The sequence below is a fragment of the Rhipicephalus microplus genome, chromosome 2 (assembly GCF_043290135.1).
Source record: "Rhipicephalus microplus isolate Deutch F79 chromosome 2, USDA_Rmic, whole genome shotgun sequence".
NCBI lineage: Eukaryota > Metazoa > Arthropoda > Arachnida > Ixodida > Ixodidae > Rhipicephalus > Rhipicephalus microplus.
The window spans coordinates 272760740-273307322 of NC_134701.1; the positions used below are offsets into that span (position 1 = coordinate 272760740).

At 44.9% G+C, this 546583-nt stretch overlaps 9 protein-coding genes and 1 non-coding gene across 33 annotated transcripts; 6 read left to right on the forward strand and 4 right to left on the reverse strand.

Moving 5' to 3' along the window:
* Positions 1-378: 378 nt before the first annotated feature.
* LOC142777340 (uncharacterized) lies at positions 379-13310 on the reverse strand. Its single transcript, XM_075881641.1, has 6 exons — positions 13173-13310; positions 10385-10659; positions 8019-9602; positions 2593-4890; positions 1369-1533; positions 379-586 (listed from the first exon to the last, which is right to left on the reverse strand). The coding sequence occupies exons 2-5, from the start codon at positions 10554-10556 to the stop codon at positions 1379-1381; spliced, it is 4209 nt and encodes a 1402-aa protein (XP_075737756.1). The 5' UTR covers positions 10557-10659; positions 13173-13310; the 3' UTR covers positions 379-586; positions 1369-1378.
* Positions 13311-61464: 48154 nt separating this feature from the next.
* LOC142777344 (serine/threonine-protein phosphatase 2A regulatory subunit B'' subunit beta-like) lies at positions 61465-86616 on the forward strand. 3 transcript variants are annotated; one of them, XM_075881650.1, is made up of 6 exons: positions 61465-61604; positions 67431-67521; positions 72411-72718; positions 74074-74328; positions 79708-79935; positions 82590-86616. In XM_075881650.1, the coding sequence occupies exons 3-6, from the start codon at positions 72459-72461 to the stop codon at positions 82936-82938; spliced, it is 1092 nt and encodes a 363-aa protein (XP_075737765.1). In that variant the 5' UTR covers positions 61465-61604; positions 67431-67521; positions 72411-72458; the 3' UTR covers positions 82939-86616. The 3 variants fall into 3 exon arrangements, with proteins under 3 accessions (XP_075737765.1, XP_075737774.1, XP_075737780.1); XM_075881659.1 differs by lacking the exon at positions 61465-61604 and adding an exon at positions 65522-65671; XM_075881665.1 differs by lacking the exons at positions 61465-61604; positions 67431-67521 and adding an exon at positions 71892-71953.
* An 18981-nt stretch (positions 86617-105597) lies between these two features.
* LOC119169963 (cysteine-rich hydrophobic domain-containing protein 2) lies at positions 105598-117292 on the reverse strand. Its single transcript, XM_037420970.2, has 6 exons — positions 116947-117292; positions 115875-115929; positions 111354-111509; positions 109414-109470; positions 107731-107790; positions 105598-106115 (listed from the first exon to the last, which is right to left on the reverse strand). Exons 1-6 carry the CDS (start codon positions 117087-117089, stop codon positions 106065-106067), a joined length of 522 nt encoding a protein of 173 aa, XP_037276867.1. The 5' UTR covers positions 117090-117292; the 3' UTR covers positions 105598-106064.
* Positions 117293-117596: 304 nt separating this feature from the next.
* Positions 117597-118761, forward strand: Vti1b (Vesicle transport through interaction with t-SNAREs 1b). The gene has a single exon (XM_037420969.2). It carries the CDS (start codon positions 117721-117723, stop codon positions 118402-118404), a length of 684 nt encoding a protein of 227 aa, XP_037276866.2. The 5' UTR covers positions 117597-117720; the 3' UTR covers positions 118405-118761.
* A 2809-nt stretch (positions 118762-121570) lies between these two features.
* On the forward strand, positions 121571-138859 carry LOC119169961 (G2/mitotic-specific cyclin-A). Its single transcript, XM_037420968.2, has 8 exons — positions 121571-121990; positions 122905-123142; positions 125339-125472; positions 125863-126086; positions 126747-126951; positions 127740-127853; positions 133800-133933; positions 138380-138859. Exons 1-8 carry the CDS (start codon positions 121799-121801, stop codon positions 138426-138428), a joined length of 1290 nt encoding a protein of 429 aa, XP_037276865.2. The 5' UTR covers positions 121571-121798; the 3' UTR covers positions 138429-138859.
* An 8433-nt stretch (positions 138860-147292) lies between these two features.
* Positions 147293-147364, reverse strand: TRNAA-CGC (transfer RNA alanine (anticodon CGC)). The gene has a single exon. It is a non-coding gene; the product is annotated as a tRNA-Ala (tRNA).
* A 2738-nt stretch (positions 147365-150102) lies between these two features.
* On the reverse strand, positions 150103-261571 carry ATP8A (ATPase phospholipid transporting 8A1). 12 transcript variants are annotated; one of them, XR_012888050.1, is made up of 43 exons: positions 245900-246025; positions 225335-225431; positions 209695-209806; positions 208827-208926; positions 208185-208283; positions 207325-207370; positions 205008-205122; positions 203544-203613; positions 203318-203445; positions 201283-201362; positions 199741-199781; positions 199594-199650; positions 198394-198502; positions 195358-195488; positions 193004-193170; positions 192407-192464; positions 191465-191576; positions 189609-189691; positions 188576-188625; positions 188332-188401; positions 187158-187245; positions 186892-186944; positions 184515-184601; positions 184330-184377; positions 182590-182680; positions 182185-182249; positions 182013-182102; positions 181421-181503; positions 180817-180922; positions 179385-179462; positions 178758-178868; positions 178590-178664; positions 176789-176911; positions 174309-174387; positions 173436-173497; positions 173248-173304; positions 172433-172540; positions 170662-170750; positions 169510-169611; positions 159433-159518; positions 156087-156130; positions 154762-154900; positions 150103-150219 (listed from the first exon to the last, which is right to left on the reverse strand). XR_012888050.1 is itself a non-coding variant. In XM_075881694.1 (42 exons), the coding sequence occupies exons 1-42, from the start codon at positions 245939-245941 to the stop codon at positions 154847-154849; spliced, it is 3543 nt and encodes a 1180-aa protein (XP_075737809.1). In that variant the 5' UTR covers positions 245942-246025; the 3' UTR covers positions 151497-154846. The 12 variants fall into 12 exon arrangements, 11 of the variants coding, with proteins under 11 accessions (XP_075737809.1, XP_075737805.1, XP_075737821.1 ...); XM_075881694.1 differs by lacking the exon at positions 150103-150219 and having other exon boundaries at positions 151497-154900; positions 209695-209803; XM_075881690.1 differs by lacking the exon at positions 150103-150219 and having other exon boundaries at positions 151497-154900.
* Positions 256767-457352, forward strand: LOC119169959 (glutaredoxin domain-containing cysteine-rich protein CG31559). Of its 2 annotated transcripts, none has more exons than XM_075881744.1 (5): positions 256767-256890; positions 324188-325062; positions 438312-438548; positions 452809-452874; positions 454279-457352. In XM_075881744.1, exons 2-5 carry the CDS (start codon positions 324595-324597, stop codon positions 454468-454470), a joined length of 963 nt encoding a protein of 320 aa, XP_075737859.1. In that variant the 5' UTR covers positions 256767-256890; positions 324188-324594; the 3' UTR covers positions 454471-457352. The 2 variants fall into 2 exon arrangements, with proteins under 2 accessions (XP_075737859.1, XP_075737857.1); XM_075881742.1 differs by lacking the exon at positions 256767-256890 and adding an exon at positions 261644-261782.
* A 17964-nt stretch (positions 457353-475316) lies between these two features.
* Arfip (ADP ribosylation factor interacting protein arfaptin) lies at positions 475317-494199 on the forward strand. Of its 8 annotated transcripts, none has more exons than XM_037420959.2 (9): positions 475317-475546; positions 478708-478740; positions 482616-482846; positions 484350-484406; positions 485536-485702; positions 488457-488573; positions 490195-490596; positions 491247-491354; positions 493972-494199. In XM_037420959.2, the coding sequence occupies exons 1-9, from the start codon at positions 475528-475530 to the stop codon at positions 493978-493980; spliced, it is 1143 nt and encodes a 380-aa protein (XP_037276856.2). In that variant the 5' UTR covers positions 475317-475527; the 3' UTR covers positions 493981-494199. The 8 variants fall into 8 exon arrangements, with proteins under 8 accessions (XP_037276856.2, XP_037276855.2, XP_037276852.2 ...); XM_037420958.2 differs by lacking the exon at positions 493972-494199 and adding an exon at positions 492484-492835; XM_037420955.2 differs by lacking the exon at positions 493972-494199 and having other exon boundaries at positions 491247-491854.
* A 3452-nt stretch (positions 494200-497651) lies between these two features.
* LOC119169957 (inositol polyphosphate-4-phosphatase type I A-like) lies at positions 497652-539607 on the forward strand. 3 transcript variants are annotated; one of them, XM_075881797.1, is made up of 26 exons: positions 497652-497833; positions 498068-498221; positions 498452-498516; positions 500642-500729; positions 502528-502746; positions 502969-503016; positions 503932-504050; positions 504966-505079; positions 505877-505956; positions 506155-506263; positions 507271-507470; positions 508246-508303; positions 511326-511536; positions 513023-513137; positions 514243-514420; positions 515675-515882; positions 519068-519240; positions 520353-520601; positions 521248-521316; positions 523170-523414; positions 524842-524976; positions 526166-526284; positions 527157-527222; positions 531449-531555; positions 535176-535330; positions 536502-539607. In XM_075881797.1, exons 2-26 carry the CDS (start codon positions 498104-498106, stop codon positions 536632-536634), a joined length of 3381 nt encoding a protein of 1126 aa, XP_075737912.1. In that variant the 5' UTR covers positions 497652-497833; positions 498068-498103; the 3' UTR covers positions 536635-539607. The 3 variants fall into 3 exon arrangements, with proteins under 3 accessions (XP_075737912.1, XP_037276851.2, XP_075737917.1); XM_037420954.2 differs by lacking the exon at positions 527157-527222; XM_075881802.1 differs by lacking the exon at positions 497652-497833 and having other exon boundaries at positions 497840-498221.
* Positions 539608-546583: the final 6976 nt, after the last annotated feature.

Consider the following 546583-nt stretch of genomic DNA (forward strand, 5'->3'; position numbering starts at 1 on the left):
CCAGTGGTGAGAATTTACCCAACGTCTATGACACATATCCGTTTACGATGATGGATGGGATAGATGGATGGATGCTATGAGCGTGCCTTTTATAACGGGGCGCTGACATGTGTGCCACCAGCTCCCAAGAAAACAAAACGAAATTGTTCTTTTTATGTTGGACTAATGTCATATCTACATAAAAAAATCAATCTTACTATAACAAAGCAAAATGTAAATTAGTGTTCAATCTCTCTGTCTGTTCAGGCAGAATGACCTAATTTTTTCACTATTTCTGTCCTTTATCTCTACTTGACGATATATCTTTCTGATATGCCAAACACGCAAACTATGGCTAAAATACAGTTGTTTCTCTTTTTCTCAAACAGTCAAAAAGTTGCTTATAAGCTCATTTATTGAAGAAGGTTGCGTTGTTCACCGCAATACCGCAGCTAATTAGTTGAGCCCACCGCAGCTATCCCGGACAGGCGAACTCTCAACGGATCGGACCGGCCGATGCGTTGTCCACGATGCTCGCCACGGGCTTTCGGCTGAGCGTGGGCCTGGGACGCTCGCAGCAAAGGCATTGGCAGAGACAAGGGCCGAGCTGCGTAAGGAAGCCCCAGCGACGCACCTTCACTGACGTTGTGCAACTCGCACATTACGGCCTTATAGACCCTAATGAAGTACGTACAACGCAAACTCAAGACGGGCACACTACTCCACTATGTACGTACACTTCATTACGCAAAACCAACTGGCTCAAAGTATCACTCTACTAACTTAAAGACTACGCTGCTCATTAATCGTAAATGTATGCTTCGTATAGCCGTTGGCATTAGAAGACCTTAATTGTTAAGTAATGTACTTAAAAAGCAAGTGCACCTGACTTCAATGCGAGTTACGTATGAATTTGCGTATATCTAATGGCTACATTAGGCAAACCGTGGGCTAGTATCTACGTACGCACCAACAATGGCACTCAACGTGGCCAACACAGCCTGCATGGTAGGCAGGCAGGCAAAAAACTTTATTAATATCCGGAGGCAGCGCTCAATCCCCCCTTAGGGGGCAAGTGACACGGGCCTATTATGAAATGTTTACTGGGTTATTATACATGGGAAAATAACAATGTCAAGATATTTTGTGATGTCAGCGTGGCCATGCATGCATTGTCAAGGCGCTAGGCTGCTTCGACCATACATATAAGTATCATGCTGCGTCTGATAACGAACGCTAATGAATTTATTCATTTATTTTTTTAATATGAATGATTGATTGAATGATTTCGATCGATCAATCGATACATCTTTAAAGCAGAACTTTACTTTCAGGACTGCAAGGTTGACGAGTCGGAAGCGTATAGGCACGTCATGCAAGACCACTCACCGTTAACCCCTCACGCAATGTCCGAGCGGCTGCGCGAGGCGTACGACGTGGCCGACCAGTCCAGGTTTGTGGCGTCCGGCACCAAGGACGTCTCGGACACCGACTCCTCGAAGGAGAAGAATGACGAGCGGTCCTCTTCACTGTCCACATCCACAGCAGCTGGTCCTTCACCAAGCAAGAAAAGCAACAACAACGAAAAATGTTGCACTAGGATGTTCTCGGTCCGAGTATCTTGCTCGATAGCAAACACTGCAGGAGAGCATTCGAGACCTAGTTCATATGATAAGCGACTTTTTCGTTGGCAATTTCCTCATTTTAATTTCTCGTTGATGTGTTTTAAATAGGTTCTTTAGGGGCATGTAACGACAAAATAGTAATCGGTCTTTGAAACAGCTTTCTACGTTACCGTTGTATTTATTGACAAAGAAATTGGCAGCTTTCCTATTGATCTGGGTCATTCGGTAGGTTAATTAACAAGCGTGCACAAGCACATCTGGAAATGCGACACCAATTGTTTTGTTCTATGGCAACAGAATTTGAATTCGCAGATGCCGATGGTAAATATCATTAAAATATGACGTCGGTTGCTTTTTTTTTTACTGGCTTTATCAATAGGCTAAAATGTGTAGTTGGAATTTCAATTCTCCATTACCCCAAATTCTATTTGTCTAAGATATCTTATGGAGAATATAGGAATTCGGAAACCACCGCCATCGTAGCTTCGGTTTATGGCACAGTGTTGAAGTCGGACAGTATACGGCCACATTTATACCGACATTGCTTAGATTTCTTCATAGGTGTAAAAAAGTCTATCGGTACTGAAATCAATTCCAATAGTATATAACGTAATGAAGTCAGTTCTGTCATTTCTATTTACTTGACTGAAAGATGAATGTTGTACTACATAACCCCAGACAACACTCGCACGACAATTAGGTTTCTTTTCATAAGGCATATCTGTTTTTTTTCTCAGTTCATCAAATGCTGGATTCATAATCAAAGCTGGTCAGCCTCACCGACGGGTGGTGTTTCTCCAAACAGTTCTAATTTACTGAGCGCTTTGTGAGTACCAACTAAGTGGCCTGCATTACTAAGCTACTTGCGCGTAAGAACTGGTACAGATCAATTATAAAAGAAGACTCTTATTCTTAAATATATGTATACGGTGGCCAAGAAAGAGAAGCTTTGTGAGTTCTGACCCTGAATCCGAGAATCTCCACTTACTGCCTTTCGACTCGGTGGCAATCACCTCTACCACACTTCCCTCGGGCAACGCTGCCGAAGAAACCTGTCGCGACAGAGTGCCAGACCTCGGATTCTGGCTCGCTCTGCGTCGGCTACCACTGCGGCGGCTGCCACTCCTACGCCGCGGCCTATCAGTCGGCGGAGGCATGCTGTTCATTGGCTCCTGGCTTCGGATCGCGGTGGTGTCCACGCGCCGCCTCGCATGAACTTCATCGAAGCCACCGTGCTCCTGCGTATCCGGGACGAAGCTCGCTGATCCCGACGTTGTCGCAGCGTCTGCCGAACCAGCATCGATTTTGGAGCCATCGGTGCGGCACGAGAACGTCGACTGCTCGAACGTCGGTCCACTCAGCCGGTGTCGGGGTCCATAAAAGGCCGTGAAATCTTGAGAACCGAGTCCAGGGATGCTGAGCGAAACGACCGGCGAAGAACCGGGCTGCAGGATGGAATTGTATATGGATTCGAAGCAGGGGCCCTCCAATAACTTGGTAGAGAGCCGCCTGCTGCGCACGTTCTTGGAGCTCCCGGTCCTGGTGTATGAAAGCGCGCTGGCGCAAGCATCCAGGACGACGCTACCACCGACGGAGCTCAGACCCACGGTGTCCACGCGGCTTGGCATCGTCGAGGTCTCCGACATTAGCAGACCCTCGGGAGAAGGCAACTCGATTGACTTCTCGAACGACTCTGGTGTGCCGACGGCTGCAGACAGCATCTTAACAGACGCCATCAGGTCACGCTCGCACACATCCCATTGAGGGCAGATGGGTGTCAGTCGGCTCTCGGTGCCTAAGCCGGACGCCAGGCTGGGGGCCAGGTTCTCGTTGTCGTCGACCACTACCACCTGGATCGGGCTCTTGGCGAGACTGTCACCGCTGAACACATCACCAGCAGTCTCCAGCTCCGATACCTTGAGTGCCAGGGCACCCATGACTGCCTGCGGGTCTTTTAGCTCGATTTCGCAGACTGCTTCGGCAATTGTGTCCATCTTACGCTGCTCTCCACCGGGACCCCACGTGACATGTCTGGCGCCATGTGGGTCTGGCGACACTAAAGAGGACGGAGGCCTTGAACACATCCTCTGTGACGACCGTGGTGACATCTGACCTGACGGCGATGTCGGTGATAACACGCGTTGATCCGTCCATGGCTGTACTAACCCGCTGACGGCGCCGGCTGAAGAGTCCTGGGAGCGCACTTCCGTCGCTACCACCTGGGCAGTTAGTGCGGCTTGACGCAGCTCGGGAGATGGGCAGGCGTGGTCAGCGTCGCTGACGGCGGCGTGCGTTTGTTCAATTTGCTGGGTGATGTACTGCGTCTCGTCCAAAAGCGGCGCTGCGCCAATAATCGAGGCTGACCGAGGGCGCGGAGTCGAGAGCGACCGCTCGCGAAGGTAGTGCTTGTTGCCCATCATAATGACACGGAGAATGTCGTCACCCCAGCGGCGTTCCTTGGCGGTGAAGCGGCCCATGCGCTGGCGGTCACCCGTGTTCGGCCGCTTGGGCGGACGTGCGCTCCGGTTTTCTACGCCGTCCTGGCACCTGGCCTGCTCCAGCATGCGGCTGCGGCGAGACGATCGTGCAGACTTCTCTTCGCCGGAAGGCGACTGCGATGGTGACGGTCTCAGTTTCCCCTGACACTGCTGCTGGGGCGGATGTTCCCCTGCCTGGTACTGCTGCCGCGGGTGTAGCTGCGGTTCTAGCTGGCGATGGTGAAGCTCCAGAGGCGCAGGGGGCTCGGGCTTCCGCGTAACCGGAAGGTTCGCGACCCCGCTCTGCGACTTCCCATCACCGATCTCTTCATAAGGAGCTGCCAGCTCGGTGAGAGCGTGCAAGCACGTCAAATCTGTCGCCCGGTGACCAACGCTAACGTTCGAGTCTGAGGACAAGAACGACAGCGTCGTCGAAGCTGACGGAAGCAGAGGCCCTTCATCAGAGCGGCAGAATGGATGGCTCACCGTTCTTGACGGCGTCACCGATAGATGCCTTGAAGACGTTGCCAGCTCGATCAGGTTTCCACCTTGCATCATTTGATAGATTTGAAAACTGCTTTGTTGAATGGCTAGCCGAGTGTTATGACCAGCTTCACCTTGAGCCAAAGGAAGGCGTGTCTGTGCTTCGATGGGTTCCTTCCCTGGATGTTCGATTCCTCTCTCCTTTGCAGCCTCTGCACAATATTCGACGAAAGCATAACCAGTACCGTCATCGTCTTCTTCACTTGCACTGCTTTTAACGGATGCTTCGGCCACACTATCATTGTCTGCACGAACGTTAAAGTCATCTGCGAGAAAGAAAGAAACGAAGTTATAACAAAAACTTTCGGAGTCAATCAGTATACTGTGAACGTGCACATGCTAATGCTCGTCATCGTGTCATGTCAGTAATAATAACTGTTGCGTTTTTACAATTCAAAACGAGGATATGATGAGGAACACCGTAACAGGCGGATCCGAAAATTTCGACCGTTTGGTGTTCTTTAACGTGCAACTAAATATAACTGCACTGGCCTCAAGCATTTCGCCTTCATTGAAATGCAGCCCCCACGGACGGGATCGGGTCATGTCAAAAACGCAGTAATTACGCTATAGAAACCACATTTTTCCCCCTATTATATTATCAAATCTCACATTTACGCCAGTTACGTATATTCACTGATGTGCAAGAGGACTACTTTGGAGGTGCTGACAGCCGATTCTCCTCAACACAGTTTTTGACGGCACAATAGAAATCTCAGCCTTCGTAGTGTTTGTAGCTGCCACGGTTGATCCTTAAAGCAAGTGCTTATTTAGTAAGAGGTATTTTTGTATCTCAAGAATATCTTGATATGTTCGTAGGCGTTCTCAAGTAAGACTGGAAAGCGAAAAGTGATGCTGATAACGATGCCGATAGCCCTCCTAGCAAACAATCAATTACGCTTAGGGATCGGCTTTTACAGGAGGGAATGGATCTAGTTAACCACCTTCACACAGACATATTCAGCCGTTTTTGATTATGAGGAAGCCAAGAGGTGCTTTTTGCACTTTCAATTTAGTCGGCATAGGCCTTCAGCTAACAACGTACTGTCACTCATGAGCATCGAATTGCACGTCAAGCGAAGGCCGTGCCACTGTTCTGCTCAGTACAAACGTGGGTATATTTGCCCGTTTAAGGTAAAATATTATACAATGAAACACTTGCTGCATTTCAGCATGTATACAGACAATTACATAGCGTCAAACAGTAAAAGGTCACATGATTTCGCATGTACACCTTCAATTCTTTGCCGCGAGAGTTGCCATCAGTAGGTTTGAATGAGAAAAATAAAAAAAAATTGACAGATCCCACGTACTGTGGGAATCGGTGATATGTTAAGCACGAATGATAAATGTTGATATGTCACTTTAAAATCGGCACAACGTTACGAGGTGGAGGTAAATGATGCCGTACATGGCTTCCGTGTCACGATTATGATGTTTTGATGTGTTTACCTTCGTCACATCACGTGACATCAAATTTAGTATATGTGGAGCTAGCGAAACGGCCGTGATCACGCTATGAACGTGGTATGTTGTCATGTACTTACATGACACGCGTGTCAGGACTATCATGTTTGCACCAGTCATATATTTCGTCATCCATTGACGTCACGTAACACCAAATTTAGTATATGTGGAGCTACAAAATGGCCACGAGCGCATCATGAAAGGCCCAATATACAGCAAGTAGGCGTTGACGCGCGCGCACGCTGGGCACAGCGACGCAACCTTAGCAAAATGCGAGCACTCTATAGTCTGACGCCAGGCGCGATTAGCGTTCGTCGGCGCGGCCCGACGACAACTGGTGCGAAATGACGCATGCTGCATTTCGCGCTGATGCACTACCTCTTTGCGTTACTAGGGACGCCGGACGCGCTGAAACGCGCATGCTTCAAAGCAACGCAGCGCGGTGCGCGCCTGCGAGTATATGGCAGGACCGATGCCCCGCGTGGCAACGCCGGCGTTACACGACGAAATGAACGCCGGCGAGCACGCGCACCACGTCAAGTCGAAATGTATTGGCGCCTTGATTGTGGCCAGTATTCATGTCCTCACTTGACACGCATCTCATGATAATCATGTTTGCACCTGTGACATACCTTCTTCATCCATTGGTGTCACGTAATACCAAATTTGGCATATGTGAAGCTAGCGAAATGGTCGTGAGCGTATCATGAATGTGGCATGTAGTAAAGTTCTTACATGGCACGCATGTCGTGATTATCATGTTTGGATGTATCAGTTACCTATGTCGTCAGTTCGCGTCACGTAATACCGAGTTTGGTATATGTGAAGCTAGCAAAACAGCCACGAGCGCATTATGAGCGTAGCATGCAGTCATGTTCTTGCATGACTGACCAGTATCATACCTTCGTCATTCATTCACGTCGCGTAATACAAAATTTGGTATATGTGATGCTAGCGAAACACTTGTGAGCGTATCATGAGCGTGGCATGTAGTCAAGTTGTTATATGACACGCATGTCATCATTTTCATGTTAGGGTCTATCGCATGTGTTTGTCGTGCAATCATGTCATACCATACCAGTTTTGCAACATGTTATGTGAACGAAACCACCGAAACAGCTGCAGCACCATGAAATGTAAATCATGACATTCATGACATGCATGTCATGATTATCATGTTATGACTAGTCAAGTGTGTTCTTCATACAGTCATGCTATGCCATACCAAGTTTGGTATCGATACCATTATCGAAACGGCCAGGAGGGCTAAAAGTCATAGACAGACAGACGGACGGACGGACGGACGGACGGACGGACGGACGGGCGGGCGGGCGGGCGGGCGGGCGGGCGGGCGGACAGACAGACAGACAGACAGACAGACAGACAGACAGACAGACAGACAGACAGACAGACAGACAGACAGACAGACAGACAGACAGACAGACAGACAGATAGATAGATAGATAGATAGATAGATAGATAGATAGATAGATAGATAGATAGATAGATAGATAGATAGATAGATAGATAGATAGATAGATAGATAGATAGATAGATAGATAGATAGATAGATAGATAGATAGATAGATAGATAGATAGATAGATAGATAGATAGATAGATAGATAGATTATGCTCAAAGTCGCCAAGTTCGCTAAGAAATGCTTCGCATTTAAAAGTGTTCGTTTTATACGATACCACAAACAATCTTTTCATTATTTCAATTCATGTTCTGAGCTGTTCTGGTCGTTTAAATAAACAAGGGTCCTTCTGTCACTGCTCAGCTAATATTACTTCATCTTCATACAGTTAGACTACATTAAAGTCGCTATATATGGCAAAAAACTTTTATGTATGCAACTTGAATGTAAAAACTTCTCCAGCCATTCGCAAGTTAGCCTGAAAGTTCCGTGTACTAACCCTGCTTACCTTGCCTCGATGCTGCTTTTTTTTCGAACTCTTCGTAATCGTCCTCAATCTCTGCGAGAACATCAGTGAAGGGTTTCTCCTGAAAATTGACTTTCTTCTTGCCCTTATTCCATTTGCCTTTCTTGCTCTTCAGGGCAGGAATCACTCGCGTATCTTGCTCGTACGGCACAATAATTTGAGATGCCACGTTGACAGATCGCTTAACGGTGGCACGAAGGCCTCCCACGGACGTTTCACTCGATTCCACGTCCATGCTTCCTAGTACAGCCTCTGGAGTTGTGATACTCCAGTTAGCGTCTATTCTGGGGGCCATGAACGTTTGCTCCAGGTTTAGTCCAGCTGAAGGGTCAGCGGCCTCCAGTTCTTGCTTCAGAGAGAGGATCTGTGCTGGTTGACTGTTCCGGGGGACATTGCCTTCCATCCTGCTTTCCACTGATGGAGTCTCATCTGTAGCGCTGAAGCTATCTCCCCACGGACAAACCTTGAACGGCTTGTTGCCCACGGTGGTGATCGCCTGACACGAACTTTGCGGCCTGCAAGCAATTTCGCGCTCGGCACGCTGCACGTGCTTCTTTTCGACTTGCACGTTTGCGTGCGGACGCGGGAAGCCCTTGGCGACCGGAACTTCGGTCTCCTCCGCAATTGTTGTCGTTGCAAAGTTTGGCGAGCCAGTTGGAGCTTCGGCCACGGATTCTACTCGCCTCCGCAGGTCATCAATGCGCGCTCGGCTCGCAACTCGTCGACTTTCTCGCGCGTGAATAAATCCCTGGACTGTCGGGCAAAGCATGTCGGAATCGTCCACTGTCCTTGTGTAGAACCGCGGAGACATTGGCGGCGATGGGGATTTCATTGTCTCCAGATCCTTGAGGAGAAACGGGTTTTGCCTTACGCTTCCTTTCTGGAGGGTATCTGTCTTGGACGTCAAGGAAAGTGGCGTCATGGTTGCAGGTACCGCCAAGCCGAGCCCCATAAACCGGGACGACGTCTTCTCCGCAACCTCCTTACGAGCCACGTTTTCTATTAAGGCCTTCGAGGCCTGCTTCTCTGCATAATGCTTGACTAGTTCTTGGAGGACGTCTTTAAAAGCCGGGATTCTCGTTGGCTCTGTGGGAACGCTACTTGATTCTCCGGCTTTTTGGGAAAGTGTAGTCGGCAACTTAGATTTCAGATTTCTAGTGTCTTTTTTCGAGACATCCGTAGGCTTCACTTCTGAAGTGCGTGATACGTCGCCCGCCTTCAGCGTACGTTCTGTGATCATCTGTGCCGGTAGCGGCACGGGCGGTCGTTCTTTCGAAACACTCGTGTGCGTTTTGCTCGCTGACGAACCGGGGAACATACGCTTCAGGAAGCTCAGACGCCTCTCGGGTATCTTGTTCGGTTTTATTCGTTGCGCTTCTTTCGATGACGCCTCGTCAAACTTGTCTCGTTTTTGTATCTTGTCTTCTTTCCTGGAAACTTGCCGAGATCCGAATGAACCTTCCACTACTCTTTTATCTTGCTGTTCGCTCGTGCTTGCAGGTACCTGCTGTGACTTCGCCTTTTGGATCAGCTTGTGCACTGTAGCGCCAACTTTGAGCTCTGTATCTGCAAAGTGAGTAATACAAGAAAACGAAAATGCCTATATATGAACGTCCTGCTCTACGCCACTATAAAAGCTTGTCATTTCGGGGATGCAGTGCATTGTAGAATTCAAGCTATATCGTAACAGTTTCTCAGTTTGAAAACGAAAACACTCGGTAAATACCGTATGGGTAGGACTAGAAGACAAACTTGGGCTAGTTGGTCGTAATTCACCTTGAAGGAACAACAGCGCTAAAACAGACGAGGACCCGGGAAGAAGACAGGACACAGGCTCTAACTCGCAACTACAAAACTTAAACTCATATGTTTAAGACTAAGGCAACCGAACTAGTCGCGTGACACACCATAGTGTCTCCGCACCAGAACAATCAGGATCTACGAAACAGGTAAGGTAGTCCTGCATATCTTTGGATAAATCCAAAAAATTTGATAAGCATTCATCGGTAATATTGAAAATTAGGATATATTCAATAACCTTCAAATTCAACGGCCAATATGACCCTAGCTGTTGCAATCTTTATCGAAAGGACATGTACTTCAGCCACGCACCCCTCCTATATAATGAGCTGATTTCACACTGGGCGAAGCTGGGGCATTGTTCTTGTGCTCTTTGTCGTCGCATACTTTGCGCGGCAGATTTATTCGTTCATGACATGCTACCAATTAGCTCCTGACAAGAGTCTGTTTCCATTTGTATTTTAAAACATAGTTGTGCGATGGCTGGAATTTTTTTTTTTTTAGGTGGCATGACGTAAGCCATCATTGTGTGTACCGGTAGGACTCACATAGGCTGGGCAGCTCGGACATCTGCTGCGATTTGTCGACCATCTCCAGGCCAGCATTGTCGAGCTGCACAGCGGTGTCGGTGGTACGCACGATGTCGGTGGACATGGCACGCTCCTGAACGCTGACGATGGGTACGGAGGAGGCTCTCATCTTGAACCGAATCTCCCTCATGAACGAGTCCTCGGTGGTGGAGTCTACCCTACTCGCCTCCCGCAACTTGCCAAGTGGGGGGCCAGATGTTTGTGAACCGGAATTTCTGTGTTCTCGGATAAACCTGACAGGCAAAAATAAAGCATGTTTTGTTTTGTAGTAGGATTTGCTTAAGGGCCTGCTTGCTTAGGTTATTTATTTATTTATTTATTTATTTATTTATTTATTTATTTATTTATTTATTTATTTATTTATTTATGTATTTATTTATTTATTTATTTATTTATTTATTTATTTATTTATTTATTTATTTATTTATTTATTTATTTATTTATTTATTTATTTATTTATTTATTTATTTATAGACCGAGGGTCTGGAGTATTACATACTCCAGACCCTCGGTACAAGCAAGTGGACAGCTTCAAGAAGACATGGTTAATTATTACAATGAGTCACTTAACAAATTGTTTGGAGTGGGTGTGTCATTTGTATATAGTGAACAAAAAAAGAGACATGAAAAACTATTTCGTAGTAACGCTTGTACTAAAAAGAAATAAAAGGATGCTACAAATTCATACTAGATATGTTGTGCGACTACCATAAGAATAAATACATAAAAATACAAAACAATAAATATGGGCATTTTCACTGTTCAAGCCAAGAAAATAATAAATCTATTAGCATAAAATAAAAACAGTATATACAAGACAAAAACGACAAAAAACACTCTAATAAAAGATATGAAACTTGAATTTGCAAGGCAATGCTAGGGGACTTCGAATGAAAAAAAGCAAAAAATTAGCTATGCAAGAGAAGCACACAACACTCACGGGCAACTGAGCACAGTTTATTAAGATAATAGGACGAATAAAGAACAAACATGACTCCTTAACGGCACCAAATTAAGACGCGGCACTGCCTCGTGTGAATTAGCACAGCAAGTAAACAATCTATTTTCAAAAAGAGTGATCCTTGGTTCACCGACTCCCATACCACCATTGTCGATTGCAAACGTTTCTCAGGTTTACGTTCTCTTCGATAACGCAGGTGCCTAACCGTAACAACACTTAGCAATCGATTGATTGATTGATTGATTGATTGATTGATTGATTGATTGATTGATTGATTGATTTATTGGTGTAAGCCAGTGAGTGTAAGATGGCGTGTGACGATTTCTTTTGTTGATCATTAGCCACATTTTTTGCCATCCTGCTCAGTCTGGCAATTTAGAAGTCCATCTAGCAGAACTACACATGGGCACTTGAGCGTGTGTCTTGAACCCGCTGCCCAGGAGCTGCTATTTTCGACTACCCCCCTTCGATTGCGTTTCGTGTTCAGACGGCGAGAACGAACTCGGCACGCTTCGATCCAGCGCTACCGCTGTCACGAAGAATCTATAAGGTGTCCAGAACGCCTGTCAGCTGCTGCCACGATGGCAACGGCAGTGTACGTGAGTCACCATTACCGCATGAAGGTACTCTTGCCGAAATATTGATCTTTTGTGACTGAGCGCAGTACCAGCAGCTCAATCTGACATTAAGCTGTTCTGTAAAAGAAGCAACGCGGTACTCTGTTTGGACGAAATACTAATCATGGCAGGCCCAGGCGCTGGTGTAAGTGCACGTGGGATAGAGAGATTCCATTTGCATAATGACTCTCCTAATTGGTTGACGTCGTGTACAGCAGCGCCACATTGTTGCAAAATGTAGCACAGAAAGGCTCCTGAAGATGTGCGATTTCTCAGCATGTACACGTGACACGAGCATCACAGTCTTGTAAAGTGGTGAAGAAAGTGTTCTAAACATGTAGTTTTGTGAATAAATGATTAGTTCAAAGTAAGCGCATGTGTAAGCGCTCCCGAAACGCGCACTGAAATGTGGCCAATTTCTGTACCCATTCACGATGTGTAACGCCGGGCAAACAATGCATCGAACTCCACACGATGAAGGAGGTGGAGATGGTCACTCCCCAAGTCACAGTGTTTGAAACGAGGCGCTGGTACAGACTAAACTTCAAGCGCGCTGATTCAACACGAAGTGGTAACAACTGTATAGCAGCTGTTAACTTCATTCGTCTTGGGTATTTCGAGCGTCGTCCTTAGTGACCGAGCAGCGATGTGCAAATGGCGAGCTGTGATAGTTAGCCCTCGTTCTGTGTGCATTCTTTCCACGCGTCCCTTTGCGCTTTAGCGACACTATTAATGTACCTAGTTGCTTCCAGTTTATTGTGTTACATACTGATTTGTTGCTACTATACCAAAAGAATTACACAAGTATACTAGTTATACCCTCATTCCCTAAAATATACAGCCTCAATTGAGTCATTCTTACAATTAGGCCTGCTAGCATACATTAATAACCTATGATGGCTCACGCGAAGTATTTTTATCTCCGTATTTTTCACTAAATGGAAAAATATTGCGGGTCATCGCCATTATCACTTTGTCGCTTGGCGCTTGTGTTTGCACTTGCGTTTAGAAAAATGTGTTTAGCGATCGGTTCAAAGTATTTGGTATTCTACAATGATTCCGATAAAATGTTCACTCTGCTTATCGAAGCTAGATTTGGCGGGCTGCGACGATGCCGGCCCCAAACCGCCCATATCAAACAGCGCGAGGACGAGGCGCGCACAAATACCTTGGTGGTAGACGTGCAGCCTTCTTTGTGTCATCACTCGCGGCAGAGGGGTGCCTCTCAACGCTGACCTTCACTTCGGCATCGTTGAGAATTCTGCATAGCGCGTCATCCCGCGGAAGCGGCACAGGGGTTGGTGATGGTTGCCTAGCGGCCTCTTTCCTCGCCTGTTTCAGCCATGGGACCTCAGCTGTGGGTGTAAAGCACGCGCAAAGCTTGGTACTTGACGTCAACACATAGGTACAACAAATAAACATAAACTTTAAATATTTCAAGCAGTTTTACTGACTTTGAAGTCACGAAGTCTGGTTACATCACATTGCTAAAGATGACCTACACCATTGTATACCAGAGAGGCGATGCGAGGCAAAGATTCCAGAACGTATGCGAGGTGTAGAGAGAAGCGCCAATCGAGCTCCTCCTTTTTGCTCCTGTCCATGTCAACTGCTCTCTCCTGCCACAGTCTCGCTTTTGCTCTCCTCAACCGGAAGTGGTGTAAAGGAAACCCCCCTATCTAGGCACGGGCGTTAAGGCACTTGGCGAGTTTTGCATGATGTTTCTATATTTATCTCATTCTTCTAAGAATATTTGGCGCGTTTTCACAAACTTCACATGGCAACGTCTATTCACCGTTATGCTATTCGCAACGGCAACGATAACTGATACTACGCAACTTTTCATGTAACTTTCTAACTTTCTATACAAGGTATGCTACAAGACAACTGTGATAAAGCAAAGCTGGCTATCATCTTATGATCGTTCGCGCTCATTTGCGCTATTGCAGCTTTCCATAGCATAATCCCCTTCACAGAGTGAAGAACCATTGAGCAGGACGTGAGTGACTTGAGTTTGAACCCCCACCGTGAATTTGCTAAATGAATTTTTTATCTTATTTTCTGCATAATCTACGTAGTCTCCGAATGTCGCCCGACACAACAAGCATGCTGCCCCAATTCTCAGACGCTTCTAAGTTTCGTAAGAATATACAGGCGGCTTAAAGTCGGCTTTGTATCGTTCTGAAACATTGTTTACTGATAATACTTTCCTAGAGTCACCTAGGGTGCTTTCATTACAAAGTTAGCCACCACGTAATCCTCCTACTCTTTCAGAAAGCGTCTTTTTCACTACTGTACATCGCGTCCAATGATAGCATTGGCTAGTACTGGCAGGCTAGCCAGCATCAAAACAAATCAGGCGTCGTTTTGTCTACCAGTAACTCACTCGTTCAATATTTGTCTACCGAGAATTGTCCGCACTGCAATTTTCGCTGAGCACGCGTGGTTTGTTACCTCGCAAAACGTTACTGACACTATAGCCAGCGACATTCCCCACCGAGGCACCTGCGATCTCAAGTGTACAGATTTCACGAGCAAAACAACGTCCTATGACTGAACCCTTGATTGATTTATATGTGGGGTTTAACGTCCCAAAACCACCATATGATTATGAGAGACGCCGTAGTGGAGGGCTCCGGAAATTTCGACCACCTGGGGTTCTTTAACGTGCACCCAAATCTGAGCACACGGGCCTACAACTTCTCCGCCTCCATCGGAAATGCAGCCGCCGCAGCCGGGATACGAACCCGCGACCTGTGGCTGTGGGTCAGCAGCCGAGTACCTTAGCCACTAGACCACCATGGGGGGGGGGGGTCGACTAAACTCTTGTTATATATATATATATATATATATATATATATATATATATATATATATATATATATATATATATATATATATATATATATATATATATATATATATATATATATATATATATATATATATATATATATATATCGCATCAGAGGCATCGCCATCAGCGTAAGCTCGTGCTTGCTGCGCTTGGCCGGACGCTGCTGACTGTTTCGCTTTCTGCGTTCTGCGCTGCCAATAAACCCCGTTACAATATATATATATATATGTGTGTGTGTGTGTGTATGTGTGTGTGTACAGATTTCACGAGCAAAACAACGTCCTCAGGCTAAACCCTTGTTATATATATATATATATATATATATATATATATATATATATATATATATATATATATATATATATATATATAGTGTAAAGTAATAAAATGCTCCCCCTGACCCGCTCCTTTCGACGTATAGATTTTAGAGAGATCTTTAAATAGATTTTTCATAGAAATGCTATGGCAGTCGGGGCCCCTGTCGTCTTCGCAAACTAACTCAATGCCAAGTAGGAAAAACAGATTGCCCTAAACGTCCGATGCACCCACTTTCGTTTTCGCTTAGGTTAGATCTAGTCTCGAATTTTGACGATTGTCGTCTCAAATTACATGTGATTTCCGCCATTTAAAAAGTGGGCCTGTCATAAGTTGTCACGCTTTACAACATTGAAATAGAACTGTCAGTTCAAGCGCACGAATAAACAGAAAGGAAGAGAGGACAAGCGCTTTCTCGCAACTGAACTGTTTATTAGAAAGAGCAGGAATATATATATATATATATATATATATATATATATATATATATATATATATATATATATATATATATATATATATATATATATATATATATATATATATATATATATATATATATATATATATATATATATATATATATATATATATATATATATATATATATGTGTGTGTGTGTGTGTGTGTGTGTGTGTGTAGCCCTCAAGATAATTATTAAAATTTTGCGAGTTTTTGTTAATTGCTCATTTGATTGCAACTTCAGGTCGGCAAAGCTCTGGCACCTCGGCGTAAAGTTTGTTTACGAAGACGACAAAGGTCTCATTGCCATGTATTTTCATCAAAAAGTATATGCTGATAAAAAAAATCACAGTATATCCACTGAGTGAATGATGATGAGTGGGGCGAAGCGTTCATCCGTCCATCTGTCCGTATGTCCGTCCGTCCGTGCATGCGTCCACGCGCCCGACGCGTTCGAGAATGCAGACGGCACGCGGGTAACACTGACGAGACGCGAACCAAGGAAGCCGAGCGCAAGCGTCTTCAACGCGCCCGCCGCTCTGCTTCGTCCATGCCCCACCAACGATCTGCCACGTACGGCGACTATTCAGGAGACTGAGAGAGGCACTCATTCTCCGCGTACCCAGGCACAGCCCGCGCAGCAGCCAATCGGAGAGAAGCGGCACAGTGCCATCTAGAATATCCTCACTCAACTGCAGTTTGTATGTACTTCTATGAGACAGCGCCGTCTATTATACTGTTCGAGAGGTACTGCCTTCTTTTCTTTTTCGTCTATTCTTCTCTCAGTTACGCATGACACTTGACAAGGCTAGAGTAAGAGGAGCTTCGCCCCTAAAATAAATTGTATAACTGTTACTACAGAAAGTCTTAAAGCCGTAATGTTTCATACATCACTGCCATCCAACCATCCAATTTATTCAACCATTGGAACTGCCATTTCAAGCGCTGTTGAATTACTACGGTTTATCGTAACTTGAAAAGAAAAAAAAACTTCAGCGAAAAGAGGTTGCAGAGCCGGAAAAATGTTACATGCGTTAGGTTTTGAACGCCGTTGTCGTTATATTGAAAATGAGTTTGCGACATCACAAAGCCGTCTAAAGGGACACAAATAATTTTCCGCGTATTAGTAAAGTACAATCCCGAAAAGTAGATTCTTATCGCGAGACAACGCTTGGAAAGCGACAAACACGCGGATATAAAATGCGGGTGGAGACACCACCATTGAGATTTCCGCACCTAACACTTCGACATCATAGATTTTGATGGCGTTTACAGGATTCTTTGTCTCTTCTAATCGGTAAAAATTAAGTACTTTGTCATGTGTGGGTGCCATAAACCTCGCATATGATATTTCAGAACATTTAATCTAGCCAATGTGGCGATAATACAAAAAAGTACATTTCGAAATTTGTGACGTCACGTGTGAAGATCTCGGGATAATATTTTAAAATGATACTACAACCTTGAATTTCTCCGCTAATAATTAACTGATTATGGAGAAACTTATAACATTAGAGTTCTCAGAGTGAAGTTTGTCAACCTAAACCATGTCGTTTCTCTTTAGTGTCTCTTCAAAGCACCATGAGAACATCCATCTTTAGTAGACGCTCGAGTCACAGCTTTCTATATTAATGTGTCTAACTAAAACATGACAGAAGTGATGTGTTGCTAAATCGACCAATTTAATTTAGTGCTTGCAAGTAGGCGAAAGCATAGCTTTTGATACCTGCGGTTGTGGCTGTTAGGAAATCGTCCTTAAAACGCCAGTGCGGACAGCGCCTATTAAAGCTTTTATTTCACTTTAATATGGAAAACCATGCTCCCATCTTCTCCACACTGTCTCTGCGGACATGGCTACGGATTTTGTTGATTAGTTCTTCACTAAAAAGCTATGGAGTTGTGACGCCACAGATGCTAAGATTGGCGAAAGCTGACACTATACTACATTTAATACATCACGTGTGACGCTGTGAAAGCTTTGCAAGAAGCTCGGTCAGCAAAATGTGTGAATCCTCGTGTCGTGTCTCGCACTTGTATCGAGTATTTTTATGCGTGGCCTCCGTGACGGTTCCAGGTGCGCCCAACCGAAACTAATCTCGGTGGCCACGATACAAAAACGAATAGACAATAAGCTATCCAGATGTCTCGCTAACTTCCACACTGTTGCACCGGATGTATGAAACTAAAGTGTGGTACATGGGACTCAACTGGAAAGCTCCTGGGAGGGCGAGATCGGGCTCTTGCGAATGATGTGCACGGCCACCTCTTCGTGCACGGGAAGGATTGTGTGCACGACGTTCGTCTTGGACGACGGCGTGCCAGCTCGGCGAGGCGAGCTGTGGTGCGAAGACGCGCCGGTTGACTCCGAAGAGGACGTGGACTCCTCCTTAATGGTTCTGGCCCGGATGACGTCTGGCGAGCACGACGTCTTCCGCGTCCGCTGGAGCATGCGAAACGCGTTCGACAACATTTGCTTCATTTTTTGTTTTGTTTAAGACCGAGTACTTCGAGGAAAGCAAGCAGGAATTTTAGAAGCTGTTTTCTGGGTTAGCATATCATTTAATGTTAAAAGCCAGAAATTGGAGGAAAATATCTCTGGTGATGTAAAGTAAGACAACCAACTTATCGTGTGACTTAAACAAACAAAATGAATTGAGCAGCCTTTTTTTATTCGGTTGAACACAACCTGACATACTGCGAGCTGCCACCGTCCATTAAATTATGTTGGCTGTATGACAGTTCAATTTCAATTGTTCGCCCCTCTTTTTGCGTAGTACCATAACGCCACATTTGCACAGCTGCAATAGGAATGGTGCTTAGTGCACAGATTTTATCTGTAAGTTTAAAATCTGTAAATTTTGTAATCTGTAATTTGTTTAAGTTTAAAATCTGTAAATTTTAAGCCTGTAAATCTGTAAAATCTGCAAATCTGTTATTGTAAGTTTTAAATCTGTAAGTTTAAAGTAAAATATATCTTATGAATCGAACTGTTGCGTTTTACCATCATAAGTGCCCAGGTTCCGGTGGTGTTTGATAATAAATACTGTAACCGTGAATTATGGCACGTGTCGCCAGATTTGTAGTTAAAGATTATCAACTTTTATTACTAAAAAATTGTCACAATTTATAAGAACGCAATGCCAGCATATATATATATATATATATATATTCTAGTTATTCCTCAATCTGGCAAGTGCCTCGCATTATTGTAAGACGGCATTAGTGTAACTCTACGGCTTCATGTCATAAGCACTCTTCTGAAACAGGGCCGCATTTATTCGGTGCAGTCGCGCGTTACGCGGCAAACGTGCACCGAACAAATATCTCAATTTGGTCTATGACATCCCATGGTATATCAAGCTCTCTTTATAACGCTCGACAGGATGGGTCCTAGTCGTCTAATTGCGCTAGAAACGTAGCCCGCAGATGGACCTTAATTAGAGCGTCGGGTGTTTATGCGACGTATAATATGCACACAGACGCAACGTGACGTTCACGAAGCATAGATTTGAACGGCTTGCTCTCTGTCGCAGAGATTCAATGCCATTTCATCAGTGACACATGTTGACTACGTTCGTACTAACAACCGATTATCGTTTTGATAATCGCGGCTGTCTATACGAAACACGCGGCGCATAATTTCATCTACTCTGCAAATTAAACACATATTAAACTAGGTGTCATAAGATCAAGTATCTAGTGTCCTGTGAGTGGTGGCAATTTTCTTTTGCCTTCGGCTTGTGATTTACATGTACTAGTTCACCAGTTTGCGACTGTACTTCTCTCATGCGCCCATGCAGAAGCACACTGAACAAAAGAGAAGGTCCTTTCCGAGTGAAAGAGTTTGGAAGCATGGCCTACAACAAATGAAATGCGACAACAAGGCGCAAAGGCAAGAGGCCTAATGTTCTCTGCAAGGCTGATGTTAAGAGTCAAAGCGGACGACCATTCAAGCTGCGCTCCATCCTATAGTTAGAAAAGTGAATCCCAGTTTAACGACTATACGCTGTGCAGACACAAAGGCTTTGAACGTAGTCCCCGGCCTCTTCACCATGCAGCTCTGCTTGACAAGATTTTATATATACCTAAATTCTACATGTGTGAAAGCGAAAGCTGTTAGAATACGCAGTGCCAGCGAAAAGAACACAGTTGACCCACCCTATGCAGTCTAAGTGCTAGGTTTGCTAAATTGAATTCCTGCAAACTTTCAAGAGCTGTGAATACATATAGCTCGAACTTGGCGAGTAAAACGCAACAAGAAACATACTAAGACCGCGAGCTCCGTCAGCGTGTTACACCGAGCTGTAATCACTCATTGAATGTCTGTTAGTACACATTAGAGCTTAAAACTATGTGCTTTGTTGTTGCACCTGACTGCATCTTATTCTAACTAACCCATATCCAGTCATGTTTACTCGCGCCTGTTGCCACGTACGCGGAATAATTATTAAATTGATTGATTGATTGATTGATTGATTGATTGATTGATTGATTGATTGATTGATTGATTGATTGATTACACAATGTGAAGCGAGGTTGGTGCTATAAGGCAGCATTCGAGGTACTTCCGAATCGCCTGACCTGAACAGGCTTAACAAGTCAAGTTGGCACAGCCTCATCCCTACACTGACTTCTTTCTTTCTCTCCCTTTTTTTACGTGCTCCTAAAGGTAAGTTCGGGGGCGTATTCTTCACTGTAGGTAAAATAAACGCAGCCATAAACCAAAGCACCAAACTGTCACAAACTAAATTTCTGACCCCTTTTACTGTATAAATAGATGCCTCTACAGCTGGTGACATTGTGCAGTGAAGCAAGAGGCAATTTTATAAGAGAATACGCAATGTTCTGATTTAGCGTTTGTCGCCACTGCGTGTGCCTCATACGCGGGCGCTCACGTGAGGTGACCGAAATAGCGTATCGTACCCAACGAACGCCATCTCTGCGTCATCATCACCATCATCATCAGCCTGACAACATCCACTGCAGGACAAAGGCCTCTCCCATGTTCCGCCAGTTAACCCGGTCCTGTGCTTGCTGCTGCCAATTTATACGCGCAAACTTCTTAATCTCATCTGCCCACCTAACCTTCTGTCTCCCCCTAACCCGCTTGCCTTCTCTGGGAATCCAGTTAGTTACCCTTATTGACCAGCGGTTATCCTGTCTACGCGCTACATGTCCAGCCCATGTCCATTTCTTCTTCTTGATTTCAGCTATGATATCCTTAACCCCCGTTTGTTCCCTAATCCACTCTGCTCTCTTCTTGTCTCTTAAGGCATCTCTGCGTACCCTGTTCCAAAGATGCCCAACAACGACGGCGGCAGTCTCAGCCTACGCGCACCTGTATGCTCTGCTGGCGTGGCTTGCTCTTGATGAAGCGCGGCGGGTGCCGCGGTGCCTTGGCGTCCCTGAGCGCCGCGCCGTGCTCGTCGAGCGAAAGCCGCAGTCGCCTGCTCGCCTCGGCCTTGCGGCCCACCCGAATGGCCGACGAGACGCGACGCGTGGACTCCGACCGACGGCGCTCTCTGGCGCTACGCAGACCGACCACGCTGCTGCCGGACGACCAGCTACTGCTGCCGCCGGATACCCTGCACGAAAAACGGCTATTTAGGCATCACAATTATTTCACAATCGACGTGACCTCATGCGCTATTAACGGCAGTTGAGTCGAGATAGCTCGCAGTCAATACACACCTCAATAGCCTGTTTACAGATTATCAACTAAGTGTTACGTTGTTGACGCGAGATTGATGGCAACCATGTCAAAACTTTGAGAACCCTTTATTTTGCTTGAACAATCAGAGCTTAACGATCCTTTATTATTCTTGTCCAGTTCACCAATGTGGTTGTTTGAGCACGTTGGCAATCCAATTTTAAGGAAACTAAAAGCGCATGGAAAACACGGTGAAAGCCCAGGAGCTAAGCAACGGAGGATTGCATGAAATACGTCAAACGCACCTCGTGACCTTGACCACACACACACGCGTACGCACACACACACACACACCTGTTTAGTTAGAGAGACAGCAGGCCCTCTGCAAATTATATTGCGCATTTTCTTCAATTATTTCTCAGAACGACCCCAGAATGTGTATTCATTCCAAATTAGGCATCAGATACGTATCTAAATGTATTACTCTTACCATCAACTTCTGAAAAGAAGGCGCTCGTGCGAGCATAAGGAAAAGCAATTATATAAACGCAAGGTCTCTTTTATTTTTGTGTAACATTAGTCATCACGTGATCATCACATTATATATCACGCCGACGTCAATTTTCACGTTTGTTGAGGCAGCTAAGGCATACGACTTACCAATGAAACTTATCACACATGGATTACTATGTCTTCACAAGCAGTGCAGCAAAATTGCCCTCATGACACTTTACACGGTGGTTCTTATTCTCCTACGCATTTAGTCAGAGAGATCCCTTCTTTTAGTTAACGCAAGGAAACACTTATTTTGCACAAGTACATGAAAAGTCTGCCTACCTGTAACTACTTATCTGAACAATGAGCTTTTTCACGCGCATCAGCATACAAGGAGATAACAAAAACCAAATAAAAGAGCCCTTATGTGCCTATGCCGCTTTCGTGTTTCTTAAGGACAAAGGGCTGTTTTCCGTAAAAAGGAATAGGGCCTCAGGGAGCACAAGGCGTCAAATACACACTCACTTTCTGTAGGTGTATGCGCCACCAATCAAGAGAAGCACGGCGATGAGAACAGCAGTGGGAGCAATGGCGAACATCATGTCGTTGTGTGGACCGGATGCTGCGAAAAAGAAAAAAAAGATCTATAGTTAAAGAGGACGTGCAACACTTTTCTAAGTAGTCATTGAATGGCTTCACGAAAGAGGCTTATTCCCTCACGAATTTACCCCACCGCTAATATTTTCCAGAATCCGTCCAGTACGAGCGGAGTTACACCGCACTCTGCAATGGCATTCTCTATACACCCATCCCGCCAAAAGCCATGGAAGCTATAGACAAGGAGCAATGGCACGGGGTAAAAAAAAAAAAAAACGTCCCACGCACCTCGTGACCTTGAGCCCTTTTTGTTTTGTTTTTTTGTTTCTTTGAATGCGTGGCTCTTCAGTGCGATCGCACGCGCGGACTAGTAGCGGCCTCCCGCGGCGGCCCCAGTAACGACCGAGCGCGTCGTGTTCAAATCAGCCAATGGCTGATACTTGGCCTGATACGCAGTCATTTTGAGCCTGTATCGTCATTTGTCGAGAGAAGAGAAAGCGATTTTTAGCTCACTGTGAGAACTTATTGTAATTTCCAGGCCACGTCTTGCGTCACGGTATTTGGCTCCCGAGTTCTCTTGGAGCCTTTACAGCTGATTGGCAGCGTTTTCGGATCATTTTCAAAAAGAGTTTGAGAGCCCTTTTCAAAATTTTTCATGTTTAAATCGACACAAATGTGAACGGCGCTGAGTTTCGTTTTCGGCTGTTCTGCAGTTGATTTTTATTCAGGAGCTGAGCTGTTTAAGCTGACAGTTATTCTATGCAAGCCGAACAGAACACTATCATCATCATGAATCAAGACGCGCTCTCTTCATCCAGTCTTCTTATTGATCGTCTTCACCTGCTACTCTCCCTGAACGTGTGAGCTGATCTGTCCGGCGTGGGATGCAACAACAATGATACTTGAGAGAATGAGATCAAAGAGAGGAAGATATAGCAAGAAACCGACACAAAAAATTGCCAGGCCTGCGCGAAACGTGCAGTACCATCACAGTGAAAGCTGGAAGAGCCGCCTTTCAGAGCCTCTTCTACCACTTTGGGGGTAACGGCTACAGGCACACTTTCAGGGTACCCACTACGCCATAAATATTAATTTTTGTGTAGTAGGCTGGTATTCATTATGCTATTCCTCGTCATTCTTCGAAGAAGAGTGGTATCCACTATATATTTGCAAGGAATGTGGTGGAAATATTTTATGCAGTGGCTAATAACAATGAAGCATTATGCCTGAAGTTGGTATGCGCCACAGTGAATAGGTGAACAAGAGCACGCTTTTGTAATGGGTTGGAGGAATGGACGACCCACTCGTTACGCCATTCGCATTGTATGACACCTGGTTGTTCCTTTGCTGTTCTAAAAGGTTTATTATTCATACTAACGCGATTTATTTCCCGACACCAAGCCAGGCTAAGGCAAGTTTGCAACCGAGTTTCTAGTACCGACGCGGCTTTGCGGTGTAATGCCGCGCTGGCACGCAGAGGTACCGGATTTGGATCTCGTTGTGTCCTTTGTTATTTTAACAAGTTTCTTTTTTTTTATTTTGGTGTGATAGTGGTTATGGACAACGGCGGCAGTGGACAACTACGACACACGCGACGCCTGTCGTGATCTCATAACAGTTCTCGCTGTTGTGATCTCATAACAGTTCTCACTGCAAGAAGGGTAGAAAAAAAAGAGAAAGCGAGACAGAAGGTTACAGAAAGAGAGAGCATCAAAGAGGGAAAGAAAAGGAGGCATGAAAAAAACGTTCGGGAGAGCGAGACAACTTTCGCACAAGACAGTGAAAACAACATGTTTAGAGGCACGTGAACGTAAGACTATAGTATATTTCTCAATGCGGTGACACTACGGAACGAAAGATCGACTTGCACCGGATACTCACGTTCGAGACACTTGTGAGATTCGGTGAGCACGTAAGGAAGCGGGCAGTAACACAGGAAGTCGACGCACTGCAGGTTCGGGGTCCGGTAGCTGCACTCCTGGTGGCTCACGCACGACTCGTACATCGACTTGGCTGCGAGAAAAAAAATGCGCCAACGTGTGACAGACAGTTTCGCATCTCAGGGTTGGAGGAAAGTGGAGCCGCGTATCTTTTAAAAAATATATCTAAGAATAAAAATTACGAGCGCTTCATTGTTTCCTGACGTTTCCCGTTCTTTTGACACAATTCGTAACGCCAAAAGTCTCTTCACGTGACGTCCTGAAGAAACAAGATGCCGATTCGTCCATATACGAAGATATCGCTTATGAATTTCCATACCCTGGTTAGCCATGCAGTCGCATGGCAGTTTTGCCTTGTTTCGAACGACAATCGTGTGCGATCTATTCATTTTACATGGTTCTCTGCATTTTCGACAGTGCGGGCAGAGATAACGGTGCACAGTTGAAAGGCGCAATACTCTAACAGGCTGGACACTTAGTTTTGACGTTGTCTACGCGGTTTACGAAGAAATATGTAGTGAAGAGATTATAACGCTTTTAAGAAAAACAATAAAGACAAGAACTAAACCGCTATGCCATCTTCAAATTAGTAGTAGTTTACGAACCCTTTAAGAGTTACTCTTTTTTGTTTCATTGATTTTTTTATCATGCGTACAGCCAAGCGGCCAGGCTGTCGAGTGGCTAATGCACTGATGCCGCAGCCACGACATCGTGTTTAGCCCACGTCCGAATGTTACGCTGGCCAATAAAAAAAAACGATATATCCACGGTAAACGCAAAACCTGAGAATGTCATGCAGGTGCGTGGCAAGAAGCGATTACCTCGAACACATTTCTTCACGCCGCCTTCGTTGATGAGCACGGGCGTCTCATGGCCGCAACCGCAACGATACTCTTCATGTTCGGCCCTTTTATGGAGAGAAAGACACATTATAGCCGCCGAACAAAATCCAAGACTGGTAAGTTGACTGAAATCCGTATCTGCCAAGCCGTCTTATAACGCCATTGCGGTGGCTAATAAGTAATACCCCGTAAAGCATGTAATGTATGTCGCGTTAGCTGAAGATGTAGGTTCGGTCCCTATACTAGCGGCAACTTGTCCTTTCGTGCACTTTAGTTTGATTTGCATTTATATCAGAATGACCAATTTGCAGTTAAAGACAACAAACGATATCCCTGTAGTTTCCTTGGCGTCATTGTATGTTGGTTTAATATGGATGTACGTAAAAAACGACAAGGACCTTACGTGCAGGCTCAGGATCACTAGAAGGCTAAAGTCATCTTTCTCTTCCTTTAAAGACGATGGTCTTTCTTGGGGACTTTCGATCTGTCTGTCTGTACATTTGTCTGTTTGTCCCCTCTAAACGGCACAGGGTATTTGAAACGGTCGACCCCATCCGCAGCGCCCACCAATGTTGGTCAAGATTTAGCGTTCATAATTGTGCAATTGTCAATGAAAAAGCAATATTGCGCATGTCTGGGGCACCATAACAACACGTATATATTCTGCATGTGCGTCTGTTACTAGAAAAAGCATACATAAGTAATTTTAAGGACCGTGGCGCTTATCACGCTGCGCTGACCATGCAAAGCTTGCACGAAAAGGTGAATGTTTTCAACGCTCTGCTAAGACAAGACGGCGGTGACACCTACCCGTCGCTTTGCGTTCTAAACCTCATCGCCTCAGGGCGCGCACACCCATCTCAGAGCCACGCACTTTGTTTTCCAAGAAAACTGCCAGATGGCGCTCATGTCTCCCGTGCGACGTGACTTGATGCGCTCGTTCGCCTCCGCTGCATGCTCGAGGCACTCTAACGCAGCGCCTCCAGAATATCATTCATCGATTTTCTTGCGCAGAACATCAAATAAATGTTTTGTTCACTCTCTCCACACGCAATACTATCGTCTTCCGACGACATTTGCAGATTACATGCAGATACGGGGCCAATTTTTTTCTCTTCTTTTCTTTCCCCGTTGGGCCCGAGTTTCGTCGGAAGGAAGCTGCAAGTACGGGGCCAACTTTTTATCCTCAGTAGATGTATCAATCGTTCCCCACCATTTATCGAAAGCTTTCTGCGCCTAGCGTAGTTTTTCGCGCAACCACCGTGATCGGTCCAATTTTAACCAAGCGACAACGTCATGCGCTGATGCGATCACGTCGTGTTATGAGACATCACTATACTGTCGTAGTGACGTCACGATGGTTTCACAAGCTTTGATGGCCTGTTACGTCATAGCATGCTAATTTCTTTGGAGTGAAGTTGTGAATTTGACTAGGCATTTAGAGCTTGCGCATTAACTTACTGGATGCAGGCGAGCCCAAGAGAACTGCTGCAGCTTTCACCCGGTCCACAAAGCGCACCGAATCCGACCCCCGCCGTGCCGACGCCCTTGCGGTAAGCATCGTCGAGTCCAGACTCCGGGTCTCGGGGCCGCGCGGGCGAAGGCTCGTAGAAGGACGTGGGCGATGGCGGTGTTTCGCGGCCGGCAGTCACCTGCGCGCGCCAGCCCTGCCACGGCGACTCGGGCCGCACTTTCCCGTGGACTGCGGCCCGCACGGCATCGAAGAAGACGGGCGTAAGACGACGCGATCGGCACATGAAACGAGGACGCATCGATATCGCCAATAGATATGAAAAGTATACTGCCGAATGTTCAATCGTCGTACTTGATCCGACCGAGAATTGCTGACCAAGGATGTGAGCAGTAGTGGCCATCGAAATTTATTTATTTATTTATTTATTTATTTATTTATTTATTCAGAACACCCCTAAGGGCGCTCTCACAGGAGGGTATTACATAGGGGGGGGGGGGGGGCTATAACACATACAGGTACATGAAATGATTAATAGGGACAGAACACACGCAAACTAAACACAATGCAGCTGCTAAATAGATTAGAGTAAATATAGGGTCAATATTCTCACCGCATAGTCTTAAATATTCAGAATACATATTATGAGCCAAACAATAATGAAACTATAAAAATATTTTAAAATTGATCTAACCAAGGAAGGAAATACAGTCACAAGAGTACAATAAAACGCAGTCTACCTTACTACAAGCACACGCGCCATTAAAGTATAAAAGAATGACAACATCACCAATACCACGTGTGAAATACTTAATTAGGCAAACACGGCAAAAGATAACACGAACCACGAACATACGCAGTTTATACAGAAGACACGGTTTGCAAAAGAAAGAAGGGGGAGAAATACCGCAAGAGGTTCACACGTTTGCACTCATGTTTAGTAGGTTCGGAAATACAGTGATGCGTCGCAACAACGAATCACTGAGCTTTATAAATGTGTGTTGTATGTTAACGTACGGTAGCGACATGCGTGGGAAATTCCAGACAACACGGAAAGGGCGCACCAAACTGCCTTACCGTGCCCTCTGTATGCTTCACCACAATGTTCGACAGCGGGCACCTCGCGGGCGCGTCCATTTCTACCTGGCAGATAGCTCGTTCGCTTGCTTCTACCGCGTGCATATCAGAACGCGAGGGACAGCACACAAGGCTTCTTTTCGATGTGAAAGCACCGAGTGATGATATCGTGACGAGAACACTTCAGTTGTGCGAATGACCTATTTTTGTCACGATATTATGCATCTGGCGTTCCTACGGAATTTAGCAAGAAACGGCTTGCGCATCGTTCCACGTTCCAATTTTCTTGCTGTTGAAGGGGACGAACGAGCAGACTGGAAGGCAGAAAACGACGTGCTTGCGCAGTATACAATCTATAGTGTATACTCGGGGCTACCAGAAGGCGCAGCGATGCAGTTAAGCGCGCGCTGCCATGGTCTCTAGAACTTTGCTCGTAACTGTAGCTGCGCATGCCAGAGCACCTAGACAAATGCTGTACTGCAGTATACTTCCTCCTGACAGCGAAATGAAGCAAAATTATACCGTGGTCTTGTGCCCAAACAATCAGGTCAGACGCCCTTAAGTGGATTAGTAGGTATAAAGCATCTTGCACACAAGTTATCGGTCGCAACGCTACCTTGCAACACTGTTCATTCGTAAGACTTATAAAGCTTGGATCTGGGTCTGAAATCAAGACATTGGTTTGAATGTGGGAATCTTCAGAGGAGGGTCGAGGATAATTCTGCATTACATGAGCTGTCCATGAGAATTGGCTGCAGTAAAATCTTTTGTAAAGTAGCCGCCAAGGCTGATAATTGAAATACGCGACCACATTGCTTAAGCCCTGAAACACCATCACTGATACCTCACGATGCTATTTGTGAGCAATATTAGCTGTTTCAGTAAAAGGGCGTTGCACAAACGACCCTCCGAAACGAGCGTCCCTTTGTCAACAGTAAACTTATTAGGACAAGCAGTGACCAACCATTTTCGTCGTCCCACTCGGACCTCGTGGCGTCCCCTGGCAGCTGCGCGACATTATTCGGCTCTTCTTCGTCCATCGGAAGTGGTCTGAAGAAGACGATCACGCTTGTAAATCGAGAATGCGTCAGAAATGGACAATGTGGACAGATTCACACTAGTCGTGGTTTCTAGAAGCAGAAAAATACTTCGGTGTTTTTATTGTAGAAAACAAAAATATTTTTCTATATACCGCAATTCAATTTTTTTAATTTGAATTCCAGAATGTTTCATTTAAAGAATGTTATGTGGTTGACTGTGATAAACATGTTATAATTTAAAAGGGGTTCCTAGTCGAACAAGATAGGAATTTTTGATAAACATACACTAAATAATGTTGACGCCACGGCATTATTGTTCATGTCTTCACCCGGAATCACAAACATCATTTTTCTTCTTCGATTCTTCTGTTCAAAAAAACAACTAAATTTCCAAAGTTCCTGTTGCAAATTTAATGTTGTTGGTATTGGTGTATTTAGTTTGTTTACACAAGCTTTTGTTGTGGCATAAAGCTGCGCTCTCCATTGCTTTTTACTATTCTATAACTCTGCACAATTAGTGCTGCTAAGTACAATCCAATTCTAATATTATCTAATCACTGTGTAAAATACAGTCCTATACAACCGCTTGATTTTCCTGTAAGCTGAGTGCAGTGCAGACAGCCGGGCATTCAGGCATTTCTAGGGTGCTCACAACAGCTTTAGGATTTAGGGTTGAAGGGGCACACAACATATTGTGACAATTGTTAGACAAAAAAAAGATCTGATTCTGAAATAGACAGGCAGTGATGTAATTCGTATTGTGATTTAATTTTTTTGCACAAGCACTAATAGAAGCCTACATGGTGAAGTTTGCTCACGCAATTGGATATGACTGCTCCACCGAATAGAGTTGACTAACCTTGCCGACACCAGTTCAACAAGGAATACCCTGGAGCTAACGTTTTTACGAGCGGACTTGCGCCCGTACGAATTTGCCTTGTCCAAGCAGCTCTGCATAGCACAAAACTACACACGTATGTGAAAAAGCACATGGACAACGTCAAAGCTATAGAGACGATTCCCCAAAAATCCCACATTGCAACTCTTCTCGGCCTTGTATAAACGTTGTCTAAGCGCATTCCGGCTTCAAACGCCTGATTACGTTAGCTTACTGAAAATGTCATTCAAATTAACTAACCTGGCGGCACGTATTACTTGAAACTAGAGCAGTCGGGTACGTGCCAGTTCAAGAACTCGAAATTGCTGCGAAAACCCGCAGCCATAAGTGCCGAAATCGGCACGTACATATCGAGAAACGTGAACACCAGGTTTGTTTTCCAATGTATAGGCGCCTCTATCACGGCGATGTTAGTCACGCAAGACACTTACTGAAGCACGGAGAACTGCATCGCTTTAGAGTGACCCGAAGCCACGAGGAAACAGAAAACGGCCAGAACAGCAGCCGGTGTCATCTGCAGAAAACAGGTGAGCTATTCAGTGATCATCAGTGTGATCATAAAGAGTGATGCACAAGTGTAGATGACATTCTCCCTTCTTCTCGTGAACAACAGTGTTATCTCCTCGAGATTTTAACAACAAAACGTGTTAGTGGACATGAATCAATCAATCAATCAATACTATTGTTAAGAGTAATTTCTTCATTAATCTATTCACAACGCGCAGAACTCGACGAGCAAGATGGCGCCAGTCCAGCATCAACCAAAAACTAACTTCGTCCTCTTCTTTCATGCAGCCGCGTTTTAGCGGCTGTTATGTATCAATATCATAACAAATGATTCACCTGCAACTTCATCAGACTGCAGGTTTATTCAGCTTCGTCGAACGCTCCGATATTAGCCTTTACATAGGTCAGAAGTGAACATCTCTGCATTTGAATACATCTTGGAAACAAGGAGCTCTTAGAAGCTTAAGACTTCAGTGGAAAAATAATCCAAAGTTATAGAAGTAGCATATGCGTCTTCCTTAGAGAGAGAGAGAGAAAATTTAATGCGGAAAGGCAGGGAGGTTAACCAGAAAACATATCCGGTTTGCTACCCTGCACTGGGGAAAGGGTAAGGGGAAAGGGAGGAAGAGAAGCACAAACACACATACACACACTCGCACACAGTAGTGTCACAATCGTTCTACGAGGCGGGTCGCTCGCAGAAACTTCATCAGCGGCTTCGTTGCTTTCTGGCGTGAAGCTCGATCTTTCCGACATTCCAAGATTGACTGCTCAGAAAATGGCTGGTCGTCGAGGCGAGCAAACACTGCTGAGAGGGACTGTCGCTGAGAGCTGTACTGGGGGCACTGACATAAAATATGTTCAATTGTTTCGTCATTGTCGCAATGGTCGCATGTAGCGCTGTCTCTCATTCCGATGCGGCAGGCAAAAGCGTTCGTGAAAGACACCCCAAGCCACATACGGCAGAGAAGGGTCGTCTCGGATCGGGGTAGGCCAGATGGAATAGTAAGTCGTAGGCATGGGTCCAGGCGGTGAAGACGGGTGTGGAGAAAACCGGGCGTATTCCGCATAGACCTTGCGACATCCTGCGCAAGCGTATTAATCTTTGCTGCTGCGTCGCTTCTTGATAGTGGAATAGGTTCCATCACTCCATTTTCGTGAGCATTCTTAGCTGCATTGTCGGCATGCTCGTTACCGATGATGCCGCAATGGCCTGGTAACCACTGAAAAGATATGTCATGTCCTTCGTCTATTAGGTGATGGTACAGTTGTCGTATTTCGAGCGCCAATTGATCTTGAGGTCCACGACGTAGAGTATTGTGTAGACATTGGAGAGCTGGTTTCGAATCAGTAAAAATGCTCCATTTTTGTGGTGTCTCTTGGTCAATCCTGCGGAGTGCGCTGCGGAGTGCCGCGAGCTCCACGGCTGTCGATGTCGTCTTGTGTGACGTTCTGAACTGGATGGTTTCGGCTCTTGCTGGGAAGATCACAGCTCCTGCAGATCCTCCAACAGTTGTCGAGCCATCCGTGTAAAGTTTGACATGATCTTTGTATTCTTCGTGTAGCATGAGTAGAATCATCTGCTTTAAAGCTGGCGCCGAGAGCTCCGCCTTCTTGCGAATCCCCGGCACCTTCGGTGAGAAAACACCGCCCCTGCCCCGCCGCGGTGGTCTAGTGGCTAAGGTACTCGGCTGCTGACCCGCAGGGCGCGGGTTCGAATCCCGGCTGCGGCGGCTGCATTTCCGATGGAGGCGAAAATGTTGTAGGCCCGTGTGCTCAGATTTGGGTGCACGTTAAAGAACCCCAGGTGGTCTAAATTTCCGGAGCCCTCCACTACGGCGTCTCTCATAATCATATAGTGGTTTTGGGACGTTAAACCCCACATATCAATCAAATCAGAAAACACCGCCCGGCATGCGCGGAACGCGCAGCACTGTTTCAGCAAAAGCTGGAAGAGCGGCCATTCAGAGTCTTTTTTGAAACACTCTTTGGGTATAGCTGCTGCAAGCACACTTACAGGAAATGCACTACGGCGTAAATAATTGTGTTGTATAGGCAGGCATTCACTTAAGTATTCTTCGTCATCTGTCAGAGAAGCCTGGTACCCGCTGAACACTAGCAAGGAATTTGGCGCAATTTTTATGCTGCTGACGGCGATGATTAATTATGCCAGAAGCTTTCGTAATCCCCACGATCTCCCAAAGTGGGTATGCGCCACAGTTAATAGCTGAATGAGATCAAGTTTTTGTAATGGGTTGGATCATTCAACGATCCACTCGCTGCACTATTCGCATTGTGTGACATCTGGTTGGTCCTTTGCTGTTCTAAAGCACTTTATTATATTCCTTCCGCGACACGATTCATTTCCCTATATGAAGCCTGCTTAAGACCAGTTTGCAACGGAGTTCGAAGCACGGGCGTGGTTGAGTGTTAGAGTACTGGGCTGGCACGCAGGAGATCCTAGTTCCAATCCCATTGTGTTGTTCGTGTAGTGTATTTATTGAGATACTTTTTCTTAAATCGTGCGATAGTGGTTACGGACAACGGCGGTGGACAACTACAGCGCACGTGACCTCTGTTGTGATGTTATAACAGCTTTCGCTGCAAAAAGTTTGGTTTTTCGCGTGTACTGATAAGACACAATTCACGAATATAAATAGACCAACTTCAATGATGCGGACAGAGACGTCGGTCTTCCCACACAACTGTACCTTTCCGGCGTCCGGAACACCCACCAGTGTTCTTAACTAAACAATTTATGTTTTATTTCTACCCATTTCGAAGAAGTCCTACATTCTACCGAAATTGCGGATTGTGCCAAGTGCCGTGACAAACGCAGCCGCGGCTATCCCATTAATATTGCATAGAAGATCAAATTGGCGTGAAATGACGTTTGGAAGCTGATTAAGTACATGCTATTTTTAATAAAATAGGAGTGGGGATAAGCGGGGGTAGATTAGGGGCGGAACACTAACGCTATGAGTGAAGTAAATTTAACGCATGCGCACTGGCGACAACCCATGGCTATTCTGCTATTCTGTCCACCTGAATTCCGCATTGATTGATGGATATGATGGGTTTAGCGTCCCGAAACCACAGTATGACTATGACAGACGTCGTAGTGCAGGGCTTCGGAAATTTCGACCACCTGGTGTTCTTGAATGTGCGCCCACATCTGAGACTATGGGCCTACAGCGTTTTCGCCTCCGTCGAAAATGCAGCCGCCGCGGCCGGGATTTGATCCCGTGACCTGCGGGTCAGCAGATGAGTACCTTAACCACTAGACCACCACGGTGGGGTCGCCTGTGACGCATACGCGACGACGGGAACTAGGGAACTGGTCGCACCACTGCGATGATAAATGGCTCTAGCATTTCGACGTTTGCTTCCAACCGTTTCGGCTGCAAGATGTCAACATTAGTCATACTGGCAATCAGATATGGTCAACGTTCGCAGTGTCTGTTTTCCCGGTAACCAGGATATTTGTTCGAAAAAATTTCTCCTGGTGGTCACCTCCCATTGGCTCTCATACGTCACGTGACTAACTGCCATGGGGAAAGAGAAAAAACTGGCTGCTGCCGGGCAGACTGGTTGCGTTAGATTAGGTTAGGTTAGCGTGCGTTAGATTAGATTAGGTTAGGCTGCGAGACAGACTGGATCGACGTGGCCCAGCTTGCGTTGGATTAGGTTAGGTTACGTTAAGTTATGCTGAATAGGTTTGGTTAAGTTCTACCGGTTGCCAGGAGAATCATACAAAAGTTTATGCCGGCAGTTAGTCACGTTACTTACGAGAGCCAATAAGAGGGGACTGCAGGAAGAAATTTTTTCGATCAATTATCCCGGTTGCCGGGAAAATAGGCACACCCGACAACATTAGCTCAGCAACCTTGCACGGCGAGACATGAGTCCTGCATTCATCATCATTTCGATAAATAAACATATGCGTTCCGGCTGGCTAGAATACTTGTATGCAATGCATAATGTATAACGCCAATGTTTTTGTATCAATGACATATACTTCTTGGTCATGTTGCCATCTGTTCTGTCCTTCGTTACCATATACGGCATCTTAGACACCAATACCAAGCTGTAATCCACCGCAAAGTTTTTAGTTGCTATTACCATACAACGAAATGTACAATGTGGCATTTTCGCCTCAAGGATTGTCACCGCCGCAACCACGCATCGAATTTCTGTCCACCTAGTGACCAAAAAGCAGTCGCCGTCATTTGTAGCCAGTTCCACCGCCACACTGGGCCAACTGCTTGGCATCAGAAAATGAGCTACATCAAGCCCCTGGCGTTACGCGCTGTTCTTGCAACGCCTCCTCAGACATCGCTAAGTGCTAAATGTTGGCAACGAAGAATAGCGATGCGCTCACCTTTTCAAAGCCGTAATCGAAGGGCATCGAACCGTGCACACGCGACGAAAGAGCCCGTGCGGCCTTCTTTGGTTTCTTTCCGATGTCATGCGACACGTGGCAACACCATTGCGCCTGTTCTTTTTTTTTTTTAGTTAGTTCACTAAATATAGATACTGCGTAATCATTAGCCACGGTGAAAAGGTAATACGTACGCTTGTCTTACCCCCGTGGAGCGTTGAGTGAACGCCCGTTCACTCAACGCTCCACCTTCACTTGAGAAAGTAGGGAGCCTACATGAACGGCCGTTCATGTAGGCTCCCTATTGAGAAAGTCAATGGGAGCGCCATCTCTAGGCAGGGAAAGTCACTGCATATTAGTGACAACATGCTGCTTTTCTTCGGTAGCTCACCATCATTTTCAGCCGAGCAGTGGCGCAGTGCGCAACTCTGTCAAGTGAAGGGTGAAAGTCGAGGCGAGGAGCGTTTGTGAATATGGGATGTTAGGGTAGGACATCGTGGAGTTGTTGTAATCTTAGTTCAGAAAACAAAGCCGCGACAGCACTTGATCAGCCATTTCGTCTGAATCGGCTAAAAGGAAGAGATTTATAGCTGCGAGTGCTGTTAAAAGGTTCGACGCCTCATGACCTGACTTCCTGTGAGCCCAACGTCACTGGTCTCAGAGTTTAGAAGAAGTAAGTAGGGCAATGATTCGGGCTAGTTGGTATATCACATACCATATTTTTTTTTGGCGCAGAAACTGCAACAAAGACACATCACACAACATACACAGGCGCTATCTTCAAAGCTACCTTTAATTCCGGATGCTTCGAATATCCATGCAAGCACACGGCTGCACCCATGAACTGTGACAATTTTGAGCACGTCATCTCTCTGTATCTTTTGCTATCATCCGAAAAAATACGCTTATTTGATGGCAGCTGGTAACAAGCGCTTGATAACGTACACTGATGATGATGATGACGATGGTGGTGATGATGATGATGATGATGATGATGATTCTTGTTACTCTGGCGCACACCCACAAAGATGGATTGGCCAATAACCGGGCGGCAGGATCTTTAAGTAAAAGGCTTATAGTTTTACAAACACAAAGTAATTTTGGACTGAAAAAAAATTATCACGATGTCATCAAGTCAGTGCCTGTCCTTTTCTTTCTTCTAAGAAATATTTGAGCGATAGGCAAAGCGAAGCGTTTTCTTATACTTTCATGAAATGCTCACTGCGCTAACATTGTGACAGGATTTTCTTCCGGTCATCAAGAAACATCTGCACGTGTTAGCTGCCCACGCAAGTGACACCAATGTTACTGATTGAGTTGGTAAGTCCATGTCTTATACAATATATGCGGCAGGTAAGAATGCAGAACTCACTCCGTGTGACTGTCAAATACATCAGTATCAATATCAACATAGCTCAACGCTTGAGCGAAGCAACAAACTGTTTAGTTGAAACTATAGAGAAGTGGCATGATATAAAAGAGTGTTGAATTGTTTCATCGTGATTCCAATTATAATTATTATGATTGCCCTCCCCACGCGCACATCACCGATTCCGCTTCCCTCACACGTCTCCCCCTCTCTTCTTAAATATAAGCTTAGATTGTGAGGGGAAAGAAAAAGAAATGGTTCCTGAAGATGAATTAGAGGATACAAACAAACAAACAACCAGATGATGAGGAAGATGCTTTTTCGCTTGAAAAAAAAAGTCTCACTGAATTAAGTCATCGATTCTTGGCCGATCCCCCTGAGTGGGTACGAGCAATGGCTGTGGAATCTTCATCACCATCATCATCATCATCTCAGAGAACCACTTCTTTTTTCTCCTCCCACATCCTGAATTAATCTGCGGGATAGCTGCAGCAAAAGAAAAGTAACCTGGCAAAGTATATTTCAGCGTGTAGTACAAATAACAAGTGTTTATAATATCACAAAGCAATTATACCAGATCATATATTACTTGCACTTGCGACTGCTTATGCACGTCCGAAATTCAGCCTCCGCGACATATGATGTCATTTTCGAAAAAAAAAAAAAGCTGAGCCACCGCAAAGTGATGCTGTGTCAGCGAATAGAATGAGTTGCACCAACTTTTGTGGGGTTTTTTTGATTGTCACGTTCATTCTAACGCCTGCACAAATAAAGAAAATACATAAATCTGTAACGAACACTGATGGAGCGTGTACAGGAGCATGTATTACTATGTTCACGCAATATAATTTTTGTTCGTACTTTTTGTTTCCTAAGGTGGTAAAAGAGGCGAGTGGGTTGCTCAAGATCGTCTAAAACGGCGCACACAAAACAGATGAACCTTAAACGTACACACCTAATTTGCATGTTTCCAAAGCAATATAATTAAAATTTGGACTTTGTCACATCACTAGCATGATTTCTGCTAAATCATTTTTGCTAGCTCTTTTAAGTTCTGTTGCGCATCCACAGCAGGATTCCTAACTTTTTTCACAATAGTGGGTAAATATGATGATTTGAGGAGCAAGCAAGCACGCGAGCACGCACAGCGAGCGCCAGTGAACACGCCGCGAGGTTCTCGGTTACCGCAGGAAAAATAACGATTGTGAAGGGCATTGTCTCGTCTACGTCTTTTCAAAGCTCCGTCGAAGCAGTGACAAAGTGAGGCGAATTTCGATCTGGAAGGAGAGCATGGCTGTTCTCGTCGTGAGCTGGACCTGTCTGATTTTTGCTGCGCTCTTTCCACGAGTGACCGTCCAACGTGACGTCGTACAGTAAGTCAAAACTACATTCCGACCTTATTTATCGCGAGCTTCTTTGACAAAAGCACCTAGAGAGATTTGTGCAACTGTTCTCGTTAAAACTTATCTAGGCGCAAGACATGAACCCTGCAAAAGAGAAGACAAGGATCAGAGCATCACTTCGTGCCTAAAGCAGTTTTAACATGGACAAATACCGACAGATTTTTTCTCGTGTAGAGGCATAGTTGCGGTACTAGGTGTCAAGTGCAAGAGCCACGAATTCCGCTTACGTAGGCGCCCGAATTTTCTGATTGGATTGGGCCATACTGTGACCACGTGGGCGTGGCCCGCAGCGATCATCTTCTGGTGCATGTGAACGATTACACAGGCCATGATCGCGACACGAGAAAGAGCAGCTAGACTTATCTCGATGTCAGCATTTCCACTAAATCGGTGACGTGGCCGTTGCAGGGTCATCGAAAGGCGCAGCACGACTCGGCACATCGGCTTAACACGCATGAACAGGTGTCTAATGGTTCTAAAAGTATACCAATACGTAACTGCCTTAAAAGGGCAACATTTTTATACCTCCGGCGGAGTTTCTATATTCTGTCACTCACACAGCTTAACATCGAGCACCCTAGGTCTAGTACTAGTTCACCGTTCACATACTGCGTACATGGTTTCTTTTCCATTTCTGTTCAGACCTGCTTAAGTTAATTTATTCATTTTAGTGCCGTGTTACTTGTAGTTATACAGGAAGGTAATATGCTGTGTAAAGGATAATAGTCTGGATGGGTGTGTTCACCATATCGATGGGCAAGTTTATGAATCCATTTAGGAAGTATTGTGACCAAAATACTACTTAAAACAATGCGATGAAAAAAACTATAGGCCCGCTACTTGGCGGCCTTCTGATGCACTTTTCTGATACTACTATTCAATTTATTTTGTACAGGATCAGCGATCCCTTCAATCCCTACCAAGACTCTTCTCGTCACGCGACAGGTAGCCATATTAACTCGAATGCAGGTTGGTATATGTTTTCTAACTATATAGTTCCCCAAGTTATCTTGAAGTTTAATTTGCAATCAAGTATTTCTGCTGAGCGTTCAAGTACTTATTTATATAACCATTCAGAGTAAAGCAACAATAAAAATCTGTCCTTAATCCAAAATTTTGATCACTCGTCGCGATCTAATGTCATGTTCATGGCCAACAGGAACAAAATTAAGCATAACAATGTCTGGCGCACAGAATAACTTCTGTTTTTTGCGTCCGCTCCACCTAGAATCCAGAATAAGAGCTATAGCGTGCAAAAAAAAAACCAACACACAGATGTACGACACGCTCCTTATGTGCGCTAGGTGTCATTATGGAGAACCAATATGGCCGACTCACGTTTTTTATATATTCCTGGTTTACGGCATAACCCAGCTCTTCCGTAAGCCTGTAAACTTGCGGAAATTGTGGAAACGTTCTGAAGGAAACACAACTGCCTCAAATTTGTTCACGTGCCTCGTGGAGACAGCACCACGAAACCAGACCAAAGAAAAGGTGGTGACCGCATACAAATCTGAGCAGTCAGTGTATTTTTATTAAAGGATAAAACAATATAAAATGTACTAAGTCTCACAAAGTGTCAGTAATGATGCACATTTTGTGAAATTCACTATATTTCAGTTCCTTATCCAAACAGCTAATCAGCTCTTTTTAGTAATAAAGTTATTATGCTTTGTCATATCTTATACAACCTTTACTGCGCCCTTTTTTCTTAGTTTTATGACTGTTCAGCAAAGCAATTATTGTTGCTAGGTGCTAGCACCATAAAACAGCAATTCGTCAGCGACACTTTTCGTCACATGCATTTTTTTATATTTGCTCTAGACTAATCACGCTATCATAGTCAGGAAACGATTCTGGAAGGTGTTTCTGTATTTATTGCTAAACGTCATGCCTTTACCGGGCAGGTTACGGCAAGACATACCGGTCAGCGCACATATTCAGGAGTGGCAAAGGGGTCCTCGGCGGCACTCACGTGGTTCGGGGTTTCGGCTCAGAGTGCTCGCTTGAACACCAGTGCAACGCTCTCCTTGGTTTAGCGTGCACAAGGTGAGCCTTCTTGACTCAATATTACGCTTTCTCTTGGTTTTAAATGCGAAACATCTTGGAGCGGGGTTCCATCTGGTGTGCGGGGTGACCACCTTTACTGTTTATGCACGTAGCTCTCTCTCCTCTCTTACACTTCCCTCTCTCTCTCGCCTCGCAACGCCGACGCAGGCAGCGTCTGCCAGCGCGTTTTTGATTGAAAAATTACAGCATATCCTCGGAGTGAATAATGATGAGTGGGGCGAAGCGTCCGTTTGTCCATCCGTCCGTCTGTCCGTGCAGTCGTCTGTCCGTAGGTGCGTCCGTCCATGCGTCTGACTGTCTGTCCATACATCCGTTCGCACATCCGTCCATCCGTCCATCTAGTGAACAATCCATGTACCACTATCTCCCATCTTTTCATCATATATTCATCGTATACAAGTACCGCCATCCAGCGGAAATTCTAAGGACTAAACGAGAGATGGCCACTACTATAAACACGGGAAATACGACCCGTGGCGTAAGGACCTTCGCCCCTTTAAAAGTGACTGCACAACCGTTCTCTGACCCCTTCGTATGTGTAGGCTCAGGATCTTGACCTCCTAGGTAGTGCCGGGAGGATATTGCTCCTGCGCGTTCTTGAACATTAAAAATTTCAAGCATGCGCGTTAGCTAAAAGCAGACTGCGGGTCTCTGTGTCCATTCGGAGCCTTCTATTTCTCATTGCTCATTAGCAGCGATTGGCATGTTTCAGTCAGAAACATCGGTCCATCACTGCGTGCTTTGCGCCTCTTCAGGTTTCTCTCATGCGCGACGTCGCGATGAGTGCCAGCTTCGACGCCGCCGCCAGTGTAAGCGTTAGTGCCCGCTGCATTGCATCTACACATGGTTCCGTTTAACGGGAAATGATTTATTTTTGGTTGTTTTTGTTATTGTCTGCTTGATTTGTTTGTATATGTGTGTCTGTTTATCTTACGTTAGCAATATTGCCGAGTAGTAGAAAAAATGGCTCACTGCTACCTGCGCTATCCGGTGATCTTTCTTTTTATTACGAATAGCTAAGATCAGAAACATGAATCATATATTTTGGCTGTGGTTAACTGCGTCCTCATAAAACATCTAAACAACTTTGTTTCATCCTCCTTCTTAAAAAAAACTATTGTAAAGCGTGTCTCCCCTGTTCTGCAGAATTCTGTGTTGCAGAATCAAACCAAACAAAGTACCCGAACATGAAACTCATTTTTGCCTGTAAATCGAGCTTTCCTGTTTCGCTGAAACTTTTTTTTTGCAAGAACAAATACAGACTAACACGGCAACGCTTGGTTTTCTTCACTGTCATTCCCATTGACTCTTTTTGTGCCGCCTGTACATTAAGCTTTTCTGTTAGGCTACCATGCCCTAAGCAGAAGCAAACTTTAAAAGTGTTGCGCAAAAGCATGTTTTTCCAGGTATCAGAAATGCCACTTGCAGAAAAAAATTTAACGAAGCGCAATATGCTACACTCCCTTTAAGGTCGTTCAGGCTCTCCACAGACATTTTCAAACGTAATTGTATAAGCATAGTACACGACACGGCGCTACATAAAATGACATCTGTCATTGTGAGTATGTTCGTGAGATTACATGAAAATTCATACGCATAATCGTGGTTTCGCATATGTACGAGTAGATAAAGGTCGCCGACGTTGCGCCTATTGCAGGCGAGCAGCTACGACAACAATGACTTACTATACAAGAAAACACCTTCAAAATTTCTTTATTGCGTCATGTAAGTAAGGAGGTCTTTCACTGCAAACTGTGCAATCCAGAAAGAGCCACACCACACGCAGTGCTCAATTCCCGTAGGAATGCATTCGCGGTCACCTTACGCGCGTGTTGGGACTGGTCAGAGCACTCTGTATAAGTGGGTGATAGTGCAATTCCTATGACCGAGCAAGAAGACAATAATTGCTGATTTGATAATTTCTACCAAAGAAAACTTCTCACTTGCACTTGTGATAACGCTGCTCTTTAGTGACAAGAAAGTGACATTTCTTGTTAAAGGGATACTAAAGTTTAAAACAGGCACAATTTACGTCAGAGTAAAAACTCAATGTATGACAACGTCTCAAACGACAGTATTTGTTGCTATCCACTTCATAGTGAACCAAGTTTTCCACTAGTGTTTTTTTTTTACTGTGGTTCCCAGACTGTAGTCGCGTCACGTGCCATAAAATCCTCGAAAAACACGAAACTGCCGATTAACTTGCGCCTGTTCATGGCTGGTGCTAAGATTGTCCACCATCTTGTCGGCTTCCCGGTTTACGAAAGTAAGCGGCACTTGCCTCGCTCGGTTTCCGATCACCACGGTTAAGAGAAAAACTGTCATTGCATATGCCGTGTAGCTACCCCTAACCACGGTGTACGCCGTGCTTCTAACCATGGTCAGCCGTAACCGTGGTGAGCTTAATCGCGGTTAAGGCTGTCCGTGTATGCGCTCTGCGCTGACGCTTAGGGTTACCACTATCACTCGTCATAACACTTGGGTCGCTCATCTTGCAGTAACGGAAAGCGCATGTCCCGCTGCGCCTGCGCTCCATCGACGCCTGTCTACGTCAACGAAGGTGGAGTCCAGAAGTGTGTGCGGCGTAAGTAAATAACGTCTTTTGGAAATGCAGCTCACTCGATTGTCTGGCGGAACGCTTTACAATAACAGAGATACCGAAGAGTCAATGTAAGTGTGTTAAGCAGCTTGCAACTCATAAAGTTCCAAGTTATACAAGTTGGACTTTAAAAATTCATATTACTGATAAGCGTGGAAGCTTCAATTCACACGCCTTTGTAGCGTTCAATCTGTTCCGGTGCCGTCGTAAATGCGAATTAAGCGATGATTACTAATAAGTATTCCCAAGTACAGCTTGTAAATTTTAAACATTTATTATTACTGGCTACCTGACGTGACGTGAAAAGCCCACCATACTGACGTTTGATATTACAAGGTATAACGGCAGTAAAAGTTGTAGCTGTTGCATTCCAAAATTTCTTCAAATTTGCAATAAATTGCTGCACATTTATTTTCTTGCGTTCGGCATAGGTTCTTGGGGAACGCGATTGAATATCAGACGAAATTTGTGCTACGGTGTGGTTTTTAAACGTCTCATCAGGAGCGAATGTTGCGTCAAATGGGCCAAGAACGCGTGACCTCGTGCAAGACGTTATCTGTGCTTTTCGTATGCCGTGCGTCTTATCACGCACAAGAGGAGCGAATTTCAGGAGGTACCCGCCATCCACAGGATAGGTGGCGCAGTGCACGCTAGATGGTACCACAGTACGGCATTGCACAATGGAGAGAGGTTACAGCCAGGGCTCAAGTTCAACAAAGTGCACCCGGGATGCCGAGTGCAGATAAAAGCTCGTGTATCAGTAGCGGCGCGCGCAGTAGTCCCGATCTCGCTATCTCAACATTCATTCGCAGTATCGCGCTATGTGCCCTTCAGAAGCTTTTTACTTATTTTTATTTTATTTCTTTTTAGCCAAGGACATTTACGAAGGTTGCGTTAGCAGCCAGGAATGCAACTTCAAGAATCCGAACGCGCAGTGCGTCAATTTTCTCTGCAACTGCTCGCAACCATTCCAGCTGACAGCAGCGAGGCTCTGCCAGCTCCGTGAGTTCACGGGAGCGCTATCTCTTTTTCTCTCCTAATCTAATATGTTTCCCAATTGTATTGTGTAACGAACGCTTAAAAGTGCCTACGAAACAGTTCTGCGCCAAATAGGGCTTTTAGCCGTTCTCCGCCCGAGTTATTGCTTTTTTGAATTGGTGGCGCGATTTAGTGCATTGCGCAATCACACTTTGTCCATACTGTTAAGGCGGCAAAGATGGCGATTCAGGCTGAAGAAATTCCATGGCGCCGTTTTTTTTTTTTTCTTATTCGGAGCCTCTCAAGCTCTCTATTCGACATTGCACTAAAAGCGTGGATCGGGCAAAATAATGCCATGGAGCTTCTACGAAATACCCAACGATTAAAGCGTATACAAATACGCTTTTTTGGTCATATTCCATAAAGACATCTTATCTTAATGCATTTACTGCGATACCCATGACGCAGCCACGATATTTCACTGGTTTCTTTCTCTTATATTATATTGCTTGATCGTAAAATGATAAGTTCTGTATTATCACGTAAAGCAGTGTGTATCTTTGAAAAGTAATATACCACCAAATCGGTGGAAGCGAAGAAAATATTAACAAGCAAGCACTTATTCAGGATTCAGGTTTTGAAGAGAAAATGTGGCGAGAGGGAAGGGCTGTAAAACGTCTACACAGAGCACTGTTGAGAAGCCTCCGTTCACGAAGTTAGCGCTTTGTGAAAGTTTGTTACGTCAATATTCTCGTTTGTTCTTTAGTTTTTCGCCCAGTTATTTAATTATTTGATTGATTGATTGATTGATTGATTGATTGATTGATTGATTGATTGATTGATTGATTGATTGATTGATTGATTGATTGATTGATTGATTGATTGATTGATTGATTGATTGATTGATTGATTGATAAGCAGCAAGACTAACATGTACCGCTGTGAACCAGGCACTTGACTAGTTCTTCGGTCATAAAAAGTGTCACTAAAGCGTTTTTCATGCACATGGAATCTGCTTCAATGAAACGCCCACTGTATTCGGTCGTTTCCTTCTCTTTTACAGCATCCAGCCCCGCCGGAAACATTTTTCCGGCTGCCATCAGCGTTATGCTGCTTCTAGCAGTGCTCGTTGCCGGCGGGGGATACGCATATCAAAAGTAAGTGCGCACTCGAATCAATTCAGGGGTGCGTGAACCTTGCAATCAACTGCAAATAAATGTCACTTCAATGCATTTTTTGCCCCAAGCAACACTGCGCTCAAGCTGTTTTTAGAAATACGTGCAATATTGAGGTGGTATGCTGAGATCACGCAATGTGTACATACACATGGCGCGTGAGGTCAAGCGTTACACTATATTGTGGAGAGCGTTACAGAATCTAAGCGAACAAATCAGTTTCTTCAAATTTGCATTTGCGTCTGCATTTCATTTGTGCTGCATTTATCAGTAGCAGTAAACAAAAGTGTCTGACTGAGGAGTGTGAATTCGTGCGTTAGAATGTGTGTGTATGTTCTAGAAGCAGGATTACGCACTTAACCATAAATATCACCCAATATTTCTCACGATGCTCTTGTAAGGTAAGAACGACACCTGTCATGCCTCCTGTTCTGTCTGCGTTTTTTCTGCGCTGTAAATATCTCGACATGAACAAACAACTTGGCGCAGAATCGCACCCTTCAGTTACATTTAGAGTCCAACGAGTTCCGTCTCTCGCCTAACATTTCATTTTCCTGCTCTAATTAGCTGTAAATATCTCGGCTCCAGTAAAACTCGCCTAGTACTACTGCGCCAAATTACAACCACGACGCCACTTTTTGCTCGACGCAGAATGCTACGCGACCGAGGACGCTCCAGCAGCCTCAGCACCAAGGCAGGCGCAAGTGCACGAGCCGATACATCGTCGACATCATCGACAACGCATGAATTTGGTGAAGGCTGGGCCTGGGGACGCGGCCGAGAGTACCGCGACAGCGAGAGTAATATGCTACTGGAGCCGAGGCGACTAAGAACGCAGAGCGAAGTGAGCCTGCCTAGGCATCCACCCCGCTACATCAGCTACAAGGCCTCAAGATGCGGCGTACGCATACACTGAGCTTTCTTCTTTATATGTCACACGCCCCCGATTACGAGTAGCATGCGAAATTCAGGCGGACACAATAGCAGTATAGCATTGGGTTGTCGCCAGTGCGCATGCGTTAAATTCACGCCACTCATAGGGTTAGTGTTTCGCCCCTCTCTACCCTCCCCCCTTATCTCCACTTCTATTTTATCAAGAGAGAGAGAGATAAATGGAGAAGAAAGGCAGGGCAGTTAACCAGGCTTGGCTCGGTTGGCTACCGTACTCATAGCGTTAGTGTTTCACCCCTCTCTACCCCCCCCCCTTATCTCCACTTCTATTTTATCAAGAGAGAGAGAGAGAGAGAGATAAATGGAGAAGAAAGGCAGAGAAGTTAACCAGGCTTGGCTCGGTTGGCTACCCTACACTTGGGGGGGGGGAATAATAAAAAGGATAGAGATAGAAAAGAAGAGGAGTAAGAAAGAGAACGATAAATAGTCAGCTCGAGACTACGCAGCGCGGTCTCGCACTATTCTTTCACAAGCGGTCGTGAAGTCTGGCGGTTCTTAACAAATACAAGAGGTCTTTCGTGGCATTGCAAAAATAGCATGTACTTAATCGTCTTCCAAACGTTATTTTACGCCAATTTGGATTTCTATGCAATATTAATGGGATGGTCGCGGCAGCGTTTGTCACGACACTTCGCACAATCCACAATTTCGGTAGAGCGTAGGACTTCTTCAAAATGGGTAGAAATAAAACATGGATCGTTTAGTTAAGAATACTGCTGCGTGTGCGAACGAGTATAGGTTAACGGAGTGCAAAACAAGCCATTGCAAAACATCTAAAGTGCGTGTAAGCATGGGCGTGCGCTTACCAAACCAAAGCTAACCAAGCAAACCAAGGACCTGATTGCCCAATTCTAAAAGACGCTATTAACTATTGAATGCCGATAATTTAGATTACACATATCTCAGTTTTGTAGCTGAATGTTACGCCTAGGTCACGCGACTGAAGTAAAAGGAAAACATCTTGCTGGGACGTTCTCTGAGCTAACCAGGATACCAGTAAATCGCAATAAAAAGCCGAATGAATCAGTTCTGACTGCGGGAAGTTATGGTTAAGAATACCAGTAATCGTACATTAGATACCCTAATTATTGCGCTATTTCTGACGCTAAATCACACTAGATAAAGTATAAAAAAACAATACTGGTTGATTGGTTGGTAGCGGCATTCTCAATTTCTGGCACCGTGTTCTTTGCATACGCGAAAATTGCCTCTACAGTCCGCTTTTGACGACTCCATCAAAACCTAAAACTAGCTGGCGTATCGAAGTGGTGGGCGAAAACTGAACGCGGCTGCTGTCCTGGTGCTGTAAAGTTGTAAAAAATGCAATAGGATAAAAAGCCCCCTAGATGGAATGTAGCATGTTTTATGAAGCACTTAAATGAAGAAATGGTGACAGGACGAGTGTTATATCGCAAATGAAAAATTTATTCTGAATAACACAATGATAAAGAGGAAAGAACACCAGGTGAGAAAATTAAAGGGTCTATCTAACGTGTCACTTGAACAATACACGTGCCAATCAGATATGCCTCATTTTTTGTTGTTTCTTTCTGTTAGTGAAATCGACACTTGACTTACGAATATATTGACACCTTCCCCTTACATTCACCTTCACTACCAATCTCACGATTCATCTTATATTTAGATAGTATCTCCGTACCTACAAACACAGGATAGTAGCCACACGTATTGCAACACAAAGCAAGATGTGATGCATTATCTATAGCTTCAGCAAAGACCTGATCGTGTTCCTCTAAGGAGGGACACTTCTTTTTGTAACACTTCGGTTTATTTTGATAATGATTTTGATGGGTTTGCACGTATCTTTGCACTGATTTTGACCAAGCAATTATTTTTCTAGTACCTTCAATTTTTATTGGTTAACCTCTCTGCTTTTCCCCTCTATTTCGCTCTCTCTCAATTTTCAGAATCTTGAACCTTTTATGTTCCTTTTCGGCGCGCGATTATTTTCCTGAAAGGAGAAAGTTACAAAAGTGGTATGACACATAAGAATACTCTGGAATGCGGCAATATAGGATAAAAAGGGATGTTTTATGAACACATTTCAAGAAAAATTATTTTAACTTGAAACATCAGTGAGTTGACGTTAAGCTAGAATGTCACTGATGAATGTGCAACATACGAAAACTTTCATTCGAATGAGCTTAGAACGTCAATTCTTAGTTTATCCCACGCAATTGTCATTGCAAATTTTCCTTGTACACTGATTTATTTTTATTTTTTTAAGCTTAGGAATCTTTCTCGCCCAAAAAGCACATGAAATTGTTGATATCTTAAAAACTACACAGAAAAATTACATATATCAAATCAATACACAGATAAACATAATCTCAGGAAGTGGTCCGCATGTAAGGGCTTTCCGATTTACGATTCCGAACTTACAAGGTATAAGAAGGCGCATATCTGCTGCTTGGCAGTGGCGTAGGCAGGGAGTAGCCCACCAAACCTGTGCCCCCCCCCCCCCCCAAAGTCTTGTTCTTGTTGCCACGGCATACATAGCCCATTGTAATGACACTCAACATTATCTGTCAGCCAGGTCTTCAGATCAACGTCACGCCTCCCCCCTCTCCCCCCCCCCCCCCCGCACCCCGAAAAAAACATTCTGCCTACGAGCGTGCTGTTTGGCACGTTTTAATATTCTCACGTTTTCGCACGCATACAATGTTGTTCTTTGTTAAATGCGAAGCATTTCTTAGCGAACCAAAGACACTTTGAGCATTTCTATACATGTATCCGTCTAGCTGCCTACATCTGGCTGCTCTCGTGATCGCCTCCTTAACTTGGGGTAGACCAAAATTAGTATGGGTGAGTAAGAGCTTGACGATCATGTTTGACTGCGCATGACATGAACAACGTGGAGGTACCGTCAGATACATAGTCGAACCCTTCCCTCCAGACACATGCGGAACATGCCCGTACAGCATTACGCGGGCATGCGTTACAGGTGATTGACAGTTTATATCTGCCCAGGAACGACGAGAATGGACATTGTTAATTTGAATAGATATCGGCGGCGTTGACTCGAAAATCGGGATTCCAGCAGGAATCAAAGCCAAGCATTGCGCATGGCACGAGGGATACGATGCAGGTTTGTTGGTAGCCAATCTTCGGTTAGGTTTTTAGTCGCGCACATAAAACCCTGGACAAACACATGCCTTTGAAAAAGATAGGCCCTCCTATCGAAACGTCGGCCAGCCAGTCTGAGGCACTTCCACTGTCCACCCTGATTATCTCACTACGTCGTTTCCATCTGTCGGCTCCCATCTAGATTTAGGACAAATTGAGCGCACTATTGGACACACGGAGCACTAACTTCCAACATAGAGTGCCATTGTGACAAAAAAAAGACTGGGCAATGGGATCGTGTTCATGGTGATAGGTTCAGCTCGACGTGCAGTGCTGCTGTTCCTGTGAAGAGACTAATAATATCGTAGCGCGTAAAATCTGAGACACAGGATAAGGGAAGGGGCAAAAGGGTAGCGCTCCCCTTTTGTCCCTTCCCTTGTCCCGTGTCTCAGTTTTTGCGAACTACGATATTATTGGTTATGAATTACCAACACGCCCAACTACATACCCTTGTGAACGGACCTTCCGTTCGTTCTATAATCACGCGACAATATATACTTATTCGTGAAAATTTCTTCCTGTGTGTTCTTTTTCTTTCAGAATAAATTTTTCAGTTGCGAGACACCCCCTGTTTCGTTGTTTTCTGATCATTCATCTTACAATGCTGCATGCAGCATGTAAGCCATGCGGTTTGTCCGCAAACCTGGCCTGTAACGCCAAAGTTAAAAACGAGTCTTCGGTCACGTCACAGGTGATGGGGTTGTCAACGTTGCACGAGTGCTGCTCACAAGCCGAACATTCCTCGGCGGCGTCCGAAAGCGATCCTCAGTGCGTCTCGAAGGATGAACAAGAGAAGGTGGCAGTCGAAGCGTCCCTGCTGCGCCGGACGTCCGAAAAGCGAGATCTCGCCTGTCAGAAAAAGTGCGAAATCGGTGAGTTCTTATACCAATACAGTCAAGAGCTGGACGGAATACGGTGTCGTCAGGTTAAGTGATTATTAATGGGCAGACCACTGACCTATGTCAAAACAAAACGAAAAACATCACTAGGGAGAAGCAATGAATGCGATAGCAACAAATTGTAACGTTATACAAGGTAAAGCTAGCACCCTAAGTATTTTGGTCTGACCCACTGTACGCGGTAGCGGTTGCGCTTGATGACCAAGTCATGGCAACGAGTGGCGCTGCTTGCGTGGCTGGATCAAGAACACGTACACAAATACTTGCAGCTTCGGCTTTCGACCACGGCACGTTGTCCTTCTTCATCTATTCCACACGAAAAAACTTCTAATACCAGCTAGAACGTTTTTCTCAATACCTTCAAGAGTACAACCAATGCCACTGTCTTTCCTTTCCAACATAATACTTAGTCTTTTATACTCTAATAATATCTAGGTTAGCTTGCTAACATAGTGCTCACACGAGCACCAGGAAAAAGGCCTTCAGAGCCAGAATAAGCCTTATTTCTTTTACGCGATCTCGTGCGCTTCTAGAAAATCCGCCTGATATTTTCTATGGCCTTTCAGAAGCGAAGCCAGAACACAGCGTGCCCACCAGCTCGACACCCATTGACATGATGCTGCCAAAGGACGAGCAAATACGGAAACTACTTAACGACGATCGAGAGATTGTGGTCACCGTTGAAACACGAAAAGGCAGGTGCGTGCGCGCATATGCCCTTACTATAACCAATTACAGTGTAATATGGTGCGAGATCACATGATGAGTTTCAAGACCTCTAGCCTAGCAGCAAGTAGTGATGTGTTTCATGTGATTAAGATACTCTCGCCATCTCTGTCAGGCGACTTCTTATTCAAGGGTTGAGACACATCCTGCAGGCTTATTTAAAGTCGGGAAGATAGACTCAGAAAAATGCCGAGTTCTGATTCCAGAGCTCCCTTCTCTCGATTCAGCGCCATCTACAAGAGTTCAACGGTAACATTACAAAAGGACCATATCTTAAAACACAACCAGCACCCTTGCCACTAAATAGCTTTTAATCTGAAACGTAAATTAATGCTATACCAAGACTTGCATCGTTGGGAGTACGAAATACAACGGTGTCCGCGCAATATAAGAGCTTTAGAACAGCGCATCGTAAAGATTTGCGTCTGCGTTGCGCATGCGTCGTGCGCAAATCCTTTGCGGGCTCCCGTTAAGTGGATAACGCTAACGCTACGCCCGCAAAGCTCGCAAGCGTTGCGTACATTATTCTAAAACTCCCTAAACACGACTTTTACGCCGCTATGTCATTTTAGGATACACGCATCATAACGCATTGAAATGAAGTGCAAACAGCTCTGCGAATTTTAGCGTGTATGCTTTTAGGCGCAAATGAAGCGACAAGACGCGGCGTCCGTCTTAGGAAAAAAAAGTGAAACTATGCGCTCTAATATCTTCTCGGTGGTAACTGTATACTTTGACTGCAAAGCATCTGGTACTATAGTTGTTCCACTGTGGTTTCCCTGGCCTGTAACTTCTTTCATAATTTATTAGCTGATTTCATTGGTTGCACGGCTTCAGCACAGACTCAAAACAGCTGAATGAAGTCCAGCACTCTTTTTTTTTTGTTTTTCAACTGCAGTCTATCTTTTGGCAATATATGTGCGCACGCAAGACTACCTTAGCAAACAACGAGTAATTAACGTTGTATTTTTTATTCAGTGTTCAAACGCCCATGTTCAGGTCCCCCCCCCCCTTTTTTTACCTACCCCGAAACAAAAGGATTGAAAGTGGCTCTATCGCAATCAGCAGTATTCTTTCTTACTGTCATGCGTGCTGATATACATGAGAAGCATAAAATTTACGCCGCTGTGGCGCACACTCGCTACTGCCGCAGGCATCGTCTCTTGACGACGCCCAGCCCTCCGCCTGTGTTCACGCTGCCAAAGCGCGGGCTGCCACCGCTGTACGAGTCAACGACGACGGACGACCCGTTCATGAAGGACCTGAAGCGGCGACGCGGTCGTCTCGGGGGACGTTACAGCGCCGACTTGTCCACGGCGGTCACTGCGTCCACGCTCAGGTCAACTTCCCCGAGCGTCACAGCAACCGGCCGGCCATCTCGCGGCACCGCGTTGACTGCGGTTCCCAAGGTGCAGCGAGCCGATGCATTTCCTACGATGCGTAAGTAGATGTCTCTGCGCCCCTTGAACACGCGGTATGGGTGTATTCTTAAAAAAAATAACGTCATTAAAATTCCAAACGCTCATCAACAGCAGCGAGCAGTAGCATCGGCATCAGTGCCAGCTTTATGGGGTGGACGTCCACGCGTATTGTGCAAAGAGTTCAAAGTTCCATCTAACTGGTTATCCAAGTAAGGCAGATGTTCAGTGGAAGGAAGTGATGAAAAAATCTTGCAACACGGTGTGCCACAAGAGTCAACGTATGGGCAAGCGGCTTTGTCGTCTCTTCGACGCTGAAGAAGACAAGACCATTTGTAAAAACGTAGGCTCCAGCAACACATTATGTTGCCGGATTTCTCATTGATCTGCCAGGATAGCACGACGTGTATCCCTGCGTATGGATAGTAGTGGTTCGGACAAAACGTGAGAACGTCAACATGGCAGAACTGATTCCAGTCGGACGACTGTAGTCCCAAACTTCCGACACTGGTTCCCATAGCAGCCGACAGCGGACTGACATCGATCGCTTTTGAGTGCAAAAGTACATACTTGTTCGAGAGCTCCCAGTAGCGATCCACTCCCACCAAACTCTATAACCTTAGAAGTAACTCCTAAAGATGTTTAGTATTTCAAAAGAATATCGTGAAGTGCGTGGATGCTTGTGCGAGGGTAGGCATATGGTATGGTGAACGTAATTTAGCGCACAAAACCATATACGGGCGCAAAATGCCATTCACAATGCAATACCGACTTGCCCTACGCTCGCTTCTTTCAAGACATATGACGTTCTGATGCATCATAAAACCAACTGCAAACAAAAGCCTTGAATTGTTCGTGCAATTTTTGTTTCGCAGACGCAGTACTCGAAGCTTCCGCACTTGTCCATGGCTTACCCATGCCAGCGGAAACAACGGAGCAGCGCCTTGCCAACCTTGATTCTTTTCCAACGTGTGCAAATAAAATGGCCGCCAATGGCAAGAGTGTCAGCGCCGTCCGCAAAGGTAACGATCCAACGCAAGCGTATACACAACAGAGCAAGAACGACAAACGTCCCGGTCAGAAAGAAAGCGAGGACCGACCAATGAGAGGAAAATACCTAACAGCAACGCCAAATACCTCAACCGCTCTGCTGACAAACACGTTTCCATCACCTGAAATCCGGCCAAAAAGCACCGAAAAGAGCGAGAATTCCCAAGGAAGTGCTGCTGAGCAAAGCACTATATCCATGAGAACTGTTCTTGACGCTACGGTGCCACGCAGATCAAGTAAGAGCGAAGGACAACAACTGCGCGTCATTGACGATCTGGACATCCTCACGGCTTCTCCCCGCAACACTGAAAAAGTGAGTATGACAAAACAGAGAACAAAGGCTAAAGCAGGCGTAAACTCGACGGAAGCTGTAGTGTCTCCTCCAGTTGCCTTTACGAAAACTGACGCCACAGACGAAGCCATGGTACACCCGAGTGACGCGGAAAACGTTCACAGAAGTTCTAAAAGTCAAACACACCTTGGAACAGCTGGCACCTCGAGAAATGGCAGCAATACCAATTGCACCGAAGTCGGGACTTCACCGGAAAGTCGATTGTTACGCTACGAGAACTCGGGCATTGTTCAAGCCGAGCAAGTCAACCTAGCTCAAGTAGGAGAAATAGCAAGTCAGCTGCTGCTCGGATTGGTAGAGGTACGTGACAGAGAGGCGAGAGCTGCGTACCTCGACTGCACCGCGAGCAGGGATGTGCACAGTGTGTCGAGGCTAGAAAAATCTGCACCCGGCGGGCCCTGTATTGCAGCGAATCCGGCTCCCGTGAGCGTCCGCGCTAACGAGGTACTAGCCGAACCTACGGTTAAGGAACATCTTGACTTAAGCACAAGAGTTATTAAGCACGATGTCAAGACTGGAACGCACCGTCCTCCAACCAAGTTAAATGAAAGCCCAAGTGACGAACCCATAGATTACAACAGTGAAAGCTACGTTTCTGAAAAAGACCGCGATTCAAAAGTGAATTCCGCTGTTCTACCTAGCGTGCTGAAGTCGGCAAACGTGAACCCAAGCACCGAAAAGTGTCCTTCTGACCAACTCAAACCTCGAGTGGTAACCACGCCTCCTTCGGTCGAGATCGTTTACAAGACATCAGTCGATATGTGTCCACAGGTAAAGTTCACCACTGCTGGCCCCTCACCACCTGCGCACGGGTTGAACCAAAGGGTTGCTGATGATGCAAACTTCGGCATCAGAGAGACCAGCGAAAAGACCCAACAGCAGAGAATCCTAGAAGACCACAGCAGGTCGGTCAACAGTGAAGACGCTTTAACCATCGAAAATGAGCTCATAAAAATCAGTGGCGTCAGAGAGCCAGGCGAAAGCACCTTTGAAACGAGGGACCATTCACCGAGCTTCCCTGAAGCTGGTGGCCTTCGACGTGCACTGTGCAGAAGGGCATGTACACCTTCGTTCATTTCAGAGAAGGCACCATCACTATCGTTTCAGAAGCCATACAAGGAGCTAATGGTGAAAATCTCGGAGCATCAGATTCGCTTCGCAGAGAGACCGTTTGTTGATGTCCTTGCCAGCTTGGAGAGTGAGTTCACAACCATCGTCAAAGACGAACAGAAAGGTCAGTACAAGGGATTGTCAAGACAGTCGAGGCTTCCTGCTTATGTCTATGCGACGCATACTCAACGTCTTTATTGTCCTCATCTTTGTGATGCGTTGTAATGTACGACAAACGAGAAGCAACACAGGGTAATGTGCAAACTGACAACTACTTTATTTCAATCATTGACAGCCTGATGTGCGAAAAAGAAAAGAGCACGAAAAAAAGGAGGATTCAGTATCACTGAATCGTCACTGAAATGCGTCACTGAAATGTGTCAAGAATAGAGTAGTTCGCGCATCCGTGTGTTGTTTCTCATTTTTCATACCTTGCAGCACATATCAAACATGAAGATGTATCAACTAGCACCTATTGCCGTCTTATTAGCATGTCTTTATTAGGTTTCATTGACCTAGAGACGTCATTGTGGAGGTGACACTTAGGTGGTAAAAGGCTGACGCAGGAGCAAAGCTTCCCCGCTACATGTCGTATGGCGACGGAGCTATCTTCTCTGTCCGATATGGAAACACGTCCCCGGGAGCTTTCTACAAAGTACAAAGGAGGGGCCTCATCACCGTGAATGAAAGGGGGGAGGGGGGAAGGTTGATTCACTTGAGTGTAGTAGACTGTGAACGATAATACGAGCACTAATCCCATGATGGTAAAAGCACTCACGCAGCAAATTATGTGCTCGTATAATTAGTACACAGTTGTTGTTAACCATATGACGATGATCTAAGCTCTTCGGTACCGCCAAGATTTCAGTTCTCACAAATTCGAAACTTCTATAAAAATCATTTGCTGAATTTCTCATGAGATTTAAGATAGTGTTTGACTCACTACCTTTAACCAGAACGCCCATCGACAGTCGGCTAGGAAACGGTGCATTTTGAATAGTTCATGTCGCACGCATGTAAACACTGGTAGTATCAGTAAGCTTACCAAGAGTGTTTTAGAGGAGAGTGCATGGGACTTAGAGAGTTCATGCCCTTTCTGCAATCATTGTTGCAATATTTTGTGAACTTTCTTTGCAGTTGATATGCCGGATGAAAAAGAAGAAACACCCAGTGATCCCCAGCTACCGGAGACAAATAATGAACCAGGATCTGACCGATACGACGAGGACAGCGGAAACCTCGGCGAAAAAGCTTTGGAGAGCTTTTTAGCTGATGACGAAGCGACTGATTTTGAGCCTGACGCTTCAAGTGGCGAAGCTGTCGAGACGTGTACCAGCACAGAGTCAGCAAAAGTACAGAGTAGGCATTCCACTGCTTCTCCTGCGGATGCTGCAACGAAAACAACACTTAAGACAACGGTGATAACTCTGAAGAGCGACGAGTCGTCCAAGCTTAAAGTACTGCCAGCTTACAGCGCGTCAAGTAAACACTCGATTCCATCGTCCAAATATCCGTCGCTAATTACCTTCGAGACCTCCAACAAGGGCTGCAACACCTCAAACCAACCGTCCAACCTAGATGAGCTTCGCAAGTCCGTGCAGTCCGTTACGGCCGTGACGACAGCGGCAACTAGCAAGGCGGGCAACTGCGCGAACCTCAGTGCGGAGCTGCAGGTCAGGACTTCATCTGTGAGCCAAACGCAAAGCCTGCAACCGCCGGCATCTTTGAGAAGCGACATCAATTTCCAGGCGCAGTTAGCCGTTTCGAGCTCTTCCTTACGGCCTCATTGGAATGGCCGTGAGTTCAGCACGGCCATAGATCTACCGCTTACCGAGGATGTCCAAAAGGTGGTAACGCTTGAAAACGAGCCCTTTGTCCGGCAGCACGGGGCGCAACAGCGCGAAGTCAAGACGGCTACCTGGCTCGGGGAAACTCGGTACGTGCTTCCTCACATTCAGGACCCCGGACAGCTGGGTATTACACCAAAACCCCAACACAATTCGCCCGGCAGCCTCAACCAGTTAGACGGCGCGCTAACGCAGGGCAGCCACAAATTCATTCAGGAACCGCTCAACAAATGCCCTGCTGCGTCCTCGAACACAGATATTAAGGGGCACGAGTCTCGGAACGCCAGTTTTGAACCTCTAGAGCTGAAAGACTTGAACGCATGCCGAGCACCGGGCATCGACAAGCGCGCCTCGACCCTTCGCATGTTCAAGACGTTTAACGTGCCTCCACTTCGCACATTGTGCTCGCAAGTGCTTCCAACAGCTGAAACAGTTGAGGAGAAGCATACAGCAGCGGCTAAGAGTAACGTCGAGACACCATCGTGTTCTTCGTGCACACGCTTAGATTCTGGAACCATGAGCGCCTCTCCAAACAAGACACCATCCAAGAAGAAAAGTCGAAGAGCGCGGCTTTCCTTGGATGCACTAGCAGACACGACGGCGACCTGTGCTGGGCACGAGGAAGCAGCTTTGTCGGAAACGAAGCAGCACCGCCGAGGCCGCAGTCAGTCAGTTGTAATTACTGGCGTGACTCACGAGTGGTCATACCAAGAGCCTGGTCCTTCCAGGAAAATTAATGAAGCAGCAGCAGCAGCGATAACAGCTGCAAAAGGGTCTATTCGATTTGTCGGCCCACCGGCCTCGCAGAACATTGTCGTTCTTCCAGGTTCCTCCGTTGCTATCCGTCTTCCGGAAGGCGCTAGGCAGACCAACGTTTGGGCTCCCGCTACCGGCACGTCTCTGCGTCGAGGTAGCCTAGGAACCGGACTAGCGGCCAGACATCGGCACCTTCAGGTGGCGAACGCACTCGAATACCCGAGCTTCGAGTCCATATACAACGCCATCCTTCAAGCGGTCCCCCCACCAGCGGAAACCGCCATGGGGGAACCCGGAGACGTGCCTTCTCGACCAGCACGCCGGGCGTCGTCAGCGTCCCGCACCGTTTCCTTCGACAACTCTCCGACCGTAGTGCCCCTCGAGCCGCCGCCGGAGCCGTCTGCCGGGCGTGACCTTTCGCAGATGGACTCCGTGCGAGCGGCGACTCCTCCGCAGATTCACCGACCACGACGCCGCTCGAGCCTTTCGAGCCTCTGCTGCTCCTCGTCGGGTTCCCTGCTTCAAGAGGTGGCCGACACCACTGATCTGATCGCGATTCTCGATGCGAGGCGAGCTTCTTTACAGCTAGCTTCGCTGCGTTTAGAGCAGGAATCCACGCCCGATTCCGTGGTATCTGCCGCCAAAAACTCGGCAGATCCGGAAACCACGCCAATCGTTGCCTCCGCTACGCAAACCGCGACGTCGCTGACGTCATCATTCTACTCCTTCGAAGACACCGTGTCCGAGCTTTCGTTTCTGCCGGACATGGCTAACGTAAACTCCTCCGGTTCCCTGCCTGCGTCACAGAGAACTGAAGAGGCTGGAGCACGCGACCAACACCGCGGCTCTCCCGCGTGACGCCTGGCCGCATAGAAGTCGACCGGGCATAACTGACCACTTTCGAGAAGCACTGACCAGTCGCTTCGGCGGTTCCTCCTACGATTTTGTTTATATTGTTGCTCGATGTGAATAAATGCTCTAACGAAAGCGAGTAATGACGCAAACGACGTACATCTATTTTAATCGGAATCCGCACGCTTCACAGAGTCTCATTCAGCTGCATTCACGCATATAATTGTTCTAATATTTCTTTAAGTTTTGTATCAATAGGTACAGCGTTCGCTAAATCAACTAACATAATTGCGGTCTCGCCAAGCAGCTTCAGAACTGTTCATTCACGGGGTGCATGATGGTACGTGACCCAAATGCTAGAATATCCTAATGGTCAAACTTGTTTAGTATACAAGAACGTAAGCTACCGACCCGGCATCGCAGAAGAGAGCGAGTGTTCTCTATGTAAAGACGATTATGTGCCGCAGTGGATCACACGACCTGAGCGGGTAGAGCCCAGCGCTCGCACTCGGCTCTTCCTGTTGAGGTCGTGATCTTCTTCCTCTCTACATCTAAAGGAATTTCAAAGTGGTATACGCTCTGTGTGTGTATATATGTGTCTGTGTGTACAGAAAGCCCGCGAAATGTGAAAAGCAGCCATGTGACGGACCGCGAGTTGCACAGTTGCAGTGCAGCTATATAGGCTTTCTTTACAACGCGGAAAAAATAACAGCGCGAGACGTATCGTACAGGAAACAGTTTAGTCAGTGGTTTCTGAAAGTACTCTACATCTCAGTGTTCATATTTTGGGTTTCCAGCCTATAAATAAAAATATGTAATTAAAAATTATTGGTAATTAGTACGGGGAGAAATAAAAATAGCCTGAGTACCTACAAGCTAGTGCAAGTAGTACGCGTTTAGTTCAATTTGTCACTGAAGTGTTTTTCATTTTCAAATTTTTGGCTCAAGATATATAGGACACCCTGTATATTGACACTTAGACAAGGTTATTAATAAGTCTATCATCCTTAAGCGCATCGATGATGTACCGCATTTCCTTAACAGTGTTACCTACTTTTCTACCATCGCGCTTGATCTGAAGGGGGCTTTCGACAATGTTAAACACAGCAGCATCCTGGCTAACTTGAGTTCCACCGATTGCGGGGCTAAGGCCTTTGCATATGTCAGAGATTTTCTCTCTAAACGCCAGGCACTTTTTCGTATCGAGGACGAGGAATATGGCCCGTACATTATGGGAACACGGGGTACCCCACAGGGAGCAGTGTTATCACCGCTCCTTTTCAACATTGCTATGATGCGCCTTCCAAGCGAATTGGCCAGGGTGGAAGGCACACAACACGCAGTATATGCCGATGATATTACAATCTGGACCACTGAAGGGAGCCTTGGTGAAATGCAGGAACGCCTTCAGCAGGCCGCATTCATAGTCGAGAGGTATGCCAACGATTGTGGACTCCAATGTGCTCCAAACAAATCAGAGCTTCTGCACGTTAGAGCGAAGCCAAGAGATAAGTCAGCCATACACATCTCCCTGTCAGGGGTTCCCATCAGAGAGGTGGACGAGCTCCGGATTCTGAGCCTGTTCATTCACCACACACTCAGACCGGACTCCACTATAGCGAAACTCAGGAGAATAAGCGAACAGGTAGGGCGCATGATCCACCGCGTTTCCAACAAGCGGGGTGGTCTGTGGGGCAGGGACGCGCTTTGGCTCGCCCATGCCTTCGTGACTAGCCGGATCCTCTACGCCGTCCCATACCTTCGCACTAACAAGCAAGAAGACGAATGAATAGATGCCATCATTCGTAAGGCTACTAAACGAGCTCTGGATCTCCCGGTGGCCACTTCCAACGCCAAACTGAGGGCGTTAGGTGTGCTCAACTCCTACCAGGAGTTGCGGGAGGCCCACCTTACGAATCAATATACGCGGCTCGTGCAGACGGCTCCCGGGCGCCGCCTGCTGAACCGCTTACATATACAGCACACTTGCACTGCAGAGGAGGCGGAGCGTATTCCGGAACTGTGGCGGCATAGGCTCTCGGTCTATCCACTCCCCAGTAACATGGATAAGCACACGCACGAAAGCAGAAGACAGGCGCGGGCTCGGACGCTTGAGAAGCAACACGGCTCCCGACCTGGTGTATTCTACGTAGATATATCAGGGCCTTCGCCCACGGGATTTTACACGGCCTGTGTAGTTCACCGGGAAAAGCATGTCAATGGGCTCTCGTTCCGAGCACAAAATCCAGAGCGCGCTGAGGAAGTCGCGATAGCGCTTGCTGCTGCGGACCCCAACTCGAAAGTTATCATCACGGACTCCCGGAAAGCATGTGCTCATTACTTGGTAGGAGAGATATCCCCCCTAGCCAGCCAAATTCTAAAACGGGCTCTCGCTGATCCAGCCCCGAAACGCATCGTGTGGGCTCCTGGCCATCAGGGCTTACGAGGTAATGAGGCCGCTGACGCGACCGCCCGAGCGCTTACCCACCGGGCTCCTCACCTTGGCTCTTATGACTCGGAGGCCAATACACCGCTGCTGCGGTTCAAAGAAATTCTAACCTATTATCGCGACACTCACCGCCTTTACCCGGCTCCTGCAAAGGGGCTGAGTAAGGCGGAAGAGCGAACTCTAAGGCGCCTGCAGACAGACCGGTACTCTACTCTGTCCTGCAATCCTAAAACATTTCGATGCGAACACAGATGGGCGGTGCCCACACTGTGGGGAGACGTGTGATATCTTCCACATGGTATGGGCATGTCCAAAAAATTCCCACCAACCCCCTTCCCCTACCCCTTCCCGAGAGGCATGGGAGACTGCCCTCCTCAACTGCTCATCACTAGAGTCTCAACGGGCTCGGGTGAGACGGGCGCGAGTAGGGGCCTCGTCATGCGGTGTCCCGGACTAAGGACGCTGACCATGTAGCGGGGTCAGCGGGGCCCCGTACCTCTCTCTTTTATAATAAATGTTTTTCATCATCAGCACGTTTTTTACTCGCAAGATCGCCGAAAACACAATAGACCTGGAGAAGAGTGGCTCGGTTACACATAAAGTGATCTGCCAGTTCAGAATTCACACACCATGCGGCTGGTGCAAAGTGCCGACCACATACGAGCGAATGGTGTCCATTGTTACAGCTATAAATGGGTTTGCTGTATCTGCTAACTGTACGACGTAATCGCGTTATACGCAACCTTTGCGAAGCACCCTTTGGCGTATAGTTTCGTCTCTTTTGCGATTTTTCCGCGAAGTGGCACTTCGAAGAATCGAGCTGTGGTAATACAAATCCGATTCTTCGAAACGCCACTCTCTGCCGCATCAGTAAGACGGAATGTATGCATATGAATGAAAGGAGAAAGACGGTAAACGTTAGTTTAAACCTATTTCATTCATTCATTCTCTCTTTTCTTCTTTCTTTCTTTCTTTGTTTCTTTCTTTTCGCTCTCAGTATTCGTTAGTCTCGCGTTAAATAGGAATGCTCCATTGAAATCTTTGTGTCTCCTCAGCAAAGATGTATATAGAAGAAAATGCGAAATTCGTCCGTCAGAACTGATGATGATAATGATGATGATGGTGGTTGTGGTGGTGGTGGTGGTGGTGGTGATGATGATGATGATGATGATGTCCTAAAAGAATGGCTCTCACCCACTCTGGGTAATTGGCCAAGAAATGATTATTTTGATAGTAGACCACATAGTACTTTTATATCTAATGAGTTTTGAAAAAAAGGTTAGAAGAATTGACATACAAATGTGACACACAAATTGAACAAGCCCCGCTTACTGACCACGGCTTCACTAAACATAAAAAAAAATTTAACACACGAGCGGCAAACACAAATTCAGGTTCACAGACGAACACAGCCAACAATTGATAAATACATAGGTTAACCGTCGGGGTTAACCCAGCGATAATCACCGCGGCCGTACGGAGTGCCGCAGTGGTGTTTTTTTTTTATGTCTATAATTTGACCTGTCCCCAGTAGTGGGTGCGCGTCATACTTCAGAATAATCATCATCACCTCTTCGTCATCGCCGAAAGTACCAGGCGCAGAGAAGACAAAAAGTCTACGAAACATGGTTTACGCTGAAACTGGGATTTCTTAAAATAACTCTTCATTCTAATTGACACCGTAAATTAAAATAGAACTTTATAGTTTTTAGACAGTATGATCCACAAAACTCTTGGCCGATCGCTCTGAGTGAGTAGGTGCCGATCATCCCTGGAACGTCATCATCATCGATATTAAACGCGCACTGCGCGTACCCTTTTGGGCCTCGCGCCGACGTGTCTCTGCCATGCCCGGCCTTTAGGAGAAAAACAGCCCCGACAGCGGCCAGCCAACCAGAGCGGCTTTCAGCTACACTGGTAAGCCCCTTCCGCCACTCGTGTTAGCGTAACTATACCAAATTGTCGAGAGGCTAGGTTGACGATGGTCCACTGGACGTAGCGCACGCCACAGCTGGCCGACCGATTGGCCGGGCCCGCCGTTACCGCTCAGAAGAGACAGCGTCCGTGCCTAATCCTTGCCCGAAGGGCCTCGCTGGTCGCCAAAGGCCTTCTCCAAAAGCGAAGAAAAAGTGTCTGTGGGAAATGCGCGAAAAGGGGGCGTATATAACGCCACACGCTCCATCTGTCACCGTCCGATTACGGGACAGCGAGCCAATCTGTGGTAAAAGAAAAAAAAAGAGGAAATTTTTCTCGAGGGAAGGTTGGCGTATCCGGACATCGTTGCCCGTCTCAAATATGGCCGTCGAGCAGCTGTCAGTTATTGACGATGATGGACGTCAGTGGTATTACTCATGTTGCTTTTGTTAGCAATATATACTTGTTCACTTGGAGATTATTGCGCGCAATATAATGGTTGATGATTTCGAGTAGTACTACATTTACTCTACTATGGGAGAGCAACGAGTCTTTCTGAAAATGCGTTGATCATCCTGCTCATTGCCTACTGAAAAAAAAACGGTGAACTTGTTCACAATATTTGGAAATCATTCACGCACGAATGTTCACTGTCTTTTTTTTTAACAACTCTAGCGCCTTGCTCACGTTTTCACGCAAGTTCAAGTTGTGTTTGTTTTGTTCCACTGGTGTCACTGTTGCAGAGCTCTATGAAAATTGTGTGCTCGCGGAACCCCCCCCCCCCCTCTTCCTTTAATTTCCATCTCTTTTCAATGACCTTCTGTTGATATGCGCTCAAGGCACTATGCGACGAGTGTACAGGTGAAGACAAGCTTATATAGTGAAGGTTTCTTGGCGTAGATAAGTGAATGGATAAACTCACGGGGTCCCTTATGCATTGACTCGAAGGCGAGAGCCATCTTTTTCTTCTCATTCCGCCACCCTTCGAAAGCTTTCTGCATCTAGTGTGGTTCTGCACTGCCTCCGAAATGGGAGGCACCTCACGTGGTTTAGCACTGTCTCCGTGACCATACCACCTGTGACCAATCTATGTAATGCGATGACGTCAACATTAAACGTTACGTCATAGTGACGTCGTATAGTTTGCATGCATGTGACGTCATTGTGGCATGATATGGTGATGTCATCCCGTGAAGATTATTTTTTACTAACACCTTCCCAACACCACCGGACGCCTACGTCGATTGTCATGTTCACGCGTTTGATTGTGTATTTAAAGGCTTTCGTCTTAATTAAAACAGAACTGCTGCGGTAATTAAAGAAGCGTTAACGAGACCAGATATGATATCGCTGTACGCAGCTGGGAAGGCCGAAGTTGCAAAACTTCGTAGTAGTTCGACGAGAAAGTTAAGTAGTTCGCTTATATTTCGACCGCGCTGTCTTGTGTCACGTTCTCGTGCACCCGTTGTTCGAAGACCTTCAAGGCAAGACGAAGGCTCCTTGTCACGACGAAGTCCGACGTCTCGTATTCCAAGAAGACATTAAACGTGGCGCATGACGAAACGATGTCGTCAACGTGGCACAAGCACACACACACACACACCCTTGACAGCTGTGTGACGCAACTGCCAAAGTGTCACCGTTCTATTTCGTGGAATACTGACGACCACTAGACGGGAAACGAAAGTTTCCATTATTGTGGTAATGTTTTTTGAGAAGGAGTCTTAACACGTAGATCACGTTTGCACGATCATGTTTCACCACTGGGTCTCCTAATACCGAACACGTGACAAACAATACAGGGACCAGGGTTGCCACATTTATCGCTATAAGGGAGGCGAGCGTAAGTTACATACGTTTCTGTCAGTAGTGGCTTCAGAAAAGCAAAACAATGGAACACTGATAACATTTTTTGCAATCTTGAAATGCTGAATCATTTGAATAATTCAGCTAAATAGAATTTAACAACGATGTACTGCTGTTTAAAAGGCTAAGTGCAACGCGCAGAGCATACAAAGATAATACACAATAACGAAACATCATTTTTGTCTGTACATAAACAATTTAGTGTTTAAAAAAAAACAGCACTTGTGTCAGTTAAACGGACTCTAAAAGTGAAGCTCTGTAAGCTCTAATGACTTCAGCTTCAGCACCATAGGATTATTCATGGAGGACAAAATCAAGGTCACAGTTTCATTTTTATATTTTGCACCGATATTTCCGCGCATGAGGTCACGGTTTTCAAAGCGCAATTTTCGTATTTTGGCGACATTGGTTAAACGATACTTTGTGGAAATTGGTGTGTTAACTGACTGACCCTTTCAAGGGGCCGTCTACTTCATATTTACCTATTAGGAATATACGTAGACCCTATATAGTGGGCGCCGTCAAAATCTCCTGCGTCACTTCTATTAACGCTTGAATTTCGAAATGCCGTCACCATCCGCAGTTTCGTATTGCGCGTTCCTTTTTTTTTTCTTTTTGTGCGGCAAGTGTGTTTATGTCGCTATTCTGAAAGGGCAATTTACAGGTACGAGAAAATTTATTTCTTCAGTTTTTTTTTTCTTCAGTGACCTTAATGTATTCTGATCTTAAGAAACCCCGCAGAGGAACGTTTTCTGCGACACATTTTTTTTTCTTTTATCTGCGGGTCTGAATCTGGCCACGGCGGTCGTATTTCGATGTACACGAAATTCACGAGTCCCGTGTACGTACTGTCAACGTATCCTCTAGAAAGATGCCTGAGGAATGGCTCGCGCTCCCAGCGGAGTTGGCCTGCCTTCGGTTTTAAACAAGCTCCGCGCGGTGGCGCTCACGGCCGACACTATACGAAGGGGTAGACACAGTATGCAGTGCGTGTGGAGAGGAAGAAGAAACTGCCGAACACTTGATAATGTTCTGTAAAGGGCTTCACCCTGTTGTTCAGGGTGATGGCACAGAGTTTTTCAAAGCACTGGGGTTTAGGGACAGGAAGGTCCAAATAGACATTGAGCGGGTAGACTTAACTAGAAGGAGGTTATCTGATTGGTGGCTAAAGTCAAGGCACGAGTGATAATTAAACCCTTCACTGAAAAGTACGAATCTTCAACCTCACTATATAAAGGAAAAAAAGATAAATGTAGTGGTTAGTTCACTAAGTATTACGGCTAGGTGGCGTTAGCCGCCACCCGATCTAAAGGGTACAGCCACATCCATCCATCCATCCATCCATCCATCATCACGGCGACGGGCGGTACCAGCTAAGCGTTTTTCATCTGCGGCCCATAGGGGCGCGTCAGTCGAAAGTTGTTCGAGACCTGCAACTGTGCACCACTGTTTCGGAGGCTATGCAAAGTGTTGCGTTGTTGCACCGCCCGCCACAGGTGACGCTAGCGACCGAGAACATTTTCAAAATGAAGGAGGGAAAGGTTGTGGCAGCTGTTTTTTTTTTTTTTTTCTCATGCGGCAGGCATCTTCCTAGAGGAGGCGTTGGTACTGTGCAATGTCGATGCACGTTGAAGTACACCAAATGGCCGAAATTTCCGGAGTCCTCCACTATACGAGCGTGCCTTGTAATCAAACCGACACAAAAGCCCACATACTATAATTACATTTCTTTTTCCCCAGGAACAAGCACATTAAGGTTTCCCATAGAATACCTTAAAATCGGAGGGTCAAGACAGCAAATTCGGCACTTCCCGCAGAAGATAATCAAGCGCGAAAATTCAGTAACCATCTCATCTCGCCCGGACGAAAACCTCAAAGGGGTTCAACAGTATACCCCCTTCCAGTCGCTCAGGTGTACTTTTTTTACCTTTTCACGGTCATTGCTTGCTATTTCGCGAAACAAACGAAGTGCGCATGAGCTTGTCGGAAGTGCACAGGTATGGTCGAACAGGTACTCACTCCTGTCGAAATTCCTAGCCGTTGTCGCCATGCTGTCCTCGTCGAAAATCCCTGCGCGCCTCTGGCTGTTTTTTGTTTTTTTCCCATGGGATGTTCGCTTTGAGTAACCACTCGTGGGACGGTGCAGCTACCGCCCCCTTTTTCGAACCGTGATGATCTTCGAACCACGAAAAAACGTTCCACCGGTATGTCCAAAAATATTGCTTTTATGTGCTACTTCATGCAGCGTATTGTATACGCGACTGACCAGATGAGCGTGAAGCAGAGAAGAATAGCTCAAAAAGGCTTGTCACTGTCCTTACGGAAATCAATTTTGCTACGCCATCATCAAAGTGTGTGGTTTGAGGATGCTATGCTCCATTTAATACATTAGATGTAATGCCGTGGAAGCTATGCTAGAAGTTAGCTCAGCAGATGTGAAAGTGCCCGCTTATTGCGTTTGAATTTCGTCGTTGTAAACGTGGCCTCGACGCTACCGGAACTAATAGCAGAGGCCCCGATACGAAAACAAGCACACGCTAAGCGATCCGAAACATGACAACCACGCGAATAACGAAGTTTACTTATTTCGAATGCACGAAGCATCTTAATTTATTACTCAGCCAAAAGCAAGAAGGTTGCACTACGTGTGGCAGAATTTTTAAATGTTTCTTTCTGCGAAACCACTTGAAGTCTCGCTAGCTTCCATAGCGTATGCACCTGATCTATCACAGGGAGTATACAGACAGTACATGTGTTCACTGATAGTTGTGCTATGTTCATCACTCTGTCTGCCTCTATTTATTTCGCTCTCTCTCTCATGACTCTTATTATTTGTCAACGGTGCTTTCCATGTGCTGGTAACTGCGCAATAGCTGCTGGGTGACCGCTGTCATCCACGCAAATAGTAAAATCAGCAGGTTGTGCTCTCGAGAGATCCGAACATTTATCCGCGCGATTACACTTCATGACGCAAACTTGTTACGTGCACCGCTCGAACCAAATGCTTCATGGTGCTACGGCTGATATCTCTACGCAGCCTTAAAGACCCTAAAACTTATTTAATCGAGAGACGTCATGCACCTCCGGTTAATGTCCATGCTTCCAAAATAAAGTTTGCATTTCTGGTGTTTTAGGAACGTAAAACACGGTGCCATTTTGGATCCACGCTGTGGCGGATAAATTTTACCACCTGGGGTTTTTGAAGCTTTTTTTTATGCATAAGTATACGCGGATGTTCCTGCATTTCGCCTCTTCATCGAAGGGCGGCTGCTGTGATTGAGAACCGAGTCCGCGTCCTCGAGCTTTGCTGCGTAACCTGCTTAGCAACTACGGCACGTTGGCTTCTTAAATGAAACAATATGCGGCCATTGCATGAATACATCTTTGTACTGAACGCTTACTTAAATAAGAGCATGTATAGAGACATACAGAGTGTTTCAGCTAACTGGCACCAAGTATATTTACTTTTTTTTAAATTTCGTGCAATTTAAAGAAAAGCAGAGGAACAAGATATACAAGACAGTTATCTCGCACATCAAATAGTCCGATATCGCTGAATAAGCGTTACAATATCTTTCTTTAATGAATATTTTCACTAAATTTACTATATAATGAATTTAATTAGCCTATACCTGGCTAATCACATTAGCTTGGTAATAAATTTGGTAGACTTGTACTAGCTTGGTAGACTAGCAGTTGTCTTAGCATAAGTTACATATCCCGACGTTCCTGTACAGCTGCGACAACATTTATATTGAAAGACTTTCTTCACTGCATTCGCTAATTAGGATAATAAAAAAATCTTTCTTAGTTAGAATATCGGCTGATTAAGAAAAATATAATGTGCTGCATACGGCTCAGAACAATAATTCGCGAATTCGTATATGGCACACTTTCTTCTCTCGTTACATCGCCGCATATTTCGGCATTATTTTTCTTTCGCATGTCGACTCCTGCCAAAAGGAGGCGAGGCCTCGCACAACGCACCTTCATCGCCTGAACTTCCACATGAGCCCCTCTTCTGGTGTCTGCTGCACCAACACACTAAATCCAGGCAAGTGCGCGGATGGCGAAAGCTCCCTTCATTGCATTTGTTTGGTGCCCCTTGGAAAATGACGAAATGCTGCTCACGCAGAGAGTCCAGTGTCCTGAATAGAAACTATAGTTTCAATTGCAAATTGTCCGTTACAAAACTGGCAAACCAAGATGGAGAAAGTTGGTCATTACGTACAACATTCTTTGTGTGAGTACCTCACCTGAATGATTTTAAAATGTTTTACGTATGATAAGCCAAAGTATTAATAACTTGAGTCTCGGCATACAACATTCAACCAGTAATTAGCATTCAATTATTTAATTACACAATGTCCTGCAACTATAAGTTTGTTTCTTTGACAGGCGATCACATCGTGTTCACGTTATATCTGCAGCATCTTGTTACAGTATTAATGAGAGATGAAATTGTGTAGCGTGGGCAATTTTCTAAGAATGGAAAACGAGTATACCCATTATTTCATCTACAATATCCCAGTTGAACGCAGTTATAGCGTATGCAATATATTACTTCTCTTGTGAGTCATGTGCCTAATGCCTTTACAATATCACTACGATCATTATCTAGTTTCGAATTCCTTAACCATTCCTCATCAATTTGAGCGACAGTCCCCCTCGGGTGCTACTAATGCTTATAATGTGTCTCCAAGTCACAGTTTCTAAAAGAACATTACTATATATTTTACGAACACATAGAGCACGTTAAAGAACCCCAGGCGGTCGAAATTCCCGGAGCCCTCCACTACGGCGTCTCTCATAATCATATAGTGGTTTTGGGACGTTAAACTCCACATATCAATCAATCAACGAACACATAGACATCTTGTACAATCAACCAAAATGCAGTGTGTAGTGTCACATGGCACTGATGATAAAGAAATTTCGCCGCTGTTACGTCATGACTTTGACATATCTTCCTTGCATACAAGACCACCTTTTTCGTGTCCTTTCGGTGCACTTTTTTGTGTGTGTGTTTGTGCAACCACTCAATCTCAGCGCGCGACGGTACCCGCCTCGAAGGATCAGCAGATAGACTGCTCGGCTGCTGACCCGAGGGTCGTGGGTTCGAATCCCGGCTGCGACGGTCACATTTTGATGGAAGCAAAATGGTAGAGCCCCGTGTACTGTCAGTCTACGTTAAAGAACACCAAACGGTTCAAATTTCCGGAGCGCACCATCATGGTATCTCTCGTAATCGTATCGGGGTATTGGGACGTAAAACCCCCCATATTCATGAAACGCGCGCGACTGTAGTCGCTGCTTTCAGAACAGGTTGCATCACAAGTTCCCCGAAACCGTACGACGTGTTAGTCACACGCGATGAGGCACTGCATCTGTAGGAGTCGTACTGCGAATTACGTAACGAAACCACAACAGGAAGCTTGCCCGATTGACCACCCTACACCTCACCCTTCTCCCTCCACCTACCCTCCCTCCTTCCATGCACCACGCCCCGCAGCTCATCGGTAGCGAAACAATCAACAGTTAACTACCCCCTGTGGAAACGTCTGGCGTACGACATTTCGCAAGAAGAGCGAGAGGCATGGGCAGACCACAAAATATGAGGAGGGCGGTGAACACTATAGTCCTCGTCGCCCTCGTATATCGTGTCGTCGACGTCGACCTTGACGCGATTGCGAAACTTCACCGCTCTATAGTATACGCGTATTGCGCAGTTTTTTCCCTAAACGCCTCCGAACGCGATCAGAGTCCCACATGACCGGTCAGATCTTGCGGCATCGTTCTTTCTTTTCGGTCGTCCGTGTTCCTCCTTCATCGCGTCGTCGGGTCAATTGTGCGTGTATACGTGCTCGACAGCCTCGCACGTCGCCCCGTTGCCAGGAAAATAGCAGAGTGGTTGGTAGGCGTGCGATCGTCCCTATGGTCTCGGGTGTATTGCGCCAGTTGCGTTGTGCCTTTCGTCGGAATCGGTTGTGGCGGAAGATGACGCGTTCCGTGAAACCACGAGGAGGGCGCCTTAGTTGCGTTTCGTTGTCGGGTGCGTCGGATCACGTTTTTGACGACCAAATTGACAGCTGAAAGAAGGTAAGTGCCGAAGCTTTGAGAATACGGGGACGCCGCACGTGTGGGTGTGTATGTCTTGCAGGACGTCAACGATGTTCTCACGCAGAACGAGATCACAGCATGACTTTCAATCTTTTGTACAAGTATACGTAATTTAACAAGGCGGTCATATGTCTTCGTAGTTTAATAGGCACCGTCCGCTGACCAGAGAGAGCTGCGTTGATGGCACTAGTAAGGTCCCTAGATGTTTCAACTAGGGACCTTAGGCGCTGGCTTATCCTAATCAGCCTACTCACTCGGTCAGGGAGACGCGGGCACCACGTTCCATTTTGACTGACTCCCAACCTATTATTGCGTGTTTTTTTTTTTCATTGGGCATGTGTTCTGGCGCTGCAGTCACACGGGAAAACTTGACTGTACGGTGCCTATATTGTCTCCGACAAACCTAACTTGTGCGAGTGTTCGTGAGCTTGTGCCTTTCTCAACGATATATAAGCAATAGAGTTGGACGCAGCTCATATATACTTTGACGGTATTTTTTGTGGTTCGTTACGTACATCGGTAGACAACACGCGCTATAAACTGTACGGAGGACACGCATGTAACGCTTTATATGTCGCGATGTCCTTCGATAAGTACACTCTCTGTGTGACATGAGTTGATTAATCATGTAGCCGTTCTAAGTCGTTGTCGCTATTTCAGGTTGTCAAGAAGAGTGATTTCATTCATTTTTCTTGTAAATGCTTAGTTCAATGGTAACTTATATGAGTATTTTTTTATATCAACTGCAGATGGTATAGCGAAACTTATCGACGGGTCACAACAACGACACACACGCAAAACAGGGCGCTAACCTTCAATAAGTTTGATACTGAGCTGTCAGACACGCTTTCAACCGTTTGTATACTCTCCGGTCGCTTTACGAGATATAAGGTGGCATATATCGATAATAAATAAGATATAAAAAATATCATACTATGCTCCTGTCACAACATAAACAGTCTGGACAAAAATATTCACAGCCACTGGGCGCATGACTTGATTGGTCACCGGAAAACGTACCGGATAGAGCTTATCTTGAATTATTTGCGTTCCTTGAATGTGTTGGACAATCTTAGGCATTGCTGTATAACGTGTCGTGCAGCTTTTTCAATGCGCTCGCTTATGAAAACCTTGCTGTGTTATTTCTTTCTTATCTTGGTTGACAGACCGTGTATCCTGCGCATGTTTTCTTGTCGTCTTTTCTTGTTAAAAAATTGTTGTCACTGATGATTGTATGAAACCCCCCTTATGTAATGCCCTAGAGGCCCTTAAGGTATATAAATAAATAAATAATAAATAAACCTCGAGTGACTTGCAAGAAACAGCACTCGGCACTGAACGCAAAGCGGTTTTTAGGAGCGCTGCAATCGGACCCAAAGACAAATCTCACCCATCGTATAAATGCAATGGAATCCCCCCTAAAAGGAAGGCTTCGATAGCTTGCATGTGCTCAAGCATAAGCATACGCCCCACTATGGAAACTGTGGAAGGAGCGAAACTCTAGCAGGGGTGACTGAATCAGGGTGCAGAGGAGTATACGAAGAAATGTTGTGGAAGGTGCTGTGGTTCCACAGGCACATTCTAAACCGGCAAATACGGGCAAGAACTAACCGAGACTGAAGCAAGAAAAAGTGGGATTACGACACTATTGAAAAACTATGTTGTCGTGCTATGCCATTCGGCGCAAGTAAAGTAATGATGACGGCATTGATGTATGTGTTAGTTGTTGGTTTTATTTTTGGTAGTGCCTAAACCTTCTGTGGAGCAGCAGCATGCCAGACCATATTATTATAATTGCTACACACTTGAATACTTATGATAAAGAGGACCGAGAAGTAGACGTTTCGGTGTTTCACAGACAACGGAAAGCCAGTTGCTCTGTTCTCGCAGCACTTGGGCTGCTGCAAGCATAAATAATGTAAGCATCGTGGTGCACTTGCGCTCCTGAGCCCAAACCCGCTGATTCAATACCCGGTGGGGGTAGCCTCATATCAATGGACGTGATACTTGAAGGCACCTTTGCCTCAATAGTCTTAGGTTTACGTCAGAGAAATCGCAGTAGTTTGAATTCACATGGGGCCCCTCAGCAACGCATTCCTAAATGTTATGCGACGTTAATGTCGCATTATTCATGTTTGCAGAAGCCGAAGAGCTGTTACAGTCACGCCTAATATGAGTTGCTACATGTTGTCCATGGTCAAAGTGGCGCCAACACTACAAAGCAGCGCCGTAATAAGAAAAATCAGCTAAGTAAGCACAGTTTCAGCTACTGGTATACTCTCTAAACCAATTTTGATGTTTGTAGGTGTCGCCGTTCAGGCTTGGGGGCCCCTGCAACCATTGTCACTGCGTTGCAAATGATACGGGTGCGACTTTATTCATCAGTTTGATGATTTGTTTGTTTGTTTGTTTGTTTGTTTGTTTGTTTGTTTGTTTGTTTGTTTGTTTGTTTGTTTGTTTGTTTGTTTGTTTGTTTGTTTGTTTGTTTGTTTGTTATTACATTAGTTTGCCCTACGGCATCAGCGTTCCACACACACACAATTGTGTAGCTGTGTTTTCTTCATAAAGCCCAAATGGAACTTATGATGCAGACCGTGCATAAACACTGCTGTAATTAAGTCAGACGTCCTATATAGTATGCTCTAGCCCCGCACGCCCCATGTGACGTCGACAAGCCGCTTGTAGCTTATTTAGGGATATACGTTTATAAAAGATGGCTCAGGCTGGCTTCCTCTATACTGGTGCAGGACAAAATCCAGTGTATACCAATAGTGTAGAGGCAGTGTTGTACACGTTGCTGCACCGTTTCGTGCGCGTGCGCAGGAGAAGTGCGGCACCGGCTCGAGCCCCCGTGTGCCATGAGCGCTGGCGATGTCGTCGGCCGCTGAGGAGGCGCCCGTGATCCCGCTCTTCTACTTTCCCTACGGCCGGCCCCTGTCACCCCTGCAGGTGGAGATGGCCTGCCGGGAGCTCAAGCTCGCGCTCAACGACATCGCCGGCGACGTCCTGGGGCCCGAGGACTTCGCGCCGCTCGCGAAGGCCTGCTCCCTGCCGGGATACTTCAAGACTGCACTGTACCACGCCGCCGGAGGAGACAAAGACAGGCCCGTCACTAAGGAGCGCTTCTGCAGGTGCTTTGAGGGCAGGAAAGGAAGGGCCTCGCATTGAAAGCAGCTCAAAATAAGAAAACACGAGACAAAGAAAACCACGGGACAAGGCGCTGAACTAACAACTGACTAGGTCACTTGTTAGATGAGCGCATCGTCAGCCACGATGGTGTAGTGGTTGTGGTGCTCGGCTGCTGACCCAAAGGTTGCGGGCTCGATTCCGGCAGCGATGGTCGCGTTTCAATGGAGGCGACATGCTAGAGGCCCCTTGTATTGCGCGATGTTAGTGCACGTTAAAGAACACCAGATGGTACAAATTTTCCGGAGCCCTCCACTACGGCGTCCCTCATAATCGCATAGTGGTGTTGGGACGTTAAACCCTATATATTACTTATTATTTCAGCATTGTACTTTTTGTCATGTGCTTCCTTCTTTTGCACTGTATTAAATAATGAATCTGAAGCAACTCGCCCAGACTTTGATTCGTTTTAAAGGTCTCATAGTTCAGCATTGCCTTTTTCGTAATGTGCTTCCTTCTTTTGCGCAACATTAAATAATGAATCTGAAGCAACTCGCCCAGTCTTACATCAGTTTCAAGGGTCTCAGGTACTACATACCTGCCTCACATAACACAAGGAAGCCAGACGAAGACGTAACGAACACAGAGGACACAGGACGAGAGTACTCTGCGTTCCTTAAGTTTACGTCTTTAGCGTTGCATCAATCATGCATGCGACCACTCCAACCAGCCTAACTTTCCATTCTACAGCTAATACGTACTGACTGCTTCTCGTCGCATTCATATCGAAGTCATGCAGAAATGATAACGTAAGAGAAAAGTGAAAAAAAGACTTGGCGCTGTTGTGACCCAATCCACATGACGATAGTTATAGCGCGAGAACAAAACGACGACGCAGAGACAAGAAGGAAACGAAGGACACGTCTCTGTGTCGTCGTTTTGTTCTCGCGCTAAAACTATCGTTATGCCATACCAACTAGCCCAAGCTGCCACACTTCCAATCCACAACCTGCATGCCCGCGTACGACGCCCTACAATATATATTGTCCGAACTACGATGACGGTTGTTCACGTGTCAACGTTCTCGGCTATTTATGCTTGTGTAAAAAGATCTGAAACCGGGTGCAGCCTGCTGGCGCTACGCTATCAATGTATACTGCGTGTTAGAAAGCACAGACAGAAAGCAGGCAAGGACAAGCGCAGACTACCGCGCAGTATACAGAGATCACGAATCGCCAACTGGCCCAATCGTCCACTTTTGATTAGCTGCGCTATCAAATTCGATGGCACGGTCAAGCAAGGCTTCGCATGTAGAGGACCACTGCACATATACCTATGTAGCCTTTTTGCGCTTACGCAGGTACTACAGCCATCTGGTGGCCAATTTCCCGGAGGAGAGCTCCCGTGCCGTGCACGTGCTGGCACGAGACCGCGACTACCTCACGCAGGAAGACTTGCGGCCTTTATTCGAGGACTTCTTCGCTATGCACCCGGACATGCGCTTCTTGGAGAAGACGCCGCAGTTCCGGGAGCCGTTCATTGCAACCGCGCTCACGAAGTACTTCTTCCACGCCTCACGATCCTGGAAGAACATGCTCAGTATCCGGGACTTCAGGTATGATAACTTTAGAAAGAAGGGGGGGGGGGGCATCTTTCTAGCTATTGTAATACGACTATGAGGGACGCCTTAGTGGAGGGCTCCGGATTTTTCGACCATTTGGTGTTGTTTGACGTGCGCCTAAATCTACGTACACAGGCCTCAAGCATTTTCGATGGAACTTTAGCCTCCATCAAAAGTGCGGCACCCGCCCCCGGGATTCGATCCCGCGACCTTCGAGTCAGCAGTCGAATGCCATAATCATTTGGCCACCGTGGCGGATGGGACTTCAGGCACGCACTCTTGTCCCGGGAATACATCGAAGGATGAGTTTTGCATCGCTCTAAGACATTCAATGAGGGTATGCGCACAGTAACATCGGCGCAATACTTTTGGAGTCCACCTGGACCGAAGGTGCCAAAAAAATGCGAATACTGCAACATGACCATGCAGCTCGTTTGGCTCAATGAAACAAGGCATTAACAGCGCGAGAAAAAAGGTTAGACGAACCGCGAAGCGAGGGGACGACCCGGACACGAATTCACCATTCATTTGACTGTTTTCGCGCATTGATGTCTCGTCCAAGGACATATCAACTCAACCAAACCTACCATGAAAAAAAAATCACAGCGCGGTATTCAAAACGGGGCAGATATGTGGCAGCGAAAGAAAGAAAGAAAGAAAGAAAGAAAGAAAGAAAGAAAGAAAGAAAGAAAGAGAGAAAGAAAGAAAGAAAGAAAGAAAGAAAGAAAGAAAGAAAGAAAGAAAGAAAGAAAGAAAGAAAGAAAGAAAGAAAGAAAGAAAGAAAGATTCATGATTGATTGATATGTGGGGTTTAACGTCCCAAAACCACCATATGATTATGAGAGACGCCGTAGTGTAGGGCTCCGGAAATTTAGACCACCTGGGGTTGTTGAACGTGCACCCAAATCTGAGCACACGGGTCTACAACATTTCCGCCTCCATCGGAAATGCAGCCGAAAGAAAGAAAGAAAGAAAGAAAGAGAGAAAGAAATAAAGAAAGAAAGAAAGAAAGAAAGAGAGAAAGGAAGAGAAATTATGCATTTGTCAAAAAGAATCACTGATCGTGTAATCAGCGTAATTTATGTTGCTTATAAATTTACAATGCAGGACAATTACTGCTGGCGAGCAGCGCATGCCGACTTGAGTGTCGGATCCAGAGGGGGTGGTGGTAAGGGCGATCCCCCCACAGCCCCCAAAAGCCTGTGTCAACATCCTTACCCTTCTCCCTTCAGTGCTTGTCGCCCACCTTTTGTCACTGATTAGGACAGATGAGTCGGACCTCTGCGAGCACAAATTAACGATATTTACGTTGCTTCTGATGGGAGAACCTGTTCAACCCCTCCCCACTCTCTGGCCCGACCTTCAAGTGACGCCCCCATCTCCTCCATTGAGTGGCTGGATCCGCATGTGGTTGAATTAGGATTCACTGCACTCAAAATCTCAATATAGAGCTGGTAAGTGCTGCAAAAGGAGACTTTCCCTTTACAACGTACTTTTGAAAGCTAGCGAGTTCGCTGCATGATTCTATAATCTCGGAACGTCGCCAATTTTGTTCTCAACTGTGTACATAAATTTTAGAGCTTGTCAAACATCAAATACCTTGGCTTATACATTGACAGCGACCTTTCCTGGAATAGTCATCTCGCCTATGTTAGCAAAAGACTTTGCGCTGTATCATGTCTGTTATATAACGTAAGATACAACATGCCGTTTTCAGTACGTAAGATGATAGCACACGCTTTAGGTTACCGTATACTGCGTTACGGAATAACCATTTACGGACACTGTGCTGTCCGATGCCACAATAAAATAAACAGAATATTGCGTTCGATTTTAAAAAATATATCTTACGACCTGAACATTTATTCTGAGAAAGACATTTTCAAAACGCTGTTTATGCCAAACTTCAATGATCTGTTAATTCAAACGGTTGCTTTTAAAACATTTCTGGTCCAAAGAATTCCTGGTTTCGTATGTTACTTCTCGTTCTTTAAGGCCCAAAGTACGTTACTGGAGGCCGCGGTGTTCAACAAAGTATGGAACTAGAATACGAGCCCGTTATGTACCAACCTATTTCAATGTACTTCCCCCCAGCATTTTTCGCACAAAAACAAAATACAAATTAAAGAAACTGCTACGGCGTATCTGTATACAATTGTAATGCATGTCGTGTGTTATTTCATATACACTCATTCGCAAGCATGATGCTGCACAATCATCCAGTGTGGTACTTTGCTTAAGAAACATTTGCCATAATTCTTTCTTTTTTCCTTTACACCTTTTCACTTTCAATTGCTGTAACTATTGTATAATGCTTGTAACTATTGCTTGTATGCCCTGTTGTTTCTAATCTTATATGCACGTTGTTTTTTGTCCTATCATCCCTCTTATGCCATAAAACACAATCTTGTAACGCGTCCGGTTTGTTTTGCTGTCTGCCAGGCTCTGCCACTCAAGCCACCAATTGGCTTTGGCAGGCCTAGTCACATGTACTGTTTTATTTGAAGAAATAAAAGGTATTATTATTATTATTATTATTATTATTATTATTATTATTATTATTATTATTATTATTATTATTATTATTATTATTATTATTATTATTATTATTATTATTATCATTATTATTATTAAACGGAGGCTTGATGTCTGACGCAATAATATACTTCTGCGAAGCTTCGAACGGCACTCACTTGCGAACGCCAGAACGTAGGAGCCGAGCCCGAGGAATGCATACAAGGAATGACGAAACGTCTGCAGACGTTGCAATCGTTTCTGGACGGTGTTCAATGTGCTGAATGCGCATTGCGAAAAATCGATACACTCCATAATTGCCAATCCGTTACACCCGGAATACAGGTGAGATATCGTTTGCGCGAAAGCAAGCACCGCAACACGGACATTAGCTTAATTACCTTCCATGGTAATGCCGCCAACGTGGGCGTCCACTCGCGTTCTCGCATTTTGCAAGCTGCGCAAATATACCTGCCCTAAAGCCACGTATGGCACAATTTTTCTGCTGCTGTTTTCGTAGTTAAACGCATCCCTCCAGCATCACGCTTGGTTTGTTTCGTGAAAGTTTGTTAGTTGACGCTTTTTCTCGGAGCCGTCACCTGAACGACGATGTTGCTTTCGACACCCATAATGAGTGTGTTTCAAGGTCAGCGTGTCACTTGCACGTCGGGAAGCTATTGGAAATGGTTACCCTTTTCTTTTTACTATATGTCCTGTAGTATGGCCACATCCAGTTTGTCGAGTTGTCAGACGGTTTGTAAACAGTTAATGAATAGCTTTCAATTGAATCATCTATGGTCCACCCATCGCTACTCGGTTCTTCTGTTTGTGAATTGCCTATGCATTGTCTTAAAACTTACTTGGCCCGAAATTTCGCCCTTGTAAAGATCATGTTGCTTTTTCCGTATTTATGCATTTCAATCAAACTAGTTTTTTTTCACATTTTTTGAGGCTTCAATGTCTGTTTTTTTTTAAATATAAGTAAGCGTGGTGTTTTTAATCACGAACTGAAACTGAAGCCATCGCACTTCTGCGTAACAGAAATGAAGGACTGTAGTACACCAATCAGTAACGTATCCAGATTTTTTTGTTTTGTTTTGTTTTTTTTTTGGGGGGGGGGGGGGGGTTAGCTCTACAATACGCGCGCGTGTGTGTGTGTGAGCACGCGTTTTCGTGTGTTGCGCACGCACGCATGCGAACTGAAAATTTCCGTGTTGTGATGGATTGGACACGTCCACAACGACAGTGCTGCCCCTGGTGTGTATACTAAAGACGTGGATGACGTGCATGTAGATTACGCACCACAACTATACACAGAGCAAGTATGCAATCTGTAAGCAGCACCGGTAGTCCAATTGTAAGAGGCTCTTGGAAGCATCAGCAGACGTATGATAGTTCACGCATGGTAATGAGAACGGCAAGAAGCTCAAGTTCAATGTTGTGGGATAAAATGCAAATTATACGACTTCATATTGCTGTTACATTGGTAACACATGCACGCAGCACGAAAACAATGCTTCGTTTACACAATTATTGCCTAAGTATAACAAGCAAATCCCGAAAAAATGCTAAGAATAACAGACGGCTCAGCTAGTTTGTTGGTATTAATATTACCAGTGAAAATACAGGAAGCGCGAACACGGATACAAGAGACAAAGCCAGGTTATAAAGGCCTGGCATATCGATAGTATGATAGCGCACGTACGAGCCAACCGTCGATTAACTTAAGTAAACGAGAAATCAAGTGCCGCCACAGCTCTCTCGCGTAGACGATATGCGCATGCCGGATTGATAGGTATCCCCTCTTGTCTTTCTATTCCGCTGCTCTGAACCTTTTTCAGTGTGCATCTTTGCTTCTCTATAGTGTCCATGTTTGCACGCTTTGCCTTTAAGGGGGGACGTGGCAATGAAAATTATCTTTGTTATTTATGAAGCCAGTGAATTGAAATTCGGCATGCAGATGTTATTTGTTGTGCTGATATCATAACTGAAATCTATTTTGAGCTAATATAACTTTTGAGTTACAACACTTGATCGGCCTTCATTGTCATCCCCGAATTAATTAGCTAATTAGACACAAGTTCGTCAAAATTTTTGCATAAGGATATTCATAAATGTCCATTTTGTGCCGTAATGTCATTGGTTTATTTTGAATACCTAAATAAACACACAGAAATTTTTTGAAGTGTCCTGGACATATTATCTTACCAACAACTTTTACAAAAAGCCAATTACAAAAGTCTGTATGATGTGCACACAAATATGAACAGCTTTACGGTACTAACCAATGTCTCACAATCTAAGTGCAGAAAACGGAATGGCTGTAGCTTAATTTGCTGTGAAATGGCACAGGGATGACCGACAACAAGTGCTCAAAAAATGAAAGCTGAGAAAATTGAGCTCAAAGAAATTGGAGCTATAAGCTGATATAGAGGAAGTCGGAAAGAAGCTGGCTTTATTTTTCATCGGAGAAATGCAGTATTGATTCTATCTTGAGCTCCACTCTATCCTCTTTATGATGATGCGAATATGGTGGCACTGTGCCAAGGGAAAGCTCCAAATTTGCATTTTCCTATGCCCAATTTTCACAGCTTTTGATGACAGCCCATCAGCAAAAATGCTTGTTTCTCAACTTCTACTACTTATTTTGATCTAAAGTCCCACTATGATATAAAACATGGTCTTAGGATTATAGGAAAAAAAATTAACTGAAGAACTGAACATTTCGACCAAATTTACTATTCCCATTGCCACGTCCCCCCTTGAACCCGATCAATGTTACGTATTACACACTGCATGCCAGTTTACCAGTGTGCGGAGCTTCTTGCTTAATTTTCCTCTAACACTGGCGCTTTCCAGGGAGAGCCACCTGCTGAGCTCCCTCCGCTGGATGGAAGAGTCGTCGGAGCTGGATCAGAGCATGGACGCCTTCAACTTTGGCTCCTTCTACGTGACGTACGCCATGTTTGAGGGACTCGACCGCGATCGGGACGGCATGCTCAGTCCGGACGAATTGCGCAACTTCCAGGGCGGCGCTTTCACCAACCGTGGCCTGGACAGGATACTCTGCTCGGCTGTCATCAAAAGGCAAGGCGCACTCTGTGCTGACCGTCATTTCCTTCATCTTGGCAACCGACCGCCGTCGCATCATGACGACGAAATCCGCGTTGCCAGTCTACCTGCAATAACACGTGGCACTTCTCTTTTTGCTGTCTCTCATTGCGGCTAATCTAATGACGGAAAACGGCCTTGGCAATTTTCAGTTCTTGTGTATCTTGTTTCTCTCTTCCAACTGACGCCACGAGTGTCACTAATCGAGCATTGCCCTTAGTAGGACATTACGCCTCTTGAAATGCATCTGTTACGGGGGCAACGCCTGTCTTGATGATGGCTGATGAACAAATGATCGCTTCAGAGCATTGAAAGATTTCTTTTGCCTACAAACCTTATTGCTTCACGTACTCAGCGTTGTCGATGGCCTGTTTCTGACCCCTTTGATAGGCTTCTTGAACAATTTATATTTTATGCTTAGTTATTTTTATTTTTTGTTGAATTGCGACCATTGCTAATAAAAATGGCGTACACATGTCGGCGGCGAGGACTAAAAATATGGTGCGTAACACAGATGCAATATTGTATATCCGGTTAGAACTCAAGGGCTCTGTGCTATGAGCGGCATAGAACTCGACAGCTCCTTTGTAGCTCTTGCGGGCAGCACACGCAAGCGCATGGTGGGGGGGGGGGGGGAGTCATCCAAAGGGGCGGGCTGATTCTGCCCGGTACCTTCACTCAGTCAGTCCTTTCACGTTACTTTATTGTACGCGGTTGTGGACGCGCATGTTATTTATTTGACGACAATGGCGACTATGTGATATTGTATTCAATGAACTATTTACTTCCTAACTTATCCCCTGGAAAGCCGGGGACAAATGCCAGAAGCCGTTCCGAGAAGCACGTCATCTCTTAATTTTCATTTTTGCATCCACTGTTTTCTTTCAAACTCGACCGCGGAGACGGGGTTTGGGCGGGTGGAAGGGTGGTGGGGTGTAGAATGCGGTAAAACTCGCCCTCCCCCTGTTCAACTCTGTTCGTGACTGCAGATCCCCAACTACCCGCTATCGCGTTTATCATAGTCTAAATGTTACTTGGGGACGTTTTAAACCAACTTATCAATCATTCAAGTGAACCTCGCTTAGCCAAACGCGTTATGGAATGGTTGTACTTCATCGCCGAAAGTTGAACCTTCAGCCGTAAGAGGGTGGATTCGCGACTTAAGACTAATGTGCAAGAAACGCATGAAGCACGGGTGGTCAGAAGTGGTGCCTCGGTCGTAGTTACCACCAAGAACCCTGATATCATGTTCATCGCGTGTATCCTGCAGCTCTCCCAGTGCCAAAAGCTTTCACTCTCAACAGTCTCACTTCGGAAGTCGCTGCCTGTTGCCACGCGGTCCGGCAAAGTCCGCGCTGTCAATCAACACCTGGCCGTTTCATAACGTAACGCGGGAGCGTATAAGCTTGTGATAGCACGTACGGCTTTCTACATTTACAGCAACATCAGCAGCCAGCAATTTTCCATCAAGCTTCTACAAACGGATCGGACATTCTTTCAGATGATCCCCGCTACATAAGGCTGGTGGTGCGCCATGAGTTTTCCATTTACATCTATCACGTCCCCGTAACTTACATTCACAACCATCGCAACGCCCCGCCCCGGTGGTCTAGTGACTAAGGTACTCGACTGCTGACCCGCAGATCGCGGGATTCAATCCCGGCTTCGGCGGCTGCATTTCCAATGAAGGCGGAAATGCTGTAGGCCCGTGTGCTCAGATTTGGGTGCACGTTAAAGAACCCCAGGTGGTCAAAATTTCCGGAGCCCTTCACTATATGGGGTCTCTCATAATCATGGTTTTGGGACATTAAACCCCACATATCAATCAATCGTCAGTGTTTCAATTTATGAGGGACAAAGTTTCGCTTCTTCTCTCCCGCTCCTCCTGGTATTAGTTTCGCAATCGATGAAATGTGAAAATGAAGCGACGCGCTTCTGAAAATGACCTGCCATAGGCCACCAGCTTTCCCAAGATAACGTTGGGAAGCAAACAGTTCTTGGAATGCAGCATCGCGGTACGCTCCCTTTTAACTCACTGTAATCACAGGTCATCAGTAGCTATTATCGTTAAAAACCTTCATGGCCGTGACCTCCCCCCCCCTTCCTCTGTTGCTTTATTTTGCTGCAGGCTTCCTACACTGATGTCATGAAGGAGCTCCAAGCACTTTCAAGCCGTTTATAACAGCTTTTCGCCTGAAGGACCCCCAACAAATTGTAAATAATTTGTCTAAATAACTTCTTAGGCCTGAAAGTCAGCGTTCGACGTTGCCATAGCACACCCTCGATTCTGGCAGATAACAAAAGGACCTAAAATCGAACTTTCGTCAATTTAGTAGAGGAGTTACAATAATCGGATTACACTTTTTTTAGTTACATACCTTGGTTGAATAGTTCGGTTACATGGTCTTAGCCGTAAAACGCAATGGCAAGCGACCAGCCGCTGTACTCTGTTCAACTGAAGATCTTCTTGCCACACCCTGGTGACGTAGCTGCCCAGTGTCCCGAGACGATGATCTGTGATGGGCCACGGCGAAAGGCACAGTTTCGTATTGGAACCCATGGCAGCAAATGAGCAGCACAATAACAGTTTGATTTGATTGATTGATTTATTGATTGATATTGTTTTCCAGATACAACGGCCGCCAGATGATGGCCCTGCAAGACTTCGTCATCTTCCACGCCGTCGAGTCCAACAAGGGGCTTCCCAAGAGCGTCGAGTTCTGGTTCCACTGCTTGGACTTCGACGGCGACGGCTTCATCACCGTGTACGACATGCAGTACCTCTACGAGGACAAGCGGCGCATCGTCGAGGCACACTTCCCGTGCTGCGACTTCGCCGAAGTGGCGCATGAGATCTTCGAGCGCGTCAAGCCACGAAAGCCCGAGTTCATCGCGCTGTCGGACCTCAAGCGCTGCGAACCCAGTGTTGTGTGCATGATTGTCAACACGTTCATGCTCGTACCCGTGACTGTAAGGTAACTCGACCGACCAACCGAGTGCTTTCTTTTTTTTTATTAGTGTCATGAAGACCTGGTTCATGGATTTAAAAGACAGTTGTTTTCCAAGTGTGAACGACGAGCGCTTCCAAAGTGTTCGGCCCTGCTGTGACGCGCGTGGGGCTACAACATCGGACACGACTCGCTAGAAGTCCTGAACTAGAACTGCAAGCGATGCAACGAATGCAGACGTGACCACTGTGTGCCGTGTTTCGTGCGAACGTGGCAGTCGAAAAATAACGGAGCCAAAATTTGGGGGCTTTCTTTTTTTTCGTGTTCTCTGTGGCTGACGTAGATCAAAACATCAAAAACGGTTCCATCATCACGAAAAAAAAATTACAGCCGTTACTTTGTTTCCTGACCGTGTCAGTGAAGCATTGTCCTGGCAATTCAGAGCTGCAAGCATCCACGTAGGATAACAGTTGACAAACATGATTAGCAACTGCAAATTTTGTATGTTGCTTGACGACTTGGCGTGTCTAATCCTTCCATGACAAACTTTTTCTCACTAATTTGAGGCGACATACTGTCTCGCTTCGCAATCTTTTAGGCGGGCACCATACCATCCTTTAAAATGTGTCAGCTGCGGTGGATCATCAGTTTAAAATGCTTGCCTACTGGCCGTAAGGTTATTTATTATTAGCGGAGAAAATGGAGGATTAAGATATATTGTTTTTTTATTTCGCACCAAAATATCCTTGCGTGACATCCGAAACGTCTTTCTTTTTTCGTACTTTGGCGACATTGACTCCGTGAATTTTTTATGAAACTTCATATGTCCGCCTAAATGACAACCACATATGACAATTTACTTCAATTTTATCGATTATAAGCTATGTAAGACCCTGTAAACACCTACAAAATTTATGACAAGACGGTGTTTGGTACAGGAGTCTCAGAGTGGCGTCTCCACCCACATTTATTTTCAGGCGTTTCCCCGCTTACCGATCGTCGTGTCATGGTGCGAGTGACGTTTTCGGGGTTGCGATATTGTGCTTTACAAATGCACAAAAAATCCTTTTTCTCTTCAGTCTACCTTTAAAACAAGAGACCAAAGGTTAGTGAACCAGGCTATACAAAGTAAGACAAGTACTTCGCCTCCGACTCGCTCGCTGGATTTCGTGCCGACCGGTTGTGCCCCCGCGACCTCCGAGGACAGTGCAGCTATGGCCGACAGGCTCGCCCTACGCCATCTCCTGACGCCGACAAGAGCTCTCGCCGTGAGGTTCCCCGTCCTCAGGTTTCTGCGACCGTGTCCATCTTTCCCGTCTTCTCCTTTCGTATGTGGCTGTCCCTGCGTCTCTCTCTATTCCTGCTCCTCTATCTCTATACCTTTCATTCCTCCCAATCCTTTTTATTCCCCCCTTACCCCCATCCCCCGCGCAGAACTGTGGAGGTGCCCTCCATTGAGAGAGAGAGAGAGAGAGAGGTAGTAACGGAACTGCGCTTATTTCTTCTTCGCCTCCCACACTCCGTTTTACATTAAATAGGATAAGACACTGTACGAACGAATGAGCGATATCTTGGAGTAATCATGAAGGGAAACTAGAATTCAACTGCAATATCAATGGATAGTTTGTTGATACATCATAAATGATTTTTAGCGGGATACCACTCCAGGGTCGACCAACCAACCAAGTATTGTAGTGCTCGTTGAAAGGTTACACTCTACATTGGCCTATCTACCAGAGTTGGCACGTGACCTCAATTTTTACCTAACTAGAACAAGTTTAGTGATTTCCCCTCTGTGCCCCTTCTTCAATGAGAAAGAAACCATTGGTCATTTCTTTTCTTTCTATCCTGTCGCCGGTTACCGTGACTGATTCATAGTATAACCTTTTAGAAACGTGGGTGTAGAAGTATCAGAATCATTTATTCTTTCTTTTGGCACCTATACTCTGGGGCCACAGTCACAGGGGTGTTTTCTTCGCTATTGAGAAATCCATCAGTCGTTCTAGAAGAATATCTTGCTAAATCCTTCATTATGTAATTTGAAACTGCATTGTCAATAATCGTGCTTGAATTCGTGAGACTAGTTAATCCTAGCTTATACGAGTAATACATTTAAGAAAATACTCAGATATTCATACACTATTCGGTCAATTGTCTGCATTGAGTATGAGTCATGCAATAATCCCCCACCATGGGTATGAGCTACCACAGGAGGTGAACAAGAATTATTCGTTTCTTGGGCAATCCCCTGACTGGGTGGGAGCCATACATAGAGGCTATAATAATAATAATAATAATCATCACCAAGGCAGCTGTAGCTGTCTCGGGTAAGGAAAACCTTTCCAACAGCTTCGTGGACACCTGTGAACGCGCATGCATCTGCTCCGAGGAATTAGCCGGCAAGTGCTTTCTGAAAACGGTGACAACTGGCCTTACTGCGTAGAAGGCGAGTTATCTAAGAAACCAGTGAACCACAATTGACGCGTCCGGTTCAGCGCATTTTGAAGGAGACGCGCACCAATTAATCGATTGCGAATAGATGCAGCCTTGCAGTAGTCGACGCGTGTGATACGTCGTCAGTTTACACAGTAGGCACACACCAAGAAGTGATTGTACGTTATGAAGCTTAGCTTCTGTCACCTACTTTATGTACCTTACCGTAGACATATATGCGACCTTTGAGTAGCATATACAGTAACTCTAGGACATACAGTAATTCTAACCTTGCATCCAGACCCTCACGCCAGGGTGGAAATCCGAAGAATGGCTAGTTGGCAAAGTTGGTACTGATTCATAAGTGTACTGCGCAAAAAAAAAAAAAAGAAAACTGACGGAAACACGAAGTAGAGAAAAAAAGGACGGACAAGTGCAGACTATCAACTGAAGCTTTATTGAAAGGCCACTCCGGCCTTGATTTTGCAGCCCACTGTAGGGAATGCGGCTGCGTGCCGCTCTTTGATGAGACTTCTGTGCTGTTTCGGCATAGAAACCAAAGAGTGCGCGAGCTTATTGAGGCTGCGCATATTCGCAAGACGTCTGAGTCATAGAGTTTCCTAAAATTAACTAGAGGGGACTCTGGCACTGCGATCGTTCAGCGACCATGGGAATGATGGGTAGTAGTAGTACACACATTTGCCTAGTCTTCGTACTTGCGTGCGGTGAATCGTACTTGCGTCTTCGTTTATTGCTGGTTACGGTTTCGTTTTAAAGAAAAAAACAAGCCCTTCTGGACTTCGTGATCTGATTTGAAAAAGTAAGCTTTAAAAAAAAAATAAGGTAGTGAAACACAACCGCTGAACAGTTTCTGATTTTTTTTTTTCGTGAGAAATTAGCTCCAAGCCACATGAACACACACGGAGCCAGAAGCAGGCCAGAAGTACGAAGATTAGACAAATGTGTGTACTACCCATTATTTCCACGCTCGCTGAAGCGCCGTGCGTTGCAGCTCCCGTAGACACTAGCGCCAGAGTTCCCTCTAGTGTATATTGGGAAACTCTATGGTCTGAATCGTGCGTCAGTGTTTCCTCCATACACAATAAGGAGCTGAGCTATCTAGGTTTCGCATGGCGTGCGTGCTTTCCTGATGTTGCCCAGGTTTTGTTGATTTGGCCCCTCGTGCCTTTTTCTTCTCCTTCTTTGCCCTCCCTTGCTTTTTATCCTTTCCTTTATATATTGCCTCGGCCTTGCAATAAAGCTTGAGTTGATAGGCCGCGCTTGTCTGTCCTTTTTCTCTACTTCGTGTTTCCGTCTGTTTTTTTTATTTATTTTTTTTTTGCGCAGTAAACTTATGGCAGGGTGGAAACCGGAACGCTACTGCACGTGGGCGTCGGCCCCCTTTGCACCCGCTTTGACCAACGGAACAACAAGCTTTCGGAGACTGACATTCTGTTCTACCCCATCCGTATCGGTTGCTGCTGGGCAGCTGACGTCCAAAGTTCTCGCGATCTTCAAAACAGTACTTCACCACCTACAAGAGACATGGCTGAATGGCTGCGCGGGAGTTGCTGCAGATGTCCCTCAACAAGTCCCGAACCACGAAAGCTGCCGCCTACCTCCTATTCTTTATCTCTACCTATTTCCCCCCACCATTCCCTTCGTGCAGACGGCGAGCCTCGCTGCCTTCAAGGGCAGCAGAAGTTGCGTCAAGTTTGGTCTTTTCCTCGTTTGCCCATCCCCACCCACGACCATTGCCACGACCAACGTCACGACAGACACATATACCTCTAAATAGACACAACCATTGGCAGTGCCTCATGGCCTACGAGATGTCGGCGCGCAACCTCGGAGGCCGTGAGTTTACTGCTAGATCCTCCAATGATGTGCGATGCGCTCGGGATTCGAAACCGTGACCGAGACTATGTAACACACTGAAACTGAACCGATGCTGAATCAAGGTGTGGTGTGTTATACCCATGCTACACACCTCCAAGTGTTCTCTACCTCTACTCTAAACGAGCTTCTAAAGATTTAGCCAGCTTCGGATGGTTCTAGGATGAGGACGTTACGTGTCATTACGCGTGTCAAGCGTACAGCCAGGTAAGCCTGTAAGGTTTCAAAATAGCCTCACCGGTGACTGCCACCGCAAAATGAAAACAAATATACCTGTGTTTGTGCCCGTCTGACCGAGTCTTGAGCGCAGTTGGCGACCGCTTTCGCATGTTCTGTGTTTTGACACTTACCGATAAGTCCGCTGCATCTGTAGAACCAGAGAGGCCTCATGAGAATATGGCCGCGGGCACCGTACTGTAGTGGCTGGCTTTGTGGCAGAAGCGAAGAAAGTGCTCACAGCAGTGCTACAACATATGTTACGTGCTTTCCTTCAGAAATATGTAAATAGTGGTGGTCATAGAAGAAGGCACCTAATTTCTGCAGCTCGGCATTCTTTCTGTCCTTTATTCTCTCACACGCCCTATAATCATGACCAATGCGGTCAGCTGTAGTAAATACTTTTTTTCTACTATTTTCTTTCCCACAACAAACAACAAATAATTCTGGCGCGTTATAGTTATTGATAGTGGGCAGCAAACATTTGACTCCCCCCCCCCCCCCCCTACACTCCTTATGTTTAACCAAAGTTGTTCTGTCTGCACTAGATGATGCCCGTTTCTTCAATAATTACAAGTGAACATCCATGATTGTACTTTCCTTATAGGAGTCTTGCAAGGCTTTTTCAAGTAATAATGGAACGACGTCATTAAAGGAGTTTATTGTCTCGCTAATGAATTGCCGCAATAAATTTTGGGATCTGTCATATACAAGCGGAGTTACAGGGATATGTTGCACGCATTAAAAGGACACTAAAAACAACTATTACGTCGAGGTTGATTGTTGAAATAGCGGTCCAGAAACCTCGTAGTGTCACTTTTGTACCAAGAAAGGGCTTATTTTGAAATAATATCACGTTTTAGTGGCCCGCATCGGGTTAGCGCACTTCAAATTACCTGCCTCAAAAAGCAGACCGACTCACGTCACTGTTGCCATGCAGAATGTTGCCCAGCTTTACTGCGAAGTCGCCGACCCTAGTAACAGAACGAAAGCAGCGGGAGCCAGAGAAGCAACAACGGCCATTGATCAATTTCATGCCACTGTCTCCGAGATGGCAGACATGTTTTGACTCAACTGCGCCCCGCTAGATGGCACGAATTGTCCAGTTTATCAAAAATTTCACTTTTGAACCATTCCTCATAGTAACGTCCGGCGGTTACTTTTCCCATGAATCAAACAGAAACGAACAAGCAGCATTTTATTGCATCTCTTGATGCACGGAAGGTTCTCTATTTAGTCCAGCTAGATCGATTACTAGTGATTAATTGTAGGCGGCTCGTCTGACGCCATCGGTATCCTATTGAGAATGTCCTACTGCAGCTCATGCATTCTTGTAAATTCACCTTAATTTCTCCTGAAGTAGGGCAGTGCTGTTGATAATAATGCTGTTTTAGATGTTGTCATATATTGAGCTTTCACTCTGACGTAAATTGTTATTTGACTTTAGTGTCCCTTTAAGCGCCTTCTCAAACCTCTGGTACCAGCAAGGGCACTGGAAGATACGCAGAAGGGGCGCAGTAACCATGCAGCTCACGACGCCCAAATCAGCCACTGGCCGTGGACTTTGGGTTCATGGCATAATTTGTTAGCAGATAAAGGAGCAATTCCTATCCCCTCAGTTTGTTGTTGCTTCTTCTTCCTCTTTTTCTACACCTTTACTCCTACCCTTTTATCCCTCCTCACCCCCATCCCTTGTGAGCTACTGTGGCGGTGTCACTCACTGAAGCAGACAATAACGGGGCTCACTTTTCTCTTCATTTCCCTTTCTTAAGAATCACTCACAATACGGCACCACTGGCTCAGCTAGCTCCCCCCAGGCCCCGAACACAACGCACCAAGGCGCGGTCGCTGGCCCAGGAATGTAGAAAGCATGCTCTTGGCACAAGTCCAGATGCGAGACCCATTGTTCGGTGCACCACCCAAAGGAGGGGGCGGAAGCGCAGGCTGCAAATGTCCCTCTGGGTAGTCAGGTGGAAAGGGTCTTTAGGTCCGTGGGCCCAGCCAAAGCCACCTAGAACAGGAGCAAATTCTAGGAGGCGCTGCCCAGCAGACTCACCGCACCACCAATTGTAGTTTTAAGCCGCCCTGGAATGTCGCTCCCAGCATAACACTAGGTCTCCAGAAATCATTGGAGATTGGTTCTAGTCGGGTAAAAGCATATTCTTATGAGTACCTCTATATGAGAGCAAACTATGCACTTGACTGCATGCAAGTGGAGCAATGAAAAACAAAAACAATGTACTTATCTATTTTACAAAATTTTTTTTATTACATTGCATCACTACTTAGGCCTATGGAAAGAATGGGGAACCATAAAAATGTACAGAATGCATACAGTGCAAATATATGCAGCACAAAATAGAAAAACGTGAAGAAATGAAAAATGTATCAATAGCATTAAAGTTCAAGCAAGTTGTCCAACAACGGAGCACAAATGGCTCCAGACAGCAAAATTATATATTCAAGTCCTAAGGCGCAAGCTACCGTTAAATGTGTCAGTTTGTGACACATTGCGTACAAGAGCTCTTTTGTACTTGTTAAATGAGAAAACCATGACGAATTTCATGTAGGAGAGTTCAAATAATTATTTGGTGTGTGAAAAAAAAAAAATGGGTTTCAGGAATTCTGTGTTGCAACAGTGTCTGAAAATACACAAGTTTAATCTAAAAAGTCCGAAAGATGGAGAAAAATGGTTATGAAAATGACGGTAAATGAAAATATCAGTAGTCAATTTCTCATGTTGGTTCCATATAGCACATAGGCATATAGAAGTGACCAGATAATTGAGTGTTGTGTACCGATTGCTATAGTGTCTCGCAGTTACATTCCTGTTGAAGATATTGTGAAGCACTAAAAATGAATGATGCATCCATTATGATAATGAAGTTCCTGTAATTCTGTTACGATGTTCACGTTTTGCCATTTTACCTCCCCGTATTTAGGCCTATTAGGCCCATGCATAGTGACTTGTATTGTTATTCAACCTTAGTGTGAAACAAGATTTATAGCTTTATTCTGCTTCATTCTCAATTTCACAATAAAATTGCCTGTTTTCACATTATTCAAAAGGTAAAATCAAGCTTATTTAAAAGTTTATTCGTGCGTCTTCGAAAGCTGATGTTCTGCTTTCCAATTCAGGATGCAATATTGAAGAGCCTCAAGGACAGAGAGAGCAGAGTTCTGGCCGAGGCGGAGAAGCTTGTCTGGACAGCTACATGAGCCGCACTGAGTTAAGATGAGTTTGAACAGCTTTTGGCTCTCGTTTCAAAGCGGAAACCTGCACCTTATTATTCCTACACATATAGGGAGGTGCAGCTATTCAAGGTTTGAGGTGACAATGAAGTGTTGTAACCTTATGTAATGACATGAAAGCTATCTAAATGTACACCTACCTTTTTAAGTAAAATTGTTTCACCAACTTTTCTTTCAAGGAGTGCAATTCATTTTTCGAGCAAAACAAGATACAGGGACTGCGGGGTTGCTTACTGGCCCTCTAAAGAGTTGTTCGAAGTTCTACTTCCTCCAAGCTCCATCAGAACTATTAAGTTTCTTCACTCGAAATTAACAAACGTGAAAAAAGTTTGCTCTTTATGTCTAACTTGAGATTTGATTCTATTTGTGGAAAAAACATAGCACGAATGACTCTAGCATAAATAGATATTAGATTACAACCTAATTAGGATTAATTAAAATATAATATATATCAACACATTATGACATTTTATTGCAATAGAACATTGAGTGTCTTGAAACAAAGTTGTGTAAGTTTGACGCATCTATAGGCAGTTCTTTATAAGTCTTGTTCAGAAGGGTTAGAGCTTATCTGCTAGAATAAATATCCGAGAACAAAACTCATATGCAGTCTCCTGGCAGAACATCAGACTGCTACCACAGGCAAGCAAACTCGGCGCTGACAGCCATTAGCATTGTGAATGACATTTGTAATACTTATAGGATATCTTCTAGATTAATTTATGGTCAGAGCCCTGACAGGTTTAAGACGTGAAAACAGTTATCAAAATACAAGCGATAATCCATGTCAGTGAAGGCTTTTAATTACATGCATCAAACTGTGCCTCTGAGTACTATTTGTGGTTGTGCTCCCACTCCCCCTAAGTTGCTAAAAAGAATTTCCAAGAATGACCTAGCACTTTCGGGCCTGTACACATGCCCAGCACATTCAAACATTTTGTACGGCCATTACTGCGGACTAATTGAGGCTGTCCTTGGCAAAGAATTACACTTTTTCTAACCAAATACCTGAACAAGTCCATGAGTAGAGGCTTTTTTTTTCTTTAATTATTATGTACACTGTCGTCCTTTATGAAAGTAAACATGCGAGCACATGGCCAGCATTCTGCGGTGGCTGCCTATAGTACCATCAACCAACAACTGTAGAAAGCATGTCCACTTTGGCGTCATGTACCGTAATTACTCGAATCTAACGCGCACCTTTTTTTCCGGTTAAGCTAGTTCATAAATCGCATGCGCGTTAGAATCGAGTACGAAAAAAAAATGAATACAGTCATTCTATTGCCATCGGCATTTCCAAAATGGCCGCCCCCTACGTGCGTCGGCATGGCGCGTCGGCCATTTCTGCCTATGTGTTTCCCATGTGCGGCACTTCGTACATGTGCTGAGGAGTTCGTCTTCTTGTGGTGCATTAGCATCGACGGCATAGAAGGGTTGAGTCCAAAAACTCGAGTGCACCACGATGCCGCTTTTAAAAGGAAAGTCATCGCGTCTGCAGAAACGGACGGGAATCGGGCGCATCGCGGTCGTTCGGAGTTCTCGAAACGTGCGCGCGGGACTGGCGAAAACAAAAGCAGAAGATTGTCGACAGCAAAGCTTCACGCAATGCTTCAGTAGACCACTGCAGAGTCGGTTTCCGCAAATTGAAGAGCTGCTCGGCGAGTATGTGCTTGAGCAGTGAGCGGCACAGCGGCCCGTAATGACAGAGCTGCTCCAAGTGCGGGGTATGCAATTAGCCTTAGAAAAAGGTCTAATGCAGAGCCGGTTTAAAGCGAGCAGCAGGTGCTGGCTAACTAACTTTATGAAGAGGAAAGGCTTTTCCCTCCGAAGACGAACGGGCATATGCGAAAAGTTTTGCGGAGAAGTACGATGAAAAGCTTCACAGTTTTCAGAGGTTCATCCTAAACTTGCGGCACAACAACGGCTACCTGCTTAGGCAAATCGGGAATGCCGATCAGAAGCCTCTTTACTTCGACATGCATGGCACCACAACCATCGAGAAGAAGGAGGCGAAGCAAGTTCACGTGCTGACATCGGTCCACGGTAAAACTACAGTGACGGCAATGCTCTGTCGCACGTCAGATGGGCACAAGCTTCCCCCATACCTCATGTTTAAATGGAAGACGCTCCCGAAAGGAGTCGTTATTTTGAGTGGTGTGATCATGCAGGCCAGCGAGAAAAATGGGTGCGCGTGGCAATCGATGTCTTACTTTTTTTTTTGTCGTGGAAATCAGGTGCGCGTTACAATCGAGGGCGCGGTAGAATCGAGTAAATGCGGTACATGCAAACAAAATGAGTCATGGTCGTTGAACAAGCGCTGCTAGATTATGCTTCCGCTCAAGTCTCGCCACGGGTGGAACAGCCAAAAGCGGACATGATTTATTTATCTGTCGGTTGATGGTACTGTAGGCAGCCGCATCAAAGCGCAGACCGCGCACTTGCACGTTCCCTTTCATAAAGAACGACAGCTTATACATGGCGGTGCCCTATCCTAGTACTGTTCTCTCCAACAATGCTGAAAAAAAATGGATTAATTGCAAGCAATGCAGACATTCCAACTTACTTGTGTTTCAGTGAGATTTTCTCTCTAGTATCCCACTAAAAAAATATTGTTTGGAGTGCATTCCTTTGCATATTTAGCATGCCGATCATAGCATTATAAAAGCACAATTTGCAAATGTTCTTTCAACAATACCTTGGGAGTTAAAAAGATCTCTAAGTGTGGCTGTATTGTATAATTTCGAACAACATCTCCTCCCCTTCCCTCTCCTCCTTCAGCAACTCAAAATAACCAGCGAAGTGGAAAGGGGTGTTTCATAGAATGACACCAACATTCAAGATGAGAGTGACATAGCCTTCCAACTAGGGAAAAAGAGTGCACACAGACTTGCGCAAAAGTGTCCGGGCTCACATTAATTTAATTTGTAGCAAGAGGCCACAGTTAATTAAGAAGTATTGATGGCACACTTTAATTTGTCAACACTGTACAGTTAAAGCACATAGATAACTTGTGCTTACCCATAGTACCGTGCCAGTCCGGAAAAAGTACATTTCACTATGTAGTGGCTGTAATTGGGCACAATAGCTTTGTGACTGAGCTCAACTCAAACTTGGAACAGCAGTGCTGAATGAGGCCCATTCATAAATTAATGTAGGCTGGGCATTAGCACGCACAGGTGCATTCTATAAAGACCCAAGATGTTTTGTACGAAGCTTATGAGATGAGTTAAAAAAAAGTGGCTTGTGATCACCTCTGCAAGCAAAATAAAAAATAGATGAAACTCCTATTCTTTTGCATTTCTACAAAACAAACTTTGTACCTTCCATTGGTCAAAAAAAAATTTTTTTGCTCCTATAAAACAAGAACTTTCTTATAGAAACTTCTTAAATAATGAGGATAATCATAGAATCTTATTTAACAAAACCTAAAGGGACAGAAAAAATGCATTGTAATTACTGAGTCTTGTACACCCTTTTCATATTGTTTGGCCTGCTAACTAAGATGTTAATGTTTCAGCTTGTGCTGAGGTGTGCGGTGCAGTTGTTTCCTGTCAGACTGATGGCTTTGCCAGTTTCGGTTTCAAAATACCAGATACTATTAAATAAAACACAGCTCTCATATTTTTAATCAGTGGCCAAATAAGACACAGTTATGCATAGCAAGTCTTTCACCAATCATTAGTGATAGCTGTCTAGATAGAACACAGGTTTCAAAATAATATACCATAAAATTCTAAGCAAGCACCCCCATGTGGCGAAAGACTATTTCACAACATGTGGGGGGGGGGGGGGTGTGTTTGGTCATGAATCAAAATTCAAGATGGCAGCAAAAGAGCCGCTAAGAATAAAGAATGCATACCCGTGCTTCTCAACTAAAAAAGTGTTTGTTCAATTCTGTACAGTTACAACCAGTAGATTAAATTCTCGAATAAGAAAGGGAAGTGCTTGCTCGGGCTTTTACGGTATTTTGACTGCTCCACTTTCGGAAACATTTTTTTTGTGCTTGCACGTGTGGTTTCACTTGCACAGGGGTAAAAACTTCAGTTCGAAATGATGATATTTTGCATATCTTATACAAAACCAATCAATTAAAAGTCAGTAGCAAGTTCTTCATATGTACACTCTATGCTACAGTGAAAAAAATGATCTTTTTGCAAGCTTAGTAGCATTTCTTTCGTTGAAGGAGGGCTAAAGCATGAACGCTCAGTCAACATTATCATCTAATAATTCCTCAACAATGAAATTAGCAACATAATATATGATTCTTTATATCCCATCTACATTGTGCATTATGGTGCATGTTTGATATAAAGTTACCTTTAAGATTAGTATTTCTAAGATTGTAAGCACTTTTTTATTTTTTTAATACACTATTAATAAAGTGTTCCTTCAAAAATGCTTTTATCAATTACGCAGAATGCTGTTTATGAGTCAAACAAATAAAGGCTTACCGTTTTGCCCTTATAAATGTTCAAGTATTCAAAATACACTCAAATTTTCTATGCAACTTTAACACTGTGGGTTCCACTGTTTCGATGCTAAATATAAAATGGAAAAAGAAGTATGGGTGTATTTCTACACCACTGAGAAAGCTTTAAAAAGAACACCTACACTAAAAGCAAGAGTGAAAATTATGCAAGCATTAAAAAAAACACAAAATGTAATATAGTGATTTAGTATTTCGTGTGAGCATCCTTTTAGATTTATTTGTAATGCAATGGCAGCCCGAGATTGAGCAAAATGCAAAAAAAAAAGAACTTGCATATCAGGCTGTTTTTTTTTTTTTTTTTCATCTTTTGCATGATCCTCTTGCCCTTTCTGATTTTGTTGAAGGCCTTCCCATTGTGTTGTGGCCAATGTGACTACCTATCGACCGTGCCTAATGGGCAGAGCGACATCAGTAATGGAGATGCATAGACTTGCCGACAGCCTTCACAAGCACTCCCGTGTGAGTGCAGCCACTGCCGATCTTTTCTGGCAAGTTTAACATGCATCACAGTGCTCGAATGTTCACATCACGAATTCCCAGTTTTTTTGGAGAAAAAGAGGGTCGTACCAAACTATGATAGTGGCACACAGACATCACCATCATTTCTCTGTGTTACAAGAGAATAGGCTAGTGTGAATAGCTAATTTTAAGTTCAAAGTCAATAGTGTAACGAACAAATACAGCGCCGGAAGCTAAAACAGCTATTTATTAATGGTAAACTTGTGCCCGTCACCTAAATACACAAAGGTTGTGAGCTCACTAGTGAAAACCTCGTCAACTTCTCTTGCGTCTCGCCTCGAGCTGGTCCTCGAAAAACCGCCAGCGTTCTTCTTCCAGCGCGTGGTGTGGTGACACGTGCAGCCAGCGTTGCATGGCGCGTTTATAGCTTGGCGCGTTTGGCTTGTCCGTTGGTGTGGCAGAATTCATAGCAGCAGGAAGCGGCGCAGGACTTCAGCAGGTGCCTAACAACATGCAGCATTAGTCCCCCTCCCGAAACGCATCGTCCCGATGCGTACGCTGATGTCGAACAGTTTTGTAAAGGAGTATTTATCTGATGTTTGAGCACATTTATCAGTTGTCTCGTTCAGTGCCTTTCGTAGTACGGTTTCATTCGTACTACATGCACAACTTCTGGGCGATTCCTGCGTCGGGTTGAGCACACTTGCCCTTCAGGAATTACTTCGTAGTTTAGCATGCCTAACCGGCGAAGTACCTTGTAAGGGCCGAAATAGCGCTGCATCAGTTTTTCCGATAGGCCAGATGCGCGTATAGGTGTCCACACCCACACTTTGTCTCCGGGGTTGTACTGTACGTCTCTCTGCTTCAGATTATAGCGACTTGCATTGGAGCCTTGTTGCAAAATGATACGATATCTTGCCAATTGCCGTGCCTCTTCTGCCCTTTCTATGTAGTCGCTGATGTGTGGGTCACTCTCATTCGAATCGTTGACCGGTAACATCGCGTCTAAGATCGTTGTGACCGTCCGACCATAAACAAGTTGAAATGGCGTGAAGTGTGTCGTTTCTTGTACTGTGGTATTGTACGCAAATGTAGCATAAGGCAAAATACTGTCCCATGTCTGGTGCTCAACATCCACATACATCGAGATCATTTCGGCAAGAGTTCTATTGAGCCTTTCGGTTAATCCGTTCGTTTGTGGATGGTATGCTGTAGTCCTTCTATGGTCGGTGTGGGTGAGCTTCATAACAGACTGCATCAAACGGGCAGTAAATGCTGTTCCTTTGTCTGTAATGACAACCTGCGGTGTGCCATGTCGTAGTACAATCTGAGTGACGAAAAACTGGGCTACTTCGTTCGCCGTTCCTTTCGCGAGAGGTGATGTTTCAGCATATCGAGTCATGTAGTCTGTTGCTAACACAATCCAGCGCTTTCCCGATGAAGAGAGAGGAAATGGACCAAGCAAATCCATTCCCACTTGCTGAAATGGCCCTTTTGGTGGCAATATTGGTTGCAACAGACCCGCTGGTTTCGATGGTGGTATTTTGCGTCTCTGGCAATCCCGGCATGACTTAACATAATGGTGCACCGAATCCCTTAATTTCGGCCAATAATACTTCCGGCGAATTCAGGCCAAAGTGCGACTACTACCCATATGGCCAGCCGATGGGTCGTCATGACACGCTTCTAAGATTTCTGCTCGCAGTGATGATGGTGCAAGAAGCAGAAGCGTCTCACCGGTGTTTACGAAGTTGCGCTTGTATAGGACGTCGTTCCGGAGGACATAGGATGTCAAACCACGGACGAAAACTCGTGGTACCTTAATTTGGTGACCCTCCAAGTATTGGATAAGCGGGCGTAGTTCTGGGTCCATTCACTGAAGACGAGCCATCTCCGACACATTCAGAACTCCAAGAAATGGGATGTCTTGTTCTTGGTCAGATGATGGAGACTCAACTGGTGCGCGAGATAGGCAATCCGCGTCATTGTGCTTGAGACCGCACTTGTAGACCACAGTGATGTCATGTTCCTGCAGACGCAGGCTCCATCTCGCAAGTCTTCCTGAAGGGTCCTTGATGTTTGCCAGCCAACACAATGAATGATGATCACTGATTGCTTGAAACGGTCTGCCGTAGAGCTATGGGCGAAACTTGCTGATGGCCCATATTACTGCGAGACACTCTTTCTCTGTCGCTGAGTAATTGGACTCAGCATTCGATAGAGTGCGGCTCGCGTAAGCAATGACCTTTTCTTCTCCATTCTGCCACTGAACGAGGATGGCACCGAGACCAACGTTACTCGCGTCGGTATGTATGTCTGTATCGTCCTCTTCGTCAAAATGGGCGAGTATTGGAGGAGACTGCAAACGGCGTTGCAACTCTGACAAAGCCGCTTCTTGTTCTTCCCGCCAAGAGTATGGTACGCTTTCTTTCGTTAGCCGCGTCAAAGGCTCAGTGACCTTAGCAAAGTTTTCAACAAAGCGTCTGTAGTAGGCACAGAGTCCCAGGAATCGTCTGACGGCCTTTTTGTCTTGCGGTTTCGGAAAATTTTCAACTGCTGCAATCTTTTCCGGGTCTGGGCGGACGCCTTCCGCACTATGTGCCCGAGGAACCGAAGCTGACGAAATCCAAAGTGACACTTTTCCGGTTTGATGGTCAGTGCTGCCATGCGAATGGTATCCAGTACCATTCTCAGTCAGTGGATGTGCTGCTCGAAGGTAGAAGAAAAACCACTACATCGTCGAGGTAGACGAGACACGATTGCCACTTGAGTCCGGAGAGCACAGTGTCCATCATCCTCTGGAAGGTAGCGGGAGCAGAGCACAAACCGAAAGGGAGCACTTTGAACTCGTATAGTCCGTCTGGGGTCACAAACGCCGTCTTCTCGCGATCTCGTTCGTCCATCTCAATCTGCCAATATCCACTTTTTAAGTCCAATGATGAAAAGAAGTGAGCATTGCGTAACTTATCCAAGGCATCATCGATCCGTGGAAGTGGGTAAACATCACGCTTTGTGACTTGGTTCAGCTTTCTGTAGTCAACGCAAAACCGCAGAGTGTTGTCCTTCTTTTTGACTAGCACTACCGGTGATGCCCACGGACTGTTGGATGGCTGGATTACATCATCGTTGAGCATTTCCTGCACTTGGTTCTTGATGGCTTCCCTTTCTTTTGGCGCTACTCGGTATGGGCGCTGATGCACAGGTCTCACATGTTCTTCGACCACGATACGGTGCTTTGCGACGGGAGTACGTCCGACTTTCGACGAGGTGGAGAAGCCCTCGGCGAACTCTGATGAGGTCGGCAATCTGTTGCTTCTGAGATGACGAGAGCTCTCTGTCAATGTCTACTGACTGGAGTACGTTATCTACTGTCTCTGAAGCTTTATCAAGAGTGCAAACATCTGAGACTTGCACGTACTCATGTAGTGATGCTACGGATGTTCCCTTCGCAACATGCTGCAGCTCATTTCGAAAGTTAGTTAATAGGACATACGCACATCCATCACGAAGGCTCACCAGGCCTCTTGCCACGCAAAGTCCTTTTTCTAGTAGCAGTCCGATGTTTCCGTCCGCTAATCTGTCACAGTCACGAAGAACTTCACTCCTCACAAGAATGGTCACACTGGAACGTGGCGGCAGGGTTACATCTTCGTCCACAATGCGGAGAGGTAGAACGATTGGTTTCTCCACATGACAGAAGGCGACGGCATTCTCCGTAGAAAACGAAACCTGGGACTCCTGCAAGTCGATGACTGCATTGTTTGTTTGCAAAAAGTCCATGCCTATAATCAGTTTCCGGGAGCACTCAGGAAGCACAATAAAGCTGCCGACATACACAAATCCTCTTATTCCTATCCTGCCGGTGCATAACCCCACGGGACTAACTAAGTGCCCTCCAGCGGTACGTATCTGAGGTCCGGTCCAGTCAGTCATCACCTTCTTAAGCTTCTTTGCGAGAGCATTACTGACAACGGAATAGTCTGCACCAGTGTCTATTAGCGCAATGGCCTCGACGTCGTCGATCGTGACTAATATCTCGGAGGTAACGTCGCTACTACTGCATTTGTCCGTCGTTGCGTAACTGCCACCGTCCTGTCTGGCTAACAATGGAGGGTCTTCAGTTGTCAGTATATCAGCGGCCTCACCTCCAGAGGTCGCTGGCTCTAGTTTTCCCGCCGCGGGCTAGGTGAACATGATCCTCGAAGATTTGATGACGGACGAGGACTCGGCGACCGATAGCGCATCGGTGCTGTCGAACGCAACTCCCGTTGTTGCATGTCTTGAGGTGAATAGCGTGAAGACAAGTATTCTTCGATTTCGTAGGGCCGTTCACCGTTCCGTGGGCATGGTGCATTGACTGGAAAACCACACAGTCCCGCTCGACGATACTGGCACGCCCGGTAAAGGTGACCTGCTTCTCCGCAGTGGTAGCAAAGGGGCCGCCGGTCTACAGTGCGCCATACATCGCTCTTACGTGGTCTTGCTTCCGGCATCGGTAGCGGCGTACTCGGAGAAAACGTCGGAGGCATCACAGCAGTCGCAGATGTCCGATTCATGCGCCCGAGGTCCTGTCGTACAGCCTGCGCGTACGACAACTGAGGCGGAGGCTCCGGTTGTGCGCGATGTAGTATCTGAGGTTGTGGTTGTATAACCGCTTGCCGCACTTCTTCACGCACAACGTCGGCAAGTGAGGACAGCACTGGATGAGCTTGAGTCATTTGTATTTTCTGAAGTTCTTCCCTTATGACAACCCTCACCATTTCACGCAAGAGGTCAATGTTACTCGTGAGGGTTGTCGATGCCGCGCTAACAGATGAGACGCTTACGTCCCTGTTGTATTGGCGCGCGCGCTGCTGCAGGGTCTTTTCTATCATGGTCGCCTCTGATCTGAACTCAGCAAGAGAGCGCGGTGGATTACGCACCAGGCCTGCAAAAAGGTCCTCCTGCACTCCACGCATCAGGTGCCGCAACCTCTTTTCCTCAGCCATGTTCGGGTCGGCCCGGCGGAACAGTCGGGACATGTCTTCAATGTAGATGGCGACGCTCTCGTTGTTCCATTGGATTCGCGTATGAAGAGCAGCCTCTGCCTTTTCTTTGCGGTTCGTGTTTGGGTACATAGCAAGAAACTCTCTTCGAAAGTCGTCCCACGACAATAAGGACGCTTCGTGGTTTTCGAACCACGTACGCGCAGAATCTTGCAGTGCCACGTAGACGTAGCGAAGTTTCCTGTCTTCGTTCCAACCGTCCAGTCTGGCAACGCGTTCGAAACCGTCGAGCCAGTCCTCGGAATCCTCGAAAATATCACCGTGAAATACCTCTGGTATGCGGGGCGGGTCCATGACGATACGAGATGGAAATGAAGTCGCTTGGGTGGCCATTGCAGGGGCTCCGGAACTTACGTCCTCCACTGGTCTCGAAGAATCGAAGAGGGCACCAAACTCGGGCTGCTCACCTCGTAAGCGACGACTCATGCGTTGGTGTACGGGAGTAACAGCGCTGGCTGCAACCTTCGGGGTTCTGGGCTATGTTCCCTATCCTGAGATGGGCTTGGAATCATACCCCGCACCTCCACCAGTTTGTAACGAACAAATACAGCGCCGGAAGCTAAAACAGCTATTTATTAATGGCGAACTTGTGCCCGTCAACTAAATACACAAAGGTTGTGAGCTCACTAGTGAAAACCTCGTCAACTTCTTCTCTTGCGTCTCGCCTCAAGCTGCTCCTCGAAAAACCGCCAGCGTTCTTCTTCCAGCGCGTGGTGTGGTGACACGTGCAGCCAGCGTTGCATGGCGCGTTTATAGCTTGGCGCGTTTATAGCTTGGCGCGTTTGGCTTGTCCGTTGGTGTGGCAGAATTCATAGCAGCAGGAAGCGGCGCAGGACTTCAGCAGGTGCCTAACAACATGCGGCAATAGTGATTTAGTCTAATAATTTTAAGCTGAACTCAAATGGCACATATCACATACTATAAAGAAAGTTTATCATTTTTAAAAATTGAAATAAGGCGTACGTGCAAATGTCGTTCTTCTTGGTTTTAAGGAAGTGGAAGCAACTGAATAGTAGCAGAATTTGACTTTCAGTAGAATGCAGTTTACGTAAAATATGTTAAGTTTTAAGATTTCTGATACTCGGAGCATATAAGCCGGTATAAGACGATCTGAAACTTTAAACATGACGAATCAAAGTAAGGGCAATATGTATGTTCACTTAACCTCAAATTGGGGCTTCGTGGTAGTTCAAATTCCTCCTGGAAAGGTGTATTCATGGCATAGCATGCCTCTACTGCAGTAAAACTACATTTACAAGCAAATTACAAGCTTGTCAATATACCCTTATTCGTTCATCTCGAAAGCTTTGAAATTTCCAATAATTAAAACTCGATTGAAAGTGCTCTAATATTTGCACAAGCTTATGAGTGAAAGCCTTTTTTTTTTTTACTCTCATCTTGTAACAGTTTGAAGACTTTTATGACAAAGAATGCTTGTGAAGTGTGCTACAAGACCTGGAATATTCTCACAAATACATTGTCACCGAGTGCGTGTTGTGTGAGCACAACTGGTCAACATCAAGGTACTAAAGATAACATACTTCTTTTGCCTTCAATTTTTTCTAAAAGCATGCACCAACAAACAATAGAGCTGATAAATATGCCAGCTGGAAAGCACAGCCGAATTGAGACTTTCCACAAGAGCTAAATGTGCACCACAAGGTACCGGTGCTACCAAAGGTCAGCAAAGGTTCCAGTTCAACAAACGTTCCAGAAGTGCCATATGTTAAGCTCAAAGCAAGGTAACTCCAGTCTCTACATGCACCACCAGTTTCAAACTCTTGAGAAAAGTGACCGTCCTTTTTAATAACATTTATGTGGATATACAATGTGCAGATTCAGTTGTGTACAAAATAATTACGTTGATTATGCGGGGGGAAGGAGATATGTCTTGCTCATGTTTTTTTTTCTCTTCCCTCTTTATTGCTCAATTAAGGTATTACTAACATCGATGTACTAAGCATTCAGTGCACATTTTTTCTTCCTCTTTTAGAAAGGATTGCAATAAAGTTTGTGTGATGCAGCTGGTAGCTCTTATAAATTTAGTAGGGGCTATTTTATCGAATGTTTTATGTGTTATGACTAAAATGCTTACTTTAATTTCTAGCAGGATCAACACATTTGTTAGGTAGAATTTCACACCATACATAAAATAGATAACGTAGAGGAAGCATTAAGATGCAAGAACAGTGTGTCATGCATGTCCAATTTTCTTTCAAATCCCAGGCTATATTATGCGGATTTTCTACGAAACCAATCCATTGGTGTGTTCCCGACACATGCCAGCATCAGTGAGCTTATAGTGCAGGGGAAAGCAGACAGCAAATCTAGCTTTTTTTAAATAATGGCCCCCCCCCTGAAAGCAGTAATATTCCTTTGCATTTTACTGCATGTCAGACTATCGAGCACCTCAAAACTCTAATCATTTCTACCTAAAATGCTGTTGTGCTTCAGGTAAACGCAATCCACACGTACGTGAACACCAAACGCACGCTTCGCTTTACATGGGATTTTATTCCAAGCACACAAAAGCGAAAAAGAAAGGAGTAAACATACACAACATCTCAACACATCATTTGATATGCATAGGTCTGCCAGCTCTGTCAGATCACGCGGTAAATTGTGCCAACAATAAATAGAGAGCAGAAACTCTGAGGATGAGGCGTTGTACGCAGAACAGAGAACAGCGATACCATAGCGCGTTTTGGTACGCAATTTCGCGAAGTCAATTGCATGATGTAGTAAAGTACATCGGCCATCAAGTACTTCAAGCCATCACAAGGCTCCTGGTGCCCCAACACTGTCACACCCTTGTAACTTCATTAATGTGGCATATTGATCAGTTGAGTAATTTATATACAAATATCATACAAGAGTTGAAGAGAGAGTTATCGCAATATACTATGTCATCGATGTTGTCTCAAGGCAATGCACATTACGAGCTTGGCTTTGTACCTACGATTATTTCTTTCTTTAAACTGCTGTTAGCACAGCTTTCTGCGCTGTTGATGATGTCAACTAAAAAATATTAAATCCTGTACCTTCTCGCATCAGTTCTAGTAAACGAGAATATGAAACTAAGGCTCGAATTGCACATAACTATGACCACCAGTCGTACATCACTTGGGTTTTGAATGCAATGATGTTGCACTGCGATTACTAGTATACTGATTATGAAAAAAAAAGACAAATACCAACAGACTTTTTTGGTGCTGTAGGGTGTTGGCAAATGATGCCTTATTATGTTATTACAACTCCTGTGATAAGACATATAGCAATAAGGAACACAGAAACATAAAAGCTTTGCTCACTCTTTTTTTTTCTTTTTTCAGGCACCCACAGTATTTTGACAGTTCATAAACTATGAGCTATGTCTGCCTATAGTTGTTGTCGTTCATTTCCTTTCGTGATGCACAACTGCTGAGATGTGTAGATCCCAAGGAAACAACCAGTATACGATTCGGCACTCCAATATTTCAGAAGTTTACTGTTCTGGATATTAGGCAGTCGTACTGCCTGCCAATGTGACGAGGTATCTCGAAATCGATGCAGCTATAATGGCAGCATAGCATATTTGAATAACATTTACGGAGCAATAAATGCACTTCTAATGTTACTCTAGCAACCAGAACATAGACCAACCTTTCCTTTGAGTAGAACTGTCTGCAATACGTATCGCCACAACTAGAAGATTTGCATGAATGCATGGTTATAAGTTGGCATATAGCTGCGCAAAGATCTTGCGACATAGAGACACTGTTCTCTCTTTTTTCTTTCTTGCACTGCTGACTGAATTTAGGATGGTGTAAAGTCCAATGATTGTTGCAATGAATTCTACCAATACCTGAGAAAATTTTGCCCCACAGCTTCGTTAGGCCCTCGTAAAACTATTCAACAGCATTTGCCATTCTAAATGCCGCATCGACAGGTTTTGCAAAAAAAAAAAAAAAAAAAAGACGAGGAATATTTTATAGAGGCAATGACTTTGGTATCTAGGACAGTTTGAAGCATGCATTCTCACTGTTCCAGCATATGAGAGTAAAAACAGGGAAATTGCATGAACCAGGAATACGATCGACCAGGTTCTAATGTATGCGGCTACCTACAAAGTTAAGAAAGTTCGAATAAATTAGCCACCAGTAAAGACATTACAAGAAGATAAACATGCTCCCATATCCCTGTACCTGTGTACAGCCGGGTCCCAAAGTCTAGCCTGAAATTCTAAAAATGCAATCCCTGCAAACAAACTAGCCGACTCTTGTCATGGTACTTGTGCAACAATTGTGCACCAACCTATTGCACTTTTATACGTCTCACGTAAGTCATTCGCACCAGCAACACCGGTCTACACGAAAGCTAAACAAATTGCTTTCGTTTTGCAACGCTGCAACTTTTCGCAAAAAGGAGCATTTGCTCCTATAAAGAGCAAGAAAACTTGCCACCAATAACAATACGTTAGCCAAAGCAGACTGCAAATAACACGCTTGTGCTATGTTTGCGTGAGCAACGATACTGTCGCGCAGCCCCCCGTTCGCAACACCAATGGCTCGCATTGACGCTTGCGACATAAAAACAGCTTACAAGCTGCTACAGTGAAGGTATGCACTTTGCTGCAAAGTAACAGTGCCGACTACAGTGAATGGTAACACACTACGGGCACCAGTGAAGCAGTAGGATGTTGGTCATTATGTTCACCTTGCTGAAAAGGCACCAGTGTAATGTTATTTTTTCTTCCTGCGCTCAATTTTTGGAGCTGTGGTGATTACAGAAGTTGCTGTCTGTACCAAACAGTTGCAAAACAAGTTCATTTCTTCATTTCCAGAGTACAATCGTTGGCAGGCAGAGCTCCCACTTGACATGGCTCATCTGCGCTATGTGCATTCTGGTTTAGCATTGGCTGTCAACATTCACATTATATAAGTGTTTTGTTCAGGTGACAGGCAGCGATTTTCCACACAGTTCCCAGCCCAACCAACTAGGTTGGCACTCTTTCAGCACTGCCACTGTTGTCAATGCATATAAATGGGCGAAACACGTTTACAATGCAGAAACGTATGACTATGCAAATGAGGGCCTCTGAAACACCAGCAGTGTGCTTCCTCAAACACATTTTCGGCTGTGCAGTGATAGAATACCAACCACCCGTGTCACTGTCGGGCGGCTAGCCCAAGACCAAGCACATATTCACAACTGCAGCCAGGAAAAACACCATCTCGCCGTGCAGGCCAAAGTCGGTCTTCAGCCCGCAGGCGCACCATCACTGCAGCGTCCGGCATTTTTGAGATTCACTGCGGGTGCACTCCCTTGGTGATGCTGCCTTTTGTCCAACCTTGGTCCGGATGCGATGGTGGTGACACTGGACGGCTTTTAGTCTGGTCGATGAATGGCCAGCTTAGGGATGAACTCGATAAGAAGCACCTAGGAAATGAGAACAGAACTTTTCCATAAAGTATTTGAGAGACAGACTGTTTAAAGAGACACTGAGGAAAGAAAAATTATTTTTCTTGTAATAGTAAATTGCTCCTCCCTGAATGCATATCACCAAGCTTGCAAGGATCACATGTTTGGTAAGAGAGAATACACGAAAAAATAAAACGCAGCTGGCGACACAATTTTCAACTTCCCACACCAAACACCATGACGTCACAGATTATGATGGCGTCTATGAGGTACTACGTATTTTCCAATCAATAAAAATGAAACACGTGGTCCTCTGGGGGAGAGGGGGGGAGGCATCAATTTACTGCTCACTTGACATACTTGAAATACCAAGTTTCAAGAAATTTCGTTGATACAATGTCGCCAAAGTACAAAGAGTACACTTTGAAATCTGTGACGTCATGCGCAGAAATTTCGGCACTAAACTCTAAAATTAAACTTGGACCTTGAGTTTCTAGTTTTAATAAAGCTCCCATGGTGACAGTAATGCAATTACAGTTCTCGGAGTGTTTTTCATCAATCCGAGTGGACTGATTGTTTCACATAAGTGCCTCTTCAAAAAGGTGTTGTAGTTTCATGCGCTAAACTTGGTTTAAGAGACATGCTGTAACAGAGAAATGATAAGCATCACTAAATGTTTGAGGTGTTCCCTGATATGCGGCTAACTTTTAACACATGAGTGTTTTTGCATTATGCCCTCACTGAACTGTGGCTGTCACAACCTGGACTGAACCAACAACATTAAGCTCAACTGGGCATCACCATAGCCACTAAACTGATCTCTTGCATTTCCCAGAGCGAGCAGACACCAGCTATGTGAGCACGGGCTTAAGGAAGGGTGTAAAAGCTACAAACAGATTATTTTGCAACAAGAAAGCATAGATGAATGCGAGTATGCAGCGAGTCTGTTTGACTGCAAATGCGGACATTGCAACATAAATGCAGCAGAGAAGCAGACAAATTTGGCAAGTGCTGCATTGTGCCCCGGGAGGCTACTTTAGACTATACCGCGCAGAAAGCAATTACCTATATTATACAAAATTCTTTATTGCTGAACCCAAAGTTATAAGAAGTTCCAACATGTACAATTTAATTGCTTTAACTTCTTATACAGCAAGTGAGCAGCCAGAAAAGTAATTCAAATTCTTGAAATATTCGAAAATCTGCAAATCGAAAACAATCTCAAATTTTTTTTAGCATGACTGCATCTTGTAGCTAACAGAAGCAGGCCACATGTCGCGAATGAAAAATTGTTTGGTCAGAAGATTGGAACATGTTCTAAGTCCCATTGCTGCAGTGATTTTACTATTACAACACCCACTGCTATCATCTGTGCCAGGCGTCTCAGCGCTTACCGAAAAGAAAGTAACATAGAGAGAAGCCTCCTAAACACAACTTGTGCACTAAATGAGTGTGAAATCCTGTTGTCCAAACTGCTCCCATTGAAGCAGCGCCTATAGCTCGATAAGTCAACTGACCATAAGTCTAACAAAATGAGCAGCATAATATAGACTGGTGGTATAAGACATCTCTCTATACACACAACACAATAATTTCATTCATACATATATTCATGGTGAGAAATATTACTCACATATTCCATCATGCTGTTGGAGTCACACCTTTGTTTTCCAAGCTTCCAGTGCAGTCCAAGCTGCCAAGAACATTGCATGAACATCTTTTCTTTTTTTATATACCATTTAACAGCATAGCTCTTGAAAACGGCCACAAAACATCGGAACACTGCCTAGCATCCACCCTATCTGATAAATATATTCCACATACTTGTACAGCTGTCGAAACTTTCGTGGACATGGCTACCAGGTGCTCAAGTGATGCTTACACTACAAATATTGAAGTTGACATGAAGTAAAACCACCTTTCTTAGAGGGACACTAAAGACAAATAACAATTCATGTCAGATTGAAAGCTTAATGTATGACATCTAAAACGGCAATATTATCGACAGCAGTGCTCCACTTAGTGAGAAACTAAGCTGAATGTATCAAGCTATGTATGCCACGAGTGGGACATTTCGGACATGATCCCAATGACGTGAGAGCATCCGACTACAATTAATCACTAGTAATCAAACTAGCTGCAATAAAAAAGAACCTTCCGTGCATCAAGAGACCTAATAAAATAGTGCTTGTCTGCTTATGTTTGATTTATAGACAACAGAACCACCTGGCGTTACTGAAAAGAATGGCGCGAGTGATTGAGAAGTTTCGTTTTCGCCTGCTTAGGTTAGGCTGGATATGTGGTGCCATCTAGTAGTGCCCACTTAAACGAACCAAGCAGAAAATTGTTAAATAGCCATTGCTGCTTTTTTGACTTCCGTTACTTTCATTCTGCTGATACTAGTGTCAAAGGCCGCACAGTAAGGGTGGGCAATGTTGGGCACGGCAACAGTGATGTCAAAAAGACCACTTTCAAGCGAATAATTAGAAGTGCTCTAACGCGATGTGAACCACTAGATAAGCACTTCCTTGGCGCAAAATATTACTACGAGGTTTCTGGACTGCTATTTTAACAATCAATGTCGACTTATTATTTGCCTTTAGTGCCTCTTTAAGGAGCTAAATAGTGAAACAATTTCCCTGTTGAGGAAATACATTTAAGGCTGCTTTTTTTGTGGATTTTTATTGATTTTACACCTTACAGCTGAAAAAACACAGCCAGAGTTCTCTTTGCACCATGAAACCTGATTTAACTGATTGGCATACTAACAACTAAGCCACTGAATAAGAAACCGACAAGAAAAATAGTACTCTTAAAATGATTAGATAATTGCTCGATACAAGTAAAAGTGAATATTTTTTAACATTTTAATAGTTTATTTTTTTATGATTGCAATTATTGTGTGATATACAGAGTGATAAAGCAAAATTGTAGTCACAGTGTCTGAAAAGCATAGAGCAATGTTATCCATGAACCAATCAACCCACCCTGAACAAGCCACTGTTGCACAAATAAAAAACTGGCATAAAGGAAAAGACCCATTTATGATAGTTTCTTCTCCTTAGGAGTGCAAGGTACAGTGCCAAAAAACACAAACGAGCCCGTATTGAACTTGCATACTCACTGTGCTACATTTCACAAGGATATTTAGAAATAAGTCCTTCTTTAGTACCAGCAGTACTACCGGTTTAATAACGTTACCTGTTTTTCTTCCATTCTTACAAAATTTCAGTTCAATACATAGATGTTGCAACACACACACACACTAATATAAAGATTTAATGCTCTTGCAAATAAGAGCGGCTTGTGATCTCACCTTGTGATAAAGATGGCTATTCTCCCAATCCAAGACCTTCTCTATTGAGTGTCGTGTCTGTTGCAGTGAAAAGAGTGGTGAAGTAAGTTAGATACAGTCTTGCATAATCAATGCACATGGCGTCAAACTTGTAAGATTTCCTTTTATCTTTTTTATTTGTTTTTATACATGAAAATAACACAAGACACTGTGCTTTGCTTCAATGTGCATATACTTTTGCATATCTCTTTTTTTGTGTGTGTGCATAGGTTTAGCTATTTGTATAGAGTGGGACAAGAAAGTACGTTTTAGGTCACGTTTCAGGTGTGGTACCACAATTTTTCCTCTAGAGAGGCAGCCCAGCGACTGCAAGCCATTCACTGGGTACGACAATGAACATGCCAGCTACAGCAACTAAGGATCTGATAGTGCCTGTTTTAATGTGACCCTTAAAATTTATAACAAGAATGACTCGACTTGATTGAGTGAATTAACAAATACTTGGACAAATGCAATGCAACTTCGACAAAGACACAGACAAAAAGGTCGTCTCTATTTACCTGTGTCTTCTCCTCTCATCTAAGTCGCACAGTATTCATCCGATCATAACTAAAAACTTTTTTTGTCACCATTTCACTAAGAAAAAAAAATCACCCCTCTAACATTTCCAGTTAATGAAATTTCTTTTTAGTTTGCTTTCTTCCCCTTTCCTACTACCACCTAATTTATGGCCTTATTGTGGCTTGAGCCACCCCACCAGGAACCAAGCAACCAGCCCATGTAAACAAAACAGAGCGGTTAACCTTCAAACTAATGACCTCAGATCAGTGTCTTAGACGTGCTCCAATAAAAGCCCTTTGCAAAATCTGATATCTGCGTGCATCTCAGGATATCACTTCCTTTTTCTGTTATTGTCAACATATTCATCAATGAATCCACAAGGGTTGCTTGGAGTTGACCATAACATGCTGGGAGGAACAACCCTTACTATGTTACATGGAGGTGTTCTTGACTTGATAATTAGTGAGTGCTAATTAGTGAGGTCGATACACATTCCTTGCATTGATCTCAAACATCTGAACATGTTGATACACAAGTTCAGACTTGTGAAGCTTGTAGATTTTGTCCACTTCCATTTTTTTTCTTTTACACTAGGAATGTGCTGGTGGGTTCGGTGTGCCGACATCGTCAAGAGTGCCACAACGTTGCCGATCACTGCTTTTTCGGGTAACTGAATGCATTCCGCTGAGTGGATACATCCACTAGGTTGATACATCAAGAGCAGCTCCCCCACTCAATGCAAAATGTGAGGAGGTGGTCTCATCTAGAGAGCTCTGGGATAGTGATTACGGTGATATGTTTCGTGAAATAAACGCAATCTCGACAAATCCCTGCAAATAACCAGCAATGGGTGCTCTAGAATGACTTTCATGTCAGTAACACTGCACATAGCAGTCAGAGTTATTAAAAATACCTTCTTGTACCGGCTTGCTTGGAATCGTCTCCAAGCAATAATTATAATATGTGGGTTTTTAAGCCCGAAAATCACGATATGATTATGAGAGACGCCGTAGAGAAAGGCTCAGAAGATTTTGACCATTTGGTGTTCTTTCACATGCGCTGACATCGCACAGTACAAGGGTCTCTACCATTTCACCTCCATAAAATACGACTGCCACAGCCGGGATCGAACCCGTGACCTTAGGGTCAGTAGCCGAGCATCCCAGCCACTGACCCACCGAGGCGGACTCCCTTCAGGCAGTGTACTAGCATGATATTGCTAAAATAGTGCCCTGAATATGCATATTTCAAGTTAAAGCAAACACAAGTGACGTGCAATGGTGTTTTCACAGATCACGAGGCAACGGTTAAGTCAGGCTTTGTGTCAAAGAAACTAGACTTGGGAAGTTGTCTGATCAACGTGACTGTGACACAGCTGTGATGCAAGGCCACAAGCTCACCCTTTTGCTGAGGCAGACGACGGGCCAGAGGGAACAGCCGAGAGTGCAGCAGCAACAAAGGCACCCACAAAAGAGCCACTTCACGTTCACTGGCAATGTTTTGCGCAGCACACTGTTTATGCGCATAATGGTTGCCTTGAACTCTTCAGGTGCCACCTGTTCACATGTGAAAAAACATGCAAAAAATGAAACGTCAAAGCAGTAAAAAATAATTAAGCAGGTTTGACATGCTGAATGTTTATGATTACTTACAAAGATAGACTGTACTGGGTGGAAACAGATTAACATAGTGCAACTGACGCTGTCTAGGGCATACCTGAATCTGCAGAAACTCTCCAGAGGACAACAGTGTGCACTGATGCACGAAAGTGCTCAGTTTATTCGTTCAAGTAATTAAAGTTAAGCGGCTCTTTCCCAGGCACTTCTTACCACAAAAAGCTATGCAAAGTTGAGACGTGCAGCTGAATTGAATGCAAGTTTACACTTGCCACAAATGCTGCTTTTAGCACCTAATGTGTTCAATTCTGGAATGCTGATGAGCTGGAACCAGGCCTACACAAACTCTCTAAATAGTAAAGGCAAGCTGTCAAGCTTCATACAGGATGTGAAAAGTTATAATTACATGTTATATAGTTAATGAAAAACCAGTACATAACGCAGCCGAATGAAGTTGACCAGCTGTGCGCTTCTTAACCCATTGGCTTCTGCAGCCGGCGATATGCCGGATGGATTGGCGAGGCCAAAAGTGCTTTGACCGGAAAATCGCCAGCCACCTAGCAAATGTTTATTTTTGATATGTTTCATAGATCGCAGCACCGTGTTTTGTGTTTGCTTTACGCTTGGTATATTATCCGCTAGATGGAAATAGCTGTCCACGTTTTTTAGCTGTTTGTAAGTTTGCGTTTTTTTTTTCTTTAACAGGCGAATGGTGCACCATCCTGGCTTTTTCGAAACATAGCGTAGCGTGATAAATACGGAAGCAACCCACCTGTCGTGGCCACACCAATGCGCCTACAAGCTGCCAAATGGGCTCACTTCCCTCGCCACATCCTGGCGAACAAAGTCAAGCAGAATCCATCAAGACTTTGCTTAGTTTGTAAGGCACTGGGCAGAAAGTCTCAGAGCCGATGGGAGCGTGAAAAATGTTAAGTTGCTCTTCACATGCCCATGTACTTTAAATTTTTTTATCCACAAAAATCATACTGAAGCACCTGATGCAGTCAAGCATTGTTAAGCGAGTAAAACAGATGTTGTTCAATGTGTTGGTTACGGATTTTATTCCGTTTTATGTGCACCTATCCATGCCCCCCCTCCCCCCAGGGCGTGAAAACTTTCGGATAAAATACCAGGCAGGAATGGCCGCAGAGAGCGTGTGGAAGCCAATGGGTTAAAAAAGATCAAATGCTACATAACGGCAGCTGGCACAAAAACAGTGCACCACATTCACCATCACGGCTGCGAGCAGCGCTGTCTAGGGTTTGCTTTCACATAAGCACACCATAAAGTGGATGACGAAATAACTGCCGCTGTAACTTAATTGGCAAAAGCATCGGGTGCATAATCCTAAAGTTGCAGGCTTGGTCCTTGTCGGTAGCAAGTTGTCTCTCCATACACCCTACATTGCTCACATCTTGACCACAATTACTGTAATGCACATAAAAAAGAGCATTTAATGTGCCCTTTAGTTTCGTTGACTTCATAATCTGCTGCTTCTACTTAAAGTTGTGTAAAACAATGAAACGTGGTCTCAAAATTATCCTCCTTCACACATGTTAAATGAAAGCACAAGCAGACTTACTCTCAGAACTCTCTTTTTCTTTTAATTAGCGTGTTATGCCACTGCATTTAATCACTGGTCTACACAATGACGCAGGCACAACCTCCCATTTTGTTTTTAATCAAAACATGCAAGCATCGACTGTCAAGTCTGTAAGCAACTGTTCCTGGTGTCCTGGAGTCCATTTCTCAGAACAGCCTAGCTGAAGTCAGCTGCATAGGACTTTTTATTGCAGGCATGCATTTGTCGCTGTACTCTCTTAAACGCCACTTATCCAGTGAGCGGCCGATGGTCAAGCGTTTATGCTAAAAAAAATGGGCAGCTACACATCTTGTTTGAAAGGAAAGAACTTTATGTGCATGTGCAGGAGCTTCAAAAGTAAAATGCAACACACAAGCTGTGGACAAGCTACGCAAAAGTGCAGTGTGTTCCTTCAGGGAAGTGGTTCTTTATTTTCATACGGAAACGTGCCAGAAGTTAGCACCACCATTTCCACATAAAAAAAATTGGGGGACCCTTAAGCTTCGCCTTTAAGAGTTGAACGCGTTAGCATAATCTGGCCCCTAGTGCGCCCTTCAACCGCTAAGTGCACACGTATTAATGTGTTTTGTTACACACACAAACACATGCATGCACGCATGACATATTTATAGTAATGCAGAGACTGTGCAGTATGGCCACTTCCCTCAGCATAATGCCTCACAGATGGCAGCACATTATATAGCATTTGCTTGATCAACGTCTCCACTACACCTTTGGAAAGGCATGATATGTTTTCCCCTAGATGGACATAGTTGTCCATTTTTAGAGCTGTTTGAAAGTTCCTGTGTTTTTTAGCGGCGATGGCTGCACTATTCCAGCCTTTTTCGACATAGTTTGATGGCCTCCCAAATGCACCTACAGATTGCCGAATGGGCTCGTTTTCGTCGTGACACCTGTTAAACGAAATGCGTTGAAGGCCAACTCCTGTGATTTTTCGAGGTCAGTGGATCTCAATGAAATTCTCTGGGTACGTTCATTTGCACGTTTGCGCCATTCATGCCGAATTGCCGACTTGGAAGTTTCGCAGATTCATTTCAAATTAATTTTATAGCTTGCCTCGAAAAGCTCACCTTGCTTTCCAGAATTAATAGCAACATTGTATGTGTGACGTTGAGTTTTGCCTGGCGGAAGTGACGAACTGATGTGCCACTGCAGCGTCTGCTTGTCTGCTATGGATTGTGTGGGTTCGGCCGGCGCTTCCTTGGTTGAGCGTGCGATTCCTTTTCGGTGTTGGTGGGCGTGCGATAGGTGCCAAGTGCTGTTGCGTTGTGAGCCACACATGATGCGCCCTATATTCACCATAGCAGCGTAAGCGTTTTAGCTGGTCGCCACAGACGGCGTCGACAGGTAGTGCCATCTGGCGGGCATTGTGTGCAACCAGGCAAGTTCCGGCAGCGTCAGGCAAATCTTTACATCACACAGACGCGCACTCGGTTGGGTTTCGGTATTGCGGTTTTTTGGTAATTAAAAAATATTTTGGAATTTTTTTAGCATTTCAGGTATCGGGCACGTGAGAAGAGTGTCTAAGGAACATAAAAGCACCATTATTCTGACATGGTCAAACAATCGCCGGAGTTGGCTTTAAAGGAAACTCATTTATGTAGTGTTTTTTCCTGAAGCAGCTGCAAGTAATATCGTGGCTCTGTGGTAGGACATTTGCTTACCATGCAAACGGCGGGGGTTCGATCCTGAATGAGACCAAAAATTTTATTTTTTATTTAATTGCTTCTTACTCAATTTTTTCGCTCACAACCAATGGTGCCGACGCCGACAGCACAATGTCTGCGACACGAGTTCTCTACCGCTATCGCGTTAAAATAATGAACCACTTTGGCGATGGAGCGCGCTAGCATTCTTCACCTGTGCGCAGTTTAGCCGCAGCTTGCGTGGTTCGTTTTACTTTCGAGGCACCTGTACATACAAGTATGTGCCTACATCACTTTATCGGTTACACGATGGCACCACTTTTTCATTCAAATAAGAGAGTGAGCCAACACTAGTCACATTTTCTGGTGTCCAGATGAAAGTTCCATTTCCTGCTGGATTACTGAACGTTTACAGCGGGAAAGATTACACTGGTTTGATAATTCAGCTATACAGCACTAGGTGAGTGAGAATTTATTAGAAGGCAGAGAGGTCGGCCTGAGCTAGTTCGCTCTAGCCTGCTACTCTATGCAAGGAATAAAGGAAGGAGGAAGGAAGAAGGATGATGATGGGGACAAGTATGTACAGTAGCCACTTAGCATAGCACCCTAGTCTAGTATCTAGCCCAGTGCACTTGCTAAAGTCTAAAACAGTCTTTGTAGCAGTTTTTGACTCTGGTCATTCATTGCTGACATGAGGCTTTCACTAAATTCAGCACAAGGTCTAGGAATATCCTTCTATACAATATGTCTATGTTCCAGCTGTATATTAATTCACTTGGAGCTGAATTATTGAACCGTAAGCCTGTTTCCCGCTGGAGAGATTTACAGTTCAATAATACATCTGTAAGTGAAAACTTTTTCGTCTGGGTTATGCTTTGTTGTTTCATGCTGTAATTCACATCCGCCAATCAAATGCAGACGCATTTTGAATTTATAATACTGTATCATACAATAGCGAACCCCTCCGCATATTCTTAAGTACATAGTGATCATAACTGATTCTAGCACCAAGAAAGGACAGTGGTAAGAAAGAGAGCAGTCGTTTCCACTGTTTACCTTGGCTGATAGCGTGGGCGGGAACTCCGTGTCGAACTTGTTGCTGAGCCCAAATCTGCACAACGTCCGCAAACAGAGCGCGCAGCTGGCGTTAGAAAAACAGCATTAAAAAAGGGAGGGGGGGCAACTCTGTCGTAATGTGCAGGCCATTATGTACCCGCTAATAGATTACGCTCCAACTGCTTCGCACAGAGCGTATAAAGCATGCTCATTCGTGAAAAACGAACTGGCCCGGAGAAAAGAAGAGGGGGGGGGGGGGGGGGGCTAGAGCTCGTGCATCTTCGCGGAAAACAAAGGGCGCTCCGAGAGAGACGACTTGTCTAGCCGCTGAATCAGCTGATCAATAACAACACGTGAATGGGTAAATGGATACCGTTGGTGACGTCAGTTCTCACGGCGAGAAAGCGTTGCTGCGAACCGATTCGCCGGAATAACAGCTCAATAATACGCGGGATTCAGCTTACATACGCGAGTTCCGTAGTTCGAGCACGGGTACTCGACGTGGGGCTCACTGCGGCGAAGGTGAATCAGCATGCAAACGAATCTAGAGAGCAAACTATCATTCCTTCGCTGTACGCAAGTTGTAATTAGGCGCTACGCGTCGGTTTAGAAGCATTCAGTGTCTACTTTTACAATAAAAATTCCCAATGCAGAGCGCAGGCTCCTACTCTGTGCTTTCTCTTCAAAAGCTTACGCATTGCCTAGAATAGCGTGCGTTTGGTTTCGCCTTAACTGAGATAAACTGCAATCACACGGCAACTTGGGCGAGTTGGTACCGGATGATACTACGGTGTGAAAACGCGCAACAAAACAACCGGACTTAAAAGGGAAGAGACGACACACACCGCTCCTTGTGTAAATAACTCGCTTCTCTCCCTTTCAGCCCGATTGTTTTGTAGAGCGCTGTTACATTGAGTTATAACCTGAGATAGCTCCGGCTACGAAACGACGAATGCATCGAGTTTAAACAAAAAAAGTGAAACGCATCGTCACGGATCCCCTGCACGCGCTCCCCGTGGGGGGTCTCTTTGTGAGCGAAGGCATCGTAGATTCACGCGCGGCTGCTACTCACACTGTCATGTTGCCCGCACCACGGATGACCACGGGCTCTGGCACGAGACTGACAAGCGAATCTTCGTTCGCTCGCTCCTCGTCGTCATCTTCCTCGTAGATCGCGTCAAAATCTGCCATGTTTGATTCCGGAGACGCGGCCATCGGTCACTCTCCTCGGCGCATGCGATTTTTTCTCCACCGTGAAAACGTTCACTTATGCGCGCACCGATGAAAGCACGTAACTAGAACGCCTTCAAGACGGGGCTCATCGCTCGTATGTCAGACCGTCCCGCGGCTGCTTTGCAAGGCGTTCAGCTGACTACGGCACGACTTTGTTCGATGATCGCCACTACTCTGCTGTTTTTGCTGGCCCCTGGGGCTAATGTTTTCGCTTGAAACTACCAACAGCCTTACCAGCTGGAGACAGATGGCAGCAGCAGCAAATCTGCGTTCGATCACGTGACTGTAATGACGTTTTTGTTTTGAATAAACTTTCTTTTCTGCCTAACTATAGCCATATCACAAATTCCGGACAAATCATTAAAATTATTGAAACGAATAAGGCAAATGTAATGTAACTTGAATAATAGGCTAATAAAAATAAAAAAGCAATAGTTTCGTATTTGGATAATAAACTTGGCTTGGCCGGGAGTGACTTAATTTTGGATTTTAAATCACATGATGTGCAGCTGGGTGTGTTTTTCTTCGATTGTGTCATCTGATCGCATGGTAGGCAGTGATTTTGGGTACCAGTTTCGTGCGTTCGGGCTGATTCAAGCATTCGAAGACCACGATGTCTTCAGAAAAGTTCGAGGACCTCGAAGAGGACTTCGTTTCGCTTATGGACGACATACGACGCAAATTGGAAAACGCCAAGGGACGGAGTGGCGTCGGCGAAAACAAGAAGTCTCTGCTTCGCGAAGTGCAGCGCAAAGTGGACCAAGCGAGCAGCGTATTGCAAGAGCTAGAGCAGGAAGCCCGGGCGGCGCCAAACCCTTACCGCGTGCACATGAATTCCAAGACGAGAAAGTACCGCGCGGAATTGGACGACGTGAACAAGACCGCTACATCGCTGGCTGGCGGTGTCACGCACATCACCATTGCGAGACAGGACCTGTTGAGTCCGTCCAGTGTTCTCGGTGATTTCGGTGCAGGCGATCCTCAGAGGAGTAGACTCTTGCAGATGAACGAAACGCTAGACAGAACGACGGACAGTCTTGCAAGAACATTCCAAGTGGCTGCCGAAACCGACCAAATTGGGACAGCCGTGGCGGAGGAACTTCGCACTCAGAGGGAGTCGTTAGTGCGCACGAAAGAGCGGCTAGAAGAGACCGATCAAAACCTGACCACGGCCCGCAAAATACTGCGCACCATGTACAGGCGTGTCATGACCAACAAAATGATCCTTATCCTGATTATCGTTGTCGAAATTTGTATCCTCGGGGCACTGATCTACTGGAAGTTTATTATGAAGTGAAGTTGTTCGCGTGAATCCCCTCGTCGTGCCTGATTGCTTTCTTCGTTGTACTGATTGTAAACTTTAAAAAGCAATCGTATTTCTATAAATTGCGGTTGCTGTGAGATTAGCAATCACTTTTAGCAGGACTGAAGCACGTTTGTGTAATCTTTCTCTCTTTTTTTTCCAATTTCGAGCTAGTTTTCGTGCATGCTTTATTCTTTCACTAGCACAGGGATCAATTTAATATTATTCGTGTGCCTTGATCTCAGTTGTTCCGTGCTATTCGGTGCGAGTTCACTGTTCCTACTTCTACATCCACATTGTTGTATTCTAAGTTGTGGGTACTACATTTATTAAAAGTTAAGTCTAACCATAGTTCAGTGTGCACAGTACTGTAACAGATAAAAACAGCTATCAAATTGTGACGAAAACATCAAAACCATACTTACACAGTTCATGCTTCGTCAAACATAGCAGACAAACAGTATGTGGGTGTAAAACATTTATAAATTGCTAATAATTAACAGATTCTTCAAGTGAAAAAATTAATGAAATCTTCATGTAGTGGCCCTATTAACTTGTTCACTCGCACTTAATCTCGCGGCTCTCAATTTTTTATGGAGGTCTGTGTTCTTATATTTAGGTGCACATTAAAGAACTCTAGGTAGTTAAAATTTTTTTTATCCCCCCTCAATAGCATGCCTTATAATCATGTAATAGTCTTGGCACGTCAAACTCCTGCAATTATTGTTATTACTCATGCTTTATCTGTGGCACTGATAGTGTTACCAGTGCAGATACGAAAGTAAACATGCCCGCACAGTTTCTCTTCCAAATGGGTTCTACTCCCCTTTGTGCTCTGCACCCTAGGTTTTTCACTGACGAATGAAAAACGAATAAACATGTGTGGGCAAAGAAGGCCCCAAGCTTCTGCACTGACACTTCTTAAGTGCACATATAGACATACCTGTTGATAAATGCAAGAGTCGCGACTCCTGGTGACGCCATGTGTATGTGAACACGAGAGAGACCTATTTAGCACAATCCTGATAAATACTGTCAATTATTTTGTGCCTAGGCAACCTTGTATTGTCTTACCCTTCACTTTGGCTAGCATTATTTTGTGACAATGAGCCGGTAACCAATGTAGGAGGGCTTTGTTAGGGACCATTGCTTCAAAAAGAACATTCGGAATTGATCTCCCTCGTGATCAACATTTTCCTTCACTTGCCAGTCCATCCGATTATCGAACTTTACACCAGCACCATAGCTCAAAATAATCCAGCCTTATCCTTTCATATTCTTTGCAAGGTCTGCAACTCAAACTTTGCTGATGCAGAGGTGTAGTTTGCAATTGCTTTCTCCTATGTACCGCCTGCTCAATGCCAGGAAATACCTCAATGCTAGTTCGACTGATGTCACTTATCTTGAACTAATGCCAGCATTGCACCACTGCCTGCAGTCAAGATACTTCCCTTATTCTTCCCTTGTTGATCTATCCAACTATGCTCAGTTTCATACAACAAATGCAACACTGTCAAGCCGAAAGAGAGACTTCTTGCAGTTCGATGCGTTCACACCAAGAAATAGTTCAATGATATTACCAGCCACAATGAGATTGGTTTCGTTATTTTAGGCTGAGTAATAAATGAAGGTGCTTCATGCTTTTGAAAAAAACCTTGTTATACTTGTTAGCACATTGTTCTGGATCGCTTAGCATCTCTTTGTTTTTGGCATTTCATTTGCGGCTTGTCGCGACGCCTCACATGTTGGCTCATGCATGGTTGACACGAGCACTTGCAACCAAGAAATCCAAGCGTGAGACTCTCGAATGTGCACATTTTGCGGACCGAACCTATTGCATAGCTTCCACATCGTTGCACCTGATGTATGAAACATAGTATGGGTAGCTCCAAATTGGTGTTTTTCGTTGGCTTAGCATGCAAGCCCTTTCATGGCATCATAATAAGGATTTCACCATGGATGCCTCAAATGTCGTGAAGTCGATGGTGGCAGCCAAACACTGCATAAAAAAAGCCAATGCCTGGTCTGTGAAGGAATTGTTGAGCAAACCATGATGGTCCTCCTAGGCATTAGTTACTCCTCGTCTAAGCCCCACAATATATCCTTTTCCTAGTTTCGTGCACCACTTTACTTTTGAACGAAGCCTTTCAAAGGTTCAGCCTAAGGAACAATGGCAGATCAATGTGCTATGTCCTTCCATTGCTAATACTTGCACTCTCCAGACCTTGACAGCACCCTCATCTTTCTCAGAACTCTAAACAGGAGGACCTAATTGAAACATATTTGCAGTGAACACTAAAAAATAAAAGAAGAAAGCGAGGCAAACTTACTGAGACACCTTGAGAACTGGTGCAGCCAGAAAGGATCAATCCCCTTCCCCCAGATTTTATATTTTGTCTGCACATGCACAGATCATACTGTGAACAGAGGTGGGAATCCTCCCACCCCGAAAGGAATTAAAGCATTTATAGCATAGTTCCTGTGCTTGGACATGTTCCGAATGTCCAGATTAGATTTTTCATAAACTTTTTAACATCTTTTTTGTTGACGTGCTTGTCCTCATGTGGCTCTTCCTCCACTCGCTTTACGTTTGTGCTGCTATCAATACATTTAGTAACCAAGAAGCCCAATCAATCTGCTATCTCACAGATGCATTACGACCACTTTAGCCATCTTAAAGCAGTGTTATTTTTCAGATATGCTATGCCGCATACAACAAAAAACATAATTCTCGCTAAACCTGAAGTCACAGTCTCTGACTAAACGTCTCAGACGGCGGCAATATTTGAAACCACCCGGAAACTTGAATGCTTAGGTGTTCTGTGATGCTTCTCTATGCTGCCAGATCACATATATCTCTGTGGTCGATATGGGCTAGAGCTTAGAGACCCAGATAGAGTTCCCTGTTGCAGTCCAGCTGAACGCACATAATCTGAACGCACATATCCTTGTTTTAACGTTTCGACTGCGCTGCGTTTCATTTATTTGTCCCGGCGTTCTTTGAAGATCGCGATATTTTTGCGATACTAAACTTGCCTATCTACCCGCAAACGGCGCTGCAGTCGAGAAAAAAAAAAGCACGCGCAAAGTGGTGACGTACTGCGCACGTTAAGTAAAACTGCCCAACGCGATTGGTTCATTCGTGTGGACCAACTGTATCGCGGGGAATTTAACGTTCGCGCACCCAGCTGAGGGACGGACCATTCGTCGCCTGTGGCCTTGCTACTCGAACACAGCGGTCGTTTCTAGGGGCCGACGAACGTGGGATTCCGGCAGCCAGCGACCGTCGAACGAGTAGCCCGCCACATGAAACAACAAGGCCTGTGAAGCGGCGAGCTCACCGACGTCGTTCGTGAACGAAGAGAAGCGCTCGTGAGACACTTCAAACATGGCGAGGCGTAACGTGACCGTTGGCTACGCTGACGAGAACTCTAGGCCTTTAAATCAGAACCCCAAGATAACAGTGAAGGCAGGGAAAGCCTCCATGCCAGCCGTTCCCAAAAGACAGGCACTAGGATGTATCCAGATCAACCGGGTGGCTGAAAAAAAGCCGTTGGCGAAGCGAGAGTGCGGCAACCAGGTATGGCCGACTTTGCCGGTGCGGTGGCGGAGGGGTTATGCTACCATTGTTTATTGTTGTAGCACACGCGTTGACGGAAAAGACCTTTGTCGTGACAAAGCTCGTGCCCCTTAGGAATTTCGCTTATGGTAAAACTAAATGTGAGCTGCTTTTTTGTCTTTTTTTCCGCCTAGCGTGATATTTAGCTCCCGCGGGTGGCTGCATTTGCCTGGACATTCAAGCGTTCAGCTTACTTTTTAAACTCTTTTCTCACCGGACATCACATTCTAATGCTTACGTAAGGGTATTGCTTTCCCACTGATTTTTCCTTACATTTATAGTGCTAGTGTTACCCTACTTCTCCTTCCCGTCGGCGGTGTTCGCTCGTTATTCGTCGCGAAAACGATTTTGTTTCCTGTTGCACCCTTTTCACAGTGGTTGTAATTGAATCATTGCTTCTTCCAGACTTTGCACGATTCATTTCTATTGGCCCAACTGCATTTCAGCCTGTCCTCGTTGCCGCCTTCACCCGACACGTTTTCGCCTTTGTTACTATATTTTTTCTTGCTTTTAGCTATTATTTTTTGTCGTATAAAGTGTTGTTTCTACCGCACTGAACTAAAAAAAAAAAAAACTACCCTAGTGAAGTTTTTGCCACATTTTCATGGCCTCGCGCACTACGAACAGGGGCGTAGCCAAAAATAGCACCCCCCCCCCCCCCTTCAGAATTTTTTTTTCTGCTATGACATAGGCAGCAAAAAAAAATGACCGTTTCAAAGGGGTGCCCCCCCCCCTTTCCCCCGAAAACGTTTCCGGCTACGTGCTTGGCTTGTAGAACAAGTGGACTCTAGGACTTGCCATTCGAGACCACGCCAGTGTCTGTTCCTAGCTGAACTTGCAAATGTTTGCTAATTTACCAACGCACACCACCGCAGAAAAGCATTGCCCTCAGAAGATCTGCGCGTCTTGAAGCAGCCGCCGTTGAGAACAGTCGGCAGACTGGCCGCTTCGAAGTCTTTGAGGATGGTTCCTGCGATTCTACAGGCCAGCCCTGCGCCACACTCGCAGTTCAAGTGCCTCCAGCGAGCGAACCCATCAGCCTCGTCATTCCAGCAGCCTCCGAAAACTCCATGGTGGTGCCCATGTCGCCAGACTGTCGCACGGAAGACGAAGGTAAGTTGTGGGCGAACAGCGAGACGGTCTCTGCCTTAGAGTTGCAATGAGCACCTTAGATATATGAACAAATACGAACTAGGAAGCTAAAAGCTAAAGAAGACGCAGGACTGGTACTCATTTTTTTTAACACAAAAGTGTTTCAGGCTGGGGTCCACCAAGGCTTCACTTGCATACTTCCATCACGGATGTGATGGGGAAATGCACACTAATGTATGACAAGAAACTATGGACCATCTCCCCGAAGAGAACTGTGATGGGATGCGAAGCAGCAGCGGTGTGCATGGCGTGGAAACGGGCGCCGACGAGAGTGCTGGAAGAACGGTTTGAAACTCGGTGTAGTGTTCACTTCAGTAAACGTTTGAAACGCAAAGGCACGGGAGGCGGGACGCATTAAAAACGCTTGCGCTCTGCCTCCTGGGCTCGCGTCTCATTGGTGTTACCCGCACGCCATCTATATTCTCAAACATAATAGGTGTTTTTGACTCGCACCTCGTCGTTGTCGCTGGTCTTCCACTGTCAACGATTGTGTTCGGCTTCCCTGGCTTGCGCCTCGCCGGTGTTTCGCAAACGCGATCAGCTTCGCTAAGCTTCGTAACGCTGGTGACAGCTGGGAAAGGTACGCGCACACTAGCAGGAACCACGCCGCAACGGCGTCCCACCCGTCAGCGCCGTCGCTGTCCGCATTATAGGTGCCGCGAGATTCTTGAGGCGCGTGCGCCCGTCGCCTCGTGGCTTCTTGTTGACAGATGGAGAGAAGTGGCATGTGCGAGATGTTCATGTGAGGAGTGGGCTCGAGCGGTGGAGAGCGTGCAGGGAGAGAGCTGACATAGGCGAGCGCGCAGCAGGCAAGGGAGAGAGATATCACCGTGCACTGCTATGATGGCGTGAGCTACTTGGCACTGCTCTAACACCCGCGGCGAAGGGAGCGGTATGGACGGAGAGACAGCATTACACAGGCTCGCCCAAGAGCTGCTTCGCATCTAAAGCTATCTCAGTCCACAGTGATAGGGGCAGAATGCTTAACCACTGCATTACCGAACCACACGTGCAAAGGCTCCACAAATGCACATCGTCTTTTGCATGGGGCTCTTGGTTTGCGAGGCAGTGTAGTGATTTATGAGCCACGATTAGGAGTAATATGATGACCTTGCAGCTAGTCTCGATGCCAGCGAGGAAGCTGGCTGTGTTAGCATCAAGGAGTCTCCCTAGACAGTTGCAGTCTTCGCTTTTCGTTTTGTGTTAGTGTGACTGCTCTTTGAGCTGCGCAGCTTGCACATGTAGTAAGAGTTTCTCTGCTGCCTACTGTTCATAGTGCGATAGCACAGACTGATCAGTGTAGCAATAAACGCTGCAGAAAGGCAACAATGTGGACTGGTGAACGTTGTGCCTTGGTGGGGCGACACAAGCGCCGGTAGGATGTCGGATGCTGTCGCAGGCTTGAGGCTTAAGCTTGGAATTTCAGACTCCAGTGTTGTTTAAATGGTGTGGTAGTGTACACATGAGCACAGCCAAGGTTACTCTACTACCTGGGAATGCACGGCTAGCAGTGTCTCTCCTCAACTGACTGTGCTTTGATAGAGGGCATATAGAGTACCAGTGTTTATTATGTGCTTCTTCATGCCATCTCTGCATGGAATTCATGATATGCTGCGTCCAGGTATATGTTAACAGCTTTAGCTAACACACTTAAATTATGGTAATCGGCATTAGTCATTGGGATGATGTGCCACTGGCACTAACATGGACACATCCACTTCAAGTGGTGCTATATCGGTCAAACAATAGACATAGTAGAAGCCCTCATATCAAAGCACACTGAGCAACCAACTACTTCTGTGAAGGGGCGTTTCACATTTTTGTTACATCCTTCAATAAGGGGGGCTTCTTGAAGCCCCCCTTAGCATTTTTTTTCCTGACCTACTAGGAAGGCAACGTTTTCTCAGTGTGATAGAATGCCCATTGATCACAATACTTCAGGATATGTAAAGCTTCTACAATTTCTGTCTTGTGTTTAAACCCACTTATTAGCCCTCCTTTGTTGCACATCAAATATGAACCAGCATGCCCAAACAAGTCTTAACACTGCTAGGTGAACATATGGTATGCTTAGATGAACATATGGCAATTCTTGCAACCTTTGCATCCCTATGCCTCCTACTACTTTCCCCCTATTTTTTCCCCTTAAATTTCCAGCACCTAGTGAATCTCCCATGGTCCTGGACACGTCCCTTCACACACTCGAGCCCATGACATACAGCGATGTACGGGAACAAGAATCGAGTCCTGAATACGCGAAAGACATATTCGCGTACTTGAAAGAGCTAGAGGTAAGTTTTTGTCTGCCTTAGTCCTTGTTTGTAGCCTTCACACATGCTAGTTTGCTTGCTGTGGTGCCCATAGCCTGTTCTTGGTCATGTTTAGAAAAATCCTTGTAGTGGCCTATGACTAATTGCCTGATTGCTGATAAGTGTTTCGCTGAGCCGGCTCAAGTGGATGTTTGTTGGCATTTCGAAAAGTAACTTAAGAAACTGTTACTTTCGCATTAGTGATCCTCCATTAAACCACGGTTCCCACAAACCCTTAGCAAGGTGATTAACCACCTTCGCACTCTTGCTGCCTTGCTGCAACTACTGATTAGCCCATTGTTATTCACTTATTAGTTAGCTTGTAATGTGATTAGAAGTGATCAATGAATTTTCTTTATTCTCTTCCTTTAGGTCAGGCTTGCCTGCAAAGCAAACTACATGAAGAAGCAGCCGGACATAACTTCTACAATGCGTACTATACTTGTCGACTGGCTCGTCGAAGTAGCAGAGGAATACCAGCTCCACAATGAGACACTGTTTCTTGCAGTCTCCTACGTCGACCGCTTCCTGTCAAGCATGTCAGTGCAGCGCACAAGGTTACAACTTGTCGGCACTGCCTCGCTTCTCATCGCCGCGTAAGAACAGTTTCGTATACCATCGATCGGTTCAGTGCTTTTGGCTGTACTGTAGAAACCATTATGCTTATTAATTTTTTCACTTATGACCGCAGTATACGTATAATTATATTTCGACTTTGTTATATGGTAACAACCCCATGTGCTAGTTGAATTCAGGTACAGAAGCAATCTTGTGGGTCTCTTCATAATGCGCAGAGAGTTTTCTCTCTTTTGGGGCAACACCCTTAGTGGTTTAGGTGTGTGGGTTCGTTTAAAACAGACAGAATTTTAGTTTCAACGAATGAATTTTTTTTTGTGAATGAATCAAATACTGGAGCGACCAATTGTTTCTTCCATTTAGGCAGCACTTCTATTCTCTACACAGTACTACTAGTAATTTCTGTTTCAGAGTTTATACTGTAGCTGTATTTCCTTCAACTGTTCACTGTTGAAAACTATGGACAAGCCTGGTGATGCAATGATACTGTTAGAGCTGTGCACCGCCAATTTCCTGTATATATATATATATATATATATATATATATATATATATATATATATATATATGTATATATATATATATATATGTATATATATATATCTATACACACACACACACACTCTTAAGGCTGTTTCATTTTTTTTTTGTACCCCTTGGCTTTTCTTTCTCACTCGCAGGAAGTTTGAAGAGATCTACCCTCCAGAAGTGACGGAGTTTGTGTACATTACTGACGACACGTACACCAAGCATCAGGTCTTAAAGATGGAGCAAGTGGTGCTCAAGGTTCTCTGCTTTGACGTGGCTTCTCCGACATCGTACGCTTTCTTGCTACGTTTCACAGAAGTTAGCAAGTGTCCAGACACGGTTACCTATCTTGCCCAGGTATTTATATTTGTCTAGGGCTGTGGAGGATGTGTTAATGTAATCCTGCATTTCTCAATTGCTGCAACTGCGTCTCAATAGCTTTCATAACTGCCAACATTCCTCATTGTAGAGGCATAGCCATACAGTGCTAGTGCTACCATGTAAAGAAAAATAAACTTAAAGCATCATTTCTAATTTCCTGATTGCATGTGGAATGCACGCTAGAGTCTTTCTTAGCAGTACATTGGTGTCATGGGGAAAGGCGCATTAAGATTTCTGTTGAGCAACCGACCGAGACAGTTGCGCCTAAATGTATGTGCCATGTAATCAAGAGGGCCAGTAAGTATAATTGCTGACGTCTGCAAACTTTATTCGAAATCGTGCATCTATGGCATCAGTGTAACCCAGACATGCGGCGAATTAACACATGCACCTGTTTTCTTCTTGCATCCCCCCTCCCGCCCTCTTATTGAATCTCAAATTCAACTTTCGAGGTCACCTCATTGGCAGGTTGGGCTTTCCGCAGCACTTGCTCAACAACAATTCACCATTGTGGCTTTCACTACAGCCTCTAGCGCGAAAGCTGGACAGGCCAGTGTACACGCGTAACAGTAGTAGTAATAGTAGTAGTACGGTTCATTCTTTGACCAAGGAGGCATTCGAAATTGCCAGAATTTTCAACACTTGGAATGCATCATAGCTCTGTTCATTTCCTCCCCGCTGCCTCGTTACTCCAGCTCTCCAACTTGATAGGACAGTTGATTGGCTTTAGCATGAGCTGTCTTCTTTTGCATATTTGTCTACAGTACCTGTGTGAGCTTGCCCTCATGGATGACGAGCCCTACCTCCAGTACCTGCCCAGCATCATCGCTGGTTCAGCGCTCTGCTTGGCCAACCACACCCTCAACAGGCATCCATGGGTATGTTTCATGTTACTGTGTTGTTTTTCCTGTTGAAATAAGTAGCTAACGAGACACTTGCCACGGCTGGAAAGTTAGTTTGCTCGAGCACACGACTGTTGATTATTCAGATAGTTTTATTATGTCCAGTTCCCAGTTGCAGTTTCAGGAAGCAGAGTGACCCAGAGTAATATTCATGTAAGCACAGTTGGCTACACTAGTACGCAAAACCGCATGCACAACAGCACTGTGTTGACAACTGTCATGAACGAAGGCTTCCTGGGAGCTGCTCTAATCTCGTCCGAAACAATATTTTACCCCCCCCCCCCCCCCGGCCTCTCCGAGTAAAAGGTCTGCTAGGAAATTGTGTTCACAACGAGCGTGGTAGTTAACACAAAATTGTGATGCAGGCAGCAGTTGGTTTTTGACACGAAACCCAAAGCACAACACGCATCTTGGAGTACTGACACAGAATTTTTCACTTGTCTTTTTTTTTTTTTTGCAACAAATAATAGGCCAAGCCTTCGAGAGCGTAGGTAATGTACAGGTAAGCGTGAGAGCAACCTGAAAACCTAATTTCAGCATCCTTTTAAGAGCTAGTTTCGGTGTCTACTGCACCTTGACGTCGCAACATGGTGCGAACAGTGCCACGAGGCAGTAGTATGTGTACACGCAAGTTGTCTTGACGCATCCTAATCTATGCGTCGTTTCTTCGATCGTCTGCTTCACCTGCTGCACGCCGCACGTGTGGCATCTGTCACAGCAGGGGGGCACAACGTTGGCATGGTATCGCTTTAAGGCGCAGGTTCTTCGTCAACAATCAAAGTCGGGCATGTTGCACTTGTATGCGACCGTAGTAAACTCGACTTGGTTGGTGTCCAGCCTTCACCTCAACTGCGGCATATGAAGCCGACCCATGCTTGTTTCAGCGCCGGATAGGACAAGTACCAAAACTTCCACCTATTGTCCCCTGTTTCACTAGCACAAGACTTCGCAGGGCAAAATATGGCGACATGACAACAAATTCTAAAACAATACCTTTGCCCTCTCGTAAGCGTGTATGTTGTATTCGCGTGCACGTACATTATTCCCGACTCCACTAGTAGCTCGCTTCACAGGTAAACTACATGGCAGTGACCGCACCGCGTGAGCAGACGATCGAGAAGGCGGCACGTAATCTATCATATGTGTGTTTAGGTGCTTGACGTCATTATAGATAGCCTGAAGTCAAGTTAGTGTTGGTGTCGGGAGGTGCACCGCGAGCAAATTGACTTTAATATTAAAATACCTTGTCAGCATTTTCTGAGCTTCACACTTGCTCAGAGCAGTCTCTGTATACAGGAGATTTGTATGGTAAACTCTCCTCCAAAAAAAAAAAAAAAAGGTGTCGGCACCCCTTTAAAATTGATTTTAGGTATGTTCTAGGCTATATTTTTCCTTAATATGTCGTAGATAATGCATGTTAGTTCGTACAAATTTATCCCACAAGTTGCTTGCACTCGAAGTTTCGTGTCTGTACACTTACCGTAATTACTCGAATCTAACGCGCACCTTTTTTCCGGTTAAGCGAGTTCATAAATCGCATGCGCGTTAGAATCGAGTACGAAAAAAAAAATACGTTCAATCTATTGCCATCGGCAAATCCAAAATGGCCGCCCCCTACGTGCGTCGGCATGGCGCGTTAGCCATTACTGCCTATGTGTTTCCCATGTGCGGCACTTCGTACGTGTGCTGAGGAGTTCGTCATCTAGTAGTGCATTAGCATCGACGGCGTGGAAGGGCCGACTCCAAAAACTAGTGCACCACGATGCCGCTTTTAAAAGAAAAGCCATCGCGTGTGCGAAAACGCACACGCGATGCGGTCGTTTCGGATCGCGGTCGTTCGGAGTTCCCGAAACGTGCGTGCGGGATCGGCGGAAACAAAAGCAGAAGATTGTCGACAGCAAAGCTTCACGCAAAGGCTTCAGTGGACCACAGCAGGGTCGGTTTCCGCAAATTAAAGAGCTGCTCGGCGAGTATGTGCTTGGGCAGCGAGCGGCCCGTGACGACAGAACTGCTACAAGTGCGGGCTATGCAATTAGTTTTAGAAAAAGGTCTAATGCGGAGCCAGTTTAAAGCGAGCAGGTGCTGGCTAACTAACTTTATGAAGAGGAAAGGCTTTTCCCTCCGAAGGGGAACATGCATATGCGAAAAGTTTTGCGGAGGAGTACGATGAAAAGCTTCACAGTTTTCAGAGGTTCGTCCTAAACTTGCGGCGCAACAACGGCTACCTGCTTGGGCGAATCGGGAATGCCGATCAGACGCCTCTTTCTTCGACATGCCTGGCACCACAACCGTCGAGAAGAAGGGGGCGAAGCAAGTTCGCGTGCGGACATCGGTCCACGGTAAAACTACAGTGACGGCAATGCTCTGTTACACGTCAGATGGGCACAAGCTTCGCCCGTACCTCATATTTAAATGGAAGACGCTCCCGAAAGGAGTCGTTTTTTCGAGTGGTGTGATCGTGCGGGCCAGCGAGACAAATGGGTGCGCGTTGCAATCGATGTCTTACTTTTTTTTTTTTTCGCGGTGGAAATCGGGTGCGCGTTACAATCGAGGGCGCGGTAGAATCGAGTAAATACGGTAAGTTAGGTTAGCTTCTTGCCAACGACAGCGTACGTTTCACAACTTGGTGCACAACTTCCCGAGTATTAAACTGCCATTTTCAAATTGCTTAGTACAGTGGAATTTTGATTATACGAATGGCATGCAAAATATTTGTATCATCCCGAATTGGTATGAACCAAAAACAAGTTGGTCATGAAGATGAACAGGAACTTCATTGGGATCAACTACTACTTGCTGTAAAATATTCTGTGATGTTTTTTTGAACTTTCCTGCTTTCACTGCCTTTAAATAAAGTGCTGCGGTTTCCTCACTCATGCTGTAGGTGCTTAACAGCGTTCACAATTGGCGTCAAAGGGAGGGAATGCGGCAAAACTTGTTAGAAATTGTTCGTTAGAAAAACGCGCCGTGATGTGACCACGAAAAACAGTTAGTATTGGAGGATTCTCACGGGATCATTCGAGCGAAAATGCGAGAGCGGTCGGATAACCACGTTTGTGCCAGTCGAAAATGTTCACATTCGTTTTGCCCCTCGTATACATCTCACCGCCTTCGCCGCTTAAGAATTCATTTCCTGAGCATTAAAGGAGCACTGACACCAAATTTCAAGATCGAGATGTGCCCATCATTCGGTCGCTTGGTATGCATAGGTCTTCTTGGCCAAATTTGAACGGCATCCATCGCATAAAGTTGAGGAGAAAAAACGAAAAATAGACTGCCCTGCGACATCGACACTAGTGCTACGTGTTCGGTGTGATACATTCCACAAATACCATCCTGAGTGACGATGCCCTAGTAGCAATGACGTGTACAATAGGAGTGTTCTTATCGTGCCGCCGAAGCGCAGAAACGCACTCGCTCGTCCACGGCCGGGCTAGCGCGCGCAAGTGCAGTCTAGCCCAGTCGTGGCTTGTTGCATCTGATCTTCATCGCACCGGTTTGAATGATTTCGTGAAATTATCAAGATAAAACCACCTTCAAAAGAATGGCGAAAAAAAAGAGCATGATTAAACGTGTGCTTGTCGGTCAGCATGTCGGGGAATCGTGAGTTGCAGTCTTCTAGTTCGAAGCCCGGAAAAAGCGCAATGAGGGTGTCTTTTCATATCACGTATGTGTTACACATCAACACGACCACAAGCTATCAAAAGTGGAAGAGCGTGTAGTCGGATATCATCGCTAGCAAGTAATATGCAGGTTTCGTTGAATTTTGGTTAATCTGTAGACTTTGCGTCCATGTAAAAGTGGTAATACCGTGTCAACCGTGAGAGGTTGGATAGGTCGGGCCATCTGAAGGCGCAATAAAGAACCTGACAAACAGGAAACGTATTCTATTTCTCCGCTTATGCTCATTCGCGATAGCTATATTGCATTGACCCCTCTGCATATACCTGAATGCTTTGCATGCCAAAACACATTAATTTAGCTGGTTGAGACACGAGCGAACATGGCTGAAACCTGCATCCTCGGGCACCTCTGCAGTGCTGCTTAGAACGGCATCCATTTCGAAATCACTGTTCCGCGAAAGGTCAATCGAAGCAAAAATAATTTGCGACATCACGAATCGCGGGGATTCCAAGCTCTAGACTATTGTATTGAACCAGAGTCGACACTTTGTACGGCGACAACAGCAATGCAGGTGACAAGGCATGACTGAATGTGTCCGCCTAGCAGACGAGATGTTTGCGGAGCAGCTAAGCTTGACGTCGCTCTTCTGTGGAGAAGTGGTCAGCTGTGGCGTGATCTGGAGGTGATCGCGAGGTAGCGCCAATGCTGGTTCTCTCAGTGCTAAAAATCGCGAGATTGCCAGCTGTTTTTCAATAGTGCTAGATCCCAGTAATATAAATCAATAAAAGTGATAGTTATTCATCCCTTAGTTGCATTATGGGTCGCAAATCGCTGCTACAGGGTCTATAGCTACTTGCTGACGCAAAAATCTTGGCATTAGTAAATTTGATGTCAGTGTTCCTTTAAAATTCGTACAGGGTTCTAGTTGTGCATGCAAGTTTACGTCTGTACAAACGTTGTTTTGGGAGATACCCCAGTAGAAACAACACAAGCAACGCAACACACTAGCAGCGGCGACAACGCATTCAAGCGGCAGTGCCAAAGTGAGGCACATTAAGGCATGCAGTCTCGCAGCTGCTGCACCTTCTACTTTCGGTGTCGGCAGCGACTGTAATCGAAACCAGGCTCTCGATGAACGCGTCATTGTCAGTCGTAAGCTTTGTCATGCTGGGCGGGTAGTTCGAGATTGTGCCAACTCAAGCCACCGCAGATGCCTTCGTCGCCATCCTGATTTTGCGGCTCATTGTTTATATTACGTGTTTTAAAGCTAGTGTAGCTGGTGTAGTCTTCTGTGGTGTAGCCAAAGCCTTGAAGCAAAAAGGTGAGCTGCTATTTCTGCGTGGCAGAAAAATTGGTCTAGGACTAAGTTTTCCGCGTCGGCCTCGCGGCGCGGTTTTCCGACCACTTAGGCAGCGAAGCGAGGGAAATTTCCGAGAGTTTTGCCGCGTTCACTTCCTTCGTGGCCAAGTGTGAACAGGCCTTCCTCCCACGGTCAAGCAGCGTTACGCCGTTCACGTGCAGCGGTCAATCGCGGGTTCAAATCGTCCACGGCGGCTGGGGAAACCGTTGGTATAGCACCAAATCACCGCATATTTTATATAATGTAGTCCATCTGAAGCAACCTTAGAATTTGTATCGTCGAGATTCTACTGTATTGCAACCCTCCATTCTGTGCTAAAAGTGCTCGGTTTTCTCTTCACTGTGGTTTTGCCTTATATCAGGGTATTAAATTTGGCAATTTTCTATCCTTGATGTAATTGTGTTGAGTTGAACTGCTATGCCACACAGTGGCTAAATTGGTAGGCGAATTTTTTTTTCTCCCATTTACAGTATTTTTTCCTTAAGAAGAACCTGGAAGGACCAGGAAAATAAGTTGTTTGCCAAGAGAGAAACAAGGTTGCTGAAATTGAAGTACGAAGCCAATTGTATCGGAGGCAGTAGTTCAATTTCTACAGCAATTTTGTTTAAAAGATCTTCATATTCAGTGTTAGCGTCGGCCATGGTGGTTGTGTACTGTGCAACGTGAGTAGACGTTAACGAACTCCAGATGGTTGAAATTCCCGGAGCCCTCCGTAACGGCGTCCTTCGTAATCATGTCATGGTTTTGGGCCTTAAAACCCCAGATTATTATTATTATTGATAGCAGCAGCGAATTTAGTGAGCTGTGGTCAAGCACTAACTGCTGCTGCCAGGCCATCTAGCTTTCTCTTGCAGAAACAGCATTGCAGGCCGATTGCAGTCTTTTGTTTTAAGTTTTATCGACACGCGGTAAAGAGCTGCGATTGCGATGCTGTGCAGGGCCAAGACCTCGTCGACTTCTCAGGCTACGAAGTGCATGCTTTCCGGGAGTGCATCCATTCTCTGTACAGCACATTCTGCAATGCATCTAACCGTGAACAAAAGGCGGTGCACGAGAAGTTCAAGCACTCAAAGTGAGTACATTTTTTAGTTTTCTTTACACGCAACCTGTGGAAGGCACTCTTCTGTTTTTCTGTCGTGCATTTTGTACACTTAAGTTTAATTGCATAAAGAGCTCGACATCCTAGAATGTTTTTTCCAACTTTTTTTCTCCTTCGTGTAGTACATTTTATTTGGACCAAATCTTCTTTTGGCAGCATGGTGCTGCGAAAGTGCGACGTTTACGCTTCTTGTGCCACTGATCAGACCTCTGGCTGCCTAAAACACCTAGGATTAAACATGGATAAATACTAGGTTGTTGCAAATATTTAAATGATTTGATTAGATTTTATATTAACTGGAAATTTCAAAGTATTTGAAATGAACAAATAAATGCATACAAGTCTACATGTAGCCCTTGTAAAAGTGGTTTCACTACAGTGGAAGGGTACACACGGCCATGAAAACATTCGGGCGAGATCTGTACTACCGTCAAGCGTCGCTTTAATGGTAAATGAACATACTACTCTCACATGAACTCATTAAGGTTTAAAAGCTTCTTATACTGGCTTTTATTTGCAAAGTATAGTAAATTTTAACATATAATGTATCTGCCTGGTTATCACTCGCATTCTCCAGAAAGTCAAATCCTGTTACTATTTAAGGTTTCGCTTCCTTAGAATAAAAAAATGACTTTTACACATGCTTTGGCTTATTTAAAATATACATAAATATTATACAGGCACACACTGTGGGCACTCAGTAAATACAAGTCTGCTGAACGGAAATGCTGCTTAAATGGAACAATTGCCTCTTATGTAATTAAATTAGTCCATCCCTGCATACTGCACGCTTGCTCATCTCTCAGTAAACGGAACTCCTGTTAAATAAAACCCATTTTCCCAGTCCCTTCAGGTTCCATTTCACGTCTACTGTATGTATGTATGTACAGTGTAAACCCGGTACCACGCAAAACTTTTAGGGTACCACGCAAAACCAGCGTATAATCGAAAAACTAAAGTTATAGGCAGCGACACTCAGCCTTGCCGAGAAAACGGGCACAGACTGCTTGAATAAGCCCTTTGCAGAATCTTGTGCCTCAGCAAGAAAGGTAAAGTATTCTTGCCAGTGGCAGTTGAAGCAGAATTACTGAGTTGGAGGAAGTGTGAGCAAATCTCAACTTAAAAAAATATAGCACTAAACCCAACGGAAGAGTCGGTGTCATCACTCACATAAAGGCAGCGGATCACGAGTTTTCGTGTTCCGTAGAATGCCTTCGTGCGTGGCTGAGCTGTGTGCATTGTAATTTGTTGGCTTGTGAAGTGCAGCTAGTGATGTCCCGCTGTTATTATGAACGTTGACGTCACGTCACTGCTGTGTCGCCCCATTAAACGTGTTCAAGCCTGTGACTGCAAGTGCGACGAAGGCAGCAGATTAGCTGTATGTGGACCAGGAAAAGTTTCTACGGACCGAAAACGTGAAAAATATCGGCTTTTCGGCCAGCTGAAGCTACTCTGCTTGGATAGAGCTTGACTAGGTAACATCGGATACGTGGGCACAAAATTGAGGTGTATGTAAGAAGAGCATGAACTTCCAGAAGACTTTCCCGTTGTAAGAAGACATCCTTTCTCTCTTACTTTTCTAATCTTAAACCGAGGAAAGTGCAAGTTCATATTTTTCACTCGTTTAGACAACGTTTGATTTGGGTAAAAGTAGATGTCTTTCGTTTTCTTTTGGACGGAATGTTCGAGTCCTAGAAAGATGCGGGGTCGGCATAAAACTGCCTCGTATAACCAAGGTTTTTAATACACTATGGGGATTTCGCCGGGACCAAACAGATTTGTCCTAAAATGCAGCCTGTGTGAAACCGGGGGACATATAATCAGTTATGCTACGTGTGCGTGTGTGTGTGTGCGTGCGTGTGTGTGTGTGTGTGTAATTACACACACACTCAGTTGAGTCATGACAAATATGCTTTTGTTTTGTACAGTCTCTCCCAAATATATTGATCTCGAAGGGGATCATGAAATAGTTTTGTTAATAGTGGTAATTGGATATAAAAAATGAGTATTTAAGGCTTATCCTAATGCATTGTTCAAGGGAGTTTAATAGCAACGCCAGGAGAGTGGAAAGGCAGTCGCAGGCAAATGAGAACTGACGGGGAAAGTGTCCTGAACAAGATCACGGTCATGGTGATCTTTTTGGAGAGCTCGATTATCGGCTGTGAAGGACCGTGCAAGCTGACGACACTCTTTGGCATGTTCGGCCATTTGGAGGCATCGGGATTGTATGGCAGAATTGTGTTGAGCCTGTTGTTGATTGAATCTCCATATTGTAAGCATACGTCGCGAAAGGAAGGACCACGTCCCAATTCTAGTGGTTGGAATCAATATACATAGCGAGCATGTCTCCCAGGGTTCTATTGAAACGTTCCATTAGGCCGTTCGTCTGAGGGTGGTAGGCACAATGACCAGTTGAGATTGGACCGTGCTGTGCTGCGCGGCGCCTTGCTTGGTAGTCTGATCTGGCATTGTTGATGCAGCGGGCAGCTTCCGGCTTCGAAGTTCCAGATTTGCGTACCCAGCACCTCCACCACTTTGCAAGGGAGTTTAATAGCGACGCCAGGTAGTAGGCAGACAGCCGGTACGGACAGATACTCGAGCAGTTCAGCGTCTACAGCTTGCGCTACGCACTAAGAAAAGGTCCCACTGGTCATTGCCTTGTGAATTCCCCACTATAATTGCAATTCTTGAAACTGCTTTCAAAAATCGCAATAAGCATTAACATGAGGTTTTGCTCACAGTATGCTTAAGGAAAGGTCAACTTCTTTTGCAAGTTACCTCACTTCATTTTTCGTGAAGACAGTGTGTGGACTTGCCTTTTGCACGCGGTCATGTTCATTACTCATCTTCGTTAATCGAGCATTGAAGCTTTCAAAATAAGCAAATTCAGCCCCTTCGGCCACAAAGCGATGATTGACAGTGAGCACCGATGCAAGCTCTGCAGCACTGTAAAATGTTGTTTGGCGATAGTGCTGGCATCCTCATAAACACACGGGTTCACTTCGACACCGGCAACATCGGACATGATATATCAGCATCTATGCAGAAAACAGTGATGTTGTCGCCTGTACCAATGAAGTCTTTCTGTAGTCCCATCCTAAGGGGGGCCTGGAAATGCTAATATTTCGCAAAATTCACTGAGGCACCGTGTGCCTCGTCAGCTAAGATGACTCTCTGTAAGTTGTTCCCTGTTGTCAAAGCTCACAAGGACCCTGTGCACGGCAGTGCCTCGCTTGATGTCCTTCCAAAGACGTCATTTTTATCGCTACGAGTGACGCAACGCCGAAAGTGACAACGCTGTCCACGAACAACTAACAAAATGACCATGTACCTCACCACTGATATCTTGGCGGTGGCGATGACACCAGGGCTTTCTAGCCCTAGTGTCACTAGGTTGCAGATCTCAAAGGCCATGCTTTTCAGGCCCGTGTGTCTTCATGCATGAGCAAACAAAAAAAGGGTATGGATGCGCGCGTTCTGACGAGGCCGCCCAGTCGCTCCGCATTCATGTGGTTCTTGTTCCCCGAGAATTGGACCCTTTGGAAACACCGTGTCCTCGCGTTACAACCTACAACAGATCACGCATCATGTGCCGGTGCATTCACATATGCTGCGCAAGCAATGGATAACACTGCCTTTTGCATGCAAGGAGTGATCAAAATGCAACCGAAAAATTGGCAATCTTTGTCAGAATAACCAAACTTTGTGGGCTTCAGCCCGGCGCAGCAAAGAATACATCAGAGTGTTACGCTCTAAAGGAGTTCATTATACATGTTCAACAGTCCCATACTTTTTGCATGGGAAAATCAAGGGGATTTATAAACTGTTCATTATAGCAAATAATTCGATATATCAGAGTTCGATATACCCGAAATCGACTGTAATATGTAATATATGCTTTTTGAATTCAATTTAAAGTTATTTGACCAAATCACTATTCACTTTGAATTAGTTTCGATCCTAAAATTTACTATTCGTACATACCCAATAAAGTGAATGGGAAAGTGACCCTAGCTCGCTTGTAGAGCCTCCGATGCATCATCTAAAGATTGCAAGCTCGTTTGTACCTGCGGACAAAAATTTTCATCCACTATACTTTTTTTCCATTTGCCATAATTGTACTGCACTTTAAGCATACAAGTAAGGTCTTCTATACCTTCCTTAAGCTTTGTCTGTTGGTTTTATTAGAATGACTCCTAACTAGACAAACAAATCGTCAATCGAGCCCTCCCTTTATTAAGAGTTTTTCAATGTACAAATATGTTATTCAAACTAGTCGAGCAGAATTTTTACCATGTGCTTTGTCTTTCTGTGCATTTCTACTTCGCATTGCTGCTTTCGAAACACAAGAATGATTCAAGCCAGCCACGATGCAAGCTTCAATAAATCGTGAAACTATTTTTTTCGTTTCTCGCACAGGTTCAATGCTGTTGCCCACTTGAAGCCTTCTCAAATGCTGCCCTTCTAAGCCCTAGCGCGCGATGGACCATTTGTGAATTAAGTATTCGCCTGCATGCATTTTTTTCTGCTTCATCGCTGGAAGCCCTTTCGCATATGGCGTGCAATCATCACCGCGCAATTTGTCATGACGTGTCTTGTATCATGCAGTGGCGAAATACGGTCTAGTAAACTGCTTCAGACGACGACGGTCTGGTGCAGTGGCAGTATTAGTATTTGTTGATCTTTTAGTCTTTTAATATGCACGTCTCATTTTCTAGCCCGTCCTCGCACGTACTTCACCATTTGCAGGGCTTGTGTGCGGGGTTGTTGAGGCTAATCTTGATTGAGGTTCCTGCATTTTGCGGAACTATATAGCATTGTCATTTTTATCCTGTACATAGCTATGATTGTGACTCGAAAACATTTTTTTACATGACAATAAATGTCTGAAACACTTCACTGGTGCCGTTTTATTTCTTTGCTTGCAGTTGCTGCACGTTTGTGCTTGTGCATTTGAAAAGTGGCCAGAACAACTCCGATGCTAGATACTGCTCACATTTGGTGGGACAGTCAACCATATGTGTTACATGCACGACAGATTAACCCCTTTATAAGAGACACTGATATAAGAGACCAATGGGTATAAGACACCAGTGTGCCTACACTAAAATACGGGTTGAGGAGAAAACTCTTGATGTGGAACCCTGCTTATTAGAGACGTCTCATATAAGACACAAAAATTGCTGCCGGGAGCATGCCTGTTGCAAAGCAGGTTAACTGCACAGTTCTGGGGGTCCCAGAGATGCCAGAGGCAAAATGTTTCGAGAGCATAAAAAGCCACATCTTGTTAAGAGAGTACTAATTTCAGATTGAATTTGTCTATGAGCATTCCTTAGCTATGTGAAGGGTGAGTATTTTGGAACCGACCTATTTCATTTGGCTGTATTTTTATGACAACGTATCTGATGTATGCTTTGTAGGAACATTGTGGAAGGATGAAAATTTAGTGGTGTCCTGTTTGTTCATGTCTAGTGAAAAAAAATGAATGAAAATTGTCGAATCTTACAAAAGTAGGGATTGTGCGTGCCCATAAAATATGGCAGCTATGCACTAATGGAGTGAAGACAGAGCAAATGGCAGAATAGGAGAGAGTCTGGGAGGATTGAGATACTTTTTGCAATTTTTAGTTTTGTTGAACTTGAATGTTGGATACAGGTATGAACAAGCTGCAAAACTTGACTCCCCGATTCTTATGACTCCTGGTACAACTATAAAAAAGCAGTTATCTGTCCCATTCCACCTACTTCTGTGGGTGGAGTGACAATGTGACAATATGTAACACAATGGTCCAAGTGTATTAAATGATCGTTAGAAGCTGGCAGTTCAACATCAATCATTAAAAGGGTTTTCACACCGATAGTTGACACGGGGCAGCTTCATCCTGGACTTCTCAATAAATATCAGTCTGGTAAAATTTCTTTTCTCTTCTCTCGATAAATCGCATTATATGCCCAAAAATCGCACGTCAACGGCCCATCAGCCACTGGCAGATTTGAACATGGCGTGCTCGCTTGTTACAGAGATCGCCGCGGGAAACGCTACTTGTCCAAGCGTACACGCATGATTACACTGAAAAAAGCTACGCACTCAAAGAAAAAGTGCTCAAAGTCGTGCAGGGCACGTGACGCTTTTTTGTGGCTCTGCCATCCCTCCCTGCTTAGCTTCCAGCTCTTCCGTCGAAACGAGAGAAGAGAGAGTGCAATTGCAGCATGCGACCTTTGCAACTCCACTTGCATAGGATAAATTCTTAAAATTTTTGCGGTGGTGAATTCGTGAGGCAATAAGCTCTTCCAGGGAATTCATTTCATGGTTACGTGAAAAAGTATTTCAGGGCCCCTTTAAGGATTTAGCACTGACTGTTTCGTTATGTCAATGATTATTTGTTGTTTTTTCCTCGTAATTATAACAGGAGGGCAGCAGACATAGTGAAAGCTTTTTGAGAACATAGAAATGGTTTGAGTTCTTATTGTAATCGATTAAGGAAAGGAATTTACAGTTCCTGAATTTGAGCCTAATCATGTATGTTGGCACTACCTTCCGAGGTCCCAGAAGTCTGACCTCCCTTTTGCTTCAAACCGTTCAAAGATGGTGACAAATGGAATAGCTTACTCGGCCTTAAGATCGCCTGTAACCAAGTCATGTGCTCGCGGCCTTGAGCATAGCTTCACAGCACAGATTAAGAGGTTGGAAAGTGCCTGGTACCCATCACATGTGCCAGCTACATCTACAGAAAAGCTCACAAAATTCGTTAAAATCCGGGACCGTGTTAACAGAAAAAAAGTTCACACGGGGAGGCTACAAAACAGTAGCAATACCGCCGTGTGTACACAAACTGTCGCATGGTTTGAGCAATTTTAGTCAGATATAGGGTAAAATCGGTATTCTCGGCTCCTCATGAAAAATTTTCTAGAATTTGTCCAAGGGTTCGGAGGAAAATGAAGCAAAATAATAAGGAAAGAAGTGAATGTGGAATTATTTGTGCCCTGCAGGCGCGGTATCGTTTACCAGATCCCACTTACATGCGAGTGGTCATATGTGGGGCAGAACGGCTGACGCATTATTGTGCGCTTCGGAGAGCACAGAAATTTGCTCAATAATCCTAATGCTTCGCATCTGGCATTGCACTGCAGCACTTGTGGCTGTTCACCGGCCTTCGCCAATACAGAGATTTGGTCTAAACATATATCCCAGATAACTGGGGAAGTGATAGAGGCTTTCCATGTTAAACGAATGGATGAAGCATGTGTCAGTGAGGCATCAATATACCCCCAAGGAAAAAGATCTCGCATATCCTCTCAGCACATGTGCCATCAAGTGATACACTATGCATATTTCTTATATGAGTTTCTAACAATTCCGTGTCCCTTCAGTCTTCATCGATTTCGCGCTGTAGCCGAAAAATTCTGGTATATCCCACGTAACTTGGGAATCGACGTTATGCCAAGCATACAGAGGAAAGGTGACAGTGGTGTAACTTTTTTATTGAGCGACACATTAGGAAATCGCACTAAGAATATATGTACAGATGTTGCATGCCCAGACATATGTTAAGAGTTATATAAAGAGCCAAAGATCTTTATATAACCAGTTCTTTGCACATGTTTAACAATGCCAACAGGAACATGAGTACTATTGGCAGCACCAGAAGCGATAAGCTGATATGAAGCACTGGTGCTCACGAGGATGGTAGCCCTACCTACAATTGATGTTAACCCGATGTGACGGCTGAATTATAGGAGTACTTATGTAATGTTCATAAAATTGGATAGCCTGCACTGCAACCACAATTGATTGATGGTTCACAGACATCAGGATCTACTTGAAAAGTAGTTCATATACCTGGTGTGGCTCTGTGGTAGAATACTTGAGTGCCACACAGAATGCTTGTGTTCGATTTCTGCTGGGACCTTGATATTTATTCTATGCACTTGTCGGGTCAACGCTGCTGATGTCAGCTTTTTCCTAACGCTCTCGCGTTAAAATTACCTATGTGTGTTCTTGTCGTTCCTGGTTAGATACTAAGTGTCAATCACCTGTGGCGCATACCTGCATACAAGTGGCATATACCTGCCCGCAGGTATTTGTCACTGTCTGGCGGGAAGTGTTTGACGGCGTATGTGATGGGATTGTGGCATTCATATCTAAACCAGCGCGTCATATTCATCAAACCATCTTGCACTCCCATACTAATTTTGGTTCACCCAAGTTAAGGAGATCAAACCATCTTGCCCTCCCATACTAATTTTGGTTCACGCCAAGTTAAGGAGGTGATCACGAAAGCACAGAGACGTAAGCGGCTGGCTGTCTCGACAAACACTAAAAGTGCTTGTAGTACACAAAGATATGGTTTGCATTTAAAATGCATTCGTATCAACTAGCCCAACTTTCAATACTTTTGCTTCTGTGTTGTCTTTTTTTCTTCTTTTTTGTGCTGTGTTACAGTGTTGCAGAAGGATAGGGAGGAATGGAAGAGTGTCCCATAACTCCCTCAACTCACCTCTCCCATTTTTTTCCAATCTACGATTCCGACATTAAACATGCAACTACACGGTTTAGTTATAATGCCTAAACTTTTGCTTTGAAAAATACAGCGCAGATGCGTGTTTGCAAAAAAAAAATTGATGTTACCGTCGATGAAGTGAACTACTAGAATATACTCTAGTGGTGCAATCGGCTGGGCTCCCGCGTCCTCCTTTTACATAGATGCCATGAGATGGCACGAAGGAGCAGCTTTGACTGTATTGCCGGACTGCGGGCTCCTTTAAACTTTCATCTCTGGTTAATTTTAACTTGTGTGTTTCTTCCTGGTTCTTTCAAACATGAAACAGCTAACTGCCTAGCTTAAAGGTTTTATTTTGGCCAGGTACTGTACAGGTGCTCCCAACATAATTCAGAGCACCAGAGTGGTGCGCGCGTTGGCGGAGCGCACCGATGAAAAAGTAGTGCCTGCGCATGCGCGATTTCCCTAGCAAATGCGCCTCGTTATCCAAATCATCTAAATAGGTGTTGGTTTGCTCCAGAAGAATAGAGCTGGGTGCTCTTTAGCGTTCTGGATGCGGATGCAGTCTCAACGCTTTGTGCGCGCGTATGCACGCCGTGCAGCATACGTGCACGTGCATGCGCGTTAATGGGCATCAGTGCTTTTGAAAGTCAATAGTGTAACTGGTTCATTAGTTGCGGAATGTGACCATCCCGCCGCTCATTTTCGACAACACCTGCGGTAGCGAAAATAAGAGAGCGACATACTGCTCCTCAACCGTTCAATAAAGCATGTAAAAGTGTATTAGGCACCAAGTAACTTCGAGTAACTCAGAAGTCCAAAGGCTAATCTTAAGTAATTAGTGTAGTTAGGAAGACCACAATACAGACACCACACGAAACATTTATTACAGCTAGCTAACATCTTTAATTAGGGAAGTAAACATAGTTATAATAAATGGTTTTGACACGTGCACTATAATACAATAAATAATGCATACATTCCAGCTGCATGTTAATGCTGGTCATGCCAAATTAAGAAATATTACGAGTTCCACTAATTACAATCAATTCGAGGCTCCGCAGCAGGGAGTCTGTAAATTCAATGATATGACGGTCAATCAATAGTTACAACTAATTAACCAGAATGAAGCAATTGGAAACAGAATGACAACGACGCGTAACGTTTTTGTCGTCAAAGTTGTTTTGAGAATCGCTATAAGGGCTTATTTGCTATTTATATTTGCTATTTATATGCTATTTACCGCGTGCTTACAGGAGGTTTTCAGAAGCCTAGAATGGGAACAGTTAGGGATAAGAGTTAATGGAGAATACCTTAGTAACCTGCGCTTCGCCGATGACATTGCATTGCTGAGTAACTCAGGGGACGAATTGCAACTCATGATTACGGAGTTAGACAAGGAGAGCAGAAAGGTGGGTCTTAAAATTAATCTGCTGAAAACGAAAGTAATGTACAACAACCTCGGAAAGGAGCAGCGCTTCGAGATAGGTAATAGTGCACTTGAAGTTGTAAAAGACTATGTCTACTTAGGGCAGGTAATAACCGCAGAGCCTAACCACGAGATTGAAGTAACTATAAGAATAAGAATGGGGTGGAGCACATTTGGCAAGCACTCTCAAATTATGACAGGTAGATTGCCACTATCCCACAAGAGGAAGGTATATAACAGCTGTATCTTGCCGGTACTTAGCTACGGAGCAGAAACCTGGAGACTTACAAAGAGGGTTCAGCTTAAATTGAGGACGACGCAGCAAGCAATGGAAAGAAAAATGGTAGGTGTAACCTTGAGAGACAAGAAGATAGCAGAGTGGATTAGGGGACAAACGGGGGTTAAGGATATCATAGTTGAAATAAAGAAGAGGAAATGGACATGGGCCGGGCATGTAGCGCGTATAGACAGGATAACCGCTGGTCATTAAGGGTAACAGACTGGATTCCCAGAGAAGGCAAGCGGGTTGGGGGGAGACAGAAGGTTAGGTGGGCAGACGAGATTAAGAAGTTTGCGGGTATAAAAAATTGGCAGCAGCAAGCACAGGACCGGGTTAACTGACGGAATATGGGAAAGGCCTTTGTCCTGCAGTGGACGTAGTCAGGCTGATGATGATGATGATGATGATAAGGGCTTATATAGCTTTCTTCTTTTTTTCGCAATGAAACGTCCGTTGCTTCAGATAGGCCTGCATGATACGTTACCATGCTAGCGTTACCATGCTAACATGCATGATGCGTTACCATGATAGATTTACCATGCGTGACTGTGTGTAGCACGGCAGAAGGTGCTCTTTCATCCAACGTATTCGTGAGAAGTTTGCACGCCTGATTGATAAGATGTGAAGAATAAAAACCATCGAACTGTCGCAAAATTCAGCCATTTTCCTGTTGAGGCAGCATGCCAAAGAGAGTGCCAATTCACGAGCAGAGAAGGATAGTTGAGAAGGTGTTTCTCAACGCGAGATATGCCGCCCCACACGAAGTTCTATGAGTGCCGTGAACAGAGTTAGTCAGACCTACACGTCTGAAGATGGCCGACTTAAAGAAGCTGCTCGACCAGGACGCAGCCGATGCACATTGGAAGAGTCCGAACGCCTCATCGTTGCTGCAGCAGTTGCGGACCCCTTTCAGAGTGCCCAGCAAATTAAGACCGCTCTCAACCTTCAAGTCGGTGTAGAAACAATAAAAAGGCGCCTGCGAGAAGTCGGACTTCACGGGTTTATCACCGCCCAAAAACCACACCTGATATAGCGACAAAAACATCAGCGCCTTGAATTTGCTAGAGCGCATGAGCATTGGACGTTGGAAAATTGGGAGGAGGTGATCTCACATGAGAGCACATTTTTTTCAAGGTGGGAGCAGGAGCTCCATGTTTGGAGGCCATACAAGTGCAGGTGTGTGTCTTTTGATTGTGTGGCCATATTTCTTCCAAACGTTTCCTACGTAATGGTACACCTTTTTTTCCCCTTTTCTTTGTGCATATACGACCCTAGATATATTTCTAAGGTTCACAGCGGTGGCCGGTGTGTTGTAAACGTCTGGAGAGCAGTAAGCAAAAATGGTCTCGGCCCGCTAGTGCGGCTGTCACGATCTTTCACAGCTGGGGCCTACTTTTAAATCCTCGACAGTTATCTGCTTCCATATGCTCTGGATGGGCCATTTAAGGATGGGTGCTTCTGGTTTCAGCAAGTCCTCAGTCCAGTGCACGCCACCAGAGCTGTTCGGAATCTCCTTGAGGAACGTGCTGTTCTCACACTTCCGTGATCTCCAAAAGGCGCGGACTTAACATCATCGAGAATGTGTGGGGACAACTGAAGTGAACCATGTCCCGCAGGAATCTAGGAGACGCCAGTGAGGAACTGTGGTTTGCCATAGCTGGCGAGTGGAAGCGCTTCGGCGAGAAAAAAGACTTTATAGATTCACTCTACGAGTCAGTTCCACGCCGTATGGAAGTTCGATTCGCGTGGATGGTGCATGCACGTGATATTAATGTTGTCACCCAACGTGCCTATATTTGTCCATGGTGCAAGCATGGTATTAAACTGCATAGATACACCATCATATTGCCACGCGCAGGGCTTTTTGGTTTGTTCATTATGTATTTACTTGCCAGCGTCCGACAGTGCCCGTTTGCCTAATCAACGTTCAAAGCAAAGTCAGTGTTTCCAACTCTCTTAATAGCCGCGCCAGCAATCTGATTGACAGAGAGAGTGCTTCGCACTTTCTTCACTAGAGACATGTTATTATCACAATTATATGGTGTCAAAAAGAATAGCGCCGAGGCATAAAAGCCCACCAGAAAAGCCCTGTGGTCATCTTCCCGCCGATGCTCGCCTACGCATGCATTCTGTCACCTTCTTCACCGCTTATATTTGTCATTTTGGGTCTATTTCAGAGCACCAGTTTTTTTAGAGGGCCCCTCACCAGCCCATGTTCAATGACGAGACAGTTTCCGCCTCGCCTCCACTACCGTTTTTATACGTGTTATATCCCCTCGCCACATTTTCTTTTAGTAGCACGGGAAACATGTCAGCCCTAAGCGGTCGATCTCCGTTCTTTTGCTGCGCTAAATATGTAACAGGGGACGACACGAGAACACAGAAGTGCGCACTTTTGTGTTCTCGTGTCGTCCCTTGCAACTTTTTTAGTGCAGCAAAAGAAAGATGCCGTACCAACTAGCCCCCATTGAATCCTTATTCAGTCGATATTATCAGAATTCCGAACTGCTCACAACATGCTGTTATCGCAGATTGCGCAGCCAGAAACGCACAAACTGAAGTAAAATCAGTTGATCGCACACAATAGTCATGCGAGACAAGGAAGAACAGATGGGCGGCTGCATGGGATGTGTTGTCGCAGCGCTAACAGGGACAAACAATATACTTTTAACGCAAGGCAACGCCTATATACATAAACTAGGGAACGAATTTTGCTTGCTAGGGACGCTACGCATGCGCAGACCGTGGCTGTATATTTCCGCACGTGTGCTCTGCCAACGAGCTGCCACCGCTCCACCGCTCTGAATTATTTTCGGAGAACCTTACATATTCTTCACATGTACCATACATGCTCAGAATATTTCGAGCTGTGCATTAAATATCTTTCCTTATTTTATGAGTGCCTGATTATCTATCTATCTATATATATATATATATATATATATATATATATATATATATATATAAGGGAAAGAAGTGCATGCTTAAGGGCTCGTTTTTCCGTGTTTTGACACAATAATAATGAAATCTAACAGACAATAATGCCAAGGAAAGTATAGGGGAGGTTATAAGACCGAATTGTAAGGTAAATGTGAAGAAATAAAAGTGGGTGAAAAGATAACTTGCCGTGGGCAGGAACCGAACCTGCGACCTTCGAATAGCGAGTTCGATACTCTACCACTGAGCTACCACGACGGCTATCCTCCCAGCCACTTTATTGGGTATATATGCGAATTTAAACGTAGGATTGTCAGTCAGCGCCATCTGTAGCCATGGTGGCAAGTGTGGCACACTCTTTTATGAGTCTGTGTGGCGTCACGTAGCACGTGAACTTATTACGAGCTGGCAGCTGACCAATAGTTCCTCGTATCAACCTAAGGCACCAAGCTTGCCAATATGAGACCCTCGTTAACAAAAGTTTTTTCACATGCATTTTCACAAAATGGAACCATGTGCGTCCATGCTGCATTGCTGCTTCAGAAATGGGAAGTTTGACACACCGATCTATTACATTTAGTAGGTCTCGATGCCGATATGGGAGTGCACTGTTCACGAAATTCATGGATTTTCAAAGACGGTGAAAAATTTCAGGAATTTCAAGGGCATTGAAAATGCATTTTTCAAATTCAAGGGTTTCCAAGGAATTCAAGGACCCGTACAAAGTCTGCCTTTAAACAGACTATTCAAAGCAGAAATTGGGGCTAGTTGGTGGGTGAAGAACTCGTGCATTTTAGCAAGCGCAGCGGAACCAAACGCAAAAGAAGGAGACAATTACGCAAAATTTACGAGGCACACTGTTTCTGTATAGAAGCGCGAGTACGACTTCACTGGCTTTGTACATGAAAAAAATCATGTCTGATGCGTCATTGCAGATATCATCGTTAGTAGTGCTGTCTGTGGGTTCTGTGCATGTGTATACATTTTCGTCGTTTTATGTCAGTTAATTTTCAGTCGATGTCTAGCGCCTGTCCTGTTTGCGTGTCTCTTTCTCTTGTGTTTCTTATGCTGCACTTAGCTGTTCAAACTGATTGCCTTGCCGCATACCAAATATGGCTATAGTCGGATGCCATGCTGGAGAGGCCTCACCCATATGACAGAAGTGCACTAGCAGTCTAAGAATCTCCCCAAGTACACAAAGAAGTCAATTAAAACTAGAACTGCATACCCAGAAGTCTCTTGGCACTCTGGAAATGGCATAAGCCAATCTGTTGCAGTCATTTTTCAGTGTAACCTATTTGGTTTAAAGCAGCCATAAGTCTGCAAGACCCAGGGAGATTCACAGAAAAATCTGACTGTTGTGCTCACATTAATATACAGTGGGAAAATGAGGGTGCAATAAAACAAGAGATACAGCCAAGCACTGGCTTTCAACTGAGAAAATTGCTGAAATGGAGGTAACAATGAAAAAGGTGTATCAACATAGTGCAGAAGTTTTAGATATGCTTAGGAAAGAAACCGTGCATATCACCTAATAGCGCACATGCTGAGCAGACAGGCAAACTCCTTGTCTACAAGAGAACTATGCTTGACTCACGCATGCATCATGCAATCTGTTAAAGGGGTCCTGCAACACTTTTTGAGCATGGTCAGAAAAAGCTGCCGATCAGTAGTCGAGGCTCTCAAGAAAGCGGAAGCCAAATATTATAGCGCAGTAAGCGACCTGGAATTCACAATAAATTCTCAAAGTCAGCTAAAAATTGCTTTCTCTTCTCTCGGGAAACGATACAAGCTCAAAAATGACTTGTCACGGCCATTGTATCGTCCATTGGTTGATTTGAGCATGGGGTTTGGTCGTTACTGAAGCCGCGGCAAAAGACTACGACTTTTCTTCATGGGTGCACGGTAGCACGGAAAAGTCGGGTACGCGAAGAAAAAAAGGAAAAAAACGCTCAAGGTCACGAGTGTTTTCTCTCTCTGTGCCACCCTCCCTGCTTAGCTTTCAATGCTTTTGTCGGGATGAGTGAAGAGAGAATGCAATTTCAGTGTGCGACAAATCTTCGCAACTCCACTTGTACTGGACAAATTCTCAAAAATTTTGTGGTGGTAAATTCATGAGGCAATAAGGTTGTTTAGTGAATCCATTCCATGGCTACTTGGAAAAGTGTTGCAGGGCCCCTTTAGTTTGGAATGCCTCTGTTGTATGGCAGCTATATCTTGACAATATTTTTGAATTAGCTAAATCTTGTGAGCAGCCACATGTGTTGCAATGTGATGCGAAATGCAAAGAATTGGGATTCTTGAGTGAATTATTGTGCTCTCTTGCCGCACATTCAAGCACCAGCCGCTCTGGCCTACGCACGACTGCCTGCATGCAAGTGTGATGTAAGAAACAATACTACGTTTGCAAGTTACAAACAATGATGACATATGGTGTCTGATGGTCAAAGAGTGCCCTGCTTAATCGCTCGGCCACCTCTTTCATTGTAATGCTTAAGTGCATGCAAGGTTCTTCTTCAGGGAGTTCAAACGTTCATAACAGCGCCCTCCCTATTAAATCAACGTTTGGGCCAGACTTTGTGCCCTACCTCTTAGGTGAATAGGGGGGCCAGCCGCCTGCCCCTGTGCGCACACCTACGTTGTCATGCGTAGAGGCCTAAACCTAAAATCCATCAGACCTAAACCTCAAAACCCAGGATGTAGGGAATTAATCCTCTGCGAGTTCATCAATACTTTTGTGTCCCTGCGGAATATCTAAATAATTTGCTTAGAAATAGTATGAAGCAATTTCTGCCAAAATATGACCATTAGTTTCCAAGGCGAAAGTGGGACATATGTGTCCCATGGCGCGTATTTGAAGATGTGGGACAACGCCTGCCCCATTGTCTCTTGAGGGCAATAAGCTGCAATCTGTTTGCAAAATTTGTCGCACAGAAAGGCCCAAAGTAAGTAGTAGAGAGAATCGTTTAAAGAACTATGCAGAAAAATATGTGCAGGCCTTATTTTCAAATGTGGTACACTATCTTCACCTTTGCCTGTTGCGATGCGCCCAGTGGCTCTGTCTGACCTCTTCGCATACACCAACCATTTCAGCTCTGTTATGTCTCTGCAATCTGTGTAAACAAGGACAACTACCTCAGTTATGCCTGAATTTTCATTCATACGTGAAATAAGCGGTATGAATCAAGACAAGCCACGTCAATGTGGTGTCATGAAATGCATTGAATTCGTTAAGTGCATTTACAACTGCTGCATCACATTCCATGAGCTCTATTCAGGTGCAAATTTTTTTTTTCTTAGATGTATATTTGTGTTTTCTTTCACTTCCTAACAGTCCATAGCATGAATCTTGTCTAGTAACGCAATAAGTGCACCTCGGGGGAACGGGGAACAGTGATTATAGTGCTTGGCTGCTGACCCGAAGGTCGCAGGTTCAATCCCCGGTCACGGCAGTCGCACTTGGATGGAAGCAAATAGTAAAGGCCTGTTTACTGTGCAATGTCAAAGCACATGTAAGAACATCAGATGGTCAAATTTCCAAGGTTCTCCACTACGATATCTCTCATAACCATATTGTGGTTTTGGGACGTAAAACCCCAGATATTATTATGTGATGCAATAATGCCCATGAAAGCGCCTGTTATATAAGAGGCCTTAGCTAGGAAATGCTCCATTTCTCATTAAAGTTCACTGTGACACTATTTATGGCCTATATACTGCTCCAACTTAAAAAAAAATCTATGGTAGCATGCTAGAATTACTTCTCTTGAAATGTAAAAAAGGAAAAGGTACCATAAATATAGAACTTGAGCTATCTTTTACACAATGGAACATCGGTCTTTTAAAAATTCAACAGAACAAAACAAATTTAAACTCAATGTACGACTGATACCATGCATCACAAACGCACGAGATATCTTGCATTGATTTTCCAATGTTTCTGATATATGGCAGCAGAAAAGCATAGCATTGACAGCTACGCACAGTGGCACAGGAAGCTTTTACTGATGAAGAAAAAGTTAAGACATTCGTCCCATTATTCCTAAAAGGGATAATGCGACAAATGAAGAGGTTGTAGAGGTTTGGTTGCACTGTCTAATAAATATAACATGAAGTACTATGTACCAAAGTGGTTGTCACGGCTACTGCATTGTATCTTTCTTATGATAGCACAATTTTATTTCTGTATTATTCACAGTATAAATGAGTTTATATGGAATCTGTATGAAATATATTGAAAGTGCATATGAAAAGTTTTGCGAAGGGTCTTTGAGTTTGGAGAGGGATACTAAACTACAAGTAACATGCAGTTCACAGATGCACGGCTCTATACCCGAGACAAAGCTACTGCATAAGGTTCGCTGGAACACAAAATCAAGGGAGCTCAAAATACCTGCTTTGGAACATACTTTAATGCATTTTGACATCAATAAATACAAGCATATATGCCATGAACATTGCAAGTCCTTTTATTCCCTGGCCCATCACATGCCTTCTTGTGAGAATTCACACAGTACTGAGATAGGGGAGGGGAACTCAGTGGAGAGCCACTTGTACAATAGAATACTATATATAAAGCTTCAACAGCAAATGGCATGTGCTCTTTGTGTTCAAGGGCACTCAGATACAATTAATCCTTGTGAACATCGCTGTTCTGCAGTCACACGTGGTGCAATGCTGTTCGAAACGTACCATTGCCACAAATTCTCGTAAGAAGCCAGGACAAGCTGAGCATAAATGTGCAGCTTCCTTGAACCGTGCAATTGTTTCCTGATCACCCCAGAAGATAAAAATTAAGGACAACAGTGACATTTCGTCAAGTACACGGGAGTTCTGGTATACACTTGTTAAGTTGGCCCGAAGGACCATGAATAGACAGGAGTGATTATGACGTTCTTGAAGCTTGTGTGTTGTAAAGTAAACTTGTGTGAACAGGCTATAACTTGAGTGGTCTAAGGAACAAATTGGAAAATCAATTTTTAGCATCTGCACATTCATTTAGTGACAAAATCATTTCTTGACGTTTAGGCACCACAAGTCATTATGAAATTCCCACATAAAATAAAACTAAAGGATTCAGCTCTCCAAAAAGGAAAAAAAAAGTCTTGCAGTACTACTCCTTTTTATAAATGTTAGTTGGCAACTATATATGACATGTCTTCACCATTGCCTAGTTTTAAGAAAACAGTCTTGAGTAGATAAAAAAAAGCATATCGGTTAGAAGCAGTGACCATAATATATGCCGTGCAGGTGTTTACGCGATGTTCAGCAACTGATGAATAGATGGTGGCAGTGGGCGATGATATATCCATTCTATAATATTCAGCTCTGATCACAAGTAGATGCACACCTAAGTATGGACTTGCATCATGTTTACATAACGAAAAGTGTTGCAGTTGACATTCATAGCATCCAAGCAATGAAACGATCTGGTGTAATGTATAACTGCTTTTCAGTAGTCTATTTGGCTGGCTCCAACATTCCAATAATAATGCACATTACATGATGAACTGACAGTCCATGAGTAGAATTCAGATCTCAGAATGCAACATTATCTGGTCAGGCATGAAAGACGGCAACGAAGCACCATGAGATACACTTTCATTTTTTTAATTGTGCAACATGAGTTGGTTACCAGACGTACAGGAATGCGCAGCCATTCCTCTCTGTTGTTCTACAGCCTCAGCAAATTAAGCTTTTTGGTGCAAGACATGTTAATAAACACTGACGCAACAGTTGCCTTCACTGAATAGTGCCGTGTTATGTTGTAATATGCTCACGTGAACCATCTACTCAGAAAATCTTTGGAGTAAGTAGAAGTGTGCAATGCAAAACAGTGACCAACAGAGGTCACATTTGCAACTTCACTGTTTCAATGAAAACACAAATAGAGCTGACTACACACGGTGTTATATATTATAATGCAAGATGCAAACATTTTCTCCTCTGTTTGCAACCCTGAAGTTAAGAAACTTAGTCGTGACACAGGTTAGCAAAACCCTGATTCTAAAGCTGTATGTACTGCCTGATAATAATCTATTGGGCACAACTAGCATGGCGGCTTTGCGTAACAAAGCACTTATTTCGCTAGACTTCCGGTTCGATCCGTAGTAATATCCAAAAGCCAATTTTTCTTTACTTAGGATTACCAACCTTTAAAAAACGCAGGAACTCTTTTCCAACAGTGATGGCATTCAGGTCAAGGTCTGCTCTCCCCAACATGCTGTATTATGGCAACATGACATTGCCACAATGATAAGCTTATACAGCAGAAAGGTAAAGATCTCTTACCAATACCACTGTCTTTTGATTTGGACAGTGAGCTACATATTGTTATGAATCATTACATGAAGTAGAATCACTGCAAGAAGACCATTCGGGATGTTTTTGAAAAAAAAAAAAAAAAAAGCAGTGAAGTCAGACAGTAGTGTTGACAGTGGCCCTGAACTTGTACCTCTTTTCATAACAAACTCTGCTTTAGTGCCTTTGTTGCTTCAATCCGTGAATGGGAACGGCAGCGTGACTGCTTGCTGAGCACAAACAACGAAAAGCACCGCACAAGTGCCGGTGTTTGATGTCCTACAGTGCTCCTCCCATTCTGTTCGGCACTTGCATAGCCCTTCTCTTGGAGGATGGTATGAGAAGGCACCTTTAGGGCAAGATTTTCAATGCGCAATTTTTAGAAAATGTGGTCAACTTTTTGTCTGCATAACTATCTCACAAGCAGTCGCTGTTTTTAATTTAGTAACATCGCCATTCACAGCAGGAATACGTGTATTCTTTACAGCTGTGCTTGCAACTGCACTTGCACACAAGGTTACTCAAGTTCTAAGGCAAGGGAAGCACATAGTACTACAAGTAATATAACAAAACTTTGAAGCTGTACATGACAACAGTTGAACTAAGACAAGAAAAAAAAAATCCTGAGAAGTAAATACAGTAAGTGGTGTATTCTACATTGATCATCTTTGGTTTCGAAATATGTTTGAACAAGAAAAGAAACAAGTACTCGCTGTTTTTAATTTAGTAACATCACCATTCACAGCAGGCATACGTATATTCTTTACAGCTGTGTTTGCAACTGCACTTGCACACAAAGTTACTCAAGTTATAAGGCAAGGGAAGCACATACTACTACAAGTAGTATATAACAAAACTTTGAAGCTGTACATAACAACAGTTGAACTGAGACAAGGAAAAAAAAAATCCTGAGAAGTAAATAAGTGGTGTATTCTACATTGTTTATCTTTGGTTTTTAAATATGTTTGAACAAGCAAAGAAAGATTTAGTTCTGTTTTGGGGTAATACTCAAAACATACAAGAAGGAGGAGTGAGATTCGACTAGTCATATTGCACAAAATAGTAGCGCGACCTGTGTCTAACTCGCTTACAAACGCAAGCAAAAAGAAATGGTACAGCATCGTATGAGAAACGATCTCTTTGCATAAGTAAACTTAATTCACATGCAAAGAGTCAGACATTGTGCCAGGTGAGCCTTTACTGGCTGGAAAATGTGATTACACTGAATTGTGGCACAGCCTGTTTGCCGGCTTTTTTGCACAGCATATTTATAACACGAGGAGTAAAGTTGCATGAATGCATCCATGCACAGAAACACGGAGACTTCGAAGCAGTCACACTCGGTATGTACATACACATTTGCAGCTGAAATTGCAGACGCTTCCGAAGCTCTTGGTTGCTGAGAGTGGAATGTGTGCTCGCGACTTGAGTGTCGTTTATTCAGACACCTTTTGGCTTAGTCTTGGTGGAGTCATACACACGAATAAGATCAGCCTGGGCGACAAGAAAAGGAGACATTCCTAAGCATTCTTATCTTACCACAAGGGTCTTTATAAAACTAGAGAAAGAGAGTATTGGCTTAGTGCAGAAGCTTGGGTGTGTGGTAAAACATTGGAAGGAAGACCGCACGATGGAAGATAGGAGAAAAGAAGGGTGACAAACACACAGCACTGACTTGCAACACTTTAGTTATAGGCTTCGTGTTGCTCTGCATGTAGCACGGTAACTTGTGGCCAACTTTGGTCTTGCTTCCTTGCATTGTTTAGGTGTTTAGCAAAAAATTTGGGAAAAGACAATTCAATTGTTCATAGTAAACCTCACTGTGACATTATTAGTGTGTTTTTGGATGTTTGCGGGCACACAGTGACCCTCCACCACTCTCCACATGCCCCTACATCACGGATGCCATGTTACTCTCCAACTTTAAAGTCACTCTGCAATTTTCGTCATTTTTGGTGCATGCCAGAGGCATATGTATATAATTCATCCTTCCTGTCCCATGGATAAAGTTTAACAAGCCAGTACTGTGCATGTGCCGTCCTTCTTTGTCCCCGTCTTCTATTGCGCTGTGTTCCTTCTAAAGCACTCACATTTTCTATATTTGTCAAAATTGTACCACGCATTCCTCATATTTAAAATGTTAACCCTTTATAATGTGGTAAGATTGCAATAAGCTCATACAATATGTCTTGAAATGTTCAACCTGCCATCGTAGTTATTGCAATGCAGTGACACAGTACTAAATCTTCTGATGCAGTGTACAATAAGACCATATAAGATACAAAACATTATTACAAAACTATTATCAACAATGCCATGTGCATTGCTTCAGGATGTGTTTACAAGCAGAGATAATGACAGTACAGTCTTATTTCCATAAATACAAGACTTCTGGCGGGTGCCGCAAGCCAAGAACTGTCGCGAGAAACAGCTTCACTGAGCCAATGATATGTTACAAAGCATAACAATGACTGTATAAAACACACACATGTGCACACACACACAAGTTATGCACTGCTTGTTTTGTACTCTACTTTAAATTCCATGAGCCACTTATCCTATTTGTATCAAAACTAGTAACCCTTTTTCTTATCCAGTTCTGTTGTGCTCTGTACACAGTACATGATCCAAAAAGAACAACAATGTTCATCGCAACAAAGTCATAGAGAATCAAGGTCACCTGAGGCACTACTCCATGTTCCTCTTGAGAGAAGGCGTAGCCATCTGCAAGTGACAAAAATAAGTGGTGTGTGTTTGATGTGCTATTGTGTAAGCATTGTGAAATAAGAAAGATGCACTAATGTAAAAAGAATTTCAGACAGTGACATCTGGGAATGATGTTCACTTTAGTGGTTGACCTCATTGGTCAGTTCTCGTGCTATACTCAACCTTAACAAACGTTGAGCTGCCCTGGATCGCAGAGTGAATGTGGTGCCCGTCAAGCCAATATGATTACAAATTTTCGTGTTTTGCTCTACTTTCGTCTTAATTCTTCAAGAGCCAGTAAACAAGCTCGTGGTCCAGAGTCTCTAATGGGAAAATAACTGTGCACTTGAATGTAAGCATTCGACAGAAGCCTGTCTGGTTGGGTACGAAACTGGGAAATGATTTAGACTCTAACCAAAAGTTTTGAAGACACCCAACGTTTCGAAACCGACTTGGTTCCTTCCTCAGGAGTGACTGCGGAGGCTACGTAGCAGCGGCGCGTTCAAAGCATTCGCGAGGTAGATAATGACCCCCCTCTCTCTCATTCTCATTTTGCCGTGGAGCGCAGTCCATGTGTATACACTGGGGGAAGGGTTCCGAGAGAGTGGCTGATGTTATGGGCTGTCCTCTGTATGTGCTGAAGAAGGAACCAAGTCGGTTTCGAAACGTCAGGTTTCTTCAAAACTTTTGGTTGGAGTCTAAATTATCTCCCAACTGTGCACTTGTACAAAGTGAACAAGCTGTCGAAACAACTTTGCGAACAGTGCTGCAAAAATAAAGTTACAGAGCTTAGAAGGACCCACTTTGGCTCTTATTGGTTTCTCACTCATCCTTTCCACCTTTTTCTCTCTCAGCGGAGTAGGCGTAGCCCTGTGTTGCGACTGCGCCCACTTCGTCAACATAACATGACATCAGCGATAAGTCATCAGCGTGCAGCCAACAATCGAGCAGGGCTTGCCCCTCGTGAGCATGTTTAACAGTGGCGCGGGAAGAAAGCGCAATCCGAGGAGCACCCTCTCCCAGCGGTAAAGCAACGAGACGCCTCTTTCCCTCAAAGACTTTTGATCTGGCAATATTGCTTCTCCCGGTATTCTCAATATCTACAAAACGGCAGAGAGCAGCACATGGAAATGAAAATGCGGACTGCGCGGCCAAAGCTGCATAACTGAAGGGCTGAGGCGCTGTTTCACAGGGCAAACGGCCAAATTACAAGCTCAGGGGTGCGCAATGTTGCCCAATGGCAAGACTTTGTCGCTGCATGTACAAGAAGAATTGGTCAGTCGAAGAAAAGAAGCGCAGAATTTTTTTTTTTTTCCCCGAAATAGAGGGCCTGCGTGGTATGCAGTGCTGCAATGATCATAAAATATGATTGCCATAGTCTACTGTAAGAATTGATGAGCTTATTTGAGGGGTGTAACAAAAAGAAAAGTCTGGGACTGTTTACTGGCTCTTTAAAAATGGAAAAAAAAGTTCAAGTTAAAAGTGAATGGGGATTGCATGATTTTAAAAATCTGCTAAAGAATAACAAAAGAAATTAAAACATTAATGAAGTAGTTCAAAACCTTCATTTGCTTAACATGTCAATATTTTATTACTAGGACACACAATGAAGCTTCCATTGTCTTTTTTTTATATGCCAGTTTTCATTTGTATGCCGAAACCCATCAACAATGATCAGTACAAATGAATTTGCACTTGTCTAGAGCGCACAGCCTGCTACTGCAGCTGCAATTTTCTGCAGAAATATGCAAAGACAGATGCTATAATGATACCAAACATAGTCATACTGCATGCTAGGCCCTTTTGCTATAACCCAACCATGAGAGGAAGCTTGCAGCTAACATGGGAAAGAAGCTGCGGCCAACAACAGTGTCGACAGCTACATACTCTGCTGCTCTAGACAAGTGTGATTCTATCCCTACAAGACTGAATATTTCAAAGTGTTCTTTTTGGGGGGCATTAGAGTGCAGCAAGAATTATTTCTTGAGCCGCACCAATTTGTCTGTCTAGCTAGCCCAACAAGATGGTCATTTTATGGTTTAGGTGTGAACGTGAAAATTGCCATGATGCGTGAAATCGAAGTTTTGGGTGAAATGATGTTTTATCAGCGAGTGTGGTTTCAAAGAAGTAATATGGTCAAAATGCATGAGCAATGCAAACAAGAAGGCGTGTCGATTACAATTGTATCAACCTAGGTAACAGTGGGACCATGTTTGGGAATCATGTGGCCCTGTTTTAAGTCACTTCATACTCAATGTGATGTCTCAATAAAACAAAGACCCCTTTTCAATGCTACAACATTTCTGAAACGCAGCTTATCAGAACATTCAAATAAGGTGAAAACTTGGAACAAGAACTATGTGGAGAGAACCCCTCCATCTTTAACTCCCCCAAATCTCCTCCCTCTTTTCATTTGCTGGGTTTGGTTATCGGTGTGCAATCGAGGACATAAATTTGTAGATCACAGCTGCAAAGATAAATGTTTTGTCTCTTTGCAGTGTTGGCAAGTACACCTAAATTTATAATAATTTATATGCATGGCCCCCAGGGTTCCCAAGATAGTAGCAGCAATGTGTTATATAATGAAGCAGTAGTAGAAACACTGTGCAGAGGAATTAGTATTTTTTAAACAGCTGAGACTCTAAAGAGGCATCAAAAAGCAAGGTAACAGACACACACACACAAAGAAGAGTTACTAAGAATGATGGAGGAACACTAAAGAGAAAAAGTCAACCAACTTAGGCCGGTAAGATGTTGGCTTTTAAAGTTGTCAATTTGTAATTGTTCAGCAGGCATACATAGTCAATTAATAGAAAACACGAGGCCAACACTTTTCCATCTTTCAATTGATGAAACTATGGTATTAACCGGTTTGGTGTGACTTTACAGTTTTTGCAGCAAATTCTTAAATCTGGGCAATCTTATGAGTATTTTCAGAAAACATTCACACCGCTCAAGTTGAGTTCCTGATTATATTTGATGCACACCTAATTATTGTCAATTAAAAAAGAATGAAAATCACCAGTATTAATGCCAAAATAACAATAACAGGCTGCTAAATTTAATAATGAAAGCTGAAGTTAGTGGGAAAAAAGTTAATTTGAATTGCGAGTCTTATCTCTTTTGGCATGCCAAGCTTTTGCCATTCTATAAAATATTTATAACTGATTCCGCCTGGTTACTGAAGATGTTTGCCTTTAAAATTTTGACTCGAGCTTACTGTTTCTCTTTAATATCCCTCTAGACATAGTGTGAGTAAAGTTACAAAGGCACGGTATACACTAAGGAAGCATGAGTAAAAGCTTGGAATGGACACACACGTTTTAGCTCCACTTCTATTGGTACGTGTGCTGTGGTGACAGGCTTCATGAAGACATTCTTCAGCAGACGTGCAGTTTCTGTCAACCTGTATCAACAGAGGAAATTTGTGAAGCTGTTCGTATGGGAAAGCACTTGGAGTCTCAAGCACTTCCTCGAATCCAAATGAACCATACACTGTTGCATTCGATCAAAAAAATAAATAGCAACAAGCCCTTAAGAAAGCCCATAAAATATCCTCACACCCAAACTAAAAACTGGGAATCTCCTATGTGCTAGTCACTACAATGTATATGGAAGAAAGGTCATTTGTGCTAAGTTAGAAACCTTGTACAGTAAGCATTTGCTCCAATATACTTATCAATTCTGTATATAACCAATGAAGTATAGTAGTCAATGATAACACCACAGATACTTTCAGCACATATTTTAGGTTAATGTGAACAAGGTACAAACAGTAGTTTCCATGTTCCAATCTGAGTTTGTGCATGAGTTGGTTCTAAATGAAGTAGTAATGAGAAGATTGATGAAGACACGAAAAATGGATTCAGCCCGATGAATACAAATGCAGACTGAGGATGTAAGGACAAGATACTGCTAGGCCCCGTTTTACCAGCAAGCTCTGAGAGTAAACTCGTGGTCCCTGGAAGGTGTACAGTCCCTTGTGCTGATGCACAAAAAACACTACCAACTTAGCTTGTCAAACTAGGACGCTCAATTCAAACTGATTATAATGATATTTAGCTTACAAATTGCTCTAAACACCAAGTGTAAACTGTGTAGTAAATTATAATGCAACCCCTCGATGAAGACGTGAAAACTTGTAAAGTGGCAATAACAGATAATTGAATTAGTTCAATGCTGTTTCTTTTGAAAAGCACAATGCTAGCAAGGCTGCACACACATAAAGTCATCATGTCTAGACTATATGATAACAAGCAGACATGTCACAATGTCTCTACATGAAGGCTCAACCTACTTCTAATTATACCGACTAGTAATGATAACATAAACATCTCAAACCTAGAACAGCTTGGGAATATAAGCTGCTGCTACTTGCGGAAAATATTACACGAGTCACTTTAACGAGGAAACTAATGCAAATTCAAAGCAACATCATGAGGTCCATTACCACGATTGACAAATTCTGCACGCTGCTCTGTAGCATTGTCACTAAGCCTTATTTTTCGCAAGAAAGGACCTTCAATGAGATCAACTAAGGACAGCCGCATAGGACAAATAGTTCAGTTCTTTTCGTTATATAGCGCAAAATATCTGTAGTAAATACATATTGGTACTTGTGATGCCTGGCCTAATGTGGTATTAATATGCACGCTTTGGCTTCAAAAATTTTCCCACATTCTTTACGAGTGACAAGTTCCCTATGTCACTTTTTAAAACCTGCTACCTGTCAATGTAGTAGTCCTCCTTCAGAATGTTATACAATGGTAGTGTAAAGAAAAAAAGCAGTGTAAAGTATTTATTAAGCTATAAATTTACTGTCAAGTGCTATGCAGTTGTTAGACAACTTGGGCACGAATGTGGCTACTGAAGATTGCATGCAGTGAAATAGGAAACGACATGCACAATAGACATGGTTCTTTCCTTTTCTTTTTTTCAGCAAGCAACTGTTTTATAAGAGACTTATATTCATCGTCACACAACAGTATTTTCATACGTCATGTGATTACCCACAGTTATGTGTTGTATGTAGTTGCGCCCTGTGGCACTATGTTCCTACTCTCGCACACTTTTATTCACTAACACCCACTTACAGTCATACTTTCAGTCATGATCCCCCGCATTTGTACTTACCAGTAGCAACCAAGATTCGTACACTAACAGACACTTACTGTTACCGAATTTTGCTAACGTGAACACCAACGTGTATTCCTGAACTCATTTCCACTCACACCCTCAATCACTCCTCAACAGTCACCCTTCCCCTTAAAAATAAGTATGGAGCAAATACAAATCTGTGAGCATGTGAATATGTGGACTCACGAGTAGCACCAACCAAACCTGCACTGCTGCTCACTCAACCGTTACGTGAATCCAAATAATCAGTCCCCCTTCACTCAAAAAGTGGCCCGACCCGAACATATCAAGTTAAAGAGGCCCTGCAACACTTTTCCAAACAATCATCGAAGGGCTTCAATAGAAAAGCTTATTCCCCGCGAATCAACTCTCGTGAAACTTTTCAAAATATGACAAGTGGGAACAAAATTACAGGTATTTTTTGTACGCTGCAAGTGCTTTCTCTCTTCTTTCGTCCCGATGAGTGTGCTGCAAGCTAAGCAAGGAGGGGTGGCAGGGGTGAAAGAAGTCATGTCACACGCGTATTATGACCTTCAGCACTTTTTTCTTAGAACACACAGCTTACTTCCAATCTGATCATAAGTGAGCACATGAGCACGGCATGCCATCTCGCTGCAGCCACGGTAACTATGCTGCTCACGATGCTCAAACCAGCCAATGGCCATGGACTTTGTGTTTATTGCGCAATAGTTTGGGTTTATGGCACCATCTGTCAAGAAAAGCAAGCGCTTACTAGCCGACTTTGAGAATTGTTAATTTTAGGTCACATGCTGCACTATAATGTTTGGCTTGTGTATTCTCAGAAGCCTCGATTACCGATCGACGGCGTTTTCCAACCACACTGAAGAGGTGTTGCAAGGCCCCTTCAAGATTAATGCCACTTGAGAAAAGTTTCTTGTATTATCAGCATGTGTGAGTCCTCGATAACGAAGAGCCTTTTCCATGAACATCCAACTACCAATTTCCTGCATTGAGGAAGCCAACCCTGTCAGCAAATTTTCCCGTCTCATTGTTCTGAGCAATCTTTTGTAGCCTTTAATGCTTTACTTATCAAGCTCAGCTGCATCTGCCAGCATTCAACAATCCAGACAAAATGTGTCATTTCTCTTTTGTCACTTGCTGCTACAGGTCCTCAGCATCACATCAAGTAACTCGTAACCTCAGAATTTCTATCTGGTGGGTTCCCACAAGAATCGTTTGTAGTGAAGTACGGTTATTCAGTATCCAAATAGATTACAAATTTTTCAAAGATGTCCTGCAAAGTCCACAAGTTTAAATGCCATCCTGCTAGCATTTGCAGAGCTCTTAAAATCCATTTAAAGTTGCCGAATCAATATTAGTTGACAGTCTACATAAAATTGTAACTTCATAAGTACTCCACACATTAACATATATAAGAGCAAAAGTAAGTACAGTTCAACATGCTAAACAATCTGCTAAAATGCAGTTTAAAACATCATCTGTTCTTGTAGTAAGCTGGAGTTGTAAATTCAGTCATATTATGTTACTTTGTCATTAATTCACAGCTTATAGCCAATGAATTGACACTTCAAATATAAATTTTTCTGTGAAAAAGTTTTACAGTGCTTTGATGTTAAATTTGATGTGGGAATGCAAAAGGGCATTTCCTTCTTTCATAATCATGTATGCAAACATTTACATAGTGCAGGATAATGTTGTAATGTAATGCTTGGAAGCTTAAAGCAACATGACAATAATTATTTTTCGCCAGAAAACAAAGAATTGCCACAGTACGCTTTTGGTGACAGTTTATTGCAAAATTTTTCGGTGAAGAAAATAATCATGGGAATGAACACAAGACACATCTTTGGTGTAAAATTCAAACAACGAATTTTTTCACCCAAATCCAGGTGATGTGCTAAAACAAATGGTGCGGCATGCGTAAGCTAACTGATGCGAAAAACGTACAGCACATGCATATGCCAAGCATGAATATCAACACACCGAGTTTGTGCCTTCTCTGTACACATGCAACAGGCAGTATGGTAAAAACAAGAGTTTGTGCTTTGTTTGAATGGCACTACTTCAATACTGAGTGTAAAGATGTACCATGCGGTTGGAATGTCATCTGTAGTTGTACTCAACAGTGAGCAATATGCTTTTAATATAGAGTCTCCAACATCCAATGTCGTCACTACATGCAACAAGCACTGAGCTGGTGTCTAACATTGGCGAGTTGTAGTTAATCCGTACAAATATGGTGAACACCAGTTTACCGTAGACATGGAAAGCAGCAGCAGTTGCTGACAGCAACATAGTGCAACACTCTATCAAGCCACAATGACTCGGAGACATTGCTGCGACATGAGGAATTTTGTCGAGGGTAAACAACACCCCCAAAATTCTGTATACTGCATCAGTTAACCAAGCATCTTTCGGCTAATGCTTGACACCTGCATCTACCACGTATAATGTGGTTTGTGGCTGCAGTAATGGTTGCTTGCCTTGTCAGGTTAAGTGCTGTGCCATAAGATGGCACCAACAACACAGGTGCTGCTGTGTGTATGTTGTAACCCTGTATTCCTTGAATGAGAGTACAATCAGAACTATACGAACATGAATTTTATAAACTGCGCAATAAACGAGCAAATCCGAAATATTTCTTACTGATATCAGTACACAATCAGAATATGCTTCTAACCAATATATGACGTATGTTATTTTCACATTAAATAGTTTATTATAACAGCGTCAGAACTGCATGTTTGAATCATCACACCTTTCTTGAGCAAAGTTTGTGTTTTTTGAAAGTCCATTTTCCTCTCCCACAACACTACCGCTTATTTAAACGAGTTCAATCTGGAGGAGAAAATGCCCTTCAATTCAGCCGAAGCATGTGCTTTACATCTTCTATACAAATGCATTGAAAACGAAATTCGAACGATGGGAGCACCCCAGCTCGTGAGTATCTTTCAAAGTAACAATGACGAATTATGCAACAGTGGGATTTGTCCAATCAGGCTGCATAATTCAAATGAGCTGCTGCATTCTGGAAGTGCATTGCCGATTTCGCATCCCCGCTAGTCAAACGTTAGGAAGGCCCTACATGTTGCCAAGATAGAGGAGGAGTTCAACCCCCCCCCCCCAGAAAATTTTCTATTTGGCATGTGTACACACACACACAAAAATGTATGCATGAACATGCATGGACTATGCATCAACCAACCCCTCTCCCCAAAAGAAATCTTTAGAGCTACTGGTCCCTATGGTAGCCACAGTTGTGCTATACATGTTATACTCATATTTCCATGAATCACACATGTGCAACCCTTTTGCTATACTGTCAATCATTTCCAGAATAAAAAGAATATTTACAAAACTTTTATGCAAACATGCCACTTGTAAGATTTATTTTATTTTACAAAGGCTGGATGCCTTAAAAATGATGCCACGACTCCATTATTCCCACTTGTGTGAAAAATATTCTCTCGTGTGATGTATGTAATAAACTTAGTTATCAGGCTAACAAACAAAATACAGTCGCCTGCGGCGATGCTTCTCTCCTGCATCAAGCATGAAAGACGGGGTTGAAAAACCTCAGTTAGTGCTAGACGCTGACATCATTACACGCATGCCTACCTCACAAAAGGCACCTCTTAACAAAGGTTATTACGAAGTGTATGAAGCATCCCACCTGCATGTGCAGGACACTTTTTTATTGGCATGTGCAACGAGTGCCAAAAGCAAAGTGAAGCAAATTGTAAATACCAAATACTTTTTGAACATTGAACAGCTGTTTCTATCAGAAATGTACAAAAAATGTTCACACTCTCATATTCGTGATTTTTACACTAACAGAAGAAATTGACTTTCTGGAACCAATAAGCAGATTCTTTACTTTAAAGCACTTTCAAAGAGAGCTTGAGTAATCTTTGCACGTAGCGAGTAAAGAATGGGCTTGCTGAATGACTGAGTCTGTTGGCTTTCACAAGCTTTCATTTTTGCTTATATGGCACTCGATTAGATGAAATTCATCACACGTTTGTACCAATATCGCACTTATTTGGGCGTAGTTAAGTTGAGTTATTCGTAAAATATCCGAAAAACATTTGTATGAACAAATAGTGGCTATTTCGTTCTATATATTAAATATTAGAATATATTTGCACATCCTTAATATTCCGTAGCTAAACTTCCAGAGGCCAATCTAGTGTACATATTTTAATGGCTTCAGAAAGTCAAAATCGTATAGTGTGTCCGAAAGGCCTGCATTGAAAAATACTGATGGGTATCTAACATTCAACCTAATTCAAGAAAATGTCTTCACTCGGTGTTCCGTGGTTTCACTATAGCAGTAGTTCATGTCAGTATGGAAATCAAACAGTACTCCTCTTACGGAGAACTCTCGGCAAACATACAACTCCAGAGTTGAGAATACAAAATGAAACAAAAACGAGTGCCGGCTCCGAGGCACCAACACAGCAGCCATGGCCTCTCCCTGCGACGATGGCTCACAACAGGTCCAAAACGGAGCTACTCAGCACGCATATCACAGACGCAAATGTTCTCAGGCACGGAACGGAGTAGTGCTGTCACAAAGCAGCGCACGTGCAAAGTGGAAGGAGTGAACGCAGCCATATCAGAGCCGGGTTTCTGCAGCGTCCAGCGCTCTTCTGTTCTCATACACGGTGCACACAGGGACGTGGGATTCACTGGGGGGAGGGGGTAGGGTGCGGGCAGAAAAACAAAAAAAGGACAGGGGCCAAATGCAAAACTAAGAACAGAAAGGTGAAAGGAGGGAACCAACAGCACACCACCACACATCAAGGTGCTTTCGCACACTGCAGGCGGCACTGCTGCCAGCTTCCGAGCCTGCTTGATAGGTTAGCAAACGATAAGCGTCGATGTATAAAAACTTGCAATTTGCTCTCACTTAAGTCTACAGCAGCATTTCAATTGCAGTGCCTATGCATATTGTGCTCTTAAAAGTGTTTCATGATAACCAGTTCATGATAAACACTGGTGCACAAATGTGGGTAATTTTTGTTTTTTATTGAGTGCCACAGTGGTAGCCAGGACTCCAATTCCAATTTTAGGAGTTATAATGCCCTGCATAATGCAGCCCAGTGAAGATACAGATATCTTGCCAAAGGCTCATAGCCAGTCAACCACCTACAGAAAGTCTATCTCCCAAAATTGGCAAATTAAGAATACATCTGCCAAAAGCTGTTTCCAATGGGACATCATACTGGTGGTTTTCTATGAGGGTAGGAATAAACATCTTTTATAATGCTGTTTATTTTGCTTTGGTTTAACACACCACATTGCAGACCACTTACACATGTTCCTGTTCATATCTAGCTGACAAGATGAGGTTTCTTGATATTAAACAGCTTTGATTTCCGACTCTGTAGTAAAAGCATTACAGTTTATGGAATACCTGAGTGTCATGCATGACAATGGCATCAGAAGCATCGGCAGCATTCGTACTGCCACTTTGCGATTTCTTTAACAATAATGCTCAAGGAACATTTCATGCGCCCTTAGTGTACATTAAAAGATGGCACAGTGAGTGCTGCCGTCTTTGCAGAGTGCTTTAAACTCAAATACACATATGACTAGACAAGTGCATTTAGAATAAGCTTTCATATGATCTTAATCTGACTTTCACACTATATACGAGGCTACACGAAAGCACATTGATGTGAGCACATGATCGTCTTGCTGAAACCATGCGGTGGGTATCATGCTACCTAGCAAATGCTGTTTAATAAGACACAAGACAGGACATAAGTTATCACTGGTGTTGTGTGGTTAGTAACACTAAAGACAAGAGAAAAAAAAACAGCATGCGGGTGTGTTATGAGCACTTGCACAACTAAGCAATAGCATGTCTAAGAAAAAAAATTACTGCCACAATGCAATTGTAAGCTGTAGTCATTTCTGACCCTTGTGATGCATTTGTTTTCCCTGATAAGAAAACTATCCAAATCAAGTACCTGACGTCATGACTACGAATACTAAAGAGTCAATGGCAAACACTCTAAGAGCAGATTGTCTAAAAGTACAGCAGATTGTTCAGACTTAAAATTTTTTTAAAGCTACATTAACCAAAGTTTTTGTCAATAGACCATGGCATACATCATAGGCGTGCACATGAAAGAGGCAGCTTCCCCCCCCCTCCCCCCTTATCATTTTAGGGGGTGCCAAATCTGCCCCATACTCGGTAGACCCCATTCCATTATTGCTTCAGATGCAAGACTATGGCCATGCAAGTTTTTGAGGATAATGGCGAGGTTGCACTCTCAGAGCTGTTCCCGCCTTTACCCTTGATATTTCTTGGACCGAAGGGAGGCTGTTCTGAGCAGCACATCGCTTCATTTTCTTTTTTGCATCTACTATGAGGTAGGGGAGAGAGGGGGGGGGGGCTGCGTGAGACTTTACTCCCCTCTCATGCGGAAACGCGGAAACCTGCACACGCCTATGGCATAAACGACATGTATATGTGCCACAATATTAATTCACATTAATATTTCGTCAGACAAGGAGAAATGAGCTATTATGTTTACAGTTCTTTCTTTCATGCACATGTGCCAGCGCACAACATACAACAAAACAGACACAGACACCTTGTGATCGACAATGTTGTTGTACTGCGACATGCGTTGAACTTGGCACTGTCAAAGCATCTAGCCGTCTTCGAGTGCATGAAATCACACTTTGCAAAAGGCAGACTCAGAAGCTTGTCAGCGAGCCTCCTGGCAGCCGGCAAAATTAATTGCAATATTCTTCGAGCTAAATCTGTTCTTTTTTAACAGAGAGATTTGGGGAAGCATTTCTGTCATTCCCTCAGAGTGTGAAAAATCGATTGGCCACTGTACTTATTATCACAATCAACTATCGAATGGCAAAATTTACCTACATTAATAATAACAAAAAAAGTCACCTTACTATGTGAAAAAAAATGTAGCTTTTGCTAACAAAAAACAGCATGAACAAGTGCAAAGTACAGAAGAGGCAAAAGGCCAAGGGTTCACGAGTAAGGCTGTGCACAAGAAAACGGGTTCATAAAACATGATGCATGGACAGTGCTTATGATTCCATCTGTAGTGAGACCCACGAACAAATATAAAAAGTGGTGCACTGATAGTGCTTAATGCAAATTTCAAAGATAAGATGAAAAATGCGAAAACTGTGTGGGAAATGCGCAAATAATCCAGAACTCAAAGAAAAGATAAAAAGCATTAGGAAGTGCCATGCTGTTGCAAATTCACACCATGCAAAGCTTATGCGTGAAAAATACAGAACCCAGCCATAACACCACAAATTAGAACATGTGGAACACATTCAGGTTGCACACAAAGAAGCTAGTTCAATATACACAGAGAACAAGAGTGCTATTTATTATAAATTACAGATAGCGCATGCTTGTTTCATGCTATAAACCAAATCGACAATTCACATTCATCCTGAGCAAGTCAAAGCTATCTTGCAAGTATTACAAAAAAAGAGGCAGGCGTAAATTGGTCACACGAAAACATTCCAAGCAATGCAACCACAGGATTACATCATCTTTCCAATAACGTGTATGTACAAACACATATGCCACAAAACATGTAATGACTCGACGCTTAAGTGCATTTCGCGTCCGGCAGTGTCCATGAGTGGTGCAGAAGTTCGCAGCGAGAGTTCGTGCAAAAGAAAAGAAGAAGAAAAAAAAAGAGTTCAGCAAGAGATGTGCAGCACACTTGCGCATGCTTCAGCCAAGGTTGCCTTCTTGTGAGGAGGGAATCAGGCTGAAATGTCGAGACGATGTTAATTAGGTGCAAGTGCTTTGTCATTCCAAGGGTAGTGACACACGAGCGAGACTGTTAGTGAGCAGGAAGCAGTAGATATTAATTGCTACGCATGCAACAACAGGTACTATGAATGCAGAACAGCCTTTTAAAGCAGTAAACCAGCCTGTTGAGGTCGCATAGATGGCCAATTCTCTTTTCATTGCATCTCTGTATACAAATAAATTAAAAGAAAAAAAAAGTGCTTTTGTTCCAAATTTTGGAGGTTCTGAAATGCTTCAGGACATTTAACAAAAACTGAATTAAACGATTTTGAAATCTTTAAATTTTATAACATGTTAATCAGTAGCTTTTCCAATACAAGTTTCCCGCTTTCTCGATACTGTATCATTAGGCTACGCAGCAAGGTAAGAGGTCCTTCCATCCACTCTTACCCCACTGCATTAAATTTTGCACAATTTGTACTGCACTGTATGTCAAGAGACTAAATAAGAAAACACGTACTTCTGCTTGGTTCCCTGGAGGATCACGGGACCGGGATCAGCATGGGTAATCTCACTTTCTCTCACAGCTTCGGTTAAAGACTTGAAACATGATCGCCTAATCCTGAAAGTAAACAAGTGCTAGAACACTTAAGCCAGGTTGGCAAGGTATGCTTCAAGCTTTTCATTCATATGTATACACCAAGATCATAAAGTGCATGGAAAAGAAGGGTAGTAATAATGACATAATGACTTCAATGTAGTGCCGATAATTTAACAAGGGAAAAGTCGATTTTATCGGACCTCATCATTGGGTCATTGTAACAATTAAACAGTGCATCTCAATAAAATATACAAGCATCAGTGGTGTCAGAATAAATGGCTGCCAATTAAATTTAGACAACCTGGACTTGTTCCATGCATAACCACAACACGACACACACATTGCCACCACTGAAAAGTGGCTGCATTGGCTTCAAAGCAAGAAAACAACTTGGCCACTGCATCATGATTGGTCCTGGATAATGGTGCCCTTGACTGCATCAATGCAACATTACCAGCAAAGCCAAATTCAAGGATGAGACGGCTAAAACCGGACAGAATATGACTAATTTTTGTTCCTAACATGCGGAGGCATCAGTGGCAGCAGCTCGAGCAAGAGTGATAAAGTCTCACACATGAATGGGGCACATGTGTGGCTTTTTGCTGCTCATTGTGAAATACCATATGAATGTTGCCATGTTCACGCACAACCTGTCAAGTAGGTCGAGCTTTGTCACGTACCTAGCTAGTCACCTGTCCTGGAGGATACATGAAATCATTCAGTGTGACTGGTTATCATCTACATGCATCAGCCATGAAGGGCACATTTCAGCCTGACATCCCTGTGTGAATGCTTATGCAAGCATTCTCGGTGCACAAGAAACTGCACAAGAAAGAAAACAGCCCTACCGCTGTCTTAGAAACTTCTGAACATGCCTTTCATGCAAAAAGCAAGACAATGGGAAGGGTGACACAAATATTATTTTCATTTTTCTTGTCTGTGTTTTGCCTTCTAGTACTCCGTGCCGTGTATTCCTACCATACTTCTAACATTTCCTGCTGTTTGTGCGATAATTTGCATGCAAGGGGAGGCAATCCTCTAAGAAAATGAATGAAGGCCTCCAGCACTTACACAATGACAATGACATCTGCCAGCAGTGCCATGAAGGGAATTATCACGAGGCCCATCCAGAATATCCCGGATGAGAAGATCATGACGTGCTGCAAGAAAGGGAAACGCTGTGGTCTGAGCTGAAAGTAATTTCTTACTCTATCGGCTATCATTTAAGTGAGCTACTGAGACACATGTGTTCATCTAGGTCTAAAGGAACGAGAAAGACTAAAAAGTGTCGTTACTAATTTCTTACTGCAGGTGTGAGAGGGGGAGAGATGGCCCACTTCGACTGTGTTTCTGTATTCAGACATATACAGACACGAACATGAAAATAGTAATCAAATGTGCTTCAGAGGAAGTAAAAAAAAAAAGATGCTCAAGTTAAGTGCACCTCAAACCACATTTGATTACTATTGAATCCCTAGCGGCTCTTGTTTACTTACGTAGCAGCGCACAGTCCTTCAAAGAAGCTAGTTCAATATACACAAAGAACAGAGTGCTATTTCTTAAAAATAAGAGATAGTGCATGCTTGTTTGATGCTATTGCATTAAATTAAATCGACAATTCACATTCATCCTGAGCAAGTGAGAGCAGCCTTGCAAGTATTACAAAAAAAAAGAAGCGGGGGTTACATAAAAACATTCCTAGCACAACCTAGTGTTAACCTAGTGGCTCAATTTTTGACCTTTCCTTTATCGACTGATCTAATGCGACTAGCATAAATCTTTTAAAAATTTTTCTGCTGGGTTTATGAAAATTTTGATTTTGTTTCCAGGGGCAGACTGGTCTTTGGGACCAAAAAGCTATATAAAATTCATTTTTTTTTAAATTGACATATTTAGTTTCTGCAAGTATTTCTCTATCTCTCTGCAAATTTTCACACACCAGGAAGTGGTAATTTTTTTGTAATGTCATTCTAACTGTCCGGATTATTGGTGCTGTTAAGATGCAGAACCTGTAAAAAAATGGGGAACCGACTTCGAGGCTTTCTTTATAATTTGCCGGCACCTGCGTTAGAAGCTCTGCTACAATTTTGTGAGCGTCTTTATAAGGATTGCAAAAAATGCACACCATGCACACCATGCACACCATTTATGACTGTTCAATTTTGAGGCTTCAATATCTCTGCAGCTAGGGCAGGTACAGCAATAATTATTTTTGCAATGAAAACCTCTATGTGTGTAGAATGCAAGTATAGGAGCAGAATTTAGAGCACTAGCTTTTTTAATTAATCACTCATCAAAATTGTAACACAATTCCAACTGCTTTTTAAAATGGATAATTCATTTTGCTGTAAAATAACCAAGAAAGGCTTAAAAAAAAAAAAAAAACTCTTGCATGCTTTCAATCTATAGCCATTTATAGTCAACTTAATCTATAGTCAACTTAAGTTATCTCAGGAACAAAATGAGGAACAGGAAAGTCAGTTAAGTATTTGAAATAAGCAGAAAAAACTGCATAATCCTATGCAGTTTGATCAAGATTACTGAGGAAATAAATATAAGAATGTCTAAGACCTGCCTGCCCCCTTAAGGCAGTATAATATATTTTTATTTTATTTTTATACTCTCCTACCCTCCACCACAATCTTTCTAGCTCCTCAATATTCATTAGGAGATAGCCACTAACATTTAGTAGCAATACATTATAGTAACATAATTTTATCCACATTAGAGAAGACTAATCATATTTGTGATTTTACATCCCAAAACATTAGGATATGTTACTACTGCAGCTGCTTTAACAAGAAAGAATGATGCTCAAAGTTGTGATGCTATCTATGCGCACCATGCCAGCCATGTCCGGACCGATGGGTAGCATCGGCCACATGTTGCAGTAGATGAGTAGGAACAGTATCCACATTGCGATGCTTCCCCAAATAGCCATGTGCACGGGCTTGCAAAAAAAGGGAAGACAGGGAGACAAAAACACAGTTACTACAGCACACATACCAGCAATCCGGATTCACCATTGTGCGGACAAGAGAGAAAGACGCTACTGTAGAGAAGAAAGGCATGGGGCAGCACAAGGAATGGAAGATGAAGTAGAGGAAAGCGTTGAACAAAGAAAGTATATTAGGTAGTAACAGAGACGGTACCCTTGCTCGTTCATTAATACAATGCATTACACTGCTTAAGTACACTGTAGGCAGATTCTTTTCCAACCTCGCAGCATCAGAATTTTATAGATGAAGAAAAGAGTTATTGTAACGTTATACAAAAGCTAAACTTTCCTTCATTTTCTTTTTTTGTATGCTCATAGTGCACTGAGATGCAGGAGTTTTTCCGTGAGAAAATGAAAGAAAATTGGTCAACTTGCAGTTCCTCGCATGTTCAAACGTAACTTACTGGACTTCATTACTTGTGGTTTGTAACTGCTTGCCACTAATAAAAATAAACACTCACATTATAGCAATCTAGTTTTCCATTTTGTAGTGTCAGCATCATTGGCCATGTTTGGTTAATTTTATTGCTCATTAAGAGACCATAAGCAGTACATGCTAGGCTTTGTATCTTTTAATAACTAATGTACAAGATTAGCTTGACTTAATGATTCTCCTTAATTACAATTAAGTGCGAATCAAGCAGCCACGCCAGCCTTACCCAAGTCCATGAGTTCATCTCCAGGCCAGCCTTGAGGCACACGGTCACCACGACATACTGGAAAGGTAGCAAGCACACGAAATGTTAAAAAAAAGAAAGGATTAGACAACTAGCATTCACAGTTTTTGATCGAATAAAAATTTTGATAGCTACAGAAAAAAAAAAGTACGACAAGCTAGATTACTCACAGTGTACACCATGTTTCCAAACATGAGGTATCCGCCATCTCTTCCGTTCGCCCAGGCAACGTCTACATAATCAACATCATTGAGAGTCAAAGCTTAATAGTCATTTATTATTTTAATGATGAGCATATCGCTGTCTCAAAGCATATTTACACCAAATCTGCTGAAAGAATTGAAAAATTCGGCACATCGGAAGACCCCAGAGCAAGTGTGAGATGCTCCACTAGCAGGCACTTTGCGAATGCCAAGTTTCAAGCTCAGAACGCAATAATAGCAAAAGTTGGGCTAGTTGGTGGTTCATGCTTGGGATGTAAAAACAGCGCAAAAAATATAGACAAGAACAGAGGAAGAGACGACACCGCGATCAGCGCGGTGTCATCTCTTCCTCTGTCCTTGTCTATTTTTTTTGCGCTGTTTTTACATCCCAAGTCAGAATGCAATGATGTGAAAAAATTATGCAAGTATGGAGTGCGTGTGCAGCTTTTTTACTCCCCATTTTAATGTGCTGTCATTTTGTACCAATGATGTCTTCTGCAAAGTGAGCTGACCATATGCTATGACTGGAACTTGTTGCTTTTAGGGTTACATCGAATCACACGTGGTTTGCACACCTTTGCCACAGATGCTATGCAGCATCCTATGTTTGACTGCAAACACAAGCAGTTTGCTGTGGTCACTACACTACCTGTGAGGTCAAGGGAACTGATCACTTCGTTCGATGCTCTAGAGGCTGGGATACTTGATGATTTTGACGCAATATCTGCCGGTTTTCGGTCAAATATTGGGAACCAGTATTTTAAAGAGCAAGATATCAACTATACGAGCTATGGTGCCCGCTAAAAACTTCAATTAAAAATGAATAAAAGTGTGACTTGCCCTGCTTTATTCCCAGCATGGTCAGCCAGAAGAGAACTATTGAGTGGTAGATTGCATCAATGATCCATACCCAAAAAACCTGCAAGTTGGCCGCCAAGTGACATGTGAGTCAGTAACACCAGGTTTTATGACGTAAAAACAACAGTGGCTATGATGCGCCAGCAGATAGAGTAGTGCTGGTCAAAAGAAACTGGGCATCATAAAACTGACGAAAACTGCATTTGTCTCATGATGCAATTTCTGCTTCTCCATAAGACACACAGGAAGTTTAGGCAGGAATTTAGAAGATTTAGAAGCATGATTATACCTGCAGGAGCTGCATACAATACTAAGACTATCTCGAAAATAAAATGTTCAGCCTCTATAAGGACCCAGTATGAAAGCTTTCATTTGACATTAAGATTTACTCTCACTCCCCATTCCGTTAAAGGGACACTAAAGGCAAATAACATGTCATAATGAAAGCTCAATATATAACAATATCTTAAGGCAATATTATTAACAGCAGTGCCCTACTTACTGAGGAATTAAACTAAATGTATCACACGATGTGTGCCACGAGTGACACTTTTGAACTGATCCCGATGACGTTAAACAAAATAGCTGCAACAAAAAAGAACCTTCCGCACATCAAGAGATGTGATAAAATACTGCTTAACTGTTTCTGTTTCATTTATGGAAAAAGTAACCGCCTGGCAGGAGAAAGGAGAATGGTGCGAGAGATTCAGAAGTTCAATTTTCACCTGGTTAGGCTAGGTTAGGCTGGATAGGTGGTATCATCTAGCGAGGCCTAGTTAAACCAAGCAAGCAGAAAATTATTCAATGGCCGTTGTTGCTGCTGTGGCTCCCGCTACTTTTGCTCTGCTGCTAAAAGTGTCGGCGGCTGCGCACTAAGGGCGGGCAAAGTTGGGCACAGCAACAGCGACGACAAAGAGACCGCTTTCAGGCGGGTGATTAGATCTTTCTTGGTAGGAAGCGTAGCAACTATTACACAGAACAGACAACACAAGTGCCTAATTGTTTATTGGGTGATTAGAAGTGCCCTAACCCGATGGAGACCGCTAAAACGTGATTTCAAAATAAGCACTTTCTTGGCTCTGAAGTAGCACTACGAGGTTTGTGAACTGCTGTTTCAGCTATCAAGATCGACTTAATATTTGCCTCTAGTATCCCTTTAAACTTAATCTGCAATAGTGCAGCGGAAAACATCATTGCTTTCGTCCTGTGCACTTCAACCCTTAACCCACGTTCTTTTTTAAGACGAAAGTCTTTTATGCCGAGGTCCACACCAGCTCTGCTGACGTACTTCCATCAATAAAGTGATGTTGAAGAATATTTACTAGGAGATTGCAAAGAAAAACGCCAGAAGGCAGGCATTCGTCGCACGGAATCGAACCAACAACCTCTCGATCCTGAGCGCGCGGCACTAACCACTACGCCACGGAGCGCACATTGTCCACTCCATGGCAAGCCATTTATATACACCATACACTGGTTGACAGTCCTCAGAACTTCGAAACTTTAGCGCCTTTTTGTTATCAGTGGCAAGATGGTGCAACGGGCTCGCTTTGGGCGCGCTCTAAAGGTTGTCACCTCCCCACAGCGTGGTCTCTCCTACACCCACAATTATCACACTCGTAATTCAGGAGAGGACGAAGGTCACTTCGCACGATGCCCCGGCCGCGTTTACGAAAGGAGCACGCTACTGACACATGACGCAGGAAGAATTGTGACAGTTGTTCGCGCTTGTCCTCTGTATATTTGGTGCTAGCTGCATGCGTCCTTTTATTTATACAGCGTTCTTAAAGTGTCGAACTGTGACAACAGTTAGTCCGCGCTCATCCTCTGTATACTCATTTCGTGCATGCTTTCTACTTGAGGTGTGCGCTGCAAATTTTGAGTTGCTTGCTGTTCTTAACATGACTTAGCAATCTATTGCTGTTGCTCTAACAATGCACAATAAACGCTCAACAACCTCTGTAAAGACACGTTCTACCTTCGTGTTATACCGATGCCTGCAGGTTGATCAGCGATGTTTTTTACACAGCCCTGTAATATGTGTTCTAGTGCAAGCCTCGATTCAATGGAATACTTTGTCTTTTACAAATTCATGTCCAAAGCTGCAAGGCACTGCGGCTGCGCCTTGAGGAGTGTTAAGCTTTCAATGAAAAAAACTTGATATGTGACTGTGATAGTTTCAACCAACATGTGACAACAAGAAAAAGCACGGGGACAATTATAGAATGTTTGACCTAAAGCAGGAATGAGAGAAAAGTTTATAATTTATGCATTTTTACTTTTCTTCTCCAATGTCAGACTGAATCACGACTGTGCCTGAGCACTGCTGTCAGACGTCTTTTTTGACATAGAGATCACCTTGAAACAGAAATGACATCAAGCTTGTTTTCCACAGCTTGACAGGAGTTTTTATCGACAGCTACCGAAATTCAACAGTACAGCTATCAATGATGCTACCTTACCTTTGCATTGAAGCCTTCAGCATTCTGAGATGACTTGTATAGGGCAGGATACTTCATCATCACTTCTGCGCTGCAGGTGCGATCGAAGAGACCGATGGCAAGGGGAGGAGCGGCGGTGAACATCTGCAAAGTAAAATCATTGTCTAGATTGCGTATAGTAGCTTACCGATTTTTTAAGGAAACACTAAAATGAAACAGTGATTTTGTTCGGATTGGTAAATTGTACTCAGTAACTCTGACAACATTAATGTCACCATCATAGGTTGATTATGAGATAAAAAATGTAAGGTCTAACTAACGTTTTACTTTTGCGGTGAAATCTCTGCATGTGATGTTATGAATTTTAAAGTTTTTTTTTGTATTTTGGTGCCATTAGATCAACAATTTTTTTTTAAAACTTGGTACGTAAAGTCTATGGCTCCCTCAGAGGACAATGTACTTCATTTTTACCAATATGAAACAACCTAGGCCCTCGTGGACAGCATCGAAATATGTGAGGTCACGTGTTTGGTGCTGGAATTTCTAGGCAGTGTCATCACCAATATTTTCTTTTGGCTTCTTTTCTTGCTTACCAAACATATTCTCATAGCGAGTGTAGCAATTTTGCAATTGTAAAAGAGCAGGCTAGTGCGAATTGCAAATTTTAGAAGTTCAGTGCAAATTTAAAGTGAACGAAAAAAAAAATGAACATATTCGTCATGAACCAGCTAACCTGCACAATCTGCAGATTGAAAGACAGTAGCATATATAAAAAAAAAATACGCCATGCCTGCACCGAATGTGCAGCACTGTCACAGGGGAAGCTGGAACAGTGACCTTTCAGACCCTTTTTTAACACTCTTTGGGTAGCTCCTGCAAGCACAATTGCATGGTACCCACTATGCCATCAATCATTGTGCAGAAACCAGGCATTCACTATGCCATCCTTCATCATTCTTCGGAGAAGGGTGATATCTGCTCCAGACTTGCAAGAAATACCGCGCAATCATTTTCTGCTCGGGCTGATCATGATGAAGAATCATGCCAGAAGCTTTTGTAATCCACACAGTCTGCCGCAGTGAGTATCCGCCCCAGTTAACAGGTGAACAAGACCAAGCTATTGTAATGGGTTGGAGCATTCAACGACCCACTCGTGCAATTGGCATTGTGTGGTACCTGGCTGTTCCTTTGCATTTCTAAAATGCTTTATTACTCGTATTAGCACGATACCTTTCCCGACATCAAGCCTACCTAAGGCCAGAAAGGAGTCTCAAGCACTGGGGTGTCTCAGTGGTAGAATACTGGGCTGGCATGCAGGGGGCCCGGGCTCGAATCCCACTGTGTCCTTGGTGTTCTTATTTACTGAGCTTTTTTTTTTTATTTCGTGCAATAATGGTTACAAACACAGGCAGTGGCAGTGGACAACTATGGCACTGCACGGAACCTGTGTAATGATCTCAAAACAGCTTTCCATGTAAAAAAAAAAATCCAATGAAAAAACTCATGCTATTCTGGGACAGGTTACAAAGAATTAATGGAAGGGCAGATCATCCGTCACCAATAAATAACATGATGCATGACAAGTCCAGAATGCAGTGGTAAAGACAACATTGTAAAACATTAGGGTCGAATAATTAAGTTCTTGACTGAAAGTGTGACTTTAAGTCATTTCTGTCCTTGAATACTTGACAAACACCGTAGCTTAAGGACAAGAGGTACTCAAAGACACGAACATAAATTTTGTTTTCTGAACCTATCCCACCCAATCCCACCTTTTCCTGCTCTGCCTTCAACACAGGACTACACTACCAGCTCTACTCACCACGTTGTACATGCCGATTGACCACCTCTCAAATAATGTCTGTCCAGACCATCCGCTCACTGCCGCAAACCACAACTGCCGATAAGAGCAAACACAAATCAGTTAGATGTACAGCAGTTGGAAATTGAGAAAGGTTTCGACAGAGCACAGAAGCAAATGAGTTCTCACCTCAATGACGTAAAGACAGATGTTCTTGTGAAATGAGTATAGAATCAGACGACACATTCGGTTGTGGTTCCAGGCTCCGTGAACGAACAGCAGACGGCGCAGAAATCGAAACTTCGTGGGGAGTTGAATGCAAAAGAGAATATTATTTCCTATTAAACTTTTGCCACCATCAAAGCATAGAAAATACAGGTCTTATTAAGAAGCCTAACCTCTATTCTAGCAGACTATGCGATGACAGCTTCAAAATCACCATAGCTTTCCTTCTTTATAAGAAACCATAAACATGCTTGGGTGGCGTGTTTCGCACATGTTTGTTGCAAACAAGCTTTCTGAAAATTCTTGTACTTCAAAAACCAATGGTAGGTTGCATGTTACACCTCTCAAAATCATTGTAACCCACTGTCAATATGTACCTTTTTACATCCTTCAGAAGTCTCAATGAGATGGAACACATTAACTTAAAATCAGAAGCAAAAACAAAAGGTGTGGCAGATAGCAATATGCAGATTGGATAAGCAGCTCTGACAGGCTGGGTTCTATAAATGTTCAGCACTGGACTAGCTTTGTGCAGTTTTATTATGCTTACAAAAAAAAAAGAACAAACTTTGGAAAAACAGTATCCCTCACCTGTGCGATCGAATAGTCAGAAGCACAGGCAGCTTGCAAGCCTTCCATGCCACTGATGCCAATACCTACGTGTGCAGACTGCAAAATAAAAAGTAAGTTGTCATTCAGCTGAAAGCATCGATACTCACAGTAGGTACAACAGACACCACAGCTCAATAGCAGCAGAAAACTACAGCCTGAATTGATCACCTCGGATAAGCCACTTATCCAACAAGAACCTCGGCTAGAAAAGTGCTTAATTTTACAAAAGTACTGTTCGTAACTCAGAAGCCTCATTTTCATAACAACAACGAATGCAGAGTTTATAAACAGCCGATCCGACAAGGAAAAGGCACTTGCAAAGGAAATATTAAGGTAAATTCCAAAGAAAATTAAACTTCATTTCAATGATAATTTGACCGTGCATATTCACATACAGTGCTGCCTTCTCTCTGCTTGAATGAATGAACAGTGATGGAAGTGCCTCTTCAATTTTTGAAGCATACTTTGGAGCAGGAAAACTACTGCTTTGGAGCAGCCATCAGCGTTTCCGAAGCAGAAAAGAATGCTAGTTTAGAGCAGCTAATGGCGTTTTAGGAGCAGATATTAAGTTTGCCATACCTTAATTGGAGTTCAGAGCATTGTCAAAGCATATTCTAAATAATAATATTTTCTACGAGACATATTTAACAGACAATCAATTTAAATTTCATGTAGCAAACAATTGCAGGTTGTCAAAATTGAGCTGCGAAATGAGAAACAGTTTAAAATACTAGCATTTGCGACGGAAATCAAATCAAACCGGAAAAGCTGAGCACCTCATTTTAGAAATAATTACAGTCCCATATAACTGTTGCCAAATAAGCAGTAGATAATCGGTATAAGATAAAAGCAATCCTGCTCATTTTTACATTTCACCACATTAACCTGCATGTCTAACTGAGAAAAAAAATTTAAAACAAAAACAGCCTAATGAGCTATATTTTTAATATGTCCGTTCTTGTCACACAAATGAGATCAGAGCTGATATTGCTACACACTAGTAGCACACTGTGATAGTACACAGATTCTTTTCAGTTTCCTTAGATGAGTCGGTCAAAGAGTAAAAGTTCATCCTTATCATTCTTTCAGTGGCATTTTGGAGCAGGTTTGGAGCAATTACTAACAAAAATTACTGTTTAGAGCAGTACGGAGCAGCAACTTTCTTTTGGAGCAGTTAGGAGCGATTGGAGCAGCACTTTCGTCACTGAATGAATGAATGACTACACATTCGCTTTCAAGCGCAAACAACTGACAAATATATTACAGCTCAGCTGCGTACTTTCTGAGTTACTGCCAAAAGTACAGAAGAGAGAAGTTTGGTTTGTCGCTAGTGATCACAAAGATCCCACACAATGCACCTGCAGTGTACAACTACCACTGATCCAAAGGTGCTTTTAAATTAAGAACTCGCCTGGATCATGGCGACATCATTGGCACCATCGCCAATAGCCAATGTCACGCACTGAGTAGTACTTTTAACCACGTCCACTACTTCAGCTTTCTGCATTGGGGACACCCTAGGGAGAACAACAAAGCAATCTCAGTACTCGCCTAATGTTTGAATGAACAATAGAAACAAACACTAATATAGACAAGAGTGACAGATTAATGTTCAGAAATGTCTAAAACAGGGTTCTCGAACATGGCTGCAGTAACAAAATTTAGTTCCATAGAAGCCAGGACAGTGATAAGACAGGAGGAGGGTGTAGCTTCAATGCCAAATGAGTCATTTGAAGGGCAGCCTTTCCCATATCCATGTATGGGTCATTTCTGTAAGGTACTTGGTGTCAGCATTCAAAACATATTGATACCCTCATTTAGTATGAAGACCCCTGAAACGTGACTTACTCTTAAATAATTTCGCGGCATGAAACAAGTGCTGTGAGATTTTAAAAATTATATTTTAATAGTCTGTGATGACTTGAAGTTCGCCATTACTGTCCCTTTAATGCATGATGAACATGAAATGCCTTTGGAGACAACAGTGTACTGTTATATTCGAGTGAACCACTTACCGGCAGCAGATGCAGACTTTGCAGGAAAGTGCGATGTCAACAAAGTCTCGCCGAACATCGGAAGACAGTGCGTATTTCAGCGTCTGCACAGACAGTACTTGGCTTTGCAGCTTTTATGGTGCGCAAACACTCAGGGGCAAAAATTATGAAAGTGCACTAGAACTTCGTAAAAGTCTTGTGGGGGTCTGTGAATGCTTTGTTCTAGACTGCGGTCTCACTTATATTGTAATCATAGTAGATGCATACAGGCACTTGCAAGAACATCTGCGATTGAAAGGAACGACTGACACGTGTTCTCAGGCGTAAGATTTGAAGTGCATACAATAATGTTTTAAAAAGAAAGGCTTAATGGCATTGCAATCACAGATTTCAGCTAGTATTAGTACCAGTAGTAACTAGCACAGTTGGATATGTCAACACAAAGATGTAAGCTCCACCGACATTACTTAACGACTTATTCTTGCTCGTTACTTGCAACACTGTCAGCTTTTAATATGAGTGCCCTGTTTACCCCACTTATCATGACAAAGAAAAAAGCGAGCAATGCTTAGGTAAATAAAGTCCAAAGAAAATTGCACCTCAGACCTCTTACCTTTCCGTCAACTATAAGAGCAATCTCATTTTCTTTCCGCAGGAGATCACCGAAGTCATGAGCATGCTTGCGAATGGCTTCTCGTGTGCCCTGAAGACAAAAGATAACAGCACCATTTAAAAGCAATCATATCATGACAAGACAAAAAATAATGAATAGAGCATGGACTTACATCCAAACTGTCTTCGTTAATGACTAGAAGTGGCATTGACTGAGAGATCAGCCTTGTCGAGTATCCTGAAAACAAAGGACGCAGAGGCGATGCTGTTTCCCAAAGACGTATTCAACAAGACATATTTATGTGGGAAACATGAAGTGGTATACGATCTGCATTGGTGCAAATTACTTGTATGCCATTCATGAATGCACGACAAATTTGAAATCACAGTTACTCGATTCAGAAAGTGCAAACAGATATGAGCTGTTCCAAGAAACTGACATCAGTAATGGGATAGTATGTGATTTCTGTATCCAAAACTTATGAGAAATATACTTTCTTTTTATGCATGGTAAACTGAAGTTGTTTAAAATCAACTGCAACAATTCTCAAGTCACTGGAGAAAATAGCGCAATATACCTATGTTAATGGCAGTTTCCTGCTTGTCACCTGTCAGCACCCAAATTTTGATGTCAGCCTTCAGCAAATCAGCCACTGTTTCTGGAACACCCTATTTGTAAAAGAAAAAAACAAAAAAATATTTATTGCAGTGCCTTGCTTTAAACTTACCTATTTACATAATTGTAAGTCGACTAATTTTGTCTCAATTTGAAATCCAAAGTTCAGGGGTCGATCTACAATCGAAAGCTAGTTTCGGTTATAAAGTTTACCTAAAATTGATCTTAACTTTTTCCTGCACAACTAGCTTTTTTGCAAACAGGAATTTGACATTGTTTTCTTTGGGGACATTGTATAGTATAAGTTTTTTTAACGAAATCTGTTCGTGTTCTTTTTTTTTTTTTGCTGGGATTTTAGGAGGGTCGACCTATATTCAAGTCAACTTACAATCACGTAAACACAGTAATATTAAATAATTTCACAATCTGCAAAGAACTGATGTGACTTGATTGTAGAGGTGGCAAAGATAAATTTGCACAGAATTGCACACCACACATAAAGCAGACTCTCAGTAAACGAAGATCTTTTTGAACAAGCTTGCTTATTGGACAACTACCTCTAATATGATTAGTTTTCTACTTGAAGTTTGCAACCCTGTTCACCTCTCAGTGAATGAAACTCCTTTTAAATAAAACACACTTTCCTGGTCCCTTCAGGTTTGATTTAATGAGGGTGTACAGTATTTCAACACAGCAGTAGTTTTACGAGCCATTTATAGCACGCATCTTAATTGATAAGAAACTTGCGTTCAGAAGCTTCGAAAGTGCCATCATGGTGTAAAACTTCATGCTCACTTTGCATGTAAATAATGGTTTTCAGCAAAGCTAAATGTGTAGAAAGGCACTTTGGCAAAATTCCCTTTTAAAGAAATCCCTTATTGCTAGTCCTTATTCTGACATTTATCCACTAACCAGACTATCTTGGTTGGAATCGCAGAAACACTCGACTGCGATGAGCAGTTAACGATTCACAGGCTCGGCAGGAACCACATCAAAGGAGGATTTGTGAGGAGGAGCACCGGTTACAGCTCTTAATTAAATACCCTGACCAATCTGTACCTATGAGGGTCCTCAAATTCAGGCATAAGAATATCTTTAGAGTTTATTCTCAGTTTCGATCATTCATAATGAGGGTCTCGCTCTGCCACACTTTATGCCATAAGTAGTACACGGGGTTTCAATGGTCAGCTTCACAAGCTTGTTAATAAGATCCCGTGCAACGTGACGCCAGCTGACAACATAAAGAGTGTTCTACACTTGCCACCATGGCTGCGAGTGGTGATGGCTGACACTCTCAGAAATACACCGAACATAAATACCCAATAAAACTGGTGGGACAGTGATCACTGCTGTAGCTCCATTGGTCGAGCATCGAACGCGTTACTCAAAAGTTGTAGCTTCAGTGCCTATCTGTGGCAAACTAATTTTTCATCGACTTTCATTCCTTTCCGTTCGTGTGAAAATTGCAGCATTACAGTTAACACATACAAGTAATGTCCCCTAGCCCTTTCTTAGCTTTATTGTCTATTGGTTTCATTAGGTTGCACCTACAAAAAAGAAATGGAGCCTTGATCTATTTCCCATCTATCGCTCTTACAGGACAATAGGTATAAAACATCAAATACATTATGAGAGTTGGTGAATCCAGGCCACAACAGCAACTGCGAAATAATTCAAGCACTTCAACACCATTGATACTTACGTCTTGTAACCGGTCTTCAATGGCAGTAGAGCCCAGGAGAGACAAATTCTGCGATTGGAACAAAACACTATAACCAAAGTGATATAAAATGATGTGAAAAACAGCAATTCATCAGGCTCTAATTTTCTCGCGGCTATATTGCACAGGTAATCTGACACCGTTTTAAGAGAGGCGTGCATCTTTACCGTCTCAATGAGCTGCGCAGCGTCGTCAATCTTGCGTTCTCTCATTTGCAGGGACGTGGTCGCTTTGTGGTATGTGTTCTTCCACTCCTAGATAAAAAAAAAAGCACGAAAATGTAACGCGAGTCTCGAGACAAGGAATACTGAGATCGAGATTATCTTTGGGGAATGCATTTTCCAGAACTCTGTACGACAAGGACACCGAAACAGTGCTAACATATGGAAAGATAATATACCAAAAGTAAGAAAGCGGTCATTTAAGAAAATATCAAGTTATACAGTGAAGTCTCAATACATTGAATCTCAAGCAACTGCTAAATATCATTCGCTATTTTGAAAAGTAGTTGTAGTGAAAGTATTAAAAATTTGCGCAAAAATCGTTACCACAAACATGCAAGTCACCTACCTGTGATGTGTATACATACAATCACGACCGCGTCATGCTCTAATAAGCGAGAAAAAACAAACGCAAAATATTACCGAACCAGTGCAAGTTTATTAAAGGAAGAGCACAATCTATCCTGATGTGCGCAGCTTGACTGCTCCAAGACGAGCTCTTAAGGGGAGATGCGGGTCGAAAAACTCGAGTTTTCTTCAAGATTACAGATTTTTTTATTTTCGCCTCTTTTGATAAGATTAGTACCTCTACAATTATAAATAAAAAATACAGGTCGAGACTTAGCTGGAAATGCTTTAAAGTTGCATCTAGAGAGCACAAGGTGCCTGTTAAAAGGCCCAAAGTGTACAGTCTTCGAGCACCTTGCCACCGATAATGCGCAGCCGCTCACCATTGTTGATCGCATGAGCCGAAGAGTCGAGCCTCACTCTTCAAATAACAACAGTTCCGTTGCTGATGCAGCGCAAGAAATAATAAAAAAGCACGCTTCTGCAAGTCTTTTGAGCGCCGCGACTGACTTATCACGTGGTACGGATCAGGAACTGCCATTGGCCGCTGCGCGCCTGTATGTGCTGTGAAGCCTATTTTCGGGCTCCATGTTTTGTCGAGCAGCTGAAAAATGCTTTTCTCGTGTATTTATCTCTGTTATGAATGAAAAAAGCCATTGCTCGCACGTGAAAGCAGTTGTGCAGCACGCACTGTAGGAATAGGCTACAAGCAGCTGGTCTGATTTGCGGCAGTTATTGGCTTGTAAAAGCCAATGCATCAAAAGTCATTCACACCCGTCAGCCGGAAAGTTCGTGATGAGGCAATGGATGACGTCAGCGCCAATCTTGTGATGTCGAAGGAGCTCGCAGTGAGGGAACTTAGCGGGGACAACATTGCCATTATGTACGACGGTATGTGACACAAACATGGCTGCAAAATGGCATGACACCGGACTTAAGTTTTCTTCAATGAAGATATTTTCAAGGAATGTGGGGTTACACAGTCGGTGGAGTGTAGTACACATTATACATTCTTCATTGAATAAGTATGAACAAGGAACGCATACATTTTACAAAAGTAACATACCGTACAGGTTTTGATATTACAGGTTACAAAAAAACCTCTTCATTAGAAATCTTTTCAAAAATTAATGATTTAGCGATAAGATGAAACACAAATGAGTTGATACACACATTCACTCGGTGATAAGTTATAGTCAGATCGTGTCAATTTTCTTTTCTACCAGCCTTAAGAACTCTGTTAAACTCATGGTACCAGTTATTGAGTTGCCTAGAGAATTTCAATCCCTTATTGCTAATGGAAAGAAAGCGTACTTGAAACAGTCTACGTTGAACCAGTATTCTGTTAGCCTTTGGGGATGTTTTAGTCTGGTTAGCCTTGTTCGATCAATGGATATATAGTCTGAGGCCTCTATATAGCATTAGGGTTAACCTTTACACCAAATTTTAAGCTATAACAAATTCAATTTTTTGTTGGATGCAACTTTGTTATAGTGAGGTTTGAGTGTACTAGTAAACGTGAACATGTTATTTTGTTCCAAGCATTTCAGCAGAGACTACAAATAGGTTTTTTAAGATTATTAAAAGGCAGCTAGGCTCATTAACGTCACTGTCACTATTTATTCACACTATTTTTTCTTTAACTTGTCAACAGATGGTAATAGTACTAGTCAAAGACTACTGAGCAAGTTGCTTTCCGGAAGTCAAGACTGATATTAAATGATGGATTTTCATTTCTTCCAAACAAAATTGTTAATTAGCAACACCGACTGTTACACCAAATGAGGCAATGCGAAAAATCAGGTAATAAATTTCGTCACGAAATATCAGCACCAAAACAAGTAGCAATTTCAATGTAGATGAAGAGGTCAGGGTATGGGTAATATGAAGCTATAAAGAATTAATAAAAAAAGAGTATTTTCACAGATGGCTTGTGTCAGTTAAACATAATAAAGAGACCTGGCGAATTTCCTACCTCATAGTACTCCGGAGAAATGTCAGCTTCCGCAAGACACAGAGTTCGCAAACCTGCAAGAAAATGCCAGTCGCGTCAACGTTAATAGCAGAGATGCAAAAGAAGAAGTCATAGGTTGAACTTTCTGGCGATTAAGGCAAGCAGATTCATCTATGTACTAAATATTGGCCAATAATGCAGCTGACACAGTGTTGCTGCGTGCATACATCTCCATAAAATGAAAACTACCCAAAAATAATTCTGTCTTCAAATAATGATGCACTGACCTTGGGAGGCAAATTCTTCGAGGTGTTTGAGGTTGATATCCTTGAAACTCTGGCTTTCGGCTCCAAGCCTTTCGTATATGACAGTGTCCTGAAAGACAGTAAATGTGAAGTCTCAAACTGCGTGAGCTACTGCGAAAAAGGCTGATACCGCCAACAAAGAATCCAGTTGTATGACAAAAACACCCCGAGGAACTGATTTACAGCAGGCGTTTGTAATAACAGGGGTCGTGCACAAAATTTCACAGAGCAAATTGCAATTGACTTAACGATTTTTTTTTCCATTATGCCTTGTATCACCGCCACAACTAACTGGGACTCGCAAATTTGTAAGGGCTTTGAATTGAATTGAGTTCTCCATGCCAAAAAAATACAATCAATAAATGCAGTCAAACTGCCAAAAAAATACAATCAATAAATACAGTCAAACCCCTTTGTAAGATACACTGATATAAGAGACAAATGGGTATGAGAGACACCAGTAGGCCTACAGTAAAATATGGGGGACAGGAAAATGCATACGAGGCCTCCTGCTTATAAGAAACATCTCGTATAAAAAACAAGAATTGCTGCCTGAAGCATGCCTCATATAAAGGAGTTTAACTGTACATGGAAGACATTTGTGTCCTTAGCATCAAGCTAGAAAGAATCCATACAAAAAAGTTACCAGATATATACATATACAAAATAGCAGTTTCAACTGTTCACCTATTTTTTTTTTTGTGCTGGTAGCTGATGACATATTTGAATATGATTGAAAACATTAATACGGGTCTTTAAAGTAGTGTTTCAGGTTAACAGGAAAGTGTTCACTTTGAATTATTTAGACAGGAAGATTGTTCTACAAAGTGCAACTGACACCAAATTACAGTCTTCTGCCATACGAAGTTTTTAGAAGTGGCTGTAAAGAGTTGCCAGCCTCATAGCCTCGTGTGCGAGGCTACGAGGCTGGCAACTTTGGCACGACTTTGAATAGGCAAGGGTGACAGCCTACCTAATACCATGCCAACACACCTCATCTGTATTTTTTGTTTAAGGTACCTAAAAGTAACTTAGGCACCACTCCATAAGACAGTGAAGCTGGGCCGAGCATTTTATTATAACGCAAGCATTCTCTGCCGGGATCATGCTCTTAGACCACGAAAAACGCGCAAATTTGTGATGAACGAATGCATACCGCTCCTTTGCAGAATAGCTTAATCTTTCCCTGAGGCGTCCTCACCAACACAGACATTCGTTTCCGGGTACTGCACAGAAAGAATGAAATGACGGGTGTGCAAACAAATCAAAAGAAATAAACACAGGTTAATCAGGAAAATCAAGCCGATTTCATTAAACATTGCTTAACAAGACTGAGCTCATTAAACATATCTGAATTTTGGTTTATTGCAACAGCAAAGGTGCAGAGATGAAAATCTTACCTCGTGAACTCTATGACGTTCAAGATCTCGTACTGCTCATTTGCACCAAACTGAAAGCAAAGATAAAAAATGTACTCTAAGATTGCTATCTAATTCTCTTAACATTTCAAGTGATAGCAAAAACGGCAATAGACATTCAAGACACTTTTCTGTTAAATAAATGAATGTACATAAATGAACGCACTAGAGCAACTATACTTTAATAGAAGTAATGACAGTAAACTTGCAGAACAATATCTGCATTTAGATAATAAAAAAGCATTTTATCTAGACTCGCGGATTACATTTTTTTTCACTTGTTGGTAAACAAGATAGCTTAGTTACAAAAGAAACAATAGCTCAAATATCCCGTAGGAGGGTGGAAAGTTAAGTGATTTCATATACTTGCAAGACGAAACAGAACAGCACTTGTCCTGTCTTTAATTTTTTGTGTTCCTTCTGCAGTGTCCCCATTTTTTTTTCACAATTTATTCCAGTGAGCAGGATCACCAACACATCAGTGGCACCTAAGTTGTTTCATGCACAAGAAACTGATGAGTTGCCCATAGCGATCTTTTAACGAGCAGTAACCATTTCTATAGGTGACTAAAGAAGAGACTAGCCTCTTTGATAGATGGGAAAAATTTATGCGAATGAGACAAGTCAGCGAGATAATTCCGAGGTGGTGCTGTCAGAAGCATTTTCAAAACCTTATATGGCACATGAGTGGCCTATTTGCTACGCGAGATGTGCTATAAACCAATCTAAGTCAATCTCACTTTTTTACTGTAGATTCTCGTTAAGGGTTCTGGAAAATTAACGGGTGTTCCGCTTAGTGAGAGGTGAACATAGGACGGAATTGAAGTACGAAACCGACAATGTAAGAAGGAAGTTGTTGCACTTAAGAAGCAGATCCGCTTACAAGATTTTTATTGACTGAGAGTCTATGTATACTGATGCTTTTAGAGCGGCAACGAAAAGGGATCCCACTGTATTTGCAAGTGCAAAGGAAGGAAACAAGCAAAACAGAATAATTAAATGAAAGATGCCTCACAATGTTCACTGTCACATGTGTTGGCGTCCTGGTTGTGAAGACAAAGCCGACCTCCCGGGCCCCTTTTACAAGAGCTCCTTCATCTGAAAAATGAATAATGACTACCATTTTATCCCTTCGCACACACTGGTATCAGTCCGCGCACCGTCATATCACGCTGAACTTGTCGAAAGAATCAATGTTTGTCTGAAACATAAAATACAATGCGCACAGCTAAAGGAAACAAAAACTTTCATATTTCACCAGTGTAACGTGTTCACAATGACTGCAACTTCCTCAGCAAGTACTTTTAGGTAGTAGACGAGGCAATTCAAAAAAGAATTTAATGAGTACAAGTTCCCTAGAAAAATTTGCAAATAAAAATTAGTGCAGATGCTAAAGAAGATGAAGACCTTCCTGCTAAATGCAATACATACCAATGTTAAGACTCCAAATGAGCAATTTATTTATTTATTTATTTATTAGAATACCCTCAGGGCCCGTAGGGCATTACAGAGGGGGTGGGTACAACATTTATAACACACAAGAAAAAAAAGACAAAATAAAGAAACAAGTGTCAGATGCGCAAATCAGGAAGGCAACATAAGTCAACTAAAAATGTATAAGAATTCAAGCACATACAAGACAAAGATAGATAATGGAAACTGCGTATAGTTACAAGCATTGCTGAGAAATTGCAGTCTTGAATAACAAAGGGTCTGTTATTGTTACAACGGAAGAGGGAAGGTGGTTCCAATCGGCGGCTGTTTTCGGTAAGAAGGCTGCTGAAAAGAATTTGGTGCGGCAAAACGGAATGGCAACCTTATGCTGGTGATCAATGCGCGATGAGTGGTATGACGGTTGTGAAATGAGGTCTCGCTTCATTGATGGATTGTGAAAAAATATCTTATGAAAAAAATGCAGTCGCGCCAGTTTCCTCCGGACAGTTAAATTGGGTAGGTCAAGGTTAGATTTCATTTCTGATATGCTAGCAGTACGGGAATAATTAGAACAAATGAACCGAACTGAGCGGTTCTGAACAGATTCTAACGCATTAATTAAATTTTGCTGCACGGGATCCCATATAGCGGACGCGTACTCAAGCTTTGGGCGAATTAGTGATCGGTATAATAGAATTTTGAGGGACAGCGGAGCGCGAGAAAAGTTGCGGCATAAGTATCCTAGCGTTCGGTTAGCGTTATTACAGATGTAGGTAACATGCGTGTGCCAAGATAGATTGTTGGTAATGTAAACGCCGAGGTACTTATATGAAGAAACATGCTGGAGGGGAACGGCGTTAATTCTGTAGGTACAGGGGGGATAAATAGAGAAATTGGATAGCATAACAGCATTAACATAGTGAAGGTCGCATGCATTCTGACTCCCGCTCTAGAATTGCATGTGTTATTTAAAAAAAAACCTGTAGAGGCATCGATAAAGAATCGCAGCACATTTGATACATGCTAGCATACAAATGTGTGCGAGTATGAAAATGACAAAATGCAAACAGCGCTACTGCTAGCAACATCTCATGACACACCATTTAACCAAGGTATGAAGAACGCGGAAATTTGCCACCTGTTTTGCGTTATTTTTGCTGACATGCATTTGTGAATAGCAATGTAATTGCTGCACACATAATTTATACGTTCCCACAGGAGAACATGACATTCTATGCATCTGGCATCGCAAAAATTCATGCCCTGAATATGTTACCATTCAAGACAGTAACTTCCAGAGGTACTAAACATGACAGCCTACAACACAATTAGGAACTAAAAAAAATTACTGCAAGCACATTTCAAAAATTACTGCAAGCACATTTCGACCAGTAACAGAAACTTCCAGCCTACAACACAATTAGCATGGTTTATTACCGGGTGATGCGGCTTGGTACTTGATGTAATTTGTTTCAGGGTCAATCTCAGGCACCACTGTATGGCAAACAGCCATCAGCGTGAAGAACTCCCGCACATAGGGTGTGGCAGCCTAGGAATGCAATTTGAAGGACAAAATATGAAATATTAATGAATGAATGTTCATTTTGAGCAAAATACAGGAAGTGGGCCCTGAGCAAAAAGCTAGAAGAGTAGTTTGAGAAGTGACCAAGGTCCAATAAAGCAAAAAAAAAAGAGAAAAAAAAGCAGCAGAGCAGCAGAAACATGCGCACATTCACAGGTGCACCGCAAAGTGACCAAATAGAAAACAGAGAGCATTTACATTCATGGAGCAAGCAAACCAAGTCATAAATGGGCATAGTGGAAAACCATGAGTGGATGTTCAACAGCATACAGTGCTTCGTGGTCAAAACCTAATGAGCAGCTCTCAAGGCAATGTTCATCTAGACAAACAAAAGGAAAACTGAGGTGTATGGGGTGAGTCGGTACTACAGTAATACCTTGTTAACTTGAACTTGCATATCCTGAAAAATTGGCTAAGTCAGAATTTTTTGCCTATACCTTACATGTATATTTTTTCCTTTATCTCGAAGTATATTTCGGCCGCATTGCGAATAACTCGAAATCTTGACCGAGAGTGGAACAAAAATTCTTCCGCTGGACCATTTCACAAGATTCGCGCAATACTGCTACGCCTGAAATTTGTCGATTTTTTTTTTCTTATATAGCTGCGCCTGCCACTACGTCGATGCTTTTCATGAACACGAAGTGTGCAAAGTGTCAGCCCAGTGACATAACAACTTTGTCAAGCAACCCTGTGGCATGCCATGTGTCACATGCCCTGAACAGGGAGGCCCTCTGCCTACACTTCGCATAGTTTGCCTTCTGTGATGGCTTCAAACATTGTAATTCACAGCTTACCGTGTTCTTGCGAAGAATATCGTGAATCTCCTTGGGGTCAAGTCCTTCGTCTAAAGTGCTGCAAATAAGATGGGCATCCTTGTAAACAAAAATTCATTGTGGAAGAACACATTACTGTACATGCATACATATAAGTGACATTGAAACGTAAGTACATTTACATGCAATGTGGAGGCCCAGGGTGTTCAAGCATTGTAATTTGAGTGTAGCTTGACAGCAATGCTCTTTCTACTTCAATAGAATGTTTTGTATGATCAAGCAATAAAAAATACGAGGCAGAAATGGGATGTTTTGCACTCAGCAGGGGACAGTTTCAATTGTCTTGTTTCTTTCTTACAAGTTATAACAACTGTAAGTAAACAATAGTTGCACTCATGCAGAGGTTTTCAAAACTAGACTTCTTACACACCCATACCCAAGCAAACCAGTCGTTGTGAAGCACGCAGTAGGAAGCTCACTTTTGACAATGGCACGCACTTCACTGGTAATATTGTAAGAAACAATGCTTGCTTATAGTGACACTGTCTTTTTAGAATACAATAGAGATAAAGTTAAGTTCATCACTACAAAATGAACAGGCACTGGCATGTCACCCACCCGTACATCCGGCCAGCAATGCTGCATCGCTTGAATTCCATGATGTTGCAAGTCAGAGTGCCGGTCTTGTCAGAAAAGATGTACTTGATCTGGCCGAGTTCCTCATTCAGATTGGAAGTCCTGGCCATAGCGGGTGTGTCCGTCTCTTCGTAGTACATCTCTGAATCCTGACAAGACAGGCATATGAAGCAGCTGCATGAGCCCACAGAACGCCAACGCATGCAATTTAATGTGTGATGTGTTGATGTGCGTGACAGAAATATCAGGCCCGCTTCGCACCGCTAGTTCCAAGCCTTAAAGGGCCACTCACCAGGCTCCCAAATACAAAAAAACCAATATTCTCAACTGATATATTTTGTCCTTCTTGCGAACTTCTGTGATGCAGACAGTAGTTCCCTGACGTCTACAGCGTAATTTCAGTGGATTGGTTTATATAGACGAAATATCACATGTGATTTGTCTCCTGCACTGCTGTGCCGTGCAGCCGCCCATCCGTTCTTCTTTGTCTAGCATGAATATCATGCAAAATGAACCGATCAAACTTCTTTTTTTGTGTGTGTGTTTACAACTGCACAAGCAGCGATAACAGCGTGCAGCCGAAAAACACGATAATCTGATAGGCTCTAGCGCTTCGTGCTGATACGATTCACGTGCATTTCATAACTAAGGGCCGAGGAGAATGCGTCGTGTGTATGAAGGAGAGGAGAAAATCATCCCCTCGTCTTTAATTGCGAGGTGGCGAGTGGCCATTTACAGAGCAGCAAAGCTGGGCAGCTTTCCTTAGCATTCCTGCAAAGACTGGCCGAGAGATACTAGTAAGTTAAGCCTAGATATACTCACATGAGCACAGGGAGGGGCAGTTAAGCGCGAGACAGACGTGCGATTTTCTGTGCGATGCGGCATGTGGCATCGCATTGTGCGGCGTGCCACATGCGACGTTTCGGGACACACGAGGACAAAGGAGCTATCAGCGGCAGGCTCCGCCCCCATGCGGCGCCTCGGCATGCAGGGTCGAACGACTTGGTATCCTCGTAATGAGGCTCAAAACAAACAACACTGCACAGCCACGCTTCGTTCTATAAAAATAATTAACAAATCACATTCGTGAACGACCAGCACGTCGTAACCACGGCAACAGTTGATTATTCATGGCTCCGACAGGTAGGCCTAGCATCTCGGGCGCCGGGCCGTCACCTACGCCATTCACACGCGAGATCGTCATCGAGCGCTTGTTTTTAACAACACTATCAAGCATTGCGCTCATATCTAATGCGTTAGCATGCATACATTACTACTTTATCGATGCCATCGATGTGAAGAGCAAAGGTGGAAGTGAAGCGAGCCAGCGCAGAGACGCCGGTAGCTGTGTTTACCTGCGAAATGACCTTGCATCGCTGCTCACGATCTCCTATCTTGCTAGCGGTTTCAAAACGGGCGTTGTCGTGCAGAAAATTCACACTTCAAGCATCACTTTATTCAATCCGGATTAATATCACGTCACCAAGGAAATGTACTCAATGTTTGTCACGCCGCCGCAGTCGGCGATGTCAGCAAATCCACGCTCGCACCGCTCCATCGACTCACCTGGAGCCTTGGACCACAGGTGACGGGAGCGGCGACAAGGACATGGCGCCACTAGCATCGTGACGCCACTCGTATGCTCACGCTGTGATTGGCTGCTGCCATGCGACGGTGCGATGCTGCGATGAAAATATCTAGCTGGTTCGACGCTCGCTGCACCGGCTATGCGGCGGTGCGACGCAAGGATAAGTCGCGAAACGTCACAAAACGTCACCACTCCGGCAGTCGCATCGTCGCACCGCATGCCGAATCGCAGAGAAAATCGCACATCTGTCTCGCGCTTTAAGCCTGGGAAAGCCAGGCCAAGTCTAGGAAATCAAATTTTAGGCTCTCTCTCTTTCTATTTCTCTCTCTTTCTCTTGCTTTCTTTCTGTTTCTTTCTTTTTTGTTTTTTTTTGCCTATAGCAACACAATCATATGGTTCTTTTATAAATGTGTGTTCTGCTAACGTCCAACGTTAGCCTACAGACCATCGGCACTAGTGTCGGAATCCTGCCTTGGTAAGAAACTTGATGCCGTTTTATTTATTTCTTCTCCTCCTCCTCTCTTCTTCTTCCTACACCTTGGCAAAATTTTTCTGTGCATACCAAACAGCCTAACCTTTGGTGTAAACAGCTTTGCTGTGGAAGCCGTAAACATCTTCATATTAGGGTTGCGGGCTAGTAAGGAACTATGATTTGGTGCCCGAGTGCAAATGTATGCAGTGGGAGCACCGATGGCGCATTAAATGCATTAACAATATTCAGGAAAATATATACGTATTATGCACATACCATGTTGATGAAACTGGCCTGTATGAATCGCACCATTTCCAGGGTCACCTGCAGGCTGATGGGGATCAGGTTGTTGTACAGGATGATGAAGGTGAGGAAGTTGTAGCAAAAGTTGCTGTTGCTGCTCAGATCTGCAAGGGGAAAAGGGGGCAACAGAGAGCGGGAGAGATACAATGAGAATTAAGGCTGTATGAAGGCAAGCCATGTTACGGTGCAAGCAAAACATTGCCACAACCAAAAAAAAAAACTGAAGAATACACAGTGAACAGCTTGACACATTCTAGGCCTTGTCTTTGCAATAAAATGTAAGTTCTTCTGGGACACAAGTTTTCAAAAAACAACTCTAAACAACCTTTAATCCCCAACAGTAGCTGCAATATTTCTGCTGACCTCCGGGAATGAGTATAAATGTGAATATTCACTGAATACTGTAAATGAACCGGAAATTATAGATTGAAGCTTTAGCAGAAGATTGAAGCCATGAGATTTTCTTCCTATATCAGGAAACATGAAGCAGAACAACTTGGTGTGCCTGTCGGCCTTCCAAGGTGTCATTAGAAAGTGCAGTCATTGCCAAAAAAGCTAGCTTGACCTTTTCAAGATTTTTGCCGTACATGTACAGCAGCCCCTGACATAGCCCACAGGGTTTTTATCGCACATGTACTGCACTGCGTCTATGTTTAAAACTCATGGCTTTTTTTTTATCATTTTTCTTACTTGGCGTGTAAACCTTACTTCTGGAAACTGGAATTTGTTTTCATGCATGAATGTCTCTTTATAGTTGCTTTTTTTTTATGCTTCGCAAGATAATGCGCCAGAAGTCACTATGACATTCGAGCACGTCCACGGTGCGGCTGGTTTGAAATGTGTGCATGATCGATCATTTTTCTTGCTTGAAACTTGCTGCCATGCTTCGGGAAAACATGCAATTTTTTTCAAGAGGCAATACCTCTCCGTTTCTTGTTTCTTACTAAAGCAGCACAGCGACCTTGGCTTGTACATCCGAACATGCGCATGTGGTGCGGCTGGTCTTGGTTTCGTATTTCAGGTGGTTATTGCTTCTTGTACTTGCATAGCTAATCACTGTCTGGTTTCCAATCTTTCTAAGAGTGACCACTTGCAACACTCTAGTTTATTGCTAACCGGGGCGTAATTACATGTTTCTGTGTGGCGCTACAGTACATGAATAACGCCGCCGTAGTTGCGTTTTCTGTTTTGGGCACTCGGCATATCTCACCCCCTCTCATTGGTGATAAGACATATTATAGCTTTTTCACTCGTTTTGTTGTCCGGATAGGTGCGCAACCATACAGATTTCTTCCATGCGCTCTCTCGTGCAGTTCGCTTATGCTATGAAAGTGCACACAGGTTGCTATGCTGCTAGTGAGCTGAGTGGCGATTCTTCCGATACGAACTATTCCCCAATTGCCAAAACTGATTCATTGGATTTCAGTTCGCCAGACAAGGATTTACTTACGAGTTCAGACTTATTATTAGATAATGATGAAGGAGCGACATCTCGAAAGCGTGCCGGGTGATATGATTAGAATCAAATCAAAGGTGACTATTCCCCAGTGTTTAGTGTTTGAGCAAAAACATTTTTTACCGGGAAAGAACTCTGGTGCACTTATTTTAGTACGTCTGTGAGCTAGTTTGTTATAATGCATATTTCTTATTAATAAAAAATCATAAAAGTGGTTTTGTTTAGGATTTTGCTTGATGTTACTTTAAATAAACCATGTGTATGTAACAGCACGAAATGATTTGTCACATAACAGTCACAAAAAAAATTCACACAATTTTTTCTTAAATAAAATGATCTGAAGAATTTATTTCAGCAATATAAAATTTACACATTCCTGGCATGCATGTTGTGAAAAATTCAGCCCTTTCGGGGTTAAATCACTTCCCACTCATAATACTTCCCACTTCCCACTTTTTTTGTTCGACAAAGACGATGGAGCTTTCTGTTTAGAACAGCAATGACCTTTGGTGTGATCATCTCAATAAACACTTCAGGCAGGACTTGACAACTGATGACTATCACAATGAATGCAGTTATTAAACACAAGTAATGTTCTACTGCTAACACATGCAGATCTGTTGTCTCAACGAAATTTTCATAATCTTTTCTTTCTCTCTCTTTTTTTGTCCCGATATGATGTTGAAATATGCAAGGCAGAAACACAGATAAAGTTAAGAGTAAGAAGTTCAAGCCATGAATAAGTAGACTAGTATCAACAGCAAAATGTTGCTGTATCTACTTACATGTTCCTAGTGAGGAAAAAGTGAGAAAAGCACGTCACCACACCAAACAGAAACGTAGTCGAGAAACTAATTCCTAAAAAACTTTACAGCCAACAACAACACCAACAACAACACCAGGAGATACCGGCGGACTAAAGGTTTTAGTAACAACTATAAGAAGACTGTTGCTCACCAGACAATTAGATTTGCAGGCATGCAATGCCTGAAACGTAACTTCTCAAACAAATGTAAGAGCCTCTAATTTCCCTCCCATTCTTGCATCACCTATCAAGGTTGTTTTTTATCAAAAATGTTCTTAGGTGAAACTTTTATCTTAATTATGACTTAATGGTAATTGTTTCCCAAGTTATACCTAACTGTGGTTTGTATAATGCTGGATCTGTCTAACATTAGCATGTGAGGCCACTCTGATAAGAAAAAACCGGCAACTCAGAGAAATAAAAGTCTATAGCAGAAATAGTGAATAACTGCAAAAGACTACAGTCAGACAGTACTTGCCAGCAAAATTATCAGCTAATAGATTTTACAGATGAAATTATCATTTTAGCAAGCAAGAAAAAGTTATGTTGATTGCTCATTCGGATGACTGAGCGTCAACCCCATATAATTTAACCCTGTTAACATGGCGCTTTAACTATTTTTACTGCACTGTATCCTTTTTTGAATATCAGGCCACAAAATGTAGGCTTTGCTGCCATAATGGTAGCAGCATCATATTTGTGCAAAAAAAAGCAATACAGGCAATAATAAAGACGTGAAAACACGAACCATCTAGGCCTAGATACCAGTCGGTGGCGGCGTGCTTTGCAGTCCAAATCTCACTGGCTACCGAGCTGATCAGTGCCAAGACTATCAGCAGCAGGAACAACATGATGATCTGCACAACGAATCACACACTTCAGTACATACAGTATGCTTGACAAGAAAGAAAAGTCCGATTTATACAATGGACGTGCAAATACACACACATAGAATGATACCAAAGCTTAAGTGAATTCCACTCCTATAAGTATTGACGAGAGGTTCACAATAAATCTCAATGAAATTTCAGGGTTTGTCGCTCCAAAAAAAAACATGAAAAGCTCATAACGCCTCATTTATAACAAATGCACACCCACTGAGTAAATAATTAACCTTTTTATGAGAACAATACGCAGGCCAATTGCATCTTTGACCTGAACTAAAACAAAGTCAAATGCATAGCTCATTCCCACTTTATGGTTTTTATGCGGATATATCGTGGCGTCCATTCGAACTCTTTCAAATATAAAACATGATGCCATCAATAGAAATGTGAAGTATAATTTTCATGCTGCAGGAAATCGAAAATGTAATACACTTATTTGTTCACTTACTAGTTGTTCATGGCAAGAGAGAACCTAATATACTCTAATCATAACCGACACATTTATCCTTCTCAATATCTTTTACATAGGGCATCTAATGCTTGCATCTGCATGCTGCATTTGAATAACACATTTCTGCAATATACAGCCTTATTGAACATACTATTGAGCAAACAGAAAAGTTTAGTTGAGCTTCCACATTTTCTGGAATGAATTACAGACATCTTTAATAGAGAGGACGATAACTAGTCACTACTACGATTTTGGTCTCATAGTACTTGAACTTAAAGAGCATGTCATTCTTCATCTATATAAAATGCAATCACACAGGTACAATTAATTTCTCTTCAACCACTGTTCAATCGAGAGAGACGATCAGCTTTGCATTAAGGTGTTTAATACATAAGGCTTTAGGAGTATGTGTAGGAACATCAAAAGCTCAATGGACTACATTAAAAAGGTTCACTGGATTCGATTCTGCTGAACAGAGGTTTGACCATTAGGTCACCACTGTTGTCTTGGATGTCTTTAATTTCAGTTTTTATTTGTGCATTTTTATGCAGTACTAATTATGTTTTTTAAGAAAGTTTCACATTGTACAAAAACAAAAGGCGACATGTACCTGGGTGTTGGTGACTTTATCAACGGTAGACCGCTTCAACGGGGCAGCAGTGGAGTTCTGTGCAAGGTGACAAAAACAGTAAAATAATTGTACAGTGCCCTAAACTTTTCAGACATGCCATTGCCAAGATCTAACAGGCATACTGACCATCATGAGCTTTGATTCATGGCCCGTGTAGATGACAAGACCTGCAAGCAAAATAGTAAAAAAAATTCCAACAATGCATCTGTACTTAAAAATATACTAGATAAAAGTGACATTGCCATTAAATATCATATATAATCTCTTGAAGCTACCCGATCTCACATGCATCGAAACATTGCTTACGCGTCCCTCACTTGAACGTTTCCCCCATATAACTTCTTTTAAGCCTTAAACTAGTGAATAATCCAGACTTCTTGTTTGCTAGGCCAGTTAATTCCTTAAAACTCTTGAAATATTATGAAAAAATTATAAAAGGAATGACAACAGAGAGAGAGAGTAGAAAGAGCATGGACTTCTAACAATTGGAAGTCTCTTCTCTTATCACTACGTCATCGTCCCTTCCTTTATTTTTTCGTTGTCTCATGTTGAATGAATTTCTCCAAAGTAAAAATGTGTGTAATGTGTCTGTTTTATTTCTCAGCTGTACTTTTTTTCCAAATTTTACCTGCATGTTTGCATGACAGGTTTCCCAGCTACAAAACTTTCTTTTCAGGGGTCTATGAAAATGTATTGGAAAGGTGCTACTACTGTATATGTACTGAATGTTGAAGTCCTGAAAGTAAAGGTTCTTATTAAGCAGACTGGAATAAGCTTTCAAGTAACAAGCTATTTACTGTGTGGGGTCTCGATGTGGAGAGCACGCTCTTGCAGTGAACGGACACAGCAGACGCGGTCGGACCAAACCAAACAAAACACCTTTATTTAACTATCTTTAGAACGACAATATCGTCAGCCGAATTATTATACATCAATTGTGATCCACAGGCAAAACAACTTTACACAATATTACACAACACTCAACAACATGACAAACAAGGCGGTGTCGCTAATGCCTGACCCACCACAAGTGCCCCCAGCAGACAGCCCGCGGTGCCGTGCACCGGGGTCCCACTGAGAGAGACAACTGCTCGCGCAAAACAACCCTCGCTCAACTATCTCGTGCCACCACCAAGGCTTGCCGCCAGGTGTCACAACCGGTGCTACCGATCTAACCCTCATGATTATAGTGGTGATCAACGCTTGCGAACACAGTACCACCTGCCACTCAATAGTTGTGCCCCCGAAATGCGGCTGCTGTGCGAAGCACGTGCACACCGCAGCGGGAACAACTTTACAGGGAGTGTCAGCGCCCCCACAACTGAAACAAATATCACCACGCGCAAGAATCTGCAACGGGCAGATTATTGGGCTATTATCTACCTGTAACTGTTATCCACCTGTAACTCTGTCTAAAAGCTTTAAGAGGGAAGTAGACAGCAATACAATTAAAGCCACTTAACATGCAAAGCAAATCAACTTGGAGGAAATCCCAGGACAAACATAGGTTTCAATAAATACAGGTAGTACTCAATGTGTCCTGCACCTAAGTGTGGATTCTTTCTCAGGCAATAAAATAGAACAGCTACATGCGATCAACCAAGATTCAATTCATAAAGATTATGGTGCACCTACAAGCAGTGCACAAAAACAAATGCACGAACTTACCGAATGCCCACGTTGTATTCTTCAACATGGCACCGCGAAGGAGAATCTGGTCAGGACACAGAGGACTTGTTCTTGAAGGCCTTGTAAATATCATGAAATGCTATTAAAAGAGTGCACTTCCTAGCAAACCCTTAAAAAATTATTGGCATTGATAAATTGAACGCCTGCTCGGATGCGGAATTAGGGGTTTATAGATTGCTTAGGACTACTTAGAACCTTTAAAACACTTTTAACGATCAGTTCTGAAGCTTTAAATGGAGTGAACACTTGATGTTAACAGGGTAAAAGCAACAACAATGAAAATTTCACATATGAGTTTCATAACAGATAAACATGTGAACAATCAAGTTTAGGGTCGTACCACTGCACATACATTAACACTGGCATAGCTAATGAACAAACAGTTTTTGGCCACTACACAAAGCAAAAAGTAAAAAATTTAAGTGAAGCAAGTGCTGTTACACATTTCAGTGCATTCATCTAGCTTCTAAAGATGGGTAAATAAAAAAATCTATCCAGTGATCTCACTTGTATGTGGTACTCATGTGTAAAACAAGCTTCTTACTAGTGCTAAGCACCTACTATACGCTGATGGCCAACCATCTTATGGCCCTGGCCCAACTATCTTTACATCATCTAAATGGGTTTTTACGCTCGAGACCAACTTTGACACAGATTTACATAATATAACTAAGTGATACCGAGGCAATTAGCTATAGCAATATTACCCAGTTTTTCCAGCCAAACAATCATCTTTTGCCGGCCGTGAGGACAAACAACTGCAAGTTCATAACTCTATTTACAAGCATAGCTATCTAGAATTCATCGCCTTTTGAATTAAAATCGCACAATATTCATATTTTCATCTCACACTATAAGAAACAATTTGTTCAGGAACTTGTCAGCTATTCTGAACTGTGTAATTAACAGCTCTCAACCTTTCTGTGCTATTTTCATGTTGAACAGTTACTTTTGCATGACTAATAATAAAACGAGTTGCATTTGTTAGGTAGAGCTGTTCTATAGTCTTGCTTAGTTATTCCAGTTTTATCACTAGCTTTTCATCATTTCCATGCAATTTTTTTTATAATAGTGTTGTCATAATACTATATATTCATCATATTGTTATTGTAATCAAGCTTGCTCATTATTACTCCCACGTTAATATACTTTTGCTGTATTTTTTTTTTGTAATTACCCCATTTATGTAGCCCCACTCATTACCCCCTGTCAGTTTCTCTGAAACTTTTGAAACCTCCTGCTGTAATATACTAACCATGTAGCTCAACTGAAGTATATTAACTTGACCACGGTGCTCACTCACTGAGGCTAGAAGATTTGTTCCCTACGCTTGGCTTTTGTTATCTGTCATGCAATATCGGCCATACGCACAGACAGGCCCCTAAAGGAGCGGTTGCTCCAAAGTACAGCAAAGGCCTCCCGATTCAGCCCTCGTTAATTTTTAACATTGGATATCTGGAGATGTTCCCTAGTCCCAGCAAGCATATTCAATGTTTAAGGACATCAAGTTCTCATTAATGTGTTCATACTTGGCCACAACCCAGCTAATTCGGATGATTCTTGGAGTGCACCGAGCAGAGAGCGCTCCAAATGTGCAACGCAAACGAGTGAAAGTGGCACTCGCAGACAACCAAAACGAAGGGGCTCAGTCTGCATTGCTATCATAATCACTACAAATCATATAGTAACAATGTTTCAGGTTGATTAGGAGTTGATACATTTCAGGTGAACTAGAACAGGTGGTCTTCAGCCACGGCAAATGATAAGAAATTGTGTATTTTACACTGCTCTTATGAAAAGTAAATGCAGGATTTACACATGCACCAAGAAAATCCCAATGTATTGGCATAACAGACACCTGTTCATTGTTCTTTATCTTGATACCTTCGATAATTCAGAATACAGCTAATTTGGTTCATTTTTTCTAGTCCCGTGAAATCCAAGTTAGCGAGCTTTTATTGTACAACCAAAAGAGGCTAAATTAGTGTCAGTCACTAGCGAGGTTTAAACTCACTTGGGATTACTGATGTGGATGTTGCCAAGGAACTCGTACAGGTGGCGATTTGGCAATTCACATTCCACATGGCCCTGCATTTCAACGAGGCTCTTGGTGGTGAGCAGCCCTGCCGTCTGGGGCAGACCCTTGGTGAAGCAGAGAGTAGTATGAGCCATGCTGGATGTCATCGGCACATAGTAGACTTGGTGCACTGTTATCACACATGCAATTCTTCATCACTTACCTGCCTTATTTTGAGGTTTGTTTCACCATCGAGGTTCGCAGTTTCAATATAGCACATTCCTTGTGGTTCACTGAAAATATTCGAGAAAGCCACCTGTCAATTATCGTATCAAAATATAATTGAAGGAAAGCACGCAATCAGTGTGTCCGACTCTGTTGGCCCTATCAGGGGCAATTACGTTATCACTTACATGCTTGAAAAACACACTTTTTTCAATAATTTTTTTTCTTCCTTGGCACGCGATGCCGCATTGCAGGAGTACATGGCATTTTTTCTTTTGCCATTTCCTCTTCATTATCTAGTGCTTTATTATAGCAACGCACTGGCTAGATTAAGTTTTGCTCTTTGGCTGGTTCCTACTAGTTGTTCGCACAAAACTCATGGCTTTCTGGTTCAGAATCTTTCAAAAGGGGATCGACTTGTTACTTCCTCGCTTGTTGCTTCCCAATGCGCAATTGCGCCCAATTCCACGCAGGCGCTTACTGACAAAAACGATGCCACTGGGGTTGTGTTGGGTACTGGACTTGTTTTTGCTTCCTGAATGCACTCACAGCTACAAAATTTTGTTCAGTGCATTGAAACATGAACAATGCTAGCAGCATAGAAGTGCGCACCTGCTTCTCTGCTGAAATTCTAGGAAAGAGTCCTACAAATCACCACTTGACTGCTGAATCAGAATCTCATTCAGTAATGTCAGCTCGCCATACAAGGAGTTACAAGTTAAGACTCGGATGTTGATGAGAGAGCGACATCTCAAACGGGAGTGTGGCACGACGATGCTGACTGAACCAACAGCAACTTTCCTGTGTTCCCACTTGATGTCATTTTGTGCACTTATTTTGTACGTCTGTGCTCTTGCAATGCATAATTTTCAACAGTCATGTAGGCTTTTTTAAAATAATTTTGCTTTACTCATGAATAAAACATGCGTATGCAACAAGACAATTTTATTGTCACTTCATAGTCTCCTTAAATAATTGTATTTTTTTTCTTGAATGAATTTACCTGACGAATTTCAATCAGCCGTTAAAAAAAAACCGACCCTGGTAAGTTGAGTCTGGCAAAAAAGTATGCAAGTCAGCAGCAAAGTTTAGACGAATACACACAGCAATTAGCTTTTGATATGGTCTTATCAATGAAAACAAGTACTACTTGTTTTTCTTTTGAAAAGTGTTTGTTACAGTTCCAAATTAATGGCAAGAAAACACAGCTCTATAATATTGCAAACATGCTTCCATAAACATCAAGGTCATTAGAATAGATGATGGGCTGAAATCAACATTTATGCCAACAGAATGCCATTCTCCTTTCTAGCTAGCCCAACAAAAAAAAGAGATTAAAAGATAAAAAATCGATAGCCCAAACACACCTTTTAACTGTACAAATACTCTCACACTAAACTACCAAAGAAAAGTGTATTTAAATGGTACGGGGGTCAAGAAGCCGTGCACAGCACTGTTTTACCTTGAAGACAACAAGACGAGGTCAGCTGGAAAAAACTGGCCGCTGGTGATCTTGAGAAAGTCGCCCACCACAACCTGTGTCCACCTGATCCCCTTCCATTCCCCGTCCCGCAGGGCTGGCAAAAGAAAATTGAAATTGCACAAGCACCCCCAAAAGTGAGCACCGATTGTGAAGCTCAAGCTCGCATTGATCAAAACAATACCTTATGCGCTACTGCAAAAAAACAAATACAAAGAACTATGCTACCCATAGTAGATTTAAAAGCTCATTTTATTTTTTTTTCAATTTTTTATACCCTCGGGTAGAAGCACAAAAAAGGGGAGGGGTACATATGAGGTGTGTTACATCGAAAAATGAGAAATGAGTAGTAGTCATGACTTTCAGCTGAGGCCATTTCTAAAGATGCATAACTACGATGTAATAATTGGAGAAAGCTCCGGCTGCAGAATCTGAATCTCAAATTCAGTTTTTTATTCATCCATATTCAATGTGCAAGCAATTAAATGACCTAGAACTTCATGATAATTAACATAATAATGCAAGGAGAGCAAAAAAATAAAAGCAAAAGCTTGGCACAGTGCATGCCCAACTTTTGACACTTCTGTGTTCTCAGCAACACAGCTGTTCTAGCCAATCATAAATGGCTTTTGTTATCATCTAAACAGGAGAGTCAAGTATTCAGCTTGCAGCTGTGACTGGCTGTACCGTTGTCCATGGACCGCCAGACCTATTTCAGTTTTAAAGCTTTCCAACTACACACATAACTCGATATAACTGATTTGGATATAACAAATTATTTGTTATAACGAAGCAAGTGACCGAAAGCTTTGCTATAGATTGTGTTACAAACTATTGTTTATAATGAAGTTTTGGGTACAACAAAGTATTTTCGTGGCAGATATGACTTTGTTATAATGACGTTTGAGCGTATACGTAAAATATGCCGGAGTACTGAGTAACCATCCCCCAGATATCAAACCTCGGCTGTGCCAGCCTAATATTCAATGGAGGCGCTGAATGGCCGTGTACTTAGATTTAGGTGCATGTTAAAAAACTCCCAGTGGTCGAAATTTTCAGAGCCCTTCACTACGGTGTTGCTCATAATTATATGGTGGTTTTGGGACGCTGAACCCTAACAATTATTATTATCCAATAACACAACACATGCAAGTGCCATGTGCCATGAATTTTTCCCAGAAGCCACATATCGACAGCTCGTGTGATGCTCCATTGCAGTGGTCCATTAAAAGTAACAGATCAGATGCAAAAAGTTAGGAAAACCATTAAAGGCAGCAGAAGATAAGATGGAATGGAGACATAAGCAAGCTAGGAGGCTTAAGATAAGTTAGGCTGACACAAAACAGATATGCAGAGGGGTCCACTATTAAAGGGAACAGTGAAGTGCGTGTCGTCTGTTTAGCCCCACCGCCAGCCAGCTGCGGCAACTAGTTCCGTGCAGAAGCAGTGAGCGCTGTGGGTTGCATTCGTTTGTCATCTGCTACAGTTGCGACAGCACTTCAGCTCGTCACAGAGCACGGCTGAAGTGACAAAATCTAAAGAAACACTAACTTTCCTTCAAGCTAGAAGGAAAATGACAGGAGTTATATATGATCAGATAAATGTAAACCGACACATCAGCCCGACTGCAGTCTTTCGTTCGCCTTCTCATTAGATAAGGATTTCCCTTATCGAGAAAGCTTTCTACTCGTGCCAGTTAAAGGCGCTTTTAAATGCTTTGTTCAGCTTGCGCACTGCAGCAGCTCCAATCTGAATTACTGCTCATGAAATATGCGCACCACAAGGAAAAATATTCTTTAATACAACTCTGCTAGAATAAGGTGTCGGTAACGAAGATATGCTTCTTTAACTACCAAAAATATCAACTAGGCACTAGAATTTTACATAATCTAATTTCCTTTCAGCTTTCCCTCAGCTTTGCATCTGAGGGTGACCATGTGGCCTGCAGACAAATTTAAAAGTGCGGCGACCGGCTCGCTTTGCGGAAATCCGAAGCTCAGCTGCAAGTGTATCAGACGACAAAGGAGCACCGCTCCCAGCGCTCACTGCTCCTGCACGAAACCGGTTGCCGCAACCGGCCATCAGTGGTCCCAAGCAAGCGGCACACACTCCGCTGCTTCCTCCAACAGTAAACCCCTCTGTACTGAGCAACCAGTACAGAGGGGTTGATAACACGTGATGAGTCCCTCGCCCAGAAACAAGATTATTGACCACATTTGCCAAGGTTGCATACATATTACCATCGTTCATGTGTGAGTAATGGTTATACTCAAGGTTCAGAACTTGACGAACTGCTTACCTAAGACTATGCTATTGTTGACGGCATCATCTGCTAGGTGCCTTTTCTGTAATGAAGAGAAAAAAATTTCATTCTTTACCAAACAAAGGACACAAATAACTGGAAGTGCTAAGTATATATCATAACTGCATTACAAAGCACTGTCAAGGATTGTCACAGACACAAGTAAACAAATCTTTATTGTGCTCTGAGGAATAATTACCAAGAAATCAGCACTTGCAAATTTGACGCAACACTACATTTGAGGTCCGCGACAAGAAAGCAATGAATGATCTTCAAAAGCTGCTTGGCTCATCATATGATACTTTACTGATACATCATGAGAAAAAAAGCAAAAGAAAGAAGGGAAAAAAATGTACGACCATTAGGATTTGCCACATGAAGGTATCTAAAGAAGGTGGTGCAAAATCTCAACATCAGGGCAGCATCGTGATACTTTGCAATCTGACATGTTCAGACCACGAAAATTTCACTCTTTTTGTCGAAGTACTGAGTGTTGTTTCTCCTGATTTACCTTGCAGCCACATTTGTTCAATACATCCCTCACAGCCTAAACTACTTTTTCATCAAACTGATGTCTTTACTGTTCGACAATTATGCTACAAGCTTGATATAATGTGCCTCCTTGTCCACAGCAGCAACACCTGCCACCTCAAATGATGTCACCATATGCAGAGCCCAACCAATATCTTGCCAACAGAAGCTTTGTACAACGAGTGTTACAGATAATTCATTGCATACCGCCTGCTGTCATCAAAGAGGTTATAAAAAAGAATGTTTGGAGTGAAGCTGTCTAGGAACACGGGCAAATCGATACGCGATCAACATAAAGAAAACAGAGAGGTGTGAAAACAACTTACAAAATCCTCCACAATTTCTTTGAGGGCTGAAACAACGAGAATGAAGACGAGGGGAACAGCCGTTGTGTAGCGGCCTGTCGGTGACACATTGGGGATTTGCTGCAAGCAGAGGCAGTGATTGCAAAGATATGTAAATGCGACCAGTATGTGAAAGGGCACATTAAATTTGAACAAGTCGAAACAGAGATTGTACAGTGCAACACCTACATCAGCATTCCCGGAGTAACTAAAAAAATTGATGAAGGCCTGTAGTTCAACTTTCTATGCACAGATGTCTTCAATGTATCAGTTCAAACTCTTTCTAAGAATTATATACAGTTACAACGCACTCATTACTAACAAAGAGTGAGTCACACTGGCGCATGTATAAAGGACTAGGGCTGTAAAACGAGGTTCGAATGTATCATTCTCCCTCATACATTCAGCAAAACAACCTACTGCGCATTTGTTAAATTTACTGCAATAGAATACTCGCATCGCGTTTTAATCGCAGATATTTGAATAATATGAAAGGTAAGTATCTACACTGCATTTTGAAGATTTCACGCTGCAGCCAAACAATTTTAAAACAAGGTAGCCTGTAACAAGACAAGCATTTCGAGTCTGTTATCACCAGCAATACCAACAAAAAAAATGGCTCACCTGCAATAGTGCAATGAAAAGGAAGAACACGTTGGCGTATCGCCGAAACTGTTCGAATAGGAACTTGGGGAGAAAGGAGAGGACGTTGTATTTTGCAGTCCTGAAAAGCGTGAAAGAGGGAATGAAAGCAGTACTTTTTGGACGGCACACACTAACTCAGAGTACTCAAACTCGTGATCCGGCCTGCAAATAACTTCCTTCGTGCCATACCTTTTTTTTTTTTTTTTCTAATGCATATATTCATGAGCAATACTGACATGATTGGTATCAAGCATTCTTTGAAGTTTCTTCAGAGGCACGCCAAGCTGCCATAATCGTGTGTTAAAATATAACTGAGAAACAAAACTCTTTCCTTCAGAGTACGAACTTGGGGCATCCATATTGTAGTGGAAATCAGAATCGATATGTGCCTGGAAACCTAACAACAAATTGATTTCAGAAATGACCCATATATGGGGTGTGAAAGGCTTTTTTTTTTAAAAAGAACATTGGCTGACATTTCATTTAAACTTCCCATCGCTCTCCCTGCTCATACCTTCAATGTGTGGGTACTTGCGGGAGACTAAAAATCATGGCTGCGGCCCACTTGCTGAGGCAAGTTTCAGAGCAGTTAATCATATTGCATGAGGCTGGCTATTTAGGCTCATCCAGAGTTATTCACAGTATTTCCATACGGTGCAATATGTTCATGTAACATAAGCAAATGTGCCTAGTGGCAACAGTCATAAGATCTCAGAAGGGATGCAGAATCACGTGCTGTAATCTGAGGAAAGAAATGACAGGCCTGCCACAAATGCTTTCTTTTATATAGGAACAGTACAGTACTGAAAGCACAAACATTAATTTGATCACTGCCGCAAATACTCACGAGATAGCGTTGGAGCAGAACTTCTGCTTCTGCGGTGCGTTGATGTATATCGTGCGATGTTCACCTGATTCATGGTGGTCACTCGCTCCCGATTGCTTGTCATCCTCTTCTGCTGGTCACAGAACAAAAGTGGAAAAATCTGTGGCACATTGTCACAACTTTACAAACAAAGCATCTGTGCTAAGCAGTTCACCAGCTATAACGTGTACATAATTTCTTCATATTTCTTACTTAACACAAAAGCATGCCATGATTACGACAATGTGCATATGACACAAGACTGTACAAGTAAATTATTTTTACTCAATAAAATGTCTGGTGAAATGGGGGTGGAATGTGCAACTGCTCCAAACATAATTTTTTTTTCTTAGCATCTAAATCTATATCATCCCATTCTGCATAGTTTGAACAGCAGTCAAAACTACACAAGGCATAGAGAGACAATGACAGATTATGATCTTTGAAAACCAGCTACGCCAGTTGCATTGCACGCAATGGCATGATATACTACAATGCATATAATGCATGATATGCTATTATGCCCAGGAGCAATAATGCTATCCTAGGCACCTACTCTTGTTTCCACGTCAAATTTCAGCATCAACAGCTAAGGGCTGATCACATGAAAGTTAATGAAAAATAAATACATTTTTTTTTTTTTTTTGCAAAAAGGGCTTCAAACACTCAGAAATAGAGGGAATCTAGTGGTCCCAAACACTGTGCCAGCGACGTGGCCTAACGATAAACCTTAAAAGACATTTGATCTTTATCTTATCCAGTATTATAAAAAAAACTGTTCTGCAATGTATCACAAACATGGCTCTTGAAGAAGATTCTTTAAACCAATGCTGTGCGAGTGACTTTCTTCAGTGTTGAAGATGGACTGTCAATACTCAAGTCAGAGAAAGCATTAACTTTTATTGTACACAAAAGAAACTGCTACATATGATTGAAGAATAAGTGACTGGGTTGAATGGTTGACTGCGATGCTCGGAACATTTTATTTTTTATTATAAAGAGAATGTTCACTATCGGGGCATAAAATTAACTTCAGTTTTTAAAATATTTGGGGAACTTTGATAGAGCAAAAGTTGAAGTCATTAGGTGGCCCATTTATGCTATTTACTGAACAGCGTTTGATGATTGTTCTGTGAGTATGCCTGTTTGCTGTTAAACACGTAAGCACCACAGCACTGGTATAGTCAGTAATGCTATTGTTCTTATTCCTAGTGAAGTGCCATAGAAGCTGCAGTCTTTCTGGCATGAACCACCTCTTCTTCTTAGCTGCCCAATTTTCCTCTGCTTATTCCACTTTTACAGCTACTACTGCTGCCATTATCAGTATTGAAACAGTGGGGTGGGAGTTCCTATCAACATAAGCGTGCCCAAGGTTCCCATCAAATGAAGGGGGGAGGAGGCAAAGATTCATCAGAGTGCCCACTCCCCTCCCTATTAAGTCAATGTATGGCGTGATGTACAGTGGAATGAATTTTGTTCGCCCCCCACCATACACATCCCCATGACCATCAACCTAGTTTCAGAGACATTGCAATTGCAAAGAAAAGTACATATGCATGGACAGTGCTCATGCATTGAAACAATAGATAGAAAACTTTTAGTTTAATGTATGATATGCATAACTGCTCAAGATAACCACGCCATGTTGCTTTATATCTGGCTGCTACAGGCTATCTTCACTATGGTGCAAGTATGTTTTCAATTAAAGTAGCGAGTTTGGAGTGTTCGGACATCTTTGCTAAAAACTATAGTGCGAAAAATCACAGTTTATTCATGGAGTGAATGATGATGAGTAGAGCGAAGCGTCTGTCCGTTTGTGTGCTCATACGTCCGGACGAACAGAGGCACGAGCGCACGTACAGACAGATGGACGGACAGACAGACAGACAAACAAAACCACGGACGGATAGATGCACGAACAGATGAACAGACAGACTGATGCACAGAAGCACGGACGAACAGATGGAAACATGCACAGACAGACAGACGGACAGAAGCATGGATGAACAGATGGAAGCACGGAGGGGTTAGACCCACGGACGGACAGATGGACGCTTCGCCCCACACATTATCATTCCCTCTGTGGATATGCTTTGAAAACCACTAACACTGTTTAGTTGTATTATTCCCAAGGACATATACACACAGCACCATCTATTGAGCAAGTGATAAACTAGAGGTGGCTACATAAATATGTTAGAGATAGCGCTCAATGGGGATAAGACTTACATATGGGCAAGGATATGGAAATCCTTGCCCATATGTAAGTGTTATCCAGTACAGTAACTACGTTACCATACATGCTTAAATAAGCCAGTTCTTTACTGGAAAGCATTATGGAGGCAATGCTAATACATTTCTCCCGGAGACCAGAAATGCGCTCAGCTTCAAAGATATCTTGTGTAATGTGCCTTCTGCTCTATTTAAATGCCTGAAGTGTTGTATAGGCTGGACAAGCAATCCTTACACTTAAACAATGGCTAGTTGGAAGACCATCAAGCTTGTTCCTTCAAGTGCATTTTGCACATTGTTAGCAAGCTGTAAATGTGCCTTCTGGTTTGGCCAACACACACTTTCTTCCACATCTCAAAGGAATTTTGTACACCACCCCCACCATACATTCAACAGAAGACCACCTGTGCGAAAGTGTTTGAGCTAGAATTACACTGATACGACACAACCTGAATACAGTGGTATAGGCAATATGCGCATTACTTAGCCTCAAGTTCCTTAAGTTGTTGCATTTCAATCTGTGGACACTGCACATATGTATGTGCGTATTAAAGAAACTTATTATGGCGGGTGGTGACATACAGTGCAACATGCACCGAGACTCCGATCTAGACAGATAGTTGTAAAGTATAAGGAAGTGCTGGCAAAATTTTTGCACTCTTGACGACTGGAGATAAAATACGAAGCAAAAGGAACAGGCAATCTAGATACCTAAACTAAGGTTAGATTAATGTATATAGTATACAAATGTACAAACATATCGCAACATTAAGATGACTTTTTTTTTAAACTTCAACTACAAAGTATTTTGTTTGTAAAGGAAAAAAATCTTGTATTTTTTATTCTAGCACATTTTTCATATGATTCGACTAAACAAATCTCATGCACTGTTTATCTCTCATACTGACCAGAAATAAAAACAAAAAATATACACTTTAGAAAACACTTTTCTTCATTATTTCTGTAAGAACTGAGAGTCTCTTGAGCATGAGCACTCTCTAGTTGTGAAATGAAAAGCATCAAAGAATATGTTTGAGTACGAAAACAAATGCTTGACGTGAATACAGTTGACACTTAAGGCTTGATAGTGGTGATATTACTCTTCCAAGGTAAACTCTGGTCAGGATTCATAGTTGAATGGATAAAAAATTGAAGTATGATGTCATATTTCACATGAATGCCATACTAAACATAGAAGGATCTACTGAGAGAACAAAGTGTTTTATAATTAAGTTAACAGACTAGGAGCTCTTAACATTCATTTGTTCATAGGCTGCTATAAGAAAGTCATTTACGCAGGCCACAAGCGGAATTCGCAGCTGCGTGACGCGCAACAAGTACCTCACAAACGGCATGCCTACAGCTGCGAGATACGAAAAAAATCATACAAAGGCACAACAGCTGTCTACGACATACATAACGTCTGTCGTGAACCATAAATCCTGCCGCTGACACCAGACATGGGCACGCTTCCTATGAATGGGCGTGCTAAATGCATCCCCTCCATCTCTCTGCTGCCTACAGAACGGCTTTTTCACTTGCAGGCATGCGCTGTGCAGAATGACTTCGGTCATCATGTTTTCAAGTGGCATGGTGCAACAGCATAAATATTGTGCTTTGCAATAGGCACTCATCACATGTCTCGTTATGCAAGATATGTATTCCTCAATGTTTAAAGGCCAAGCGTACATGTGTCATGAAAGAAAAGGTGACCATCGGGAAATGATAATTGTAAAATTCTAGCACTAGCTCAACCTTGTTTGATCCTCTACTGTTCTGTCACGTAGGGATTTGCACAAGCAGCAGTTTAACAGAGTAAGTAGGCCACAGTGAGTAGCACAATGCTACGGCGCGACTATGGTATATCGAACATTACATTACAAAACAAAACCTCAAAACTGAACTCGCCGCAGAAAAGTTCTTATGCTATTTAGAAAGCTTTAGAGCATGCCCGTTTTTCGTGTTGTTCTTTCCTTTACTAAAAAAATAAGAAGAAGAAGAAATGTCAGTATTTCCATGACCGACGAAAATTTGTATGCTAGTAATTTGACACAGCACTAACATCAGCTTTTCGTTTACTAATATTTTAAGATGCAGTATTTACTGGCTAGAAGTTTCTTCATATGCTCATTTTTCAATATTTATTTAAATTGAATTAAGAAGTCAAAAAGAAATTACCAGAAAAAGACAAGAGCAACATAACTCCCTTCCTATATATGTGCTAGCTTTAAGTACCCTAAAGCGAGTTCAAGCAAGCAAATAAAACATTCCACCACTATCGCTCCACGTATGTTTGAACAGGCAACATTACATCCTTGAATATAAACTAGGTCTCAGATTAAAAATAAGGTCACTGCATTTGTATTTCGTTAAGTGCCAGATGCTGGGTTCTTTTTACATTTTTTACCCATACATTTCAAGGCTCAAGGAGAGTGCATTTAGAAGTGATAATTTTAATTAGTCTGACGTATATGGCTACAAAAGCTATGGCTTTATAAAGAATGTACGCCAACTTGCAGCAAAGCAACGTGTCTTCGGCAAAGCACAGTAAGGACAGTACTTCACAGCAAAGACGAGTCAAAGACATGGCACAACACATAGACAAAATGAAATGTTGCATAATTGTAACACACGAGTGCAACATTACACACAAGGTAGGAGGGAAGTTTTACATAATGCATACAATAGCATGTAAGGGAGAGTAAGCAAGCAGACATGATGAATACACAAAGGATATTTGCTGACAGCCCCGGATAGTTTAGTGGCAAACAGTTAAATGTGGAAGCGGCAAGTATAACTTTACCTGGCTAGCCAAAGGTGTAGTAATCATTAACACCATGGCCTATGTGTGTCAATAGGCAGCATATTCTCTGATGTGTCGTGCAAGACAGAAGGACAGTTCTTGCATGGAAATGAGGAATGGAGTCAACAAGCTCTTCAATATAACTGGAAAGTATAATGATTTGTGGCCTAACACGCAAACTATTTTTCCCAAATGCGGCTAATTTGCATGCTTTCAAGCTAGCTTCAACACGTGAATGAGGAAACTACTTATCTGACCAACCAAGGACACAAATATTGGGAAACCAGCTTATGATGAATGACATAAACAAAGTAGGAACAAAGCTGCAGACGAGGACATGGACAGTAGCGATTCTCATCACATAAAAAGTGCTGCCGAGCCAATCGTGACACACATGAATTCACTGGTGATGGGAAAACGTGAGGGTCGCACAGTAGGGGCTGCTTTAGGGGGAGACCAGTTCGCATGCTTTTAAACCGACGTCTCAACAATGAAGTGCAAGACGTAGCGGTTGACTTAGACTTCACACAGATTTGTCTCTCAGGGAACAGCAAGCAACACGAACGCACGACAGCAGGAGGCAAGGACGGGACACGAATGAGCGCAGCCAGGGGCGTAAGAGAGTGCTGTCTTACCAGCAGAACCGGAGGCAAAGCCTAGCATCGGAACATGCTCTGGGGCTTGCATGATGGACAGTCTTTTTTTTTTTTCACACAGACACAGACAAACACCGGGAGAGACAAGAAAAAGAATGATCAGTCAGTGGATACGCAGACTGGGTTATGTCACTCGGGGTGACCGGTAGCAAGCACAGCTCACTGTATCGTTTAAAAAGTTCACCAGACCACATGAACATGAACGCGACATGCAACTGCACCTTCCACGGTAACATGAGGTACAAACAAGCTGAAAGCTCCGCACGAGGTGGAGTGGTCTTTCCCATAAGTGCATGGCGAGCTCCCAGCAGCTTATCTTTGCTGCATTTATCTCACAAGTGGCTCGATGCTGGCAAACATCTATCACAGGTGATAATAGGAACTGATCAAAAGACCTCCGGCTCTTGGCTTATGTTGTCAATCACAAATACTGATTTCTCAATAATTCAATGTATAGTGCTTAAAAGCAATTGTACCATAGAGATGCCGAGGATTACAGCGACGAACACACGTACCATAGAACATGCATTATACTCACTCACTCGGCCTCGACATATGAATAACAAGTCGGGAACACGAGAACAACAATTTTTTAGAATTCTGAACAGAGTTCCGCACTAGATTAGCTTTGCCTACATCTTAGAAGAAAAGGCGGCGCTTCCCAGGCTGCTCGCGGGCAAACTGCGAAGGAAAGGCGGCGCAAGCTAGAACTCGAGGCTGGGAGAACATAAACACACTAAACTTGGCAGCCAGCTGGTCTAAGCGAAAGCTCGCTCTTTAGCAAACAAGGGTTGTGCAAAAAAAGTGCTCTTTCATTTGGTTGTATATATCTTTGAATTGGGAATGTTTGTTTTAGCAGGCACCCCGATAGAGTCGACTAGCTTAAAACCGTTTCGCATTTGAACGAGCTGACGTGTGCGTCACCAACCGCTTCTGCGGTAAAAGCAACGGTGGATGTCACATAAACGAGGTGTCTTTGAACCTGTCGTTTTGTCCACTTTGTTTGTTTTTTCTTTTCTGTCTCTCTCTTGTTTCACCGAGTCGACGAAAGCACCCGCGCATCCGTTAAGCGCTATTCGAAGTGTGGATTATGCGGTGTCCGTAAGTTTTACGATGAAGTAAAACGTTTGTAGATCACAGCGAAGGTGCTTTACAGCACGCGAAGAAGCACATTTACTCGCGGTGTTAATATTCCACAACGAAGTGCCATCTCTGTCAACCGTATGTCATCAGACGGCGCGAAACGAAAAAAATCGATAGAGCCGCACCGAGCAATTAATTAGCGCGGTGTTGGGACATAGCTTCAGTGAAGAAATTTGAAAAATACGCTAAATTTTAGTGTAGTTATTCCGATAAAGTTACAACGTCGACACCAAAGAGTCCACACGTACGCGTAGACGAACGTATGGTCTTGTTTAATCACTTCCGACGGGCTAACAGCTGCTCTGCACATTCAAAGTGGGGGGGCGCTCTGATTTTGCAACGTTCGGCGTATTTTTAGTGCGTTGGAGCACAAGCTCAGAGACGAAGCAACCAATACGGACGTCGGGCTACATGCAAGAACTACGCACAGGGAAGGAGCTGAGGGGGGGTTATGTTCAAACAGAACCACCGCCTACCTTGTGCACGACCCAAGTCGTCGTAAGCCGGACGCATTGCCGGATCGCGCAAGCCCGATCGCTGCAGCGGTCGCTCACTTCGAGCCTTTCACGAGCGACGCTCGCAAGCGGCTGCTTTCAAGGAAGTCGCACGCGCATCTGGATCTGCTGCTTCACGTCGACGTAACGCGACATCGAAAGAGCGACAACCATCTTCGATCGAGGGCCTCCAGCCGCGCGAGTTGTATATCGTTTCGTTCGCGAGCAGTTTGGCCCGTGTTTCTTTTGGCTTCTTGAGTTTCTGGATCGCGTCCCGACTTGGCTCCTATTATGCAGTGCCAGAAAGGCGCCTGCGGCGAAAAGGCTGGTGCGCGATAACCCCCGCCGGTTCTCCGGCTCCGTACGCCAAAAACAAAACCCAAAATACGCGCAGGCCACAGATCGCACTGTCCGCAACAGGCGACGCGAGCTGCCTGCGGTCGAGGATGCACTGTACTTTTAAAATGCTTTTTAGATACTCGATTTTTTTTTCTTCTGTTTCTCTCGTAAGTCGACGCCCTGTGCCGAGGATATAGAGAAAACGACGCAAACGCCGCCTGGTTGTCCCGCCTCGGTCGTCATGACGACGGCGTTGCTTGACTCTGCGGCAAAGCCGAACCGCGCGCTCCACGAATAGAAATGAACGGGACGTGCTCGGAAATCGTGACTTCGCTAACACAGCCAATCAGAAAACAGTTTGTCTGAAATATTTAGGAAAAAATATTGAGGTTAGGCAGTTTCCCCGGGCACATTTCCAGTTTCTCCTTTTTTCACACTGTAGTGTTCACCAGCGCACGCATCCATTTCAACTTCTGACCGGTGTCAGTGTATACAAGTCACGTACGATTTTGTCAAGCTGCGCGTAAAGAATTGTTTTCAAGTATTATAGGACACACGGGACAATGAGACAATTTTCTTGAATTAGTCGCCTCATATTGGGCGCTGGCACACAGCAACATATGGTAGACAATCTTCTTGCATGTTGGCCCTCAATAGGCATACTTCATTCAATTAATTTTGCGCCCAAGGCTATGTGGCAATAGAGAGGGAAACATAAACAAAAATACAAGTAGAAGCACCAGTGCAGAAACACAGAACATGAAAGATGATTTTCCAAACTGTGTTAACTGATGCAGTTTACAATTAAGCGCAATGCGCGGACCTAAAAATAATTTTTCTTTACTCTTACCAAAAGTTTAAAAAAAAGAGAAGTTTATTGTCTAAATCAGTCCGTATGCACGAGTAGTTCGTAAGAACATGTGCCTCAGCATGCTTTGAACTTGAATGGGGAAGAAGCAAGGTCCAATATTAAATCGTGTCTGCTTATATCCCAGTACATTAACTTAATTTTCATTTCTCTCTTTGATTTCTGAAACAATAAGTCGTTGCCCATCAGGTACTCGCTTTCGCTCTATGGGAAGCATGTGTGCGCCATACGTTGTGTGTGCTTGACTTGCGTAACGTATTATACCTTATGATGCAGATTATAGCAACTTAATTAGATCGTGTCGTGCAAGGACAGAGAATGGCAGAGCCCTATGTGTTACACAAGTTTATATGATAATGTTGAATGCGAAAGAATTTTTATGTCGTCTCAACTAGACTGTCAATACCTATGTCATGTGAGACGATCATCATCATTAATGATTAGAACAAAGTAAATTTTCTTGACGAATTTGGATTTGTACCAGCTGGATTTGGGCGGGAATGTGCCGCTTACACAACCACCCCTGAGCCACATAGCAGCAATTGAGTTCCAATTTCTTCCAAAGTATATTTTCATCACTGTAAACATTATACGTAAACAAATTTTCAAATATTGACCACAAGAACAGCAGATTTCCTTCTAAGCCTGCCTCAAAGCACAGAGTTCGTTTACAGTTGCAGGCATAAATTGTAGTCGTTCACGTAGTCGTTCACGTAAAGTACTGTTTACATCTTACAAGCGGAGCGTGAAGTTGTGCTCTATCCTAGCGACCCCTCTCCCTACAGAGCTTCGTCATCACTCTTTTCGGAGGGCTGGCGGCAGCTGTACTTCGCAGATTGCTGCTATTGGCCGATAAGCGACAAACTAAGAGCTGCGTTGAATCAGATGTGCTTCTTGCCACGAAGTATACCACCTCATGCCGGTGCCGTGTTCTTCTTAGCGCGCTAAAATTACACAAAATATGAACTTTAGCGAGCACCGCGAAATCAGACCGGGACGAGCGATCACGTTTCATGACGCACGTGCGCTGACATAGATTCTTTTAACCGTGTCACCTCTCCCTGCGTATTCTCCAGTGCGCTCATCGGGACGAAAGAAAGCGTTTAAAGCGTGAGACAAATACGCTGACTGCACTCGTTATCGGATTAGAAAAATGAGTTTGCGGTGATTGTTTGTGATGCAAATATAAACTCCGATAGTGAGGTCATTCTATGATTACTCGGAAACGTGGTTTAGCTTAGGATCCCTTTATTATAGAAATAACAGTGTGCGGCCAACCATGCCATAACATTAGCTAGCTGTAAGCATTATTTCAACTTTTTGAAGATATAGGCTAACGCATGACTTTCGCTCTCCCCATTTGTTTTTGTTTTGTTTGCTAAATATGAACCGACAACCTTTGTTCTTTGTCTTGTTAGCCATTCCTTCCCTTCATGCCGCTCAAGTGGATGTACATCTAATATTCTATGCTAAATAGTTTTTGACAATCAGTCATAATTAATTTTCGAAGATGCAACGAACAAAAGTAAACAATCACGCACACATAAAATTACGCAAACATAAGCGCTGTAGTGTACAGCAACTCATTGTTTATTGTCGAGAGACCCGGCTAATGTAGAATAACACCCACATGAGCATTTATAGCAATAAATAAAGACCCACAAAACACACAAATGAAAGCACAAAAAAACACGAGGTGGTTATAAAAAAAAAAACTTGCACACAGAATATGGTTGCACAAGGTGTCGGCGCGCCTTTCTAGAGAATGATACCGACCGGCAACTGACGCATTTACCTTTCCATTTGCGGATTTCAATTGCCTTAAGTATTTCTCTTGTTTCCTTGTCGCGTTCCTTTCAGACAACCTGCCTAACTATTAGAGAAGGAGAACGGCAACAATCCCTATGGTAGGCCAAATGTCCATGGAGCATCTTTTGCCGAGAAGCGATGGTCATGTTCCGTTAACCTTATGTCTAAGCACGTGCCCGTACTTGTTACATCCCTCTAACAAGGTTTACATTGGTCAGACGGGCAGGTGCCGAACCATGCGGTTAACGGAACACCGTAACAAGCGTACATTGGTCAGACGGGCAGCAGCCTAAACCCAAAATAATTGACCAGTTGCTGTACAGCGCTTGTGTTTGTGTCATTTTACGTGCGCGTCATTGTTTCATTTTGTGCGCTGCTCCTTCGAAGATCATGGCTCCCCAAGCTCTTCTGTGTCCGTGTCTTTCCTCGCGCTCATGTTCCCTCCTGAACTAACTATAGTACCCACCAGCACGTCCACCTACAATTACCTACTGATGAATATAAAACTATAGCTACGTTTCAGTTGAATGGTTATAAAGCATGGCTAGAGCATGCAGCTTGCTAACAGTGGCGTGTGTTGCCGAGGGCATAGTTGGAACGACGTTGAACTGACAACACGCAACCAGGTGACAAGCGTTCATATTGAAAATGCTCGCACTCTTACACTAACAAGGGACATGCGTGCCGATACAACTGACATTTCCGTAAGAGGCTTAAGTGCGATATCGTTATTTACAACTCACTCTTTCCTCCCTCTTCAGCCATGGTTCACCACTTTGTCCTCTTCGTCTTTTCAAAGAGCATCGCCTCCCCCTACTTCAAGCAGTATTTGTTTACGTGGCAAATCTAACATTTTTTTTTTAAATTTCCTATTCATATCTTCCCTCGAACTATGCACAATACTCGTGGGCGTCACCATGCTTATTCTTTTTCTGGCATTTCAAGCGACAAAGCGGCTAGTTCAAATTCAAGATCGCCGTTGCAGTTGCTATCTTTTGTAACTGCGAATCGTACCCACGGTGGGGTATTGGTCGAAAACCAAGTTGGCAATGCGACATTTCACTGTAAATGACGATAGCAATATTGCAGCACTAATAAATGAGTAGGCGCCAATGGTAAAGGCTGAACGAAACGGTAAACCGAGAACACTTATGAAAAGAAAATCAGTGGGGGACTGTGAAATGTGAAAAAAAAAAATAGCAATGAGAACTATTGGACACGCCCCCACAGTGGGTATGAGCCACAAGAGAAGGTCAAGAACAAGTCCATGAAGGAGCTTTGGACGGTTAAGCAAACAAATAATATATCTCAATCTCCAAATTAAGGCTCTGTGAATTCTAAGCTTCCGTAAGGGGAACAGAAACTAAAGGAGAACTGGAAGCTATATAATAGTGATAGGTTCAGGCAAAGCCTGCAAATAACGGTACCTGTAGATCTTTCTCTACGTCATGCTAAAGCCTGTGGCTCAGATAGAATCATTCGAAAACTAACTCGAAGAAGTGGCTTATCTTCTAAATAACGTGATACGAGGAAAAAAGAGCACTGGAAGGCGTAAACGTATACAATTATGAGCGGGGTCTCTCTCTCTTTTCTCTCTCTCTCTCTCTCTCTTCTCTCCCTCTTTTATCTCTCTTTTCTCTCTCTATATTTTTTTCCGCATTTCTTGACAAAAGCCAGGAAAGACATCAGGGCCGTGCAACGACCTTCTGGGCCACTCGTCGTGATCAGAGATCCACACAAAAGTTTATGTATGTTCTCTGTCCACACATCCTAGCACGCCAGTTCTTCCTGCTAGCTGAGGTGCTCTCCCCGCTTCATTTCCGGCACCTCAACGTCAGCTGCTTAACCACAAGATCTAATGGGTTGTTTGTGTTCGAGGCAGGTGTGCCGTGGCCGCCAGATTAGGGCGCTGTGTGTGTCATCGTCTGTGTGCGCACCTTGTTGACTTGCGAGAGTTGAGGCCTGTGCTGGTTTGGTTGTGTGACTTGTGTGTCGCGTTGGTGCATTTTTATACGGCACAGCGTATATGCATCATTGCGCAAGGTAAAACTACTCGCACAATGTTCAGTAGAGCATGCATAAGAAAGGAAAGAGTTGGAGTTTAGACGGGGCCGTAGCGAGAATTTTTTTTTTTAGTGGGAGAGGTTTCAACCACCCTTTATTTGTGCGTTATATATATATATATATATATATATATATATATATATATATATATATATATATATATATATATATATATATATATATATATATATATATATATATATATATATATATATATATGTGTGTGTGTGTGTGTGTGTGTGTGTGTGTGTGTGTGTGTGTGTGTGTGTGTGTGTGTGTGCTGTTACGACATTTTCTTCTATAGCGCAGTTAATATTGCGTCATGCGCACCACTTTTCGCTTAACTGTTGTAAAATTGCCATATAGATTTGCATTTTTAAGTGTCTTATGCATATGTACAGTCTTTTTCACACTTAAGGGAAATATCGGAACACATACATCGGAACATACTATCATTGGGACAATTATTTCACCACAGATTGTCCATGATAGCCTATAGGCTCATCACGCATGATATTGCCATTGCATGCATTGATCATCATCATTTAACTAACAGCAATAATACCCGGTTTTATTCTTTTTCAGCAGTAAGAACGAACTACGGCAAGTTTACAACCTTGTTTTCAAGCATCGCAATTTGGAATTTATTGCCCTTCGAATTAAAATTATCCCGCAACATTCATATCTTCACCTCGCGTAGCAAAAATTATTTTCTTCGGGAATGAATGGAATCATCTGATTTGTGTGTTTAACCGTTGGTAGCTTTTAACAGTTCAGTGTTAGTTTTATATAATTTGCCTTTCTACAACTTACGCAACTGATAAAAACGTAGTTGCATTTGTCATGTACAGTTCTTTAATATTGCTTTGTTCTAGTTTTATTCCCCGCTATTGATAATTTTTATGTCTAATTTTATTAGTAGTATTACCATTATGTTGTATAATAATTGTATTGTTATTGTTAATTGAGCTCATTAGTTTTTGCTCACAAATTAGCACCTTTTTGTGTACTCTTTTTGTATTTACCCCATTCATGCCGCCATAGGAGGTCCCCCGTCAGTTTCTATGAAACTTGGGGACCTCCTCCTGTACTTTTACAACCATGTAACCAAATGTGAAATATGTAATAAACTTGACATGAATCGAGCTGCTGCCAACGCTGCAGTCAAGCGCGCCGGCCACAGCTCGCGCATGCGCAGACACTTAAGGGGCTGTAGTGTTGAACCGTGTTATCTGCTACATATTAGATGTGGTGACAAGGAGGCAGCAGCCGCCGAGGGAACTCAGGCGTCACGATAATGTATCTGCGCAAACTCTCGTAAATATATTTCATTGATATGCTGTCACTGTTGACGTCGCAAGCACGGCACCGACATAACAGAGCCATCGAACTCCGCAAGTGTCATGTTGCTTTCAGTTCTTCGGGCTTAAAAAATGAAAAGCAAAGGCACCACTGTCTTTTTATTTTTTTTATTTTTTTCACTAGGAACGGTAAATGAATAAAGTGTTCAAGTGACAGGTTGACTGCTCGAAACACTGGCGTTGTTATCGGTGCCGTGGTGTCTATTTTTTTTTCTTGTTTCCGCACACAGACTTGTTAATTGTCCACTTCTACTCCGGAACAACACAGATCAGGAGAGTGTACAATATGTAGGATGCCTGTGCCTCTTAAGTGAATCAGTCAATAAAAAAAAGAACATGGATAACAGCCGTGCATGGATTCTTTCGACTCCGACCTCATTTGCTTCGACAGCAGCACATTCTTGCACTGAAGATAAGGTGATAACAACGCTGTGGTGGTTTCCTGGTGCTTTTGTGGCCGCACTGTTTACGGCAGGGCAGCGTGTTTAATAAAGAGCTGCTTCTGTAGAGAGGCGTAATGGGGCCTCCATCTCATTCTCCCGACGGAAAATAGTACTAATAATCGTCGGTTTTTTTACGTCCCGAAACCAACAAATATCATTACGAGGGGTAGTGGAGGGCTCCGGAAACTTTGACCGCCATATGGTGTTTAACGTACGCGCCTAAACGTGGCCTTCGAGATGGCAGGCGATCTAGGAGGCCATGGCCCAAGTATATCTAGCCTTTCGCCTCTATCGAAATGCTACCGCCAAGGCCAAAATTGAACTGACGACCTTCGATTCAGCAGCCCGAGTACCATAACTATAGGTGTGCTTACGAAGGGCGGGGGGGGGGGGGGGGCGCCCCCTATTTTCTACTAAACTAAGAAATGGGGGCGCAAAGTCTGCCCCATGCAGTGATTTAAAATGGGTGGAGGCGCTGCGACGAACCAGTAAGTGAGGTCTCTAGATAAAATAAACTTGTTTCATCTAGGGACCTTACCTGAACGTCGTGGCCGAATCACGGTGGTCGCATTTCGATAGAGGCGAAATGCTGGAGGCCTAAGTAATTAGATTTAGGTGCACGTTAAAGAACCCCAGGAGGTCCATATTTCCGGAGCCAACATTGGTGATTGAGAAGAATATTAATTAGTCAAGGTGCGGCCGTCAGTCACACGCACAGGAAAGAGGAAGCTTATGGGGTTGTAAAAAAATAATAATCATCGAGATGGATTGTGATAGGCGCACGCGCGATTGGGGCTGAAGGGACGCCTCCCCCACCAATCACCCAGGGGTGAGGGCAAAGTTTGCGTCTAACATTTGCTCTGTTGCGGTCACGCATATTTGTGGCAATAATGAGGGAGAGTTATAGCGCGAGAACAGAACGACGATCAAAGGGACAAGAAGAAGACGAGCGTGTCCCTTAGATGATATGTGCGGTTTAACGCCCCAAAACCACCTTATGATTATGAGAGACGCCGTAGTGGAGGGCTCCGGAAATTTCGACTACCTATAGGATTCTTTAACGTGCACCCTAATGTGAGCACACGGGCCTACAACATTTCCGCCTCCAAAGTTTTAGCAGAGTCCTCTGGTTTTAGTGAAGGAAAAGTTTGAAGGGAGCACTTGCCGCTAAATGATGGTGATAGCTTTCAGGTCCCTCCACGCCGCATAGCGAAAAACAAAAGAGCTCCGTTAAAAAACTGTTCGTAATATAAGGTGCAAGGATAAGGTATGAGCCACTCTTGACACGACGTGGATGCATTAGTTTAGTGAAGACGGCCTCGCAGCCAATCGCCAAGAGCACTTACACACACAAAAAAGCCTTGGAAACGGGGTCTCGAGCTTATGTTGCACTTATTTGGTATCACTCACCTCCTTCGGAATCATCGTTAAACCGGTGATCAGAGTGGCTTTCGCACAGAGGCTCGCGATCCGTCGCACCATAGAAGATGGGCTGGAACGAGCCGCGCTGTGATGAAGTGCGTGACGTGCAATGAATATAACAGTGCGGCATAGCACCGGGAGGGTGCAACACGAAGGTGCCACCACCACAACAAGCGACTAAATGACGTAAAGAGGCTAATTCCCCCCCCCCTTTTTTTTTTAACCAGCAGCTATCAGAGAGCTGACAAAGCGAGTATCATTGCAAAAGCGTTTTCACAATGAGAAACAAATTGACAAATATCACCCGTGAACAAAGTGCTTTCTTTACTCATTAGTACTTTACTTAATCAGCATTAAATGCGAACATTAATGCTGATATCGAACTAGAGTCATTGAGAACGGAGACAACAGGTTACTGGCAATGCCTGACGCGCTGATTGATTTTTAAAATAATTTTTTTTTCTTTCTTCTCTCTTTTGAGGACAGCCAACTTCTTTAATATGTGGTGTGACGATGGTCTACAATATTTTTTTTTAATACCGGTGTCACACGGGCACTTTTAATCGCGATAAGTGTCGATCCGGATTAACATGATCCGGATTAGGTGCTGCTACACGGTCACTTTTAATCACAATCAGGTGTGATCGGTATGAAGACTATCGCAATCCACGCATCGTGATCTGCCTTTTAGAGATAGCGATTTCGCTGTCGTCTGCACCCTCTGGTCAAGCTTGTTCAAAGCACAATAAACAAAAAAAATCGAGCACAGTTCAGTAGAAACACTTTAAAACTGCTGGATGTTTATGAAAAAGCAAATTCTAAACTGTTTAAATTGGAACAATATCCGAAATATCGCATTTTTTAAAGATTCGTTTCGACCGCATGTATAGTTACGGGAGAAGCAGACGACCAGCAGACGACCGTTGCCTTCCGCGCTTAGTTCGACTATCGCACCGTCGGAGCTGTTGGAGACGTGCACTTGGAGACGTGCACTTCAAGCTGTTGGAGACGTGCACTTGGAGACGTGCACTTCAAGCTGTTGGAGACGTGCACTTGGAGACGTGCACTTCAAGCTGTTGGAGACGTGCACTTGGAGACGTGCACTTGGAGCTATTGGAGACGTGCACTTGGAGACGTGCACTTGGAACTATTGGAGACGTGCACTTGGAGACGTGCACTTCGAGCTGTTGGAGACGTGCACTTCGTGGTCGAATTAGGATACCCAAATTTACAGTAATTGACCACTGGCAGAAGCGACAGGAAGACTTGAGTCACCAAAAGTGAAACTCGGGTGCGTACAACGAGATTGAAGCCTCGCTGCGACTGGACGGCTACGAGCGGAGTACATCAGAAATAAAAGCGAAGGTTAAGAATCCAACTCGGCAATACATGTAAGTGCAAGGAAAACTCTATCGATTTGATATGTGGGGTTTAACGTCCCAAAACCACCATATGATTACGAGAGACGCCGTAGTGGAGGGCTCCGGAAGTTTCGACCACCTGGGGTTCTTTAGCGCGCGCCCAAATCTGAACACACGGGCCTACAACATTTCCGCCTCCATCGGAAATGCAGCCACCACAGCAAAAAAAAAGAGAAAAAAAAAACTCTATCGAATGATGGATTTATGAGATTACTTTTGTAGTGGCATGCAAAGATTTTGCCTTTCGAGTGGTTCTTGCACGAATAACATTGCTGATAAAGGGTTCTATAGCAAAATCGTACGCCGAGTTTTGTAAGTGACATGTTTTACGGTACGCAATCCACCCAAGCGCCTGGTGCATTTCATCTGACCCAAGCTCGAACCGAGTTAGCTTGGGCCGTGTAACAGCTGTCATACAGTTGATGGCGATTAAGAAGACCGATCCGGATCGCCCTGATTACGATTAAAAGTGTCCGTGTGACACTGGTATAAGAGTTATAAACATGTCTCTATAGTATTTCTACGGCGAAACTCCAGATGACACGCTGTAACATGAATAGGCTTCATTGATCATGAAACTGAGTTTTTTTTTTTTTTTTAGGATGAACGCCAACAGTCGGTCTATATTATTCGGTCTTTCCCGTCACGAAGAAAATTTCTCGCTTCGCGAAGCATCCATTTCTAGTTCAGAGGAGAGAAAATCAATACTGAGAGGTACCCAGTGACGTTCTATAATCTATGTAAAGATCTCAATATTCACGGCAGCGTTCTTAATTTATTGTGCTCTCTTGATGGCTTATGACGGCTTATCACATCGGTATATCTTATGGGAGCCTTGTTATAGCACCTCTCTGCCCAACGTTAAATGGTTGACGAGAAATTTTTTGCCATATTGCATGCAATGCATGTTCAGGAGGAGGAATAAACTTTATTCCAGCAGGTTTATTCCAGCAAATAAACCAGCAGGTTTAGATGGCTGGGCCTAAGCCTCCCATGAGGGGACGTCAAGGGCTTTCACCTCATATTCCCGTACGTGTACACAACCTCCCACCTACATGTTCAGAAATAATCTTTTTTCAGCACAATTTCGGAATGAAGTCGCCTAACCAATGATGTTGCAACCACGAACTCTAACGCTGCCTTCTACGCCATGTTATTATGATGTGTGTCCATGTTGTCTTCAGCACTATCGAGTGGGTGTGTAATGCTTGTATATTCTATTTCATTATTGAACCTGATAGCTGCAACTATGTCTTTACCGATCATGTATTGTGTAACCCGCCCCCCCCCCCCCTCTGTATTGCCTTATGGCGCAAAGAATACTGTGATAAATAAATAAAACAAATGAAAAGACACCTGCTCTCGAGGTCCAGGCTACTTTCTGGTATCAACTCCACCTGAAAACTGCATACTTGCGATACTGTATATATATATATATGATAGATACTACTTTTCGTATGAGCACGTTGCAGCCGTCATTGTAAACCTCCCTTACGCTCTCGTTAAATTGTCAAGCCTTTCATATATCTACGTAAACAAGTCCCATATCGTATTCCAGCTCTCACGTTATGAACATTCTCACAATTAAACCTGCAAAAGTTTTTTTATCATTTACCAACTAAACATCGGGGTTCTTTGCCTGAAGGTGTTTGTGCATTGTCTTTTACTTCTTTGCTTCTATATTTTAGGTAGCCCCTACTCCAATATTATGTATGTATGTATGTATGTATGTATGTATGTATGTATGTATGTATGTATGTATGTATGTATGTATGTATGTATGTATGTATGTATGTATGTATGTATGTATGTATGTATGTATGTATGTATGTATGTATGTATGTATGTATGTATGTATGTATGTATGTACGTACGCAAAATGTGCATGCATTGCGGTGAAGTGACTTTATACGTTTGCACCATATGTTTCATATCATCGCCACGCTCCTGCAATAGCATTCAAAACTATGGCTTAGCTATGCGCTTATAGTAAGGTCTGCAAGGGACACACTTGAACTGCACCCCGTGTGTTCTTCGTAGTGTGAGTTACCTGCCGTCAGAGCATTGCTAAGCCATCATGAGTCAACTAGATCCATTCGTTGTATTATGTAGTAAAACTGACTAGCTAAGTTGAACACAAGAAAATAAACATAAAGACACAAACAAGGAAAACTAGTCCCACACTTACTCAATCAACGTAACTGACCTCACTCAATGGCATGCCAGAAAAGAAAACGGCCCTGTACAAAGCAGAGCCTGTGTGACCCTCTGCAGCGAATGCTGGAATAACAAGCCATGAAAAGGAAAATGTGCGGCCGCCCCGATTGCATGGTTTTGTCGTCGTCTGATATCTGGGCAAGGGCGGATGTGTAGCGTCTGGCTCCGTTCGAAGGGCAGAGCGTCGCGTTCTTCAAGTTCAAAAGGAAGGAGGAAGTCGTGCAGTGGGGAAAAAAAGAAAAAAAAAAGCGCTTGGCGCGATGAGGCGTGTCAGGGCTGGCGCAGAATGAACGAGCGTCGCCGGTGGAGAAAAAGGTCACTCCATGAATTAGTAATCGCACGACGAGGATACAGATGGTGGTCCTCCAGCTGCGCCCCATTCTCGGTATAATACCACGCAGAACTGCAGGAGAACACGTGGCGTCCAGCTGTAACCAGCCGCCGTACATCAAATCCGCAAAGCTGTTCTCGCGCTAAAGTTTACGTGGATCAGTGGAAGCACGAACCATAGAGTTTCCTAATATACACTAGAGGGAACTCTGGCGCCAGTGTGTATGGGAGCTGCAACGCACGGAGCTTCATCGAGCATGGGAATGATGGGCAACGTTACTAGAATAGTACGTTGATGATGGGTGGGTATAGTACACACATTTGTCTAATATTCGTACTTCTGGCCTGCTTTTGGCTCCGTGTGGCTTGGAGCTGTTTCTCACGAAACAAATATTAGCAAATGTTCAGCGGTTGCGCTTCATCATCTTATTCTTTTAAACTTACCTTTCCAAATCGGGTCACGAAGTTCAAAAGGGTCGACTCTTTTTTTTTTTTCAAATCAAAACCGAAACACAGCAATAAACGAAGCCGCAAGTACGATTCGCCGCCCGCAAGTAGGAAAACTAGGCAAATGTGTGAACTACCCGTCATTCCCATGGTCGCTGAACGATCGCAGTGCCAGAGTCACCTCTAGTTAGTGTTAGGAAACTCTACGGCACGAGCAACTGATGGACCGTGTACTTGAGGAACGAAACGTGTGTTGTGACGATGACGTCTTCCATACACGTGGTGGGAGCATTCAGCGGCGGCAGTGGCGCGAGCACTTGTTTCCTTCAAAAAGCTATGAGCCAATTGGGTGTGGCAGACTGAGTTCGTGCCACCCACCCCCCTCCTTTTTTTTGGCATTGTGTACAGAGCCCAAACGCACTCGAGCTCATCTGCCTGCCCGGCCCCCCTCTTCAGATAAAGTGGGTGCCCCCCCCCCCCCCCCCCACCGAAAAAAATTCTGTCTTCATCTGTCTTCATCCCTTCTATGAGCCAAAGGATGACTACTCGTTCATGATGATTGATTGATATGTGGGGTTTAACGTCCCAAAACCACTGATGATTATAAGAGACGCCGTAGTGGAGGGCTCCGGAAATTTCGACCACCTGGGGTTCTTTAGCGTGCACCCAAATCTGAGTACACGGGCCTAGAACATTTCCGCCTCCATCGGAAATGCAGCCGCCGCAGCCGGGATACTTGTTCATGATGAGTTATTACCGGCTCAGTATAGCAAACTAAGCAAAGTCACTTATTCATATGTTGTCATGTTGTCCTAGAGCTCAGTAAAACTGATAGCTCGGCAAGTTGGTGTGGGTGGATGGCTATATATGGCGCAAGCACACGAGACACAAACAAAGAACACACCAGCACTCATCCTTGGGCATTCTTCGTTTGTGTCCCGCGTTCTTGAGCCGTTTTTTACCATGTCCTAGAGCAGGTGCACATTAATCCGTTTAGTACGACAGAGAAAACTAATTGTCGGGGCTTTGGCCGTGCATGACATCTCGTCAAAGACAAGGCGCAGAGAAGCCAAGCCTGAACTTGAGCTCTGACCAAGGGCGCTCGTTGTTGAATGAAGGAGGGTGCGAAATACCCAATCAAAATGGCGCTTGTTCATTCGTATCCACACCCGTCCACCTTTTGACATCGAAATCGCGTACGTATTCTACAATACGTGTAAATCAAAATTAAGCAACAATTTAGACATTGGCCGGCACCCGCGCTAAAAGGACATGGTAAGAAGAAAGGACAACAAAAAACATGAGCGATTTTGTGAGGTCTGTAATAACGGGTTATCTTCCTAATATATCGACGAATTGTGCGTAACGACTGCATCAACTCCGGCGTTTCCGAATTACGTATCCTTGTGATCAACCCCTTCTTGCTAGAAATGCGATATAGACTGTACCGATGACTGGGTCGTCAAGCTTCGAATAATGTATTACGAGGCGATGGAAAGATCTTGCGAGAAAGTTAGGATGCTATACTTTGTAGATACTCCAGTGAACAACGATAATTACGAAGAAGAATAATACCTATATGTGGCGTACTTAGAATTGCCGACTTGACAACGCACACTAACAAGGTGATTATTGGCCGCAAGAATCACTAAAGACGCAAAGAAAAAAAGTCACTACTGAAGCACTTAGTAGTACATTGAATTAACGTATCATATAGCATTGTCTAAATTGACCAGTTGTATGAATAAAATAACAAAATTGTGTCTGAGGGAAATTATATTCAACAAACGCCCACCGCACGTCGTTCGTTCGTTTCCGCCACTATATGCTTACATAGACAACTGTGTAGAATAACTTGAGAAAATTTACGCTCGAAAACTATGGTATGATAATGAGAGACCACTTAGTGGAGGTAATTCGATCATCTGGGGTCCTGGTGGAAGTGCGCGTTGATGCACCCTATAAGCACAACGAGCGAGGGAAGAGAGAGAGAGAACACAACTTTATTGTCGTCAGACTTAAGGAGGTAGGTGACCCGCCAGGCTGAACCTGATGGCCACCTCCTCTGCCCTTTGTACGGCCTGGAGCTGAACGGCCAGGCTGGTGGAGGTCAGAACTGCCTCCCACCAGCCAGAGGAGGAGTGCTACCATATATATCCACGTACCGTATTTGCATTCAGTAACTCGTTAAAACTTTCTAAGCACATGGGCCGGTATCATTTTCGCCTATATGGAAATATGGCCAGCGTAGTCTGCATTCCAACCCAGCAATCTTCGGGTCAGCAGTAACTACTATAGGGAGCACCATCGGGTATTGGCCGAGAACAGCAGGTAGGGAATACGGAGGGGTAAAACGAGACACAGGGCAAGGCTCGCTCTCTGGATTTCGTGCCGACTGGTTGTGACCCCGTAATCTCCGACAACAGCGCAGCTCTGGCCGACTGGGCTCGCCCTACGCCATCTCCTGACGCCGACTAGAGCTCTCGCCGAGTGGTGCCCCGTCCTCGGACTCCTGCGACCGTGTCCATCTTTCCTATCTCCTCTTTACTTCCATCGTTTTCTGTCGTTGGTTGTCCCTGCGCCTCACTCTCTCCTTCCTCTCTCTATCTGTTTACCTTTTAATCCTATCCTTTTAATCCCTCCTTTACCCTCATCCCTTGTGAGCTACTGTTGAGGTGTCCCCCCCCCCCCCCCCCGAGAGACAATTACGGGGCTCAGTTTTCTCTTCTTTTCATTTAAAATCACACACACACACACACGAGGCAAATCATGACATTTTGATTTTTTCGACCTCTGCAGCTAATCCAAAAACTACGTTTCTTTGTTTATCTTTTCCAGTGATAAGTGCTGGTCTTTTTCCACGTTTCCATGTGTAAAAGTTGGTGATCGCTCAGAGCATTCGCGCAGGAAAAATTATGCGGCAAGTGTCAGTGTGGTCGTGACCCATCAAAAAGGGGCGAAATCCTACTCGGACAAATTTTTGGATGCGTGCATGAAGCTACTTCTGGGCGCTACAGCAACGTAAATATTTATTTTGTTGCTTTAGACTACGAGCTACATAACACCGAAAGTTTAGTTCGCTTGGTGACCGCGGAAGAGGCGGAATTTTTTTTAAAATTTGGCGTGTGAGAGAGGCAGAACGCGACAAAAGACATCTAATTGTCTTGGGGAATGCCTTATTAATTGAACCATTAACTTACACTCTCTATATACTATATTTCTTTGTTTAGGATGGTTTGGACATACGAGAGAATGTCATAGAGCATTCTGGGAGAAAAACGACCTGAAAAAGCACTGACTGCTGTTAAGGACATAACATGGCTCCGATTTCTTCGCGCTGCATCGAGTTTTTTCGCATTCTCAAGGATGCTCTCAAAAGACGAATAAAACATGGTGGAATCACCAAGTCAAGTCGTTCACAAACACGCCTTGGGATTGAGGATTCACGACATTTATCCAAAACCTTTTTTGGAAAAAAAAAAGACAAGAGTTAGAAATTCTGAGTTTACCAGTTCTAAATTCATTCCCTCACAAAGCCCGGCGTACGAAGTTAAAAGCCACGAAACGCTTGAGGTGTTCTGTATCAAAATAGCGAAAATAGGTGAAGATACGTCGAGAAACATCTCTAGCATTCGATTATCAAATAATCGAAGGAGGTGCAAGCATTCAACAATAGACAACAGTAACACAAAGATAGACTGGTCGTGTTTGATCTGCATGGAGTTTGGGAGCAACAAAACAACCCGTTCTGTCTATAGATTCAATCATGGAGTGCCACGACTGAGGTCCTTAAGACTGCGTAAGGGCCAACAGAGTGAATTTCAAGGAATTAATTTTTTCACACTGCCTCGTTTTGCCCCACGCAACGTCGTGTTTTGCCCTGCAGGTTGGGGCAAAATGGAGACATTTAGAGAATTTTTATTTAATTTTAAAATAATGTTTTGAATGGTGGCAACATGACAATATTTATGTAGCAAACACCCTGTACCCAAAGGAAAGTTTACGTATTTATGTTTAATTTTAAGGAGTGAAATGAAAATAGATATTCACTATTTAAAAAAATCATAGTATTTACTCCACCATACTCTATAAAAGAACACCGGCTCTTACTCGACCTGCAATTTCTCTTCGATGTAAGTTGTTATCCGGCACTCTTGCTTTTCTGTAGAAGCGCGGCATGATTAAATGATGAGGGTCGATAAATGGCGAACTTTTGCGTTCACAATGGCTGCTGCTGTCTTTGTCTTAAGTAAATAAGCAGCTAGACGGGGGCAAGGTGGTGCAGCATACCGGTAGACAAAAACACTGCGCAAAAGACATGAGTAACAGAACCAACACTTAAAACAGAGGATAGATTAGAGAGATTTTCGAGGCATTTTACGCAACGCGTGCAGAAGACCCTTGCATTAGTTGCGCGTCAGTAGCACTTGAAGAAAAAGCGATTACCATTATGGCGCGATAGAGTCTGAGAACGTGATGAGGGTGGTGTTGGTTTTTTTTATATAAGTGTTCAATCCGGCCTTCGTGTTTTAAAGACAATAGTCTTTTTGGGCAACTTCAACACAAAACGTTATGTCTGTCTCTTGGTGAGTGTCCAACGGTTCAGCCACCCGGTGAACCGTCTCTACGTTGCTCTACGTCAACCCATGCTGAGCTGGTGGCTGCGCTCATATTTGTCAACATTGTTGATCAATAAAGCAAATATTATGCATATTTGAGGCACAACGTCAATAAATAAGAGTGAAGCGGTGTTCTATTATTTAGAAAATGCACAGATACATAATTCTAAAGACAGAAGTGTTTATTACCCTGCACTGACAATCGGCGCTAGAATCGGAAAAGTGGTTCCCTACGCTTCGCTAAAAATTCAGGGTCTTTAAGTTAAAAAAAAAAACAAATAAGACGACCCAGTTCTGCCACCTCGCAGTGGATCTGCGTTCTAAAATAACTTTCGTTTCTTCACATTACTACCAGATGGCGCAATATCTCACGCAGCGCCTCCAGACAGAAGACTATCAGCTTTCGACGTCTTTTGCAGCGCATCACAGAAACACACGGCCATTTTTTTTTTTTGCGAAGCGTTTCTTCAATGAGGGTGGCGATTTAGGCTTGTTGGTATGGTAGCAGGATAGTATATGGTAGCGCAGACGAAGGACACGGGCAAGAGAAGGAACACTCAAAACAACACAGCGCTGTCTTGTCTTGAATGTGCCTTCTCTGGTCTCTGTCCTTTGTCTGCGGTAACACATATTATCATGCGTTTTTTTTTTCAATTCATTTTTGCCTTGAGTGTTTGGCTCGGACACCTATAGATGGAGCGGACATCGCTGTCACCGTTCGCCCGCACGCACAACACCGCGCCCATCGTCGGCACGCAGCCCTTCACTCTTCCGGCTCGTGAAGGGTTCAAGATCTGGAACGAGGGGCGTGGCACGCATTAACACGAAGTGTCTCGCTATTCGTGCGCGGCAGGACCCTAGTTGCATTCCTTTGCGTATTTAGAAAAGATACGGCGAAGAGTACTATGTAAAGTGGTTGGCAATTTCTTAAAGGGGTCCTAGACAGGGACGTAACCAGGGTGTGGCATACCTGGCCCGTGCCATCCCCCCGGAATTTTTTTTTTGGTCTCCATAGCAAAGAGAACGAAGAATGACCATTTCAAAAAAGGTGCCCCTCCCCTCCCCGAAAAATAGTCTGCCTTCGGACCTGGTCTTGGAATATTTTTCCAAGTAATTAGCGATAGCCTTAATAAAATGATTTATTGCCTCACGCCTCGGCCATCACAATTTTATTTAATAAAATGTCTTGCACTATCGAAGTTACAGAGTTGTCGCACGCTGTAATTGCTTTCTCTCTTCTCTCGTCCCGGACAAGTGTGCTGGACGCTGAGTAGGTAAGCATGATACGGCGGAAATAAGTTACGTCACACACGCGTCATGGCGTTGAGTGTATTTTCTTCCTTTTTTCCCTTCTAATGCTTACTTTCAGCGCAATCGCGGGCACATGGCGGCCATGTTAACTATAAGCTTACGATGATCGAATCAGTCAGTGGTGAAGAATTCGCGTGTAGGGCGTGGTCATTTGGCATCATTTATAGAAAGAATAGGGAACGACTTCCAGCTGACTTTGAGAATTGTCAAGTCCAGGCCTTGTGCTGCTCTCTAATGTTGAGCTTCTGTGTTCTCAAGAGCCTCTACTACCGATGTGCAGCATTTTCTGACCATGCTGAGAAAGCGTTGCAGGGTCCCTTTAAATGGGAAACAATAACTGAATGATCATTGATTGATTTGTTGATGATCCATCACTGAATCATTACCTCACAGACACGAAGATAACATGACCTGTTTGTACGCGCCCTATTTGAGCCTGTCCTTGGTAAGATTTAGCGCCGCCAACAATTATCGTCATTAAAGTTGAGAATATTTGAGAATATCCACCTACTCGCCCAACTATCAGTTTTACTGCGATCAGTAAATTTTCTAATGGCGATTTGCGTTTAGAAAAAGTGGAGACAATTTAACTGCTAAAGCACTCGACAGACAGACAGACAGACAGACAGACAGACAGACAGACAGACAGACAGACAGACAGACAGACAGACGGACAGACAGACAGACAGACAGACAGACAGACAGACAGACAGACAGACAGACAGACAGACAGACAGACAGACAGACAGACAGACAGACAGACAGACAGATAGATAGATAGATAGATAGATAGATAGATAGATAGATAGATAGATAGATAGATAGATAGATAGATAGATAGATAGATAGATAGATAGACAATTTGATGTGCTACTTTTCTATGTTTGCAAAAAAGGCGAAAAGTGAATGTTTTATTTACGCCACGTGGTTACATTTATCGGTTTACAAATGACTCATAGTTGGAAGACAGTCAATATTTCACATCTTCACAGGTTCCGCACAGTATGTGAAGAGCCACTAATTGGCATAATCATGACAATGACATTCATCAAAGAAAAATTGACGTCGTGCATAAACCTTGTGTGTTTAGGAAAGTGTTCCCCAATCCAGAAAACTTGGTACTCTACTATGGGAGGGCATAAAGGCGTCCCAGTATAACAGGAGATAACCTGTGTGTGTGTGTGTAGAAAAAGTTGTTAACAATTTAGAGTACGATGTACTCTACTACAATATGTTTAGAAAAAAGGGGTAACGATTTAGAGTTCTTGGTACTCTACTACAATATGTTTAGAAAAAAGGGGTAATGATTTAGAGTACTTGGTACTCTACTACAATATTTTAGAAAAAAGGGGTAACGATTTAGGGTACTTGGTACTCTACTACAATATGTTTAGAAAAAAAGGGGTAACGATTTAGAGTACTTGGTACTCTACTACGATATGTTTAGAAAAAAGGGGTAACGATTTAGAGTACTTGATACTCTACTATAATATGTTTAGAAAAAAGGGGTAACGATTTAGAGTTTTTGGTACTCTACTACAATATGTTTAGAAAAAAGGGGTAACGATTTAGAGTACTTGGTACTCTACTACAATATGTTTAGAAAAAAGGGGTAACGATTTAGAGTACTTGATACTCTACTACAATATGTTTAGAAAAAGGGGGTAATGATTTAGAGTACTTGGTACTCTACTACAATATGTTTAGAAAAAAGGGGTAACAATTTAGAGTACTTGGTACTCTACTACAATATGTTTAGAAAAAAGAGGTAACGATTTAGAGTACTTGGTATTCTACTACAATATGTTTAGAAAAAAGAGGTAACTCTTTAGAGTACTTGGTACTCTACTACAATATGTTTAGAAAAAAGGGGTAACGATTTAGAGTACTTGGTACTCTACTACAATATGTTTAGAAAAAAGGGGTAACGATTTAGAGTACTTGGTACTCTACTACAATATTTTAGAAAAAAGGGGTAACGATTTAGGGTACTTGGTACTCTACTACGATATGTTTAGAAAAAAGGGGTAACGATTTAGAGTACTTGATACTCTACTATAATATGTTTAGAAAAAAGGGGTAACGATTTAGAGTTTTTGGTACTCTACTACAATATGTTTAGAAAAAAGGGGTAACGATTTAGAGTACTTGGTACTCTACTACAATATGTTTAGAAAAAAAGGGGTAACGATTTAGAGTACTTGATACTCTACTACAATATGTTTAGAAAAAGGGGGTAACGATTTAGAGTACTTGGTACTCTACTACAATATGTTTAGAAAAAAGGGGTAACAATTTAGAGTACTTGGTACTCTACTACAATATGTTTAGAAAAAAGAGGTAACGATTTAGAGTACTTGGTACTCTACTACAATATGTTTAGAAAAAAGAGGTAACTCTTTAGAGTACTTGGTACTCTACTACAATATGTTTAGAAAAAAGGAGTAACGATTTAGAGTTCTTGGTCCTCTACTACAATATGTTTAGAAAAAAGGGGTAACGATTTAGAGTACTTGGTACTCTACTACAATATGTTTAGAAAAAAGAGGTAACTCTTTAGAGTACTTGGTACTCTACTACAATATGTTTAGAAAAAAGAGGTAACGATTTAGAGTACTTGGTACTCTACTACAATATGTTTAGAAAAAAGAGGTAACTATTTAGAGTACTTGGTACTCTACTACAATATGTTTAGAAAAAGGGGTTAACGATTTAGAGTACTTGGTACTCTACTACTATATGTTTAGAAAAAAAGGGGTAACGATTTAGAGTACTCGGTACTCTACTACAATATGTTTAGAAAAAAGGGGTAACGATTTAGAGTACTTGGTACTCTACTACAATATGTTTAGAAAAAAGGAGTAACGATTTAGAGTTCTTGGTACTCTACTACAATATGTTTAGAAAAAAGGGGTAACGATTTAGAGTACTTGGTACTCTACTACAATATGTTTAGAAAAAAGAGGTAACTCTTTAGAGTACTTGGTACTCTACTACAATATGTTTAGAAAAAAGAGGTAACGATTTAGAGTACTTGGTACTCTACTACAATATGTTTAGAAAAATGAGGTAACTATTTAGAGTACTTGGTACTCTACTACAATGTGTTTAGAAAAAGGGGTTAACGATTTAGAGTACTTGGTACTCTACTACTATATGTTTAGAAAAAAAGGGGTAACGATTTAGAGTACTTGGTACTCTACTACAATACGTTTAGAAAAAAGGGGTAACAATTTAGAGTACTTGGTACTCTACTACAATATGTTTAGAAAAAAGGGTAACGATTTAGAGTACTTGGTACTCTACTACAATACGTTTAGAAAAAAGGGGTAACAATTTAGAGTACTTGGTACTCTATGGGAGAGCATAAAACCGTCCCGTGGGTGTGAGGTTAGAGCACTATGTTATAACAAACAAGCACACCATTGTCCATTCACCAGAAGACCGCTTCCTAATCCGTCGGATTAATTTCACTATACACTGGAGCTATGTCCTTTGTACGGCCTGTTTGCATGACCAAGGTAAAGAAGGTGCAATTCGAGTAAATAAGCGCAAGCACTGAGCGATATTTCTTTGATTACATAGTATATTTACTTGATTTGTGGGGGAAAATGAAACCATTAGCTTAGCGCTCGTAATGCGACAGGAAATATTTCGTGTTTAGAAAAAAATGTTTAACGATTTTGAGTACTTCGTACTCAACTATGGGAGAGCACTGAGCCGCTAACTTTTATTGCTGCATGATCGGTTGCGCTGCCTCTACAGCTCAATCGCAGCGGTGTTTCCGGGAGAAAGATAAAATGCTTTTTTTCATTTCCAACCAAATGATCGAGTTGTCTGTATCTAATTACTGATTTAGTATCTGCTTCGCTTCTGCAAGATTTACAGCAAATGAGTAAATATGTATTAAAAAGAGAACAAATTAAAATGTATAATAAAACGAGTTAAGAACCTCCTGTTGACGCAAACAATACATCTCATAGGGGAGAGAACATTGCAACCCTTTGTTGACGATGGCAAAAAAAAAAAATTATAAAGCGGAAAACGTCACACCCAGTGGCATAGCCAGGAGGTGGCCCACCAGGCTCGTGTGCCCCCCCCCCCCCCCATCTCTAAAACCTTTTTCCGCCATAACATACAACGCACATAATGACGCTGAACCACGTCTGCATGCCTGCCTCCCCTTCCCTTCGGAAAAACGTGGTGCCTCTCCTCTTCATCCGAAAAACAAAAAACAAAAAAAAAAAACAAAATAACTTCTGCCTACTCACGTCGTCACACCATGCAGAAGGTAATTGATTTGATCTAAGGTCTACTCTTCGCGAATCACTGCGTTGTAGCCCAATGTACTTTTTGTTTATTCAAATGCCAGTCCTAAATTATAAATGTTAAAAAGCTTGCCTGATACATATTATGCACTCTTTAGAATTCTGTCATTCATAAACAATATGATCGGACTAGTTTGTAATGATACTTCATTAGATCATTATCAACTCATTACCAGTCAAATACAAAAAGGACATGCCTCATTTGTGCCTGGCCTCTTTGTGTCTGTTCTTGGAAAGTTTTCGCGCTGCCAACATCGATTGTCATTAAAGTTGACATTCTTGAACAGTAATCGTAAGAGACTGAAAATACAAGCAAATTATGGATAAACTAGGGGAGCACCGTATGAAGCTGTGTGAAATTAGTAATTGTCGTTTTCCTTATTTCCCTGCATTTCCCGTAGGGCTGCCTACCGAATTTGCCCGGGCTATAAGCGACGCCTCACAGTACGAGTACCAGGTCGCCCGCATTCCACCGGCTGCTGAGATTATAAGCGAGAAATTCAGGGCGAAAACAATGGACGTTTAAGTATTCACATTGTGGTTCCTTGTTCCTAGTGATAGCAGTACGCGTGAAGATGTCGTCATTTCATGTGCGCAAAACATGCTACGTAATGATCTTATGTAAACGTGGGGCAATGTTACATCCATCCGGTTCCCGGTTTCGGGATATGATTGTATCGACAAATCCATTCCAATTATAATCAACTGGTCACGTCTATTTATCTACCTATTCTGGTGTTGCGGTTGATGACATCACCTCGCTTGATTTCATGTTCCGCCTCTGACAACGAGTAAGAAGGATACGCTACGATTTATTTATTTTTGAGCTCTTGAAAATTTCTATCACCGATGTATGTAGTCGTGATGAAGCATTAAATAAATTGTTAGGCTTTCGGGTGTGTACAAATAACGACACGGTCGTGAGGCCCTCCGTAGCGGACCGGTAGTGATGAAAAACATTTAATTACACAAGATAGATGTAGAACCTGCTTAGAGGTCCTTACAAACTAGGTGGAGTCTATTCCAGGACCCCATTGGCCGAAGCCATCGTTCTGTCTCTCTGGACCAAGGCCTAATGGGCCTGAAGGTCTGAACAGCCGAGCAGGGCCGCCTCCTAGTCCTCTAGCTTAGGGTTCGAGTGAGGAATAATTGCTGCGTACCCCGCACTGACTAGCTGGAGTTCTTCAACATGCGTTTCAGTGTAAATGGCTCCTAAACAACATCTGAAAAATACTAGAACGAGCGCGTTATTCTGTCTTGGCGTTTACCATTCCCTTCGGCACAAAATGTGACACAATCAGTGTGTTTACGTGGCGTCGTCATGATATAAGCTCTGGGTTGGTCCATATGCGGGGGATATCAGTTGCGAACTGTCTCCTACCTTGATAGATGGGCTAAACGCGAGTAAAACTAAATATATATTGTTTGCACCCATTAATAAGCCACGGAATATAAGTCTAAGTGTCTCCTTTGAGGGTCAGACTTTAGAACAAGTCAAGGTACAAAAATTCTTGGGTGTGTGGTTCCAGGAAGACCTTTCCTGGAATGAACATATAAATAAATTGGCAGCAGATCTAAGTAGAAGCGTTGGATGTATGTACAAACTATGTCCGTTATTACCACTTTGGCTAAAGAAAGCGTTATATTATACACTGATATATTCCAGGCTAAGTTATTGTGTCTTATGCTGGGGAACAACGACGGCTCAAAACTATAAAACATTACTTACACTACAAAAGAAGGTACTAAGACTATTCGAGGGATATTACGGTATGCCACAAGGTCTTAGCGCACGTCCGTTATTCCCTAAATATCTCATATTACAAGCAAACCAAATATATTATTATAAGTTATTATTGTATATCCAAAATAATAAACTATACCCCATGTACGATTCTTCTCGATGTGCTGAGTACTATCTCCGTACACATAGTATAAGAACACCGAAAACTAGAACAACCTATGGTCAACAACATATTGATTATCAAATACCGAGTCTCCTCAACAAACTGGGTGACGTACTTGACCTAAATAAGAAAACTTCCAAAAATAAGTTCAAGGAATTTCTCCTTTATAATTGTATTGAATACACTTAATACAGAAATTTGGATTATTTATTACTTTCTGTGTCCCAATTGCTTAGAGTACACTATATTTGTGTCCTTGTGTTGTTGTTTTTTTTGCTTATTGTTTGTTCAAGGTGCTTAGGAATGTATGTGTCTCCAGATGCTTTCCTTACTTCACCTATTGTATATATTACGATGTTTTTTAGGTATTTCATTACTATTTACTGTCCTGTTCTTTCTTTATATTTGTGATGGTTACATGTGTGATCAGAATTTGCAAATTGTATCTGTATATAATGATGTTCTCTAATTGCGGCTAAGTTGTGTATGACATGTTATTTTTAGTTTTTATTTTATTTTATTTTGCCAGACTGTATTTCGGAGCAAAAGCCTCCGTCAGGCTATGTAGCCTTTTGCTTTTGCTTCGTTTTTTCTGTTGCACGTACAGAAAAATAAATCTCAAATTGAAATTCGCCAAGCGGTCGCATGCCCGTTCGAGCTCGACACGAACGACTTACAGCGTGCGATCAACTGATTTCACTTTCTTTTTATGCGTTGTCGACCGTAATTGCGGAGACAGCGAGTTGCCGAAAAGCGCGAAATTCTGATTTGCTCAACGCCTAGTGCTGGCATTTATTCGAAGAGATACGCGGCGAAGAGCAGATATAGCGCCCGCACGAAGTGTGCTGACGGCAAGAAACAAACCACTCTCTCGTCTTGGAACTCAGAGCGGTTTTTAAAACACGCAGGCGTTCTTGGTTCTCCCCGGGATACGGTCACTATATCGCCGGGAGCAACCATGTTGAGCAACCATCCGCTGAGCAACCATGTTGGGTTGAGCGATCCACAAGAACCCCCCCCCCCCCCCCTCCCGCTTTCCAAGACAAATAACCACAATGTAAGAAGACCTGGAATGTTTCTCTGTTGTTGTTTTAAATCTTCTACGTGGTCCTTCCGTTCGCGAGTACTCTGCTGAGCTTGTTTGAAGTTGTGCATGCAAAAACTCGATTGATGGATTTGTGGGGTTTAACGTCCCAAAACCACCATTTGATTATGAGAGACGCCGTAGTGGAGGGCTCCGGAAATTTCGACCACCTGGGGTTCTTTAACGTGCACCCGCATCTGAGCACGCGGGACTACGGCATTTTTGCCGCCGTCGGAAATGCAGCCGCCGCAGCCAAGATTCGATCCCGCGACCTGCGGGTCAGAAGCCGAGTTTCTTAGTCACTATATAGACGTCCTCGGCGGGGCTGCATGCGAAAACTCGAATCGCGGTTCATCGTATATTGAAAAAAGTTTGCTCGGTGAACGAGACCGGAGCTTTGCTTATTTCATACTATGAATATACAAAAAAAAGCATTCTGGCTAGAGAAATTACTCACTAAAGCAACCCCATTGTGGATATGTTCTGTCGGAATGTGTAAGCTAAGAGCACTGCGTGTGCAATATAGCCCCAGTCGCTTCCAGAGCTCTTCAACGCTACTATTATTTTGTGTTGTTTTTTATAGAAAACTAAAAAGGAAAAAAAAAAACTAAGAGCCGGCAGGCATACCTACACGGCGTTTCGAATCAACGGCTGAAAGTTTATGTATTTTTCCTGGGGGCAGAATCCCATTTCGACACAAGTGCAGCATCTGCCACGCTGATTGGGAGTGAACAGCCGCTGGCATCCGTTCTTTCAAGCCAGTGAAATGCGCAAAAAAGAAGACAAGAAAGAGAAAAAAAACGCGGCAGAAAGAAAAAAATACTGCAAGCCACTGCCATCTGCGCTTTCAAACGCACCATGGCGATTTTTCGTCAGGCTGCTAAAAAACAAAAAAAAAAACAAACTAACAATGCTCCGCAATCGACTGGGAATGCACTCCAGAGCATGCGGTAGAAATCGTGTCGTTTGGGGCCGTTTGTCGATGAAAAGGTTTCCGAGACAGTCGTTCAACGTGAGTGTCGGTGAAAGGAAAATCAGTATTGCGTGACTTCCGCGACACGACAGTCAGATGTGTCGTATCGTCAATAAATTGATAAAAAGAAGAAAAAAAAGTAAACTTGTAGATGACACATTCAAACCAAGAAACAACGAAAACAGTGTTGTTGCTGTGACATCTCATGCGCAACATTATCCAACACAAGCCAATATTAACAACAATTTGGCCAATACTAGCCAGTGCTGGTAGCAAAACCGCAGGTTACTAATTGGTCCAGGGAATTTGGAAGGAATAGGAAGGGAGGCGAGCAGGGTTTATTGTGCATTGTGTGAAGTTAGATACTCAAAATAACTTTTTCATCGAAATAAAACTTTGATAGTTTCCCTACGCATGGATGGTCGTACGCATGGTCCTACGTGCATCATATATATATATATATATATATATATATATATATATATATATATATATATATATATATATATATATATATATATATATATATATATATACATCTGCGGCGAAATTTGTGGGAGGTATGAGCTGGTCGGTACGTTGCAACTTGTAGACGCCGTGAATGTCTCTCCCCTGAGCGCCCTTCTCGCCCTCTTAACCCTTTCTTCTAGCTACATGTCCCAGCATAATTGCTGCTGCATTCATGCTCTGTCGCCCCCTTAGGTCTCTTCGAAGCATGAACGGTTTGCCAACAACAGCAACAACAACAACAAAAAACGCTATCCACTAGTCAAGTGCCAAATGATAAGGCATGCGTCAAGAGATTCGTACTATGTTGCTCGCTTGGGCGGTAAACGGAACCAAGAAAAAATCTTTGGAATAACATGGACATTGATTGATTGATATGTGGGGTTTAACGTCCCAAAACCACTATATGATTATGAGAGACGCCGTAGTGGAGGGCTCCGGAAATTTAGACCACCTGGGGTTCTTTAACGTGCACCCAAATCTGAGCACATGGGCCTACAACATTTCCGCCTAATAACATGGACATCAAAGGAAGTGGCATGCGGGATACTTTACATACAAAATAGCTCCCGCAAGAAGATAACCAGTGTACTTGTACCATAACCACATGCATTACAACAACAACAACAACAACAACAACAACAACAACAACAACAACAACAACAACAACAACAACAACAACAACAACAACAACAACAACAAAAAACTACTACTACTACACTACTACTACTACCAATACTGTTGCTGCAACTACTACTACTAGTAATACTACTAATACTAATACTGATACTGCTGCTTCAATTACTACCACCACTATTACTGCACCAAATACCACCCCAACCAATAATAATAATAATAATAATAATAATAATAATAATAATAATAATAATAATAATAATAATAATAATAATAATAATAATAATAATAATAATAATAATAATAATAAATCGACTATACCTGAGGTGGCGGACAATATTAATTTGACATCATATTTGGGCGCTTCCACCCACAAAGTGCGCCAGCTAGTCACGCATCTCAACGGCCATAGCCGCAATACATCTAGGACTGCTCTAACTTCCCATTAGCGAATTTCGCTCTTATATCCTCACCAGCCTCGTTAGCGAGAGCGTAACAAAGCTTGCTGTAGCACATGACTTAGCGTAGCCAAAATACGACCGCTTGCACAGACGTTTCCAGTGTTGCCCGCGTATCCTCTGATGTTTCCGTTAAGTATTACAGGAAACTAAATGAGCGGCCGCTATGAATCGGTTGTTTCCAACAGGGAGACAGACATCCGTGGAGCCGAAGCGAAACGGCCGTCCAGCCATGGGCTGACGATTGCTACGATAGTGCTGTTGAGACAGCGAAGCGCGTGTGGCCTTCGATGACCAGCGATAATGGCCTCTCACCTGATTCAGTCGAGCACTCTCCATGACGTCGGACGCCATCATGCGCAACTCGCTGCCGGAAAGAGCACAAACACGCGCCGCACAAACACCAAGCTACAGTTTTGGCCTGCGCTAGGCAAACGCCAGCTGCTCACGTGATTTCCCTGCGCGGTCCTCCTCTCCTCCATTCCTTCCTCCTCTCTCACCCGCGGTGTCGAGTCAAGCGGTTCGGTATCTCCAAATGTAATCCTGTCTTGACAAGACGAATGATAAACGACGTCGCACTGCCACTACATACCCCCTCCCCCATTCCACTACGTCAACGCGGCAACGAAAAAAAAACAAAGCAAAACACAGTGCCACGCCCCCTGGGTTTTGTTGCGTAGCGATACGCTATCATTTTGGCTACGCGGACGTGCGCTTATCTCTTTAAACCTAACTCCGCGTTAGCGAGAAAACCCCCTGTGTTCCGCTCAGCATGTGCTATGTTCTGGGAAAGGGGTTGAGGTCATGTGGTAACATCGTCTGCGTCATCATGATCTATTGCATATGGTTATTTTTGTTTTGTCTAACGATGAGTGACAACACGTGGGCATTGTTATGTCTGAGTGCCTGCACTCGCCGCATCAGTACCGATGCATGGCTGCTTCTATATCGAGGCGCAGCAGCTGTGCTCTCTATCTGCGACTGAGTCAGGATATAAGTGGAGAGCAAAAAAAAGTACAAGAGATATTGTGTCAGTGAGGCATGCACCCAATTTGAAATGGGGCCCTCCTGCGGACACTGCAAACGGCAAGGGAGCAGCTGTGGTCTATAAAATGAAACACCCATATACGCTAATAGAATATGTCCATGCATTAGGCGGAGTGAGTCAAAAGAGGGCACATGATTGTACCGACAGAGCAGGGCTAAAGTGAGCTAGAATTTAGCAGGGCCGGGAACTTCGTGCTGAGCGCCTACGAATGTGCGCGAAACTGTTGATCCTTCTATGTTGCAATTATGAACCAAGATAGCACCGTGATCAAGATCATGACAAAAAAAAGTGAAAGTGGGAAAATAATGGCTTTACTCATATTAGTGAAATTGAAACTATTTTTGAGTTGTACTAACTTCGGTTTTTGCGGCCGTCACAACAATAAAAAAAAAATAAGCCAACCTAACAAACGTTCCGTTTCTGTTTCTTGAATGGCCCTAGCTTATTGCGTTTTGTAACGTTTTTGATTCGATGACTCGGCCTTGCAGAAAAAGAAGTGTTTTGTAGTGTTTATTTTTCACCTTGGTGGCACATACCGACGATAAAACAGTCTGCTCTTACAACGAACTCATTAAGTGCACTTGACGAGATGGGCTGCGCATCCGTATGCGAAGCCTCCGCAATCAACTCCGGCCGCGCGCAGCCGAAGCGGATCTCAGAGGCCGCATAGGAAGCGCTTGGCTGAGACCTGGTGCCACAGTCTTAGCTGGTCAGAAGAAAACAGCGTGCTCTTTCATTGAGATAATTCAATTAATTGTTTTCATTGTTTATCCTAACAGTTAATTGTCCCTCTTTCTGGGTAAACTTGTGCTCCGCTGTCGTGTGTATGAATCATTCATAACTCAAGATCTGAACCATTACCTTGTTTTTGAGAAGTTTTTTATGTTTTTTATTATTGTGAACAAAGTAGAGTTAGGGCACGCTGGCCTTTCTGTTTCTTTTTTTCTCTCTTTTTTTTGTAGTGAGATTTCTATTGGCCGTATTCTCACAATTTCACTGTGGCCGGCGCTGGCACTGCAAGCTGAGCTGTTGCCTAGCAACCACCGCAGTTGGCAGCGCCACTCGCCGCGCCATCTGGCATGACGTCTAAGAAGGAGCTGTTGAACCCGCGTTGCAACAACAGAAAAAGAACCAATGTTGGATCGTATATACTAAAGTTTATTCGAGTAACATTGGTATATACAGCGTCCCCGCTACATCTTTAGCCAGATTTTAAAAATAAAAGCACCAGCAATAACGATGCGCTCAAATACATGTTGCTGGCTGTTTCCTAGAGTGAGCCAGATCATTTTTGTGTTCCGATTAATTGCTTAGTTAGACCACTTTTATCAACTACTTTCTAAACAACAAAAATGGGCCAGAAGTTCTAATGAGAAAGTTGTAGGTAGGTTTACAAAACGTCCGATTACACCGTTTAAAAATTTATATCTCTTAACTATTAGTGCTTTTTCGTGACTAAAAATTCCCGCGAAATTAAAAGAAAAGTACCACGTGGCAAGTGCGTTCGCTTGCCAGTGCGCACAGTGATTCTAGTGCCCCCTAACGTTCCGCGTACGAACGATAGATGGTGCTGTCTCGACAGGGCCGCGATGATGGTGTCGGCTCTGCGATAAACACGTTTTCCTATCAGCCACAAAGGCGATTGCCGCCGTGACTGCTTATCGCTGTTATGAAGTGGTGCGAACAAAGCGTATGGTTCATAGGCGAGACATTAGAGGGAGCGCCAGAATGACGGCGCACGTCAGTGGGTTTGTCACGTAATATTTTTTTTTTGTATTTCGCGGACATTTGTAGTTAGCAGAAGAACACTAATAAAGCGGATATAAAGCTCGAAACTGTCTAATCAGGCGTTTTACAAACCAACCTACAACTTTCTCAATGAAACTTTTTACCTGACCTATCTTCGTTCCTTCAAAAGTTGGTTAATTAAAGAGGCCTAACTAGACAATTCATCAGAGCACACAAAAAAAATGTTTGACTCAATCCAGACAAAGGCCAGCAACACGCATTTGGTCACGTCGTCACTACGTGTACCAGCATATTTTTAAACTCTGGGTAAAGACAGCTGGGACACCCTGTATAGAAGGGACAACTCGGCGAGATTCATCGGCAGATTGGGTAAGTGAGGAGGATAAACTGAAAGAAGCCAGGCTTCGTTGTCGGAACGAAACCAAGAGAAAGAAGCGAGCTGAGGAGACGGAGGAAGAACGAGCCGCGCGCCACGGGGAGCGTAAACGTACAGAGAGCCAAGCTAAACAACAAGATTAACCGTAGCACTCGCTACTCACACCCAGGCATAACTGAGTTCAGCCACAGCGATTTCTTCTACAATAATGGTGGCAGAAGGCCCCTACTTGATGTTGCATTCCAAGAACTGTTTGCTTCCAATCTTTAGTACCGGATAGCCAGGGATTAAAGGCAGGTCATCGTGACAAACCTGTCATCGCTTCATCTTCTTTTTTTTCAGTCATTGTTAAAACACGTTGTCCCGTGGACAACCAAGGGTTGGGGAGACCCTGGATTGCCTCCCCTCCTTTCAGTAATTAGGAGCTCTGCGTACGCTTATCTTGCTGCCGATGTCCAAATCCCAGTTCGCTGAAGACTAATGCCGGTGTGCTCCTTGAAAAACATGGTTGCTTGGTGCTAGGGCCATGATAACGTTGTCTCATATTTTGCACAAACTAGACGCAAAGTCAGCAACTCCACCGAGTTCCTGGTCGCGTCAGCCGTCGTGTCAAGGTCTTTGTGTGCGGTGGACCTCGAGGTCCGCCAGCTGTCAGGCTGTCGCTCAGGAACGAGAGACGGCACGTCCAGAAGGAACGCTCTTTTAAATGGAACAAGAAAAGGAAAAAAAAAAGTAACAGATGGCTTCGTGCTTTCTAGGGAGCGGTAGCTCGTGGGGAGCACCGACGATAATAATTAATGGCGTCTGCTAGGCTGATGAAGACGAACTTACAGCACGGTGTCAACCGTTTTGTCTCTCCGTCCTCTCATTTTGTGGTGGATGCAGGAAAAGGTGCCGGTGTTTGAAGAGAAGGGTGGCAGTTTCCCTCAACGCAGGCTCATACGCTGGTGCATAACAGCGAAAAGGAAAAAATCGCCCGTGAGCGATCTGATCAATGGGAAAGTCTCAAGTGCCTCACCAGACGATGGCCTTCAGAAACGTGGCGTAAAGTACAAAAGGCAGCCCCGCTGCGGTGGTCTAGTGGCTAAGGCACTTCGGCTGCTGTCCCGCAGGTCGCGGGTTCGAATCCCGGCTGCGGTGGCTGCATTTCCGATGGAGGCGGAAATGTTGTAGGCCCGTGTGCTCAGATTATGGTGCACGTTAAAGAACCCCAGGTGGTCGAAATTTCCGGAGCCCTCCACTACGGCGTCTCTCATAATTATATGGTGGTTTTGGGACGTTAAACCCCACAAGTCAATCAATCGAGTACAAAAGCTAGCGTGACCTCGCGCACAACGAGAAATCGGGCCTTCAAGGGTGAATCGCGATAGCGTAATCGGACCTCGGGTGCATCGCCTTCTGAACTGCTGGCCTGCTTCGGTTCTCGGTGCGTGCCTCAACCTCGCCGTTAGGAAACGAACGACTGTGCGTGTAAGACGAGCCGTATCAAAGTATCGTTGAATGTCTATTGCAAACACACTCGATGAGTTCCCACTACGCCATAGTGATTTCTTTTGCGAATCAGTGAAGGGCCACGTCTTTAGGGCAACGCGCGAACCTACGAAGCCACTCACTTTGTTGATGCCTCTGCACCTGATGATGATTGCCTGAGCGCTTTGTAGTGGGTGGGCCCTTAACACCAAACTCGTTGCACAATTCACACGTTTTGACGCATCACACGTTTTGATCGCGATTCTATGCTTCTGCCACGCATTAATGCATGTGACGCTCCTTCCAGTATACATGACATTCAGTGCTCAACTCGGCTGTCTATAACGACGGAGCGTCGCGCGCGGAACAGCACGGGCGACATCTGCAGTCGCAAACACGCCACATCTGAGCATGCGTGGTGCCAATGATGTGCCTGCCCTGCAGTTTCCACCCTTCTTTATCTCCGCGGCCGCGATGGCTGCTTTGGCCGTCGAAGCGCTGTCAACATTACAAAATCGAAATAAAGCAACAACAAAAAAAAAGAAATATTCTCGCTTGATGATATAATATCACCGCGACAACGGTTTTGCTTGGTCTTTCTTTCTTGTTTTTTTTTCTCGCAAATTTGCTCAGAGCACTTTCGAAGGCCAAAGCGGCGGTTGTTGCATCCGCGGCGATAAACAGGGATTAGTATATTGCGAGGCCGGCACATCACTGGCGCCGTGCATACTCAGATGTGGCGTATTTGCGACTGCAGATGTCGCCCGTGCAGTTTCGCGCACGACGCTCCATAGACAGCCGAGTTGAGCACTGTTCATACAGGCTTTTTTTTTTTTTTCTTGGGAAACAGCTCTAAGCACTATCACAACTCTGTGGTCGAACACTTGTTTGTCACGCAGAAGACCTGGTTTATATTCTTACTCAAACCGAATGCTTTTATTTTTAATTTTATTTGCATATTTCTCTCTTTCTTTTTGTTCGCGGACAAGATGGTGATTTTTCGCTCATAACCAACAACGCCTAAGCAGGCCCCGCCACGGTAATCTAGTGGCTAAGGTACTCGGCTGCTGACCCGCAGGTCGCGGGATCAAATCCCGGCTGTTGCGGCTGCATTTCCTATGGAGGCGGAAATGTTGTAGGCCCGTGTGCTCAGATTTGAGTGCACGGTAAAGAACCCCAGGGGGTCGAAATTTCCGGAGCCCTCCACTACGGCGTCTCTCATAATCATGTAGTGGTTTTGGGACGTTAAGCCCCACAAATCAATCAATCAATCAACACCTACAAAGACACCATGATTTATGCGAAACGAGCTCTTTAGCGCCCTCGCATTACAAACGGGCGTTCGAGCTGAAATCGAACACGAGCACTCTGCGTGGCAGTCAAGCACTCTACCAAATAGCCACGCCGACACACGAAACTCCCGCGGAAGAAGATCCTATTCACTAGTAATGTCAGCAATGAGTAACGTGTAATAATGGGCGGCAGAAGCGCAAAACCGCACTATGTGTGACGCCATAAGAACTGCGTAACGAGTGGGTGGTTTAAAGCTTCTCACCAATTACAAAAGGCTGACCCATTATTAATCGTCGTCGTCGTTATCATCGTCGTCAGCCACAGTGTCAACAAAATGTGCTGCTACGTAGATGCACACACTCTCATATAGAGACACGTTGTTGATACTTCGCCACTTCTTAGAATGATGACGATTCATGGCGCATCGGATGACTCTCGCTTTCAAGTCGTTTTAAGTGAGTGCTTAAGAGAACCTGTGAGTTGATTTGTCACTTGTTCATTTTAATAACGAATGGTTGTTACAATTATCCTAATTTATGAGCACTGGCGGGTTCTCTTCAGCCAATATGTGACCGTTTTCACTGGGAATCGCGCATGCTGTACTTCAGCAAATAACCGGGCAGATGTATAGCCTGAAGTTCAGTAGGGTTGAAGCCCTACTGAACTTCAGGCTTGAAGTCCAGTAGGGCTTCACTCAATTCAGTCCTTGAAGCCAGCTACCTCGAAGGACTAAATTGAGATCAGTGTTTGCATGTGTCATACTCTCCTTTTTGTCGTTTCAAAATTTTGTTTCAAACACGTGTGAATTCCCGCAAATTTTTTGGTTTTTTTGGTTTGATGTTACCCAGGGCTGTTTTAGTTATGTCATCTAAAAGTGTCTAAGCTTAACTGCCGTGTACTATCGCTTGAGTCTGCGCAAAAGCTTCTGTTGGCAATGATTCAGTGTTCGTAGTTCTTTTCTGTGTCACTAGGGTTATGGGTTATATATGAAGTGCTGCTTCTGAAATAAAAATTAGTTGCGAGTGTCGTGTTTTCTTGTCCTCTTCGTCCCCGTGAATTTTGCGCTACTACACCATATGGTTAAATGATGTATAGCCTGAAGTGCCCATTTCATCCAACGCCATGGCCTCTAAAAAATTCAGGCTCTATATCCCTTTGAAGCAGATGGTATGAATCTGTGTCAGTTTATATTGGTGCTGACTACATACATCTGTATACAGCTGCGCCCGCGGTTGGGTCGCGTGACGTCATAAGCGGGAGCCCTAGAGGCGTGCCTCGCAGGCGATCAAGACGGCCGATCGGTCAGTCTCGTTGAGTCGATACGACGCAGATGTGAGCGCAGGGAAACCGTTTCCTCGTCATTAGCGTCTTATATTTGCACTACGAGCGGCAAAAGCTGTCCTTGTGTGTTCCGAGCAGCCGTAAAAACAAACGGGGGCGTAGCCTCAGGACGCCTCGTTTTGTAATGCCGTTTCTGTCCCTGCGTATTCGAGTCGCGTTCCCGATGTCTCTTTATCACGCTGACTCTTCCGCACTGCACTTCACGAGACAGGAAAAAAAATAACGTAAAATATGCTCTCGAAAAAGACGTATCACAATCGACGATGCACATGCACCTTCACTGCGATGTACACCTGTCTTCGGCGAGTCTGATAATAACGACTTAGTTTTGTTTTGATTCACTTTTGTGCTGACAGAGGAATAATAGTGACATCGTTGACCTTGTTCGTCTAGCTGTAGACAGATGCTGCTAATTTGAGCGTGTTGATTTACTAATTACAGAGCAATCGTCGTTTCTTTTTTATTCTTCGATGTTATGCTTGTCATGAACCTATTACATAGGGCTCATGAAGAAACGCGTTATTCGTGATGCTATTATGAAACGCTAATAACACCTTCAGTCACATCTGAAATAAAAATCAAATCAAACATTTATTTCATAATATATATACTATAATAGCCAACACTTGTCAGACCTGTATCCGGCGAAGAACGACTTCTGTCGTTTTTTTTTTTTTTGCTGGATAAATTATTTAGCGTGTTAGCCTCCCAGCGTTTGCATTTCCGATGGAGGCGGGAATGTTTAGGCCCGTGTGCTCAGATTTGGGCGCACGTTAAAGAACCCCAGGTGGTCGAAATTTCCGGAGCCCTTTACTACGGCGTCTCTCATAATCATATGGTGGTTTTGGGACGTTAAACCCCATATATCAATCAAACAAACAACGCAAAACACGTCATGTGACCAACTTTCCAGACATTTTAAAGCGAGAGCTCAGAAGTGGAGACGCATTGTGACACCTTTCCTGTCAGGAGCTTGATACAAATTCGAAAGACGTTTTCGCGTGACCCATCAATTGTCGCCTGAGTAGTGTACGTGAAACAATAGAACTCTGTTTTATAAGCAGCCGAGATGCAAATTTAATTTGTGGCGTGCTTCATAATTCCGAGTGACACAAGATTCTTAATAGTAATGACAATGTATCAGTCATATGACGTATTTCTATTCCTGGTAATGAGTCATGCCCCACATCCTCCAACGAAATGTGGGTTTAGAAAAAGTGTTTAATTATTTAAAGTACTTAGTACTCTACTATGGGAAAGGATAGTGCCATTACGACCTGGAAGGCTTGCTATGTGAATCATTTCTCGTTTCCTCTGCAACTTCATTTCATTCAGATGATTAAAACATTTCTTTAGACATTTAAGAATCGTGTGTTAGGGGGCTAGCTGGTAAGGCATCTTTTGTGAACTTAAACTTCGCTAAGAACAAGACAGCAGAATCGAAGAAGACAGAATGAATGCACACCAAGAACTAACAACAGTTATGGTCTGCTGTTTCGTCCCTATAGCGCAATTTAAGTTTACCTGAACTACGTTTGATCAGGCTATCTCCACATTCGTAAGGTGAAGCCAGAAAGCTAGGTGGTTGGGCAGATGAGACTAAGCAGCGTGCGGTGCTAACAGGACTGTTGCAAGAACAGGAGATATTTTAATCGGATAAACATGGAAAAACTTTGTCCTGAAACGGGTGCTGTCGGGTGGAGAAGAATGATGATAAGAATTCTAGCATTATCATTCTGATATTTAAAAAAAACACAGAAAACAGCAAGAAAAAAAAGGAATAATAAAAAATATATCCGAAATACTATATACTATCAACGTCAAATGATACCCGAACAGCGGCAACCCTTCGCGATGGTTTAGTGAGCGCCGTCTAGTTATCATGATTAAACTGGCGCGCCAACCCCGATCGGCAGCTCCGCGAATATATGCGTGTTCTGTCCATTGTGACAAGTGGGCGGTGCGCACTATACCATCAAGAAGTCTTGCCGCTATTCATGTTTCATGTGACCCAGACACATATGATGTTTGTCGTATATAAGAAATACCTCTCGTGTAGAGTTCAATACATACAAGGTGGTCGCACAGCTTGCATTGAAAAGAGATCATACGGATAGTTTTCATGCTCTTAAGTATGAAATTATCTACGATATGCTTATTAGTAACGCAATATGACGGAGAGAAGCAATAATTTCGTTTACAAACAGTGCACTGAATTTATGTCCATTAAAAAATCGTGGGACGCGCTTACCGCACGTCCGCTATTGTCAGGGTGTGGCTGTGATATATGTTCATATGCCATACGTGACTATGACATTTGTTCATTAACAGCACAACATTATGAAAGGAAGCAATTATGATCATTGTTTACGGGGTAGAACGGAAGAAAGAGTATAAGGGAACAATTTCGACTAATGTAGCCACAAGTTCTTTCCCGCTATGTTTACGTACAATTCAGTTATTAAACGTTTCCAGGTACCAGTTGGATTACAGAGCCAGTCATATTCCTGAATGTCAATACTGATAGCGACTGCATGCTAAAGGGGCCGTGACACGTACCCCCTTCTCGGTCATAATATTTGTTATGCAGGTCAATTATTGTGCGTTAGTAAGCAAGCCGACGAAATTTTAGTGCATTTGGCCGAGCGTTAACATTATCATTTTTTTTATTCATTCGTGTACCCTAAAGGCCCGAGGGCATTGCATGGGGAGGTAATAGTATACATACGTAAAAACTAACACGAACGATAAAGTAATAAAAGGTATGAAAAATAAATTACAACGTATAAATAGTGTACAAAATAGCAGAAAAGTAATTATAAAGACAAAACTACACCAAAAAGAAAGGAAGGCATAACACAAGAACAAGTGAGGCTGAACATTTATATGCTAAACAATGCTGATCATGTTCAAGTAAGCGAGTTATACTCAATTCTGAGAGTTTGGCAACACTGGCGCCCTCGCGAGCCATAACATAACAAGCTGCTTACCCCGGTATTCACAAACGCTCCTCGACTCGACTTCCATCCTTCACTTGACAGAGTTGAGCACTGCGCCACCGCTCGGCTGAAAATGACTCTGCGCTACTCAAGAATCATGGCTGATTATTGCTGATATGCAGTGACTAACCGTGCCTAGAGATGGCGCTTCCATCGGCTTTTTGTAGTGAAGGTGAAGCGTTGAGTGAAGGGACGTTCTAGAATACGGGGGTTACTGTACACGCACAACCCCATTCCGACGAACGACGACGTTCCGTGGTCAGCTGCGCTATATGGTGGCTATAGCTGCTCGTGTAGGCAAGGCATTTTAGCTTTATCTAGCGTGGCATTTAAATTGAACGATTCGCAGCCGCTAAAATTTTGGCAGATCACACGTCCTGTTGGACGTCTACGTAGCATATGTTGCCACAGACGCTATGACAAAATGGCGGCTGTCTGCAGTAGGTGTAGATTGTAGCTGGGACTTCTCGGGCCCATTTTGCACGGAAATTTTCTTTTACAGTCCGTTTTTCGCACATGTGTCGGTACACTAGACCCTCTCTAACTACTTTTCGCTGAAAACCGCGAATCGTTGGGAGATCGTGTCATGGCCCCTATCAACGGAGCCGAAAGAAAGAACAAAGTTATCGGCAATGAGGATAGCTGGCACAGCAGAGCACATAAGAGGCTAGCGGGAGCGGCAACCAATAGCGATATGCCCAAAACAACATCAACTAAGATACGTGAAATTCTTGACAAGGAAACGAAAAACAAAGAAACAGAAGTACTGTAGGCGCAGCTAAGTATTGATAAAGGGAGTGCATTAACAAGCAGAAAGAGTTGTAAGCGCGCTTTGCCACCGGCAGTTTTACGCACTTTTTATTATTTTTTTTGAAGCCTGCTTTACCAAGCTAATTCGAGACAGGACGTGAGGTGCGCACGCTTTGTGGAGCTGCAGTGTGTCAAAGTGTTGCATGATGCGAGTGAAAGCAGTTCGGAGAAACGAGCGCATCGGAAAAGAATCCCTCCAGCTTTCTTGGTCCCAAAAAAGGTAAGTTATAGCTGAGAAATCTGACTTGCTTCGCTTATTCCCCATTAATCCACGATTCAACAAAAACTTCTTTTCCGTGGCAGAGTTGTTTTAAATATATTTGGTCAATGCAGGGTTGGCATGGGAGTATATACACACACACGCGTGCGCGCGACACAGGCAGACTAGTCAGTCCTGTAATTCCTTGTCTTCTTTCGTCGCATCGGCAAGCTCGTAATACCGAGTAAAGCCCTCGATTAAGGCGTCTTTTGATTGATTGATTGATTGAACGTTTATTATCATTTGTCACATGAAGTTTACAAACACTGATTGGACCCATAGCTTGAGGCTAGTGTAGGGTCCAATGAGAAAAGTAATGGACAAAAGCGGGAAATATCAATTACACATAATACATATGTAGCTATACAGACACTGTAAATATACACATATACAGAGTAGAGAAATATTTCTCTTCTTAAACAATCTGGTCACACCAAACAAAACTGCTTTCTTAATACTTTTGTGGATTTGGGACGTGAAGCACAAGGTATTGTCGCTAAGGAATTTTTTCGTTACTTCGAAATTTAAAATTATGACGTAACAGTGCCAGAGAGTTATACTGCGGCATTTTATTTACCGCCAACACATGCTTGCGCGTATTAAAAGTGAGCAAGGGTGGCACGAACATGAAGACCCCCCCCCCCCCCACATGCGGGCGATACAGGTGGTCACGTGAGGCAACCACGTGACCACCTGAACCATGACCACCATGACAAGCTGCCGATATAAAGACGGTGAGAAGGAATACAATGATTGCGTGGACAGGCAGAGCAAGAAGGTTGCGACAATAATATCAGTGGCATCTTTCGCATAAGCTGTAATGTATGGAAATCAGCTGTGCTTACGTGGAAGCACTTGCAAGAACAAACTACCCCTGCTTTAAGCGCCTCTTTGAACGTAAAGTCTCTCCACTGTTCGGTCTGTTGTTCCGTGCACGAGCCAGGCGTCCGCTCTCATTTAAGTAAAGCCAAGGTTTTGACTAGGAAGGCTAGGTGTTCTGACGCGATAGCATTACAGTGCACAAACTTGTCTGAGTCGGAATTGGAAAGCAATCTGTACATTTTACATTCTTTGGTTTTCGTAAAAGCTACGTTCAATCGGGTTGTGTGCCATGATAGCTTCGTTATTTAGATTTGATGGCAACAGGGAACAATATAGGTACCTACCAGGAAATAGAAATTTCTTCGTTAGATCTGACATTTCGTAAAGTCGGATTTCTTTTGATTGAGTTTTAACTGCACTCAACCTTTTCTTGAGCAAATTTAGTTTCAGTGTGCGCTCATCGTGCCTCAATTACCTGTGTGATGAGTGTTTGCATCGCTGCTTAACCTGCCATTTCTGCCACTGTATGGAATCTGCAGCTACATGCGTCGCTCTATGCGTTTCATGCCCTGATGATGCGCGGTTCAGGATCTACCTCTGTAGTCCTCCTGTCTTTTGCTAGTGCATCACTCATGGCTGATTGTTTTCGCTGGTATCAGCGTGGACGAAAATTATTTCACACGTGATTCGTTTGGAGGAAACCCTTCGTAGCGACAACCTCCAAGTGGTGGAGGAACAGTCCTCAGAGGTTCATCGACTTTAAGGCACAGACGTGTAAGCAAAGGCAGTGTCGCTATTGTGTATCTGGTGATTTAATAGATTGCAATAGACCGAAGGTCATTGTTTTGACAAGTCCGGAGTAGAGATAAACTGAAAACTGGCTTCTCCCATTGCCGAATAAAACATAAAAAGTTACCCCCTTTCAGTGCAAAACCATCGCACGCCTCCCGAACCGTAATTCTAAAATAGCATTTTGTAAATTCGAATGAAGAATGACTGCGGATAAGCTCGGCTAGACCCGGTTATGCAAGCTAAAAGCTTGATGCACTTGGTTATGCTTGTTTACCCTCGTATAGCGAAGCACAGCTTGCCTACCGAAAGATAAGGCTAGTCGAACGTTCCGAATGCTGCGTGCACTCACTACCACGTCAGTTTCCGAAGCCGTCGCAACAGCCAACGCAAGAAGTGCAAGACTCCGAGACCACCAACCCACGCTCGCACTTGCGTGTTTCTCCGCTAGATGCGCGCGCTCTGCGTTTTTCCCTCAGACGCTACAGAAGGGCACTGGAAGAGGTATATGGACAGACAAGCCGACGGACTCATTCGCTGTGTGGGCTTGTGCACAACTGGAGCGCCACAAATAAATTGCGCGAGGCTGGTCACGGGGTTTTGCGTTGTTCGCTTCAAGGTCGCACAGAACGAAGAACGGATAGCAAAGCGAAACTTGGGTTGACTATTCAGAAACGCTCCCCGACTCGACTTTCACCGTTAACCTGACAGAGTTGAGCACTGCGCCGCTGCTCGGCTGAAAGTGATGCTGAACTGCTCAAGAATCGCAGCAGGTTACCGCTGATAGGCAGTGACTTGCCGTGCCTATAGAGACGGCGCTCCCATCGGCTTTCTCAAGTGAAGGTGAAGCGTTGAGTGAAGGGACGTCCTAGAATACGGGGTTAAGCTAGTGAGACTTTCGCTTTAACATGGAACAAGCACACTGTCCGCCTTGGTGGTCGAGTGGCTACAGCGCTCGGCTTCCGACCTGACAGTCACAGGTTGGACCCGACCGTGGCGGTTACACTTCGAGGGAGGCGAAACGCTATATGGCCGCGTGCTTCGATTCAGGGGCACGCTAAAGAACACCGGATGGTCAAAATTCATTATTCATTATGGCGTGCTCCACAAATATATCGTGGTTTTGGAATGCAAAACCTCAAGAAATAATATTATCGCAATTTCGTCGTCAGATATTTTTGTAGGCACAGTGCTAGGGGCCGAATTCACGAAGGTTTTATTTCGCAGGTGTTCTTGGTCGTTGGCCCCCAGTCACCTCAGTTACTGACAGGACCAGCAAAAGAACTGGCTTAAGTTTTCTCAGGCTTGCGAACAATGAACGGCATAAGAAAAAAAATTATGAATTTGGACCACTGTTTGTATGCTCAAAAGAAACGTGGTACTATAAAAACTCTCGTAAGAGACTATTCCCGCCAGTCACAATGCGGGACATATAACGTAGTGGTTGTGACGCTAAGGAAGGTGGCAGTCCGACTGTCAAGCAGCAAACTCTTAATGTGGGTGAGCTTGTTCCGAACAAACCCAATTCGAAGCACAAGCAGTGCTTGCTGTACACTGATTCGGACAATCACAGCCGACTGCTGTCGGTGATTTGACGGGCGGCCAAACGCATCGTCTTATATACATGAAACTAGCGTGAGAGAGAGGGGTGCCTTCCGCTTGTTGCTTAAGTAAGGAGGGGAGGATGGCGCACAGTCGGCGCACTCATTGAATTCATAGGGAGAGAGTGCGCTGCGATAAACTTGCCCCCTTTGATGGGAAACTCTTTGCACGCCTGTGATGCTAGTGAAGAACTAAGCGCGTGTGACAATAGCATGAGTGAAACCGGCTAAACAAATGGGAGAACGCTCCCAGGAAAGAAGTTTTGTTCATTCAGCTCCCTGTTTTTTAATCAAATGACAAAACGCTAGACGGCATTGGTGTGAAAGCTTTCAGTGGAAGTGTGGCAGCTTGGGCTAGTTGGTATGGCGTGACGATAGTTATAGCGCGAGAGCAAAACGACGACACAGAGACAAGAAGGACGGAAGTTAGCGCTCGTGTCTTTCGTGTCCTTCTTGTCTCTGTGTCGTCGTTTTGTTCTCGCGCTATAACTATCGTCTTTCAGTGGAACCAGCCTATTGTCCGCAGTGTACGAGGATGCAGCAGCAGCAATTGCTACAATAGCATTTACAGACTTTCAAAAGAGTTCTGTGCTGGACACAGGACTTCGAGAAAACTACTGGTTTACGTTGTTGTTGTATACACACGCATCACCCTTTCCCGTCCCTTTCTCTTCTTTTCCGCCATTAACCTTCTCCCCTGTTCAGAGCAGCAGTACAGAACACCACAAGCTCAGGATGACCTCTTTGCCTTCAAATAAATTCTCTCTCTCTCCACCACATGCACGCACCGACATACCTTGGTAAACCTCTTCCGGCGACGGCGAGACTGGAGACCCGACGACTCCGCCGGCCGAAGAGCCCTGGAGCGCCGAGGTTTCCAGGCTTGACAGGCGAATCATGCGCGCTGGCTCAAACACGATCTCCGGCTGCTGGCGGCCTGTCGCCACGTCCGTCGCATAAAACGCCACTTTTTCCTCGAATCGGCCGCGCTTTCACTCGCTCGCTGACCACCACTCCGTCCACTTCTGTTCCTCACACAGGTTGTTGTCACTTATCAAAAGCGTCGACGACACCGAGACGGGAGATTCTCGACGACTCAAGCCCAACGTTATCGCGACACGGGAGCGGAGCTTCGGAATTGATTATGCTTCGGACGGACCGCATCGGCGGTGACGAGGTGGCTCCTGTGGTCAACGTGACGAGCGGCGAGACACATAGCGGCGACGAACGACGTTCCGCCGGACTGACTGTCACGGTTGGCATAAGGAACGACGCACATGTCCACGCTCTATGCAAGAGGGTATGCGTCACTGTGTTCTCGAAAAGCCCTTGAAAAGCGTTTTCACAAGCGAGAGTCCGAAAACAATGCTCGTCCAGCTCCGCGAGTCGTTTGCGCTGTTATACCAACGCTGCAGTGTATATAGTGTAACGCAGGTGGCCGGCAGACGCGAGCGTGCTATCTCGCTCGTTCCTTGAGGGCGTATGTCGTTGTTTTCCGTGCGCGGAGCACAGCTGCACGCGCTTTCTGAGGTACGTATAGCAACGTGCGCTTCTGGAGAGAAAAGACTGATGCGAGCGGGGCTGGAAATCCGAGGAGCCCCCTTGCGCAATGCTGGGCCAGTGAAGATGCTCTGTTCTCAGGTGAGCTAGCGTGTGGATATTGGAAAGCGGTGACGGGTACACTGTCACTCTTGTTTGCGCACACCGGTGCCTCGCGGTCGACAGAACGCGAATACCTCGCAGCCTAGCCCTGTGATGCTCGTGGAAGTGCTTGCACGCACCGAAGCGGACGCGAATGTACGAGGAACCTCGGCAGGGTTTCGGTTGGGTGTCTTCGCTGTACGAATAGGGGATAATCGACACAGGCGAACGGCGCGTGTGGCCCCGGAGAAATCGGCGATTTCGATGCGGCGTCGATTTTCAATACGCACCGGGAGTACCGTCTCCCATTGTGCGAGCCTCTTCAATTATGCTTCGCACGTTCGAGGCGGGAGTTTCAGTGACGTGTCCTTTAAGAATCAGGCCGTCTCGTGTTTCTTTCGCGGACATGCGTGAGTTCAGCTGGCATTTTGGGGAGTCGTTCTCGGCAACAAGGACAGTTTCTTGTTGATATTTGGACGTAGTGTCATTAACATGACCGACTGTGAAAGTAACTGCCTTTCTGACAAAAGAAATACCTTGACTGAAGGCAAGCAATTGAGGTTGAAACCAATGGAAACAACGTGGTTCCAGAGTCACGACTCTTTTTATCATGTCCAACGTAGTTACCTTTATTTCGAAACTTATTTTTCCAGTTTCTTTTTGGTGAAAAAATGTTTGTTTTACGAGTTAATGCACAAAACCAGTACAAAGTCATTCAGCACGATGGTGCGGAAGCCAGAAGGACTAAATAAAGGGGATAGTTCCGGCGATGCGACAGTCAGCACTTCAAAATAGATGACCCCTGGTTAATTACGACAACAACGACTTAACCTTGAGTCCAATTCATAGAGAGAGGCCATCCTAACGTCATGCCGACTCACTAGAAAATACTAAAACAACGTTCCAGTCAGCAACCAAGTTGGAGTCAAAGCCGAAAGCTTTCTTCACTGTAGCGTGGCAAAGAATGTTGAAAACACCATTTGATTTACCCGGAAATCTTTCCGACAGTGTACATCTGGAGTGTAACACGCAAAGCACAAGACTCAACCAACCTCGCTATAGAACTCGCCTATTTTTACCCCTCTCTCGCTAACACTCTCACACACACATGATGAATTATGGCGAGAACGCCACCATAGAGAACACACGCATGTGAACGGATACTCCGAGTGGCTGCGGGATCTTGCCAAGGTTGCGTGATCACCTTTTTTGGTACCGGTCAGGACGACTTTTGTTTCTTACTTAGAGGTCTCCGGAAGTGCGTCTCGGATTCAGCGGCGAAGTTCACGTCGATACAGTTTTTCTTCAATGCCAGAGTGACATTTAAACGCTAAAGCTTGAAAACGCCCGCACATTATTCGAGCAGCATGGAAGCAGTATGATAACACTGTATGCACACACACGCACAGAATGGGCGCGATCACGAGGAACCTTCAGTGGAGCCGGTGCACCGGTCGAGTGATGGAAGAGTCCTTTTAAAACCCGAAGGTCCCTTTTCCTTCTCGATGACGACACTGGTGGTGGCGGCAACGGTCAGCGGCGGTTGGCGCAGGAATAGACGAACCTGTGCCGCCTCAGCTACAGGGTGGGTAGTGCAGCTCAAGGGTGGGCAGCAATCAGTGCTTAGTGGCAGCACGTTCGCCCGCGCGTCGTGGCAGCATCGACCGCTGCACGCTCCGCTGCGGCCGCGCGGCTGCCTGCCACCCAAAGCTCGCGCTTCAATCCCCCCGCGGCTACAACACGACGACGAGTACAGAACGGGGGGCAAGCAGCAGAAGAGGCAGCAGAGCAGAGTTTGATCCGACGTCGAAACTACGCGGAGCACACCCCTCTGCCTCCAGATTCTGCCCCCTTTTTTTTCTCCCGGAGAAGTGCCCTTTCCCTGGCGTTCCCGCCCGTCTCCAAGACCTCGACCGTCGCTGTCTTCCTTTTCCTTTTTTTTCTTTTGCGCTTCCCTTTTCGGGACAACGCGTCCCACCCAAGTGCCCTCTAAAATCGTGCACCCGCTGACTTCCTTCACCGAGACGTCGTCGTCGTAGCGTGGTTGAAACAACACGCCACATCCACTGCCGGGAACGTATCGTGGTTACACGTAAAAGAAAGAATCTTAGGATGGGCTCGTTTTTTAGAAATTCCTGCCTCACCGTTACTGCGCGCTTTCGGTATCGTGCACGCTAAGAACGTATTTTGAGAAACAGCGGGAGCGAGCCGCGCATGCCCACGAGTTAGTGAAGCTTGGCTCGCGGTTGTTTTTGCGCACTAGTTCAAAGGCAAGCTAGCGCCGTGTTTCGAGGACATCCGAGATGCTATCACACTCGTACCGGAGGGCGTTGTGGCCATGTACAAAGATATTGCGTGCTGCAAAACGCCGTTCCATTCTGAGAGCTTCGAAAAAACATCGCTTTGTCATCCTCCGCCCACTCTCTTTATCTCTGATCTTGGTTTCATTTTCTTAAAGTTTAAGATCTCGCACACATTTTGTTTTTTGTTTTTGTTTCAACTATCGCAATATGAAGAAATCTTCCAATTCAGTCTGCTGCTGATCCGTTCACTGCATATCTGATGTGAAAACTTCTCGTGTCGTTAGCGTGGTTAGCAGTTGACTCGGTTATTCACTGCGAAATTAGGAACGTTTGTACAAGGTTTACGAATAGGTGTACCCCTGACTATCAGCAGTAGCTTTCACTCAAGGAAACCTTCTTGGAATCCTCCCCGTTTGGCATGCATGTTCTCCGTACTGGTCCGTGCTTGGTAGCTGATCGCGAAGTACGCTTATCGGGATGAACGAATCAATGGCGGGAGATGAGTCTCCTAGACAGAGACGTTGATGTACCTTACTGTGTCGTTGACAAGCGAATCTGGCGTTTTTTCTACTGCTTGCATGTAAGAAGCTTCTTTCTTTTTCCTAACTTCCACGCTAGCCAACTGGAATTATTGCTCAGTTTACAATGCTTAAAAAAAAAGAAGCAATACAGGGAACTAAAAGAAGCAACACAAAGATGCTGAGTCGTGCTGTTAAAGAACCCATGCAACGAACAGGCCGGAATAGCAGGCTCGACGAAAGACGACTATGGATGGCGAGTAAAATCTCAGGCAAAAAGCGATGACACAGTATTGGGAATCGATGGCAAAATTATGAGCGATTCTGAAAGATAACATTTTTTTATTTAATACTACCGGCAATAGAAAAGGCATGAATTGTCCGTCTCGATACGATACTACCGTCTTCTCAAAAGTTACAATGTGACAGAGGCGCCAGGAGTGGCATTATTGTGGTGTCAGTTGAACTATATTCCTTATGCAGCTCTGTCGTCGCTCAACACCGCTTGCGGCTAGTGGCAATGGCGTCGGTAAGACACGTTTATACGCTGCATAGTCAGTACATGCGATCAATAAATGAAAAATCACGGGGCTCTTTACGCCAACGCCTAAGAGGACTCGTAGGCGCAAGCCACCCTTTCCTTGTTTTTCTTCTCGGTGTTTATTCTCCTCCAGATGTCTCCATTTGGTTTCTGCACATAACACGTGGTTTTGCACCATTGCCTCCAAAATCAGAGGCATTGCACCTTAGAATCTCCCCCCTCCCCCCCATATATATATATATATATATATATATATATATATATACCGGGTGTTCAAAATTAAGCTTTATGATTTTTTTAAAATTAGGCGCTCGAAGGCACGTGAGAACCACTTGTGCAAATAAGTTAAGCGGCCAGGGGGACAGAAAGTTAGATGATAATTATCGCTGTCAGCAGCCCAATTAACTAAAATTTAATAATTAACTTTTTACTGGCTGCGGTAAGTTGGCATGTTTATATTGAAAAAATGTAGGCAGTGGTGTTTGTACACAGTTTCAGTTGGAAGATTTTTTCTAGCACGCCTGTGTTCCGAGATATCCGGCTCCAAAGTTTAATTGTCTTTCGCACGATTACGCATGCAAGAGGGTGAGGGTCCGCGCAAAGCTCCTCCCTAAAGTGACGCATCTGTTGCGTGTGGTGTTTAGTGTGTGAAGAGGGTGGAAGCGTAGGCATAGGTGATAGCAATTACCCTTGCCCTCTTCGGCCGTCGAAATCAAAAATCGAAGAACGCTTGCAACCAGTGTCGTAACACGCAACTGCAGAGCCTCTAACGATAGTGGCAGATACCATGCCGAGATAATGGTGCGAGCGGAGAATCTGGATGCCAGTGCGCGTGCGTAATAATCACTAGAGAAGCATGCGTGGTCGTTGCCTGGGCTACGCGAATAGCGTGACTGCTGATGTCCGAGTACTGTAACTTTTATTGAAACAAGAGCAACAACTCCACCAATAATAACTGAAACAGTTTTATCCTTGCTAACGCATATTTCCTGCTGCTACATAAGCATATTTCGGTCATGCACAAATCTCATCGAAACTCTTCACCTCTCAAGACGTCAATGCCCCAAAAAGTGTTCAAAATGCCTGCCTTCGGCAGCAACGCAAAGCATGAACCGCTGTCGCGTCGACTCGATGACTCGGCGCAGTACTTCTGCAGGAATACTCGCACAGGCAGATGTTATCCTGTCCTTCATGTCATTAACATCGCTGGGCTCTGTTACGTAAACTCGATCTTTAACGTAGCCCCAAAGGAAAAAGTCGAGCGGAGAAAGGTCAGGTGATCTTGGTGGCCAAAACATCGCTCCTGCGCGCCCAATCCACTGTTGTGGAAAACGTCTGTCCAACCAGTTCTTCGCCCTGGTAGAAAAATGTGGTGGTGCTCCATCGTGCTGAAACCATACTTGGCGCAGGTCATTCAGGGAAAGACTGCAGACAAGATCATCAATGACAACACCTAATATTTCTTCTGTGTACACCTTTCCGTTCAAGTTGTCCTCAAAAAAGTGAGGTCCGATGATCCTGTCCCCGAGTATGCCGCACCACACATTCACACTCCAGCGAACTTGATGCTTGTGCTGCCTCAGCCAGTGTGGGTTTTCTTGTGCCCAATAATGGGCGTTGTGAAGATTAACACTTCCATTTCGGCAAAACCGAGCTTCATCAGTCCAAATTATTCTGTGCAAAAAGTCATTTTCTTGATCAGTTTTGATGAGGCCCCAATTGCAGAAGTCAACTCGCCTTTCAAAGTCCGCCTCATTTAGGTCCTGATGAAGGTAAACGTGATATGGATGGAACTTGTGCTTTCTTAAAACATTTGTGACTGTTCCGATGCTGCGACCGCACTGATCGGCAATCTATCGGATGCTGAGCTCTGGCATCGAGGTTACGCACGCGACAACGTCGATTTCAAAGTCTTCATCGACGATTGCCTTCCTGGTCCGTCTCGGAAGGTGGACAGAGCCTGTTGTGCAGAAGCGTCGAAACAGGTTTGTGAAAGTGGGCCTTGTTGGAAGGGGACGGTGTGGGTGGCGAGACGCGTAAAGCTCCATTGCTAACGAAGCGTTGCCATTCATTTCAGCCATTGCAAGCACCACGTCTACTTTTACTTTGGTAGAATACCTCACGCCAGAAGCAGCCATATTAGCTCGAAAGGACTCCACGTGGATTTCCTTGGTAGACCTTCAATGCAGAGACGCTGTGCTCTAACCGGAGGCACCCTAGTGCAGGACGGTCCTGCTAACGCGTTCACAAGAAGATGTCTCAGTGTGATCTAAAGTCACGAAAAAACGTCGCGAAAAATGGTCTCCTGTTATCGCGTTCATCAGGATCATGCGTAAGGCTCATGGCGCACCGCGCTGTCACATTTTGATTTCGCCGGCCGAAGAGGGCAAGGGTAATTGCTATCACCTATGCCTACGCTTCCACCCTCTTCACACACTAAACACCACACGCAACAGATGCGTCACTTTAGGGAGGAGCTTTGCGCGGACCCTCACCCTCTTGCATGCGTAATCGTGCGAAAGACAATTAAACTTTGGAGCCGGATATCTCGGAACACAGGCGTGCTAGAAAAAATCTTCCAACTGAAACTGTGTACAAACACCACTGCCTACATTTTTTCAATATAAACATGCCAACTTACCGCAGCCAGTAAAAAGTTAATTATTAAATTTTAGTTAATTGGGCTGCTGACAGCGATAATTATCATCTAACTTTCTGTCCCCCTGGCCGCTTAACTTATTTGCACAAGTGGTTCTCACGTGCCTTCGAGCGCCTAATTTTAAAAAAATCATAAAGCTTAATTTTGAACACCCGGTATATATATATACATATAAGGGAAACAAGTGTATACTTAAGGGCTCGTTTTTTTTCGTGTTTTACACAATATTAATGAGATCTAACAGACAATAATGCCAAGGAAGGTATAGGGGAAGTTATTAGGCCAATTTTAATGTAAATGAGAAGAAAGAAAAGTGGGTGAAAAGATAACTTGCTGTGGGCAGGATCCGAACCTGCGACCTTCGAATAACGCGTTCGATGCTCTACCAGGCAAGTTATCTTTTCACCCACTTTTCTTTCTTCTCATTTACATTACAATTAGCCTAATAATTTCCCCTATACCTTCCTTGGCATTATTGTCTGTTAGATCTCATATATATATATATATATATATATATATATATATATATATATATATATATATATATATATATATATATATATATATATATATATATATATATATATATATATATATTCTAAAGCGTTATTCGGAGGTCATAAGTTTAGTTCCTGCTCATGGCAAGTTATTTTTTGACCCACTTTTCTTTCTTCTTATTTACTTTACATTGGTTCTAATGCTTGCCCTGTACATTCCTTGGTATTATTGTCTGTTAGATCTCGTTAATATTGTGTCGAAACACGGAAAAACGAGCCCTTATGTATACACTTCCTTCTTTCCCTTATATATATATATATATATATATATATATATATATATATATATATATATATATATGTATGTGTGTGTGTATATTTATATATATATATATATATGTATGTGTGTGTGTGTGTGTGTGTGTGTGTGTGTGTGTGTGTGTGTGTGTGTGTGTGCACTAGAGGGAACTCTGGCGCTACTGTCTACGGGGAGCTGCAAAGCATGGCGCTTCAGCGGACATGGGAATTTCTGGTAGTACACGGACTTGCCTAGTCTTCGTACTTTACGTTCCTTTTGGCTTCTCGTGGCTTGAAGTTGCTTTTTCACACACACACACACACACACACACACACACACACACACACACACACACACACACACACACACACACACACACACACACACACACACACGCACACGCACACGCACACGCACACACACACACACGCACACACACGATCGGCAAATTTTCAGCATTTGCACTTCACGACCTTAATGTTTCAGGCTTACAATTTCAAATCGGGTCACGAAGTTCAAGAGGGTTCATTCTTTTCTGCAAAACAAAACTGAAACACAGCAATAAATGAAGCCACAAGTGCGGTACGCAACCCACAAGTACGAATACTAGGCGAATCCGTGTATTACCCATCATTACCATGGTTGCTGAACAATCGCAGGGCTAGAGTCCCCTCTAGTTAATTTTAGGAAACTCTATGTTCTGTGCGTCATCTGGTTGGGCTATGCCTCCGTGATCGGCACACGTTTGACCAAGCGACGATGCTATCTGATGATGTCATCATGTGACGTCACCTTATGGGACGTCATGATGACGTCACTACGCTTTGATATCTGTTATTTAGTGATAACGTGATATGGTGACGTCATCACGTGCTGATGAATTTCGTTACATTGCTTGCGCTGACGCCCACGCCGACCGTCAGTTATCGGGATTGGCGAGGATCAATATAAGAATTGTTGGGGTTTAACGTCCCAAAACCACCATATGACTATAAGATACACCGTAGTGGGGGGCTCCGGAAATTTTGGCCATCAGGTGTTATTTAACGTGAAGTGACATGGCGCAGTACATGGGCAGAAACGCGGGTACAAATATGTATCAATTTGTTCCACCTACTTCGTGAAAGTATTTGTGACGAGCTTCAGATGTCGCACTCGGAGCACATTCGGAACAAATTTGAGGGCTTCACGCATTATCGATGACAAGAAGACACAACAAAAGAATGAATGAAACACTTATTGGATATATGTAGGGGCGATTGTCTGCACACTTGCAATCTCTGCATAGCTAGGTCATCCTGCAGCAAAACACGTTCTTTTTGCCCCTCTTGCAAATTCTTTCCAAACAGGAGTGCAGTATGTTTGCAAATGTATCCGACTTATTTAGACGAGGCTATGTGGAACTCTATAGAGAGTGTAGGTTGCGTTGGCGGAGCCTGTAGGGGGCGTCACTCTAAATGACGTGCGACTTCACAATGACTATTAGAAGTTTATTTCGACGTCGACGGATCATCATCGTACTATAGAAAGTTACGACAGGCTTCCGCCTCTTTTGCAGGAGCATAGCTCCAGTTCGAGAACCCTACAAGAATTTTACAATTTCTTTGGGGTGACATAAATCAGGTTATAGGCACAATAAGCATACCTGAGAGTCACGCGATAAGAGTTGAGTGATTTACTTCGACTATTATTCTCAGCTCTTTTACGCTAGATGTAGAAAGAACGAAAGCGATGAACAAAACTTTAAAAAAGAACGATAACTCTGATTAATATGTGAGAAAAGTAATTCGTGCATGCGTGAAGTATCTCCAAAAAGTGGATGACGGTTGATCACGTAATCATACCCGAAAAAAAATTGAAGGTACCAGTGCTAAAAAAAATGAAACTGACAGGCAGAGCGAGTAAGCAAATTTAAAGGACGGACGGACAGACAGACGAACAGACAGACAGACAGACAGACAGACAGACAGACAGACAGACAGACAGACAGACAGACAGACAGACAGACAGACAGACAGACAGACGGACGGACGGACGGACGGACGGACGGACGGACAGACAGATAGACGCCAACATGTACCATCCGAGCTCCTTATAGATAGAAGGGCTTCTCCACTCGTATTGTAGATGTGCCGAAAAGACAGCTTCGCAGAGCATTCGCTATCCAATAAAAAGGGCGGATACGCCCTGAGGAGGTGGTAGGCTCCGTCAAGCGTAGTGACCGAGCCGTGCAAGCGAGACTCGGCGGTCCGCGGAGAGTAGTTCATGAATACGAAAGGAATGTGTCCGAAGGCCGTCGGTCCCCTATTCTAGCCGCACTTCGCCTCTTCGGCACGCCGGAATCCCGTCCCATCGATTCGATTGAATGTCAGGGAGGAAGAGCACGAGGAAAGACTCCACGCGTTGGAAAAGACGTGGAAGATTGTCCCGAACGTCTCGCGCATCTCTGTTATAGGCCGTGTTAAACCAGTACGGTTGTCGTACGTCATCTAATATACATCGCAATGAACCACACCGGGTATGCATTGAAATATCAATAAGCTCTGCACGAACACTGCGCGGACATTTCATCAATCCATGCTCACATAGTAAACAAGAGGAATACCTAGCTTTCTTCATTTTTGTTGCGGATGCAATTGGTTTCATTGTATGAACTGTATTATTTTTTGTAATAGTTTGTATTCTGCATATGTGTTCTACATTATTTTATTTGCATTTCTTTTTTTCTTTCGAACATGTGTGCTAACGTTGCCTGCGGGCCTCGAAGTCGCTTGCGTTTCAAGCGACGTTTACCCGCCATCTCCTCCATCATTGATGGAAATCAATGACGGAGTGTCAACAATAAAATGTCACGAAGTGTCATTTTGGGGGTTCGCTGCTACGCGAGAATGAGAAGAGTGCTTTGGAAAAACGATGGCAGTGACAACTGATGGATTTGTAGCACAACGTACATTTATTATCTTTGTGCCTGTTTCTCATCGTCGGACCACGTTGTCTTCGCGGAAGTAGCAGCTGTGGCACACGCCATTTTAAATTACTACAGAAAAACTGACCTGGACATGTGCAAGTGTACCTAGAAGTGAAGAACGCGACGGACGCAGCCATTGCACAGCATGTGCTGCCGCACCACCCTAGCGAACGTGGCCGCAAACTGCGCGACAATGACAGTAGCTGGGTTTTCGTTGTTGTATTATTACTCGTTTTATTACAAGGCAGTATTCCTTATAACAAAGACATTGGTTTGAAAATAGCACGAGGGCAGCTTTTGGCAGCAGCATATTTCTGTACAAGCCGCTGGTACCGAGGCTACTCGCTTTGTTGCAGCGAAGTGAGGCTAGGGAACACACTTGCTGGCAAGCGTAGTGCAGCGAGTGACACTAGACCTTCTCTTGTGACAGCGCGCAAATGGCACTCCCGTCGAAGTGTACTCGCTTGAAGTACATTTACGTTGCGTAACAGGGGCATTACGTTGCCACGTGTGACCGAACATCTTCCTTGTACAAAGTTGATATGTGGGGTTTAACGTCCCAAAACCACCATTTTGATTATGAGAGACGCCGTAGTGGAGGGCTCCGGAAATTTTGACCACCTGGGGTTCTTTAACGTGCACCCAAATCTGAGTACACGGGCCTACAACATTTCCGCCTCCATCGCAAATGCAGCCGCCGCAGCCGGGAATTCCTTGTACAAAGTGACTAGTGGAGTCCTTCAAGGGTCGGTATTAGGCGCACTTTTAGTTTTAATTTACGTTAACGATGTTTACTCAGCAATTCAACATTCATCTTGTCTCCTGTATGCTGATGAGTTCAAGATATTTAGGAAATTAATTCGGTTAACGACTGTCGCTTGCTGCAGTCAGATTTGTGTTCTTTCTCAAAACGGTGTGACAACAATTAACTTTCTCTGAATACCTCAAACACAAAACCCATGAGTATATCTCACAAAACATTCATCGTGCCATTTTCGTACTCTGTCAGTACTGTGTCGTCTTGTGAGGTTTATGAATTCAATGATCTAGGTGTTTTTTTAGCATGCTAAATTTTTCTGCTCACAATAAATGTGCTGCCATGAGTGGCCTTCATTCTGTCGACTTTCTTTGCAGAATCTCTCGAGAATCCTGTTATCCTACTGCCTTCCACAAATTGTACACTGAAATATGTCTTTCTCAACTTGAATATGCATCTGTGATCTGGAATGACATAGGTAAATCTGGCAGTGACGCCATTAAAAGAGTCCAGAAAAAAAAACACCAGGCCTGCGCAGAAGGCGCAGCACAATCACAGCGAAAGCTAGAAGAGCAGCCTCTAAGAGCCTTTTCTGATTGATTTGTGGGGTTTAACGTCCCAAAACCACCATTTGATTATGAGAGACACCGTAGTGGAGGGCTACAGAAATTTTGACCACCTGGGGTTCTTTAACGTGCACCCAAATCTGAGTACACGGTCAGAGCCTTTTCTAAACACTTATTGGGTAACTGCTACAAGTACACTTTCTGGGTACCAACTACAACATTAATAATAATAATTTCTGGGTAGTAGGCCGGCATTCGCTATGCTATCCTTCGTCATTCTTCTGAAAAGCGTGGTATCCGCAAGTATGATTTTGTGCCAATTGTTCATGCACTGACTGACGACGATGAGGAACTATGCCTGAAGTGGGCATGCGCCATAGTTAATAAGTGATCAAGAACGAGCTTTTGTAGTGGGTTGGAGCATTGGACGACGCACTCGTTACGCTATTTGCATTGTGTGACGACTGGTTGCTATTTTGCTGTTCTAAAACGCTTCATTACTCATAGTATATATAACGCGATTCCTTTCCCGACATCAAGCCTTCCTAAGGCAAGTTTGCAGACAAGTCCCAAGCAACGACAATGGTATCTCATTCTGTTATAAGAAGTTCACAACTAGCCTAATTGTAAATCACACACTTTCCAATATAGTAGAGTTAAATTCATCTGTACGTCAAGGATGTCCGCTGTCACCTTTGCTTTTTGCAATTTATCTGGAACCATTATGTTTAAGTGTGCTTCTAAAGTCCAGCATAAGAGGCTACCGATATGATGCTGAGGAAGTTAAAGTTCTAGCTTATGCAGATGACATTGCCTTTTTTTGCGCTGATAAACCCAGCGTTCAAGAAGCAGTCAACACTACTTTACGTTTCTGTGAAGTCGCTGGCGCCAGCATAAATTTTGATAAAAGTAGTGGATTCTGGCTAGGCATGTGGGCTACAACTCCTTCGGTCTTCGCAAATATTCATTGGAATGCGACTCCTATGAAATACCTTGGTGTGCCTCTCGATAACTATCGTAACAGCGGCCCCCACTGGACCGCTGCGATAACTACGATTGCCACATGGCACGGACGGGAGCTTTCCATTTTTGCCAGAGTGAAAGCGTGCAATATATTCCTTGTATCGAAGCTTATTTATATTCTGCAGGTGTTGCATTGCTCTCGGGTACACATTCAAGCCTTTCATAGCATATTTACCGGCTTTATTTGGAGCTCTTCCTGGGATCCCATGAGAAGAGACAATCTTTTTCTTCCACTCGAAAAGGGTGCACCTCGGCCTTGTGCATTTGTTCGTGCGACAGTTGGTGTTGCGATTTTTCTACCTCAAGGATGTGTGCCACCCATTTCTATTAGCGGTTCTTCGTAACCGTCTATGTTACCACCTTCCTTTTATTCATGTCACAACAAGCGTTGCTGAGGAATTGCCGTTGCGGGGATTCCTAAAAGAAATTGTTGATACTGTCAGTTTTTTGAAAGCCAGGTTTACCTTAGAATATTTGTATACTATTGACAGAACACATTTAACCGCTGCACTTGTGAATAACCTTTTTCCCGAAGCTGTTCATCGAAAGCCATATTCGCTTCTGTCTGGTCACGATATATTATTTCGTGTACGTAGAATGTGTATATCTCCTTCAGCCAAAACATTTTTCTTTTAACTGCACACTTCCACGCTGCCAGTGAAACCGTGGCTGAATGAAAAATCAATATACGTACCCTGGACAGTGAATTGTAGACTCTGCAACCAACCTGAGACTATAGAGCATTGTTTTATTCATTGTCGTGATGCTTTTTATTTTTGGGACATTCTAAAAAGAACGTTAAGAAAAGAACTTCCAATCACAGCCCATGGTATTAGGTTCCTTCCGTTCAAAAAGAGTCTGACTGATAGTACTCCTTATGACTTGTTTATGTTGTTGGGACTTTATTCATTATGGAAAAGTCGCATGATCGATAGACACGCCGAGCCACCACGGTCGACGAGATCTGTCTTCCGAGAAGCAGCTGCTCAAGTGCGCAGTGTTGTCGAGACATTTAGCCCCGTTCCGGAGTGGCTTTCCGTTCTTGACGCTTGTGTGTGTTTGCCTGACTTCTGATGAAGTATGTTCTGTGTACTTTACTGGTGACAATGTCATTCATTAAAGAAAAAAAAAAACGGCGTGGCGCAGTGGTAGAATACTGGGCTGGCACGCAGTGGACCCAGACTCGAGCCCTACTCTGTTCCTGGTACCACGTTTTTTTTTATTTTCCTATTTCTCAGATAGTGGTTACGGACAACGGCGGCGGTGGACAACTACGGAGCAGCGCGTGACCCGAGTTTGGATCTCGTAACAGCTTTTGCTGTATAATTCGTAAGCATTTACAACTATCGTTTTGATGAAAATCACTCTGGATCACGTTCTAACACTGTTAGATTATTATCGTTGCCCTCACTTCACTGAAAAAGAAACCGCGCTGACCTGTTATATCTTTACAAACTATAGTTCATGGTATGATATCCTGCCCTGTACTTCTCAGTTGTGTAAATTTTCGGATTCCGCGTAAGTTAACCATGCCATGTACCCGCCAACTGCTTTCAACACTCTTACTGTTCATAGAATACAAAGTCTATATAATGTCAACTTTCATGATCTTGATGTTTTTGACAGTCCATTGTCATTGGTTTTATCTGAGCTCTGTGACTGTCTTAACATAGTTTTCACAATGCACATATTCTTCCCTTTTCTGTTTTTCAAGAAGATTTCTACATAATTGTGTATAGTACCCTTCATTTCTCACTCCCATTCCGTTATTCTCGTCTTGTCTTTTTATTCTTCCCATTTTGCGCTGATATCTGTTTGTGTGTTTTCAGTCTTTTTATTTGCTTTTTCTGGAGAGTGTCTGTATTGTAGTGTTTATTTTTATATTGTTTTATTTTTGCGTGCGCCTGCACTACGACCTCACGGTTGATTATTATTATTATTATTATTATTATTATTATTATTATTATTATTATTATTATTATTATTATTATTATTATTCGGGAGCCGATCATGGGGACATCACAAAGCGACAATCTCATGTGATAATCTCAGCGTGTGAGGCAGGCTACGTAACTACGGCGTTACGTCATGATTTTTATGCACCACTCAGTTGACGCCGTCTACGGTAAATTTCTACGTGTGACGAAGCTTGTAATCGCTGTTCCTTGTCATCACCGTCTTCTATGAAATCGAAAAGGACGTGGTAACCTAACGCGCGTTTCGGATTTGCATGTCATGCGGTATACAGCAATGAATCGGCTAGGGGCTCCCGTCGCTCACTGGCGTCGCATGTTTTGATCGCTTATCACTGTTATGTGCAATTTTATTTGTGCTCTCCCCTCATGCAATGTTTCATATTTAGGAGCATTGCATGGTAAATAAACAAACAAACAAATAAATAAATAAATAAATAAATAAATAAATAAATAAATAAATAAATAAATAAATAAATAAATAAGAGTGAAAAGCGCTCACTTGCTCGCGCATGCCAGTGAAAACAGTGGCAGCGTTTGGAAGCAAGCGTATTGATGTACAGCTCTTGCTAGTTGCATTTAAAACGCCATATTTTTGCAAGTTTTCACCATGTTAATGCGAAGTTCATCGCCGGAAGGACAGAAGCGCCCAGCATTGCCCTTAGGAGTTATTGAGTGGCATCGCATTGTCCGTTGAACGAAAACTAATAATGGTATAGTGAATTCATACCGGACCATTGTTTCACGCAAGCATCCCTTGATTCACTGATATCAGTAACATTCCTTGGTAATTCGCCTTCACCGTTCATCTGAGCCCCGTCACGTGATAGAGAAACATATGACATGGGCGGGAATGATACCATTGAAGATGGACCCGTCCGTAGCAGCTTGCACCTTCTGTACCACTTTACTCTGCATCGGCAGCTGAAACAAATGTTTTAACCAGGATCAAAGGGGTGTGACGAGTCAAAGTAGTAGGAAATAGTTGCAGAAAGTAAAAGAAAGGGGTTTTCAATCAGTTGAAATCAGTCGAGCACATGCTTCGTGGTACCGCCATGCTGCCTCTATTGATGGATATGTGAGGTTTAACATCGCAAAACCACCATAGCCCTGCCGCCTCTTCCTCATCTTAATTATCTTAGTAATATTCTTGATAATAATGATGATGCACCGCCTGCGTACGTTGTTGTCATCACCATATCTTCACACAAAAGAGAAACACCTAGGTGATGAAAAATGTCTAGAGCACAGGTTGTCAATGGAACCAACGTTTCGACAAGCGGTATTGTCTTCTTCGAGGATTTGAAAAGGACGGGATTCTCGGAGCCCTTCACTGCGGCTCGTCTCATAAGCATAGTGTGGTTTTAGCTCGTGAAACCTCAGTAAATATTATTATTAATATTATCATTAAGATGAGAGCATGGTTTGAATCTGGCGCCTACACTTGCGCCTGGTTTTGCGTGACCTCTAGGGGACAGATGCGGAACCCATTTCCCGACGCGTAGCGGCGCTCCCCCGTTTAGGCGCGATCAATATGTTGTTCAAACACAGCGTGGGGGATCAAAAAAAGTGCTAATCATTTAATATCATTACTCTGAAGATACGTCTCGCTTCCTCTTACAACATGCGTATTGATGAAGGTAGAAATTTATTCTTCTGCGCATGTCTGTCCAGGACATCTGGTCCTCGGTATTGACGCTGCCAATAGATGGCCTTAGTAATATAAGTACTGGATAACTCGCAACTGCTACGCTTCCTTTGTATTTGATCAGATTATTTGGTTTATTATAATTCTTAAGCCTGTCCGCCATGGTGTAACAGTGTTTAAGGTGCTCGGCAGCTGGTCGGAAGATCGTTGGTTTGATCCCGGCCGTGGTGGTCGAATTTTAATGGAGACGATATGCTAGAAGCTCTTGTATTGAGCAATGTGGGCCCACAAATAAACAAAAAAAAACTATGATCAGAATGTCCGGAGCTTTTCAGTGAGCCTCATAATAATACCACGATTTTGCCATGTAAACAACATAAGCTGTTAGTTTCCTTCACCTCAATGTGGAAGCTACGTTAAAATGCTTCGCTGCAGTGCATTTTTGTTCTGCAGTGAAGTTTACCAAAGTCTACTTTTTTTGTATTGAATGCGTATAAGACCATCGCCCCGCTCATGTGCGTTTTCCCTTCTCGATTTTTGTGTGAGCTCACACTTCCTCAGCTTTCAAGTTCGACATTAAGAAATATTGTGAATCGTCACACAGTGATGCGTTTTGTTGTGCGTGTAAAGTACCTACCTACACCGTCGAGAAACGAGCTGCTGGTAGTCGTAGTGTCTGTAATGCAAATAACTGCGGACGCGACCGCCGACAGGTATACCTAGTTTAGTACAGTGTTGATTGGTAAGAAGAAACTTGGGTACAAAGAATGAAGAAGGATAAGGCAAAAGTCCAAGGCCATCAACGTGTCCACTACACGCGGGGGCAGACAAAACACGCTAAACTGTGGAGTCGTTTACCCAAGTATCTTGCCCGAAGTCAGCGCATAATGTTCTGTATACGGTGAAGCGAGACATATGCAGACAATCTGTAAACAAACAAAAATTTTTTTGTTATACCCCGCACTACTGGAATCACGTGCTCGTCAGTGCGCGGTAGCTTACAAAAGGGCTTTGAGCGTTCGGCTACCAAGCTCACTGATTTCGCCGAAATGTTGAAAACAGCGGCTGCCATACTCTTCCGAGGCGCCCTGAATAAGCGATATTAGTAAATTCAGCCAATAATATATTTTTTTAGTGAAAGTGGGGGGTGCACTTGCCATTGAGACATGCTATAGGCACACATATGTTGACGAATACACATCTACTGTAATTATTGTCGAAAACAGCGACATCATTTATATCATCTGCCAAAATATGGAAATGAGGCTCGTCGGTTTCGGTTTGTCTGGTGAAATTGATCAAAATTTGATCGGGAAAGCCAGCTGGCTCTGCTCGATCAAGACTAGCGAGCCCCAAAGGCCAGTGAAGCCCTGTACTGGGGAGCACACCCACTTGCACCGAGACTATTCAGTCAATAAAAAAAAAAAGGTTATACTATTACTCGGGGCACTTGGCTTGCTGCATCCCCTCCGTAGTTTAAAGCAAGGACTACGGAGGATTGAAATTACGACAACAACAATTTGTTTAAAGCTATGACTCACGCGAAAAGACTGCCCGAGATCTCGGGCAACAGCGATGAGCCAGCGTGGGTGGCAGTGTCTATCCTTCGTGAAGGCCAGGCAGTTATCCCTAAAGCAGCACGCAGGCTGCACCTTTGAAACTGCACAGGGGCATGAGAACGCGCACTGCCACTGCACAATCCATGACGCTATCTCGAGATATATTCGGTGTGCGTGGTTCACTCAGAAAAAAATTACTGGAGGCCGCTTTCTAGAAATATCAAAGCGTCAATAGGCTCTTGATTAATTGATGAATTGATTGAATGATTGATATGGGGGGGGGGGGTGTTAACCTCCCAAAACCACCATATGATTACGAGAGACGCCGTTGCAGAGGGCTCCGGAAATTTCTATCACCTGGAGTTCTTTAACGTGCACCCAAACCTGAGCATACGGGTCTACAGCATTTTCGCCGCCATCGAAAATGCAACCACCGCAGCTGGGATTCGATCCCATGACCTGTGGGTCAGCAGCCCAGTGCCTTAGCCCCTATAGAACCCCGCTGCGTGGCCGTCGATAGCTTCTTCGCAGTAGTACTTTAATTACTGTCCCACTTTGACCCGAGCACATGTATTGTCTAATTGAAAAGTCAATTAATCTAGTTTCTACAATTATGATATCATTATTGTCTCTATGCATTTTAAGATCTCTACTGCTACAGAAACGCTAACTATGAAAGCAGAAATCAAATACTGAAGTTGCCTTAGTTTGAGATTTTTTTTACCAATTTCGTGAAACACCCGGTATATTACACGCGATTTTTAACAAAACGATTTCTGGAGCTTTACGGACCAAAATCACGATATGGTGATGGGTCATGTTGTTTTGGAGCGCTGCGGATAATTTCGACTACCCGTAGTTCTTTAACATCAGCTGATTTTGCCCAATGCATGCTCTTCTGTAGCATTTCGAATTTATCGAAGTGCGGCCACCACTGAGGGGATCGAACTTTTGGGCACGGCGGGCATGGCAGCGGCATGTCGCTAACCAAGCCGTTCTTCTGCCTTGTGCAGGTTGGTCCTTGTTTTGGTTTCTTTAAGAACGATTCGCGCTTTCTTATAGTCCTGCCGTGCCCCAACCAGTGGTCTGTGATTGCTTACGAATGCTTTTGTGCCATGCGGTTGTTATTGTGTGGGGACATTGAATCTAATCCCGGACCTACTGTCGTAGAATTACTTCTTAAGGTTTTAGAAGGTCAAAACGAATTGCGCAATAAAATCTGTGGCCTTAAGGGCATGTTTGTGGATATCAAGCAGCGGTTCGATGGTATTCAAAAACATATCACTGAACTTAAGACCAAATCATCCAAACTAGACGTTCTTGACAATCTTGTTTCAACATACCAAAAATCAGTTAGCTTTCAGACGCATAAACTTACGGACCTTGAGGATAGAAGTAGGCGCTCAAATTTAGTGGTTTTTGGTATCTCTGAAAGCCCCAAAGAAACTGAAGCGGAATTAAAGCAGAAAGTAATTGACGCGACGTTTAAAGATAAGCTTGGTGTCACGTGCAAATCGGTAGGGCGTATTCATAGAATTGGAAAACCCGGTACGAAAAGACCCGTCATCTTGTTCTTCCAAGATTTCAACGAAAAATCTGATGTACTAAAGAATGCAAAAAAACTCAAGGGATCTAAAATATTCGTTCAAAACGACTATTCCAAGCAAACCTTAAAAAAAAGAAAACTGCTTTTGGACAGTGCAAAAGATGAAAAATCCCAAGGGAAAAACGTTTATCTAGTTCACGATAAACTGCCTGTTGATAAAGAAGTTTTTGTTTGGAACGAAACGGCGAACGAACGTTGAAAAATCACTCAAAAGAAACGGCATACGCATGCAGTGAACGCAGAAGGTGTTCTGAGCAATGCTCATGAAGGTAGTGATAATGGAAGCGCATGACACATGAACAACCAACGTGTAGGACTACTAAATATAAACGCTCGTAGTATTACAAACAAAACTGAGCATCTTGAAGCTATACTTCTGGCACATGATCCTCACCTAGTTGTCCTTACCGAGACGTGGCTTCATACTTTCGTCAGTGATGATGATGTGGTGCCGCCGGGTTTCAAAATTTTCCGGAAGGACAGTGCAACTAGGGGGGGGGGGGGGGTGGCAGTTATTCTGAAAGACTGCATAAAAGCTACGTTGCTATCTGATGTGCCCGATCTCGAGTGCTTGTGTTTAAATGTGACACTTGGCTGCCAGAATTTCGTGTTGTACGCAGCCTACCGGGCTCCTGATGCAACAAGCGATTATCTGACAAAGCTGCATGCGCACATGCTACAATTCAACGAGAGAAAAGTAATATTGGCAGGAGACTTCAATCTCCCAGGTATTGACTGGGAAAGATTAGAAGCAGGCAATGACTCTGTCAATATTTCTTGTATGTTTGATATTATGATTGACTACAATCTTCTGCAAGTTGTGGTTGAACCCACGCGTCTTACAGAGCCTACACCTTCATTGCTTGATTTGGTATTTTTACACCGATCAATTGCTCAGTGCAACGTGTCCCTAATCCCTGGCATATCGGACCACAGTTTGATTAGTGTTTCGTTCCCCTTGAATATAAACCGTTCTGGGGATTTGAATACCACAAAAGCTGTTAAAAACTTTGCGCACGCTCAAGATTCGCGTATTTTTGAGTTTTTGGATGATCACGTGGCTGAGTTTTGTGGTGACAATGTGGAACACCTTTGGGAGAAATTCAAGAACATCTGTACGTTTTGTTTAGATAAATTCATTCCCAATAAGCTAAAAAAACGCACTAAGTTCACTCCGTGGGTCACGAGACCTATACTGCATCTAAAACGAAAGGCTGAACGTCTCAGGAAAAAGAGGGCAGCTTCCCAGCGCCTAGGTGAAGTCCGGTCTGCTTTACACGAAGCGATTAACGCGAGAAAAGCTTTTATTTCAATACCACACTGGCTAATTTTATTAAAGACGGCCCGCAGAAGTTTTGGGCCTACATTAGCGATCGCAAAAAGAACGTAGAACAAATTTCTGTGAACGGTTCTCTGGTATCGGATGCGAAAGCGATTGCTGATCATTTTAACTCTTTTTTTTTTCGTAGTGTTTTCTGTGAGTCTTCTCAGCCTGTGGCTTTTGTACATGATTCCGCAGATACTCCACAAGGAAATTTAATTTCATATGAAGGAGTTTTAAACATGGTTCTTCGAATAAAAGTAAGATCCTCCGGTGGGCCAGAAGGAATACCGAACGAATTTTTTCGACGGTATGCCGAGCCCTTGTCCAAATACCTTGTTACAATTTTTGAAGCTTCAATCCGTACTGCAACGTTACCTAAAGAATTGAAAATGGCTCGTTCCAAGCCTATTCCCAAAAAGGGAGACCCTCTTCTTGTCTTCAATTATCGGCCAATTTCGATTATATCGTCTTGTAGCAAAATGTTAGAACACATTGTCGCAACATTCATATCAAAACACCTAGATGAGCATAACTTTTTATCTCCGTATCAGCATGGTTTTCAAAAGGGCTTGTCGACAACAACTCAGTTATGTACAGTCATTCATTCTCTTGCATCTGTGATTGATAAGGGCGGCCAAGTAGACGTCATATTCCTAGATTTCTGCAAAGCTTTCGACTGCATCCCCCATGATAAACTTATGGTTAAATTACAGTTTATTGGACTTCCAAATTTTCTATTAGCCTGGATTTGTAACTACCTGTCTGATCGCTCCCAGTTTGTGTGCATTAATAATCAGAACTCAATTCTTCTGCCGGTTACTTCAGGTGTCCCACCGGGCAGTGTACTCGGTCCCCTACTATTTTTGATATACTGTAACGATGTAGTAAATTGTGTAAACCCACCTGTTAACGTTCGACTTTTTGCAGATGATTGTATTCTGTTTAACTCGATAACTAGTGCTAATGACCAAGCAGCTCTCCAGTCCACTCTAAACAATATATGTCTATGGTGCAATCAATGGGGGATGAAACTAAACTTGGATAAATCAGTTCTGCTCCGTGTCACTAACAAGAAAAAGCCAGTACTAACTGACTACACGGTCTCTAACCAACCTCTTAAAGAAGTTAAGGAATACAAGTATCTTGGTGTCACTCTAACGAATAATTTAAGTTGGAATTCCCACATTAAACAAGTTTCTTCCGCAGCTTTCCGCAAATTATGCATGCTAAGGCACAAACTTAAGGATGCTCCTACGAAAGTGAAATTTTTAGCTTACCAATCCTTGATTCTCCCTAAATTAGAATATGCATGCGTTGCCTGGGATCCTTATACTAAAACTAACATTGATGCATTAGAAAAAATTCAGCGGAGGGCAGTTCGTTTCATTTATTCTCTTTACAAGCCTGGTAGTTCTGTAACTAGTGTAATGCTTTCAAATGGTATCACATCTTTGCAGTCGAGACGCAGATTCTTACGTCTCAAATTTTTGTACCAACTTTCTAACCGCAAATTTGCTCTGAACCCTGACCCCTACCTCACACCACTAAGAACACGCCAGACTCGGCATTCAGACGCACTTTCTTTAACACCATATTTTGCTCGTACTAACTTGTTCAAATTTTCCTTCTTTCCTCGTACCATTGAAGAGTGGAACGATTTGCCTGCAAGCAGTTTACACTCTCCCGATCTTATTTACGCTGAAATTTGAAGTTGTTTTTCTAACTATTCCAACTATTTTCTCTTTTCCTTACCCACTCTTTCCTTTTGTTGCTTTTGTATAAATATGTCACGCTTTCCACTTTTTACTCTCTTTATTGTTGATGTTGTTTTGAAATGTGTATGACAACTGTATTATCTTGCCCCTCCTGCTTTGGCCTCTGGCCAGCAGTATTTGTAAATAAATAAAACTTGTGTCTCTCGTGTCGAAAACCGAGCATCTTAACCACTGCGCCACCACAGTGGGTAATTCCAACAGGAATGCTTGCCATATCCATTCCTCAAGGAGATCAGTGAAAATTCTCGTTTTTTTTTGTTAGACACAATAGTAACTAGAACTAACAGACGATGGTGCCAATGAAAGTATAAGGAATAATATTAGTAGTAAACTTAGTGTAAATGCGAAGAAAGAAAAGTGGACGAGAATATAACTTGCCGCTGGCAGGGTCCGAACTCGCGACCTTGAAATAACGCTTTCGATGCTCCGATATCACACGTAACAAGCTTCGGATAGAGATTTCTGCGATGTGCCGTTGCTCGTCCAATTAAACTCGCGTCTTTACGGTACTTAACCTAAACATAGCTTTGCGAAATCCGCAGGTCAAGGGTTACCTTAAGCTCGGCTGGATTCCTGGGATCTGTCGACGATCGCTTGGATCCGCATAAGACAAAATAGGCACGTGCGCTCCGCAAACATATATCACGGAAGTCTGTTCTTACTGCCCTTCCTTTTCTTTTTCATCTTTCCACGAAACGAGTGAATAGCGTCTCGCATTATTTCTGGGCTGAATAATACCGGCGGTGGCCTCCTTCTCTAGCTGCCTGAAACGAGCTGCTATACTTCTTTGCTGATAGCTCGCTTTTCCTGCAAGCACGGAATAACGGTGAGCGCACGCCAGCCATCCTCCTCATTTCACTAAGGTGCACATATTCACTCGCTGCTGCTTAATGACAAATACTAGTCTTCGGTGAGGAGCGAGTGTGGGGTGAGAAAGCGGTCGCCAGCGATTTCTACAACTCTTGCATCTCGTTTCCTGCATTTCCTGATCCCACTTTCTTTCTTCCCAATTTTTCTCTATTTCATCCTTACATTATTGGTTTCTGTCTGCTTCGATTGTACCAAAGGTGCTAGGCTGCTGACTTTAAGGCCACGGGCTCGATTCTGTTCGAGGCTGTAGCATTTCGAATTGAAGGTAAATGAGAGAGGCCTTTGTATTGTGCGATGTCACGCCCTATGGTCTAAATTTCAGTGACGCATCACTATGGTATGCCTCATAATTATATCGTGGTTCTGGAACGAAAAATGACGGGTATTGTTGTTGCATTGATTAATTCTTTTTTACTGCACACACGCGTGTAAGAAGCCAATACATTGTGCAAGAAGCCAAAGCAAGAAATGTATCGCGTTGAAAATCGAGCTTTGACCAGTGTCACTAGATTGGAATCTATCTACGTATCTGATGTAATATCATCATCAATAATATATCAATGGCATCAGTAGCTTTCCGGAAATGCTGCAGGCTGCGCGAAACGAGAGAGTGAAACACGCCAAAGCAGTTTCGCAGACCAGAAACTATCTCAGTTTATTTTACTTGAGAGAGAGAGATAAGTAAACGTTTGTTTTCGAAACAGTGCCCCGAGCAATGCTCGCGGTGTCACCCTGAGGAGGGAGGGCTCCTTAGTCCAGGAACCCTCTGGCTTGTAATGTTCTCTTGGCCCTGGCGACGAGTTGTTGTTGGTCTTCCAGGTCCTCGAGGGCGAGCTTCGCCTCCCACGTTTCGGTTAGGTCTTCGTTCGTCCGTCCTGCTTCATTATCAGTCGCGTGTTGTTGCAGAGAAAGAGAAAATATGATGATGTTGGTGTCCTTAATGAAAGCTGATGCTAGCAGAACTGATGGTTATAGGTACGATCTACTGGAGGTGTTGCGTGCGAGGTACACACACTGGTGAGACGTCAATACCAGTACAAGAAGGAGAAATGACAGGGCACTGATAAAGGGACAAGAATACGATAATGATAATTATCATATTGTCTTTAATGGGAGCTGAAATTGTTTGTCTGGCTAGTGGTGATTCACGATACTCGGGATGTCGAGATGTTGGGCGACGTTTGTGCACACTGATCAGGCATACATCAAGATCAGTATTCACAAAGGGCAACTGACAGAATGTCGAGTGACGTGCAGACACACTTATACAACGTCATCGAGTCGGAGATGGAACGAGGTGTTCATGAGGAGAGCAAATGGAGCGATATAGATTATCAGGACGTCTTGAGGGGCTAGTTGGTTCATTACTTCAAAAATAACGAAATGGGCAATTTGTCTGCCCACTGCACAGCCTGTGAATGTGAAGCACCAATTCGGCAGACTGAGATACTGGGTCATAGCAAAAACATGTGTGCTCGTGGGGTTTCGGAAGCGTTTTTCATTGACATGAAAAGTGATAGCTGTGTAAGTGAGACCTCGATATCGCTATGCGGTGCAGAAATGTCCTTTTTGATCAATAAGGTCCGTTAGCATGCGATCAATAAGCTCCCTGGCGCGTCGGCGCAACTATATTCGGTTTCGCCATAGCGGACGATCTACAGTTAATAAAATGGTTCCTAGTTTACGCTCGATCTGTTTAAGTGTTTCTTCTTTGTGGTGTCTTTTTCTTTAGTTGCGCTTTTTTTCCCTTTTAAGATATAAATTATGACCACTGAACATGATTTAGCCACGAGACTTAAACAGATGCGAGTGAACTTAACTATACCTGATGCACAAGTATAATTTTATGTGTCATACAGGAGGCACCACGCACACACGAATGACTAGATGCGGTGTCTGAAATTCTGACGTTATATGGTAGTGGGTTCGATTCACGGCAGCTAAGGTGGCGTCTCGACGAAGGTGGTATGAAGGATCATTCATTACCTCGAACTGCGGCGAATGTCAAGAAAGAGAAAAGAAAAACGCAGGTTAAAAAAGAAAAGAAAGACAAACAAGCAGTTGTAGGAACCATTTCAAAAATTTACGCATCGATGACACTTCCCCAAACGCGCGACAACACGGCGAACAGACAGATCCAGTGATCCCTTTGTATATAGCGTCACGGGCGCCAACAAAATCGACACTACCGTCACTGTAGATGCAGGCTTGTATTCATCTGGGTAAAACCTTTGCTGGAGAAAAACACACTTCTTTGAGAAAAAGATAGACTGCGAATACTCGCATCTTTTTCTCCTAAGTTTGGGTGCAAACTGCGCGCTTCAGTTTAACCGCGAAACTTTTCGCGACAAAAAGCACCGACAAATAAAGGTTGTTTCCGTTTGTCTGCCCTGTATACCTGAATGTTGTGTAAAACACACAAACGGGAACAGAATAGATGGCGCCAAGCCGCTTCGCTTGCTAAAGCTCCTTTTTATCGCTCCCCAATTCGTATGCAGTACAGAAGGAAAGAACGGAACGCGGTCGAGCCACCCGCCTTGCCCCGAAGCTACCACCACTGATAGCAGCCCAAGTAAAAAAAGGCAAATCCGAATACCTAGCTTCGGTCTCCTGAAACTTTCAAAGCGAGCGAAGCAAAACACCGGCTCGATGTTTCGTTCACTTCTTAACTTTTTTCGCCCTTCTTACAATCGCGTCAGCAAGCGACAACGTTTTAGGACGAGGGCCCGTCGGCTTTGGTGAGCGCTTTTAGGCGTTGGTGACGGCGTCTTAATGCATCACTTCGACGAAGTGACGTGTACTGGGAGCTTTAAGAAAGGACGTCAGTCAACCACAGCTGTCAACCCCTCCCTTCTAATTTTTTTTCTTGAGCGTTTTCTGCGTTCATTTTTTTTGTGTGTTTGCGTGCTTTGTAAGTGCAGCAAAGGATAAGTAAGAAAATAAAAAGGAGGGATGACAAGAACCGCAGAACAGCGACAGCGTGCACATTCAGAGGACGCGCGTGGCATTGTCATGCTGCCTGGTCTGGCACAAAACATACGACACAGCACAATGACATGGAACGTAAGAGTTAAAAAAAGCAATGCAACGTCTACATTGTCAAGAGAAGTGGTGAACCAGATTGCTTGTAGACTTCGTCTGTACGAGCAGCTGGGTATGAGATAGCAGACGACGTCAATCGGTAGCGCGAACAATACCAGTTACAAGAAACTAGAACCACAGCCAAAAGCTATTCGAATAAAACTGCGCTTCAAAATACTTGTGATAGCAGTGCCAACAGCGCTAAAGCGCATTGAATTCAAGGACGTAGTGTGACTTCCTTCGACAAGCTGGCTGACATGACGGCTCGCTCGCCACCTTCATTTGATACCCAGCCAGACACGTCTTCTTCTGACCGGCAAGATCTCATTAGTAGCGACAAGTACTCTGCGATTGGACGTCCGTGCACTTGTATCCCCGTTTGCCCTGCTGCTTTCATTTTTTTTTTTCAATCTCGATCTGATGACGGAAGTTCTTCGTCGGAAAGGCTTCACGCTGGAGTGGTTAGCAGGTAGCAAAAATGTTTCAAGTGCTCTGCTTCATTGTCGACAGTGGACACTCATCTTTTGTGGCACTGCTCTATTACCGGGAATAGTTATGCACATCATGTTCTAGGAGGATGAATGAAACCCTATAACCGAGAGGACTATACCCGTCAGGTAAGGTACGAATGAATCGCAACGTAAGGAGTACAGTGGGTTGCGCGCAACGCAGTGGGGTCTGGAGAGACCTATTTAAATGAAAGCCACGTACTTGACACTGGGATGCCGTGTTGTGACCCTCCCCAACTTTCTTTCTGTCACCGCAAGGAGACCCTCGTCTGTTCCACTGGTGTCCCTGAAGATTAATGGCTGATGAACATTACTCTAACACATCAGCAGGAGGCGATACACGTTTTGTTGTCGTATACGTGCCGAGGCTGCGGATAATCGCGCTAAACGTATACTATCTGGTGTAAACGACGACATTTGGAAGAATTTGCTCATAGTGCACATACGCAATCTTTTGCACGCAAGTCTGAAGAATACCCTCGAAAGTCGAAACTTGAAAGCATTTACTTCCGATAGGTTTCTTTAGTGCACTGTGCTGATCCGCAAGTCGCGGGTGCGAATCCCGGCTGCGGCGGCTGCATTTCCGATGGAGGCGGAAATCTTGTAGGCCCGTGTGCTCAGATTTGGGTGCACGTTAAAGAACTCCAGGTGGTCGAAATTTCCGGAGCCCTCCACTACGGCGTCTCTCATAATCATATGGTGGTTTTGGGACGTTAAACCCCTCATATCATTCTTTAGTGCACTGTTGTGGGCGCCTTCTTAGACTATCTTTGATCATGGGAATCCAGATGAGTCGTACCTTCGTGAATGTTAGTCGGAGACACTACATAGTCGAGCTGTTGTACGCATTAGAGGCACTGCATAATAATAATAATATGCAAATCATATTCAGTCCGCAAACCAAGTTGTTTTATACGAACGACATGTACTCGCACAACGCGAGTAATGTTGGCCATGTCTTACTAATATTGCCTACACGCACTGTAATGTTGGCTAACTTCCGGCTAGCAGTGGCTACTATTGGCTAATTGTTGAAAACAGTGTTGATCAACGCACTCTTCGATAATTTACCGTTAATTCATCACCAACCCTTTGCTCTTAACGCTCTGCGGTCACTTCAATAGCGTGCACGCCTTCCTGCTTCCTTTGTGTTATGTATACATACAACGACGGTACCCTCAGTGTGGGACATTGCTTAAGCCCCGCCGCGGTGGTCCAGTGGCTAAGGTACTCGGCTGCTGACGCGCAGGTCGCGGGATCGAATCCCGGCTGCGGCGGCTGCATTTCCGATGGAGGCGGAATAGTTGTAGGCCCGTGTGCTCAGATTTGGGTGCACGTTAAGGAACCCCAGGTGGTCGAAATTTCCGGAGCCCTCCACTACGGCGTCTTTCATAATCATATGGTGGTTTTGGGACGTTAAACCCCACATATCAATCATTGGGATCTGTAGCTTTGACCGGTATGTATTAGAGATAAAGTGTTTATTCTGGTTTACTTATTCGTGAGTGTCATGCGAAACAAGGGACCGTTTGTGCGAGATTGCCGTATACCGTAGAGACCGGAAGAAAACGTGTCAACATGGTACCGTTCTACTGGCAGAAGTGCACAGCGCGTATGAATTATTCCACCACACTATCCTCACCTATACAGGGAAGTGTTGCCTGTTTAACATGTAAGACAAATATCCTACGTGACCCGGGTGTCACGAAAGCGTATTCGGGGTAACGAACTCGTAAGGCCCTTTCGCGCGAGCATCTGTCACCCCAAAATCGGCTCCGTTACGCGAGATGACGCTCCCGAAATACCCGAGTTGTGGCATGCAAACTTATAACCGCATTTAGTGCCGCAGTGCTTCTTGTCCGCGCAATCCGAAATAGTACCGCACGCTGCAGCCGCTTGCCGCAACCTGTCTGTCTATAGTTCCGTGCATCAAGATGTGGGCTCACGTTAAACGACCAGAAGAGGAAACGGGTGATCCACCGTCTGTTCTCGGAAGCGGCAGAGTAGACAAGACAACACCACGAGGAATTCCGCATATATACCGTTAGAAGTACACTTCTGACGGGATATATGCTCGTCTTCTCGTTTATGGGAAGAGCACCAATGTAGTATTGTTGTACCGGCTATTGTAAGTGTTTCGCTGTTGTGCGTATCGTCCCTCAAAATATTATATTTCCTGAACTTTGTATCTACTTGGTTACCTGTGATGATGTAGGCCCGCTTCCTGTATGGGTCTGTAGAAGGCCTACAGTATTGTTAAATAATAAAATAAATAAATAAATAAATACTTTGCTGGGTATGGGTGTACTGGCCGTGCTTTTAAGATGGCGTAGTTTCTTCATCAATACGCACCGGCTGTTTGCTTTCGAGCTCGTATCACATTCCACCGATATCTCCGCATAGTTCACTATATATTCGTTCCTCGGTTTTGTATTTAACTTCAGCTTCTATTATTTCAGTTGAGTAGAAGCTTTCCAGGCGACCTCTGGTGACTGTATCTATGAAAGTAATACAGTTTTTTTTTTGTTGTGCTACTATTAACTTTGCCTAAATGTAATTAATTGCAACGTTCGAGAAATCCAGCTGCACGATGACCACAACGCATTGCCACAACAAACATATTCGCCTGGGCATCGACTTAGTTCTTTATTGATTGATTGACTGATTAATCCAAATAAAACCGAAAAGTATTTTGTTACCGAATTCGAAAGCATTAAGTTCTAGTTACCAGTGTACTTCAGTAGCTACCACAAAATGACTTAAGAACTAAGGTTCCAACTAAAGTGCCATGATATGAGTCTGCGAGACCACGGGACATGCGCGGTGGAGCGCATGGTAACAGCTCCAGCGCAGTTCGTATAACTTCCACAATGCTGTACGCTTTTAACGAAACGGAAAGCAGCGAGCCCGTAAAGAGATAAGTAGCTGTATATGCCCCTGTTAACTGCGTTATGCGCCTCTTTTTCGCGCGACCTCGGTGACCCGCAACCAGCCGTGTGGCACACACGTGCGGGCACCATGGTTATGCCTGGTATGCGTGGGGTGTATACAGGCAGATTATTCATGCAATATGCTGATTGCGTCTCGGCGAACATTTGCTCTCTGTGGTGGAACGCTTTTTTTCATTCGATAACGCCCCCTATAGTGTTTTGGATCGAGGAAGCGTCGCGGGCGTATACGTGTACACCCTTCTGTTCTTCAACACCCTCACGAACGGCATAATAACACCCTTATGCCCCTTACACCCTTCTCTGAGGGTGTACCAGAAAAGAAAAAGGTGTTACATTCATTCAAAAATGGTGTAAATCTGTAAAACATTCTTTTTACACCCATAAGGGTGTAAAAGTTTACTTTGTGCATTTTGTAAGCCGCTTAAGTGTAGTACGAGGTGAGTAACGGGACGAGCGGAACTCTGCGACTAGATGAGCGTACACCATTGGCTGTAATGCACATTCGCGCGCAATGCACATTCGCGCGCAATGCACATTAGGAGGCTTTCGAAAGTTAATTCAGTCGAATTAAGGGACTTCCGCGAAGTGCTGCAGGCGCGTGCGTAGAAGCTTCTTCAGTGCGCTTGGAGAGACGCCTAGCGACGGCAATGTTCATTTATCGGGTGCAAATCTCTGAACGCTGATAGGGCCCCAATAACTCTCGTACACAGACATGTGCGATTTGAAGCAAGCACACGTGTCCCGAATAGAATTAAAAGAAATCAAGCGTGTTATTCTAGTCCATAGGCCTCCTATAGAGTGTGTCGCAATGTACGTGGTTTGTCGATACGAATGTACGAATTTTAACGTTGGATATACGATACTACGCAACATATATTGCGTTGATTTGGTGTTTTATATTGACTTGTTTTGTGTGTGTGTTTTCTGGGAGTCTGTTTGAAAAAAGAGGCTGTGTCCGGATTATTTTTCTCGGCCATGTATCGACTTACGACGATCAAGGTTTTGACGCTTGACTTTTATTTTGCGTTAATTGTTTTTCGCAGCATGCTTTTAAAGCTTGGCCGCATAGAGTACCGTAAGCCACTTACTTAAGCTAATACATTAAAACACTTCATTTCAAGTGATTAGAATATGGAAAACCGTGGCTTATGAAGTATGCTTTCATTTATATTTCTCAGTCCATCCCACGCAGACGGAGGCATTTTTTGCGTTGTTTTATTTTCTTTAGTATGTGCTCAATGCTAGAGGACTGTGTGCATTGGTTTAGGTGCACGTTAAATAGCCCCAGGTGGTAGGAATTTGCGCAGCCCTCCAGTACGGCGTCTCTCATATTCGTATCGTATTTTCAGATGTAGGCCACCACCGCGGTGATCTAGTGGCTAAGGTACTCGGCTGCTGACCCGCATGTTGCGGGATCGAATCCCGACTGTGGCTACTGCATTTGCGATGGAGGCGAGAATGTAGGTCCGTGTGCTCAGATTTGGGTGCATGTTAAAGAATCCCGGGTGGTCTAAATTTCCGGAGCCCTCCACTACGGCGTCTCTCATATTCATATGGTGGTTTTGGGATGTTCAACCCCACATATCAATCATCAATCAATCAATTTTGAGATGTAAGGCCCCAACAACTGTTATTATCTTTCTGTGGTAGCATCCACGTTAGATAGCATGCATATCAAGCATTCCCTCTTTCCTACAGCACAGAACAGCCTGACGGCGAAAGAAATGGCCACTGACCTCCATTTCTATTTAATATTGCCGCAAAAATTGCTGTGCTGCCGGCTTGTATACACTGAATTGGGTATACTTTAGGTTCGCTCTATCGGGGCACTTACAAAGTTCATCACTGTGCTAATTAAATACAGCTGCGTGTTCGAACGTTTACGATTCCCGACAATGACAGCTTTCGCGTCTCTGTTTTGGCGGGATTAACTTACAAGGAAAAGAAACATGACACTGTTCGAATCGGGAGCTCTCGAGATGCGGCAGCGGGATGCAAGGAATGCACTAAAGGTCAACTGATGCCCCTCAGTGTTCCGTGATCACGGCAGTTTTCTCCGAAGAAGAAGAAAGAATCAAAAGCCGCCTTACAGAAAAATGAAAAAAAAAATGAAAGATTGAGTTTGCGAGACATGTACAGTTTTCCGTTCCTTCGTAGCTCGTCGGATCGACAGGAAAACCGTCCGTGTGTGCGATGGCGGCTATATTTAGTGACGCCTTCATCTGAGCTTACTGCGAGACGAGGCTAAGAGGTCAACGGAGGATAGCAGACGATATCACACGCACGGGTAGCAGACGATATCAAACGAGGCACGTACCTCTGTTTCTATACCTCCTTTCGAAAGCGTCGTCTGTGCGCGTGCACTCAAGTTGTTCTCGTATGCAAAAAAACTTCGAGAAACCGAGGCTATCTTGCTGAATCTACTCAAACCGATTGCTTCCTCATACCGATTGTTTGCTCTCTGCCCCCGCTGGGTCTCTGAATAACTTTACGGGTCCTCCCGTGTTTGACTATCCTCGATACTTTTCGTTCATTTTCGCTTTTTTCCCCGCTTTGTAATATACAGCATGCCCCGAAGTCAATGGTTATTTGGCTTGTTGTTTTTTTTTTAGTTAAATGTGTTCATAGAAGAGGTTGGCTCGCTGGGTGTGAAGCCCGACACTCCTGTCTCACGCAACAATGGTGTGAATCCGGCTTAATATAAATTGATGAAGAAGCAAGACAGTAGCAGTAGGCAGCAAATATTTGCCAGCTCTAAATAACCCACCGGCCAACAAGAAAACTTTCCCCCGAGGCAATAAATAAATAAATAAATAAATAAATAAATAAATAAATAAATAAATAAATAAATAAATAAATAAATAAATAAATAAATGTGCGCTGCAATGGAGCAGTGTTTATGGTGCTCGGGTGATGAACCAAAGCGGAAGGGTTCGATTTCAGTCGCGTCGATCACGTGTTGATGGAGGCGAAACGCCGGTAAAAGTTACCGGAGTTCTCCACTACGGGGTCTCTCGTAAACACATCGCTGCTTTGGGACGTAAAACTCCGGATATCATAATTATCTTTAACGGGCGATATAGCTGAGGGCACGCAACTACTTAATGCGAAGTAAAATATATTTCAGAGGAAAAAAAAACACAGAGACAGACAATACCACGTACAACAGTGATCGCAATCACGGAATCGACTACATAGGCTGAAGAACAAGAACGGAGATAGCAGTATCACCATGTCAGTTACGACGCCAAGTCTTTTTTAAAATTCTTATCAGCTCTGCCCACCATGTAGCTTCACACCTCACTGCACATGAAGCCCGTAGGTGCTTGGCTGGCTCGGACGCCGACTCATCAGTCTGGCTGCGTCGAACATCGTGGCGGCCGACGGAAGGAAAGGCGCCCAAAGAAAACGGCGCCAGGGAAACCTCTTCCGGCCGCCACTCTAACGGTGTCAGACTTTCTCGAATATTCACCGCCCACCGCGCTCTTCAAGCGGTCAGCCAGCCAGCGGCACCGTTGACCCGAGTTCATTGCCCAAGGGGGCGCTCGGAAATGCCTCGCGAATAGCTGCCGAAAATTCGTCGAGTCTACAACGGCTCGGGCTCGACCAGGCGAAACAGAGTACTTCGACGTACTATACATACATGGCGGGTTGCGCAGCAATCTACCGCCGTGGTTTAGGAGGATATATACCGAACGAAAGCGAAGAAGAGCCCTGGGTCGTTATTTTTCTTCCTTCGAAAAACGCTTCCCTGCTCGGATACGGTTTGGTTGCGGAGGGCGCTATATAAATCGATGGTCCCGACGAATTTCGGAAGATCCGCTCGACGAACCATGACGTGACGGCGGCCACTGCCGAAGAGTGACGGAGAGGGTAGCTGTTTCGTTGCAGCGCAATTTGCGATGCGGTCACTCCGGACCTCTCATGCCCCGGAGGTACAGCCCGGAGGTGAATGAGTGGAGAGCGCTTGCTGCCAATTTGACTGATCTTTCGCGCGGAAAGTGGAATTCCATCCCCACTCTCACCGCTCGTGGATCTATAACTTTCGTCGCTTTGTTGTTTGCACGGCCAGCGAGGGCCTCGCGCTCGCTTGCCCGTTTTTGCTTGGTCAGCACACCGGAGGCCTTTTCTCAAAGTCGTCTTTTCGAGAAGTTGCGGTGGTGTGATTTGCAAGTGTCATTTTTTCTTTCGTTTTTTTTCTTTTTGTTGGTTGCACCTTTATTTTATGTTTTATTTTGTTTATTTTTAATTGGTTCTTATTTTTAGCGGTTGTTAAGCGGATGCTCACCTCAGCGAGGGCCCGTTTCTTCGCGGGATAGAATAAACTTTTATTGGCGAATGTGTATACAGAGAGCCATCGTTGGGTGGGGCTCTCAGTCCAAATATTCACTGCCTGGCGCGACCCTGCAAGCCCGCTTAACCAGCTACTGCCGTTCCTGCCGACGTGAGCTGCGCAGTGCACACTGATTGATTGATTGATTGATTGATTGATTGATTGATTGATTGATTGATTTGTGGGGTTTACGGTCCCCAAACCACAATTTGATTATGAGAGACGCCGCAGTGGAGGGCTCCGGAAATTTTGACCACCTGGGGTTCTTTAAGCGCAGTGCACACTCCCAAGAGAAAGGGGTGGTGGGGTTGGGTATGGGAGGAACGCCTTCTGGAGCACATCATTTCCACGTATATATAGGGATATACTGTCGGTATAGATCCACAGAAAGGGCAGTAGGAGGCGTTCTGAGTCGGATAAAAGAGGTTAAGTATGCAGAGGCAAGGAAATCAATTGGTCTGCTGTTGTGGCCAAGCGGCAGCGTCGGCTCTGTAGGATATGTATGACGGCTCTGTCGGTAGTAATCCAGCGTCGCGTTGTAGTTTAGTGGTTCTGTTTCTGCATCGTCTGGGTTGGACAGCTCCTCTACTGGTGCTCGGCCGGTCAGAGCTCGGGCAACCGTATGAACGAGTTCGTTGCAATGAAGAGAGACGTGTGCAGGAGTCCAGACGATATTCACCGGGCGTAATACAGAGGGTGAGACACATGGAAGGATTCAGTATGTATGGGCAGCCACAAGTCATTGAGTGAAGGCACAGCAAGCAGCTTGTGAGTCTGTCACTATGGTGACAGGGGAGTCATGTGACAATGTCGTGGCGTGAACAATGACCAGAGGGAGAGCTCCTTCTTCTGCGGAAATACTGTCCGCAGTTTGCAGTGTGACAGACGCCACGAGGGCGTCTGTGTCATCTATAATAGCTAAACACATGGCTGGATTCTCTGGGTAGTCTGCTGCATCAGTGTAGGGGACTTGCATATCTGCGGTACCATCATTAAATACGCGTGTCATAGGTGGAACTCGGGCACGTCGACGACCGGCGTGGCGTCAGGCTGCGTGGGATCGGAACCCCTTTGGTAAGAGCAGAAAGAGTAGGGACAATTTTAGGCAGCGGTACTTGTGTGAGTTTTGCGGGAATAGGGTAGCCAAGACGAGACAGAATGGCGCAGCCCTGAAGAGTCCACCTGAGCCGCTGGAGCTGACTATTGTGCTGGGCCTCGAGCAGTTCGGTTATGGTGTTGTGAAGACCGAGTTGAAGAAGGTGTTGCGTAGGTCTGTGAAGGCAAGCCGAGAGCCACTTTCCCAGCTGTCCGTAGAAGGATGTCCATATTTATTGTTTGCAACTAGTGTGAGATTATGATATGAAAGGTGATGGGTGAGCCGGGTAACTATGTGAGAAGGATGTCATGCACTAAGTGGATGACATCCTTCTCACAGAGGCCTCTCCTGAGATTGTAACGATAGCGCTGTGAGGTCGGCCTGGGCGACTTGGCGTTCTGCAGCTGCGAGACGTGAAAGGCCAGAAAAGACAGGGCGCTATAGTAAGAGCGCTCTGGAATTTTAAATCATTGCCCTTTCATTCATCTTCGAACTTCGCCATGGTACAGCCGTGTCGGTCAACGGGTGTGCGTGTCGCGTACGTCGAGCGTGTCCTCTGAGCTCAGAAACACCAAATAATGCTGCCCCTGCTAGCACGCTTATATTGGCTAACCACGGCGCGTGCTCACATGCTCTAATTTACATTGGTCAGCGGGGCAGGGGTCATTCAAGTCCGCTTTTCTCTACATGCACTTTGGCGCGCATAGATCCATCGTATACCACGAATATATCCACCGAGACATCATTTGACCCCGCAGCCGCGCCCAACTCTGAGGGGCAAGCAGCAGAAGGCTGCATGCGTAGTTGAAATGCAAGTGCGTAATACTCACCTCATTACGTCTCTTCACAGAGATGCGAAAACATTCGTGGTGTTTATTTCAATCAGGGAACACGGACCTGCTGTTCTTTCACAGGTGTTTTAAAAAAATATATCGACCCATCCGACGAAATTGATTTTCTCGCGAGTTCACAAAAGACGGTAACTAGGTCGGTTGCAACGTTGTGTTTCCTCCGGCAAATCGTGTGCAATCAGCATTTTCTTATCAGCGTGAAACATGGGCCGGATTCTATACGCGGGGCGCGAGTCAATCGTTCCCACAGCGAAAGCGTTGCTCACCTCATCACGCGTGGCGACCCGTTCGGATTTTGATTGCATAGTGTCTCGCGCCCACGAAGTAATCAATCTACATCTCGTTGCCGCTGGAATCATTTCCGGCATACAGCACGTGCGCACAGACACGCGCAGACACACACACACACACACACACACACACACACGCACGCACACACACGCGCGCACACACACACACACACACACACACACACACACACACACACACACACACACACACACACACACACACACACACATGCAGTAAGATGACTCTCGTCCGCTTGTGCGCACGCGCATAGAAAGTGAGAACAATAGGAAAGGCTCTGCATACGCAGTACTGTGGCGGCGCGTCTCATCCGACGGTGCGTATTACGCGACGGGGTGTAAACAGGAAGTCTTCCGGAGGCTTCTGAGGAGTAAGCGGCGCGTGTTTCCGATTCGACTGCGCGATCGCGAGGGTGGCATCCGACGGCTGCAGGCAGACGCAATTACGTCACCGAGGAAATGTGGGCCGCGCTCGGTGCATACAAGAAGAAACGTGTCTTCTGACGGTATACGGGTGGCACGCGTACAAGGCGGCACGCGGTGTACAATACAGGAGGAGGGACGAATGACTGCCGGTTGGATGAGGGGGAGAGAGTGGGGAGTGTCGGTGTTCGGAATGATGCCACCGAGTGAATGCCTGGAGGCGACTAAGAGAAACATTTGTCCATTACACGCCGCGACTGAGGAACGGGATCGGATGGTATACGAAGTTTGTTTGCCATGCATTCACTCTGGTGTCTCGCGAGTACGTGCATGCCGTCTACGCTCTGCACATTCCTTTCCAACGCTTACCGAAGACTTGTTACTAAAGTATGCGTGAAATATACAAGCTGGCAAACTACGTGGAAATGAGGTCTCTGGTTTACTAGCCGACAACATTGTACAACATCAGCGCGAAAAGACAATATGATTGAACAGTTTCTGGCTGCCAGCACATCCGAAGCAAAATTTAATAAACCCTATTCTCTATTTTGTACTAGTAATCTCCCCTCTTTTTTGTGCGGTATATGCCTCTTCCAGTCTTCTTTCGTCTTGGCTTTGGATCTTTTGAATCAATAGCAGTTTTCGTCAAACTCAAACTTACGCATTACAAGTTGAACAGACGTCCGCGGAGAAATTTATGACGCGTAATAAATGTGTCAAAAAGTATTAATTTAGTGTTGATTCATTCGCTCCCACCCTCATTTCCTCCCTACCTTCAACACCTTTTTCCTTTTTTTGCCCTTTTTTTGTTTAACGTAGATGTACAGTACTCAATACTGCAAGCACGACAAATGTTTTCACTCGACTGATATGTGCAATTTCTCGAGATAACCACATCCTGCCGTCTCGACGAATTTGGTCTTCAAAGATAACTTTGGCTCTGATCTACGCGTTTTAGTCGAAGTGGCACCGATATAGCCAGAACTGAATACCGTGTGGAAATGAAAGTATGGGCCTTACTTAGACCTAAATGTTCCTAATTCAATCCGTGTATACTTTACTCGGATTCGGATGACTGTTTTGAATTTTGTGAACCATGTCCGTATCCTCTCTGGTTTTTTTCTTTATCATCTCTTTCGTCTCATTCACTTCGCGCTTAAAGCGGAGTGGTGCCAATGCATTGCATTCATGCAAATAACGCGCTTACATAAAATGCGCAAACCAGTGGCACGTGTTTGCTACCTTAAGGCGGGCAGAGCAGTAAAAGACTAGGGGGTGTGTTTACCGTAGCGTTGACCCGCGAATGACCAGTCGTTACAGGCCTCCGCTGCGTTGGCAGCGACAACGATGCCTCTCCAGTTTGTTTGTTTTTTTCACGTTAACTGGCCCACGCTCGCCACTTGCTGGTTCCGTATAGTTTCTCACTGAATACCCCCAGGTCTCCGTGGTATTGTGCCACAGCCAAATAACCTTTTTTTCTCTGTGGCCGAAGTGAAGATCAGATAAATAAGCGGGCACAGAAGGTAGTACGGCAAAGGAAACGGTGTGAGTAGTTTTTAATGGCATCGCGAACGCACTTCTTTTATTCATGGTAGTACCGCAATACCCGCACCTACAAACACGCCCATGCACGCTCTCTGCTATAAAGATGTCATGCCGGTAAAATGGTTAACCGGAGTCAGCCGAACCAGGTCTCGCTTAATGTCCCGTGGGTCTTATTTCGTCTTGCGTTGATTGCATTACGTAGAATCGCAGTTTGCCGGTAGTATGGTAGTATGCGGAGCCGGTCGCCGAAGGGTGTAGAATGCTGTACAGCTGAGCGGTTATGCAAGACGGGACGCCGTGCCGATTCTCGGCCTCTGTATACTTCGTGCAGTCACACAGGGAGCAAACGATACTTTTTCGCGATTGTGATCTCGTTACTGTGGTACGAGAAACGTTCTTGTTGGCAACCCGCTGAAGAGAAGTTTACCCCGTGGGTGTCTGCAACACCCCCTTGTTTCTGGAAATACCGGCTAGACCTTGCAAGTAAGCTTTACGCCTTATGCTTACATATTTAGGAGATCTTGTTCTACGAGCCCCGTATCCACAAGAAACATCCAACGCTGAAATTTTTAGGGAACATTTCAGCAAATTGCGATGGGGGACATGTGGTATAGCGAAGCCCACTGACCAATTGTAGAACACACCTACGAAAGAGAAGTTATGGGTATTCGGCCCCAGGTGACAAACAACCACAGTTGCGCTCCGGAGAACCGATTGTGTGACCTCCATCAGGGTTACTGTTGGTGGCTACTTTGCGCCAAATTGGCTACTTTTCAACCTGTTTGTTAACGAAAATTTCTAGTTGTTGCAATGGCTATTTACAGGCTACTTTTACATTTCTGGTGTTGCCTATTGAAAATGGTTTTATTTATTCATCAATAGTAAAGACTCTCTTCATAATACTACTCCTGTTCTATTTGGTTACAATTTTGGAGATAATATTGAATGTAATGGCTACTTTAGCTGCATTCGGCTTGAGTTCTGGCCCCTTTTGTATTCCACCCAACGGTAAGCCTGGCCTCCATCACTGTAAGTTAAACCTATAGTATTGATGGATGGTTACTATGACCACCCCCTTTGCAACGGAGACGTCTCCTGTGAGTCAAAAGGCTAAATTTCTAGTTCCTCAAGTGTGTAATGAATATCTGAGTTGCCTATTTTTAAATACGTTAGCTCAGGTGCTGTACGGTAGTGTAAACTTGGCTTTGATTGATGTGTGGAGTCTAACGTCCCAAAATCAGCATATGGTTATGAAAGACGCCGTAGTGGAGAGTTCCGAAAATTTCGACCACCTGGCAATATTTAACGTGCGCCCAAATCTGAGCAAACGGGCCTACAGTATTTTCGCCTCCATCGAAAATGCTGCCGCCGCAGCTGGGATTCGATCCCGTGACCTGCGGGTCAGCAGCCGAGTAGCTTAGCCACTAGACCACCGCGGCGGGGCGTGAACTGGACTTTTATGCTATTTAAACTTTATTATTTTTTCCCTATTTTGAACATCCGATTTTCGAAAAGTATTTCAATGATATACTCTACATGGTGAATGCGCTCACATCACATCTAGCTGCCACAATTAAACTGACAGCTTCATGGGGGATAGTGTCCAAACAAACATAAGGGACGTTGTGAAGGTGGTTGTTGTTTTCGTTGTTGTTGCTGCTGCTGTTGTCGTCGTCGTCGTCTCTGTCGTCATCATAGCCATAGTAGTAGTAGTAGTAGTAGTAGTAGCAGTAGAAGTAGTAGTAGTAGTAGTAGTAGTAGTAGTAGTAGTAGTAGTAGTAGTAGTAGTAGTAGCACTGGTGGTTATGGTGGTGGTGGGAGGTGGCCCCGGTGCCACCATCACCACAACCACTATGAATGTATGACCGTCAATGAAAGAAAGAAAGAAAGAAAGAAAGAAAGAAAGAAAGAAAGAAAGAAAGAAAGAAAGAAAGAAAGAAAGAAAGAAAGAAAGAAAGAAAGAAAGAGTTACGGTACCTGCGATTGCTTTTGATCTTTCCTCTTGCGTATACGCTTCATGCTTTCTCTATGCTCACAATAGTGGCCTCTCGAAAACTAAGCGGGGAACGTAGGCAACCAATTTCAAAGCCGGAGCCATGACGCAGCAACGAAACGGCAGCCTTTAAGCGAGGAAAATCTTTTTAGGAGCTATTCGTCACAGAATGCATCATTTAACATATATTCCTCGATATTCTGCTATTTCGGGCCTTGACACGCCCGAGCGCAGTACGCACGCTATATATGGGCGAACTTTACAGGTTTCCGTCGCGCTCCAATAATGACTCGTTTGGCTAGTTACTGTGTGAATGATGCACTATACTGCTTATGTTCATGTATAGACTGTACGAAAAAAAGTAATTGCTTCCCGTATGTATACATACACATGTTCGCGCTTCAGAGATAAGGAAAATGAACGGGAAGAACGTGAACTAGGGCTTGTTCCGGTTGACCGCTCTGCATGGAAGGTGGCAATAAAAACGATGGATAAAGCAGATTTGAAGTAGGTAATAAGGCTGAAAAAAAAAACGCCTGCTTACATATGGCGTCGACTTTCAGGGTGACCATGAAGCTTCTCGTGCTGTTGTAGCGTACGCTGTTTACGTATAGTGCCAAAAAAGGACAGATATATAAACAGCCTGTTTAGAGGTGGTAAACTGAATGCTTAGGAACGGCACAGAGAAGACAGCAATATATACTAAGCGACACGGTTTCATAAAACAACCATAAACGTCCGTGAAAAGCACCGCGCGATTGCTAAGTAGTAATTGTTGGGGTTCCAAAACAACAATAATATTATGGGAGATGCTGTAGTGGAGTGCTCTAGAAATTTTGACCAGCTGGATTTTTTTTTTTCAGCCGGTGCACCTAAAATTATTTACATGGTCTTCGAGCATGTTCTCTTTATCGGGATGCGGCCGTTGTGGCCGGGATTCGATCGCGCGACCTTCGAGTCGGCAGTCGTGTACCACTAGAACACTGTGGCGAGTGAGAGCAGCAGTGGCGTGGGATTTTTACGCAATGCGAACGTGACCAGGGATAATGGATAATGGATAATGGATATCGGCGCGCATTTTACTCGAATGATGAACATGCTCAAGCTGGGAGCCCTTATGCGCTCATTTTCATAGTGTTGACTGAGCAATTATAGTACATAAGAGCTCTGATTAAATGGGAGCCATTTCTGAGTGCTTCCGCTTGCCTTTCGATGCTAATCAGATTCTTTAACTGGACGGTGATGGCCAGTTGGTATTGTTACGGAAATAATAACAGGTATAAAAGGCGCAACGCTACTAAGTCAACATTAACAGCAGACGGTAGAGTAAACAGTGAATGAAGGTGCGTCCGAGTATAGAGCGTACATATATAGAACCGTTGCACGCACAGTAGCTACGCAGTACGGGTGAAACCTATAATCGCACTCCGAACACTGGCATCGCGCGGCGGAAAGAAGGACCGCTACTTACAGGGCGTACAACAAACCGTTCGTTTTCTGGGGTCCCCGCTTCTGGCACAGTTGGCATGTGGCGACGAGCTGTAACGGGTAATATTCGATTACGACGGCTGTCTGATGCGCCGGAGCGGGCCACCCGATGCTGTCGGTTCCGGGTGGAAGAACGGGCCCTCCACCGGAAGATGTCGCCCTTCCATCAAACCGCGACGAGACCCGTTCGTTCCGGCAATAAATCGACTTCCGAAAGCGAGTGGTGGCGTATATACTGTACTCGTGCGCACCTTCGCTTCCGGCGTTTGCTTTTCGCTTCCGGCTTCGTCCGTGTAGTCATCGCTCCTTTTCACACGCACACTATAGCCCGTATTTTCTTTAAATGTGAAATTAAAGATAATGGTCTTTCTTGCGATACTTCACCGCAGGCATCTGGGTCTGTCTCTCTCTCTCTCTCTCTCTCTCTCTCTCTCTCTCTCTCTCTGTGTGTGTGTGTGTGTGTGTGTGTGTGTGTGTGTGTGTGTGCGTGCGTGTGCGTGCGTGCGTGTGTGTGTGTGTGTGTGTGTGTGTGTGTGCGTGCGTGCGTGCGTGCGTGTGTGTGTGTGTGTGTGTGTGTTTGTGTGTGTGTGTGTGTGTGTGTGTGTGTGTGTGTGTGTGTGTGTGTGTGTGTGTGTGTGTGTGTGTGTGTGTGTGTGTGTGTGTGTGCGCGCGCGCGCCGCGCGCGCGCCACCGGGCCAAAGTTTAAGCATTTGCTGAACGCCTATAGACACCTTCAACTGGTGGCTGCGTTCGTACTTGTGAACACTGTCGATCAAAAAGCAAATATTACGCATATCTGAGGCGCAACATCGATATGTAAGTATTAGACGTTCAACGGTGTGCTCGTTTACCATAAGATACATAGATACGTAATTCCTCAACTATTCAAACTGTAATTGAAGCGCCAAAATCGAACACTTATACCATCCTGTTTCTGCCTGCACTTCCTACCGTCAGCATGAAACGCCTTAACAGACAGTCTGTGTCGAGGTCTCTGGAAACGCTCGTGCCAAATGAGATCACGGACATAAGAGTGAACGCCAGAAAGAATATACTAGCTGTGGACGTTTTGCACGCAAGCGCGTTGGGCGTTCTGCGCAGTGTAACTGACTTGGACGGCAACCAGGTGCGCTCTCATGTTCCCTTGGGATGTGATGTAGTAACCGGCGTGATCTACGACATTGATGTCGCTATTTCCAATAAGGACTTACAACTTCTTGTCAAGTCAACAACTGATACTCCAATTGTTGATGTCACCCGGCTAGGGATGTCTCGCTGTGTGAAGATTGCGTTTAAGAGCACATCACTACCCTCTCATGTGAAGGTGGGGTACTTCAGACATGCTGTGCGGCCTTTCATTCCAAAGCCTCTCCAGTGCCGTAAATGCATGAAACTTGGACATGTGAGCAGCGTCTGCGAGAATTCGGTGGTATGCCACCGCTGCGCCGAGCACCATGAAGCGGATAAGTGCGTCGCAACTGTCAAGAAATGCTCTAATTGCAATGGATCCCATGAAGCCACATCGAAGGACTGCCCGCGGATTCAGAAGGAAATTGCCATCTTGAAGGAGATGGTGCGCGATCACTCATCTCATCGAGAAGCCGCAGCTAAAGTCAGAAGGCGTCGTTCACGTCGACGTCGGTCTTCGAGGACGCCCGCTACCTCCTCGACACGTTTGCGTGATCCCTCATCAGTACCACCTCCTTTGCCTCCCAGACCACATGCCGCGGGAAAGGCTGTAAAGGACAAAGCCAGTGAGCATACCATAACTGCGACAGAGTGGCCTGCACTTCAAAGGGAAGCAGCATCATGCGAACCGAAGGAGCTTCATGACGGCCAGTCCGCGCTCCCGGTTCGAGATCTTTCCAACCAAGACAGGCAAGTGGCTGCAATTGTGCAATCATTAATTGCCACGATTCGCACGCTACTGAGCAGCATACAATCTCCGTCTGCTAAGAGTGCACTGCAAATACTGGATGCACTGAATCCAGTTCTTGCTAACTTCGTATAAGCACAATGGCTCAACAAAATCTCATCTTCCGCACTGAAGTTAAAAGTGCGTCGATTTTTCAGTGGAATGCCAGAGGCATGAAGTCCCGTATCTCGGACTTTCGCCAATTTGTTCGGGCCAATCAATTCCCTATACTTGTCATATGTGAACCAAACGTGTCAACGCCTTATAAATTGTCCGGTTATGAAGTTTTTTGTTCAGCCGCTTGCGAAGAACGAAGCAAAGTAATTGTTTACATTCGCACAGACTTGACTTATCTTTCGCACCCAATAAGTTCAAATGACAATCAGTACGTGTGTCTTCGTGTGAAGAAGAATGCAGTTTCGTTCACGCTTATTGGTGGATATATATCTCCGTCATCGCGATTTGACTGCGACAGATTAAAAGACATCCTAATGAGAACCGATGGGCCTTGGATCATCACCGGTGACTTCAACGCCCATCACATGCTTTGGGAGAGCACTAGGATGAATGCCAGGGGCCGTAACATTGTTACATTCGCTTCCGATTACGACCTTTCCATCATGAACGATGGTACCCCCACATATCTGCGGGGTCTCACGTATGGCAGTTGCCTTGACCTGACATTGGTGTCACGGTGCTTCTCTCACAAAGTTAAGTGGTTTTGCGATATTGACACCCATGGGAGTGATCACATACCCACCTACGTGACGATCGATGGTATCGTAAAAAATTTCTCTTCCGGTGTTGCAATTGGCACTGACTGGTCGATGTTTGCATCGCGTGTTGAGAACGCTTGCCAAGAAGGCCTCGCCTGCAGCCTGGAAAATACCATAGTGGAAGCTATGCAAGCGTCCAAATGTAAATTACCATTTTCGTCTAAAGTAACACAGTTTGACATCGAACTGGAAAAATTACGAGCTATACGAAGGCGTGCAGAACGACGATACAGACGCACAAGATCAATTTACGATCTGAGGGAAGCAAGGCGGCTCCAGAAAAAGATTCAACGACGCATTTACAAACTGGAGAGCGAACGCTGGAAAGCATTCTGCGAATCTCTAGACCTTCATAAACCGCTGTCATATATCTGGAGAACAGTTCGTGGTCTTCGCTCCTCTCCACAACAACGGCACCCTTTTAAACTTTGGCACTCCATCAGGGAAAAACAGAACTTGAGGTGGCTGAAGAATTTTGCACGAGAGTTGCCGGGAATATTGTGAACGAGAGCATCGACGCCGTGATCGTTCCTGAGACGCGATTACCAGAAATGGACATTCCGTTCACCATGGAAGAACTGGAAGGTGCGTTAGTCGCTTCTAAGCGCATGTCATCGCCAGGTCCTGATGGTATTACTTATAGTGCGTTGCGACACCTTGGACAAAAAGCTAGAAAAGAACTTTTAACATGCTTCAACAACTCCTGGCTCAGCGGCAGTGTTCCCCGAGAATGGAAAATGAGTCGATTAATACCACTTTTGAAATCGGGAAAATCACCATTGGACTTGACAGCGTATCGCCCTATTGCCCTCGCAAGCTGCCTCGGAAAAGTGATGGAAAGAATGGTTCTATTTCGTCTCGAGTGGTACTTGGAACGATACACCAAATACCCTTCTTGCATGGCAGGCTTTCGTCGGGGCCGCTCCTCCATTGACTGTGTCCTTCATTTATCGACATTTGTTCAACAAGAAAAAAGTCGCAAGCGCATATCAGTGGCACTCTTTCTTGACGTGAAGGGTGCATATGATAATGTAGCTCACGATGCCATCCTCACTTCTCTCGCAGCAATGGGCATTGGTGGACGAATGTTTCAATGGATAAAAGATTATATAACTGGCAGAGGTTTCTTTATACAAACATATGAGGGTACAACTGCCCAACATTACACCTACTGCGGAGTACCTCAGGGAGGTGTTTTAAGCCCCACATTGTTCAATGTGGCCCTCATTGGTCTGGTGAAGGTTCCGCCAAAGTCGGTGTGCCTATCCATATACGCCGATGATATTTGCCTCTGGAGTGCTGCAGTTACTCGCCCTCAGGTGCGTGCACGAATACAGCGGGCAGCAACCCTCACAACAGCCTACCTTCAGAAACAAGGCCTAAATATATCAACTGTGAAGTGCGCGTTGATGGCGTTTACACGCAAACCAATGACGCCATACCCTGTTTACATCAATGAGCAGAGTGTCAAATATGCACGGACGCATCGTTTCCTGGGCATAATAATCGACAGAAGTCTTTCGTGGAGCCCACATTGTGCGTACTTGAAGAATAGACTGCTGTCTATTGTGCATATCATGAAATTCTTGTGCGGTAAAGCATGGGGAACTTCTGTGGCCTCCATGCTACAGCTGTACAGGGCCCTATTTCTGGGTCTATTGCGCTACAGCTTGCCGGTACTGACTAACACTTGCAAATCGAATACTCATTCATTGGAGAGTTTACAGGGTCAGGCACTGCGTATCTGCCTAGGACTGCCCCGATGCGCTTCTACTTATGCCACAATCATGCTTGCCAAAGACCATCCGGTCAGGACATATATAGCTGTGGATTGCCTCAGAGCGCACATTCGACATGCTAGCCGTGTCCCCGACCACCACTTGGCCCTTCTACCTTCCGGAAGACCACGTGCTACGTTTTCAGACGTCATAGCCAAGCACCTAAACAGCATTCCATCAGGATATACACCAGCTGCGAGAACGGCATGCCCTTTGTGGTGCCTCGACCAGCCGCAAGTACGTCTAGAAATTCCGGGAATCAAAAAGAAAAGCAGTCACTCCAGAGTAGCATTGAAGCAAGCAACACTGCTATTATTACATGAGTTGTACTTAGACCGAACGCAGATATACACTGATGGGTCCGTCTCATCCAGCAGCTCAACAGGTGCCGCTGTAATTCCGGCTGCAGAAATGACAATCAAGTTTAAGTTGTCGCATATGACTACATTTACGGCATCAGAGCTTGCTGCTATAAGGGCTGCTTTACAATATCTCGTTCAAGAACGTCCAGGAAAATGGGTCATATTCTGTGATTCGAAGGCAGCGCTTCAGAGTTTGCCGTCTGCCTTGCGTAGGAGGAGCCATGACCAACTGGTACAAGAAATAAGGCATTGCCATCATGAAGCTCTAGCACGAGGGCATGATATTATATACCAATGGCTGCCTGGACATATCGGTATTACCGGAAATGAACTAGCCGATGATGCAGCCCGCTCAGCCCATGAAGAAACCCGTGTAGTCCCGATTCCTCTATCAAGGAATGATGCAGCAAGACAACTTTACCTGCTGGCTCGAGATCTCACACGCACGTTCTGGTCGTCTACCAGCTTCCAAAGGTGTCATTTTTATGAACTGGATCCTTCGCTCAAGCTAAAGCTACCATCACAACTTTCCCGCTCCGATGCGACACTGTTATGCCGCCTTTGGTTGGGTGTTGCATTCACAAAGGTGTACTCCTTTCGCATTGGTATGGCAGACACTTCTACATGCGACTACTGCGGAGATGAAGAAACCATCGAACACGTCCTCTGCAGCTGCGCTTGCTACGACACACAGCGATGCCAGCTACGGATGGTTTTGAATCGACTTGACCCCGGACCATTTTGTGTGCAGAAGATACTAGGACCTTGGGCATCTGCCTCAGTTGCGCAGAAAGCAACTAAAGCACTGCTTCTTTACCTTAAGTCAACAAACCTGAGCGACCGCCTGTGAACTGTGTGTGCTCCCCGAGTGTGCTCGTGATTGTGTGTACCTTCTCATCTTTGTGCAACCTCTTTTCTCCCCTTTATCCCTTCCCCAGTGCAGGGTAGCAAACCGGATGTGCGTCTGGTTAACCTCCCTGCCTTTCCTTGAATCTTTATCTCTCTCTCTCTCTAATTCCGAAGACGCTAGTGTTTCTTACTCTGCGCTGAAAATGCGACGTTATATGAACGAAGAGTGGGTGTTTCTTACGCTATGCTGGAAGTGTGATGCTATGCCCGAAAAAAAAAAAAGCGCTCTGCCGACGATGTGGTGCTGTCACCTGTCAATAGCCCTGGGTTCTGCACAAGCTCATGTTTCACGACGACACTGCCAGATGGCGTTCATATCTCTCGCAGCGACTTTGTCGCAGCGCCTCCTCTATTTTGTCAATGCCAGTCAGATGCGGCCGATTCAACATGGAGGAGGCGCAGTCTGAGGCAAGGCAAAACATAAATGAGTGCTTGGCAGGCCTTTTGGCGACATTTGCAGCGACGCACGCAGATAGGCGGCCAATTCTTTTTTTCGCTTAGCTTTGTTTCTATGGTTCGGCACGTTTGTTAAAAGGATGGAAAATATTGACATGTATCGTAGTAAAGATATTGTAATCTTCGATGTCGGAGGTTGTCCCATGACCAATGCGACTCATCTGTAGAGCTACAAAATGTTTCCTTTACTGTGTCGACATTTTGTGGCGAATAAACATTAAATGCCATGATTAGGAAACCGAAACTTCTTTATTTTGGTCATGTTTGAGAGATGCCGCTTAAATTGATCAAAAGTTTAACGATAGACACAGTAAAAATTGACGGAAAGTTAAATCGCCCATGCACGAGGTGGTCAGACATTATTGCTGAGACATGAAGCGCCTAATGGAGCATAAAAAAATTGCAATATACAGATCATACATTTTATGTATTAAATAGTGTGACAGTTTAGCAATGATTATTATTATTATTATTATTATTATTATTATTATTATTATTATTATTATTATTATTATTATGTTGGTGATGATAATAACAACCCTATTTTTGTCATAAAAAGACGCTGGGGTGACCCTGCATTTACAGCATTTATCAACAACCAACATTGTGAGGTGAGAAGAGGCAGCCAGAAAATTCAATTAGACTCGCATAACCTGTCTGCAAGCGATGGCGGAAAACTCTGCTCAGCTCCGATCTACAAGACCAAACCTGGGCTATCCAGTAGAGGTTACAGGAAGACGATCTGAGTGGTCCGTCTCAGACCAGCTACTACACATATTTCGGAATAAGTTCGTCACTCACTCACTCACTCACTCACTCACTCACTCACTCATTCACTCACTCACTCACTCACTCACTCAATCAATCAATCACTTAGAAACCTTCGCTTTCAACTGCTTGTTCACTTAAAATGCTCACTAATGCAGGCGAAAATATATTGCGTATTGTAGAGCTGAGGCCATGCAGGAGTGCAACGCACGTTCCACCAGTTCTAACCCCCGTATTCAGAAACGTTCCTCGACTCGAATTCCATCCTTCACTTGAATGAGTTAAGCACTGCGCCGCTGCCCGACTGAAATTGACGCTGCGCTTCTTGAGAATCGCTGCAGAATATTGCCGACATGCAGTAACTTGTTCTGCCAAGAGACGGCGCTTCCATCGACTTTTTCAAGTCGAGGAGAGTTCTTGAGTGAAGAAGCGTTTGTGAATACGGGGGTAAACGTGTGACCTCGATGGTGAATCTTCCGTGAACAGAGCCGGCCGTCAGCTTGGCTGCCGGGGAGTTCGAACGATCCTTCGACAATTTAATTCACGTTTCTGCCCCGCCCGTGGACGGCACGTTTACTGCTGCTCGTTTCGTGCTTCGAGCGTGTGCAGGGGCGTGAGAGTCGAGCGCGTGCACACACGCGCGCGCTTTCGTGCCAAGTTTTGGGCCACGGTCGTCAACGCCCCGAGAGGATGATGGTTCCGCTGGAAGCGCCCGTTTGCGTGCTGAACTCTCTGTGCGCGCTGGGTATGTAAGTATACTGGGGACAGACTCGCCCACTGGGGGGAGGGGGGGGGATAGAAAAGCCCAACAAACAAAGAATATAGGTGGGAATACCAAAGAAAGCAGTGGCGGCGTCTCGTCGGAGACACGTCGACATAGTTGTTCGCGACCCCCGCGGTGTTCCAGTTTTTTTCTTCTTACCTTTTTGTTTGTTCGTCGAGGTGGAGCACGAGTAAAAAGCGCACGGGTTCTGCAGCATGCGTGGTCACGCGGGCTTCTCCTCTGATCTGGCATAGCACTTTCACGCCTCCCTTGGGGTATAGTTAAAACTTTTTAAGTTGATTGCCCGAACACCACTGACACGGGCATGTCATTTTGCGAAGGAAGTGAGAGACATCCTTCCTGATGACAGTGGGCCACGCCATGTTTGCGGCATCGTATACTCGATCCACGGAACAGTGCCTGCCACGTATACAACTGTATCTGCACCTTCTGCCTTGCCCGCCAAACTCTGTCTGTTACACATAAGCTGAACATGTCATGGATTACACGGTACAGCTAACACCAAAGAGTTTACTCGTGAGCAGTGGGAGGCACGGCTTTCAAGCTCGTTCCATGGAATACCGTGTCAACGTAGTCGGAGCAGGTGACCCGAGCACACGGTTTCCTGGACTACAGACAGGCTGACCATCTTAGGTGAAAGGTTTTGCTTAATCTTGTTAAATGTTTACTTGTTTATGTTTTAGCGGCCCAGCGTGAGTAATGAGGCTTGCGAATTTTATGTAATAATAATGTGGTACATGACTGCAAGGAATTCTCTGTTGGCAGGGCTATTGTTTTCAGGGCTACTGTTTGCATAGCTACGACACAGCTTCACTGTAAAAAAAACCGAAATATGTCTTTCCTTCATGACAAGGGGGGGGGGGGGAGATGGTGCCAGAACCGGGTGGATGGTCCCACTTCGCAATTAGCATATTCGGGATACTAGAGCAGCCGGACGCGTTTTCGATGTTTCTTATCGGTGCACGCCCTGTTACATTGCTCAGAGAAACGTAGACCAACTCGGTGAGTTGGGGATTATTTCGCGAAGCCGCACGAATGAAAACACCGTGCGTGCATTAATCAGCTTCTCCACATCAACGAAGGAGTTTGTTCAACTATTACAATTTATTCGAATTGGTGGACCAGAATGCGCGAACAACACTTCACACGATCTTTCCAATCAAAGGTTTACGAAAAGTTTCAACATATATATATAGTGACAAGCGCCGACAGATTATAGCTCGCTGCTCACAAAACTCCCGAAAGGTTAGGCAAACCAGCGCTCCGATAAGTGTGCGCAGCCCTCGTATCAAAAGTGGGTCATTTCTGTATTTACATTAGAGGCCCAGATCGATTGCGGGTGCCGTAGTTGTCGGCAACCTGACTTTTTCTGTTTGCACTCTACGCAAATGCCTTAAGAGCTTTATCATACGTCTGCTTGAAGACAATCTCGCCTCAAACAGGAAAATAAATAGCTAAAACGGTCATTCCAAATGATGCCCCTATAGTACGATCCGTGTTTGATTAATCCTTAACTCACCGGCCACACGCTTGACAGCCGATATTAAAACAAGACGTACCATTTCGTTGCTAATACTGTCGCTGGCGTGCCTCGGTCCCGACGCGAAAAGGAAATCGCAGCCCGAAACCGCGCAATACAATCGCGAACGAGGCAAGGAGTCAGCCTAAACCAATCTTGTTTGGGCGAAAAAAAAGAAACAAAAAAATTAATCTCGTTAAATCGAGACGAAAAAAAAGCAAAAGGCGTGTCTATTGCAGCACGCGCGAGTCCTTTTTGCATACATCGTTGTTATTATTATTTTTTTTCTTTGTAACAATCGTTTGACTGTCTCGTAAACCTCTTTTCGTCTTCTTCGCTCGCCTACCCCCGTTCACAATATACCGGCGCAGTCATTCTCCGTATAGGGCGTTTTATCAATTTACAGGAGCGAGAAAAAAAAATTTGCATCTGAGAGCGTGTCCTGAGCGCGACGTCTCGTGTGGATTGAACTCTCTCGCGTCTTTTACTGTCGTCGCAGGAGCCGCCACGGTCGCATTTTGGGGCCACTAGGACAGCGCCGCGATAGGCGGTTACAGCGGCGGCTGGCGACACGACTGGGGATTGGAAGAAAAGAACGAGAGAATTGAATAAGCGCGGAAACATTGTTGTCCTTTCTGTTTTGTTCCTCCCCAGTCTGCGGCGGCTGTGCCGCACACAACCAGGAGAATAGCTGCGACATCGGGGTCACGCTGGCGCTATACGCTTAGTAATGACGGCAAGATTCACACGACTGGAATCAAATTCGCTACATTCTTTATGCTGTTCATCTGGAGTATAGCGTGCAAGGCGTTACGCCAAGCAAACGTCTCAACTACTCTTTAATCGCGGGCCCCGCCACGGTGGTCTAGTGGCTAAGGTACTCGGCTGCTGACCCGCAGGTCACGGGTTCAAATCCCGGCTGTGGCGGCTGCATTTCCGATGGAGGCGGGAATGTTGTAGGCCCGTGTGCTCAGATTTGGGTGCACGTTAAAGAACCCCAGGTGGTCGAAATTTCTGCAGCCCTCCACTACGGTGTCTCTCATAATCAAATAGTGGTTTTGAGACGTTAAACCCCAATAATCAATCAAATCAAATCAAGCTTCACACGGCAGGGATCAAACTCACTACGTTCTTTATCCTGTTCATCTGGAGTTTAGCGTGCAAGGCGTTAGGCCAAGCAAACGTCTCCACTACCTTTTTAATCGCGGAGACCTTGCGAGCGCCCATCTTCGCTTCGCATTATGCAGCCTTTGAAGCATGCAAACAGAAAATCAGGCTATAGTTTATACTGACTCATACTTACCAGTTGCAAGCACTAAGGCGACAGGGACAAGAAAGGCCACAACGCGAGCGCTTACTCGAAACTCGAGGCTCTATTGCTGCAAAAGAAAACATATGCCCAAACGTTCCCCTCGCCTATTGCAAGCTCACCCTTAGTCAAAGCAAGACACTGAAGATACATGGCATGCGTCTCTGCTCAGATATGCCCTCCCTTCGACAAGTGTCACATCTTTGGCCATATCTGACAAAGATAGGTGGCTGATACAGGTGGAAGCCCTAGCATTGTTATATGAAATGCTTCCGCAAGTTCACTTGTAAAGGACAAGTTCGCCCTTTACAGTAGCACCAAGAGAACTATAACACCTTGTCCAGATTACGTTCACTGAAAGTTAAAAAAAAAATATACCGAAAAATTATTAAATGCATTTTTATGCAGGTTTTTTGTCTTTTCTTTTTTGTGGACCGGTTCTTCTGAGCGGTGTCTGGGCACACCGGAGAATATCGACGACCCTGTAGTTGTGACGTCACGAATGCGTCATATCAATGTCAGCTGTTGGCGGCCGCGAGTCGGGGCGATGCACGATTGGTCGACGCTGTCCTATGCACGTGTTCCCTGATCTAGGGATCTGGGGAGCCCATACCCTTTATAATGAACCACCGGCTCATTCGAAGGAGCACCAGGTAGAGGAACGCCAGATTCGAAAGCTCGCCATGTAAGAAAGAGCTCGTCATGTACGAGAGCTCACCTTGTATATATTGTAAATAAACCCTCTTTCTTCCTCCTGCCTCGACAACTTCATCCCGGACCTTCCGTGCCTGCAAACCCCGGTCGTAACAACGCGTGAGCAAGCATAGGCTCGCGTACATCCCTCTCATTTATCGCTGGCTTCATACAAGAACAACTTGAGTCCGAGAAAAGTGTAAGACACGCTGAACGTCACCTGGGTGAGCTCTTACAGCATAGCATACGAAGTAATCCGCGCACTGCGGGATACATCAGTAAAAGCGTGAAATAATTCGGAGCACAAGTGATTTCTCCAAACCCGTGCGCTAATTTACTGCAACTCGAGACGGCTGTTCATCTCCACTGTGTTCTCAACGAGTAAGCACGTTTCTTTTCTTCTTTCTTCGTCGTCGTTGGCTGCGGTTTCCGCTCAACCGCTAAACGCGAATTGACGCCCTCACAAGCACAGAGAGGGCACGCCGGGGTTACAGGAGATGCACGAATGACCTAATACAAACCACCCCCTCTCTCCATTCAACCTCTCCCGATGGTTTCCACCTCACCGCAGCAAACTTGCATTCTCTTCCCCTTGCGTCTTTCTTCCCCTTCCCTCTACCCATCGTTTGCATCGTTCCGTAGCTAAAACTTGCGTTCCGCCGCGTCAGGCGAGTCCGAACGTTTTGTTTTTCGGGAATGCCCATTGCGACCGTGGCCTCCTTCCGATTTGGAAGGTCCCGTGAGAAGTGGAGCTGGGAACGACACCTCGCGTCTGGAGCAAAGAAGCGCACAGACCACCGCGATCCAGGAGAGATAGAGAGAAAAGAAAGGAAAGATGGACGCAAATGTAAGCCGCAGTGGCCGGCCGACCGCGTTTGTTTTGTGTCTGCGTGCGAGCATGTAATGCAATGCGAATAGTATCACGTGACTCGCTAATCCGCCGAGAGACCCGTGACATCGCCGGAAAGCTGGCGACTTAAGCCGCGACACCGTGGTGGAGTTTTACTTCTTCTCGCGCTTGCTCCCTACTTCTCCTTCCTTCTTGTAGAGGCACGGAGTAAGCGGCACAGCAGGACTGGAATGCGCGCCTTCTTCAGCCGCATACGGTCGTCGTTTTCTGTTTGTTTACGTCGGGGTTCCGCCGGATTAGCCATGCTGCCGCGAGATTATCCGCGCGCCTGTGGCCGACCGGGTGATGGTTGCGGTCAGCTTTTGTTTCGTACGGAGGTCCGACGACTCGCATTTAGATTCTTTTATATTTTTTTTACCCGTGTCGAACGGCTCGGGTGACCGTTAATCCTGCATTTCGTGTGACTGTTGCTAAGTGCTTCTGGTGCTGCGACCAGGTGAATCGATTGCCTTCAGCCGTACCACCAGATCGAAAAATAATAACGAGTGTGAGACTAATTTATAGGAACGCGAAACGCTATGTCATTGGTGGGCCTGCCGAATGGTCGGAAATTCTGATCATTCGGTGCTCCTCACCATGTCTTGTCATCGCACAGTTCACGGGGCTCGTAGCATTTCGCCTTCATCGAAATGTGACCCCCGCCGTCGAAATTCAGCCCGGGAATTTCAGGTCAGTAGCCGAGTGCTTCAACCACTGTACCACATGACCGAGGCCTTTTGTAAGTACTGAGAGAAATAAATAAATAAATAAATAAAGGTGGTATGGCTAATTAGAGACAAATGTATATAAATGTAAATCATTTCATTTCAGTTATTTTTGGCAATAAATCCATAATAATGATACAATAAATGAATAACAATGAAATGAGAAAGAACATCCTATCCGCTGCGGCATACGGCAGTGAGTTCGATGTATTGCAGTACTGCCGTGTTCTTAGCTGGGTTTCTTTTCATTTTTTTTTTTGCTTCCAGAGGGCAGCATCATGGCCGGAATCGGCTTAAAGCAACGACTTAGTTCCGCCCGAACGAAGTCCCACTGACTGATTCCCGCCGCATTTAGCGCTTGTTTTTCGCATAGGCCACGACCCGGCGATTGCTCTGCAGTCGGGTATCGGAGTCGTGGGTCAGCGCTCGTGATAACAACCATGAAGGAACACCCGCAGTCGCGGTTAATCCTGCACGACTGGGTCACTAAAAGCACCATCCGTAGCCGGGAGGTCAAGTGCTTAACGAGCGCAGATCAACATTTAACTATATTTGCTTATTATTTTTTTACAGGGGGGCACTCGATGGATCACTAACGGTATAGACTAAAGATTTGTGTACGTTTTGAAAAAACTGTTTGTTGGCCTAGCAGGTACTTGCTTAATGACATACTTCAGCCGCGAAATAGCACAAACACAGACCAAAACACACACACACACGCACACACAAACACACACACAAATACACACACACACACACGCACACACACATACGCACACACACGCACGCACGCACGCACACACACGCACGCACACACACGCGCGTGCACACACACACGCACAATGACTAAACGGGCAGCACTTCCAACTGTATTAGACTGAGCGCAAACCCTGAAATAAACATACACTCGTGCGTCGTGTTTGACTGCTGGATAGCCTATAAGGTACTGCTGACACCGTACATGTGTGTATGCTGTACATTTGATTTCTGGATTTGCGCTCAGTCCATTAGAGATGAAGGTGTTGCCCGACCAGACATTGTGTGTTCCTTTGCTACGTGTTAAAATATGTCATTTGACAACGGTCGGCGAATCACTCATCATTCGACTCACTCAGACAGAGATCAAGCCGTGAGTCTGAGTGAATCCGGGCGAGTGTTACTTTGGCCAGCTCGAGTGAGTCCAGCTGAAGCAACTTTTGGTGAGTGTGAGAGTGAGTGAGCCCTAAGCGCAACAATATATTTCACGAGTGAGGCTGAGAGAGCTCCGCGAATTTCGCTGGCCTATAGAGTGATAGTTAATCGAAGCATTCATAGCTCGCAGATTTTGTTGACGCCGCAGTAGACGAAAAAAAAAAAAAAAAAAACTCGGCACCCGCCCGCTCGACAAAATGCGGCGCTTGCAGGTGGGCCGGCCACAGCCACCGTCTTCCAATAATTTAAGCCACCTCAGAGAACATGGGCTGGTCGGCGATCAGCTGTTTCTATACTTAGTCATTGTCCAATCCAGAGAAATACGACGGAAACCATTTCTTATCATATGCACATCACCACATGGTATAATGGGCACTTCATTTCGATAAAACTGTCATCTGTGCTCTAACTGGAGTACCGACGTGACGTCGTACCATCCGATGCATTTGATTGATTGATTGATTGATTGATTGATTGATTGATATGTGGGGTTTAACGTCCCAAAACCACCATATGATTATGAGAGCCGCCGTAGTGGAGGGCTCCGGAAATTTTGACCACCTGGGGTTCTTTAACGTGCACCCAAATCTGAGCACACGGGCCTACAACATTTCCGCCTCCATCGGAAATGCAGCCGCCGCAGCCGGGATTCGATCCCGAGACCTGCGGGTCAGCAGCCGAGTACCTTAGCCACTAGACCACCACGGCGGGGCCATCTGATACATTTGGGCGTCACTGAAGTGGACGTGCCTGGTAAGCCCATGATCGATTCCGTAGTCAGAGGGATGGAGAGTGCAAGGGTCGTATGAGCCTCTCCCACCTCCATTTTGTTACTTCCTTAAATACGCACACATTTCAGATAGTTAAGGCCCTTCAGCACGTGTTTCCTCCACCTGAAAAAAAAAATCCTCACTACGAGCCTGCCCACGAGCACCATGGCCGCTAGATGTAACTACTTAAAACTACTCAAAAACACTGTTGAGGAATGGGCGCCTGCATTTCATTCCAATTTTATTCGGAGGATTGGAACTTGCTGCAATTACATTGCTTTCAATTCGTCTGAATGAAAAAAAAACTTAGCCAATTCTCATTCAAGGAATAGCCGCACTCAATTCCATTCCTGCAATTCCTCAACGTATAGGCAAGACACCTTCATAGTTTTATCGAGTTGAGAATGAACGCCCCATAAAGCTGCTGGCATCACATGCATTATGATAACTGCAAAAGTACACGGAACACGTTATCAAGGCCATTGGTAAGTAGCTTGGTGACATGTCTCGTGCATGCGGTACAACCATAGCACCATACTAATTCCTACAGGGGCTGTTCTCTCGTTATCTCTAATATTTGCATGGTCAGCATGTTCATCATCATCATAATCATTATAAGTATTATCATCAGTAGCAGCAGCAGCCAGACTGGGCCCACTACAGGACAAAGGCCTCTCCCATGTTCCGCCAGTTCAAACGAATGGTTAAGTTTTAATATTGTTTAAGCTTGAATGCGTTAATGCCAACACGATGGCAGAGCGTATTTTTATGCTGACAAAAGGGGTGTTCAAATGAAACTGGACGGTTTCTCCACGCGCCTTGATCAGACATGAATATGAAGGAAATTAAGATTTGGTTAAGGTGGACCAAGACCCTCTAAGTCTGCTGGTATTAGTTGAAACGGTGCACCGCTGGAGCACCTTGTGTGTTTGCATCGAATACGAAACATTCGGCCGCACTGGTCATCAGCACTCCCGCTTGACAAGCGGCTCCCGCGAGCATTTTATCCCCCTTACCCCCTTCCCCAGTACAGGGTAGCCAGCTGGTCTGAGAACTGGCTAACCTCCCGGTCCTTCCTCATTTATTCCTCCTCCTCCTCCTCCTCTTCCCACAAGCATGAATGGTGTGAGGATAACTTTCTGAGTTCACCTGTGCGTACACGTATGCAATGTATTCCTTGCTGAGGAGGTTATCAACGTATGTGAGGTACTGAAATGCTCGCGTGCGATAAATATCAGGCTGTAGATAGAGTGATAGAGCATTCGCCTCTTTCGTGTGGAGGTATCACTTAGAATCAACGCGCAGGGATGTCTCTCCCTCCAGTATCTGTAGAGATAACGTATTTGTCTGTATACAGTAATTTGTGTCTCGTTTTCTCTTTTACGAAGACAGGTAGATAGATATATGTGGGGTTTAACGTCCCGAAACCACCATATGATTATGAGAGACGCCGTAGTGGAGGGTTCCGGAAATTTCGACCACCTGGGGTTCTTTAACGTGCGCCCAAATCTGGGCCTACATTTCCGCCTCCATCGGAAATGTGCCACCACGGCCGGGATTCGATCCCGCGACCTTCAGGTCACCTTAGCCACTATACAACCGCGGCGGGGCCTCTTTTACGAAGAGGCAGATCATTCACACTTTTACACCCTTGGCTTTGGCTATCTAAACGTGGACCTAGAGGATGCGTTGTGGCCTTCGTCTTCGACTTGCACTCAGGCGTATACCTTACTAAATTGAGCATCATATTACAGCAGCAGCAATTAAGGGTGTAGCTAAATCAGTTCCTCGCCAATGCCATCTTTGCCCTGAGATGCGAATTTGGGTATAAGCTAACTCGTAGCACTTGAGCGAAAGAAATATGAAAAAAAAAGGATTATGATAATAATGATATACCCCGTTGCAGTGGGAGTGCGGGCTGACCAGCTCTGACTCAGCTCGACACTCAAGAATGCCTGATCTTTCGGGCTATAAGAGTATATCTCCCGGGAGGGAGTTGTGGTAGGCACGTTTCTTACAAATTTGCAGTGCTTGAAATCAGCCAAGCCATTTTCAAAAATACTACTTTATTGTTAAATTCGAGGCTCTGACTTAATAATGCCTGAAGGTTAAAAAATGGTTCGTATATACGAAAACGAGCTCTATTTCCAGAAATGTACGTAATTGCATTCAAATTTCATTATTTCAGGAGTCGTGCCCGTTGCATGAAAATTTCATTCCAGGATCGCGAAAATGTGGAATCATTCCAATTCTGGAGTGGAAACTCGTCAACCATTCTTACTGTGTACAAAGAAGTCACTCTAACTTGCAACGAGTAATTCATATGTGGGGTTAAAGTCCCAAAACCATCATTTGATTATGATGGAGGGCTCCGGAAATTTCGACCACCTGGGTTCTTTAACGTGCACCCAAATATGAGCACATGGGCATAAAGCATTTTCGCCTCCATTGAAAATGCGACCGCCGCAGCCGGGATTCGATCACGCGACCTGCGGGTCAGCAGCCCAATACCTTAGCCACTAGACAACCGCGGTGGAGCTAACTTGCAACGCTTGGCCCAAAGCAATAGAAATTCACAGCATATCCACGGAGTGAACGATGGTGAGTGGAACGAAGCGTCCATCTATATCCATCCGTCCGTCGGTCCATCTGCCTGCCTGCCTGCCTGCCTGCCTGCCTGCCTGCCTGCCTGCCTGCCTGTCTGTCTGTCTGTCTGTCTGTCTGTCTGTCTGTCTGTCTGTCTGTCTGTCTGTCTGTCTGTCTGTCTGTCTGTCTGTCTGTCTGTCTGTCTCATAGAGTTTCTCGAAATTAATTAGAGGCCACTCTGGCACTGCGATCGTTCAGCGACCATGGGAATGATGGGTAGTACACACATTTGCCTAGTCTTCGTACTTGCGGACGGCGAATCGTACTTGCGTCTTCGTTTATTGCTGGTTACGGTTTCGTTTTAAAGAAAAGAACAAACCCTTTTGAACTTCGCGACCTGATTTGAAAAAATAAGTAGAAAAAATATGGTGGTGAAGCGCAATCGCTGAACATTTGCTGCTTTTTTGTTTTGTGAGAAAAAGCTTTAAGCCACATGAACGCACACGGAGCCAAAGGCAGGCCAGAAGTACGAAGATTAGACAAATGTGTGTACTACCGATCATTCCCATGCTTTTTGAAGCGCCGTGCGTTGCAGCTCCCATAGACACTAGCGCCAGAGTTCCCTCTAGTAAGTATTGTAGGAAACTCTATGGTCTGTCTGTCTGTCTGTCTGTCTGTCTGTCTGTCTGTCTGTCTGTCCTGTCCTGTCCTGTCCTGTCCTGTCCTGTCTGTCTGTCTGTCTGTCTGTCTGTCTGTCTGTCTGTCTGTCCTGTCCTGTCCTGTCCTGTCCTGTCTGTCTGTCTGTCCTGTCCTGTCCTGTCCTGCCTGCCTGCCTGCCTGTCTGCCTGCCTGTCTGTCTGTCTGTCTGTCTGTCTGTCTGTCTGTCTGTCTGTCTGTCTGTCTGTCTGTCTGTCTGTCTGTCTGTCTGTCTGTCTGTCTGTCTGTCTGTCTGTCTGTCTGTCCGCTCATACCACAGTAGAGGACGCATCGGACGGACGTTTCACCCCACCCATCATCATTTACTCCTTGGATATGCTGTGAGTTTCTCAAAAGAGCGCCATCTATTCTCTTTAATCGTCAACTATACGGAAACCGCTAACGCCATCTAGTGATATTACTCTCAAGGACACATAAACACAGCGCCATCTAGTGAGCAATTCTTAAAACTAACTAGATGTGGCTACAGCATACTACGAGGGAATGACCCACCACACCCTAAGGAGCTTGCCCCCCCCCCCCCCCCAAATAATCCATATAAGCCATTACTCACTTATGAATTTGCATGACATCGACTGCCACAATGAGTGGGATCTGGGGCATTCACTGAGTAAACGTCATTGCGGCACGATAAACTCGCAACACAGCGAGGGGCGCAGTGTTGTGGAGCAGCGAGACGTTGCTGGCGCTCCCAGCTTGGGCCTCGGCGAACTTTTATGCAGCTCTCAATAAGCACGCGCCAAAGCTGTCAAAAGGGCTGTCATAACCTGCACCGAGGAAGAGAAAGTGAAGATAGCCTGGACGGACCCGGAGTTAATCAGCGGGTCATCGTCTCATCGTCTCTGCAACGTGCATTACTCTTCTTTCTGAAGTATGTGGGCGGATATGCTCTGACACCCATGCCCTTCGCTAAGTGCACGCCCACGTAAGCGGACTGCGTCAGCAGCAGCCCGCGTTGCGCATTGGCAGCGAGATCGTCATTAATCATCGCAATACACACACCACCGAGTGGTGTTCCGTGGGTGGCCCGGCATCGTAACGTCCGGGCCACCCCGCGCGAGAGTGGTCTATAGACCTTTGCGCATTATTCGTTTATTTGCGAGGCAGCAACGAAGATCATAAGCACCCGGTCTACACCAGTGCTGCTATCAGTGTAATATAATACTCTCGATGGTATAAGCTATGCTTAAATGCAGCGAGTAAGCTTCATTAGTTGTAACTTTCGTGGGGCGGAGATCGCTGAGAGGGATACTTTGTTATATGCTATAAATATGTGAAAAATGTCAAACAAAGGAAACGTTGTAGGTCGTTGTGGTCGAACTTAAACAAAGAGGGTCATGAATGTATCGGGAGTTAACGGCGTGCATACGGAAACAGGCGTGGCTCTTGGGTGAATACCTTAGTCATGTGTGTACGTTGTTGACTGTTCGTGCGTGATTCTTTCAGTCTCCATCACCATCCTTCAGATCATTTTTAAAAGAATACCACCAAAATGACACGCCTCTCGTGAAACTATAATTTTTTTCCAGAGGAAGCGCGGGGAAACGCTGAACTAATAATAGCAATAATTTCCGTTCTCATGATGACTGCCTTCACGTAACCCCTTCTTTTACGAACAATCATACAGTGAAATAATGTTAGCTTATAAATCGTACAAGCATACTTTTTGTCAGTGGCTTCATGCCGTCTTGATGGCTTAAATGTCAGAATATAACAGCCTGGGTTTGTTGGCACTACATTACTAAAGAAAAATAGAAGAAAATTGCAGATCCCGCGTATTTTGGGAATCGATGTTATGCGAAGCACGCGGAGGGAAGGTGACCATGTTGTAATTTTTTGAGCGACACGTCATGAAATTACGCTAAATATATCTATAAATGTTGCACCGAGAGACATATGTTGAAGAGTTGCAGATGTTAATATAACAAGTTGTTTGCACGTGTGTAACGATGCCAAGAGGAATATGAGTATTAGCAACACCAGAAACGATAAGCTTTTATGAAGCGCTGGTGCTCGCGAGGACGATATCCCTGGACACTGCTACATAAATCTACTTCAGCGCATGACACCTAACTACTATTGACGTTAACCCAACGTGACGGCTATATCATATGAGTACATGTGTAACGTTTATAAAGTTGGGTAGCCAAAACTTAAGGAGAAAATGTGGCAATACATTGGCTGACGAGTTACTCAGAAACAACATTTGTTTCTTTCTACGAGACGCTGATGTGCTCGGTTTCCTGGTGTATTATCGGTCATTTATCTTAGCACTTCTATCGCGTTATTGTATAAGGTCACTGCGTATTTTATCGTTTTTTTTTTCGGTGCACATGTGTGTGATGTATGTACATAAGCTAGGCGTTCGTCTCATTACACAAACAGTTATTTGTACTGCTTTCGTTTGTCTCTTTCCTCTTTCTTAGTATTTTTATGCAGTCATTTTTCTTCATGATGAATCGCCACTAGGCCTACGGTCATTTTCTTCCATGATTTGCTCACATTCGCTCTACAAGAATCTCAAACCTGGCGCCGAGGAAAAGAAGGAGCGCCATCTTTCGACGTCAATTAAAACCCTGCTGCTCGAGATGCCTTTTCTTGCTTTGCGCGCGCACCTCGAAAGATCGCCGTTCCGTCGCTCCTTCCTCATCTTCTCCCTCCATTTTTCTCTCCTTCTCTTCCTTCTCACACCAACCTGTTTCTCTCGGCACCATGTGAGACAGAGGGTTTGTTAGCATGTCTAACGCCCGGTTTCTTAAGCGTGTTATTTTTTTTTCTTCATTTCTCTCTCGCAGGTGGGGGCCGAGTGAGGAGTATCCGTACTCTCCCATCCTGCCGGCACGACCGGCCCCACGAGCGAAGACGGCGGAGCAGCTCTCTCAGACTAGCCTCATTCAGCGATGGCCTCGGTAGCCTAAGCGCAACGTCTCAACGCGCAACGGCCGCATTGCGCTCAGTGTGTGTGTGCCACTCGCTCAGCCTTGTTCGAAACGTGTTTCCTATCGCCGGGGCACTTAATTGCCGATCGAATTCTCGCGGCTCGGCAACCTGCACCGTATCTGGACTACCCCCTCCTCCCGATAAGCTCCTGCTGGGATGGACTACCCGGTCGCCTAGCCGCGGCTCTGGTTCTTTCTTCTCGGTGTTTGGTGGCATCTTCGACTGTGCTCGATTGTGTTTCAGGATCTCGTTGCGTTCGAACATGCAACACGGCGGGCCCGTTATGGCTGCGCCGGCATCTCCCGTGTCCGTGATGGTGAACGGCTCTCCGGTTGCCCTGAAGACGACGACGGCCGATCTGAGTGTCAGCCCGACGAGTCCCGTGCCCCACGTGGTTCGCGTGTCCGTGGTCCCGGCGGCGGTGTCGCCCCAGTCTCCCGCGACCGCTGCGACGACGGCGGAATCCGACGAGCGCAGCAGCAGCGGCGCGTCTAGCGGCACGGGCAGCGACGACGAGGCGCCCTACGACAGCGACTCCGGCGCCGAGATGAAGTTCCACCTGCGCGAACTCGAGGATACCCCGTCGTATTCGCCCGACGGCAGCGGCGTCAGCTGCGGACGTCCGCTGGACGTCGAGAAGGCCATCCTGTCCCGCCAGGGCACTGTTCGCGGAGTGCGCAACTTGGTCAGGGCCTCCATCAAGTGCATCGCCGACTGCCAAGAGGGCAAGGTGAGCAGCGGGCGAATCTTCTTTTGCGCACATGCGCCGGTCTTTAGGTCACACATATGCTAACGTGGAAAGATCTCGTACTTCACTGTGTTCGCGTCCGTCCGGCTGTGAAGCTATAGACGCCACCGGAACAAGCGCTGCGGTGAACTTGGTGCCGTGCCTGCTTGGCGGCCGACGGTGTAACCAGGCAGTTAACGAATGGTAGGGGGAGATGGTTGCTTTCCGCCGGCTCGTTAACCTGTTTTCGATGCTCGTATAGGTAACAACCAGATTTCGGGGCCAGTTTCCACGCACCCTCTCCCGTGACTATGCTACTGTTGGAATGCATGACTGCTGAAAAAGAACAGCGATCGTGTCTGTTAACATTGCGCACTATGGGAAATGGAGGAATAAGCTGAAGCAAGCACCAATTTGTATGAAAGGTAGGAAATGGGTATGATCGCCCCTGTATCGGAAAACAAATAATAGTTTTTGTTTCCGGGCATTTTGTTTCATTGCCCTACTGGAGATATTCAAAACTCACCAAGTTTCACGTATGCTTGTTTTAGCAACGCATTAATTTCGGGTACTCTGTCGAACGTCGTGTGGTCGCTTTACAAATCGGCACAATGTTCATTGTCTTTTCCTTTTTCCCGCAATGTTGCTCGTGCATCAATTGACTCATATCATTCAGGTAACTATGTCACTTGCGTTGAGTCTCGCATTATGTCCATTTATATCGCGTTGCATGCAAGGAGAGACGTGCACGTCAGTGTGGAAAAGCTTCATTGTCGCTTGCTTTCTCGGTTGTCCGCGCCCCGTGATGTCCACGACACGCATGGCGAATTAGCGTGCGTACACAATTCTGCCTTGCCACGAACAAAGACGGTGTCGTTTGTCGCTGGGAACAGAAGGCTACTCGTGTGACCAACGCTGTTGGAACACAATGCCTTACTCTCTTGTTTGTGTTTTTTTACATTCGTACCTCATTATTCCGCTTTACGTGTGAACCGTTTTTTCTGTGTTTTTCACCTGTTTCACATATTCTTGATCAGGTTTATTTGAGTATATTTCACGCATTTGACGTCTTGTTTATGTCTGCTTTACGTCTGTTTAACAACTTCTTTACGTCTATTCCACATTTTCTTCTCCAAGTCTGAGTCACATCTTTCTCATGCCTGCGGTATGCCTGTTTCACAACTTCTTTATGTATATTTCACAAGTTCTGCAGATCCGTATTGCGTCTTCTTCATATCTGTGTTACGCCTGTTACACATATTCTTTATCGGACCTGTATATGTCAATCATTATTCGCATCTGTTTCCCAATCTCGTTCTTGTTCACCGTCTGCAGTTGAAAGATCGGCCTATAACTTATTTGATTACTGTAGAATTGAGCGTATGTGACATCGTCTTCTTTACACGTGCATTGCGCCTGTTTCACAACTTCTTCGTGGCTGTGTCACATCTTCGTCTTCAGCTCGGTATCACACCATCACATTCACGTCCGCTTCGCGTCTATTTCACATCTTCTTCAAGTCTGTATTGCATCTTATCTTTCACTTGTTTTTCACGTTCTCGCGAGCATCACGTCTCACAACGAGCGATGGCGTTGACTGCATATGACACCTTGTCACACGCGAAGCGCGTAAGATCTCGTGAACAATCGTGAATGCAGCCGCATACCTATCACATACCTCTGTAGACAAACTATACGCGCGCTGGCGTCTTCTTTCGTCTCGCCGTGGGCATTCAATCCAGGCCGGGACCATGTGATGAATACGTGATGAATCGCGCGTTCAGTGCCTGACCGCTGGGTAACACAATGGAAGGGCAGACGTGTCGTCTGATTCGCGTGTTCTGCCGCTCGCGCTCCCGTCTCGACTTCGTCGTCTTCGTGTAGGCAGGCGCTATCGTACAAATGAATGCAGAGCTGGAGCGAAAGTGACGGCCATATCCAATGTGATTACGGTCTCGCATGAGAAAACGACGGTGCAGGCAGAGGATCTGCCGTGATCGAAAGGGACTAACCGACACATAAAAAGTGAAAGGGTGACTCGGGAAAGAAAATGCTGTTTAGCTAGCGTCAGTACAAAGAGTCACATAGCGCATCAATGTGCGGTCTTTGCCCACAGCGCTGCGCTGTGAACAAGAGCTTGGTTGCTGTATCGAATTTCTGATGACTCATCATCCTTTGCTGCTCACACATTGGTAATTACGCAAAGAGGAAGCAAACATTAAAGTTTATTCTGAAGAGTGACGTGGGTACCACGGTATGACGAGCATATCTACAGGTGATGCGCAATATCTTGGTCACTGAGAGTGATAATGATGATGATGATGATGATCCTTATAATACTGGCGCACAACCAAAAAGGAGGATCGGCCAAGAACCGTGCGGCAGGATCGAGAGGAAGTTAAATGATTTGAGTTTTTCTTAGTTTGTTGAACAGTTGAGAGGCCACTGGATGTTCTTTCAAGAGAGAAATTCACGACAGTGACTGCACTCGATACTTGAAGCAGTTGCTTTTTAGTGTAAATAACGTTCTGAAAATATTATTGCACAATTTCAAGTAAGAAAAGGCAAATTAAACAAATTTGTTTTCACTTTATAATCATTTATTAGGCACACTTTTGGAGTTGTGTATAATTCCATGCACCAACCGTAATTTCCTCTCTGAATGATTAAACACTGTGCTGAGGAAACGTCTATAACACTGCGGCCAGATTTCAGTACGAATTGGTGTAGCTTTCGCAAAGCTTTGTGGCGAAACTCTGTGGCTTCCAGTGTCGAAACCAAACCCGTACATTGGGAGGCTTGCGCAGTCGCGTACCATTGTGTTCTGCCCAGCAGTCTGCCGGGGAATCTGCAAAAACGCAAGAGAAGCTCCGAAAGTGGCCGCGACGGGGTAAAGGTGAATGTCGAATGGAAAGCCTATGGATGTCGGCAATAGACTCTGCTGCAGGTTTCGTTACCTGTACATGAATCGCTCAAGAGGCTGTACTATGTATACGGGTCCCAGCGGTGGCTGCAAGGGCCCGTAGATGCTGTCCTCGAAGAGTTTCATTGACTTGTCGTGAATCGAACCTTCGACCTCGTTCTCGGCAGTGAAATATTTGCAGAACGCGATCTATCGTGGGCAGACGGCGTATATTACGTTGTTGCCATGCAGACTGATTGTGGCTTGTTAAGCTCCTTACAAGCCCGTATTGGAATGCATGCGTGACCTTTCTTCTAAACGTCCATTTTTGCTGCTAGAAAGAAAGAAAGAAAGAAAGAAAGAAAGAAAGAAAGAAAGAAAGAAAGAAAGAAAGAAAGAAAGAAAGAAAGAAAGAAAGAAAGAAAGAAAGCGGGTATGCAAAAGAGACACGAAGGAATGTTCACAAGAAAGATGGCCGCATTGTTATGACCAATTCTTCTCAGCAGATAAGCACGTCTTCATTTATTTCTTTCTGACGCAGTTTCTTGTTATTCAGCAACACTGCAAAAAACGTGCTTTTGTCGATTTCCTCTGCACTGCCTTGAACCGCTTACGCAGTGAAGGAAACGAATTCTTCCCACGTTCATTAAACGGGGTTACTGAACGCGTTCCATCGTCTGCCTGTAGAGTGTAAACAAAGAAAGATGCCCGTCGCTTGAACTCTCTCCCTTTTGTGCGAGCGTTGGCATATATCGCAACGCTTCGATTGACAGATGATTGATTGATATGTGGGGTTCAACGTCCCGTAACCGTCATATGATAATGAGAGACGCCGTAGTGGAGGGCTTCAGAAATTTCGACCCCCTGGAGTTCTTTAACATGCGCCCAAATCTTGAGCCCACGGGCCTACAGCATTCCCGCCTCCATCGAAAATGCAGCCGCCGCAGCCGGGATTCGATCCTGCGACCTGCTTTGTTTGGCAATGGCCTCTTCGAGAAGGAGACACGTACACAGAAAGTGAACGTGACGAGTGGTGACTTCCGTCAATTCGTGCGCCGACACGCGCACCAAAGGCCGCAAATAACGATCGAACTCTCTAATCTCAGTTCGAAGCCTCTTTAGGTGAGGGAATGCTTTCGAAACGGTGGTTTCCTGACTGCATAACTTACTTATTATATTTATTTTCTTATCGGGTACCTGCATCACCATTAGCAGGCATTACAGCAGGGTGGTATATGTACCAGAAGTGAACAGTCGTTCATATTCAGCACACAAAGCATGGTAAAGGTCTTTATTACGTTGTATCTCTACAATATCTGATAAAAGAGCGTTCCACTTGATCATGGTTCTACAAGAAAGTGAACAGCGAAAAATACGTTACGTTTGAAAGCAAATTCATGAACTTTCTCAAGGCACGGTCCTTCCTACGTGAAATATAAGAAATATATTTGTGTCTCGAGAGTGATCATTAGCATTTTGAGCCAAATATTTCTGGGTAGTTGATGCGCGAATGGCATTAAACAATTTTACGGCCATTGCGTAAGCATCTGATATGAACAGGCGAGAGCTACCACACTCGAACGCAACAATAACAATAACAACAACAATGACAAACTGAATAATTTGGCTATGTTTATGCGCTTGTCGGTTAGAAGGGCCGGAGCAGGGGCTAGTTGGTTGGGCATAGTTGAAACTCGTATGGGAAGGGCTGCTTTAACGCGAAGAAATACGCACAAAAACACACGTAGTACAAGACATGAACGTTGTGGACTAAATACGTGTGTTTTTTCGCGCCTTTCTTCGTGTTTTAACAGTGCGTCGCAAGCGTCAACTGGATTGGTCGGTATTATTTTCGACACCAAACGTACGTTCAGAAATTGGGTAACCCGCGTGAGTAAGGCTCAAGTTTTTCGCTTCGTTCATTTTTTTTTAGACTTCCCTTTTTGTGTACTCGTTTTTTTCTTCGTCAAATGAAATGAAAAAAAAAACATTAGCCCTCATTGTGAATTAATAAAGTCTCTCAGCTATTTCGATTACAGATACATCGACAATGGTCTCCTACATGCCATGCGGCGAAGTAAGTTAATCCTCGAAAGCTTTCGATCGCATGGTTTTTGAATGTTTTTTTTTTTAATGTGTCGATACCAAACCCACACATTAGTGTGCATCGGAAAGCGCATACTTTGACTCACGTCGAGGTACGCTTTTATCATCCACGTACAAATGCCCTCATTCTCGAATAGGGGGCGCTGATTTACGACAGACCCTCATGCGTGCTCCCCAGTATACAATCCCGAGCACGTATTTTGTGTCTGCCTAGCATACGCACGTGAACGACAAACACTGATTTTTTTCTACTGAACTATATCGCAGTAGGTCATTAACTGATGATACCGTGGTGGGCCCTTGGCCAGACACCAACAGTGCAAGTGTGGTCATAAGAGTGGTTATAACCTTTTTTGGAAGCAACTGGACTATATGCACGGCTATAAAATTTTACTTACTCACCTCTCTATCTCATCATCGTCATCCATTAGTCTTTTTTCTCCCCTTTCCCCTCCCCCAGTGTAGAGTAGCAGGCTAGAGCAAGCTATCGCTCAGGCCGACCTCTCTGCCTTTCTGTAACTAAACCTATCTCTCTCTCTCTCTCAGTATACAATCCAACCTTATATAGAAGGCGTCGAGAACTGAAAGCAAACACCGTTCCTTCCGCGTACGTGGCTGGTATGTCCGTGGCTCGCCCGAAGGCGTCGCAGAGAGATATGCCCCCTTTCCCCATTCTTCATATTCTCTTAGGCCTAACTATGCAGCGTTCACCGGCAGGCGTATTATCCGTCTTACTCACCAGAGAGCGCTCGCTCCGCGCACACCGCGACAATAAAACGGTGAGGTGTACACACACAGCGTTGCGAGGACATGTTGTGTGTGCGCTTGCTCACCCTTTTATGTGTACATACTTTCGATATAACAATGGACGACGATTCACTCGTTCGCTGTTTTCTTGCGACGGACGTCATGCTCAATTCAACGACCCACTTCGACTTCCACTTTTCTTTCTGCGTCACACGGTGTCGATTGTTATTCTTCGGCCGTTTCTCTTCGGCGGCATGCGGCGAGGTTGGGCCTTTGGCATCGAGAAATGAAACAAGCGTCCCCACGGTCGCTCGCTCGGAGCAAGGACGTTGTCGCCGGGAGTTTTTAACTGATCGGCATTTATTCTGGAAGGAAGCCTGTCCGTGCGTTGTTGTATTTCGCACCCCTCACTAATCGCGTGGCGGCCGAGCCGCTTAGATTTTCTCGAATTCCTAGCGGAGACGCGAGGCTCGGCTGGCATGCTGCCCGAGGCAAGGACGTGCAAGCGCGCCGATCTTTTTTTTTTTTTTCTGATTTACGCGTCGTGCGTATCGGTCGCCCTTATAACACGCGATTGCAGCGAGTCTGTATTCGGGCATATAGGGGAGGACAGCCAGTGCCTGTGCCGTTGTTATATAGGAAGGAGACGCGGTGCCGGGAGGTACTTTGTCCCGGAGTCTCACGCAACTAATCCACCAATCAGCATCCGTACGTCTGTCCCAGCAGTTCCTCTCTTTCAGGGTGAGGTGAGAGGGAAGATTTGTTTTGCGCAGACGTTCATACCCTGGCAAGGGGGCCATCGCTTGGCGCCAGGAGTCAAACACACGCGGCCCGCCTCCCGGCGTACAAGCCAGAAAGACCCAACGTTGGGGCTACCCTTCGACATGGTAACTTCGGTCACGACACACAAAGCGGACGTATCCCGGCAAAGGGGCTATCGAAACGCGCAGGGTGCCCTACAGTCATGGCCCGTCTCCTGACCACTATATTCAGCTATACTCTTCGGCGCGGTGACTTCATTCACCGCGTAGGTGGGCAGACTATAGGTGAGCACCCAACCCTTGGTTCCCACGGGCCAGTGGTTGTTTGTTGTACAGATGGCCACAAAGTCAGTGTAGAGCTGGACAACGCGAGCGCGTGGAGAAACCGCCATCTACGCCGTCTAGTGGTGAGTGACAAGCTGTCGAGAGAATAGCACTGGCCGCGCAGTCACCAAAGTCACGGCCGCTGGATGAAAAAGCATCCACCGGCCGTGCCAGAGTTGACCTTTTGGTCGAAGACGGCTCGCCACTAGATGGTGCACGCGACAGTTTCGCCACGCGCTCGTGAGGTGCATATTATTTAGTGACCGACTGTACATACTTCATCTGTGAGCGGATGCCACTGCATTATTTTTGTGGCGACAATGGGCAATCAAAATGCTCTGTGCACCATAAGGTACGGCAAGTCGGTATTTCAGTACTGTATCAGCCGTGTATCGTGAATCTGTTTCAAATTTCCCTCTCCCCCACTATCTATCTATCTATCTATCTATCTATCTATCTATCTATCTATCTATCTATCTATCTATCTATCTATCTATCTATCTATCTATCTATCTATCTATCTATCTATCTATCTATCTATCTATCTATCTATCTATCTATATTTTTTTCTTTTTTTCTTCAAAACGACGATATCTCAAAAGTCTGCGAGTACCGCATTTCCATCACCAAAGAAATCTATATATAGGAGAGACAGTACGGATTTCTATTATCCTCAGCGCTAAGCGTTCTTCCATTTTTCTGCTTCGCTGAAGCGACATTCACGCAGCGGCATCAATCGTAGCTTTCGTCCACAGAAATACACGGAGGGAGGATTCGTTCTAACGTTTCTCTTTCACGTTTCGTGCGCCCGCTGAGTGCTTGCGAGACAATTATATTTTAAATGTCGGCGCCTTAACCGTGCACTGCGCCGCCCAAAGGCACCGACACGAACCCCTTGCACCCCGTCATTATATTTCGTTTGTTTACACTACGCCCGCCAGTGTGTGCAAGGACTTCCTCGTGCAAGACCACGTGGCGTGGCGTGGCGTCTGTGCGCACCTACTCCACACGCCGGGGATGAGTACATCACCGCCATCGTTCGGGGCTGCTCTCGTCTTTCTTCCTTGTCAGGGGCGCCGCAGGTCCATCCGTTCACTTGCGGATGCCACTCGTCCGCACACAACGCTCCCCAAACAAAGTTCGCCGATAATCGTCTTGGACATAGTTGATTGCGCGTGCGTCCGAAGAGAAGCACTCAAGGGAAAGCGGTGCTCAGAAGCCAAACGGGTGCGTAGCTCCTCTTTGAAACAGCAAGAACAACAACAGCCAATCAGATGTCTTCCGCTAAACCATCGATATTCATATGATGCGTTTTATGTGTCACATGTATATAGGTTGTCGGTTGTTACATGAAAAGTAGTAGTAGTAGTAGTAGTAGTAGTAGTAGTAGTAGTAGTAGTAGTAGTAGTAGTAGTAGTAGTATTGATGATTGATTGATTTGTCGGGTTTAACGTCCCAAAACCACCATTTGATTATGAGAGACGCCGTAGTGGAGGGCTCCGGAAATTTAGACCACCTGGGGTTCTTTAACGTGCACCCAAGTCTGAGCACACGGGCCTACAACATTTCCGCCTCCATCGGAAATGCAGCCGCCACAGCCGGGATTTGATCCCGCGACCTGCGGGTCAGCAGCCGAGTACCTTAACCACTAGACCACCGTGGTGGGGCAGTAGTAGTAGTAGTAGTAGTAGTAGCAGCAGCAGTAGTAGTAGTAGTAGTAGTAGTAGTAGTAGTAGTAGTAGTAGTAGTAGTAGTAGTAGTAGTAGTAGTAGGCGTCATGCAGAGCACGTGACCAGAGAGGGAGAGGAGTGAATGAAAAAAAAAAATAAGATGAAATGGTGATGTTGATGACGCTCTCTAGCTTTCGGTGATGCTCAACCACATACATTCGCGCGCCCACGGCATCCTTTCCGGCGCGATTTTCACGGTGCAGAATTGGCTTAGTTTTTTGTTATTTTTTTTTCGTGACGCGAATTATGTCTAAATGAAAGCACACGAGTGTTTCAGCCCTGCTGGATGCATGGCGAATTCAAGGTGTAATTAGAGGCAGTGCCAACGCATATTCCTTGCATTTGCTGCTGATTTACCAGTATTCCCCGAAATGTCCATCTCGGTTTCGTTGCCTTCTTCGCCTAGTGCAACTTCCTGTGCGCAAGTTTTGCGAGGGCTGTTTTTTCCGCTTTCGCCGATGGAGGGACGTCGCGTGCGGAAACGCGCGGAAACATTATCGCTCGTTCCGCTAATGTTACCGAACGTGCATCGCTCGAAGGTCGGCGATCGAGCACGCGAATCTATTATTTGTTTTGCTTCCGGCATGTCTAACCGTGAGCCCATGCTGCAGCTTTGTTTAATGGCTGGTGTATTAGGGCACCGAAGTTTGGCGGATATTATCGATGTAATGAGCGATTAATGTCCTCTCCATTACCGACCGGGAGTGGCTACATAGGACGCGCTCCGCGTTGTTAAAACGGGCATATGCATGTGTCCGTAATCTGTGCTATTGCACTTAGCTACCGCATGAAGGCGAAATCTGTTGACCCTGAAACAATTATTTTGCCTTTTCTATTGTCTCGACGTGAAGATCGAATCAGCTGTAAATAGTTCTGTTCGGTGTCAGTTGGGAGCGTTTGTGTCGAGTATAGGCAACCACGAAACGTGCCTCGCTTGGTGGTGCGTCAATAATGGTTAAACGTGTCTGCCTTTTCTTTTTTTGTCCGTCCCTCGCTCTCCTTGTTCTGATTTAGGCGCGCATTTGGAATGAAAACGCGTTTGATAAATTCTTTCCGAATACTTACAGTGCGATGCTGGTAACACGACATAAATTCATTTCACATTTCTGCGCGCGAAAGTTTTTTTTTTTTTTGCTTTACTTGATCGTCTTCGTATACTACAAAGGGGTGAAAAAAAGAAAAATATAGTAGAACGCTCCAGGAAAGCATATGAGAGGAAAGACAGACATGGAGACACGCATTTATTGGTCAATCGCTATTCCTTTCTTGGTCGGACAGATTTCGGCTCTATCGCTGCTTGTTCGTCACAGACTGACTATTCAGGGTTCGTCGTCTCTGCCGCTTTCTCTCTTTGAAACGAAGTGCGATGTATTTACTACCTGTTCCCTGTACTTGTCATGTCATGAGTCTAGATGTACTTACTGTCCCTCCATTGAAACGGCGCGAGCGTGCATACAAGACAACGACGAATCTTGCACTCATATGAAAAAAAAGTGTGGGGGAGATGGAGGGTAAAATGCCCGGAAATGATGTTCTCCGACGAACACATGCGTTTTCACCATCGACATATCTTACATAAACCCGAAAGGTAATGTCGTGTAGGGAAATTGAGCTGTGAGCTTATAGTCAAAATCACCAACAAAAGACCCGCAACAACTAAAGGATGGGAGCACAGACGACCATACTTACACGCGAGTTCTATGATTTACCCTTTTTTTTCTTTTCTGGCTATTCTGTCTGCAGTACAGACACGAGTCTTAAGCGCAAGGTCACAATGAGCGACGTGTAGGGTAAACCTGGAGCGTTGAATAGAGCTTCGACTTGCGCTACGCCCACGTCTCTTTTCACGTCGTGGAGAGCGTGCGGCACCGCGAGCACATGCACCGCCCTCTTCCGTCTGACATCGCAGTCTCCTTCCCCGTCCATCGCGCGATCTCGGAGTCGTTTGCGGAACATTTTGTTCGTGACCGGCGGATCACACCGAGCGCGCCGCAAGTGTCGTCATATCACAATGGCCGACATTGCGGTGGCGGCCGCAAAGTGATGTTCGAACTGCGTGCGGGCGAAGCCTGTGACTCCGTGCGTTCGGGCGCGCGGTGGTTTCATATCGACATTGTTGTCGACTCTCGCGCTGTCTCCGTTCCGATGACCCGCGGTATTGACCCTCCAGAGGTCCGTCCAGCCGCGCGCTGAGCAGCGTGGCGTTCGTTGTTCGGCTGTCAACGCTGACTAGCAGGACTCCATCCCTCGTCACACGCTATTTTACTTTCTTTCCTTGTCGTATTCACTAACACAGATCCGTCGTTGCTTACGGTGTATCATTCGCCCGGCTGCGCTCATTCGAACTGCGTCGCTCGTCCGATTGCCCCCGTATATGCGCTATTCGAAACGAATCGCTCTCTCCTCCTAGATGGCGCGTTCGATTGGCCCCGTTGTCGGTCGGCCTCGCTGTGCCCGCGATTCGCGTCGATGTGCGTCGTATCGGCAGGAGTCTGTTGGAAGCTTTATCTGCCGCGATAGTTGTGCTTCAACCGTGAAGTGCTGTGTTTGCAACGATGTGCATGCACACACACTGCGGAAACGCGCGTCGTTATTGCACCGCCAACACAGTTGCCCGCGATCGACGGTCCACTCCCGACAGGTTTTGAAATCAGTTGTATTCAACTGTGGATGTATGTTTTGTTCGCACGAGAGATCGGTGGCATAAACCGTTTGAGCGCGTTAACACAAGTGCCATAGAAGTAATGGCGACCGCGACCCACCGAAAGTGCTATTTGCGTTACATCAACTTTGGGCAGCAAGCATGCAAGACTTGGTGATAATATTGCGCGTACTGCCGTAATAAACCTGGAATTATTGCGATGTCTCTCAGCTTTATTTGTACTGACATCTCATGCAATTGGTAAAACTAATTGCTGGATGTATTAGAACACGAAACTGGACCCTGCAATGCAGGGCTTAGCTATAGATGGCGCACACACGCCACAGCACAAGGACGCAGCACACAACAATAAATAATATGCATGTAATGCGGGAACACCGTTATTCACACTTCGTTGAACTTGGTTGATTGCATTCGACATGTAACAGCAACACCGGTGTTATGAGAGGAAGGAGTACATTGCTCTAAGATAATTTTGTAACGTGCTCTGAAATCTACAGGTACAAGAGCTTTTACAAGCTGCTAGTGCCGTCGCCATGGCTAGATATTTAAGTCGTGGCCTATTGCGGGGTGGCATCAAAATACAGCCACCGAGCCCTTATTTGTACAAACTGAGGATTTGAAAGCAGCACGTATACATAAGGTATCCCCGTTTGCATGTAAAGTATATCGCCTTATGTACTTTTTACATTACAAGCTTCGCTTCTTATTTCACTGACGCGTCATAATCTACAGTTCACACAGAAGCTGCAGATTCATCCCCTACCCCCCATCACTTTCAAGTTGAATTCGCTCCTGAATCCGTTGCTGCTGTTTTTGTTACGATTGTGTAACATTACACTCTGTCATGAATGATTCAACAATTCGGGAAAGAGAATCACGTGCGCCAGAGTCCCAAGTCTTGTTGCGGCACATACGGGTCGGACTAACACTCTCGATCCAGGGTGTGCCGCACACCGGCGTTACGGATTCCTATAAGCGCTCACGACACATTCGTTGCCGGGACCATGCCGCCCTTCGCGGTTATCTGCCTCCGGCATCTCACTCTGCGCAATGCCACCCCTGGCTGCCGTATCCGTACGGAACGCGTGGTTACACGCCTGCAAATCGTGTCTCTTGTTCGGGCAGGAAACAAAAGACCCTCTGGATGCAGTCTCTTCTGCGTTGCAGCACTCCCGCCCGCTTGCTATACGAGAGAACGGCCCGGAGAGGAGCACCTCGTTGTCTCTTTGCAGCGCTCGCGCAACTCGGAGCAACCTTCATCATCGACAGCCTAACACCCGAGGCACGACGATTCCTCTTTCGAAAACCACTTATCGACCGAGACCCCCCTGGAACGTCGAAGTCGCTTTTGTTCTTCGGAAGTTTTTGCGGCGGCTTTCTTCATTGTCTTTTTATGCTCGCAGGAATGAAGCCGAAACGGTGGCACGTAGCCATAGCTGAGAAGGAGCCCGATATCGACAAAATCGGGAGCGTGGACATCACGAAGCGAGAAACCCAGCCTTTCTGGTGCAAACGATCAACAACAACAACAACAACAAAAAAAAACTTCGTGCCAGGGCAATCGTATGTTTCGAGGAATGGCAAGCTAAACGAGCCGCTTATGCTGTAAGCGCAAGCTGTAGCGGTGATGTGTTCGATTGACGTGAAAATCGTGTCACCGTGACATAAAATCATTGAGAGTGGGTTAACGACCTTCAGAAAATGGCTTATAGAAGTGAATTAGAGAGAGAGAGAGAGAGAGAGAGAGAGAGAGAGAGAGAGAGAGAGAGAGAGAGAGAGAGAGAGAGAAGATATAGGAAAAAACAGGGAGGTTAACCAGGCGCACGCCCGTTTTTCTACATCCTGGTCTGGGGGTAGGGAATAGGTGGCGAGGCAGAGAAGTAAATGAAACAAGGACCTCTTCAATAACAGTGGCAGCGATATGAACCACATGATTTTCTTTTCAACCACCGGGCAAACGTGCAGCGGATAAAGTTTCCCAGTGCAAATGGTCGCATCAGCTGCAACTGCTTGTTCTCTTTACTCTTGCATCGCAGCGAGTGCGCCGTGCGTCGCATCTTTACACAACCCGTAAAGAACGGCGATGTATACCTGTACACCTCCTTGAGATGCCGGCGGTACAGAACAAGCGGGCACACATGACCAGCGGAGGCCATGGCCTTTGGTTCGTACACCTTAGAAACACCGAGGCTTCTTCGCGATGAGAGCGGCTCCGCGCGCAGCGGTCACGTTTTAGGGTCGAGCTTTAGGTATACAGCCAGGGGTGCCGCAGGTAGCGCGGCAGAACAACGCTCGACTCACGCACGTTATTCGAATGCCGTCGTTCGTCGACCGAACCACCGTTTTCTTTTTCTCTCTTCCCGGGCCGAATGTGGACCACAGCGCTGGCAGCCAAGTTATACCAGCGAGCTGGAGAAAGCTGCCGCTGGCCCTCGGGCCCTTCCAGCTCGTCTCCGCTATCCTCGGCGTTGCTGCGAGCAAACGTGCCTTCTATTCGCGTTCCCGCTCTCTGGGGGCAGGACCACGGCGTGCTTGGCGCAGTCACGACTACACTGCCCCTCTCGAAACACGCCGTGTACGAACGTGGTTGCTTCAGCTCAGGGAAGGAATATACGACTGCTGTTCGGCCAGAACGTGTAGAAAGGGCTTTCGCGGATGGGGAAAAGCAAAAAAAAAAGAAAACGGGGGGGGGGGAGTTGGGGGGAGTCTAGTAAAGACGTGCGACGAAAGTAGACAATGATCTCTCTTTACGACGAAGGTGGGAAAAGAAGAAATAAAGATAGGAACGAACCAGAACCACATTCTTTTATGTCGGTGTTTCATGTAAACTAGCTAATGTGCTGTGTACGTCAGTGGCTGGAGTTACTCCCCTTACCGAGCCCCCCCCCCCCTCCCTTCCAGACAAGAGGCGTTAAATAAAACTTCGTGCTTCGAAAAATGGACACGCCGTATTCTCAGTCAAGTCATCAGTGAAAGGAGGTGGCTGGAACTAGCAGAGTCGTGCTGAGTGTGTCCCGGATTTCAGTTCTCCTTTTTTTCTTTTTTCTTTTTAGTGTGTGCGCGTTTCTTCTCAAGTCGTCGGCATCGGGCGTCGCTCTAGAAGTCTTCTCGTCCGTTCTAAACTTGGGAACAGGTGCCACTGTGTAACTGCTCGCTCCTAATGGATGTGTCTTCGCGGCTCACTCGGTTATAGAACCTATGCCTGCTTCAAAGTGTCATTTTCGAGGATAGGCTGAGAAAAAAAAGGAGGTACTTACTCTGGATACTTGGAGCCGATGGTGTAGTGTAGTTTGAAATGCCGGCGAACGTGCTAAGCCTGTTGTAAGAACGAGCGTGATATGTCTAAGGAAACGGTACGGTTTGTCGGGAATATCCTCATGCACGAATAAGACGTCCACGGGCCACTGAATTATATACATCACAAAAAAATAATAACAGGATAGATAACACAAGGGAAGTGTTGCGGTAGCGTGCGTACGAAATTGTTTTCAGTCATTCCACCTCGTAGCGTTGGACGACAGTGTGACATCTTCTCCTTATACTGCGTAGCAATATATAGTATGGTGACGATACGTTTGTGGCCGAAGGAACGTATAGAGATGAAGAAACAAGTCAGTCTCCTAAAGCTACATGCGAACTAATTTGAAGCGTATACCAGCATGGCCGGGACGACAAAGAGTTAGGTGGAGCGATGAAATGAGGAAATTCATAGCCGTGAAATAAGGACTCAGCTCACGCAGCGTAGATAGGGTGGAAGATTATTAGGAGAGGCCTTCGTCCTAGCAATGCACATAAGACAGTTCATTATGATAATTATGGCGATGAGGGGGACATGAAAGAGAGCAGCAGATATCTAATTACGAATCTTTACAATTTCGTTTTGTCAAGGGTGGCGCCAGGATTTATTTACCGAGGGGGAGGGGGTGGCACTCTCGACTAGCGAGTGACTTCAGGGAGGGCGGTAACTTATGCTGTGTTTTAGATACATTTTTTCTCGGTTCTCAGGGAGGATGAAAATGCGGGGAGTTGGGGGGGGGGGGGGGGGGTAGCTGCGTCATTGCCGCCGCGCCACCAGCTGGCGCAGGGGCCTTGCACTTTGTGCTAATTCTGTCAGGCGTTGAGCGTTCGTATACCCTGCAAACTAAGCGCTGTTCTTGGCCAATTGCATCGCAGCACTGTATACTGCGAGCGCAAAATACGTAAATTATCGATGTCGCATTACGCGAGAGGGTACATGGGCTGCTTACGCTCGTGAGCTCGACCCGTAGGGGCCACACACGAGCACAAAGTGCAGTCACGGGAAAGATTTCCAAACGTTCTCTCGAGGGTGCCGCATCCGACCGCATGGAGGAGGCCGCATTGCAACGCCATGCGGCATTTCAAAGCGGGCTGCTGCACTGCAGGGTGTTACGCCTAGGATTACGGCACGGACCGCTTCCCGCATGCAAGAGAAACCTTCACACTGCTGCTGATAACGCAACGAGCAAACGCAGACACGTAGTTGTTCATTCGCTACGCCGCCTGCAGCGCGTAGAACAGAACGGCGTAATAATGGCGCGCGTGATTCGCGACGGTCGCGGTACGGAGGAAAGCGGCGTCGGCGTCTCAGAACTATCCCCGAAATACGCTGACCCCGTGGTACGTATACTACAGTGTGCAAGCGTTCCTCCTACTCCTCTACCCCCCTCTCTCTCTTATTGCGGTGTTCCCTAGTGCCTCGAAGTAGGCATCCACAGAACCGAATCGCCGTGCTCGGCACATGCGCGTCAAGATGGCCAGATAATGACAGTGTTCACGTCCCCGACCATGGCCACTCGCCTGCGCATAAGCACGAACAGTACACGTAGCCTACGTGACCGATCATGTACGCTCCCAATAATCACACGCAGCACACGCTGCCGTATGCGCTGCTACAGTGTCGACTTTGTGTGCTGCGGTACGTCCGCGGCTAGATTTCCTGCCGCGCGTGCGCCGCGCCCCCTGCAAGCCGTCTCGCGATCCTTTCTTAAAGGCGCCGCTCCGGACTTCCCGCGGATTCGTGTATACCATTTCTCCGCCAAGCAGCCAAACCTATGCATGGCAGACGTCTTTTCCTTTCTCTCTCAGTCTCTCTCTCTCCAGATTCTGACGTCATCATCTAGTTTCTCTCCTCTGTATGCACGTGCTATCGGTTCACTTTTTTCTTCCAGTCTGTTCATCATCCGTCCCTTATCTCGCCACTCCCGTGTAGTTTCCCTTCTGTCGAGGTTCTCGCATACCGATGACGGGAACGAGTGGCCAATCTGAACCGAGCTGCGCGCCTCTCAGCACCGGTGTGCGACTGTTCTCCGCTCTTCTCCTGCATTCTTCTTGCTGGAATTTTGTTGAATACGTTTTTTTTTCTATCGGGCTTATATCGCGTGAAACCAAATCCGACCTTGCCGGCGCATACAGAAACGCGCGCACTTACAAGTGCCTCTCCGACTTAACAGCCCGGAGAAAAAGGCCGTGGCGTTAATAATTGTGACTGCGCTGGCGCGAGGTACTCGACGATACGTGAGAAGATTCTCAAGGCGCGGAGCGTCGGAGCGAATTTCACTTTGTCTCCGCGGAATCTTCTTCCCTTTTTTTAAGTTTATTTCTTCTCGCCTGTTTCCAGTCACCCATGTGTCGCGCGTGCGCTTGAATGCACAATGTGCTGGGTGTGGCGTGGAGTGTATAAGGACGGCGAGGCCCCACCACCGCCGCACTGATGCAACTGAGAGCCATTTATACGCGCTTGCACTTCGTCGCGTAAGACCAGTCCGTTTTCATCTAATGGCCGGGTCGTTGCCCCTCGCCGACAGCCGGTGTCATTGTCTCCAAAGATCGAGTCCCTGTCAACGGTCACCATTGTGGAGAATGCCGCGAGACAGAAATAAGGCCAGCGACTCTAAACAAAAGGACGTGCTCATGACGCGTGGGAGAAGGCGAGCTCCTCTCTATTCACCGTTTGTGGCTCCATTGAAAATCTCCTACGCTCGAATTCAAGCGACGTTAGCGACGACGCTTTGCACTTCGTTCGTCTGCCCGAATTGTGACACGGGTGATAGGTGGCGCTTTTGACCCTTAACGCGTCGCGCATTGAGTGACTCTATTCACGCGACGCCTGTGGTATACGCTGAAAACGAGGCTATGTGGGACACCGATGTGTATTCGCATCGCTGTTTGCATAGGCGCCCACACGGTGGGCTCGAGAAAGTGCTTCTGCACGCGCAGATGTGCAAGATTCGGCGATTCACTCTCGATAATTCGGGTTGCTCAGGCGCGCTTAAGCATTGAAGCATCTTAGTCGAAGACGACTTTCAAGTACATAGGGTGAGTGAAGACCTGCCTACATACAATGTGTTTAAAGGGGGAAAACAAATCATAGTGCTTGTTCTGAATCTATAGTTATCTCTCCTCTGAATCTTCCGAGTTCTTCGTTCTTAAACTGCTCAAATGGATGCTATGAAAGAAACACGTGCCCTGTAGCAGTGAATCATGGTCGAGCAGCATGTATACGAATATTGAACTGCGCCATCTGCTCAACATTTATTCGTAGCTAAATGTTCCTAATTCATGGAAGTGCTCTCGGGCAAGGAACGCAAGGTACAGCCACGGCCACATCTGTGTAGAGCATGCGAGCAGCCGGTTTTTGCCCTACCGCGCGAAAGCACAGGCACTTTCGGGCTCTGAAAAGGTGTATCGGGAGTACGCACTGCCTAATTGTCAGGCTGACCGCGTCAGAACCCAATGCTGCCTCAAGGTTTTAGTGCAGCAGAGCGAAAACCGACAGCTCGGGTGCTCTACACAGACGTGGCCGTGGCTGTACATTCAACACCTCGGAGGTTTAGTCAAGAATTCCCAAGAATGCAGCAAGCTGCACTTGTAAGAAAGAGCCGTGTCGAAGAAGCAGCGCAACGACTATTCTATGAAATATGTCAGTTTTTTTTTTTCAAAGTGAAAGCGAAAGAAAGCAGAGGTGAGCAGGATTTACGGAATGTCCAGTTTGCTACCTTACACTGAGAAGTCAGGGAAGCGACTAGAGAGATGTAAGAAGACAATAGAGAGAGAGATTTAAAAAGAGAGATGAAGATGGGAACAGAAAATATAAATACAGTCAGTGCCCTCCACAGCACTGTTTCTTGAAGTGTCTGGGGAGTGCAAGTGCGCCAGTGAGGCCATCGCTACGTTCCTGGGAGTGTACCCATAGCTGGAGTCACAACCGTAAGTGCTCTAATGTACAATTTTAAAATAGAGTTGGCGTTGGGTGGGTACGATACGCTATTTGTGTGACTTAACGGGAGCAGAGTATAGCGTACGACTCTTGCGCATTGGTAAACAAACGCTAACACAAAGCTTTGCGCGCACTATTCGAAAACTACCTTTTGTTCCTGGTAAGTAGCCCGCATACACTTCAGTGGGGGATGCGTGCACATTCGATCGATACAATGCTGTGAATGCGACGAACTGGCGCTGAGGAACGGATACCGCGCGGATGTCCGACATCGTTTGGAGGGCAGCGCAGCAGTGCTGACCTTGACCGCGTGCTCTCACTGGATCGTCCAGTTCGCCCTCTGCTTGCTTCCGCCGCGGCCACTTCCTAAATGGGCAACGGGGGAGGGGTGGAGCCTCCCCACAGACAGCGTTGCCGGAGAAGCTGGAAGCGTTTACTATTCTCTCAAGCGTTGCACAAGCAGAAGGACCGCTACCAACGGTAGTGCAGGCACTAGTGCCACACGTCACAAATGAGCTGTCGTTCGTCGTATAGTGTGGTGCAGCGCCAAAACGCAAGATCGCACCGAGCCACCGTGACATTGCTGGAACAGGATCGCGCGGGTCGGGAGGAATTCGCGCGCGCCCGCGGCCACCTTTTTGCCACGGTGGCCGCCGATGACCTTGAGTCACGTGACTCCACTGAAAATACAGAGGACCAAAAATGCCGCCAGCTCGTCGAGATGTTGCTAGCATTCGCGCAGCGTGGTACGCGTAGTACGTGCCCGTGGGCGCCCAGCAGAGTGGCGGATTTCAGTCGCCGAGGCCCCGGCAGCCTTCCTGTGAGCGAGGACTCAAGAAATGCGTGCAGTGGATACAGAAGCGTGGAGGAGTCGGCGCTGCAACCGCGTTTGGTAGGACCATCTGCAGCGGCAGCCGTTTCAGACGAACGTTTCTTGAGCGAAAGCGTAGGCGATTCATTTGCCGTGTATACAGCGGTTTGGCGTAACTCACGGCCACGAATGCGTACTCGTACTATGGCTACAGCCACATCATTAGGTTGGCTTGTGTATGGCGTTGGGTCTACTTTCATAGTCGTGTGCAGGGTTCACTCTTGGGAGGGGCAATGTTTCGCTGCTGCGCCTACCCTTTCCTTGCTTTTAATTGGTCGAGTCCGAAGAAACAAGCTTCACAAATGTTTGATTCCGAGCTTTCCACTCATAACGGTAGTTCTTGGAATGCAGTATCAGGGATCTTCGGCTGCCATTGTCGTGAAAAACCTTCATGGCCATAACCGTGCACTTTAAACAAAGACGAAATAGGCAGTAAAGGTCTGGGGCAGACATAGCGCCCCCGCCCTTTCAAGTGATTAGCGAAGGGGTGGGGGGCTTTCGTACCCATGCATATGTCTGTTTCCTCTGTTAAGGTGGATGTTGAGTTGGATTTTTGAAAGCCTGTTCTTTTGACATGTCGAGTTTCCCTTGACCTCATTAGCTCAAGACGACGCGTCTCGCTAGCCTTGCAAGGTATTGCAGAGACAGCTCCTCCACTGCTTGCGTAACATTACTAGGTGGCTCTAACGCCCTTCTTTTGAGGCGTCCCGCAAGGATCGCTGCCTGCGTCGGATTCATGTGAGTCACAGCTGACGGCTGATCCGCAATCTACCTGGACCACATAACATAGCTGTCGTTTAACGCTGCGTGGGACGAGGTACGTCGTGTATTCGCCGCGGCTGCTTAGTTTGTTGGTCTCATCTTTTTTTACACGTTTATTTTTCTTCTCCTTCGTCGTTTTGGTTTTACAGCTGCTGCGTTTCTCGCGTATACCATCCACGCTTTACTTCTCAAATCGTACCACCAGGTGCTGGCTGTGATGGCTGACATCCAAGGAGGTTTTGACCTCCTTGCTGTCATCACCTGACGACATCACGAGTCCGGCTGCCATCACTTGATGACATGATGACAGTCAGCAGTAGCGCATTCAGAAACAAAAAACATAAAGGGTGAATAGCAGCATGCTGTATTCGTGCTATGTTAAAATGTTTACTTTTGAACTCAACAATTTCAGACTGTATATATACATAACTCTTAAATTTCATTTTTATACTAACCACAAATGGAGGTGCCGTAACCATCGCCAATAAATAGTGCCAACTACTCCTTCATTCATGTTTCATTTCAATATAGAAAGAAAGTAAATATGCGCAGATTTGCTTTATTTATACGTGTTTTATCTGCCAGTAAAGTTCTGTAACGGCGGACAAATTTAATGGTGCCATACCATCTTCGGAATTCACACAGCTTATTTTTAAGGGCGAAGCTCCTCTTAGTCTTACCTTGTCCTGCGTCAGATGTAACCGGCAGTGTCTCACGAGCGGCGGCGGCTCGTGCTCGTTGCCAGACACACACACACACATACATACATACATACATACATACATACATACATACATACATACATACATACATACATACATACATACATACATACATACATACATACATACATACATACATACATGCATACATACATACATACATACATACATACATACATACATACATACATACATACATACATACATACATACATACATACATACATACATACATACATACATAAATAGACGTTTCGCCCCACTCATCATCTTTCACTCCATGGATAAGCTGGGATTTTTGGATTTTTTTGTTTTATAACCACATCATGATTGCGTGACACTGGTACAATCGTGCAAAAAAAGTAGTAAAAACAATCACGCGAGAAGTAAACTTATACCAGAGTCCTTTATTGAATTACTCTGATGATAGCTTGTGCGGGAAGAGTGCGTAGACCGTAAACTTGGTATCAACACACAAAATACTCAGCTCGTCTATCTGCGCCCTTGATTCAAACCGTTTAGTTAGTTAGTCACGAATAAAAACTGGTTATTCTGCCGAAGTACCGCATTCACGCTAGCTGCATGCGGTACTGTATAGACTATTTTACGGAGGCGTTCCAGCACCACCACGTTGGGCTGTTAACCTTTGTGTTTTTCATCTTTAACAAGTTCACAGTGTTAGGTAGACGCCTACTCATGAAAACGGTTGGGTTGGTACATACGATCTTTAATGGCCTTACTATTCCACATCGCCGTATAAAAAAAAAAAAACAAGAGAACGACGACCTAAATTTCCAAGATGGTGGCGCCCACATGTATTAGCTAAAATAGTCTACATCGGTATACTGTACACACGAAGACACGGTACCGTGTCTCCATGTGTATCTGTCGATGTCACGCGCGTCCACACATGGCGCTCAACGGCGCCACACTCGTGACGCCGTAAACGTTCCGACTTCGCCGCGTGGCACTTCGCTCACTTATAACGTGGTGCACTCAGGGTGCAGTACGCTGTATGCGACTGCATCGCTTACGCCGACAGAAGGCAAAGTAGCGATCAACTCAGTCTCTCACTCGACCTCGTTCTCACCACTATTTTTCTTAATCCTTTTGTCTCTTGTCGATTCTTTCCAGGCGAAGAATAGCTGTCACATCGACCAGCTGTGTCTGTATTTTATTCCCTGTGGGGTTTTCTTTTTTCGGTTTCGCTTGTAAAATCGCGGTTGCCCTCATCTTTCTGCAGTGTTTCGTATCTGTGCTGTGTGGTTTGGTTAGGTATATATGTGCGTATATCGTCGGGAATAGGAGACACATGAAGGAGGTAAAAAAAAAAAAAAGCTGCGTTACCGGTTAAAGCCGCAAGAGACGCCTGCGAAGCTTCTTATGAGAGAGAAAGAAAAAATCTCGTCGCACTCTTTCAAGGACGACCTTTGCTACTCGAGCTGCAAAAACCCGCATGTTCACGCAGACCTGCTCTGGGCTGCGCTGGCGTCGTGCTATAAGGCGAGCGCTCGAATCGCCGTCTCCATCGGTCGGCTTGTGCCCGATGCCGCCGAGGGGCATTTTCGGAAAGCGTGTATGGTGTAGTACGTGACCGGTCTGTTCGAAAAGGGCCCGATACGACACCAGTCCTTCGCCCTTATCTGGCGGTCGCCCCGGCCGCTCGCTGCGCGATTGAAAAAGCGTGGCGCACGTCATGGTTCACTCCGATGCCCGCAGCTATGGAGTCGTGCGAGCACTTTCTTTGATGTGGTGTGTGGTATACACCGCTCGGCCAAGCGTCCGAATATTCCGAAGAGCGATGGAATCAAACGCGGTGCGGGCGTTCTCTCGGGATGCCGGGAAACAGAACTGGATTGTACTTTGGTCCCGAGTGATTCGGCTATAGACGTGGTGAACCACGTACGTTATATACTTGTGCTGGTTTCGTGCTACTAAAGGATCGATCAATATTCATAGAACAGATCGTATATACATATAGACTCGGTTAGGAACACATGCGAAGGATCCTCGCTTTCCTAAATCGAATATTAGGTTGACAAAAAAAAAAAGGTGGGGGGTGAGAGGTGTATGGTATGGTGAAAGCCACCGACGTCTGAGTCCGCTTTAGAAGTTTGGTGGTGAGACCGAATTCCCTTGCCCCTTGCATGTCCAGAAACATTGCCTATCAGCCCAACAACGTCAGCGAGAAGCGGAATCTTGGACCATTCAATTCGTTGAAGACCGTATTAACTGCTTCTGTCGTCAGGAAGGCAGGAGGCGCACATTTTGAAACTAACAAACTTGATTGCGCACTAAGCTCAGTAGTAATGAAGAATCTCGCCGCATTTTCTAGTATCTTTCGGTACATGTACCTACCACCACCATGTAGCTATATTTTAAGTGGAATGGAATGAAAAAACTTTAAGCTATATTTTAAACTTTTATTGAAATATTGAATAATAATAATAATAATAATAATAATAATAATAATAATAATAATAATAATAATAATAATAATAATAATAATAATACCTGGGATTTTACGTACCCAAAGCCACGACATGATTATGAGAGGAGCGGTAGCGGAAAGGCTTCGGGAATTTCGACCGCCGGGTGTTCTTCAACGTTCACTGACATCACAGAGCACGCGGGACTCTACCATTTTGCCTCCGTTGAAATGCGACTGCCACGGCGTGCATCGAACCCGCAACCTTCGGGTCCACAGCCGAGAACCTTGTTGTTCAAGTATCGGCAGCGTTGTAATTACGATTGATTGATATGTGGGGTTTAACGTCCCAAAACCACCATTTGATTATGAGAGACGCCGTAGTGGAGGGCTCCGGAAATTTCGACGACCTGGGGTTCTTTAACGTGCACCCAAATCTTAGCACACGGGCCTACAACATTTCCGCCTCCATCGGAAATGCAGCCGCCGCAGCCGGGATTTGAACCCGTGACCTGCGGGTCAGCAGCCGACTACCTTAGCCACTAGACCACCGCGGCGGGGCGGTTGTAATTACGAGAACATAAATGTCACGGATCCCCTGACAGATCAATCAATGTACTTGTCACCCCTAAGCAACATACCAGTTCGCTTCCGAGAGAAGTAGTTGTAGGTGTAGTTCTAGTAGTTCGATAATTTCGACCCTCGAGAGAGAGAGGGGGGGGGGGGGGAAGACATTTGTTTGATAGGGAGGGAACAGAACGAGGATTTTCTTTTTTTTTTTTTTGAAACATTGCACCAAGTGACCATGAGCACGCCTGACACCACTCCGCCACCGGCGGGACGGTGTCGCCATCATCTGTGGAATGAAACCTTCGACTTCGAGCCGAGCAGCATAATTCCTGGGCCACAGTATCGGCAAGGAACTAATATGCGTACCACCCATACAGTATAACTTTCTTTGCAAGCCCAATCTCTCGCTGCACGGATTGCACGAACTGTACGTGCTTTAGGCGACCGAAGTCAGGATAGGCACTTTACAAGTCCTTGTGCCAATCTGTGTATCACATTTGGCGTCTATCAACCCGAGATTGGAAATAAAATCCACTGCGTTTCGTAGGAGTTCGCCTAAGACAACTAGAGTTTCTTCATCTTCTCAGTCGATGTACATGTGCTCGCCCGCACTCCTCAGAAAGCTTTCTGCGCCTAACGTGGTTATGCATCGCCTTCATGATCAGAGGCGCTGCTAGTTTTCTGCACCTTGCGTGGTTTTCAACGGCCTCCGTGATCGGCCCTTCTTCGACCAAGTGACGACGCCTCGCGATGACGTCATCATAGGGCGTCGTGGCGACTTAGAACGAACGAGAGCTAAGCACGTCACGTTCGTACGTACTCATGCGAAAAAATCGGCGTGCAAACGCGCAGAGGTCAAAGCACCGCAAACGCACTTTAACAACTCAGTCGGAGCTCGGCTTCGCGGTGTCTTGACCTCTCTCGTGTCCGTGTTCGACCGCCAATTCTTTCGGTGTGTCATGGTGACGTCACAAACTTTGGCGACCTATGACGTCATCGCGTGATGGTGATTCCGTGCATCGTTCGTGTTGACGCCGCCGACACCGACGACCAATATTCGCTTTTGATGAGACCTCTAAGGCCCTCGCCGTAAAGTTCAAGATGACCAACACGTATTCGATTCTCTTGGGCGAGGAGAGTCGACTATCGTGGCAGCTAGGAAGCTGCTCACCTTGAATCGGGAACGCGTCGTCGAACTGGGCATGTGTGTGTGTATGCGAGGATTGCACTTCGCGGCGGTCGCTGGATGAGCCGCGTGGCACGCCGATTTAAACGCCGGTTGGGCGAGCTTCGTCAGCAGCACAGGAAACGAAGCCAATTTAGATCGAATGTTCGACAACGCTTGCATCCCAGTAATGGCTTCTCTTGCGGTGTAACATCTGCTAAGCCTGTTGTGGGCAGCCTTTCGGAAACTTTTAAAGGCTGTAACCGTCCTGTGTCTCACATTCTATATGTGAATATATGTTCCTAAAAGGTACGCAACATCTCGAAGAATATGAAGGCTTTTAAAATCATATGCAGTGCTCGTTGGAGGGTCCGTTTGAAATACTTCATCAGGATAAGCCATGTTCGAGGTGTGGGTTAAATCTTTTTTGCTTGTAAACAGTCCTTGAATCACATGATTGAATTGAAACGGCTTTCTGCTCTCCCATAGTAGCGTAGGAAGTACACTGAATCATACGATGTAACAATGGCAGACTGGGCTTGTTGGTTTAGCATATTTGAAGTTAACTCTGAATCGTTAACCACTTTTCATAGGCACACGAGCTGATCATATATGCGACTTGCACCGTATAGTGCTCTGGTGTTACTGTCCTGAAATTTAAGACTCATTGTTATAAAAAACCGGTGCGGACTCCATTTATTGTAATTCTGGTGACTCATACATAGAAATAGGAGCGCGTTGCGACATAAACTCCCACCAATGTTCTCATATTTGTAGATAGCGCTTACAGAGGCTGCTGTGTTCTGTTTTGGTGCGGCATGGTTTCGCAAAAAAACTATATACCGACACAGAGAGAACATTTATGTGCGTATATTCTTACACGCATTTTTTTACACAATATCAGCACATTTTCACAGCGTTTCACAGCGTCTCTCCTCAGAGGCGGTTTCTTCCCGTGCTTCTAAAATGCTGTGTTTCGCGTGTATTTCACGTATTAAGATATGACATTCCAAGATAAATCTACGGTCAATGCATCCAACTCGCTAGATTTATAGCATGAAGGTCATAATATGTAGAATTTGTATCAGCTAGCCTGTAGCGTCAAAAACATATAAGATCGGTGAAATTCCGCGCATCTTATTTTGTGGTCCTCTGCGACATGGCGTCCCCATTTGGAGACACAACTTACTTTTGCCATAACTGTGCTCTATTGCCAAGTTCAGAGTTCTTGTTACCTAATGTCGCTTTACAATACTTCTGGTTGAAATATTTCATTATGCACGGTCGTTTCCGTGCACCGTACTGTGCTTAATGAGATGTCGAAAGAAGGCAGTGTTGGCCGGAATTGCAAAATATTTTCCGAGAGTTTTGTGAATGTTCGCGGCTTGCGCATAACTACGGCGTGTAATTAAAGCGGTTTGTTGAATTCGGTTTCTGAAGAAATGTAACATGACTGATTGTACTATAATGAAACAAAAAATGACTGCTTTAAAATACTCCGTAATTTATTTTAACACTCCCGCTTGTTCAAAGTTTGGTCTTCAGAACTTTGACATTGAATTGTGTAAATTTCTAGCGTTTATTGACAGTGGATTTTAACGCGGGCCGCAAAGGGACTATGAAGGTGCATAAATGTCTGCCGTCTTCAAATGAAGCTTCTTCAATATAGCGTCCAAGGCTTATTGAAGGTCGTTGTCCGGAATAATACGAACAAAACGCGTGCTCTGCATTTCGTTGTACTGCAGACGTGCATTTGGGCGCTGTTTTTTCTCAAGCTCAAAACACTACAATTGCAAAAGAAAGAAGCGACGAAGAATCAGAGATGCATGTCTTGACGATGCTGTGGCAGCGACTCCATAAAAGCACCGACGTTTCGATCCAATTACCGAAACGCATCGTTGCAGCTGCAACGCTCCGGGAATTCCCCGTTGTCTAAGCCTGCCGTATATAATTACGTGCAGGAATCCTGTTTTGGTCGAAGCAGCTCGCCCTTACGTCCGAAGGCTGCTGTACGGAACATCACGTACGCCCCAGAACGTCGATCCAGTAGTGCACAAACAACGCGAGGACAACGATTTGCCGCGTGTTTTTGCAGTCATTGAAGTTGTAAAATTTCCTAACAGGTGTTTTTGATCATTTTGCCAAGGATGTTATGACATTACTAGAACGTCATTTGGCCGTTTTCGGTTGGCTTCTGCAATGACGTCGAAATATTTTCCCCGCGCCTCGGATTCTTTTTGCCACTAGTACTATATAAGAATGAGGGCCTACAGTGGCGCCATCTTCTGGGAGCATCCCCACTACGCGACGCAATGACGTGCTAATTCACGTTCCGTGTGTAGTTATGATATAGGCCTATAGTTTGGTAGTTTGTCTGTTAGGTGCACCCTTAAAAGCATATACAGGGCGTCGCACATAACTTGAGCCAAGAATTTGAAAATGAGACACTTCAGTGGCGAAGTGAAACAAACGGGTACTATTCGAACTAACTTGTAGGTACTCAGGCTATATTTTATTTGTTTCCATACTAATCAATTATTGATTCTTAATTGCCTATTTTTTATTTATAGGCTGTAAACACAAAATATGAACACTGAGATGGGAAGCACATTTAGAAACCACCGACTGAATTAATTCCTGTACGATGCGTCCAGCGCTGTTATTTTTTCCGCATTGTAAAGAAAGCCTATAACAGCACTATAGCAGTGCGCTCGCGGTCCGTCACACGGCTTCTTTTCACATTTCACGGGCTTTCTTTCCAACGTTGAAAAATAACAGCGCTAGACGTATCGTACAGGAAACAATTTAGTGTATTTAGTGCATTCAGTCTATTTCATTTTCGAATTCTTGGCTCGAGTTATGTGGGACACCCTGTATATACGCAACACACACACACACGCACACACGCACGCACACACGCACGCACGCACGCACGCACGCACGCACACACACGCACGCACGCACACACGCACGCGCACGCACACACACACACACACGCACACACACACACACACACACACACACACACACACACACACACACACACACACACACACACACACACAATAATTGATTGATTTGTGGGGTTTAACGTCCCAAAACCACCATATGATTATGAGAGACGCCGTAGTGGAGGGCTTCGGAAATTTAGACCACCTGGGGTTCTTTAACGTGCACCCACATCTGAGCACACGGGCCTACAACATTTCCGCCTCCATCGGAAATGCAGCCGCCGCAGCCGGGATATGAACCCGCGACCTGCGGGTCAGCAGCCGAGTACTTTAGCCACTAGACCACCGTGGCGGGGCACACACACACACAAGAAAAACATCTCCATCAACTTCCCCTTTATACTTGTTCTGCAATTCTATAAGCCCCTTATAAAATACGGAAATATGACGCTGACGAGAGCGATCGAAGAATCCCTCCTCGAGGTCGAGCAGTCCCCCCTCGGAGACCCCGAGGGCAATCACGCGTCCGGCCCTGTTGACGTGTCTAATGTCGGATGACCGGCGTGGTGCCCCGGCGCGACATGCGCAACAGTTGCGTAAGGCGGTCACTCGCTTCCGGAACAGCGCCGATTGGGATTCCAGGGCGCTCAGTCGCCGGCGGCTCGCAACGAGTTCGCGTCGTTTTTATCGCCTTTAATTGGCGAACGCGGCGAGGACAGATTGGCATCGCGAGGAAACGCCAACCGCTCGGTCTTCGAGTCCCTCGGCGAGGAAGATTCGGACCGGCGCCGTTGATGAATGAACGATTCCATGGAGGCGATGGTCTACATGAGAGCTCTGGACATCTGGCGAATGCCGGCTGCTGCTTCTCTGCGCGCCAATATCTTTCGAGGTGGCTTGGGCGGGCTTGTTCCGAGGACTCGACGTTTTCTTTACGTCGAATTTTGATCGGTTGACGGAGACGGGTGGAGTTGGCCATCAGTAGTGGTGGGCGAGAACCAGAAGGCACTGATATCTTTCTGTTTCTATATTGATTTAAGAAAAGAAAGAAAGAAAGAAAGAAAGAAGGAAAGAAAGAAAGAAAGAAAGAAAGAAAGAAAGAAAGAAAGAAAGAAAGAAAGAAAGAAAGAAAGAAAGAAAGAAAGAAAGAAAGAAAGAAAGAAAGAGGACATGGTGTGGGGGACATTCGTGCTTAGATTTGAAAAATAGGGGCTCATGACTGTTATCAAGTGCGCACATTGATCTGAGAGATTAAAACAAAAAATACTACAGAGAGTTTTTCTTCTAATAGTGCTCGTTGTGTTTTAAGAAATTTTATTTGGCCTGTTGATATGCGAATAGCTAAGATTATGTCCTTTTATGTTATGTCATTCGGGTTGTGCTACTATCGTAGCCGAACATATATATGCAAGCGCTGTGCGCCATCGGAATTGGTTGCCGTCGAGACGCGATGATCAGCCGCCATCTGCCATTATGAAAACTTAGAATGCCACTTGGTACCCTTGTCGCAAGGGACAGATGTATATCGCAGGTACACGGCAAGCATCTGGATCACTGCGCCCGCGCTTTTGAGCACCCAACCACAACCTGCTTTAGTTGGCGTCGATACGAACATTTCAGGTTGACAATGACTGCCTATCAAATGTAACTTCCCCAATCAAATTTGAAAAAAGTTAACCTGCTTCTGTGGCTGCTGACCCGCAGGGCGCGGGTTCAAATCCCGGCTGCGGCGGCTGCATTTCCGATGGAGGCGGAAATGTTGGAGGCCCGTGTGCTCAGATTTGGGTGCACGTTGAAGAACTCCAGGTGGTCTAAATTCCCGGAGCCCTCCACTATGGCGTCTCTCATAATAATAAAGTGGTTTTGGGACGTTAAACCCTACATATCAATCAATCAATCTGTGGCTTCTCTGCATCGCATACCGCTGTCCAGGAGCATGTTACACAAACGGTCCCAATAACCCCAAAGGCTGGCCGGAAGTGTATCAAGCCGGCTCCCGTTTGGAACTCGTGTGTGCCTCTCCGCGCGTTAGCTGTAAATCTGTCTTCATCGGTTGTACGCAGGGATTACGCAATGGACTCGTCTTCGTTTTCCTGGTCGCTCTGTCAGTTTGGAATGGCGCTTACGTGTGGCCGCGCTGATGCAGGGGGTCGCTTGCGCCCTCGTCCACTCCCCCCCCCCCCTCGCGTGTGGGACGTCGTTGTCGCCGCACTCTCAACGCTGCCACAAAGTGTCGACACTCGCACGGACCGCAATTTGAGGCAATCGTGTTTGCGACCACCACCGGAGACTCGGACGTCGCCTGCAGCGCTGGATTGGCGCATGGCTGCGGATTATGGCGTCAAGGCGGCCGAAGGGTCGTTTTGCCCGGTTCCTTCGTTTTCCTCGTGTTTGTTTGTGTTTTGCTGCTCAGTTGAAGGAACGTGCGCGGTCAGTTGCGAGGAAGCTGTTGCAAGGCCTATGCGCAACAGGCAAGCAGCTTCGCCTTGGTCCACCTACCCGTCCTTCCTGCTGGTCCACGTCTCTAAAACGTGTAATCCTCCAGTGCGACCGCCTTAATGAATCCAAACTACATTTCACACTAAATATGACGCTGGGGAGGAATGCGCGAGAGTTGTATTCTGTGCCATCTCCGTTGACTGAGTGTACAAAGCTTTTAACGACTTCGGGGCTTTTATGCGCTAAAAATATTACGGGGCACGCCGTCGCGGTGGACTCCGGGAATTTCGACCATCTGCCGTTCTTTTACGTGCGTTGACATGGGAGAGTTCATGGCCCTCTACCATTTCGCCTCCATCGAAGTGCGACTGCCGGGATGGAACACGCCACTTGCTGGTTAGTAGCGGAGTGCAGTAACCACTGTACCGTTGGGTATCATGCAGTGCGTGTTTGAATGAGCCGATCAAATCGATACACAATGATCTAGAAGAAATTTACCGAGAGGGTTGTTTAGTTGAGTGACCCGAATCATGACGTATCTGGTATAAAAAAAAACGATACGCACAAGAAAAAAAAAGCTCGGCAAAACGTGTGTGTATCGTTGTTGCTTCGCCGTACGCGCTCCAATTCCTTATTTGTTGCTTCCTGTTTCCTCGCGTTGGGGCCCCGCTTGAGGAGAGCGTGACAGGTACACAGTGCCGCGCGCTTCGCTCTGAACAGGAGCCGGCAGGGCGTTGGACCGTTCGTCGGGCCGCTCCGCGTTTCCGCTAATTCTTTCTGCGCCGCCCTTCGCAATAACCGCGGCCTGACTCAAACCGCCGCCGCCGCGTTGATTGACAACTCGCGTAACGAAAGAATGGGGTGAGGGCTTCCGTTATTTGTTAAGCTTTTTTTGCTGCGTCCAGCCTCTCCGAATCGCCTGTTGGTGTTCGGAGTCTTTTAAAAAGAGAGCGACCAAGATCCTGAACGTTTGGAAGATCCTGAACGTTCCTGAACGTTTCCTGAAGATCCTGAACGAAGATCCTGAAGATCCTGAACGTTTCTAAGACAACGAGTTGTAAACAACTCGTTGTCTTAGAAACGGAGTGTGCACTTTGAAGCTGTTGCAGAGGTATACGGCCAACGCAGTGGAGGCGAAGTTAAGTTGAGCCCAGGCGGGAGGTCGTCTCGTGGAGGCCGGTTTCATTCTGAGTCGGTTCCGGGAACTTGGATGGCGCAGTGGACGAGTAGCCTGACAAGCGTTACGGAGTCTCTCTTCTTAAGGCATGCCCGAGCGGCGCCAAGAATCCGTCAGTCCTGTACGCAAGAAAGGCGATGAGTTTTTCGTGAGGCGCAAGATCTGCGAGGGAGATGCCGTGAAGCGCGCGGGCCTGTCAAGTTTAGAATGCGAGACGGATAGAAAATTGGATTACTCGCACGTCCACCCCGTATACTCACGAAGGTTATCACTTTGGGAAGGCCCGGGTGCGCCTTTCGGTGCATCTGAAGCTCCAATGCGAGTGCTCCTTCTTCTCGTTCCTTTGGTTGTGCTTTCGTTGTTTTATGAGCTTCTTTAACGTTGGCGTTTGGATTGCCTCGCGAGTGTCTCGAGCGGATAGCCTGATGCGGTAAACTGAAGGTTGTGCATAATACGTTGGCTCTTCACATTTACCGTGGAACGACGAAGCAGGAAAGGAACACCGTTGATACCACTTGCGTAATATTTGCGTGAGAACTTCGCGAATATTTTCTTTCTCTTTGTGGTCAAGGTGATTTCATGATGGAAAAGTGAAGAAAACACGAGAAGTACTCGTACGATGGCTACAGACTCGGCATATTGCTCAGAGATAAGATAGGTACGTTGTTTCACTTGACATTGCATACTACGTCGCTTGACGGGCTGTACACACTTCCGGCAAACCTTCATTCTTCTTGACGTGTTATGACGCCGTCCTTCACGCGTATATTATTTATAACCTCTTCAGTGTTAAAAAAAACAAAAAATAAACGACCGGCACGTTGTGATCGCGAAGGATGGCAAGTCATTCTCACGGCTTTATAAAACATCCGTCGGAGCAAAAAATACATACAGTAAAGAAAGAAAGCACAGCTGGCTCATGTTTGAAGAGCATCGTAGCTGTCTTAGCGCAAGCGTTTGTTCTCCAAGGGCGTGATAGTTCACACGGCAATGCAGCAGTGATACAGTGTATCGATGAACGATGAAGGAAGGGATGTACATCGAGAATCCCGTTTAGACCATATCGAGACTGGCTTCAAAAACAACCTCCTCGTTGTCCTCGTACGCTTGTTACTCCAGAGCCCGCGCAGAGTACGTGGCATACACGTGCACATGTACGTCTTGAGACGCAGCCTTGAAAAAGGGTCAGAAAAATAAACAAGACGAGCTGAGATAGCCCCTTAATTAGGTACTGGGTCCAGCTAGTTTCTTGAGTTATATATTGAGACCAGACACACAGGTCTTCATTGTCCCTGTCTTGGTGCGCTTATCTGTTTCAATAGGGTGGGCAGTTTCAGCCTTGAAGAAGAAAAGATTATCCAGCGACATACCGTGTCGAACAATTTTTCATCTCTCCATACAGTGTAGTTCGGTGACGCCGCGCGATGATAAAGGGAAAGAAGGCAGGTATTTCTCTCTGCACTCAAATCGAGAGGCAGAGAAGTTCATGACGTCTTTGACTTTGGCCGCGTCCTTTTCTTTAGCCCACGTCTCCCGCATGCATAGCGTGAACAGCGGGCCTTCTCTCTGTCGCGTCACTCCGGGACAATGCTTCCTAGGTTCGCAGCTCCCGTAGCAGTGACGGCCGCGGAGAGAAGGAGAGACGGCCACACCGCAGCGTGCGAGGCTGGCCACTGTTCCTGCCTAGCGGTGCCTTATCGGCGGCTGGTCATCTCTTCGTTCGCACCCAAACAGCCCTCTATAACGCCCTGCGAGTCCCTTTGTAGGGCGCCGCGCTCATCGCACGGCCTGTGTTGTCGCCGCCGTGAAGGAGGAAGTGTACGCGTTCGAATAGTGCGCAGTGGTTCACGCATGCGCATACCACTCGAGACGACGCCGTGCTTTTCCTTCCCTTTGTTTTGTTGTACTCATTATTCGCGCTTAAACAGTTGTTGGTTTCTGCAAGGCGGCACCGCCTACTCCTGTTAATTTTGTTTCAGATTAGTACGTCATCAATAGTACGTCATCAATAGATAGATAGATAGATAGATAGATAGATAGATAGATAGATAGATAGATAGATAGATAGATAGATAGATAGATAGATAGATAGAAGGTAGGTAGGTAGGTAGGTAGGTAGGTAGGTAGGTAGGTAGGTAGGTAGGTAGGTAGGTAGGCAGGCAGGCAGGTAGGTAGGTAGGTAGGTAGGTAGGTAGGTAGGTAGGTAGGTAGGTAGGTAGGTAGGTAGGTAGGTAGGTAGGTAGGTAGGTAAAGGCCATTTCTATATGCAGGCCTTGCCCCGCCGCGGTGGTGTAGTGGCTAAGGTACTCGGCTGCTGACCCGCAGGTCGCGGGATCAAATCCCGGCTGTGGTGGCTGCATCTCCGATGGAGGCGAAAATGTTGTAGGCCCGTGTGCTCAGATTTGGGTGCACGTTAACGAACTCCAGGTGGTCGAAATTTCCGGAGCCCTCCACTACGGCGTCTCTCATAATCATATGGTGATTTTGTGACGTTAAACCCCACATATCAATCAATATGCAGGCCTTGTTACTTCAGATGCCGAGTTTGATACAGTATAAAAAAGCCATGGCTCACAAAAAGTAGAAAAGAGATCGGGACAGCATTTCTAAAAATCGATGAGGAATGAACACACAAAAACAGAATTTCCTTAGGGTTTTGCAAAATTTAATGACTTATTTCATTGCTGTTAATTAAGATGAGAAGTAACACGAGTCCCCGGTGCGCCATGTGTCGCGCCCCGTAAACTTGAGGTTTTAGATTAAGTACCGATATACCTCCTGGCTTCGAATCAGGTCATGGTTTTTGGCGCGTAGGAACCCTAATATTTAATTCTTCTTTATTTCTTTCTCTAGGCGGGGTTACAAAAATGTGGCAGCCTACGTTAAATGTTAAACGAAAAAAAAGCGATACACGTGAGAACCATAAAAGCCAGACGGAAGGAAGGGCTCTGCCTGGCGCATGCAAATGGGCCTCTCTCCGAGCTGCCGAGCGGCGGCAGCCCATTAGGTAGTCTGGTGGCAGATCTCTTGGCTTCAAAGCAATGAACAGTAAGCAAGGTGGAAAGAAACACGCACACACAGAGGAACGGCATACAAAGGCAGAGCAAGTTCAGCCTCTCTTCTGCTTCTGCAGATGCAGCAGTCTTCCAGGTCCTTTCCTCCCTGCCTTGCACACCATCCCTCTCGCGGAGGGCCTGGCGACGTCTGCCGCGGCAAAGGCGGCCAACGCGGCATTCCGTCGCGGCGCAGGTGTGGAATACGAGTTCGTCACGGTCCGTCAGGCCCGGGCTGCAGTCTTCTCGCGCTGTCACTCGACTGCACTGCTCTGCATACCGCGAGATGAGGATGCCCGTGCGGACGTCCGTTGTCGTCAGCTTGCATGCACGCAACGCGCCGTCGAGGACTTTTCTTTCTATACCTCAGACACTTTCTCCACCCTACTGCCATTACAGCCCCGGTGTCCTTTGCCACACAATGCACCAGCTTCAGGGAACGCTGCCTTCAAGAAGATGGCCAGTTCAATGGCCGTATTCGCAAGAACGTCGGACGCTAGGAATGTTTCTTTAAGGGGCACTGATTCCGATTTTCGAAGCTGAGTTTGCTCTGCCATGCAAATCTGTATACAGAGATCGCTGTGAGAAAGTGCGAAGTTCACACTCAGTAAATGATGATAGGGACATCTTACTTTGACATTAAAGTCGATTATCGAATGGCACTTCCACCAACCACAGAGTTATCGTGACGTTATGCCGCAGTATCAATTTTAGTGACTGCACGCACCAGTATGCCTAGTTGGGATGACGTGAGGCACCAAAACACTTGGCGTCACCAAGGAGCCACGCTGTGAAGTGACCGTGGAAATGTCCTGAAATCTTGCGCGAGAACGTGACAAGAAGCTTATACCCTGTTGTGACGTCATGTTGCAATTGGAACCTAAAATAGCTTTTAAAAACGTGCTACAATTGCTTTTTTTATGAAGCATCCACTCACGCCAGTATGTTTTCTAGGCCCTTGAGGGCTTGTCCTGTCAGTTGGCACAGAAAAATGACCACTGAAAGTTTGTCTGTCAGTACCCCTTTAAAAGAAAGTTTTTTTTGTCCAAGTCTGATGCTGGATACATCATTAGCGAAACCTGCTGGACTAATGAAAATATGGCTTACGTTTTTAAAGCTTAATGAACATGGGGCCACGGCCATAATTCAAGAAGCTTTTAAAGCGTTCTTTAGTCGTTGATTGACTGCTCTCAAGCTTACCAAACTCCACTTCTCAATCTAACTTAATTGGCCTGCTGGGGTAGCTCAGCATTTGTGGGTCTTTATTTTGCTTAGCATGACGCATCGTACCCGATTTCCGGCCACGGCCGACACCTACCAACTTAGACGTAACTTAATGATTACTGATTACGAAGAAATGCGCTCGGTGACCCCCCCCCCCCTTTTTTTTTTAAAAGGAACTTTGACGAAGTGGGCATCTGACGGCATTGATGAATCTGAAGCATGCACTGCGACTTATCTCTCACCACCTAAATAGAGCCTTCCACGTGAATTATTTTCATCAATTGACGATCGCCCGTAAAAGTTACGTATCATCTTCGGGGCGTTATTGAACCCTCTGCTCCCGTCGATTAACCTTCGTGTTTTCGGCAGCGGACGTCGCACGTAGACAGTAAGTCCACTTGAATCGCACAATCCAAGCTCGCGAGCACAGACGGAATTCCCAAGTCTCGTATCGATCTCACGATAAAATATCCAGGCGCCGGCATGAGAGGGTGTCGATAAACGTCTCCTCCTGCTTAAGGGCTCACACGTGGTGACACATTCCCAGCAAGTGTCGTGAAGGCGCAAACAGTGTCGGAGAATCGAAGAAGCCACTGGCCTCGTTTCCTGGAGCGTCGTCACACCACCGAGTCGGACGACAACGTATGTCACAAACGCGGTTGCGTGAGGGATAAAGGAGCCCGAGAAACGAGCGTCGTACGTCGGGAACAAAACACCGGAAAAATCCGCGCTCGAAATGCGGGGCGGTGCATCTTAGGTGTACCTCCCCGAGCCCTTGACGTGTTTTTATCTATATCATGGTTGCACAGTCTGGCTTCAAAGCAACACGAAAAGCATTCCTCCGCCCTCGAGTATAAGCCAAGTGTGTAGTATACACATACGTCCTTTCGTATATGTAAGGGAAGCCTGCAGTGCTGAGCCGTTATTACGCCGGACTACGTCAAAGCCGATACCTTGTCTAGTATACCTTACATTGTTCGCTCTGCTGGTGCCCGTATGTGCGTCCGGTCGATAGGCGGGCGGGTCAGGGTTAACGGAGCCGCCAGATATAGAAGGCGTTGGATCAAGGGCACGTATTCAGGCCTTGAAGAGGATAGCGCTTCTCTCCTGTCAGTACGCGCATGCGTATACGAGCATCACGAAATGATTCTCAAAGCGGAAGGGCTAATAAGGAGAATGGAAGGACGTCGTCGCATTTTGCTTTGTTCTTTGGCGCTACGCTGAGGAAGGCAGGCTTGCCGTCGCATCCGCTATTATATGGTTTCAGAAGAGAAAACATATAGGGAGCGGAAGGGGTGTGGCATCTTACGCCAGTGATCAGGAGTAATGAATCAGCCGGTTCGTGTGTACCTGCGTTTACGATACTCCAATGCTACAACCTCAAAGTGGCAGTTGTTATATGCTTACTTTGACAGTGTTGACTGAGCAGTTAGTACTTTTATTAAATGGGCATTGTTTGTAACTCCTTCCGGCTACTTTGCTATGATAATGAGGCCTTGTGTATTGATGGGTTATGGTCACTGGTGTTTCTAAGGAAACAATGACAAGTAGAAAAGGCGCTACAAGTAAACAGCATTTCTTTCATAATGAAAAAATTGGAAGCGCAAACAAGCGGGACACAAGAGAAGAGACAAACAAGCGCAGACTGAAACTCAGTTTATTCAGAGAAGAAATTACATACCAGAAAGATGAGAAAGGGAAAAAACTGGAGAGAAGGTTCCACCATGATCTCTCCAGTTTTTTTTCCTTTCTCATCTTTCTTGTATATAATTTCTTCTCTGAATAAACTGAGTTTCAGTCTGCGCTTGTTTGTCTCTTCTCTTGTGTCCCGTTGGTTAGCGCTTCCAATTTTTTCATCATGAATTTGTACCAACAAGCCCGCCTGTCAACCCTTCAGCATTTCTTTCGTTCGATGACATTGGGGGGGGGGGGGGGGTATTTCCTCACAGCGTCAGGCGAGACCGAAGGAGGATTGGCACCTAGCTCCGCGCTTCCACAGTTCGTACTTACATTGAACCTATCACTCGCACGCCTTTCAAGAGGTCGCTTCTTCGCAGTAATCTTCACGCATAAAAACACCGCGCAACGGGGTTTTTTGCCTTCCGGAAGGAACCCTTAATCTGACGAGGAAAAAAAAAAACGGGCACTACCACCGTACAAGCTTTCTTGCCTCACGTTCTAATTAAACACGGTTGCTGCGTCTCATGCGTTGAAAAGAAAATCACCAACTACTTTTCCTTTAATGCAGGTCATCCGATTCCTGTGGAAGTTCATTCCTCGCTTCCTTCCTACAAGCGTATATGCACATGCACGCCAAGCACGCATACTGCACGGCGTGCACGTTTCGTGCATGCATCTTGCTCTAGAGTATAAATCCTTCGCGTAGCAGTTCGCGGGCTTGTGTGCATGCATGTACATATACCTTCCGTGCACGAGAGAGAGCTTGACGAGAGGTCACGACGAAGAACACAGCGCGCTCGCTTCTCTCCGTGTCTTTCGCACGACCACCGTATACACTGCTGGGGACTAAAATGGCTCCCGGCGTCGCGTCTCTCGGCACCACCGAATTCTCGCCGTACCTTATTTGCCGTCTCTTTACCTGTGTCGTGAGGGCTTTGGGTCGCGGAAACTGTTGTAGCTGAACACTTTCGCGAGTACAATTATTTCCTTTGATTTTTTTTTCTTGCTGGGAAAGGAAGTGGCAGAACGAGAGTCCGTTGCTGCGGAGTAGGTTAGCCTCCGGGAAGCAGTCTTTCCCACTCTTTCGCCGTTTATATGGAGAACGCAATAAATCTTTGCGCAGCGCGCTTGGGTTCGAAAGCGTTATCGGGGTCAGGCCGCGAGCTCTGCCCCGACAGCGCGCCTGTCGTGTTCTTCGAATTGCGGAGACGCGCGGCTATGCGCGCACACTCGACAGAGTGAAGACTGAGAAATCTGTTTCGGAAACTGTCAAGTCCCACCACGCCGTTTCTGTGAGTTCGCGACCTTGTCGACTCTGTGTGGCTCCACAAAGCTGAAACGTTCTTTTGGGATTTGCTCAAAACTCAAACCCGGTGGAAGTGACGGACTGCGGAGGCTTGACGGAAAGAGCGAGCCGTTCGAAATACAGCAATGTGTGACGTGACCATAACTGCACCCTCGTGCCATCACGCATCACATATATTGCCATCATCCACAACCTGTTATGACTCTGTACATAAATGGGGGCTGCCCAATAAAACATACCAAAAGCGGGCAATCTATAGTAAACGGACCCTGTGGCATGAGCGGCATATTGCTGATGGGGGCATTCCGCGTGGGACACCATCACCATCACCATCATCAGCCTGACTACGTCCACTGCAGGACAAAGGCCTCTCCCATGTTCCGCCAGTTAACGCGGTCCTGCGCTTGCTGCTGCCAATTTATACCCGCGAACTTCTTAATCTCATCTGTCGACCTAACCTTCTGTGTCCCCTTAACCCGCTTGCCTTCTCTGGGAATCCAGTTAGTTACCCTTAAGGACCAGCGGTTATCCTGTCTACGCGCTACATGCCAGGCCCACGTCCATATCCTCTTCTCAATTTCCTCTTCTTGAGCTAATAGAGTTTCGAAACTGTATACAGTTAACTGGTTTAAACATATTTAGCGTTATTGTTCAGTGTCGCATTAAGTATAGGCGCGCGTGCATGAGACACCCTGGAGTCGACCTGTTTTCCATACGAATACGGGGACGGTACGATTTGTCTCAGCTCGCTGCGTCCAAGCGCGTCGAAGCGAAACTGACGACGCACGCCCATCATACGCCATCTCCTAGCACGTTCGGACTATGGGACTCGGGTGTCTGGCAATACGTCATCGACCAAGGAGCATCACTCTGTGAAGACGAGAGAGGCTATTAGAACCGCCTACAGCGAGCTCTCCGCTCTTTCTGCTTCTACGCCGGCCATAAAAGGCTTATTATCCGCTAGCGCCCGTCTACGTGACAGGCCTGAAATGCTACTTAGGGGGCGATTTATAGGTTGCAAACAAAAAGAGCGTCATGAGAACAAGAGAAGAGCGCGTGCCCAGACTAATACAGATATACAATGCCAGAAGTTTTTTTTTACTGCCTCATTCTAGCCTGTATCCCGTGCGAGAGCTGAGGTTTTTTTTTTTTATAGGGACAACTTTGTACGGACACATTCTATTAGTAATACCGAGTGTATGGAGACAAAGAATTTGAAAGTACATAAGATAATGTACACGCATGCAGTGTTTGTAGAATATACTCTGTGTATTATTTTACTAGTGTTATGAATCAGGTTTGTTCACGCGTGCTGAACCTACATGGGAATAAGAGCCTCTGTCAGGCCACGTAGTCTCTAGACCTTGATTCTCTTTCTGAGAAAGAACTAAACAAATATCGAAGTTCAAAGATTCGTGTAAAAACTTCCCCGCTGTTACTTTTCCCGCTCTGTCGGCTGCGGTATGTCTAAGGCGTGTCTCCACACAAGGACCAACAAGGACCCACAACACACCCACTTGACCCCGGCAACCTGTCTTCTTCCTCCTCCGCGCCTCTTCACGCTGTTGCCTTTCCTCGCTTCGGTCGGTCGTTATAGTTTGCTTGGCGCGTGCGGAACGCAAGGACGGCGGCGGCGTGCCGCAGATTGGGATGCGCGCTCGGAGGTGCGGGGAGATCTTCGCATTGCGGCGGCGAGATCCTCCTCCTTTGACGAAGAGCTTTTCGCGAGGCAAGGACAGAAGCGCCGCTTCCCTGGGAGAGGATGCATACCGGTAGTCCTTGAACGTATTTCGACCGCGCGAGCTGTATACCGTATACACGCCAAGTGCAGCAGCACGATCCTGCAGCTACAGAAGTGCCAAGAGCTTTCTTTAATATACGCGCGCATCCTAGCACGGTGTGTGAACGAGTGTAGCCTTGAAGTTCCTGCTAAAGTAGCAGCGCCATTGAATGTAGCGCGTGGATACGCGTGCGCCAGATTCTGCCAGCATAAGCGAAGAGAAAGCGAAATGGAGTGAAGATAATAACGTGAACATAGCAAGCCTAATTCTACATATATTTGAGAACAATGTGAGAAAGCTGATTTTATATATATATATATATATATACATACATATATATATATATATATATATATATATATATATATATATATATATATATATATATATATATATATATATATATATATATATATATATATATATATGTTCACATACAGCACAGCGGGAAGTGAAGGAAGGAGAAGTGCAAGATGGGGTATACAAACAAGCCCAAGTCATTCGCTTACTTGATGATTTCGGCATGAGTATACGCCGACTCTAAGTATCTTTTTGCGTAATAACTGCTCCAAGTTAGCTCTAGAATGTTAATATGAATAAAGCATCTCCGCACTGAATCCCGGTCAAGTGCGACTCACACACAGTTCACTTGCTTTACAGACGATCCACTTTCCTTTACGAACAACCTACAGAAGCAGGTGGCTTCGTATGGTGGTTTCGGGACGTTAAACCCCACATATCAATCAAGCAGGTGGCTTCAAACACTCCACTCGCGGACGTTGCTTAGACGACAGCCGTCGCAAAGCCGCGATCACTCTGTGGTGTTGTCCCTGGCTTACGGTGCACACCTGTCTCGCGCAGTTGTTTTCGAATACGAATCGCTGTCTTATGTGCTTGTACAGTTTGCCTTTGTTATTTTACTTATAAACCCATAGACGCCCGAGTTACGACGTCCATGTTGCTTGACCGATAAGGCGGCAGCTGTTATGCGGCTCAGCCGTGTACTTTCCCAGACGTGTATACTATATGTACTTTGCTTGCTGTTAAGTAGAGCCGACCAACACTTTAGCTATCGGGCGCAGCGGTCACTTTTTGTATGTCCGAGTCGTATGATGCAACGAAGTTGCGATAAGTGGTTTTGAGCACATGTGCCTTGAGGGCATGCGCATCTCCACGCCATTTTTCGGAACTTAATTCACTAATTTAGAAAACTTACAAAGAAAGAAATGCCACTCCTATGTGATAGTTCAAAATTTGGCCGACTGTACGGCAGGGTTCTGCTGCAATACAGATAGGTCCACCAGTTTTCAATGTCATCCGGAGGTGTGTGCTTTTTGTTATTCAGTCTTCTCGGTATTCTTTTAGTTTCCATTTTTAATGCGAAGCATTTCTTAGCAAACTTCAGTGACCTTGAGCGTATCTATCTATCTATCTATCTATCTATCTATCTATCTATCTATCTATCTATCTATCTATCTATCTATCTATCTATCTATCTATCTATCTATCTATCTATCTATCTATCTATCTATCTATCTATCTATCTATCTATCTATCTATCTATCTATCTATCTATCTGCTTACGTTTGGGTGCTCCCGTGGTCACCCCCTTAATTTGGCGTGAAACAAAGTTAGCATGGGAGGGTAAGCATGGTTTGACGAATACGAGGCGCTCATCAAGACTGGAATAATGTCATAATCCCGTCGCTTACGTCGTCAAACACTTCCCGCCAGACAGTGGCACATACCCACGGGAGGGTATGTGCCGCTGGTATGCATGTATGTGCCACAGGTTATTGACATTTAGTATCTACCCAGGAACGACGAGAACACACAAGGGCAATTTTAAGGCGCGATCGTTAAGAAATACCCGACATCAGTAGCATCGATGCGACGAATGCAAAAAATAAGTGCCAGGGTCCCAGCTGGAATCGAACCTAAGAATTCTGAGTGGCAATGAAGCATTTTACCCCAGAGCTACGCCAGATCGGAACAACTTTTCAAATAGACGCTATTCTTCGCGAAACGTCGATAGTAGTTGCAGTGTTGCCTACCCAATTTTATTGACATTACATACGTACTCCTTTACTACAGCCGTCACGTTGGGTTAACGTAAATTGTGGTTAGTTGCCATGCGCTGAAGTTGATTTATGTAGCAGTGTCCAGGGCCAGCATCCTCGCGAGCATCATTGCTTCATATCAGATTCTGGTATTGCTAGTACGCATGTTCCAGTTGGCATCATTGCGCAAGTGCAAACAACTGGTTATATGAACGTCTGCAACTCTTCAACATATGTCTGTGCGTGCATCATTTGTACATATATTTAGCGTCATTTGATGACGCGTCGCTCAATAGCAAAAAATTGCAACACGGTCACCTTCCCTCCTCCTGCTTCGCATAACGTCGATTCCCAGGTACGTGGGATCTGCCGAATTTTTTAAATTATTGCTTTGTTATGGAGTGAAGCTGCAACTGACGTGAGGTGCCGTGATTTCACTATTTAGAATGTTAGCGCTTAATAATAACTGTTGGAGTTTTATGTCCCTAAACTGCGATATCTATTATGAGAGATGCCGTATATAGTGGAAGGCTCCGGAAGATTCGATTGCCCGGGTTTCTTCACCTAGTACCCAAGTCTAAGCACACTGACCTCTAGCATACGGCATCTTTCGAAATGCGGTCGCCGCCGTCGGGTTTCGATCCCGCTACCTTCAAGTCAGCAGTTCAGCCCCATAACCAAGCTTTAGAGCTCGTGCTCTGGACACACATGCACTTGAAGCACAAGCTTTAAAACTTGTGTCTCGCGGAAAAAAATTAAGCAAACTCATAAATTAGTCTTGTATGTGTTGTCAGTGCCATGCAGTGAGGTGAGACGTAAACCAACAACGAGACAAAAAACAAAAAAACAGGCACGACGTCCTTACACGCTGGCGCACGCTTTACATCTACTGGTGTAATTTCTCGTGCTTTACATTTCAAATAAATTTCGTTCAATTTTCCACCTAGATATACAGAGGCCTGCTTCATTTCCGTTATAGCCTCCATATGCTGTTGCATTCGTACGCAGTCACTAGCGTGGCGCTCGTATTTAACTATTCGGTATCGATGCCTATTGTTCCACATGTATACATTTTAAACGCATGTAGTGCACGGAGAGGAAAAACCCTCGATTACGCGTGCTCGTTGTAGCCAACATTTTTTTACAGCAAAAGCCACGCGCGGTTTTCCACCACCGCAGCCGCCAATGGCCGTAACCACATCGCACGAAATTCGAAAAAAAAAAACAACACCAGAGATTAAGGGAGGATCAAACCCAGGTCCGATGGGTGCCAGCCCAATATTCTACCAGTGAGCTACGCCGGTGCTTGGTACTTGTTGGCAAACTTGCCTTAGGCATACTTGATGTCGGGAAAGCAATCGCGTTATTACGACCTATATAAAGCGTTTTAAAACAGCGAAAGATCAACCAGTCGTCGCACAATGCGAATAGCGTAACGAGTGGGTCGTTCAAAGCCCCAACCCATTACAAAAGCTTGTTCTTGTTCACTTTCTAACTGTGGTGCATACCCACTTCAGGCATAATTCCTCATCGTCGTCAGCCACTGCATGAACAATTGGCACAAAATTCCTGGCAAATGTTTTGCGGATACCACGCTTGTCAGAAGAATGACGAAATATAGCATAGGGAATGCCAGCCTACTGTTAATAAACTTATTATTTATGCCGTAGTGGGTATCAATGAAGTGTGCTTGCAGTAGTTACCGAATGAGTATTTATAAAAGACTCTGAAAGGCCGCTCTTCTATAGCTCTCGCTGCGATTGTGCTGTGCCTTCCGCGCAGACCTGGCGCTTTTTTTTTTTTCATATGGTCCTTTAATCAAGCCTGTAACTGTCCACCTTAGCGCTCGTGCTTGTACGTACACATACATACGCCGAAGTATAGGCAGTTGTGCAACCTTGAAGAAAAGAGCTGTCGAAACGCTGCCTCCTGAGACATGCCGTGTTCACCATCTTTCAATCTCTTCAAGCATCCGTGTTCGCCTGAACATCTGCCTTACTTGAATATACATGGTTCATTGATGTTATTCGTTCATCATTTACACGATCCATTCACGTTGTTTTTCCTCGTTCACACGAGTGCTGGCCAGTACATCGGACTAAAGTAACGGGACTTATAGCACTTCGAGCAGCGGACTGCTTTCGTGGATATCGGGCGAAGTTGACGACTTTTCTTTCAAGTGGCCCCTGTACCATTTACAACTGGCGGGTGGCATTTACAACTGGCGGCCCGTTCTGCAGGAAAAGGCGTGTCCTCTTTTGGTTCTGCTCCCTCAAATTGGTCTCAATGAGCGCACGGTTGCGGAAAGCTCGTTGACAGATAGCCGCGAAAGCGTTGCGGGGTTCGTGCGTCTTCGGGCGTGGAACGGATAAGTGAACACGTTTCACGAACTACACGTGCTCTTTGTGCACACGAGCTTCGCTTAGGAGAGCAAAATCAAGCTCGAGGAGACTTCTCGACTTCGCAACCACGAGCGCTTCAAAGAGCCAGATTTTCATTATTTTCCGTGTTCGATATCAACAAGGAAAATCGAAACTTGTTTCGCTGCTTTAGTTCTACCTGAGGTTTGTGCTCGACATACTGCAGTCGGAAAGCGATTCGGTCGTTCCTGTAGTGGTAAGTATCAGTCGTTCACATTTATTTGTGTTCGTACTCGTCAGAGCCTTGTGGGACTCGAGGATGAAGCGTGCGGGGATCAGACGCAGGAGAGAACACGTTTGCACACTCGCTCGACTCTATCACATCATTTAGGGGCATAACTTAAATACTTCGCAAGTTGATAGACGCCGACGATATAGCTTATCATTTAGCGCTGATTTTAGGTAGTTCTTTCGCGACACTTAGATTCACTGTTTGTTCTGTTCATACGCCTGCGCTAACAAGGAACTCATCGGGACTGCACCAAGTATAAATACGCTAGCATCGCGAATACGATATGAAATGGCCCCAAAAATTTTGAGACGCAGAAAAAAAGTGCGAACGCGCCGTGACATGTTTGTTCCATTTCATTCAAACTTTAAACTTTCATTCAAACTTCAAACTGTTAAGCAATTGTTAAGCATTGTACCAGTGCTGTTGCTTTCCGGTTCTTTATTTAAATAAAAATAAGGTGCCCATTGGCTCGCAATGAATTCTCCTAAACGCTAAAATGTCTCGTTTCTTAATCGGTGGCCTATATTCTTTAAATGGAACAATCGCGCGTAGGCAGATGACGTTGCTAACCACTCCGTTTCACACTCAAACCTCGCTTAGTGACTCCATGAATTCGGTTTTGAGTTGGAAAATCACTAGGAAGGACTGAACTTAAAGCGAGTTAGTAACTCCTCAGCATAGGAACTGCGCGAGACAAACTGTGCGTTTGTCTTCGTTGTCCCAGTTAATTTCGCTCAGTTCTTCGTAGTCAGAAGTCGCTCACTTGAAAAACCGACTAAAACCTTCGCCCCTAGTGAGTCGTTTGTGTCCTGAAGTAAATCAGTGGTGTACCGTTTCACACGGCTTTGACACTCCTGCAAAAGGAAGAAATGCAGCTGACTAGCCAGTTCATTTCGCTCAGTTCTTCGTAGTCAAAAGTCACTCACTTGAATAACCGTCTAAAAACTTCGCCCCTAGTGAGTCGTTTGTGTCCTGAAGTAAATCAGTGGTGTACCGTTTCACACGGCTTTGACGCTCCTGCAAAAGGAAGAAATGCAGCTGACTAGCCAGTTCATTTCGCTCAGTTCTTTGTAGTCAAACGTCACTCACTTCAATTACCGACAGAAAACTTCGCCCCTAGTGAGTCGTTTGTGTCCTGAAGTAAATCAGTGGTGTACCGTTTCACACGGCTTTGACACTCCTGCAAAAGGAAGAAATGCAGCTGACCAGCCAGTTCATTTCGCTCAGTTCTTCGTAGTCAAAAGTCACTCACTTGAATAACCGACTAAAAACTTCGCCCCTAGTGAGTCGTTTGTGTCCTGAAGTAAATCAGTGGTGTACCGTTTCACGCGGCTTTGACGCTCCTGCAAAAGGAAGAAATGCAGCTGACTAGCCAGTTCATTTTGCTCAGTTCTTCGTAGTCAGAAGTCACTCACTTGAATAACTGACTAAAAACTTCGCCCCTAGTGAGTCGTTTGTGTCCTGAAGTAAATCAGTCGTGCACCGTTTCACACGGCTTTGACACTCCTGCAAAAGGAAGAAATGCAGCTGACTAGCCAGTTCATTTCGCTCAGTTCTTCGTAGTCAAAAGTCACTCACTTCAATAACTGACTAAAACCTTCGCCCCTAGTGAGTCGTTTGTGTCCTGAAGTAAATCAGTGGTGTACCGTTTCACGCGGCTTTGACGCTCCTGCAAAAGGAAGAAATGCAGCTGACTAGCCAGTTCATTTCGCTCAGTTCTTCGTAGTCAAAAGTCACTCACTTGAAAAACCGACTAAAACCTTCGCCCCTAGTGAGTCGTTTGTGTCCTGAAGTAAATCAGTGGTGTACCGTTTCACACGGCTTTGACACTCCTGCAAAAGGAAGAAATGCAGCTGACTAGCCAGTTCATTTCGCTCAGTTCTTCGTAGTCAAAAGTCACTCACTTGAATAACCGACTAAAAACTTCGCCCCTAGTGAGTCGTTTGTGTCCTGAAGTAAATCAGTGGTGTACCGTTTCACACGGCTTTGACACTCCTGCAAAAGGAAGAAATGCAGCTGACTAGCCAGTTCATTTTGCTCAGTTCTTCGTAGTCAGAAGTCACTCACTTGAATAACTGACTAAAAACTTCGCCCCTAGTGAGTCGTTTGTGTCCTGAAGTAAATCAGTCGTGCACCGTTTCACACGGCTTTGACACTCCTGCAAAAGGAAGAAATGCAGCTGACTAGCCAGTTCATTTCGCTCAGTTCTTCGTAGTCAAAAGTCACTCACTTCAATAACTGACTAAAACCTTCGCCCCTAGTGAGTCGTTTGTGTCCTGAAGTAAATCAGTGGTGTACCGTTTCACGCGGCTTTGACGCTCCTGCAAAAGGAAGAAATGCAGCTGACTAGCCAGTTCATTTCGCTCAGTTCTTCGTAGTCAAAAGTCACTCACTTGAATAACCGTCTAAAAACTTCGCCCCTAGTGAGTCGTTTGTGTCCTGAAGTAAATCAGTGGTGTACCGTTTCACACGGCTTTGACGCTCCTGCAAAAGGAAGAAATGCAGCTGACTAGCCAGTTCATTTCGCTCAGTTCTTTGTAGTCAAACGTCACTCACTTCAATTACCGACAGAAAACTTCGCCCCTAGTGAGTCGTTTGTGTCCTGAAGTAAATCAGTGGTGTACCGTTTCACGCGGCTTTGACGCTCCTGCAAAAGGAAGAAATGCAGCTGACTAGCCAGTTCATTTCGCTCAGTTCTTCGTAGTCAAACGTCACTCACTTCAATTACCGACAGAAAACTTCGCCCCTAGTGAGTCGTTTGTGTCCTGAAGTAAATCAGTGGTGTACCGTTTCACACGGCTTTGACACTCCTGCAAAAGGAAGAAATGCAGCTGACCAGCCAGTTCATTTCGCTCAGTTCTTCGTAGTCAAAAGTCACTCACTTGAATAACCGACTAAAAACTTCGCCCCTAGTGAGTCGTTTGTGTCCTGAAGTAAATCAGTGGTGTACCGTTTCACGCGGCTTTGACGCTCCTGCAAAAGGAAGAAGTGCAGCTGACTAGCCAGTTCATTTCGCTCAGTTCTTCGTAGTCAAAAGTCACTCACTTGAATAACCGACTCAAACCTTCGCCCCTAGTGAGTCGTTTGTGTCCTGAAGTAAATCAGTGGTCTACCGTTTCACGCGGCTTTGACACTCCTGCAAACGGAAGAAATGCAGCTGACTAGCCAGTTCATTTCGCTCAGTTCTTCGTAGTCAAAAGTCACTCACTTCACTTACCGACAAAAAACTTCGCCCCTAGTGAGTCGTTTGTGTCCTGAAGTAAATGAGTGGTGTGCCGTTTCACACGGCTTTGACACTCCTGCAAAAGGAAGAAATGCAGCTGATTAGCCAGTTCATTTCGCTCAGTTCTTCGTAGTCAAAAGTCACTCACTTGAAAAACCGACTAAAACCTTCGCCCCTAGTGAGTCGTTTGTGTCCTGAAGTAAATCAGTGGTGTACCGTTTCACACGGCTTTGACACTCCTGCAAAAGGAAGAAATGCAGCTGACTAGCCAGTTCACTTCGCTCAGTTCTTCGTAGTCAAAAGTCACTCACTTGAATAACCGACTAAAAACTTCGCCCCTAGTGAGTCGTTTGTGTCCTGAAGTAAATGAGTGGTGTACCGTTTCACACGGCTTTGACACTCCTGCAAAAGGAAGAAATGCAGCTGACCAGCCAGTTCATTTCGCTCAGTTCTTCGTAGTCAAAAGTCACTCACTTGAATAACCGACTAAAAACTTCGCCCCTAGTGAGTCGTTTGTGTCCTGAAGTAAATCAGTGGTGTACCGTTTCACACGGCTTTGACGCTCCTGCAAAAGGAAGAAATGCAGCTGACTAGCCAGTTCATTTCGCTCAGTTCTTCGTAGTCAAAAGTCACTCACCTCAATTACCGACAAAAAACTTCGCCCCTAGTGAGTCGTTTGTGTCCTGAAGTAAATGAGTGGTGTACCGTTTCACACGGCTTTGACACTCCTGCAAAAGGAAGAAATGCAGCTGACCAGCCAGTTCATTTCGCTCAGTTCTTCGTAGTCAAAAGTCACTCACTTGAATAACCGACTAAAAACTTCGCCCCTAGTGAGTCGTTTGTGTCCTGAAGTAAATCAGTGGTGTACCGTTTCACACGGCTTTGACGCTCCTGCAAAAGGAAGAAATGCAGCTGACTAGCCAGTTCATTTCGCTCAGTTCTTCGTAGTCAAAAGTCACTCACTTGAATAACCGACTAAAAACTTCGCCCCTAGTGAGTCGTTTGTGTCCTGAAGTAAATCAGTGGTGTACCGTTTCACACGGCCTTGACACTCCTGCAAAAGGAAGAAATGCAGCTGACTAGCCAGTTCATTTCGCTCAGTTCTTCGTAGACAAAAGTCACTCACTTCAATTACCGACAAAAAACTTCGCCCCTAGTGAGTCGTTTGTGTCCTGAAGTAAATGAGTGGTGTACCGTTTCACACGGCTTTGACACTCCTGCAAAAGGAAGAAATGCAGCTGACCAGCCAGTTCATTTCGCTCAGTTCTTCGTATTCAAAAGTCACTGACTTGAATAACTGACTAAAACCTTCGCCCCTAGTGAGTCGTTCGTGTCCTGAAGTAAATCAGTGGTGTACCATTTCACATGGCTTTGACGCTCCTGCAAAAGGAAGAAATGCAGCTGAGTAGCCAGCCGCACCACGCCTGTGACTTGACTCGATCCACTCCCGTTCATATAACGGTGTTCAGCTTCTCAAAACACAACGCGCGAATCATTTAGTTTGTTCTATGAAGTGCTCGTTCTTGAACAGCGTAATAACGCACGCTTTCGAAATTGCCATGCGTTGCGGCTGATATCACATCGCCCTGAAAAAGAGGGGCAAAGAATGCGAGAGAAGTGGTGTTTACACGTTGCGCGGAAGGAAGTGACGCCACGCTGACGCGTGCTGAATAACACGTCTATACGCCTTTGTCAGTCTTGAAGTAAGACATATATCTCTCTATATCTTGTTTATTTTGCTTTTCGGTATAATCACATGCTTGTGCGTCTCCGAAAGCAGTAATTTAGGGCCGATGGTCTGGCCGCGATCGCGGTGAAGGCAGGTTTTGTTTGAGCACTGGGTGCATGGTCTGTGTGGCTTTTTTGTTCTCTGCATTTTTCTGTACAGACATAAAGCACTCGCGCCCAATTGCAAACCGCCCCTTATGATGTGTGAGTGTGTGATATTGTATGAGCGAGTGGTATCCGCGCATCTGTTCATAGCTATAGAGAAACCGGAAAATACATTCATCCGGCGTTCGCCAGTCTTTGCAATTAAGCCACCACCGCCTATATACAACTATACCTAAGCTAAACATAATCATTGTCATCGAGAATGTCGCTCTCAATTCGACGAAGAGACTTCTACGAAGAGAATCGATGAATTTTCAACACGAGTATTAAGGTTATCGTACGCTGATATACATGCACGAAACTTCTGTTAGAACGCAGATCCAGGGAGAGGTTGTTTAATGAAAACTGAAGAGGCTGGTCAGCCAGCTCATTTAGCGTAATATAGGCACCACAGATAAAGTGGCTAACTGGATTATATTGTTGAAACTCAAATACATTCTCATAACATGCACACTAAGGCAATCAGAGGGAACGAAAACTCATTACTCTTTCCATAGCAGTGTCTCGCGAAATATTGCATGCGCCTTACTACAACAGAATGCCAATGTGCCGTATTGAACGTGATTATCCGATGCGAATCTGTGTGTTTAGAATAAAGAGTGAACGCTTTAGAGTACCATACGCACTCTACTATGGGAGAGCTATAAAGAAGGCAGATAGCCAAATAATCACTGTCTCAATACAAGATAAGACACTAGTTCAATGGAACGAGACGCAAAACGAAGAAAAACACAAGGACGGCTCTTAGTTTTGTGTCTCGTGTGTGTGTTTTTGCGCTGTTTTTGAAATATGAACCCACAACAACTCACCCAGCTGTCAGTGTTACGAATAGTCCACTTCACTTGTAAAAAAGAAAAAGCCTATTACGCAATCAATTTGCGTCTACACAGCAGTAATACGAACTATCTTAAACGTAAGCTTGATATGTAGCTCTCCTGAGAAACAAATCGTTATCGTGATCAAACATCTGTGTGATCACTCTGCACTCTTTTGGAAATTCTGCCCTCTTAACTTTCTCGAAACAGCAAGGGCACTGCTGGCCCCGCCATGGTGGTCTAGTGGCTATAAGGCACTCGGCTGCTGACCAGCAGGTCACGGGTTCGAATCCCGGCGGCGGCGGCTGCATTTTCAATGGATGTGAAAGAACCCCAGGTGGTCGAAATTTCCGGAGCCCTTTACTGTATACGGCGTCTCTCTTAATCATGCGGTGGTTTTGGGACGTTAAACTCCACATATCGATCAAATCAATCGAGGGTACTGCTGATTCAAGCTAGCGACCTCGACATCTTTTGTCATTTCGAATGCGCTCTCGCTAAGGAATGGCCCGTGGCGAGGGCGCCGCGGGCTGATTGCTTCAGCGTCGCTTATCGAAAGTCGCGCTGCCCGCATCGGCGCGCTTAGCGCCGACACATAAATGCACGCGTATGTGGTTTCCGCGAGCTAGCTGGAAAATGAAAGGCTATACGCAGCACACGGGAGGTAATCGAGGTTCGTGCTCGATCTCGGCCGATACGGACCGAGGTGTGCGTGGCCTTGCAAGGTTACTGACGGCTTGTTGGTTGGCGACATTTTTTTTTCTTCTGTTTAATACCGCGCAAATGTCCCCTACTCGCAGCCCGAAGCGCTTCGCGTCGTGTAACGTAATAACCGACGCAGCCACTCGCTGTATGTATCGCTGCAAGCTTACGCCGTGGCCCAGAAATCCTTGTATTACGCGTGTTCGAAAAACAGTTACGCCAATGTACGCACTCCGAGGAACCAAGAGAAAAAAAAAAGAAACCAATAAAAGAAATGAAAAGACCGAACATGCACGGAAAACATCAGCTCAGTAACAGAAAGAGTAGAAGAGGGAGCAGAAAAGAACTACCAGACAACACAAGAAATAATAGCTAAGACGGATAGAAAGAGTACCCCGCTAACCTGTCGTCGCGCTGTTAGTTTGTTCAGTCCAGTTTGCTGCCTCGGTCACCTGTTCCACTTAGGCATGCAGGTGGCGAAATCGTGATAGGCTTGTTAGCTTTTCCTTCCCACTTCCTTCCCTTTATCGCCGATCTAATGAGGCATCGATGAAACGTTCGTGTATCGACCCAAGCTGTGGCGGGCGCTCTGATAGCAACTTCGATATATCTTCGGGGGCCGTGGCTACATTTTTTTCCTCCCTGTTTATCTCACTTACCATTCATTTTATTGATATGCGGGGTTTAATGTCCCAAAACCACCACATGGTTATGAGAGACGCCGTATTGGAGGGCTCCGGAAATTTGGACCACATGGGGTTCTTTAACCTGCGCCCCAATCTGAGCGCACGTTTCACTTACCATTATTCAGGTGTTAACGGGCTCTTAGCTGTCGTTCCGAGGCTTACCACATGCCCTCTCCTTGTTCGTACAGGCGCTCTGTTTCGTGCGTGGTCTTAGTGGAGAAGATTTGCTGCGCACGTTAGACTTTGAAGGTGCTCGAACGAAGTTGGGGTAATTACTCAATGGCGGTCGTGCCACGATACAACAAAATATGCCCCACCATAGGATGGTTCTCTGTCTTCAGTGGTTCGGTGGTTACGATGATCTGCTCGGCTGCTTCGAAAGTCATGTGTTCGATCGATTCAGGCCGTGGCGGTCGCATTTCGATGGTGACGAAATTTTAAAGGTCTGTGTACTGTGCGACGTGAGGACACGTTAAAGAACACCATGCGATCGAGATTTCCAGGGTCCTCCACTATACGGCGTAGCTTATAATCGTATCGCGGTGTTGGTATACGTAAACCCCCGGCTGATATTTATAGGCTGCTTCATTCGGCTGCTTAACAGTGCCCTTTAACATAAGAAGCTAGATTGTTTTATTGGTGATGACAAATGGCGTGTCTTTTTGTTTTTGATTATTTGTGGCAAGCGAATACCACATTTGTACGTCATACATCGCTAAAGATGAATGCGATAAACTCGAATAAGTATCGTTGTCAAACTATGCTTCTATAATGTGCCTTGGTAAGCTCACTGGGATGACTAACTGAAACATTTTGTTCTTAAGTGTTTTTATCATTGCCTGGTGGGCTTCGCTAATTAACATGTCCTATTTCAGAACTGACAGAGCTTTTACAAACGATTCTTGGTTACGTGCTCTTTGTAAGTACAGGCGGGGGTGATTCGGAACCATGCTGTGTGATCTTTACATTCTTTTTCTGCTACAACTACATCATATTAGTTTTGTATGTATGTATGTATGTATGTATGTATGTATGTATGTATGTATGTATGTATGTATGTATGTATGTATGTATGTATGTATGTATGTATGTATGTATGTATGTATGTGTATGTATGTATGTATGTATATGTATGTATGTATGTATTTATGTATGTATGTATGTATGTATGTATGTATGTGTATGTATGTATGTATGTATGTATGTATGTATGTATGTATGTATGTATGTATGTATGTATGTATGTATGTATGTATGTATGTATGTATGTATGTATGTATGTATGTATGTATGTATGTATGTATGTATGTATGTATGTATGTGTATGTATGTATGTATGTGTATGTATGTATGTATGTATGTATGTATGTATGTATGTATGTATGTATGTATGTATGTATGTATGTATGTATGTATAAGGGTGAATGAATTGATTGATATGTAGGGTTTAACGTCCCTAAACCACCATAAGGTTATGAGAGACGCCGTAGTGGAGGGCTCCGGAAATTTTGACCACCTGGGGTTCTTTAACGTGCGCCCAAATCTGAGCATGCGGGCCTACAGCGTTTTCCCCTCCATCGAAAACGTAGCCGCCGCAGCCGGGATTCGATCCCGCGACCTGCGCGTTAGCAGCCGAGTAAGGGATGAATAAATCAAAATGTATAAATGGCGCAAGCTAAAGAAGTAAAGACCCTACAGGTGATACCTACTCGCGACGTTGTTCGTCGCTTTTGTTCTGCTGCTTTTATAAATCTTCTTTGCACTAGTGACAGCGGCGGTGATCATACGCAGAACAGCGTATATGGTACAGCCGAAGTGCACAAACACTTTGAAATGGCGTATAAAACTACCAATTTCGTGTAAAAAAAATCCCGCGTGCCGTGATTGACAGGGGAAAATAAGTTCAATATCCCATTACTCATAAGTGCCACGCCCGCGACCATAGACGAAACTGCATCTTGCGCACAGTAGTGGTTGAAGGGGCGGTGACCTCTAGGCGCAATCTAATGTCAATCAACGCGGCGCGACTTGCGTCGAGTGCGTAAACAATGTAGAGCAGTCTCAGCAACGATACGCGTACCAGGTTGGGCGAAACGAATAGAGGCGGGCGTGTCCCTCTTATTACAAAACCTTGCACAACGCTCTACAAAACCTTGCACAACGCTCTTGTTTCGGCGGTGTGCGGTCGCACTGTCTCGGCATGGCCGATTGTTTCGATAACACAACCCATACAGCGGGCCAACGCTTCGCGGAAGCTATGCAGCGTTTGGCAGTGCGGTAATAGATCGACAGCCCTCCTGTTCCCGCGTCGGCCTTCACGTAGGTCATCCGTCCTTTCGAGACTATCGAATTACTGCGCTGAATTTAATCGTAGGTTCATCGTACACGCGATGTCAACATATCCTTACCTGTACGAGATGATAGTTGGACTAGTTGATATGAATTGCTGACTTGAGACGTATGTATGCGCATGCTACTGTAACTTTTTTTCTTGTTTTTACTTATGCTAACATTCATACCCTTCGCTTTTTTTTCTAATTATCGCAAATATTATTGCATGCTTTTGCGACATTTTGCGACATTTATTGCGACATTTTATTGCATGCTCTTAACTGTCTTTCGTTCTTTATTGTGTTAATTAGAGAGATACCTGATGTGCGAGTATGTTGACTGACGGATCTAGCTGAATCTGATTTTTATGACACAACTGAATTTTACCTAAGGCTACCCTGTACAGGTCATTTCATCCAAGCTTTCTAATATATGGGGCCAATTTTCTGAATGTCAGGAGTAATTGCTCGATCATTCACGCTCCAGCTCGCGCAGATAAGGTTTTAGTCCATGTTGCTTCTAAGGGGAGAAACATAAATATGATCCTGGGCGAACTTTCACACAGACCAGGGCTACAATGCTAAGAGGAGTGGCTTGGACAATTAGGTACGCGATAATTGGAACAAATAATGAGTTGGCAGCCTCATTCTGCATAGATATTTTTGTTTTTCTGTCCTTAATGAGGTTCCGCCCTCGCACAAGCTTTCGCGACCGTTGATCGTGATTACTTGCAGCGCCACGCTGCGCGTATCTGTCGAGAGCGGCGGTACGGTGACAAACGACCCTCTTAAAACCACCGTCCATGCGACAGCTTGTATCCGCGTAGGTTTCCACGCCATACATAAAAAGAGACAGAGCGGGGATTTAGTGCGCGAAACCACACGAGGGCAATGATTCGCGTGCCCTTACTGCTGTGCACAGATGTTCGAAAACCATGGTAATTCACCACGACGACGACGCCTACTGCGTCATCAATACCGCGCAGTATAGCGGGAGCTAAGAGTTCAGTTTTAAAAAGAAAAAAAAAAAGACCGTATTTAGTTGATAGCGCTCAAAGTTTTGCTCAGACGGTATAGATTGCTCGTAAGGGAGAGGAACGTATTGTGTCAGCATGCCACCACTTGCATTGACCAAAGATGAGCTAGGATTTTTAGAGGTTTGGTTGTTCAACATTAGCGCTGTTTTGCTAAGTTTCTTTTTGCGATAGCAGTGAAAATATAATTTCCGTTACTTCAGTGTTCCAAAACAGTCACGCTTGTTCCTAAAAAGGAGCACAACACTTGAGTGCGATCGTTCTTTTTTTTTTTTTTTCATGCAGACGTGGGCTCGATGCTGCACACATCTGAAGGGGGAGGAGAAGAGGGAGAGGGATTAACACAAGCTATATAAGCCGCAGCTTCGGCTGTCCAGACCTTCGATGAACTATCAAAACTTCCCACGCATGCACTCGGGCTGGAGCGACAGCTCGTGTCGCCGACGCATATGTGTGGCCATATAGAAATCGCTCCCGCCAAAGCCACTAGCATCGTGTGACGACGGACGCTTGAATGCCGCCTGCATGACGCACTCTTCTTCACTGCATGCTGCGCCTTCTTTTCATCAACTGGCGCCTTGTAATTGAGGACGTTGTTAACGTAACAGCTGTCGTGTGGCCGCCGAAGCCTCTTGTTGCTCGCTGGCGGAATGGTTGCTGTCATACGTTTTCCCTGCCGCTAATTATTGTCCGCAAGGTGAAGGATCTATCTATCTATCTATCTATCTATCTATCTATCTATCTATCTATCTATCTATCTATCTATCTATCTATCTATCTATCTATCTATCTATCTATCTATCTATCTATCTATCTATCTATCTATCTATCTATCTGTCTATCTGTCTATCTATCTATCTGTCTATCTGTCTGTCTGTCTGTCTGTCTGTCTGTCTGTCTGTCTGTCTGTCTGTCTGTCTGTCTGTCTAATCCCGACATGTCGCAGCTCATATACTTACATTTCTTCAATGCGACTCCGACAAAGGGTAATCGAGCAAAAGGATCAGCGGGATCACAGGCTCGCTATAGTTATGCAGAGTGACGTCACAGTTTTTCGCCCTATCCGCTTCGAAGGAGCACACGCCGGCTGACTTAGCGGACGATGACACGGAACAGCTTCGCGACGCATAAACAGGCGCAGAGCGCGCGACACACATAATCCTGAGGCGGCGGTTGTGCGTCCACGCATAGCGAAGCACACCGAGCAGTCGGTCGTCGCCGACTTCTTCGTGTGTGCCGTAGTTGCACGCGTACAACTATAACCTGCGAGCTCAGGTTGGGGGAAGAGGGTTTAAAACGTAGAATTACACAACGGTTGACGAATCTCTGAACTGATTTAAATGGCCCTTTAAGCAACCTCTGAAAAAAAGAAACAAGATTTTTCCGAATCCAAGTGCGTTCTTTTCTTTTGACGATTTCCGCCTTTTCGGCACCATTCGGGACCAGCGTTGCGCTATGATCGCCTTCATTCCATTCCGATTCCATTCCGGGGAATCAGAACTTGCTTCGATTCTATTCGTTTTAATTCCTCGGAATCAAAACAGAACTTGGCACACTTCCACATCAAGAATGAAAATGAATGAAATGTGGGGTTTAACCTCCCTAAACCACCATGTGTATATGAGAGACGCCGTAGTGGAGGGCTCTGGATATTTCGACCATCTTGGGTTCATTAACGTGCACTCAAATCTGAGCACACGGGTCTATAGCAATTTCGCTTCTGTCAGAAATGCAGCCGTCGCAGCCGGGATTCGATCCTGCGACCTGCGGGTCAGCAGCCAAGTATACCTTAGCCCCTAGACCACTGCGGTGGGGCCACCAAGAATGACCGGGCAGTTCGATTCCATTCCTCTAACTCCTCAACGTAGTAAAGGCATCTTGATCGTTTTATTGAGTTTAGAATGAACGCCCTATAAAGCTAATGTCATCAGGTGCCTTAAGAACTGCAAAAGTAGGCGAGACAAGTTATCAAGGTGGATGGATAGATAGTATCTTGGGACACATGCAGTTTCAGACAAAGGCGAGGAAGCCGGATAAGAAAGCTTGCAATGAACACAAACATCACGGCAGCGTCAAATACGCATCACAACTTAGAGAAGCGCTATTTCGAATGTGTGTCCGAAAACGGTGACGGAAGCGAAGTGAAGGGTGTGGAGACAGCAGGCGGCTTGGGGAAGCACCGAAGGGAGAAAAAAAATCACAAGGTGCGAGGGGGTGGTATGCCATCACCGTTGTTCGATACGACGAATATTAACAGCATTACGCTGCGGTACGCGAATAGAAACAGCTTCGGAGCAATCGCGTCTATATAAGGACATAATTGTAGGAGGCCCGTTGCTTATAAATGCGCCGTGCTTGTAATCAGCCACGCCATTTCAAACATACTGCTTTATTGTTAAATCTGAGGCTCTGACTTACTAGTGTCGAAGTTTGATAGATAGCGCGTAGACGAAACCGTTCTCTATTTTAGTGGAAAGACGTAATTACATTCCCATTTCCTTCCCCCAAGCGTTGTCGCCGTTCCAATTCCATTGCACTCAGAGGTCGCGAAAATGAAGAATGATTTCGGAGTCATCCCAATGCTGGAGTGGCAACTCCGCAACACACTTCGGGCGCCAGTATTTTGTTCCCGTTACATCATGAGACTATAAGGTCTCGATTGACCCACGTAAGAGAAAAATCAGTGTGTGAGTTGTAAATTTTCTCCTATACCATGTTTATCCCGTGCGATCGCATGCCAGTTTTGCCTTCTCTCGCATCAAAATTATGTGCGATTAACTGATTTCACTTCGTTTTGAACGCGTAAGCGGCGATAACAGTGCGAAGCCAGAGCGCGCAGAATACTGATAGGCCACACACTTTGTGCTGACACATTGTACCTGTTTTATGAAGAAACGAGCGGCGAGGAGGAGATAACACCTGTAGAGAGAAAGAACCCTTCTCTATAGTCTTTGAACTCGTATCGTATTTGCTTAAGGGCCCTTTTATGAAAATGGAACGAGCTTTTATATCAGACATTTTCACCTTCTCAAAAGCAACAATTGTCGTGATCATCGTCGTATTTGCTGTTGTTTCGATACCTCCTGCTATAGACTCCCACAATATTACGTTCATAGCCTTCTATGACATGTTGAGTCTGCGCATGAACTACTTTCATGCGCAGACTCAACAGCTGTTACTCGCAAAAAGGCTCTACTCGTAGTCTAAGAGGCACGCGAAATGCTCTACCAAATGTCATTCTCCAATGTTTCGCGAATAACACAATCTGAAGTCGTTAAGAAGATTGAGTGAAGTCCGTCGATGTCGTAACAATGCAGTAATTTTACCATAAAACAACTGCATACAGAAAAACAGTATTGTCCGTTACACTGACCGTCATCAAGGACCTGAAGGAGGTCGTACTACTAACCTAAAACTGTTGGTCCGGCACTAAGCAATAATATATTATATAACCAACAATTGTAATTTTTCATTCCTTTTGACAGCGGCATCAAGAACGAGGTTGTTCGTGGTTAGGTTCGAAGGAAGAAGCACAATGCATTGGTGCTACTGACCAACCTTAATATATTTCGTCGTTTCGTCTCATTGGTGAGGGCAAAGCTGAAGATGATGACATTGCCGTGGCTATTGCGACACCGCAATCAGGGTGTGATTACGGCGAAGACGGTGTAACATAAAAGTACAGACTGGCGCTGTCAGACCTAGCTTCAAGGGAAAGCCTTAGAGCATCGTATAATGCGAAAATTGGCCGGCGTCGTCGTCAACTCGAGTGATGCAAAAAATCATCGCCACTTTATGACGTCAACACATGAAATCATTATGGCGACACAGGTCACCAAAATATGTGACGTTGTAATGCTGTCACTATATTTCACGTCATGTGTGATAAAGCAGTATTTGGGGTTTTACGTCCCAGAACCACGACGTGATCGTGAGAGACGGTGTAGTACAGGGCGGCAGAAAAGTCAATCATGTGGTGTTCCTTAACGTGTATTGCCATCTCGAAATGCACGGGCCTGTGTCATCAGTTTCGCCTCCATCGAAGTGTGACCGCCGCGGCCAGGAATGAACCCGCGACTTACGGTTCAGCAGCCGAGCAACATAAGTACAGCTACACCGTGACGGACACTTCACATTACTTGACGTCATATGATGACGCCATCACATGACACCGTCCCTCACTCAGTGGCACACGCCGATCACGGAGCCACGGCAAAACAATGTTGGGCACAGAATCTTTTCAATTCCCCCGACCACGTTGGGTCTCTCGGGCGGGATTGGTACAATTGACCAATTGGAAAGAGCAAGAAGATGCTTTCACCCCACCGCGGTGGTCTAGTGGCTAAGGTACTCGGCTGCTGACCCGCATGTCGCGGGTTCGATTACCGGCTGCGGCGGCTACATTTCCGATGGAGGCACAAATGTTGCAGGCCCGTGTGCTCAGATTTGGGTGCACGTTAAAGAACCCCAGGTGGTCGAAATTTCCAGAGCCCTCTTTTACGGCGTCTCTCATAATCATATGGTGGTTTGGGACTTTAAACCCCACATATAAATCAATCAATCAATCAATCAATCAATCAATCAATCAATCAATCTAGAAGATGATTTCCCCTCGCAATCTTCTCAGGCAAACTTCTTGGGGATCCTGCGACTTTTCTAGCTGCTCACCCCTCTTACGGCGGTGTTGTGCTTGCGCATATACGGCATGCGCCAGTGTGCTCGCATAACGCGCGGACTGTGCGAACCGGGAGACGAGAACGACGCCGTCCGTGACTCGGTGCCCTGCTCGGCCACAGCGACCGCGGAGGACGCGCTTGGATTCCCTTCTATACGCGCGCTCACCGGGCGTTGGGAGCAGTGGGTCACTTGCGCTATTGAGACGCCAGTTACACGACCGTCGGAGCGTGTGTCGCGATTGTTCGCCCGGCTGCGGTATCTTGGCCGGTAGTATACTCGGTTCTAATAAAGGAAGCTGCAACGAACGCGAATGACTGTATAGATGTAGTAATTAGCGGTTGCTTGTAAGGCCCAACCTGGTCGATAATCAAAAGGCGAGTGAGGTTAGAAAGGCTGCGTTGTCCACTTTAGTGATAATAAAAACGGCCCTTGACTCATTTCGGAAGTCTTCACTGGTCGACTCTCTTTGAAAATACGCGTGATCTAATCTTGGGGATTATTACACTCCATTCGTGCAGTCGTAAGACCCGAAATAATGCGTACGTGTCGCTTTAAAAGGAGTCATATACATGGCAAGTCAGGTATCAGCGAAAAAGGTGACACATACTTTTTGTGTTCCGATATTGTAGTTAGTATGGTTAAGCATGAAGGATAGACAATTAAGTGAAGGGGGAAAATGTGAAGCGGAGGTTTCACATCACCTTGTGGATAGTGGAGTTTCCTCTGTCGTGAATTTTAATGTACCGCGTGTACAGAATGTCCATGAGTATCTTGAACCCATCAATCATGAGTCCGCCAATTCACTGATATTCAGACCAAATTGTGAGCTCGACTGGGCAAACGTTTGGTGATTATGATGTCTAAGTAAGATCAATGAACCAAAATTTTGGCGAGTAATGAGTTCTAAACGCAAAGGTTGCTTGCTCTTCTCAGCCGTTCCTTTTAGAATGCTCAGTTCAGTTTCATTTCATCGTCATGATTGCTTTGATTACAAACTTGCAATTGTCCAAATAACCATTCCGTACTGTTGATGGAGCCAAGTGAACAATGCCTTTGTTATGTGGACGCTTATTGAGAGACGCAGAGGGTGAAGCCTAAATCATACATAAACCGGATCCAGGAACCGTACACAGTTTCAACTCTTGCAGCACGCCGACCGCCTTCCGTGCCGGAACAAGCAACGCCGATTGCTCGTCTTCATTTCTTAAGCGCTGCTTCTGGGAAGGACCGAGTCGCCAATCAAGCCGGTCCCAGGCGATCCTAAACATAGCCATCATCCATCTCTACACTCGTCCTAAACACAGCTATCCCGCCGGCGGCGCTATAGCATTGCCGCCCTCTCTCCAGCGAGTAGCAGTGCGGCGCGTTTGCCACAGTAAGCCAGTGCCGGCCAGATTGCAGCCCCGCTGTAACAGCTGAGACTCCGGCGGATCCGGCCGGCCGTGTCCGTGATGTCCCACTTGCGGACGGCGCGCCACGCGAGCTTGCTCTACGCGCGCCGCGAAGTTTTGTGCACTGCGCCCGAGGAAACACGCTTCAGTCTGTGTGTTTATCGAGCGCGGGAAGATGCAGTCGCTTGCACAAAGGTTGCCCAAAGCACTGTAACGTTGCACAGCAGGAGGCTGACACGCAGGTGACGCTATGAACTCGTAACTAAGGTATAGTTGATGAATAAATCGAGCATTTGTGTGCACAAGAGAGAGAGAGAGAGAGATTAAAGGAAAAGGCAGGATATCTAACCAAGCTTTAGATCTGTTGGATACACTGTACGTGAGGTGGCGGGATTAAGGAAAAATGGAAAGACAGAGAAGAAAGAACAAGAGTAAAAAAGGGAAGAAGTGAACAGTTAGTTAATTAACACAGCACGAACTCGCGCTTGTAAAAAAAGAAATCAGCATCTTTGTCTACCATAGTTTTCGTTACCTCAGTTGTGAAGGACTCCAATATTCGTTGTCACACGACGGCTTTGCACGAAAGTAGGAAAATGAACGGACACGCTTGCTTTTCTGGTGAGCTTGAGTGAAGCAACAAGATAGTTGTTTCATCATCATCATCATCATCACCCTCATAATCATCATCATCATCATCAGCAGCAGCAGCAGCAGCAGCAGCAACAGCAACAGCCTGAATATAACGCCCACTGCGGGACAAAGGCGTCTCCCATGTATACCAGAAGTAAACTCGGTCGTGTGCTTGCTTCTTTAATAATTGTTTAATATGGCTGTTTAATAACTTCTTAAACAAATGAAAATACTTGTTGAGGAGCACAAAGCTGAGCCTAGTACAGGATGATCTGAAGCAGGTATCTTACAGCACGCGGGCCATGGCCTTCGAACGACTGTCTTCGCCTCATATTTTTTTTTTAAGTTTTCTTGATAGTTATGTTCGTGAGCTGTACAGGCGCCACTGATCTTGGCATTGTTTTTGTGAGGCACCTCATCTGGTCACCATGTCATCAAATGTAACCGCGAAACAATAACTATAGTTCTGAACCGGCGTCCGATTTCTAGTCATTCTCGAGATCGGTGTCGACATGTTGTTAGCATCCTGACACCAAATCTCCTTCAGAAATGATCTTTGTAAGGAATATTCGAAGCGTTTTTTATTTATTGTCTGGCAATTTGTGCAGCCCTCCTTCTAGCTCTATACCCTTTTCGCTGCCCCGACCCTTGCTGGACAAAATTGCGTCACGGCGGCCCTCTCTCCGAGGTGGGTTTGAGACACCATATCTGCAGCTTAATGGGTTCAGCTTTAATTGAGGACGACGCAGCGAGCAATGGAAAGAAAAATGGTAGGTGTAACCTTAAGAGACAAGAAGAGAGCAGAGTGGATTAGGGGACAAACGGGGATTAAGGATATCTAGTTGAAATAAAGAAGAGGAAATGGACATGGGCCGGGCATGTAGCGCGTAGACAGGATAACCGCTGGTCATTAAGGGTAACTAACTGGATTCCCAGAGAAGGGAAGCGGGTTAGGGGGAAACAGTAGGTTAGGTGGGCAGATGAGATTAAAAAGTTTGCGGGTATAAATTGGCAGCAGCAAGCACAGGAACGATTTAACTGGCGGAACATGGGAGAGGCCTTTGTCCTGCAGTGGACGTAGTCAGGCTGATGATGATGATGATGATGATGATGATGATGATCTGCAGCCTTGTAATGGCATGCCGGCTATTACTCCGCCCAGCGTCTCGTTTCAACTCGCGTGAGATAAGAGCGCCGTGACGCTGCTTATTGTGTAAGTCGCTGTTACGATGAACTGCGGTAATGCTTTTGAGGTTAATACACGGTGCAACCACTTTGAGGGACGCGCGATCATCAAGATAGTTTGCGTTGTGATACCTACACTTTGAAACGCGTTGAACGTTATATAAAATCACGTAAACATGGCGCAAGCTTCGACTGTGCTCCGAGCGATTTCCTATAGGGCACGTGAAGTTTTGTTTGGCCCCGCATCTGCACCGAACTTGGAGGAGACAATTCAGACGGCGTCACGCCCAACCGCCTTCGTCCGGCTTGCACGGCTGGCCAAGCCAAGCCAAGGCAAGCCACGCGCGGATTCTCCTCTGTGGACACAAGTGACAGAAGCGCCCACCGCTGCCTGCATCGGCGGCTACGTGCTCTTGTACCGCTTGTACTTGCTGCGTCAAGGTGGCGTCTCTCCTCTGCCGTATAGCCCGCTTGTGGATGCTATTTCGAGCCCCATCCGACAGGGCTTCCTGTTGCGCTGGCAGCATCGCTCCCGCTGGGACGTTGTCGAATCTTCCGTCGCGATGTTCCGCTGTCGCTGCAACGCATGATCTGCATGCTGCGCGTGACTTAATGGGGCTCGCCGCAGCGACGACGACTCTCGCCGCCTGACGCCGGGCGTTACGCGCCGCAGTTGAACGAAGATAACCGCATCGAGGCCCTCCGAGCCATGCTTCATCCATGGTTTCCGCGGGCTTTTTCGGTGCAGTATATGCATGCGGCATACGTGACACAGTGTGGCCGATTGTGCCGATTAAAAGTGATTGCTCGCGGTTGGTGGCGGGAAGTAATACCAGTTTGATAGAGTTTGATGAGTTTGATAGGCGTTTGAGAGTATGGACAGACTATAGGCCTTCACTTTTCAACAAATCGCACTGCTGCTGAAAATGAAAACATTTTCTCAGCGCAAAAAAATACTGACAGGGCACCGCAGTGTTGCGACATGTTTTCTTCTATTGATAAATTATGCACACTGTATGCGAGAGTACTCCCTTCCTGCCAGAAAAGTAGATGCGGGATCTGCTTTTGCGAAAAGGATCTTTGCCGGAAAGGAGTTACTCCTTTCTCGTGTGTCACTGCGCCCGAACGCCTTTTTGAAAGTTGTCCCCTTGTCTAAAGGACTTCAGGGTGCCCGTGTGTCAGGGGCATAAGAAGAACGAAAAAGAATCGCTCGTCTCGTTTCCGTCTGATGCTGTTGCAGCAAGAGGGCTGGCAATGTGGTGTATGGCTGTTCATCATTTTTAAAGGGCTTGCCTGGGGAAAGCACCCTGGGGAACGTATTATACTGAAAACGTTGTGATGGCTGATGGTTCCTCGTTGTAACACCTGAGTTGACCACCAATTCGCTATACGCTTGCGCCTAAAACTGGCGTTAACTCGTAAGCGACTGCAAAAACTGCGTGAAAATTTACTTTCAGAAATTGTTGCGACATAGAGTGGCACATCTCAAAGCAACTGACACGGTTATAATAAATACCGCAGTGGGGCCTGAAGCATTATTACTGGAGAAGAATCTGCATGTTGCTGGGCCTGTTGGTACATACTTGAAGAAACGGTGTATGCAGCGTGTGTGTGTCGTCTTCTCTTCTTGTGTACACGTCCCCAAGCTGGTTTCTTCGTTTTTTCAATTAATATTGGCCCCCAGATATTCCTAATTAAGTGGGAACGTTCGAGAGCGTTCCGCCGTACTTCTAGGTGTCGTGGTGAGAGCATCGATGCTGTTGATGCAAGCGCCATCGTATGTTTTTTGCAATGTCAAATATTCGCCCCTGAATCTCTTTCTTGGATTTCCTGCGTTGCTTTGGCATACACGCACAGACCGAGTTTCTGGAAGGTGCGCAGAGCAGAGCCTCTGTAGAGTTCTGATCGCACTTCCGTGGGAACTTGGCCACTGATTCCTGGCCCTGCGACTTCTTCACCCGTGCCAGAATGGAGAAGCTAGATCTCTGGAGAAAGCCAAAAGGCTTGAAATCCCGGTATAAGGCAGCAGTATTGTATAATCTATCTCGGACACACGTGATGATGCGCATAATAATGAGCCGAGTAACAAGTGTATTCCATTCCGAGTATCAAACCAACCCCTTTCGAGGTCGCGCGTTATATATTAGATGATAGCGATGTGGGCAGTGGTGTTAGTACCTTCGTGTTGCTATGCAGTTCCTGGAATATCGCCAAGGATGCGCTCGCGAAACGAGATTCTCGCGTGCCTGCTGGCAGCCCTGCTCCATTATAACACGGCCATTTCTGGCCACGGTGAACAAAAAACAACAGCAGAGACACTTTTTTAAGTGTGACGTCACGTTGCAGCTGTTCGTTCAGGTTGTTTTCGAACCGAACGATATTCGGCTCAACTCGTTAGCATAACTATGTTATTATTGGTGGGCTTCTTCTCGTTGTCTCCATGGTGCACTTGCGTGAGTCACGTTTCAAACGAGTCTGCGCAATATGCGATAATGATGGTGGTGTTGACACGTACGAAACATGTTGAGAGCGTCGCGCCTCCTAGTTGGAGCTGACTCGTAGGTTAACTATCGAAAGTGAAGCTGCCTGTTTGATTAGGTTCCCCGAATTCCTCCTCATCTGTCTCCAATGACCGATTCCTTCAAGTGTGCTACGTATAGGCTTTCCTCTTGCCCTTACTTTGCACGTGAACAAGGTAATGTGATTTTTATTTTTCAGTCACATATCAACAAGGTCTTTGCCAGAAGCTCAAGGCTCTGTATTTTAATGCGCTTGTGTCACTCTTCATAATTAACGCAAGCCAATTTGTATCTTGATCTTACGAAGTTTCCTTTCGCGACGATATAACTGGCTTCATTTAGCGCGGAATACTGGGGCGCGATTTGCAGCAGTATCTTTTTCTTTATTAATAATGTATCTTAGGATTATCCCGAGGCCTGTAAAAATAAAACGGAAGCGTCTAACATGATCATAACGTCTTATGACGTCTTTAATATATATAAAGGAGAAGAAACAGGGTCACACTATAGTATCAAAGTGGCACTATATAGCGGGAGAGTTTACTACTGTGAAACTTTGTATACAGTCCGGGAAGTAGCCAATCGCGCATGTGCCTGGTTAACCTCCCTACCTCCTCTCTTGTTATATTCCTTCCTTCATAAACAAAATACAGCTGCCATAACCATTATTTATTTGCGTTATATGGTGTACTTCATTTTTTGTTTAAATAGCATAAACTGTAGACCATTGTCAGAGATGGCGACATGAGCGCTCGCAAGCAGTGTGTCCTTCCCTTCATAGCACTGTGTTTATTATATTATTGCCATCACATATCGTCACATGTATTTAATTCATCGTCATGGCATCCTGCGCGATGAGGTATGAAAGTAGCAGTAGCGATTCTACCGCCATGAAAAAAAAGCTACGCAGGAGCCCAGTGGCAGTTGTGTTTAACGCCTTGCTGCGTAGCACGCAACGGCTCGGGGCTGTCAAAATGTCGCGCGCGCGTTTCTTTCAAAAAGCCAGTGCGAGGACCCGGCCGTGACGTAACTGCGTCTTTGTAAAAAAACTAATCCAAGGTCGCTAACGTAAGCCCATGCGCGGACATACATATGCAGCACAGCAGGCACCTAGTGACGGCCATCCACTTGGCGAGGCAGTGCAGAAGAGACGTGATGCGCTTAGCAGCGCCTTCTGTGTGTATGCAGCGGCTCATCTGGCCCGAATGAGGCCACCGCCGCTGCCGAGAGTTGTGTTCAACGACCCCCGAAGACCCTGCGGCTGTGGCGGAGCGAAGATGGCCGCTTTCATCTGGAACCATTTTCGCTGAAATCGCCTCGGTCCGTTAATGCGTCCGCGGGGTGATGACGGCACTGGCGACCCCGATTCGTGCCGCACCGTGTACCACTGCGAGACACGAGAAGGAGAGAATGCATTATACTACACACACACACACACACTGCTTGCGCCCGGCAGTTTTAAGGAGAGTTGCCTCTCGTGCTATTCAACACGCGTGCAGCTAGCTCTCGCAAATGCAACCGCAACGGCGTAATCCCGAGCCGCTCTCGTAAGGGCCTGCTGGAACCTTATGGGAGGACGCCACTTGTCTTGCTTATTTGTATTCTTTCATTTTCGAAGGTTGACAAGGCTGAAGGTGAAGAAGAAAACGGATATAGGTGTGCATCCACAATACACGGTAGGCGCATGAGCATCGCGTTTAGTTACAGAATGTAACAAAGATGGAGGCAACGCAGCTCACAGAGATGTATCGTATTTACTGGAGTATACCTCGAGTTTTTTTTTTTTTCCTTCATATTTTAGGGGTGAGGCATTTCAGGATATAGGCTTATTCGTTGGCCGTTGTCCGGCGATGGCGATGACGCTGATCACGATGAAGAAGAAGCGCGTTAGCACATGCAAGGTACCCGATGACGATGACCACTGTGGAACATAATCTTTCGGCCACGGATGAAAATTAACGTAAAGCGCGGGAAGTGACAGCAATTACGAAAACGCCAAGAGGACTTGGAGTGGAGGTACTTGCACTTTTCGGAGACTTTAACGTTGACATCACGGACAACGACTGGCTTGTACAGTACATGACGTCTTGACACGCTCTACGATGCGTTTCGTACGATTAGAAAAAATGCAATCATCAGGGGAACGTGCTTCGTCGTTGCCACCTTCAGGCTAGATGCGATAGAAGGACCACTGACTCTAGATTTCACTGACCACAAAGCAGTAATATTGAAGGTAAGACGAAATGTACAACTTGACAAAACATACCATTTATGGCCAATAAACTTTGTATATAACCGCACACCACTTTGTCACTCATTTACATGCGTGAGTGGGCAATGCCAAGTGCGCTTTACGGTAACACCGAACAATCCGACTGTTTCACGCTCGATGTTGTTTAAGTCCTTGTGGATGCCATGATTTTTACTATACCTAAAGTCAACCGTCATGTTAAAATCAATTAAATACGACAATACATGCTTTATAGTACTAAGAAGACACATATACCTTTGGACGATCAAACCATTGAAGCCTACTCGATAAAGCTCGCTGTTGCCGCTGTTTTAGACGTATATAGTGTACTTCAGTTGTGTACTTCTCTCTGTCTTCTCCACGCAATCTTCCTGTGTGCTGTAACTGTTTCTCGTTGACCTCCCTACCACCATAAATATTGGAGATCTCAATAACATGCTGTTACTGACCTACCTGTACTACTATATACCGCCTAGCGTGCGCTATGACCTGCCTTGTATCTTATCAGCAGTCACACTCTGTGGTGAAACCAGAATATTATTTCGATAAAGTTAGCTAGTTGAACCTGCCCTCTTTTTTCTTCCTTCGTTACAGCAAAGGGTAATATGTATAAATGTCTATTACAGCTTTTGGCGCAGTTCTCAACGTTGAAAAGAATGCCATAGTGGTGCTGAATATATTTTTCTATAAAAGATGCACTGAAATGAAGTATATCTCGTCGGCCTGTCATTTTAAGCAAACTTATCAAAATTATACGTCAGAATCGTGTTCTCATGGGTGCTGATTAAGGCAGTATACAATTCATCAAATATCTGGCAAAGCACAGATGAAGTGTAAAGTTTTGACCCGCAGTGAATCATCAGACAGAACTATAATGGAACTTTTTTTTTGTCAAAGCCCCTGCTGCAAAATGCGTGGTGCTTCGTTTGGAAGCACACAAGCAGGAACGTTCACTACATCGCTGTAGGATTTTACGACTTCAACAATATGCTGTTTGACTTCTGACTGGAAACAGGAGTCGCGTTCAAAATCCAAACATGCGACTGCCTTCACCCACGCGTGCCAGCGTCGCCCGCATAGTCAACGTTCTCGAGCGACAACTCTCGCGACTTCCCGCGTCCACCGTGATCGGAACGAGAGACATGTCGATGCGGCAGTCAGAAAGAATCGAGCGTATAGACTGCGGCGTCGGTTCGCAGCGCGCCATATAGACAACGCACCCATCTGTCCGCAGAGAAAGATCGCCAGCGTGACGGCAAGAAAGAAAGACCGACGTCCAAGTCGCTGCAGTCTCATCGTCCGCGTCATCTGCGGTCACGCGGCATTCACCGCGACACTCCGGGACAGCTACAGGACGGCTGGACGACACGTCCGCCCCGCTGCAACGTCTCGAGCTCACCTCCGGTCGCTTCCTCTCTCGCCTGTTTCTCGGCCGCTCTTTTACGACTTGATGTCCCGTTACTTCCGACTGCGCCTGTTATGTACGTTCGTTTATATGTGCAAACACGCTTTCCCCCCGTATAACCGGCTCTGAAGGGAGACTTGCGTGGCGTGAGAGCAAGGCCCACGCTCCGTCCGCGGTGTGACCGCCTGTTGTTGAATCGTGCCTCGAGAAGAGTCAAAGTGGGCAGAGGAGACGGATTCCCCCGCGATGCCTTTCCCTCACGCGCATAGCACTGCTATTCGCTCTCTTCCGCGTGCGGTGCGTCCGGTGCAGATCACGTTACGTGCTGACCCTACGAGTGCGTGCGTCTTACACTGATCGTACACTCTACGGAATCGCGCGCGGACGGCCGGGGCGTGCGAGATGCGCGATGGTTGCACTACAGTCACGACGTCTGTTGGAGCTGCTCTCTGGCTCTTTCCCACTCTTTCCTGTGGTTAGAGACGTCTATTGGAGCTGCTCCCTGGCTCTTTCCCACTCTTTCCTGTGGTTCGAGACGTCTTTTGGAGCAGCTCTCTGGCTCTTTCCCACTCTTTCCTGTGGTTCGAACGTCGAGTTGGAAAACCCAAACACAGCAAGCGGGCCACGCAGGTGCGGCAACTCGGAGGTGATGTTCCGACCTTAGAGCCATCTCTTGGCGTGCCGGAGGGCGCAGCGGGGCGCTTCTTGAGCTGCTCGGCCACTGCAACATGCGCTTCCTCCCTCGTGCATCCCTCCCCCCCGCCTCAATCACACACTCTCACCTTCCTTCTTCTCTCTTACTGTCTTCTCGCGGCTTGTGTTTCGTTTTCTTCCGCGCGTTCGCGTTCGTTTACATAATGAGCGCGGTGTTTTCCGTGAGGCGTAGAAGAAGAGGATGCGAAGGGGGCGGCAAATCGAATTCGGCGTGACAGCGCGGAGTGTGCACGGGGGTGCTTGCACGCTTGCACGCACGCAACCCGCCGTGCGTGGATTTCTTTTTCGATGTTGCTTTTATTAGGGTTGCATCAGCTTACACAGTTGATCGCCCCCGCAGGGCGAGCGCTTTCGCGTCATCTTCCGTCCTTCTTTCAGGGTATCCCTCTCCTTGTCACTGAACTAACGGAACAGTCATCGCAGCCTCTTGTTGAGTCGGACTTAGACCGGCTGCCGCGATCTAACACGAGCACTAATCCGACAGAGGCGCCGCGTGGTGGTGCGTGCTTCTTATAGAACCGTTCGCGCAGTCAGACACTCTCCGTTGCGTAAGTACCTTATAGACACCTATTAATGAAAGCGGTGAGCCTCCTAAGGACGCGGTAAGAAAGACGGAAGTGACGCACTCAGTGCACAGTTCAATGAGCGTTCAGCTCTTGCGCTGCGAACAAGGGACGTTTGACTTCGTGGTAGCCAACAACAATCGGCGAGCCTCCGAAGCGCTTTCGGCTGTAGCTTTCGGGCTGGTTTTAAGAGCCAAGATCTGAGGAAAGCTTCTTTTTTTCAGTTTTTTTTGCTAGTATATAAAGGCCTGACCCCACGTATCCGTTGCAGGGCGTCAGTGCGTGGCTTTTGGTTAATTATTATTTAGTATAATTAATTATACCACTCTCCGTATTCGCTTGTTTGCTTGCTCGAGTTGACGAGGCCCGTAAGTAAAAGTAGAGTAAAGAAAAAGACACGTAATAAAAAGAAAACCTTACTATATTGTGCCAAGATAAGCAGTCATCGTGAACATCTGCGCGCACGTTCATACACTGGCGCCCCCAAACACGAACACATGAACACACCCGAAGCACACGAACGCAATTACCACACTTTATGTGTAAGTGCACCCGTCTATGACAATGCTATACTGCTTTTTGCCGCCACAAATCATTGTAGCACGTCGTAAACCTTGCAGCTGGCTTGCTAAAACGTGAGCTATCACCATCTGTGCCATTGGTTATGCGGTGCTGCAGGTGTGCACGTCGCGCTGCTAAAAGCATGATTGAGTAACTCAGGTATGTACCAGCGTGCTAGTAAACTAAATAAATATGAAATGCAGTGTACCTAAGTGCTTAGGCAACATGTATTACTAATTAACTTATGCTTCCTTTAGGTACTCTAAAGCTAGAAGCTTCCAGTATACTGTAGTCTCTGCAGTACTATAATGGTACTACTGTACTAGTAGTTACTTGCGTACAATAAACATATACCAAACTTGGATAGCAGTAACACTGTAGGTACAGTATTGTGCATGCTACCTAGAGGCAGCATATACGGTATTGTTATGCTCACAGTACTGTAAATGTACAGGGATACTACCCTAAATACGGTACTTACGTTTACTGAACAGCGTATATAATTACTGCACACGCTACCTAAAGGTACCATATACAGTAACTGGACAATGTCGATGTCTTCCGTAACAAATAAGCCGGCGACTGTCCGCGCTGTCCGAGCGAAGAAGGATCGCGCCCCTTCTTCCGAGGGTGAAAGAGACGCTAAACGAAGAGAAAGCTAGCGTACGAGCTGCAGTCAGGTCGACGGCGAAAGCAAAACGAACAAACAGAGTAAGAGGGCCTCACGAAGAGGACGTGCCAAGCAAGCGAGCCGTGAGCTGCTGCTGCGGGCAACACGCACGTCGAGCTGAAGGAAGTTGACGACGGCCAACTCAGGTCGGCGTTGCGAAGGGGCTTCGTGTCGCACGGGCCATTGCCTCCTGCTGCTGGAAGAGGAGTCGGCGCTTCCTTCTTCTGTGCCACAGCTGTCTCCGAGGGTCACTGGCTTGCTTCCACGCAGTGGTCCTGTGTTGTGTGCCTACAAGATGTGGCACTTGGCTCCTGCAGAAGAAGAGGCTATTGAGAAGTGCGGAGGCAAGGAGGGGACACGGCGCCTTTAACCGCTCGCTGCGTTCGAAACGAAAACAGAGAAGATGAGGGAAAGGTGACTTCCTCGAGTGGTAAAACACTATGTCGTTCTCATTTTTCGTGTTATAATAAGAGGAGCCAGCCTTACTTCAATATTGTAGCCGGTTGGGAAAACGCTCCTCGGGAGATCTTGAGTACCGGTAGCATTAATAACGGACTCGTAGCTAGTTTTTGCCGGTTATAGAGTGCACCTGAATAAAGCACTGCTTCAGTGTTAGCTTTATAGTTGGCGAATATCGGTCTTATAAAAGTTTGGGTTCTACGACTGTTTTTTTTTTGTCAATCGTGGTCTGAGCGTTCATCATAATGATTTGCACTCCACTATCTGTTAATAATGTTCACACAGATTTTACAGTTTTCTTTATGTGTACTCTTTGTGTCTTGCTAGCTTCCTGCTTATTAATGACATATCCCACGCGCTAAGAAATGCTCCGCATTTAAAACAGGTGACGTGTAGCAATCTTGGAATATATCCGATCCTTGGTGCTGTGCGAAACCAATTTAGATGCAGAAAGCTTTTTGATGGGTGAGGGTTATGGTCAACACATCGACTGGAAAAGGGGAAGAATAAAAAGAAGACGACTCTTGCCTTCAATTTTTATTAGACGATTGCATAGGGACCTTGTTAGCTTATAGAGCCTTTTTTTTTTCGGCTGTATGCCAACGTTTCACCTTGGCCTCTTGTGAGCGTACGTGTACTCACGTACAGTTTTGAGCCCCTCATGCGAGTCGTATAGCGCCGCACTTCCGTATTTGTCGCCAATCTCGTAAGTGGGGATTGACCAACGTCGGTTGCCGATATCCACGCTATATCAGTTCCCCTGCTACACCGCGATGCGAAGCTGAACGGGCCCTCTCTTAAAGTGTCGTCCGCACGTGCGCGTTGCCTACTTCCATGTAATGCCTAACGTAATACCTAACGTAATACCTAACATAATACCTAACATAATACCTAACGTAATACCAAGTAATACCTAACGGTATACCCACCGAATGTGCAACCCAGGGCAGTCAATCTCCCAGTGGTAAGTGGTTAAACGGAGGACGTTATTCAACCTGAACCACTTCCACGCTCTGAACGGTGGTGATACCGTTCTGTACGTGACAGGTCAACTCTATCCGGTTCGGCGCTGTAACCATTCTATTCGAAGAAAAGCTTTCCGGTAGTTCGTCGTCGATCAGTGGCTCCACCACGCGAGCCGTTTTCTTATATTTATGTATTTTTTTATTTTTGTTGGAAAAATAGCTCGCATTCGTTGCAATGCTTGAACTATATATAGAGTATCGCATTCTGAGGCACTGGCAGATAAGTCACCGCACGTCGTGCACACTCAGAAGATGAATGAGTTCGACACACGATCAGAGCGTTGCGCCACCGGAATCTAGCAAACAAACAAGACGTTTGATCTATCACTGCGCATTGCGAGTGTTTTGGAACTTGCGCGCGGCACGCACCACACGTTCAAGGCTTTTCGTGCTTTAAATTTGTAGTACTTACTTTCTTCTCCCTTTTTTCTTTCTTTCTTTTTCTTACCATCAGTGGCGCGGGTTGAATTCTTGGACGTTTGATAAACAGACCTGTTTGTTTTCCACCGCCAAGTTATCTCTCATTGCATCATCTTTTCTTTTTTGTATATTTATATCATTTATTTCACTCGAGGAAACAAGAGAGGCGATCGTGTTGGCTAGGCGCAATGGCCTGTATACTCCTCTTTTCCACGAGACAACAAGTCTTTCGAAACCACGGCCTTCAATCTATTCTTTAACTTTGTGCTGTTGTTTTTTTTATTCATATCGACTAGTGACCGCACTTCAAACCAAACCTCTCCGCGATCGGCAGTGCCGATACTACGTGGTAAAGTATTTCAACCCTCCGGCAGTTTATCTTTGAAAAAAAAAAAACATCACTTGCCTTTTGCTGCAGTCACCTCTGTTACCTCAAGGAGCATAATTTACGCATATCTTACGGGCTCAATATTTCACAATGATCCCACTACAGCCAATTGATTGATATGTGGGGTTTAACGTCCCAAAACCACCATATGATTATGAGAGACGCCGTAGTGGAGGGCTCCGGAAATTTCGACCACCTGGGGTTCTTTAACGTGCACCCAAAGCTGAGCACACGGGCCTACAACATTTCCGCCTCCATCGGAAATGCAGCCGCCGCAGCCGGGATTCGAACCCGTGACCTGCGGGTCAGCAGCCGAGTACCTTAGCCACTAGACCACCGCGGCGGGGCCCCACTACAGCCGAAGATTTCAGGGTATGGTATACGCAGGACGGTGGGTATAGGGGTGGAGTGGTAGGTGTTATAGAAATTCGCGCCTACGATGGGGGGGGGGGGGGGAGCAGGCAACCGCACCTTCGACCTATTCGAATCGTCGCCATCCATACGTAGTGCCACTTGCTTCATTGGGAGTTAGCTCACTCCCGCATTTAGGACGTTCGCGCCGACCGCTAAGGGGGTGGGTGGTCCGAACGAGGCGCTGCTCGCACCAGTCGACATCTCTGCGAGAATTCCGGTTTGTAAGTTGTCATTCTTGTTTTGTGTCTCTCACGGATCTACTGTTTTCTTAAACGAGATAGCGCACAGTTTTTTAATCTTCAACGGGGCCCAGATATAAGCTCAACGAGGTTTTTTTTTTACTTGTACGGAACTCGGCGTCAGTATAGAGACATCGAAACATAGTGCAGTGTATTGAAGATAAACTAATTTATTACAACAACCATTGTCACTTGAAGAGCAATCATTCATTCATCGTTGATCATGGCTTTCTGGAGTGCTGAAGAAGCCGGGGGAGGGGAGTACAATCGCTTAAAGAAGCTTACTGTACTGTGAAAGAATCAATCAATCAAACAAATAATTAATTCGTTCAACTACAAGAATAGCCGCACTCACATAAACACATGCGCACAATCAACACACCGTCTTCGAAACCGAACAGCGCTCGCGAACTGCGCTGCTGTGCGGCGCACCTAGTAAAGTACATCATTGTTGTCCCCAAGGCTTTTGACAATGGCAATAAAAAGTAGGTAGGGTGCCTTGGGGTCCTTCCTTCCACTGCCAACACGTATGCTAACGCAGTGGTACAGATAACCCGCACTCCAGGCCAGTCTGAATCGCTAATTGACACCTACCATTCATTATGCTAAAATCACGCTTGTGGCCCGGCGCTTTCATGCAATTGCTCCTTTCTCTCTTTATCTTCGAAGTCGCTACAGGCCCAACGCCAGATTTGTTTTTTTTCTGCTATCTGAAAGCAGACATCGCACTTCTTTTCCTCATATTCGCTTCCATGTATACGTGGTTTGAGTAGGGTGCAACCACCGTAAGCTCATATGCGCTAGTGTTAGCAATGACTCATTAGTATGGATAATATGCCCGTGTGGAAACTCCTGATAGAAAAGAACAACAGGATATACGCCGAACGAAAGAAAAGTGGACAGACCTGTAAGTCTCCTTATGGTTGACGTGCGAGCAACGTGACACCCAGTATAGATCCCGCAGAGCACGTTCCATTGTGAGCAGCCTTGAGGCGACATTCTTTGTCCCCATTCGTTATGGGATAAGCGATACATTTGGCCACTTTCGCATGTTGTTACACATATCTGTTCCTTTCATCACCGTAAGCTCATGCCCTTTTCTTCTGTTCGCCTCTCTTTGAGGAGGGAGAAAAACAGCATACCGCGCTAGATATATGTCTTCGCGTCCTTTTCGCAAGGACAATCTACCAAGGCTGCGTGAAATGAAACGTGTACGTGCTTGCAATGAAAGGTTGCACGCCGACTTAGAATTCTCGCTACGGCGGTGCGATCTATAATTGCATGCATTGTTTCGTTGGCGTCTCTCAATCACTGTTCTTATTTCGTTGTTTCGCTTCACTATTGCTATCTGACTTCCACAGTGACTGCGAATGTAGTGCAGAATATTTGCAAGTGCGACGATGATTGGTGCAGGCAAGAAGATGCAGTAAGCTTTATACCCACTTAATGCGATGACTTCGAAGTTGAAAGGACTTTTTTCTCCTTTGCTGGTTTCTGTGCTTCAGAGACAAAGATTGTTTCCACCTATATAGTTCCCGCAAGATTTCTCACTCATATGCAAGCAGAAGCCGTTCAGTTAGTAAACGAGCAATATTTTAAGCCACAGACACTGCTCTAATAATCCGAGACGGCGGGAACTCGAAAGTGTGTGTGTGTGTGTGTGTGTGTGTGTGTGTGTGTGTGTGTGTGTGTGTGTGTGTGTGTGTGTGTGTGTGTGTGTGTGTGTGTGTGTGTGTGTGTGTGTGTGTGTGTTGTGAAGCCTACGAGACCATTCATCTTTTCTCGGAGGTCCTGGGCACGTGTCCCCACGAACTAATATGCCCGGAAAGTCGCACCCGAGGGCCCGTATATATACTGCAGTAAGCCGTGCGCTCACGCGCTACGAGTTTCGCGTGAATGAGGCGAACTCCCTCCCGGCAGGGCCATCACGCGCGTGCGCACGCATGCATGTACAGGTTTCCATTGCGACGTCTCATTCGAACTAAACAAACAGCACGGAAATGCCAATACACACTTAGTAACAACGCTGACTTGACATTCGCGTCTCGTATCAGGAGCAACAGCCGCCTGTATTTACTGAACTGCAAACCGAGAACACGCGGGGAAAGACGAGAGTGCACGGACGTTTTCCGCTTTCCCACACTCTACCACTTCGTTTGTCTTTCTTCCTTCGTGCTGCGCCCATCGAGGATGTTCGCGATGTTCGAAGTCCTAGCGGGTGCCATGGGTGAGAAAACGAGGCGGTCTGAATGAGACGTCATTGTTCGCATATACGGCAAGAACACGCGCGTCGCACTGCTGCTGAGCGATAGCGCGGGGTGCCTTACCGCCTATGCGTTTTCGTTTTCCGCATTTGCCGCTCGCTTCTTCCGCAAAGCGCGTTTGTAAAGCAAAGGCGTCGCGTATACACGCGCAAAGACAAACGCCCGCCGAGAGCATGGACGCCGTCGCTCGGACCTCGCCTAGCTTGTCCGATTTCTCGGACCCCTCTCGGGTGTGTACATCCCTGAGCGAAAAATAATTACTCGTACGCGCATCTTACACACGCCCCACTGATCCTGTACTGCTGCTGCTGCTGCTGCTTCTTTCGGGCAGAACACCCACTCGTGCGTTCGAAACGCAGTCGCTTGTGAATGAATGAATCCGACGGTGATTGTATACGCATATAAATGGATGACCTGGAAAATAAAGCTGTTGCATGCCTCATACGGTTTCTGCTCCTGTTGTTGTCGTCGTTCTTGCCGTCGTCGTTGCCACTGCTATTCACGGAATTCCAGAGACCCAGCCAGAAATCTTTTTTTTTTCGGGGAAGGGGGGGGGGGGGGGGGTCCACTTACCTTTTATGTATACTTGTTCGCGTGTTTGTGTGCGCGTGTAATTTACGTGTGTATAATTGAAAATTTTCGGGAAAGGTGTGTCGACCTTCCCTTCCCTTCGGCTACGCCTAGGCCAACGCAGCGCGCTAAGATATAGACGCTATAGAATGAGAGAGAATAAACTTCAGTGACACAAAGCAGTAGGTCGATTGGTTGAAGATAAGATCCGCTTTTAAAATGCCACCATAATTTTATAAGGAAACTATTTTTAACTTACCTGTAGGAAACCATAGATTTTCCTTTCAAATTTTGTTCTGACTAGTATTCGTCTACACATCAAGTTGGTTTCCAATTTCATGTGGGATTCACTGAAGTAATGCATCAGCAAGTAATTGTATTTATATATGAAAAAAATGTTTCTTTTTTTTTTATCGCCGGGTACCTCAACGACGCTATTCTCTATGTTATACACCAAGAAGCCTGCCTAAGGCAAGTTTGCGAACAGTTCCAAAGCACCGGCGTAGCTCAGTGTGGCTCCTCCCGCGAAGTCTTTCTTGTTTAGGCTTCAAACAGGTATATTATCTGTCTGGACATTTGTAAGCAGACCGCGGTTTTTACTCACCTTGGGGGACAAATCGCTTTATCTGTGAAAAACCGGAAAATATAGACCATATTTTCTTACATTGTTGGGAGGGAGTATATTTTTGGGATGTACTTCAAAGGACGTTAAAGAAGGAATTACCTTCAAATTCATATGGTATAAGATTTCTGCCAATAGTGGACGAAGAGGGAATGCCTTTTGATTTGATTATGCTATGTGGACTTCACTGTTTATGGCGGGGCCCGTATGGCAGGTTTTTATCGCGATCAGGATGCACGGCCTGCACGAATGTATTTACGTGAACGTATACAGCCAAGTTTGTTCAACTGCAGAAAACTCAGGAGATTGTACCTGAGTTGTTGTCGAGGTTATAGCTCTTGACAGCACCTAGAAAATTTTAGTTTGGGTCGGACTGTTACAGCTTGTTTTTGTTGTGCTTGTGTTTGATGTACGCGCCTATGAACAGGCAATAAAGCAAAAATAAAAAAAACAGCGTTGCTCAGTGGTGGGATACTAGGCTGGCACGCAGCGGACCCGGGTTCTAGCCTCACTGTGTTTTTAGTACTAGGTTTTTTCTATTATTTCGCAATAGTGGTTACGGACACCGGCGGCGGCGGCGGACAACTGTGGCGCCGTGCGTGACCCGATTTCTGATCTCATAACAGCTTTCGCTGTATATATGAAAACTACTAATGACAACATGGCAATGGAGAGTTCAGTGGTCGTATCCTTCATGTACGGGCCGTGCTTCTGCAGTGATGTTCCGTAGTATACGCCTAAGAATTCCCATTCAGAAACTTGAACATTCCCTATTTCGGGGATCTTCCCCTGCAAACGTTACCGAAATTCCCAGCATATTTCCCTGCACAATACAGTACTAACTTCTGCCCCCATCCATGCACACGCATACTATAATTACACGCGTCTCACGTACTAGCGACTTTTCAAATCATGAATAGTCCCTCCACTGCCGCACAAAAAAGCATGACATTATTAATTTATATACTGTTAGTACACTGCACATTGTGAGCTTCAAGTCTAACACCAATAGTGAACATACCAGAAACAAATCTCAAAGGCTATATATATGCTTGCGTGGTGCACGTGCCAGAACCGATTACAGCAAATGAAGGCGCACTGTGACTACTTCGCACTGTCGGTCGCCATAAAAGAATTTAACCATTCTTAAAATAACCTGCGATATCACGAAGATTTCCCTTTTTCGCTTTGGCTTGAAATGGCAAGCGAGAATTTCCCGAAAAGGGGGAAAATTCCCTTCACGGAACATCACTGTCAGCTTTAATCTTTCGAAAACTACCGCGCTCGCCTGGTCTCGCTTCATTAACGCGATCGCGAATTCAAGCGTCGCGTTTTTTAAGTGTCTGATCTCCAGACTATTGACATTCCCGCCATTGCTCGAATACAATGATTGGATGACCAGCATCCCTCCTCCAACGTGAGCGTGCGGGTGAGAGCTTCACCGTGTCATAATTAGGCTGGCCTTGGTTGGGCATCGACTAATTAGTGCGCGCCGAGACACTGTGGTGCACTTGCAACTCGGTTTCTCGATCTCGTATAAGGAAGCGGCGCCTGCTATAGTGCCATAGCAATATACGCATAGGCGCTAAACTCGCGGGAGAACAAAGTGCGCCGCGCCTTGTTTTGCATGCAAGCCGTCTTCTACTAAGCGTGATGCACGCGAAGTAATTAACGCTTCGCGCAGCATGCCGCCGCCGCATACGTATTCCCACATCCTTGTTGTCCCCTCATTCAGGGGTCCCACGCGCGGGAGGGAGAGTGGGCCGATCTCCCACGTTGCTCGCTGAGGCGTCTTCAACGAGACGAATGGCATCGCCATGCGACGGACTGCAAATGAACGTGTACTCAAAATAGCCCGAGGAACAGGAATCGACAAGGGAACATGGCAGTATACCTTAGCGTCCTTCCTGGTACACCTTAAGGTTGCGTTCTGGACCCTACGGGCGGGTGGTGTGCTTCTTCTGGGTGGTTTGGTTCGATTTGTCTGATGTTATTCTACTGTTATTTTCTCATGCAATGCACGCACGTGTACTCATATAAAAAATGTTAGATTAAGCTTTTCGGCTATGTATTGAGACAGCTGGCTCTGATAATGTCTACATTTTCGTGCGCATTCAAATGTCAGCCAAGAGCAACGACGTTTAGGTGCTGATCCAAGCACGCAATTAGGATTGTTGTTTGTTTTCTTTTTTTTGAGAGGGGGGTGAGGATATTGAACGTGGTTAATTATTGGAAGACAATCGAAACTAAGGGGAATGAAGCACAAGACACGAGTTGATCAGCGATGAAAAACAAATTTTGACACGGCAGTAAAGCTAGTGCGTATGCACAAAAAAGAATGCTTTCCTACCAAATATTTTTGGCCAAAAAGTCCCATACAGTGTGAGTATACAGGAAAACGAGTTGAAAAAAAAAACTTAACGGGGGGGGGGGATGCAAGGGAACCGGTCGTCTACTTACGCATGTGCGGCGAAAATATAGGAGGCTTTGTCTACTGAACTGCTCATACTGTGTCTTAGCAACAGGCCTGCGAGAACGGGAGCCATTTTATGGCAGGAATTTTAAAACAACGAACACACACAATCGTGAAAACAATTTTTTGGAGGGGCAACAAAAAACTAAAGCACGGTTGCTTCCCCTGACGCAAAAGAGGCAGAACGTTAAGATTCATTTTAGCAAGCAACTTTAAAGAATATTGCCAATGGTTTTACCTTATACTAAAGTTCAATAAAAAAAAAAGACTAACGTATTTTTTTTTTCGCATTGACCTTTACTTTTGCATAAGCATTTGCATTTACCTTGACCTTTGCATTGACATGTAGCCTCGTTGAAGAGAGCGGTTCAAGCTACAATTTTCATGCGTCGCGTTTTCTCCATAAACACCGCTATAACTTCGTTGACACTGGCGTATCCGGTGAATGGATATTAGGGCGAGACCATCCAGCCACTCCTCAGCGGTCCGGTTCCTCAAATACGTTTTCACTCTTTTCGGTGTCGAGAAGCAGCATTCTGCAGCAGCTTTACTGCACTGCGAGCGTTGCCAATAGCTTGAGGAGTGTTTGAGTGATCCGGAAGATGACCTTGTTGCATTCAGCTAAAGCGTCTGTCGCAACGCGGGGCTGTTCGTCCTCTTGCATGGCTTACCATTTAGTTTTCCTGATTTCCCATTCACTTTTTAGTGTGAGGATGTGAGCTGTTTTCATATCTCTCAGATAAAGATCAAAAGCTGTCTGCACAGATTCAAGTTTGCCTTTGGAGGCGTGCTTTGGCAACACAAATTGCAAACTTTGCAGTGTTTTGCGATGGTTTGCAAAGTGACGTTTGGGGGAAGCTTTTAGGTCGTCTATGTATGGAACGAACAATGCTCGCCTGTATTGCTCTATCGTGAACTATCTCGGAAAGCGCTTCTCCAAACAATGCAATTGAACCGTGACGTCTGCCCACCTTGTTTCACATTATTGGCGCAGCCGGTCGAATTGTAGACGCTTTTAGATGTTTTTTTTTCTTTTCAGGACTGCTGGCTTTTTCGGTGATGCCCGAAAGAAAGTACACTCTTAACTGATTGTGCCAAAGGCCCGTCGAATGTCGGACAGCTGAGGCGTCACTCAAACAAAAGTTAAGGGAGTGCAACGGGTAATGCGTGTACAAAGACATTGGGAAGTCGTAGCGGATGAGCGCCTGCACCCCCGGAAATTAACGACACTCTTCCCCTCCCTTTCACCCTTACGCACTCTCATCCTCGCCGTCAGGTCGTCGAGCCATCCGATTGGCGGGAGCTGCGTACACTGGGTGCCTTAGGGTTGTCTGATGGCTGGCTACATAAGCTGAAGACTGTTGTACATTAGTTTCTTTTTCTGCTTCCACTTCTTCTCTATCTTCGTGAGATGTAAACAAACCTCCTTATGTTTAGCAAGAGTGCATCCTCTCACTACAAAGGATCAGTTCGGTGACGAGGAACAACGACCAGTCGATACCGGCCGGACCCTGTCCCAACAAGCTGGAGGCAGCTGTGGGAGCCTCCTAACCCCCCAGCCCCAACACCGCGTAAGACCGGGAGAACTCGAGGAATCGAAGTGGCACCGTCTGGTTCCACACATTAATTTGTAAGGGGGGGAGAGAATGAATGAAATAAATATATTTACAAAAATACAGGGAGAGTCAGAGGCAGCTGCAGCCAAGATGGAGGTACAACCGCAATAACAAAACGAGCGCGATCACATTCATCGTCTTCGTCGTCTACCTGATGCTCTCTCGTTTCCAACGTCGCGTAACAATATGCGAGAAGGATGTGGCCCTTTCCCCACAGCTTTCGCTGTAATACGCATGCACGAATCATGCAGAAACTTCCCTGGCTTCCCGGCTTGGCCCAAGCGCGCGGCGACGGAGGTACGAAGAATCAGTCAGTGAGGCATCAGTTTGTGAAGTCTGTTACTGAAGAAATAGCGTGGTGCGCTCGACCAGAGGAGACTTGTTTGATGATGTAGTGCTGTCAGTCGGACTGCCGAAAAGTATCAATAGATGACGTTGTGGGAGCAGTGCACAAGTTTTGAAGAGAGTCGCCGAGGAGACATGTGAACACCTCTTACTGCGAAGGAGAACAAAGCGTCAGCGCTGCTGTACAGGTGAACTGAATCGTCAAGCCGGTGAATGGGATACGAGCTTCGCACAAATCAATGTAACAAGGCTCAAATATGAGGGGGAGATCGTGGTGAACATCTGATTTGTTTTGATTGCAAATTCGACGTTCAAACTCACTGCTTGTTCTTTCTGGAGTCAACGATTCTCTCACTGCTGTTTTTGTATATAGTAAACACAGAAAGTTCGAGCAAAGTGCCTTTGCACGGCGATCGAACCGGACCAACAGAAGCTTAGGCTGCGGTAACTTGCGTCGTTTACCAGTGTCAACATGATCGAGTGCACACAGCGAGCGCCGAACCGGCAGAACGAAAGCTTGAGAACAAGAAGCGACGCATTAGCTCGCATAATGTTGGAGCGGATCGTCTGTATACCAACGCCCGGCGGCGCACCATTGCTTCCGTCGCTTTTTCGCATTAGACCTTGCGGTAAATGATTGAAACCGCGTTGCCGGTGAGTTTTTGTAGGTGCTGAGCACCCCAACCCAGAGCAATCGTTAGACATCCCTATAAGTTCCAGCTACCACACATGCGAGGAACGTTGCTATTTTCTGGCACAACCACGAACAACGCGGTACCGCACGTACAACGAGGTAAACAAAAAAAAAAAAAACGGTGGCCGTTTACTTACTTTTCCGAGAGTGATGAGCAAGTTTGCCAACTATGGCGCTTCCGTCGGCGAGCAGTAGACGATTGGCAGGAGAGCCGCATAAACGCTCATTCAACAGGTGGGTCTCTCAACCACACAAATCGTTTACACTGTTTGCTCTTTCCGCCATGCGGGCACCTGCCCAAAGGAAAAGGCAGCGGACAAAGGGTCGGTGGGTTCGCATAGGTGCGAGTGGGGTCGGACGGGTTAATGGGTCGTCGAAGCCGTCGCATTCTGTACTAAAGTTGCCTTTTACAAGCATACCGTGTATAGTGTGCCTTTGGCTGTCTCCCTCGGTGGATGGTCTTTGGCAATATGTAGAGAGCATGTGACAGTATATATATATATATATATATATATATATATATATATATATATATATATATATATATATATATATATATATATATATATATATATATATATATATATATATATATATATATATAGTAAAACTATATATTTAGTAAAACTAGTGTTTTTTCTATATTTAGTAAAACTAGTGTTTTTTCGCACGTTTGTCGACCTCTTTTCATACTGCATTTTCCACCGGATCCATTGAATATCACCCCACCATATATATATATATATATATATATATATATATATATATATATATATATATATATATATATATATATATATATGTGTGTGTGTGTGTGTGTGTGTGTGTGTGTGTGTGTGCTTGTGCTTGTGAGTCGCTCGGACGTCTTTTTTCCTGTACGGGCAATGGTTTCGCTATATAACGCCTCAGACATATATGAGCGACTTGTGTTTCTGTTGTGTTGCTTCACGGGCCGGACGCTAAATTTCTCGGTGGGCGTTGCCGGGCTTTAGGAATAAGAGTTAGCTGTTCTTGGTTAGTTCCTTAAAAAGCGTTTGATTTTCATTTCTTTAAATGCGCATGCCACTGCTTGTACTTGTATTTACCTTCATTTTGCCTTGGCGAGTGTAAGTTAATTGCACAATTACTTGTATCTCTGTACTCTGGCGTTATTGGCCGACTGTACTAATTCCTGGGGGGGGGGGGGGGGGGGGCTGCCCCTTTTCCACCAGCTTACGTGCCTGTACTGACCTACCAGTTTACTCGCAGTGCCAACACTGTTGATAAGCGTTGACAGTGTTAATTGCCGTTGACTGATTATGGTGAACTGTCGAATAATTGTGGCTACTGGTAGCTAGTATTGTAAACATTCAGGTAATTACACTAATTTTCCTTATTTTGCTTTTGGACATAAACTTAAAGAATGCAATCAGGTGCGTTCAGGTACACAAGTGTAAAGAAGACGCATTTTTAGCGATTGCTTCTCCTGAGACGCAAAGCGGCGGGTTTTGAAAGCACTACCGTATATATTCAACGTGGCTTGAGGTTGGAGCTGTGGCCCCTCCTCGGTCCCTGGGCAAAGCAGTGTCTGTGCGATACGCAACAAAGCGCTGTTGATGTTTTTACGGACTACACTCCTGGTCGAAACATTATGAATGAATCTTTTTTGCGTACAGTTGTGTACTTGTGTTTGTACGTATTATTTGTGTGTAGAACAGGTCACGGCTTCGATCCAGGCTGCGGCGGTCGCATTTTGATGGAAGCGAAATGGTACAGGTCCATGTACTATGTGATGTCGACGCACACTGAAGAATGCCAGATGGTCGAAATTTCGAGAGTCCTCCACTACGGAGTCTCTCATGATGATATCGTGGTTTGGATTCGTTAAACTCTAGATTTTATTATTATTATTATTATTATTATTATTATTATTATTATTATTATTATTATTATTTACGCATACATGTAACCGTTGTACATATCATAACCACTATTGCCTAAGGTCTGAAGATTAGACCACCGGCAGTATTGTAATAAATTAATTAATCATAGTCATCACCAAGCATTCGGAGTAGAAAGCCATGACGATAAAGGAGGCTATAACATGTCCGGGGCTGCCGTTAAAAATTCATATATACCTTTGCGCTTATCGCTAGACCACCACCGATTTTTTTTTCTTCGAGCTTAGCTTTAGAGTTAGCTGCAAGACCGCGTGTGGAACAAAATTACGTTCGGGGCTCGCAGGCGTCAGTTCGGCCGGCACTGCTGTGTCACTCGTCGGAAAAGGTGCACGACAGGAAGTCCGGAGTGTCACCGCTTCCACGACGGTCGATCCATAAAACATGGGCTGTCACCTCCACGCGTATACCCCTGCGAGAAGGAAAAAAAAAGTGCACAAGTAAATGTGTAAGTGGAAGAAACGGTGGCATCGATGGCTCGACCGTTGACGCCCCGCCGATAACCCGAAAATCGGTCGCGGCCATGGTAACCGCGGATGTAGTATGCGTGACTCCATTGCGGTGCGCCTCTCGGAAGAAGCTTGTACGAAACGGAACAGGGCCGTTTCCGACTTGAGGGTTGTTCTTCCGTCCTGTTTGGGCGATGAACGACGCCGAAGCGTGTTGTGCCTCGAGTGTTGCTTCGCCCCGTTTACGCATTCCACCGCCGCGGAATGTGTCGGGCTGCATCAGGAAAGACTGCGAGTACGTGCTGCGCGGCTTTCTGATACATGGCTGTCACCCTATAATTTAGCACGTGGCAAGTGGAAATTAAATTTTTCAGGGGTGGACATTCTCAGAGCTGTTTTCGATTTTCCCGTTCTGGACACAGATCTACATTTTATTTCTGGTCGTGCATTTCTGGCATCTATATGACGCACAAAGAAAACGGAAACAAGGGAAACCCGTGTTCTAGCACTGGCATTAAAGCTGGGGGACCCTTGAGATCGCACGGCCACCTACCTGTCCAGACTCCTTTTTACATAACCAGGCTGCGGGGGACACGGCTCGTGCGTGTTGTGCGCGCACACTTACTTATTGGTTCCCCAGGAGCGCAGCTCAAATGGGTCAGTCGAAGAGTTGGCCAAATAATCTGTCGAAAGCGGTCGGCGGCATTTCCATCACCGCGCGGTGTAGGGAAAGCTACTGACTATACGTATTGGGGTGTGATTTCGTTAGGATTAACTAGCCGTTTAGTCGACGACGTTAGAGTATGTAGTGATTAGCAAGCCGGCCAGTCCACAACTCCGCCCGCCCCTTCACGGGTTCTCGCTTAGCATACCAGGCAAAAGGTATTACTACAGCAGATAAATTTTTTTAAAACGTGGATGGCCTTATTTTAGGCTGTAGAGTATGCCTCTCTTCAAACTATCGCATTAGAATAGTGAAGGGCGGTGATGTCCTTTTCTAGCAAGCGACGTCACACGACTTGATCCCGTTATATGAAGACTGAATTTTCAGAGCGGGCACAGCCACTGGCGGTATGCAAGCGAGAAAACAGATCGCAGATGTTTACTGAGTTCATGTAGTGCACATTAAACAATTGCGTCTCTCCGCCATGGTGGTCTTGTGGCTAAGGTACTCGGCTGCTGACCCGCAGGTTGCGGGATCGAATCCCAGTTGCGGCGGCTGCTTTTTCAATGGAGGCGAAAATGCTCTGCTCAGATTTGTGTGCTCGTTAAACAACCCCATAACTGGTCGAAATTTCCGGAGCACTTCAGTACGGTGTCTCTCACAATCATACGGTGGTTTCGGGATGTTAAAACACAAATATCAATACCAAACAACTGTGTCGCATGAAAATTATTCCACGACGCCTAACCTTGCAGTATCTCTCATGACGAGACGGTGCTTTAGAACCGTACGACTCTATTATTGAACTTGAAGCCTGACGCGCCAGCCTGCATAGACACAACATACAAACACAAGCAACCGAGCTTGTAAGAACAAGAAAACGCACACACAAACACAAACACATACAAACACAAACACACGCAAACACTCACAACGCACAGACGTTGCGACTTCTGTCCTATACCGGCAGTTTGTCTATGCTTGCCGAGAGTAGTGTAATTGTGGTACGTGCTCTGTTTGTCAAGGGGTCAGCGAGCCAAAAAAAAAAAAACATGGTCAGCGATGCTCTGTTCCAGTTTCCTCCTGTACGAGTTTGACCTTGCCCTGACCTCTCAGGACAGGAAGCATGGTGAGGGCCGTTTGTGTGTATACATATATGTAAGTGTATAGACGTGGTGTGCGATATCTCGGTCGGGTGAGCAACAGTCTCGCCGTATCGCGTCTGGCCTCCGTGTGCTTCTTGCGCGATCGATAGGGCAGCTTACCGAGCGGTATAGTATACGCCACATCCGGCACATCCCGCGGATGCCGTTGATTAGACGGCACTCCATATTTCTTACTCGGTATTCGAAACGGTCGTTGCCGCCGTCTTAGAACCAGCCTCCCAGACCTAGACGCGGAAACAAAACACCGAAGCTATTGCACACCCATATTTAAGCGGATTGTTGCTATTTTCATTTCTTTAAAACAGTTTTTTTTTGCTGAACTTAGCAGAGGGAAATGTGGTTTCGTAGCGTTCCTTAGGCGTGCACAGGCTGAACGACATAACAAACCTTTGACATCGTACATCTTGTTCCACGGAACCTTCCGCTATCCTGCCTCACGAGGGACTTCTTTACGATGCGGGTCACCAACTGGTGCACCGCGTTTGGTTTTTCGCTGTGTTAAATTGTGTTTTTTGTTGCATAGACGTGGTCGCACTAGTTAGGCAAGCGTTTTCAACTGACCGGTCCTGTTTTTTTTTTTTTTTTGTGACCCGCTGTGAATCATTAGTCGTACGAATGAGCACGCAGGGAGAAAACAAAATGCGAAGAAAAAGTACTTATCGCTCCTGATTGGTGTTTTTAAGATCTTTTTTTAACTACTGGTTAGTAAATCAGGACCTCGAGGCATTGTGGCTGTGGTTATTTTTATTAATGATCTAACCGGGATAGACGTCTGATCGAACTTCCATTCACAACGTACCTATAGCCCAAGCCAAGAAACGGATATGTAATTTTAGTATACGCTATTACGCTTTAAGAAATAAAGTAAATAGCGCACACAAAACACATGCCCCATCTTTAATGCACATCATAGATACCTAATGTTAGAATTGCTTAGATAGAGCTTTCGCCTTTTGGAAACTGCAATCATATTTTTTTCGCTTGTTTGTTCAAACTACTATGTAATGCGCACGCTCGTTGTAAATTTGGTGGTGTATTAAGCTGCTTTCTTGTCGTTTATATACTCGCCACGAAACTCGCAGCGTAGTCTAGAACAAACAAAGCCAACAGCGTATGTGAGTGTAACAGTAAGAAAAGTACGAAGCAGTATAGAGGAATACCATGCAGTCTGCCAAGAAAAAAAAACGCGTTGATTTTCTCTATTTTTTCTCTATTATTTTATGTATCAGTGGCCAAATTCACAGAGGTGTTCTCTTATAAGTCGTTTTTTTTTTTTTTGGTCTTTGGGCGGTCAGCCGCTTCGCTAAGGGTACGTATAGCTTCAGCATTCACTGCAACCTGTTACGAATAATTATGGCGTACGACGTTGTTGTGAGCCGCATACACATATATACGTGGAACGGCCTTGCCTTGGTTGTTCTCACTTGGAAATAAAAGAAGGTGGGCGGGGTGGTTCAAACTAAAACGAGGGTGGCGCGACGGCTTGAAAGCGCGCTTTATATTGCCGTGCTCTTTCGGAAACTCTGGCCTGCCGATGACGAATCGGCGATCTTTCATTATCGACCAGGGGAATCGCGGCAGCGCGACAAACGGACACTATAGCGCGAACGGCCGCAATTAGTGCGCCATGCTTTTGCCGGGGAAATCGTGCAAATGTTGTGTCTTGGCGCTCGCGATTCTCTCACGCGACCAGTTCCTTTTCTCGCTTAAAGAAAGAAAGAAAGAGAGAAAGAAAGAAAGAGAGAGAGAGAGAGAGAGAAAGAAAGAAAGAAAGAAAGAAAGAAAGAAAGAAAGAAAGAAAGAAAGAAAGAAAGAAAGAAAGAAAGAAAGAAAGAAAGAAAGAAAGAAAGAAAGAAAGAAAGAGTTGCAACTTTTCCAACAGCGGCCGGAGCCGGCGCTAGCGTGTGGATACGCGAGCAGCATCGCGACTGCCAGCTTTCATCGTATACCAAAGCGAGTTGACGGCAAGAGAGCTCTGCACCCTGGTGAGAGGAATATTAATCCGCGCGTTCGCTCATTCGCCCCGTTAACGCTCTCTCCGCACTCAGCCCTCTTCGCTCTTTCGCATCGAGCAATCAGCGGGAGCGCAACGGTTGTGCATTATGCGCATGTACAAGGCCGAGAGCGTGGCCACGCATTAACTCGCGGCGTGGCGAACGCCGTACTATGTTGACCGCGGCCTGGCCGCGGGAGCCAAAAATAATCGCGCTATACGTGAGTATGCGTCGTCACCCGGCGTTCCCAGTTGCTGCGTTCGCACTGCGGTTGGAACTTGCAGCAGTGATTCGCCTAGTTTGGAGAGACGGAGAAAGTCTTTCCGTACTGAAGGGCCCCCAGGCAACTTATGAAAATACAAAGGACGAGCGTATTATCCCCACTTGGCGTTTCCAGTCTCTTCAGTGACAACCGGAATCTGTTCTAGCGACGTCATCAGGACATGAGCTCTCGATTGGTCCGTATTCACTCGCGCATATCAGTTGGGAGTCGCGTCCCAGCCTGCCCTGCCATTCATTAGCGCGCCCGCTCTGTTTTGTCTCGCACGACTATAGTGCGTGATTAACTTACGTTCGTTTCGCGTGCTTTTGGGCTGCGGAAGCGGATGTAACATCATTTAGCCGAAATGTGTGAAATCGCGATAGGGACAACACTCTGTGCAAACATTGTCCATGCGCTTTACGAAAACATAAGTGGTGAGGAAGGGGAACGCCTCTGGTGTGGAGAGTGAAGGTGAGGAAGAAATCACTCTCTCGTCTTAGATATTGGAGTGGTTTAAGGGTCATTCAATTTTTTTTCTGTCTGCAGCTGCTGGTAATCAAACTACAAAGAAGCACTTATATATCGAGTCTATTTGAAGCCAATGGCTTGTGTGCAGCTGCGATCGGAAGCTGGACATAAATGGCAGTGAAGTGGTGTTTGTAAATAACTACACTTGTTCTGACGGGAAGATTTGAACTCTAGTGCCAGAGCTCGATGTTTTAGTCAGTACGATCTGGTGCATACGTTTGCTACACGTTGATTAAAGCAACTGTAAGTATTCTTTGAAACTGATTTGTTTATTTTAATCTAGCCCTTTCTAGACGCTTCTATCCAAAACGCATTTGATTCTTATGTCGAAAATTGTTTCAGCTGCCACATATTTTTTGGTAGATTGTTGTTTATATACGAGAATTTTTTTTTTCGTTTGCTGCTACGTAGAAGCCCTTTTGCGATCTGAACGAATAGTTTGCCTGTTTATTTTTCAACGCACTTAAAAATTTCAATGATTCTATATCGCCTTTTCAGGTCACAGCATCAACGCCAAACATAAGCGTGGTGTAACTTTATTTCGTATTATTGCACCGTGCTTCTTTCTCCTCCACACTAGGGTAGCAAACCTGAAAGTATCTTCTACATTCATATTTCATTTATTTGTTTTTGGAGCAATATTTCCGTGGGAAAGGTGTTCGTTCGAGCTGGCTTTTCCGCAACCAATTAAATTGTGAGGTAAAGCCGTCTTGCAGAAATTTGTTGTTTTGCATGACAGTCGAGTTTAAGAGCTTGACATTTATGCCACAAAAAGAGAGAGATAGGGAAAAAGAAAGAGAAAAGGCGGGGAGGTTAACCAAGCTTGGCTCGGTTGGCTACTCTACACTTGGGAGGGGGGAGGAAAATGGGGAATAATAAAAAGAAAAAAGATAGAGAGAAAAGCAGAGTAAGATAGAGATGGATAAATAGTCAGCTCGAGACTACACATCACGGTCTCACGCTGTTGTTTCACAAGCAGTCGTGAAGCCCGGTGGTCTTTAGGAAGCACAAGAGAGCTTTCGTGGATTTGCGCGTATGCGAGATCGTCGGCCAAGGTCGCGGGATCATCTTTTCTGTAAGCGGTCATGAATCCAGCGGACACAGAAACTACTGAAGCGCGTTACATATAGAATAGACTTGCAGAATAAAGCGGAGGCGATTGATATTTGTCAGCTATATATCGATGCGAACCGATCGCTTAACGAAAGCAGTGTAGTCTTTTTGTGATCCGCAAGTGCCCTTTCCTGCGCTGCACATCCGCCAAACTACTGGCGCCACCAGTTGTGTTTCAAGTGGAGAGGATGTCCTACTTGCGCGTGCTGGGGCGCGTACGTTATGCCTGTATACAGCAAGAGAGCTCACTCTACACTTTCCCATCGTAGCGCGAGCCAACAGGGCTTGCACACGCTGTTTGCAGAATCGACTAGTTGCCGCTAGTTGGGCTAACGGCATCGCAGAAACACAACCTTACAGCTTTACAATTGTGAAAAAGAATACATGATTGCAAACAAAACCAAAGACAGCTATGAAAGCGTACACCCTCCCTGCCCCCTCCCCCGAGAGTGGAGTATCTGCTATGTCCTTGCTGAAAGCCCATAATCTTACCTAGAACGTAAGTACATCCTCTCAAACTCTGATCCCTCTGAGTAATTTTTACCGCTCAGCAGAACAAGTACAGCGAGCACGAATATCATGAATTTGACACACAAGCCAATGCGTCATGAACATAACGCTGCAAAAAGTTGTTCCGCCATATTTTATTGATGAGGAAGGAAAGCGAGGACAATTGAATTACGATGCAGTTTTTTCAGCTCAGTTGCTTTCCTGTACGAATTTACGTGTGATACAGGGCAATGTGAGCATCGATATGTCACGTAGCAGCCTTTTTTTTTTTTGCAAAAAGTTTTTTTCTTAGTTCGTGAAAATCCTCTTGAAACTGCTGCGTAGAGCGTAATTCATGCCCCGAATGCCCGTGGAAATTTACTCCAAACACGTACCCATAGTGTAGCTGTGCGTTCAAGGAAATAAAGAAAAGGCCACGTGAAAGATGCATAGATTCGCGAACAACCTTCGGTAAGGTGGTGTCCTTGGTGGGGAATTATTACGAGCCACGAAGAGGTCACGTGGTCGTCTAGCGCATCCCGCTTTTGAGACCGGTTGTGGGAGGATCATTCGGCGCACCTCGCAATTGTTGTTGTTGCTTCTCGCGGAGCCACTCGTGGAAGCCATGGTTGACGAGCGTTCTTCGGCCACGTTGGAAGGTCTTTTTGCCACTAATGATCACAGCGTGGTTGCGTTAGGTCTGGTTACGTAGACTCTCATCGACGGCGTGGCGCCAAGGAGAACACTTGAAGATTAGCGTTCGATCGCTGATAAGAAGTGGCCGTGGGAACCATAGAGTTTCCTAATTTACACTAGAGGGAACTCTGGCGCTGGTGTCTATGGGAGCTGCAACGCACGGCTCTTCAGCGAGCATGGGAATGATGGGTAGTACACACATTTGTCTAATTTTCGTACTTCTGGGCTGCTTCTGGCTCCGTGTGCGTTCGTGTGGCTTGGAGCTGTTTTTCCACGAAAACATAAATTAGCAAATGTTCACCGTTTGCGCTTCATAACCTTATTCTTTTAGGGTTACCATTTCGAATCAAGTTACTAAGTTCAAAAGGGTTTGTTCCTTCTTTCAAAACAAAATTGTAACCAGCAATAAACGAAGCCGCAAGTACGATTCGCCGCCCGCAAGTACGAAGACTGGGCAAATGTGTGTACTACCCAACATTCGCATGGTCGCTGAACGATCGCAGCGCCAGATTCCCCTCTAGTTAATTTTAGGAAACTCTATGGTGGGAACATCCCTACGTCACTCAGGCAGCGGTGACCACATTTCTGGGGAACACCCGTGCGCTCATATTTAGGGGTGCCTTATAGAACCCCAGATGGTTGGCATCCCCGGAGCCCTCCACTATGGCGTCCTTGATAATCCCACCGTGTTTGTAAGACGTTAAACCTCAAGAGCTTTTTTTTTAATTTTTTACGTTGTCACCTTGTCACCACTTTTTACGTTCTAGATAGATGGTCTATATCGTGAAAGAACACCAGAAACACGTTTTCAATGAATATAAAGAAAATAATAAGTGTGCTTTCAGGCGGCAAACCGCGATATGATTGTGAGGGACGCCGCAGGGAAAGACTCCGGAAATTCCGACTATTCGTGTTCTTTTCCCTGCACTGACGCGGTACAGTGTTCGGGCCGCTAGCATTTCGCCTCCATCAAAAGGCGACCACCACGGCTGGTATCGAGACCTCAATCTTCGGGTCAGCAGCCGGCCACCGTACCACTGTGGCGGACAAGCGACACGTTTTTCTCGATGTCTTTCTCGAGTCCGGGATAGTTTTTTACTGAGCGCTACGTTCCGTTCTATTTTCCCCTCAGACTAGAAGAAAAAAACTATTTTAGTATTCTAACCGCACGCTTGATCGTGCTTTCTTAGCGTCCAACAAAAAGTGTTTCATAAGAAAAAAAAATGTGATGAACTTTGTCGGGAACTCGAGATGCTTCTTAATATACGTTATTGTTCCTTCGTAAATGATCACTCACGTTTTGGAGGAAATGCCTAATGAGTAAGTGTGAGCTCATAGAATCTTAAATTTCGCGTGAAGGCATGCGCACATTTGGCCCTTTCTTAACAGAGTATCCGCAGAGCTTCGTCATACCCATATATGTCTTGTTAGGTTTTTCACATTACACAAAGGATCTCATAATATATCTGACTTCATGAAGACATATGTACGTCCCTGTATTCGTCGACAAAGCTGTCCATACCGAAATATCTGTGAGAGTTTAATGAATAACACTTACGAAATACGCGTAAGAGTTTAATGACTGACAAATAACACTCTTCGTGAATCACCACGAAGGCAATATAACTTCGGTATTAAGCACGGATATCGCACGTGTTGAAACATATCAAACACAGCATTGCTGAACAAGAACTTCGGAAAGCATGCTGACGCAAATAGCATATCCCTTGAGCCACTTGCATGGCAGTTCGGGTTACTTAGAAATATTGATCACTCGTGGCAGGTATTTTTCTTTTATTAGCGCTAGTAAGACGAGGCAAGAAGGGATACAGGACGAAGTACTTGTCCGGCTTGCTTTAAAGAGGTTATTATGAGCACGGACGGAGGCGTCATTCCTGGAATGTGGGGAAACAGGGCAGGGACAAACTTGTGCTTTGCTCCGCCTCGTAATTATTTACGGAGGGACGAAGGGGTGAATGCGGCCAATAGTATTGGTGTCGAAATGTCCAACGAACATCTGAATTGCTTTTGGACACTCATGCTGGAATGAACATTGCTTCAATAGACTCATCTTTTGACATCACTATCATTTATTTGGTGCAGGCGCTGCTTTTGCTATTCACGCTAATTAACGCCATGTTCCCCCCGGAATCGACATCTGGGTCGCATGCCCATTTACACCCTACAACACCCCCCCCCCCCTATCCAATCTACCCCCTAAAAATGCTAGATCTAAAATGGTGAGTACGTGCAACAGCGAGGTTACCGATAACAGTGGATAACTGGTAAACGCGTGACCTAGAAAACAATATCTAGCAATAAAAAAAATGGCAACCGGGCGTTCGCGTACTATACTAACCAAATAACAAGAGCGCAGCGTCATAAACGTTGTAGTTTTCTACTCATTGGCGTACTACGCGCAGTGGGATGTTTATTTCCTCGTTTAGTTAGGTGCGGCGGACGTGGCACGATGCGAGCGAGAACCGACGGCCGAGGAGGACGAGAAGAAAGCAATTGACACGGAGACCTGTTCCTCGGGATTGCGTGTACTTACAGTTAATCTCGGGCAGCCTCGCAGTTGCCTCCAGAAACGTGAGCGCGCTGCGGGGGCCGGATGCAAATTGCTTGCTCCTCGACGACACTGCGGGGCGCTCGGGGCGTCCCGCTGGGGCCGCAGTTAGTGGTCTTTCTCCTAAGGTTTTGCCTCTTCACTGACGCAACTCGGCCAGCGGTGATCTCACCTGGTGTCGATAAGCTCTGCACTGCCCCTAATGTCGGCAGATGAACCCTCGGGCGTAGATTCTTGTCGCAAACAAACCTCGACCCTTCCCCCTGAACGCCACTACGTTTTTTTTTTATGTTCGACTGCAAATTATGTTACAACACTGCATCGAAATCTAGGCGAGTCAGAAGTTCAAGGGAAGATGGAGGCCTGAGAAATCGTTGAACGAAGTATACGGGTACCAAGTATACGTCGAGCAAAATACGACGTAGCCAACGCTTCCACGTTACGAACATTCGACAGAACCGCTTTCTCACAAGACTACCTCTACACAAAACCACGCTTCCACAAGACGACAAGACAAACAATTTCGACTGTCTGGGGTTCTTTAACGTACACTGACGTCGCCCATTATTTTTTACTGGAACCAACTCGCTCATGAAGAAGTATAGTGTTTATTGCTCAGTGCACGGGTCTATATCGATTCGCCCTCACCGAAATGTGACCGCTGAGGACGCTATATCGAGACCGCATACCTTGGGTCAACAGCCGAGATCCCTGATAACACATGACATTGTGATAACGATCAACACTTTTTCTGCGGCTACGTGATTTCATTTAGAAGTGGCCAACGGGCGCAGGGCTTGTTAATTCGTGGAGATGAATCACGGAAAGAATCGCGCCGTCGCATAGCTAAATCAGGGTGCCAGGGGGCACGCTGTATTAGTGTGCGAGGGGGAGAGAGAAAGTTACGTGGGCAGATGAGATACGCAAACTCGGAAAGTGACCGCAGCCAGCACAATACCGGGTTGATTCGTGGAACGTGAGAAAGGCCTTTGCCCTGCAGTGAGCGTTGTCAGAATGATGCTGGTGATGATGGCATCATCATCATCGTTACGGCAGCTGTCGTAACGCGAGCAGCAGGGAAATAGCACCGAAAGGGTCGCCAGCGCGACGTCCGTGACGTCACATGAGGGACTTTCTGCGTAAGCACAGTTCAATAACGGTATACTATATTCTTCCCCGCAACTTCCTGCCGTTAGCTTGTATGCATTGCCGCACCTGTTCGACGAAACCTACAATGTCTTCATGGGTACGGGACACACACACTGCTCCCTGACTACATGCTATGCGCATGCTCGCGAACAGCGCCCAATAAAGAACCCTTCTAGTGTGCTGGCAGTGCAAAACGCGTAATTCTTCTTACAAAGCATGCACAGTTGTCTAACGAGTCTCCTGAGCCGTTGTCGGCGGATCCTTTCCTTTCAACGTGACGCAATCGCCACGGCTGGTCTGACCACTCTCTCACTCGTCTGTAGTGCCGCCCCCTCCCTTTTTTCCCTCGCCCAAAGACGACGCGCCTTTAACGTACTCGCTTACACGCACGTAATTATAGTAGTTCTTCCCTGAAATGTAGAAGCATGGCTTGCAAACCAACGTAGCCTTCTTGTACCTCCCAAGCTTCCCATAATTTATACCTTTTATTTTACTACAAGAATTTCTCATAAAAAAGATGAATGCGAGACGACGCTGGTTATTGAACATAATTGCGTTTTTGTCTGGCTTGCTTTCGTGTAGGCTGATAGCAAACGATGCAATTTCGCGTTCTTAAAATGGACAGTAGGTTAGAAGGGATGCTGGGAAGCGTTTCTTATCGAATCTGACCGGCTATAGCTCTTAAACATGCGTTGAATTAGACTTAACGACACGATTCGCCTCTTTCAAATATTGGAATGAAAAGGGGTCAACGCTGCTTGGAATCGAACCTGCGACCACTATTCTGCACAGCAGCTAACCGCCAAGAAGGCACACCAAGCCCCATTAAGGCCACATCTTCCTTCCTTGCAGTTCGTTGAAAGTATGATGTTAATCAGAATAGAAATATAAAGAGCATAAATGTCGTCAAATCATTGTTCAGTCGCTGCATGGCATAAAAAAAGTAACGTTGAAAATCCCAAGTGTTGCGCGTGTCTTCATAACTGCGAGGAGCACGAACTTCGATCGCCGATTTGGACGTTGGGTCATTTCTTATATTCTTAATCGTTCTCGTTGCCATATATGTATACTAAAGTTTGGTTTGGCCTAGACAAAAAAGGCGAGCTACAGACTTACGTCACATGCGAATTCTGAGTAAAACGCTTTCTGCATATTGTGCCCATGTAGAGCGCACATGCATACGTCATATTGAAAGACGACGAAAGGACTAGTCTTCCTTTATTTTTGTTTATTTTTATCTTGGCCACGATGCGATGCACTGTCGTTTCGCATGCACTGTCGGAAGATGTCTCGACTCGTCTGTTGCACGTCGCCAGTGCACACGCTCCACCAGCTGCATCGCAAGGAATATAATAGGTGGAAGAAAACATCTGTATTCAGGGCGGAACAAATTAAAAGGTAGAAAAAAAGAAATAAAACGAAAATGAACGAGAAAAGGCAAGACAACCACTAACCCGAGTCTTTTGTTCTCGTACAGCCTGCGTTTTCTTTTTCCAGCTAGTTCGTCACGATATGTGCGTAATACATAGCCTGCGTTAGGGCTGCCGGCTTATGCGCCCGCAAAGGCAACGCGACACCTGTTACGCACACGAGCAAAGCTGACCTTTACGCGACGCTCTTTTCGTGCACCTGATTCTATCTCGCTCCCCGAACTCGGCACAGTCGCAGTGTCTCGAAGCAAGTCGCCGCTCCTGCTTTGTTGTTGACTCACTATAGCGTCGTGTTGTTGTTTCGCACTGCGGTGATCGTGAGATGGCTTCGATCGAGGATTCAGTGCGCATACTATCGCCCCTGAAATCATGGCTACACGAGTACGTTCGTATCATACGAAAATACGGAGTCGCCCGGCGCGCTTCTAAGGTGCGTTCATTTTTCTTTGTTATATATTTCTCAGACACTGCAGCAGCTTGTTTGGCCTTATTGCCACGCAGTGCCAGCCATAGTCGTGTCTGAAGTGAGGCTGGCTTTTCCTGCGTGAAGGTGTGCGCTATACTATATAGTAAAAATTTATTGTCCCTGCATTACTTATGGTGAACACGCCCAGTTTATGCGCATGTTTCATATGTTGCGTTTTAATTCTTAACATGATTGATTGATTTGTGGGGTTTAACGTCCCAAAACCACCATTTGATTATGAGAGACGCCGTAGTGGAGGGCTCCGGAAATTTTGACCACCTGGGGTTCTTTAACGTGCACCCAAATCTGAGTACACGGGCCTACAACATTTCCGCCTCCATCGGAAATGCAGCCGCCGCAGCCGGGAATCGAACCCGCGCCCTGTTTTAATTCTTAACAGTTTGTCTTTCGTAAAGCAGTTTTTTTCTATGTCCACCGTCTTTTATACTTCCTTTCATAAGCGACGCAAAAGTAAGAATTTTCCAAGTAATGCTTTTCGAACTGCTCGGAACATGTTTGCGATTCTAAATAGAGTGTTTTACAGGATAAAGTGCCCATTATAATTAAGATGCCTAGAAAATGCCGCCTACAAGATTTGATTGATATGTGTGGTTTAACGTCCAAAAACCACCATATGATTACGAGAGATGCCGTAGTGGAGGGCTCCGGAAATTTCGACCACCTGGGGTTCCTTAACGTGCACCCAAATCTGAGCACACGGGCCTACAACGTTTCCGCCTCCATCTGAAATGCAGCCGCCGCAGCCGGGATTCGATCCTGCGACCTGCCGGTCAGCAGCCGGGTACCTTAGCCACTAGACCACCGCGGCGGGGTAAACAAGTCAGGCCTACACCCCATAGCGCCTTGGTATCGCGGGTCACTCATCACTCTGCCCTAGACCTTTTTTTTTTTCTTTTTTCATGAGGTCTGTGTTATAGGCTACCGCTGAAATGAACATGACATTTTTTTTACCAGTCTCAATTTAGTTTTCTTTTTTATTTCTTGAGAGTGTAACGCTTTCGAAGTGCGCATGATTTTATCACAGAACGTTTGTATTTCATTAAATTGTCATGCGCTTTTAATCTCTTTTCTTTGCGCTGCTTGTAACGGAAGAATCAACAACAAGCATCTTGACCAAAATTATCCATACTGCTCGTCGCTTGTCCTAAATAACTGAGTCATCCCGCGAATCTTAACGCTTATCAGACGTATCGTGACTGATACATGATCCGTAATTGAGAAAAGTAATCTGACTTGAACGTCGCTCATGGAACAGAAAAAATGCGCAGCTACCTAGCACAGAAATGCACTGCCACTTGCCCGTTAATCACCACTGTAGTCCGCAGTCGGCTTTCGAGAGTTTCGAGTACATACTGGATAGATCGATCACAGAGTAGGCGCGTGACAGTTCCGACGCTTTCGTTCCATCGCGAATACCAGGCGCCCTATACTATGGCAAACGCAGAGGTGAGTCCGAAATGTACTTCCGGTCAATATCTTTTGGTGTGCATGAAATTAGAACTGGACTCTGTATCCACCTAGAAAAATGTGGCGGTATCGAATAAAAACCATACGTGAAAATGAGGCAGAAGTTCTTTATCCATCTTCACGATATAGCCTAAGCGAAGCTCTTATGCACCCTGTGATTACGTTTATAGATTGTTGCCAGTTTCGTAACAAAAAAAATATTTTGTGTTGGGTACAAAATTGTTAACTTTACACTCTGTCTTTCAAGGGGTGTATATTTATTGAAATTAGCACGCCGGATAATTGTGAGTCACAAGTATATAGGACATTGCCTTCCGCCTCAGTGGTACAGCGGTTAAAAGTGCTCGGCTGCTCATCCGAAAGTTGCGGTTTCGACCGCGGCTATCGCATTTCGATGAAGTTCTCGAGGCCTGGGCACCAAGTGATGTGAATGCACATTATAGAACCCCGGATGGTCGACACTTCCGATCGAAGCCCTCCACTACCTCGTCTCTCACAATCAGACCGTGATTCGATAATACCTCTGATATTATTGCTATAGGTGTAGCAATGCGACGGGACTGCCAATCGCGCTTGAGCGGACGTCGCGTCACTTAAGGTTTATTTCTTCGAAACGCTGCTTCGTGACGAAACATGAGAGGTGATTCTTTTGAACGTTAACGCTGATGGTCCGTGGCATTGAAACGACGTTGTGTTAAAATCAAGTTAGCATTTAATTACTAATTCGCTCTTGCGTTAATGTTCAGGTGTTTGTTAATACTCTGCGAAAGCCAACCGCCGTGAGAGGCATCTGGAAATAACCAGACTAAGACTGCGCATAGTTACGGAAGTGTCTCCTTCGATCTCTGGAAACTTGGTTTCAGTTTAAGCAAGCGCGTAATTCGGGTATAAGGACGAAACGGCAGAAAGTGTTGCCCTTGTGCGAAGTGTCGAATAAAAACGTGTGGGTATGGTTTAAGTATACGACCACGCGCGGCAGCAGATTCCTCCACGCGCTTCTTTTAGAGTATTTGGGGTGTGGCGTGTGTTTCCGTGCTTATTGTTTCCGTTTATCTTTTCTAGTCTCCTGTTGTTTACGTGTGCAACGGACATGAAGATGCTTTAAAGGGTACCTGAGCTCTACCGAGTTCAAAGGCGATACAGTAGTGTATTTCTCGCTTTCACTGCAGCGCTTCCTACAAGTGCTGTCTCCTCCTCACCGCTTACTTTTTTTTTTCATAAAATCCGCGAAACGTCAGCACTAAGTTGAGCCAGTCAAAATGTCGTGCTTTTCGATTACACGCTGCCATCTCTGCTTGCGCAGTCGCAAACGCAGAAGACGAAACGAAAACTGAAAACAGTTTATCGCGCAAGATTATCATGCGAGACAAGAAAGAACAGGCAAGAGACGCCACGGCAGTACAGGGTACGAAACAATTCACTACAAATCTTTCCGGTATGTTAAACAATCGAGAGCGTGCACTTCATCCTGACGTCACGCGAACGACTTGCTGACGTCATTAATTTTGCCGCAAAGGCGGCGAACGCCGGGAGAGAATAACGCGATTTGTTCTTTCGTATTTTAAGAGGCTGTTGAGGGGCCTTTGAAAGAAAACTCGTATCTCTAGCGAGAACATCTTGTTTATGACGTATCTTGGTTAGACCGCGACTACAGAAATAAAAGACGAAGGCATGTTCACGTTCGATTACGTAAGAAATAAAGGCCACCATAATCTGTCGCCAGTACAATTGCAAGACGGGAAAATGTTGAAAGGAATCGGAGAGAGAGAACTCTTTATTGAAATGCAGAGAATTTAGCCGGCATGCAAAATTCGCTGTCTTGCTACTCTGCGTGGGGAAGGGGAATGAGGATTGAAAGTACAAATAAGAAGAGAGAAAGAAAAAAAAGACAAATTGTCCACATAGATGTTAGAACAAAAAGAAAGGAAAAGCCCACCTCTTTGACCATTGAATGAGGACATGCGTAAGAGTTTTTTCGTGGTGTCAAGCTACAGCTTGTCTAGCTGACCGATGCTGTCCACCGTAAGGTCGTTTCCTGACTTAATGTGGACAACGCCGAGTTGGTACCGGAAATGCATTATTTAAAAAACGGTGCTTAAGAACAATAGCAACCATATAACAGAAGCTCACATGGATATATTTAATGACAGCTGCAAGTGGGAGAAAGAAGTTTTACAATGTTACATGCATATACCTGCATGGTCTGTGTGCTAACGAATTTCGCTACAAGCATTCAGGGACAGTCAGCGTCCACGTCATCCAATGTCTGCTCGCTCATCCGGGATAGTTCAAGCAAAACAAGGGGTGGGGGGGGGGGGCACAGAAACGTAGGTTGGATGTGATAAGCAGCTGGCGAACAATAGAAAACCTCGGCTTGCTTCAGCGTTCAATAGAAAAATAATTAGTCGTGACGAAGACAGGTAATCGAGCCTTCTCTTCAAAAAGTCGAGGCTTTTTCGTTTGTCAGCTATGTTTGTGGTTTATTCGGTAGTACAACGAGCACGCTTTCATATCACGAGTAGAGAAGCAAAAACAAGAGAAGAGACGAAGGGCGCAAACGAAAAAAAAAAAAAGTCGCAAGGTCACTTTTGCATTCGCCTAAGACGATTCGAAGGCGAAAGCCATTGTATTTTTCTTCTCATTTGATGTAGTGATGCTCCCCCGTCCACCGTCCGAATTATTCCCGCACCCAACGTGAAGTTGCACTGCCTCCACGATCGCTCCCCCCCCCCCCCCCATGATCAAGCGATGCTTTCATGTGATGGCGCCGTCATGTGTCGTAATGATGACGTAACAATTTTGGCAATATGTGACGTTCTCACGTGGCGATGATCTTTTGTATCACTCGTGCTGACTCCGGCGGTGGTAAAGTTTCCGTGTATAAGCTTTCGCCCTGATATGAATGCCTATACGGGGCACGAATATGCACTGTTCGAATACTCGGCGTTGCGCTGCCTCAGGTCACGCCAATCGCCGATGTTAACCTGTTGAAGAAAATTCTTCGCTAGACAGTGCCGTTGAGGTAACGTGCATTGCGTGGGCCGATGACCGTGACTTGTTGCGCATATGTAACCAGCGACAAGGCGCAGCCAAGCGCTTCGCCTTGCGTCTCCGAGGCGTACCGCTGAGGGCGGTGGGAGAAACGAAGAATGGGAACATCCAACGCGGTACGCCACCACTGCCGGTCGATCCCATTGGCCTAGAGCGCGCACACCGCCACTGCTCCCACGTGGCCGACGCAGCGTTCCGCGCTATTGTCTCCTCTTTCTGGGACGTCCCGCGGCTGCAGCCCTCGCGGTTACACTGCAGCTCCACTGCACCAGCAGCTGCAGTAGCTGCGGGCACGCTGACGCCGAAGGACCCATTCGACGGATCTCCGCTTCCATAGGAGTGTGTCTTTTGAGTTTTTGTGCGTCGCAGTGTACAACCGAAAGAGGCAAAACAGTCGGAACTGGTGTCGACCGCCTTCCATCCGATCTCTTCGCCGGCGATCTCGGACGTCGTCCTGTTTACCATTGCATAACGCGTCAACCTTCAGAATTGGCATCATTGAATTGCCATGGGAGTGAGGGTGAGTGCTTGTGTATTTATTTACTTTGTCCTTTCATAACCACGCGGCTCAATAAAGCCTTTGTTACGTCAGACGCTTCGTGGTCGACCGGGGTCGTTCGTGTTCTAAAACTCTCATTATACGAAGCTACTGGTAACCTACCAGCAGTTTCATCAGCCATCATTTTGATTGAACGAAGCGCCGTTGAGATCGTTGCTTGCGATCTGCTGGTGCGATATGATGGAAGCCTACCGGACGGAAAGGGATTGTGATAAAAGAACGAGAAAGGCGGCGTGTATACTGTCGCGTTCTTTCACTGTGTTCGCTTTTCGCGCAGCTCACTTTCCTCAGAACGAGCATCAACTTGGCGAAAAACTATCCATTTTACAGCAGTCGGGTGCATTTTTTTCACGCGCACGTGTACGTTGACTTTCGGCGAACATGCAGTTACGACACGTCGTGCGAGTTACGACACACACACACACACAAAAAAAAAAACGTGTGACCTCGCGTTCCTTGAGAGAACGAAGTGTGTCGTGATCGACCTTCCAGCCTACGTTCAGTTGCGCATCTGTTGGCCATGCGAAAGCGTATTTCGCGTCTCTCCGAAAAAGCGCGTCTTTCAGCACCACCAGCCGAGTTCCCTCCCGTCCAACGTGCCTCTCGCTTTTCTGCAGTCCGTGACGCCTTCCTGGTGTGGAGGGCTCCTTTCAAGCGCGCTAATGACGGCGCGGTGACAGTCTTTGCCTCCGATGAGAGAGAGAGAAGACCGGCGTTGTTAAAGCCCCTAGATGTAGGGGCTTTAGGCGTTGTGCGCAGTGAACGCCCTCTATAGCGTCCACGGACGTTCATGCCGGCTGCAGAGTCGTCGGGGCGGGCAGACGCAAAGAGCCGTCGCCTTCTCGGTCGTGACTGAACGGTTGACTCGTCGTGACTGCTGTTAGTAAACAAATGGCTGTCCCAGCGCTTCCTTCTCGGTTTCGTGTCCCGCTGCGATGAATGTGCCCCACGGGCGACATCGTGCTGGGAAGCTGGCGCGTACACAGCCCCGCTCATGCTACCCGCCTTCGCCGTATAGCGCAATCGCACGCACTGTCGTTATCACTTTATTTGTTTGTTTTCATTTGCTTGCTCGCGTGTGTTTTATACCTGCAGATGATGTCGTATACCTCAGCTTGTCCCCTCTCACTGCAACTTCAACTCCACCACCCGACAAGTTACGAAATGACATGAATCGGAAGAACGAATGTCGGATGGAGGAAACCCAGCCGCTCGTGCTTAGTAGTTTCTGCCGTGCGTTGGCTTTTCCTACATTTCATTGTCAGCTGGCGTGGCGTGTGAAGTGAAAAGCACCGGAATCAATATTCTGAAACGGCAAACGTACCCAACTTATTGCTGCGAAGATTTCATTAGTATGTGCTGCGTGAAGACCAGGCTATATAGTTCACAGTAATTATTCTGTGTCTACGTTACCACTGTCATGTTTCTTTCTCTTTTAGTCATGTGTTATAAAATGACCATGAGATTATGTTTTGATTCACATCATGCTCTTATTGTAATTATTCTCTACTATTTGCATTATTGAAGCTCATATCTCGATAAGACGTACCAATAAGAAATATGCTAGAGCGAACATATCACACGCGTCTATATGACCTAGCCTCGATTTACGCTATGGTTTCAAAAAGAACAAAGCTGTAACACTTCAAGCACATAACTGCAAAGTTCGTTAATTCCAAAGCTCGCTGTTGTAGGTTTAAAGCCGGGCTTCGCAGTTTTGTCCGGAAAGCGAGTATTTTGCATTACGAGCATTAAAAAAATGGTAGTGACTGAGATTAGCCTATAGATTCTCCTACCACGGTATATTTTATGCAGAGCTCCAACTCTTTCAGTTAACTAATTTATCAAACTTTCCAGCTCTCCTGTAGCTCGGGAGTCTTCTTTTCAACATGATATATGTGAAAAGTCGATTTAGCTATAATAGCTCGTGTAACAATAAGTGTTTTTTTTTCTATATGCCTGCCTCGCTTACGTACTCATATATATTTTCTTTGTCTTCCCTTCCCTTCTTCCGCTTAAATGACAAAGTATGTCTGGATAAGAAAGGCCAGCCAAGCCCCAGATATGTGGTCAGCGTTCAGCATCTACTTCCTCATACGTCAGAAACGGGCATTTTTTTTTTCATTCAGGCTGAGAATCTAGTCTGCGTTTCCCTATCTGATCATCACAGAATGAAATGCCCCAATCTAGTGAAGGAAACAAGAAGTTGAAAACGGCAATTCGCGATTGGACTAAAAGACAAGAAGAGAACATTGCATCGGACAGCTAATTACGATTTCCCCTGTACTGATTTACCGATCCGATGCCAGTTACCAGCTAACTCTCGATCATATACGTTTGGTTCAGGCTCACACCGGAACCGCTGACTGCTCTCAGCCCAACCGCCCTCATCGCCTGGTTCACTCAATAGCGCGTGTCCACTACATAGCGGAAGTGCAATTGAAGGGGCTAAACCGATTCCCCGCTTTTCTTTTTTCTCTCCGTCAATTGTGCGCAACCCTCTCCACGTCTTCTCTGCCACTTTTTCGTTCCTATATCGGCGTTTGTTCGTTGCGTAAGTAGTTTTGTCGGACCACTGGATCGCAAAGAATCGACCGTTTTGCGTCTCACCATAATACCTTCGCGTCTCGAGGCTTGAAATGTTCGTTCTTTTCTGCACCCTCTCCCTTAGCACCCGATCCCTCCGCAATTCTTTTCAGAAGTCCGTTATAGGTTTATACTTGACGCACACGTGTGATTGAATAGCTCCCCTTGCAGGGGCCGCATTGGTTTCCACGTGGGCTCCACTGAGCCGCACCTATTACGGACGTTCTTTGCTTCTTTTCACGGGACTGCCACGAGAGTGGGTGTGTGTGGGTCCGTTGATACATAACTGCTCGCTTATAACACTACAGATCGTTTATCGACTGACGGCTCCTGTCAGGGCCCTTCAGACGTTTCTCCTTATCGAGGGCCTGTCTGCCTCGCTGGCTATGTATAAACGCATTCCCCGCATTGCCAGCATATTCGATGCGACCGTTACGTATATGCCAAGGGCCTCCCTTCTATAAGCGCATTCCGCGAAACGCTTCGCACTGATGGACTGCACTGCATGTGCAGTGTTTTGACGGCCAAGCGGTGTGTAATTGCCTCGAGCAGTTTTTATATACCTCCAGTCGACGGTTTGAATATCTCAAAATGCCGGGCTATTGACAACGCATTTTCCTCTTTTCGTGCACGGGAACCACCACGCCTTTTGAATAGAAACGCCTCACGGCATGCAGACTTATCGGGAAGTGCCTTTTCAGGGTGGTTGAGTATGATTGGCAGCGCCATTCTATGAATGTCTTTCATGTTATTCCCGTTGTTATCAGAACGACTCAGGGCGGAGACTGCTCAGTGACGATTATGACGGGAGTGTTTATGATTTGACTGTAAGACTAAAGTGTTTCATTTATGTGGGGTAGTGTTAACTTTGGTGGCGACTTTTTGTATGGTCTATGTCATGTTTGTGGCCTTCACTACAATATTTTTTTTCTTTGGTGTGATAGGGGCAACCAGCGCCATTTAATGACCCCAACCTCTCCTAGATGTCGTGCGCGTTCAAAAGAAAAAAGTAACTGGCACTTCACGGTGCATGTGCAGTATGCAGCACGGGAAAGTAAACATTCGAATAACGCTCAAAAGTGCAAGATGCCTTGACTATTTTAAACAAAAGACGGTCGTTTCTCGTGGAGGAGCGAGTTAGAATCTTAAGCCAAGGCTTGTCCTGTCTAAGAGGACGACGCTTATCAGGAGGGGGGTCTCGCTTGCGTTGCGCCGAAATGAGCTTATACGCTTTGCGAAGCCATGATGGACCTACTTCTGCCTATAGCGAGTTTCCAGCTCTGCATAGGGCCCACTGCGTCCACTGAAGCGTTCACTTCATCATTCCATTACGCTTTTACATTTCCTCCCTACACTCGAGTGCGATAGACTTTTTCCCTGATGTTCGGTGACCTGGTATAGAGCGAAGCGACGTTTGACGAAGACTGCAGAGCTTCGCCCAAACTTATGCATGCGCGAGTACTTACTTGTCTCCTTGGTTGAGGGTCCTTTTCTTTTTTTCGAAAAATGTATAAAGTGAATGGAGGTCAGTCGCGGTCCCCTTCCCTCACTGAATTCGGCCATGCGCGCAGTCGGCAGTGGCTGAGATTAATGCGCCCCGCCGCGGTGGTCTAGTGGCTAAGGTACTCGGCTGCTGACCCGCAGGTCGCGGGTTCGATTCCCGGCTGCGGCGGCTGCATTTCCGATGGAGGCGGAAATGTTGTAGGCCCGTGTGCTCAGATTTGGGTTAAAGAACCCCAGGTGGTCAAAATTTCCGGAGCCCTCCACTACGGCGTCTCTCATAATCATATGGTGGTTTTGGGACGTTAAACCCCACAAATCAATCAATCAACCTGAGATTAGATGCGTTCCCTCTCGCTTTGGACAGCCCAGCCACAGCTTCGTATACACTCGTATGACTTATGCGGTCATCTTTCTAGCGTATTCAGCAAAAACATAGTATGCAGAACTCCCTTCTGTCGGGTTACTATTCTGGACGTCGCTAACATCTGCCATGCCAACTCTGATTGGCACAGAAGGCTGCAACGGCCTTTTGATTGGCCCGGAAGTCCGCCATGGCGAAATTTGTCAGTCGGGCGGCATTTGACACTGTCCAAAAATAGCACATATTAGGTGTGCTATGCTGGGCGCTATTGAACATGCCATTTTGTCACGTCTTATTGGCTCATAAAATGGCAACGCCCTTTTTGATTAATTCAAGACACGACAAAATTAGACATGACACGCATTGTACAATATCTAGAGCAACCCTGCCACTCCAAAAATTGCTCGATCTGACATAAACGTCACCGCTTGAGGATGCCTCACTAAAGTTGTCCGCCGCTTTGGTACGTCCGCACGCACATACATACATACATACATACATACATACATACATACATACATACATACATACATACATACATACATACATACATGCATGCATACATGCATACATGCATGTATGTATGCATGCATGCATGTATGCATACATGCATGTATGTATGTATGCATGCATGTATGTATGCATGTATGTATACATGCATGCATACATGCATGTATGTATGTATGCATGCATGTATGTATGCATGTATGTATGTACATACATACATACATACATGCATGCATGCATACATACATACATACATGCATGCATACATACATACATACATACATACATACATACATACATACATACATGCATGCATACATGCATACATGCGTATGTACGTACGTACGTATGTACGTACGTACGTACGTACACAATCTTGGCAGCTATAATGCGTTGGTCAAACAATACGGTTGCCTTCCGCGATCAGACTGTGCGTGTGCTGTCAATACGAGAGATAGTACGCGGCCTGGCATTTGTACCTTCCGCGTAATCAGATGCAGAATATCAGCTAATTGCACGTACTTCTGCGGGACCTATATCAGCCGATCGATGTATCGATGGATTCTTTGATCTATAACATTCGTTTTCTCGAAGCCCGCCTCGGAGGCCTTGTACGCCGTGAGCTCGGCCACATGGCCGTATAACGGCCGGTCGGGTGCGCTGATGGCCACACCGTTTCCTCCTGGAAACTGCTCTGGAAGCACCGTTCTGCTCTGTTTGAGGCGGAAAAGGCCCGTCCGGCACGCCCCCTCTCTCCTCCTTCACCCACGGGCTCACTTGCTTTGAGGTGCAGACCCCTTCCTGACTTCGGCATTTTTCTTTTTTCGTGTTCCTTTGGAAAACGCCGAGAAGTTAATGACGTCTTGCGACGATTGCACCGGCCTGCGAAGCGCGTATTATAAGACGGCACAGCCCAACTGGCTTTCAGACTTGTTTGTATTCACACAAGTCTGTGTGAATACAGCTGTGTGTGAGACTGCCTGCCTGCAGGCAGGCAAGTGCTTGGCGGCTCCCATAGTCGCAGTGTGGCTATGGCGAAAGCAGTCTTCAGAACGAGTTTACGGCGTCCGATTGTTTTTGTTTACGGCGCGCGAGTGGCGCTTCTGCGCGGAACCACGCTTCGTTGATGATGCGTCCATGTCTGTGTGTGTGTTTGCGTGCGTGTGTTTAAGGTGATGCGCCGACGCGCGAATGCTGCGACAGCCTGAAACAGACGTGCCAGAACAAATTTTAAAAAAAGCAAATCTTCACAGTGTCTCTTACGCATGCGTCTAAGACGACTCTAAAGAGGAAGCCGAATTATTTTTCTTCTCAGTCGATGAATTGTTCCTTTCTCCTCCCCCCTCGAGAGCTTTCTGCGATGTCTCCAGGCGTTGCAATCTTTCTGCAGCTCATCTGCTTTTGCGTTTCCGCCGTGGTCGGTCCTCCTTTTGAACAAACAACAATGTCATGTGATGACGTCGCGTCTTGATTACGCCATAGCTTCGTCATGGTGTTGACGTCACTTTTTTTTTTTTTTACCGTCGCCGACACAGGTGTCGACGGTCAATTTTTGTGTTTGCTGAGGCACCCAAGTCTCTCGCCTTCAAGGAGATTTCTTGTCTTAACTGCGCGAGGTGAATTTCAAATGTGTGCCGTGCACCTTCGCTTCGCTCGGTTTACTTGTACACTACAGCGCTATCAAGGAGCTGAAATTAGCCTGAAAAAAATGGCAGCATATCCACGGAGTGAATGATGGAGAGTGGGGCGAAGAATTCGTCCGTCCATTCGTTCTTGCTTCCGTCCGTCCATGCGTCCGTCAGTGTGACCGTCCATGCGTCCATCAGCCCGTCCGTGCGTGCGTCTGTTCGTGCGTCCGTCCCTGTGTTCGTCCATGCAGCCGCCCCTGCGTCCGTTCATGCGTCCATCCATGCATCTGTCTATGTGTCCGTTCGTCCATCTATTCAACACTCCAAGTACCACCATCTCGCATCTTTTCTTCATATATTCCCCATATAGAAGCACCGCCATCCAGCGGACATTCCAAGGACTAAACGAGAGGTGGCACACGCACACTTTCTTACGGCTTGCGCTTCGGGTCCACTTCCCACCTTTAACCACCTCGAGTTCATGGTATATACTAGTTCACTGTATTCATGGCACTGCGGCCGAACGCTCGCTAAACCTTTAGAAAACCAACGAGGTTACGCCCAGCGAGTAAGACGTAGCAAACTTTTTCAGTCAGATAGTGCTCAATTTACATGCCAATGGCTGCTAATGGGAAATGAGAGGCGGAGAATTCGGCTTTTACTTTCTTACGGCTTGCGCTTCGTATCTACTTCCCATTTTTAACCACCTCGAGTTCATTCATGGTATATACAAGTTCATTGTATTCATGGCACTGCGGCTCAACGCTCGCTAAACCTTTCTAAAGCTAAGGAGGTTACACGCAGCGAGTATAACGTAGCAACCCTTTCTTGTCAGATAGTGCTCAGTGTACATGCCAATGGCTGCTAATGGTAATCGCAGCCTGTGCGTTAACTAAAAGCCGAATGCTCCTGTCTCTTATTCCCCATTAGCAACCATTGACATGTACATTGAGCACTATTTTTTATTGTTCAACAACGCACAAAAGAAGTCTCTCACCGACACCACCTTGGAGGTCAAAATGTTATAGTTGTTACATACTACGGGGGACGAACGGGTGCCGCTATAAGGAGCTTCGCCCCTAAAACAACTAAAAGAGTATCGTGGGCATAAACGCTCAAAATGGATGGCACGGACTTGGAAAGCAACTTCGGATATTATAAAATTAATCGAGTGAAAGAATGACACATTGGTCCACGCATGTTTTCGCGCAATCAAAAGAAGCATGGCGCTGTACTTTTTTTTTTAATTTGGTTGCGTGAATCTGAGGGTGTGCGCATGTGGGAATGTGCTATTTTCGCTCTAGATTAATTTTATATCAAGGTTAACTGCCAACTAGCTCAATAACAATTTCTCATGAAAAACGAGTGTGATGCCTGCTTCAGCAATGCAATAGAGAGGCCGTATTCTCTCTCTCTCTCTTTCTTTCTTTCTTTCTTTCCTTCTTTATTTCCTTCTTTCTTTCCTTCCTTCTTTCTTTCTTTCTTTCTTTCTTCAGAATACGGCCGCGTCTTTGCAGTGAAAGAGGGGGTGCTATATAGTTGAAACTGGCGCAACGTTCTTATAGAACAATCAGGTGTACAGGTTTGCCACCGCTCTGTACCGAATTAATATCTGCGCAGTGATCAACTAATTATTTCCTGGTGCCTCGATTGGAACGCGGTCACTTTCTCGCTACATACGTTTCTCAATACTTTCGTCAGATTTTTCCTCTCGTTTTGTACTTTTCTCCCTCGTGTCTGCGCCCATATAGATCTGCGGCAACTGGTAATGGGTGAAATGAATAAAACATAGAAACTATTACGGTAAATAAAAATAACTTGTGGAATAAATCGAGCAAGTACGCAGGCAGGAAACCTTTCTAGTCGTTTTATTGTCGCTGGCTTTTGGAGTTTCGCGGAACCTCCCTCCCCCTTATGGATAATTAATGTTCTTAGTAACTACGCCGGAGATGTTAGCCTGCTTCTTCACCTGGCTTGATAGCCCAGGTGTTGGGCGTTAAGTACGGTCAATAAACTCGAGTGGTAGCTGGTGTCCTTTCTGTGTCCGAAACTGTTGTACAAGATATATCACTCGAACACAGGAATCAATCACCATAGCTACCTTGTTCAACCCCCCTACACATCCACTCGCTGTGACAGTAGCAAAAGGATATCTACCTTCAAATGCAGATTCAATACTTTTTTTCCACTCATTCTTTCCAAAAACAATAAGAGAGTGGAACAGCTCAAGCGACGACTTGGTTAATATGCCCCGCCACGGTGGTCTAGTGGCTAAGGTACTCGGCTGCTGACCCGCAGGTCGCGGGATCAAATCCCGGCGGCGGCGGCTGCATTTCCGATGGAGGCGGAAATGTTGTAGGCCCGTGTGCTCAGATTTGGGTGCACGTTAAAGAACCCCAGGTGGTCTAAATTTCCGGAGCCCTCCACTACGGCGTCTCTCATAATCAAATAGTGGTTTTGGGACGTTAAACCCCACGAAATCAATCAATCAATTGTTTAATATAAGAAATGTGCACACGGTGTGTCACTCGACTGATGGTGATTGTTCTTTTGTTCCTCCTTGCAGCGCAACTACGTTCGCGAAGAAGAGGGCCGCGTAGTGCTGTACACGACCTCTATGGGCGTCATCCGGCAGACCTGGGAACAGTGCCGACGCGTGCGCAACACGCTGCAGACTCTGCTGGTGCGCTTCGAGGAGCGGGACGTGTTCATGAACCGCACGCACCAGAAGGAGATCATGGACCGCACGGGACTACGGCACGTCGTGGTGCCGCAGCTCTTCGTCGAGGGACACCACCTTGGCGTGAGTGAACTTTCACCGTAAACGCCCTTCTTCACACCCACACAGCACTTAGTAAGTGAGCAGGCGACTGCCACTGAGTGCAAAGGTGCAAAGGCAATATTTATGTGTTTTTTTAAATATGATTAAAATGAGGGCGATTCGAATGTTCTGATTTTCGAGTCATTGTTGGACCAGTCGCGCACGAAGTAGCTTGCGGGCTATGAGGCTCAATATCATAATGATCGCTACCATATAAGCAAATAGACAAAGAATCTAGGGAAGGTACACGAGAAGCCATTGTTAAGCTTAAATGAAATCTAAGAGATAAGGCAACAGCCCAAGCTGATGTGGACGAAAATATCATTGACGGCAGAAGGTGTAAGGGGTCGAGGAAACTGATCCATAACTTTTGTAATCTCCATAACCTCCAAAAAAAAAAGATTTCATGTTTCTCTTTTCCGTGAGTTCTCATTTTCCACGTATATGACTCCCTTTAGAGAGACACATTACCTCTTCCTTAAGTCCCATGAAACTCCGAAGAGAGTTTAATCACCAGAGCTAGCTCACATGTCTCATTAAAGACAGTTGTACACCAGGTGGGAGTGCGGTAGTGTGGTACCAAGCTGTCTCGCGACCTTTTCTTGAGCCCTCCGTTAAGCTGCTATCCTTATGCAAAACAGATGTAATATCCACTCCACCTGTTTGAGCGAAGCACCAAGGAATGTCGCTTGAAACCAAGCAGTAGTGCTCCGGGCAGTAATCCGTTACGTTGCCTTCATGCTTGGACACAGGGAATACCGTATGTCACGCCATAAACTGCGGAATACCGCAGTTTATGGCGTGATCGTAGTGCCATCCGCACTTATGGCGTGACATACGGAATACCGTATGTCACGCCATAAGTGCGGATGACACTACGATTTTAACTGCTTGCACCTCGATCGATACTGTTACTTTTAAACTAAACAGTGATCTTGAAAATATAATTCGCTGGTGTCGTCATAATTCACTGGAAATTAACCCTAGTAAAACAGTTTTTGTGCTATTTCACCCCACTCAAAAAAAGGTCACTGAATATCCGTCTATAACGGTCAATAATTATCCTATCAAAGCCTCCAGTCAGTGTAGATTTCTAGGAGTGATTCTTGATGCAAATTTAAAGTATACTTCCCATGTCTCACACCTAAAGCAAAAAGCAGCTTATGGCATCCGGATTCTCATCAAAGCACGTCCATACTTTGGGCCAAATACCTTGCTTTCTCTTTACTATGCCTTCGTTCACAGTCACTTCACTTACTGCATTGCATCCTGGTGCAATACATATAGCACTCATCTTGCTCCTTTGCAATATGTTCAAAACCAGGCCATTCGCATTATCACATATCAACCATCACGATGTAGCGCATCTGCTATTTTACAAGGGCTTCGTATTCTAACAATTCATAAACTTTTTCTTTTCAACATGGCAACCCTTACATACAATTCTCTTCACTCAAACATGCCTTTCATGGTCTTCAATAAAGAACAACTCATTAATCAAAATATAACTCGATTTGCATCAAATAATAACCTCCTGTTACCGAAAGTTAGAACTAACTATGGCAGATTCACTTCTACCTTTACAGCTATTTCCGTTTGGAACGGTATTCCAAGTGACGTAAAAATGTCTCCAAACATAGGCAGTTTTAAAAAACGCTTAAATTCCTATTTACTTAATGTTTAAATAATCTCGTTGTTTATGCTGTTCAATTCGGAACTAATCGTTCATTATGTTTGCTCTGTTTTGTACCAAATTAGATGAATAACATGTGTCTGGCATTGTTGCCGCTTTGAGACATACCACTTTTAACTTTTCTTTTTTTTACCTATTACTACTCAGCACATGTGATATTTGTATCGATCGTTTATCATCTAACATGCACTTAGGTGTATATACAATTCAAGTTTCATTTCTTCTGCTGCCAGGTGTTATTGATCATTTGCTGATGGATTTCATCTGCTATCAAGTGTTTCGATTTGACAATAATTGACTGTTTGTTTCTTTTGCAATGAAATGTACTTGATTCCTTTAAACTTATTCTATTGTTTACCGAGTTGCTTTACATGTTTTGTTTTTTTTATGTAACTAGCACAGGAGGTCCCCTTGCAGCCTAGAGCTTTGGGACCTCCTTCTGTATAACTTTTTTCCTATGTATTATCTTTTATTGAATAATAAAAATATTATCTATCTATCTATCTAAAAGCGCCTTACAGCACCGCAACATACTGCGTCACACTGTACTCCGCCCCACATTTGACTGCATTATACACCACAACACAGCACATATACATCAGACGAAAAGGGGGACAACACGTTCCGAACTGCGCCTGTTTAGGCTTGCTGGTTTAATAGATTGACTGCAGCGCGCGTTTTTTCTGTTTGTTCGGGTTTTCCCGCGCTACAATTGCTAAGCAAGCGCATACTTGCGGCAAGCCAAGCATAACCCCCGAATGCAGAGATGTTACTTGGCTCGCGCCTTCGACTTGACTTGAGTAAGTCGGCGTGAAGCAAGCAGCGGACTTCAAACCACCCAAGTCGGCAGCGAAGTCCGTGAAGTTAAGTAGCACGTTCACGAAAGAAATAACAAGAAAACTGCAAGTTTACATTACAGATTGCATGGAAAATTTTATGCGTTATGCGTTATATATGCACTCTCGCGCTTTTTATCTATGTTGCAAACCTCCCCATGCAGAATGAAGCTTTCTTCTTTTTTTTTTGTGTCTGAATCGACTGTACAGCCGATAATTTTTTTCCTCCTTCGCGAAATGATTTGCAGCGACTGAAATCTGCTCGCCTATAGAACGAAACAACGTGGACGAGGAAAAGCACGCGCACTTCTCCTCCGTCCATGTTTGTATAGTCAGGCTATATACCTATACTATAAATTGACGTTCATTGTATACGCCTTCGGCGCTCATTCTCGAACCGATCTTCGAACGAATCGACGAAAAACGGCAGCGCACGAGGAAACTATCCGCGAAAAGAAGTGCGAGCATTACGGCGCGGGCCCCGCGGTGAGACTATTTACAGCGCTATGAATCTCGCTCCCACTTGCCTTGGTGCGCGCGAGGTTTCTGGCGCCTCTGCATTATATATACGTAGGGGGCCGTAAAAATGAACTCGCCGTCGACAATGCGTCCATTACACGCGATCGTTGGCATTCAGTTTTATTTTCCTTCTATCCATACTCGTTAAAACCGCGCAGCAAGATTTATGGAGGTGTCACTTATTAAGGAGTGGAGTCGATAGAGCTGTTCGTGTCTATGATGTAGGGATCGGCATTCGACCTATGGCCGCTTCGTGATTACAGTTCAGTACGGTCACCACCTTTGAACTGCCATTTCAATCTTATTAAAAAAAACAACGAATCACTTTTCGCACTTGGTAAGTTGCCTGTTCCTAAGATCACTTACTAAGTGGTGCCGTCTTGTATAGCGTCCTTGCACGTAATGCATGACTCTTGATAACAGTCCTATATCTATAGTGATGATCTTGCCCGTGCACGCACACAAACAGCCAGGAATGTGGACGGCTGGATGAATGGCGTTCATAATTTAATTGTTGGGAAAAAGGTTCATAGTATCGAAGTTCTAGGTTCTAATCCCCCACCCCAATCCTCTGCAGCTAATTCTCGAAATTCTCGTCCACTTTAATTTCTTCATTCCCACATCTTCAAACTTCAATAAGCACAACCATAGATACCCTCTCGCTGATTTTTTTTATCATGTGTATGGTAGTGATATACAATCGGGCCTCTTGTAGTATATTATAAGCAGCTTCTAGTGGGACTGACGCAACATTAGGCCTAACACGCAGAACTTCTCATCCATTGGCAACACGTGGTCGATGAACACTCTGCATTGTGTAATACAAAGAGATTTAAAAAGTTTTATAAAAATCGACGCACTGCTCTATCAGTAATAGATGCACCACATGTACACATCTATAGTGCTGCAATACAAGATGTCTCATCTGAGACGTCCTGTGTATAAATCTTACACCTCATGTGCAGACATTTTATGGACGTCTACAACACGTCTCAAGGATATATAGTTACGTTTCATCGATGTTAATCGGTTCATTGAGTTACGGTTCATTGATGCAGTGCTATATGAATAGTAAAACTCTTCGATATATTATTAATGCATTTTGGTTCCCATAGCACTGCGCTGTTCAAACATTAAAAAGTTGCGCTTGACGACGAGGAGAAAGTAAGTGGAGAGAGCGAGGATGTTGACCAGAAGTGTGTCTGGACTTCGCAGAAGCGGCAAAGAGGCCAGCGGATCGTAATTGTTACAGCGCCGGTTCACCGCGGGCTTGCAGGCCGTAAGACAGCGCCACATCGTGGAAGAAACTTCGGCGCGGTGGTCCGTTTTCGCTAGCGTTTAATGACTCCTATCGTCTCTCTCCTTCGAGAGCATCGGTGGCACGACGCGATATACACGCGAGAGCGTTTGCTTCGATGGCCGACAAAAACCTCGGCCGTTGCATGCAGCGCGGGCAAAGATTAGGATCGCAATGGACTCCGCGCAAAGGAAGCGCGATCGACGTGGCGCTGATTGTGGCCTCGGGCATGCCTTGTGTCACATCTGGGATGCGCTGGTTTCATTACAGCGGTGGCCCGCGGGGACGTCGTCATAGCTGGCGTTTCCTATTTCCGTTGTGGGTGGTGCTATATCCAGGATCGATGCCATCGTTTCCCAGTACCTATAGCTGGCTTCGTGATGTGTTTTTGCGTGCTGAAAAAAAAAAGGAAAAAGATAATTACCTGTTTTCCGAAATTGAGAGTGTACATGCAGGAAGGAAAGTCGGGAACCAAAGTTGGGTGTTTGCAGTTGATCTTCACGGTGCTTCATGAGAGCAACCTATCAATGGCGCCTACATTTTATGGAAACTGAAATGAAAGTTACTATTCGCAAATTGTGTGCACTCTGTCCGCGATTGCGTTTAAATGGCTAAGTGATACGGCCGCTCAAGTGAGCAGATGGAAGTGACGGGAAGATGGGATTAACAGTGTGAAAGCTGGTTGGCTTTGCTGCACTATAAGCGAAAGGAGAAAAATGTCAAAAAAGGAACAAAACTAAATCTAAGGAACTGTTCTCCTTAAAGGTTTTCATAAAGACCGTCGGTTGTAACAAAACAAGGGAAAAAAAAGAAAGTAATACTCGCATTAACTCTTATCTATCTAATCTATTTACCTGTCTGTCTGTCTGTCTGTCTGTCTGTCTGTCTGAAACTTCCCTTGACGTCGTTGGGTGTGTGGGACGAAGACAGGCACAACGTATCACCAGTCGGGTTTCACGGCCGCAGGTTGTCTACCTACTTCGACAGCCCCCTCCTTGAAGCGGTCCACTCTCGGCGCGCTTTGTCCACCTCGCAATGGCGGCCACATACACGGTCGACAATTACGGGGAAGTGAGACTGCACTTAACGACTTCGCAGCCGAGCTTGCGTCCGAGGCTGCTGCTCTCGCCACCGCTAGAAAGCTCGGCCAGCAGTTCCTTCTTGGGTTACTTCTTTTCCAACACCCGCGAAGGCGAACTCTCCGAGAATGGCGATTCTGGCGACCTGCACGCAGCACCCATGCTGTCGTCGTCCAACGTGCGTGGCTATACACAGCCGGGCGTGAAGAGCCGCCGGCGCAAGGGTCATTCGCGAGGCCTTCGTATATCGCTGACCACTTAGGCGCCCCCGGTTAGGAGGAAGGGAGGGGGGGGGGGCGGCTCCTCCCGCCAGGGAGCCCTGTAACGCACGGTTCAACGACCCCCGGCGGCAGTTGACCGGTCAACGGTGATGGTGGCGGCGTTGTTTTTGCCGCCGAGGCCTCCTCCGTCATCTACGGCACTGCTTGTGCGTGCGGCAACTTTCTCGTTCGGTTCGTGCTACACCGTGGTTCGTGCCGAGTCGTAGTACCGACGCCTTGATCGCCGGTTTCTGTACGCTCAGTTTGTTTTCTCGACCGGGGTTATCTTGTCACGACAGGAGAAAAAATGTGCGGTAGAAAGGGTAAGTGGAACTAAAGATGAAAAATCCATGTAAACACGAAATATTATTTTTCGTTGCAGGCCTGTCTCCTGCTCGCCTGTGTTTGAGAACAACCATTAATCGATCCTCGTTTAAGGAACGGTTCACCTAAGATATCTAATTGATAGAATGACTAAGCAACTATTGCAAAATGGAAGAATAATCAGTTATTAACAAGCATAGTAAAGAATGCATAGTGTCACTAAAAGTAAAAAAATAAAAATGTCGACGAATCCCAGATTGCCGAGCTTATATGGCACGATAAATGAAAAAAAAGCGTTCTTTCTAGTTACCGCAGATCATCTTTATTGTGACTGCTTGATCGAACTATAATGTAACAAGCGTATGACCATGACAAGAGATAGACACCACAAAAACTGGATCAAGTTATTCCTCCTATCGCATTAAAAGAGAGCAGGGAGTGACTGCAGAGGTTAGAACCCTGGACCGATGTGCGACATGGAACGTTCGTAAAAGTAAATTCTGCGGCTTTCCGTGCCGAAACCATGACGTGGATATGAGACGCCATTGCGGATGACTTGAGATAAATTTTGACCACGCGCGATTCTCCAACGTACACCTATAGATATGTGTACGTAGAAATTCGTGCACATCTAACCCATAGAAATATGGGCCACCGCGGCAGGGAATCTAACCCGGAACCTCGAGCTTCGCAGCGCCATTTTTTATCAGCTAAACAGCTGCGGTAGATCAGAACTATTTAAAGGGTCCCTATAAACTACCTCGAGTTCAAAGACAATGATTGATTTCTGGGGTTTGGCGTCCCAAAACCACCATATGATTATGAGAGACGCCGTAGTGGAGGGCTCCGGAAATTTCGACCACCTGGGGTTCTTTAACGTGCAGCCAAATCTGAGCACACGGGCCTACAATATTTCCGCCTCCATCGTAAATGCAGCCGCCGCAGCCGGGATTTGAACCCGTGACCTGCGGGTCAGCAGCCGAGTACCTTAGCCACTAGACCATCGCGGCGGGGCAGTTCAAAGACAAGAAAGTCGTTTCTTTTTCGCCTTCAGTCTACTCTTCTCAATGGCGCTATCTTCTTCTAGCCGCTTATTTCTTCACAAAACACGTGCAGATTGTCGGCACAAAGCGTTGAGCCTATCAGGATTTCGTGTGCTTGCGCAGTCGAAAACGCAAAAAAAGCAAAGTGAAATCAGTGGATCGCGCATGATGATCACGCGTGACAAAGCAGAATAGACGCGAGTGTATGGACCAATCGAGAGCTCATTTCGTCGTGACGTCAAGTGGACAGACCGGTGGCGTTGCGGATCGAGTCGAAAAGACTGGAAACGCCTGTAGAGAATGACGCCTTCTTTCCCACTGTCAGTGCTTCTGACGCAGCATGCTGCACAGTAAGCACGAGGTATGCTCAGAAACTCTTAAGGTTATAAGCATCTCTGAAGGAGGTTATAACCACTTGCCATTCCCATCCCTTTCCAAGAGGGTCTGCACCGAGTCGCTCTTCCTATAGACGATCGTGTACGCAATGGCATGCGCACTAGAAGACGTATATGTATTTACAGCGCGTTTGTTTGTGCCCATCGATATCGTGAAGCGTGATCCCTCTTTGAGCTCGCGTGACCTTTCTGGAATCTGGCGTTCCAGAAATAGCATCACTTTGGGCTGCATTTGCGTTTTACAGCGGCCCGGGGGTGAGCGCCGATTCTTCGTTCTGATCGGGACCACAGGGCAACCCGATTCGGGCCCGGTATGATTAGTGCGAAAGCGCGGATGGTGCTTATAGATGTAGAGTCTTTTTCCCCGTTGTGGGTACCGTACGGAGGTGTGGAATCACTCTCGGACACAACAACAAGACATACATTCAGGCATACAGCTATCGGTATAGACCTAATTCATGTTGGTAAGCAGGGGTAGGTGCCGTCAACAACTGAGGCGTTTTTAGTGACCTCGAAAGCATCACAGCGCGTCGCGCTGCGCCACGACGCGCTGTGATGCCTGTAAAGAAAAGAAAGAAAAACGCCAGGCCTGAGCGCCAGTTCACAGCGAAAGCTAGAAGAGCGGCCCTTCAGAGCCTTTTTCTAAACGCTCATTGGGTAACTGCTGCAAGCACACTTGCTGGCTACCCACCAAGGCATTAACGATTATAATAATTTCGGAAAATTAGTTCAGCGGGAACGTTAGGGAAGACAACCACCCGTTTGTAGCATGAAGCCACAAGGAAATCCATACGGACTTCTCAGGCAGAAAAGCTTCTTAGTTGCCGAAAAATTTGTCCTGCTCCGGGATTCGAACTCGTGACCAACGCCAATCCGGTACGGTCGCTCATGCCGATCGAGCTAACGAGAAAGCTATTGTAATTGACAGTGCGAGTGCAAATTAATCGACAACTTGAAGCAGATGAACACAAGTAATGAAACGATTTCTGCGGAAAGCCGCAAGGTGGCGGAATGGTTAAGAAAGGGACTCCACCCGTTTGTAGCCCGAAGCCTGCTATACAAACGTATATCTTTTTTCCTTTATTTTTCTGCTCGCCTTTGGGATAAGACGTCGTCAGAGACTCGATGACACGTGAGTGAGCGGGGATTAAATAATTTCGTATTCGCGAAGTTTATCCGGGATGAGTTCTTGCGCATGTCCCGGCGTCTCGCTTCTATGGAGTCCGGCCCCACCCAATACGAGATAAGGAGTGTGCGCCCTTCCTTTTGGCCTACATGCCTATTACTATACCTTCCTCGTGTGAAGGGGCCGCGTATTGACGGGATGGCGTCGAAGTCGTTAAATTGGCTGCGTCTGCATTCTGCGGGACGAAACCTTGGGACCGTCGGCGCTGCTTTTTTTTTTTTTTTTTGCATGATCAAGAGGCAGCTTGTGGAAACAGTAAGTTCGAGAAGGGACTTTAAGAGCAAACAATAACTTCTGAAGAGACATCAATTTGCAACGAAACGTTTGTGCAGACTGATCATTTTTACTTTGAAAATTTATTGTCGTTAATTTCACCACCATGTGTTTGTAAATAGATGAGAAATTGTTTGTTGAAAGATTCACTTTTAAGCTTTCCGCCCGAACTCCTTTGGTGACGTAATGAGTGTCAAAGTGTGTTTTTTTTTCTCATATTTTGATCACATTGACTCAAGGACAAGTGAAACGATACAGCTTTTTTAGACTCGGAAATTATCCGCAAACAGATATTTTCTCGTTAATTTCGTATCCACAGCTTTATTGCTAACGGAGAAAACGATTGTGGAAATTCTCATTTTCAAACTTCGCGCCGACAGCCAAGCGCTTGAATGTTATTGACGTCGCGGATTTAAGTCTTTCTTCATAATCTGTTCGCGTTGGCTCAGTGAAACTTCGTTATAGTTAAGCTCCTGCCTCCCTCAAAACACAATCCAAATCAGTTTCGCCTATTGTGAATTTTGTAGGCCATAGGAAACGCTGTCGGCATCGCTGCAAACTGGAGAGAGAACTTCAAGGTGGTGCCATTAGGTGCTTCCTTTGCTTGTTATCGCTCTAAGATGAGATTTGCGGGGGGGGGGGGGTGTAATGGGGAACAGCAGTTAATATAGAATAATCTGAGTGATCGTTTTCTCTCTTCCCCTTTTTTGGTGTCCCTTTAAGAGTATCGTCTCGCCAGAAAAAAAGCCTGAATGCTGACCCGCCGGTCGCGGGATCGAATCTCGTTCGCGGCGACCGCATTTTCCCTGGAGGCGAAAGTGATGTAGGCCTGTGTGCTCAGACTTGGGTGCACGTTAAAGAACCCCAGGTGGTCGAAATTTCCGGAGCCCTCCACTAGGGCGTCTCTCATAATGATATGGTGGTTTTGGGACGTTAAACCCCACAAATCAATCAATTGAGTTGTGAATGATTCGTGCACATGATAGCGGAACCCAAGTTTATCCAGAAAGAGGGACAAGATGGTGATTTTTCGCTCATAACCAACAACGCCTAAGCAGGCCCCGCCACGGTGGTCTAGTGGCTAAGGTACTCGGCTGCTAACCCGCAGGTCGCGGGATCAAATCCCAGCTCTCGCGGCTGCATTTCCGATGGAGGCGGAAATGTTGTAGGCCCGTGTGCTCAGATTTGGGTGCACGTTAAAGAACCCCAGGTGGTCGAAATTTCCGGAGCCCTCCACTACGGCGTCTCTCATAATCACATGGTGGTTTTGGGACGTTAAACCCCACATATCAATCAATCAATCAGTCAATCAACTGTGTGGGAACTTCCGCTTCGTCGAAAAAAGACCTGTCGCGTCGGAAACCGAGAATAAGGTCCAGCCTCCTTCCATCTACGCCTTCCGTTACGTCAAATCGTTACAAACGCTCCGTTCACGTTCCTGCGAATCAATATGAAGTAAACTGCCGAACTTCATTTCTTCTCTCTCTCTCTCTCTCTCTCTCTCTCTCTCTCTCTCTCCCTATCTTGGTTCACAGGCGTACGCTTGCACCTGTATTTCCCGAGTACACGAGTATTTTCGCGATTCTTATGCGTACAGCTGAAAGCCCGTAGGTGTACGGAACCAGTCACAAACACAGCAAGATAGAGAGAAAGAAAAAGAAAGACACGTTCACTCTTTCATCAGTGCTATTTCTTTTATCCGCCAAGAACAAGCTGCGTGCTGGTCGAACATCACGATTGCATGCCTCGCGGGCCTACATTTTTAATTTCTCTTTCGAGCGCCCCATTTCGCGTCGCTCACCGTCGGCTTTTACGCGATCTATTTCTTAAAATACGGCCGCGGCCGAACGAGGCATGAACGAAACGACTTCACTGCCTGCCTTCCGTGGTGGAGGTTTTTCTTGTTCTTCTTCCTTTTCCCCCCTTTGTTTGGGCATCTTTGTGCGGCCGTGGCTCGTTTTTTCTTCTTCGCGCGTGCTTCTTCGTAATTTAAGCACAAAAGCCCCAGCGCGCGCCCTACACCGGGAAAGGCACGTTGGTGTGTACAGTGTACAACGTGAGGGTGGAGCGTGAACATCGGTACCGCGCGCTTCCGAAAACCAGGAAGTCCGTCCTGGTTGCCGCCAAGCCTGCTTGCCGGTCGCATCGCCTTTGTGTTTGGGCGAGCATACTCCGGACAAAAAACTGGAGCCCGACTTCTTTTCCAAGGCGAGATGAGCAAGAAAAAGACGTTGTCGAGAAGAAAAAAAGAAGGGGAGAGAGAGAAAGGTTTAGAGAAAAGTGCGCAAAGGAGAATGTCTCGAGGGATGATTGTCCAGATGAAAGACAGGGAACAGAGGGAGATGATAGCTCTGCTATACTGGTCGCGCTGTAAGCGAGTCGCCAGGCAGCGTAGATTGAGACGTGAACGGAGATGCTCCGAACAAAGGAGAAATAAGCACGGCTCGCGCAGTTTCCAGTTTCCGGGGGTGCCGTGCTATACACGGTTTGTGTGCACGTGTACGGAAAACTTCGTCCAGAACGGAAAAACGGCAGCATGAAACGGTGCGCTCCGTGTGTACGCCTGTCGGCAGTGTATAGCGACATTTAGTAAAAAAAAAGTTAAACAGAGATATAAAGAAACATCCCAGAATGTCCATTCGTGGACCGCGGTGTTTCATACACAGTCACCTCGTCCTCCCCTTTGTGTAGTTTGAGAGATTGTGGACGCAGCTGAGCGCGGCGTGCTCAAGACTGTTGTGTCGTTCCTCGCTGGATCGTTTCCGTACGCAGTATTTTAAGTTTGCTTGGTCATCGGCTTAGACCGCGCAGTCACGAACGCACACTTCAAAGAGTGTTCCTAACCGATCTTGCAACTAACATTGAAGAAAGGATGCGCTCCCTAACCGAGCTGGAACATCTTCCTGTAACCTGACGAGGATGTCTTTGGTTCGCATGTACGCCGTCTCGGTTGGTCTGTCTGGTTGCTGGTCCGTGATGCTTGTTAACGTACGGCAATGAATAGCTGTCGTTTCATTAGAGAGTTTTAGTACTGCGTACGCTGCGGCGTTGCGTACGTAAGGACGCCACGTTCTGCGTAGTGCGCATGCGCAGACCGCAACGCGCACGTATCGCGTTACGTACGCAGCCGCCACGTACGCACGCATGAGATGCGTGCGTGCGTACGTATGAGCTGATCGCGCCGCTCTCGAACAAGTTCGCGACAGCGCGAGACTTCGTTTTGCAAAATGGCGGCATCGAAGGCAAGCACCGACCGGCTCTGTGGCTTAAAATATGGCCATAATCTGGCTATAACACTTGGATTGGCTCACATTGGCTGTCAACAACACGTGCTTCTATTTTGATCTACCAGATGACGCAACACGCTCGTTACGTACGCGGGTACTACGGCGTACTAAAAGCCGATTAGTGGCAAACGACGCCACGTAACGCAAGGCGCTTGCGTGATGCGTACGTAGCACCATTCCGCAGTACTAAAACTCTCTATTTTCTTTTTCATATTCCCGTAGTCCACCTGGACCTACGCGTTCTAAATAGTTGGAAGATACTTGGTTACGCTGACCTGTCATGTCCATGGTCCGCCATGGTGGATGGGTGGTTACGTGGCTCGGCTGCTGATCCGAGGTCGCGGGTTCGATCCCGGCAGTGGTGGTCACGTTTAGAGGCCCGCGTACTTTGCGATGTCAGTTCACGTTAAAAAAAAAACCACATGGTCAAAATTTCCGGAGCGGTGCTCCTCATAACCATCGTGATTTCGGGGTCGACGTAAGAACCCGTGTATTGAGTCGTGTCCGTGATAGTTGTTGTCGTTATTTAGTCCACCATTTGACAATCGGCAACGAAACCTTTTGCACACGATCTCCGCCCGTTTTGTCTAATTTATTGAAGGAGTTATGAAGAAGAACAATAATTTTCTAAAGCTAAGCATGGTCGCATACATGGTACGCGTTTTTTTTTAACCTTCTATTGTTTTGTGCAATATCAAGAGATCATCTTACAGTTTTACGCTATGTTACTCCCTTGTGTCGACAGTCTTTGTAATCAATAAAAATAATTTATATTTTTATATTCTAATTGTGTGGCTGCTTGAGTGTAAAGAATTTCCATTCCTTTCTTTCGACAGCGTTCATATAATTTAATAGAATTTAGGTCAAATTTCTACTCCTTTACTTGAACGCTGAAATTCCGTGCCCTTGGCTGGACATGCATATATATATATATATATATATATATATATATATATATATATATATATATATATATATATATATATATATATATATACGATGACGTTCAGGGTAATAAGTAGCGGGTTAAATCGCGGTCAAGTTTTCTGTTATTGCAGCCAACTACTGGCATACATTGTATGCCTTGTGAGGTATATTCCTTGCCAGGCAGGTCAATTTTTTTTTTCGTTTTGCTTACATCCTCGATTATTCTTGTCGATTTTGCCAATTATTCTGCTTCAGCTTGATTAAGCTGTTGAGCGTGGTACAAAGGTTGGAAGTGGCATCTCTTGAATGATGGTGTAATACCGCCATCAGTGTGAGTGCATGGCAAAAATTGCAAAACAAAAAGTGTAAATGAGCGCCCGTATACACAGTCACATCTTCAGAGTTCGATAAATAAGTTGTGGGGTCTCGGCGAGGCGAACGCGCGCCTCGCCACGCTCTTGGAGTGAACGGACACAGCAGACGCGGTCGGTACAAAGCACACAACATACATACATTTATTAACTAATTTAGACGACGATATCGTCCGCCGAATGATACACCAATTTCAACTAACACCCTACCATACAAACAACATAACGCAATGACACACTAAACACACAATAACATGATAAACACACACTAACACACCCAACACACTAACACATACCCAAGGCGGCGTCGCCAACGCCTGACTTTCCACGTGGGACCCCGGCGCGAAGCCCGCGGTGCTGAGCACCGGGGACCCACGCTACAGACAACCGTTCGCGGCAGCCGCCACACGCAGAAGAGGCTCGCTCAACTCTCGCCAACACCAAGGCCCGCCTTCCGCCAGGGGCCACCGCCGGCGCTACCACTCTACCAACAGTGGTACTCAAAGCGAACACCTATCGCCCGGTGGTGGTCACCACCGAAACAAAGCCTTGGGGCGAGACACGTGCGCCACGCGGCGCAGACAACTTTACAGGGGGGGGGGGGGTGTCAGCACCCCCACAAAGTAAACAAAAGGTAAACAGAATCGGAGTGCGTCGTGGCGTCATCTTTCATAGCATTCCAGTTTTAGCTTAAGAAATATGGCAAGTGCACGTTTTTCACCTGTTTTTTATCTGTTTTGTTTTGCTTGCAGGGAGCGGAAACAGTGGAGCGTCTGAATGAAACCGGCCAGCTCAGGCAGATGCTGAAGCCGTACAAGGTAAGCTGCATATTTGATTCATTAAGACGCCATTTTCTGTCCAACGCATGCTTCACCAGCACCCCCCCCCCCAACGCACACTACTATATATAAATAAGAAAAATATACCGAAAAGCAGTCTTTTCGCGCATGCTCCTTTATATGCCTCATGCCTTCTTCGATCAGTTCCATCGCTGTTTTAATTTATACAATTATTGTGTACATTAAGCTTCAGTAGCATAATTTTTCGTGGGGGGGGGGGCTACACACTTTATGTATGTTCGTCCATGCGTTTGTATCTGCGCGTGTGTATATGTGCAAGCACAATCGAAAATTTTCGGGAAAAAAGTGGACCCCCCCTTCCCCCGTCCTCTGTCTACGTCCCTGTTAAGCTTGAAGTAACGTAGTGCTGTGACTTCGGTGGTCAAGGGACCTGAATGATTGAAGCCAAAACAACAACAAAAGAAAAATTACTGCTTGCATGTGCGTTAACTTGAGCAGTATAAATATATTCATTTTAACCTATATATTAATGTTCCGCGTTCTTAACTGCTTGTATCTTTCTCTTCGAAACTTATACAGATATCTGCCTCTCGACCAAACACATTGCGGAGCCCCTCTTTTCTTTCGTAAAGTGTGATCCATCGACATGCATAGTTGGCGGCGAAAAATGTTTATACAAATATCAACAAGCAATAGCCGCAATTGAATTTGTAAACAAGCTGTCTCTAAATCATAGGCGATCTCTAAAATGTCCTAAGAAGCTTATTTGCAGGCTTCTGGAATGAAAATCTGTTAAGACATTCATTAGGCACCTGGGCAAACGTACACCTTCCGTTGAGCAAGATGGAAAACTGGGCTAGTTGGTGAGCATTCATCGTGGTTAACAGCGCGAAACACCCGGACAGGAGCGATAGAAGGACACGGTACAGCGCTGTACCGTGTCCTTCTATCGCTCCTGTCCGGGTGTTTCGCGCTGTTAACCACGATGAGTACACCTTCCGATTGACTTCGAGCCGACTTAAGGTGCCTTTGACATAAGTGGGTAGTGGTGGCTGTGATGTTGCAGCAGGGAAAGAAAGTCAGCCTACATGGCCGGCAATTGTTCCGCCTGAGGAACTCATGAATTTCAGGGTCTCTCACCTATCACCTAATGAATGCTACACCTATTGACTTAATGTGGATTTGAGGTTGACTTGAGGCTGAGCTGAGGTTTACTTGGGGCGGACTTGAGGCTGACTTTAGGCTGGCCGACTGACATATATAAGTGATTGTAGACCTGATTCATGATTTCAGTTGAGGGTAACCTCTTGGCGTGGTTTGATAGATATTTCTGCACTTGCGGTTCAGTTCGGCGCCTGCCACGGCGTGCAAGTGCACGACGACGCTCCTAATCCGCGCGTTCCCTTACGGTCGTTTTCGCAGAAGAGCACCGTTGGAGGCACGTGCGCCATGTGCGGCGGCTACCAGTACCTGCCCTGTCCCGTGTGCGGCGGCAGCAAGAAGTCGGCGCAGCACAGGCACCGCTTCTCTTCCTCGGTCATCTTCCTCAGGTGCCTCAACTGCGACGAAGGTGGCCTGGTGCGGTGCCAACTGTGCATCAACGGCGACAGTTGAGCGGGCCCCGCCGCCATTGCGCCCACACGGCGGCATCGGCAACAGGCAGTCCCGGATAAAATGCGCAGTCCCGGATAAAACGACCACGCGAAGGACAGCGGCCGCTTCGAGCTCCGGTTGCGGCATCGCACCATTGAGAGACTTGCCAATGGTGTCGTGCGTTTCGTGAGCCACGAGCTTTTACACGCTTCACAGACCGGCGCCGGAAAGAAAGAAAGGACAGGACAAACCGCGACGAGCAACCTTGAGCGCAACTCCGGGGGTCACTGTTATTGCTGAAACGTGGTCCCAACCACCCAATGCGTGTGCGACCTCTACACGGCTGTCCGTTTCTTGCCCAGCTTGTCGGATGGCTAGAGGCCTTGACGAACTTTCAACACCGCGTCTGACGAGCGACACCGAGTGCTTCGTCGCCTGCAGCAGCCTGCGTGCGAGCTCGCCTCTGCGGAGGAAGTGTAGGATCATGGACAAACTCGCGAAAAACTGGCGGAGTTGCTTTTTAGTCGTGCTTCGATGATTCTTCCCCCGCTTTTTTTTTTTGATCATTCTGCTGGTGATGGCATTCTTTAGGTCGCGAAGTGTGCGGCAGTGAATGCGCGTGGTCTCAATGTCAGCAAAACATTGTAGTAATACGCCTGCCATGTCTTGAGAACTGCACGCCAGGCCCTATACTGTAAAAGCGTGGTCATCAGTTCGCTTTGCCTTCTTAGGCTCTGATGTGACTCCCTTATTGCTCAGCCCGACGGCTATCTCCGTGTGACGCGTATACGTTTTATGGGCACATTTCGACCGTGAAAAGCAGTAGTCGTTAAGTCAAATGCTGTGCCCGAGCGCTGCATATGGCTTAAGCTCTGTAACATGTGCTTCGTAATACCTCAGATTACTTAACCAAGCCTATCCCGCGTGGTTTGTTCGGCGTCGTTTTTCGGTGTTATTGCAGAATCAAAGTTGTTTTGCCAACTAATGAAGCACTTCACTAGCCCTTTTTTCGGTGCTCTTAAAATAACGTTCACCAGTAGCAGCCGCAGTGTTTGTTTAAATGGTAACTCTCAAGCGTAACCACAACGAAAGGAAAGAACCGATATTATCAACGAAGATTTTTGTTTACGTTTTTCTTCATGTTTCAGTTGATAGTAAGTGCTGCATGTTGGGATATGTTTACCTTTAGGAATCATGGGCACCGCGGTTGCAGGTCACTGAACATATTTCCTGGTTAGTACCGTATAACCCCGAATGACAGAAAAAAAGACTCCATGTGCTGCGTTATCTCTTCTGATACGAAGAAAGAATAAGCAAGGATAATTTATGCTTAACATGCCTGATAACACGTGTGCGCACCGAGTGAAGCGGTAACAAAATTTCTAAAGACGTCGCTATCGAACTGCGTGCTGTGAGTGCTCCGTTTGTTTATTCTGTAGTTAGCGGTTACTCGTGAAGATCTCAAGCATTCCCTCGAACCTTTTAACGGCTTATCACGGGGCAATGTTGGTATCTATACTTGCTTTATGAGCGAGAGTTATTCGTATCCAAATAGAGATTTTGACTTGAGCTGTCAACTTTTACCATCGGAGTCCGATCTTGTGTGTGCGCTGTATGTAAAGTGTCATCACTAACCAACAAGGAGCTCTGACATCGGAGACAAAATGTAATTTTTTCATATTTACCCGCAATTTGGGTGGCAAGCTATTTGAATTATCACCACAGCGGCAGTTTTGAGGCACGGCCTTGTAATTTTTATGATTTAGCTTATTTTGAGGAAAGTGTGACACTTATAGGAAAGAGGAGGCTTATTCGCGCTTGGAACATTTTGTACGCGCCCAGTTGCGTGGTAATAGCTATCGCTGTTTCGGAATTACGGCGGGCTATTGTTGATAGAAGCGTGCCCTATGATTTTTGTTTTCCTTCGCCAAGTTTGTGCAAGTGTAGCCTAATTATTTTGCTCAACCTAAGTGAACGGGTGGTGTGATGTGGCGAAGTTCATCATGCCTACGAGAAAAAAAAATGTTTGCACCGAACCTCGGGATTGCTATTGCACATCCGGGCATTGTAGCCCGACTTGTGTGACGTGTCAGAGTGTGTAATGTTAAGTGCGTGCGTGTCTGTGTGTGCGCGTGTGTGTGTCGATCTTCGGTTCTTACAAACTAATCAGAGTGCGAGGCTCAAGGGATGGACAACTTCTGTGCCCTCATTGCGACTGTGGTGTAAAAAAACACGAAAGCCGCAACTTGAACGCCCTTGGAAAGCTTGGGTTCCGTTTAGAGTCCGGTTAACTACACACTTTATAGGCAGTGTCTTTTTTTTTTGTTTGCTTCGGTCGACTGCTTAATCGAGTAGGACGTACGTGGAAAAGCTATAGCTTTTAATTCATATTTACCGGCATAGTGCTCGCGCCTATGTCGCTTTCGCAGTTCTGATTAAAAACTATTCTCTTTTATTTGGCTTGCATCATTTATACCTGTCGTCCGCGTACGGGAATGAGATCTTCCACCCGCATCATCAATTTGTTCGCGAAGTGCTTCTTACCTGCCAGCGTGCCTTCATCACCGCTACAGCCTTGTGGATTGCGTGACTCGCGTTAAAAATTGGACAAGTCGAACTGTAACGAGCGTTTCGAAAAGTTATATAGTGTCTGTAACACTCATCGGCGTTTCGCAAACGCACCTGAAATGTCAGAAATACCTCCAAAAGTCAGTGTCTTGTCTATATTTGTCTGTATACTTTCACAGATGATTGTGCGAATCGCGGAAGTTCTCGATGACGTGTGAAGGCCGTATAGATTTTCGTAGCCTTCGGAAACATTCCGTATACTCTTTGTGTGTAATTTCGCGTGCCCTTTGCTGTTGTGAGTACAAGATTCATCATTAAAGGCACTGGCTGCGACACCTACCGTGTTCTGTTGTCAGTTGACGAACGAGTGTTGCGCATGACAGCCACTAGGGTGTCAGCCGCGTTCTGAAGGTATAGTGCTGGAGCGCGATTACGGAGCACGGTTAAGTAAAAAGTTATAAACAATGCAGTGGTATCGATGGGTAGAAATAATTCGAGCCTGTACAAAGCTGTACAAGCGCTGGCCGGATTGCACTTAGTTATTGATACGAAACTTCGGCGAATCGAATAAACACATGGTTTACGAGATACTAAAAGATCCTTAAATTCTGGAATTCAAATTGCCGGATTCTTTGGATTGTAATACCCCACTGTCCGAAAGGCCTATAAGTATTGCTGCGATGTTGTTCAGCTAATTGGAGAGAATCACAAGTAATGATCATTTCGCGGAGCAGTTGTCTAAATAGTACGTCTGTGCACCAGCATATCAACCATCTATCTGACTTTCATGCCCACAGTGCGCTAGAAAGGCATCTTCTTGAAGTGTGGCCGCAAAAACGATATGATCAAAGCTGATGGTTGACACCACTGGATGATAGATAAAGGACGAGCGAGGGCAGAGGAAATGTGCTGGCTAGTCGATCCAGAAATGACATTTCTATAGTTGGCTCGAGATTGGGCTTGTTGTTATACCATTAAGAAGACTCAAAGCATGACGCGAAAAAAAAAAATTGCAGGTATGCCCCTCTGTACGTTTTCCTTATTGTTTGTCCAGCGGAGTAGCGAGAAATGTTTTTGAAGGGGGGTGGGGGCGGGGGTAACCACCTTTTATGAACGTTTGTGCGTGTGTTTATTGATTGATTGATTTATATCTGGGGTTTAACGTCCCAAAACCACCATATGATTACTAGACGCCGTAGTGGAGGGCTCCGGAAATTTTGACCACCTGGGGTTCTTTAACGTGCACCCCAATCTGAGCACAAAGGCCACGGGCCTACAACATTTCCGCCTCCATCGAAAATGCAGCCACCGCAGCTGCGATTCGATCCCGCAACCTGCGGGTCAGCAGCCGAGTACTTTAGCAACTAGACCACCGCGGCGGGGTCGTGCGTGTGTTTATGTGTGCCTGTATATATATACAGTTAGAAAATTGAAATTTTTTTTAGGGCTTTGACCCCCCCCCCCTTTCGCCCCTGCTTTGGTTTACACCCGTCTGCCCTTTTGCCTCCGTTTCTTTGTCTTTATTTTTCCTGCGTGCTTCAATGTCTACTTGCGACAACTATATCAAAGCTGGGAAGATACGTGTAGCTTGTGTGTCGGGCCATTACATTTTAAGAGCGAGTATATGTGATACCCATTCAACCAACAGAACGCTGACACAAAAAAATTTGCCCCTTAATTTTGTCGTTGTTGCTGTCGTCGTCGCTGTTGTTGCAATAGGTAGATTATGACCGACTAATCACTGCTGCAAATTTCGTTGGCTAGAGTGCACGACGAATATTCAGAGACGTTTTTTACAGTGCCTAGCTGCTATTTCGGTTTCAAGGAGCACTGAGCGAGGCAGGAGTGGGTCCGGTTTTTAGGTAAACACGGCTAGCTACGTAAAGCTGTGACATTATCGACGCAATTCAAAGCAATAAATTAAGTTTTCAACGCAATAAATTAGCTCGATATTTTTCGAATGCATTTTAGATGGTCGCCAAAATGGCTGCAACCTTTTGCGTGAAATGACTTTGTTGTGATATGAGTAATCAGAGAGAATAAATTTAACAGAACGATTCTCAACAGATTATTGAGCTTTAGTGAGATTGGGTTGGTAAGTGTCAGCGATAGTACATGCGGAATCCAGTTTAGATAACACGTGGACAACTAATTTCACTTGTGCATGGCTGAGCCATGAACAGATTACGGCTAAGATGACCAATAATTTTGTTAGCTCAATTGATAATGCACGTTATATGGTTTGTCCAGGACAAATTTTTCGGATGGGTGATGACCTATGCACTCAAAGAAATTTATGTTCGATGTAGTACAGTTAATGATCTTATAGGTGGAGGTATGTTATAGGGTCGATGGTTAAATGAAATGCACTCAGTCTTCCCATAGTGGTCAGGGACATGTGCCTTGTAGCACGCCAGTCTTGGACGTTGGCGTGAGTGGGTTCAACCCACCTCACCTCATTCCCAGATTTTCGTTATTTTTGAAGGTGTGTACACAAACATGCGCGAAACATTCATTAAATATCGACAACCCACCCATCCCCTCCTCGAAATACGTCATTCGCGTACTACAGCGGTCCCAAGCCTGTAGTGAGAGCGGAGCTATAGGTGGCGTTCCTCGTTTCTTTTTCTTTCTCTTTTTCTATGTTTTTCGTATCCATTTATTTTTGTCCGTTTTCATGTCTTTTTTTCTATCTTTGTTATTTTGCCATTTCTTTCTCTTTTTCTCTCTTTATATATTTACTTCTCTTTCTCCCTTGCTTTCTCCATCTCTCTTGATTTTTCATTATATATATCTTTCTGTTTCTCCTATCGCACTTCTTGTTATTTTTTCTATCTACTTTTAGTGCTCTTTTCAGTCTATCTCTTTCTCTCTCCTGATAAGTCCTTCTTTGTATTTCTGCCTTTCTCTCTTTTCTTCTTCTATCTCTTTCCTTCTATTGCTTTCTTTTTGTTTTCTCTTTCTCTCTCTATTTTTTCGTTCATCTTTTTTTTAATGTCTCTGTCTCGCTCACATGTTGCACGTGCTCCCCTTCTCCGAGAAGAGTTTTTATTCAAACTCGCACCTGATTTGCACCGTAGTGGGGCTCACACAATTCCTGCGGTGCATAGCCACCATAGAGTTTTGCACGATGGAGCGTAAGTTACCGGCGCATCTGGTTTTGAAGGAGATCCTCCTGAACGGAACATACGCCAGCTATGTTGACGAGGTGGTTCACGGCCCTGCAATCTACAAAAAGCCGTATTACCGAGGTTACAATGAATCTCAAGTCAGTAATGTAAACTACAGAAATAGGGGCTGCCCATGAACAAGGAGCCGCGGGACACACGAGGCACAAGAGGGGAAACATATCATGCGTATTCTGTAGCATATACAAACTCTTATAGCGTATACCAACTGTTCACCGTTAGGTAACATACACTCGATCCAGTTACGAATAAGCGGATAAACATGTAGACGTAGTAATTTTAGCAGCAGGCGAGAACCCGGAACCTTATCGAAAGCTCTTTTTTTCTATATCCAAGAATAGGGCGTCGGTACGAATGTTTTATTTGCACAGACAAAGTCAAAGAATATATTACGACTCTTGCAGTGAACGAAAAAAAAAAGAAATTCTGTATAACAAAAAACAAAAAAAAAAACACCGCAATAGCCCAGTCGTGGCATTCGTTTTCGTGGTGGTGTAAGAAGAACAATAGGAAGGTTTAGGCTTTTCGCCTTAGCGTAACGCAAAACTTAGCGTATACGCAAACCTCCGGGATTAAAAGAAAGGTAAAAAAAGATACCGAACCAGTAAACAATGTAACGCAAAAAGCTTGGTCTCAGCCTTTTGCCAAGCCTAAATGCGTAGAAAATGAAGCTCTCTATTGTGCGCGCTCAAGCGTGTTAGCGTCAGTGTCGAAGCGTCAACGTGGTGTGTGAGGGCCCGGTGTACTGGTATTCCCTGTCATATATACTTGTGCACCCTGTGACGCTCCCTACAACAGCAAAAAAAAAAAAACCTTGCCTTTGATTGAAAATACATTTCTTACATATTTTTTTATTATTTTAGTGATACACGGATATGGAACGTGCTTAAATATATTCAATGAGAAAAAAATTTCTTTATTTTTTATTTCACATGGGAGAAAAGGCGTCAAGTGTTTCAAGATTTATTTTAAGCGTCGCTAAAGTTCAGGAAGATGACAATCAAGGTTGCTGATTTAGAAAGCATTCGCCAAGCTACAACCTTTTAACTTTACCCGCGGAGAAATGTCCGATGCGTGGTATTAAAGAAAGAAAAGGAAAGGGGACTGCAGAAGTGACGGGAACGCCTATGCGATACCAGAGCCATATATCCCTCATATATAAGGGGATACACGGCTCTATGCAGTGCGATACGTATTCACAACCTAAGAAAAGTAAAGTTCCGCCCACAGAACAACGGCGTGCCTGCTTGCCCGCGTTGCGCCAGCTCGTTTCAGCTCGAACCGTTTAGGACCGAAGTTCTTCTTGCTCTAACCTTATTCTGCGTCAGGCGTAACTGGTAGTATCTCCCTAACAGCATAATAGATGGCGCTGTCTCATAGAAATACATGGATGTGCCAAGCCAGGCACATCAGAAGGAAGTGCTCTGCAACGTGCTCGTGATGCGATGTGCTGTCAAGGCGTATATCGCCCAACCATATCACCTAACCGGGCTGGGAGGTGTCTCACCGAGTGCCAGGAACCATCGGGACAGCATATATGTGCGGTGACAGCGTAATTTCGCGCTGTAAGAGCCCATGTGAGGACGAGGCCTAACAGGCCTGTCTCGTTCTAGTGGCCTCGCGACAGCACCCACGCCGGCAGGTGGGGATACCGACTGTGCACGAGAGGTGGCGCCTGTTTTCTCCCGCATTCACGTGTGAGGGGCTTTGCGACGGTGGTGCTGTGGCGCGCGCGTGCTGTAATGTGGTGCGTGCTGTAATGAGCCGTTAAGGTGTATCTCAGCAATCTTGCGCAACGGCGGGAGACCATCGAGACATCTCTGTGCGGTGACAGTGTAACGACGCGCTACAAAAGCCTATGTGGGGGGGACGAGGCCTAACAGGCCGGTCTCGCTTTAGTGGCCACCGAGGCAGCGCCCAAGCCGACACGTAGTGGTACCGACTGCGGTCGAGAGGTGGCGCCAGTTTGACCATAGTGCGGTGTTGTGTGGACTCGACCGAAATGAAGCACACCAAGAGGGCGAAGGCGTCACACGGAAAGGCGTTAGATGGAGAAGAGCTGGTCGATTGGGTGCAGTGTCCGAGCTGCGAGCGATGGCTCGAGCGATCTGACACACCATTTGAGACAACGCAAGAGACGGAGGCTGATTCGTCCTTCCTTTGTCGCATATGCGAGAGAATGAGGGTCATGAGAGAACAGTCTCAGTTACAATACAAACAGGAGTCGGGGAGGTGGCAGTTGGCCTTAGATAGCCTGGCGGTGCGGTTGGAAGCACATATTGTGAACAGCAAAAACGAGCGAGAGGTGCTGCTGGACAAACTTGCAGAGAAGAGAAGGCTGAGAGGAGCATTACTTGAACAAGTTGGAGCACTACAGAGAGCTTTGGACATAATCATCATCATCATCATCAGCCTGACTACGTCCACTGCAGGACAAAGGCCTCTCCCATGTTCCGCCAGTTAACCCGGTCCTGTGCTTGCTGCTGTCAATTTATACCCGCAAACTTCTTAATCTCATCTGCCCACCTAATCTTCTGTCTCCCCCTAACTCGCTTGCCTTCTCTGGGAATCCAGTCAGTTACCCTTAATGACCAGCGGTTATCCTGTCTACGCGCTACATGCCCTGCCCATGTCCATTTCTTCTTCATGATTTCAGCTATGATATCCTTAACCCCCGTTTGTTCCCTAATCCATTCTGCTCTCTTCTTGTCTCTTAAGGTTACACCTACCATTTTTCTTTCCATTGCTCGCTGCGTCGTCCTCAATTTAAGCGGAACCCTCTTTGTAAGTCTCCAGGTTTCTGCTCCGTAGCTAAGTACCGGCAAGATACAGCTGTTATATACCTTCCTCTTGAGGGATAGTGGCAATCTACCTGTCATAATTTGAGAGTGCTTGCCGAATGTGCTCCACCCCATTCTTATTCTTCTAGTTACTTCAATCTCGTGGTTCGGCTCTGCGGTTATTACCTGCCCTAAGTAGACATAGTCTTTTACAACTTCAAGTGCACTATTACCTATCTCGAAGCGCTGCTCCTTGCCGAGGTTGTTGTACATTACTTTCGTTTTCTGCAGATTAATTTTAAGACCCACCTTTCTGCTCTCCTTGTCTAACTCCGTAATCATGAGTTGCAATTCGTCCCCTGAGTTACTCAGCAATGCAATGTCATCGGCGAAGCGCAGGTTACTAAGGTATTCTCCATTGACTCTTATCCCTAACTGTTCCCATTCTAGGCTTCTGAAAACCTCCTGTAAGCACGCGGTAAATAGCATTGGGGAAATTGTGTCCCCCTGCCTTACACCCTTCTTGATTGGTATTCTGTTGCTTTCTTTATGAAGCACTATGGTAGCAGTTGATCCCCTGTAGATTTCTTCCAGAATGCTTATATATACTTCATCTACGCCCTGATTCCGCAGTGTTTGCATGACGGCTGATATTTCTACTGAATCAAACGCCTTCTCGTAATCTATGAAGGCTATGTATAGTGGTTGGTTATACTCAGAGCATTTCTCTATTACCTGATTGATAGTATGAACGTGGTCAATTGTTGAGTAGCCTGTTCGAAATCCTGCTTGTTCCTTTGGTTGATTGAATTCTAATGTTTTCTTTACTCTGTTAGCAATTACCTTTGTAAATAGCTTGTATACTACAGAGAGCAAGCTGATCGGCCTGTAATTCTTCAAGTCCTTGTCATCTCCTTTCTTATGTATTAAGATGATGTTAGCGTTCTTCCAAGACTCTGGTACTCTTCCCGTCAGGAGACACCTCGTAAACAGGGTGGCTAGTTTTTCTAACACAATCTGTCCTCCATCTTTCAGCAGATCTGATGTTACCTGATCCTCACCAGCAGCTTTGCCTCTTTGCATGCTCTCCAAAGCTTTCCTGACTTCTTCTATCATTACTGGTGGGGTGTAATAATAATAGACGCAGACAAAACCAGCAGCCAGGAGAACACCAGTGCGACGAGGAGGGTAGAAGTGACCAAGTCTGCAGAGGATGTAAGCGATGTGAGGAATGCGGTCAAAGCCGCGGCAGTCGATGCTGGCAGAGAGATAGTCCAATCCCAGAACAAGCCCAACAGTGATCAAGAGCTACTGGGTGGCGATGACAGGAATGCGGTCAAAGCCGCGGCCGTCGATGCTGGCAGAGTGATAGACCAATCCCAGAACAAGCCCAACAGCGATCAAGAGCTAGTGGGTGGCTCTCCCGCGGAGGCCGTAGGATGGCAGGTCAAACGCAGCAAGCGGGCTCAGAAGCGACTGCGCAAGGAGAGGGCAGAGGATAGCCAGGCCTCCATACCATCTTCGCGCAAGAAAACAGCCAACGGCCCCCCAGAACGGCCAGCTGGACTCCCGGGCGCATTCGTCTACGGGGATGGCAATGCACGTAGACTCAAACGGGCAGTCCTCCAAGCCAGTGCATGGCACAGAGGTGTACACTGCCGTACGAAATAAGATGCCACGCTTGTGGAAACAATGGAAGCCATTGAGACTGCGACGGACGTCTGGGATTCAACAGAGGCCATCGTGGTTCTGCACGCCGGTCTCAGCGACATCCAAGACGACACATCTCCACATGATTCAACTGAGATGATCAAGTCCCAAATAACTTCCTGGAAGGCAAGAGCCAAAGGCCACTTTTTCGTGGTGTACGGCGTCCCAGAAGTAGGACCCAACGACGATACCATGCGGATAAAGTGCGAGTTGTGGAATCAAAACCTACGTCAAATTTGCTCAGACATTGGAACGCGCGTGGAGTTCGTCAGTGTCACAAGGGCTCTCCAGGATAAGATGAATGGAACTTCCTACAGTGAATACGTCGCCGAGCAACTAGGACAACGATTGGGACGCAGACTATGTGCTTTTTTAGGGCTTCGCCCGTCGGGCAACTACAAGCACAGGGCATGGAGGGTGAAACCAACAATCTACATGATGACTGCCCTGGGACAGGCAATCCTACAAATGGCCAATCCACAGAGGAGGCAGAAGCGCTCCTGGCACAGGACGTAAAGAAAAAGTCGACCCGCCGTCGCCGCAAGAAGAACGAGGACATACATGTAGGCTTCCTTAACCTACATGGTGCTCGAACGGCGAGTAAATGGGAAGAACTATATCAGATGATGGGTGACGAAGATATAGAGATATATGCCGTGGCTGAAACACACCTTCGAGTCATGGAAGAGCCACCAGTACATAAAAGTTGGCAGTGGGCTGGCTTGAACCGTTCAGGTGAATCGAGGAAAGGGGGAGGAATAGGTTTCCTGTGGAAAACTAGGTCAGCTTGGAAGAAACTGGACAGCCCGTGTGTTGAGCATATGTGGGTCGAGGGCTACCTGCAAGGGCTGGCAGTCCTGGTAGGGGTGGCCTACTTTGCCGTATCTGCTGGAGCCGATGCTGGAAACTCAAGAATGGCGCAGTGCATCAGGGAAGACGTGGCAATATGGGCAAACCAGCGAGAGGTTCTCATTATGGGCGATTTCAATGGGCACCTCCAAGCTCTGGATGGCTTCCAAGATACCAATGGGGAACTATTACTGGCACTGGCACGTACACTCGCCTTAGATGTGCTAAATCTTCGTCCAGAATGTGAAGGACAGTACACCTGGAGCGCCAGGAACAGTCGCAGCTGTATTGATTACGTGCTTGCGACACCTGCTTTAGCACGACGTCTCACCCACATGAACATTGATGAAAAGGGTGAATTCAGCATAGGAAGTGATCACAACCGAATCAAGTTGAGCTTTTCTCGATCCTCCTGGCGAACCATTGCGAAGGAACATCGCAACCCAGCTGAGAGGCACCTCCCGCAGTCGGAGTATGCGGCAGTCGCGGAAGCATTCGAGCAGAACTTTCAACCGACGGAACCACCAATATATGATCAACTTGTGCTCGAACTGAGACGCATCATGAAGAAGCACGAAATTCGCGTAAATTCCCGCGGCGGCCTAAGGCGCAAAGGCTGGTGGGACGAAGAAGTACAACGGGCCCTTATTGCAAGACGAACGGCGAATCGCCTACACAGAGCGGCTGTTAGGACATCACCCGAAGAGGAGTGCATGAGTACCTGGGAGGAATACCTCCGCCTCAAAAGAGAGATGCGGATCCTCGTACAAAGCAAAATAGCTCAGTACAACAGCAAACAATTGCGAGCTATCACAGAGGCAGGGCGTAACGGTGCAAACAAATTTTGGAAATATGTGTCTTCGTTAGATCGCCAAACTCCGGCACCTGAAATTCGACACCACTCTATCAACCTACCGGTCACCGACCTCGCAGCGCACCTCACGACCCACATGCAAGAGCTCTTCAATCCCACACATGACGAATCGACCTCAGCAGTAAACGGCGACCCGGATGAGCCTCACCAGCCAAGTGAAGAGGACCATTGGCAGATAACGAGGATCGCTCTTGAGCGTGCACTCCCGCGTATCAGTGCAAGCACTGTTACCGGACTGGACGGCATACCGGCGGGCCTTGTGAAATGCTTGGGGAAGTCTGCTCGAGAAACCTCGCGGGAATTTTCAATACCATCCTCAAGAACGACCCAATCCCACCTGACTGGCAATGCGGCAGAGTAAGCCTCGTGTGCAAGAGAGGAGGCGACGCTGGACTGCTGGGCGACTATAGACCTATCACGGTGACGAGCGTCCTATATAGACTCTTCGCTCAAGTCTTAAAGGTGTGGATGAGCGGCTGGGCGGAGAAGAGGGGCATACTGCCGGAACTCCAGAATGGCTTCCGACGGAACCGACGCTTGGAAGACAATCTTTTAGGAGCGAAGCTCCTTAAGGCGTGGGCTGTGCGTCCCCTGTATGTAGCCACCTCTCGTTCAGTTCTAAGTATTACGCTAGCCACCGCCCGATCTAAAGGGTACAGCCATATCCATCCGTCCATCCGTCCGTCCATCCATCCATCCATCCATCCATCCATCCATCCATCCATCCGTCCGTCCGTCCGTCCGTCCATCCATCCATCCGTCCATCCGTCCGTCCGTCCGTCCGTCCGTCCGTCCAAAAGATGCAAGATGTTATAAACTAGACGGCGGTACGTGTAGTTGATTATGAAAGATGCGAGGTGTTATAAAATAGGAATGATGCCACATATGGCGCGTGTCATCGTTCGATATAGTGCGGCGACATACGCTAGGGGGAGCTTTGCAACAAAATCGAGTGGGCAAAATGTACGGAGGATTCATGGTTTACCAGGTTTACCTCCGGAGCTTCGCCCACTCATCATCATTCACTTCGTGGATATGGCGGCATTTTTTCGTGCTCACCCAGACCATCGAGGTGGCACGGAGAGAAACCAGAGGTCTGCTTGGATGCTTTCTGGATGTCGCCAAGACTTATGATAGCGTGCTACACGAGGAGTTTTTCCACCAGTTAGACCAACGACAAATGCCGAGCGTGTGGACAGACTTTCTCCGGCGGCTCTATGCAGATAGCTCGGTGGTAGCATGCTTCAGAGGCACCAGAACACAGCCTGTGAGAGTGACAAGAGGACTTAGGCAGGGCTGCCCTTTGTCTCCGCTGCTATACATGCTATATGTGGCGGGACTCGAGCAGGCACTCGTGGAATCGAGAGTTGGCTTCGCGTTCCGCCTCATGATTGGTGGGGTGGCGCAGACATGGACGCTGCCCGGCTTGGTGTTCGCGGATGATCTAGTGTTACTGGCTGAGCGCAGCAGTGACCTTCAGAGGTTGGTAACACTGGCGGTCGACCACCTGAAGAGTCTGGGCCTTCACTTCAATGCCAAAAAATCGGCCATATTGCAGTTTTCAGGCGTGGAGACCATCGATGTGCAGCTTCCCGACGGAGGAAGCATTCCGGTATCAAACCAGTACCGGTATCTCGGTGTCAACCTTTGCACCTCCGCAGATATCTATGACAAGCAAGAGGAGCACGTTCGACAGGCTTCTGTGAGGGCCGCCAACGTGCTGCGACGGCGGAGTCTGTGGGGGTGCAACCGGTTTGTACTGGTGCGCGAACTGTGGAAGGCAGTACATGTGCCAGTGCTGACATTCGCCAACGCCGTCATCTGCCTGTCTGCAGCAACACGCCAGTGGTTGGAAAGAGGTCAACGTGAGGTCGGGCGACTGGCGCTGGCGTGTCATGGACGTGTGGCTGTCGAAGCTATACAAGGCGACCTCGGATGGTCAAGTTATGAGGCATGCGAGGCAAGGAGCAAGGCGGCCTACGAAGGACGTCTTCGCCTCATGAACGACCAGCGGTGGGCCCGTCGTGTATATAGATACACAGCTATCAAGGGCATGAACACACCATGGCGCAGGCGTCTCCACAATCTGTGCCGCAAGTACTCCCTTTTTACTGACCCTGTCCAGGAGGACAGTGAGAGGAAATGGGCAGTAGGAGTACGGAATAGAGTGCAGGAAGCTGAGACGTCGATGTGGCAGGCGGATATGGAGAAGAAACCCAGCCTGGCCCTATACAGAGCTCACAAGACCACCATCTCCGCCGAACGATTATACGACAATAATGTCGGCAGTGCGCTTCTGTTTGAGGCCCGTGCTGGAGCGCTCCGTACCCAGGTGTATCGCCGTCACTTCGACCCGTCGTTGGCCGACGGCACTGTGCATTGCAGGACATGCGGGAAAGACGAGGAGAACATTGAACACCTGGTAGTTCACTGCGAATGCCTGTGTCCCCGTCAGACAGATGGCGCCACACTACCGGAGGCACTCGGCTTTGTGAAAGACTGCGGCGCACCGGGAGGCGACAGCCGCGATACCAACGTGCACCCCCTGGCAGTGACAGCAATAACCAAAGCAAGGCTTCTACAGTGGTGGTCAAGGAGACAGTGAACAATTGTGATGTTCATGAACCTGGTGTGATTTTTCTTTCCTTTTTTTTTCTCGTTCCGGTCAGGACACTAAAAGGTGCCCCCCCCCCCCCCCGGTATAAAGGGGAAGACCACTGAGATCATCATCATCATCATCATCATCATCATCATCACATACAAAGTGCAGTTGAGTAATAATATTCTAGATGGCGCTGTACCGCTACTCTCCGATTATAGTTCAGAGTCCTTATTTAGGTTAGAGTTCAGTTCGGGCTGTCACGGTGGATGGACGTGTTTTTCGAGCGCTCCGGATCGACTGCGCCGATAAGTGTTTTTGCATGGTTTGAGCTTGTCTTTATAATTATAAGGCAGCGGTTGAAATCTTCGTAGCACTAATTTTTTGGTACGGCTTTTTCGGGGGCCAGTCACCAGGTATTTATTAGTTAGTGCGGGTGTGTGTGTTTGAAATTTTTTTTGTTGTTTTTTTCTTTTGCCACCCCGTGGGGGAGGTGCGCGTACATTGAACACGCAAATTTTTGTAGTAGAGCTTAGACTTTTTTTTTCGTAGTGCACGGCTCGAGTTTAGTAATTATCGAGTATAGGGACAATTGGTGTCAGAAAGACATGGTTAAAAAGACTGTAAAGTGTTCAGGATGTGGAGTGGGTTTGAAAGTGGACTCAAGCGTAGAAGCGGATGGAGAAGAGGCTGACGCGAAGTGTAGGCAATGTGAGGTCGAGGAAAAAATGGAGAAAATGATGGTTGCCCAAAGTGAACTGCTGGTGAGAATCGATGAGCTCGAGACTGCGTTGGCGACAGAGCAAGAGAAAACGAGGGCAATGGGAGAAAGACTGAAGTCCACCGAGGAAGCACTAGCGAAGCTGAACAAAGAAGCGGCCTACGGAGAGAACAGTAGAGAACCGGCAACCAGAACGGTGGAGAAGGAAGAACAAGCAAGTTTGGAAAAAACAGGTTTAGCCGGTTCAACTGTCGCAAGGCCCAGCTTCAGCGAGGTAGTGATGGGGCTGGGAGGGGACAAAGCAGCCGGCGTCACAGGTGCAAGTAGCCCCCAGGTGCAGGACGCTCCAGCTGAAAAGTCACAGCATGTGATAATAGCCGGGGACTCGAATTTAAATCGATGCACAGAAGCCATCAAAGAGAGGGTAAGAGGTGACAAGAGGGTTGCAGTAGGGGCGTTCCCAGGACGCAAGCTTGAAGCAGTCATGAGGCAAGCGAGCGCAAAACTCAAAACTACAGCTGATAGACGAAACCTCGTGATAATTTCAGGCGGTTTAAACGATGTCTTAAATGAAGATACAGCAGGACTAGCAGCCACACTGGCGAAAGGTGTCGAAGACATGCGCGCCACTTCTCCTAAGGTACAGGTAGTGATATGCACGATACCGGAGGTACCGGTGCGTGATAGCAACCTGCAAAGAGCGGTTGTCAACGCAAACCAAGAGATATGGCGGATGAGTCGAGAGAAAGGCTTTGAGGTGGTGGAAATAAACAGAGAGGTGCATAGATGGGGTGGTTTTCAACGAGACAGAATTCACTTCGATGGGCGACTAGGTCATGAGGTGGGTTGGCGACTTGCAGGACGCGCAGTAGCTTTTTTGGGGGGCAAGCGAGCCCTTCGGGGTGCAGGATAGCTAGTAACGAGGAAAACAACCAGGGATCGAGACTCTTCGACAGGTGTTATGGACAGATACGATTCCAAAGTGGCACCAATGTCTAAGATAGGTAGAGTCCGGGGAATAAATAGACGTAGCCACGAGCGCCGAGCCCATTCAGACATAGGGTATATTAACATGCAGGGTGGTAGGAACAGGCTGAAGTGGGAAGAGATAGAAGAACAGCTAAGGGAAGAGAGGCCGATGGTATACGGTTTTGTAGAAACACATCTCAGGGACATGGAACAACCTCCGAACAATCCGGACTACGCGTGGGAATATTGTAATAGAACAGAAGGCAGCAGAAAGGGGGGTGGTATTGGGGCATTCATTCATAAAAGTACAGACTGGCAAAGGGTCAAGCAGGAGTGCAAGGAACAATTATGGCTAAAAGGAAAAGTGGCAGGTCAAATGACACTCCTTGGTTTCGTGTACTTGTGGACGGGAGCAAAGGCCAGAGAGGAAAACCAGGCAATGGTAGAGTGTATATCAAAGGACATTCAGAAGTTAGGAAGAGAGTGCGAGATAATTATACTAGGATACATGAATGCGCACATAGAAGATATAGATGGGTATACCGACCCGACAGGCAAAATGATCATGGATATGTGTGAAAGGCTTGATTTGATCATTTGCAACAGTACCTAGAAGTGTGAAGGGCAAATAACATGGGAGGTAGGAAGGCTGCAGTCGACGATAGATTATGCACTGATGTCACATAGGATGTATGATAAGCTCAGGGGAATGCACATAGATGGAGGTGGCTCCAGAAGTCTGGGTAGTGATCACAAACGTATCAAGCTAAGTTTTGGAAGAGCAGTGAAAGTGGGAAGGAGACAAGATGAGCAACTACAGGAAAATTTTTATTCAGAAAGGCAAACTGAAATAGCCACTAAACAAATTGAGAAAGTAATCACGGAGGATAATAAGACAGTGTGGACATACATGAATCTAATTAGACTCTTTGAGCTAGAGCTTGCTGAGACGCGTAACAAGTCACCCCGGAAAAGAAGACACAAACCCAAAAGTTGGTGGGATGAGGAAGTTAAGAGAGCCATAGCAAAACGTCAGGAAGCCTCTAGGGAACACAGACATGCTAAGCAGCGGGGTGAACCGACAGATGATGTTGAAAGAAAATGGGAAACCTTTCTAAGCTGTAGAAGGGCTGCATCCCTTCTGATCAATGAAAAGATTAGAAGAAAGGGAGCTCAGTGGCTGGCAGAAGTACATAAAAAAGATAGAAAGGCAGCTGCGAAATTTTGGAACCATCTAAACTCCCTAAGAAATGAGACGAGCCTAGAGCAGAGTTTTATAACTACAGCCCAAGGTGCCAGGCTAGAAGGGGACGAAGCTATTGAATATATAAGAGCAAGGGTGACAGAAAATTTTCAACAAAGAAGTACTTTATGCACCACAATAGACCAGGACGAATCAAGTGGTGCAATGGCTCCATTTTCACAACGAGAGTGGGAAAGGGCTGAGAAAAGGGTTCCTAGTAGTACATCAACAGGCCCAGATGGCATTCCAAATAGGCTGATAAAGACATTAGGTCCAAAGTCTAAGCAGGCTTTGAGAGAGGCAGTGAGCAAAATAATAATCGATGGTGAAGTTCCCGATGGATGGAAACTTAGCAGGATGAGCATGATCTATAAAGGAAAGGGGCACAAAGCTGACATAAACAACTACCGTCCTATAACAGTGACATCAGTGGTCTACAGGCTGGCGATGCAGATTATAAAGGAAAGACTGCAGGCATGGATAGAAGATGAGGGGGTGCTGGGGGAACTGCAGAATGGGTTTCGGAAACACAGAAGGTTGGAAGACAATCTGTTCTCACCGACACAGTGCATCTAAATAGCAGAAAAGGAACACAGGCCCCTGTGGCTAGCATTCTTGGATATCAAGGGAGCGTACGATAGCGTGGTTCAAGAGGAATTGTGGGGAATACTGGACACACTAGGCGTGGAACATGTAGTCACTAATCTTTTAAAGGGTATCTATAAAGGTAACAAGGTAGTTATAAAGTGGGAAAAACAGGTATCCAAGCCTGCAGAGGTAAAACGGGGGCTTAGGCAGGGGTGCCCCCTGTCACCCTTATTATTCATGATGTACCTACAAGGATTAGAGGCAAAATTAGAGGGAAGTGGGCTGGGCTTCAACCTCTCTTTAGTCAAACAAGGAAAACTTATTGATCAGGCACTACCAGCATTAATATACGCAGATGATATAGTGCTAATGGCCAACAACAAGGAAGATTTGCAGAGATTGATGGACATCTGCGGTAATGAGGGAGATAGGTTAGATTTTAGATTCAGTAAGGAAAAATCAGCAGTCATGATTTTCAATGACAACGAAGGTAGTGAGCTTAGGATACAGGACGTCACGCTAGAGATAACAGATAAATACAAATATCTGGGCGTATGGATAAGCAATGGGACCGAGTACCTGAGGGAACACGAAATATACGTGACGACTAAAGGTAACAGGAATGCAGCAGTGATGAAAAATAGGGCACTGTGGAATTACAATAGGTATGATGTTGTGAGAGGAATATGGAAAGGGGTCATGGTTCCTGGGCTGACGTTCGGCAATGCGGTCTTGTGCATGAGATCAGAAGTTCAAGCAAGATTAGAAATTAAGCAACGTGGAATAGGTAGGCTTGCTTTAGGAGCTCACGGGAATACACCAAATCAGGGAGTACAAGGTGATATGGAATGGACATCATTTGAGGGCAGGGAAGCTAGCAGCAAGATAAAACTTGAGAAGCGATTGAGAGAAATGAAGGAGGAGCGTTGGGCTAGGAAGGTTTTCAGCTACTTGTACATGAAGAATGTCGATACAAAATGGAGGAAGCGAACCAGGAAGTTGACTGGTAAATACTTAGAAAACAGCAGGTGGCCAAACCAAAAAGAACTATCGGTTAAGAAGAAAGTGAAGGAAACGGAGACTGACATGTGGAAAATGGGCATGATTAAGAAGTCCGCACTAGAGATATATCGAACTTTTAAGCAGGAAATTGCCAAGGAAAGGATCTATGATAATACTCGGGGTAGTTCTCTACTGTTTGAGGCAAGGACGGGAGTACTGCGAACCAAGACATATCGGGCCAAATACGAAGGGGTAGACACAGTATGCAGTGCGTGTGGAGAGGAAGAAGAAACTGCCGAACACTTGATAATGTTCTGTAAAGGGCTTCACCCTATAGTTCAGGATGATGGCGCAGAGTTTTTCAAAGCACTGGGGTTTAGGGACCGGGAGGGCAAAATAGACTTTAAGCAAGTAGACTTAACTAGAAGCAGGTTATCTGATTGGTGGCTAAAGTCAAGGCACGAGTGAAAATAAACTCTTCACTGCAAAGTACGAATCCTCAAACTCACTTTTTAAGGAAAAAATAAATAAATATAGTTTTGAGTTCATTAAGTATTACGGCTTGGTGGCGCTAGCCACCGCCCGATCTAAAGGGTACAGCCATATCCATCCATCCATCCATCCATCCATCCATCCATCCATCCATCCATCCATCCATCCATCCATCCATCCATCCACATACAAACTGCAATTGAGTGATAATATTCTAGATGGCGCTGTACCGCTACTCTCCGATTGGCTGCTGCGTGGGCTGTGCTTTGGTGCGCGGGGAACGAGTGCCTCTCTTAGTCTCTTTGATCGTCGCCGTATACGTGTCGGATCGTTGGCGGGGCATGGACAAAGCGGAGCGGTGGGCGCGGATGGCCGCGGTGGCTCGTGCTCGTCGCTAGACAGACACACACATTGAAGCGTGGACGGAAGCACTGGCGGACGCATGGACGCGTCGCTCCACTCATGGTCATTCACTCCGTTGATATGCTTTCCTTTTTTCTCGGCTAATTTAAGCCTTACGCACATTGTGAGTTAAACGTTGGATTGATATGTGTGTTTTAACGTCCCAATACCGCCATATGATTATGAAAGACGCCGTAGTGAAGGGCTCCGGAAATTTCAATCACTTGGGGTTCTTTAACGTGCACCCAAATCTGAGCACACGGGCCTAGAGTCATTTCTCCTCCATCAAAAATGCAGCCGCCGCAGCCGGCATTCGATCCCACGACCTGCGGGTCAGCAGCCGAGCGGCGGGGCGAGGCTCGTCATTATTATTTAAGACATTACGTTTGGCTGAATAGCGATACCATAATCCCTGATGAATATTACTAGGACGTTCAAGTTTCCATCTCAAAACTAGCCACACAAAAACGTGTTTCTGCACGAGAAAACGAACTATCTGTATCGCCGATCAAGCGCTTAAGACAACACGAAAATGAGTAAGTGTTATGGATGGGCGCAACGATTCGAAATCCCTGAGGACGGGATAACCGTAGGTGAACGATGGTTGTAAGCAGAGCTGACATATTTTCTTAACTTGTAGCCGAGTGTTCACAGCAATGCACGCCTATTCGAAAGGCGCGCGAGGGCTGTTTGAATCACATTTTCCATTTGCTTAGCGGCGCGTCCCCGTGGCAGCAAGCGTACAGCTGCTCGCCGTCGCGATCGCGCAGGCGTATGTTCAAATAACGTTCTCGTGAAGCCAAGGGCGCAGCAGAAAAAGAAAAAAAAAACTGTTGAGAGCAACGCGATAGGCGTTGAAGCCAGCTTGAGACAAGTCGTAGGCGGTTGTTTTCATTTCCACGGGCAGTGCGCTTTTGGCGGCGTGTGATTCGGCCGGTGTGTAATACATTTGCGGGCGCATGAATGGCGAAGGCTGCATTCTACCGACGTGGGAACGAGCTTTGAGAGCCGGGCGTCATCGTCGTTGTCTGCTGCCTCCACCTACTGGCGCGCCAACTGCTCGACCGGCGCACCTTAGCGTAGCGGAGCGGCGATGAGTTTCAACATCGAGGGTGCGAAAGTGTTTGCCCCCATAATCTCTTATTTCTCGATAAGCAGCTCACATGCTGTATATCAAGGGAGAAGTCAGAAATTTTTTTCTGGGGAGGGGATGGGGGAGGGATATTTCTTGTGTACGTTTGCTTGTGTGCTTTTGTGTCAGCCTGCATACATATACACATGCGAAGTTTTAAAGAATAAGGACGTTTGGGGGTGGGGGGGTCATTTTCTTACCAGTATTTCGGGGGAGACTCAGCCCCCCCCCCCCTGGCTAAGGTAGTACATTAGTATGCGAAGACGTAATTTAATTTTGCTCTTGTAGCCTTCTATGTGTCTTCTAAATATGCGAGACAGTTTCAAGCCTCGCACATGCTTATTCACTCGTTCTCGGTATCACGAGTCGCTAGTGCCATGTTTGCAACAGAACACAATTATCATTAGGTTCATGTATTTGCAAGTCTTTCGTTTAACGACAGTGTGTCGTAAGGCGTATATCTTTCGTAAAACGAATCATCGTCTATGAAATGTTTGATGTTGGCAACCCTATAGGACGGATACGTCTTTGGTTTCCCAGCAAGACGAGACAAAGTATAGCACTTTTGTCTGAGCGGTTTTGTCGTGACGCAGGCAGGGAAATAAAACAAAAAGCTCCTTCTTATGACTCTAAATGATTTGACGCACATATTACTTTTGATAGGCTGTTTATATCTATATTCCACTCAAGCCGAAATATGATACCAATCTTCTCTAGACAAATGGTTAAAATTATTGTTGCGTGGGGCATGCAGCTGTTACTATGTGACTTTTGTGTCGTGCTAACCAGCACAGCGCTCGTTTCCTGCAGACGGCGCAGCCGCACATTGATGACGGCGAAGAATGTGTAAATAAAACGTAGACTAAAAAGTAGAATAATCCCACAGTAACACTACCGCATTGCTGATAAGCTGTCGTGCAGTTTCCGGTATTTCGAACCCCATAATACTTGTTCATAAAGAAAGGAACTGTAATTACAGAGATACAGCGTACAATATAACATATGTATGTCGTTTTTTTTTTTCTCGTCGTTTTCGTAACACAGACGTCACAGCAGACTGCAATGCATATGCAAACCACCGCGCCGGCGCATCAAGTATACGAGCGCGGACCAAACGAGAGATTAGCGGCAAGCTCGCACTGTATAATCTCGTAAGATTAAGCGAGAGTTCAGCAAGCAGGATTTTTAGGACGAAGACATGCTTGGAATCGAGCAAACTGCAGTTTAAATAACAAAAACGAGAACGTCTTCGATTACATTGTGAAATCGTCGTGTATATGTGGATCAGCTCGTATTCCAAGTTTGCTCCCGCCGTACCGTATAACTATAGACGGACATTCATTCTGTCCAGTGTCTCAGTGGTTCAGCCGGGGTATCATGCCTCTGCATTGGCGCAGAGATACAATTTTTTTATAATTTTCAGGTGATCCCGGCCGTGCGGCCACTGCAGGTGAAATGTTATAGAGACATCCGCATAGGCGTGCGCTATGAGGAGGAGTTTAGGGGGCGGCTCCCCCAGTCACCTAAGCGCACAGTCTGCCCTTTACCGTGACTTTGAGGGGGGGGGGGGGGGCTGCGACAAATCATTTTAGATACGTTTAGAACGTTAATTATATATGGGGCTTTTCGTCCCAAAAGCAAGTTATGATTATGAGAGACATCGTAGGGGGGACTCCGGAAATTTCGGCCACCTGCAGCCGGTGTTCTTTAACGTGCACTGCTTTATAATGTTTTACGACATGGATATTACATGAGTTAAGAAGACTCCTTCCGCTACATAACATTTATACAGGTATTTTCTTTCCTTTAGTTTTTTTTTACCGAAGCGCTTTCAAGCAATTTCGTGGATCCGCGGTACTACAACACCTGCTTCCCACGGAGAGGACCTAGGTGTTATCCTTATACGGACTTAACAGTTCTATTATTTACTTTTTTTACATCGTTATCAATTTTTCGGTCTCGCACAAGATGGTTTCTCGCTCAGAACCAACGACGTCGACACCAGAATTTCTGTGGAACGAGCTCTTTAACTCTGTCGCGATAATTTTCGGAGCCCTCCACTTCGGCGTTCCTCATAATAATTCATCGTGTTTTTAAGATGGGAAAGTCTAAGAATAATTATTTTTATAGTATAGCACATATACAAACACACGAATGAACACACATAAAAAACGCTTGCACACTCCCCCCCCCCCCGCCCCCCCCAAAAAAAAACCAATACAGAAGAAATTAAAGGAGTTCCGCACGAGTGGTGCCACTGAGCCTGAAATAAGTTCGGAGCTGAACGGCCTTGTTTCACTTTATTTCTCTTTCTTTTCTCCTCTCTTTTCTTACATTTCTCTTTATTCTTTCTATCTTTGTTGTGTACTTACCTCTATTTTTTCTCTTTCTTTCCTTTCTTTCACACTCTCTCCATGTATCACTCTCTCTTCATCTTGCTGTCTTGCTCTCTGCTTTTTCTATCTCTTTTGTGTGTCTGTTTCTATCTCTTTCACTCTCCGTCTATTTCTTCCTGTAGTCTTTCTATATTTTTTATGTCTTCTCTCTCTCTTGTCCTCTATTTCTCCCTCTGTACCTGCTCTCTCTTCCATCGGAGTTGTTGCATTGCACGCTGGACTAATCGGTGCCCGCGTTCTAGGAGCGAAGAAGAAGATGAAGAGAGCGTGTGATGATTCATGATGACAATATTTTATGTTCGCGATTCACGCTCTTTCCTCGAGATGCTAAAAAATAATTAAAAAATTTGACTATATACAACCCTGCAAACAGTGGCCAGGCTAGTATAAGAAATAATATGGAAAAATAGAGATTTCGATAGGGGAACATGCTTGATTAGAAAACTAGCAGAGAAAGAAGCAATTGGTGAAACTATTTCACTCGTGTTTAGGCATATACCGAATGGACCACAAATGTAACCAATTATCAGTTCGTATCAGTGGATAATCATTGCTAATTTTGTCGTTTTCTCTTGTCCTGTTGTGTGAGCTGTGTATTTTGTACGTCCAACTTTCTTTATACTTAATTGTCGTCATCTAATCTATCCTCTCCCCCCCCCCCCCACTTTCACATAGCCGCCATCACATTTCTTTTCTTCGCACGCTTAAACTGGGCCGTCATTCTTTCTCCGTCTCTTTTTCACAGAGTCATGGATCCTCGCTGGATCGTGTTACGAAGGTAAGACGCCAGAGCGAAAACTGGTGAGAGAGGAATGAAGGGCGGGACACCTTGATAAATGAATGTTGTAAAGGCGTGCGAGTAATTAACATTAGAACATAAATATTCTGCTTGTATTGTGTCTGAAACTTTATAATATTGAATATTTGTTTCTGTTTTTTTTTGTAAATAGAGAAACAAGTTAAGGCTCGGTAATTCGACACCAGTTAATTCGGAAATTTGATAGTTAGGACGTTTTATTTGGTCCTGGCAAGTACGCGTATTGTTCAATAGCACAAAAGAGCAACAAGAACAACAACAAATAACAACATCAACAACAACAAAAAGGTCTTAGGTCTCATTCCCGAAGCGCGCCAAAATGTGCGACGCAAAGGAGCATAAACGGTGTTCGCGGACTGGGACAACCACACCAATGCGTCTCAGTCTCATGCCACGAAGAACGGGATTTGCTCTCATAAGAACGGAATTTACCTATCTATCATGAAAGTGTACGCAAAAACGCGAGACACTTGTTTATTGTTTTCTTGACGCCTTCGATAATTCGGTCATTTTTGATAGTTCCAGTTCCTTGAAATTTGAATTAATGAGCCTTTACTGTGTTCAGATGCTTTATTTTAAAGGGACACCAAAGGCAACTATTAGACCGACATTGATTGTTGAAATAGCGGTCCAGAAACCTCGTAGTGTTACTTTTGTGCCAATGAAGGGGTTATTTTGAAATAAAATCGCGTTTTAGCGGTCCGCATCGGGTTAGTGCTCTTCAAATTACCCGCCTCAACGGAACATCTAACGTCACTGTTACGATAGTTATAGCGCGAGAACAAAACGACGACACAGAGACAAGAAGGACACGAAAGCTCGTGTCTTTCATGTCCTTCTTGTCTCTGTGTCGTCGTTTTGTTCTCGCGCTATAACTATCGTCATGCCATACCAACTAGCCCAAGCTGCCACACTTCTAAGTCACTGTTACCATGCGCAACGTTGACCGGCTTATATGCGTGGTCGCCGACACTATATTAGTAGTAGAGGGACAGTAACGGAAACCATAGCAACAACAACGGCCATTGAACAATTTTCAGCAATGCTATCTAGCCTTCAAAACTGCCATATTGTATGAGAGTATGAAAACTGCAGTCGGGATTGGTTCAACTGGGCCCCGCTAGATGACACGACCTGTCCAGATTTAACCGTGTGAAAATTGAATTTTTGAACCACTCGCTCTATTCACCATAGTAACGTCCGGGGGTTCTTTTTTCCCATGAAACAAACAGAAAAAAACAAACAGCATTTTATTGCGTGTCTTGATGCTTGGAAGGTTCTTTATTTCGTGCAGCTATATCGATTAGAAGTGATTATTTGTAGGCGGCTCGTCTGACGTCATCGGGATCATTTCGAGAATGTCCTACTGTGGCGCATGTATCCTTGTGCATTTACCTTAATTTCTCGGTAAATAGGGCACTGCTGTCGATAATATTGTCGTTGTAGACGTCATACATAGAGCTTTTACTCTGAAGTAAGTTGTTATTTGACTTTAGTGCCCATTTAATGTGTCGAGTGGAGCAGCGTTTATTCACGAGGTATTTTACCTCGTTCTTGTTGATCTCTGCTGAAGGTATTTTGTGATATCAATTTAAGGTATAATTAACATTGCACGATTATCACCATATATAGTCGACTGAAGCAATGTGGGATATAGTCTCCGCCACGAGATAATTTATTTACCAGAAAAAAATATAAGAACTACGCACGCACTCGTTCTTTCCTTATATGACCCACTCGATTCAGTTCTTTAAAAAAATGTATTTAATTGACAAGTTGTTTGTGTAATCGATGAAGGAACACGAGTTAGAAATGTTCAGAAGAACAACCGGGGTCTAGCCATGCCTCTATTTTAATCCAAATCGCGCAGAACCCTCTCTCCCTCTCCCTTATGTGACTTCACGTGTATGCGTTTGTTTTTGTAGAATGTAGAAATTGGGGGAAGGGAATAAGAATAACAGGGGTTTCTCATGCAACGCCTGTTGACACCACTGACGTTCTGGCGTGCTGCAAGTGAGTTGCAAACGAGGTTCTAGCGGTTTTAGTGGCGTAACAAGTCGTCACGGCTCATTGGATAAACGTCACTTTTCTTGTAACCTCTATTACAGACTCTGGCAAGCTTTCATTCATTATGTAAGAAAAAAAAAAGCTTTGCAGTTAATACCAAAACAAAAGTTGCATTATATTTTTTTCCAACACACTGGTAGCGCCGCATGACGGTGTGTTTACAAAGCGCGCGTCGTTGGTGGCAGTCGGAAGTGACGTTTTTGACAGCGTTTCCTCTCAAACGGGTGCCCTTGTTTTTCTTTTTGGTTTTTCTCAATTATGGGGTGTTCGTTTGCTTCACCTCATATTTATTAAGAGTCGATGGGTCCGTTGATTTCGCGAGGATAGCGTCACGGAGCGCATTAAGCTGGGCGTGTAGGTAAGCAAAGTTTGGTTTCAATTCTGGCGCACTGCCCAGCACACGGTGGTTGCCTTGTTATCGAGGGAGGGTCCGGCACCGTTCCATGGAGGATTTTCAGGACGCTTGGACTGCTTGGCATTGAAAAATGGCACGCGCACTGTGTCCGCAGATTTTCGTGAAGGTTATTGCTCGTCCCGACTGTAATCGGACCTCTCCGTCGTTAGGCGTGGTATTTAGGCACGTGTAACACTTGTATTGATCACAGTGTGACCATTAGCTGATGAATGGCAGCCTTGAACGTAGCGTATGATAGCGCGACAAGCCGGTCGTAACGGTCGTGCGTCGCTTGATCGCTTCACTTTCGCTTTGGTTGGGTACAGCACGCCTTTTCTTATAGGGCAGGTAACGTTGCGGCATATCGCTATTCTTCGGGGGAGTAATCACGCGGCTGAAAGTCGTGACAGCACACGTCATCCATTCCATCTGCGTAACTGAAGTGCCAACATTTGCCTCAAGTTTGCCTTCACCAAGGGGGTAGTGGTAGGGAGAGGAGAGGGGGGTGGCAGTTAAAATACCCGATGGCTGTAGCATTTTCTAATTTCCTTTAACTCTTGCGTGTTTGAAGATGACGGATCAGGCTGGTTATGTCGTGGGAGGTTGTATCTTGCCTCTGCTGTGTAGTGATAAGTGCGTACTAGCCGCCCTATCTATATTACCGAGGACGATCAAGAGAGTAGCCGTGGTGAGCAAACCTGCCGCAAATAATAGACAATACCCGCATACGAAACCGAAGTCTAAAAACCCGAATGTTCTTGCAGATATTAAGTTTTAAGGTGACTTGAACTATTTGCTCACTGTGATTTTTCATTACCTCGGAAGGCGTGGTAGTATGAAACCGAAACGCAGCATATGTTTACACTGCTATGTAGCACGTTGCTGTCGAAACACGATTGCTTGCATCTGGTATAAATTCTTGGGATGCGGGGGGGGGGGGGGTTATAATGGGTTGGGGCACCTCATATGTTTCCAAGCTCTGTACTTGAACACTACGGTGTTACGAATGCATGATACTTAGACAGCAAAGGGCACCAACTCTGTGAACTGCAGTAATATCGTTTCAATGCAATGTAGTTAACTGACCAACCATATTAGGGGCAGTGTATCTGTATTGCATATAGTTTACTGAAGTTTGCAAGTAACTACTGTACAGGCATGTCTGATGAGTTACAAGAGAGCTGATCTTATTGTAGAAATCCTGTCTCAAAATGTCACTTGCATAAATCTTGTAAGAGTGTTTAGTTTGGCTACAGCTAATATTGTTGAACCAGCCTGTTTCAAACATAGCTGCTTTGGACCCCTTTAAAATGGCTTGCTTGTTTTACTTGCGAAGTATGGTCACTCAGTCTCCGTGGCTGTCACTACTCGACAGGGATGACCGAAGTGTCGTCACCCAGCCACAGTGCGGACTCTGGACGCGAGTTTGAAGAGGACCTGCGCAAGGCTTTGGACGAAGCACCTCCGCTAAACGAGAGTCGCGACGTGGTTCACTCTGGAGGTGCAATGCCTCATCCGGAAGGTCACCGGTCTACCAGTCAACAGCAGCAGCGGAGTAATGCGCCACCAAGCTCGTTCAGCTCGCCATGGGCGGCCCAACCGCCTGGTGAGCATCACTAGCTTTTCGGTTGGCCGTTTCAGTTGTTGTGGAGTTTTGACAAAAACTTATGGCCGTCGCGAGTTCCTTCTGTGGTATGGTCGCCCAACTTTGAGTGGAAGTTTCAGGTGTGCATGCATGCTGACATTTGAATGCGTAATTAGTTACTAGGATAAGTTTGCAGCCTTATTCCTGTAGATCAGCATCTCTAATGACTCCACTGCAAAGCAGACTTGCAGTTTGCCCTATAGACATAATTGACTTTTCTTGAACACCTCTTCACGATTATACAAAAAATGCTCCTTATGCTTTCTTTGTCTTTATTATAGGTTGTCCTCATATTGTTTTGCTTAATAAAAATCGGTCCCTTGATTCATTTCTCTTGTATCATATTTTTCATTTGGGTACCTTCAGCATCTTATCTTTAAGTACTGAAGTCTGCAGCTATCTTTCAAGCCAGTCCTTGTTCTTGGAATCCACAAAAGCATTGTCAGATAGTGTTGACCACTTGAGATGGGGGGCACTGGACCTTGCTTAGAAGATTGGATGAAGAAGTTGCTGCCAGAGCCACATTTGTGAATGTGGGGCAGGTTTACTGTAGAGCTTTTGTAGCCCAGGTGTACCATTGAAGCATCACTACCAAGCCATTGCATCAACCTCCTTTAAGACCTTTCACACAGCTTACATGGACAATAGACTGCGACAGGAATAGCACTGTCAGATTTATTGAAGATCCGCAAAAACACTTGCTTTCTTCATTTTTGTTCTCTGTTGTCTACTGTTAAAACTCCGTGAACTGCAGAAGGCTTGGTATATTATAAGTGGGTGTACCTAGACTTCATTATTACCTAACAAGTGTGAGATCCTAAGATGGGGCTTCAAACGTTGCCAGAACATGTGATCTTGGTCCTGGAAAAAGAAAGGGTAGTGTGTATGTGTTCAATATTGTGTGCTTCTGCATTGTTTTCGGCAGAATCAAATTTTCAGCCGTCCTGGGTAGTCGGTAGACGTCTATCAGTAGAAATCTTTGACACTAGAGGTCTGTGATAGTTGGTAATGATTGCTTCAGTATCTCTTTTTCAGTTTACTGCATCAGAAAGCAAAGATCTTTCCCGTGCCCTATTATTTTAACTGAAAATCTGCAAGTGACGAGAAAAATGTCCTTTTTGTGCATTGTAAATATTTTTCTAGAGATCTTTGTGCTGATGTAATTATTTGAAACTTGCATAACCATATGCCAACATTTTTTGTGTTACTGATCTTGTGTTTGTTCAGCTTGTTTTGGCAATCGTCATACTATGGTGAGAGAGAAAAAAATACTTTGCATTTTATTTGATTGGCCATGGTTACTTAGTACACGGCTCATTGGTTTTAGTACAGGAAGTGCATTTTGTTCCAGAGCTTGACACTTCAGGGAACTATCAGAAGTGGCGGTTGGGACAATGTAGGGAAGTGAAAATGGCTTGGTTTTTTGTGAGATTGAGTGGCGAACGTTTTTTTGTCTCTTTTAAGTGAAAAATGAGGCTTGTGGATTCCTGCTTGGGTGTGGACTCCCTGCAGTGAGACACGGTACATGCAGCGCTTTACTGGCACTCATAATTCATGGTTCACTGCTTGGTCTCTCTGTCTACGTTTGATGCGCAGAAGCCTGCTCCTGGCTCTTCATGTTGAGAGCCAAAATTGGTTCTTTCATATCGTAGCCTATTAAGACGGCATGCGAAGCTCCCACTATCATCTGTAAGGGCGCATCCAAAATAGTTTGGCGACGCATGGGATACATTTATCATGTGTATAGTGTGCTGTGTAGAGGAATTTGAACTACTAAACGCATGTGCTCATTGAATGTTCAGAGGGATTTCTGTTATTGTGCGATGTTACACGCAGACCACCCTGCGCGAGACATGTATTTTAATGAAAAAAAAGTTTTGTATTACAATGAGAATGGTTGCTTGGCATTTTGCAATCAGGTTACTTTCACAAAGAAAAAAATTCTTAAAATATGCAAACATTGTAGCTTGTTGAACTATAATCCACAACTATAATGGAAATATAATTCACCCAGTCATAATGCGGCATGGGCCTATGTATATTTTGAACTTTCCGACTGTTGATTAAAAGTGAAGTTGCTGGACTGCCAGACTATATCTTAGCTAAGTCAAATAAAAAGGTACTGAAAATTTTCAAATGCTGTACAAATACTTTCATGAAGCAGGCTGCTCAGACAACAGAAAAATGTGTCACTTCATCCTTTCTTAAGCATTTTTAGAGCATGTGGTAGTTCCAGCCTACATGTGCGGTTGTACAGGAACTATGCAAGCATGTTGCTCTTGGCAAGGTGCTCCTCAAGTAGTGTGCTGTAATGACTAAGCATCATCTATATGTGTAGCACGACCTTCGATAGTTTCATTCCTTTTTCCCCTCTTTCGCGTACATAATCTTTTACCTGTGTTAACCCCAAACTTTATTGAAGAGATGACTAAGGAAAGAACACTTTACTTATTTTGAATTGGCTCATTGAAATTGGCATACTTTAGACAAATACCTATAAGATAGGAATATGAAACTTGCGTACTTTGTAGCTTAAAATACAGAGAAAGTAACAGCAGAAAGACGTGTCCAAACCCACTTGTCGGTATGAATGTGCTGTGCAAATGCTAACTGTGCCTTGTTAGCAGCACTTTCTTTCTGTTCGTCGCAGCGACCACAAGTGTTCCACTCACGACGCCGAGTCCGGTGCAGAATGGTAGCGACCCTAGGGTGACCAAGGCTGGCCAGTCCAAAATCGACTACCTGCGCCAATGGAGTGTCTCCACTTACAAGTGCACCAGGCAGATGCTCTCGGAGAAGCTAGGGAAGGTGCGGCCAGTGTGTGTTACTTCCTTATACCTCTCTTACTGTGGTTGTATATCTTGCACGGCTACTTTCTGCCTGTGAGAGTTTTCAAAGAGTTTTTGGATGCAACTCGAGATTGCTGGGATGTGCAACATTCAGTATAACCTATTATACTCCCTCCTGTGAATTCAGGGTCCCGATTATGATACCGTTAATACTGTTCCAGTCTGCAATTTTCGCACCTCTAATTCAGAAGGACTGTATTGTAGCTTTCACCTACTGTAAAATTCCTTGCAAGAAAGATAATCCAACAAGGTTTGAAGGGGGGCCCTTCGTGAGTCATGCATCAAAATTCAAGATGGTGAACGAAGAGCCACTAAGAATAAAAAATGCACACCCATAGTTTATGAAATGTTTTATTAATTAAGCATGCTTGTTGCTTGCACTGTTTTCAAAATCATGAAAATCGTGGTAGGGAATGGGTACTCTGTAATTGGCGTATATTGTTAATCTTGAAAAAAAGGAGAGTGAGCACTTGTTCGGGTGAGGGCAAGTTCTGGGGATTTCATGGTAGATGTTGGAACAGTAGCGGCATAATTCATTGGAAAAGAATCGACAAATGTAACAAGGAAAGGGGTACAGTGCTGAAAGCTCTGTATCTCGCCTTTCTGTGGCCTGTCAATCGTATTACTGATACTAAATATGTCATATGCTCCAGGCTATGCTTTAATGTCAATGAGACGTCCCCCGCTACGCCACCGATCGCCAAAGAGAGGGAAGAACACTCAACCCTTTTTCTATCCGGTTCCCTCTTGGCTACGAGTCTCAATCACTTTCCACATACAGGGATTCGTGCTGGGGCCGAGAAGTAAGAGTCGCTACGACCTGTTTCTCTTTACTGATTCATTTAATTTAATAGCAAGTGCAAATGGCGTACACACATACTGTCCGTAAACGACATCTCTGTTACACGAAATTGTAACACACCAGCAAATACTCGCGACACGCAAAACAGGGTACATAAGTTAAGTAACGGTGACAGAATACAGAATATTACAGAATAAACACATGACGACACAAATGATAAAGTTATCAATGAATAAAACCACGCAATGTCTCAACGGGCCACCTCCCTTCCCGCAAAGCTAATCTAAATATGGTGCATAAAGTTCGTCTCACGAATGGTCCGTCTTGTCAGTCTTCATCGTCTTCGTTGTCTCTCTCGGCGATTTCCATCTTAATCTTCTTTCATAACGTCCCGCAATCACTCGCTTCCTCGTTTCTCATCTCTAACTTTCATTCCTCGTCATATCATCTCTGCCTCAGTCATAATCTCATCGATTCTCATTGCTATCTCTTCGCACCATTATCTTCCTTTTCCATTCCGTCTCTCTACCATCTCAATCTCAACGCATCGTACCTCCGACTCTCTTCGCATCGTAACTCTGACTCCTCAGCTCGTCTCGTAGTCCCTTTTTTGTAGGACCCGACTCCGCCCTACCGGGGCACCAAACCAGTCCGCCATTCTACACGGCATATCTTTTCTTCTCAGTCCGAGTGTATCCTCTTCGGCGGCCGCCCCCGCGGCCTACACCAGTAGAAAACCCTCTCCCAAACAAAGCCGAGCAAGTAACGATGTACAAACTCAAGCCTCAGGGAGAGTGATGGGCGAGCCGTCCGAAGACCCTTTAATTACGGGCGAACAATGGTCCCGATGCTTTCGGCACTTGGCGAGCCGATGTCTAGACAGAGTCTCAACGTTTTCATGCAGCTCGGTGTCTCCCGCCAAATTCTCCGTAGCCGCCGCTTCTTCGTCGTTCACCGCCGCGGGCGGCCATCCGCGCAGAATGTAGTAATAAGCCCTGGAGGTACGGAGGTTGACGAAAAGGCATACTGGACCCGGCAAAGGCGCTTGCCGCAAAGGTCGCATTTCCCGAACCAATAAAAGGTGTTCTGCTGCTCCCCCATGCCACAGATCTGAAGGGAGCGCGCCGATTATCTCCACCGTACGCTGTCACATGGTCTGTAGGCAACAAGGCGCCGCCCAGTCCTCGTGTTTGCGTGGGGGAGCCCGTGAGAATAGTAGAGATAATCCTTCTGGTACTTCACTCCGGAATGCTCTTTATGCGTGGGTTTGAGAAACGAGCGTACACATCTCGAAAGGAGCGGGGTTCAGTGCGTGTTTGCGGGGACGTCACATCAACACAGAGCTCAGCAGTGATGTAACACATTTGGGCTACTTGTGTTTGATATTAAAGAAACATTAAAGAGACGATTTTTCACATATCAGTACATTTCTCTATCGCAATTCTGAAATTACCTTGCTTGCTTCGAGAAGACGCTTGGCAAGCAAGGAAACTTGCAAAAAGAAAATGTGACTGGCAATACCACTTCGAATTTCAACACCAGACATTGTGATGTCACTGATTTTGACAGCGTGTGCTAGGCCCTTCATATTTCATAATTAATAAATATGTAGGGCATTGCCGTGTGAAAAAGTCATAGACTTCACATACCAGATTAAAAAAAACTTGCATCGAATCAATGTTTTCAAAGTATGAAAAATACTCCTTGAAATATGGAGCCCGAAAATAAAACTTCAACCTATTGATAAACCTATGATGTTAAAATTTACAGCATTTGAGTCCCCAGAGTAGAATTTATTAATCTAACCTGACTCATTATTTCTCTTTAGTGCCTTTTCAAAATGTGTTCTCTGTTGCTGTAATGGAGCACTTCCATAAAGCTTGCTTAAGCTGAAATGTGTTGATCTCATGCAACCTGCAGGGCACAAGGACGGTGGACACCGAGCTGGAAGCTCAGATTGAACAGTTGCGGGACACTCAGGCAAAGTACTTGCACGTGCTGCGCCTGGCACGTGCCCTCGCCTCGCATTTCCACCAGGTGCGTCATCACTCATGTAATTACATTTGCATTAGTTCACTGGACAACAGTGCATATAAGTTGGTTGTGTAAAGTAAGGCTTTAACTGTGCTGCGAAATCGGTTTTGATAGGACTGGCTTACAGAGGTGACTTGTCTTTGCTATTGAGTGCTGCTGTAGGTCTTTTGTTTAAAGCGATGCTTTTTAATGACATCCAATTTGTATATGTAGTCATTAGTAGGGGCTGATGCGTTATGTGGTGGGTGGGCAGGACACTGAAGAAGTGAGGAAGAAGCACTCGGTGGAGAAAGACGGGAGGAGAGTTACTATGTGATCTCTATTCTAATGCACAGAGGTGCAACAGCTTCGCCGACTTTGTCAGTTTGGTACCATTCCTTATTTTTGTGCCAGGCTGAGCCAAAACCGTGAAATTTGTTGAAATTGTGCCACGCTATACTAGGATGCCCAACCAGCCTCAAAATTTTTTCAGTTGCACTATTTTTATCAAAAAATGTAGAGGCCACTCTGGTTACCTGCAGTTTGGCAATCATTATATGATTCAATATAACGGTGAAGACTAAAGCTACTGCTAAAGAAAAGAATGTGACAGCAGTTCTAAACGTTTCTTAAGTTTTCTGACCTTGTTCTGTCGCATTCAGAACGCTCTTTAAATATACTTTTGCTGCAGTATGCCGATGCTTTGTGGAAAAGTAGTTTGAAATTTAGAAGGGGCTATTAGTATTCAATATCACTTGAACAGCGTTGATGTAGTGCAAAATCACACAGACATGTGAAGGTATATATGGACACCACACAGTACTGTTAGCAACATGTTTATTTTCAAGGCCAGAACAAGTTATAATCGCTTGATAGACAGTTCAACAAGTGCAATCATTCATAGGCACACCCGAAGGTTTCTCTACCTGGATTAAATAACGACAAAGCTAATACTGTATTCACTCCTGTAATGAACAAACTCGCATAATAAATGCACCCCTAGCTTCAGTCCTCAAAATCGAGATTTTTTCCCAGTGTAATAAGCGCACCTACTACATTTGTCTGCTGCAGTCCCGCCAACCAACACTTGGCGCCTCCTTGCTTATTGGATCTCATTTGTTTTTTATTATTATGCCGACCCCCATCTAGAACTCTCATAACATTCGAAATTTTGCTATTTGCACACCTCTAAAAATGTATGTCGGGACTTTTTTCTGGTGTATCACTGACTGATCAATTAGTTCTGTTCACTGTTGGAGCTCCATCAACTTAATTTATGAAATCACCTGCCATAAAGTTATTAGTAGCAATTAGTTTGCAATAACAAGTCCAGAGGTGAATGGCAGGCGGCTCATTCACGTTGCATTGACAGGGAGGCAACAGTGAAGCATGAGAACTCCATAGTAATTTTTGAAGAAAGCATTTATTGCTTTAGTGTATTTTCATCGGAATGGGGAGTGTGAAAAGCGCTACAAACAAGAAAGGAGGAGCGGTACAGTAGTATTGAGCTGTATGTGGTACAGTATTACCATAACCTGCTAAACCCTCTATTGTGAGGCTGCAGTGGTGGAGTGGACGGGAAAGCTAACTTACGCCGATTTCAACAGTGCATGGAACGATTTCTCACCTTTGTTTTTCATGCCAGGTGGTTCAGACTCAGGGCTGCCTGGCCGAAGCATTCCAGGAGCTTGCGCATCGCAGCCCACCTCTGCAGGAAGAATTCCGATACAATGCCGAGGCGCAGCGGTCGCTGAGCAAGAATGGCGAGACGCTGCTCGGGGCGCTCAACTTCTTTGTCTCCTCCCTGGCCACCCTCTGCCACAAGACCATCGACGACACGCTCCTGACGGTGCGGCAATACGAGAGCGCCCGCCTGGAGTACGACGCCTACCGCACGGACCTCGAGGAGCTCACCCAGGGCACGCAGGGTACGGCCATCTCCTCCAAGATGGACGAGGCCCAGCGCAACTTTGCTATCCACCGGGACAAGTACGAGAAGCTCAAGGCGGATGTCACGATCAAGATGAAGTTCCTCGAAGAGAACAAGGTGACTTACTTTTTTTATATTAATTGTGTCCTTACCTTATTTGGATAAGGTAGAATTACAGGGAAGATGGCAGCCTACAGCAATGAGAAATCCTTGGTACCAGGGGGTGTCGCTGAAGGCAATGTTTTTCCACGAGTAGTCTTGTCTTCAGGCCATCAACGTGCAGTTGCATTGTCGAAGAAAATGAGACAGTTTACCTTGCTTAGTACTGAAGTAAAGACTGGTTGATTCACACATCACTAACTTTAATTTTTTCAGCATTAATAGTAGCATGTATAGGAACACATTTCTTTTGTGGCTGCATCCGTCTGCCTTACGTAAAACCTGCACTTAAAGTGGAGATTTATTCATTGCAGGCAAGTGATACAGTAGCAGCTTTGTTGGGTGAACTTGTAAGAAACCGAGGCACAGCTACAGGATCGAAGGTTGTGCAATACGAGCATTAGAGAGATTCTACCTGCTCTGATTGGTATAGGAAGCGTAAGGAAAACAAGGGCAATGGGAAGGGACAGAGCTGCACCGCTAGCTTTTTACGTATCTCTGCCCATTCCTTTCGTCCCCGATTCTTCGAAGTGCGTAACGCCGGCACAGAATCTACCATGCATTGCGATACTGAGGTGATGCTCTCTGTTTTTGCTTAAACTTTGCAGGTGAAGGTGATGCACAAACAGTTGCTGCTGTTCCACAACGCGGTGTCGTCTTACTTCTCGGGCAACCAGGCCTCGCTTGAGGCTACCCTCAAGCAGTTCAACATCAAGGTGAAGAACCCAAACTCCAACTCACCTTCTTGGCTGGAGCAGTGAGGCTCGCCACGACTTGGGCCTAGTCTCCGTCATCGACTTTCCTACTCCCCTACCCCTTCTCTCTCGCTCGGTCTGTCTCTCGGACGTTCGTATTCAGCGGTAATGCTGTCAAGGGAGGGGTGTGGTACTGACGAGGCGATGCACCATGCTTTGATGCCGGCCTTGATGGGATATTGTTCGCAGTTCTCTTTTTTTCCACCATCTCTCTCTGTTTCAAAGGCCAGCGTTGCGTTGTGTGTGTCTACAAGTCAGATGCATAGCTTCTGAAGGTGCATGACCAAACAAGTCATGAAGGCAGGTGCAGTAGTGTATTGTGCAGCTATTGGAGCTGTTGCACAGCTGTTTCAGTTGTGGAAATTTTCAGAGTACAGGTGCACACAAACCGTTTGACATTTTTGTTAACTGCAAAGACTCTTTCTGGATCCTCTTCTCGAGCTTTTTTTTTTTTTTTTTTTTCTCCACTGTGCGACAAGAGGGTTCTGTACCACTGCATTGATGCTTAAGCACTCATGTCGGGCATGATAACCGATGTAACATAACTGGAGACAATTTTATGCATTGAAATGCTTGGAATATTCATGATAAATTTTAGCATGGCAAGTATATAGGATGGTTAAACTAAGGGATTAGCAGTGCAAACACAAGGCAAAGGAAAGAAAACTTAAGGGCAGGCGATGTGTACATATTTGCACTGTTCATCCCTTCTTTGAGATACATGCTAATTTAGCCCACCTCTTGCCGCTTGCTCAGTGCAGAATGGTGTTAGTACCGTATTCTGTGCAAGTCGCTAGGCGGGATCTGTAAGTATCTTGGCAACTCGTAAATCAACAGCATGGTCTCGCCAAAATGTGCCCACGATACAGCTGTCATTTGTTTTTGTGTAACATAGCATTAATAGGAGCCCTGCATGTGAAACAACTTGGTTAATTCAGGATCTTAAAAACCACTCTTTTGTTTTTTTACTGTTCTTTGAACTGCAAGCTTTTCCTTTCTTTATTTTCGCAAAATCGCTTTCTTTTGCACCATTTTCTGATAGTGATCAGTAGCGTTACCACTTCTTGCGTGCTCTGTTTTCGTTTTGCAGCGATGGTGGCATCGTGTATAGCCGTCTGGGTTGCACTGCGAAGCCGCGGTGTTTCTTCCCTGAGGTTGTGACCGAAACTGTTGCGTGATGTTCATGATCCCCATGTCGTGGTTTCCGCCATGCACTTTGGCAGCACATGTTCGTCAAGGTCAAATGAAAGAGGCCTGCTGCCACACTTCTCCTCGGAGCAGCTTTTTGGACTTCTTCTACTTGACTATAAAAAAAAACTTCAGGCAGTCAGTAAAGAATGCAGAACCATGTGGTTAAGCTATTCAGTTTGTCATCACATTGCACTGTTTTAGGACTAAGTTGGTGACATTGCGACGTCATTAAAGTGCACATTTTTCTGTTATGTTCAGCCCTCACATTCAAACTTTCACAAGTTTGATGTGGAAAGTCCACACAGCTTCATATTTAACTCTCCTAAATTGAAATATATTGCTTTCGAAATATTTACAAGAGTTTTAATGGGCATGATTAAGTTGCGTGCACCTGGTTCGATACTGTGATCAGCGAGTAGATAGCTAAAAAAAATGTTACGAAGTGTTCAGGCAGAGGCCATTGCGGTACTCCACACGGCACGTCAGCTGGAGTTGGACGTCAAAAAGGCCATTTGGAGAGCATAATTGTCTTCATGTTTTGAAGTTGCGCAGTGTGATCGAGTGTCGAAATAGCTGTGGTCTATACTTGCTTTGTCTTGCCAATTCTGCGCACTGCTGTGAAGATAAGAACTCGCCTTGGCCATTTAATAAGCTGGAAGGCCTGCTTAGTGTCCGCTGACAATCTTGCCATGTGCGAGTCAGCTGAATAGAACGATTGCAGGAATATTAGCAGCCTGTAGTAGGCAACCCTGCCTAAGCCTAAAACATTGCAGGAGGTGCTTGTTTTTTATTGGCATCTCTAAGCCCAAGCCTCTCTGCAGTCTGTGAGATGGAATTCAGAGAATTTCATTTTTGATGGTGAGCACAGCATTTCTCGTCAATACTTTGTCGTGTTTTCCTTTTACTTGAAGATGTGACTATCCTGGGCAAGTCAAACGATAATTAAAATTTTATATATTCTTGAGAAATAATACCTAATAAAATTTAGCGTTATGTTTCGGCATGTACCATACAGCCATCTCATCTTTAGCATTCCACTCTGCCAACATATCAGGTGAGGCAGCATCCACTGGACACTTTTTTCCAGTGTGAAATGAGATAATAGATGAATTAGTGAGGTTTAATTAAAAATCCTCACTTGTAACTGTGGCTAGCCCATATAACCACCAAGACATCACAGTACATTGTTGGCTTTCCTGTGCATGTATGTACCATAGGTCTAGTTTATTTGCAAGCAGATATGCTGACAGGAATTTTACTTCTTCGTGGAAGGTCTGGTGCCTTTTCCTGGTGTAATCCTGTTTCACTTATCTTTAGCACTGTTATTGGCTTTTTTGTTTCTGTATATTGAGCACAGTTTTTTTGTGTTCTTGCTTTGTTTTTACAGAATCATTAAGGGAAAGCATGGACGTCAACGTTTTTAACATCTCAAGAGATTTAGACAGGTTGTCCCAACTTTTTGTAGTTACACGAAAAGGCTGATGTGTTTGCCTGGTAGAGCACAATTTTGTGCCTCTTAAAATGCTCTGTTTGCTTTCCCCTCATACTTTTTTTGGTCCTGTTGCCTGTATATGTTGCTTCTTATTGCATGCCATAAATTTTTTTGCAGCCATTTCTCTAGTCAAAAATTATGTGCAGTTGCCATATCTCCATATCTTGCCCAAGGCATAATGGATTTTGTTTTTTGCATGCATGTACATATGGAAAAATAGTAAAAGGTTGCTCTCTGCTGGTGCCTCTGTTGACATTATAGCGTACTGTGTGTTAGTAGAAAATTGAATTCTTCTGTGTTCAAGGAAGCATTTTTTTTTCTTTTCTGCACTTCGGCTGACCATGAATGGTCACGCTCTAATCGTGCGGCAAGTCATCAAGTGCTATACCTTAAGCTAGACCCTGTGCATGTGGTCTGGAAGGCAAAGCAGCTGGGGTCTTTTAGCTGAGGCCACTAGTTTTTATGCCGTTAACCTTGTGCTCTCTAGCTAAACACTGAACTAGGCTTGCCTTTCTACTCCAGTTGTGATACTGTTTTGTTGACTGTAAGATTTTCATTATTTAAAAAGATTGCATTATATAAGCTAGGACCTATTCTTAAGTGTCTCTTCATGTCGAGCAATTATTTTTTTTTTGCATCATGTGAGAAGAGAGATTGCGAGATATAGTAGCTGCTCTACATACTTTTGCCGTGTTTGAGTAAGACTTGCACTCAGTGGTGCTCGAGCGCAGCCTTACATTTCTTTTTATCTGAAAATACACTGCCCTCTCGCATTGGCACGTCTCACTCATGCTCTAGTCTGCATTCAATAGACTTCTTTTCTTTGATAAGATCCCAGAAGTTTGCTTATTCTTTCAACAAGCTTTAGGCAGTAATATACCAACATGGAGATTTCTTGTTCAGCAGCTACAAACATAATTTGTCCAAGACTTGCATCATTTTGAAGCAGCAGTATGATGTTATAGCAAACGTGTAATAATTGTTGGTGTCGGCACTGAACCGGGCTAGGACCACAAGAACTACTAGAAAATGCGCTTCACATACTATAGTCCCTTTATCGCGGGGGTCCGGCCCGAATGACTGAAGCACTTCAACCGATAGGGGCTGAAGAAATAGTCATGCTTATGTAATCGGCGATGTTTTCCGATGGTGGGCCCATTGAATTTGTGGCTCAATTGAGAATACACAGTGCATGTTCATTGGTACATGCTTGTGTGCATGTACATTTCAGTTGGACTTTTGCAGCCGTCTAAACTTCTACCTGACTGAGTTTGCTAACACCACAAGATTGTAGCATTTTTCAACAGAACCATAACAAGATTTTGAAATTGAAAGCGCATTATATTTTCCCACAACTGGAGCCATATTCCGAGACTATCATTTCTTGAGATATTGTTGAAATGTCGCTTTCAATGCGCTGATTGGCAGGTTGAGAAAGGTGTGCAAGTGCTTGTGTCATGCGAAGCGACACTATCGCTCAAAATGATCGCCTCATAACATGGCTCCTAGTAACGATTCTTTTTCAGGTATCAGCAAACCACAAAAAGTTTGTTAAAGCACTTTTGTCCCAATTACAAAACTAGATGCCATGCAGTTTGGCTAACACTCCGATGTCATGTGCCTGAACGCTCCCTTTGCACCTGCGTATGACTGTTGGAAAAAGGAGATGTTGCACATATGATCTACAAAGCTTAAGGCATTGCTAGTGTGCAGTTTCATCTGTGTGGCCTCGCGGTTGAGTGGTGCCTTTTATGTCTCGTTTCTACAAACTTTTAATGGCCCCCACAAGCTGTTAATAAGTACGCATAAAAATTATCTGTAGCTGGCAGAGAGCTCGAACATTCCTTGCAGTTTGAAGTACTTGTATTTAAAATTTCTGAGAGTATAATTTGCACCTGCTGCTGCGAGCTTTACTAGAACAGAAAAAAAATATAGTGTCTGCATACAAATCACAGAAGTACCTGCATAATGCAGGCTGAAGCTCTTATAAATCTGTGCAGCAGAATTGACATGAATTAAAGATCCGAAAACAAGGTTTTACGTGTGACTGATATTTCTGTTGTATTCTTTTGAAGCATTGCACGCCTCCTGGCAGGTCGCGCTGTATGTGTGAAAACGTAGCGCAATATGCTTTTGGCTTTTTGAAGGTTTCGCGGCTGCTATGATGTGTTCCTATAGTGAGGACAACCCCAAATGATTTACGAGCAAAATGTGCACAATGGCCTAAAGTATGAGAACGCTTGTACTTGCTCACCATTGCTTATCTATATCTGCTGAAGTTATTCACATGAATTTAGTCCCGTAAATTACATCGTCGACTAATTTCTTGCTGCACAAGCATTTGCTGCCATTATGAAGCTGCTGGAGTGATGTGCATTATTTTTGTAATAATGAACTTAAATAGCTCATCTAAATTATTGCTTGCTTGTGTTGAGCTGCTTGAAGTGAATAAAGAAAAAAAAAAAAACTGGGATCTGCATAAGGTGTGAATTTTTGATGGACTTGCGCTGCTCAGGGATGATAACAAGCTATTTGTTTTTCTCGTTTTAGTGTATATGAAACGCAAGACGGCCAATTCTGCTGCCTTGCGAGGCATTTAATCCAAAAAAGTTTAGTAATGTAAAAATTAGATAAGTTGTGAACAGCTATGACTCATGGCACTAGGTTCCCTGTGAATTAGTTTAGTTACGAGCGATGTTCCCTGGTGCAAATACGTCGGAATGAAATCAAAATACGTTCAAACTTCTTTTTTTTTTTTTTTTACGAATTGAAGTACGTTTTAGCTGCTCAGTAGAAATCAGTGGTCTTGGTGCGACGGGGTCGCAACGTAGCAGCGATAAGCACGACAAGACGAGGACAGTAGAAGCGTGACAGAACTCTTCCAGCAATTCGAGAACAGACACAAGAAACAGTGGATTATAAAAATACTGATGAAATAAGCATTTATTGCGATGCGATCACACTATACGTGGACAGTAAATTCTCAATGTAAAGTGCAAGTACAGTGGTTCAAGCTCGGATCAGTTCACTAAACGAGCTCCGAATCCATGGACGTTTTCCCTAGACGATCAACGATGAGATTGGTTGTGTCGATGAACCTGTTGACGCAGTTCTGGATACAGTTCTCCGTCTTCGAATCCATCCTGCCGCCGGGTTTTTCGACACACACATCCCAGCACTTTTCCGTGAGTTCGTGCACGAGGTACTGGTACCGTTGCTTCTGGGTCTCACCTTCGATAAAACTCTTCAGTTCTTCTTCGGAGTTCATGATCACGTCAATGACGCCGCAGAAATTCACGGCTGCTCGCACAATTCTTGGGAGGGAAATGCGAAATGCACCACTCTTTTTCCAACAGACAATCTTTTTAGCGCCGCTAACTCCTCTCGAGAAAAGGCGGTTAATGTTGATGATGATGGCGCAATGCTCAGCGCTCCGCAAAAGTAACAAAACTAACGAGTAGCAGAATAATACATATAAACTGCGTTAATAATATTTTCGTCAATACTCATCAGCTTAGCAACCAAATACATCGCATATATTATTCTGTGCGAGACAGTGATGCCGATACTGCGGCTTGCTCGTCGGCTATGCGCTGGCGTTAGTTCTTGTTTGAAGCGTATTTTTGTTTGCGAAGGCGTTCCGTGCTCTTATTAAGGAGCCCGCACATACATGCGTAGGTTTCGTTCGTTTCGTTCGCCAAATGTTTCGCTCGTACGCTGTAACTGCAGCGATCGCCGGAAAAGAAACAGCGGTGCGGTAAGTTGCCGGGCTCGCACTCGCCGATTTGCGGGCGATCGTTCCGAGCATTGCAGTCAGCTGTTATCGCACGCGGTGATGTGATACGTGTTTCTGTCAGTAATTACACGGCGCGGAAGATACATTGCGATGTGTAGAGCACAGGCGTGCCATACATGGTGTAACCCCGATTGCCCCCGAGCCGCTTCCGCATTGATCGCGTTACAACGCGATTGATAGCGCGCCTCTTAACAGGTTGCTTTGAGCCGGACTCGATGAATTTCGCTGCCAATGCGATTCAATGCCAAAGAAATCGCCGCCGTCGCATCACAGCCGTCGTACAAATTCGAAAAGGAGGGCGTGCTCTTCATCAAGGAGCGGCAGGAAGGACTCTTCCGGCGAAACGATGGTAAACTTCCCTTCTTTTTTTGCTTGTATTCGTGTACACCTCTTGGCCTCCTTTCGCATAGCAGCCTGTTGAAAGGAGTGTTAAACTAGAATGTTGTCTGGGCATTTAGACGCGTTGAATGTAGCTGACCGTACGCAGGTCTAAACAACGAGCAGACGCTCAATTTCGTCCTGTTTGACGGGTGTTACTGTCGCGCGCACTAATTACATATATTGGTTTCGATTACTCAGTGTTCACGGAACGATGGTGCCGGCTAAGAGGCAACCTGTTTTTCTACTACAAGACGAAGGATCCGGTAAGTGGGCCGCTAAATCGTGATTTCATGTAGATAATAAACTATTTTGCGTATAGAGCTGAGCGACGCCCTTGAGCAGCAATTTTTATTTCCTTACAAGCCGTCCTGTCGCCGTGATTCCCTGTGTGTGACGGGTGGTATTGAGCTCCTACAGGTGCAGTTGTAGCTGTGACAAATTCTGGTTATGATATTGGCTGTTTGTACCATTACCACCATTAAACAAGAGGCAATTTCAGGAGGGACATGGCAGCAACGGATTAAGTTATGCTGAATGATAACAACGAAAACCTACGCACCATCTATGACAAACTAAAGTAAATGTTAGCAGTTAATGGTAAACCTTTACGTTGTCGTCGCTTGTAACAAATGGGGACAGTGCTCTGAAGTTTTTTTTTTTTTTTTTTTGGAAGCAAATCCCAGTGCATGCTTATTTGCCTTATTGAAGCATCCTGAAACACCTGTCAGTATAAAATGCCTATTCCTATTTTCAAAAGGATGAGGGTGACCGGTAAGGTTCGATTAAATGCGGTGGGTAGATCAGCTTAAAAGAACATTCACTTTCTTTTATTCTTTTATATTTTAAATATTAAACTCCTTTCTGATGAAGTGAAAATGCAGACGAGCTGGACTTCTTTTTCGTATACTGGGGTAGATCACCTGTTGTCAACCTCTCTTTCGTGCAGTCAAAGTGCTCCACCGATTTACATTCATTAAGTTATGGAATTGACATTCCCTGGCAATTATTGCACCATAGGTATGCCATAGCGAGAAACTGCAGATTAATCTTGACCTCCTAAGGATGCTGTGCTAACACCTTAGCATAAATCCATGAGTCTTTTGTGCACAGATTGAAATGCTGCCACCACGGCTGGGAATCGATCCTGCACCCTCATGCATAGCAGTGGAACACTGCAGCTTCTACAGACAGAGCTCAGAGTATCAACATACTTCAAAAACAGGCTGTAATTTCACACCTTATAAAAGTGATGAGATTTCAGTTTCTGTGGAATAAGCTGAAGAGCTTAAGGCATTTGGTCACTCACCTGAATATAAACTTATACAGTTCATTGAAGTTATTTCTTCTAGGTGGTGCCTGCTTCAACTAATGGTAGATTGTTATGCTTACATTGGTGCATTTTAAATGCATTCAAACACTGCTATATGCAGTCATCTGGGCTAGCTGCCACTGGTTCATTTTGCTGCAGTGTGACTAGAACGACAGAAAAGCAAAAGGCACACAACCGTGTCGTGTCATTCATGTGTCATATTTTGCATGAAAAACATACATTTCAACAACCCAATTCCTGTTTTAATGAGCAGCAGTCAGTGTAACACACAGTATTTACAATATCGTTAATGGCTCAATTAGTTAATGCCTTTACTATCTTCAAAATTTGTGCTAATGCAATTCCTAATCCTGGGCAACATTTTCTTAATTGATGCTAACACTGTTCTGCCTTGTCAGTCAAAAACATTTCCTCATTGAGTGAGCTCTACAGCTAGACACATGTTTTGCTGACTCAAAAGCACTGAGAGAAATAATGCTCTATATGCTCCAGTGTATCAAACACGTGTCTAGTTAAATATTTGTTGTAAAAACTGTTACCGACAAAAAAAGCTTCAAGGATAGCATGTCAACATAAGTGCTCTGAAAATGGACTATTTTGGCGATGTGCAGTCATGTGCAGACTTCTGTTATTGACATTACCTGTTATGAACAGTTTTTAGATAATGAGTTGTTCTCATGCCAAACTTAATTAGAAACTCGGCACTTTTTTCTGTATGCAACTATAATTTTTATTGTTTGAATAGTGAAGTATGTGTTTTGAAATAAACTTGCTGGTATATTGAGATACACGTAGTAGCTGAGTTTTGCCTACTATAAGTAACATTGAAAAAGATGTAACTGCATAAAGAAATGAATGTTCAATACAGATTTAATTAACTGGCGGTACAGTCCAAACACTCTGTGCAGTGTGTGCAGTTCCTTTCAGGCAACTCATTGCTTCATTTCAACCGACAAAGCGCGCTATAAAATTCAGGTCATTTTTTTGACGGGAAAAACCTGGCTCAGTGTGTTGTTGAGGGGGAGGGAAAAGAAAGTGGCAGGCTTTTTATTTTTCAGTGTTCCGAACCAGTTGGAGTTATTGTTCTCGAGCGTCATTCTGTGAAGGATGGTCCCATTTCTGGAGGCCTCTATTGTTTTACCATTGGTGAGTTGTGTTTGCATGACATGTTAGTCTGCTTTGAAGAATGAAATCTGGGTTAGATCATTTTGAAGTTTTTGTATTGTGTCGTAGGCCTACCGATAGAAGCAATGTCTTAACTATTCTGGAGAGCCCTTACAATTTTCGCAAAATTTTATGACCATGAGCTGTGACTTTTCTTTCTTTACGTTATTTCTGAGGGGCAGAAAAGTCATTAAAAAGTATATCAGGTTGGTTTATAAATGGCAATTTGGCTTCTTTACCTTCATTTTTGTTGTAATAATTAAACAGCACTTTCCTTTTTTTTTACTGGATTCATCCGATTATGTATATCATCTGATATCAGTGAGCTTGCACCTGCTACTAATCAATTGGCACAGTACGCGCTAGGCAGATTGAATGTTAAGAAAATAATGCAAAGGTTGATCGAGCGTGCAGATTGGAAGCGGCAACTCTTCGATTCTATGTAGGCAAGAAACATTTTCATGGTTAGAATTGAACAGGCACGTCTAGTTCGGAAACAAATTGCTATTAAAGGGGCACTGACACAAAATTTCGGAGCAGTATAATGAGGGAGATAGATTTATGTGGAGACATGCACATCTACGAGATATCAAGGGCAAATATTGTCTAGAATGTGTTTAAAACCAATTTTGAAGTGCACGCCGTGCGACTGAGCGAAATGTAGAACCCCTTGCGACGCTGACATCAATGCAGGTGCAATGTAAACAAACTACATCACAAGTTTGTGTTAGCTAGCTGCTGGCACGTGCCTTGCGGTTACGCTACCTGCCATTTTCTCCTCCTTGCCTGCGGCTTCACGTGTGCTAGCTGTCAGTGCAGTGCCCGCTCCCGCACGCTCTTGCGCACAGCACCCACGTCACAGTGTTGCGTGATCATATGGCCAGCTGTGTTTACGTTGCCCCCGGAACTCCTCCTGCATAGCCCGATGCTCTTTGAAACTGAACCTGAGATTGCAATTCTGAAAACGTCTTTAAATAAATAACCGTCGCATACTTGTGCAAAGGAAGTTTTCTGCCATGATAAGTGGGTCGTAAGCTACCTATTGCAACAACAGCAACAACAAGAAAAAAAAAACAAGGTGTAATGTTTGGGTGTCAGTGCTCCTTTAATCGTTATGCCATAGACGTGTGCCCGTTAAAGTGATATGTCACATATATAGGCTACTTCAGCTGCTTCGCATTGACCGTTACAGAAGAACACATTTATAATGTAAAGAGCCCAGTATTGTTGTTTGTATTTTTGTGCCCAGGTTCTATTATTATTGTTTTTTGAGTTGCAAAGATGGCTAAACTGTAGGTTGCAGTGCAAAGCTGGCTTCCTTATGCAGCTCTTACGATTGCTTCAGGTAACTGTGGAAATTCAAATAATTTTTTAGCACCCATAATAATTGTAAAGCATTAATGATTCTAGTGTAATTATGTTTCTTTTAGCATTACATCACTGTTACTGTTTTTCCGTTGAACATAATAAGGATATCCGAAAGTGGCATTAACTGCTCTTGACACTAAGGCAATCAAACCTTGAAGGTGAACACTTCGGCATGCAAAGCAGTAACTGAGCTGATCTGAAGCACGTGTTCAGCTCCACCTTTTTGTTTGTATGTTTTGCTCTCTTATCCATAACTATTATCATAGCACTAAGCCATAAAATTAGGTCATTGAGAAAGCCAAATATGGTTCCCAATTTCACCCTCATTTCTGAGGCTTCCTATAGGGTGTTGGCCTAGGCGTGCAAAGATGCGCTATGTGTGTGGTGAATTCGATGGGAAAATACTGCGCAGCCTTTGAAGGGGACGAGCTGGCCATACATATGGCAGCCCAAGGCTCATCGGAGCGCGAGGCATGGACGAGTGTGTTGCGGGACTCTAGTTATGAGCATGTGCGGGAGGAAGTGCAAATGCTCCGCTCCCGTCTCCTGTCACGTCAGCGAGAGTCCGACCCTGGCCTGTACAGCGGGCCATCTTGCAAGCGCTCTCAGGATGCGGATGCCTCCTCTTCGAGTGAGTCAGCAGCAAGTTAGCAGATTTGGTGAATGAAAAGATTCTCTTCAAAGTTGTTGATTTGCTCCGTTCAACAAAGTGAATAGTTCTAAATGTAAAGTCATCTGTACTCTTTTGTTTGCTCTTTTGTTTCTTAGCAAAAATATAGAATAGAGATGCTAGTACAAAATGATCATTTTCCCTTATAATGATTCATTTACATTGATGCTGTTCATTTTGCAGGCAAAAAAGACCCTCTTCAAAATGAACCATTCCTTGAGCTTGGGCTTGGTGAGTGAAAATTCACTTATTTTTGTGCTTCCAGGAGAGAGAGAGAGAGAGAGAGAGAGGTTGTGTTAGGAAGGAATAAAAGAAAATGCATCATAATAGACTGTTCTGTTAATTATGCTTTTATCGAAACTAGTTAATACTCCAGCACAGCTGAGTACAATGCAAAAAGAAAACAGCCAGGCATCAAGTGTTTAGGAGTGAACTGTTTTGGGGTGTTACCATGTAGCAGTATCTTTATTTTACATATGATGTCGACTACGAAGGCATTAGCATATGTCAGGTGCTCTAGCAGTGGCTGTCACTCCATGATGAACATGAAAGGATCAAGAGAAAACGAAAATATTATGCTTGTCACCAAGCTGTCTTCGAAATGGTTGACAGCAAAATTTGTGGGTATATTGTCAGTGAAATCACTGGTTATATTCAATTTCTCTTTTATTTAGTAACATCATTGAGGGGTATATCAAAATTATGAAAGTCAAGTCAGACAGTTTACGGCATATGCAGTTACAGAAAATCCTGTGCTTAGGCCCATTTTCAGAAAAAATGGTCTGAATTTGTATACCAAGTCATATTGGCATTCTGATTATAACATATTTGAGCACATGCAAACTGAAACAGCAACAGCAGACGCCAATTCTCAGCTTGAATGCTCAGTTTTTTTATGTGTTAGCTAATAAAGAACATCTTTTTTATACACTCGTATACACGATGTCTTATTCCTCATTTGCACTGTTTATTGATTGCGACTTCTCAGTGGCGTTATTATTATTATTTTTTGATAGGTCAGATGTTGTGTAGGTACAGGTTTACCACCACTGTATTACACTGAGTCTCCTTACACAGTTTATAGTTCAAGTGAACTTATCGAAGTAATGGGACGTTGAAAATCATTCTTTTCCATACCACACGCAGCATGTGACAACTTGCGCTGCGATGCTGATGGCCAGGCCCCCAACCCACTTGTTGTCGTTCTTACTGGAAGGCCTCGGCATGGACTCTGGAGCAAGTTTGCTCAGACTGAAGTTGTTGAAGTAAGTTCTTAAAAAAGTAGCTCTTTCAGCTGCATTTTCGCATTTTCATCTTGCATACAGTGCAACACAGTTGTTTAGCTGTACAAATGCATACCATGATTTATTTAAGGAAATCAATGATAGTGAGTGTTTTTTTTTAAACTTAGGTGTTGTCACTGAGTGAACATCTTCACCTTTCACGTTTGGCCTAATTTCACCATGGCATAATACAATATTATAGCAATAGCGCAAATAACATATGGTCTGTGAAATTGCAGAATTAATGCCGAAAATAGAAGGGCTGTTTAAGATTGCATCATTGGCTCAAGACAAATACATTTAGTAAAATAAGGTAGTTAGAGATGTTTATTTTAGAGTCAATTTAAATTGGCAGATGGTGACAATGACTGCGATGCTGTATTAGCTCGAGTTCACAGCAGTGATGAGATGGTTCAGAAGATACGATCGCCTTGTTGTACATATTGAGAAAAATCTCTTCACTTCAATGCTGGGTGAAAGAAGAGAAATTTTTTCGTGGGGATAATCTTGTTGTTGGACACAACCAAACGAATCTAGAAGGGTTGGCCATGGAAAGCATAGGGGGCGCTAATTGCTGTCAAAAGTACTGTGTAGATAGAGCATTAGACACAAAAGCTGTGGATTTGGATCTTATCGACGAAATGGGATGATTTCATGTGCACTTCAATCCATTTCAGTTTATATCATAATTACTGCACAATAGTTGAAAACTCCTATTAATGACTCCTATGCTTTGCTTAGTCTAATTGTCAGTGGGATCAATTTTATTGTTTACTTCAGTGCTGTGTTGGGTGAATGATACTATTCAGAGTTTTTAGGTCGAGTAGCCACAGTTGATAAATGTGACCCGCAATAAACAGCCCATAAGGAGCCCTCTGTACTCGTTTATCTGCGCAGAAGAGCAGCAACCCGTGTTTCCTGACCACTGTGGGATTCCTAAAAAAGCAAGCATGTGCAACCACCGAGGTCAAGCTCTGTGTTTACGATGTCAGGGAACGAGTTACCTCTACGGTGAGTGACATGTTTTCTGCATTTTTTATCTACAAAGAACTGCATTCAAGACCAGTAGTCTAACGAAAATGCTTTTGTAGATTTTTGGGCTTTTTTGTTTTATTTGCTCTTTGAGCACGTGCCAAGATAACAAGATTGCTCTGAGAACTTTCTCGCTCTGTATTGCTTCTTTTGCGTAATAGCGAGTGTTTTTTTGTTATTGTTGATGAGAGCAAGCGAGAAATTCCAGTCAGTTTTATAGTCGATACCTACTAGTTTGTAAACATTGGCAACAAATTTTTTTCTAGAAACCGCAAACTTACGCTCAGCAAGACACCACAGTTGAGGATTCTCTGTTTAAAAAGTTCCTTCTATTTGGCTTTATTTTTCCCCGGGGCAAAAAAATGTGATGCATACATCCTTATCAGTAAATGAAACCCCCCATTAAGTGGAACATATTTCCTTGATCCCTTCAGCTTTTTTTAATGAGATTATACTGGGGTTAATTGGTAAACGTATGTCACATTGACTGGAATCGTCCCCTAAGTGTACCTTCGTAGTGTTTACAAATGAAGCTAGCAAATAAGGTTTCCCAAGCTTGTCACGCAGCCGTCAATAAAATTGTTTATTTGGAGCAGATAGGAAGTTAGTCAACTCTTTCTTCACATATGGGCAGCAGCCATGAAAATTAGTTCAATATTTATTGAATCAAGTGCGGCCCTTGTCAGAGATTATATGGTATTGGGACTTAATCTGGGACTTATTGTACGTCTCTCATTAAAGCATTTCCTGTGTGCCTGTTATTGCTGCTTTTTTAGAAAACTCTGCTAGGCGAAGCCACGTTTGCCCTTGGCACACTAGTCCAAATGCCTGGCTGCTTCCTCCGTCTTGCCCTCATGTAAGTCTATCTTGTTTAAAAAAACTTTGTTGTATTTTTCAATTACACATGTGACTGGCAATTGTTTGCCAGCTAAGCCTCTTTAAAACAAACTTCTGAAGCTGTAATCTTTGTGTTTGGTTTTATCATAAAATATTCATTGTTCTTTCATCAGGATGTTATCTGTCATGAATGGATTCTTCTTTTACCCATGTGCAGATCACCGTCCTATGAAAATGTGGGTTTCGTGACCGTTACCGCCAGGGAACTTGAACCTGAGCTTACCCTGGCGAACAAAAAGGATGCAAGCGATCTCTTTTGGCCTACGGTAAGATGACAGATTTCATTTGAGATAATGAGGTTTGTAAAAAGCACTGCCTTACTTACTGAAGGGGTAGTATTAGATCAGGAAACAGATCAGGACAGTTGAAGCTTGAGTGAGTTCATAAGAATCCATTTTGCAGGTAATAACAGTGCATACAAGATTAGAAAATTGGGTGGGACAATCAAAGGCAAAGCGGAGCTCTTTGACTGATTATCCTGTATTGTTTATTTCTTGCATGCACTGTTAACACCTTCTGAGGGAGCCTTTCACTACAGGCACTTAGCCATGAACAGGTGTAAGTAAGCGTGGTTAGCATACAAGATTAGAAATTTAGGTGGGACAATCAGAGGCAAAGGAGAGCTTTTTGACTGATTATCCTGTACTGTTTATTAATCTTGTATGCACTGTTAACACCTTCTGAGAAAGCCTTTCACTAAAGGCACAAACTCAGGAACAGGTGTAGGTGAGCATGGCTGGCCTTCTGTAAGTCCTTTTGTAATTTAGTACTAACTATAGTACTAACTAGAAAGGCTATCTACTAGACCAAGTTCTTTAACTTAACTAAAGGAAGAGTTTTATTGTCTCTAAGCTACATAGTTTTAGCTATGAGGAATGGCATAGAGCAAAGGGGAGGCCTAGAGGGCAAAAAGTGAATGCATGAGACTATATTACCCCAAAGCTTGTGATGCAGGTGTTCTCGCATTACATTACCATTGTAATGTAGCTGTGTTACAAGCAGGAATTGTTATGGTTACCTTCAATTCAAAGGCAGAACACCATTGTCTCTAAACCGCTGTGATCGGTTGGCCTCACCTGCGTGCACATTGTTCACTTTTTTCAAACACCATAAATTACGGTGGACACTCAGTTTTTCACCGCTAGGAATAGAAAGTGCAGTGTGTACTGTGCTTTGTCAAGCACCTTAATTTTGCTACTCCTGTTGATTCGGCAAAGTTTGGCCAACAAAACGTATAAGCACTGACCTTAATTGTGACTTCTTACATTTGCAGGGAGATCGGCGTCGCACGTACTCGTTGCCGGCATGCATGCCACGTCGTGCCTGCACGCCTCTGCATGCCCAACTCAGGATTATCTTTGACGGCCTCAACTCGAAGACGTATCGTTTCCACACGGGCTTGGGGGCTGAACTGCGAGTGCACGAAATCATGGCTGAGAGCAAGCTGTCCTTTTCTTTCCCTCAGCTTCTCCTGTAAGTTTTGCCTGCCAGCAATTTAAGTAGTAGACTAGGCAGCCTTTCTTGTCTCTTACATTGGTCAAGTAGGCAATGTTGTCCTGTTCAAGCCACGTATATTCTTGCATTTAAACACATCCCAAAGGGACACTACAGAGAAGAACGATTTTTCTCGTATTCGTAAATTAATTTGATAGTTCCAAAATACCCAAGCTTGCCGTAAGAACGCACTTGGTAAGCGAGAAAAGTGGCAAAAAAGAATGCCGGTAGCCACGCCACCTTGTAATCCCTGCATTAAGCAACATGGCATCGTGAACTTCACCGGTGTCCACAATGCCCCACATAGCATCTAACCAGTAAAAAAAAATATCCTCTGAGGAGCCTATTTACTTATTGAACCACGGCTGCAAAAATATGAAAAATACATATTGAAGTTCGTGTTGTCATGTGCAATTATTTGGGCACGAAATTTAAAAATAACACTTCGAACTTGATTTTATCTTATGTTTATAAACCTCTGGTGGCGAAACTAATGTTGCTAAAGTGCTATAATTTATACAATCTTAACTGATCCATTGTTTTGATTTAGTGACCCTTTAAATTTGATATGTGCCATTTTTGTCCAATTAGCTGAAATCCTCAATAGAGGCTTTTTATTGAATATCTTTTGTACATACAAAAATGTAACAAAAGTTCACAAGCTTGACTGACAAGTGATACTCAATTTATTTTACCATGAAGTCAAAACATTTTATCAGTCAATCTTCTTTGCTACCTTTTTGCATGACACCAGAAATCTGTGGATAAATGAAGAAAAGCAGCTGATGGACACTGTCACTCATCTGAGAGAGGTATGTCAGTGGAATGCTTCACAAAGCAATGGCTACATATATTGTATTTCTTGTAATTTTTTGAAAGGTCAATAATTTTTATTATTAGGGATTTAGAGGCATTTAATGACCAGGAAACGCATTTTTTAAAAGATTTTTGCCATACATTTGTAGCTGGGCTGTTAAAGGTGTTTTATCCACTAGCATCGTTGTTGTGTTGTCGATGAGACGCAGTTGGGTCATATTACGGGGTGCGTCCACTAAACTGTTGTTATTGACACATCTTTATTCACATTCAGGCCCGTGGAGGGTGGAGAGACGGAATTGAATTAAAAAAAAAAAAAAAAACTCCAGCCATTGGCACCTGCCTGTCTCCAATTTACAAGAAAGACACTCATTAACGCTGCGAATTAGACACGCTGCGGATTTACATTTGTGTTAACATATCAAAACCATGATTCACAAAGCCAACATGTACACTAAGAAATACGAAGCGACGTTTATATAAAATAGCTAGGATCTCGGGTTCTTTTGTATCTAAGGAAAAACGTAAAGCTTCTGAAAAAGAGTATTTGCATGCTGTATGCAGGGCTAAATCCAAATTTTCATAGCATGGCCTTTAATCATTAATCATCAATAATCCTGTGAAATTCTGGAAAACAATCTCACCTTCAAAAAAGTTATGTCACATGTCGCTTTCCGACGATGACGATAATGCCATTCCATGCAATGATTTCGCAACCCTTTTTAACGACTACTTTACACCTGTGTTTACAGAAGAATGCTGTCTCAATTTGCCTTCTTCCCCAGAGGTTAACTACGAGTACATGAGCCCTATAAATGTTACATCTGAAGGGATGGCATCATTAATCAACAAATTAAAAATATCCACCTCATCTGGGGCAGACGGCATTAACTAAAAAATTCTTAAAATAACAGTTATCCCGTCGAGTATATTTCTCGCTCAAAATTTTCAGCAGTCGTTGAGCACAGGGGAAATTCCATATGATTGTAAAATTCGCAAAGTCATTCCCGTTCACAAATCGGGAGATAAAAACAAGGTTAATAACTATCGACCGATATCACTAGCTAGTATCCCCGGTAAATTACTTGAACACGTCATTGTCTTAAACGTAACCAGTTATTTGGAATCTAATAATTTCTTTTTTCATAACCAACATTGGTTTAGAAAAGGTTATTCATGCAAGACGCAGCTTTAAGAATTTACTAATGACTTATTCAGACATGCTGATGATAATTCTCAGACCGACTGCATATTCATAGACTCTTCAAAAGAATTCGAGCGCGTCGCCCACTGTCGCCTCATAGAAAAGCTTTCATCACTAAATATTGATTCCTTAACTGTCTCCTGGCCTCAAAACTTCTTGTTATTCCATAAGCAGTTCACGGTCATCGAAGGCACTTCATCTCTCATTATACTTACGTTTATTCTGGTGTTCCACAGAGGAGCGTCTTAGGCCCTCTATTATTTCTCATATTTGTTAACGACCTGCCATCCTAGATAACATCCAAAATCAGATTGTTTGCAGACGACTCTGTGCTATATAAAAAAATTGATACGGTCGGTGACCATAGTGCGCTTCAATGTGACCTCGATCGTATTACACATTGGTGCGATCAATGGCTTATCAACTTGAACACTAACAAATGCAAAACCATGACTTTTGGGCGAAAGCTATCGATTTCCACGTTTTTATGTTCCCTTAAATATGACGCTCTTAACTACATCTTGCTGCAAATATCTTGGTATTCATTTCACACCTAACCTATCGTGGTCTATGCACATAGACAAAATAACTGCAAAAGCATCGCAAAGATTAGGCTACCTAAAGCATAACCTTATCAGCATACCTGTGACTACTCGCAAGCTCGTTTACCAAACTTTCATACGCCCTCAGCCCGAATACACATCAGCCATCTGATCTCCCCACCAAAACTACCTTATAAAATCCACTGAAGCTGTCCAGAATCACACAGCTCTCTTCATTGCTCCTGAATACAACAGACTATCTAGTGTAACAAAAATTAAGCATTCACTTGCACTTCTACACCTTCAGACACGTAGGAATATTGCTTTAGTCTGCTTGCTACACTAGACAATTTACAGTAACCGTCAAACCGCATTGCCTCTTACAAAACCACATCGCTGTTTGAGCCTTCTCAACAATAGCATATGCTTTCAACGCTTGTGAGAGTGAACGCACTCGTATAACAACTCTGCACTTCCCCGGGATGGTAAACATACGTGAGCCCACAACTTTTAGAGATAAGCTAACTCTATTCTTTTCCTCATAGATTTTCTGCATACAAGTGCTTTATCAAAGAAATTCATTGTCTTACTCCTATACTAGTAGTTGTCACTCTTTAATATTCCATATAATAATGTTGCATTTTCGTATAAGATATTTTTCTGATCTGTAGTTCTTTTTCACACATGTATGTATCTATTGCAATTGGCTTAGCGTGTTTTCCTACGCTTCATTCCATGTCTATCAATGCCTTTTTCAATCATCTGTTTTTTTTTTTTGTTGTATTGTTGAGTTTGCCATATCTTGCATAATTTTCTAGTTCTTGTTTATTACTAGTCTTCCCCCCTCCTCACACAATGTTCCTAACATAGGAACCCGTGCGGTATTTTTATAAATGTATAAAAGACTGCTTTTTCCTGCGGTACGCCCCCCCCCCCCCCTTCCTTGGACTTAACTGAAAATGTGCGCCAGCCATTCGCCAGGGCGCTCTGCCTGTGGCGGACACTCTTGCTGCTGTGTTCATTGTCGTAAAGCTCCTGGCTGTATGTGGTATGTATAACACTAAGGGCTGTGCTGTTCATGTGCTATGAGGTTTAGAAAGAAAAAGTGTGATCTTTTTGTTCTTGTGGCTTTTAGTCAGCACTTCTCCACCCAGTTAACAAGAAGAAAAAGGGAATCTTCAATGAACACTTTCAGAATGATTCCGCATTGCTCTTCAGGGCCTCTTGATAGTATGGCAATACATTTGGGCTACCTCTGCTCTCATCTTGCAGCTGAGCCCCGACTGGCAAGCCAAGCAGCTTTTAGCCATAGAGCGTCACCTTCTGCGGATCAACACTTACTCAGAGGCCCTGGAAAACCTGGCCAAGCAGAGGGGTGCCCATTTCAAACCGTCCCGGTCCAAAGGACTCGTCTCGCTTGAGTTTGCCCCTGTCAACATGCACCTGCAGAGGCTTTGGGTCCACAACACAACTAGCCACAAGAGTGAGCCCAATGTTTTCGGATTCATTTCTTAGAATGTTAAGAAATTGAGCAGCTGTTGGAAATTTTTTTTGCCTAAAGCAATTGCCATATTCACCCGGAACATTGCTCACCACTAAAGAAATACTACAGATCACTATACATATAGAATGCCATAACTCACTAGTTTTGGTACTTGAGTAGCAGCTTGCAGTAGCCACTGGAGGTACTGTAAGTTAAAAATTGCTACTAATACAGAATACTTTGCAAAAACTTGTGTTCTCTAATACTTTTCACGGAGCTCTTAGAGTATGAGGATTCGTGGGTGAGAAATAAGACGTCACTTTGATTCATTGTGTGAAGATGAAACACACTTGTGTACTCAGATTTAAGTGCACAATAGAGAACAAAAGTTGATGAAATTCCTGATGTGGCAAACTTCAACTGGCACTGCACATCATAGGACAATCAGAAATATCCGATCCAGCCAGATGAAAAAAAAAAACGTAGTGCTGTGTCCTTTCATCTGGCTAGCTCAGATGTTTTTTTTTTCTTTTTTGATAATGCACTGTACCAGTTCAAGTTATGACAAACCAACTTGCTCAATCTTCAACACTTGTATGGCACCCTTTATGATGCTGTTACTTATTGCACATAATGCAGGTTCAAGGCTTAGACCCCACAATTTAATGAATATTTAAATTTGCAAATTAAATGTTGTGAGTATGTCTGGGATCTGCTTTTTACGTGATGTCTGAAGAAAGCACAAAAGCGAGGAAGCAACATATACCAAGCTTTAAGCAGTGGTCGGTGTGTGTGTCTTTTCTGTACTATTAAAAGGTCTATCAACTGGTACAATTATTCATTCATTCATACTGTTTATATAGAATTGTGAATTTTGAGAAAGGTAAAGAAGACAACCACCATTTTGTAGCACGAAGCCATTCTGTTCATGGGCTTCGAGTTCAGGTGGTCGAAATTTCTGGAGCCCTTCACTACGGCGTCTCTCATAATCATATGGTGGTTTTGTGACGTCAAGCACCACATATCAATTAAATCATGGGCTTCGAGTTGTCAATGAATTCGTCCTATCACTGTCAATTGCTAGCTCTCTGGTTAGCTCAATTGGTATAGCGGCCGCCCCGAAAGGTGTTGGTCCCGGGTTCCAACCCCAGATCAGGACTAATTTTTTGGCAAGTCAGGAGCTTCTTTCCGAGAAATCCGTACGGAATTCCTTATGGCTTCGTGTTACAAACAGGTGGCTGGCTTCTTTTGCTTTCTTAACTCTTCCACTACCTTGCGGGTTTCCGCAGAAATTTTTTTGCAAGATTGTGAATTTTCTGAAAAGTTGCACCTCCAGGATAAAGGGGTGAGTGGTAACTTGGGACATTGTGATAAATTGGTATTAGTGTACAAACTCTTCCTAGTGTAAGCATGTTGAATGTTTGGGTTGAAAGATGTTGCAGCTATCTTTTTTTTAAGCATCTCTTCTGTTATTTGTCTTCCACAGAATGCGTTTACGATGTGGTCACAGTGGGGGCATTTACTGCTTATGCCCAAAAGTTCCTGCATGGTGGTCTGTACAAACTATTAAATCAGCTGAAGAATGCCTACCCCTTGTTACAGTGAGTCGCACTCTTTTTTATTTTTAGCAAGAATATGAAGAGTCCTTGATGCATTTAAGTCCATATCATTGTTCCCGCAGTATTTCTACGTTGCTGTTAGATGGGTGGGAAGATGGTCCCTAATTAGTTTATAATATGTAGCTTTTTTTAAACCTAATTATGGGCACACATTAAGGTTTCTTTGTGAAGTGCATGGTGTTGTCAGGAGATAGTACAGCCTTTCAATATTGAGAACTGCCAATATCAATTTTTCAGTTGTACAATTTTTGTGTTTTGTAAACTTGTTACTTAAGAATTTTGAACACCGATTTGTTGATTTACCTCTTCTTCATTTACTTTCACTGGGCGCATTTACTTTTGCTTGGTGGCTTTATTGCAGACTTGATTCTAAAGTAGCAGTCTACGTAATGTGGTGCTGCGGTTGAAAGGAGTTGCTGAGGAACAGGTGTTCTGCATGCAGGGTCATAGGTAGAAATTTTTTTAAAGGGAGGCACCTCCTTGATCTCAAGTGGAGGCTGGGCAAGTGGGCTTGGTAAAAAAAAAAAAAAAAAAAAAGGGGGGGGGGGCGAGGGGGAAGAAGAAGGGGGGGAAACACAGGCCTGGTGTGCCATGCCCTGTCTATGCAATTGTCTACATATAATGCACCAAAGTTGCTTGTTTAATATACCATCTGTGGCATAATGTTACCAGGTGAGCTTTAATGCATTGAGATTGTGTAAATGGAGGGCTGACACAAAATATAGCGGCCGAGACGGCCTATGAGATGATTCCTGTCAACATGCATGTATCGAGAAATTTATATGAATTTTTTTCGTTCACTTGCACGATTAAATGTTGTATGCTGTATCTTGCAACAGTAACGCAACGTGAGGGGTCTTGAAAGTGACCCCCAACTTTCGAGATGTCACCACTGCTGTCGAGCTCCGAGCTGGTGCAGCTGGTATGATATAATATCATGAATTCACTCTTAATTTGTGTGGGAAACTAATATTATCAACTTCTATGAATACAGTGCTTGCAGCCCTTGCAGTGGTTTTGTCTTTTTTGTTTGAAAAGTAAGCATTCTGAAATTGCACAACATACTGTGCCTGTCATTTCATTCCAGGCGGGAGGGCCAACCGTCCGTCCTGGGTCCTGACCGGCTATCAACAGCGGCTCAGGCTGTGCTCAGCATTGAACATATCAGGGAAGACATCGAAGCCGATGTCCAGCAGCTGATGCAATTAGCTGACCTCAAAGACATCGTGGGCATGGAGGCTGCAGCCATCAAGATTAGTGACAAGGTTTGTTGTGCATGGCGTGTGCAGCAATTTTCTTGAAAGGTGGATAAATATTTGCCTTAAATCAGGACAAATTTTTCATCTATATATCTAGAGCCTGTCTTTCTGAAACATCCAAGTAGACTTCCTTTGTATTGTCATGTGGTTGTGACTGTGAAGAAGGCTGTGGTAAGACTGGTGAATATCGAAATCTTTATTGCATGAACTTGTGCCCAGAAGTTAAAAAATTGGCAAAGCTTGCAAGCCGCATGAAGCTTGAAAGAGAAAAACTAGACAATTCTGAAAACTAAGCTGGTTGCTTCCAAGTTGTTACCAAGCTTTAGCTAGGTGATTCTATGTTTTTTCTACATCGACTCTGGAGGCTTGAGTTAGACAAACAGTCGCTTAAATCACGCGAATGTCCCAAACTCATGCTGAAATCAAGCATTCGCACCTCTTGTAAATCTATGGGCATGTCGTTGTTGGCCCAGGCCCTCCATCTTTTTCGGGTATTCTTGTAGCTGCCATTTCCTTACCAGTTACCTAGCGCTCTCATTGCCCAGACTCGAGGTCTTCAGCTTGGTGACGTCGCTTTTCAGCCATTTCTTGTTGGGCTTGCTGTTGCCTTCGTTTGTGTGGATAAGTGGTGCCAATATTTTTGGCACATACCCGTTTTTGATGATGATAGTTTAGTTCAATCAAACAAGGAACAATTTGTTAAACAGCTCAAAGCACAAGCAAGGCATGTTTTTCACTGATTGCAAACCGGTCATCTGTGGAACGCGCCATTTTTTATACATTAGCGATGAAACTTTTTATTGTTACTGCCAGGGCTTGTGTTAGCTTCCAAATAAACTTGACCACGCATGTCTTGCAAGGAATTTTAACATCTTAACAGAACAATTTATAACCAGATTGAAGCCTTTGTGGGGCTTGCACCGAGCGGTGCTTGTATTTTTTGTGGCCAAAGCCCAGTCACACTTCTCAAGCATGCATGGCAGTATAAAACTTTATGCCACAGGTAGGTGGGTGTGAAATTCGTTTCCATGAACTTCTTTTTTCTAGAAGTACTAAGGTTTCTGAAAGGATGACATCACAAGTGTGTAGTTTCAGAAAAAGCTTAATTAATACTTTTTCCATGATTCGGCCCATGATGTTTATGAAAGCACGGCTTCTCAGTTGGGCATGAAAACGCTGGCTGCATCACTGCGTGTTGTTTGTTGACCAGTCAAGAGTAGTGGTGCTGTAACCTGCATCTCTGCTGTCTTTCCGCACCAGGCAAAGCAGTTGACAACACTGTGCAACCCAACATTGGTTGACGAAGCACTGACTATTTGGGAAGGGGCTCGTCTTGTCCAGCCAAACAATGACATTTCTGGTGCCGGCAAGACGTCTCCAAAGCGTTCCCTCCGGGCTCCACCAATGGCACGGCTCAAGTCGGCATCCTTGCCGCGAGAGTTTCCTGCACCACCATGTGCATCATCTGGTAAAGAAAACTAAATTATTGGCTTGCCTTTTCTCTTCCAATTAGGCTTGTGTGAATACTATAATGCTTAGAATATTCGAAGGAATAATGCAGTATTTAAATTTGCTTTGAATTGGATTTAAATTATTGAAAGTTTCGAGTTATTAAAAACAAATGAATAGGTGCACATTAATCTGCATGTGACACTTTGTAAAAGTGGTTTCACTGCAGTAGAGCGTTGCTAAAACGCGAAAGCACTATTTTAGGAAAAATCTGCCTTGTCTTGAAGCCTCACTTCACAAATTCACAAATTTCACAAATTTTTTTAGTTTAAAAGCTTGTTACGTAAACTTGTATACTATAAATGTAGTACATCTTAAAACCTCACATTTTTTACAGGTTATCACTTGCATTCTACTGAAAGTCAAATCCTGCTACTATTCGAAGTTGTTTCCGCTTTCTGCAATGTAAAAAAAAAGGAGCATTTGCACAGGCCTTGCTTCAGTCTTTTTTTAAAGTAATGTGTAGGGTAGTTACGTCATGACAAATATCCCCATTTTTCTTTATAATATGCAATAAGTATTCTAATCGAATGCACTTCGAAGTTATTTGATCAAAATTGCTATTCGCTTTGCATTTGCTTCAAACCTAAAATTCACTTTTGGCACAAGCCTACTTTAAATATCTCCACTGCATTTAAGATTTTATTGCACTATTCATCTTGCGAGACAAAACGAAATTTGCGTTAAGTCGCCTATGTGATCATGCAACATTTCAATTTCTTATATAGATTTAATGTGATATACATTGCCAAATTATTTAACCCTAAGGCATAACTCTCTCATATTTCTTAGCGGAGCATTGGAAGATGGATGACAACAGTCCATGTCGATGGAGTAGCACTCTGGTAGACTATACTCAGAGGGGGGAGGGGAAGTGGAGTATGAGCATGCCCCTCCCCCTATCAGTTAACAGATGCTTTTGATTAGAGTTATGTCATGGCTTTAAATGTCCCCAGTCCGTCGCGGTCAATCAGTGGCTACTCTGTTTTGGCGGCTGACTCAAAGGTCACGGGTTCAAACCCGGCTGCAGCGGTCGCATTTAGGTGTAGGAGAAATGGGAGAGGCCCATGTATAGTGCGTTGTCAGCGCATGTTAAAGAACACCAGTGTGTGGCCTGAAAAGATTGAGCACAAGGTCCTGGTAACCATGCCCGATAGTGATGAAATTTATGGTAGGCCTTGGCATGAGAGCCAGGACAATAATTTTGAAGTTAGTTTAGCCAAAAAAAAATTGTTCTCCTGGAAAAAAATGTAAATTTTGTCGGCAAAAAACGCTCTTCCGTATATTTCACGATTTCTGATTTTCGAGTGCACCTAAGGTTAAAAACAGTGCACTTATTGGTTGCAGCATTTATTCCCCTTAAAGGGCCACTCACCAGGCCCCATACCAAATGTTAGTTAGACCGTGGAAGTTGTTGGGTGTCCGATGAGCAACATTTCGCCACAAAAATTGTTCGAATCGGTTCTTTACGAGCTGAGAAAACGGTTTCTTAAAGCGGCGCGAAACGAGGATGAGAGGAGGCGAGCTCGAAACTCTTGCCGCTCCTTCGCATACCCTTTGCAAGCCAATTCTCTTCCCTATCCTCTCCTGCATCTGACCAAGAGGTCATGTGCGAATGACGTGCCCGAACAAGCCCAACCCCGGTGCATGCGAGCGGCGTTTTTTTTTTGTTGACCAGCGTTGTTTTGAGGTCTACTGCCTGTTTCTGCAGGATGGTTTGGAAACGCTGGCTGAGACGAGGTAGAATAGATGAGCACAAGGAGTGCACGAATGTGTAGGAGCATTCTACGGCTGTCTACGGCTGTACATTAGCCTCGAATCTTGTTGCGATTCACGGGAAAATAAGAAAAAAAAAAAGAACACTCACATTCTCTTATTGCATCTCATTATTTATCTAGAGATTTATTAATCTCTTCAAGCATCAAATACATAAACTGTGCATGTCGTTTTAAAGAATTTTCGTCATGTCACGTGCCACTGTTGGCAACATCAGAGCAGAGTTGTCTATGTAGAGGACCAACGTCGCCGCATTGCCGTGTACGTAGGGCCATTCATACGCGGCATCATGCCCTCATTCTCTGGGTGCACGCCCGCAAAAAGAAGGGGGAGCAGTGTTCATCTTGAAATTTGACCTATTTCTGCGGCGCGTAGCGTTGCAAATTATGGCAGACATGATCGTGAACGCATCTAGGCATTGCGCTTGTCAGCTCAAAATTGTCAAACCTGGTGAGTGGCCTTTTAAGAAACAAGTAACATAGAATCATAATAATCTATTATTTTCCTTACTTGTTGAAAAAAAATCACAAACATGTGAAACTACCCAAAAGACCTGTATTTTAGGAATTTATTGGTGCAAACAACCTAAATTTAAAGTAATGAAACTGTACATATTAATTACTATGATACTCATGCTTTTCTCGCAAATAATTTTTGCAGTTCCATCAAACTTCATTTTACTTTGTTATTGCAATGAAATGTTAGTGGCCTATTAAAAGCACTCAAGTCTGAACTTCGAAACTATTGTTCTGACACTGATGCCAAGGCCTATAGTAGATTTCATCAAAATACAGAATTGTGACCAGGAACTAGCGTTCGATCTCATTTGGACAAATCCACCAGATTGTCAAAGCTTCTGGAGCCCTCCTTTACGGGGCACCTCATAATCATATGAAGGTTTTGGCACGTAAAACCCCAACCACTATTATTATTATTTTTAGATTTCTCCATCATATGAACTACTTCATAGCTCCATGATAATGTTGCATGTCCTGTGGAAAAGTTTGCGTGCACTATCATGCGTGTCAAGAAGAAATTTCTCTTGCATGTTCTCAAACTCAAATGGATATCATCGAGTAATGTAAAATGTGTGATGACATGACATACATGAATAAGAAAGGGCACATTTGTTGCCTTATTTAATTCGCTGACCTCCAACGTCATTTATTGCTGTTGCCAAGTTGTACCTGGGCTGAGTAAGGGCACAAGAAAGCTTTCGCAGTTAGTGTATTAGTTGCCTCAGTCTCGCAGCTCGTAACGTCACTGCAGAAATGTTATATTTTTCTTCCCGAAAAGAAATCGCCCCTCACTTGTTTATGTATCGAACATGTAATCCTGTCATGTGTTCATACTTTCGTCTTCTTGCAGGTTCCCCGTCTGATGAGTCCTCCTGCGATGAAGCCCCCATTGATTCACTATCCATCAATGGAAATGTGTGCAGTGCTCAAGTTCGCCCTATGCCTCAGCTGCACAAATCAGACTCTATGTACTCAACTGAGGAATCTCGTTTTTCTGGCCTTTCAGAGGAGTTTGAGCCTCTTGTGAGTGTCATTTTTAGCATAAATGCATGTTGTACATATATTGTACGGTACAACCTCGTTAATACATGCCCACTATACTATTATCAAAACACAGTTGCCACCAATCCCAGACAGTCTCTTGTAGAGCCTAATGCCTCTGCTGACTACTTAAGCTATAGTGGATCCTTCTTTGCCCAATGGTTAGCCTGTACTGCGATAACATTTTCTTGCATAACATAAACTACGCCTATGCTGTGTGGCAGATGACTCCACTATGTGCCACAAAAGGTATTCCATCTTTCGGTAAGTACACAGACCATTTAATAAGTGACTCTTACTTGTGTGCGATTCAGCCAATGTCTTTACTTGTAATCATCAGAAAAAAAGAAATCTGAAATTTAAGTCACTGATGAGTGCAACATTGGGACTGATAGCTGACAGCCCTATCACAATAAGCATCTTCAGCTACCTGCTCAGCTGCATGTGCAATGCAGCTCTGTTCCTAGCATACTGCATGCTCTTGATAAGCAACAGTTTGAGTGGACTGTGCTGCCTCCTTGTGCACAACTAAATTGCTTTCAAGTTTTACAATGTATCATAGTGTAGAAACGAAAAACACCTTGCTACTCTGATACTATTATGAGAATCCTGAGCAGGCGATGCATCCAGCATAGCACTGTTGTAAGTGTACTACATGCCTTTATTAGGCGGCAACCCGAGTACATTGTGCTGCCATCCACTGCTGCCTAATCGTGCACGACTGGTAGTGCATTATGAAGAAACAGGGGGCACATTGCTTGCAAGGCTCAAGATTGTGACATCCATGCACGATCAGGCGAGGAGTGGGCATGAAGAACGCTCTCATGGTGAATGTGCAGTGACAGCATGAGCTGAGTAGATGGTGTACTGTGTGAAACTATAGCCGGGGACGATTGGCTACAAATGGTTGCATAATGTTTCAATGAAATGGAGCCACATTTTTTTTAAAGTGAGGTGCTAAGTTGGCTTCATTATTTAAATGTCTTAAATGCATTAGAGTGTGTCAGAAAATTGCCAGCACTTCAATATAAACCTGAAACTTTAGAAAATTAGGTTTCATTAAATCTTGGCTTGACTCTACGTTGTTCTTCCAGGACCTGACTCACCTAAATATCCGTGCCAGCATTATGTGCATGGTGGGGAGGGTGCAGCATCTCGCTCATGAGGATGACGATCAGCACGTGGACGAGTCTGAGCTGCTCGATCCCCTGACCCCGGTCAGCACACCGGGCGACATGTCACCCTGGCAAGCCGAATTGGCGCCAAGTGTACGGAAGTTGCGTCAATCTATGGCGTGCCTCCAGAAAGTGGCCCGGTTCACCTATGCATTGCTGTCACTCAAGGTACACAGCACATTTGAACCATCTGGGACATCATCGTGTCATTGTTTTTTCCTGCGGCAGCTACCTTCAGGGATCTCTAGCACGGCTTCCACAAGCTCTAAACCTTGTAGCTCACTTTTACAACGACTTGAAATACTTGATCAAGGGCAAGGGCAGTTAAAACCATGCAACCGATTTTGAGGCTAGTACTATTTACATAAGGGTTCTTAAGTGTACCTGTTGGTTCATGAAAGTATTGCAGAAAAATCCGAACTATGGTACAGTGAAACACACAGTACACAACGCAATACAGTGTTACGTCCTGTGCGTTTCAGTGTCCTATAGTTTGCCCTGTTCTGGCATACTACCGGCGATGCAAATATCACCTTTAAGATTGATTAGCATGTGACGAGCATTTCGAGTGGTCAGTCGAAGCATGTGCCCTGTCAAGGGTAGGCAGAGTCCTAGCTGCCCATATGCTGAATCTAATGTCAGATTGTTGAATCGGAGAGTAGCAACTTGATTTCAAGAAAAGTAGAAAAGTTTTCCCCGAGATTTCAAATACTTGCAGGCACCCAATATGTTATCACTACAGTAATAGCATGTCTGCATGGAAACTTTGTGTGTTACTAAGATCAACTTCTTTATTTCCGCATTGACCTACCAGGAGCCGCCGCCATCAGCATCGCTGAGTTACTCTGTTCGACAGAGACGAGATATCTGCTTCTCTCAAGCGGTGAGTGTTTTTCATTAAGAAATCGAAAGTGTTTATTATTACTTGTAAACGTTTGTCAAAAGCTGATATCTGTGGTGTCTTCAGTGCGGAACTAGTTGTTTGTATAGAATGTGATTATGCACATGGTATGAGAGCTGAAATTTCGGAGGTTTTAGAAAAAGTGTCATTGTGTCAGCCCTGTCAAAATCTACTTGTAAAATTTCAATAATACTTGTGACTGCTGAATATTTATGAATAACTTACTGTTGTTAGTAGCACAGTCCTTATCCTTCAAAGAACCATTCACAACACAGCTGTAGAAAGTCACGTTATTGGCCGTCAACATGGAACTGTAACTTTTTTCACGCTCTGAGTGCTACTGCTTATTTTTTCCAGATTATTTTCTCTTTCACAATGAATGTTGAACTTTTTACAATCCTTCGTTGAAGAAAGTGCAGCCAGACTAGTGGTTGAAATAAACACATGCTTGCTACACTTTGTGTGTACATGTGGTACCTGTAGGTGTTTTTTTTTCATCGTACTCGCCAGGTAACATTAGTTGTTAAATACAGCTGCTCTACCAGCTGTGTGTCTCTCCACACGACGAACAAGTTTTCTTGCCTCTGAAATGTTGAGCTGCTCCCGCATACTGAGGCTTTCAGCTAACAGCAGCAAGATGCTATTACAACAATGGGTAAGGCATTCTCCTTGAGCGGTCATTCTTTGCCACCCGGCTGCTCTGTGTGACCTAACCTTGCTAGTTTTTGGGACCATATTACTCACTCGCACACTGAAGTTGCTTCACGAGTGAACTGTTTATAAGATTTACTTAGTCTTTCTGTAAATGTAAATGTTGTTGTGCCAGAGCTTCCCCCCCCCCGGTAGGGTCAAACACCTGCGAATGGTCAAGAAACCGCCAGCTTAGAGTTGTGCACTTCACCAACCCATCTGCAGGGTGTTGGGACAGATCTTCCCCCCCTTTTCCCCCCTTGGGGCCAAGCACCTGCAAAAGGACAATGACCTGCCTGCCTGGCGATGAGCATGTCCCTCTCCTCTTTTGGGCTGCGCATGCCACCTACACACCTGCACGGTTTTGCCCACGGCCGGCATGCCTGACTTAAGACCGTGCTGGTCGATTGTTAGGAGACTCGCCCAAGTTGACTTGGTCGTGTCAGCTGACTCTGTCGCTACAATCTGCTACACTTGCTATTTCCTGCTATAAACGTCTCTACTTGTTTTTTTTTCCAAAAGCGTTTGCCTCTTTCTCTGCTCGGGGTCCGAATTTGAACAACGGAGGTTGGCCACGTTGCTGGTGCGGTAGGATACTGAGAAAAACCCCCATTCATAACAATATACTAGCTCTCTTGCACCTTCTTTGCTGTCATCTTTCTAGTCCCTTTGACATTACTTCCTGCGAGCCTCCTCAGACTTCCTTCTAGTCACAGCATGGTCAGGGATTTTCTTTCCTGCTTTTTCTTTTACTTAACTTCTTTTTTATATTTCCGTAAACAATCGGTTGCTATAACTGCTACTACAGCCACTCTTTAAGTGCACACAACTGCTTCCACTACGTGGTGTTGTTTTGCTCAGCTACACGGCTGGTGTATGGAGCCTTAGTGATACTATTTCTTGGCTCCAGTTTTCTTTAAAAGGAACAGTGTTTATTCTGACATGAAGTAAATAACACTAGTTCCATTTTCATTCGCTTAAATGATGTTGCATTTAATGACTTTCATGCTAATAAAGAGTGCATAAGTGTGAGATTCTTCATGCAATATTTGAGTATAGCACAGTATGTACGTACCAATTTTCTCAATAATCTGCATGCAAATGCAGTCTAAGTTGCTGCATCTTATTCAGTGTTGTTGTTTCAGCTAACATCTCTAGTGGCCGGCCTCATGTCCAAACTATGGTGCCAACAGACAGACCCTCTGTTTGTGCACTGCCTGACCACATTTGGTGTGCTGGCCCAGTTCACAGGCCTCCTCAGTTGCCATGGAGATGAGCTAGCCATGCTTGAAGACATGGTTGTAGCCATAGATGACCTTCGACGTGTTGCCTTTTGGCTCGAGCCAGCTACAAATGTCTGCAGCCCAAAGCCCCGTGTTGAGGGAAGCCGGTGTGTGCCTGTGTTTTGCATTTTTTTATTCGACGCAGCATTTTCATACAGGGTGATTCTTTTACAACTGACCCATTTCATTGGGATGTAGTTTGGGTTACAAATTGACCAGCTTTAGTGCGTCTTTGCAAACGATTCAAGGTGGAAAAAACTTCAATGGCCCATCCAGTTTTTTTATGTGCAGTGCCAAAAAAGAAAAGAAGGGAAAGCTACGACATTCTGTAAAATTTCACACAAGAGAGATCGCATACTGTTGCAGTCAGAACAGTGCGACTTTTCTTATTTATTTCTTTTTCCGGCATTTCACATAAAAAACTGTGACAGGCCATTAAATTTTTGCTCTTCGTGTTTATTTTTTACGAATCTTGCCTGAAATTTTACGAGGAATATTTCATATCCAATAAAAAAATGAAATTAGTAAAATAGCGTGGCCTTCGTGACTGGCTTTGGCGCATTGCCGTAGCTAGTCGTGGAGGCCACAAAAATGGCATTGTGCTATGTTCCGCCACAAAGAGAGAACAATATGTATTGGTGTTATAATCATTAATTAGATAGATTGTAACAAAAGTGCAGTGCAATGAAACAGGCCAGTTCTAAAAAAAAAAAAAAGCCCAGTACCTGGGATGTGGAATGTTCTATTTGGCTTTCATGTTATTTTGCAGTTATTTTGTGGGCTAAAAATATAGATAGGTATTACGTGGCTCAGCTCTGTAAGAGAGAAAGATTATTGCGGGAGCTTAATTGAGAAAAATGTGCTGGCTATGCACTCTTCTAAGCGGCACGTTGCCGTAAAATGCCGAGCAAGCACCCCCCCCCCCCCCCCCTTTGGTGATGGATAATCTGACCAGATTTAGGAGGGCGGCGCTTTTTGCTCGTTCCTGGACGAGTCATTGGCGCTTATTTGGCGCCAGTGACTTTTGAAAAAGAAAAGGGGATGTTTGCTCGGGTGGGAGTACTTCTTGTCATTTTACAGTATAGGTTGTGAACTATTCCTGTTGCATTTGGATAGTTCAATATAAGTTGCAATTGGTAGCAGGAAGAAGCTGTAGCTGCACTATACACTCGAGCTGCACTATGCAAGTTTTACTTGCATACCGTAGTTGTAATTGCAAGTTGCAGTTGCAGGGAGTAATCATAGTCTCAATTTGTAGCTGAATGTTGCTGTCGCAGTGGTGAGTTGGGGGTCTGGAGGCTGCTTTAGGAGCAGGTCATACCTGCAGACAGCAGTTTTAGGTGTCAATCACTGTTATATAGAGCAGTTGTAGTGCTAAGACATTGTGGTACGTGGCAGGGTGCACTTGGAATTACGTGTTATACTTTTGTATGTGTTTAGAGCACACGAAGTAGTGCAGTCGATAATATTGCATACAAACAGTAATATTTCCCTGTGTTCTCAACAGCAGTGCAATACTATTCTTCCATTCCAGAGTCTTCCTCTCAGTGCTGATCCCAACACCGGAGACAGTGATGACCAAAGTGCCGCACAGGGGCCGCTTTCAATTTAGTGTCGTCCCCGTATTTTTCAACGTTGGCATCAATGAACAGGCTACACTAGCTGAAAAGTAAGTCTATCCTAGATGAGCAAGCACCACTCTCTTGTAAAAATAGAGCCTATTGCAGTCATCTATTGTTAATCCTTGTTTCTGAGAATTTGAAAGACTAAAGTCGTGCGTAATGTAAATGCGTAACCTTGACGTGTTGTGCCTATTGAATTTACTGCAGGCCTATTTTTCGTTTTTTGTAAGTACTGTTTACTCGTATTAACCTCCGTGGTGTTCTTGTGGTTATAGTAATCAACTGCTGACTCGAAGGTCGTGGAATTGAATCCCGGCCAAGGTGGCCACGTTTTCTGGTGGAAGCAAAAACGCTTGACAGCCATGTGTATAGATTTAGGTGCGCATTAAAGAATCCCAAGTGGTCAAAACTTTCGGAGCCCTTCACTATGGCGTCTCTCATCATATCCTGCTTTTGGAATGTTAAACCCCAACAATTATTTATTATTATGGGCGAAACTCTTTAAGGCGTGGGTCGGTCGTCACCTGTATATATGCATGTATGTAGTAACCACCTCCCAGCATATCCACGTAGTGAATGATGATGAGTGGAGCGAAGCTTCGGAGGGTTTTGTCGGCAAACCGTGAATCATCTGCTGGCCGCATTCATTCGTCGCCTGTCTGTCTGTTTGATGCACAGACGGGTGCACAAATAGACGGACGCTTCGCCCCATTCATCATCATTCACTCCGTGTGTTTGCTCTGATTTTTTTTATTGTTTACTTGTATTATAGACAAATTATAACATGTATGCCATGGTAATACCGATAGGCCCATTTTAGCTGACAGAAGATTCTCGGAGTCTTTAATTGGGATTTAAAACTTTACTTGATGATTTGTTGTAGGCTTTGGAGCAACAGAAATGTTTGTGCTTGTGACTGATGATGGATACAAGCACGGATTTGAAAGTATTGAAGTATCTTGCAGTGTATTAGGACAGCTAAGTTTTGCTCAGTTGTTACTAGGTTAGTTTTTAGTTGTTACTAGGTGAACTTTTTCTGCATAGAATCACATTTACCTGTCAATCTACTATTATGTAACTTCCTATTTTTATCACTGAAAAGTGTGATGTCTTCGTTTTAGCTTGGCAAGCTGTGTCCCATGTCAGTATGTTGATCTTTTTACTTATATTTTGATAGAAGCCGTATTGATTTTGGTCTTTTTTGTAGCTGATTATATATTCAAATCAATCATGCAGAGTTGGTGACCAGAGCTTTCAAGAACGTATCAACCTAGATGGGGCAGCATCGCTCAAGGAGTATTACAAGCAGTTTCAGAAATTTCCTATGCCAAAGCATGATGCACCAAGGGCTCGAAGTAAGTTCATTTGCTAGCGATGCTTTGTCTTCTCTTTCATATGAGATCTCTATTTCCAAGTTTATGTAACTGCGCAGTAGCTTCATATGCACAAGTGTGGCTGCACATCACAGGCCTGATCACCCCTGCATTCTCACTAATGCGATTTGACTTGTTTACATTGTAGTCAGGCCACATTGAACTTCTTTAACACCTTTGCAGTGACAAGCCATGTAATCATTGCTTTACTGTCGCAGAACAGGAATAAAAAAAAATGTGGGGTGTGATATTAATGTGCGTTTTGCTCATATACACACCGTTTTATTATTCCTTTACTATCACTTTGTTCTTATAAAAGCTTTGTTGCTTTAATGGCCCCAAAAGAACTGAGCTTGCCAATAGTACCATATACTAGTATTAATACTTTAGTTCGTTAATTCAATTTTATTACTTTCTCTGTTTGCTAATGTGACAATTTTTGTTGTGGGTGAAATTGTCATAGTATCTATCATTATTACTAGTATGTGACATTAGACAATATTGCTCCCCATCACAGCTTCACCACATGATGTTTAGAGGTGAACATTACTTTCAAACTGAAGTTCTATATAATTAGTACTTACAACTTACGTTACCTTTAAAAGAAATCTTTGTCTCTGTGAGATCTGTATGCCAGAGTTTCTACAACTTGCATTTATGTGTAAATATCCACATGTTTTTCATTGTGTGCCCTCCGACGCGCTGTTGTCCAATAAAATTTTATGGCTTCCCGGTCGAAATAGATCTACTTCATTTTACTGATTAAATATAATTATTACTTGTGCATTATAATGAGGTCACGTTTTGATGCTGCTGCTCGCTTTGAAACTGAAAGCCTTCAAACTTGACTTCAGTGGCAGCTGTGGCTTGGGCCATCACAGAAGAACGCAGAGCCCGCAGTAAGAATTTGTGGGTGGGACGTACGTGCCTCTCTTTTGTTATGCTTGCATTTTTTAAAATCTGGGAATTACCCTGCACAAGCACTTGCACGTGACATACGAGTGGACTCTGGCAACCCCAGTTTCGCATACCATGAGGCAATCTGTCTTTTTTTTTATTTTTTTTTGTCAAGAAATCGCACACGGCACCCACAGCCGAGGAAATGTTCACTGCACATGAAGCGCAATAAGAAAGTGTTTGTATTCACACTTGGGCATTTTCAATGTATCGTGATATGGGAGCACATTCTAGAGCTACCATGTTTGCACGAATATTTGGCAAGGAAGACTTCTGACTGATCAGAAAATAAAAAATAAATATTGCAGGTGAACATTGAATAGCGAGGTCTCATTTGGAGGTAAGCTTTGTTTGTTTTATACCATAGTTTTTGCAAATGTATGCATAGAAGCTTATAAGTTATGGTTTTCATTGTCCAAAACTTTAATGAGGTTTATTTTAAGGAAGGCTATCAGTTAATTCTTACCTCCTAGGGTTCATCTATGTGCACATGATGCACAAGCATGTTTACATTCTGCCTTCATAGAAATACACTGTTGTGTCTTGGAATCGAACCTGTGACCTTGTGTCTTACTGAGCCAAAACTGCAAGAGCATTGAGAGCGAGTGGCACACGTAAATTAAAAATAGTTCATTAAAAAAGAAGCATAAATGCAAAAGTAAGAGACTCTAAATGTGTGGATGTGAAGAACTCTAGTTGAACATCTAGTACTTGAATAAAAATGCAGACACTTTTACCATTCTCTAGTCTTGTTTTAAAAAAGGGTGAGGTAAAAAGTGGGGATATTTGATAGTATTACAAAAAGTATCGCTCAACTATGTGAATGTAAGGTTTTTTTTGCTTGCTGATGGTAGAAAAACTCGAAGCGCATGTATTTATGTTCACTTTTTATGAGGAACGTATTTATCGCTTAGTTTTGTAATTGCATTTATCACTTGGCTTGCAAAATGTGAATTGAGACGTTAAAATGTTGCTGGTGTCAATGTAACTGAGCATGTGTCATTATAATGTACCACAGACCAGTTAAGTTAGCGAGACAGTTGCCTGCTAGTGTGAGGGGCTGAGTAAAAAAGAGTTTTGCCGTAAGTATTCATGGCATGGTTGTTTGAGGGAATGACTGCACGATAGAGGTTGGAGATCTTTCGTCCAAGCATGGTAATTGCATACATACGAGTGTTAGTTACTTCTAAGTGCAACTGCTGTCATTTGATGATGCATCTAGTTGCACTTAAAGAGACACTAGAGCATGCTTTTCAAGCATTAATTTCATTTCATGGGTTGGCAAGGTGTGATTACGATATCACATGGAAGAAATGGCCCAGACTGGGTCACAGTGTGCGCGCATATATGAGTCTGTGTCGGCAAGCCTTTTCTTTTTTATCTTTGAAGCCCAATATTGGAGTGACTGAGTTAATTCAAGCTGCCTATTTTTGTGCTGGTAACTAGTGCTTCACTTTGTCCTAATGAGAAAAAAGTACTGCAGACACTCAGTAAATAGAAACCTGAATTGCTGCCTAAATGGAATGACTGCCTCTTAGTTCCCAGAAAAGCCTGTACCGTCATCATTTGGTAAGCAGAACTTAATGATTTCGTCTCGACGCGAGATTTCCCCAGAAAACGACTTCTCCAAGGAAACAATTTGATTGCTGCATCTCATGCCACTTCAATAACTGTATAATTTTTCATGGAATGAATGATTTGAAGAATATAGTACTGTAGTGGCTGATGATTATGCCTTTCAGGTGTGAGTTATGATGCGATGTCTATGAATTTGCCATATCCGCTTCTGTGATTCCAGAAAACTCTCTTTTGGTGATAAGATGACACAGCAGAATATAGCCACCGCCACTGAACGGGTTATGTTCAGGCTTATTCCAATAGTGAATTTTAGGTTTGATGTGAACTGTGATTTGGTCGAATTCAGAGAGTACATATCACTTACTATAAAGAATATGGTCACATCTCTCATTACCCAACTAACCTGCTCAATATTAAAAATAATTGTTAACAAGGCCTGTGCAAATGCCATTCTTTTTGGTTCAAGGAAAGTGGAAACAACTTTGAATAGTAAAAAAATTTGACTTTTGGTAGAATGCAAGTGCTAGCTTGCAAAATATGTTACGTTTTAAAATTTTCTATACTGCGAGCATATAGGCCGGTATGACAAGCTTTTAAACTCAGAAAAGGATCAATCAATGGGAGGGCAATATGTTAATTTAATCTTGAAGTTGGGCTTCGTGGCAGTGTGAATTTTTTCCGGATGGGTGTTTTCGTGGTTTAGCATTCCTTCTTGCAGTGAAACCACTTTTATTGCAGGGGTACATGCACACATTTCAGTTGTGCGAATAGATAAATTCTGGGTGTGAAGCAAATTCGAATATTGCAGTGTGAGTGGAAATCTAATTAAGTATTTTTATAATATTTGCGACTGTAGCAGAGCCTGATAAGCAGCTTTGCTGCTATGCGAGAGTGTGATGGGGTGGCCACTGTTTATCGGACACTGACTGTATTTTTCTTCAGGAAGTTCGAATTGTTGGAATAGTAAAATTTGTGTCCAAATTGAGCAGCAAACACTATTAAAAATATTTTAAAAATATTTTAAAAACTGCACGACCTTAGTTATGCTAAGTGATTCATTATCACATCTGATGGCAGTGGCAGGATGCAGAAGAGGGTGGTAGGGGGAATTGCACCCCCCAACCTTGTGTCAGCTACCCGATCTCCCTTCAGTGTCGGTTGTCCATCTTCTATTAATGATCAGGACAAATGAGTAGGGCCACTTTTGAGCATAAATTAATGGTATTTGTGCTGTGTGGTTCTTGTGATGACAGCGAGTACTAAAAATAAATCCTCCTCGCCTAGCTTATTGCATGCTGTAGCTTATCAGCCGCACCCATCAATAGAGGCAGTCCGCGCAGCCTTTGCACTGAGTCTGCCCGCTGCGCAAGCGGAGCGTGAGTGACGAAACTGGGGAGGGTGAGAAATTGATAGCAGTCAATTGACCGTTTTTTTTTATCAGTTACTGTTCTCGAATTGTCACGGTTCTACCTTTTGCCTTCACATGAGAGAGAGAGGTTCAGGAAAGGAAAAGGTGCAACTTCTGCCGCCCTAATTGGGAGCACGGCTCAGCGCCTGTACGGGTTGAGTGAGGGCATTAAAGATGGGGAGAAGAAAGAAGAAGAAGAGAAACAGCTGCATGACCGACGACGTGGCGGACGGCTTCTATAGCCGGTTGTCCAGTCCAGCGTCCTCAAGGAAGCGAAGGACCGCCTTGAAGACCTTGGTGGCAGACCATGGTGGTGGAGTGTGGTGAGCAAGACGTCTTGTTGTGTGTGAAGCGCTGCGCAAACACACGACAGGTGCTTGATGGTTTCATCTGCCCCACACGCAGTGCACACAGAGGATGAGGCTCTGCTAAGCCGATGATGCCGGGCCACAGGCCAGGAGCAGCCGATGCGTAAGCGAAATAGAAGGGATCACTCCCTGGGCTAATGAAACCCCGGCCAGGCAGCCGTGCTGGTGGTTCCATCTTGGCTACACGATCGCCAGGGTGGCAGCGTAGCAACAGTCTCCTCAATATGCCTTCACAAACATGCTTAGATATTGATTGCCTACCTATATATTCTTCTCTTTCCAATAAATCTTTTAGTTGCGAGAAAGCGCTTGTCCTGTGTTCCTTTGTGTTTCTTTGTGCGCATAAACACACAGTTATACCGTGCATATCTAACTAGCCCAACTTTCCATTCTGTTGCAACCCTAAAGTGCCCCTAAAACAAGAGACCCAGGAGCCCCGTCTCCTGTTTTACTTCGACTGCCCCCCTTAAAATAAGTGGCTGGATCTGCCCCTGGTTAGGCTATACGTTTTGCACTTCCTGATGAATTCTGCATTTTGTAGGGCACTGCTCTAAATGCTATAAGCCACGAATCTTTCCTCATCACTTTACTTGCATTTTCTGTCACCTGAACAGACCTTGCCAGCTCATTTCTGTGTGTATGATTGACAATAAAATGTTCCTGCCTGTAGTATTGTGGGAGGGATTGGTTGCACAATTTTTTCGGGCACCTTTGAAGTGGGGAGGATGATTTTGCATGTTTTTGTGCGCATCATCTGCGTCAATTCTTTAACTATGTTTGTACATTTCTGCCACTCTTTAATCAATATGATGTGCCTTTTATTCACAACCTGCAGGCATACAGCCACGGGAGCTGCCTCTTATGGACGTGATAGAGCAACTTCAAACCCACGTTCGCGGCCGTAAGAGCAAAGATGTTGAGATTCTTCATCTTGCAATGGAGGTAGGATGCATGAATTGATATAAGATGCTCTTATAGATTTGCTGGTCGATTGCTTCTGTTTATATGTCGGGGTAGGTTTAGGTAAATATCATGCTTAGATGCAACGCTTGCTAGTATGATTGACAGCAGTTTGCAGGTGTGAAATGTCTACTAAACTGCCAAATGGAAAAGTGAGTGTTTGCCCTGGGACGTATTTACTCGCATAATGAACGCGCTTTTTTTATCGAAAGTTCGGCGCAAAGTTGGGGGTGCGTTTATTACGCGTCGTAAATTTTATGAAAACTTTTTTGTGAGAAGCAAGAAATGCAGTAATGCAAAAAAAAAAAAATTAAGTCACTTATCCTTTCGCAATTGACATATGCGTACACTGTTTGGAAACCTCTTCATTGTTGCACTTTACTCATCTTTGGTGGTAGCATGATGGCGCTATTTTCTGCAAGTTGTCCCCGGGCTGCCCGCGCACGCCATAAAAGTCTTTTGCGACGATTTTTTCTCGCAATCATTTAACCTCTCGCAATCATTTAACTGCAGCAGTGATACCTGCTGAAATTTCGAAGGGCACCGAAAAGCGTGCGCTATGATGCACTTTGCCAACTTCGCGGCAACCTCGCACGACGACCGTGACGATGCTGTTAACATTGTTGCAAGTAACCAACATTGCAGCAAGCTACCCTCGAAGCGTCAAAACAAACCATCGATAACAAGATATATACGGCCGCCTCCTCGCTTCTGCGTGAGAAGTTCCTCTACGCGCGGATATTAAGCTAAGCGAAAGTCGGGGGTGCTACCATGTTGTGGAAATCGTCACGATCTTTTCTGGACGACAAGTCTGGTTTTCCATTTTCCAGAAACCTGCCACGCGATAGTGACGAACGACCTTTCGTAACAGCAATCCCTATCGTCATCGCTCAAAAATTTTGTGCGCGCAGTTGGGCTTTTTTGTATTCGCAGGAAGCGACCCCGTCTTATCTGTGCGACCCTGTCTTATCTGTGCGCCACAGTGAGGTTCAGGAACGGTGCCAGTGTAGAGACATCGCAGCTGATTAGCACACAGGGAGCGAAGCTAGGTCACGGCCTTCACTCAAAGTGTGCTTATCAGCTGCGATGTCTCTACACTCGCACCGTTCCTGAATCTCGCTGTGGCGCACAGATAGAAAGAAAAACTATACTGCACGCAGCAACAAGACAAGGGGGGGGGGGGGGGGGAGGAGCGAGTTGCGGTGGCTGATGGGGTCGGCAAAATAATAAAAAAAAACGGAAGAGATCCATTGGGTGAAGAGGAGCCACGTGTTGGTTTACGGAACTGCAGTGGATGAATGTAGGGGGTGCGTTTATTATGAGGGGAAAAAATCCGAATTTTGATGACTGAAGTTGGGGTGCATTTTTATTATGCGAGTGCATTCATTACGCGAATAAATACGGTATGTTACCACCACTCCTTTAGTGAAACCCAGTAGACAATGAAGCTAAGGGAGGTGTAGAGAACATTAATTGCACTTTTTTTAAGTGTATTCTAATAATTCACTATACAGAAAGCCAGCGGCAAGTTGCATTTTTGTCCACTTCACTTTCTTTACTTCCATATCGTGATTATTACAATACACTTAAAAGAGTACAGTCAATGTTCTCTACACCTCTCCTGGCTTCATTGTCGGCAGGTTTTCATTAAAATTGTGTCAAACAAAGAAACAAGCCCGAGAAAATTCTCTTACTTCATTCACCAATCTCTTAGTGTCATTTGGTGGGAGTTGCGACTGTCATAATTTCATTAATGCCTGGCTTGTTCTGCTCTGTCGGCTACTATAAACAGCTTTCATACTTTACTGTTCTCCTGATTCTTACAAACATTTGGCTGTACTTGGTCACGGAAATTGGTGTGGTATAGTCAGTTCCAAAAGCTTATAACACAGTTGAAGCCCTTTATAAGAGACATGCACGTGGAAGCAATTATTGTCTTTTATATGACATGTCTCATATAATGAGGCTACTACGTTATGCATTTTTTAATCAACCCCTACTTTTATGCACCACATTGGTGTTTCTTATACACCAAGTGTCTGTTACATCAGTGTCTCTAATAAAGGGGTTCAACTGTACCTGTGCTTCATAGCATATATGAGTGTTTGCTTTCATAAGGCACTTATTGCAAGTTAATGTATAACTTTGTAAGTAACAGAAGGTGATCGACTTACAATGTAACCCACCTCATGTAAAACCTTTTCTTTTAGATGCATTTGAGGTACAATAAATAAATAAATAAATAAATAAATAAATAAATAAATAAATAAATAAATAAATAAACTTTGAATTTGAATAAACTTTGAATAAAACTATGTGCAGTGGCTTTTGCTGAAAATGGTTTGTTTTTTCTGGTACAGTGTTGTGTATTTTAATGCTGCTGAGTATATGAAAGGAGCTCTGACACAAAATTTTGAAGGCGAGATGATTTGTAGACACATGCATCATCTGCAACGTCTGCAACTCTACAAACAACCTACAACTGTCTGCATCGTAGCTTTATGTAGGCTGCCATGATACTTGCAATTCCTTGCTTCTAGCTGACATTTTAATGGGGTCTGCCTCGGTGGAACAGTGGCTACAGTGCTCAGCTACTGACCCGAAGGTCGCAAGTTTGATCACGGTCGCGGCTGTTTCATTTTGATGAAGGTGAAATGGTAGAGGCCCTTGTACTGTGCGACGTCAGGGCACGTTAAAAAAAAAAAAAACGGATGGTTAATTTTTTTATTTTTTTTATTACATACTGCAGTCCTATAAGGACCAAGCAGGAGGGAAGATGGGAAAGTTACATGTATCGCATGGTAGCGGTGAATACATATCAATTACCATGCTTTGGTCATACACACGAACAGTATAGATATATAAACAAATACACACATACATACATTTATACACACATTTTCAGGTAAAAAAAAAACGTTGCACAGTGCAAAACTCATTGTAAACTAGAAAGTTGCAACGATCACACTGTCTCTAGGTCAAGCAAAACAAAATCATTATACAGTAGCTCTCTACTACGGCATCTCTCATAATGATATCTTGATTTTGGGACATAAAACTCCAGATAATATTATTATTATTACATTTTAAACAGAAAGAGGGAGCACCTCCTTTATGGACTTGTGAGGGAGTAGAAAGGCTGACGTTCTTGCCTTGGTAAGTGCATTTTCAGAGGTTGAAGCCTGTTTACAAGATTCTAGAAGGGATCATAGCAGCACTCAAGGAGTCGTCATTGAAAAGAGTTGTCAACACTCTGTTCATGTTAACGGGGATATTTTGTGCTCACTTAGCCAGCTATGTTTATGGGAAAACCATTCTCTGCCCTGTCTCACTCAGTGCTCTTTGAAACCAAAACTTCAAGGGGATGTTGTAAAAGGACCTCTCCAAATAATTAGCCATTGTGAGCTTGTGAATAAAAGGTTCCCAGCTGTGATGGCCGGGTTGTTAGCTGCTTATACCAACAGAAAAAAAACATGCAAAATTTTTGTGTCAGTGCTCCTTTAAGTATGCAAACTGCTGGTGCAGCTTGGCACATTTTAGAAAAGCAATCCAGACGGTGCAACTGGGATCTGTTTTCACCCTGAGTGCTTACTAACATTCAGGCATGTCGTCGTATGCGGGGCCTGCGCTTCACGAGCTGCAAGAGTGCCAAGGACCGAACTGGAATGTGCGTGACGTTGGAACAGGGGCAGATTCTGCTTCAAGACTTTGGTCTCGATTCTAAGGAAGTGCCCAGGGCAGTGGCCTGCATGCGAAGGTGAGTGTGTGCTTTCGGGCATTCAGTAAGTATGGAAATGCCATGCCTTCAATGCCAGCACATAGATTTTTAGTCCAAGAATGTTAGCCTCCTTGATAATTTTATTAGGTTAGCACACGCACTGAGTACAGTATTTCCGCACTTACTGTGTTGTACTGTCACTGCTGAAGCAGGATAATGTCTCGTGTAGGTTTCATGCTAGATATTAGAGCTCCTAGTATGCTTTCACTTGCAGACAAACCTGGGCAACATGCCATCAGTGGCAAAACATGAATGTGAATATAGCTGGCAAGTGGCTGTACCTCGGCACCATGAAAATGAGTGTCCACGCTATGATCTCAAGTGTTCCACATGCTAAATAGCTAGGAGGTCACCAAATGGCTGCTCATCTAGCCGTGTTGACAAGTGGCACAAAAATCTATTGCCCTCTCTACAAATTTATTTGATGTCATCCTGCATGAACAAGAACCAGAAATTACACAAAGTGTTGATGTTACTGATGCAGTGGTGGTCCAACTGTGCCATTTGTGCCATTTTTATACAGTCCAACCTCACTCTGCCTTGCCGTACCAAGTCCAGTATACGAAGTGCCAACTGCACCAAAATTCAGTTTTCGCCTGACTATTTCTTTCTCGCAATGTCTGCGCAGAAACCATACCTGTCATGTTTGCCTTGGTAGCTTATGCCTCCCCAAAATGCGCTTCTTGTATGTAGTGGTAAAGCCAATACAAGGAAGTCTCTGTGTGAAATGCTCTTCTGTAGTTGTTGGTGTTCTCACTCTTTGTACATCAGAGCAGCATTTTCTGTTCACACAGTGATGATACTCTGGAGAAAATAGTAGGGCACTTAGTACTGTAACACTGCTTTAAATGATCTCAAACACAATTAATTTTTAAGCTCCAAAACTGTTCCAAACTGTTTTTATTTTCACTTCAAAACTGTGCAAAAGCACAATTATTTTTATTTCAAATCTGCTTCAAGAATTCCTCCAAATTCTAAATTGGTTGAACCACCGCTGCCCATGGAGGCATCCTTTGTCTAGCCAGTTGGATGCAACAAACAATAGGAAAATGCCATGTATGACAGACCTATGCAACATTGTTCGAACAGTAATCTAGAAGCATTGCTTCTGCTCACCTGAGAGATCTGAACTTTCGAACTTTTTGTACAGTGAGGGCACGAGACGGCACAACACCTTCAAGAACGTGGGCGTGTGCAAATACGCCTTCAACAGCCTGCAGTTGATGGCGCTTCCCAAACAATACCGCCCGCCGCCAGGCACCTTTGGCAATGTCCAGTCCTAGCGGCCCTCCTCTTCAATCACACAGCATCCTGCCAGCTTACCAGTTCTGGATTTTAGTGGCATGCTCTCGACGCATGCGTAAGAACACCCAAGTCACCGTCATCTCCTTAGTTTTATCATTACCGATTGCATACGAGTTTTATGTTGTCCATTACCATTTTAGCACTGTTGCACAAAGTCGGCACAAGATGCACGGTGAGGATGTGAGGTGGTATGACGCGTGCCCACTCTTTGTCAGGCACTGTACCTACTGAAACGTTCAATGTGCAGTCCAAAGAGCATGTTTGCCATGCATCAAGGATTTTACCTAGAATTGATATACGTCCCTTACTTACCCTATGATATTGTTGTGGAAAGTGTAAGGAGTTGCTACATCTTGATGCGGAAGCGTTTTAACAGAAAGCCTGCAGATTCAAGAGAGAAAGTGTCGGTGTGACGAGTTGTGCTGATACCTCTGTTGTTTGATACTTTATGGTTCACTAGAATGAACACGTTCAATTCTGAGAGACCTGTGGGAACGATCGTGGTGCAATACCTAAGTTTTGTTAGTGTTGCATAGTTGCATGCCTATTGCCCCATACCCTGTGATCCAGGATTTTTCGACTTCACTTGTGTGTAGTGTGGTGGAGTGATATCTTTATGAAAGATAGTTAGGCAGGTACCAAAAGGATACTGAGGGACAAACATGCAGTCAACCTTGGGTTATGAGTCAGTCCTCCAATATAAACAAACAATGGTATTTTGAGGCTATTAGTTTTAGTAAATACAGTCATTTTTCATGACTTGGCTGAAATTGAATGTCCTTAGTCTGATTCAGTGCCTGCCTTCGGGGTCCTTTTGAAAATATTGGTTTTATAAGTCTTGAAGAAAAAGAAAGCGGTTACTTAAAAAAAATGTCTTTTTTTTTATATGTGCAAAAAAGTGATGATGTATGCAAGCACAGATGTAGCACTGACCTGAAGGGGTTGATGTATTGCTTTCAAGGGTCATGAGACAAAGTTTCTAAATATGTAGTCAGGTATTTAGGATGAGTATTTCTCACATCTAGTGGCACTCTGGGAAACATTTGTTTCGAAGAGATGCGGTGTGCCTGCTGAAAGGTTTCTAATCCTGCACTTTTGCAATTTCCAAGTATGGCATTTGTAAGGTTTTTGGAGGCTGGGGCACTTTAGGCTTGAGGTTGATTTGTGGCCGAAGTAAGAGATATTTGTGAAATAAGGCAAAGGTTTTTTAGGCTCTTAATCTGCTGCGGGTAAATTCCACAATATTTTCAAAATATTTGACTTTCTCTAAGCATGTATTGGTAGCTTTTTTCTGTTTTTTGTAAGAGTGTGCTGTTTTCATTATCAAGAAAAAAAAACTCGTAAAAATGTGCATAGGGCAGTTTTAAGAGTGTCCATGTGTGGCATATCGCCACTCTTTAAAAACCAAAGCTCAATTTAATATATGCCCTCCAATTTGTTATGCTTGATACTTGAAAGGTATAGGAAATGGTGCCAATAATGTTGTGTGGGCTTTTATATTGCAAGTAAACCATCGTTGCCATAAGGATGCGTAGCTGTAATGGCACTGTAAATTGTGACATTTTTGTACATAGATAGATGTATATCACTAATGAAAGCAAGCACTTGCTTCTTTGTCTTAACACACTACTTCCCTCTAGCATTCTAATGTACTAGTCCCTCCTCATGTGAGCACTGTGATTGTATGTGTGTGGTTTCATATTTTTGTTACACATATTTTGAAGTTTATATGTACACGAATATGGTGCGTTTTTTTTTATTACAGTTCATCTTTCGTTGCAATGGCAACAGACTCCTATTAAGCACCAATGATAGGCTCCGAAAATGTTTTTATAATTTATCCACATTTCAGGTTTCCACATACTTTATTCTTTCATTCTGTGGGTAACTAAACCAGGCAAATTTGTCAAAATTTTCAGCTTATCAGATATTGAGTGTTGATGGAGTTTGCCTAGAACAATCTGCTGTTTTACAAGCCTATATTTGCCTGAAAATTTTCTTTATGTGAAGAGGTCAAGTTGGTGCCATAAGCAACTGTCTACTTTGTCACAGTAGTTTCTTTTGGCTTTGGGTGCCTGCCAGATAGCATTTATTTTCATTATTTGCTTTTCTGATTTGCAGTGTCGTATTGCGACCCCCTGCTAACAGACGTGCAAATTACAAAGCAATGATTACACATATTATTCCTAAATATGCTGTATTCTTCTAAATTAGATAGCCGTACCACTATCAGAAATATAAGCATCATGCAAGGATGATGCCATTAGTGGGAATGGTGGTATATATTATCATGTTGCTTAGCAATGTCAGGATTTCAGCACTTGAGTTTCTTCACCTAAAATATATAGTTTATGGCTTGTAGTGATCATTTATTCATTTTTTTAAGTATTTTGCAAAGCGTAAGCATTTAGCATGTTTCATTCTGGTCTAAATTTTTAACAGGGATTTATTTTTTTGAAATGTTAGCTTGTGTCGGGTGTTAGGTAAAAGGGAGCCACAAGCTTCAATATGCTTCACATTATGTGTGTGTTTTGAAAAAAAAAAAACTTTTCAAACAGCTTTGAAGCAGCACAATAAGGGCTTTGGCAATAGCTATGCTCCCATACATTGGAAGACATTTTTAAGTCTTTATTACAAGTTGCTTATATGGCAGTGCTGAAGGGGACTGTTAGGACAAAGTAGTTTGTCTCTTCTTGTTTAGCATCTGTGTTGTTTTCTTGCCCTGACCACCTCACTTGCGAAAGGTGCACACTTTGCAAATGCTCACCACAGCTGTGTCTCTTGTGCACGGCTTTCAGCTCTTTCCATAATACTAGCCAGTCTTTGTAAGTGTTGTTGGGGATACTTGTTGTGTTACCTCTTGGCATTTTGTTTTTATACCTGCGACAATGCAAATTGTTGTGCGAGAATACATGTACGAATACTGTGGAGTAAACAATTCTTTATTCATCGTTTCGTGTACATCTCTCCACTCACTCACGTCATTATCACTGTCATCACATGCTTACTGCACTGCAGGGTAAAAGGGCCCCTTTACAATCTCTAAGCTACTCCTGCACTGCATTTGAGATCCTACAGTTTTATATTGAAGAAAGTGATTTTCCAGGTCCAATTTATTAATAAATTTTATGAAACTAGTATGAAGCTCAAAAGTGAAAAAAATGCTTGACTTCCATTCTGGTCAAAAGTGTACCCACGATCAGTTATATTAAATTTGGATGAAGTTTTTAAAAAAATGTAATTGTACAAGATTGCCAAAGACTACCTTTCTGGTCGAAAACGCGTCCACAATCGTACCAAAAGTGGATAAAACTATAAAAAATTGGAAAATTCAACATTTCGAAAGGCTTACCTTTGTGGTCAAAAATGCGCCCAAAATGAATTTATTAAGGTGGTTGAGTTTCAAAAGTGAGAAAATATACATTTCTGAAGGCTACAGACAACAACCGGCGCGATGTGGTGCGTTTTTAGAAAGAATAGTTGAACTCTAAAATATATATCCGCAAAAGGGATGGAGAATGATTGTGGCAGTGCAATCAGCACCGACTCAATCGAGGTGACTGTGGCCACCGACCTGACATAAAGGTACAGTACAGCAGACTAAACATACACCTTCTGGAATTTAGATTCAAATAAGCCTATTTTAATGCAGGGCCCCGCAACGAAGGAGATCTTTCATATTCGCTTTGTGTGTTGGCTTCATTGTATTGTATGCCGAAAAGCAGCTGAAAAACTTGAGGCCCTTCTCGATCATGATAAAGCTCAACTTTTGTGTGACGTCACACGTTGCAGCTATGTGCCTAAAAGAGCCTTCCGATCTGAATATTGCCGTGATTGGTTTGCTTCCCCGCATCTTAAGTCGAAAATCATCCGAGAAAGCTGAAACGCTAATCGCCCATGATAAAGCTCAACTTTTGTCTGACGTCACACGTTCCAACCATGTGCTTATTAACACCCTCCCGATTGAAATATTTCCCTGACCAGTTTTCTTCACCACAATATAAGTCGAAGAGCACCCGAAAAAGTTGAGGCCCTTATCGCTCATGATAAGGCGCAACTTTTGTCTGACGTCACATGTTGCATACGCGCACGTGTCCCTATAAAGAGCCTACTGATCGAAAAAGTCGAAAAGCAGCTGAAAAATTTGAGTCCCTTATTGCCCATGATTAATGCTCAACTTTTGTGTGACGTCACACGTTGCAACCACGTGCATATAAAGTGCCCCCTGATTGAAATGTTCCCCTTGTGATGTCGTTTATTCGAGCCGAGAAGTCGCAACGAGGTCGCAACGGAAAGTGGGCGTACGGCCAGTCTGGCAAAGGCGGCACAAACTCTCGCGCAAGCAGAGCGCGGGCTTTTCGTTGCCTTCCGAAGGCGCATACGCGTTGGTGCGTATGCTCCACTACAATACCCCCGGGGTGAAGGGTAGCCATCCTGGCGACTCAGGGAGTAGGCACAATGAGGGGGTCGTAGTAGGGCTTGAGACGGTCGACGCGTATGGTCTCGCGTCCTCGACGGCGCAAATCTGGTGATTGTGTTAACGGCTCGATGATGTAATTCACCGGGGAGGTCGCGTCAATGACACGGTACGGACCATGGTACCGGGCCAGAAGTTTAGAAGACAGGCCAGGAACGTGAGGGGGCACCCAAAGCCACACAAGGGAGCCAGCACGAAATGTAGGAGCTATGTGGTGAGCGTCGTCGTGTCGAGTCTTTTTTAGACCTTGAGCCTCACTTGTCAGAGACCGAGCCAACTGACGGCAGTCTTCAGCGTATCTGGCGACTTCCGAAAGCGGGGAGCACTCAGATGCATCAGGGCGGTACGGTAGTATAGTGTCGAGTGGGTGGGAAGGTTCGCGGCCGTACAATAGAAAGAACGGGGAAAAACCGGTAGTCGCTTGCGTCGCGGTGTTATAAGCGAAGGTAACAAAGAGCAATACAGCGTCCCAGTTAGTGTGGTCGGAGGAGGTGTACATCCTCAGCATGTCGCCAAGTGTGCGGTTGAACCGCTCAGTAAGACCATTTGTCTGTGGATGGTATGCGGTAGATTTACGGTGGATAATGTTGCATTCAGCGAGGATAGCTTGGATGACCTCCGACAGGAACACTCGACCCCTATCACTGAGTAACTCCCGCGGAGCACCATGGCGTAGAATGAAGCTGCGGAGAATGAAGAGTGCAACTTCGTGGGCGGTCGCTGCCGGTAGAGCTGCAGTCTCAGCGTAGCGTGTCAGATGATCGACTCCGACAATAATTCATCGGTTTCCAGAGCTACTATATGGGAGGGGGCCATAGAGGTCTATACCCACGCGGTCGAATGGGCGAGCCGGGCACGGGAGCGGCTGTAACATGCCAGTAAGGTGCCGCGGAGGTGTTTTGTTCTGTTGGCAAGTGGTGCAAGACTGAACGTATTTCTGCACAAAACGATACATTCCTCGCCAGTAATAGCGTTGGCGCAGCCTTTCGTAGGTTTTCAGGACACCTGCGTGAGCACTTTGGGGATCTGCATGGAAATTCATGCAAATGTCAGAGCGCATATGAGTTGGGACAGCAAGGAGCCACTTCCGACCACCAGGCGTGTAGTTGCGGCGGTACAGAATGTTGTCACGTAAGGCAAAGTGGGCTGCTTGCCGGCGCAGCGCTCTCGTGGAAGGGACAGAAGACGGATTGGTAAGGTAGTCGACTAACAAGGCAAGGTATGGGTCTTTACGCTGCTCCGAAAGCATGTCAGTGCTGTCGAGTGGTGACAAGGTGGTAAAAGGGGGTGACAGAGAAGCCACATCTGGTGTTAATGGCGATCGGGAAAGTGCATCGGCGTCCGCATGCTTGCGACCGGAACGATATACGACACGGATGTCGTATTCCTGCAATCGAAGTGCCCAACGGCCCAGACGTCCGGACGGGTCTTTCAAGGAGGACAGCCAACATAGAGCGTGGTGGTCTGTGACCACGTCGAAAGGACGGCCGTAAACGTATACTAAAACTTCGTAAGCGCACAGATTATGGCCAAACACACCTTCTCTGTCACGGAGTAATTCAATTCAGCCTTCTTAAGAGCGGGACTTGCATAAGCGACTACGTATTCGGTTTGGGTGCATTTCCGTTGTGCCAAAACTGCGCCAAGACCAACGCCGCTTGCATCAGTGTGAACTTCTGTGGCAGCAGTGGGGTCGTAGTGGCGAAGAATAGGTGGCGAGGACAGCAGGCGGCGCAGCTGGTGAAATGCGTCGTCACATGCAGGTGACCATGCAGATATACCTTTGCTGTTGGAAAGCAGACTAGTCAAAGGTGCAATGATGGACGCGAAGTTGCGCACGAAGCGACGAAAGTAAGAGCAAAGACCAACGAAACTTCTTAGGGTTTTCAGTGATGTGGGCATTGGGAAGTCAGCGACAGCTCGAAGCTTATCGGGGTCCGGAAGAACACCGTCTCTTGTGATGACGTGTCCCAAGATGGTTAGTTTTCGGGCTGCGAAGTGGCACTTCTTGGTGTTAAGTTGTAGGCCTGCAGAAGCTAGACACGTCAGAATCTCGTGGATACGACGAAGATTTGTCGGGAAATCAGCTGAAAAGACTACGATGTCATCTAGGTAACACAAGCAAGTTTTCCACTTGTGGGCCCGCAGTATGGTATCTATCATGCGTTCAAACGTCGCAGGCGCGTTGCAGAGACCAAATGGCATGACTTTGAACTCATACAGGCCATCCGGCATTACAAAGGCTGTTTCAGGGCGATCACATTCAGCCATTGGCACCTGCCAATACCCAGAACGCAGATCCGAGGATGTGAAGTACTCGGTGCCTTGTAAACAGTCAAGAGCATCGTCTATTCGTGGTAGCGGGTAGACATTTTTCTTTGTAATCTTGTTTAAGCGGCGATAGTCCACGCAAAATCGAACGGTGCCATCTTTTTTCTTTACCAGAACCACGGGTGACGACCAAGCGCTTTGAGAAGGCTGTATGACTCCACGTTTAAGCATGTCATCTACTTGTTCCGTAATGACGCGGCGCTCTTCGGCAGAAACGCGGTAAGGACGCTGTCGCAGAGGCGAATGTAAGCCGGTGTCAATAGTATGAGTGACAGTCGTGGTGCGGCCCAAAGCAGGTTTCTGAAAGTCGAAAGAAGAGCGAAACTTGTTAAGGAGAGCAACAAGTTGGCTGCGATGCGAGGGGGGAAGGTCTGCGTCAATAGCATTGTCGAAGGCTGGTGAGCTTGATGGCTCAGACGCCTGAGTGATTGCGGCAATCTGACATGGCGTTTCGTCGGGAAGAATAATATGATTGATATGGTCGACAGGTTGCACATATCCTAACGTTTCACCACGAAGCAAGCCAATGGGGTAGTTGCAGTGGTTGGTAACCAGCATTACGGTTAAACCAGACGCAATCGTAAGAACGGCAAATGGGAGCACGATGCCCTTGCGTTCAGTAAAAACAGGGGATGGCATAAACACCACCGTGGCGTCAGGTTGCGCCACACATGAAAGGCTAATAGGGACTGAAGCTTCCGGAGGCAAGGTGATGTCGTCGTCAGCGATGAGTTTGCAGAGCAGTGGTGAATGGTCGGGTGGTGGAAATTCACAACTTGGCACTAGGGACACTTCCGCACGGCAACAATAGATGATAGCTTCATGACCTGATAAGAAATCCCAACCCAGGATGAAATCATGAGAGCAAGATGGTAGTACAAAAAATTGGACGATGTACAAAACGTCTTGGATGACGACACGCGCCGTACACACAGACGAGGGCTGAATGCGTTGCGCGCTAGCCGTGGACAGCACGATGCCACAGAGAGATGTGGTCACTTTCTTCAGTTTGCGACAAAATTTTGTGTTCATCACAGAAACGGCGGCCCCAGTATCAATTAACGCTTGTGTGGCGACTCCCTCAACATTGACATCAACAACATTTCGCGGCGAAAATGGAGGCCTTGATAATTGCGCAGAAGTTGCAGTTCTTGCCTCTGGAACTGCACTGATTAGTTTCCCTCCTCAGGAGGTGGTCTACGACGCATAGGAGATGGCGATCGGCGACGAGGAGATGGGAAACGAGAAGTCGATGGGCGACGATCCGAGTCAGAGTGCCTCTGTTCGTATGCAGACGTGGTGGCCTGCTGCGACCCATCGGTAGGAGTTCCAAAGGAGGCGTACGCAAGTGTGGGACGGCGGCGGCAGTAGCGTGCAATGTGGCCAGCGATGCCACACGCGAAGCAGATAGGATGGTTGTCATCGGTGCGCCACTCATTAGATGGACGGAAAAAGCGAGGTGAGGGCCTGTAAACCGGAGGCGCTGCCGGAGGAGGTGGAGCCGATAAGGATACTGGATGCGGTGGGGGTCGCGCAACCACAGCTGCGTAGCTGAGAGGTGAAGATGGTGCAGGTGGTGCGTAGCTGACAGCTGAGAGATTAGATGCTGCTGAAGTGCATGCGTAAGGGGCTTGAACTGTAGGTAGGACATCGCAAATTTCAGTGCGTATGGCCTGCTGCAGTGTCGAAGGCAGACTTGCGGTGGGCGCGTCGCTATGCGGCAGCAGGGAGAGCTGTCGGGCGACTTCCTCCCTGATGAAGTCTTTGATCTGGCTGGACAGACTTTCTTGGCGAACGTTGACATTTGCGAGTGCGACAGCCGAGATCGAATCTGGTGGTGAGACACTCTGTCGAGCGATGGAACGCTGACGGCGTAATTCATCGAAGCTCTGGCACAGGCTTACGAGGATTGCCACCGAGGTCGGACTTTTCGCTAGCAACATCTGGAATGCGCCATCCTCAATACCCTTGAGAATCTGCCGAATTTTCTCTTCTTCGGGCATAGATGGGTTAACACGCCTGCAGAGGTCGAGCACATCCTCAATGTAACTCGTAAACGTTTCGCCAGGCTGCTGGGCTCTGTGGCGCAGACGCTGGTCAGCACGGAGCTTGCGGACCTCTGGTCGGCCGAACGCTTCTGTTACGAGGGTCTTAAAGGAGGACCAGTTGGCGATGGCGGTTTCGCGGTTGGTAAACCAAAGCTTAGCTACGTCTGCCAAGTAAAAGATAACGTAAGCGAGTTTAGAGTCGTCGTCCCACTTGTTGCTGACGCTTACGCGTTCGTACAAGGACAGCCAGTCTTCGACGTCTTGCTCACCACTTCCGCTGAAGATTGGTGGGTCCCGCTGGCGAGTAGCGCCGGGGCAGGTAGACGGGGCAGCCGATGGTGCTGGCTGGGCTAGGACGGGCTGGTTGGCGACTGCGTCAGTCATGTTTCGCGGTAGTCTTTCAGGCAACTTGCGAGAGCGGAGCTCCAGGTTTTCTTGGGGATCTCAGCAGCCTCCACCAAATGTGATGACGTTTATTCGAGCTGAGAAGTCGCAACGAGGTCGCAACGGAAAGTGGGCGTACGGCCAGTCTGGCAGAGGCGGCACAAACTCTCGCGCAAGCAGAGCGCGGGTTTTTCGTTGTCTTCCGAAGGCGCATACGCGTTCGTGCGTATGCTCCACAACACCCTGATGAGTTTGCTTCGCCGTAATACAAGTCGAAAAGCATCCGAAAAAGTTGAGGTCTGTAACACCTATGGTAAGACTCAACTTTTGTCTGACGTCACATGCTGCAGCTACGTGCCTATAAAGAACCTCCGGATCGAAATATCGCCCTGGTGGCTTTGCTTCACCGCAACATAAGTCGAAAAGTATTCAAGAAAGTGGAGGCCTTTACCGCCATGCACTGTTAAGGCGCCACTTTTGTCTGACGTCACACGTTGCAACCATGCGCTTATAAAAACCCTCCCGACAAAAATTTTCCCCTGATGCGTTTGATTCACCGCAATACTTGTCGAAAAGCAGCCGAAAAAGTTGACTCTTATCGCCCATGATAAGGTTCAACGTTTGCCTGATGTCACACGTTGCAAACGCGTGTGCCCATAAAGAGCATCCCGATCGAAATGTTTCTCT

Excerpts from the sequence above, each read along its gene's own strand:
- LOC119169957 (XM_075881797.1), top strand. The coding sequence starts at position 498,104 with ATGCGATTCAATGCCAAAGAAATCGCCGCCGTCGCATCACAGCCGTCG. Across the intron at positions 498,222-498,451 it reads ACTCTTCCGGCGAAACGATG|TGTTCACGGAACGATGGTGC; the intron begins GTAAACTTCCCT and ends TCGATTACTCAG. Across the intron at positions 524,977-526,165 it reads CAGGCTACACTAGCTGAAAA|AGTTGGTGACCAGAGCTTTC; the intron begins GTAAGTCTATCC and ends TCAATCATGCAG.
- LOC119169963 (XM_037420970.2), bottom strand. The coding sequence starts at position 117,089 with ATGGCCGCGTCTCCGGAATCAAACATGGCAGATTTTGACGCGATCTAC. Across the intron at positions 111,510-115,874 it reads CGCCCACGCTATCAGCCAAG|GTGGCACCTGAAGAGTTCAA; the intron begins GTAAACAGTGGA and ends ACATGTGAACAG. Across the intron at positions 109,471-111,353 it reads TCGTCTGCCTCAGCAAAAGG|ACACGACACTCAATAGAGAA; the intron begins GTGAGCTTGTGG and ends TCACTGCAACAG.
- ATP8A (XM_075881690.1), bottom strand. The coding sequence starts at position 245,941 with ATGATGGCGTCCGACGTCATGGAGAGTGCTCGACTGAATCAG. Across the intron at positions 180,923-181,420 it reads AAAGTCTGCATCTGCTGCCG|GGTGTCCCCAATGCAGAAAG; the intron begins GTAAGTGGTTCA and ends TGTTCTCCCTAG. Across the intron at positions 176,912-178,589 it reads CAATCGGCATGTACAACGTG|ATGTTCACCGCCGCTCCTCC; the intron begins GTGAGTAGAGCT and ends TTTACTTTGCAG.
- LOC119169961 (XM_037420968.2), top strand. The coding sequence starts at position 121,799 with ATGGCGAGGCGTAACGTGACCGTTGGCTACGCTGACGAGAACTCTAGG. Across the intron at positions 121,991-122,904 it reads AGCGAGAGTGCGGCAACCAG|AAAAGCATTGCCCTCAGAAG; the intron begins GTATGGCCGACT and ends ACACCACCGCAG. Across the intron at positions 127,854-133,799 it reads CCCTCAACAGGCATCCATGG|GGCCAAGACCTCGTCGACTT; the intron begins GTATGTTTCATG and ends GATGCTGTGCAG.
- Vti1b (XM_037420969.2), top strand. The coding sequence starts at position 117,721 with ATGTCTTCAGAAAAGTTCGAGGACCTCGAAGAGGACTTCGTTTCGCTT.
- LOC142777340 (XM_075881641.1), bottom strand. The coding sequence starts at position 10,556 with ATGAGGGAGATTCGGTTCAAGATGAGAGCCTCCTCCGTACCCATCGTC. Across the intron at positions 9,603-10,384 it reads GTCCGAGCTGCCCAGCCTAT|ATACAGAGCTCAAAGTTGGC; the intron begins GTGAGTCCTACC and ends CTCACTTTGCAG. Across the intron at positions 1,534-2,592 it reads TGCCACCGAGTCGAAAGGCA|GACCAGCTGCTGTGGATGTG; the intron begins GTAAGTGGAGAT and ends TGCTTGGTGAAG.
- Arfip (XM_037420955.2), top strand. Across the intron at positions 485,703-488,456 it reads AGCTAGGGAAGGTGCGGCCA|GGCACAAGGACGGTGGACAC; the intron begins GTGTGTGTTACT and ends TGCAACCTGCAG. Across the intron at positions 488,574-490,194 it reads TCGCCTCGCATTTCCACCAG|GTGGTTCAGACTCAGGGCTG; the intron begins GTGCGTCATCAC and ends TTTTCATGCCAG.
- LOC119169959 (XM_075881744.1), top strand. The coding sequence starts at position 324,595 with ATGCAACACGGCGGGCCCGTTATGGCTGCGCCGGCATCTCCCGTGTCC. Across the intron at positions 325,063-438,311 it reads CCGACTGCCAAGAGGGCAAG|CGCAACTACGTTCGCGAAGA; the intron begins GTGAGCAGCGGG and ends TCCTCCTTGCAG. Across the intron at positions 438,549-452,808 it reads TCGAGGGACACCACCTTGGC|GGAGCGGAAACAGTGGAGCG; the intron begins GTGAGTGAACTT and ends TTTTGCTTGCAG.
- LOC142777344 (XM_075881650.1), top strand. The coding sequence starts at position 72,459 with ATGTCGTCGGCCGCTGAGGAGGCGCCCGTGATCCCGCTCTTCTACTTT. Across the intron at positions 74,329-79,707 it reads CTCAGTATCCGGGACTTCAG|GGAGAGCCACCTGCTGAGCT; the intron begins GTATGATAACTT and ends GGCGCTTTCCAG. Across the intron at positions 79,936-82,589 it reads TGCTCGGCTGTCATCAAAAG|ATACAACGGCCGCCAGATGA; the intron begins GCAAGGCGCACT and ends ATTGTTTTCCAG.